Source organism: Podarcis bocagei, assembly GCF_964188305.1.
Source record: "Podarcis bocagei genome assembly, chromosome: 3".
NCBI classification, from domain to species: Eukaryota; Metazoa; Chordata; class Lepidosauria; order Squamata; family Lacertidae; genus Podarcis; species Podarcis bocagei.
Genome location: NC_138127.1, coordinates 84,891,294 through 85,301,447, shown reverse-complemented (window position 1 = coordinate 85,301,447; position 410,154 = coordinate 84,891,294). Strand labels below are relative to the sequence as shown.

Sequence of the window (410,154 nt, the reverse complement as noted above, 5' to 3'; positions counted from 1 at the left end):
CAGCTGCATGTGGAGTAGCAGAGACGCGAACCTGGTTCACCAGATTAAGAGTCTACCGCTCTTAAGCACTACACCACACTGGCTCTAATCAAAACAGAAATACATCTCACCATAGAAGGGAAGACCATGACCTCCCTGTTTGCTCAGTGTGCAGTTGAGGTGTTGCTCACAGTTGTTGGGCAGCTTTAAGGCCCTCATGCCCTTCCTAGAATTCTTTATCTTTAAATGGCAGTGTCAGGGACTGGACTGAAGAGGAATGTTGGGGACCACCCCTCCTTCTCCTGAACCTTCCCGAGAACAGGAGGACAGTATACATTTAGAATAGTGGTTTGTAGAAGGTCATAGTTCAGAGGCTGCAGAGGGGAGGCTTGGGAAGGCAGCACAAGGGCGGGGCACATCAAATTTTGGCAGCATGAGGGCTTGCAGGGACGTCAAAATTTGATATGTGAGGTATGCGAGATGCAATAAGCTAGCATAAGGCAATTGCCATTTTGCAACAGTTCTGTTGGTACAATCAGACTAATTGGTGCTCTCTCTCATTCCGCCTTGATTACAAATTGTGCACTAAGCTTTGCTCCCATATCGGTTTCACATCAGAGAATGGAAAGCTTCTTAGTTTGACTAATCTGCTCAAAGCAGGTCAAAGCAGGGCGGGAGCTTAACTTCTTTAAAAAAGAAAAATCCATGAAATAGTCAATTATAACAATAGCATCATGACGTTCTTTTTGCTTTAGTATACATCGATTTACATATGCCCTGAACTTGCTGTTTCTGATTTGTCCTGTAGGTCACTTGATTACGCAAATTTTTCCCAGAACTTCAGAGCAGTGCTTTTTACAAAACTGACAAGTTTGCCATTAAAGCCCACCTACCTATGGTGGTAGACAGAGTGCTGAGCAAGGACTAGGAGACCTAGATCAAAGGAAGAGAACCCTTTTCAGACCAAGGGCCACATTCCCTTTTTCTCAGCCTTCTGAGGGCCACATGCCAATGGGTGGGGCCACGGCAAAAGTGGGGAGGAGCAACAGTGGGAGGATACCCCCCAAAAGGGGCAAATGTCCATTAGCCAATTTCCTCAGTGAAAAGTTGTAAGTTGACGGATCACAAAAGGAAGCCTACTCCCTGGGTTAACTCAGCAAAGCAAGAAATCCAGCAATATTAATATTTGAGAGGCAAAGCGATAAACAACTACCTGACATTCAGAAGACATCTTAAGGCAGCCCTGTTCAGGGAAGTTTTTAACGTGTGATATTTTAGTGTATTTTTGGTTTCTATGGAAGCCGCCCAGAGTGGCTGGGGAAACCCAGCCAGATGGGCGGGGTACAAATAATAAATTATTATTATTATTATTATTATTATTATTATTATTATTATTATTTGCATTACAGAAAATATTTGTGCTGGGTAAAGAATTAGAAGGCACCCCTGAGCCTTGAGGAAAGCAGGACCTATGTTTCTGTAAAATAACACAGCCTTCACTGAAGAAGTGTGCATGCACACGAAAGCTCATACCAATAACAAACTTAGTTGGTCTCTAAGGTGCTACTGGAAGGAATTTTTTATTTTGTTCCGACTACGGCAGACCAACACGGCTACCTACCTGTAAACAGCCTACACTCTTAGGGTAATGAGGCTGCCATCTTTTCTTCTTGCTGGGGTTTTTGTTTTTTTTAACACTGAAATAAAAATACTGCCGGTTAGGTGCATTTGCCTCCCATAACCCTTTGCCTGCGGACTGTGTTACATCAGGCTGCCTAACAAGATGTGTCCCCAGCTGAACGCAGGGATGAATCACCTACAACTGGAGCTTATTATGGACGGATCATCAAAACTGGTGTGCTCCCTGCCTTGGGGCAGGCCGTGACAGCTCCCAGCAAGCAAGCTTCTCGGAGATGTCACTTCGAGACCCAGGAGAAGAGGAGCGAGACGAGGAATGCGCTCTGATCATAGTACGACAGACACCCGTTGGGGCCAAGCTGTAGAATGATGTTGTTTTCATATCACTTGTACTTTCACCTGCCCTGTGGAAAGAGGAGAACCTCAAATGCCATCTAGCCCAACCCCCAGCCAATGCAGGAAATTCAGCCTTTGCTGTAAGGCTGTAGATCTCTTTCTGGACAGGGACATTAAGAGCAAGTCCTTGATCGGTCACCTTCTCATGGCAGCTTGATTAACAAGAGTTGAATTCTGGAGGTGCCTCGAATGAGCAACTGTTGACTAGTGGTATTGGTAAGTGTGGTTTTTGGCTTACATAAATGAAAAATTGACAAGTAAATTAAAAACGATACCATGTTGTCACAAAAATGATTCATTTATTAACACAAGGTATTATTTTATTGCTTTTGTAAATCTAAAAGACAATAGCCCGGAGCCCATCATCACATTAGGTGAGAAACTGAGAGAACTGAGGGCTTCACATGATTCAATTTATCAGTTTGCTAAAGTGTTGCTTTATATTTTTATCTTTCTCATGCTTTCTGAATTCCACATCTCCAAGAAGAACATCTGCTTCTTTGTAATTGAAAGTCTCCTGTTTTGAGCCAATGCATCTGAATCATTCGTGGAGGAAGTATCCACATGTGTGGTCGTTTGTTTTATTATTGCTGAAAATCAATAAAAACATTTTTTTTAAAGAAAAAAACTGCTAATGAAGAGGAGAGTCTATCCTTCCATGCACTGATGCTACTTACCATTTATACAGCTTTTTAAAATATTGCAAGGAGATTTGTGGACATCAGTGTGTGTGATCTCACAAAGCCCTGGTGAGAGATACTTTTCCAAGGCTGCCATGGACCAGAAATTCAAAGTAGTGTTGCTTTTTACCTTTTACACCCCTGCAATGACTTTTGCTGCAGCCATTTGGGGTCAGATCTGCTGCCTCAGTTCCCCTCCCTCTAACTTTGCTCTCTGCCTTCCTTCCATCAATTTATTCTCTTTGCCTTTTGCTCCATTTTATTGATGTACGAATTTGCTAAGAAGCCAATTTTAATGTGCTTTTGTCGATGTATAAAGCCTTTGTAAGCCATCAAAAGAACCCTGCCTTTGGTTTCTTAGCAAATTGCCAGCCGGTGTGGTTCTTTCAGAAGTGGCATCACATGCTTGGCGTCCTACTCAGCAGCGAGGCTGCGGCATACCCTCCTAGCTACAGCTTTCAGTAGCTCAGTCTTGAGGTTGCCAACGCAGGGACCACAGTGACTCAAGACTACCCCTTGGTGACACATCGCTTCGAATCCCCTGAGGACTCCTTCCAGTAGTTTCATATCAATGAGGAACAGCACTGGGAGCAAGATGAAACCCCCACAAAGTAACTGCCAAGGGCTAAGGTCCAGGGGAAGGGGCTGTAGCTCTGTGGTGGAGCATTTGCCCAGTTTGAATCCCCAGCATCTCCATGTAGGACTGGGAGAGAACCTTGTGTGGAATCCTCGAGAGCCGTTGCCCTGCTGCCAATCAGAATAGACAATACTGAGCTAGATGGACCAATGGTCTGACTAATAATAATAATAATAATAATAATAATAATAATAATTTATTTATACCTTGCCCATCTGGCTGAGTTTCCCCAGCCACTCTGGGCGGCTCCCAATCAAGTGTTAAAAACAGTACAGCGTTAAATATTAAAAACTTCCCTGAACAGGGCTGCCTTCAGATGTCTTTTAAAGATAGGATAGCTGCTTATTTCCTTCACATCTGAAGGGTGGGCGCCACTACCAAAAAGGCCCTCTGTCTGGTTCCCTGTAACCTCACTTCTCACAGAAGGCCCTCGGCGCTGGATCTCAGTGTCCAGGCTGAAATATACTCAGAGTCGCAAAGTGATTTCATGCTCTTTATTCAGCTCATAGTGGTGAGGAGGAAGAATGAAAGTCCCCTCAAAGTATCTGCTTATATACATTATTTACACAATGGGCTGCACGTGATTGGCTAATTCCGAAATTCTCCTGTAGGCCAATCAGGTTGTGGATTCACTTCTATCTGCAGCATGATTGGGTGGTTCCTGCTGACCAGTCATACTGCTGCATTGTTCTAGGACCAATCAGACTGCTGCATTCTGAATCCTATTGTTCTAGGACCAATCAGACTGCTGCATTTTGGATCCTATTGTTCTAGGACCAATCAGACTGCTGCAGTTTGGATCCTATTCAACTCAGTACATAACACAGGCTGAACGATGGGGGTGGAGACGCTCCTTCAGGTATACAGGACCGAGGCCGTTTAGGGCTTTAAAGGTCAGCACCAACACTTTGAATTGTGCTCGGAAACGTACTGGGAGCCAATGTAGGTCTTTCAAGACCGGTGTTATGTGGTCTCTGCGGCCGCTCCCAGTCACCAGTCTAGCTGCCGCATTCTGGATTAATTGCAGTTTCCGGGTCACCTTCAAAGGTAGCCCCACGTAGAGCGCATTGCAGTAGTCCAAGTGGGAGATAACCAGAGCATGCACCACTCTGGCGAGACAGTTCGCGGGCAGGTAGGGTCACAGTCTGCGTACCAGGTGGAGCTGGTAGACAGCTGCCCTGGACACAGAATTAATGTGTTGCTGTATGCTGAGCTGTGGATTTGTGCCTCTTCTCGCTGAAGGAAAGGTTCCTGTGGCATAGCAGGCATGTGCAAACACTAAGGTTTGTTTTTTAAGAAAGCAGTACAGCTCATCTAGATGGGGACATTTTTTTAAAAAACAAAAACTGTATAAAATAAGCCCCAATCAAATACTTCCCCTGGTGCTGAATAAGACATCTACAGAAAATCAAGTTTTCTAGTTCATCATCCATCGAAGAACAGGGGAATTATGACTGGATCTGAATGGCAGAACCTCAGGATTCATTCATTGAGAATGATGGCAGCTGAACTAGCAGGTGCTTTGCCACGAGGGCTACTGACAAAGTTTCTATTATGCCCAAGAATGCTGAGATGCTAGGAGTCCTGATCAATAGTCCCCCCCCCAGCAGTCTGGCTGCTGGAAAATGGCTAGCACAGCATTCTTGAGCATAACAGGCTCTGGCTCCTGTTATTATCATCTCTGTGGCTGCTACTAGCAGGTATATTTGACTAGGAAAGTGAGGCTGCAGCAGAAAGAGTTATTGAAGGGCCTGGTACCAAGAGCATTACATCTTAGGTTCTAAGACCTGGTCAAGATGCTGGTTCTTACCTTCAAAGCACAATAAGGGCTTGTGAGCCAAGGGCTTGGAACGAGTGTCTCTTCTCATAGTAATTGATTTGTGCTTTGAGATTTGCTGAAGGCCTTCTCCGGGTGGATCCATCAGCAAAAGGAAGGTTTGGCAAGCAGAAAAGGACCTTTTCAGCAGTGGTGCCCCAGTTGTAGTGGACTGTGCTCCCCAAAGAGGTTTACGTGATACCTGCGTTGCAATTTTTTTTAGTGCCAGGCAAAAATGCTGTTGCTGCTGCTGCTGCTGCTGCTGCTATTTATTAAATTTATATCCTGCCCTTCATTTGAAGGTCACAGGTTATTTGCAGTGTAAAAACACAAGACACATAACATAACAACAACAACCAATAACCAACAATACCCCCTGACAATCAATTGTTTAATCCAGTGGTGTGTTTTTTCTAAAAAATCGTTTAGGGGTACTCTCGTTTTGACTCAAGAAAATCACCTTTTTATAGTTCAAATCAGGGGGGAAGAAATACAGTAAATGGACAAAAGTGCAAAGCACATGCATTACCTCATATTACACAGCTGACAGCTCACAGTAACTTCCACGTTGGCATGAGCCTGAGACTCAGGAAACACGAGGAAAGGAAATGAAGCTGCCATTGGAGGTGGTAGCAACGAAACTGACCAATCACCGTGCTAGATTCCAACTCCTACTTCACACATTAAAAGCTCGCTTCTGTCTGAGACTCAGGAAACACCGTGACAGAAAATGACAGCCTAGGAGAAGAGGAATGTTGTTGCCTGGCACCTAAAGATGTGTAATGAAGGCACCAGGTGAGCCTGGGGAGAGCATTCCACAAATGGGAAGCCACCTCAGAAAATGTTCCTATTTTAACTTATTGTTAGATTATTTATCCTCCTCCCCCCCCCCCCCCGCTTTTTGTGCTGGAATACAGTACAGGGTTATGTCCCAGTGATGCCAAGGGCTTTTGACCCAGGAGAGGTGTCTGCTAGCAGAGAAAGAGGTGATTTTCACTGATTCCCCAAAGCCCGCAACAGGTTTTGCTTAGGGGAGAGCTCTGGATGGGAGGAAGCTAAACAGCAAAAATTGGCTGCTCCTCCCCCCCTTTTTTTTAAAGGAGAAGCCTCTCTTGGAGCAACAGTCTTAAGAGGACTAAAGGAATTACACCTGTAGATTGTTGAGCACTGCCCTGGAATCCTAAAGGTGGTAAATAAATTAAAACTCTAGAACCAAGGCCTGCTTGTAATGAACTCTGGAATCTTGAACTGTGGCAATTAATTTCTGGAATCCCCAATTACGGAATTCAGAGCTGTCCCTGTCTGCAAAACCACAGAGACCACATGGACAGTGCCTCCCATGAGAGAGAACTCGAAAGGTTTTTAAAAAATAAATAAATGGCAGAGCAATCAGTTCTTTCACATGCATTCAGAAATAATCAGGCAGCCTTTGAAAAGAAACTTAAAATTACAGTCATTTGTCCAAGCAGAAAATCACACACTGCAGAGGCAAGACACTGTAATGTATAAAATAGTTTATTACTATAATAAATAAAATTAAAATTTGTCTTTACAAATATTATTTGTGCTTGTTTAAAAATGTCAGTAAGGGGGTATTTATTCATATCTTGTGACAGCAACTTTATCAGGACATTCCAAAACAGGAGATATATACTCTCTCTACTGGCAGCTTTTTCAGCTGACCACAAAAATAGTATCTACTTATTCATCTTTGTTTTATTCATGCTCAGTAAGACAAAGTGACAAATGCAAAGAAATAATCAAAAAAGAGATAGTATTTGTTGGATTCTGGAAAGGAGAAAAACAAGTGGAGTACATTTTCTTTTAAAGTGCCAGAAAAACTGCATTACTGGATAGCCATAAAGTGTCCATGCAGACGTGGAAAAGGAAGGTTTCAGCATGTTTTCAGGTGATGGAAAAATATGGAGCGTATGAAGGTACAATAATATAACACATTCATTATGAAAAGTCATATTACTTTGTTTAGCAGTTCATCCTGATACAAGATTATTGAATCTTTCTATTATTCAAATGATTCCTTTCAAAACAGAGGACATTAAATAGGAATAAGACCAATGGGGGTGGGGAGGGAAATCATTGCCCTTTGAAAATCTCTTTGAAAATAAAAATAAAAAACGAGCATTTATTCCTTTTAAAAATCCCAGACACCTCCAGCATTGGTAGTTCTGATTCCAGTTACAATAACATTGTGGGATTTGTCACACCGGGTCCTACGACACTCAGGCGTCATGTGGAGATAGACGATGGCGGCAGAAGAAGCACACTACCTTGGTCAAGAATAATGGGTGTGAGAGAGACTTCGATCAATACACAAAACACTTTTAGCAGCATGAGGTGTCAGCTCCCTGATATATAAAAGTGTCTGTGGCAATGGCGATGAAGTGTCCTTGCAGACGAACGGGGGGAAAGGCTACAGAAAAACTACGGTAGTCAGAAGGCAATATGTGGAGAAATAAATCGAATTACCGATGCACGATTTCCATTAGACTTAAGAAATCTAATCAAAGTGCTTTATATCTTGAGGCAACACTGTAGTGAACACTATACAGAAGGGTAGAAAGGGAGTCCATGACAGCATCATAGTTTCAACTCTTTATCACTGACGGAAAGGGGTCTTAAGGCTAAATGTTAAAAACAACTTATTGCAAGAAGCTTTGTTTTCGTACTTAGCGCAAATCCATCCTTGCCACAGCAGTGTGTGGCATGAGGGTGTGGTAGGGGAAAACAACTCAGATCAAAGATACTGTACTAATGACAGTGTTTCTTATATAACTGAATTCTGGGAAGCCTCCCAGTGAGGATCCCTGTCTTTGAAATGCTTATTATTACTTTGAAATGCAGATGATTGGTTATTCCCTCCTACGCCCCTAGAGGCTGCGTTGCTTGACTGTTTTCCACAGAGTCAGACGCCAATGAGTCAACAGCTACCCATGGCACAAGTGCGGTTGCACCAAGTTGGTAAACGCAGCATGGAGGGGCACCTGCAAACCATGGCGCTCAGAGTGGGTCAGCTTTGTGATAAGGGCAGCTTAAGAAGCACCTGCAGGTGACCTGTGGCAGTGGTGAGAAAGCACCACCAGCGGGTATATATTTCACTTCACTCACATGCCAAACCTTGCTCCAAAGCAGGGGAGGCTAAACCGCAGTCCTCAGGCCAGATTGGGGAAGCTGCGAGGAGTGGCCTGCCAACCCAATCCAGCTTTGCCTCCAAATCTCAGTGTTGTAGTGCTCAGCATGGAGATCAAAAGATTAAATCCCTCTGCCTGCCTGGCAGAGATTATACTCCTCTGAAGAGCAGGTAGAGGAGTTTTGTCTCTCTCAATCGCAGCACTGAGCATCAGAGTACTGAGACTGGGAGGTTAAGTGCTGTCTCGGCAAAAAGTAAAAGGCAAAAGCTCTCTCCGTGGTGGTGGTGGTGGTGGTCCTTGAAGCACAGCCTTTTGCTCATCACATATTGTGCTCCCCCATCTTCATACTTGGGTGGGGATGATTTTTTAAGAGACCCTCATTGTGCCTTGAGGGAGGGACAGATAGAGAAAGAGTTGTGTGTGTATGTGTGTGTATGCCTGCATGTTTACATGCAATTTGTATTTGTGTGTGTGTGTGGGCGCGCACGCGCGCATGAAGGCACACTTACACAAACACACAAATTATATTTTGACCTTGCCCACTATTGACAGGTGGTCCGTGCAGGGGTGACTGTCAGTACGACCCTTGGGTCAGAAAAGGCCAGCAACCACTGTCCTGTAAGAAATATAGTAGCTATCTAAATATCCTATATTTTCTACATTTTAGACTACTGGATCTAGGCATGGAAAAACAGGAATCATATATATATACTATACTTCGCATACGCTTCCCATAAAAGACACAGGGCATGGCCGTTCCTAAGGGGCTTTTTCACCCATGAGAATAAAACTGGGCCTTGCTTCAGTTGGTCTGTAATGCAGATGGAAAGCTATGGCAGATGTCAGTCTTCCACACACAACCAATAGTCAGATATTCAAGCACATAGCGAGACCCAAATGCAATTTAACGTAATATGGGAATATATACTAAAACCGTGGTCAGTGCCAAAACTCAGTAAATGCTGACCAGGTCCTGGTTCAGAACCCCCATACCCAGGAGTAGCTAGTATCCTAATATGTTGCCACAGGACTTGCTTCAGAACTACTGCTATATAGAAACATAGGAAGATAGGAAAGTTCCCATCAGACCATTGGTCCATCTTGCCCAGCCCTGATAGCCAGTGGCTCTCCAGTTTCAGACTGAGGGTCTCTCTATCTGGAAATGCTGGGGAGTGGACCTGGGACCTTCTGCCTGCAAAGCCACTGAGTTATGGCCCTTCCCAGGTGAATACAGTTTTGCTTCCACCATGTCGTTGAGGGGCATAAGTGGTTTGTGCCTGCTGGGTTTCCTAGGTCATGAATTGGGACCTTTGGCCCTTCAGGTGTCACTGAGCTCCATTCCAGCCCCATCTGGCATTGCCTACTGGATGGGTCACCGTTCGCCATCCCGACTCTAGGCCCTCTTCTTCGTCACCACCTTATCGCTGCAAAGGAGGAGAGCTACAGATTTCGCTGGTTCATCTGGGGAGTCCAAAGAAAGCACACGAGCTAAACAGTGTGAAAGGGTGGAGTGCAGGGAAGACGAGTCCTTCTAGCAAATACAGCCATGACAATAGGAAAAGTGGCAAAGGGTGTTGCACCAGCAGTCCCTGATGTGCGATGAGCATAACTCCTGAAATTCCTGAACTACGATTTTGTACCACAACAATGCCATCCATGCAACAATAAAGGGCTCCGTGAACATAAGCAGGCACTTTCTGCAGCACAAAGTAGGGCGGGCACACACACACTGTGGCAGCATCACAATTTTTTTGCAGCTTTCTGCACACTTGTTGCACAATGAAAGGCCTGGATGAGAGGAGCTACTCCTCAACAGCAGAAAGGAGGAATCAATGCAAGGTCTGATTCCCCACCTCTTGAAATTTGTCTCAAGGTCGGGGCAACATATTTTCCCCACCACCCTGTGCCCTGTGGCACAATTAATGTATTTATTTATTTTGGCCCTCCTTGCCTGCAATTTCTCATACAAGCCTGGCACTGGAAGGTTTGTGCCAGCCAGCTTGGAAGATCTTCACTTTTAAAATTAAAAAGCCATAGGTATTGAAACAAAGGAAAGCCAGCTCACTTTACATGCAGCCAAGCACACGCAACAGCCAATGGCCTTGTGCAAACACACCCACATCCCCTTATGCGCCAAGAGATGCGTCTAGCTAGTGTGGGGTTCAAAAGGGACTTGTGAGTCCACCATCTACATTAGCTGTGACTGTAAAAACCCATCTCCAGGCCTGTATCTTCATGGCTGAATGAAGTGGCCATGCTGATGTGGTCTATGTGCTGCACATTTCATGCACATTGAAATCTCATCCAAGGCAGAGACCTTCTGGCTTTAAGATTATGCTCATGTTTCCCCCAAGGGTTAAATATTAATCGCCTCCTTATTTACACAGAAAGACTTCTAATACAGCTCTGAGATTTCTGCATTAAGAGTCCTGGCTGCCCTGACATTTGTTAGACCATATCCCAGCGGCATAGTTACAATTCAATCAAAGTATACTATAGAAATATTAAGCAGAACAAGGAAATTAAACACCCCCGCCCCACTGCAGATTAACACGATCCTCATTGCTGAACTGGACCAACAGAATACATTTGTCCACTGGGGAAGACTTCTGTTATTGTTTTGATATCTTGATCGCAGACTGAAGGATATGCTGTGAATTGTCCAATAACACTAATTATAGACGGAACTAATGCAGACACACGTATTGTGTAGCTGCATAATCACATACACATTTACTAATAAAAATTGCTTTTTAAAAAATAATAATAAAATTGTGTTTTAAATGGGTCCACGCCAACTCTATAACTGAGTCAAAACAAAGAAACAAAAATCACCAGGATGTTCACAGCAAATAGCTCTTTCGATTCATTAAGTGAAGGAGTGTAGATGCAGAACATCACCTTCGGAGCTGTTAAACTGGATGTTCTCGGGGAAATCGGGACACCGCTGTAAATGAAATTTAAAGCAAGAAGGGTGTTTTTAATATTGCACAGGAAATCTCCAACAGAAACACATGTATCTGAAGACACAGAACGTTTAAAAATATGGGTGTCAGATTCTGAGAAGAATTTGCATCATTTCAGAGATTTGCTCCCCCCCCCCTGAAATTGAGTACAAATTAAATTTGATTTATCTGGAAACCTCCAAAGTCATTTCACCGTGGTAAAGATCAACATTGTACCACAATGGGGTAGCAGTTTTCAGCATGTATGGTGAAAAGGATATTTCTTTTACACATTTTGCCTATTTCCAAGGGTATATTTAAACGTAGCATGCTTTGCTTATATTTTCCTCTTCCCTCTGCTCATTATGTGTGCTACAATTCATCAGCAACTATACAGCTTGCAGATAACTTCCTTTGTGTTTAGCTGTGGGTGCCCTGTGTTGCAAGATTCTTCCTGGTTCTCTGAATTGTAGCTATCTTACTGATACCATGAATGGAAGAATAAAGGGGATCAGAATGCATGGGGGGAATAAGAGCACAATAATTCAAGGAAGTCCTGCACAACTTGAGACATCAAGCCAAAGGCAGCATTCCATGTTCAATAGACTCCTTTTGCTCTTGTCTAGGAGTGCAGAAATTGGGGTGGGGAAGTAGAGCTGACCCTAACTTTCTTGACCAAATTTTGAAAAATTTCTCTTCTGAGCTTCTCCTGATCTATTAAAGAATTCCAGTCCTCCGCTGTATAATATTCTGCATAATGACCTCCCCAGTTTTGCCCTCCATGATTGTGGGTGCAACTGTAAATCTTGTTTTAACGTTATGTAATTTTTTTTAGTGTAGCAGGAAACAATTTGGTCCCTAGCTGATTGCTACCACCCACCAAAATAAATGAACTTTCAAGTGAGCTGAAATTTCACAAGAAATAATTTTCTGATTATTGTTGTTGTTGTTGTTTGTATAATCTTTTCCAAGTTCCTTTTAAACTGTTGAAATAATTTCAGCCCTGGCCTGAAGAATATTCAGTGAAATTCCCTGCCTTTTGCTGCCAACAAAGGCATGGAGAATTCTGAGGGGCCATTTTCTCTCAGCCCCTGTGCGGCTTGTCAAGAATCTGAGAGATTGCAACATGTTTATTAAGCCCCTGGCAGGACACATTTTATGGCTGGTGGGCTAGGCGGGACACATGCTGTATTGATCTGTGTTAATTGGTTGGTTCTTGAATTTGCCTTGAAAGTTAACCAGTACAGTGGTGCCCCGCAAGACGAATGCCTCGCAAGACGAAAAACCCGCTAGACAAAAGGGTTTTCCGTTTTTCGATGCGCTTCGCAAGACGAATTTCCCTATGGGCTTGCTTCGCAAGACGAAAACGTCTTGTGAGTCTTGTGTTTTTTTTCGCTTCCCCCCCTTTTTCTAAGCCGCTAATAGCCTTTTAGCTGCTAAGCCGCTAAGCCTTTAATAGCCGCTAAACCACTAATAGCGCTAATCCGCTAAGCCGCTAATAGGGTTGCTTCGCAAGACGAAAAAACCGCTAGACGAAGAGACTAATGGAACAGATTATTTTCGTCTTGCGAGGCACCACTGTAGTCACTTGATTCCACATTGGGGATCTTTAGCATTGCTGAGACACTGCTTTTCTGCATTGAACTGGAAGTGTAATTAAAACTGGTTCAAGTGGTACTTAATATAACGTGATATTATCCAATAACTGCCTTTGCCATGGCCAAGAGATTATTCTCAAGTAAGTCCCATTCTGCAAAGGTCCCCTGTAAGGTTAATTAGTAGCTTCCATCTTGCAGCTTCTGCCTCCTTTATTGGTTGGGTGTTTTTCCCCCTCAGTGAGATGCTGCGTCTCTTTATGGTATGCATAGTTTAGCATTACATGCATGGGCCTCCGGTTTAGGAGCTCCTCCTTTTCCTCTCTCCTCTTCCAGCACACCCATAGGACTTTTTCAGTTATATCTCATAGTTATTAGCATTAACTATGTTTTACAGATGCAAGTTAACCTCAGATTGTGGTTAATGATCCCTAGTTTGTTTCGCACAAGAAGCAATAACCAAAGTTCCTAGGTTGGGCAGAACAATAAACTATGGTTCTGTTTTCCTTCTCGTGGCAGTACTAGAGGAGGTGAGGGCTGTTACCAGATGTATTGCTAAATGTAAATAACTTGACTTGACAAGTAGACAGACAGATAGGGCACTCATAGAATCACTGAATTGCAGACTTGGAAGGGACCATGAGAGTCATATAGTCACATAGTCCAACCCCCTGCAATGCAGGAATCTTTTGCCCAACATGGGGCTCGAGGCCATGACCCTGAGATTAAGAGTCTCATGCTCTACCAGCTGGACACAAAGCAGTAAAAGCTGCAAGAGGTGCAAGGGGCAGCTTTTAATGAAAGATAACAGCAGCCTTTAACCGCTTAGTGCTGCAGAAATCAGACCTGAACAAACGACACTGGACTGCAATGATGTAGTCTCTAGTGTAAGTGAATGAAGGATAGCAATGTGAGGAAGGGCTATTGCAAAAGCAAGACTCTCTGGCAATGGTGGGGCCTTGCAGCCAAGATCTTGCAAGCACATCAGGTTGGCACGAAGGAAACATTAGAACCTAATGATGTACTCATTTGGAAAAATAAGCTTAATTCAACAGAAAGTGCTTTCTGCTTCCTCGGCTATTCTATCCACTGCATACCTTTGCAGAATAGGAAATCAGTTTTTCATATCATTCTGGAGTGGATGCCCTTGGAATCTTAAATCCTGAAATTCTGGCACTGCAAAGTGGAACATGGGAAACTGCTTTACACATAATCAGACCACTGGTCCATCTAGCTCAGTATAGTCTACACTGATTGGCAGCAGGTCCACATGGTTCTAATGGAGATCTTTTACCTGGAGATGCTGGGGACTGAATCTGGAACCTTTTACATGCAAAGCATCTTCTCTACCACTGGGATATGGCCACTACCCTATATTATAAGCCTATAGAGTTTCTCCTCCCCTTCTCTCGCACCTTCTCTCACACACCTATATATAGATGTATTAAATCCAAGCATCAAGCAAAGAAAACTATTTGTTGGTTATCCACTTAAAGCCTTTCACTTAATAGCCTTTGGTACACAAAATCAGACAAACTTATTAATCCTGTCACCCTGTTCAAACATATGGCTTTTCACTGAGGGAGTAATGAAATAAATCTGCAGACATTTTCATATTGATAAACAATAGATTTGAAGGGAGGAAAATAAACCCTGCTTTCTTTAATTTTGGAACGGTGCTTAGATGTGTCACATAAGTAGCATCACAGAACGAGGCATGTGTGGGAGATGAGAAGATGCCTCTTCCCAAACTGGACCTGCTTTTGTGGTTTTTGCAAATGCCAGTGTTCAAAATGAATGTATTTGCTGGAATCTAAAGTGCTTCTTGTGCAAGCGGAAGGCACTCCCATGTGAACCGGTGTGTGTGTGTGTGTGTGTGTGTGCTTTGACTCTTCCTTCCAGCTACAGCCCTGAATGCCACATCACCTCATAGGCTCACAGACCTTCAGAAGGGGCTCAGAAGAAAAGCACACAAGACTACAACAAGAAGTAAATTGGTGGGGCCAACTCAATCCATGAACAGAAATCTGCTCCAAGCTTGCTTCTTTCTTCCTTCCTTCCTTCCTTCCTTCCTTCCTTCCTTCCTTCCTTCCTTCCTTCCTTCCTTCTTTCCTTCCTTTCTTCCTTCCTTTTTTGACAAACCACTGCCAATTCATGGAAAGGTTAATTAATTTGAAGGTTTTTAATCAATCCACCTAACTGATTAGTCAAGTAAACACTGCGGCCCTGGAATTTATGACTTGGTGCAAGCTATAAACATCCTGTGGGATAAACTAAGGAAAATGGCACCAGCTTTCCCACGCAGCAGTCCGTGATTGCCTTTGTCTGAAAGAAATTAATCTTAAGGAACTAACGTCCTCCAGAGCTGCTTCTCAGCACTGCAGCAGAGTTACTAACTGCTGAGCTTTATGTACTGTGTATTATTGGAATCGCTTTCTATTTTTGTCCCTAATAATTATGAAGATGAGAGCAAATGCTCTCTCTGCATCCCTGCAGTTTAATGGCAATCAAAACCATATGCAAAGATTCAAAGCACCCGTTTTGGTGCGCAGGACTTTTTTCTTTTTAAGCCCCAGCAGATTCTCCTGCTGCTATTCCTCAGAAGCGGCATTGCACTCGAGGATATCTGCAATACTGCTGTGCTTTTGATGGGGGCACAAAACGTGGTAAATGGCACAGGGAGGTGCTACTTTGGGAAAGGGAGTTGAGCACAGAGAGTGTAGTCTGACGCACTGAACTGACCCCACCTGCACTCTACCTTTAAAGCAGTATCATATCACTTTAAACAATCATGGCCTAACCCAAAGAATCCTGGGAACTGTAGTTGGTTAAATGTGCTGAGAGTGGTTAGCAGAACCTCTATTTCCCCCACCGAGCCAAAGTGCCCAGAGTTCCCTGTGACTGATTGTTAAGCCAATCTGAAAATTGTAGCTCTGTGAGGGGAACTCTCAGTGCCCTTAACAAACTTTACTTCCCAGGATTCTTTGGGGGAAAGCTATGGCTCTGTAAAGTGTTATCAAAGAGCTCTAAATGGGTAGCGCAGACAGAGACTAATACTCAGAGCAGACTCATTGAAATCAGTGGATGTAAGTAATTTGTTGGGACTAATTTGATTTCCATGAGCTGGGCACCACCCGCAGTTCTCAGGATCCGGTCCACATCTTGTAAAGGAAGTCTGCATCGCTGATGAACAGCTCTTTCGATTAAAAATAGTCCAAACAATATATCTCTGAACGTTAAACTGCAGGTCAGTTTAGATTCAGCACTTTGCAGCATTATTCTTCCATGGCAATAAGGATGTGGCACCACTTCCCTGCTCTGATGTGACTGAACTACAGCTCCCATCAGCCCTCGCAAGTATGGCCAATGGCCAAGGATTGTGGGAGGCTGTTAACATGTGGAGGGTTCCCCAAGTCCACTAGCCCACTAGCAACGCAGTCTTTCTCTGTTAAGCAATTTTCACCGTCTCCTTGGTGCAGCATCCTTTGGTACAACAGAGTTTTCCTTAATACAAGCAATTTCTTTCCCCACCTGCTTTTACTTCTACAGGTGCCCTAGTTAGTCTTCCTCAAGACAAATACATTTCAAGAGAGACAGCATTAGCTTAGAATATGAGATAAGAGACAGAACAGCACAATCTATCTCCCTAAGGTACCAGGGACCATTACAATGAGAAAATACATCGGAATGGTTGGTGTGCATCATTGGTCTTAACGTATACATAGTTCCACATCCTTTGGCATATATCTTGTTTAAAGGAAACTCAAAAGGCAAAGTGGAGAGTTCAAAACAACATCATGAGCACAAAATATAAATTTTTCGTTGGGGTGGGGGCAGGAGTTTGTTTATAAAATCACAAACGCACATTAGTGTGGAAGGCCTCTTTTTAAAAAACTCCAAATATTTTTGATGACAGGGATACTCCACCTCGCAGTTTCATGTTTCTTTGCTGTTAGATGATATCAACCCAAATCTGAGATTTTTCTACCACCAGGTGGCAATAAATAATGGCACCTATGAATCGTATGTGAAAATACACACTGAATACTTTGATAAGGAAGTCCACCTTTTGCTCCCTTTTCTGGACCACCTCATTGTCACCACCATGTGAAACCTCGCCATTTCATAGAATCATAGAATCATAGAGTTGGAAGAGACCACAAGGGCCATCGAGTCCAACCCCCTGCCAAGCAGGAAACAATGATCACATGATCTATAAAGGCTATACAGACATAAAAAGGAGGAAGGCGAAGGGACTCGCTAAACCATTTCACAATGATGAGATCTTACTCAGCAAGCTGGCAATGTGAAGTCATGTTCAAGTTCCAAAGCTTGAAAGGAGCCCAGTTCATGTACTTCCACTTTCTGTACTCTGGTGTCCTCCAGATATTTTGGACTACATCTCCCATGAGCCCCAGTCAGTACAATGTTGCTGGCTGGGGCTGATGGGAGTTGTAGTCTAAGACACCTGGAGGGCACCAGACTGTGGAAGCCTAAAGCGTTTCCTACGGTTGTGGGTCCTCTTGTAATAAAAGTGTTGGAACTCTTTCTCTCCCTGATTTCCACACCACCACACACACATATGGACCACAATCACACCACACATTGAAAGCACTATGAGACCACTTTAAGCAGTCATGGCTTTCCCCCAGAGAATCATGGGAGCTGTTCGTTAAGATCTGTTAGGAGCCCCCTAACAGAGTTATAATTCCCAGTATTACCTGTGAAAAGGGATTACTGGCTAAACCCCTCTGAGAATTGCAGTTCTGTGAAGGAAATAAGGGTCTCTGAAAATGCTCAGGCACCCTTACTCCCAGAATTATTTGGGGGAAGTCATAACTCTTCAAAGCTTCGTAGTGTTTTCAGTGTATCGTATGAATGCAGTCAGTGTAATGTTAACATGCAGGTTCATTCACGTGAACGCCTGATTGACATGATTCTTCCCCTTCAAAAGGGGGCCTTCGATTTGTTCATTCACACGTGAAGCTCCTGTGTCAGATACTATTTGACATGTGGAGGGAGAATTTGCCCAGGAATAAACACCATGTAAAAAAGTTCCAACAACCAGGTAAGTATATGAACTGGGCTTAACATATGACTTAGTTTTCTATTAATGTCTTTTTTCTTCCTTTCTTTTTTAATATAACAAAAGTCAATTTGAGGGGTAAAGGATGCACTGACGAAGAAGGAGGGGGAAAATAAACATTATAAACTGTACCCTTGCTGTCAAAAAGACTTCAGAGTCAGCTGCCATCTCGACATGAGGTTGCAATTCCTGTTACTATACCATTTAGAGAGGGGGGAGAACATGGTTAACGGATTGGCCCCTCAATGGAGTTCATCAAGAAAAGATTAAATGTTTCGCTTAAAACACGTTGAAGTGGGTGTTTTGTTGTGTTTGCGGGGGATATCCGGTTGACGTCTGCTTAAAAGAACCACCTCAGCTTGCTCCAAAAAGGTCTTTTTCTGATTCTGGAGACTGTGGCCTTGATATTTCGTACAACTCCTGTGGTGATTGTGAGCTTCTTCTAGAGGCTAATATCCTTAGTATCTCAGCAAGCTGTTTTTCTATGTTCGTTATTTTTGTGTTTAAAGCTTTGATGTCCTCCTTCAGCTCATGCTTCACTTCCAGCATCGTGGCCTGAAGAGTCTGTTCGGGGATGGGGTAAAAGGAGTGCTTGACTTCTGCCAGGACGGGACTTCGGTCCTGAGGACTCCTCGTCTCCCCCACGTTGTCCAAGCGCAGGTCGCTTTTCGTGATGCCACTGTCGCAAGAGTCGGTCTTCTTCAGAGTGGCTTCCCCCACCACTTTCGTCCTCTCCGGCAGTGTCTCCATGGATTCCGCCTTGGAGACTTTGTTCCAGTCTTCTCCCTTCGCGCAGGCATCTTTGAACTTTGCCCAGCCTTTGCGCTTCGGAAAGTCTCCTGCCACCTTCGCCCCTATGTAGTCTGAGGCCGGGGCTTGAAGCTTGGCCTGGTCAGATACCCCAGATGTTGAAGCGGACTGGTAGGTGATTGGCGTTGCGGGGCTTTCCCTGACGGTGACGATGCTAGCTTTAACCACAGTGCGTGAAGGGTGGTCTCCCAGAATGTTGCCTTTCTCCACATCCAAGTCGTCTCGGCCTCTTTCTGCAGCCAACCGGGCCTCCTTCTGCTGCCTAAATCTTTGAAAAAGCCGGCGGACTGGATGGTCAGGTGGCAAGACTAAAGGGGCTTCGTTCTTCCTTTTCATCCTCTCTTCTTCTTCTCGCTTGACGTCACTAATCTTCCGGAATACAATCTGCAACGGGGAAAAATATATCACACTAAGGGTTAGAGAACCAGAGTGGGAAAGGATATCCATTTTCATTATTTGAACTGATAATTCTGCATGCTCAATAGCTCATGATACAGGAGCACAGGACTCTGCCTAATGCTAAGCTAGACCATTGATCCATCTTTCTTAATTTCGTCTACATTGACTGGCAGCCTATCTCCAAGGGTTCAGGCAGGGGACAGTCCCAGCCCTGCCTAAAGAGGCCAGGAATTTGAACCTGGGACCTCCTGCATGCATAGCAGATGCTCTGCTCCTGAGCTATGGACCTTTCCCATAAATATACATGAGCAGATTATCCCAGGCAGCTGACATATGATTCAAAGAGGGATTTTTGTTGTTATTCAGAAGCGCCTAGCATTCCACATGTGGAGACTATCTAGCACATCCTAAATGCAGTATTACAAAACAATATAATCGCTCTACAAGACAGTAGTGCTATTGCATTGAGGTGCTTGTTACATTTCAGTTTACTCCATCTCTTACACAAACTCAAAGTCAATGCAAGGATTGTGGATAGAGGTCAGAATTAATAGACTTAAACACCAGTTTCTCTAGGCTGATTGTATGGGTGGAACCACATAAATCCCCAGAGGCCTTCAAATAGCAGCCAGGCCTCTCTTTGAACACAACCCTCGCTTAGAAGGTTTGTGCAGTTCTTAGATAAGAGCAGTCGGGGGAGTGGCTGGCTCTCAGCCAGTTTTCCAGGCTCTAGTACTCCACAAAAAGGCTTGGGTTGAGCAAGAAAAGTGGTGGGGTGCATGGGTGGGTGTGGGTGTGGGTGTGGGTGTCCCCGTTCCATTCATTCCTAATATCACAAGGAAACCCACCCTGTGCACTCAGATTTCCATTTCAATGGGAACATCAATTCTAGATCAGGGGTTGGGAACTTCAGACTCAGGGCCAAATGCAGCCCTCCAGGCCTCTCTGCCTGGCTCCTGGGGCTCAATCAGGCCACACCCCTCACCTGCTTTGCACCTTCCCTGAGAGTTTTTGCATGGGAGCAACGAGTCTATGAACTCTACTAATGCCTCTTGCTTTCCTGGGTGGAGGATGGAAGGGTGTGCGTAGAAACCAAAGTAAAATCCACATTTGCTGCTGCATCTGGCTCTATGAACAGCCCTACCTGTGATGGCAGTGATGACAAAAATCAGGGTCTGAATATTGCAGCAAGGTCTTTACATATGCTGCCCTTGGCCAGGTATGACTCCTTCATTAATCCAGGCCACACAAGGTTATTTACTGTTCAGGTCCAGTTTATTTGCTACCAATGTAGATAGCGACCATAAAAAAACAAATCCTTTATGGCAGGGCTCTCTGTTCCCTATTTGAGCAGTGACATCATCAGCAGGTGTGGATGGCATGAGTCATCAGCAGGTGCCGATGGTGAGTCATCTGAGTTGTACCACTGCTTTCAATCTGTACACACACACACCCTGCTTCACAGGGACAACTGGCCCTGGCATGAACAATCATCACATGATCTGGGCAAGGCCCACCAGGGAAACAGCCTTCCAGTAACATATGTACACTCACATCTTCATGTCCCTCAGGCCACAGATTATATTACACAGCTGCAGTTCTGCCACCCTTGCTTTACTCATTGCTGTGGACTTGCTCCCCTTCTCACCTGTTCCCTTTCCTTCTGCTACTAAACCCCCTTAATTTGTAGCACGGCTTTCCCTCAACTTCCTCCTGAAACCTCATCACCATTTATGAGCTCAAGGAGTTGGTTAACCAAGATTTCTGCACTGAGGTAAAAAGGCTATTGAGATCTGCTGTTGTTGAAGGAAAGCCTCTTTGAAAGGGCTACCCTTGGCAGCCACTTGGGGCATAAGACCATCAGGAGAGCCTTTTTGGATCAGGTCAATGGCTCATCTAGCCGAGCATCCCATTCTTGCAGTGGCCAACCAGATGCCCATGGAAAGCTAGCAACAGCATTCTTCCCACCTGCAATGCTCAGCAACTTGTATCCAGAGACATGGTGCCTCCGAGAGTGGGGGCAGAACCCAGTCTTCATGGCTAGTAAGGTAAGGTAAAGGTAAAGGACCCCAGTCAAAGGCGACTATGGGGTCTCACTTTCAGGTCAAGGGAGCTGATGTTTGTCCACAGACAGCTTTCCAGGTCATGTGGCCAGCATGGCTAAACCACTTCTGGCCCAACGGAACACCGTGCCGGAAACCAGAACACATGGAAACACTGTTCACCTTCCCGCCACAGTGGTACCTATTGTGCTTTCAAACTGCTAGGTTGGCAGAAGCAACAGGAGCTCACCCTGTTGTGGGGATTAGAACCGCTGACCTTCCAATCAGCAAGCCCAAGAGGCTCAGTGGTTTAGATCACAGCTCCACCCGCCTCCTGATTCATGGCTAGTAGCCATTGATACCTTTATTCTCCATGATTCCACCCCCATCCTCTTTTAAATACATCCAAGTCAACAAGTGATAGTGCAGCCACTTATCAGGCACATAACTAAACTCTGCCCCTCCCCACCAGGAGTTATGAGCCGAGTTATGATTACTAGCTCCTCATAATTTTAGCTAAGAAATCGTTAGTACCCCAGTAAGAAATAACTTTTGTGTTATAGATGTTAATTAAAAACAACAACAAGCAGCTAAACAAATAAATAAACACATGTCAAAGTGGTATATTTATATTAAGAGAGTTATAACAGGCACACAAAATAATGAGACGTTATGTTTCCCTGATGATGCTAATCCTACTTGGTATTCTCCTCGATGCTGGGCAGACACACAAACAAATAGCTTTGCTAATTTCTGCCGTTTAGAGAGGTAGGTGAACTTGGCAGTTAGAGCTGCCAAATGGGAAATGAGAGGTTTTTCATCTTTGCAAACACTTCGTTTCCACATCTCAACGCGAAAGCCATGCATAAAGTAGCAATGGCATAAGAAGATCCAGCGCCAGTTCTGCTGGAAGCTGCACGGTGACTTTGTACGTGCGGTCGGGATCTGACGGTTTCCCTCTCCACCACAGCACAGAAAGGATAAAGATTCACATCACTCTAATTTAGAGGGTTGTCTAGGTAAGGATGGGGGAGAAGTGTATGCTTCCTAAGCCAGTAAGCGAACTGAATTTTGTGACACAGTTTTCCAGTCAAAATGGTGCACAAAAATGCACCCATTACAGGAAATAATATACAAAATGGCATTCTATGATGGAAAATGACTCACAAAATGCACACATTAGGCAAATTGCACACAAAATTGCATATGGATGAGAAATGCTCATAAAATGCATGGTTTTGTGTGTGCAGGCTTTTAAAAGACAACTTTACACACGGATGTGGGCTGGCTGAACTCAGCTTTGGTAAAATGAGAAATGTGACAGATTCATCCCTCTCTAATCCAGATGGAATACAGTGGTGCCTCGCAAGACAAAATTAATTCGTTCTGTGAGTTTTTTCGTCTAGCGAATTTTTCGTCTTGCGAAGCACGGTGTTGGAAAAGTTTTGGAAAAGCTTCAAAAATCACCAAAAACCTCAAAAAAGGCTACCACATGAGTTCTATGAGTTGCTCCTCGAAGTCAAGTCACAACTGTATTAACGGTGTTAAGAAAAAGGAAACAAACTTGCAAGACATTTTCGTCTTGCGAAGCAAGCCCATAGGGAAATTCGTCTTGCGAAGCAGCTCAAAAACCGCAAAACCCTTTCGTCTAGCGAGTTTTTCGTCTTGCGAGGCATTCGTCTTGCGGGGCACCACTGTAGCTCCTTCTGCTTAAGGAAGGTCCATAGCTCAATGGCAGGGCATCTGCCTTGCAAGCAGGTTCAATCCCTGGCCTCTCCAGGTACGGCTGGGAGAGGCTCCTGCCCCAAATCCCGGAGAACCTCTGCTAGTCAATGTAGACCATACTGAGCTGGGTGGAGCAATGGTCCGACTCAGTAAAAGGCAGCTTCCTATGTTCCTACTGACAGAAAGGACTGAGATCCAACTAAGTCTCCCACTGGAAGAAGGAGTTGGTGGTCCAGTTTTGCCCATTCCCTCTCCTGCTTCCTACACTGCCTGTTACATTTTCCCAGAGGGTGCCCCAACATGGCAGAGCAGTATTCAAGGGCACAGGAAATTGTGGAAATTGCCTCAACCCCTCCCTCCAGCAGGGGCAGAGGTAGCCCAGTGACTACAATCCAGCCTTTTACAAATAACATATTCAGCCCCAAATGACTTAGGACCTCTATACTTGAAGGAGAGCCTCTCTCTGTATGTTCCTGCCCACGAGTTGAGATCTTCCAAGGAAGTTCTCCTTAATGTACCATCACTGGGAACTGTATGCTTGGCAGTGCCACGTGGATAGACATTTTCTATGGTGGGACACATAGAAGGCAAATTCATCACTGAAATTCAGATGCCTTTGTTGTCCAGGCCTTTGTTATTTGATACTGCAGATATGTTGTTTTTAATTGCATTTTCTTTGGAATATGTGTTTTAAATGGAGACTTCGTCATTTTATTGATTTTCTTGTGGCCTGTCCAGAGATCCTAGGATAAGGTGGTCTTATCCTGTGGTGAGTGCCTGAGGGCCCTGCTCTTGCCACTTACCATCTGGCTTGGGGCGGGGCCTGGGGCCTCACAAGGACTGCTCTGCTGCCCAGGAAGACTCCCCTGTGGTGAGTGCCTGAGGGCCCTGCTCTTGCCACTTACCATCTGGCTTGGGGCGGGGCCTGGGGCCTCACAAGGACTGCTCTGCTGCCCAGGAAGACTCCCCTGTGGTGAGTGCCTGAGGGCCCTGCTCTTGCCACTTACCATCTGGCTTGGGGCGGGGCCTGGGGCCTCACAAGGACTGCTCTGCTGCCCAGGAAGACTCCCCTGTGGTGAGTGCCTGAGGGCCCTGCTCTTGCCACTTACCATCTGGCTTGGGGCGGGGCCTGGGGCCTCACAAGGACTGCTCTGCTGCCCAGGAAGACTCCCCTGTGGTGAGTGCCTGAGGGCCCTGCTCTTGCCACTTACCATCTGGCTTGGGGCGGGGCCTGGGGCCTCACAAGGACTGCTCTGCTGCCCAGGAAGTCTCTCCTGCGTGAGTGCCTGAGGGCCCCGCTCTTACCACTTACCATCTGGCTTGGGGCGGGGCCTGGGGCCTCACAAGGACTGCTCTGCTGCCCAGGAAGACTCTCCTGCGTGAGTGCCTGAGGGCCCTGCTCCTTCTTGCCACTTACCACCTGGCCCAGGGAGGGCCTGACAGGCCTCACAAGGACTGCTCCTGCCACTTACTATCTGGCCCAGGGTGGGGCCTCACAAGGATGGTTGTTGCCATTGATGCTGCTACTGCCCAGGAGGACCCGGAGGAGTGCAGAGCTCTTTTTAACATGTTTTGTTTTGTTTTTGTTTTTTAATATTTCCCTTTCCCTTTCGATTCTATATATGGGGGTGGGATGGATGTTTGGGTGGGCTGGGGAATTTGTTAGATTTTGATGAATTTGTAATTTTTGCAGTTTTTGTTTGTATTGTTTTATTGTTTTCTGGGTTGTTTTTGTTTTTTGTTTTTATTGTTTTAAGGTTTTATTGTTCTAGGCTGCGAAAGAATACTATTAATTGCCATCAATGGAGGCCACTATGAGGCCTGGGATTGCTACCGTGGAGGGGCGAGGGAGGTATGGCGGTGGGGGCAGATGTTACAGGCGAAGGGGATCGAGATATGGATACGCTCGTACCCTTTCCAATCTGCGCCCCATCCCGAGGGACGAGGGTAGGGTGAGCAAGGATTACTCACCTCCGTCACTGGTGCTGTGCAATGCCAGGTCTATAGGCAATAAAACCGCCACCCTACGAGATTTCTTTATCTCGCAGGGGGTCGACCTGGCTTGTGTGACGGAGACCTGGGTGCGCGAAGGGGTAACTGTTACCTTACGAGAGATGGCGCCCCCGGGTTTCTCTGTCCTCCACCAGTCGCGGACTGTGGGCCGGGGGGGAGGGGTGGCATTATTAATCCAGGAAGATTGTCCTTTCAGGGCTCTACCATCGCCATCGATCCCCGGCACCGAATGTGTTGGCCTAGTGTGGGGCTCCGAGGAGAGCTTGGCTGTCTGGCTGGTGTACCGGCCACCTAGCGCACCAGCAGCCACCCTGTCAGGCCTATTGGAGGCGGTGGCCGGCTGGGCCTTGGAGTTCCCTAACCTATTGGTATTGGGGGACTTCAACATCCATGCTGATGCCACTCCCTCCTCACAGGCTCTGGACCTGGTGTCTTCCATGGCGACACTAGGGCTCTCCCAGTTTGTTTCGGGCCCCACACATCAAGCAGGCCACACGCTGGATTTGATCTTTGGCGTCGGTATAGATGTGATCATGTCTCCTTCGATTAAGGTGCCATGGTCTGATCACTACGCTCTGAAAGCCAGGATTGACTTTCCACCCCCACCCTGCTTAGGTGGCGAGCCAATTTGGGCTCGCCCGCAGAGGCTGATGGACCCTGAGAGATTCCGCCAAGCCTTGCGGGACCTTGCTCCCCCTGGCGACTCATTGACTGAGCTTGTTGAGGGCTGGAATGCCCAGCTCCTGGCAGCCATCGATGAGATCGCACCTAAGCGCCCTCTGCGACCCCGCAGAAACCGGGCTCCCTGGTTTACCGAGGAGCTCCGGAAAATGAAGCGGGACCTCAGACGGCTAGAGCGAGTATGGCGGGGTGCCCGTGACGGAGCCTCAAGAACATCTTATAGGGCTTTTATGAAAACCTACGAGATGGCGGTGAAGGCTGCTAAGAAGTCATACTTCTCGGCCTCCATTGCATCCGCAAGCTCTCGCCCAGCGCAATTATTTAGTATAATCAGGTCTTTAACGTCCCTTGAGGGACAGCCAAATTTAAATAACAAATTGACACACGGCTGTGAGGCATTTGCGAGCTTTTTTGCGGAGAAGGTCTTGTCGCTCCGCCATGACCTCCCTGCCAATTTGGATACAATAAAGGAACTGGAGGCCCCTCGACTGTCCTCGGGTCCAGTATTGGACCACTTCGACCAGATATCCCCAGCCGATGTGGACAGACTCCTCCGAGCTGGAAAGCCCACCACCTGTCCTCTCGACCCGTGCCCGTCTTGGCTGATTAGAGCGTGTCCAGACGAGGTGCGGGCCCTCCTGGGGGATATCATCAATTTGTCCCTTGGCACGGGGACATTCCCAGGGGAACTGAAGGAGGCAGTGGTGCGCCCGCTCTTAAAGAAAACATCATTAGATCCTTTAGATCTATCCAATTACCGCCCGGTTTCGAATCTTCCATTCCTGGGTAAGGTGATTGAGAGAGCGGTTGCTGAACAGCTTGGTGGGTTTCTGGATGAAACATCGGCTCTGGATCCATTCCAGTCCGGCTTCCGCGCTGGTCATGGGACCGAGACGGCTCTGGTCGCCCTAACAGATGACCTTCGTAGACAGCTGGATCGAGGCGGGTCGGGGCTGCTGATTCTTCTAGATCTATCAGCAGCTTTCGACATGGTCGATCACGAACTTCTGGACCACCGCCTTGCCGACGTGGGGATCCAGGGCACAGTCCTTCAATGGCTGCGCTCGTTTCTCTCTGGTCGGGGACAGAGGGTGGCGCTTGGGGGGGAATTGTCATCGCGCCACTCCTTGGTGTGTGGAGTACCTCAGGGTGCGATACTCTCCCCGATGCTTTTCAACATCTTTATGTGCCCCCTCGCCCAGCTTGTTCGGAGTTTTGGGCTGGGTTGTCATCAGTATGCCGATGACACCCAACTCTATCTGTTGATGGATGGCCATCCTGACTCGGCCCCAGACACACTGACCAGATGTTTGGAAGCTGTGGCTGGATGGTTACGTGGGAGCCGGTTGAAGCTAAATCCTTCGAAGACAGAGGTCCTGTGGCTGGGACGGGGCGATATGGGATTGGGGGGGCAACTCCCATCTCTTGCGGGGGCGCAATTAGTGCCAGCACTGTCCGTTAAGAGTTTGGGTGTAATCTTCGACACCTCCCTTTCCATGGAGGCGCAGATTGCAGCTATAACAAAGGCGGCATTTTTCCATCTCCGCCAAGCTAAGCAGTTGGCTCCTTACCTCTCTCGCCCTGACCTAGCCACTGTGATCCACGCGACGGTCACCTCCAGACTGGATTATTGTAACTCGCTCTACGTGGGGCTGCCCTTGAGACTGACCCAGAAACTCCAGCGGGTGCAGAATGCTGCAGCGAGACTCCTTACGAGGTCTTCGCTGCGAGATCACATTCACCCGGTGCTATACCAGCTGCACTGGCTCCCGGTGGAGTACAGGATCAGGTTTAAGGTGCTGGTTTTAACCTTTAAAGCCCTATATGGCCTAGGACCCTCGTACCTACGGGACCGCCTCTCCTGGTATGCCCCACAGAGAAACCTACGGTCTTCAAATAAAAACATCTTGAAGGTCCCAGGCCTCAGAGAGGTCAGGCTGGCCTCAACTAGAGCCAGGGCTTTTTCGGCTGTGGCTCCGATCTGGTGGAACGCTCTGTCACAAGAGACCAGGGCCTTGCGGGACTTGACATCTTTCCGCAGGGCCTGCAAGACAGAGCTGTTCCACCAGGCCTTTGGCCAGGGCACAGCCTGACTCCCTCCCTCGGCAATCTTCGCAGAGCTCTGGCCCAATGGTTGCCAGTGGCTTGAATTAATTAATTTTTATAATGAATGATTTTAGAATGTTGTTTATGTTGTACTTTTGTACTGTTTTATTGTTGTTAGCCGCCCTGAGCCCGGCTTCGGCTGGGGAGGGCGGGATATAAATAAAATTTATTATTATTATTATTATTAAACATAGCCTACCTAAATAAACAAATAAACCTCCATTTAATAATTACCCCTTGCTTCTGAACTTGGGAAGTCCTTGCGTAGGCAATGGAGCTTCCTAGATCCAGCGACGCATTATCTCAACTCACCTTTCCAAATCGGTTATGCTGTTGTTTCCCAATGATGATTTATATTCACTTATGTGAACACCATCGGTGTGACCGTTGCCTTACAGAATAATGTGCAAAATGTCAAGCTGTTGCCCTGAGGTGCCTACAATTGAAAATTCAGCCCAAGGGAATGTGAGAAAAATGGTAATGGGAAGAACAGGCATGCTTTTCAGAGGTCTGGAGGACTAAGAGGTTAAGTTACGGAGAAAAGGTGGCTTGGAAGGAAGAGAGATAAACAGAATTGCATTGCATGTAAGGGTAGAATTGTTTCATAGTTTATCTTGTTGGTGTGTTTGGGAGTTTGATATTGTTTTATTGCATGGTTGGTTATTTTATAAAGCCCCATATAGCACCAACCCCTGATCTTTTAGGGATGAAGGGTGAATTACAAATGCTTTTACCAAGAACAAAAATCATGGGAGTGGGAGACTGTTAAATGCCTGAGGGTGGTGGAAGTTTTAGAAACCGAACGTGCTTCCAGAAGAGTGTTTATCATGTGACTGATGCTGCTGTTGTATGCCACTGTTTCCAGCATCCACACATTCCATATCTCTACCCTTCCCAATTTAATCCAGATGTACATTTACTGTGGAAAATTTCTGGATTTTCTCTTTCCCCCTCTGCTCCTAATGTTTGTATCTTCAAAAGAAGTGATTTAAGTGTTTCCTATGAAAGAGAGTTGGAAATGACTGTCCTTCCTACCCCCCCCCCCCAATACTGCGAAGAGGGCACAAGGAAGAAGAAAAAGTAAAAACTGAGCAAATGAGATGATTTCAGTTCAGCTCTTTCATATATATTTTTTTAAACACACATTGCACTGGGGTGCCTGGTGCAAAATGAATGTGTATTCAGCTTTCTTGTGCAGAGGTGGCAGGAGCTAAGAAATCAGAAACACTGTGAGCCACCAGGTATGCATATTAAAGCTGGCATCACAATTCTGCCTCAGCTGAAGTTCAGAGAGAATTTGGAGGCTCCTGCTCAGGTGAAATATCAGAGTCATTGAAAGGGAAGCCGAAAGAGACTTATAAGCCTAATGAAATAGCTCAGTGGGATTTCTCATGTCTCTAGTATTGATGATGAGCTAAAGGACAGCATGGCTGCCTTACTGGGTCATAGAATCATAGAACTGTAGAGTTAGAAGGGACTCTGGGAATCATCTCGTCCAACCCCCTGCAATGCAGGAATGGGCAGCTGCCCCATACGGGGATCAAACCTGCAACCTTGGCATTATCAGCACCACACTCACACTCCAATCAACTGAGCCATCCAGGCCTCCAGGGCCAGACCACTGCTTCCAAATCTGATTGGTCTTTGGCACCCAAACATGGGTGTCTGGCAAGGTCTTTCCCCTCACCTCCTACTTTCCTTTCACCCAAAGATGCCAGGGACTGAACTTTGATCCTTCTGCCTGCAAAGTGTGAGGTTCTGAGCTACGTTCAAAGCTTCTGTTTTTGAGACGTATGGCATGGACGTGACCGAAGATAAGAACACAATAAGAGCTTGCAGGATCAGGCCAGTGGCCCACCTAGTCCAGCGTCCTGTTCTTGCAGTGGCCACCCAGATGCCTGGGGGAAATCCACAAGCCAGATCTGAACACAAGAGCATTCTTCCTCTCTCCTTTCCCATCACTTCTGCCTCCAGTTGGTGAAATCCTCCTTTAAAGCCACCCTTAGTCCTGTCAATTAATTTCAGTTTGTATACTGTGTGGTACTAGCACTGAATAAAAGCCTATCTTTTCCCCCTCGCCACACCATTTTTCGTTTTGTATCTCTATTTCATGTCCCACTATGGTGTCAGCCACACCTCCGAAAGCCTGATTCCAATTTGACAGTAAACGGTGGGTTTTCCCAGAGAAAGTAGCAGGACAAAAGGAAAACCTCTTAGACCCCATGACTTGAAATCACGAGACAAACAAAAGCGCAGACGAACCCTCGTTTATCTTTCTTCTAAACCAAAATACCTCAAGTGCTTTAGTCTTCCTATTAGAAAAGGAATTGTTGGTTAATCCTGCCATAATTTCCCATTTCTGGGAATTTCTCAGACCCCTTTTATATGCCGATAAATAAGATACTCAGTCTATTTCATATAGCAGCTCATGATAATGAACAGAATGTCTGTTGCATTCAAAAAGCTCCCCTTTCCATCATTTGATGTTAGCGTTACCAGAAGGAAGAGTTTATAACATACCCCAAAGTCCATTAGTCTCACTGTCACAGGCCTCTATTCAAGATGCTCATCTGCATTTTTATTACTCTATTTTAAATCCAGACATTAGAAAGCAAGATGGCCGAAGTAAGCAGCTACAAAACCTAGCAAAGGGCAAGTCAACCATACTTAGCATGTGGTAAGAATCCTGTGCCCACAGAAAGACAGCATTGCAAGCTCCTGCATGAATGTGCCTTCACCCCCACTCACTTGAGTGCCAGGGCCAACGTTACGCCTTGGCAACATGTCCTAGTTCTGAAAATTGTGTAGCAGTCCTTCATTAGTACAAGCTAGCTCCACAGATTACTCAGTTCTGCATTGTGTAAAACATTTCAGGGGAGTTGCCATCTTTGTTGTGTTTGCTGCCAAAGGTTAACTTTCCAATCCTATGTTATACACGTCTACTCAGAGGTAATAAATAATAATAATAATAATAATAATAATAATAATAATAATAATAATAATAATAATAATAATAATAATAATAATATTTATTTATACCCCGCCCTCCCCAGCCAAGGCCGGGCTCAGAGCGGCTTACAAGCAATAATAAAAACAAGTTGAATGATTACAACTTAAAAACAAAATTAAAATACAACATTAAAATATTGAAACATTAAAATATTTAAATGTAGCCTCATCGTAGGAGGAGAAGGAAAAGAAAAAAGAAAGAGAGGGAGGGAATCAAATCAAATTGTAAGTCCATTTAGGTTCAGTGGGGCCCAATTCCTAAACACACTTAGCATGAAACACCTTTGCGGCTCAATGGGTCAGTGTGTTCACCAAAAGGTTGGTGGTTTGAGCCCACCCAGGGATAGATGTGGGCAGAAGTCCCGCATTGCAGGGGGTTGGACTAGATGACCCTTGAGGTCCCTTCCAACTCTACAATACTTTAATTCTATGTCTGAAGGTTACCCATTGAGCTACATGGTTGGAGTGGGAGTCTCAACTCACTCTAAGTATGTGTCTCTAGTCTTTATCCACTACCATTAACTTATTATGTAGACTTTTTTGAGAACAAATAATCACTATTAACTCGCCTGTGACCCTTGGAATAGGAAAAAACCTGATCTAGATGGATCAGTGAACATGATCCTACATGCATATCAGCTTCCTGATTTTCGACATGACCCATCTAATATGCTGAAACTCAACTGCAGTATTTGTATATAATGTTTCAGTTAGCAAAAACTCCTTATGCTGTTTCTCTCTGAGGTGCCAATTAACTGCTCATAATGAAGGCAAGGAAATTTAATACCAAAAAAATTGTTTATTCATCAGCGGTAGTTATGTAAAATATTACTTTGTGTCAAGCATCAACTCTAATGAATTGATGAACAGCACTGTCTTGGGCAACAAACGTTGCTAAAGCCACAAAGCCAGGCTCCACAGGAGTGAATGCAATGTCTCCTGATACATTTTGAATTGAGGAGGACGTAAACAAGATGAAACATGCTAGCCAATAAAGACAATAGGACATGAAAGTCATAGGCAGGGGAGCTAAGAAGTGAATATGCATTAGTTATCCTAAATCACGAACTACTGTACTGGCAATTCAGTGTCTGTGGAAAAACAGTGCAATAGTTCCTCTAAAAAAGAAAATTAAAAGGTCCAGTATAAAACTCCCCCTGCAACGTAGGAATCTCAGCTAAAGTATCCATGACAGATGGCATCCAACCTCTGCTTAAAAACCTCCCAAAGAAGACGATTCCACTGTCAGGACAGTCAGTATTTCTCAGCCTGGCTGAGTGATAGGAGAATAAAAACAGCAGAGAACCATGTTGTGTGGGATCCATTCCAAACTGTTACCTCTGAGGATGTGGACAGGCTGCTTGGATGAGTGAAACCAACCACCTGTCCCCTTGATCCTTGCCCATCCTGGCTTATAAAAGGTAGCAGGGAAGGGCTGGGTGATGGGCTTTGCAGGATGGTGAATGCTTCTCTCTGTGAAGGAGACTTCCCAGACCTGCTGAAAGAGGCGGTTATCAAACCACTTCTTAAAAAACCATCTTTAGATGCGGCCAATATGGCCAACTATTGCCCCAGTCTCAAATCTTCCATTCTTGGGCAAGGTGATTGAGTGAGTGGTTGCTGAACAACTCCAGTCACGCCTGGAAGAAGTGGACCATTTGGATCCCTTCCAGTTGGGATTCAGGCCTCGTCATGGGACTGAAACTGCCTTGAAGGTACATTCTTTCACCTTTGGTGGACATGCCCAAAGATTAAGGCTTTCTGGGAAATGATATATAATGAACTGAAAAAGGTATTTAAGTATACCTTCCTGAAGAAACCAGAGGCCTTTCTCCTGGGAATTGTCGGCCAATTGGTGCCAAAGAGGGACAGAACTTTCTTTATGTATGCTACTACAGCAGCAAGAATACTCATCGCTAAGTATTGGAAGACACAAGATCTACCCACTCTGGAAGAATGGCAGATGAAGGTGATCGACTACATGGAATTGGCTGAAATGACTGGCAGAATCCGAGACCAGAGAGAAGAATCGGTGAAAGAAGACTGGAAGAAATTTAAAGACTATTTAAAGAAATATTGTAAAATTAATGAATGTTAGAAGGATGTTGGATAGAAACTAAGTGGTTTCCAGCTTTAATGCTTTAGGAGACATGAAAAAAAGATTCACAAATGGGTAAAAGTTTAATGGTAGGGATTTGCTGAACTAACAAACTGAATTGGAATACAGGGAGGGGAGGTGTGAGGAGGTCTGAGAAATAAGTGTACGGAAGTTATGTTATTGAAAATTAATGTGTGTTTTTAATTGTTTTTTTATTTTGTATGTTTATTTTTCATTTTTTGCTATATTTTAAAAACTTTCAATAAATATCTTTTTTAAAAAAATAGTTATCTCTCGCTTGGACTACTGCAAGGCGCTCTGTGTGGGGCTACCTTTGAAGGTGACCCAGAAACTACAACTAATCCAGAATGTGGCAGCTAGACTGGTGACTGAGAGCAGCTGCCAAGACCATATAACACCAGTCTTGAAAGACCTACACTGCCCCCTAGTACGTTTCCGAGCACAATTCAAAGTGTTGGTGCTGACCTTCAAAGCCCTAAACGGCCTTGGTCCAGTATACCTGAAGGAGCGTCTCCACCCCCATCATTCTGCCCAGAGACTGAGGTCCAGTGCCGAGGGCCTTCTGGTGGTTCCCTCACTGCGAGAAGCCAAATTACAGGGAACCAGGCAGAGGGCCTTCTCAGTAGTGACACCCGCCCTGCGGAATGCCCTCCCACCAGATGTCAAAGAGAAAAACAACTACCAGACTTTTAGAAGACATCTGAAGGCAGCCCTGTTTAGGGAAGCTTTTAATGTTTATTGTATTTTTATATTTTGTTGGAGTGGCTGGGGAAACCCAACCAGATGGGTGGGAGATAAATAAATTATGATGATGATGATGATGATGATGATGATGTACAGCTGCACTTTGGTTCTCAAACTTAATCCATTCCGGAAGTCCATTCCAAAACCAAAGTGTTCCAATACCAAGGTGCGCTTTCCCATAGAAAGCAATGCAAAATAGATTAATCTGCCCCAGACTTTTAAAAACAACCCCTAAAACAGCAATTTAACATGAATTTTGCTATCTAAAGAGACCACTGATCCATCAAATGAAAGCAATAAACATTGTACTGCAATCACACAATCAATCAATCAATCAATCAATCAATCGGTAGCTGAACTGGGTTCCACACAGTCACACACACAAAAGAGCCGCAAAAACAAAAAGGCAAAATAAATAGCAAAAACAGACAGACCTCAGCGTAACACTCAAAACGGAGCACGTTCGGCTTCCGGAAAAAGTTTGCAAACCAGAACACCTGCTTCCGGGTTTGCAGTGTTTGGGTTCCAAGGTGTTTAAGTACCAAGGCGTTTGAGAAGCAAGGTACCACTGTATTCTGTCTTGAGTTTCCTGGAGGACTGGTGGGATATTAGAGGAATAAAACAAGGAAACATATAAAATAGTTGTTTCAAAATGGCTTGGGAAATGGATCTGGCCAGGAAGAAGCAATATGTTAAAGACAAGCACATTTTATTATGAGATTGGTTTGTGGGGGGGGGGGGACGGGGGACTAGAGTCCACTTCATCAGATGCATGAAATGCTCACCTCAGAAGACAGGTATTCAAAGAAAAGATCTGCTTGGCAGCATGTAATGTACAGTTTTGTCCTAATGGACCAATTAGGGTAAAAATAGTAAAGTGCAAAAGAAGGTTAGGAATTAAATGTAAGAACTCCTGTAGCACAAGCATTCAGAAACTGATTTCCAAACTTTTATGAGAGAAAAAGCACAGTCCCCCAGGTATAATCATGTGGATTTGGGTCTGCCATTTCTCCGACACAAGTTTTTCTACTTTCATATACTGAATACTGCAACCGTCACATGTTTGAATGAGAAACTAGAGCTCACTTTTTTCCTCCTACAGGAGTTCAGATTGTTATAGCTGTCCTCAGAGCCCAGCTTGTTAACAACAACCTCATACAATGTTCAGAGCTGAGCCTGTCAACAACAGCTTAATACAGTGGTACCTCGGGTTAAGTACTTAATTCGTTCCGGAGGTCTGTTCTTAACCTGAAACTGTTCTTAACCTGAAGCACCACTTTAGCTAATGGGGCCTCCTGCTGCCGCCGCACCGCCGGAGCATGATTTCTGTTCTCATCCTGAAGCAAAGTTCTTAACCTGAAGCACTATTTCTGGGTTAGCGGAGTCTGTAACCTGAAGCATATGTAACTTGAGGTACCACTGTACAGGTGGGGTTTTTTTAGTCCAGTTCATTAACCGCTACATCTATGCCAGCTGTATATAATCTTACAAGGATACATCAGTTGTAAAAGATTGCCATATATTGGGGCTGGGGATATTTTTTTGACTATGTTTTTAATAACTGGCATGTGTCTGCGTGTGCACATGAACACACAAGAGCCATAAAAAATTATTAAGTGATCTGTGATTTACTGTGAAAATATTATTCAGAGAGAGCCTACTCATGAGCCTATTCAGAATCTACGCATGCCCCTCGATCTGTGCTTCCTCACAGTTTTCTTTACCAGCCAGAAATTTTATCGCTCGCATTTTATTACCAGCTTCTTCTTCTTTTTTGGCTGCAGATCCCAATTGTGAACATTCATTGCACTTTACAGCTTTAAAATTAAAATGTTTTGGGGAGGGAAAGCACAAGGACTCGGGAGGTTCAGGTTTCATTAGCTCCTCCCTGTCACAAAACATTTATTCCTCCGCGGGGATATCACTTAGCTCCCATCCACTCTCTGACACAATTTCCTGGCAGTAGTTCCACATTGTAGTCAAAGACCGAAGCCATTATAAGGTCGCAAATAGCTACACCATATGTATTATTTATGCCTTTCACTTTAAAGTATGTATTATGCGCCGCTTCCAACCCGGCCTCCCCCTCAGGCTGCAAGCGCATAATGGACTGTGGGAAGGCAGCCTGGAGCAAGAGCTATTTAACACCTCAGAACTCTTGCGCTCCAAGGAGGAAAAAGAGGTGGGTGAGCAATTTACCTGGTGCACTTAAGACTGGTCTAGCTGAGAAAACTACATTCATCTAATTTCTAAGCTCATTTACTCATTCCTTTGTGGACAATTGTTTTGTTCTCTTTCTCTCTCCACCCCCAGCCCCCCTCGCTCCAGTACTTTTCTACAGCTTAAGCCTATAAAAAAGGTAAAGGACCCCTGGGCGGTTAAGTCCAGTCAAAGGCGACTATGGGGTTGTGGCGCTCATCTGGCTTTTCAGGCCAATGAAGCTGGCGTTTGTCCACAGACAGCTTTCCGGGTCATGTGGCCAGCATGGCTAAACCACTTCTGGTGCAATGGAACATCATGATGGAAGCCAGAAATGCTGTTTACCTTCCCACTGCAGCGGTACCTATTTATCTACTTGAACTGGTGTGCTTTCAAACTGCTAGGTGGGCAGGAGCTGGGACAGAGCAACGGGAGCTCACCCCGTCATGGGGATTTGAACCACCAACCTCCAGATCAGCAAACCCAAGAGGCTCAGTGGTTTCGACCACAGCACCACCCATGTCCTGTGGTTTTCCTATGGCTGCACACACGTTTGGGGAAGCAATGGCTGGCTAAAGTGTGGTGCACCTGCGTTAAATGTGTGGTGGAGATGGGGTCTTCGTTTCTTAGCTGTGCGCACACCATACATTTAAAGTACATGACTTCATCTCCCCTTTCCCCCTGCCCCAAAGAATCATGGAACATGTAGGTTGTTAAGGGTGCTGGGATTTGTAGCTCTGTGAGGGGAGAGGTATCTGGGAAATGTAGTTATTTTTAATTTCAGATTTTCCCTGAGAAATCCCCCACAAAGACTCAGAAAAATCCAGGCCATTCTTAATTGAGAGGGACAGGGTTTTTTCTTGTCTCTAGAAGAATGGCACATTTTTCACAAGCAACTTGCATTTTTATACTTTATTATTGATGTCTCACATTCCTGCTAGAAAACACAGGCAAGTTTAAAGAGGGCTCCCAGTGGTCTTTTATTCAGTCACTAATCCTTAGTTTTGCACTCACTGAAGGATTAGCATTCCCAGACCTTTTGTGAGACAGTCAAGTCAGTTGAGGATTTCCCAAAACATTTTAGGACTTACCCAAAATGGCCCTCCAATGTCATTACCCTGTTTCCAGGCAGCAAATTGTGGTGTGTGTGTGTCTTTCACTAACTTTCAGGGGGTAAAATCTGGCTGAATTTACTGGCACTAATGATCCTTGCAGTCCTGGGAGCGGGGAGCTGCCATGAAACTCCTTGGGTGACCCTGGGCCAGTCACTGCCTCTCAGCCTAACCTACTCACAGGGTTGTTGTGGGGATTAAATGAGGAGGGAGAGAACCATGTATGCCACGTGGCTAATTCATAATAAATGAACGAATAAGTTTTAACTACCAGTCCCTAGGGTGAAATCAAGAAGAAATGTCCTTATCGGACTGGCTTCATAATGAAATGAATAACGTTCCCTCTTATTGCTCTGAAAACAGCTAAGACAGAGGGAAATGCTTCCTTTCCTCACTCAAGGAAATTGCTGGGTAAAATAAAAATGGTAGACACAACAAAATCCATTTTTGAACTGAAGTCTAAAGAGAATTTTTGACTTATCCATGAATAATGCAGTGTTCCATGCATAAGAGCTGCAAATTTATAATTTCCTTTCTATGTTACTGCATTAGGAAGTAATGCTAGAGCCACATAATGAATAAAGGCAGAAGTAACACCAAACTCGATTCAGAAATTCCCCCTGGTTCTAACCTAACCCTTTCCCAGAGACCTACATTCAGATGTGCACAGAATTTTGTGATACTGAGGAATATTCTTGCCTTTGAGATGCAATCTTAAATTGTACAACCTGGGTACAGGTTTGCCACGACCGTGAGAACAACGCTGCCTAAACTCTAGCAAATATGCCTGAAGTACAGTATACCTTTATCTTTCTATGAATAATTCTGTGTTTCACATAGTCCAGAAGTTTTCCAATGTTGCCTTCTTATGAGATGAAATCATACTCATGTTCATTACGAGTCAGCAGTCTTGCTTAGATATACTTCCATTAGGTTCTGATTTCTTACTTTTGCAGTCGGAGTAACACCACACACCCACACCCTTCTTTCTCCAGATGTTTGTAGAATCACTTTTGATTGATATTACATGTTGTTTTGTTACTTATAATTCAGACTCTTGTGGTGCTGTGAAAAACATGTTTGGCAGGCTCCCAATTTCCATTTCGGTGTATGAAGGTAATCCATGAGTGACGTCATAAAATTACCTTTAATTCAAGTGATATTCAGCCTATTCATTAGAGAGTTCACAGAGAAATCACTGTGGGAATTCATGGAGACAGTCACTTTGCTAATCTCAGCATGCATATCAGTTACTTTTCCATTTAGACTGCCTCAGACCATCCTGGTACTTGTGCAATATCCACATAGTTCAAGGAACAAGCCTGCTGTGCAAGGGGCATGCTTCTGTTGGTTGTATTGAGTGTCATTCAATTGTTTTGATTATGACCTGACTGATCCTTTGTGTGTTTACTGAGAGGTCAGTCCCACTATATTCAACAGAGTTTGTTCCCTGAATTGCAGCTGAAGGGTTGCATCCAACTAAGTCCTATTCAGAAGAGACCCACTGAAATTATTGAACCAAGCTAAACCATGATGTCCCTGAATACTATTTGCTGGATATCACAGGTAGGCAGAGTGCTGCTGTGATCATGTCTAGCTTGCAGGCTTCCCACAGCCATCTGGCTAGCTACTGTAAGAACAGGATGCCGGCCATCGTTCTGATCCAGCAGATTCTTATGTCCACTCATTGAAATGGATGACTCTGAGTAGGGCTAACATTGGATGCAACCCTAAATCTCTCATACTGGATCTTGGAATCAATGGATGCACAAGTTTAACTATGTGAAAGCATCAGTACATTAGCATTAACTGCTTATTTCTAGCTTTCAACATTCCCATTATTCCACTAACTTTAGGAATACCTTCATGTTACACCTTTGCAATAACTATCCATTAGTATTATATAGGCTCTCAGGCCCCTTCAGCCTCAGCCTGCCAGTTTAACTTCCTGCTAAGGGCACATTTGAATCATTTTATGATTTTATGTTCCATTTTTATGTCTCCTCCAATCTTCATTTTATATTCTATTTATGATTAATGAAAGTGTTAGCCCGAGTGCAATTACAAGGCAGTCCAAACCTTTTATGTTTTCTTTCTAAAATGTAACCTAGTAATGCCATTTGTTTCCCTGCCAGTTTTCGTTTCTCACAGTGCCTCCAGAGATGGTCTTGTGCCCCACTTTGTGGAGGGAGGTCCTCTGTTCAAAGGAATTCTCTGTTTGAAGGGCTGTCCAGTCCAAGTCAAATTTAAAGATAAAGAACTATAAGAAGGGAGAGGGCAGGAGACGACATTGCCCATCAGCAGCTGGCAGACTGGACAGCAGGCTAAGGTCACATTCACACCATACATTTAAAATGTTATACCACCACTTTTCATGACTTCCCCAAAGAATTATGGGAGGTGTAGCTTGCTAAGCACACTGAGAGTAGTTAGGAGACCCCTATTCCCCTCACAGAACTGCAGTTTCCAGATCTGTTTAGCAATCAATCTTCCTTCATAGGAAACTCTGGGAATTGTATCTCTGTGAGGGGAACAGGGGTCTGCCTGAAACAGAATAGGAATATAAGATTTCTGAATTTTTCAAGTACAGCACGCTCTTGCAGTTAAATATCATAGCAGCCACAGAAGAAAAACACCCCCAAGCTTAGCAGAGCCTCACAAACTCAACAACAGGTTCAACATTCATCTAAATTACTTCCAAAGCCATTATAAACACATGAGTTCTATTTTTCCCCTGCATTTTTGCATGATTTAAAATGGTGAGCACCATTACAATGGCAGCTGTTCTACTTAGTTGCAGATGGGAAGTGATGAAATAAAAGACTTTGCGGCAATTGGATAACAAAACAAATTCAGCAGATGCAATTATGAGGGCCTGCTAAATCTGTCACAGTTCCATGCATGTTATCCCTTCTTTAGGTCAAGTATTGATAAGAGCCATTGCAATCCTGCCTATTTACCCAATACCCTATTAGCCGAGTTCCTTCAGGGTTTCCCCCCAAAATAAAGCACTGGTAATAATTATTCTACTTGCCATGACTTGAATGATTTTAATAAACTCTTAAGAGCATAACTATTCTTCAAACTTCACACGTCTGTGAATTTTGCAATACAGATACTGACTAAAAAAAATACACTGAAATGTATATTTTAGGATAAAATATGTTTAGAAATGCCTAAGTGAAATTAAATCCAAAACTACAGCATTTTGTGATAAAATGCACATGTAAATATTATTATTCATGTTTATTTAAATGTGCATTTAAATATGGTTGGTTTTTTTGGCTTGGATTTTATTTAATTATCATCATCACAGATTATTGCAGAAATGGGATTGAACATATGCATGAACACATGTGAAATTTGCACAGACCATAAATAGACCGATCCATCCATCCATAATTATAAGCATCTATTTTGTGAAAAATTATTTTGCAGGCTACCTAGAAGGTCTGGAAAATGTACTCCCTCCCCTTTCTCCCTCCCTTTTGATTTATGTGTACTGGCTTTTCTCCATGCCACCTGATATATGAAAATAAAAAGAGGGTTTTTAAAATTAAATATCAAAAGATGGTTAGAAGGTGGATAACTCTATATGGTACAATAATTGCTTATTTGAAAAATAATTTGAAAAATATCCAGCTGGAGCTAGGAATAAAAACCTTCAAACCCCATGTGTAATCTGTGGGATGTGACATCACTGTAGCAGTCAAGTACAACATTTCCTGTTTTCCCAGAGTGGACACACAGGGGGATGTTACTCCAGGCAGGAGGACTTCCTGTCAGACCTGTCTGGAGCATTCTTCCCCTGTGTGTGACCTTGGGGTGATGGGTGTGACCCTGTGAGACCCTGTAAAGGGGCCAGTCACACAGCTATCTTCCTCTCTTTTGCTGCTGTCTTCTGATCTTGATGTATTTTGCTGTCTGCTGGCTCTCAGCCAGCAACACATGGGCTTAATCCTCATATGGGATTAACTCACACTCTCTTCTGTAACTACAAGCTAAAGCCTGCCTTCAGGATCATACTGTGAACTGAATGTAAGTAAACTTCTTATCATTACTTTTAAAGAAGTCTTTATTGTTTTAAGAGGGAATAAAGGGGAATTTACCAGGAACAATCCAGTCTGGACAAGCCAGACTGGATTGCTTAACTCAAGAGATTCAAACGAATCTACCAACTAGTATTTTCCAGCAATATACAGGGGAATGTACTCTGCTACTGACTCACTAGCGTGAGTGAGGAAGGATAATATTAAATCAATATATCTTCTCCTACTATCCACAACATTCCCACACAATCACGAGGTGAAAAGGTATCAGGAGAAGGTTCTTTCTGTCCAACATCAAATATTCAACTAATGATATTGTCAGCTAGTTGTAAAATTTTAGCCACTAATTATTATATGAAATAGGCAAAGCCTAAGAATTTATTTATTTGTTTCATAAAATTTATACACCGCTTGAGTGTTAAAAACCAACCAACCCTCAAAAGGGTTTACAAATATAAAAGAATAAAATCATGAAAAATCCACAACTGTACTGTAAAGCATACAAAACAGATAAAAATGACGTTGACATTCTAAGCATCTGAATAGGCTTGTCTAAAGAGGGATGTTTTTAGCAGGCGCTGAAAAAAGTGCAGTGAAGGCGCCTGCTTGGTCTCAAGAGGCGGGGAGTTCCAAGGTGAGGGGGTTCCATACTAAATTATCAATCATTCTCATTATTTATTAAATTTGTATACCACCCTATCCCCGCAGGTCTCAGGGCAATTACAACATAAAATCACAATATAAAAATACAAAATAACCAATAAACCCTCAAGCTCTTACAAATGTGGAACGGGTATTCTGTGGCATGAGAAACTTGCTCTTCTTGTGCATTTCCCTTTATTTGGCTATACAAATAAAAACATTAAGTTAGGCTGATAAAAAATAAAGTATGCTAGCTGAAAGCTTGCTTTTAATAAAGAGATGGAATAAATGACATCCCACATCATGGATGAAGGTGTCTGGTGACAGATGTTACATGGAGCGTGGGGAGGTGGGGGAGGGGAAGGCAATGGACCAAATTGAAATAACCTGCAGGAGCATCTTTCAAAGTAAATGTACATTGGCTATCGGAACCAGAATATTGTTCTACCTCTGAAGCAAACACACTCTAAAGTGCTATATGTTATAAAAGGTAAAGGTAAAAAAGGTAAAGGACCCCTAGATGGTTAAGTCCATTCAAAGGTGACTATGAGGTTGTGGCGCTCATCTCACTTTCAGGCCGAGGGAGGTGATGTTTGTCCGCAGGCAGCTTTCCGGGTCATGTGGCCAGAATGACTAAAGTACTTCTGGTGCAACGGAACACCGTGATGCAAACCAGAGCACACGGAAATGCTGTTTACCTTCCCACCACAGTGGTACCTATTCATCTACTCACACTGGTATACTTTCGAACTGCTAGGTTGGCAGGAGCTGGGCTACAGCAACAGGAGCTCACCCTGTCACAGGCATTTGAAATGCCGACCTTCTGATCGACAAGCCCAAGAGGCTCAGTGGTTTAGATCACAGCGCCACCTGCTTCTCAAATATATGTTATACAATAGTTTGGGCAATGATGTGGCTTCAGAAAGCACTTTGTTATGGTTAAAACCCTGCGCTCATTTATGTCCCAATGAACATTGTGACACCTACATTTCACTAAATATATATAAGATTAGGCACAGAGGCAAGGAGCCTTATCAGCACACACATCCTGAAAAAAAATCACTTTACTGCACCCCTTTGTGCCGTGGTGCGAGAAGGACTGGAAGTTTCTCCTGTGCTTGTCCTGGCCACAACAGCAGCGTCACGGCACCACAAACATATACATCATATTCTCCATAGTCTGACAGGTGATTTTTGTGGCCCCTCCCTGAGCTGTGCCCACAGCGGGGGCTACTTTGCCATCCCCTAGGAGCAGCTCTGCTTTCAGTTTTATTTCCAACCTTCCACCTAGCTTCAGGGTTATAGACAAGTATGATTGCTGACACCTGTTGGTTAGAAAAATATAATCTGGGTAGCAGAAAGCCATCTGATAGGTGAAATGTATTTACAGAAAATTGTGATTTAATGGATCAGTTCATCCTGAGTATCTTTCCAATTTTGTTGCGATATGCTACCATCCATCACCAGGAATGTCGCTTCTTACAAAAGCAGGTTTCCTTATGTAATCCCTTTGAAAGGAGATCACAGTCCAGATTCTGCTGAAAAAGAATTTGCCAAGGTAGGGCATTTAAGTCTGAGGGGCAGATGGTAGGACACTGGATATGAAGACAAAACAAGAGAGAGAACACTAAAGCTTCTTTATACAATGAAGTTGTATTCAGAGTAGTCTCCCTGAAATAATGGACACAGCTACTGCCTGAAAGCTCAGCTCCAGAGGCTTAGACTTTTACAGTGCAGCATAGAGTGGCCATGTCTCATGCTTTATAGAGGACAGTCCTCTATTTGAGGAGCTGTCTAATCCAAGTCTGGTTTAAAGATTAAGAACCATAAAAAGGGAGAGCAAGGGCCTTCAGGTTTGGCATGTGGAGAGCAGACTGAGCAGGCAAACAGGATTTCTGGGTCTATGTTTTGCTGTTATTCTGTTCAACCATTTCTCTCTTGCTGCACTTTCTGAAGAAATGTAATCAATCCACAAATCATTATTTCATTGATCTATAATTAATAATTTGATTTATTTTTGGCATATTATGAACCTATTGTATTTCAAAAGAACTTGCCTGGATTTGCAGTCAATTAACTCTCTCCAACAAGTCAATAATAATCATTTTTCTATGATAATGCTAGTTAAAAAATGACCCAAACTCAGAGGGGCTTATCTAACTCTTCTATCATGATTTCTTTGTGTCATGTTATGGTGTAGACAACAGCAAAGTCAAAAAATCTCTATGCTGGAAATCCAAATGCACACAGTTCTCTAGAGCCAGCTACCTTTTGGGTAGCTACAGAGGGGGTGGTGGGGACCTGTGGTCTTTCAGATGTTATTGCACTCCAACCCCCAGTAGTCCTGTTCAGTGTGCCCAATGGTCAGGGAAGATGGGAGTTGTGGTCCAGCAACATGGAGCTGAAGGAACATCCCTCAGCTGCAGCCATTTCCAGTATCCAACTTTCTCCCTGCTTGAATCAGATGACAGTCACCGCAAAGTAGTACAGTGGTACCTTGGGTTACAGACGCTTCAGGTTACAGACTCCACTAACCCAGAAATAGTACCTCGGGTTAAGAACTTTGCTTCAGGATAAGAACAGAAATCATGTGGCGGTACCTCAGGTTAAGAACAGTTTCGGGTTAAGAATGGACCTCCAGAACGAATTAAGTTCTTAACCCGAGGTACCACTGTACTTGATATGACCCAAACGCTTCTCTCTGTCTTAAACAAGAGCTGCATTAACGAAGTGTGCATTTCAATCTGCTTTTAGTTTATTGTTGGTTTTAGTTATTTCTTGGATGTTTTAAATAGCGGCTTTTAACTGTTTTGACAGATAATTTTATTTTTCATTCTTTCTGCAGACCCCTTTGGGATTTTTTTTATTATTTTACCATCAGGCAGCATGCAAGTTTCATGAAACAAGTTAAATAAATAAAAGCAGACCGGGTGGCTATCAGTGCTGAACTTAAAGCATCTTTTAAAAAGTGACAGCTGTCTCTGTGAGGACTCATGTATCAGTGACATAATGAGATGAGAGGAATTGGAGGTTACCTCCCTTTCTCTCTCACACACATTTTCCATCTTTTAAAGCAGAAGTAATTTTAGGAGCACTTTCACATACCTTTGCTTTGTAAGATGGGACGTTTTAACAGGGCAGGTGTTTTATCAGTACCTCAGTGTAACAAAGAGTTGAAAATAGTTAATTCATCCTCACAACACTCCTTGCCTCTTCTATTGTCAAACAGTACATCAGACCCTCCAAGTGTCCCTTTTTTCCAGGGACAGTCCCGGATTTACAAAAGCTGTCACAGTTTCTGATTTGATCCCAGAATGTCCCACTTTCCTTAGGGTGTCCCTATTTTCATCGGAGGGTTTCATCGGAGTTATGTGATGCATGGAGATAAGTAACTACAGTGGTGCCTCGTAAGACGAAAAGAATCCGTTCTGTGATTCTCTTCGTCTAGCGGTTTTTTCGTCTTGCGAAGCAAGCCCATTGACGGATTAGCGGATTAGCGCTATTAGCGGCTTTTAGCGGCTTTTAGCGGCTTTTAGCGGCTTATCTGCTGATCGGATCAGCTGATAAGCGGCTTAGCGGCTTAGAAAAAGGGGGGAGGGGGGAAAACCAGCAGGAACTCGCAAGACATTGTCGTCTTGCGAAGCAAGCCCACAGGAAATTCGTTTTGCGAAGCACCTCCAAAACGGAAAACTCTTTCGTCTAGCGAGTTTTCCGTCTTGCGAGGCATTTATCTTGCGGGGCACCACTGTATACAACCTTTAGAAAACATCTGAAGGCAGCCCTGTATAGGGAAGGGGTTTTTTAATGTTTACTTTTTATTATTATTTGTATATGTTGGAAGCCTCCCAGAGGGGCTGGGGCAACCCATTCAGATAGGTAGGGTATTAATAATAATAATAATAATAATAATAATAATAATAATAATAATAATTGACCAGGGTGTCCCTATTTTCATCACAGAAATGTTGGAGGGTATGGTACATTGGTGCTGTGAAGAAAACTGCAAAGGGTGACAAAGGGAGTTTTACGGGCAGATGTTGTCTCCCCAGAGAATGGGCAGTGTGCTAATGTGCACTGCTGAAATCCTTCCCCACTTCTGCTGCTGCCCCCCTGCAAGGAAACAAGCTATGGTCTACCTTGCTTTGTCATCCAAACCTGGTTCTTGTGGTTCGTTTCTTTCTCTTTCATGTCTTGTGCTTTGTTCAGGTTCAGGCAAGGTAAGCAGCCAGACCATGGTTTGCAGGACAGCACAGCAGCAGCTGCAGGAGTTGGAGAGGAGCAAAGCACCCACAATTTCACACCAAACCATAGTTTATTTTAGCTACAGTTTAATGTGATGTGCAAACCAGGCCACTGGCTGTATGTGTCTGATCAATTTACCAATTTACCAGTTCCTCAAAGTGTGGTATGCTCAAAAGAAAGACATGTTTCTTTTTTGGGGGGGCGGGGGAATAAACCTTCTCGCCTCCCCCGACCCAAATAAAGAAAGCAGGAATGGGTAATACACAAATAATTTGCCTCCAGCAACAATGCCAGATGAGGCACATATTCAAGTGGAGAACAAATGGCTTAAAGCTTTCTTGCTTGATAAATGATGTAAAACTCCTTTTGTTTTCCATAATGTTATCTACCTTCTCAATGCCAAACCAGCGTTTAACAAAAGGGATGGGAGCACTATGCAATATCTGTAAATCCTTCTTTTGCTGCTCAGTGATAATGGCTCCTGGATACATTCATTAAAGGAGTTGCAACAGACAGTACTTGATGGAATCAAATGCTCATCCTCCAACCATTTTTTGACATTGTGCTGGCCCAGAGATACACTTCACCTAAAAGTATAAATTAGCAAGGCATGCTTAGAGTTTGACGCCAAATCCATTGTCTGTGCACACAAATCTCTTCCAGTTAGCCAACAAAAGAAATGGTTCCAGTCGCTAATTGCAGATTACTGCAAGTAGCAACATTTTCCAGAGCTATTGTTCTACAGCCAATATTTATATCTTACAATTTGATTTTTTCTGTTGCGCAGTGAAGGGATTTCAATACATAGGCTGTTGGAAGCAGCCTGTGACTGTGTGCTGATAATGATGGTGAAGAAAAATTACTTTTCTGTGGTGGGCTGTGGCTGGCTGAGCCCTCTTATTAGAACAAAAGAGTCTAGCTAGATCAGACCAAGAGTTCATCTTGTCTAGTATTGTGTTTCCCACAATGACCAGCTGCTTGCTTTTTTGAGGCAGGGGTGATGGCTGTCGTCTTCCCCTGTGCTTATCCATGATTTTTCTTTTGGTACCTCAATAGGTATGTTGGAGAATTCCAATGACCACAGAAATGGGAGCAAAAATGAATATATAGTTAAAGCGTTTGCAGATGATCTGGTAATAACAGTGGAGGAACCACTGGGAAGTATTAAAAGAATACTAGAAGAAATAGATCAATTCGGTCAAGTTGCAGGGTTTTATTTAAACAAAAAGAAGACAAAAATTATTGCGAAAAATATGAAACAAGAATCGATAGAGGTAATGCAACAACAAACTGGAATAGAGGTGGTGAATAAAGTGAGATATTTAGGAATTTGGTTAACCCCCAGAAATATAGATTTGTTTCAAAATAATTATATACCTGTGTGGAATGGTATAAAAAGGGATTTGGAGGTGTGGGGAAGGTTGAAGTTATCCTTTTGGGGGAGAATATCAACGATAAAGATGAGCGTGCTACCAAAGATGTTATTTTTATTTCAATCACTCCCGATAATCAAGGGGACATCAATATTTAAAGAATGGCAAAAGATAATATCAAGGTATATCTGGCAGGGTAAGAAGCCAAGGATTCAGTTTAAGTTACTAACAGATGCGAAGGAAAGAGGTGGCTTCGCACTGCCAGACTTGAAACTATATTATGAAGCATCTTGCCTATGTTGGTTAAAGGAGTGGATTAAACTAGAAAATGGAGAATTGTTGGATTTGGAAGGGTTTGATAATAGATTTGGTTGGCACGTCTATATATGGTATGAAAAGAAGAAAATTCATAAAGGGTTTGAAAACCACATCTTCCGAAGGTCATTAATAAATGTATGGGACAGGTATAAAAATTTGTTGGAATTTAAACTCCCCCACTGGATTTCACCTTTAGACGTGATGAGCATAAAAAAGATCATTATGAGGGGGAGGGGGATAACATATGGAGAATTGACAGTTAAAGAAGGGGGGAAATGGAAAATGAAACCCTATGAAGAAGTAAAAGAATTGGTCTGTGATTGGTTGCATTACTATCAGGTCTGTGAAATGTTTAAAAAAGATTGCAAAATGTATGGATATGGAGAAAAAGAATCAAAATTTCAACTAGAGATATTGAATAATGAGCATAAAAATTTGTCTAAAATGTTGCTGGAGTGGCATACAAAAGATGAAGAGGTTAAATTGGTAATGATACATTGGGCCAGAAATTTTGGTTATAATATACAATATGATGAATGGTCAAAACTATGGAATGAAAGACTAAAATTTACGGCATGTACTGAGTTAAAGGAAAATGTGATGAAAATGGTATATAGATGGTATATAACGCCAGTAAAACTAGCTAAAATGTATAAAACATGTAATAAGTGTTGGAAATGTAAAGAAAAAGAAGGGACATTCTATCATATGTGGTGGGAGTGTAAGAAGGTGAGAGGCTTCTGGGAAATGATATATAATGAATTGAAAAAGATGTTGAAATATACGTTTATTAAGAAACCGGAGGCCTTCTTATTGGGATTGGTAGGAAATGAGATAAGTAAGAAAGACTGTAAACTTTTTCAATACGCAGTTACAGCAGCGAGAATACTTCTGGCCCAAAAATGGAAACAGGAAGAGTTACCGACGGTGGAAGAATGGAGACTGAAATTGACTGATTATGCAGAACTGGACAAACTAACAGGGAAGATTCGGTATCAATGAGACCAAAAGTTCATCAAGGACTGGGGAAGATTTACAGATTATCTGAAAGGCATATGTGATGAACAGATAACGTTTGTCGGTTTTCAAGAGACTGTGAAAAACAGAGGAATATTGTTAAAAAGAAAATAAGAGGAGGGAAGGAGATATCTAAAGGCAATACTAAGTTAAGAAATGCGTTAATAATATTGACGTAAATGAAAGATCAGCAGAGGAGCTGAGGGAAGTCAAAAAAGGAGAGGAATGTGTGATAAAATGTGAATTGATTGTATAAAAAATGGTTTGTTTGTTTGTTTTATTTTTCTCTTTTGTGGAAAATGAATAAAAATATTATTTTAAAAAAGAAAGAAATCGGAGCAAAAATTGCCAATAATATTTCCTTATTCATCCTCTATCTGGAATGGAAATCAATCCAGTCAATGCAATGAGTATTTGCTGTTGTTGCTGCTTTCAGTCAGCAAACGATACACAACTAATTAGTACCCCCCTCATTTGCACTGGGTTTCCTTTGCACTGAAATGAATGGGGTGGAGTAACATAATGACAATGCCGTTACATAATTTAAACAATTAATTACAGAAGTTATGCAGCTGCCACACTGGATAGCAAGACAAAAAAAAACATGTTTTAGGCAGAAGACAAATTGCAGCAGAACGGAATCAGTGCTGCATTCAATGAACAAAGGGCAAAACAGAATAAAGTGCCTTCTTATATCCCAATACCTGATATACAACAATACCATTTGTAACTTTGTGTTTTTGAACTGTCAAACTGTTATAACCCCCTCCGATAAGAAATCCTATAAACGCGACAAACACCCGATCTTTCCTATAACAGATAACAGCGGATGATCTCTTTCCTATGACTCCATGAATGTATGTAATCCTCTTCAAGGATCTGTGGCCATGATAACATCTTGTGGCCATGAGTTTCTTAAGTTATATATTTAATTTCTTTTCTTTTTAAAAGTTCTTTCCTTCCAATTTGGCTGTCAGTATTCCAGATGTCTCTCCCCTGCCAAGCTGATGGTTTAATTGCACTTAGATTTATTAGTATTTACACAGTAGTCACATGCCAAGCACACAGTTCTAGTCCTCTTGGGAAGAAGTTGACCCGACTGAAGGGCGGGCTCTTTGCCAACAGGATATCCTCCATCGGGCGACCCGCCTCCTGTTGGCCTGATGCCAAGCCTGGGCTCTGCCCCTTCTGCAAGCCTGTGGGGACTCCCTCCACCCCCGAATCAGTCTCCACCCTCCCCAGAGTGATGTCTAAAGGCTGCAGTTCCTCTGAAGCCTGGCCTGTCTCTGACCTATGCTATCTTGGGACTTTACAGCCTCCATTCCTGGACGGAGTAGGAAGGAACCAAGCCTCTATTGTCCCCAGTCTGCCACCCCTCCCCCTCAGAGTCCTCACTGTCGCTCTGGGAGGGGATGTTCCTGACAGAGGCTGGGCAAGACCTCAGTTCAAATCTCCACTCCTCCACTCCTCTTGAAGCTCATTGACTTTGAGCCAACCACTGTCAGGGACTGGGCAGAAGAGGAATGGTGGAGACCCCCTCCCCAGCTTGACCCTTCCAGTTAGTAGGAAAAAGAAGATGGTTTACAACAAGGGGTTTGAGGGAGGTCACAGCTCAGAGGCAGATGATGGAGGAAAGTTGGGAAATAATGGGAGAGGAGGAGGAATAAGAAGAAGCACCATGGGGGGGGGGACAGCTGACGGACACTGTAGAAAGCATTCCAGATCACACACCCCTCTCCCAGAACCAGGCGAGCCTTGAAAGTAGGAGAGCAAAGAGCTCAAAAACAGAGGGCGATTAGCAGCACCCGTAGGAGAGACGATGAGACTGACAAATGAGGAAGTGGGAGAGACTGGGGGGAGGTGGAGATTCACTCAGGACAACGCCGTTATCCAAGAGTCTGGGTTCTATAGCCTCTATCTGTAAATACTGAATAAAAAACGGAAGGTAAGAAACATTTTCTTGTCTTTGTAGGTTCCTGGGCTGGGAGTCGCTAGCAGCAGCCTGGCAGCCACCATTCTTGCAAGGATGTTGTGATAAGGGCGAGGAGGCCACAGTGACTGCCTTGAGCTCCACAGAGGAAGGGAAGGATAAATAAGCCGTAAAGAATAACCCTGCTAGTTCCCTGTGAGTGGTTGCCAAGGTAACTGAGGAAGGATATGTGCATGTATAAACGTCAAGGGGTCCTATAGATTAGATATCCATGCTCAAGTCACATATCCCTTTGTTGAGTTGAGAGCATCACGGCATAGTTATTACGAAGTTTTCTTTTTTAAAACAAAAACAAAACTAAAAACCAAACCTATTGAACTTTATTATGCAGTCATGGCTTGTTAACAAAAATAAAAATAATAAAAGCCACTCTAAAAATATGAATTCATTGAGGGCTTTTTCAGTTTAATTTCTCCTTTATCCATGTGGAGCTCTTTTGAATCTTAACCCTCTTCTCAGGATCCTAAATTGATGCTCCTATCTTTTTAAAGGTCATCTTCTCTTATTGTAATTAGTTTCCCAGACTTCTCTGCCAGACTTTCTTCTCCCTGTGGATATAGGACAATGCGACCAGTTCCCTTGTACTGGGCCTAGGGGGCGCTGCAGGGCATCACAATTATGATGTAGTGAACTGAGCAAACGGAAGGTGCGGGGCGGGAGGCCCCGAAATTTGGCCTCGCACAGGGCCAAATTGAAATTTGAAAGACCAACATCTGCCCCTGCCTTCCCTCAGCCATCTCTCACACACACTCTCCTGAATCCTTGGGGACACACTTCCCAGCTCCTCCCTGTCCCTTCCATTCTCTCAAGCTCTATTCCCCTTCCTTTTTAGTTTTCCTCCCTCTCTCACAATACTAGAACTCATGGAGGTCGAAGGAAGCTGAACACTGGAAGATTCAAGAGAGATGAAATGAAGTACCTCTTCACACCCACCTGGGAAGAATGGCAGATGAAGCTGATGGACTACATGGAATTGGCGGAAATGACTGGCAGAATCCAAGACCAGGGAAAAGAGTCGGTGGAAGAAGATTGGAAAAAATTCAAAGTATATTGTTAGGGAACTGACATCAGAGCAGAGGGGGGAAGCGAGGCTTCCAGACTCTGCAGGAGAGGGAACGAGTAAGGGTAGAGAGAGAACGTCATCTGGGGAAGAATGTCCAGGTGACACCAGGAAGAAGGGAGAGGGAGAGAGCATCTCGGAGGAGAGGCTCCGAGACTCTAGCAGTGAAGTCAGTGAGGAGGGTGGAGGACCACCACTAGGCTCGCCCACTCTGCGCAGAAGGCTTCCGCGCAGAGAGGCGAGGCGAAGGTTGTCCGTTAAGGAATTCTTATGCTGGAGGAAATTTAGGAGACGCCCACTCACGGATTCGTCGAGCGACTGAGCAGCAGCACCCAAGCTGCTCAGTCAGGGAAAGACACAACCGCCCCTAAGCAGTTTGGAACAGCTAGAGGTTTACACACAAGCAACCCCAATTCCCGTGACAGCAATCCGTGAGTCCCTTACGTTGCTTGTGTGCAAGAGGACTGGGGTACAGTCATGAGTCAAACCGGAGGAGCAGGCGCAGGAGAGGGAGCCAAAGGCGGACAGAGTCTGGAGGAGAGAAACCGAGACTTGGAGCAGCAACTGGCTCTACTAGCGGCGCGGCTGGATGAAAGGAGGACATATGACGCCCAGGGGAAGATTACCCCCATCGCAAGAAAGGTACCGGGACTTGTGCAGTCGTTTGGGGGCAACCCCAGGGATTATAACGCTTTTAAGACAGAAGTGCAGTATGCGCTGGATCTGCAGCATGATGACTTTGCCGACGATGGGGGAAGAGTCGCTTTCGTGGTGGGGCACCTGCAGGGGAGGGCCAGAGATTGGGTTCGACCCCTAATGGCAGCAGAGAACGCTGCCTTGAAGGACCTGAGAAGGTTTTTTAGCGCGATGGATCACATGTTCTCGAGCGATGTTGAACTGAGTGTGATGCACAAAGAACTGATGGGGTGCAAACAAGGGAACCAGTCAGTGAGAGAGTACTGGTCGAGGTTTGCTATGCTGATCCATAAACTTGGGTGGGATCTGAGTTCGGAACCAGTACAAATGTTATTTGAGGAGGGCTTATCCCCTTGGGTGAGAGACGAAGTTTCCCGCTCACCCCGCCCGGAATCGATGGACCAGCTGACCAAGTTGGCGCTCGCTGTGGGAGTCCGGCAAGAGACGCGCGCTCTGGAAAGGCGGGAAGGGAGAGCAGAGCGTTGGCATGACAACCACATTCCAGACATGCCAGCGTCTACTGTGCCGCCCGAGGAGCCAATGGAGATTGGAGGAGCGAGCGCGCACGGATTTTCAAACTCCAGCGAGGTGCGTAAGAAGGAGGGGAAAACCAGTAAGAGGTGTTTCCTATGCCAGCAGCCGGGACATTTTGCCAGAGCATGCCCTCAGAAGAAGGCGTGGCAAGGAATGGTGGGGGCAGTGGGGAGTAAGGAGGAAAAGAAGGAGGCGCCGGGAAACGGCAATGCTTGGCTGCAGGAAGGCGGGCACAGCAGCCAGGCGAGCAATCAGTAAAAGTGCCCAAACCAGATCCTCCCCGAGCAGCCATTGCCATAGAGGTGGTGCTAGAACTCCCAAACGGACACCCCATCAAGGTGAAGGCGCTGCTGGATTCAGGCAGCTCGTGCAACTTCTTTAGCAAGGATTTTGCGCTAGAACACCAGCTACAGGTGGTGCCTCTAGAACATCCCCTGCAAGTAACCACGATTGATGGGAGAGAACTTTTGGGAGGGGAAGTAACCCACCAGACCCCTCCCATGAAAATGACAGTTTCCAGACACACTGAGACCATTGCCTTTCACGTAGCCACCTTAGCAGGACCACCTATCATACTGGGAATGAGTTGGCTGGCACTGCACTACCCAGTAGTAGGGTGGCACCAGCGGAGAGTCACCTTTGGGTCAGCTCACTGCGTAGAGTATTGCCACGAAGGGGAAACCCCGAGGATGGCAGTAGCCAGGGTGGCAGGGATGGTGGTGGGAGAAAAGGGGAGAGTACCACCTCAGTATGCAGACCTGGAAGAAGTCTTCAGCGAGAGAGAGGCGGATAGACTACCCCCTCACCGGCCCTTTGACTGTCAGATCAACCTACTCCCAGGGGCTCAGTTACCAGTGGGTAAGCTGTACGCCATGTCAGACAGGGAGATGCAGGAATTGCGGAAGTTCATTGACAAAAATCTGAAGAGGGGCTTTATACGTGAATCAAGGGCGGTGGGGGGCAGTCCAGTGTTCTTTGTGGACAAAAGAGACTCCAAAGAGCCCCGCTTGGTCGTAGATTACAGGTCCGTGAACCAGGTGTCGGAACCGGTGACCTTCCCAATGCCCAGGATTGATGACATTTTGGCCAGGGTAAGGAAAGGGAAGGTTTTTACCAAGTTGGACCTTCGAGGGGCATACAATTTGATAAGGATGAGGGAGGGGGATGAATGGAAAACCACGATGTTCACCCCTCTGGGAGCCTTTGAGTATCTCGTTATGCCCTTCGGATTACAATCGGGATCCAGCACATTTCAAGCTTTCATGCACCACGTGCTGGGGTCCTTGCTGTACAAGAATTGTGTGGCTTTCCTGGACGACGTACTTATCTACTCAGAGAACGAGGAGCAGCATGTGAAAGATGTCAGAGAAGTGCTGAAAAGGCTGCAGGAGCATCAGCTGTGGGTCAAACTGGAGAAATGCCAATTCCATGCACGAGAGGTGGAGTTCCTGGCTACAGGTTGTCAGACAAAGATCTGGCAATGGACCCAGGCAAGGTGCAGGCCGTGCTAGAATGGAAGCCTCCCAAGAACCGGAAGGACGTGCAGAGGTTCTTGGGGTTTGCAAATTTCTACAGGAAGTTTATCAAGAACTTCGCCCATCTAACAGCACCCATAACGGATTGTCTCAGCAGCAAGAAGAAGTTCGAATGGACGGAGGAGGCCCAGCGTTCCTTTGAAAAGCTTAAGAAGGCATTCGCGTCGGAAGAGCAGCTCCTACACGTGGATCTGCGGAAGCCGATGAGGCTAGAGACGGACGCATCAGACAGAGCTGTAGGGGGCATATTGCTCCAGCAGGGAAATGGGGAGTGGGAACCGTGTGCCTTCTTTTCCAGGAAGCTTAACAAGTCAGAGCAAAACTACACAGTGTACGATCGAGAACTGCTGGCAATTCACGAGGCTTTTCGACGGTGGAGACATTTTCTCATAGGCGCACAGCACAAGGTCCAGGTGTGTACTGACCACAAGAACCTGGAATATTGGAGAACGGCGAGAGTGCTGAACCAACGACAGGCGCGGTGGGCTCAGGAGTTTTCCAAGTTTAATTTTGAAATTAGGTACGTGCCGGGGAAGGAAAATGTCAGAGCAGACACCCTCTCCCGCAAGCCCGAATACGAGGAAGGGGAGGGAAGTCCAGAGGTGCGTTATGTCATACCCGAGGACAAATGGGTGTGTGGGGGAGTGTTCGTAGGGAGGCAAGAGCTGGCCGGGTTGACGAGGGATGATCAGTATGCACAAACCAAAATCCGAGAAATTGGTATCACTGGGGAAACTCAGGGGGGGGTTGAAGTAAAGGACGGAGCACTGTACTATAAGGGGGCCTTGTACATACCTGAGGGGGATTTGAGGAGCAGAATACTCAAACAGCTGCATGACAACCCCACGGCAGGACATTTTGGCCAACATAAAACTATGCTACTGGTCACCAGGCAGTTTTGGTGGCCACGAGTGAGAGAGGATGTGAAGCAGTATGTACGCGGGTGCCAGTGCTGCCAGAGAGCGAAGGGGGAGAGGACAGCACCTGCGGGGTTACTGGAGCCCTTACCAACACCAGAGAGGCCATGGGAGGTGGTATCAATTGACTTTATGACGGATTTACCCAAAGCCAGGGGGAAAACGGCAGTAATGGTGGTAGTTGATTTGATGACCAAAATGTGCCATTTTATTGCGTGCTCACATGCTGTGACTGCAGAAGAAACGGCCAAATTGTTTGTAGAGCATGTTTTCAGGTTGCATGGCGCCCCCTTGAGGATTTTATCCGACAGATGCCAGCAATTCACGTCCAGATTCTGGAGGAAGCTTATGAGTCTGCTGGACGTTGAGGTTGGTTTCTCAACGGCCCGGCATCCAGAAACCAACGGACAGGCAGAGAGAGCGAACAGCGTGCTGCAACAATAGCTACTACGCTGCTACATCAACGAGAGGGAGAAGGATTGGGTGGACAAATTAGCGCTGGCTGAGTTTGCATACAATAACGCAGAACATGTGTCCACAGGGATGAGTCCGTTTATGGCAAATTACGGGTGTCACCCCAGGGCTTTCCCAGGGGAAGGGGAGGGAAGTTGGAGTGTTCCCGCAGTGGGAAAGTTTGTGGAAGAGATGGAGGCTTTACACCAACAGCTTAAGTTAAACCTGGAAAGAGCCAAAGAAGAGTACAAGAGGCAGGCAGACAAGCACCGGAGGGAGGGAGAAAACATAAGAGTGGGGGACCAGGTGTGGTTGTCCACCAAAGGGTTACCGTTCAAAGGAGGGTGCAAGAAGCTACGGCCAAAGAGACTGGGACTGTTCGAAGTAGCCCAGCAAGTTAATCCGGTGGCCTTTAGGCTCAAATTGCCATCTCACACGAAACTGCACCCCGTGTTCCACAGGTCCTTACTCTCACCGTTCAGGGAAGGGAGGGAATTTCTGGGTCAGCAAAATGAAATACCCTTGCATCCACAGATGGAGGAAAGGGAACTCAGTGGCCATGCAGCTGAAATTCTCGATTCCAGGTGGAAAGGGGGGGCGGGTGGAGTATTTGGTGGCATGGGAGGGGGAGCCAGCAGAGGAAAACGCATGGGTCCCAGCAGAAGAGATGAGGGATGAGTATCTGCAGGAGGAGTTTCATAGCAGGTACCCGAGAAAGCCCAAACCACCAGAGAGGTTCTGGGGGGAGCAATTTGGCACCACCGATGAGGAGGAAGAGTTTGCGGGTTTTCCCGCCTCCGAAGAGGAGGGAGGGGATTGGACCGAAGAAGAATCCGACTGGGGAGATTGGGAAGAGAGAAGAGACAGCAGCAAATGGAGAGGGGTGTTTGAATCGTCAGATGGAGAGGAGAGTTCCTTCCGAGGGTTTCCTGCATCACCGTCAGAGGGAAGGACGGGGGGGTGGAGGGCCCTGGGAGGGAGGTGGATGTCAGGGAACTGACATCAGAGCAGAGGGGGGAGGCGAGGCTTCCAGACTCTGCAGGAGAGGGAATGAGTAAGGGTAGAGAGAGAACGTCATCTGGGGAAGAATGTCCAGGTGACACCAGGAAGAAGGGAGAGGGAGAGAGCATCTCGGAGGAGAGGCTCCGAGACTCTAGCAGTGAAGTCAGTGAGGAGGGTGGAGGACCACCACTAGGCTCGCCCACTCTGCGCAGAAGGCTTCCGCGCAGAGAGGCGAGGCGAAGGTTGTCCGTTAAGGAATTCTTATGCTGGAGGAAATTTAGGAGACGCCCACTCACGGATTCGTCGAGCGACTGAGCAGCAGCACCCAAGCTGCTCAGTCAGGGAAAGACACAACCGCCCCTAAGCAGTTTGGAACAGCTAGAGGTTTACACACAAGCAACCCCAATTCCCGTGACATATATTTACAGAAATATTGTAAAATTAATGAATGTTAGAAGGATGCTGGAATGAAGTTACATGGTTTTAGCAGAAATGTTATAAAGAACTAAGTAAAAATAGATTATTAATGGGCCAAAGTGTAAAATTTAAGGTCAGATTGTGTTAAGATAAATTATAGAACAAAAATTGAGAAAGATGGAAAGGATTTGCTGAAATAGCTAATTGAACAAGAATACAAAAAAGGGAGGTGTGAGGAGGTCGATGATACAAGTAAATGAAAGGTAGAGATATAGAGATATTGGATCTGTTTTTTAAATGTTTTTGCTTTTCTTGTTGTTTTGCTGTATTGTTTTTTGTTTTTTGTTTTTTTCTCTTTATTTTTGATGTATTGTGAACTTTTTACTGTCTTTTTCTTTTTCTTTTTTCTGTAACTATTAAATTTTTAATAAATATCTTTTTTTAAAAAAATGAAGTACCTCTTCACACAGTGCATAGTTAACCCTTGTTACTCGCTCACACAGAAGGCAGTGGTGGCCTCCAAGTTGGATTGCTTTAAAATTGAAATACTTTATTGTCACTTGTACAACTTGTATACAGTGAGATTACATGAGCACCCCCCACTCAGCTCTCTTAGTCTTAATTCCCCTCGTTTACTGACGCACACCCACCAAACCCAAAAGTCAGTTGCCCTGTTCTTTTCATTCAGCAGCCTAACAGCCCACGGATAGAAGCTGTTCTTTACCCTGTTGGTGCGACTAATCATGCTTCTATATCTTCTGCCCGAGGGCAGGAGATCAAGAAAGTGCCGGCCATGGTGTGAATCATCCCTGAGAATTTTCCTCACTCTCCTGAGGCAACGTTCTTCCGCTATTTCATCCAGCGGATTCACAGGACAGCCCATAATATCTTGTGCTGTATTCACCACCCTCTGTAGGCACTTCCTATCAGATGATGTCAAACCAGCGTACCACACCGTGATGCAGTATGAAAGGACACTTTCTATTGCTGACCGGTAGAAGGAGATCATCAGATGTTGATTGACATCGTTCTTCCGCAATACTCTCAGGAGATGGGGTCTCTGTTGGGCTTTCTTAAAAGAGGATTAGACAAATTCATGGAGGAGAGATCAATTGATGGCTGCTAGCCATGCTGCCTATGCTCTGTCTCCACAGTTGGAGACAGCAATGCTTCTGAATACCAGTTGCTGGAAACCAAAGGAGGGGAGAGTCCTCTGTCAGTGTTTGTAAAAAGCAAAAAAAGAAGGAAAGGGTTCTGACCTCCCTTTGTCTCCTCAGCCTGGTCCTCGGACCCTTGTCGGCATAAGAGTCCACGAGAAAAGTCCTTGCAGAGTTTTATTCTTAAAAGTCTTTGTGCAAAAGCGACTGAACAGCTATACACACCAACACCAACCAACCAACCAACCAACCAACCAACCAACCCAAACACCAGCCACAGCACAAACTAACATTTCTCACTTTAGATATACAACCTGCTGCAGGTCGCTGAGTCATGCTGACCCAGCTTTATTCGCATTAAAGAAACAGCGGCCATTTTAGCCGTGACATCCTCTTGTACTTGAGGTCCTCCTGGCAGGCTTCCCACAGGCATTGGTTGGCCACTGTGAGAACAGGATGCTGGACTAGATGGACCTGATCCAGAGTTTGACCTCCGTATCCTAACACATTCTTCCCCTCTCATTTTCACCAAGTTTGTATATTATCTCCCAAGTGATTTCCCCCAGATTATGACGCTTTCTTCATATTTGCGGTTGCATCTTATATAGAACACGCTCCTAGAAACAGAATAAAATTAAAATCTAACCTCATTCTAATATCTTTATTAAAACAACAACAACTTTATTTTCTATTATGAATGGCAAGTCGATTGTTTCTTCTCCTTTCTTGCATTAATAGCCTGGAAGTGGTTTTAACCCAGAATGTTCTGAACTGCCCTACAGGTCTTTGCAATTGCCAACTCCTGCAATTTCTTCCTTTGGAATTTCTTAAAAGCTCATGTTTTCCTGTACCTGCTTCTGCGCTCCCTGATTCCCATCATACTTGAATTGAATTTTATTATTACGGTCACAGACCACTTCCAGCTCACTTACAATATCAGAAAAATCATAAAACACAACAGGAATACACCATCCTCCTATTAGACTCACACTATTCATTTCACTTCCACTCCCTATTTCAAGTGAAAGCTTTGTGTACACCTTTGCAAAAGCCTCACATAATCCTGATCCTGATTAGACATAGCACTGCTTCAGTATGGGAATGCTCCCAGTAGTATTTGTTCACTTTCTTTCAGTTTTTAAATAACTAGCAAATCCGAAGGTCTTCAAGAGATGGATGGCCAGCCTATTAGCTAGGAAACACCAGTTTCTGTGGCCTACAATGCAAGGGGTCGATGAGGCAGATGACAGATGATTGGCAAACAGGAGGGAGCCTTTCTGTAGAAGAGAATGAATGAGACTTGAACTCACATCATTAAGGGCTTACAATCCTCCCTTATATCCCAGAATCTGGTCCATTAGTCTGGGAAATCAAAGGCAGTCAGATGTGAAATGGCTTCATGATACCTTTTGGCTAGGGGTGTGCGTATTATGACAGGATGGCAACAGTGCCTATGTTCTCTTTCTTTTTGCACTTGCTTTCCCTTCAAGCGAACGTGTTTGGAAATTGGGTATTCATCTTTTGTAGCTGTCGGTTCCACCACCCCACTCCCTGTACCTTTTGATTTTGCTGTCAGACGAGAGACCGGCATTGCCGCTGCCGATCTAAAAGCACCCAGAAAGATAAATAATGAAGTTCTAATTACAAAACACTTTGAAATGTTTTTGGCAGCAGCAAACTCGGCTATGCTGACTGTTCTCTATTATTGCAGATATTCCATGTATAGCGTTGAGATCCCACTGAGATGAACGACACATCTCTAATTGGTTTTAATGGTTGGGGATTGGAGTTCTACGGGCTGCCGTCCAGAACACTGTGATGGCATATGAGCCGCGCATAATGGCAGGTAATTCCATTATCTCCATGGAACTGTTTGCAAGAAGAGTATGCCTTATCAAACTGGACTGTGGGCGTCTCATATATTATTTCTGACACATTGGTATCATGCCAATCTTCTGTGGAGTTCAAGGCTGATCCCACTTTATCGCAATGGACCCATGAGGTAGATTAGTTGAGAGATTGTGGCTATGCTCAGGGATCATGCTCTCTGATCCTCCAATCTATAGTCTGGATTATTTGAGATGCAACTCCTTCTCCTGGCACACTCGAAGTAGAGCAGAACACTTCCTGCTTTGTTTGCTGTGACTGGGAAAATTTGATACGAGTGATCCTTCTGAAACAGGATGCAAATTGTGTTTTGATCGGGAATTCTCTATTGAGCAGGGCATGCAAAGGGAAGGGGATAGAAAAAGTGGGGAAAGGGTGCACACAAACAAACATGCCTTATTCCCAATCCTTCATCCATGGTTGGATGGGGAACTTGTGAAGTTGCTGGACTCCAACTCCCATCAACCCCAGCTAGCATGGATTTACATATAAGCTAAACAAGCTATAGCTTAGGGTCCCACTCTCTTGGGGCCCCCCAAAAAATGCAAAGGAAAAAACCTGGATGTACATTTCCAGAATATAAAATAAAAAACAAAATAAAAACCCCTACATGCAGCAACCGTGTTTTGTGCTGTGTAGGCTCCTATGATGTAAGTAACGGGCCTTGCCTGCTAGCCTGCTCCCTAAAATATCACTGGTTTGCTCATTTCTGTATATAGGGTGCCTACATTCTGCATGTGCTGATGGCTTTTGATACCTATTAGGTCCATAAATTACCATATAGCATATATTCAACACAAAAAACAGCGACAATTTGTTGTTGACAAAGGACAGCTGGACATATAAAGGGCCCCATTACCTTCAGTAGTTTAGGGCCTCATCAAACCTACGTAAATCCGGCCCCTTGTTTGGAAAACAAGAGAATGTGATATCTGAGTACAGTCAGTGACTTGCCCAAGGCCACACATGGCTGAGCAGGGATTTGAACCTCAGTCACCTAATCCAAATCCACTTCTCTATCCAGTACACATTGGTTCTTTTCCGCTTCACAGTGCTTGTTAAACACAGGAGGAAGGCAGGTATAATCAGTCATTCACACCATGGCATGAGACTGGGTTCCTCTTGGCTTCACAGTTTGCATGGCAGATGTGCATTCTATCATGATGGACACTGGCCTTTGTTCCTTTTCAAACAGACTGTCCACCTCTTAAATTTATCTGTATGTGTATTCAGAAACATCATTGAAAAAATGCTTTGGCGTATGTGTGTTTTGAGCGGAGAGGAGTATTGGTGGAGACTGGCCATTTGGTGCCACCCACAACTGTTTTTTGCTGCAAACCTGCAGTTCCATTTACTGCCACCCGCACTCCCCATCTCAGCCTTGGAAAGAAAAGGTCAGCAAAGTGATTGCAATTATAAAGGAACAGGAGATGTGCCAAATGCCTATCATTGCTTTTTGTAGCTTGCCTCTTTGGTGAACTTTAGATATGTAAAGGTGAAGCTTTTAGTTGGGGGATTATGAAACTCTCACATCACAGGTGGGGAGGGGCGAGGACTTGGAGGAATCCACTGCTTTGATTTAATATTCTGTTGCATCCTGTTATATCTAATTAACTCCCCAAATTCATCTAGATGCAGGTACATGCATCACAGCAGGTTCGATGTGACAGCATTGGAGATGACAAGACGCTCCCCTTTGAAATGATGAGGTGCTTTTAGGCCGAAAGCTGGGAGCTGCAAATGGCTTTAATGACCTGTGAAAAAGGCAGGATCTGGGATGCACTTTAAAAAAACAACAGCACCAAGCGCCTCTAAGAGGCAAAGAAGGTCCTGGCATTGTCTGTTGACCAAATGCATCTACTGTACATTTGCTATGCCTAATCAGTTCTTTTCCCTTTTTATCTTTGGGTTCTCTCCATGTGCTAACTAGTCACTAGCCAATTTGAAAAGAAAAAGAATCGGCCGCAGAGCGGAAGACATTAGGATTGCCTGCATATATATTCAGAGCATTTACGCAGCCTTTCTGTAAAAGGGACTTTCTACAGGAGCCCAGATTGTATATTCAACAACTGTTCAAGGACAAGGCTACAGCAAGCAATTACTGAAAGTAAGCAACATGAGCAGCAGGCGGGGAGATTTATACCACCTTTCCCTGATGCTCTTCCAAACTGCTGTTTAGAATGTCAATAAACCCTATTAGCTCTGTTCCCCAAAATTCCTCTCCCAAGCATTTTATAAATGTAATGGGCAGCAAGGTGAGAAAATTGTACGTCTGCTATCTTGGCCACTTAATGCAGCCGTTCAGTGGCCAGTCAGATTATCATGGATGTGACAAGACTGCACTCCACTTTCCCGTTCCTGCAAAATGGGAGCCCCTACTGGCAATGCCAGCCTGTTTCCTTCAGGTTACTGTGGGAGACTGCTAATGTATTCTGCTGTACGGATGCAGCATTTAGATGGCAATCCTTAAAGGGACTGTCAAGAAATAACCCTCAAGTTCTGAAACAGGCTGCTTTTCCCTGTGGATATTTTAATAGTGGCTCAAGAGTTTTCTTTCTGCTGGTGAACGTGTGTTTGCCATCTATTTTTGCTTCTTTGTGCACGAACTGGCCATCGTCCCAAACTTGGATTTTTAATGCTTTTAAGGAAAATTGGGGCTTCCACTTGCAATATTAACGATCAAGCATGTTAGCAAGGAATATAAGGGCGGAGGATGCAATTAAAGGAATTAAGGTAGCCTACAATTAAGCCTACAAATTGAAAGCGTTCACAGATGACTTAGTTATCATGGTGGAAGATCCAATAGATTCTTTGTCGGAAGTATTAAGGAAAATAAAAGATTTCGGTCTAGTATCAGGTTTTAAATTAAATAAAGGTAAAACCAAACTTACAGTTAAGAATGTTCCAGAACAAGATAAAATACAGATAGAAGAGAAGACAGGTATAAGTAATCACAAAAAGTGAAATATTTAGGGATTTGGTTAACAGCTAAAAATATAAATATAATTAAAGACAATTATGGAAAAAAACATGGAAGGACATAAAGAGGAACCTAGAAATTTGGGAAAGAATGAATATGTCATTAATAGGAAGAATATCAGTTATTAAAATGAACATATTGCCAAAAATGTCATTTTTATTTCAATCAATACCAGTGATCAACGATATGAAATGCTTCAAAGAATGGCAAAGAGATATTTCAAGATTTATCTGGAGAGGGAAGAAGCCAAGAATAAAACATAAATTGTTAACGGCTACCAAAGACAGAGGAGATTTCTAGCTTCCAGATCTAAAACTATATTATGAAGCGTCTTGTATTTGTTGGATCCAGGAACGGATATGTCTAAAAAACACAGATCTAGTGGATCTGGAAGGACACGACAACAGATTTGGATGGCATGCATATCTATGGTAAAAAAGGTAAAGGTACCCCTGCCCGTACGGGCCAGTCTTGACAGACTCTAGGGTTGTGTGCCCATCTCACTTAAGAGGCCTGTCCGGAGACACTTCCGGATCACGTGGCCAGCGTGACAAAGCTGCATCTGGCGAGCCAGCGCAGCACACGGAAACGCTGTTTACCTTCCCGCCAGCAAGCGGTCCCTATTTATCTACTTGCACTTAAGGGTGCTTTTGAACTGCTAGGTTGGCAGACGCTTGGACCGAGCAACGGGAGCGTACCCCGCCACGGGGATTCGAACCGCCGACCTTTCGATCAGCAAGCCCTAGGCGCTGAGGTACCAAAAGGCTAAAGTACATAAGAGTTTTCATAAGCATATTATAAGAAATGCAATATTTAAAGTCTGGGAAAAATATAAGGACTTATTAGAAGAAAAAAAACACCTTGGTGGATTTTACCAGTGGAGGTAATCCTCAGTAAAAAAACAAAAAATGAGATAAAAATGGATAACATATAGAGAATCATTAATTGAAGTAGAGAACAAATTAAAGTTGAGAGATTATAATGAATAAAAAGGAGAAGTAAGTGATTGGTTACAACACTTCCAGATAAATGAATGATTTAAAAATGACAAAATGAAAGGATTTGCTCATAAAATTTCAAAATTCCAGAGAGAAATAATAGAATGTGATATCAAAGCATTATCGAGAATGTACAATTTGTTGTTGGAATGGGAAACTTAAGGGTGAAGAGGTCAAATGTGTAATGATAAAGCGGGCTAAAGACGTGGGACATAATATCCAAATGTCAGATTAGAAAAAATTGTGGAAAAATAATTTGAAATTTAAGGCCTGTTCATTGATAAAATTATATGAAAATGGTATATAGGTGGTATCTAACACCAGTTGAGTTATCGCAGATGTTCAAATCAGATGAAAAGAAATGTTGGAAATGTAAAGCAGTAGAAGGCACATTTTATCATATGTGGTGGCAATGTAAAGTTATACAAAAAGGGAAAATGATATATAATGAATTGAAGAAAATGTTTAAAATAACTTTCGTCAAAAAACCAGAAGCTTTCTTATTAGGAATCATAGGAAGGAAATACCAACAAAATATAAAAATCTCTTTATTACGAATATTGATAGCCCAATGCTGGAAGGAAGAAAAAATTCCCACAAAAAAAATGGCAAATTAAGTTAATGGAATATGCAGAAATGGCCAAATTAACAGGCAGATTCAGAAATCAGGACAATAACAAATTTAAAAATGAATGGGAATTTTTTATTGCATAAATGTCAAAGCATTGTATACAACAGGGGTCAGCAAACATTTTCAGCAGGGGGCCGATCCACTGTTCCTCAGACCTTGTGGTGGGCCAGACTATATTTTTTTTTGGGGGGGGGTGTGAAAAAATTCCTATGCCCCACAAATAACCCAGAGATGCATTTTAAATAAAAGGGCACATTCTACTCAGGTAAAAACACGCTGATTCCTGGACCATCCGCGGGCCGGATTTAGAAGGCGATTGGGCCTTAGTTTGCCTACCCATGGTATACAAGTTGACGCATCATCATGATTCTGAAAAATATTTGCAATATTACAATAATAGATAAAAACAGATATGAATTAATGGAAACATGACTTGGACATGCATGATTTAACAATGAAATAATGGAACCACAGAGATGGTGGACGGAAGTCAAGGGATTGTAGAAATCCCACCTTTCACTATTGTATTGATTTTATAAACAGTATGTAAAATGATAAAGATGATTTTAAATCAAATTTTTTCTTAATGTTTTTTGTTATGTTTGCTATAATGAAAACTAATAAAAATATTTTTTTAAAAAACTATCAAGCATGAATCTTGCATGAATCTGCACTGTACATGTAAGACAGTACTATACCATTTTAATAGTCCTGTCTTCCCCCAAAGAATCATGGGAGCTGTAGTTTGTTAAGGGTACTGAAAGCTGTTAGGAGAACCCTATGCCCCTCACAGAGCTACAGTTTCTAGAGTGGTGTAACAACCAATCCATCTTCCCAATGCACTTCAGGAACAGGGGGATAGGGTCTCCTAACAACTCTGAGCACCCGCTCAAGGATTCTTTCATCCACCATACACCCACAGTATTATGCAGAAAACTCCACAAATTTTGATTGCTATAAGAATCACTCATGTGTGAGAATGTGTGGGCAGCACACACAATATAAATATATCTGTAAGCAATACACAACCTAGCAGTTGTGCCAACCTAGCAGTTTGAAAGCACGTCAAAGTGCAAGTAGATAAATAGGTACCGCTCTGGCGGGAAGGTAAACGGCGTTTCCGTGCGCTGCTCTGGTTCGCCAGAAGCGGCTTAGTCATGCTGGTCATATGTATGCCGGCTCCCTCGGCCAAAAAAGCGAGATGAGCGCCGCAACCCCAGAGTCGGTCACGACTGGACCTAATGGTCAGGGGTCCCTTTACCTTTAAGCAATACACAAATGAATCTGATTGGGCCAGGTTTTCCAGACACACACATGAATTTGCAATGGCTACATCTTATGTGTTTGCTGCTGGAAGTCCTGTAACAATACCACTGTTTCTTTCAGCAAGAATTACATTAGTGTTTTCCCTAAATGGGTGCATATGGGTGTGTAAAGATGCATATAGAATCCAAGTATATATAATGCCGACATTGCAAGTTTGCTGTAATATAGTATTGGTCTTTCCTGCCACAATCGTGGTGTGTGCAGCTGCCTTAATAGAGCCATCAATCTTGTCATTTAACCTTCACACACCCATTCAGATTCAGGCCTCATCATGGGACTGAAACTGCCTTGGTCGCGCTGGTTGATGATCTCCGGCGAGCTAGGGACAAAGGTGAGAGTTGTTTCCTGGTTCTGCTGGATCTCTCAGCGGCCTTTGATACAATCGACCATAACATCCTTCTGGACCGTCTAGAGGGGTTGGGAGCTGGGGGCACTGTTATACAGTGGTTTCGCTTCTTCCTCCTGGCCGTGTTCAGAAAGTGGTGGTGGGGGATGAGTGTTCAGACACTTGGGCCCTCACTTGTGGGGTGCCTCAGGGTTCCGTCCTCTCCCCCATGCTTTTTAACATCTATATGAAGCCGCTGGGAGAGATCATCAGGGGGTTTGGACTGGGTGTCCATCAATATGCAGATGATACCCAGCTCTACCTCTCTTTCAAATCAGAACCAGTGAAGGCGGTGAAGGTCCTGTGTGAGTGCCTGGAGGCGGTTGGAGGATGGATGGCGGCTAATGGATTGAAATTGAATCCTGACAAGACAGAAGTACTGTTTTGGGGGGACAGGGGGCGGGCAGGTGTGGAGGATTCCCTGGTCCTGAATGGGGTAACTGTGCCCCTGAAGGACCAGGTGCGCAGCCTGGGAGTCATTTTGGACTCACAGCTGTCCATGGAGGTGCAGGTCAATTCTGTATCCAGGGCAGCTGTCTACCAACTCCACCTGGTACGCAGACTGTGACCCTACCTGCCCACGGACTGTCTCGCCAGAGTGGTGCATGCTCTAGTTATCTCCCGCTTGGACTACTGCAATGCGCTCTACGTGGGGCTACCTTTGAAGGTGACTCGGAAACTACAACTAATCCAGAATGCGGCAGCTAGACTGGTGACTGGGGGCGGCCGCCGAGACCACATAACACCGGTCTTGAAAGACCTACATTGGCTCCCAGTACGTTTCCGAGCACAATTCAAAGTGCTGGTGTTGACCTTTAAAGCCCTAAACGGCCTCAGCCCAGTATACCTGAAGGAGCGTCTCCACCCCCATTGTTCTGCCCGGACGCTGAGGTCCAGCGCCGAGGGCCTTCTGGCGGTTCCCTCATTGCGAGAAGCAAAGCTACAGGGAACCAGGCAGAGGGCCTTCTCGGTAGTGGCGCCCACCCTGTGGAACGCCCTCCCATCAGATGTCAAAGCGATAAATAACTACCTGACATTCAGAAGACATCTTAAGGCAGCCCTGTTCAGGGAAGTTTTTAATCTGTGATATTTTAGTCTATTTTTGGTTTCTATGGAAGCCGCCCAGAGTGGCTGGGGAAACCCATCCAGATGGGCGGGGTACAAATAATAAATTATTATTATTATTATTATTATTTCCCAGTTGCTTTGATACAGCCAACCACTTCCTACAGTAAACCACTGCAGGAAGCCTTCCTCTGTTTGCAAGATCTCCAGTGCTCATTTTCTTTGCACATGCTGGGCTTTCTAGGGATGAAATGGGAGAACCCCAGACAGACAGCTTTTAAAAGAACTGAATATTGTAACCGTAACTGGGCTCCCATTGATATTTGCTCAGGGCACCTCAGTGGATCTCATTTGCTGAATCAGCACTCTGAACGATGTGCACTTTGAAAGCCAAGCATTAGCCTCTTCCTAATTGCTAACCCCATTTGAGTGTTTCAAGGTTCAGGAGATGACCTTTCTCCTTTCCTTTTCTGAGTTTTGAGATTACAGGTTTCTCCATTACAAAACAAGCTCTTGTGTATTAAACCCTGAGTTCCTTTGACAAGATAACTGCCTCGTATTGCTTTCTGCCGGCTGCCTCACTTCTCCCTCTGAAGAAGCCTGCAACCTATGAGAGTTGCTGCCACATCAACATTAATCTGAAAAGGTGTCGTTTGATTCCTAGTAACCGTAACCAAACATTGACACTGCTATTGCAGGGTACTTGGGCAGGACATGATTTCAGTCAATGCAGGGAAATGCAATTGATCCATGATATTAAGAGTGCTGCAATCTGTCATATCCCTTGGGCTTGTCTCCCCATCTTTCCCCCAATGTCTGCATAAAAAGCTGTGTTTGCAAAGGGTCACCTCTGTGTGAGCAGTTGCTCATGTGTAGGCTAGATCTTTCCGATGCCAGCCTCAATGGTGCCACTGTATTCTGCTCTGGTCAGACCTCACCTGGAGTACTGTGTCCAGTTCTGGGCACCACAATTCAAGAAGGACACTGACAAACTGGAACGTGTCCAGAGGAGGGCAACCAAAATGGTCAAAGGCCTGGAAACGATGCCTTATGAGGAACGGCTAAGGGAGCTGGGCATGTTTAGCCTGGAGAAGAGGAGGTTAAGGGGTGATATGATAGCCATGTTCAAATATATAAAAGGATGTCACATAGAGGAGGGAGAAAGGTTGTTTTCTGCTGCTCCAGAGAAGCGGACATGGAGCAATGGATCCAAACTACAAGAAAGAAGATTCCACCTAAACATTAGGAAGAACTTCCTGACAGTAAGAGCTGTTCGACAGTGGAATTTGCTGCCAAGGAGTGTGGTGGAGTCTCCTACTTTGGAGGTCTTTAAGCAGAGGCTTGACAACCATATGTCAGGAGTGCTCTGATGGTGTTTCCTGCTTGGCAGGGGGTTGGACTCGATGGCCCTTGTGGTCTCTTCCAACTCTATGATTCTATGATTCTACCCCAGTCCCAATGGCCCCATGCAGCTTGCCTCCTTGCTGTTCCAGCCTCAATGAGGGAGCCTGGAGTGGGGTACCTGGTTGCACCCCCTCATAAATTTGCACCTGGAGCCACAGCCCCCCCCAGCCCCCACACTGCTTGTGGAGCATGGCAAATCCCATTGCAAAATATTGCAAGTGTTGTTATGATTTTATTGACATACCACTGAAAGAATATTCCTACAGTGAAGATCACTACCCTGCAGTTGAAGTGCAGGACCATAGTTCATGCCAGACTGACTGGCTTCAGGTATTCCCTGCTCTTCCCACATATACCTGATCTTATCCTTGTAAGTGACCATACACAGGAGTAGCTGGTACGCTATTCTGTTACCACTGAATTTGCTTCAGAATTGAAGGAATGCTATAGATAGGAACATAGGAATATGCTGCCTTATGCTGAGGCAGGCATTGGTCCATCTTGCTCACTCCTGTCTACACTGGCAGAGGCTGTCCAGGGTTTCAGGCAGGGTTTCCTCCCAGCCCCACATGGAGACACAGGGTGCAAACCTGGGACCTTCTGCATGCAAAGTAGATGCTCTAACCACTGAGAGACACTCCCTTCCCTCCAAGCTCATAAAAACGCCCCCCCTTCTTTTGATGCTACAATGAGTGTCGTTGGCGATAAAGAGCAGCAAGAACAGAACATTGTCTTCTTATTTGAAGAGTATCAGACATCTTGCTATGCATATATGATGCGCCCCAGGCAATCTCAAAGGAAATCTAATCATCCAGAATCCTTTTAACATCTGACTAGAAGGGCAATCGCTACCCACTCTGGTCAGTGACAGCTATAAATCCCAGGACTGAAGGGTGACAACAATGAACCAAAAATATATCTGACAACTTGCACTCACGCAAGAAACTCCACTACAGAGGTTAACTGCTTAGGACAGTGTTTCCCAACCGGTGTTCCGCGGCACACTACTGTGCCGTGAGACATCGGCTGGTGTGCCGTGGGAGGGAGGCGGGCAAGTCGGGCGGCGAGAGGCGGCGGCGGCGAGGATCCGCGTCGAGCCGGGGGCGGCTCCGCGGTGGTGGTGCCGAGCGGCGGGGCAGCGCGCGCAAAAGGGAGGAGCGCGAGACAGCGGAGGAGGAGGAGGCCGGCATGTCCGGGCAGCAGCAGCAACAGCAGCAGCAGCAACTCCCGGCGACGGCTCCTCAAGCCCCGCCGCCGCCCCCTCCTCCGCCCGCTATCGCCGCCACCACCACAACAGCCGCCGCCGCCTCAGCTGCCGCCGTCCCTCAGTCCCTCGCTCTGCTGCCTCCTCCCACCCCGGCAAGGGGGAGGGAAAAAACTTTCACTTTTGTGCGTCCCTCCCGGCGTGACGCTGCGCGCTGACGTCACGGGGGAGGGGCTTTAATGGTGGTGTGCCGCGAGATTTTTTTCCGGTAAACAGGTGTGCCGTTGCCCAAAAACGTTTGGGAAACACTGGCTTAGGAGATGCTGCATCTGGCATAAGAGATGTTTGGCATCATGAACCTTCCCTCCCTGATATTGTATGACAGCATTAGCATTGAGACACTGCAAGATAAGGAAGTGATGCTTCCTTGGCTTTTAGCTGCTGCTGCTGTATCATTGCACTGCCTCATTTTTAAACCCACACCGATTGGAAATAAAGCAGTACGACTGTTTCCAAACCATTTGCAGGTGCAAATAGTAATAAAAGTGATACCATGTATGACTGCCCCAATAGCATCATGAGCACAAATCATCATGAATGTGTAATAAATGGGAAATCAACATTTTACCTTAACTAATGGGAAGTACTTCCATGAAGAGACATGCCCTCTCTATAACTAGGCAACTCCACATGGATATATTAAAGTAATAAAACACTTATATTAATGAAAATAACATTAAAAATGCATTATTTGAGAGGAAACTGCTTTGCAAAAGAAATGTGTATATTAGGCAGCATTGCAAACAAAAGCAGGTATACGAGGAGAAATTCACAGTAAATGGCATGAAAACTTTGTTGAAAAATGGAGGAACTGAATTTAAGACAGGAAAGCTGAATGTTTGCCCACCCCTCCCAGAACCACAAGCCCCTTTATGAGTGTGGAACTGTGTGTTTCTTTGGATCCTAGTTGAAACATGTAGCCCAGTCCTTGGTCATATCAGAGACAAAGATGGCAAACTAAGGCCACACTTCTACTTGTCCCATTGATTTCCCTCAGGAAAATCTGCTGTTTGCTGCTGAACTGGAACAAACCTTAATTGGTTTTTCCGTGGATTGACATTTGTTCTGATTCAGCAGTAAACAGTGGTGTGTTTTTTTCTGGGGGAAATGGCAGGACAAACAAACAAACTTCTCAGATCCGTGACTAGAAAGTAAGGGACAAGCAGAAAACCTCTCAGACCCAGTGGAAATGTAAACAAGGCCTAAGGCCCAAACTAAGCACAGCACTAAATGCAGCACATCAAGTTTCATGTATATTTTCCTCTATACTTTAAATGCCAGTGGCCTGGGGTCCTGACAGGAACAGGACCATGGTTTGGTGGGAAAGTGTTAACTCTTTCCATTATTCTAGCAAAAAACAAATAATAATAAAAAACCGTCCCTAGCTACTCTCCGGTTTAGAAACTCTAATTTATGTTAATGGCAGCTTCTCTCCTGAGAGAAGTGATTTTCATTGTGATCATGAGATTGGGATGGAGCAGGGGAGGCAGGGAAGGTTTAAATTCCCTTTCTGTGCACTGTGGTCATGGTGCTAACCAGGATACCAGCAACTGGTATTAAAAATATTCTTTAAGAAACCAATCAAACTTCACCCTGACATATTAACCAGGGCATCCTGATCAAATTTGCAGATGACACCAAACTGGGAGGGGTGGCTAACACCCCAGAGGACAGGATCACACTTCAAAACGACCTTGACAGATTAGAGAACTGGGCCAAAACAAACAAGATGAATTTTAACAGGGAGAAATGTAAAGTATTGCACTTGGGCAAAAAAAATGAGAGGCACAAATACAAGATGGGTGACACCTGGCTTGAGAGCAGTACATGTGAAAAGGATCTAGGAGTCTTGGTTGACCACAAACTTGACATGAGCCAACAGTGTGACGCGGCAGCTAAAAAAGCCAATGCAATTCTGGGCCTCATCAATAGGAGTATAGCATCTAGATCAAGGGAAGTAATAGTGCCACTGTATTCTGCTCTGGTCAGACCACACCTGGAGTACTGTGTCCAGTTCTGGGCACCACAATTCAAGAAGGACACTGACAAACTGGAACGTGTCCAGAGGAGGGCAACCAAAATGGTCAAAGGCCTGGAAACGATGGCTTATGAAGAACGGCTAAGGGACCTGGGCATGTTTAGCCTGGAGAAGAGGAGGTTAAGGGGTGATATGATAGCCATGTTCAAATATATAAAAGGATGTCACATAGAGGAGGGAGAAAGGTTGTTTTCTGCTGCTCCAGAGAAGCGGACACGGAGCAATGGATCCAAACTACAAGAAAGAAGATTCCACCTAAACATTAGGAAGAACTTCCTGACAGTAAGAGCTGTTTGACAGTGGAATTTGCTGCCAAGGAGTGTGGTGGAGTCTCCTACTTTGGAGGTCTTTAAGCAGAGGCTTGACAACCATATGTCAGGAGTGCTCTGATGGTGTTTCCTGCTTGGCAGGGGGTTGGACTCGATGGCCCTTGTGGTCTCTTCCAACTCTATGATTCTATTCTATGATAAGCAACGCCTACCCAAAGATAATCAAAGATAATCTGCCAGCAATCCCTGCTGATTTCAGTGGGATTTAAGAATGCATCGTTCTCTGTACTTGAAACTGCTGACAAACATTTCTTTACTTCCTCCCCTGACCTTTCACCAGCTCCATAGTCAGTTTCAACGACTTGCTGTAAACCTGCATAATCAATAGAAAGCTGCTTGAATTAGGCCAAATCAGAGGCTGGTGGTTTTCTTTCCAGGAAGTGTTCTGGCTCCTAACCAAAGACTACCAAGAGCAATGGTGAACTTAAATGCTCTGCCCAGTAAATCAAACTATGGATGTGCAAATACATTCATTTGCTTTTTTTAAAAAAAAAGTCCTTGTGAAAATCAACATTTTGGTCTGCATTTCTCCTAACATATTCATTTTTATATTCATTTTTGCCCAACGTTCATATTTTTACAAACAACTTTCCTCAACATAATACATTTTTGCATATTATTTTCCAGTAATACATGCATGTTCACGCACACAACTTCCCCATAGTATTTGCATTTGTGTACATGTTTGTTGGTTGGAGAATCAAATCAGAAAATTTTGGAGGTGTGAAATTTGAAGGCATATTTTAAAGCTATGTTTTCGTTTGTGTATAGTTTCGGAAAGTACAGATTTGGTATGCTTGTATTTAAATGCAAAATAAATCAAATCCCTCCCCTATCCCAATACTCAGCTTTGAGTTCACTGCCAGTGCTTCATAGCACAGCTGGGGAAAAGTCTCCTCCTTAAACATCCCTCTCCCCTATGAGAATTGGAGCGCTCCTTTTGGCAGCTGCTAATACGCTGCAACATTTTGTTGCAGGTCTCCACCTGTCATTCTACTGTAAAGAAACTTGCTCCTCGGTGCAGATACTGTTTATCTACACTTTGAGACGTTTGCCTTGGAGACATACTATACAAGGCATCAAGCCTTGAAATCGGGAGATGTTTTATAGAGCTGCTGCTTCTCGAAAGCTCCTTGCCTGCAGCTGTCTTCACGTTGCTGTTTCAGTGAAGCGGAGCATGCGAACGCCAACCTCTTTTTGCCATTTCTAACCTTCAGAAGTCAGATCTGAATGCAGTCGGCATCCAGACTCACTGCACATGGCTTGCCTGACTGCTGACAGTTCTCAACGGGTTATAGTGGTAGTCTTTGGCCAAACTTGAAAAACCTGTGACGTTAATGGATGTTTAACAGCTGGATAGGATTTACTGACTGTGAGTCACTGTATTCAATGATATTTTAAACAAAACCCAAAATGCCACTGTGTTTCGATTCACTGTTAAGTGCCACTGCCCACAGCATTTCATCCCCAAACATTTCATACTTTGCAAAAGCATTAATATCATTCTGACCCAGCAATTTGTCATAGGAGCGGGGGTTTCAATGTACGTCTGCGGCTCCTTTGATTCACACATGGAGATTCGCAGTCTGAAAGAACTGCCCTGTTGATTTCACTCAAGGGGGACTTGGGGGCATGGGATGCTATGCATCTTTAGTGAGGGTTCAGGTGAAGTCAATCATGAGCATCTGTTGGGAACACGGAAGGCGAAAACAGTTTCCCGCCTCCAGGACATCTGCATCATATAACCTTTGCTATCACCTCCTTGTTGCCTGAGCATTCATTTCTGTTCAGAAAGCACCAAGCAAACCGCATTCTGCACCAGCTGAAGTTTCCGAACTGTCTTCGGAGGCAGCTCTACGTATGGGGCAAATAGGCTGGGCTTTCTCTACAACAGACATGTCCAATGCGTCAATCACGATCGAACAGTCGATCCTGGGACGAATTCTGGCTGAACACCACCTGCCCTCTACTGGAGACGTGCCTGAGTGGCCACCCCCTCGTCTTGAGCTCCTCTCAGCAGGAGGGGCTGTTTTGACGCTGCACACCCTCCCACCCCTACCCTGTCGGTGCCCATCATCCATCCCTGCCATGTCGAGGGAAGCAGGCGGCACATGCCCACCCACCCTACACCCATCCTGCCCCCTCAGGGGAAGCAGCCAGCACCCTGCACCCCCACCCTGGGTGGTAGAAAACTGCCAGCATTTATGTTGGATCATAGATTACAGCCTACTTCATGTTGGACAAGCCTGCTCTACAATATGTTTCAAAACATACTGCTTTTGATAGAACTACAGTCCAAATATGTTTTGTTTCCAACCCACCCCCTCATCGTAGCCTAATGCATCTGTGCGGTGTGGCAGCTTACAAGAAAGACAAATAAACAAAGCGATTGTTCTGTTGTATCACTGTTGCCCAGGCAAGAGATCTCATTTGGAAAGGCGATGCCTGAGATGCAATATCATTTCGTCGATTTGCACAAAACCCGCGATAGCATAATGAGAGAGAGAAAAAGACGTACTGACTCCTGCTCAGATTGATTATTATTTGTGAAAGCAATTACAACCCTTAGCAGAATCAGGCAATTTGTAAATGGACTGTGTGTAATAATTCAGGACTGATGGAGGGCGAATGAAGGAAGGACGTCTTGCTCCATAAATACAGTATGTTACAGTCTTGGCTCAAGAACCGAAGCTGGGCTCAGAAATTATAAGGAAGGGCATGAGAAAGCTTAGGCCAGGGCTAGGCAACCTGAGGCCCAGGGGCCAGATGCGGCCCAATCGCCTTCTCAATCCGGCCCATGGACGGTCTGGGAATCAGTGTGTTTTTACAAGAGTAGAATGTCCCCTTTTATTTAAAATGCATCTCTGGGTTATTTGTGGGGCATAGGAATTTGTTCATATATTTTTTCAAAATATAGTCCGGCCCACCACATGGTCTGAGGGACGGTGGACCGGCTCATGGCTGAAAAAGGTTGCTCACCCCTGGCTTAGGCATACTGGTATCATCACCAAAGTAACTCAAGTGTCAAGTGCGACGCAAGACCACATAGGCCCTGACCCTTCTGCACCCCTGGCATTATGTCCAAAAAGGAAGCTATGTTGAGAGAATTCACAAATACTGATGCGGTAAAGATCAATGGTTTTGCAGCTGCTAAAGGGAAAAGAGTTTGAGCTGGACAAGTGTCCCAAAAAGGCAGGAATCTTGTAAATACTGCTGCAAACAAAGCAACAGGTCAGTGGTTTGATCTTTGGTGCAATTAATCCAGTGAAAGTTAACAGAGGAAAGATCCCAAGTAATTCTATGGGGCAATGGGAGGAGCTGATCTGAAGGAGAAAATATTAATGGGATGCTAGATTTCTTAAGAAGATGCTGGGATATGATGATGATGATGGGTCGTGGTACCAAGGGTTCACAGTGATGGAGGGCAGGAATGTTCATCCCCTTAGCATGCTCAATTCCAATAGGCTCTGCTGCTCGGAAGAGAGCGTTGGCACACAAAGTCATACTGAGTTTCATGCAATATTACAAACTGTTCCTGATTGTGGTGTTGCTCCACCATAAATGCTAACATTTTAGTCTTGTTGCTCTTGTTTCAAGGCACTGAGGGCATAGCAGCCCTTATCTGTAAGATATTTTTTGCTGTCTTTGGTTTCTGTTTTGCTTTTTTCTGTTACTCTCCCTCCGCTGTTGCCTGGAAGCAGCCATTCCATTAGACTGCTGCAGAGTGGAAGACCAAGGCTTAAAGATCAACCCCTTTTGTCTTCTCCCCCTTAATTGTTTCCACCCCAGCTGCTCCTACTAAGAACTCTGCAACTTAGAAAAGTAGTGCCTGGGTTTGCCTTTTCCCTCCTCCCTCCTTATTCCCCTTTCCTTTTGTGTGGTGTCTTTTAGATTGTAAGCCTGAGGGGCAGAGTAAAAATGCCTTAAGCGAATAAATAGTAAACAATGCTCTGAATGCACATGGCACACAGCATCACCAACAGACACACCACACAGTCCTACTGCTGAAGCTAAGTAAATCTAATCCCATACACTGTCTGGACAGGAGACAGCCTGGAACCCACAGGTAAGCCTTTCCGGTAAATGCTTGCACTGAAATGCTTGTGGTGCTGGAATTATCGGAATAACATAATGCTGAATTCCTCCCTATCATTTAAATAGAGATGGGATCTTGCCTGCTCTTTGACCATACATTTCCTGCTTACCCTGAGAGCCTCAAACTCCCATGGAACAGGACTGGCACTGCCTAGGTAGTGGTGGGACATTTCAAGGCTCCAGAACTCCTTTACTACAGTTCCATAGCTTTAAACTGAACTAGGGACCAGAGAGCATTTCAAATAGCAGACAGTCCTCTGTAAAATAGGACACATGGTCACTCTGGAAAGAAGGCTGTTATGCATGCTCAGATTCCACACCTTGGGGAAAAGAGGTGTGTCTGGGAAAATACCCAAGGCTCACCTGAGAAGGAAGGCTAATGTGTGCTCAGGCAGGTGGAAGAGGCAGGTGACAATCTACTCTGGGAAGCCTTTGAGGGATGCCAGCTCTTTAAAAGCAGTGTTATCATGGAAAAATATTGAGAGAAGGTAGACTGTCCTTGATCGTACCTCTTGCTGGCAAGGAAACAGGATGAAAATTGCTAGGTTTGCCAGCCAGGGGAGGCACCCGGCTGGTTTTTAGATTGCTCCCCATGACTTATTCCAGCTCAGAAAGACCTGGATGACCCTTGTGGGAGATGCTGTGTGCTTTGGAGAGATTGCTGCTATTTTAGTTGTTATAGCAACTTACGGGTTCTACCATCCAAGAGGTTTAGTTTCGCTAAAACAGGGACTGTTCGACACGGCTGCCTAAATCCCCTGAAAGCAGTGTCAACTAGGGCCTGTAGAAAGGCTAAGCTTCATAGCAAAGAGCAATTCTGAATTTTCCCGAGGCAAATCTGAAGCTAAACCACTTAGAAGCCACTTGGGCATATTAAACAAACAAAACAAACCGATACCCTTACAAGCCCACATTACAGATCCAACTCCACAGTAGCATGCCCAAGACTATCTAAGGTAGATCTGGTAAGGTGAAGTCTTGATGTTCAGGTCTTCTATGACAATATGCTCAAAAGGAACCCAACACCACTCAAATAAATCTGTTACGTGGACTGTTCTTAGTCCTAACATTTGTTCCTAGCGCTAGGTATGCACAAGCAAATAATTGGTTTTATTAACCACTGGTTGATGCGGCAAAGGAGGTGGAATTTCAACACGCAACTTTGGGTCGCCCCCCTCAGTCCTGTTCTAAATTAAGAGTGGCGGGCCTCCCAATACCAGTGCAATCATTAGACTGCCTGTACCAGTCCCTATTTGCAGATCATATAGGATCTATACGAGCAGCTGGGCACCTTATCGGGAAAAGATAGACATAATATTTTACAAGGACAGGAAGAAACATCATGGACAGAACAATTTCCACACACAGGAAGAACAAGGATATAGTTTGAATGCTTCATCTGTAGATTTATAAATCATTTAATACATCTATACGAATGGGAGTTGTTAAAATTGCAGTTGTTGTATAAGGGATTGTTATTTTGTCAGGAGGGTAATTGAAATTAATAAGATTTTGGAATGCAGAAATAAAGTAAATCCTCAAACCATCAATTCTAGCATGCGAGGGGCCACCTAAATTATATAATTTGGCATCTGAATGATTGGTATTAGTGATTGTAATTTGGCATTGTTATGAGGCTGTTATTGGATTATTGTAATTGAAAACTAATAAAAATTATTATCACAAAAAAGCACTCACAGGACGATAGAGGATGCTGAAGGGATGGGGGTCAGTGCACAGGAACGAGAGCCGCAGGACTGTCACCAGAGCTAGAGGGGTCCCCATCTTCCTGAACACAGTGGGCTCTGTGGCAAAAGGAGTAGTGGGAGGTACGCTCTAGGAGGCCGAGGCAGGCAAGGGTCCACAGCCCAGCTCACTAGCTGGCCAGGTGGGGCAAGCTAGCTCTGGGAGGAGGTGTGGGATTCTCTTTGGGGCTGTGCTTGTGCAGGATTGACCTCCAGCTCCCTTGACCCCTGGATTGGCTGCAGAGGTGGGAACCCAGCTGGACTTTTGACGTTGGGCTTATTGGGCTGCTGGACTATGTGCTAGCATTGGCTGTGGGATTGTGTACGTCGGCGGGACTTGCCACCGGGTACCTCTGGTGGTTCGGGACAGTCACAAGCATAAAACGCAATGCGATTTTTGAAAAAGAACACCAGAAAACAACTTCCAGAGCCTCGGCGTAGTGTAGTGTAGAGCCAGTGTGGTGTAGTGGTTAAGAGCGGTGGACTTGTAATCTGGTGAACTAGGTTCGATTCCCCGCTCCTCCACATGCAGCTGATGGGTGACCTTGGGCCAGTCACACTTCTCTGAAGTCTCTCAGCCCCACTCACCTCACAGAGTGTTTGTTGTGAGGGAGGAAGGGAAAGGAGATTGTTAGCCACTTTGAGATTCCTTCGGGTAGTGATAAAATGGGGTATCAAATCCAAACTCTTTTTCTTCTTCTCTCCCATTCAGATTTTCAAAGCACAGGGAATCTCTGGATTTAGGGAAGCATGGAACAGAAGTTGTTGGAGGAGGGACACTGCAAGGAGGAGGGGGAATTAAAGGAGGTGTGAGGGGTTCATGAGCCACATTAAGCCAAAGTGTGGACAGGTCCCTAGTCTAAATAAACAGAGGAATAAAACCAATTCACCAAAACATTGCATAGCACATTATTATTATTACCTACTCATACAACTACTACTACAGATAGGGGCATCACTGACAGTGGAATGAGTGTACCTGAGATTGGGGAGGGGGCTTCCAATGCATGTTCAGGCTACATGCTTTGATTGTAAAAAAAAGGGTTTCTGTCTCCTGGCCTGTTGCTGACCTAATCCTGAGAATTTGGCTGGAACCATCTGAGGCAAAAAGAGGCCTTCTGGCATCACCCAGCCAGGCCTTGGCAACACAAATCTTGAGAGTGGCCTTATCCAAGATCATGTCGCAGATAATATTTGTTTTTAGTTGCAACCAGCCAACCTGGCAATAATAAGGGAAAGCCCAAGACAAGGAGGCATTTGGACATCAAACCAGGAGCTTAGGGCCATAGCTGTCAACTTTTCCCTTTTCTTGCGAGGAATCCTATTCGGAATAAGGGAATTTCCCTTTAAAAAAGGGAAACGTTGACAGCTATGCTTAGGGCAGACCCGGAGAGAAAAGATCTTTTCCCTCCTCAATGCCAGACTTTCCCAACCACTACTCTCCCAAGTGCTAGCTACTCCAGTCTTGGCACACAACGTAATCCTCATGCTGCCTACCATGTCATGGCTAAAGTCTTTGAGGGCAGAAACTGGAAAGTGCTGGAAAATTCTAGAAGGTTCGTTTCTGTTGCAAATATTGTTTTGACAAATTCCTGCGCTCAGTGAGTTGTGCTCTCTCTCTCTCTCTCTCTCTCTCTCTCTCTCTCTCTCTTGTTTGTACCTTGTATGTCTGAAGTCCCCCCCCCCGCGAAGTTTTGGTTTGTTGGACTGCACCCTCTGTCAACCCCATGCAGCATGATCAGTGTTGAGGGTGTTGAGAGTGCAACAACAGAGATCATTCAGGGTACAGCTTAAGGATCAAGTATGTTAGTATTGAAGTCAAGCAGCCAAGAGAGAGATGAGGGGAGATGGGATAGGCTGGTATGATGTTTCCTGATCCAGCATGTGCTCTGATTGGCTGTGTGGTTCTGAGGGAATTTTCCTCTGTATGTTTTGTTGAATGCTTGCCTGCTATGTGCAAGGCGGGGCGGGGGGGGGGGAGAAAACCTCTCTGTTCCTTTTCCCACAAATTATAAACTTTGTTCCGTTTCCTCAGTAAAGTGTTGCCAGAATTTCCCCCCCCCCCTCTGCTTTTGAAGTGATTTTGCTAGCACCTGGATGGTGGGAAATAAAATCCAACATTTAGAGGGCACCAGCTTGGGAAAGGCTACTCTGTGTGGGTTCACCTTTCTGTTTTAACTCTGCCCACGCTTCTTTCAAGTAAGTCCACATGACCCAACCATTTCACAGGCTTCGTTTTTTAATTAACAATAGTTTCCCTGCACCTTCCCTTAAAATTGTGGCAGAAGCCATGATGAACGAGCGCTGTAAAGAAAGCAAATATTGCCAGCTTCAATGTCAGGATAAATGAAGGCAATTTAGAAGCTGGAAATTGATTGCAAACATTAAGTTTCCATATTAAAACTGCAAAATGAGTTAAATGAATTAAAAATAAAAGGAGTGTAGTAAAGATTTTTTAATGTCAAGGAGATGTATATTTGAAGTGGGGATTTTAAGAGCAGGGGAAGAATTGTATTACCAACCACCACCAAAAAGTTAATCTGCTAAATCTCTCCCCAGCCCCTTTATTGGACTTGTAGCACTTTGCAACGTGCTTTACCATTATGAAGTCCTCTCCTATGACAATCCCATGTGGACTGTTCTTGCCCAGTGTTTTCTGTCAATATTAACTGCAATGTCAATTTCGCACCGTCTTCCATTTCCAGGGCCGCCAGCATTGTCTGGTAGCCAAGCATCTCTTGAAGAAAGCTAGTAATTATGAGGCGTCTCTGGAAAAACAACAATCTGAGCCCCTGACAAATCATACATTAATCACTGCTCCCGTTTGAAATATTCGGCGTGCCGCCTAGACTAGACAAATCCATCTTGCACTATATATAAAGGTGCCAGAACTTAAATCCAGGATCCCTTTCCACTTTACAATTTGTGGTATGAGACTCACAGCGTGGGCATTCCCATGGAGTTTGCAAGTCGTGGCTGTTTAGATATCATCATCACCACCACCACCGAGGCCCAGTATACCTGAAGGAGTGTCTCCACCCACATCATTCAGCCCAGACATTGAGGTCCAGCTCCGAGGGTCTTCTGGTGGTTCCCTCACTGCGAGAAGTAAAGTTACAGGGAACCAGGCAGAGGGCCTTCTTGTCAAGGAGATAAAGAACTACACAATTTTTAGAAGACATCTGAAGGCAGCCCTGTATTGGGAAGTTTTTAGCGTTCGACGTTTTACAGTGGTACCTCAGGTTAAGTACTTAATTTGTTCCAGAGGTCCATACTTAACCTGAAACTGTTCTTAACCTGAAGCACCACTTTAGCTAATGGGGCCTCCTGCTGCTGCCGTGCCACCGGAGCACAATTTCTGTTCTCATCCTGAAGCAAAGTTCTTAACCTGAAGCACTATTTCTGGGTTAGCAGAGTCTGTAACCTGAAGCGTATGTAACCTGAAGCATATGTAACCCGAGGTATCACTGTATTATGTTTGTTATATTCTGCTGGAAGCCACCCAGAGTGGCTTGGGAAACCCAACCAGATGGGCGGGGTATAATAATAATAATTAATAATAATAATAATACAGTGTTTTAAAACACTGTCTCAAGGTGATTCACATAGTTTAAAAGTGTTAAAAACACAGAAGCAACAGTTACATTGAAAGCAAGACTCTAAACCTAACAAGTGAGTACTTGTGATAACGACCCATTTAGCTGCGAATGTCTGTGGGCTCATTTGTGCCTGGGCCAAAATTATCCTCCTGCATGAAAAGAAGGGAGACTGCACTTGAACCTGTTCAGTTGACCTCAGGGGATAAGTAGATTTGTGAGAGAGAAGCTGGTCCCCGGCTAGTGTTTTTCTATTAAGTATTTATTAAACATCAGTTTGAGCATTTAACATTAGAGAAAGTTATACACCCTATAATAGGTACTTAAGCAACATCCGTGAAAATGTATGAAATGGCTTTATTATGAGCATCACATTTCCCTTGTAGGGAAGCAAATTGAACATGACTCCTGTTATCTAACATTACTGTGAAACGTGTACAGCGGGCAGCCTTAAAAACCTGGCCCTTAATTTCAGTCTCTGTGGCTTAATCACTTCACTGTTCTGCATTTCTCCACTAATTCTCATTTAAAGATTTCTAATGGGCAAAGTTCAACCTGCATATCACCCATAAGCAAGCTGTGCACGAACCAGCATAAAGAGCCATTAATATGCAAGATAATCATGATATATGCAAGGTCATAACATCATCTGATGCTTGCAACACAGAACAAGATGACCCACGAATAGATGCAGATATGGGTATTTGAGATAAATTGGAGTTGGATGGCAGAACATCTGCTCAGTTTATTCTGCGTAAAAGAGCTTCTTGGTTCTTCAGAATCCAAATCAGGATATTTTAAAGAGGTTAAGAGATATAGCCTATCCTAACATCAACATTTGCAGGAAAAAATCAAGAGGGGAAAAAACAATTTTAGTCATCACCAGGTATTCAGAGTTCTTTGTTGTTAACAAAGCAAACTCCCTGAAGGTGAGAAGTTCCAGGGAAAATGTTATTCTTAAATTTTATTTATTTATTAAATTTGTATACTGCCCTTCATCAATAGAACTCAGGGAAGTTCACAGCATAAAACATATTTGCACTTGATTTTGGGAGGGTTGAGTTAATGCTATTACTTACTTTATCTTGGGAATACCTGTTTCATTCACAAACGTACAATTGAATAGGGAGAAGTTCTTTCTGTCTTTCTTAATACTAAACTCAGCTTCATTCAATGAAGCTGTATGTTGGAAGAATCAGGAGAGGCAAAAGAAAATACTCTTTCACACAGTTGGAACACGCGACATCCTCATCCGCTGACACTGTAATGGAGTACTGCTGGAGTAAATCAGATGTTCAGTGCAAATCTCCCGGTTTTTAATTAACCAGAGACGGTGTTTATTTTATTATTTTAGGGGAATTTAACCCCAGCATAAGCATCGTTGGTAACTGATGCACTAAGGATGAGATCTGAATAGCTTATGGAAATGGATTGTCCTATCCTACCATCCATCTTGCTTGGAGCCACTAGCTCAGGCAGAGCAGAGAGGCGACAGAACTGATGGTGATGCTGAGTGTGGGATAACCAGCCTCATATAACCAACATGCTTAAGTCTAATTGTTGCATAAAGGAGTTAATACCATGGAGTAAGCTGTCTTGCCAGGCTTAGTGAGGTCATTTCCCCTTACCTTGGGAGGAATTGATTGTTCATCCTCCAGTCTACCTGATTCACTCAGCATGTGAAGAGACTAAGCTGATTGCTCCAGCTTCGCCTCATGGCTCTAACAAGCCACTTGAGTTCCTCTACCAATAATTTAAGAACTTTCATCTTTGGAACTTAACCAGATTTTAATGCTATGCAACTGTTTGAAAGAGGCAGTGGTAAAACCACTCCTTAAGAAACCTTTCTTGGACTCAGAGAACCTAGCTCACTACCGGCCAGTTGCTAATCTCCCATTCCTGAGCAAGGTTCTGGAGCGAGTGGTCGCAGATCAGATTCAGGTGCTTTTGGAAGAAAGTGGTTTTTTGGATCCATTTCAATTGGGGTTTAGGCCCAGTTTTGCCACAGAAACTTCTTCGGTTGCCCTGTATGATATTGCTCAAACTAGCACTAACAGCCTATTGATCCAAGAAGCCTCAAGGTTCCTGAGCTAAGAACTCAATTATCCCAGTGTTGTAGCCCACAAGAAAGACAATGGAAAAGATTTAGGCTACAATAACATAGATCGAATACCTCCCATTATTATCATGCTAGTGCCATTGTACCAGGAACCTACATCATGTTACCTTGCCACAACTTTTATGAAGTACTCATTATACATGAATTGTCACACTTTAGGGTGCTAATCAGCAGGGCACAATAATTGTATGGAGGAAAATGCCAGGAGACTTCTCATAGCTAAGGCACCCTGTGCGAGCTATCAAAATTTGCTTCCTTCCAGGAGCTGTACCTCAAATCAATGTCATGGGCCTAGGCTCTTTGTGTCTTCCAGCCCTTCGTGATGCCGTGCCACAGCACTGCTGATTCAATTGACAGCAGATGATAAGTAGCAGCAAAGAGACAGACTGACAAGCTTTCTAACAAGTCTAATGACTACACCTGACAACGAGGAAAGGTCAACAGAAAAGCCAGTTCTCCGGCGCTGAACCAGAATCAAGTGGCAGCTTTCAACCCTACCTGTCCTCTGTATCAAACAGACAGGTGGCAATGGCTGTAAGCAAAACACCTGCTGCTCCTTTGCTATAACACATACATTTGCCAAGGTCTTGGCTCTGAGTGGTGATAGATGTCAGCTTCTGTTTTTAATGAGGCCGAGCGTGGCATGACTAACAGCACCACCCACATCAGAAAAACCTTCTTAAAGAATGCCCCAATAATCCTAATTCTAAACCCACCAACATCACCATTATTTATCATGGGGGTTCAGTGGGACGCAGTTGCAACTCTTGTACTTTATGAGCCCAGTTAAGGGTGTAAAATGTATAAATTGATCTGCCCTGCTTTTTGCCCTGCTCTCTAGCTCCTTTCTTCTCTTTTTGGACAACAACACACTTTCCCTTTGCAAGGAGGTGGGATATGTTACATGGTCACTCTACTCACAGTAACTGATGCAGAAACTCATCTGTACAACCTTAGTTATTCAGCAGCAAACCAGCTAAAACCTCCTGTAAATCATCAATGTCACCTGTGCCACAAACACAATGCCACAGTTCATAAAGTGTCTCTACAAATCTGTCATCTAAGACAGCAGATAGCATTAATTGAAGCCTGAATAATGAGAAAAATTCTCTCAGGGGGAATTAATTTATAGTCCCTGTATATTTAAGTATAGAGTAATCTTGGTTGAAGTCAGAAATGAAAAATCCTACTGGATAATAAAAAAATTTTTTAACCTGTTGGTTTTTTTTTAATGTAACCTTTGGAAGTCAGAATCTTGGCCCCTAAAAATAATTTGCAAGAAATATCCAGTCTGTTGAATCACCAACTCCTCTGGCGGTGATTTCCCCTCCCCCGAAGTTGCTGTCAAATTGTTGGGGTGAGGGTTTGTAAATGTGTGTGCTTCTCCTTCAAAAGGACAAAAAAAAAAAAGACATGAACTATGTAACCAAACGTATACTTTGGGATTTTCGGCTGTTTTCACTACCCGTTTCCCAGCTTTAGGTCTGTTGGCAACGAATGCATAGATGGCATTCTGCCTTCCTATTTATAGAATTTGGAAATTGCCATTACTCTCTAATAGTTTATCACAACAGGCAGGATAGTGCACCTTCTGTGCAGTCCAAAAGCTGCATGCCAGGCAGGAGAAAAGGTTAGGGCTTCAGTGGCAATGGCTCTACGTGCTCTCCCATCACGATGTGTCAAAGCCCTTTCATTCTTTAGGCCTGAACTGCCTCCCATATCTGGAGCGCATTATGCTTCTACTTGTGCTCATGGCTGGGTGGCTGAATGGAAATAATGCTTGTGTTCACTCTAAGCACTGACTCCTTATCGAATCAGCCTGGGAATCTGGAAGTTGGGCTGTGCTTAAGGGGAGAGTGCACAATTCATTCACCAGGACAGGATGCAACAGATAACTGCTTGATCAGGGAATGAGTCACTCACCGTTATAAATTTTGTGTAATGCTGGTGGTCAACAAAAGAGGCTTAAAGACTCTCTCAAGACAAATCTAAAAAAATGTAGTATAAATACTGACAATTGGGAAATACTGGCCTGCAACTGCTCCAATCAGAGAACAGCCTTTATCAAAGGTGTCATGGATTTTGAAGCTGATAATAATAATAATAATAATAATAATAATAATAATAATAATAATAATTTATTTATACCCCGCCTATCTGGCTGAGTTTCCCCAGCCACTCTGGGCTGCTCCCAATCAAGTGTTAAAAACAGTACAGCATTAAATATTAAAAACTTCCCTAAACAGGGCTGCCTTCAGATGTATTTTAAAGATAGGATAGCTGCTTATTTCCTTGATATCTGAAGGGAGGGTGAAACTCAGAACGAAAGGGAGAAACATGCTAAGAGGAAGGCACATTTGGCAAACCCTCACCAAGATTCAACTCCTGCCCAGAAACCTATGTGCCTACTGTGGAAGGATCCAGAATTGGCCTCCACAGTCACTTGTAGACTCACAGTTAAGACTGTGTTCATGGAAGACAATCTTACTTGGCTACGAGTGATCGCCAAAGAAGAAGAAGATGATAACGATAGAGGGAGACAACACCTTCCAGACATATAATTCTGCTCTCACAAGTGCTTGTTCAAGACATTTTGTTGTATGGACCACAGCCCCAAATGGCCTTCCCTCTTCCTTTGTTGGGGGAAATACTTTACAAAGTCTCACTACACCATTCAAACCTCACTCAAGCAGTCCTCCATGCCTTCAATTATCCCTCCCAAATTCACCTGAAGCAACTTATTTCACCCTGCCACATGGTAGAGCCGGCTGTTGCTCTCAGATGTGTTTGATGTTCATGATGGCTGCAAGCAGCAAATGATAAAAGCTGATGGAGCGGCAACAGAAAAAAGAGAGCCTCCCCCCCTTAACTGCAGTAAAATTCCCTATCATTAGAAAGAAGAGAGGAAATATTCATTTAATTCAAAAAGCCCATCCATCATTGCTACGACATGCCCACTCACCAATTATCTACAGCTACAATGTCCTTACAATTGAACTTGGGGGAAAGTAAGACTGTCTAGATTAGTTTTGCAACATAATTAGCAAGCTAAAATAATCCCTCTCCCATCATCTAATGATTTCAAAGACATCACTGCAAAATGACATTATGCCTTCTTTCCAACTTGGAATTTGCTTTATTTTTGTTTTGAAGCTGCTGGTTAAAAATAAAGATAGAAGTGTAACTCCTCAGATCACCGCAGGTTGCAGAAGTAATTATCTGCCTTCCAACTAATACAGAGATTTATTTGGTTCTCCTGTTGCCTAATTACTTCTGCCTAACTGGATCTTTCAGTCACCTGCAGAGGTGTGAAATGGTTCTTTCCTCTCATAAATATACACACTCCTTCTTCCATGGATGCATCAGAGACAACTGTGGTCCAAATGTAAAGACAATGGGGCACATGATACAGAGCAGGGATGAGGAACCCTTTTCAGCCCAGGGTCACATTCCCTCCTGGACAATCTTTCAGGGGCCACGTGCCAGGAACGGGCAGGGCCAAAGACCGAAGCAGGCAGACCAATGAATGCAAATTTTGCCTGCACAGTAAGCTAGTTTCTACATGCATATCACTCTATCCCCCATCCAGACTCTTAAGATTCTTCAGTAATACATTCCAGCCAGGCAAAAACATTCAAGTAAGGTGTGGCGCAAGGCCAGTGAGGGGTGTGGCCTGGAGAGAAGGGGTGTGGCTAAGGAAGGAGCATAGACCTCTGGGTCTAACCTTCCCAACTCCTGATATGGAGTTTTTGTGAAGCAGTATGGTGTACATGGATTCCTGGACCTGTTTATTCCTGGACCAGTACGGTGTACAGTGGTACCTCGGGTTAAGTACTTGATTCGTTCTGGAGGTCCGTTCTTAAACTGAAACTGTTCTTAACCTGAAGCACCACTTTAGCTAATGGGGCCTCCTGCTGCTGCCATGCTGCTGGAGCATGATTTCTGTTCTCATCCTGAAGCAAAGTTCTTAACCTGAAGCACTATTTCTGGATTAGCGGAGTCTGTAACCTGAAGCGTATGTAACCTGAAGTGTATGTAACCCGAGGTACCACTGTACATAGTTTTCTGGAGTATTCCTTGTGGCCTCATCTGAAATCCATCCAAAATAAGAGTGTGGAGCTCTGACAAGGAGATATGGGACTGAATCAGCACCATTAGGCCAGAGTTCTTTGCATACCATTTTTTAATGCTTACCTAATCTGGACCTAATGGTCAGGGGTCCCTTTACCTTTAATCTGGAAACGGGACACGGGTAGCACTGTGGGTTAAACCACAGAGCCTAGGACTTGCCAATCAGAAGGTCGGCGGTTCGAACCCTCGCAATGGGTGAGCTCCCGTTGCTCGGTCCCTGCTCCTGCCAACCTAGCAGTTCGAAAGCATGTTAAAGTGCAAGTAGATAAATAGGTACTGCTCCGGCGGGAAGGTAAACGGCGTTTCCGTGCGCTGCTCTGGTTTGCCAGAAGCGGCTTAGTCATGCTGGCCACATGACCCGGAAACTGTCTGCAGACAAACGCCGGCTCCCTCAGCCAATAAAGCGAGATGAGCGCCGCAACCCCAGAGTCTGTCATGACTGGACCTAATGGTCAAAGGTCCCTTTACCTTTACCTTTAATTTGGAAACCTCTGTTCACCCTGAACTGCACTATTTGCTGATTTAACCTAGGACAGATCTACACTCATGGTTTATCATGTTAAGGAAGGTTTAAGGAATTATTTTCGTAACACAGATGGAAAAATTACGTTTTGCTTCCAACGTTAATAATGTGTTATTAAAATGTGACACCAGAGGGTAATGCAGAACAACTGGGAACTGGCAAAAGGGGAAGTGCATTTTTACAGACAAGACAAAGTAAGAAACTTTTTTTAATTTACCGGTATGCCCTGTGACATTTTAGAACGATATCTCTAATATCGTTCTAATAATATTAAAAAGGTCAGTGTCGATCCAGCCCTAGACTCAGAAGATTAGACATCTATTCTGAAAATTTTGGTCCCAATTATTTGTCCAGAATGGATGGTCAAGAATACAATATTAGATGAATACCTTTTTATAGGAACCCGTTGTCAAGCCACTCTTATAAACCTGTCCCATGCGCAAAACATCAAGGCAACCCCAAACATAGTAGTGCATGCTTTTGGGTGATTAGTACTGGCCCAGCACACTTGGCTTCCTGAGATGGAGTCCAAACAGTGTCTCTTCACTATGGCCAACACCTTTAAACAGCCGAAAAAACATATGAAGAGCCCTGCTGGATCTGACTAAAGGTCCATCTAGTCCACCATTTTGTTCTCACAGTGGCCAGCCACATGCTTGTGGGAAGCCTGCAGGAAGACCTTTCATTTCCCCACTTACGATTTCCAGTAACTGGTATTCAGAGGCACAATGCCTCCAACAGTGATGGCAAAAACAAAGGCATTGTGACAAGTAGAGCTGCACCCTCCATGAATTTATCTGATCTTCTTTCAAAGCCAGCCAAGGCAGTGCTCATTGCTACGTCTTGTGAGAGTGAATTCTATGGTTTACCTCTGTGCTATGTGAATTACTTCCTTATGTCCACCCCGAATCTTCCCACATTCAGCTTCACTGGATGTCCCTAGTATTTTGAGAGGGAGAACAAGCAGCATCAACAAGGTTGGCTTAACACAATCCCAAAGAGTACTTTGGGGCAGAGTGTTCTTTGCTTTGTAAAGACCAAATTCTACATGCCTGGAGCCATGACATGGTTCCTTCCCAGCCATCACTTATATAGTCATCTTCTGCAGACTTTTATTCAGGAAGTGCTCCCTGGTCCGATCAAAATGATACTCTCGGTGTTCTATGGCCGCCAGTCATCATGATGCATTCAAATTTTGTTTTTGGTATTCACAAGGGAGCTAGATCATAAGGCTCCTGCGGATGTATTCAGCAAAAACACCTGCTGACAGCTTGAATGGCAGATTGGTTCTAAGCAGAACATTGAACACTTCCAGAAATAGCAGGCTAGAAAGTAGACAATCAGATGGCACCATAGATAAATGGCAAAAGTTGAAACTCAGAACTGACCATCGGTGGGAGAGGGGGGATCAGTCTTAAAGCCTGACTATTTGTTTATTTGTTCAGATCATAAATTAGACTAGAGAACAAATGTGTTTATGGAAGGGCAGGTTCACAAATGTTCAGCATTTGTTGACTATAGTTTCAGGTGATGGCTCTCACTTGTTTAAATGACTCAGAGCAGATTAATCTGCAGAAATACTATTCAGCGTTATAGCAAATACAATGCTTTTCAATAAAAACAATAGAAACTGTACCCATATTTAGCTGAAAATTCTGTAGTGTTCAGATGTTGCATAGGGATTATCCATTTACTAAGGGATGTGAGAAAAAAATGGCAATGGATTCAAGATGAATGAATTCTTTAAAAATATTGTATTTCCCTTTCCAATTATCAAAGCGGGGTGTGTGTGTGTGTGTGTGTGTGTGTGTGTGTGTGTGTCTTAACATTTGGGTTTCTGAAATCTCATTTTCTGGGACTTTACTGTGAAAATGTTCCTCTACAATTGGCAAAACCTTCCAGCTTCTGATAACAATGGCCACATTTTAGAGGACCAATTAGGTTTTCATTAGTTTAAACCAGGGGGCTGGATAATAAGCTGCTTTTCTCTCTGTCTCCCTCCTCCTCCTCCTCTCTGTTTCATTAGCCTTGGCCTGATTAGTTTGTTAAATGCCTGATATGATGAAAGTTCAGATTTGAAGTACTTCTTCTGTTTGCTGCTCTGAAATTATGTTTGGAAAACTGTTTGTTCTGTAAGTTTCAAGGATACTTGAAACTCCATTACACAAAAGCCATATGAAAAACACATACACAGAGAGGGAGAGGGAGAGAGTTGGTTGTTAAAGAATTGTAGTACTTAAAAAAAAAATCCCCTGTGTGACCTGACAAATTTTGCATATAACAATAGCATTGACTAGTCTGCCACCTACTGGCAAGGAAATTAGAACTGCCAAAAAAATAAATTATTTTTTTCTTTCCATCAATCTAGCACAAGTTTCATGTTCTCTTCTCAACTGTTTTATTCAGACACCCCCTTCTTCTTTGACCAAACTTGGTATTTTGGCATCTTTAATTGCATAAATTACTCTTAAAACATATCCCCTTTTCACCCTTAATTCACCTAAATGCTTCTCTTTCATCTTCAATACCCTTCATCTCTATTTTTCTCTGTATACATTTGCCTATATCGACCCTATTAATAACGTTAGAAATGGCAAAGAAATCACTTTGAAGTCTTTGCTTTGTCAGTTCTCACCAAAATAGTTCTTCCTTGATCTGTGATTGTACCTTTAATCAGGGAGGAACATAATCATTCTTATTGCCCTATATTAGGCAGAAAGCTTCCTTTCAAAGCTAAAATGGGCCATTTGAACATGATGCTCCATAAGATCGAATTGCTGAACAGGTTTCCTGAAATGTCCGTAAATGAATGATTAAGACTGGAGTTTTCCAATGTGACCAGCATGCTAACTAACACAAGGCAGCTGTGCAGACCGTTCAGGTCTGTTGTCCTGCTTTTCACATGAGAGCCACAAGGGTTGACTCCAAAGTCGCATGAAGCAAATTCAGCTTGTTAGTTGAGGACCCGCCATCCGCAAAGGATTATAATAAAACACAAAGACACATTATTTTAGGTTAAGGGGCAAAATAAGGCCACAACTTTATTAGTTACAGCATGTGAGTAGTATTGGCTTAGGCATTGGATAAAACAGCAATACATGACTCCACCCCGCTCAGCAGGGAGTCATTTCAGGGTTAACAACCAGTGGCAAGAGCTTGTTGATGCAAATACAACTGGAAGCTTCCCCATGACGTCACCGGGGGTCGTGCCATGGCCCTAGCCAACAGCAGGGCATCGGAGAGGATCCACGACCACCGGATTCCTTTAATAGAATACCCCAAAGGGGAGGGGTAGGTGATGGCCCATACCTGATCCTCCAACACAGCACACCTATTCCAATGCCTAACCAACAACTTCTGCTTGTGCAATGAGACTCCCAAGGCAAACACACCGCAATCTGTTCTGGGGTTCCCCTAACCCCCGGGGCAGGTCTGGGTATGGTGCATAGCATGCACGGGGGGAGCAGAGGAGGGAAAATCTCATTGTGCAAGTCGAAATCATTCCATTCATACAGTTGCTTAGTTTGGAATCTAGTTCAATACAGTGGTACCTCAGGTTACAGACGCTTCAAGTTACAGACTTCGCTAACCCAGAAATAGTACCTCGGGTTAAGAACTTTGCTTCAGGAGGAGAACAGAAATCATGCTCCGGCGGTGTGGAGGCAGCAGGAGGCCCCATTAGCTAAAGTGGTACCTCAGGTTAAGAACAGTTTCAGGTTAAGAACGGACCTCCAGAACAAATTAAGTTCTTAACCCGAGGTACCACTGTACAGCAGAAAACCAAAAGGTTCCAAATGCTCGTAAGACAGAAGCTCTTACTCTTGCATGGTGCCTTTGGCTATGGGCAGGTAGTAGCTTGAGTGATGGAGTGGTGTTGGAGAGCATCGCTGCAGCTTACCTGGAGTTGAGCTGCTGCAAGGGCAGGAATGCATGTATTGGCTCTGCTACTGCATTTGCACCACATTCACCCCACCATTATGCTCCCCTATCCCAGCCCCATAAAATGCCAGTGTTGGGAGGGAGGCTCCACCACACTAAGGCTGGGCAATCTCTGGTTTTCAACATCATGATATATCCCCCAGCTAAACATTGCAATATCATGATATCTGATATAAGGATGGAGCCATGTAGAGGCAACGGCTGCCTTCAGAGTTTTCCCTGCATCACAATTTTTACGTCCTCCTGCTCATGTGATTTGCTGCTCCCTGCACGAGGCGGAGAAAGCTGAGCCAGCAAGTGTTAACAGGAGCTGCAAGAATCAGGAGAAGCATTGGCTGGCTTTACGGTTTTTCCCCATATTGTGGTTTTTGCATAGCACACAAACACACACATATACATCATGTTTTGCAATATATTGCCAGGTCAAAAATTATGCAACCGATATCACGATATGGACTTCTAACCGGTTTTGGACAATATATTGATACATCACCCAGCCCTACACTAAAACACACAGGACACGGCTGGCTACTGTGGCCATGTATACTATTTTATAGAGGACAATCTTGTATTTGAAATGCTCTCTGGCCCAAGTCCTGTGTAAAGACATAACACTATAAGAAGGGAAAGCAGAGGTCTTGAATTAATCACTTAGGTAATAGGCACACAGATCACCCGACAATAGTCTTCTCCACTGGTGATTTGTACTGTACTTCTACTGAAATTAAGTTAAAGCAGTTATTTATAAATGTGCACCTATACATCTAAATTAGCAGGTGCACAATGTCTGGAAATCTGCATCCCATCTGTGAGCTCTATTTCCTCTCTTTCTCTCTTTGGCTATGCATAAGTGGCCATCCTAATTAAGCTTATTATCTGTTGACAAAACTGTCATTCCGAAATTGTCTAATCTAAGCCAAGGAGCCATTCCACACAAAGACACTGACCCTCTTGAGTTAGTGGCTCTATGCCCACTATTGCCAACTATGGAAAAGGAGCAATGCCTCCTAATATTGTCAAGAGCAGCTAATTGCAGGGATGGATGGGGTGGACTTTGTGCAAGTGGAAGGATCTTTCTGCTTGTATCTTGTACCTTTGGATCCAACCGCTTGTTTCTATTTAGTTATTATGGGTAATACTCCCTCCAGTGTGAAAGGGGGGGAGTCCGTTTATTCCTGCTCTTTCCTTCCTCTGCTTAATCAATAGGTTCTCTTACAGATCAGCTATCTTTGGGGTTGGAGGCCATAAGAGATTTCCTCCAACTCCATGAAAACATTTTCCTTAAGAGCCTTTGACAAGGCACACTGGGAAAACCTTAGGATACCAGCAAATCCTTTTTAACAGCAAGCCAATTATTTGGGCATTTCTTAACTATAGTGGTACCTCTAGTTATAATAACAGATTTAATCCATTTCTGGGTGCCGTTTGCACCCTGAAAAGTCCGCAACTAGAGCACCTCTTCCGCACATAGCTAGAGCACCTTCTGCCGCACAGCGCGATCGAGCGCTTCTGTGCATGCGCAAAGGGCGCAGATCACTTCTGTGCATGCGCGGGCGGTGAACCCAGAATTAAACACTTCTGGGTTTGCCACGTTTGTAAGCTAAAATTCTGTAAGAAGAGCGGAACGCAACACGAGGTATGACTGTATTGGGAACATTATGCATTTTTACACAGCTTCTAAGTGGCATAGCTTTCATTTGATGTTGAATCTTTCTTCCATGCCTGGCTTAATGTCTACTATATCCATTGGGTGAGAAACTGACACAGAAACTAATTGCCTGTTACATTTTCCCACACCTTTGTCTTCAGTTATTGCTACATAACTCCATTTGTAGTCCTCATGCAGTTTCCTGAGAGTGGGACTGTGAAGTCCTCCTCTGGAACATGAGCATGGGCTGGATACCTGTGACTCTGACAAATAACTCTGATTGTCCAGACCCCATTAGGCTGCCACACCTTTCCATTAGCGCACATTCCTCCTCCTCTTGAAAGCACATAATTGGACCACAAAAGCTAAACACTTAACTCATGCAAAGGAATGCATGCAGACCCTGATGGGGGTTGGTTAAGTTTATTTTGTCTCTTCATTTCCCTGGCATACCATTGGATACAGGAAATTTGTCTTCTCGTTCCTATTTCACTGTTCAGATAGAGGATGGCTGGAGAAGCAATGTGTTTTTTCCAAATGGAGAGGCACAGTTTGCTTTATGTTACTCATTCCTTCCCTGACAGAGGACCTTGTGCCTTTAATAGGAACATGACAAGATGAAATTCAGCAGATCCAGCTCCTCTCACTTCTGCCATGAACAATTAATTTTACTGTGTGAAAAAGTTGGCCGTGCCAGTGGACTGCATCTCATACAAGTGGAAGGATCTCCTCCATGGAGTTCTGCACAGAGAACGCTCCTCTTGGAGCAGGTGGCTTTTGCCAATTGCCTCCAGCACAACTTTCCACCCTGTTCTGGAAGATTAGGGGCCCCTTCAGAACAGCGAAATGGAAGGTGAAATCTGGATCAAGCCCAGTATCAACTAGATGTAACTAGAATTCAACATGCCACAGAGCAGAGGTAGGGAAACTATGGGCTGCCAGATACTGTTGGACTCCAACTCCTATCCGCCTCAACCAGCAGAGACAGTGGCCAGGGATGGGAGCTGTGGTCTAGCAAGACTTTCCTACTCCTGCCTTAGCAAGTATTTTGATTGACATAGGAAGCACAGTGCGGCCCATGAGCAGCTTGTCTCTGTCAGCTGAGCATGGTCAAGCACTGCAGGAGCAAACAGAGACCCCCTATGGGCCCAGACACCAGTTCCCTGGCTCATTGGCCTTCCAGGACCAGGAAGGAAATGTAGGCATTTTGGGCCAGACAACAGGCACTCTTGAGCTTGGGCATCAAGTAGCCCAGGAGAACCAGCCCCACTTCGCTCCTTGCTAGCTGCACTCCTTCAGAATGGGCAACTCACTGCTGAGGCCAACACCTGCAAGGCTGCCCTTCTGCACTATCATGTGGTTCCTCTCTCTCTCCTGCCTCTGCTTTCTGTATCCCACACCCATTTGACCATGATTTCCCTGACCTGTATCTTATCCTCAGTTCCACAAATTGTGTGGCCTTAGATATACCGTATGGCTTCCCACCTGGCTTATGAGCTCCATTCCTTGCTGCCTCATCTGCTTCAGGTCAGCTGTGGCCTTGCTGGCCAAAAGACTCTGACAGGGTGTGTGATGAAACCCATCACATTTGAGGCAACATATAATGCTGGGTGCTATTTGTGACAATTCAGAAATCCCTTATCACTCCTCTAAGGTATGCCTAGTTATTATCATTTTTATTTTGTTTATGCATTTTTACAACTTATATATACACCATGCAATATTCACCATTCTAGTTACAGGTAGGTAGCCGTGTTGGTCTGCCGTAACATAAAATTAAAAAAAAATTCTTCCAGTAGCACCTTAGAGACCAACTAAGTTTGTTATTGGTATGAGCTTTTGTGTGCATGCACTATCTGAAGAAGTGTGAATGCATGCGAAAGCTCATACCAATAACAAACTTAGTTGGTCTCTAAGGTGCTACTGCAAGGAATTTTTTTTATTTTGTTTCAATATTTTTTGTTTCAATATTCATCATTATCTCTTACCCTCGGATTTCTCAGGCCATCTCCCCATGGCATTCTACATAAAGTTTTGTCGTCTGTATAATTTATTATTTCATCCATTTTCATCTTGAATCTTCCTTTACTGAATGTTCTCTGCTGCTTATATGTTCATTCCTACTTGTAGGTTAAATTGACTGCTATACCAGCTGCACTGGCTCCTGGTGGAGTACAGGATCAGGTTTAAGGTGCTGGTTTTAACTTTTAAAGCCCTATACGGCCCAGGACCCTCGCACCTACAGGAACGCGTCTCCTGGTATGTCACACAGATGACCTTATGGTCTTCAAATAAAAACATATTGGTGATCCCGGGCCACAGAGAGGTTAGGCTGGCCTCGACCAAAGCCAGGGCTTTTTCAGCCGTGGCCCCAATTTGGTGGAACGCTCTGTCCTAAGAGACTAGGGCCCTGCGGAACTTGACATCTTTCTGCAGAGCCTGCAAGATGGAGCTGTTCCACCAGGCCTTTGGCCAAAGCACAGTCTAACCCCCCTCTTCTGTAATCCTCATAGAACTCTAGCCCAATGGTTGCCATTAATTTGATTCTGAATTGATTTTAGAATGTATTTTAATTAATTGACTGTGTGATTTTATGTACACCGTGCTATTTTTACTTGTTGTTAGCTGCTCTGAGCCCGGCTTTGGCCGGGGAGGGCGATATATAAATAAAAAATTATTATTATTATTATTATTATTATTATTATTATTATTATTATTATTAATTCCCTCTAGGATACTCTTCAAAACATTTCCACTCATCTCTTATGCATGACTCATTCTAATTTCTTAGTTTCGCAGTCAAAGTTACTAATTCTGTGTATTCTATCAATTTATTCTGCCAAATTTCTTTCGTGGGTTTCTCTTTTTCTTTCCATTTTTTTGCTTATACCACTCTAGCTGCAGCAGTCGCATATAAAAAGAGACTGAGCGCCTCTTTTGGAATATCATCACTTGTTATCTCTAATAGAAATGCCTCAGGTCTTTGGGGAAATGAGACCTTAAGGACCTTTTTTTAATTCTGTATGAAGCATCTCCCAGTATTCTCTAGCATATTTACACAACCACCATCTACCTCTTGGCACTTCCAGCATAGATTTGACCCTTTTCTGTACATTTCCACCAGTTTGCTGGGTGTCAAGTACCACCGGTACATCATCTTTTTGTAAATTTTCCTTAATAAGGTAGCAGGCAGAGAAGTTCATAGTTTGGTATGCCTAATTATTTTTATGGATTTCCTTGATGTTTTATGTATATAATCTATTGCTTTTATAGGTTTAGAAGCAATTTATGATTCAGAAGGCTGTTTGTGACAATGCCATGATTTCTATCCCTCCTGTCCTTCATACAATTTATGACACATTGTTGTGATCAGACTAAGTATTGTTGGTTGAAAAGGTTTGTTCACAGAAGTTCAAACTCTCTCTGCACACACACACACACAGAGAGAGAGAGAGAGAGAGAGAGAGAGAGAGAGAGAGAGAGAGAAGAGAGACAGAGAGAGACTGTGATTTTAAGTAGGCTAAGAATCTCTGGTTTAAATATAATTGGTGCCTCACATTAGACAATTCAAGTGTTAAGCATACCTTGGGTCTCTTTGATCTTAACTTTGATCTTTTGCTGGATTTTTATCCTTTAATGCGTAGAAAAAATTCTTGAGCAATAGGAAAAATGACAGCTTCACTTAGCCATTGTTCCCAATTGTTTTATCCCAGAGAAAGCAGCCACAGTCACCTTCATCTCGTAATGAAACTGTTTATGAAAAGCCTTTAAACTACTCAGATGTTTCATGACCCTTGGAATCTGAATGCTTGGTGAATCCTATGGAAATGTTTTCTCTAGGGCGGCTACTTACGCACTCACCAAATGGAAGAAATAAATCAGCAGAATAGAGGATACAGGATTGTATAGGCTGATTTATACATATAGATGCTGATTTAAACATAATTACTATCTTGCAATAAACGGCGTTTCCGTGCGCTGCTGTGGTTCGCCAGAAGCGGCTTGGTCATGCTGGCCACATGACCCGGAAGCTGTACGCCGGCTCCCTCGGCCAGTAAAGCGAGATGAGCGCCGCAACCCCAGAGTCGGTCACGACTGGACCTAGTGGTCAGGGGTCCCTTTAGCTTTTTACTATCTTGCAATAGTGGGGAAGACTTCCAAATATGTAACTCTAACAGTTCCCTCAGATCAGACTCCAGGCTCAGGACTAGAAAGCAGCCAACGTAACACCAATTTTAGAAAAAGGATGGGGGGGTGTCCCTAAAATTACAGGACAGTTAGCTTAACATCTGTCCCTCTGTCCCTGGAAATTTGGTGGAAAGGCTTGTTAAAGATAAACAAGCATATAGAAAGCATAACAAAGCATACAGAAGAACAAGCCATACTGAAGCAAAGTCAGCATGGCTTTTGCAAAGGAAAGTCCTATTAGAATTATTTGAGAATGTCAACATGTATATAAATAGAAGCAGTTCAGTTGACACATTGTATTTGCACTTTCAAAAAGCTTTTGACAAAGTATATTAGAATATGTACAGTTTCCATCTAATATATAAATCTGACCTTTTCTCCACAATTTATCAAATGTGTATATATAAGAATACAAATGGGCATACATTCATTGAAAACACATACTGTTTCTCGTACAGTTAAAAAGGGGGTAGGGGAGTAAAAAGAAAACAAACAAATTGCCATATTCCATTATTACATAGACAATAACTTAATCCACATTTGCTGGAAGTTTATTTATATTCCACTAGTGTAGAAACGTTGGCAAGTCCTCCACAAATGCCTGACATAACCTTGTTTCTTCCTTGCCTGGATGCAATTATCACAGTTAATTTACTTATAATCATAATATTTCAAACTTTTGAAAGTCATCTATCTATTCTTGGCTTCCAATCCTTCCTCCAATATTTGCTATTAATATCTCTGTGTCACCAGCATTGTTTGTTTCAGTTCGCAACATCTTGGATCATTCCACAATACCAGCTGTGGTATGCAGGGAAGCACAACTTCAAAAAGATTTTTGACAATGTTCCGGGGAGGGATGGAACCAGGGCCTGTCCAAAGTCTTAGATAATACTAACAGCACAACACTAACCACATCTACAAAGAAGTAAGTCTGAGTAGAATTCAATGGCACTTAACTCCCAGGGGTTAGGACTGCAGTGTAAATTTCCCCCATAAATGTACTGGTTCCAATTAGCTGCTGGGCTAATTTCAAGGTGCTGGTTTCAGTGTACAGTGGTGCCCCGCAAGACGAATGCCTCGCAAGACGGAAAACTCACTAGACGAAAGAGTTTTCCGTTTTGGAAGTGCTTCGCAAAACGAATTTCCTATGGGCTTGCTTCGCAAGACGACAATGTCTTGCGAGTTCCTGCTGGTTTTTCCCCCTCCCCCCTTTTTCTAAGCCGCTAAGCTGCTTATCAGCTGATCCGATCAGCAGATAAGCCGTTAAAAGCCGCTAATAGCGCTAATCCGCTAATCCTTCAATGGGCTTGCTTCGCAAGACAAAAAAACCGCTAGACGAAGAGAATCACAGAACGGATTCTTTTCGTCTTGCGAGGCACCACTGTACAGTGGATGCTTGGGTTGTGAATGTGATTTGTGCGGGAAGCATGTTCACAACCCACAGTGTCCGCAACCCGCAGCGCTGCGCATGTGTGGGTCGTGATTTGGCGCTTTTGCGCATGCGCAAAGCGCGATTTAGCACTTCTGCATTTACGCAAGCACCGAAACCCAGAGGTAACCTGTTCCGGTACCTCCAGGTTCAGCACGGTGCACAACCCAAAATCGCGCAACCCGAAGCATCTGTAACCCGAGGTATGACTGTATAAAGCCCTATACAACTTGGGACCAGGATACCTGAATGATCATTTTGCCCCATATATACTGAATTGAGAGGCTCCTGAAGATACCATCTCACCAGGAAGTCCATTGCAAACAATGCAGCAATTGGGTCTCTAGTGTTATGGCAGCTGCCCTCTGCCTTAGTCCAACACCACACAGGTTTCAGTGGTGTATTCCATTGTATAATTAGAATTTTTAAAAATTTTAGCACTGAAAGAGTGATAAGGACAATCCTCTTTCACATTCATGCATTTCCATTGTTTGTGGCTGTATGTGGCAATTTCTGAGAAGGTATCACCAAGGAGCAAAAATATTAGAGCTATCATTCAGCTATGAAAGCAGCCCACACATGCATGTTATAAATCACCAGGAGGCAGAGGCTTCTTATATTCAAGTGTATCTGCTCACCCTCCCCTGCAACGCACTCTTTTGTTGAAAAAGAAACAAACATGCCACTTCAACCAGGTTTTTGATTGGTTTTTGTTTGTCAAAAAAGGTGAGTAACCATGAAGAACAGTTAAATGACAAAAAGCAGTTGGACTTCAGTCCCTCATCCTTATAATTTGGCAGCCTAAAAAGCAAGGGGTGCTAAAAAAATAAAATAAAATTGAGGGGTTCATTGCTGAAAACTTTAGGTTGGTAGCATTTAGAGAGGTGACTGGGCCCTTGGATGACAAGAGAATCGAAGGGGTTCTAGAGGAGGATAAGGAGATTGTGGAGCAGCTGAATGAGTCCCTCAAATCAGCCTCCATACTTGAGAACTGGAAAGTAGCCCATGCAACAACACTACTGGTTGAAAGGGGACCCTGGAAAACACAGGCCAGTTAGCTTATAGTGTAGGGGTCAGCAAACGTTTTCAGCAAGGGGCTGGTCCACTGTCCCTCAGACCTTGGGGGGAAATTTCTATGCCCCACAAATAACCCTGAGATGCATTTTAAATAAAAGTACACATTCTACTCATGTAAAAACATGCTGATTCCCGGACTGTCCGCAGGCCGGATTTAGAAGGCGATTGGGCCAGATCCAGCCCTCGGGCCTTAGTTTGCCTACCCATCTTATAGTGTGTCCCACAAAGGTACAGTGGTACCTCAGGTTAAGTACTTAATTCTTTCTGGAGGTCCATTCTTAACCTGAAACTGTTCTTAACCTGAGGTACCACTTTAGCTAATGGGGCCTCCCGCTGCCGCCGCGCGATTTCTGTTCTCATCCTGAAGCAAAGTTCTTAACCCAAGGTACTATTTCTGGGTTAGCGGAGTCTGTAACCTGAAGCGTATGTAACCTGAAGCGTTTGTAACCTGAGGTACCACTGTATTGTTAAAGATAAAATAGGTAGAGCTGGTTAGGTTGATATGGTGTATGCTTCTGACAAGGTAGCTCCTGGGTAAGCTTAGCAGCCATGAAGAAAGAGTGGAGGTCCTCCTGCGGATCATGAATTTGTTAAGTGGCAGGAAGCAGGGAGCAGGAATAAATGGAGAGTTCTCCAAATGGAGATATGTAGAACGTGGAGTCCCCCCAAGCATGGGCTTGTGGAGGAGCAAACCAGGGTTTTCTGTTGAATGATGTGTGAAATTGCCCCCATATCAATCCCATGCAGAATCATCTCCAAATATCACAGTTTCGGGTAGCCTTTAGCATATTCCTCAGAGACAGCTCTCCTGTTACTTTTCTTTAGTTTCATTGTTAAACAAGGCAGAAAAGCAGGGAGAAAAAGGCTGAAGGCAGGTGCTTTGTAATGCCACAGCAATCAGTTTGACACACTAAATAGCTCAACTCCTTGAAGTTCCTCAGAGACTGTGACCTCTAAAGGCACATCTGTGAGGTCTGATGTTAAGACCGAGAATCCCAAGCACGATAACATAGGGATCTATTTGGATTTTTCTATTTGTCTTATTTTTCTACTTTGTCATCTCAGTTTTTTCTACAACGTCAACAACAAAGTGGTCAAGCGAGGCATCACCCAGTGTGTATGGCTCTCTGCATGTTAAAAAAATACAATGAATACTGGAAGTGGGAGAATTCTCATACTTCATCTCTCCCCTTGCAGAGATACACGTAATTTATATATGCGTAGTTGTAGAGCTTCTACTTCCCATGGGCAAGATGCAAGAGTTCTTTTTGGGGATGTGAGCGAATGTGCAAGCACAAGCAAGTTCACAAATGTTGTAATGTGTGACACCCTTCCTCAGCTCACTGCTCTCACATTCAAGCGTGCGAATATGTTGAGAGTACCGACACCCCCTCCAGGCCTTTCTCCTGTCTCAAAACTTAACATAATGAATTGGTTTAATATTCCATTATCAAGGTATAGACCTTCACATCTGGAGACAATTTCATGTAGGGATGCCAACTTGAATAAAATATTGTGGGGTGGGGGATGTAGATAATCCCTGCCCCATCGATCACGTGACACAGTGCACACACACCATTTGAATGGCAACGACCGTCAACTGGGAGAGGGGAGGCGGCCCTCTCATATATTTTATTGGTGGGGCCGATGACCCCTCAGCCCCTATGAGTTGGGTCCTATGTTTTCATGAATGGCACTATCACTATGGTTTGCATTTTATGGTTTTGAAAAGCAAATACAGAACGAAAAGGACTAGACTGAAAAGAGCATCCTTCTGTTTTCTGCTCTGCATTAACGGCACTCACACTTGCACATACTGAGGGTGGTGTTCAACGTTGCACTCTTATGCATGTTCCATCTGCATAAGCCTTGCAGCTTTCCAGATGGACAAATTGAGTCTTTGTCCAAGAATGGACCACAAGGGTCATCTAGTCCAACCCCCCTGCAATGCAGAAATATTTTGCCCAACATGGAGCTCAAACTCACAACCCTGAGCTTAAGAGTCCAATGCTCTACTGACTGGGCTATCCAGTCACTGATCCCCACTCTCCTCCCAAGGGGGCATGAGGCGGCGACAAGAGGAGCAAAAGCCTTCTTGCAGAAGTGGAAGTCCCTGCGTAGCCAGATGGGTGGGGTATAAATAAAAAAATTACTATTATTATTATTATTAGGCGTGTTGGGATAATCCCATCCCCAAAAAACCACAGCAGGAGCTCAAAGGCATGCTTAATATTATGTGAGAAAATGCCTTTACTTACACAGAAGATGGGGCGACGTTGAATTCAGGTTTTTTTTACATACCCTTGTACTCCCTCTTTCAGTACATTAATTCTGAGACTGTCTGATATCACCAGCTCTGGTATCTGAAATGCATGTTTCCCTTACTGGATTCTGGGAGAATTTTTTTAAGAACAGGATTTCATGTTCAACCCACACTTGAAAATAAAGTTTAAAAATGCTGTGCTTTGAAAAAAAAAGATTAAACAGCACTAAGAATTTATAGGCTACGGATCTTAACCTAAGCAAAAAGCAAACCAACAATAAAATATTTCTGGAGCACAATTGTACTCCCACACTTGCAGTGCCTGGAGAAAAACTTCAGAAACAGCTTAGCTGACAATGGATTGTATCCAATGCTTTAGGATTTAAGATTATGTTTGTACCACCACTGTTGTCACATTTCATTTTACTTTCTGCCTCTTGCTGCCTGCAATTCATTTCCCCACATTTTCTGCATATAGTTTTCCCGTAATTGTGGGCTTCCTTTCTCTTCCCCACACCCTGGCTGCTGAATGAGTACAGTCACAGTTATAGACTTCACAATTTTCTGGTGGGTGTTACTCAAGTCATTTGGAGGGTAAATCTGCCCGCATTCTAGGATGCTATAGAGTGGAATGAAAGCAAACTTTGACCAAGAAATCTGGTCAATGATATGAGCAGGCCTCAATGTGGGGGGGGGGGTGATTAAAAGGGGGGAGGCACTGAATGCAGGAATAAACCAAAAAGATTAAGTTCTCAAAAGGTTCCAAACTGGGCATGTTTCAGAAACTAGCGTTTCCTTCCCCAGGGGCAATAAACTTCTTACAGGCAGTGTCTACGCAACACAGAAAGTCGAACTATGGTTTACTGGGATCAGACTAGTTTGTAGACTCTTGGAGAGAGACACTTCATTCCTTCCCCCTCTTTTTTACTCCCACACCGCATGGAACTAAGACAATGTTTGGCTTAGCATGTCATCTAGACCTGGGTTTGCAGTTAAGTGCTCTCCTCGCTAACCACCAGCTGAAGCCAAGAATAGGGATGCTGGGAAATTCTGATGAAAACAGAAAAGGAAATTGCAGGTGTTCCCTTATTCAAGGATGGTGAGAGTGAGATTGGGTGAGTGGTTGTGTGGCAAGGTCCTGACACACACCCCCACAAGGTATCAATGGTTGTATGAATGGGTGCATTTTATGCTAATTAGGATTATTTATATTGATATTGCTGATATGGATGTGAATATCGTTTATCTATTTTAATGCAAATCATTGGACACTGTTTTTATTGTATTGTGTGTGTGTGTGTGCATTTTATCTATAAACTGCTTCAAGATCTACAGATAATAAGCAGTGTATAAATGGAAATAAAAAAGTAAGAAGTACATAAAAAGCAGGAAGTTGCTCATTAAAAGGAGCATGTGATAGATACATTTGGTATGGAATTGCCATCCTGCTTAAATAGTTTTCTGGTGCAGCTCACAGGAAACCAAAGTCTGGGTGTAGTCTAAGAGAGAGCAAAAGTTCATTTTCTTCCCTGTTACTAACAACGGAGCCTCAAATGTCAGAAAAAGGACACTTGGAAGTATCTAGGTTAGTGCTACACCCAGTTAAAGTTGCTGACTGCCGGTTTTTGGGGGATGCAAATGGGTTTTTTAAAAAAAGAAAACTTGGGATAGTTCACAGCATTGTGCTCCATCATCAAAAGATTTATTTCACTGAGGTTCCAGTATATAAAAATTAAGCCTGCTGCTAAAAATAAACATATCCTTCTACTGCTTAGATGTTCCTTTATCTTGCTCTGAACCTGCATCCACAGAGACAGGTGAGCCAAAATGAAAGATCTGAAAAGCATCTGTGTTCTAAATAAACAAAATGAAGCAAACACAAAAGAAAACCAGAAGTGCACTTTAGAAATTTCAAGAGGAAAGAACCCATTTGTTTCAAAGCAACTCCACACAAGGAAAACCAAGTATTGTATCTATCCCTCTGGTAAATGATTCACAATTTATTCCGCAAACCGCAGGATGTGGGACACAGTTTGACAAAGAATATTTTAAACTCTGCTAAATGAACTGAATGTTTCCTATCTGTATGAGTGCATTGCCTTTGCTGCTTAAAACCACAAAGCAGCATCAAATCAAAGGAAGCTTTCTTGCAGTATAGTCCTAGGTATATTTACTTTCACTTTGTTCAGTTGGGCTTACTCTCAGGAAATTATACATAGGATTCCAGCCATAAACTCAATGGGTGACATTAATAACGTCCACCTGCTTATGCAATAGAGATCTGGTACAATAAGGCTTCTAGTTTCTCTTCTTCCTCCTCCAGCACCCCATAGATCCCCAAAAGCTGCTGTGGAGGGCCCCCAATCCACCAGAATTTTTAGGGGGATGCAAGGGACAGCCTGGGAAGAAGGAAGAAGAAGCCCTGTTGTATGAGCAGACGTCTCCTCACTCCACATTGGCTCTCATTCTGTTGTGATTGCTGTCATAGTCCAATTCTACTAGTGCTAGTGGGAAAATAATGAATTTACATCAGTGTAAGGATCTAGTCCTTATTTAAAGATTTCTCAGCCACCTTTCAGTGTAGGTCACAATGCCCTCAAAAGACAGTGCACAAAACGCCATAGCAAAATTACAAAACCATCAAATTACACCTCGAGAACAATTAATCCACAGCAGAGTAATTAATAAAATGCAGATCAAAATGTAAATGTCATAAGAATTGTCCTTTTAAAAAGGCAATCATGGGGCTAAGCTTCTTTTTCTGTGGAGTGCATTCCACAAATACCCAACTTAGCAGCATTTTACATCTTGCCTTCTAAAAACCAAAGGAGAAAGGCAAACCAACAGCCATAAATACAACTGGCCCCAGTGTAACCCTCCCTCTTCTAGATATCAGGCTGCTGGTGGCCTTTGAGATGGATGGGGTCATGGTCTGAGACGGCCATTAGAAGGCACCTGGCTGTCATTTCCTAACCTGCTGCTAGCTGAAGGGAGGCTGGATGCAAACTCTTAGCAGTTGCCGTTTCTGAAAGTTAGCTCTGTGCTGCTAAAGATAAGCTGTTTTGCAATGGTTTCCTGTGAGCTCCTATAACCCATCAGTGATTCAACTATATTCCATCTGGATGCTTTTCTCTGTTTGACCCAGATTTTATACAGATGCCAGCAGCATCTTGTCCAGTCTGTTGCTGACAACAGAGACATTGACACATCTGAGTGAGCTAGGACCTTAGGATGGGGGAAATGCTGCAGAGAAATTAAAAAGGGAAACATTTCTGTCTCCGACTCTCTTATCTTCATTTTGTGCTGTTTATTAACTTATTCTGTTCATTTGTCTTTTGATGTTCTATTTTGTCTTTTTAAATGCAAATAAATTGCCAAAAGGCCAGGTTTTTATATGGTTCTGGATTGGCATAGTTTTAACAAAGATTTGTTTTGAAAGGAAAGGAAATGTTTAAATTTGAAGGTGGAGGTTTAATGAGTACAATATTAGGCATTTATATTGTTAATTATATTCGTAAAAGCTTTGACAGAGCTAAAAAATATTTGCTCTTCTGTGTTTTTAATGTTCTGTAAGAGTCTGTTGTGATATAGTGTAAATTAGGTGTTATCTGTGCCCTAACTGGATTTGCCACACAATGTTAAGGTCTCTGCCCCCTGCCCCATGCAGTTTAGCATCCATATGAAGCTGTTGGGAGTGGTCGCTGGAGAATTAGAAATGAGAAATTACCAATATGTGGATGACACCTTGTTTCTCTATAACATGGAGGGCTGGATAAGGACAAATTAGCTAAAACTGGAGAGACCAATACAGGAGAGACATATTTTATTGCAGGTGGGACAGAGGCAATTGGTTTTGCTGCTATTACCTTTAAAGTCCTGCGACATTATTTTAGCTGCCCAGATTTCAATTTGATGGTCATATCATGTTGCATTTGGTGCTCCCATGAATTTCCATATTACACTTCCGAAGTCTCCTAGGAACTGCATGATTTGTCATACAATATAACTGCTTACCATAGTATATTTGAGACACTCATCCGGATAGAGTAACCTTCAGTGATTACTTAAGTGGAGAAGAATGTTTTGAAAGTTTGTAGATATTTGCAGAGTGAATGCCGCAAGATCAAGAAATGCCAGAACGTTAGCAATTCATCTAATCTACCATTATGTTATCTACCAACTTTAGAAAAGAAGAAAGGCACCTGAAAACACTGTGAGAAGGTGTATGGCTGGTGTTGAAAGCGAGAAATGTAGCTGTCTTTATGAAATGCAAAATTGGACACAAATCATCAGCATTTCAATCTACCCTTCAGTGCAGCAAGGCTAGACTAGAAGTAGGCGTGGAGATGGAAGGGTCATTTCTAAATCACGTCCCGATTGTCAGAAGAGAATTGCTGCACTGAATGCGCGTGTCAAAGAACGCCAAAAAAGCTTTCTATATTGACTGGAGATGATAATGCCGAAACTTAATCCCAAATAATTTTCGACCATGTCTACAGATCCTTGCACAGATTCCATTAGACTAACACAAAATGAAGCTCTTTACATTTCATACAAGGGCAGAAGACACTGAAACTCTGCAAACTAATAAATTGTTTGAAGCAATCTTATTTTTCACTCGAAAAAAATGCCACATATGGGTTGCTGCTGAAATGACTTAAAATCAAAGCAGACACTGGAAATCGTGGACAAATTAGGGATCATTCAGCTGTACTGTACAACGGTTTCTAGTAGGAAAGCCAGCATAACTGCACTCAATAACTTAGGCAGTGTAGGGAAGGGAACCAGAAGAGATGCTGGAAATCTGTGATCAGAATTTATTTTAAAAGTAGCTGAGGTGTGACTAGTCTGGGGAAGCGGCTTAACTCTTTGTGTGCTAGTTATTTCCCCAGTCTAAATCTCACCACCTCCCCAAGCTGATATACAAATGGCATATTGGAGGGGAGAATTGTACACTGGAAAAATGGTGGAGGGAGATAATTTGTTGTTGTTGTTGTTATTTATTACTTATACCCCGCCCATCTGGCTGGGCCTCCCCAGCCACTCTGGGTGGCTTCCAACAAAATATTAAAAACACAATAGAGCAATACCTCCGCAAACGTCCACCCCGTCGACCATCCATTTTGCTGAATGTCCACGGCAAACACTGAAGTACCAGAACGGGTTACTTCTGGATCTGCTGCTCACACATGCACAGAAGCACCAAATTGCATATGCACAGAATCACAAACTGCTCCACGTGCGTGCGCAGAGCAGCGCTTTGTCGAGCGTCCCTTTTGTGGAGCGTCTAGGGCTCTAGAACAGATCCAGGACTCAAAACAAGGTACCACTGTAAAAGATCAAATATTAAAACTTCCCTAAACAGGGCTGCCTTCAGGTGTCTTCTAAAAGTCAAATAAAGTCATACCTCGGGTTACGAACACTGTGGGTTGTGCGTTTTCAGGTTGCGGACTGTGCCAAACCCGGAAGCACTGGAATGGGTTACTTCCGGGTTTTGGCTCTCGCGCATGTGCAGAAATGCAAAATGACGTCACGTGCATGTGCAGAAGCACTGAATCACTCCACGTGCGTGCACAGACATGGTGCTTCAGGCAACGAACGCTGCAGGTTGCGAATGTGCCTCCCGCAAAGATCACATTCGCAACCGGAGGTATGACAGTAGTTGTTTATTTCCTTGACATCTGGTGGGAGGGTGTTCCACAAGGTGGGCGCGGCTGCTGAGAAGGCCCTGGTTCCTTGAACTATGTGGATATTACACAAGTACCAGGATGGTCTGAGACAGGCTAAATGCAAAAATAATTGATATATACTTCTCGCAGTGAGGGAACCGCCAGAAGGCCCTTGGAGCTGGACCTCAGTGTCAGGGCAGAACGATGGGGATGGAGATGCTCCTTCAGGTATACTGGGCCGAGGCTAAGGTTACCCCTTCTACCTTCGCCACTCTAACCACCTCTTCCCTCAAAGCTACTAAGAGAAAATATGAGAGGCTTGATTTCATTTCCAGTGTCTCATCTGTTCCAGGCCTGGGACTCTCCACTTCTTCTTGTTCCTTAACCTCATTCATTACATTTTAAGCTATATTTTTATTTCAGGCACTGATTTCCAATATGCAACATCCCTAAACTGCTTTTCAAATCAGTGAAAGGGCATAGGAGACTTCCAGGGTGCAACTCAAGGCAGTGTATGTAGGGTTCCCAGTCTCTCATCTAAACTCTGGCCGAACCGACCTCCACTTAGCTTCAGAAAAATGGTTGAATTATGTAACCACAAGACCAACTCCAGATTAATCTCTAAGGATTGGCAGCACTGTCACCATTTCCTTCCTCTGCTCCAGCCATTTGAACCAGTGTGTGATGGAATGTGACAAGTGAGTTTATCTTATTTAATTTAGAGAACAGGTCAGCATAAACAATATCCCAATGCTCGTCTTGAGTGGCAGTAAAGCCCTGAGCAGTACTTAATGAATTGTGCATACAAAAATGGTGTCGCATTTCCCTTACAACAGCAGCCTCAATTGGGGATGTGGAAATATAACATTTCTGCAAAGCAAGAAAAGAAAAGAACACCTTGACAAAGATAGGGTGTAGGTTCTCATCTCGTATCGATCTAACATCTGCTTCTGAATCATGCAAGTCTTTGAGCTGCACAAGCTCTTTGAGCAAATGGCCAGATATTAATTCTGCTTTGCTCAAAATCTTGCAGTAATTTGCAAAGAGTATTGAATAATGCTACCTGCGATATAAACTATTAGTGTCCCTATCACAGACAGACAGGAACAATGACCGGACTCTCTTTTTTTGGCAGAACTACTCCCTTTAAGATTTTTTTGAGGGCAAGGATACATTAATCTTAAAAGCAAATGTACTTTTATATGGTAAGTGCAAAGAATGCAGTTTATGTCATTGCATCAGAATTGACCTGCTACAAGCTTTTCTTGATCTTTTACTTCTATGGGGAAAAAACACCCAAAAGGCAAAACAGGAAACAGCCATCAGTCAAGCAGAGAGATGCTCAAAAGTGTGACATCAAATTTATACAATTATATACCAGATTCAAGGGACGCGGGTGGCGCTGTGGGTTAAACCACAGAGCCTAGGACTTGCCAATCAGAAGGTTGGCGGTTCAAATCCCTGCAACGGGGTGAGCTCCCGTTGCTCGGTCCCTGCTCCTGCCAACCTAGCAGTTCTAAAGCACGTCAAAGTGCAAGTAGATAAATAGGTACCGCTCCGGTGGGAAGGTAAATGGCGTTTCCGTGCGTTGCTCTGGTTCGCCAGAAGCGGCTTAGTCATGCTGGCCACATGACCCAGAAGCTGTCTGCAGGCAAACACCGGCTCCCTTGGCCAATAAAGCGAGATGAGTGCAGCAACCCCAGAGTCAGCCATGACTGGTCAGGGGTCGCTTTATGCTTTACCTTTATACCAGATTCTCACATAACACAAAGCCAAACCAAGACTTAGCATGAATGAGAAAACATGCAGGTTTCCAGAGTGGAGGTTGTGGCCAACCCAGGCTAAGGTATGGTTTGGCTTAGCGTTACATCTAAACCCAGGCTATTGGTTTTTCTCACTCTAGAGCACTGTTTTCCAAACTCATGTCTCCAGGTGTTTTTGGACTACAATTTCCATCATCCCTGGCCACTGATAGCTAGGGATGATGGGAGCTGTAGTCCAAAAAATAGTTGGAGACCCAAGTTTAGGAAACACTGCTCTATACAAAACACACGGAGTAACCAAGCTTTAGTCTTGGTTTACCATTCATGGTCTGACCTTCACTTTGAGAACCCACTTATTTGCACAAGGCCATAGTTTGACATATAAACTTACATGCAAACTGGGCCACAAATCTTATGTGATGTTACAATTAAAGTATTGCCCTTGCATCTTTGAAAACCAACATTTCTTATACTAAGAAGAGAACCTAACTACTAAATGAGAATTGCAATTTATTTCCGAAGGGTTTGCCTTCTGCCAAAGATTACACTTCTTTCAACATTCAGATATTATGCTACTAATAGGCACAAGTTTAAGTGTGCACCTAAAATGTAATGAGTAGAGCCACTGAAATCCAAAGCCATTATTTTACATTGTTCAAGTTATTTCATGGGGTAATCATTTCACATATAGCTTTATGAAATAATTGTGCTGATTGCATCTCGTATTTCAGAAGACAAATCCACAGTCCTAAAGGAAACATGTGCTTGCCTGCCTGTCTAGACTTCCTGAGCAGAGCAAGCATAATGAAATGCTAGAGCATTCCACCTGTGAAAAAGGTCTTTCTGTAGTATTCGCAGCCAGTTGTTTAATCATCTCTCACACCATCTAAAAGACCTAATGGCTAAATGGCATCATGAAATATTCAAGGCATGGAGAGCACTAGAGAGACCTGAATTGAGGGTACTGCCAGCCAGCCAGCCAGCCAGCTCTCTTTGGTAGGGCATGAGCAATCATCTATATCCCATCATGCAAACTACCGCATGCATCTGTGCAAGGGAAAGCAAACACGCCCATCCCCAAGTGAGTGAAAGTAAACTAAGAGCAATCAAGAAGAAGTAGTGTACACAAAAACTAAAGCAAATATTTGCTGAAACAGAAAAGACAGGAAGCATTCTGCCAATGTACCAATTAGGGGCACTCCACTGATGAGTATTAAAGAGGCTAAAAGGCGTGGAGTTTCAAACCAGAGGGAAGAAAGGGGGGAAGCTACTAAGCCACTCATCATTACTAAGGATGATGGGAAACTTCTTCTTCCATAGGAATCTTTATATTCTTCAAAGAGATCTCCCAGTGGAAAGAAGTATAACCTGGAATCCCCAGTAGAATGGATGGATTGATGTAGGTAAAAATGTCTAACCATCCAAAATGTGTTCAGTGTGCTCTCATGTCCCCTTGGTAGGACAGTTATTTTGAGGCCAACAATTTTTCATTCAACCTAGCGTCCTGGAAATTAATTCATTTACAATACTGACTGTACCTGTGGCAACTTCAGATTGTAGGATGGATAGAAAAACTTACAGTTGGAAAAAGTTTTCATGTATAATAATGGGGGGGCATCAAATGAGTGGCAAAAGTTTGTTCTGGTCTACAGTAAACCTGGTTCTGCAGGTTTTCAGCACGGAAGAGTTTTAGTGAGGAAGGTTTTTCTGCTGAAAGTGTCTATTGTCTAGCAATTGTGCTATCAGAAGCTTTCCTCAGCAATTTAAATCCCCAGAGAAGATTTGCAACTTGCATGAAGGGATACAGTTAGAACAGGGAATGACTTTTATGGTTATTCTTTTGCATTCTTAGACCATCCTCCAACCTATGTTTTCAGGGCAGTGTACAAAGAATACAGTAAAATATAACATAATACTGCAAAATTATACAATTTACAATTAAATTACAAAACAGAAACAATGCAGAAGTCACGGTAAATAGAAGCTGGTTAGCCACCTTTTCTGTCCGCAAAGTTCAGACAAAAAAGGTCTTTCACAGACCTTTAAAAGATGCCAGTGAAGGGGGGCAAACATATCTCCAATGGAAGGGAGTTTCATAACTGGGATGCCATCACTCAGAAGACCCTGCTACAAGTCACTGTGGAATGTATCTCAGTTATAAATGGAACATACGAGCTTGCTAAATCAGGCCAATCACCCATCTAAGACAGCATCCTGATGACTGTGGCAACCCTGCAATCAGGACATTAACACAACAGCATCTACCCACCTGTGGTTCCCATAAACTAGTGATCAGAGACATAATGCCTCTGACAGTGAAGATAGAACATTGCCATTGCAGCTAGCAGCCATCAATACCCCTCTCCTCCATGGTTTGGCCTAATCCTCTTTTAAAGCCATCAAAGTTGATGTCAATCACTGCCCCATGTGGGAGTGAGTTCCATAGTTTAACTATGCACTCAACATGCCTTCCTTTATCAAAAGGGTAAATGGGCGTGCAGTTCTTTTTTTAAAAAAAAGTTAAGTAATCAGACAGATGACCTGATTCAAAAGGACATGATTGTTAACTGTTCCATTCTTCAATGTCTTGCTGTGTATGATTCCCATGCATGTTACACTGATAGAATTATACTCACCTAAAGCCTAGATTCCAGCTCTTCCTCCCTCACAGACACACAACATCCTTAAAGACTCAAAGGATGAGAAACTGAAATATTTGTAGCACAAACAGGAATGCAACCTATGGGTAATGAATGAACCACTTTGCTCAAAACAGATCGTATTTTTCTTCAACAATTCCCATCTGGTATACCTTATCCATATTCTTAACACAATGTTTACATCTTCTGCAGCCTGCAAAGTAAGTGTGCTGGGTAACTCAGGGTAGCCAATTCTAATTTGCAATCAGCTTCTTGCAAATAAAAGAAAAAGAATGCAGTTCACTTACTTAATACTAATCAAGTTTAACCATTCTCACCATCAATCAGCATCAGTTTTATCACTGACTGCAATCCAATTAAAATACCATTATCTCAATAATCAGATGGAAATTGCTATGATGGAATGTGCTTTCTATAATAAATGTTTCATAGAATAACATGAAAGGGAAAGAATGAAGTTCCTTTGCCTGAATATGTCTTTCCAAATCAATCCGCAGATAACCCTTCTAAGCTTAGCATAAAGAAAGCTCTGGTTTAAAAACAGTAGCAGCCGTGGATAGCAGTTCCTTAAGCTGGGATGGAATGAGAGAGAAAGTTGTCTCAGTGTGTATTTGAAAACAAACTTAACTAGTTCACAATACCCAAAATAATAAGTGAGCCAAAACGCAGCCACCTTTCAAAATTTTGCAGTGCAGTTCTCCAGCCAAGTAATGTGTATAAAAATAATAAAGTTTGCATAACAATATACACTGTCTGTGAAGGAAATATGAAAAAATGCATTTCATTAGGGGAAATTGCTTACAAACAGTGACATAGCGTGGGTTGCCAAAGCCCAGGACAAGGAAAGCATTATGCCTCCTAAGGCAAGCATTGCTCCCCCAACTGGCGCCTCCGTGCAGCACTGCTGCTGCTGGACAGAGCTTCAGAGCAGCAGCAGGTGCTCCTCCACCTTGGGCACTGCCACTGCCACCACTCTCACTGTCTGCCTGCTTCCCCCACCGGCGGGTGATGCTGCGTGGCCAAGGGATGCAAGGTCCCATCCACTCCCAGTTCCTGCTCAGCGTGCTTCTCAGGTGAGGTGAGGGGGGGCAGGGCGTGCCTCCAGTTGAGGCGGCAGCTGCAGAGGTGTGCCCATAAAAAAAATGTGCTGGTTTTCATGCTGATGTGATATCAGGCAGCCTTAACGGTGTACCGTTTTTAACACTTGATTGGGAGCCGCCCAGAGTGGCTGGGGAAACTCAGCCAGATGGGCGGGGTATAAATAATAAATAATAATCATTATTATTTCAACTGCACATCACTGGAGAAGGTGATATACGGGGTGGCTGCGCCATATATCTCTTCATTGGGAGCTGGTGGTGCTGTGGTCTAAACCACTGAGCCTCTTGGGCTTGCTGATCAGAAGGTTGGTAGTTCGAATCCACACGAAGGGGTGAGCTCCTGTTGCTCTGCCACCTAGCAGTTTGAAAGCACACCAGTGCAAGTAGATAAACAGGTACTGCTGTTGCAGGAAAGTAAACAGCGTTTCCGTGCGCTCTGGCACTTGTCACAGTGTCCTGTTGCACCAGAAGCGGTTTAGCCATGCTGGCCACATGACCTGGAACGCTGTTTGTGGACAAAACGCTGGCTCCCTTGGCCTGGAAAGCGAGATGAGCACCACACCCCATAGTCACCTTTGACTGGACTTAACTGTCCAGTGGTCCTTCATAAAGGGATCTTGAGCCTTAATCTGAAGGAAATATCCACTTTGTATTGAAGTTTTTCTGCTCTAATTTATTCTGCTTGCACCTAATTGAGTGTGTACTTCAATTCAACAGGGCATAATGAAATGATTAACTCTGTTTGCTGCCAACATGATTTTAAAAACAAATAAGTAGTCTTTCCACTGGCAGGTATAAAAAAATGGCACATAACGCTGTGGTGATTCTCACTCATCTCCGTCAAAACATACTAACGAACAGGTTAATTAATTAGGGCAAAGAATTCCATGCTGTATTTGAAACTATAATAAAGGAATGTCTGGACAAAATAGGTTACGCTCATTGCATGGTGCCAATTATAGTTGCAAAGCTATACCCTTGTAAAGCCTTTTTCTGGCTTTTAATCAGATTTCATGGCTTTCTCCTATCTTCCTTGTATCTGAAGCAACAATTCCAACACTGTTAAAATATATTACCACAGAAAGCAGCCCATACCGTCTCACCAGAAATGATGCAGAGCTAAAACAAAACCCCACAACTAGAAAGTGTATTTGATTCTTCCGTCTGAGAGATTATTTCAAAGCATTAGCAGACTGCAACCATATCATGCAAACCATAGCAAGCATTGTACACGAATTGCCTTGTGCCAATATTCTGCCACAGACCTGGGAGCTCAATTATATCTGTCTTCAAGTAAATAAATACACATACTAACTGCCCACGCAACCATTGCACAACACAGCACAGCGGATGTGCCAGAATACCTTTAAGCCATCATTTATGTACCTGCAGTCCAGGAGGTGTGGAAAATGCTACTCATTATGTACTGCATTGCTCCCTGTCTAATTCTACCAGGAAGATTCCTTTAAAAAAAAAAAAAGGTAGAAAATCTGTTATTTCTTGATGGGTTGGGATAATTACGCTACCTAGAAGGTTTTAACATTTGCCCTCACAGTTCAGACAAGATTTCACAGTGCAACATGGGGCCTTGTAGACCGGGAATCGCCTATGTTAAAACATGCTGGTGCTATTTTTGTGATCAGCAATGGTTTCTTGTTAATAAATCTGACTGGCTGGATGAAGTGACAACTACTTGCCACTTTTAAGGGTTGTAGAGGATAACTCAGAGGAGCCAAACGCAGAGAAGAGAACAGGCCTCAATCTTCACCTCTTGAGTAGCCTCCCTTTTGTCTGAGGCCTCATTCCATGGCATACCTCAGGATTTCTCCATGTTACATTCACAATCATATTTCTACTATATGCTTTTCTTTACTCTTATACACTAACACAAACTTCAGTTTGGAGACTTCTTTATTTTAGAATATGCTTCCCACAAAACCTCTTATGGCAATTCTTTAATTCTATCCTTCAAAGTGCTGATGTTGCTGTTTGCATTTCTCTTTTTGCAATAGCGGACTGTTCTTAGTGCTGAGCGAATGTTTGTGAGTGAGGGCAGAATGCACTAAATATATGCACAGTCCCCCCCCCACCCTACCCCATCTTCACAACTTTCTGAGCATACACAAAAAAAGAGGTATAAGGAAGAAGGCTTGAGACACAATTGCTGGATACCGAAGTTGCGAAGAAGCAGAAACTATCTCCAGTACAGATTTTAACGGTCATTCCCTCTCGCTAGGAAACTCTGGAATCTATGGTTCTTTGTGCAAGGCCAAGGATTCTCAATCATGGGAATTGTAGCATAGAAAGGGTGTTGAGAATTTACTTGAGCAACGCTACAGTTCTCAGGGTCTCCTAGGAACCCTGGCATATCAATAGACATTGGATTTTTTAGATCCCCACCTTACCCACCAATTTGACACATTTTTTATATAATGCTTCATTGTAATTGACTCCATGGTAATTTTACATTAGTTTGCTGGGATACAGAAAATTCTCTGGTAAACTGATGTGAATCAATACAGTGGTACCTTGGTTTACAAACTTAATTCGTTCTGGAAGTCCGTTCTTAAACCAAAGCATTCTTAAACCAAGACATGCTTTCTCATAGCAACGGAAGACTCAATTTACAAATGGAACACACTTAACATGTTCTGCTTCCAAGCAAAAGTTCACAAACCAAAACACCTACTTCCGGGTTTGCAGCGTTCTAAATCCAAGTTGTTCATAAACTAAGCTGTTCTTAAACCAAGGTACCATTGTATATGGGTTGAATCCAATAAAATCCATGGAATTCCCAGTGCAAATTCCAGAATTGGGGGAGGGGGGATGCAGGGAGCATGCAAAGTGAGGAAACAGAGGAGCAGATTGTTGCACAAGTTACACCCCATTGTAGTGCAAATATGCCTGTAGGTGAGTTGTTTACCAGTGAGGATTCTTATACACCCACATTTTCCATTTAAAAAAATAATAATCCTGACAGAATCAATCGAAAAGGAAAAGAGCCAACCCAAGACCATCCTTATAAACTTCTATTAAGCACACAATAACTCCTTACCCTTTTCCTCAGGTTGTAGGTCAAGATGAGGTTCCTGGAGAAAGAGTGTGAGAAGGCCGTGTAGAACTCCAGCACCTTCTGTAAGGCATCTCTCTTGATCACGTGAAGGTCACAGTACGTCAGAGCCCTTACGTTAGCACAAGACTGGGCGAGGGTAGTTTCTTTCCAGAATACATCCCCAAAAACATCTCCTTTGCCTAGGAAAAGACAACAGCAATAATATCCACGGTCAAAGTACTGCCTCAGCGCCGAGACTCAAACAGCAAGAGCAAAACATTTCCACAAAAGCTTGCTTGCTTTCTTTCTTTCTTTCTTTCTTTCTTTCTTTCTTTCTTTCTTTCTTTTTACTGAAAGTGCATTTCTCATTTCATTCCACGTTCTGAACACACTTTTAACAGGGCCCTCTGGTTGGAGTCCAGGGACAAGATCCAAATATCCCTGTACACGGTGACATGCTGCCAACAACCTTCTTCCCCAGTTGGCGCTGTCAGGCCAGATTTAAATGAGAAGTCAAGGACACAAGGAAACATTTCCCATGTGGTCACTCTCTCATTTAAATCAGCCCATCAGCTAGTGCTGGTTCTGTGTAAGCATGCAGGTTGTAGTACACTTGGTAGAGTTGATTTTTTTATTTGATATTTGTGTTCCACTTTTCCAACAACAGTGTTGGGTTCAAAGCGGCTCACAATCATCATCATCACCATCACCATCACCATCATCTTTAAAATGTGCAAACATTACAGTCCCTATAATCCTATCAAAAACACAATAGCAGGGGAGAAAATAAGGCTGATAAAACAAACAAATTCAATGCAAACTCATAGTGCTTCAAAATACATAAGGAAGAAAGCTATCATGCTACGGAAAGGAAGCAGGCAGGATTCTTCAAGATAGACGTTTGAGACAATTTATCTTCCTGGGCTTGTATTCTTTTTGTATGCTGTACCTATAATATGACACGCAGTCTGGAGAGGTGGATGAGGGATGCTACATAGGCAACTGGCAGTGTTGAGACATAACACTAAACCATGGCTTAGCACTGAGTCAATGGGCCACAGCAAGCAACAGACCTATGTTCTCCCTCCTCTCATGTGCAGCCAGAAAAAGAACGCCAGCAGCATTTATTTTCAGTTTCTCTGCATCTCAGCTTGTTGTTGAAGCCAAAGTGGGAATCAACTAATCCTTCTCAATGTCAAAACAAGCCAATTTCAAACCATGGTTTCTGAATCTGGCTTGTTTGACCACAGTAACTGTGCAAGCCCTAATCCCCAATTTGGAGACAGCAAAAAGCTGAGATTCCATTCGGATACAGCAATAAGCTGAGATTCAGGGAAAATACACCAAAATCCTCTTTCCAGTTATGTGGCAAGATAAGAGGATAGAGTGTATGATTTCAAGGCTTCCTGCAGCTCATTCACATAATGCCAAGCCATGAATTGTTTACGATCAATTGGTTTTTACCCCACCCTTCAAGTCACTCCAAAGTGGGATGTATCAAATATAAAAATCCTACAAGAAGTCCATTAAGAACATTAAAACAATATAAACCAGTTCAACAACTACACCGTTCACTGCAATGTGGGAGTCATAAAGCCACGGCAAAGGCTTGTAATATTGCAGGGTGCCCCCTGACCTCGGCTGACCAGCACTCTGAGCTTTACAATGTATTGGAATGTATTGACCTTAAATGGAGTTGTGTTTCCTCTGGGCAGTGATGACCCTATTTAGCGATGGGTGGGTTTAAGCCATGACCGGATGTAGGTAATGTGAGACATTGGCAGACAGCCATGCGGGAGGAGAGAACAAAGGATAATAAAAGATACTGGAGAGGAGAGAAGAAGTTCGAAAGGAGCTGCCCTCCATCCATGAAAATATTGCTGGTTCTCTGTGTCTTTATTTTACGCTAAACTGCGCCATTTGTGACGGCTGGCTCCGACACTGCAAACATCAGCGGCCTAGTCAGGGTGGGCCCAAGACATTTCGCTGCCTGAGGCAAAGGACAAGGTGGTACTCTCCCATTCTATACATAGAACCAAGTGAACTGGCAACAGGAGAGGGACCTTGGCTGCACCTGAAGGCAACAGGCTACCTTTAGGCACTGCTGAGGGAAGGGGGAGCTGCCCCCAGCACCTGCCATCTCTGGTGGCTGCCTCATTATGTCTAATGGTAGGGTCGACCTTGAGCCTCATACATCAAGAACCCACATCATTAAAGAGAAGCATACTTTAGCTGGCGCTGAAAATCCACAAATGTTGGCGCCAGGCAGTTTGGTGTTATATATGGTCACAGCTACTATGTATTCAGAGTTATGCGTACTCTAGGCAAGCAGAATGCAGTGTTTTTCAAAGGCCAGCAGTCAATCAGCTGAATTGCTCCACAGAGTTCTGTGCTTAAAACTATCCGGTGGATTAGCATAAATCCATTTATCCAGTGTTAGCACTGGATTCAGAATTCTCAAGCTTGCAAAATATTTAGTTAAACAACTCTGGTAACAGCGATTAACCCGCTCAATTTAAAATGTGGATTGCTTCCAATAATCTATAAAGATCCATCCCATGTAAGATTCCTAATAAAAGTAATTTCTCCTGTGCTGTTCAGTCAAGAAAATGTACCTTTATTAAACTTTGTAAAAATTCTAACTGTGCTAAGGCACTGATATTTAATTTGCCAATTAATTAATTAGAGTAATTTGTGCAAAGTAAGACAGTTAATAGCATAAAAAGAATGTTGAGTGTCAGCCTGCTGTTAATCCTTCAAAAATGGCTAACAACTTAAAAGCTGTCAGTCTCTCTTTGCTCCTTTTTCTTTACTCGATGGCTAAACAGTGTAACTGGCAGTGTTGATAAAAGCCACCCTGAGCTTTTGATCTCCCACACAGTTTCTTCATATATGATTTAACCTGAATTCAGTGGTGCTGCTTGATCTATACCAACAGAAGAAGATCACTGTCCCCTAAAAGTGTGTGAATAATTTACTTCTTTCATTTATTTGAAAACTAACCACAATTACTCTTCCAAGTTCACATGAAAAAATATTGTACGGCCTAAGAAATCTTTTTTAAAAAATCTGATAAACAGAAATATTTTCTCCTCAGAATCTGAAAGAACAGCCCTGTGTCATGTAGCCATATTCTATAAAGATATAATAACAAGATAAAGAGTCTGTATTCATTTAGTAGATACCTTGTCCATTGGGTAGATGCCAAATGACCAGTGGGTCCAATGCAAACACTTAAGATTCAAAAATATTTTCCTCATATCATATAATAGAGCACATTGTGCTAATAGAGCAATAATCAAATTGCAAGGTAGGAGTTTGCTATATAGGCAGTCCCCCATTTCAGTGGCGTAGCGTGGGGGTGCAGGGGGGGCCGGCCGCACCGGGCGCAACATCTGGGGGTTAGGGTTAGGGGGCGCAAATCCACGGGTTAGGGGGCGCAAATCCACGGGTTAGGGGGCGCAAATTACTTGCCTTGCCCCGGGTGCTGACAACCCACGCTACGCCACTGCCCCATTTACATGAGTTCAATATGTGTGCAACTGTGAATATGCGCATCACGCTGAACCCAGAAGGGACATGGAAACGTCATAAAGGCATCACTGAAATGTCACTAAATGGGCAGAGTGGGGTGACTGCAGACTCTTTCAATGGGTTTCAATTATACATGATTTTGCTGGCAGTGCCTCGTAACCTCTGAGTAAACAGGGAGCTGCCTGTATTTAGGTTGTATCCCCCTAATCAGGACAGACTCATTGAAAATAATGGCCATGACTAACTTATTTATTTCAATAGGTCTACTCTGAGTATAACTTAGGGGGATACAACCTTATGTGTGGGATCCACTTAACCACCAGCAGCAAGCACAACCAAGCTCTACTCCCCTCTTGCCCCCATGTGCCTCTGAAATTGGCTCTGGGCAGCTGCAAAGCCTCTAGAACAGCACACAGGGAGAGGAGAGGGGGAATCTTTGGCAAACGGAAATGTTTGCTCTGGTATAGAACTGCCCCCCGCCCCTGTAAGATATCCTAGCATGGTCCAGTAGGTGTGGGGCATGGGCTCTTTAGTGCTTTGAAGATGGGGAGACTATGTCACATGTGTATGATTGGCAGTCATCCTTTGTAGGTACTGTAGGTTGTTATATTGTTGAGTGGTTGGTTGACGGAGATAATACTCAAAGTAGTAAATGACTGTTGTGGTTCTGTGCAGTGGATGGTGAGTGAGATTGGGTGAGTGGCTACATGACTAATGTTTTATGTTGGTTGTAATTTTGCATCATACTGTCTTGTACTGATCTCTGATTATTCATATCAACATGGATATTGTTTAAGTATTTGAGTGTTGTTGTTTTACAGAAAGCGGTTGCTAAACGGAAATAATACATCAAATAAAATCCAACTCCCTTGTATGAGGGTGGGGGCAAGGTTTAAATATTCTTGTGCCACATTATGAGTCTATCCCATTGAGTTGGGACTATCACCTTTGGCACTTCTGTGTAATAGATGTCCTTGCGGGTAAAGTATTAAACCAAAGCAGTTTCAGAGAAGCATTACAAGAACAATTATGTCTGTATGCTTTAAGATTGCAATTAGATAAAATTAAACCAGCAGGGTTTTCTCCTTCTAGAGCAAATGGGCCATTTAACACCTTTCTTCTACAGAATGGAATACACACACATTTCCACAGGGGTAACATGGTTTTTTTGAAAGAAAGAAAAATTCCTCGGGGGTGATGACTTTGTGAATAATAACTTACTCTGGAAATCTGAGGACACGCAATCCATGCCATCCGCCTGTGCAATGTGCTCTCTTAATCAGAGTAAACAAATGAAACCACCCCAATCCCTGGTGGCAGTAAACAAATTAAAATAGCTGGGTTTGCATAACAAACGCATGCATGGTCACACTACAATCATAACTTTAGTTGGTTTATTGATTTTATCCGGTTTATTATAGCTATTTGTATTGAGGTGGAAATTATTCCATACCAAACTGGAATCCTAAAAGGATCAGATTTTTTAAAAGTATTTTATTTAAATGCTTTAAATCAAATACCCCACTCCCCTTTGTACACAATGTTTCCTACTTAAAAGAGGCAGGTCCTAATGTGCTTCACCACATCATTTCCAGCAAAGACTTCAGCACAGCAAGGGAGAAACAATGTTTAGTCAACAAAGATAGCATTTGCACTTTTCCAGTATTAGTGCAGAAATACTTCTGCATATGTTTACATTCTAAAAATAAAGATATGTCTTAGTTTTGTAAAGCAGGGCTTTGATCAAGGGTAGTCAACATGGTGCCGTCCAGATATTGCTGGACTACAAATCCAATGGGCCCCATCCAGGATTGGTAAAGTTATTGTAGTCTAACATCTCAACAGTTATCCCTGAAGTTATCAAAACTCTACACCATTGTCTGGAGTGAATCTTAAAGGGCCAGCCCCCAGGCCTGAAAATTGACCTTTTGGGGGGCTTTTGGGGGCCTGCCATGGGTGCCTCCATTTATCACCATAAAGGTAGGTTAGGGTAAGAGAGTCTAACTGGTCCAAGGTCACCCAGCGAATTTCCTGGGTGGGTGGTGATCTCACAGGAGATCTTCAAGAAGAGACTGGGCAGCCACCTGATGTAAATACTCTTGCTCTGGATTTCTAACTTGGAGCAGGAGGCTGGATGAGATCTCCTTTCCATTCTACAAATTTATGACTAGGCAGGGAACTGAACACAGATTTGCTTGGCCTAGCTCCAAGATCCTATCCACTACACCAGACTAGTTCTCAAAAGATATCCTTCTAGTACGATGAATATCATTTGGAACTGAGATCACGCTTTCCTCTTAGGAACTGGGTAAACCTGATTTATAGTAACGTTATTATGCAAGAGAACACAGCGTATTCAATAAGCCAAGAGCAATAAGCTCACCAAATGAAACATTGTTGTAGGAGGCTCAGCCTCCTAATTTCAGCGTAAAGTTGGCTCTAATGGCATTTTAAAAAATATTGCCTGTAAATTCATTCATATCTTTTTAAGGAACAAAGGATATTTTGCTGCTAAGTTACATAGATCATTCAGTCACAAAATAATAATAAGAAATGCAGTTTGTTTCTCAGTTGAAAGGTGGGATAAGAGCATAACTCTTATATTCTTACTCTTACATTCCATAATCACATTCCATTAAAAGAGAAACTGAGAGATTATAGTTTAGTGAACACATTCCCCCCCCCCACACACTTTCTAGTACAATTTTCACAATGATTGCTATTCAAAATCCTGAGGGGTACTGCTGAATAATCAGAATTCAAAATTTGTGGAACAGGTTAATTAATAGTAAGACTATTGACCTGTGTTCTTAAACTGACCAATTCACAGTAGAGCCACTGTCTTTGTTAATGACAGTCATAACCACAGAGTGATCCTTCAGCAGCCCTAAAGTTTGGTCTCCTCCGTCCAGCCAGTCTTGAGTACAATCCGTATGTGCAAGCAGAACCGACCCATCCATGAGACATACTGAGGCAGCTGCCTTGGGTGACAGAATCCAAGAGGTTGCACCACTGCAGGTGCAGCAAGAAGCATTAGTGGCGGCTTCCAGGTTCCAGTGAGATCTTGTGAGAGCCCTGCAAAATCTCATTGGAAGCTGCTGCCACAGCTGCTTCTCCTTGTTTCTCCAGTAATGGTGGTGGGGGCTCTGTCACCCCTTGGATTCTGCCACCCAAACTGGAACCCATAAGCTGCAGCCACACAACTCTGGTAATTGAGGCTTCAGTGGGGGTAGGAACAGGACAGGTTGGTCCTGTGTCTAAGCAAGGAATCTTTTTCAGCCCAAAGGCATTATGTGTAGAGGAGCACAGCTAAGATGACCAAGGGTATGGAAACCAAGCCTTATAACAAGCAGCTGAAGGAACTGGGTCTGTTTAGAATGGAAAAGAGGATACAAAGAGGAGATATGATAGCCATCTTCAAATGTCTAAAGGGCTGTCACATGGAAGAAGGAGCAAGCTTACTTTCTCCAGTTCCAGAGGCTAGGACCCAAGCCAATGGCTTCAAGTTACAAGGAAGGAGATTCCAGCTAAACATCAGGAAGAAATTTCTGACACTAAGAGCTGTTCAACAGTGGAACAGTCTCCCTCAGGAGGTTGTGGACCCTCCTTCCTTGGAGGATTTTAAGCAGAGATTGGATGGCCATCTGTCATGGATGCCTTAGTTGAGATTCTTAGATGATCCTCAGGGTCCCTTCCAACTCTAGGTAAAGGGAAAGAGAAAAGGGACCCCAGACCATTAGGTCCAGTCTTGACCGACTCTGGGGTTGCGGCACTCATCTTGCTTTATTGGCCAAGGGAGCCAGCGTACAGCTTCCAGGTAATGTGGCCAGCATGACTAAGCCACTTCTGGCGAACCAGAGCAACACACGGATACACCGTTTACCTTCCCACCGGAGCGGTACCTATTTATCTACTTGCACTTTGATGTGCTTTTGAACTGCTAGGTTGGCAGGAGCAGAGACCGAGCAATGGGAGCTCACCCCATCACGGGGATTTGAACCGCTGACCTTCTGATTGGCAAGTCCTAGGCTCTGTGGTTCAATCCACAGCGCCACCAGCCATTCTATGATTCCCTCTTGGGCCACCTTCTGGGGGCTGCATAGTCAATCCAGGCAATAAAGAGGAGCTCTTACAGGATTACATTCCAGCCAAGCAACAAAACCCAGGAAGGGAGAGAATGCGAGGTCTGATGTGAGGTGTGGCCTAGGGGAGGAATGGGGCCTGGACAGAGCCCCAAAGGGAAGATAGAGAACCAGGGAGGGAGGGGATGACAACATGAAAGGGGACTTTGGGCAACAAAAGGCTTGGAAGAGGGAGACATCTCTTCCGGGTTAGCGCGAACAGCTAATGGCGGGTTCCCTCCGAGCTCCGGAGGGAATCGGCTCCGCTGGGGACGGGTCTTGCCGCGACGGCGACGCGGAGACCCTCAAAAACTGCAGGCGCGGATGCCTGCGGACCTGGTGACTCGGTGGGCACCTTAAACGCCCCCTCTGACCCACGAAGAGCCTTTTTAAAGGCTTCGGAAAGGGTACGGAGAGTGGCGCGGTGCTGGGAGTAGACCGCTACTCCAGTGGAGCGAAGCCGCGTGCCATGGCTGCAGAGCGCTGACTTTTTTCCCTGAATTCGGCTGGAAAAGAAACAACCCGTGAGTAAACTGGAATTGGGACTTTAAAATATCTACCTGTGAATTCGGTACGACCGGGGGGGGTGTTAAAGGGAAGTCCGCACCCCCCCTTTTGCAGACGATCTAAAGCAACAATAGAAGAACTAAGCTGGAGAGCCTACCCTTTGTGGGGTGAGTTTAAAAAGACATTAACTTCCAAGATTTGGAGAAAAAAAATTTGAGCTGGAGTGAAAGAGTGGAATTTTAGAAGTTTTCTTTTTGTTGTTTATAACCCCTCCTCCCGGGCCCGGGAGCGTCCTGTGTTTGAGCTTATGGAAGAGGAATACGGAGTTTGACAGCTGTCAAAGCTGTCAAACGGACAGTTTAAAGCTGAAAAATTGCTATCTAAGATCCCTCTGGATTAAAATGAGTTACAATTGAACTAAAATTGTTGGATAGAAAGAAACAACAACAAGTTAGAGGTTTGTTGGAGAAAGATTACTAAGTAACCAGATTCCCTCTAGGGGGAATTCTGTGACATTACAATGGCTGTGGATGGAAAGTTACTAGTGGAAATTGAAAGAATGTTTTGTTTGGTGGGAATCTTACAAGAGCAGAGTCTGCCTATAAATAAACAACTCATGACCTTGACCTCTGGAATAAGCAGCTCTGCTGAATGTACTGAGGACCTGAATGAGAAAGAATCTGCAGCTGAATCGGAAATGATAACTCAAGAAGTGGAGGAGACTAAACAAGGAAAAGAGAAAGCAAAGATGGAAAGTACCAACCAGAAGCTTACATTAGTGGAGTATAAGCAAGGAGACCTTTGGATTACACTGATTACAAATTTACGAAAGATGCAAAAGACGAAGAAGGAGGCCCCTGGAGTATATGGAATACAGGATCTTAAAATAAAGAAGAAACATGATTGGGGCCCCCACTCTGACTCTGAAGATGCATGGCCTGTGGAACTTTTGCAGCAGTTGTCTTTAAATGCCCTTGTGGGAAGAGAACCTGGTTTGATGGGGATAGAGCTCCTTCGAGATTCGACGACCAACATAAAGGACTACCAACAAGACCGGCGGAGAGGGACTGAAAGAGACTTGAAAGCCTCGGATGTGAGGAATCCAGGCTAAGAACTGTTATTTTGGACATATATTGGGGAAGGGACGAAAACCGGGGATGGGAGGGAGGGAAGAATAGAACTTTAAAAACACTCATGACTTTTGGGTTTAGTTAATATGACTTTTATTTAAGACAAAAGGGGAAATCAATGGAAGGGAATTGGAGTCCAACTTAGAAAAAAACTTATTTTCTATAAAAGATGTAATATTAAGATGGTAAAGAGGAGAAATAATAATTTACTGACACAATTATGGGAATTGGGATGCATGAAGGGGGGTGGGGGGAAGTCAAGGAACAAGGTTAAGAAAGTAGGATTTTCTGAAAGTATACATGTTCTTGTCTTTGTCTTTTTTATGTGTGTTATGTTTTTATAAAAGGTAAAAAACCAATAAAAATTGCTTTAAAAAAAAATGGAAGAGGGAGACATCAGCATGCTGGAGGACTCCAAACTGTGGCTGAGACTATTTATATATGCCTTTCAAATAATTTGCCCTGTAGATAGATAAATAAATAAATAAATAATTGGCTGAACCAGAATACAAGCAGTCTTTTGGGTACCTAGTTGAGACAGAGAGACAAATTCAGATACAAATGCAAGGCAGCTTCCCCAAGTAAAAGAAAGAGAGGAAGAAATGGGGGGGGGGGAGAGAAACAACATCTAAGGGGTTTGTTCTATAGTATACAGTGGTACCTCGGGTTAAGTAGTTAATTCGTTCCAGAGGTCCGTTTTTAACCTGAAACTGTTCTTAACCTGAAGCAGCACCACTATAGCTAATGGGGCCTCCTGCTGCTGCCGCGCCGCCAGAGCATGATTTCTGTTCTCATCCTGAAACAAAGTTCTTAACCCACGGTAATATTTCTGGGTTAGCAGAGTCTGTAACCTGAAGCGTATGTAACCCGAGGTACTACTGTATTGCTCTGTCTTCTCTCTTTCCTGACAGTATATTTCCTTCTAAGTGATAGCTACATTTGTTCTGAAAGATTTAAGGTTGCTAGGCTGCTGTTTTTTCTGCAAGGCTAATGTGAGCAACAGACGCTGCACCACATCTCTGTGAGATTTTACTTTACCACTAGAAAGGTGTGATAGAATCGCATCACCACCTGAAGGCTGGATCAGCCTTGTTACTTACCTACATCTTATGGGTTATCGCATGGTCTTTCCCTCCTTGCTTTGCTTCCACTGTGTTGAAGTGCAAAACCTTTTTTATGTGCTTAGTGCCCTCACTGTGTGGCTGAACTTTCTGGCTAAAAATAGAGCAAATCTACATTTCAAAATGCTTTGGGCATTGGTTGACAGAATAGGTTTTAATGTTCTTTAATGCTTCTATGCTGTTAATGATGCCTGGAAATACTGTGTTAAACAACAGCATTGCAATAAATATATCCAAGACGGGATGGGGGATGGGGGAGAGGGCTGGATGGGTCCCTTACTTCCAATGAATTATAAAGTCATGGATGACCACCACTAGCTGTATGCTTCTCCCCAGCTATAGTGTATATTAATAATAATAATAATTATTATTATTATTATTATTATTATTATTATTATTATTATTGGAAACACATTCCCTCTTTTTCAGAGGAACTCAAGGTGGCTAACAATTTTCCACTTTACCCTGTATTTGTTTCTGTGTTTCTGTTCCACTGCAGTTCAGCTTCCGACACCCCTAGTAACAAATCTCAATAACCAAACAATATTTACAATAAAAGCAATCCCTAAGCAAAACTCAAACAAAACAGCTGATTTTAAAAAGCAAAAAAGGAAAGAAAGAAGCTACACAGGAATTCACTTTCAGAATAAACATTGTCATTTGGTACACAAATGTGAACACGAAGACAGAATGTAATGGGAGAACCTACCCAAAATTGCAACAACTTCATCATCCTGGATAACTTCCAAGGATCCCGAAACCACAAAGCAAAGATTGTCCACGCTCTCTCCAGCATGATATATGAGATCCCCCGGAGCACAGTGCACCGTCTGAAATTCCATGGCAAGAGCTCGCAGACACCCATCGCTGGCCAGCCTAAACGCAGGGTGCTCTTTAAAAACTTTTCGATTCAGATGAACGCAGATGTCTGCTCGCATGTCCTTAGGGCAAATCTGCAGAACCTGGGACAACATTACAAGAATCAACCTCTGCAAGAGATTCGAGCGTGCTACATCCACTGTGCGCTGTCATTATGGCAATCTTTTTTTCTTTAAAAAGCATTGTGTGCTTGTGCAGGAGATTCCTTTTGGCTTCCTGTTGGCTAGCCAACTTACAATTGGCTAAATTCCTGTTGCTGCTTCTTTGCTCTTTTGGACAAGTGGCTGCAGCAATGGAATCTAGCCACCTGTCTCTTAAGTGATGTGAATCCCCAATAGCAACCCTGTTTTTAGCTGTTTGCCTTTGAATTTGGAATCCTCTGCATCTACCTATGTGCATGGAAGCTGTGACACTGCTCAGCAGATGTTTGTTTTTATAAAATAAACTGAAACATCTCCGACTGCCAAGATAGCAGACAGAAAATAATTAATAGTAATCATTAAATCTCATTGGGAATGGTGGCAGCTGCTGAAGTTATAATTGCAAATGTTAAACAGGAATCTGTCAGGGAACGCAAAGTTAGAAAATTACTTTTAAAAGTGCAATCCTCATTGACCCTGAAATTCCCGCACCAGCCTCAACATTAAATTAAAAAGCTCTTCAATATTAAGGCAGAAGATAACTGTACAAGACCAAGAATAAAACAGTTATTTAGGCCAAACACATTCTTTGGTAGCTATTGAGCTACCAAGATAATAGTCAAAGGTTTTTTGTTTTTTTAAGACAGTGAAATCAATAGAACAGAATACATATCACATACTTAAATAGGGCATGCAATTGAAACAGCACACAAATGCTTAAACTTTTTGGAATGTATATATGATCAGGGGGCTTTCAAATTCCTTTGTTATGAGAAAACCAATTAACCTACAGTAGCAAATCATCATCACATTCCTGGCAGGGGGAGAGAGTTATGTGGCCAAACACACATTGGCTGCCTTGCTAAGATTACACCTCCCAACCCCCAACCCCCAACCCCCCCCCAAAAAAAATTGTAGCTCACATTCAAGACCTGGCACATGCTTAAATCTCCCTAATAGGGTTAACTTTGGTTGGATTCTGCTTATGTTTTGTTTGCATTTTGTTAAAACTCATTTAATTGAAACCTCCAATTTCCATTCATGGTCAAACCAGTGCAGAAGAGTGGTATCATTGCATCAGTGGTCAAACACAATAGCATCTTAGAGTAGTTGCTAGCATTCACATGCCTAGGAAGAAAAGTTTGCTTATTGCTGATGATTTTTATTCCACTAGAGAAGAAGAACCTTTTTCTCAAAATACACTCAGATGTGGAATTTCCCAACAAGTCCTGGCCTCTGCCATTGCCTTGGGGCAACTAGAAGACAGCTACCACTTTGGCAACTATCCTTAGAATAAACTTGTTTTACTAATATGCTTGTCTAACGTACCTTTGCTTAATGGAAAGGGCAGAACTAGAACTTATTTGGGAAACACAGGATTTCTGGGTTATTTTATCATTATTTATAAAAGTATTTGCATACTGACAATTCATACAGTGGCAATGCATAGCAATATATACAATGAAATATAAAAACGGTACAAAACAATTGTTAAAGTATCTGGCTAAGCCAAAAATATTAAACAGTTACATAGGCCTTTCAGCATAAAACATCTAAAAGAAAATGTCTGAAAATCAAAAGCAAGGTACCTGCCAAATCTATGCATGATACTGATAACACTTTCTTTCAAATTTACACAACAACCACCACTTGCCTTCTGCGGCAAATTATACCGTAAGTGGCTTACAAAACATAAAACTAAGAATCATTTATAAATCTACAACAAAACAATAAAATAGTAGCATTGTTGCCTTTCATCAACATACAAGTTAAAATGTAACCAAAACTGTTGTGATGGCTTCTTTCAATTGTTCAGCCCATTAAGGTGGCACTGTGGTTTAAACACTGAGCCTCTTATGCTTGCTTGATCAGGAGGTCAGCAATTTGAATCCACATGAAGGGGTGAGCTCCTGTTGCTCTGTCCCAGCTCCTGCCAACCTAGTAATTCAAAAGCATACCAATGCAAGTAGATAAATAGGTACTGCTGTGGTGGGAAGGGAAATGGTGTTTCTGTGCGCTCTAGTACTCATCACAGCATTCTGATTCAGCAGAAGTGGTTTAGTCATGCTGGCCACATGACCCAGAAGGCTGTCTGCAGACAAACGCTGGCTCCCTTGGCCTGAAATCGGAGACGAGCGCCGCAACCCATAGTTGAATTTGACTGGACTTAACCATCCAGGTGTCCTTTACCTTTACCTTACCTTACATTCACAAAATAAATCAATAATGCTTAAATTAGCTTTTACTGTTTTAGTTCTTCTATACCCTCTGTACCTCACGAAGCAGGTAAAATAAAAGCATAGTGATTCAGGGGATAAATTCACCTTCAAAATATTTGCTTAGAGGGATGTATTACATGACACACATCAGTAGTGACAGCCATGCAGGAGTGTAGAAATCACATTATGATTTATTCATTCCACAATGTTCTTGAGGTTGTGTTTGTATGCAAATTCAGTGGAGCTTGAGAATTGGACTTTAGAATTTATGGACTGGTATTGTCATTACTCAAGTCTTAAATTTGTTAGCCTCTGCTATCAACATAGGCATTTTTTTAAAAAAAAAGATGCTAAACTGCACTGCCTATGATATGAATATGTCAATTACAGAAATCTATCAGAATATATCTCTTTTAATAGTCGAAGAATTGAATATTTCTTTATATTTATTGAAGCAATTCTTCAAGGTGAAAACGGACAGCTGTGATTCAATAACCTTTGCATTCTTCTCATGAAAATGCCTTTGGTGCAAGAGGGCAGAAGTTTGTTTTGAAATTAGCCCACCTTTTGTGGCCCAAGGTCAAGATACCCAACAAATGAAGGACAGCAAATCAAGTTAAAAAATAATGATAATAAAGAAAAGAAAAGATGTTAAATAGAGGAAACTGGGGATGCTTTTCAAGTCATGACTGAACAGAAATGTTGCATGAGAACGTAAGAAGAGCCTGATGGATCAAGCCATGGGCCGTGTGGCCCAGCACCCTGTTCTCACAGTGGCCAACAAAAGGCCTGTAGGAAACCCACAAGCCAAGAGCCCTCACCCACCCAGCTGTTTCTAGCAACTGGTATTCCGAAGCATGACTGCCTCCAGCCATCCCAGTCAGAAGCTGTTGATAGCTTTATCCTCTATGAATTTGTCTAACCCTCTTTCAAAGCCATCCGAGTTGGTGGCCTTTATTGCCTGCTGCAGCAGCGAGTTCCATAGTTCAATATTTCTACACACAGAATATGCAACGGACCCAGGCAGTGGCAGAGGAAGTGGAGTACGGGGCGAGCCATCACAGCTGTACCCCCACTGCGCTGGGCACCATACCCCCAGGGCGCGCGCCGTGCCCGGGCAGGCCTGCTCAGTGAAGCTCCGCCACTGGAACCAGGGACTTGCCCTCTCTTACGAGGAGTTAGGGTGTGGAAGCAGGTGCCTGTTGAAGAAACAGCATTCATATTTACTAAAATTCACCAACAATTTTGAGCCAGAGAAGCTATTTTCCTGGATTTGTGGATTTGTTTATTTAGTGCGCACAGAATGCACCCAAGGCACCATTCGTAGGGTTCACGGGTGTCCAGTTTCATGGGGATGCCCAATACTGCAAGTAAGGTATTTGTGCTTTTATCTTGTGAGCCCTGAGGTCTTCAAACAAAGGACACTACTGTATATTAATAGTAACAGGCATAGTAATGGAAGGCTAGGCAAAGAAGAATCAGCACCTTGGAGAGGGACCTACATAAATGTGGGTTTCAGGACAGAACATGCTGAGACAGAACATGTGAATTACCTCCGCTGTGTCTTGGAACAACTGGCAGATCTTTATAGCCTGGGCTATAGGTATTAATTGACTAGAATCCCCCCCCCCCCATTGTGAATCTGGTCAGTTAGATCTTCTACAGTTGGCTTCCTCTAGGGATTGGGGTTCCAGCCTGTGGTGATATCTCCTCTGGACTCTCCTGATCCTCTAGATCTAGCCTTTCTCAACCTGTGGGCCCCCAGATGTTGTTGAACTGCAACTCCCATCACCCCTAGCTAGCAAGGCCAGAGCTCAGGGATGATGGGAGTTGTAGTCCAACAACATCTGGGGACCCACAGGTTGAGAACTGCTGCTCTAGATAGTCTGTGGCAGAGGTCTCTCCTCAACGTTCAGGGAAGGCGAGGAAGCTGATTGCACCTTTTCATGGGACAATTGAGGGAGTGGGTTCATTTTCTCCTCAGGGCTGCTGTCAGAGGAGAAAACTCTGTGGCTGTAACATCCAGAGGAATCTTGGTCTGCAGCAGTAACATCACATCCATATAAAGACCTGCTAAGTTTCATCACGGCTGATATATCATGGGCTTCCCAAATACAGAAACCCCTTAGATAACTACATCTCCCAAATTCTCCTGACTGTATTAGCCACCACAATGGGCAACAAACAAACGGAGAAGGAATGGAGGAGGGAAAGAAATCTGCGCTGCTGGGTTGCATTGCAACATTCTTCAAATTTCCCCATATTTTTCTCAATGAAAATTTGAAACTTACAAAGCCAGTATGTGGAGAAAACTTCAGAGAACTCAGACGTCTCTACATTTGACAAAGATGAATTTGATATAAGGAAAACTGAGTTTTAAAAAAATCAACCCAATAAACAGTCATCAAGAATAGCAGCTACAAGAAAGGAACAGTGAGAAAGCATTTATTTGATGGTAGCTTTCCAATATCAAGACAGCTCACCTTTTCTGTATCGATGCCTCTGGACATGGACCAGGTAGAAACAATATAATCCATCACACGTTCACTCAGACCTTTGGGCACTTGATAGAGTTTCAGGAAGTCCCGGACACTGTTTAGCATTTCGTGGTATCTATTTGTATTAGCATACATTTGCTGGAATATGGTTGTTACATTACCAAAAATCGTTGCATATAGGAGAGCTGGAAATAGAAGAAGGAGGAGGAAGAAGAAGAAGAAGAAGAAGAAGAAGAGATAAAGTTGAATGTTTTCCGAACACTTTTTAAGCAGGACGTTTGATATCAATGTTGATACGGTGTGTTCTCTGTAGGAGAAAATAATGCAAAATACACATTAATTATCTTAATTGTTACAAACTGACATGAAGATGCCACTTATTGGATGGTTGCTGTTGGCACTCAAGTGCTTCTCAAGTAATTCTGAATCCTGTTAGTGGAGCATCCCCTTAGCACAAATTCTCTTGTTTCAATTAAAGAATGCCCATGTCAGTTTAGCTTGTGTTCAGTGACTTTATTGGAGAACTCCTAGTTATTAGGGAACTCGCTTTACACCCCTGAAGGCTGCTTATTGAAGCCTTGCTTGTTCTCACTAATCAACTTCCTCCAGTTCAACTAACCATAAGCAGGTACAGAATCCCATTAGTTGCAGAATCCAAGTGTATTTGCTCCTTTTAATACTGCTGGTGGTCACCAACATTGCTGGCAATTACAAGAGGAATGCCTATCTGCCACAGCAGCTCCATTATAAAAAATATTTGTTTGTTTGTTTGTTTGTTTGTTTGGGGAGGGGGGTTGTAACCGTGCCTTTCAATCAAGGTATTTTAACAAACATTAAAAACCAGTACAAAGGCTAACAACAGCAGCAAATTAACATACAAGACAGATATTATTATTATTATTATTATTATTATTATTATTATTATTATTATTATTATTATTTAAGTCACACTACTCAAATAAGAACTAACAGCCATCCATAATGAAATGGCATATAAAATGCATTCCACAACCAGGGAGCCACAACAGAAAAGTCCATGTCCCTGTGAATCTCAGCAGATGGCTACAGCTGGGGGATGACCTCAGCTTGTGATTTTAATGTAGATTCCCTGCCCCCCATGTAAAATGTTCCAAGCTGAATCTCAGCTTGGAAAAGTCTCATGTGGTAAGGCTAGGAAAGACCTCCCCTAGAGACTTCGAAATACTGCTTTCAATTAGATGGTCATATCAAGCTGCCTTATACAAAGTTATAATAATAATAATAATAATAATAATAATAATAATAATAATAATAATAATAATAATAATATTTGTACCCCACCCATCTGACTGGATTGCCCCAGCCACTCTGGGAGGCTTCCAGCATATACTAAAACGTAATTAAACATTAAAAACTTCTCTATACAGGGCTGCCTTCAGATGTCTTCTAAAGAATAATTCAAGATAATCATTCCATCCAGCTCAGTATTCTCTGTACTCATCTTCTCCAAGCTCGGCTGAATCTAGACATATATAAAAACCCCTGTGAAAATGCTTTTTAAAGAAACTGTTTAAAAATATATACTGTATTGAATTTCCCATTAGCTCACCATCGTCTAGTGTTACATTTGTAGAATGTGACATTTAATACACTTAAAACGCATTTGCAGCTGCATAGCTGAATCCCTGGTGCCCTCCCCAAAATTTTGAACTACAACTCCCATCATCCCTGACCATTGGGCTATATTGACTAGGGCTAATGGGAGCTTCAGTCCAAAACAGCTGGAGGGCACCAGGTTGGGGAAGGCTAAACTGACTGGCTGTGGTTCTCTCAGGTTTTGGTCAGTGATCTTTCCATTTCTACCATCCTGAAGATGCTCAAGTTTGAGGTTAGGACTTTCTTCAGACAGAGAATGTGCTCCACAACTGAGTGGGAATCTCTCCTCTGAATAAGTATACCCAAAATCAAAATATCACTACCTACATATATCAACATTAATTGTGGGCGAGGGTTAGTGCCTTAAGCAACAACAAATTCTAAATGTTTTGAAATGCACTAATTGGTTCGTCACATACAATTCTGGTTGCAAACAAGGCTGTATCAAATAGTTTTCAGGCTCACTTGGCAGGGACTGAAAGGGGCATGGTCAATTGTTAATGTGTGGATCAATAATGGGTCTTGGCAGTGAGAGAATAATCACTGAGGAAAGAGGTGGGGACGCTCTAAATTTATTGGCAAGCTTTTGTGTGATAGGGGAGTTTGAAAGGGATGATAGATTTGTTGTGTGGTGGTTTTGTTTGAAGGGGGGGGCCTTCAAAGTGCTTGTGGCGCCTCATTAAAATGGAACAAATGATGTGTAGGTATCTACAGGTAAGATGTTGGCTCTGCAGTCACTTTCAAACACTCTAAGGACACTTAGTTTTAACAGGCTTTACAACTAAAGCCTTACTAAGGAGGAGACTCTTGAGAGTCCCATGGACTGCAAGAAGATCAAACCTCTCCATTCTGAAGGAAATCAGCCCTGAGTGCTCGCTGGAAGGACAGATCCTGAAGCTGAGGCTCCAATACTTTGGCCACCTCATGAGAAGAGAAGACTCCCTGGAAAAGACCCTGATGTTGGGAAAGATGGAGGGCACAAGGAGAAGGGGACGACAGAGGACGAGATGGTTGGACAGTGTTCTCAAAGCTACCAGCATGAGTTTGACTAAACTGCGGGAGGCAGTGGAAGACAGGAGTGCCTGGTGTGCTCTGGTCCATGGGGTCACAAAGAGTCAGACACGACTAAACAACTAAACAACAACGAAGGTGTACAAAATCAAGCACTGATACTGGTAGGAGGAAAATGAGTTGAACCACGCTCACTAGACCACACTTGCTGTCATGCCCTGTCTAAGGCTGTCCAGGGTTTGAGAACATTTCTGCAGTGGGGCAGCCAACTAAACGTGAACAAGGCATGCCACTAAGGTTGAAGCTCCTTGTGTTTAATTCTGTTCTGGGTGAGAGCTACTATCCCTGAATTATAATCCAGCCACACCACGCTTAATTGAGTCCCCACACACCTCTAATTCTTCATAATCAGGATGCTGCAAATAACCATTCTGACTGTTAATTACAAATTGTGTATTATAATTATTCTTGCCAAAAGGCATTCTACTCCATCTGATTAATCTATCTCAAACCTTATTAGCTTTAATTTGCCATTAGTTAGCCAGTGAAATACAGTATTAGTGCAGGAGATTCATCAAAACATTTTTTTAAAGAAAAACAAACAAGCATCATTTCACCCACAGGGTTTCTGAACAAGGTTGTAAGTTACATGCTTTCATAGCATTGGGAACTTAATAATAACTATTATTATTATCATTATTATTATTATTATTATTATCTGGCTGGGTTTCCCCAGCCACTCTATAGCAGCTTACAGCATATCTAAAAACATAATAAAAACAACAAACATTAAAAACCTCCCAATACAGGGCTGCCTTCAGATGTCTTCTAAAAGTTGTGCAATTTTTTATCTCCTTGACATTTGAAGGGAGGGCATTCTACAGGGATGGTGCCACTACCGAGAAGGCTCTCTGCATTTTCTTTTCTTCTTTAAAAAAGTGGAACTCTTTTTAAAACCTTTTAATTTTTTAAAAAAATATATACAATAGGAAAGAAAGAAAGAAAGAAAGAAAGAAGAGGCAGAAGTGAGGGGCACACCAAGCCCAAATATTCTGAATCCTGTCAAATGCATTGTTGTTGCTTTATTATTTGCTTTCTAAACCACCGTCTTGATGCAATTTGCACATAATTTTAAAAAGTTAAAAACATGAAAGCAACAGATATATTTAAAACAACACTAAAACTCTAACAAGTAGACATTTGCAGTAAGGCCTTCTTTTATCCAGCTGGAAAAGCCTGTTGGAACAAAAGGTGGGAGCGGTTTGTATCTTGGCAGCAGCAGAACAGGGGCAGCCACATTAAAAGGCCTGCTCTGAGTTATTGTGTAGAAGGCTGCTTAGAACTTTGGAACTTGCAAGATAAATTATCGTGCAGACTGCATCAATTTACTGGGTGTATAAGATGATTTCTCAAGTAATCTTCTCCTGAGCTTTATAGGGACATATATGTTAGTACCAACACCTTGAACTAGGCCCAGTAGCAAACTGGCCAGTGAAAATACCACAAGCAACGTGTTATAGGCTGGTAGTAACTTGCCCCCACAAGCAACCTAGCCACCACATTCTCCACCAGCAACACAATGGGTTACTATACTTGCAATGCATACTGTAGTTTCAATACGGTGGGTTGAGTTCAACTAAGTCTTACTGAGAGCAGACCCTTTGAAATAAATGAATTTATATTAGTCAACCCACTGATTTCACTGGGTCCCACTGTGAATATAATGTAGTCAGCTATCACCTAGTAGGTTGTATCCAGCACTGTCTGTGCACGTGGGGAAGTTCAGAGGAAGACGTCCCAGTGCATGAGCAGAATTCTACTTGTGAAATGCTGGATTTGGCCCATTGAGTAAGTAAGACAAATTAAGAAGAAAAATAAGATCGGGTGTCACATTACAAAATGGCCTGGTTTTTAAGGTAATGTGAAACTATGGCTTAGTGCTACATGAGCCAGCCTCCACAAGCCTGCATGAAACAAGGGAAGCTGATTTATATTGTTCCATCTAGCTCAATACTGCATACACTGACTGGCAGCAGCTCTCTGGGGTTCTAGGCAAGGGTCTTGAAGTGTATGTGGGTTCCCACCAGGCAAGTCACAGTGATAACAGCAAGAACCTCTATTGAGCTAACAGAACTGGACAACAGGGGCAAAGCAACTGCCTATATACATTTCTGAAGGCCTGGGCCACTCCCACTCCCAATGTGATTGGCTGTCTAAACTTCCAAGCTGCGAATCATAACTCAGAGTTTAGGGGACAATGGCAGAGGCCCAAATCCTGAAATGTTCTGTGATTGGATATCATGTATCGAATCAAAATACAGGGGCTCAGAATCCTTCGTCCAGACTCAAGCTCAGGCAAACACAGACCACTGAATACGTAACAGGTCTCTCCCAACCCTAAATGGAAATGCTGGGAATTGAACCTGACACATTCTGTATGAAAAACAGATACTCTACCACCAGACTACAGTCCTTCCTGCATGTGCGTGTTGGGCTCACAGAGTACTCCAACCATGCAGCCGAGTTCAGTAAATCTCTGGAAACATTTAAAAAACTGCACCTGAAAAAAGGCCCAAGTTACAGCACAAACACCTGCTTTTCATGCCGCAGGCTGAGGTAACAAACACATTTGCAAGGCCATATTTTGCAAGGGTGATTCCTAGTTTCATCAATATGAGAAGAATATTTATACTCAATTTCCTCAATATGGGAAGCCAGTGATTAACCACAGAAGAACTATGAGAGGAAGTCGATAGCAAGGGAACATTTGCCCATCAAAATTTACTGTACAATTTCATCCTAAGCCTCGCACATTATTATTTTTCAGCCAATGCTTTCAGTCAAGGCTATTGCCACAAAGAGAACAGGCAAAGAAAGCATTCTTACAGAGCATGAGCAAATTCCATTCACAGCTAGTATTGTTCTTCTGTGGCAACACCTGCCACAGCACCAGCCCAGAAAGAAATCTTTTCAGCAGATGTCATTTAATGCACAGAACCCTCAGACAGAGCCGAGCGTCTTTGCATTATTGTCTCTTCCCAATTACGTCTTCTCTGTTCAGAGTTAAAGTACAGTGTCTTGTCTGCGGCAATGTGGCAACTCATTAACAATGCACTCTGCGCTGCCACCTCATTTAAAACATTGTGGTGGTTTTTTTTTAAATAACACTACAGATAAAAGCTGCATAATTGCTACAGGGAGTTACTCTTACAGCCAAGTTGTGAAGGTCACTATCAGGTTGGTGAGGCTACCAAACAATTTGCTACTTTTAATGTAGTTAAAACTCACACAAATTAAAAAAAAAATGCATGTACTTGATTGTCACAATAGAATATAGCTTTTTTAAAAGTTTTGTTGGTTTTTTTAAAAGAGTTCCGGCCTGGAGTAGTTGCAAAACACTCAAACCTTGTAATTGGGGTTATAAGTGTTGCAATAGTGTCTCATGTTCCCAGTATGAATCATTGCATTTAATCGGACTGATTTTAAATGTGCTCTCTTAAGGAGCACCCTCTTGTTTCTTCCGAGTAAGATCAACCAACGCAAGTGTGTACTTGTGGTGGTGATGCCTCTGACACTGATTGCCTAAGCTGGTATGGCGGCACGGAAAGTTCAGATATTCAAGAAACAACGAAGTTTGTAATCCAGCTTCTGTGTGGCAAGGGAGAGCTGTCAGTTTGGCTGGAATTAAAATCTCACATGGTGCAGGTTAAGGGTTAGGAAGTGGTCCCAGGACTCAGGGAACCCTAAGAGACAGGGACTCCAAAGGCATGAAAGATGAATGAAGGGTCCAGAAGGAAGGGTGAAGAGGAACCTCAAGAAAAGTTAGAGGAAAAGGGGCAGAGATGATCATCATAGAAGGGACCTTAAGAAATGTTCATGGTGCTTCAGATCAGAAGCAGCTTTAGGGAGGAGGAGGGAGGGGTTTAGGGTAGCTAGTCAGGAGACAGGGTGGCTAAAGAAAGCAGTAGGTAAATCTAGAGCATGACGAGAGAATTTATTTCATTCTATCTTCTGATATCATTGCATCATTGTGACCTAATATGACAAACAAGGGCTAAAAGAGAGAGCCAGTGTGGTGTAGTGGTTAAGAGCGGTAGATTCGTAATGTGGGGAACCGGGTTCGCGTCTCCGCTCCTCCACAAGCATCTGCTGGGTGACCTTGGGCCAGTCACACTTCTGTGAAGTCTCTCAGCCCCACTCACCTCACAGAGTGTTTGTTGTGGGGGAGGAAGGGAAAGGAGAATGTTAACCACTTTGAGACTCCTTTGGGTAGTGATAAAGTGGGATATCAAATCCAAACTCTTCTAAAAAGCAGTGGCAGGAGAGGCCTCTTAAATGCCATGTACTAATTTTATAAACATGCTATTCCTTGGACTGCTTCTCATTCTAGAATAAACTGGAACTAGCTTTAGAAATAAGACGAATCAGCATCAACACAAGGCTGCCACTGTTATTCACAACTGTATCCAAGCCTTGGGATGGTGTAGATGGGATTTCCCTCAAAACCAACCAAAGGCAGTAGGCTCTGGCTGGGAAGTAGTCAACACTGCGCTATTCACTAAAGAGCTTCACTGCAGAGTGGGGATTTGAATTCGAGCCACAAGTCACACGTCAGCTTGTTTATGTTTGTGGCCATTATCCATCTACCTCAGCATTTCTTTCTTTATTACCTCTATGGCTCCCATTTATTCCAAGGAGCTCAAGGTGGTGAACATAGTTCTCCTACTCCCCATTTTATCCTCGCAACAATCTTGTGAGGTAGGTTAGGCTGAGAGTGAGTTACTACCCACCCCAAAACTTCAATGGCTACCCTTGCAGCAAAGCCACTCCATAAGAACCTAGGAGGAGCCCACCAAGTCCAGCATCCTGTTGTTCTCACAGTGGTCAGCTCCAAGTATTCTTCTGAAATGTGGCAGGCTTTATAGTTTCAGAAGGAGCAACCTTGCTTGCAAATCACCCAATTCTGTCCCAAATTTAAAATTATAAATGTTTCCTTTTTTAAAAAAAACACCACATACTTCAGAGGTGTCTAGCATGAAAGTCCCTAGATCTATTTGCTTGTAGTTCAGCAGGCATTATCCACTCTGCATGGCCTACCATGCCTAAAATTTCATCAGCTTCTGCCAAAAGGGAAAATACAAAAGCCTTTTGAAAATAAATAAATTAAAACCCTGAAAATAAAGGGGAGCAAAGCATACATGGGCAGACCTCAAGCTGAATCAGGCAGCCTACAAAGCACCCTGGATCAAGGCAGGCTGTTTTTCTAAAGCGCCAAATCAGGATCTGAACCAAGGCTTGTTGCACTAAGAAGTGCAGCATTACAATGAAATAATCTACATTTAACACACAACATCATGGATACTAACCTCCGCAAAAGGAAAATATTGGTGCATGAACTTCCATGGTGCTAGAATGTTAAAAATCAATTAACAAAATGTTAAATATCCAATTTCAGACCTGTCATTCATAATTCCATTACTACATATTAATAGAAAGCTTGATTGACAATTCAAAGAGATCACTCAATCTGTATAGTTCTAATTTCGGTAGCAGTATCACCACCATAGAAATAAGACAAATTTAGAATCCATCTAACACCATGTAACTATAATGATTTGCTGCAACAGCGCTTCGATATTGAGTGTGTTGCTTTTTCTTTGAGTAACTTATGATTATAACTTTCAAATAATAATTAAAGTTATACAGTTCCAAATTTGGTTCTCCATCTAAGCTCTCTGAAACATATGCATTACTGTGAAAAACATAGCATGACTTAGCTGGTTCATTAAAATTGCTCAACCAATACATATTATACTTGCTCAAATCTCATAATGGAATCAGGAATTCTGCAATTGTCAAACCAGAGTCAAATTACTCACAATATATTTTTACAACTATGGGTGCAATTCAGCTGAAGAAGAAAAAATCATGAAGTTGAACTATCCATTGGATAAGGATATGCTTCAAATCCCTTAAGAACATAAGAGTCTGCTGGATCGGCTAATTAATGGACCATCTTGTTCAGCATCCTGTTTCCACAGTGGCCAACCAGATACCTGGGGGAAACCCACAAGCAAAATTCAAGCACAAAAGCCCTCTCCCCTCCTGTGACTTCCTGCGACTCGTATTCAGAAACACTGCTGCCTAAACTGTGGAAACACAGCTTAGCCTTCAGAGTGAGTAGCCACTGATAGAGCCTCACCTCCTTGAAAGCAATGGGATTTCAAAGTGCTTAACTAAAGTTGTATTATGACCGATGTTACATAACACATTAAAACCACATTCATCAAGATTTACACATTTACCACTAATATTGTGGGGCTACTGTCTGTTCGTTTGTTTAGCCAGCCAGTTTATTACCCACAGATCTCAAAGCAGTTAACAATAAGTAAAAGCAAAATACAGTGGAACCTTGGTTTTTGAACGTAATCCATTCTGGGAGACCTTTTGATTTCTAAAACATTTGAAAACCAAAAACTCAGTACAGGATCATCAATACAACAGGGGAACTCAAAATTGAAGCCGTGTAGCACGTTTGGCTTCTGAAAATCGTTTGAAAACCAGAGCAGTTACTTCTGGTTTTTTGGCGTTCGAAAGCCAAAATGTTCAAGTACGGAGGCGTTTGACAGCTGAGGTTCCACTGTACATAAATATACAATCAGGATGTAAATATACAATATACAATTGCATTTGATTTGCATTAGGAAAAAGCCAAATACATAAATATACCGTATGCTTATCTATCTGAATAAGCTCCAGAGAAAAATACTAGGCAGCGTGATACAAACTCCGAACCAAAATAAAACACAATATTCGCACAACACTCACACCATGTCACTATCGCCATCCATTTACACAATGACTACAACTATTCACTACCTTATAACCCAGTATATAACTGACTACACACCTATATTGTTCCTACAACTGATCACTGACAAGGATACAAAATTAATGGACTGTTCATATCAGTGAACACCAAATGCCCTTTGAACGATCACATACTTCCCTCTCACCTGTGAGGGACCCAGTTTTAGACCAGTACTGGATCTCATACTGCAAAGCATAAAACTATTTCCCTCCAGTAATGCCCAATAACCCCATGACAAATAATCAACACTGGTAACAACCATGAAAGGAACCGGCATAGACAAATATGGTTGCAAGCACAAAAGCAAACTTCCAGCATCACACACACCCCCATAGTGACCCTAAAGATCACCCTGACCTCAGTCCTTGCAGCCTTTTTCTCCACCTCATCACTACAGATGTAACAACCAATTGTAAAAATGTCCATTGAGTGGGGAGCGAATTTATTGCCCAAGACCTTCCAATGAACTAAAATTGTGCAACCTGAAAGTGCCAGCACGAGACGGAATACCACCCCAAAATGGGGACAGTGTGGAAGTGCCCAAAATCGGTGCTGCAGAGGAAACCATTCCCACCATTCAGGTGTAACAATAATGTGCCTCTTGCCCACCCTAGAAACATTTGTGCAGCAGCATCACAAGAAACAGGAGCGGAGTCAGAAAAAATTCAGAAGTAGAAATTGTGGGAATACAACAGGTTTGCTATTGCACTGTGCGAATGCAAACTAAGCAACACTTTACAGTCATGGGATGAAAAAGCTAATGTTGATGGTTGCCAGGTAAAGACTTTCTTGTGTTAGAGAAGCATCTCTAGTTTGGTTAATGCATATTTAAATCTGTTGTGATATTTTAATAGGGACTAGTTCATTGCTCTTATCAGTTTGTTTCAAGATTTCAAACTGCATATAATTCATCTTCGGTTAAGTCACCTTGAAATTTTTATAGAGCAGTTTTGAATAATGTAATATGTAAGTAAATCTTCCAGTCTCTCTGAGAGACTGCACAATCAGTATTTCACTTTCAAAATTAATGCTAAAGCTTTTTCCCTCTGTGCTGTTTCGTTTCCTCAGGTCTGATGCCAAGCAGTCATGATCTTGCCCTCAGCACAGTTTATAAACATAGAGGCCCTGTTGCTCAGCCAATTTGGGGGGCATTTACACCTGACTTTAGCTGAAACCAGGGATAAAGTTGGCCAGTATATTAATAGATGCAATGCTTTCCACTGGGGTGAAGAAGATGAAGGAAGACTGCGGGAATTTTGTACAATTTAGGGAGAGAAATAATGTTGATGTCCTGTTTTGCTGACTTTTATCTACAACAAAATTAAATAGTCTCGAAAACTAAAATGGATTTCTATTTCATTTCACAGTGCTAATGAACAGGTCACTACTTAAATGAAGGCAGAGTCATTTAAGGGTATCATTTTCGTTCTGCAATTTATAGAGAGTAATGCATGGGCCATTTTCAATTACAGAGCTGAAATTAAATCTCCAGTGAGAGCTGCTGTTTTGATTATTTGTGCCAAAGAGTCTGGCTTGTGCTTTAAGGTTTGTCACTTTCCCCGAGTGACTAAATTAAAGGGCTAGTCTGAGTTCAAACCTGGATTTCTTCCGATATTTTAAAATATTACCCTTGACCAAGTTTACCCATGTGTTAAGGCAGTGATAGACTATTTGTATAATCAGTCCTCTTTTATGAGACAAAGGGAAAGACCATTTAAGAAGAGGCTGGAAATTATATTATTAAAAGCATCTAGAGTCAGAACTGCATGAGATGAGATTAATTTTCAAGTTTTGCTTGGAAATAAGTTCTTAGCAGCCTAAATCAGTTACACTTCTGTCAAGCAGTCATGATTCTTTAAGTAAGAAATACAGAGAATTGTACTTTTGTCATGGTCTTATTACCATGCTAAGCACAATCAAAGTCCCAAACCCACTGAAATGTCTGAAAATAGACAAGGCTTTTGTTGGCCACTGGAGCTCTTTAGGAAAGGAGTTGCTAGAAAGCAGAGTGAGTTGATGTTACCATGGAGTGTGGCTCAGAACCAGGAATAGAATAGGGATAGGGATAGAACAGGGACCAAACAGAGCAATCGCCAGCCAGCTAAGGTCAGACATATGTACTTGATGACTTCTTCTATGAAGCTGCCTGAGCTTCCCTGCCATGGGAGGCAGCAGGTCGGTGGATGGGAGAGTGTGATGCAGACTGTCAACATTATCTTTGACTCCAGAATTTGATAGCACTCTGGGAAGCCTAAAGGGGTGATCAACCCCTAAGTGCAGGAGTACAGATAGGATCTCTAGAAGGGGGGGTAGTTGCTGGTGTTCCCCTATTTAAATGTTCTCACCACACCTGTATGGAATCTACTAATCACAGGTCCACAACTAGGAAGAATTTGGTTAGGTTTGCATTTTCAGGCAAAACTACCTAACAATAAACAAACAGAAACACAGCTAACATTTGAAATTCACACGTATCCAGATTTTCCAATGCAGTTTTCCAACCAAGCAATATATAGGAAAAAACATAGATTAGGGAAATGTGTGCACAAATGAATATAGTAGTGGAAATAATAACATGGATCCTTGCAGGGGAAATTCCTTGCAAAAATCTGCACATTAGTCAAAACTGCATACAAAAATGTGCTAATAATAATAATAATAATAATAATAATAATAATAATTTATACCCCGCCCATCTGGCTGGGTTTCCCCAGCCACTCTGGCCGGCTTCCAACAGAATATTAAAATACAATAGTCTATTAAACATTAAAAGCTTCCCTAAACAGGGCTGGTGAATTTTCATTAGTTTGGGGCTATTAAAATCCCAAATTGCCTCAGATATGTAGAGAACTGAATTTAAGATTGGAAAAATGAGAAACCAAGGGAGCCAAAATGGAGAGATTTGTCAATCCCTGGTTCATACAGCTTACGGCTGTCTCATTATCTCGTATGGGTGTGTGAGCTCCTATCTCACAAGGGGTGTGGTAATCACAGAAATAAGTCACAGTCATCCACTGAGAGGCTGGGTTGGCAAATACCAGGTGGCTTCTACCCAATCAGCAAACACATAGGACTCTCAAGGATAGGGCATGTGCACCTGTATGCTGTGTACGCAAACTGTGTAAACCAGATCCTCAAAACTGGGAGCCTCTGCCTGCTTTCTTACCTTAAGTCTTTTGCGTTCTGCCCTTATCAAAATGCCTCAACATCCTCATGCAAATCAAAAATACATTAGTAAACTCTCCCTCATAAAATCTGTGCAAAATGCTAACACAAAACCTCCAGTCTTCTAATGGCTGGTGCTTTAAGCCCATTGCATCTTCCTTTCCCATCCCATTTAACTGCAGAACCTTTCAAAAAGGTGCCACTTATCTTGTCATCTTGCTATGATAATACTGGCTCTTTCTTGTGGCTTGAATCCCCCCCTACACAGCTGACTGATAAATGGCTGGTAATTGGTTAGGGAAAACAGAAGCGATGCATCAACACAAAATTAAAACGTTCCTAACTTATCAAGTCTCTCAGGTTTACTACTTCAGCACTAGATCTAACAGCTGAACTGTTTTGTCGCCTTTGCTACCCCCCTCTGCCACACACATCATCTCCCACATACAATATTGGAGTATTGCTCTAGATTTCCCATAGTCATTAAAAGCAGTGTCAACAGCATGCAACTAATGTGTGATTTACCAATACAAGAGTCGTTTACCAGTGCAGGACTGTGAGGAGGGCAAAACAGACTAGTAAACATATTTTCCTGGATCTGAGCTTAACAAATTATGAAGTGATATGAAGACATGAATGCACTCCCGCACATAACAGCTGCCAGTAATAAATATATCTGTTTGCAGCTCAAGGGCTGAAGTGGTTATAAATCTTTACAGATCATGCATCCTAAATTTGTCTTTTTCTTTTTTTCAATTTTAAAAAGAAGTTTGACAGAGAGAAAATCCAAGCCTGCTCCTAAGACATTTCCCCTTCTAATTAATGTTCGCTGCGAGAAAATAATGAGTCAGGATAGCATACTTATCCCTAATCTGCTATTGTAATCAAACAGCAGGCACGCATGGAGTTATTAAAAATATTTTCCTATCACACTCTCGTGTTATTCTGGTGGCTATTCTCCCATTTGAAACACATCTTGTTCTGTTCTGCCATTAATTTGCATGCCACCAAAGAATCACAGAGATCTTTCCAGTGAAAAAAATAAGGAATTCTATTTTAGAAGAGTTTCCTTAAATACATTTGCCATTAAAGTTCTATTTCTGGTTATTTTTCTTAGATATCTGTTTGCTCAAGCACTTCCTAGTCAGCTACATTAGAGGACGATCCAGTTCTCCTCTACATTCTTCCTCCCCAGTCCTTCCACAGATGGGAAGAAGAGGAGAAGAAGAGTTTGGATTTGATATCCCGCTTTATCACTATCCTAAGGAGTCTCAAAGAGGCTAACATTCTCCTTTCCCTTCCTCCCCCACAACAAACACTCTGTGAGGTGAGTGGGGCTGAGAGACTTCACAGAAGTGTGACTAGCCCAAGGTCACCCAGCAGCCGCATGTGGAGGAGCAGGGAAGCGAACCCAGTTCACCAGATTATGAGTCTACTGCTCTTAACCGCTACACCACACTGGCTCCATACAGACTCTCCCTCTCCCATCAGCAGCTCTCCCACACATGGGGAGCCGCCACACCAGCAATGAAGCTCCATCATCTTGGAAAAGCATATGTGCACCATCCAACCCCCATCACCCAGCCATCCATGTAGGGAGAAGGGGTACAATGCGCTCTTAATTGGAACATTCACCTTCAAAAATATACACAGATGTATTTTTTCTAACATTGGCACTTAAACAAAATATCACTTGATTGGGGGGGTGTCTTAAATGTTCACTGTAATAACATGCACTCATATTTTCAGAGCATGTGGATTTAGGATTTTAACAGACTCAAATATTTGTTTTAACAGGAAAGAAGTTGGTTGGAATGTATACATAAAATGAATCGCTGCCTATATTAAAGGAAAAACACATAAATTAGTCAACATGACATACAAAAATGCAATATTATGAGGTAAAATGGCTTGTAACATGTGTGTATTGGTCAAAACTACATTAAAAATGTGTTTGTTGGGGGAAATTAGCACTAAAAATACTGAATTTTCATGATTTTTATTTTTAAAATGACAAATTTACATAAAATTGGCCGTGGTGGGTCATGTGATGAACCCATCAATGGGAGTTGCGAGGTCGGTGCCCGTATCATTAAATATTCCTTCCTTTAGGAAGATACTGTTAAATTGGAAAATGTATCAATCAACCAGTACAGATAATGTGGCTATTGAGTTTCCCTAGTATAAACAGTCCCCAAAATGCATATCAGCATTAAAAGCCATACTTAATAGGCACTTTGCTCTACTTTCAGTTACGTGGGTCAAAAACGCGGTGAAAAAATAATTTCATGTTGACTCCATTAAAAGGCAAAATACCGTTGACTCCATTAAATGGCAAGCTATCCATTCTGCCTGCTATCATTACCATGGAAGTTAAAGACAGATTTACAAGCTCAAGCATGCAAAACACTTTAGTGATTCAATTCTGTGTAATTAATGGGATTCTGCACTACATTATCTTGGTAAAATCAGCTGGATAATTGACCTAATGTGGGGAAATGAAGCTCATTCTGAATTACTTTAAAACTTCACTCTGCCTTGACCTCATGTTTCATACACTAAGGGACCTAAGTGCAGGAGTCAGACATAAAAATGCCAAGGAAGGCAGGCAAAATAATCTAAGCCAAAGATGGGGAACCTTTGTCCAAGTAGATATCAGTGGACTACAACTCCCATTGGCCATGCTAACTGGGGAGGATTTGAATTAGAGTGCAAAACATCTGGATGGTTGGAGAAGGCTGATAATAAGAGGGATGGTGCTTGTGAAGGAATGACAATATTCCTTCTCCTTACATGTTGACTATCCATAATAAGTTACCGTAAGTCTTCCCTGATTACTCAGAGTCCAATAACATTAGGAGGGCCAAAGGTTCTCCACCCCTGAACTAGGCCATTTTGCAACAGTGCATAATCTTCAAGGTCTTACAAATGAGAACAAGTACAGTCTTGTGTACTTAAAAGACCCCTGTGACTACATGATGGGTCAAAATATTCTTGCCTCCCCCAACAGAACTAAAACTTGAATTAGCACTCCTGAATATATATATTTCTCACAGTTCTTTTCTTCCTGTTGTATTCCTTTAACCTCAAATAGCCTGTCCTTCACTGTTTTAAAAGCACACCACTTGTTGGTTTGGCTAGAGATGCAATAAATGCATAATTATCTGACAATATATTCCCAACAGTTCAAAACTGTCCTCACCAGCTTTAGCATGCTAAATATACACGATGGCTTAGCGTTCATGCACATGCCTTTACATGAAGGGCTGGCCCTATCACTAGGCAGAATGAGGCAGCTGTCTCAGACAGCACATACTGCCCCCAAGTGCAGTGGGAGATACTGTCCTGTCATTGATGTAAAAGTAAGATTCAAATGCTGGTCCATTTGGATTCATGGAATGGAAGCATGATGGCCCTTTGCCTCAGGCAGCCAAATGCCGTGGACCAGATGCCTTTTGGAACTTCAATAGATCCCAAAGTGGGAGTAGCAAACCCTCCGCGTCCCTATTTTTCAGGGATTGTCCCGGATTTACAGAAGCCATCCCAGTTTCTTATTTGATCCTGGAAAGTCCTGCTTGTCCTTAGGATGTCCCTATTTTCAATGGAGAAATGTTGAACAGTATGAAGTTAAGTGACCCCTGAGCTAAGGAGATGAGTAACTTCTAGACTCCTTGTATAGGGAAGTTTTTTAATGTTTAATGTTTTATTATGTTTTTATATATGCTTGAAGCCTCCCAGAGTAGCTGGGGCAACTCAGTCAGATTGGCGGGGATGAAGAAGAAGAAGGAGGAGGAGGAGGAGGAGGAGGAGGAGGAGGAGGAAATAGGACATCCCTATTTTCATCAGAGAAATGTTGGAGGGTGTGGGGTAAAGAAAACTCCACACAAATCTGAAGAATTGATCTTTCTAGCAACTCACATCAACAAAAAGCATCTTGAGGACAGTGGTTTATCAAAGACAGCTATCAAAATATCAGGACAGGCACTGATCAGAAGGTGAATTCCCTTCCACCACCAATATAGCCTTAAAAATAATAACAACAACACAGTTTTAAATGCTAGAAGCTGTATGCTGTAAGTGTAGCAGCTCATTAGAGAAACCTCTGCAGGAGAATGCTCAGGGCAAATGCTATTCAACTTCATTTGGCTCTAATCGTCATTTTCAGTCACAAGGGATCGAGCTGCCTGTCTGAAAGAATAGACGTCTGGTAGCTTGTTTCTCTTCAGCATTTTGGAAACATAATCACGGCCCAGGCTATGTTTCCAAGACGCTGAAGAGAAACAAGCTCTCTATGCTCGATTTTGAAAAGGAGTCAAACTTAACATGAAAGTTTGATTCCACAGAGCACTCCACAAGCCTCAGTTGCCAAAGGGAGAATAAAAAGGAAGACACCCTCCTCTTCCCCCACAGCAATATTTGGATCATTTTCCCAGCTAGAATTCCCCAAAGTGAGCCAAACTGATCAGAAGCAAATTAGACTTTATTAATGCAATAGCCGTTCTTAATGCTGTGCACCTTCCAGGCCTGATTCTCCTTTCAGTGGGCTGTGTCTTAAGTCATACTCAAGAGTAGACCCCTTGAAATGAATGGACATGACTAACTGTTACTGCTTTTTATTTATGATCACCATGCCCTTTTGACTCCAGAAACACTTAGTGGTGGTTCTTCACTTTTTTTGCCACAGAGGAAGAGTATGTTCTTTCTGGTGAAAATAAATGCTCTTGACACACAGATTATGGCCATTATGGCACAATTTCTGTGATGTGTGAATGTGTAATCACTGCTGAAATTTGTTCAAAGTGAACTGAAATTGCCAGATCAACCCAAAAACATTTTCTGAATGATAGCCTTCAGCCTTTTTCAAATTCTGAACCCAATGTTAATCTCAATTTGCAACAATGAGATGTCCTTTAATTTTCCACTACTTTCACTCTTTGTTTTTATCATCTCTCTGTCTCCATCTTCTCTGCACAAATATTGGAGGTGACCTTGGGGGCAGGGGGACTTTGTCAATTCCCCTGATCCACCAAGCTTGTAATTCTACCAAAAAAAAAATAAATGAAATTCACCTGAGTCTTAGTAATAAAAGCATCCTTTTCTAAGGGCTCACAGACCAATTGTTTATCTGTTCTAGAACCTTCCCTGGCATTGACCTCATGTTGAACAGTTGGCAATTACCTAGATCTTCCTTCCCCCCTTTTTGAAGATAGGTACAAGTTTGTCTGCCTCCAATCTGCAGGGACCTCACCTGTTCTCCAAGATTTCTCAAAGGTTATAGACGGAAGTTCTGAAAGTATATCCACAAGCTCCTTTGGTACCCTTGTGTGCAGCTCATCAGACCCTCGAAATATGAATTCATTTAAAGTAGCTAGGTGTTCCTTTACTACCTCTTTTCCTATATTGGGCTGCAGCTCCCTCCCTGCATTATTGTTTATTCTGTTATCACCAGGTTGGGCACTGTTTTCCTTTTGGGCAAAGACAGGGGCAAAGTAGGTGTTAATCTCATTGTTATCCATGAGACTCATCCATGATTCACCAGCCCCTTTCATTCTCCTTTGAAGCAAATTTTAAGCTAAAACAAATGATGGCTGTGCCATCAATGTCAATATAATAGATCGTTTTAGAACACACAGACACAGAAGTCTTAATGCAAGGATTCTTAATTGACCCTGAATAAACTTTCATCTTTCTCAGAAGGACAAATGCCACCATCTATCTGGGGCACAACAAACCTTTTTGAGTCTGGAGGTCATTATTTTCAGATCACCTGTTTCTTATTGTTAGCAGCACTGCTTCCAGATTTATTGCCTTGCTGTTCTGTGAACTGTTAGCCACAAGCTATTTAGTTCTCTGTTTACAATCCAGCATCACCTCACACCCTTGAAGTGTCATTGAAGATCAAAAGGGCTCACAGCCAGGATAGCTCAGTATCGGAATATTCTTAGCTGTTAGAGGCAAATCAACTGAAGCAAAAAACAATAACAAGTCCACATTGTTGTTCATTCTGTACATTCAGAATGATTTTGGCAACCGCCTGCAGAAAACCTTTGCATGACATCCTTAATCTTGTATGGAAAATTCATTTGAGGTCACTAGGAATGGCACCCGGTAAAAATCAGCATATCAGAAGACCTGAACTCTACTTTGCTAAGGATTGTGCAAGCACAGTTAAGTTTACTGCACGGACTTCCAGACTTCATTGTGATAAAGGTTCTTTGCAGACCATGCACAATTCCCACACGGGAGACTCTGTGATTGGCTTCTAAATTGAAAATGCCTTCTACACTCCAGTACAGCTGTACTGAATATACTGAGGGAAAGGGAAAGTTAAAGGGAAAGGGAAGCACTGCAAGGTCCGCTCTTGCTCCTCATCGCTGATTCTTGCAAGACATTTTGTAGCTAGTGCCAAACAGGGTGAGATCAGTATCAAGACATGCACTTTTTAAAAAAAGTATTATTATTTATCAAGTAACAATAATCAAGTAAACAATAGTCCGTATAGTTAAAGCTATGGTTTTCCCAGTAGTGATGTATGGAAGTGAGAGCTGGACCATAAAGAAGGCTGATCGCTGAAGAATTGATGCTTTTGAATTATGGTGCTGGAGGAGACTCTTGAGAATCCCATGGACTGCAAGAAGATCAAACCTATCCATTCTTAAGGAAATCAGCCCTGAGTGCTCACTAGAAGGACAGATCCTGAAGCTGAGACTCCAGTACTTTGGCCACCTCATAAGAAGAAAAGACTCCCTGGAAAAGACCCTGATGTTGGGAAAGATGGAGGGCACAAAGAGAAGGGGACGACAGAGGACGATATGGTTGGACAGTGTTCTCGAAGCTACCAGCATGAGTTTGACCAAACTGTGGGAGGCAGTGGAAGACCGGAGTGCCTGGCGTGCTCTGGTCCATGGGGTCATGAAAAGTCAGACATGACTAAATGACTAAACAACAACAACAAACAATACTGTAATCAAAGCATGTACACAGTTTCCAGTTTGATCAGTCCAATATGTGTATTTTAAAAGGGATTGTGAGGAGCTCCAAAAAGAACTCTCCAAGCTGAATGGGTGGTAAAATGGCAAATGCAAGTCAGTGTAAACAAATGTAAAGTGATGCATGTCAGGGCAAAAAGTCTTAATTTCACATATACACTCATGGGATCTGAACTGGCAGTGACTGACCAGGAACTTGTAGTGGATAGCTCAATGAAGATTGTTATGTATTCAGTGGTCTGTGTTTGCCTGAGCTTGAGTCTGGACTAAGAATTCTGAGCCTCTGTATTCTGATTCAATACATGAGATCCAATCACAGAACATTTCAGAATTTGGGCCTCTGCCATTGGCTTTTAAATTCTGAGTTATGATTCGCAGCTTGGAAGTTTGGACAGCCAATCATGTTGGGAGTGGCACAGGCCTTCAGAAATGTATATAAGCAGTTGCTTTGCCCCTGTTGTCTTGTTCTGTTAATTCAATAAAAGTTCTTGCTGTTATCCCTGTGTAGTGCCTCGTGGGAACCCACCTACACTTCAAAGATGTTGATCCGGTGTGCAACAGTAGTCAAAAAGGCAAATTCCATGCTAGGGATCATGATTGGAAGCAATCAAAACTAAAACTCACAATATCATAATGCCGTTATACAAACCTATGGTGCTATCGCATTTGAAATATTGTGTACAGTTTCTGGTCACCCCACCTCAAAACAGGTGTAATAGAATTGGAAAAGGTTCAGAAAGGGGCAAGTGGGTGGAACAAGCCCCCTAGGAGAAAAGGCAGCAGCATTTGAGACTTTTTAGTTTAGGTGAGTTAGAGGTGACATTATAAAATCATGCACGGAATGAGGAAAGTGGATAGAGAAATGTTTTTATCCTCCTCTCATAGCTCTAGCACAGGGGTCAGCAAACTTTTTCAGCAGGGGGCCGGTCCACTGTCCCTCAGACCTTGTGGGGGGCCAGACTATATTTTGGAAAAATAATAATGAACGAATTCCTATGCACCACAAATAACCCAGAGATACGTTTTAAATAAAAGGACACATTCTACTCATGTAAAACATGCTGATTCCCAAACCGTCCGCGGGCCAGATTGAGAAGGCTATTGGGTCAGATCCGGGCCCCGGGCCTTAGTTTGCCTACCCATGCTCAAGAGCTCATGGTCATCCAGTGAAGCCAAATGCTGGAAGATTGAGGACAGACAAAATCCCAGTGCACAGTTAAACTATGGAACTCTCTCCCACAGGAGGCAGCGATGGCCATGAACTGGAATGGCTTTAAAAGAGGATTAGACAAATTCAGGGAGGAGAGGGATATCAATGGCTACATTCTACCTCTGAATACCAGTTACTGGGAATCGCAGCTGGGCAGAGTGCTGTTTCACTCAGGTGCTGCTTGCATGCTCAGACATCTGCTTGACCACAGTAAGAACAGGGTGCTGGACTAGATGGGCCATTGGCCTGATCCAGCAGGCTCATTATATGTGCCCAAACCAGGAATTTCTGGTGCACTGGGCTTTTCAGCTGAAGAATGGGGGAGGGGAATTCCTTTAAAATAATAAAAAAGATTAAGTCATGGGAAATAATAATAATAATAATAATAATAATAATAATAATAATAATACTTTTTTATTTATTCCCCGCCCATCTGGCTGGGTTTCCCCAGCCACTCTGGGCAGCTCCTAACAGAATATTGAAAACACGATAAATCATCAAACATTAAAAACTTCCTTAAACAGGGCTGCCTTCAGATGTTTTCTAAAAGTCAGATAGTTGTATATTTCCTTGACATCTGAAAGGAAGGTGTTCCACAGGGAGGGTGCCACTACCGAGAAGGCCCTGTGTCTGGTTCCCTGTAACTTTGCTTCTCACAGTGAGGAAACCACCAGAAGGCCCTCAGTGCTGGATCTCAGTGTCCGGGCTGAACGATGGGGGTGGAGATGCTCCTTCAGGTATACTGGGCCAAGGCCGTGTAGGTTTTTAAAGGTCAGCACCAACACTTTGAATTGTGCTCGGAAACACACTTGGAGTTGATGAAGATCCTTTAGGACCGGTGTTATATGGTGCTTGCGCAGGTGGGACATTTGTCATAGGGCAATGTTGAATTCCACCCAATATATTTGAATATCTATTCAATTAAACCAAATCACTTTTGGTTTACCAGGTTGGGCTAAGAGCTTTCTGTCTTCAGAAGCTCCAAAAGTCCAGGGAAATTACAGCTACTAAGGGCCACACCCTTAACAGCCACATTATTTATGCCCTATTGATATGGGATTGTATCCTATCCTGTGCTTACAGTACATCAGGCAGGGTTTTTATTTCAGGATAGGAAAGCTGAGCAAAACCCTATGTGGGAGATGTAGGGTGGAATCCTACCATATTGCATTAAGAAAGGTCTTGGATTAGATCAGGGCTTCTAAAACTATCTGAGGTCTGGTTCCCTGTAACTTTGCTTCTCACAGTGAGGAAACCACCAGAAGGCCCTCAGCACTGGATCTCAGTGCCCGGGCTGAACGATGGGGGTGGAGATGCTCCTTCAGGTATACTGGGCCAAGGCCGTGTAGGTTTTTAAAGGTCAGCACCAACACTTTGAATTGTGCTCGGAAACACACTGCGAGTTGATGAAGATTCTTTAGGACCGGTGTTATATGGTCCCAGCGGCCACTCCAAGTCACCAGTCTAGCTGCTGCATTCTGGATTAGTGGTAGTTTCCAAGTCACCTTCAAAGGTAGCCCCACGCAGAGTAGTCCAAGTGATATTCACACTGAACGATTTGGAATATTATATTTAGCAGCTTTTAAATATAGATTTACCATTTCAACTTTCTTCAGGACGGCAAGGAGGATTTGAAGCTGATATGGATGCTACCTAACCACTTGCTCAAAGGTGACATGCTTTCCCAGCATTACCTCAGCAAGCCCCACCTGCTTCTCCTGAGTCAGGCAGCTCCGAATTGTTATGTCAATTTTGAAGGTGAGGAACTGCGGCAGAGCAGTTACTCATGTAATGTCAGCCAATGAATCAACAGCCATCCCACTGCAAGCCCAGCAGAAGGGAGGGGGGAGAGAAAAAAGACACAATCTGAATGGCATACATGGTTGTGAGCTTCAGCAGACAACAAACCAAGCAGATCCACCAAGCGCTACCAAGTTCAGGACTTTTGCTGAGTGGAACAGAAGCACAGAACTGTAGAGCTAGAAGCGACCCAGAGGGCCATCTAGCTCAACCCCCTGCAATGCAGGAATATGCAGCTGGCCTGTATGGGGACTGAAACCACAACCTTGGCGTTATCAGCACCATGTTCTAACCAACTGAGCTAACTAGATTATGTATAGATTCATGCAGGGCTGATGTTCTACACACACACAGTGATGAGTATGCACATGTTATGATGGAGGATGATGGTGCAAGGACATTGAGGAGCACTGTTGCATGTATGAACATGTCCATATATAAAAATACTGAGTGGAAAAACTCTCTCTCGAATACAGTGGTACCTCAGGTTAAGAACTTAATTTGTTCCGGAGGTCCGTTCTTAACCTGAAACTGTTCTTAACCTGAAGCATCACTTTAGCTAATGGGGCCTCCCGCTGCCGCTGCGCCGCCACTGCACAATTTCTGTTCTCATCCTGAAGCAAAGTTCTTAACCCGAGGTAATATTTCTGGGTTAGCAGAGTCTGTAACCTGAAGCGTATGTAACCCAAAGTACCACCGTATATATATAATTTGTGGGAATCACCTAAGAAGCCTTAGGTGGTAGAGCAGCAGAGCTAGCTGCTCCGGCACCCAGAACAGCACACATGCGGTGCACCCGGAGGCGGGGTGATCCATCCATGTGGCGGTGCAATCTGCCCAGGGGGCAGGGTGATATATCCACAAGGGCGATTGGCGTGTCGGCGATCCACCCTGGGGCCGATTGGTGCACCGGTGACCCTCTTGGGGGGCCAATCAGCACATCGGTGACACGCCCAGGGGGACCGATTGGCGCGTTGGCGATCCTCCGGGATTTTGTCACCCCTCCCTGGGATGACGCCCAGGGTGGACTGCCCCCACTGCACCCCCCTTCCTATGCCCCTGAGTGGAAGCCCCTGCAAGGACTTCCTTGCATATGCAACAGGGCTTTCCCACTTCTCATCCCCCTGTGCGCCCCTCACACTCCCCACAGTTGGTTTTGGAGGGACCCCCAGAACAGCACATAGGGAAGGAGAAGCCTCTGGCATGCTGAAATGCAAGCGCAGGTGGGACATTTGTCATAGGGCAATGTTGAATTCCACCCAGTATATTTGACTATCTATTCATTAAACCAAATCACTTTTGGTTTACCAGGTTGGGCTAAGAGCTTTCCATCTTCAGAAGCTCCAAAAGTCCAGATAATTACAGCTACCAAGGGCCACACCCTTAACAGCCACATTATTTATGCCCTATTGATATGGGATTGTATCCTATCCTGTGCTTACAGTACATCAGGCAGGGTTTTTATTTCAGGATAGGAAAGCTGAGCAAAACCCTATGTGGGAGTTGTAGGGTGGAATCCTACCATATTGCATTAAGAAAGGTCTTGGATTAGATCAGGGCTTCTAAAACTATCTGATGTGGCGTACCAGCAAAATCCAACCCTCATCCTGCAATATGCCAGGGACTGGCACCATATTTGTGCCATATTATTATTGCATTTGCACAGATATACTTAAAGATATATACCTCCAGATGTATCACATGGATGTATCACTATAATAATAATAATATTAAGCCCTGGGTGGGTTTTTTCCAGGAGTGGGCACAATAGTGCCTTCTTCAAGGGATGATAAAGGTAGTCCAACAACATCTGTAGGGTCACATAACCCATATATTTCACACACACACCCCTCTGGTGTATCCAGTTTAAAAGGAGGATTTCATACTCTCCAACATTTCTCCAAAGAAAACAGGGATGACCTATTCAATAACAAACAAACAAACAATTGCCTGCCCATCTGCCCACTCTGGACAGCTTCCAACATATATGAAAACATAATAAAACATTAAACAACAACAAAACTACAGTAACCCTATATAGTCCAAAGAAAACAGGGATGACCTATTCAATAACAAACAAACAAACAATTGCCTGCCCATCTGCCCACTCTGGACAGCTTCCAACATATATGAAAACATAATAAAACATTAAACAACAACAAAACTACAGTAACCCTATATAGTTAGTTATCTCCTTGGCTCGGGAGTTGCATGACTCCATACCCTCCAACATTTCTCAAATGAAAATAGGGACCTCCTAAGAAAAAGCGGGACATTCCAGGATCAAATCAGAAACCGGGGCGGCTTCTGTAAATTTGGGACTGTCCCTGGAAAACAGGGACACTTGGAGGGTCAGGGGTTCTGTAGTTGGTAACGAGAAAGGCCTTTATTCCCGCTAGAATAAATGCTAAACTAGCCCGGTATGACTTGGAACAACCCAGATCCCTGTGAACAAAGGACTTCTTAGCCACAGTACCGCAGCAGCTGGTAGAAAAAAGGCCCTGTGAAAGAAATCACTCTCCTACATACTAAACAAAGTGTTGCAACCACAATACATACCTCCACATCTGGCGGGAATGTCCTAAAATACAACTGTTCACATCAATCATACAAGATATATGCAAAATAACTAAGCAAGTATTAGAAGTCACCCCAGAACTGGCCCTACTAAACATCTTCCAAGACAATAATGCCCACTCCCATCACAAAGAGCTCACAACCCACCTACTCCCAGCAGCTAGAAACATCATAGCTAGACGCTGGAGAGACCTGTCAGAAGTAAGCATGGACTAATGGTATCAAATAGTATGGGAAACAGCCTTATTAGAAAAACTAACCAACAAACTGAAACTGACATGGGGACAAATAGAAGACCCCTTCTCCCCAGTATGGATCCCCTTTATCACATACACAGCCCAACACGACAACAGCAAGAACCCACCAAGAGCATACGAATCAATCTGGCTAACCTGATCCAAAAACACCCACCCACCCCACTCACACATGAAAACAAATTTTACTACCGCCAATCAAAGACAACCAACCACACCCTAGGCCACCCCCAAACCTCTCTCACCTCCAAAGAAATGCAAATATTAAAGAACCCACACAAGTGACACTGACCCAAAACCCCACACATACACTAAGTATTGCCACCCGGCCTCACCCCCCTCACCATTCCCCCCCTCCACCTCTTTCCCCCTTTTCTGCCTAATGTAACACTAATGTCTCACAGCAAATGAAAACTAAGAAATCTTTAATAAAAATATATTTTTTAAAAAAGTGTTCAACAACACCAGCTGAAATACCACAATACTTTCCAAAAGAAAGTTTGAAATATTTGAAAGGACTAAGCTGTCAGTGGCAGTTGTAGGTATGTGACAACATGACGCTTTGACGGCTCCTGTCCTCCCACTCTGGCTTCAGACTCAAAACCCAGCAGGCTTCAGTGTGACCCCCACCAAGGGACAGCCCAGCAGCAAGAAGGGATTACACGGCTCCTGTCCGAGACAAGGGTTTAATTAGATGTAATTCAAGCCCTAATGAGGTTAATTGCAGCATGCCAGCATCACCAATTAGCTCAGAACTGCCAGCCCCTCGCATCCAGCTGTGACAGTACCTGCAATTAGCAGTACACCATCTTCGCCCCTGCAACTCAGTTTGTGGCAGGAATATAAGAGGTTGGAGCGGTATTTTCCAATAATTAACCAGGGTTCAAAAAGGAGAGAAATGATGGCAAAGTGGAAAGTGAAAAGCTAAAGGAAACGGAATATATATATATATATATATATATATATATATATATATATAAGCTGCTGAAATGTGGAGAACTGAATTGATGAACGAAAAAATGGAAAACGAGAGAGAGACAAAATTGACAGATCCATTCCTAGTTGAGAGGCAACCCTCCACCATATCCAAACACACACACACACCCAGCAACACAGATCTGGGGCATTAGGATCACACTGTTACTCTCAGATCAGTTTCTATACGGTTGCAGTTTTTATCTTCTTAAGCCGCCACTGTCATTCCTTTCTCCATTCTGTCACTGTTAGAGTAAAATAGCTTCTGAAGGTAGAGTCTATTATCTGCAAACAGTGTTAAGAAAGAGCCCTTTTTAGAAATGTAGTTTGGCATTCTTAATTACTGTCTTTATTGATTTCAACATTTCCGCAGGCAACGGGGGGGGGGGGAGTGTGAGTACAAATGTGGGACAGGAATCAAAAATATAGGAAGACAGCTGTAGAAAAGAAAATTAAATTTGCCCAGTTCTCATTCAGCTCCTACTAATATCAAGGAAATAACAGTCTCACAATAAGCCTAGTGAAAGAGTAACTCATACCTGTGTCCTCACTTAAGGCAGATAGCTCCTTGTGTGCACGGATTAGACAGTTGTTGTAACAAGTAGAGTAGAGTAGCAGTAGAATTGCGCAGAACCCCAAAATGCAGCCCAGATGGATCGTCTCACTTCCCATATACAGTGGTACCTCTAGTGGTGGACACGATCTGTTCCGGGGTGCAATTCGCACACCGAAAAGTCCGTAACTAGAGCGGCGTTTCTGCGCAATCACGGAGCGTGGTAGAGTGCTCCTGCGCATGTGTGAAGTGTGCAGAATGCTTCTGCGTGTGCGCGCATGGCGAAACCCGGAAGTATACACTTCTGGGTTTGCCGCGTTTGCAACCCGAAAATCCGCAACATGAAGTGAACGCAACAAGAGGTGTGACTGTACTAATCCTATACAAACAACCCTAGAACTTTAAAGCCTTGTTATCACCTCCTTTACTAGTCAGAGCCAAGAGGATCTGTTAATTACCCTAGCACTCTGGCAATTGAAGTCATCCCTCCTGTTGAGAAAAAAGTCTCAGACTTGGGCTTCCCCCTCCATTGCACCACTGGTTATAACAGCACAAGAAAGTGTGTGTGCATTGAAAGCAAAACTGTAGGTTCCCCCCTCCTTGTACAACAAAGCTCCAAAGTGAACTTCTAGCAATGAAACAAAGGCTGCTCTACAACCTTCTCACCACTGAAATAATTTCATAACCTCCAACATTTCTCTGATGGAAACAGGGTTGTCTTATTCCATCATCATCATCATTAATACCCTGCCCATCTGACTGGGTTTCCCCAGCCACTCTGGGCGGCTTCCAACATACAGTGGTACGTCAGTTTTCAAGCGTCTCAGAAGTCGAATGTTTCAGAACCTGAATGCTAAAAACCCGGAAGTAATTGCTTCCGTTTTCGAATGCACCTCGGAAGTCGAACGGCTTCCGCTGCATGTTTTTCTTTTTTCTCCATTGACTTTGCCCACCACCATTTGCACCTCAATTGTCGAACGTTTCAGAAGTCGAACAGTCTTCCGGAACGGATTACGCCCGACAACCAAGGTACCACTGTGTATAAAAAATAATAATAAGACATTAAACCTTAAAGAACTTCCCTATACAGGACTGCCTTCAGATGTCTTCTAAAGGATGTACAGTTACTTCTATCCTTGGCTTGGGTGTGTGTGACATAACTCCATACCCTCCAGCATTTCTCCAATGAAAACAGGGACATCCTTAGGAAAAACAGGACATTCCAGGATCACATCAGAAACCGGGACAGCTCTTGTTAATCCGGGACTGTCTCTGGAAAATAGGGACACTTGGAGACTCTGGAATTCAACTGATTGGCTCTGTGTCAGGAATGTGGAACCTCCAGATCTTGTAAGACTTCCACTCCCATATTCCTAACCATTGTCCATATCAGCTGCAAAATCATATAAGCATGCTTTCCTGCATCCAGTAATTGTTGGTGGGGCTCACCTGGCCTCCCATTGCCCTGGTCTGCCTGCTGCTTACCAAGAGGTACAGGGGAAGGGGGAGGTGGTGGCAAGGTCAGCATGGTGCAAATGCGCTGGCAGAAACACTGGATGGGCTCCACCAGTGCATTCTAGAGCAAAGACCAGCTATCCTGTATTTCATTGTGAAGCAAGGGGGAAACTCTTCTTCTTATTTCCACTTCAGTCTGAGTAGGTGAAGCACTTCTAAGTCGCTTGTCTTCCTACAGGTTTTCCAAAGAGAAAGCTTTGTGTGAATTTTAATAAAAAGCAAGCTGCTCTATTTGGTCATTTCAGAGTACTTTCCCCATACATCCTCAAGGGATGCGAGTTTCTACTCTCAGGCTCAGGGAAAGATATTACTTTTGATGCTGGCATAACCACAGTGATAGGATTTTTGAGAAGCCGACAGAGGATAAACTCTGCAGAAGTAAACTGAACCCAGGCAGCGAGAAGAAGCTGCACAGAAACCAGAACAGCGTCTAAATCCTCTTTGGGGTTATTGATCAGTTTAATAATGTGTCAAATATTTCTTTCATATGGACCGAATTGAACCCACCCTGCTAAGCACAACCACTCACATTCATTCTCGCATTAGATCTACAGAGGAAGCTCATCAGCTATGATCATCTGGATTAAATAACATTGTGCTGAGGGTATTCTCCACTTTCTGCAGATTCATGTCTGGTTTTGCCTGTCTGGTGAGGAGACAGTTTTGAGCATCTCTTCTGATCAAGGCAAACTGAATTTAGGCAAATTGCAACAGAAATATTGGGGGAGGGGAGCAGGATTATGAGAGATTTTGAACTGTCCTGGATATTTTACTAAGGAACTTACGTTTCGTCACCCACTGACTTGCCCTGATTCTTCAGCATGGACAGGCTATGGATTCAAATACCTGAGTTCTCAAGCTCTGACCATGCATTTAGAGGTTATATATTTAAATTAAGTAGTGAATAAATGTTATTAAATAAAATAAACGTGATCATAAAGTTATATAACAAGGCAAGGTATCGGGGCTGGGGGGGGGGGTGTAGTGTGTGCCAGGGATGGGCAAATCTGTCAATTTTAGTTTCTCTTAGTTTCTGGTTTTTCCAGTCTTATATTTGATTCTCCACATTTCCACATCAGTTGGCCACTTTTTAAAAGAAGTCTTAATGAAAATCCACGAGCATGTTAGTGTAAATTTATCCTAATATATATGTATGCAAAGCCACTTTTCCTGATAGCATGCATGTTTATATATTACTTTCACTAACATGCAAAACCTTTTGCATATTTTACCTTACTACATGCATTTTTTTAAAAAAAAACATTGCTTGGCTGGAAAGAAAACTGCACTGCAAAATTCATAGAAGTGTGAATTTTGAAGCACGTGCTGTGCTTTGGGTTCACGTAATGTTCTGGAAAATGAGAATTAGATAGGTTCTCCTTTAAATACAAACTGGACTGCTTCCCAAGCATATACATTTTCACTAAAGAATAGGGAGCAGTGAAGAAACATGAAGGAGAAAAGGAGCAAGAATCTGTGACAATGAAAAGATGTGGGGGTGAGTTGATAGTTTGGGACAAAACCTGATTTCAGCAGTAACAAAAATAGATCAGATTTTTTTTTAAAAAAATTAAAAAACCCAGCAGCATTTTCTCTCATGCTTTTTCATTCCCTTTATTCCTTTCACTCAGTTTTGCAATAGGGAGCTTGGTCGTTTCTGTAGCTGGCAGATGATCAAATAGGCTCTGTATGATACCTCATGCAGAAAGAAAATTACATGGGCCTAGTATACTTCTCCATTAAACTTTACAAGCAAGAAAGGGCTGAACTGCTGAGCATATCAAATGAATAGAATTCACGGGACAGTAAAGATGTCATTTGCCATTTCCAGTTGCGGAAACCAGGTTTCTGCCTTCCCATATCAGCCCTCTAGTGGCTGATTCATACAGTGCTAAAGGGGGGGGGAGCATGCATTGGAAGCATGCATGCGCTAGTAATGTTGTTGGCTGGGCACCCTCTGTCATGATCAAAGGGAAACAGCTGTCACTCACATCTATGTAATTGCTACTCAGCATATGGATTCTGGCATATTAGCAAAGACAATGCAGAGATGACAAGAGGCGATGTAACATAGTGACTAGGAGACTTAAGGGCACTGTTTTTTGGGCAGGATTCAGCAAATTCGGTTGCACAATGAAAGCTGATTTGGAGCTTCCACAAACAAATAATCGTGAATGCGCATTAACTAGATTGTGTCTCGCTCACAAGATCCATATCACGAGTGGGCAATAGAAAAGGTCCTGTATATAATTTACAAATCCCTTTGCTTAAAAGGGTGGGCTCTCCGGGTATTTCTGTAATTTGACCTTTGTGGCGAGAAGCATCAAGTTTCAGCCTAGGCTGGCTGGCCAACTAGACACTTCCTTGGTCACCATGACTTATGTATTGACAACCTCATGACTGGACTACTGCATTGCACCCTTTATTGGGTTTCCCTTGGGATTGGTCCAGAAGCTGTAGATGGAGCAGAATGCTATGGCCTTCCTCTAGGGAAATTCTACTCAAAGTACTGTATCTTATCAAAAGGCAATTACCCCAAAATGGGCATTTTCCACCATTGCCCCTGTCCTATGAAATGCCCTTCCCTCTGCCATATGCGATACAAACATTGGTTGCTCCAGAAAACTTTCAGATACTGTTGTGTACTAAGCTTGGATCCTAGAACAATAGGCAAGTAGGATCCTAGAATGCAACAACTGATTGGCTTCCAGGAGAAGACCAATCAGGCTCCAGGAAGAAGTTAATCAGCCTTTTAGGCTGGTAGGATCGTAGAATGCAACAACTGATTGGCCTGCAGGAAAAGACCAATCAGGCTCCAGGAGGGAAGCAGAATCAGCCAATCAGACGGGACTCGTTGTGTAAATAATGTATATAAAAGCCTGAGGTTTGGGAGGCAATTCAATCACTGTTTTACAAGCTGCAATAAAGAGCATGAAATCACTACAGGACTCCGAGTATATTTCAGATACATATCTTTTTGCTCAGGTTTTCCCTGACCCATAAGATTGGATCCTGGTCTTATTTGTTTGAATTCTCTGTTTTTATTTGGTTTAATATGCTTTTGTGATGCAGTTTTGCTTTGATGGTAGTGCTTATTGTTTTTCTCTTGTACGCTGCTTGGATTTTTAAAAAAATATCAGGTCATTTATAAATGCACACATGAACACACACATACTCAATCTGCCCCTGTCCAAACTCCACCTGCTTGCCTTCTTCTAGCCAGTCCATGATCTCATTGTTGCCCTTGTAGAACTCAGCAGGGAAGAGAATGGGACTACAGTGGTAGAAGAAGAAGAAGAAGAGTTTGGATTTGATATCCCGCCTTTCACTCCCTTTAAGGAGTCTCAAAGCGGCTAACATTCTCCTTTCCCTTCCTCCCCCATAACAAACACTCTGTGAGGTGAGTGGGGCTGAGAGACTTCAGAGAAGTGTGACTAGCCTAAGGTCACCCAGCAGCTGCATGTGGAGGAGCGGAGACGCGAACCCGGTTTCCCAGATTACGAGACTACCGCTCTTAACCACTACACCACACTGGTACCTCGGGTTAAGTACTTAATTCGTTCCGGAGGTATGTTCTTAACCTGAAACTGTTCTTAACCTGAAGCACCACTTTAGCCAATGGGGCCTCCTGCTGCCACTGCGCCGCCAGAGCACAATTTCTGTTCTCATCCTGAAGCAAAGTTCTTAACCTGAAGCACTATTTCTGGGTTAGCGGAGTCTGTAACCTGAAGCGTATGTAACCTGAAGCGTATGTAACCTGAGGTATCACTGTACACTAGAATTAGTTGCCTCTGCCTCTCATTGGCTGTTACACCACCTCCCATTGGCTCTGGATCAATCTACTGTTTGGGTTCTCTGCCTTCCACCCCACCAGTCCCAATGGGCACCACTGTGCACACACAAACACACAGTCACAACAAATGCTGTTAAGTTCCACTGCCATTTCACCATCTCACCTGCAACAGATTCAACAGATTGCTAAATATCCCTTCCCTCTTGTCTTTGCTGATTCTCCCCTCCCTGTTCCCCCTCCCCAATATCTTTGACCCCCCCCAAAAAAAGCATGTCAGTGTTTCTCAACCTCTGCACCCTATTTAAAACAAGGCAAACCAAGACAATAATTGGTGTTGCTCTTGATTTCTCTCTCACGCATCCTCACAACCTTTGCTTTCAGCCTCCCTCCACGACACTGCGATGACTGCACTAATGCTAACATTTAATGAAGTCGATTAGGTGGGGAAATAGTCATTCTTGGTGTGTGTTTGCTTTGATTCACGGATTCCACTGCTTAACCGCTATTATTCCAGCCAATATGCATGCATTTCCATGATTCTGACCTTTCAGACCTCCATTTCTACTGTTTATAACCTTTTTCTCACTATCGGAACACATTATTCTGACTGATCTGAAATAAGAAGTTATTATCTATTTATTGCTTGCAAGCCTCGCTCTGGTCTTCCTGGCACAGATTTATTTATTTATTTATTACCCTCATGGAATTCATACCTCAGTGAAGAAAATGGGGGACTAGCTGACAGATCCAGAACTGTGTTGAGTGCGATATAACTAAAATGATTCAAGAGGAGATCCTTCTCGAAACCAGCAGTTTGACTTCAAGCAGTGACATTCCCTATTGCAAATGCAATGTGAAATACATGACAAATTACTTGAAGAGAAAGCCAATTATTTAAAACATCCAATCCTGCTGTTCATTTGGTATCTTATAGATTGGCATAAAGGTGCCAAATTTAGAAGGCACTTCTGATGAAAACATGAGGGACCATGGAAACTGTAATCCTGAGAACTACCGTCAGTAGTTCTGACTGCCTATATCAAGTTCCCATGGGGCCTGGACCTTTAGGATCCACAGGCTTCAGACCAAAGGGGCAGAGCTTGAGAAGGCTGGAAGAAGAGATTCATAATGGTTCAGTTAACAAGTTGCTCACTCAAACCTATTTGTGGTATTTCAGCCTCTGGCCTGCCTTGACCTCATGAGTAGTGACTACCTGATTTAAACAGGTCAAAACACTGCAGTGGACTGTGGTAGTTCTCAGAACTACAGTTCCCATAGTCCCTCACACCTTGTTAGACACAATAATGGTGATGAAAGATGGGTGGAGGGAAGGAAAATCCCACCTATTGCCCTCTCCTGTCCTTGCTGCTCATGAACCATTATTGCTGATTTTAAAAAACAGGGCTTTTTTCAGCTGGAACTCACAGGAATTCAGTTCAGGCAGCTCTTAGGTGGGCACCATTGCCATAATAAGAGAACAAGGGAGGCATTTATGGTGAGTTCCAGCACCTCTTTTTCTAGAAAGATGGCACTGGGTAGAAGAAATGGGGAAAGTGTGTTTGGGGTGGTGGGAGTACCTGTCTAAGTCCTTGGCTTAGCTAAATATTTTTTTCCCAAGGTTTCCTAGCTTTCCACAAGAAATCCCAGGAGAATTCTGAGTCAATCCAAGTACAGCCAAGGAAGACTCACCTATCTCTGGTACATTATTATTATTATTATTATTATTATTATTATTATTATTAATACCACCCTTTGTTTGTAAATCTCAGGGCGGTTCACAACATAAAATTACAGTAAAATAAAATAAAAATAATCACTCAATTCATCCCGTTGTTTTTAGCTTCAACACACATAGCGTACACTGGACTGAAACCATCACACTTATGCAAGAGAAGGGAATAAGAAATGGGTAAATGTGTCACTCAGCTATGCCTATATCACATTAGGACATGTGTCAGGGGACTTTGCAAGGGCTTGACTGCATGCAAGGGCACTCCTTAGAGGAGAGCTTTCCAAACTTTTCATGTTGGTAATGTTGGTTTCTGCTTTCCTTCACTGTGCAGCGAAAGGGCTTGTCACGAGACAGGTGTTTACATTCCACAGTCTGTACTGTTGGAGTTTCTCACGGGAAAGGGAAGCTGGATGTGACGTACACTGGTTTCCTGTTTTTCACTGTGTGATTCTCTCCAAGCTGTTGAGGAGAGAGGATGCATTTTTCTGCTCCGGCAGAGGCAAGATGTCTTTCTGTAATATACCAGCTTTGGACTGTAAATAAAGCAATATAGAGTATGCAGCACGTACTCCTCATCCTTCCGCTGGGCACGGGACTCTGCTTCAAATCAACACGTGGTTATGGGCTCCAGAAGTCGAATCGGAGTGCCGGCAAAGGATCGGAATGCAGAGGGACAGATCGGAACGGTATCTGCTCTGCGCGTAAAAGTGATTGATGAGGTATGTGCTATTGCTCCGGGCAGCCTGCCAGCTTCTAGTTAATTGCTTTATGGCTGGACTTTGAACTTTTAAAGCCGTTTTGCCGGGAACAGGCAAAAGGCTCCCAGGCTCAAGTTACTATGCTGGGGAAATCGAAAGTAACTTTTAAGCGCGCTTTTGGAATAAAGCAGCTGCAGCAGTGACGCAGCAAGATTTAAAGCAGCATATATGACGCTGAAGGCTAATGCCAGAGTCATGATGGCCCTTCAGGATGCTTGTGGGATTCCTAAGCTCAACAAGAAAAATTATGCCGACTGGGTTCTGTATGCAGAGGCAATTCTGCGGAAAGAGGGTTTGTTTGAGGTGATTACAGAAACCCCCCCAGTTCCAGTTACAGATGCATGGGAAGCTAAAGATTCGAAAGCTAGGGGAACGCTTACATTGATAGTATCCCCAGAAGAGCTCTGTCTATTGCGTGATAAGACCTCAGCCAGAGAAATTTGGGACACTTTAAGAGAGGCTCACTTGAGGACAGAAGCTGGTTCCTCAATGTACTATTATGCCAAGCTGCATGGCATAGCTCTTGCTGAAGGTGGAGATGTGCGTTTATATCTGATGGAGATGCAAAATCTGAGACATGAGCTGCAACAGAGAGGACTCAACTTTCCAGAGGCTGTGTATTCTTTCATGATACTACAATCTTTGGGTTCAGGTTGGGAGTCTGTTGCAACCCAGATTGCTGTGCAGCCAACCGCTCAGCTGACAGTGGACTTTGTTACTGCCGTGATATTAAATGAAGCGGATCGCCGGGGTGCTAGCTGCATGGGCAAAGGGGAGTCTTCACAGACGTCATCCCTTAGTGCAGTGGAACCACCAGATGGCGCTAAAGCTATGAAGGCAGTGAAATGCTACTCTTGTGGATGTCTAGGCCATATGAAGAGGGAATGCAGATATCCCAGGGCCAAGACAGAGCAGCGCAGCGAAAGCTCATTGCGTGGAAAAGGCCGAGGCAAAGGCAAAGGTCCGGTGTCCAGGACAACGCAGCACAAGGCTATGGTTTCACGCTTCACTCCTAAGGTTGCAGAGGTCCAGAAGACGTCTAGATCTTTCTTCGTTATTGATTCAGCAGCAACTCACCACATGTGCAACGATAAGAGACTGTTTGTGTCTTTTACACCGCAGGAAGGTGCGATTCACCAGGCGGATGACCACACTATTCCCAGTAAAGGCTACGGAACTGTTGTTCTTCACAGTTTGGACTTATCGATACAGAATGTGCTTTATGTGCCAGACGCCAAACATAATCTGCTCAGCGTTGGACAGCTGAATGAGCGGAACATTGACGTGTCCTTCAAGAACAAGAAGTGCATCATCACAAAGAAAAATGATTATGTATTGCATGCTGAATATGTTGATCGTTTGTTTGTTTTGTATTATGATGATGTTGAAAAGGATGACACTTGTTGCATTGCAGGTTCTAACAAAAGTTTGCATGCAGGATGTATTCATGATTTTCATAGAAAATTTGGTCATTTGCATTTTGAGGCAGTATCTAAAATGCCTGCCTTGGTTGAAGGTATGACTATTAAACCCTGCAGGTACCACATGAAGTGTAAAGCATGCGCAGCAAACAAGGTGAAAAAGGCTGCGAAAGGTAAGGTGTCTAGTAGGCAAGCTACGGAACCATACCAGGTTGTTCATGCTGATTTGGTTGGACCACTAGCGCCCTCTTTGGGTGGAAATAGGTACTTCATGGTTCTCATTGATGCATTTTCTAGATATATTTTTGTGTACAATCTCAAGCAGAAATCAGAGGCTTTTCCTAGGTTCAAGGAATTCTGTGCTTGGTTGGAAAATGTGCATGGTAAGAAGATAAAAATTCTTTTCACTGATCGCGGGGGAGAATTCACTTCTCAGCAGTTTGAAGCTTTTCTGACTGAGAAAGGAATTCAACACGATTTGTCTAGTCCTCGCTCGCCATGGCAGAATGGACTTGCGGAACGGGCAAATCAGACATTGCTTCAAGGGTTAAAAACCTTGCTGCATGATGCCAATCTTCCAGAGAGTTATTGGGCCGAAGCTCTCTCTTGTTTTGTTTACAGTTACAATCGCAGGTTATCTTCAGCGATTGGTTGTACCCCCTATGAGAAGATGTTTGGCAAGAAGCCATACATCAAACACATGAAAATTTTTGGTTCGGACATGTGGGTTCGCTCACCACAAAACTCCAAGTTAGACAAGCGTGGATTGCATGGTATCTTTCTAGGTTATCAGAAAGGGTCTTACAGAATAATGATGACTGACTCTAAGACAATTAAGCTCACGAGAAGTGTTGAGTACAATGCAAAGTGGGGGGAGAATGTGGGAATTTTCCAATGTTATCCTGATGACGGTGATGAGACTGAGGATAGTAAAAAGCAACCACAACAACCCACACCCACTGATGAAGGTTCTGAGTCTGAATCTGAAACTGAATCGGGTGATTCAGAGGATTTCAAGAGTGCGAAAGCCTCTATGCGACCCTCTGAAAGCTCTGATCAAGAATTGGAGGAACCATTGTTCACAATAGGTCGTTTTTCTCCTAAGAAGGAAGAGGAGAGTGTTGAAGACTTAAGGCTAATTCGTAGGTCACAGAGAGCTACAAAAGGCAAACCTCCAAAGAGATTTGCTGACGAGTTTGCTACGATAGCAGTAACAGCTGTTAAAAGATCCAAGAAGGTATTTGAACCTTCAAGTTTCCAAGAAATCCAGGGTTTGGATTCAAAGGAAGCTGAGCCATGGTTAAATGCCATGAAGGCTGAGCTTGATTCCTTAGAAAGGAACAAAACATGGGAGCTAGTTCCAGTAGTTCCAGGAATGAAACTGCTTGGAAGCAAATGGGTCTTCAAAGCGAAGACAGATCAAAATGGCAAGATAGTCAGACACAAAGCCAGATTGGTAGCCAGAGGTTTTGCACAGGTACCAGGTGAAGACTATCACGAGACCTACTCACCCACAGTGAGATATGAGAGCATTAGGCTTATGCTCAAGCTAGCTGCAGAGGAAAATCTACAAATTAGTCACCATGATATTAATACAGCTTTTCTGTACGGATCTCTAGATGAATCACTTTATATGCTTCCACCTGATGGCGTACAAGTAAAACAGGGATTTGTTTGTGCTCTGAAGAAGTCCCTTTATGGTCTCAAACAAAGTGCACGGTGTTGGCACACAAAACTCACTGAAGTATTGTTTTCTCTAGGTTTTCAGCAAGGGAAAGCTGATCCATGTGTATTTGTCAAAGAGGAGGGGCAAAAGAAACTGTACTGTTTGTTTTATGTTGATGATTTATTATTCTTTTGGAAAGATGTCGCAATGTACAATAACGCCCTAGCTCAACTGAAAGAGCACTTTGACATGAAAGATCTTGGTGAGGTAAACAACTACCTATCTCTGGAAATAGAGAAAGATCAAGATGGTAACATTCTAGTACACCAGTCACGGAAAATTGCTGATGTGTTAAGCAAACTAAACCTGATGGATGCTAACCCTGTAGACACACCGATGACAACAGGTTATCAGGTAGATGACACTGAAGAAGCATTTTCTGACACTACACTGTACAGAAGTGTGCTAGGCAAGCTAAACTTCATTGCCAGATGTTCAAGACCAGACATTGCTGTTAGCTGTAATTTGCTAAGCAGACAAGTCAACAATCCTAGTGTCAAGGATTGGAAAGCTCTGAAACGCATAGCGCGGTATTTGAAAGGCACTATGCATTACAGACTGAGACTTAACAATCAGAAGTCTGGTGGTCTTGAGATATTTGCAGATGCAAGTTTTGGAAGTGACACTACAGACAGGAAAAGTACGTCTGGAGTTTGCTACATGTACAATCAGGGTCTGTTTGATTGGTCATTCAAGAAGCAAACAACAGTTAGCTTAAGTACTTGTGAAGCTGAACTGAATGCACTGTCTTATTCACTTAAGGATTGTGAATGGTTAATACAATTGTGCAAAGATATGAAAATTCCTGTCAAATGTCCAATCCAGGTTTACCAGGACAACAAAGCATGTTTGGCTTTGCTGAAGTCTGAAGGTTGTAAGCAAAGCACGAAGCACTTGCAATTAAAGTTGCAGCATGCTAGGGAATGTATTCAGAAGGGACTCGTAACGGTGTCCTATATGCCAAGTAATGAAATTCATGCTGATGTATTGTCCAAGATTATATCAAGGGATCAACACTGTACCTATGTGCAGAAGTTGGGTTTGTACTGATATTGTACGAACACGCTGCCCAGTGATGTTCACAGAAAGGGGGAGGATGTTGGTTTCTGCTTTCCTTCACTGTGCAGCGAAAGGGCTTGTCACGAGACAGGTGTTTACATTCCACAGTCTGTACTGTTGGAGTTTCTCACGGGAAAGGGAAGCTGGATGTGACGTACACTGGTTTCCTGTTTTTCACTGTGTGATTCTCTCCAAGCTGTTGAGGAGAGAGGATGCATTTTTCTGCTCCGGCAGAGGCAAGATGTCTTTCTGTAATATACCAGCTTTGGACTGTAAATAAAGCAATATAGAGTATGCAGCACGTACTCCTCATCCTTCCGCTGGGCACGGGACTCTGCTTCAAATCAACACGTAAGACACTTTTTAGACATGCCTCATTTTGCAACACAGTAACTCAGTTTTACTAGCAAACTGGAGGTTAAACTAACCCCTTATAAGAGATACGGACACACATCGCATCACACACCTTTCCACCGCAGCCGACACGCTAATGTGTCACGACACACAGTTTGGACAGCTCTGCCTTAAGAGAAACCAGGGAGGTCCTCTCTTCAGGCCACAAGAGTTTCTATATCTCTTCTGTTATCAGAAGGAAACAACTACAACAGATGTTCTTTAAATAATCTGGCCCAGATCTAGATGAAGTTAGTCATGACTAGTTCTCATTAAATATTGTGGATCTAAGCTGATTGTTCCACTGGTTTTAATGGCACACAGTCATGGCTGACTTTATCAGGACTGAGTACTTTAACACTGGGACTCACTGTTTAATGTCAGTGAGCACATATTTGTACATTGCTAGAAGTCTTGCGTCCTTCTACTCATCTCCCTTTGCTGCTGTTCCTACTGAAGCCCTAAAGTGGTGCTCTAGTAACAGACAAACTATGTGAGGGAACCCTATAATATGTTTGAAATTATTGTGATTAACAATAATAATAATTTATTTATATCTCGCCCTCCCCAGCCGAAGCCAGACTCAGAGCGGCCAACAACAGTAAAAGTAACAGTTTACATAAAATCACAATCAATTAATAGAAATACAGTCTAAAATTAATTCATTATAAAATCAATTCAGAATCAAATTAATGGCAGCCATTGGGCTAGAGTTCTATGAGGATTACCAAAGGAGGGGGTCAGACTGTGCCTCGGCCAAAGGCCAAGTGGAACAGCTCTGTCTTGCAGGCCCTGCAGAAAGATGTCAAGTCCCGCAGGGCCCTAGTCTCTATAATCACCATAATCACTCTTAATAAATATTGACAACACAGTCCCATGCATTTGAATATATGGGTGAAATGCATTATACTGTGTGTTTTAGACTATGATTCCAATGACACTTGCTTCAATTCAATAGGACTTCTAGTAGTTATTATTAGGCTTACACTCTTGTGCTCCATGTGCCACTTCCATGTCAATGTGCACAGGATTACAGCCAAATTTATTTTTCTTATTTCAAGTAGAATGCATGCAGACTAGAGGGTATTTGAGGAAACTCACATTTAAAAGCAGAGAAAACAACTATTTTTCAGAGCTCAATACTCTGGTTTCTCCTCAGATCATATAAGTCTTTCGCCTTTTACCAATTTCACAAAAATCAGCTCAATCAACATCAGCAAATACAGTTTGCTGATTATCTCCAGCCCTTTTGGTGAAGCAATATAAGGAATTAACATAAAAAAGGGATTGTACAATTACCGCCTAACATCTTATGTCAGTTTCATCTCAGATCACATGCCATGCACTTTGCTGGAGTCTGTTAGGAAAATGGCAAATCAAAAGCCTTATTAGCACACACTAAACGGTAAAACTGAATAGAAATGATGCCTATTGTATTCATTCTAAATTTAGCACTAAAGTTTTAAGAGAAGTGCAATTCAGTACCACATAATCACCTTAAAGTATGGCCAGCTCCCCATCATAGAAATGTAGAGCTGGGCAGAACCCTGAGGATCATGTTGTATAAAAGTTCATGGAAACGCTGGAACAGATCTAGCCTGCTATGGCTGACAGTACTTCTGGTCCAAAACTTCTGGAGTGTGCCGTGTTGGCTACTCACAGCTTCCATTCAAATGTTTGTTTGTTTGTTCTTCCCATTGCAGTTTCATCCCTCATACAAACCTGGTGTGTTCATGGGATCACATTCTAGGTGACGAAGTTCTTCTTTCCATTTATTTGACATGAGCAACTGCAGCACATCAGATGAGCCCAGGGCTGGCCCAAGACATTTTGGCACCTGAGGCAAACCACAAAACGGCATCCCCTTCCTCAGTGGCGTAGCGTGGGTTGTCAGCACCCGGGGCAAGGCAAGTAATTTGCGCCCCCTAACCTGTGGATTTGCGCCCCCTAACCCGTGGATTTGCGCCCCCTAACCCTAACCCCCAGGTGTTGCGCCCGGTGCGGCCGGCCCCCCCTGCACCCCCCACGCTACGCCACTGCCCTTCCTTGCCAGGGAGGAAGGGGTGAATGAAGATCTATATCAGGAACAAGTGTGGCTGGGGAAACCCAGCCAGATGAGCGGGGGTATAAATAAATTATTATTATTATTATTATTATTATTATTATTATTATTATTATTATCTACATCGGGCTCTGCTGCCCTGTTGATCCTGCCACCTGAGGCTTTGGCTCACCTTGCCTCATGAGTGGGCTAGTTCTGGATGAGGCCCATGGTCTCATTTACTTGAAATGTTTCATCATAAGGTGCATCCTCATCAGCACAGCATGACTTCCAGAGAAGCAGACCAAAGCAAATGGACAAATGTCTTCACTTGAGAGCAGATTAGAAATATTTTCAGCATTACACTTACTTTACAAATGGACTTGTGCATTCACTGGACAAACAAACCTGGTGACCAGTGACGGAACAACAAGGGACCATTCCTATCAGGCACATAACCAGCAAATAAGCGTTCTCCATGTGAGGGTGCCTGGCTTATCCCTGCTTAACCCACAATATTTGCCACATGAGTTGCTTATGGGAACCCCCATGGGAGCACAAGCTTAGGTACACACACACACAAAAATACCCTTCACTCTACAGAAAGTAACTGTCAACTTTCCTTTCAGCGAACATTATTTCCCTTCAGCAGTCAAGAAACTTCTTTCCTCTGTTCCACTCTCAAAGCATCTCAAGCATCAAGTTAATTCTCAGTGTAATCTCTTTCAAGAGGTTTCTGGTATTATCTGCTAATGCCCCCCCCTTCTCTTTCTTAGTGAGTCATAGGCTTGATGATCCAAATCAGTTTGCAGCAGAAAGCCATTTGCTGTATTTACTATAGGTAATTTGCCAAATGCTTTTATGCTGTTTTATCAACACGGTACATCCATTGTTTAGCCCTCTCAATAAAGAAGTCTTTTTTTTCCAAGCCAGAAATGTCATAATGCTTTGAGTACATGCATCTCAACCAAACCATTTCTCTTAACATTTTATAGTCTTTGGTTCAGTCATGTACCTTTCATTTCAGTTCTACACTCAAGTATTCCTTAAACACACACAAGCAAAAAGAAAAAAAAATATGAATTTTTATTCTTTGTCTGCCTTGATTCCACTGAGAACATCTTATGTGACATTACAGTCTTTTACTGTCCGCATTTCATTATACGGAGCCCTTCAAATCTCCTTCTTAAGTTAGAAGCAGTAACTCCTTCTCGAATAAATCTAACCATGCCTGCATTTTGCATCTTCTTGACTCCAGTGAAGTAATTGAAGTTGTGCTGTTTCTCTTGACTACTCCCATTTAAAGTCTGAGTTTTATACAGTATAGGGTTGTCAGACACGGAACGTTGGAAACAGAGAATCAAAAGGGCACAATGATTACGTTTTAAAACAAGCACATTTATTGATTGAGACGCATGTGTTCCTGGTTGTTTTCTACGACACTGTTTGTTGAGCAAAGGTGTGTTCTCAAGGGAGCACTACAGAAACCCATTTTTAGTATGTAAGCCCTAACTTCTACCATCATTGTTTTGACATTCTGTTATGTACTGAAGTTCTCACCCTGGGCCAGCAGGGGGATACTGTAGATAGTTATGCAAATGAAGGATCGAAAGTGACGTTCAGTGATTGGCTAGTTACAGAAAATGGTTACTGTTGCATTCTAGTGGAGCTCTATATAAGCAGGCTGACTGAGCTCCTCAGTTCAGTTCTGTTCCAGCTTACAAATAAAGAGCTTCTTTGGAAGAATCGCTGTGTCGTCTGATATGTTCGCCCACAACTTAACACATTCAAAGACGGAGGTTGAAATTTAGGACGCATTTCAATGAATGAATCCCATCAACAGAAGCCATGCGCGAGGACTTCCGCTTGCACAACGGGGCTTCCTCCCCTCTCCTGCCCCAGCACCTTCTGTGCACACACAAAGTTGTCAGGAGACACCCCCCAGAACAGAATATGGGGGAAAGAGGAGATACTGTTATTTTTGGCAAGCCAAAATGCTTTCCCTGCAAGAGCGATCACATTAGCATAGTGGCTCTCAAACTTTTTTCTCTGGGCCACACTTTCAGAATAAAAATTTGCTCATGCCACACCAAGTTTATTCCACAAATTAAAAATAAATATATGATACTACACTGCACTACACTGGAAGGTTTAAATATTTCATTCATGGTCCTTGAACCTTCCAGCCACACATGCCATACTCTCCTGCCACATCACTGTAGCACACTACCTTTGAAAACCATGGCCTTAGCGAGATGTTGCATTCCTTCCATACTTTTAAAAAATACAAATCATCTCCGTCCATAAAATGAGGAAACCAACCTGTCACTTTTCTGTGTATTTCCCAGTGGCGTAGCGTGGGTTGTCAGCACCCGGGGCAAGGCAAGTAATTTGCACCCCCTAACCCGTGGATTTGCGCCCCCTAACCCGTGGATTTGCGCCCCCTGACCCTAACCCCCAGATGTTGCGCCCGGTGCGGCCGGCCCCCCCCCTGCACCCCCCACGCTACGCCACTGGTATTTCCATAGGGTTATATATAGGAGAGAAACAATCAAACCAGGTAACTAGGAGCTCTAAGGTTTATATAGTGGCTACAGTAAGTAGTTTAATTAAAGTACAGTGGTACCTCAGGTTAAGAACATAATTCGTTCTGGAGGTCTGTTCTTAACCTGAAACTGTTCTTAACCTGAAGCACCACTTTAGCTAATGGGGCCTCCTGCTGCTTCTACGCCGCTGGAGCACAATTTCTGTTCTCATCCTGAAGCAAAGTTCTTAACCCGAGGTAATATTTCTGAGTTAGCAGAGTCTGTAACCTGAAGCATATGTAACATAAAGTGTATGTAACCTGAGGTACCACTGTACTGTTATTTCTAAGCAATCCTATACACTGAGTAAACCCCACTGAACTCAGTGAGATTATTCTGAGTAAAATGTGTATGGGATTGCACTGAAAACTATGCAACCTGATATCACTAGATACAACAAAAACCCAACATTTTGATTGAATTGAGTCAGATCTAGCTAATCCTCTGGGCCATCAGAAGCAGCACCAGGGCTCTCATGAGTGCAATAGGGCTTCTCCCCCCCCCCTCCTCCAGCATTCCCCCGCCTCACCCAAAAAACAGAGAGGAGGGGAAAGGGGACAGCTTCCACCTGGCAAGCAGAAACGCTTGCACTCCTAGAATGATCAGAAAAAACATGATTTTGAATTCCTCCCATTGTGATTTCTCCTTATTCTGCACTAAACAATAGGTCGCTTTTCAAGCACTTTGATGCTCCACTGATTTCAATTAGATTTAAGCATGTGTTCAACAGCTGAAATCTATGGTATGGTAAAGAGTTTACCTTTGGTTTGATTATGTGTCTACGACGATTTTACCAACAAAAATGTAAAAGGGGCAAAGTGTTCTCCGCTAAAATATCCATGTTATGGCCAAGCCACATAACCTTTTTTTACTTGACAATGACTTAGATGAGTACTAATTTTGATTGCTGGTACATTCACCATGTAGAGAAGTATACAGTGGTCCCTTTGGTTACGTACTTAATTCGTTCCGGAATTCTGGAGTTCTTAACCTGAAGAACCACTTTAGCTAATGGGGCCTCTCGCTGCCACTGCGCTGCCGAAGCATGATTTCTATTCTCATCCTGAAGCAAAGTTCTTAACCCGAGGTACTATTTCTGGGTTAGCGGAGTCTGTAACCTGAAGTGTATGTAACCTGAAGCGTATGTAACCTGAAGCGTATGTAACCCGAGGTACCACTATATATTTATTCTTTCATTACATTCATATTCCACCTTTCCTCTGGGGAGTCTGAGGTGGCCTACAGGCTTCTCCTTCTCCCCATTTTATCCCCACAACAACCCCGAGAGGTAGGTTAGGTTGAGAGTGAGTCAGCAGCTCAGGGTCACCCAGTGAGCTTCACAGTTGAGGGGGGATTTGAACCAGAACTTGCCATTCTAGTATCTAGAAAATATCTATCTAGAATCTAGAAAATTCCTGACATGCCTTCGTTTTAGGGTGTAAAAATAGGGGGTGGGGATGGCAACGTGATGGAAACAGCTCCAAAAGCTTAAACTCTCTATTTTTTTATTCCCCCCAAAAAGCCCAACAATTTTGGTGGTTTCCTTTTTTTAAAAAAAAGCTCAAACAATTTGGGGGTCTTCCTTAAAAAAAGTGGGTGTTGGGAATTTTACTTTTTGAAATATGGCAACCCTACACTATACCACTCTGGCTGTTCCCTTCAAAATCACCCTAAAGAACCAATAAGGAGGGGGAACTGTTACTAATGGCAAAAAGTTGGGAGCTGGATCTATGAAGGTGATGATAGAATCATAGCATTGGAAGGGACCCCAAGGATCATCTAGTCCAACCCCCTGCCATGCCAGAATATGCATCCGTCCAATGCAGGCATAAAACTTGCAACCTTGGCATTATCAGCACCACGCTCTAGCCAATAGACTCAGTTCATCACAAAGTCAATCTCTGCATCCTTAAGAAATCCTTTGACTTGCTCATTATTTCAAGCATATTGAATATTGCAGTCTGAAACACTGTATAGTAGAAATTAATCCAGTAATACTTACAGCCGATCATCATCATAGCAACAGCAAAGATCTTCTCTCCATCCGTGGTTGGTGCAATGTTCCCAAATCCAACACTGGTGAGACTAGTCATTGTAAAGTATAACGATGAGATATAAACAGAATCCTTGCTTGGCCCTCCTTCCCATTTTCCACTTCCTGACCTGTTAAACTGATACGGTGATCCTATGGATTCGCCCAGCTGGTAGAGCCAACTTTCGTTCCGTATTGTGTTTTTATCCTCATTGATAACTTCATAGTCCCCAATACTGTACCAAATGCAGGCCAGCCAATGGGCTGCAAGACCAAAGACGCACACCAGCAGAACCAAGACAGCTGCTCCATACTCAATGTAGTGGTCCAGTTTCCGAGCCACGCGACCAAGCCGGAGCAGCCTGACTACTTTAAGGGAGCTGAACAGACTGCTGATGCCCTAGAAGAACGAAGCAAAACAAAACAAGCTGATTAGCATTCGGCATTAAATTATTCCATGTCTTTTGTCAACCATAACCTTGAGCTTTAGACGTCCAAGGTGAAGCCTGGGCAGACCAAAGACATGGCATTGTATAAATACAGTGCGTTCTATAAACAGGCAGAAGGATGGAGACTGGGGGTTGTATCCCATGTAGAGCTAAGTTAAAGTCACTTAGTGGTATACTTGTTACACTAGGGGGAATGTTGTTCAACAAGGGAAAACAAGGGAAAACAGAAATACTGTTGAAGACTGCCGTGCAACAGATTGCACAGCAAGAATCAGCTACTGTGCAAGGGAAAACACAAATGCATTTTTAAAGATTGCTGTGCAACATGAACCAGTTGTTGCACATACAAACTTTCACTAGTGCAACTTCCGTTTAGCACAAGGGCTCTTGGTGATCATGAAAGGAGGAAGTTGGATATGGCTCCATGGGCCCAGTTGAAAGAAGGTTGTGCTGAAATCCATTAATCGGCCTTGATCTAAATAGGATTTGGGAATTAATACTGTCTCTGGATTGCGGCACAGGTATTATGCAAATGGTAAAAAATGGCTCCATAATTTAAAAAACATACGTGTCATCACCAGATTGCTGCAAATTCAAGACCCCGGATGACCTACCTGCTCATGGTTTTCCTGTATTAGGTTACCCTGGGTACCTCCTGCTTATGAGATTATCCCAAGAAACAGATGGGACATGGCATATAAACTCTTCCCTCTGGCATTTTCTTTTCCTATTCACTCTTTAAATGTTTATACATTCCATTGGTTTGCCATTACAAAACACCCTCAGTTTCCAACCCTTTGAGGTACACATTTTTTTTATTTCACACTGAAATTGGCTAACGCCTATGCTCTGAAAATATGGCATTTCTTGTAATCCCCATTAAAAACAAGAAATTAATTAAGAGCTGTGCAGACGTTGCAATTTGACTGCTCCTCTGATTCTTCTCCACCTTGCTCCAAAATGTGATGCACCTCTGGGAAACAAACAACACCCTAACTCTGATTAAAACATTAAAGCAAGATTAACAAAAACATCACACTAATTATACAACTAGGATCAGCAATATTAACAGACACTTGAGCAAAATCCCTTTCAGACTTTTCCATTAAGCCCCTTCTTATTCACACAAGGTGGGGTCTGACAAGCAACAACAGAAAAGGCGAGTGTTCAGGGGTTTGTTTGTTTTTTTAAAAAGGTACCGGTATCTTTCTGGAGCTATTTATATTTTAAAATCTGTGTACCACAATAAGATCCCCACTCATGGTGACATACAGCATATACAGCACAATCCACAATGCCTTAAGAAATACATACACCAAGTATTGGAAGACACAGGATCTACCCACTCTGGAAGAATGGCAGATGAAGGTGATAGATTATATGGGATTGGCTGAAATGACTGGCAGAATCCGAGACCAAGGGAAAGAGACAGCGGAAGAAGATTGGAAGAAATTTAAAACTTATCTTGAGAAATATTGTAAAATTATTGAGTGCTAAAATGTTGAGGTTATAGAAAAAAGGGGATTACAGCTGCAAAATATTAAGTAAAAGAAAAGAACAAGGGAAAATTAGATAAACTTAAGGGGGAGGATTTGCTGAAACAAATTTGGAAAATGGGATGCAGAAAGGGGTGGTATGGGGAAGTCGGTGAAGTAAGGTTTAAGAAAAAAAGGATTTGAAATTATACATATTTGTTTATGTGTTTGTTTGTTTGTTTTGTGTATTGTTTGTGTTTATATAAATTGTGAAAAACCAATAAAAATTTTTATAAATAAGAAATACATACACCAAAGCATCAGAAATATTTTGGCTACTCATGATTTGAGTGGGACCACATTTGTCATACCACAGTGCTAGTCCTGCCTTCTGGTATCGGTGCACTGAGCACAGTTTTCTGCAAAGGACCACCTATGCAAGAACAGCTGCTTGAGTATATGGGCTCCATGCAACCAGACCACCCAGTTGTATTTGTGTCTCTAGCAAGCAGAGCCAGGTCCATTAGCAAGGAGGAAGGCTCATCAGAGAATACTGGGTTGCTGCTGTCTTAGCAATATCCCCATGTAACTCAGCTTTCAGGCAATGCGCAAGCTCTCCTATTTCAGAGAACCTTCCATCCAGCAGCATAAAAAGAGAGCAACATTTCAGATGTACATATAGGAGCACACCAGGGTTCAAGTGATTGAAATTGAAGAGTTGGGGGGGAAACATGCACTGTTGGGAATGAGCTTTCAGCAATTTACAGGTGGCATTTGCACAGCTGATAACAGTCATTTTGCAAGCGTTTTGTATTTGCAAAGAAGGTACTGGAGACAGTTGTAGAGGCTGAGAAATGGAAGCACTCGAGCGGGATCTTTCTTCAAAGCATTGCCTAGTGCAGTGAAGGATTTTAATTCCCAGGCACACTTTCTGAACACCAGAGGCAGCATTACTTTTAAGGCTAAAGCAGAAAAGCTTGAGAGGAAATAGTGGTTAAAGTGGTCTCCTGTGGGTAATGGGCAATCTTTTTGCCCATGAACATGCTGAATTGGAAGAACGGCAGATCAAGATGATGGAATACATAGAGTTGGCAAAGTTGACAGGGAAGATCCGGAATCAGCGCAACGAACTGTTTCAAAAGGACTGGAGCAAATTTATATTTTATATGAAAGAACATTGTAAACATCTGAAAACGTTTGTAGGTTTGAGTTGAAATGTTTTGTAATGTGAATATAAGAAACTGATTGCATATAATGAGGTGAAATATAAAAAGAAGATAGAAGGTAAAAAAGTGGTTATAGAAATGCTAAGAATTTAGTAAAGATGTTCGGAAGTCAGAAAGAGGGAGGGAAGGAGGTTGATGCTCAGTTAGAGCAATGTTTTAGGTTACAGAAGTATGTAATAGAATGTGATTATGTTAAATATGGAAAACTTAATAAAAATTATTATAAAGAGAGAGAGAGAGAGAGAGAGAGAGAGAGAGAGAGAGAGAGAGAGAGAGAGAGATGTGGGCTGTTTTACAAATCTTAACATACTTCAATCTTGCCCATGGTTACTTTCCTGGCATCTTTTCTATTGCATGGTATAGATTGTGCACTGTGATTCATACGTAATTTTTCTCTGTATTTTGAAAGGTCAACCAGCAGCGCCAGTCTTGGCTGTTGCTGATGAGATGTTTTGGCATGACTCTTACCTCTTTAAAGCAGGGGCTGGGAACCTGTGACCCTCTGGATAATCATAGAGTTCTGGAGTTGGAAGGAACCCCAAGGGCCATCTAATCCAACCCCCTGTAACGCAGGAATCATGGCTAAAGAATCCCTGACAGGTGGCCATCCAACCTCTGTTTAAAAACTTCCAATGAAGGAGAATCCATTGCCTTCCAAGGGAGTCTACTCCACTGGTAAACAGCTCTCACTGTCAGAAAGTTCTTCCTGATGTTCAGTTGGAATGTCATTTCTTGTAATTTGAATCTGAATCTGAATCTGAATAATGATGATGATGATGATGATGATGCGTTTCAGCCCTACCCTCTGGAGCAGCAGAAAACAAGCTTGTTCCCTCCTCCATGTGACAGCCCTTGAGATATTTGAAGATGGCTATCATATCTCCTCTCAGTCGCCTCTTTCCCAGGCTAAACATACCTAACTATCTCAACTGTTCCTTATAAGGCTTGGTTTCCAGACCCTTGATCATCTTGGTCACTCTCCTCTGCATGTGTTATTGTGCCAAATTTGGTGATGTCATCTTCAGAGATGTTCCAAATTGCACAGTTTGGGACATTTTGGTCCACCATCTTAATTCAAAATGGCATCCAGTGGTATCTAAACTTACTACCTTTTTAGTAGAAAAGGAATTTAAACAAACAACAACAACAACAACAACAACACAACCTTGGATCAAGTCTGAATACAGGATAGGTGTAGCTGGAGGGTTAAGGAACAGTCTTAATAGGTATTCTGATTACTGGCAAGGTTTGAGTAATAGTTTGTTATAAGAGAACAAAACATATCAGAGCACATCTCAAAGCAAGAAACACATGCCTTGTAGGAGACATACTTCTCCCTTCAAATTGCTTATATTTAAAGTGTCCTGTGTTAATGAATATTTTTGGAAATAAATTATTGCTTAATTCTGGTCATCGGGCATTTATGGAAAAGTTTGTTCAGTCATGCTTAAATATCATTTGCGCCAACATTTTTGTTTAGGCTTGCTTAATGCAGTGGAAAATATCATTTCTTTTGCCCATTAATATATGTTTTTCATATTAACATATGTTTCTTGGAAAACAGAAATACTGCTGTTTCGTTTTTAATTCATGAATTTGTAATAATTACATTTCTTCCATTGTTGTTTTTCTTTCATGAAAAACACATATGCAGCTTTTGCTGAATGCTTACACAAACCATTAAACCTCTGGGGTCTTGGTTAATTGAGCACAAAGTGGGGGGGGGGACGAGTCAGTAAAGCAAAGTAATTTGTAGATGTTTAGAAAAAATGGCCTACAGCCGTGCAGTCCTTTGTGCTTTACTAGTGTTAACTATGAAGCAAATAAAAATGTGCATTAAACATGAAGCAACTTTCCAAACTGCGGAGATAATGCTCAGCTTTTATTTTAGCTTCCCATTTTAAATTCTTGGCTCTACTCCTGAAATCACCTACTTCCCATTATGTGAGTCCCACTGGTGAAATAACCGCATTCTGGATGTCAGCCAAGCATGTGACTACAGAAAGAAGTGTGTGCCTTAATGCTACAAGAAAATAAAGAGTGAATATCCTTACAAATGCATAGAAGTCGGAATTACTCCAGGCATCATCCAAATAACCCAGTTCTATATGCACTGAGTGCCTCTCTGGGGTCTTGGGGAGAAGTCTCTCCTGTCACTTGCTAGGTGATCCTTTTAGCTCCTGGAGATACTAAGATTGAATCTGGGATCTCATGCATTCTAAGAATGTACTCCATCCACCAATATTGGGCTAAAGCTTCCCCCAACAGTAGCCCAGGGCAGTAGAAAGGGGATATTTGCCAGCTGAGAGGTGATTCTCTGCAAAGCCATCTACTGCCATGGCTCTTACTGCCAGACCAAGAACTCCCAGCTTGGTTTCAAGGAGCAGCCGGTACAGAAGAGTTATAGATACATGGCTAAGTGCAAGCTAAGATATTGATCCAACAAGCGGCATACACCCTGCGCTTTCCTTCTGAAGTCTCAGGGGTCCCAGGACTGGGCACGCCAATGCATAACCTCCAACATTTCTCGAATGAAAATAGGGACAACCTACAGGACATTCCAGGATCAAATCAGAAACTGGGATGGCTTCTCTAAATCAGGGAAATCCCTAGAAAATAGGGACACTTGGAGGGTCTGCAAATGGGTCTTCCTTTGAATGGGCTGGGTCATGCTGATGTCTTCATGTCCTTGCAGATGGAGGTATCTGACTCCTCTGCCAATCTGCTTGACCATCATTTCCCCGCAGATTCTGTTCTCCATTCCCTAGACCAGTAGTTTTCAACCAGTGTGCCATGGCACCCTGGGCTGCCTTGAGGGCAACACCGGCCTGTGTCCTTTCCTTCCCTCCCTCCTCTGATGCCCTCTTGCCTCTCAAAGTCTTCCAGGGTTATTTGTTGCAGCAGCCCTGGCTACAAGCTCCCCAGGAGAATGGTGCCTCTGGGGCTGGCCAGGGGGTGCTGGTTGCCAGGAGCTGAAGCAGCCTCAGAGCGAGCAAGCAAGCAAGCAAGCGGGCGAGGGAGTCTAGCCTGCCAGTCCGCCAGCCCTTGCTGTTGGGAATGAATAGACAAGTGGGAGACTGGGCAGGTGCTGCGTTGGTCTTTCTTTTGCTTCCTATGTGCAAGGTGTGCCTGGGAGCTGAGTGCCTGGTGCTGAAGGGGAGCCTTTCCACCCTGCAGGCCCAGCAGCGCCCACTGCTGCCTCCCAAGGTATGGTACTGACCTAATGTTCACCTTTGGCCAGTCTCCATTGGGCCACTAAGGCTGGGTGCACCCTCTTCCCAGGCCCCTGAGTGAGAAGACACCTCTTTTGGGGGCAGGCAGAGCAGCTCAGAGACCAGGGGTGGTGGCTGCAGCTGCCTAGAGGATTCCCAAGGAGAGAGAAGAAGAGAGGAGGCTGAGGAAACACTTCACAAAGAAGGGTGTCCAAAAAAGGGTGAGAGGCTGCCAGCTCTGCAGGCAAGGGGTGACATAACTGGGCTCCTGAGCCCCACAGGGGTGCTGCAGAAAGAATGCACTTGGCCAAGGGAGCCATGGACTCAGAAACGTTTAAAACCTCTGCCCTGGACTACTGACCTCGCTGCTCTCAGACACTTCTTGGTGTCCCAATTTCACCTTCCCCGCATTCCTCAGGGTCACCCAGTTCCAACTCCCTGAGCTCCTCCAATTCCTCCTCAGAATTCAAGCTTTCCACCCATTATGGTTCCGTGGGGCTCATGACGTCTACAGAGCCATATGGAACCACTGTCATGCAGTGACCTGCTACCGATGGTCAAAGCCAACTATAAATACTGGCGACCCTTTGGCAGCCAAATTAAATGCCAATGGAGTCATAGCAGTGATTATGAATGGTCAACTGTCAAAAAATAAAATAGCCCAGGTTTACCTTTGTGCTGCTCAGTTTTTGCTATTTGTTTGGAATGAAGGAATAGGTTCTTTTATCAAAGTGACAGATGGCATGAAATGAAGAGGGATCACAAACACTTTAGGATTCTGATAGAGCAGAGACTGGGGCTAAAACAATATGAAATTCACTAAAGGCAAGTGTAAGACACGCCATCATGCAAAAAAGAAAGAAGGAGGCAAAGATTCAAAAATGGATGAGCACAAGCGCTGCTTTTGAAAAGCAGTGCATTCCTGCTGGAAATTATAGCAGAAAATCCACTATACAGTCCTACCTTGGAAGTTGAAGGAATCCATTCCGGAAGTCCATTTGACTTCCAAAACATTCAAAAATCAAAGTGCAGCTTCTGATTGGCTGCAGGAAGCTCCTGCAGCCAATTGGAAGTCGCGAAAGCCCCGTTGAACATTCAGCTTCCAAAAATAGTTCACAAACCAGAACAGTCACTTCCGGGTTTGCGACATTCAGGAGCCAAAACGTTTGGGCTGTTCGTCTTCCAGGGTACGACTGTATTTCTAAAATCCCATGCAGAGTTAGTTCCATTGAGCAGTGTAGGTTTTAGTCTGAGTAAACATGAATTGGATTGTGATGTAAGAGTACATTTACGGTGTGCTGCCTCTGCGTAAGACTAAGGCATCGTTAGCAAAACTGGTATATTAAAAGCCGGGAAAGTAATTATCTTTTTTATCTTTAATTTTCAGCTATTGTTCTGTTCTAACAATATAAGAAGAGACCTGCTGGATGAGGTCAATGGCCCATCTGGTCCAGCACCCTGTTCTCATAGTGCCTGGATATGACCCACAAACAGGACCTGAGCGCAACAGCACTCTCCCCACTTTGGATTCCCAGCAACCAGTATTCTGACAGTGGAGTTAAATTACGGACCCTCCAAGTGTCTCTGTTTTCCAGGGATGTCCCTGATTTAGAGAAGCAGTCTGGTTTCTGATTTGATCCTGGAATGTCCCACTTTTCCTTATGATGTCCCTAGTTTCATTGAAGAAATGTTGGAGGGTATGGAGTTATCCAACCCCCAAGCTGTCTGAAGGCAATCCTGCACAGCGAAGTGTTTTAAATGTTTTATTATGTTTTTATATATGTCGGAAGCTGCTCAGAGTGGCTGGGGCATCCCAGTAAGATGTGTGGGGTATAAATAGTAAAATTATCATTATGGAATGGGACAGCCTTGTTTTCTTCGGAGAAATGTTGGAGGGTATGAAATTGTAACCATCATGGCTGGTAGGAATCATATCCAATTTCCCCACCCCGCCATATTCAAACAGACTAGGAATGGAGGAGCTGGAAGGGAGAGAAGGACACCACACTAAACTAATGAAATCTAAAGGCCTTCCCTCGCTCCTCACCCCATTCACTACTTTTCTCCTCTGACTCTGAAAAATTGGTGAGATACCTCATCACCACCACCAGTTCACCTTCTGCAAATCCGGGGAGCCATTTCCCAATAGCCCTAGTCTGAATAAATAAAAACACTTGGGATTTGAACTTTTACTTATGCTGACCTAAGCAAGACGCTAAAAGCTTTGGACGGCACACTGGGTGGTGAGTGGAGGTGCTAGAAGTGTGAAAAAGGTTATGCTGGGGTTTTGTAAAACTCTGAGTGACTCACGAGAAGGCAAGAGTTCACCCTGTATCTTTCCAGTGTCGAAGAAGACTATTTGTACGCTCACTGTAGCAAATGAAATACAGACAAGATTACCAGCAAAACAATCGCTGAGGGCACAAAATACCAAATAGCCTGTAGGGTGAATAACACGGAGCCCATATGGTGAGCCATAAAACTCCTAGGGTGACCTTGGGAAAGTCACAAGCTCTCAGCCAGACAGGCTGGTTGTGAGGATCACTTGGGGTAACCTTTAAACATCTTGCCCTAAGCTCCTCAGTGGAAATGTGTGATACAAATGTGCTAAACAAATTGATTCGGGTTACAGATAGGTAGCCATGTTGGTCTGCCATAGTAAAAATAAAAAAATTCCTTCCAGTAGCACCTTAAAGACCAACTAAGTTAGTTCTTGGTATGAGCTTTCATGTGCATGCACACTTCTTCAGATACACTGAAACAGAAGTTGCCAGATCCTTCTATATAGTGAGAAGGTGGGGAGGGGTATTACAGTCATTAAGAGTCGTCAACAGGCTCATCTCAGCTATCTGCCAATCTCCCATTCCCACCACCCTTCTGAGTAATACCCCTCCCCACCTTCTCACTATATAGAAGGATCTGGCAACTTCTGTTTCAGTGTATCTGAAGAAGTGTGCATGCACACGAAAGCTCATACCAAGAACTAACTTAGTTGGTCTTTAAGGTGCTACTGGAAGGAATTTTTTAAAATTGATTCGGGTTACACCTGCAAGCACAGAAGACTTAAATCCCACAGCGTCGATTTTCTAACTAGATTTTTCATAGATAAGGCACTCTTACCTTGATGTACACTCTACAGTACATGCCAGCCCACTAACTTGACCAAGCATCAAACCCAATTCATCAAGGGCTATGGTAAAAGTATTAACCCAGCACTGTTACTTCCAATCCAATGCTTCAGCGACAGGGAAGCTGCAAGCCTGCAGTTGTCACTGGGCTACCACTCCCATCATACCTGATCATTGGTTATGCTGGCTGGGGCTTTTCTGTGGTGGCTCCCCAATTATGGAATGCTCTCCCCAGAGAAGCTCACCTGGCACCATCACTTCATGTCTTTAGGCTCCAGGTAAAAACATTCCTCTTTACCCAGGCCTATGGCTATGAAATAATCCATGGCTTGAAAAAGTGTGAGGGACAGGAAAGAAGCATTTTTGTTAGGGATTCTAGGACAAGACCTGCCAAGAAAAATAAAGAACTTATTTATGTATGCCACAACAGCGGCAAGAGTTTTGATAGCACAAGGATGGAAGAATGAGGAAATCCCAACGAAAGAATAGTGGCAAGAAAAATTGATGACTTATGCAGAACTGGCTAAATTGACATACAAATTGTGAGACAAGTACAACTGTGATTTTAAGGAAGAATGGGAGCTTTTTACAAACTATCTAAAAAGACAACAAAATGAACTGGACTCCTTGGCAGGGTTTGAATAAACATACCCAAAACTATTGGTTGATAACATGATAGATAGATAATGTAAGGATATGTACAAGTTTATAACATGCAGAGAATAATTATGTGCTGAGAAATCAGAGAGAGGAGCTGAGGGAAGTCTCGGGAGGAGGGGGGTTGGATGGGGGGAAAGGGGGAATAATGAATATGGTATGTTTTGAAATATTTGTTTTGCTGAAACTGCTAATTAAAAAAATGTAAAATTAATTAATTACCATATTTTTCACTCTATAAGACGCACCAGACCATAAGACGCACCTCGTTTTTGGAGGAGGAAAACAAGCAAAAAAAAAAAAATTCTGAATCCCAGAAGCCAGAACAGCAAGAGGGATCACTGTGCAGCGAAAACAGCGATCCCTCTTGCTGTTCTGGCTTCTGGGATAGCTGCGCAGCCTGCATTCGCTCCATAAGATGCACACACATTTCCCCTTACTTTTTAGGAGGGAAAAAGTGAGTCTTATAGAGCAAAAAAATACGGTAATTGTTTGGGATGATAGCCAACTAAGTCATATTAGGAGTTAAGCGACCTCCAAGTATGACTAACATTGCAGTACAATGCTAACTACGTCTACTCAAAAGTAAGTCCCATTGAATTACCTGAGTACAGCTTTAGTCTTTAATGTGCCACAAGACCAGTTGCTGGTTAACCTACAACTGCATTCCCTATGCACAGTGCTCCCCCCCCCGGGGGTACCTAGGGGTATGCAGTACCAGCACCTCTTTTTTTGTTAAGAAGTGTGGCCCTTACTGTAACAACTTCATGGTGAGTAGCAGCACCTATTTTTCTAGGTGGGGGAGAAGCACTGCCTTTGCGCACTGTAGGCATACCATCATTGCAATACAACATAGTAACTGAGGGAAGTAGTTTGATTGTGTGCGGTTTTTTTAAAAAAGAAAAACTGCAAGCCCTCCGATTTTTATAAACCACAACAAAAAGCATTATCTAATCCCCTCAGTGCATGACAGAATATGAGCAATTTTAGGAAAGTATGGAAAGAGAAGACTATTTATATCTTTCCTGAGCCAAATTAAAACTGGCAAGCCTATGACAGATTCACATAAGTTCACATTCTCCAGCAGTTCCCCCACCCCCTCCATAAACAGAATATAGAAATATGTTCTTCCCATCCCAATGCTATGCACCAGGGACTGCCTATGTTTTACTCTCATTCTTATTTGTTGCCTGTTGAGCACATTTAATGGGGGGAAATACTTCACACTTCTTGTCTCATTCGTCTTCTCTCATCTCTCACCACAGCTCCAGGAAAATTCCCAAGGCTGCGCAATTGGTCAATTAAATGGCTGAGCTAATCTCCAGGGTCCAACTGCTATAGGTTGTTCAGTGGACCAACTAGCTTTCATTTGGGTCTTTGCCACTGTTGTTTTGACCATTTATAATTATTAAACTATTCGTTACCATTGTTGGATGCTGTCAGGGGTTCAGGAGCAGAGGCACAGGAAAGGGAGGAAACAGAGAGCGAGAGGGAGGAATCCGAAGGAAATATGAGCGATGACAGCGGCCCGAGATCTCTGAGTCTTTCCAGTGAATCGGAAGATTCACAGAAAGGGGCGCCAGTGGTCAGAGCAAGGGGGGCGCCTAGGGGGACACCCCAGGAAGAAGGGACCAGAGGGGACTCAGAGAGCAGCAGTTGGAAATCGGGACCAGCTTCCCCACCAGAGCGCAGTAGGGGGGAGGGGTCCCAGGTCTCGGGATCTGGCGGCTCGCCGCAAGCGGGAGGGCATGAGTCAGGAGTGGCCACACCTCCATCGGGGAGCGAGGAAACGGTCAAGAGGAAGGTTGAAGGCTGGGCGCGCGCGCCAAGTTCAAATGCACAGGAAGGCGGCACAGTAAGCAGCCCGGATAGGGAGCCAGGTCCTAAAGCCCGACGCAAGGAGGGAGAAGAGTCCGGGGGGTCCGCGTCAGAAGAGTCCAGGAAGGAAGAGACCACGGGGGGTAGAGGGACCCAGAGGAGGAAGGAAAGACAGAAGAGGTGGAGTAAGACTAGAGTATTAAGTTGGTGTACAGGAGGCGGAGACTCAGACGGAGCTCCGCCGGTCTAGCTTCTAAGACGTAGAGCTGCGCGCTGCGGCTTGAAAATGGAAACTGTAACTCAATAAAGACTTTTGTACAGTACTGCCGGCTAGCGTGGTCCTCTGTGAGCTGGGACCTGGAAGCGGCTCTGACAGATGCGATTTATTATTTGCTGACATTTTGCTGGGTTGATTATCTTAATACAGTAATACCTCGGGTTAAGTATTTAATTCGTTCCAGAGGTCCGTTCTTAACCTGAAACTGTTCTTAACCTGAAGCACCACTTTAGCTAATGGGGCCTCCTACCGCCACCGTGCAATTTCTGTTCTCATCCTGGAGCAAAGTTCTTAACCCGAGGTACTATTTCTGGGGTGGCAGAGTCTGTAACCTGAAGCGTATGTAACCCGAGGTACCACTGTATGTATATTTCATGTTATGTGAAAAGGAGGTTTGTGCTTTATGTTAATTGGTTTAAAGTATTTGTTTCTTAACCATTTTCTTTCTGGTTCATTCAGATTGAATTCTTGTGGGATATAGTTTTTGCTGCATGCTTTTTTCATTTCTATGGGTTGCAAACTGCCTTGAGTATAGCAATGCAGAAGAATTAAATTAAATTTAAAATGGCATTCGCAACATCAACCCAATTAAAATCTTGTTTGATTTTAAGAGCATAAAAAGATAGTTCTTAATCATTTCAGCTTTCTCTTGAATCGTGTAAGGTTTTATGCTCTTTTTAAAAAGCGGGAATTAGGATAAAGAGAATAAATGAATTACCAAACCCTTACCGGCTAACAAACTGGGACTGGGTCTTTCCCTGATCCCTCTCCCCATTTCACAGCTTTATGCTTGTGTCCATTGCTCTTCAGGTAGCCATTGGACCTTACTGCCTTGGTCAAATTAGTCCAACTGCCTTTGGGCTGTTCAACATGTCCCAGGACACTCACTGCCTCGACACAGAGAGCCACAAAGAACAATATTCCTTTCTATGCTGTCTAAAGTGCTGCTCTGACAGCCTCTTTCCAAAGCAATGCCAATGTAACAAGCTCAATTTGCTCTTCTTTGACAAATGATATCACCATATATTATCCCTGGGTTGTAATTGAGACCTTAATTTCTTTCGGCTTAATATAGACTGAGAGGCTTATGTAGGCTGCTCTGCTTTGTCAAGTTTTTTTTTTTAAGTTAAACGTTGTCAGTTGATGCAGAAATAACACCTTTTCAATGGCAACTCGGAGATAAATCGTCTTTTCTTCCTGCTGCAATAGGGGATTGGGTTGTGGGAAGATTTAAAGTTGTGCTGCACGTACTTTGCTTTAAGAAGTCTGAAGTTGTTACTTCAGAAGTTGGATCTTTTCCATGATGGCACCACCAAACTGGTGGAACGTCCTTTCAAAGAAGGCTCAGCGATCCCTGTACATTAGGGCTGAGCGATATCCGGTTTTCAACATCGCAATATATCACCAAATAAACATCGTGATATAATATATCATAATGCCTGAAATAAGGATGGAGCTATATAGAGGCATCAGTTGGCTTCACGGTTTTCCCCCCATCATGATTTATGCATAGCACACACACACAAACACATCATGATTCGTGATATATTGCCAGGTCAAAAATTATGAAACCGATGTCATGATATGGACTTCAAACCGGATTTGGATGATATGTCGATATGTCGCCCAGCCCTATGGTTCAATGCTTTATTTATTAATTTTTTACAAGGTTAAAGGTAAAGGTAAAGGGACCCCTGACCATTAGGTCCAGTCATGACCGACCCTGGGGTTGTGGCACTCATCTCACTTTATTGGCTGAGGGAGCCGGCGTACAGCTTTCGGTCATGTGGCCAGCATGACTAAGCTGCTTCTGGCGAACCAGAGCAGTGCACGCAAATGCTGTCTACCTTCCCGCCAGAGCGGTACCTATTTATCTACTTGCACTGGCATGCTTTTGAACTGCTAGGTTGGCAGGAGCTGGGACCGAGCAACGGGAGCTCACCCCGTCACGGGGATTCGAACCTCCAACCTTCTGATCGGCAAGCCCTAGGCTCTGTGGTTTAACCCACAGCACCACCCGCATCGCTTTTTACAAGGTTACTGGTAACTAAATCAAGCACCATCCTTCATTCTTGTTAGCCCCAATGGCATTGACGTGCCCTACCAGAGGAACTGCAGGGGAGGAAGCAGTAAATACAAGCGAAGCGACGTTTGCTTAACCAAATAAATTAGAGAAAAGCTTGATGTTAGGCAAGGAAGATGTTTAGCTTCCAATCTAAAGCAATGGAGCACAAGCACAGAAAACAAAGCACACATGGAATTGGCAGAAATGACTGGCAGAATCCGAGACCAGGGAGAAGAGTCGGTGAAAGAAGACTGGAAGAAATTCAAAGACTACGTACAGAAACATTGTAAAATTAATGAATGTTAGAAGGATGTTGGATAGAAACTAAGCGGTTTCCAGCTGTAATGCTTTAAGAGATATGAATTTTTTTTACAAATGGGTAAAAGTTTAATGGTAAGGATTTGCTGAATTAACAAATCAAACTGGAATACAAAGAAGGGAGGTATGAGGAGGTCCGAGGAAATAAGTGTATGGAAGATATGTTATTGAAAATCAATGTGTGTTTTTAACTGTTTTTTTATTTTGTATGTTTATTTTTCCTTTTTCTTGTTATATCTTAAAAACTCTTAATAAATATCTTTTAAAAAAAAACAACAGAAAACAAAGCACAACCTGCACCTCAGTAGAAAGAAATGTCATGTACTCTGAGAAAGGGAAAGTGGTGGAGCTCGAAATTTGAACAGAAAGCGGAAAAGATCATGATGGAATGGATCGCGAGTGAAGTATTGCAAAACTACTATGTTCACAGACTGGGCAATACATTGGGTTGGCCCGAAGCCCTTGTTAATAGAATTATCTCCCATTTCAATACAAGTGGAAACTTGCTTTATATAAGGGTGCCTTGTTATTATTATTTCTTCAGGTGAGGGCTACTTTATCATAGTCCAAGCCCAGTGCAGAAAACAACTCCAAAGTTTATGAAACAATTCGTGTTTAGGGGGCATAAGATATTTGTTTGATTATTTTGTGATACGGTCTGAAAATACCATATTGCAAGTTGCATTACATTTTGAAGATGCTGGAGCACACAGCTTTTGTTTTTGGCAACCAGACCATCCTTTTTGTAAGCCAGACTCTCTCTCTTTTGCAGAACGCAAAAGTTATCAGTAACCTTGTAAAAAATTAATAAATAAAGCATTGAACCATAGGGCTGGGCGACATATCGACATTTCATCCAAATCCGGTTTGAAGTCCATATCATGACATCGGTTTCATAATTTTTGACCTGGCAGTATATCACAAATCATGGTGTGTTTGTGTGTGTGCTATGCAAAAATCATGATGGGGGAAAAACCGTGAAGCCAACGGATGCCTCTATATAGCTCCATCCTTATTTCAGGCATTATAATATATTATATCACAATGTTTATGGCAGCAAGTCATCTAGCAGCGTGGCGCATGCCAGAGCAGCCAGAACAAGAATAATAAGTAATTAAGAATAAGTCTGCTCACAGTGAACCAGGGTTGGGGGAGATACCTTTCTCAGACTGAGGGACACCTTCACTTCTAAGAAACCTTCCACATACCAGTGGGGGGCAAGGCTCATAAAAATAGGGACCTTTCAAGTGACACTCTTCAACCCACCCGCCATTCTACCCCCTCCCACAGAGCATTTCCTATCAAAAGAAGGGCAAGTGCCATTACTTCTACACCAATGGGACACAGTCTACACACCCTCTACTGCCCTGAGAAAACCCCTTAATCTCAGTTTTATTTTATTACATCCTTTGGTAGATTTGCAAAAAGTAAAACACACCAATAAATGAATTTTAGAAAGGGGCAAGATTCAATGTGGACACACAAAGCATTAAAAAGAAAAATACTCCTTGCATCCCACTCTGCTCCCCCTTTCTTCCCACCCAGAGCAGCTCTGCCCTCTGCCTGCACTTCAGAGCCAGTGGCGGCCTCTCCTCCTCCTCACCTGCCCTCCAGCAGCTGCTACAGGCCGTGGAGAGGCCGTGGAGAGGCAAAAGGATGCCCCCTTGAAGCTGCCACCACTCAGGACAAGCATGGCTTATCCTCCTCCCCAAGCTCCGTGGTGGTGGCACTGGCGGGGAAAATTGGGACATTCCAGGATCAGATCAGAAGCTGGGATGGTTTTTGTAATTCCAGAATTGTCCCTGGAAAATAAGGACACTCGGGGGGGCAAGCAGTGGGGGAGGAAGGGGGTGCGGCGTGTGTGGGCTGCCCGGGTGTCATCACTGAGGAGGGGTGACTAAATGACAAAAATATGAGGGGGGGGTTAAAAAATTGGGCTCACGAAACTTTTTAGTTCAGTCAACAAACAAGAAGAAGAAGAAGAAGAAGAAGAAGAAGAAGAAGAAGAAGAAGAAGAAGAAGAAGAGTAGTAGTAGTAGTAGTAGTAGTAGTTTGGATTTGATATCCTGCTTTATCTCTACCCGAAGGAGTCTCAAAGCAGCTAACATTCTCCTTTCCCTTCCTCCCCCACAACAAACACTCTGTGAGGTGAGTGGGGCTGAGAGACTTCAGAGAAGTGTGACTGGCGAGTGGGGAAGCGAACCCGGTTCCCCAGATTACGAGACTACCACTCTTAACCACTACACCACACTGGCTCTCCAGAAAGGCGGCTGGCACTTACCATGGGGCCTGAAGCGTGCCAGAGCCACACGTCTCTCCTGGGAGTGATGTGGTGGCTTGGGCGCCTGCAGGCATTGCGCTGCCTGAAACAGAAGCGTGGGGCTTGCATCTGCCCTCCACCTCTCCCTCAGCTGCCCTACAGTGGAGAGGCTCCACGCAGCTCACCCTGCCCCCATGGGCCACTTGCCCCGCTGCTGGCTGCAGGATGCACTCGTCGCACCAGGCACCCAAGCATCTAATTACGCCACTGGGGACAAGGGAGGGGATGCAAAAGTGGGCAGAGCAATGAATGTAAATTTTACCTTAGGCTCCTTTGCCATAGATTTCCAAACAGGCAAAAAAAAACTCAGGAAGTGAAGCAGAGCCAGTGGGGTTGTGGCCTAGGAAGACATCCAAGGGCTAAATAGAGTCCTGGAGAGTCACATTTAGCCCCCAGACCTGAAGATCTCCTCATCCTGAAATAGGTTATTCAGGGGAAAGAAAGGTTTCAAATGACAGCGCAACCTCTCCTGAAATTAGCATGCAAAAGCCACTGCATTCTATAGATATACGGTAAACAGGAAAGTAGAAACCTTCTGAGTTAAATCAGTTGTACTATATCTTTACACATTAGAGGAACTTGTATCCCAAAACCTGTACCTGAATTTGCTTACTTCCTCCCTCTCAATCCATTTTCCCTCAGCGCCATGCCTTTTTAGCTTGTAAGGCTGAGGGGACTGCCTTTTTTCTGTTTTTTAAGTGATTTGTAAGCTGCTCTTAGAGCCCCTTTTGACTGGGATGAAAGAAGAATTTGACTAAATAAGCAATAAATAATCTTAGGAGTTGGGGGTTCTAGACTCCTCTAATCCCTGGATCCAGCAAGTGTTAAAAGCTAATCAAGCCTTCTAATTCTGCGAAACAGCTAAGCTAGCTTTCTGGATGAAGTGACTCAGTGCGAGTCAGCAATTGGAAGGGGCTCCCTCCCTCAGCAGATAAAGCCAAAGCTTAGAGTAGAGAGTTTGGGCAGTGAGATGACATAGAAGCAAAACAGCAAGTTGGGGAGACAGAGAGACACAGCAATGATTGCTTTCTATTTGAATCCAAGGCTGTGGCTATGGGAGAAACAAGACCTTCTTGGGGTGCTAATGCTATGAACCCCTCCATCGTAAACTCAGGTTGTATATACGTGTAAAGAAACCATATATCATAAAGACACCACAGTCTCTGCTGTGCCTCATTTCCAAAAGGAAACACAAACCCTGGGAAAGTGCCTGGGACCGCTGGAATCTTGCACCACGCAGAGACTGGGGTGGTGTGCAACAAAATTATTTCATTCTTCAGTTGAGAGACTGATCATCTAAATGCTCTCCACTGCAGCTGCCCTCCCCACCCAAACACACACACACACACACACACACACACACACACGCCCAGAACGAGCATTTCAGTGTGTTGTTTCCCACCATCTTCCTCTCAGGACCACCAAAGGAAAAGCATCACCTAGAGAAGTAGAGGGTGCTCACACACAACAACAACAACAACAACAACAAGCCCCATTCAGAAGGGGCTGAATATTTGGAGGATCAACAGACCCTGACTGGTGTCAGAGGGAGAAATCGAAACCCTCCAACATCACAAAAGTTCTCTGTGAGGAAAGAGAACAGCCAGAGCAATGAATCAAAGATGTAGTGATGCACAATCACAGAAGGATAGTCCTAAAAAGCTAGTGATAAACTCAAGAATCCTACTGGCTCTAGAGGACTGTAAACCTGACAGTACACAAAAAAGAAGAAGTCCATTGCTGTATCAACACAGATGAATATGTGGATCAGATCTGAAAACATTAAGTTTGAGGTGTTGTGAAAAATCAGTCTCTAATGGGTCATGTAGTCATGTAAAGGTTCCACTCGTTTACTTGCTAGAGCATGCCAGCAAATCAGATCTGAGTCTGATCATTTTTAGCACAGCTCACTTAATCCCCGCACCCAAAAGTCAGTCAGTTGCCATGATGCATGTGACTCAGCCAAAGGGACTGGAAGCAGATGCCTGTGCTGGATTTTGTTTCTGGGCAGGGGGGAACAAGCAGGCAGCAGTAGCAGATTTCTCCCAGAACTGAACTCAACACACTTATTGAGGACACATTCATGCCATATATTTAAAACACTAAGACACCACTTTAACGAGTCATGGCTTTCCACCAAGAACTCTGGGAGCTGTGCAACACTATGCAATCATTATCCCCCCCCATCTCTCTTCACCCCCTCTCCCCTCTCTTCTCCCCCTACCATATCATGTCTATGACAGAAGGGTCTCATACCAAACACAAATGAACTGTGAAAAAGACTCTATGAATAGAAAGTGGTACGCTATACAGGCAGCCCCTGTTTGCACACGTTCAAGACGTGCATGACTGTGTAGATGCGCATCGCGCTGAACTCAGAAGTGACCCACATGTCATTGAAACGTCACTAAAAGGGCAGAATGGGGGTGTTAGCAGGCTTTTCCCATGGGTTTTACTTCTACACAATTTCACCTGCGCATGCATGCCTCGGAACATAAACAGGGGGCTGCCTGTATGTACTTTTTTGCTTCACAAGAAAACCTTTCATAAAACCTAATTTTTAAAAATACAGTCATGCCTCGGGTTACAGATGCTTCAGGTTGCGTTTTTTCGGGTTACGGACCGCCGAAACCCAGAAGTACTGGAATGGGTTACTTCCGGGTTTGGGCAGTCAGGCATGTGCAGAAGCGCTAAATCGTGCTTTGCGCATAAGCGGCGAATCACAACCCACGCGTGCGCAGATGAGCCACTGCGGATTGTGAACGATGTGGGTTGTGAACATGCATCCCACACGGATCACGTTCGCAACCCGAGTGTCCACTGTAAAAGAATAAAACTGACCCAAAGAAGGGGGGGAGCAGCATTGTCTCCCAGCCCCTAACATGCAGATCCAGGTATTGAACCTGGGACTTTCTGCGTGCAAAGCAGATGCTCTGCCACTGAGCTACAACCCCTTCCCTTACACACCCACACACCAGGCATCAACATAGTACAGCTGAAAAGACACCCAGCATATGGAATCTAACATGACCCAGAGACACCGCCTCCTACTCACAACTCCAAGCAGCCAAGCAACCACTTAGAATCATAGAATCATAGAATCATAGAATCCTAGAGTTGGAAGAGACCACAAGGGCCATCGAGTCCAACCCCCTGCCAAGCAGGAAACACCATCAGAGCACTCCTGACATATGGTTGTCAAGCCTCTGCTTAAAGACCTCCAAAGTAGGAGACTCCACCACACTCCTTGGCAGCAAATTCCACTGTCGAACAGCTCTTACTGTCAGGAAGTTCTTCCTAATGTTTAGGTGGAATCTTCTTTCTTGTAGTTTGGATCCATTGCTCCGTGTCCGCTTCTCAGGAGCAGCAGAAAACAACCTTTCTCCCTCCTCTATGTGACATCCTTTTATATATTGGAACATGGCTATCATATCACCCCTTAACCTCCTCTTCTCCAGGCTAAACATGCCCAGCTCCCTTAGCCGTTCCTCATAAGGCATCGTTTCCAGGCCTTTGACCATTTTGGTTGCCCTCCTCTGGACACGTTCCAGTTTGTCAGTGTCCTTCTTGAATTGTGGTGCCCAGAACTGGACACAGTACTCCAGGTGTGGTCTGACCAGAGCAGAATACAGTGGAACTATTACTTCCCTTGATCTAGATGCTATACTCCTATTGATGCAGCCCAGAATTGCATTGGCTTTTTTAGCTGCCGCGTCACACTGTTGGCTCATGTCAAGTTTGTGGTCAACCAAGACTCCTAGATCCTTTTCACATGTACTGCTCTCAAGCCAGGTGTCACCCATCTTGTATTTGTGCCTCTCATTTTTTTTGCCCAAGTGCAATACTTTACATTTCTCCCTGTTAAAATTCATTTTGTTTGTTTTTGCCCAGTTCTCTAATCTGTCAAGGTCGTTTTGAAGTGTGATCCTGTCCTCTGGGGTGTTAGCCACCCCTCCCAGTTTGGTGTCATCTGCAAATTTGATCAGTATGCCCTTGAGTCCATCATCCAAGTCGTTGATAAAGATGTTAAATAAGACCGGGCCCAAGACAGAACCCTGTGGCACCCCACTAGTCACTCTTCTCCAGGATGAAGAGGAACCATTGATGAGCACCCTTTGGGTTCGGTCAGTCAGCCAGTTACAAATCCACTGAGTGGTAGCAGAGTCAAGACCGCATTTTACCAGCTTCTTTACAAGAATATCATGGGGCACCTTGTCAAATGCCTTACTGAAATCAAGGTAGGCTATATCCACTGAGTTCCCTTCATCTACCAGGCTTGTAATTCTGTCAAAAAATGAGATCAGGTTAGTCTGACATGACTTATTTTTCAGAAATCCATGCTGACTATTGGTGATCACAGCATTCCTTTCTAGGTGCTCACAGACTGTTTGCTTAATGATCTGCTCCAGAATCTTCCCTGCTATTGATGTCAGACTGACTGGGCGGTAATTATTTGGGTCCTCTCTTTTCCCCTTTTTGAAAATAGGGACAACATTTGCCCTCCTCCAGTCTGCCGGGACTTCGCCTGTTCTCCAGGATTTCTCGAAGATGACTGCCAGTGGTTCTGAGATCACATCTGCCAGTTCTTTTAATACTCTTGGATGCAGTTCATCTGGCCCTGGAGACTTGCATACATCTAAACTAGCCAAATATTCTTGTACTGTCTCCTTAGTTATTCTGGGCTGTGTTTCCTTTGCTGAATCATTTGCTCCAAATTCTTCAGGTCGGGCATTGTTTTCTTTATCGGAGAAGACTGAGGCAAAGAAGGCATTGAGGAGTTCAGCCCTTTCTGTGTCCCCTGTTTGCATTTCACCATCTTCTCCTCTGAGTGACCCCACTGTTTCTTTGTTCTTCCTTTTGCTACGAACATACCCATAAAAGCCTTTTTTGTTGCTTTTAACCTCTCTAGCAAGCCTGAGTTCATTCTGTGCTTTAGCTTTTCTGACTTTGTGTCTACACGTGCTGGCTATTTGTTTGAATTCCTCTTTGGTGGTTTCCCCCCTTTTCCATTTTTTGTACACATCCTTTTTAAATCTTAATTCAGTTAAAAGTTCTTTAGATAGCCACCCTGGCTTCTTTAGGCACCTTCCATGTTTCCGTCTCATTGGTATTGCCTGACGTTGTGCTTTTACTATCTCCCTCTTAACAAACTCCCAGCCATCATGAACTCCCTTTCCTTTTAGTATTGCTGTCCATGGGATCTCACCCAGCACTTCCCTAAGTTTTATGAAGTCGGCTTTCTTAAAGTCAAGAAATTGAGTCCTAGTATGCTTGGCTGCTCCTTTCCGCTGTATAGTAAACTTCAGAAGAGCATGATCACTCGCGCCTAATGATCCTTCCACTTCTACCCCACTAACCAGGTCATCAACATTGGTTAGGACCAGATCTAAAATGGCTGTTCCTCTTGTTGCTTCTCCCACTTTCTGGACAATGAAGTTGTCTGCAAGGCCAGTGAGGAATCTGTTTGACCTTATGCTCTTGGCTGAGTTTGACGTCCAACAAATATCCGGGTAATTGAAGTCCCCCATTACTACTATCTCCCTTCCTTTTGCATGCTTGGCCATCTGTTCCAGGAAGGCATCATCTATGTCCTCCGTTTGGCTTGGGGATCTATAGTAAACTCCCACAATGAGGTCTCTGTTATTCTTCTCTCCCTTAATTTTGACCCAAATGCTCTCACATTGGCTTTGAGGTTCTAAATCTTGGATCTCTTCACAGGTATACACATCCCTGACATATAACGCCACTCCTCCTCCTTTCTTGTCTGGTCTGTTTCTCTGAAATAGATTGTATCCCCCCATTATTACATTCCAATCGTGGGACTTATCCCACCAGGTTTCAGTGATGCCTATTATGTCATATTTAGTTTGCTGTACCAAGAGCTCAAGCTCATCTTGTTTATTTCCCATGCTTTGCGCATTAGTGTACAGACATTGAAGTCCATTAATCATTCCCCCGTGTCTCTTATTTAAGGATTTTTTCCTCCCACCACTAGGTCCGCGTGCTGTTTGCTCCATTTGGTCTATGACATTTGGATGATCATCTTCATTAATTGATAGACTTCTACCTTCAGGAGCACTGTCTCCCTCCCCCACATTAGTCAGTTTAAAGCCCTCCTGATGAGGTTTCTGAGATTTTTGGCAAAAACATTCCTCCCAACCGTTGTGAGGTGCAGCCCATCACTTGCCAGAAGTCCATCTTCAAGAAACTGCAGTCCGTGATCTAAGAATCCAAACCGTTCCTGTTTACACCATTTGCGAAGCCAGCTGTTCACTTCCACTATTTTCCCCTCTCTCCCTGGGCCACGTCGTTCAACTGGGAGGACAGACGAGATGACAATTTGTGCATTTAGTTGCTTCAATTTCCTGCCGAGAGCCTCGTAGTCTCTTTTGATCTTCTGGAGGCTATTGCTTGCAGTGTCATTGGTTCCCACATGAACCAAGAGGAAGGGGTATTTGTCAGTGGGTTTTATGATTCCTTGCAGTCGTTCAGTTACATCTTGGATCTTAGCCCCGGGGAGACAGCACACTTCCCGAGACATCTTGTCAGGCCCACAGATCACTGCTTCTGTTCCCCTCAGTAGGGAATCCCCTATCACCACTACACGCCTCCTCTTATGTTTGGTCGGGGTTCTTCTGTGAGCTGTCCGTTCCAAGGTCGCCTGCACATTCCCTGAGGACTGACTTTGCTGCTCGTCTTCATATACCTGATCGACTGTAATGAGGGAGAGATCCTCAAATGGAGTCTGCTCTTCGTCTTCCATGCTAGGGGAGAGGACCTCAAAGCGATTGTGTATTTCTAAACAATCAGAGTGAACCCTGGGCCTCCTACTTCTTTGAGTCACGTTTCTCCATATATCTGGCTCCTGTGTTGATGAACTAGCCTCCTTCTCAGGGGAGTCCCCTGTCTCCTCCTTGGTGGGGACGGTGTGCTCTGTTGCTTCCAAGAAGAGCTCCAGCTCTCTAATTCTTTGGAGCGTAGCTACACGTTCCTCCAGTTGCTGGACTTTGTCTTTTAAAAGGGCAATCAACATGCAATTGCTGCAGGTGAAGCTGCCTGCAACCTTTGGCAAGATGGCAAACATTGCGCAGGAATCGCAGGCGACTGCAGCTGTTCCCTCCCCTTCCATCTTGAGATCGTGTTGTTGGGGGTGGCTACAGAGGTCCTCCATCATAAAAAGCTTGAAGACAGGACAAATAACTTCGCCCACAAAAAAAAAAAAAACCTAGGTCTCCCCCAACAAACGTTTGAGACTAGCTCCCCTAAATCTAAAAGATGGATATAACTGCGCCGCTGCCCTACAAACTCTGATAAGCTCCTCCCACAGCTAATCCCCTGCCTCAACAGAAACCCTGCCCCCTCTGACCTTTACACAGGGAAAACAGCTAATCAGCCACAAGAAACACACACACACAAGAAAACCCTTTTTGCTCCTTCAGCTGCTGCCCTGCAAACTCTGATAAGCTCCTCCCACAGCTAATCCCCTGCCTCAACAGAAACCCTGCCCCCTCTGACCTTTACACAGGGAAAACAGCTAATCAGCCACAAAGAAACACACACACACAAGAAAACCCTTTTTGCTCCTCCTTCAACTGCTGCCCTACAAACTCTGATAAGCTCCTCCCACAGCTAATCCCCTGCCTCAACAGAAACCCTGCCCCCTCTGACCTTTACACAGGGAAAACAGCTAATCAGCCACAAGAAACACACACACACAAGAAAACCCTTTTTGCTCCTTCTTCAGCTGCTGCCCTGCAAACTCTGATAAGCTCCTCCCACAGCTAATCCCCTGCCTCAACAGAAACCCTGCCCCCTCTGACCTTTACACAGGGAAAACAGCTAATCAGCCACAAAGAAACACACACACACAAGAAAACCCTTTTTGCTCCTTCTTCAACTGCTGCCCTACAAACTCTGATAAGCTCCTCCCACAGCTAATCCCCTGCCTCAACAGAAACCCTGCCCCCTCTGACCTTTACACAGGGAAAACAGCTAATCAGCCACAAGAAACACACACACACAAGAAAACCCTTTTTGCTCCTTCTTCAGCTGCTGCCCTGCAAACTCTGATAAGCTCCTCCCACAGCTAATCTCCTGCCTCAACAGAAACCCTGCCCCCTCTGACCTTTACACAGGGAAAACAGCTAATCAGCCACAAAGAAACACACACACACAAGAAAACCCTTTTTGCTCCTTCTTCAACTGCTGCCCTACAAACTCTGATAAGCTCCTCCCACAGCTAATCCCCTGCCTCAACAGAAACCCTGCCCCCTCTGACCTTTACACAGGGAAAACAGCTAATCAGCCACAAGAAACACACACACACAAGAAAACCCTTTTTGCTCCTTCTTCAGCTGCTGCCCTGCAAACTCTGATAAGCTCCTCCCACAGCTAATCCCCTGCCTCAACAGAAACCCTGCCCCCTCTGACCTTTACACAGGGAAAACAGCTAATCAGCCACAAAGAAACACACACACACAAGAAAACCCTTTTTGCTCCTTCTTCAACTGCTGCCCTACAAACTCTGATAAGCTCCTCCCACAGCTAATCCCCTGCCTCAACAGAAACCCTGCCCCCTCTGACCTTTACACAGGGAAAACAGCTAATCAGCCACAAGAAACACACACACACAAGAAAACCCTTTTTGCTCCTTCTTCAGCTGCTGCCCTGCAAACTCTGATAAGCTCCTCCCACAGCTAATCCCCTGCCTCAACAGAAACCCTGCCCCCTCTGACCTTTACACAGGGAAAACAGCTAATCAGCCACAAGAAACACACACACACAAGAAAACCCTTTTTGCTCCTTCTTCAGCTGCTGCCCTGCAAACTCTGATAAGCTCCTCCCACAGCTAATCCCCTGCCTCAACAGAAACCCTGCCCCCTCTGACCTTTACACAGGGAAAACAGCTAATCAGCCACAAAGAAACACACACACACAAGAAAACCCTTTTTGCTCCTTCTTCAACTGCTGCCCTACAAACTTGAGCAACGTCAATGTAGCCTGGGAAGGCAGAAATTTCCTTCTCCTGTAGAATTGCCTGTTGAAGAATCCAGAGCTGAAGCCTCATCTAGTCACTGCTTCTTCCGGTAGTTACTTCTCAAGCAGTCAGAGCCAGGTGTTCCCATTGCAGCATCCGGGGCAGCCCATCAATGAGGTGAGGTCAAGCCATTGGCCTCAGGTGGCAGATCTGACCGCCTGACCCTGCCATTCTGCTGCTGCCAGACCCAAGGAGGCTTCACCCACACTGCCCTCACTGTTCCCATGGCACCAGCGCCGCTGCCAATGCGTTGCAGCGTGGGCCCAGCTACAGGTGAGGGTGCAGTGGCAGTGGCAGGGTGGGCAGCAGTGGGTGCAATGGCAAGGCCAGGAAGGAAGGAGGGGTGGCATCCGGGCCTTTTGCCTACAATGGCAAAACATCCCAGGCTAGCTCTGGCAGCACCGCAACTCTAGAATTGGTTCCTTACCAAGGTTCGTCAAGTTTTTCCATGCTGCATTTTTCAAAAAATTGGTTAATCATTTGCTTTCCTGCCCCATGGCTTTTGATAGCTGTTGGTTCGATGCTGGATGGGAAACTTTCCATGGTCTTATACTTTCTGAATTGTTAAAATGTGATCTGGAAGAGTGTGTGCGCATGGCTACTGTTTAATTGCAAGCCATCTCTGGCATCTTTTGAACCTAATATTTTAAGACAGATGAAGTGCTTGCTGAAACTGGAGAAGCCATCAAGCAAACATGGGGCAGTGACTTTTTCAATCAGTTTTGACTATATACTTTTTGCATTCTTATGTTACAGTGATAAAGAAAATAAAGCTGCACAAAAATGCTTAATGAATCTGGGGACTAAAGGTCATTATATAAATCTCAGTCTCAACGTTTCACGAGGTATTAGCTTATTGCGCCTCCCATTGCCTGTAAAACAAACAAATCTATAAATACTTTTGTGAAGTACTATTGTGAATTGATTGCAAATTCTTGAGAATTTGCAATCAATTAGTGGTTGCAGCCTAGGAAGGCAGAATGACATTTATTTAAGCACATGTGTAGATGGAGAGCAACTAACCAACTTTTGGTTTAAAAAGCCATTTTTCTCCCCAGTCAACCGATCTTGGTAAATGATTAGATGGCAAGTGGAAACAAAACTCACCTCATCAACATTCTCAAATGCGTTGATCACATCATACGGCAAACAGGACAGAAGGTCAATGACAAACCATGTCTTCAAGTAATTCATGCGAATCAGTTTTGGGTCAGAGATCACTTCTCCAGCTGGCCCAACAAACGTGGTGTGGAAATTAAGCACAATGTCTACCAGAAAAATGACGTCAACAATGCTGTCCACTACCAGCCAGGCCACATTGTTCTGTTTCGTTTTAAAGGAGACGTTGTAAGGGACCAAAATAGCCGTGTAGAAGGTTAAAATCAGGATGACCCAATCCCAAGTGGTCTTGAAAACACAGTAATGCAAAATGATATGTGGTGGGGTCTTTGGTGCCTCTTGCTTGTACTGAGGGAGGATTTCAGAGCCCAGTTGCAGGACCTGCTTGGAAAACAGGAAGAGGAAAAGCCTTTCACTATTAAAAAAACAAAACAGCATGCTTTTTTCCAATTATCACATGGGCCATCTTTCCTTAAAATAAAATAAAAGGGCTCATGATGGCTCCTAGAGCAATCCTAACCATATCTATGCCTTCTCCTGAATCAAGCCATTGTTCCATTTAAGCTCTGCATTGTCTTCGTGGACGCGCTATGGCTCTCCAGGGGTTTCCAGCAGGAGACAATCCCAGCCCTGCCTGAAGATGTTGGGATTGATGCACAGCAGATGTTCTAGCTTTCTTTCTGGATGTTTTCCCAAGTATCTGTTACAGTTGCTCTTGCAGACTTAAAATCAAGTGCTGCTCCTACATTTGTAGGACCATTAGGAGACCAGAAGCATTATGGGCCCCTCAGCACGGTTAGGCTGCGCCCAAAACACATCTGACCCCTTTCAAAGTCCCCTTATGCTCTTTTTCCTCTACAACATCTACTGGTTCCTGTTAGGATATTTCAGTTCCACCTTAAAAGGGAGCAGGATGTTTGTGTCACAGCCTGCGTATTTCCTGTTCACAGGATGTTTATGTTATCTATTGCTTTCGTTTCTCTCTCTGCCGGAGACACTGACGCAGGCAGTCATGTCTTTCTTTGTTCTGATCAACGCTGAATAAAGCTTGTAAATAATGCTCTCCTGCGTGCAACTTTCGCTGTGCATTATCTGCTGATAAGAGTGTGCATGAGCTCTGGAATGTGGCAAGATATTTCCTAGAAACTCATGTCGCTAAATTGCTGATACTGCGTGCCTACGGGAGATCGATGGATCGTCCGGCAGACGGCTTGGGGCCATGATGGACTTTATCTCCCTGGCAGTATCCCAACAGTTCCCAGTGTGCAGGAATGCACTGGAGCTTAGACATGGGCTCGGCGATATAAAAATAATGAATGCAGTATTTAACTGGCAAATAATTATACACATCTCATATGTGCAGAACATACTGTATTATTTACAATGAATTCACCAGCTGTCCTGGTTTAAATTTATGTGAAGTCTAATCTGATGCACCAATTTAGCAAGGAATTGTCTAGCAAATAGTATATGGCCTACTTAAAGCAGAGGTAAAATCCTGAACCGCAGCAGCATTGCTTTCTATGAAAAAGTCAATGCGCTGGCTCTCTGCTTGGACATTTACTTAATGTTTCCAAGTGTTAGCAAAGTCAATGATATGCAGGCATTTATCAACAAATCTTAGGACCTGCTACATTCAGATTTGGCAGATGCATTCTTATAAGGCGCTCCAAGAGCTGTACCAGTTCAATGCTTCCAAATGTGGCCCACATTTGAGGCCAGGTGAGGCACCTGCTTCAGGCCCCAGGGTTTAAGGGACAGGATGAAGGATCTAGGGCAGAAGACCCGACTCAGGATAGATCAGGGAATGAGTCTGCCTCATCCTTGCCGCTGCTGCTTGAAGAATTTGTCTCCAAAGGGTGTTGTTCTGGCACCATGATATCATAACACTCAGAGGGCACTAGAGGCCCGGTGTGGTTGTGGAGATTATTCCTGCCCCTCCACACCTCAAAGTGGCTCATCTTGCAACTCTCGGCAGATACTGATGGGACACTAGCTGCAGCAGGTGGAGTCTGTGGCCCCCTATCAATCCCCTTGATTTCCCACCAATTCGCTCCAAGCAAACATCCCACAAATAGACCTCCTTTGTCACTGGAATTCAGGTGAGCCCTTCCCAAGAGTCGGGCGCTATTGATTCAAGTGGGCTTGCAATAATAATCACACGTTACCTCAGCAAGCCGGGAGTGCTTGTGGACGTTCTCTCCTTTCTGTACGCTTGGAGCCAGCTGCTGCAGGACTCCCCGACTGCTGGTGAGTGCACGGGTTAAGCGAGCAAACTTTCCCCAGCCTGAAGGCGATACAAGAAATTGCACATCAGTTATTACAAACAGCCAGATATATTGTGCAAAGCCATTCTAGGAATATCCTGAATCATCCCCATTGTTCTGTCCCATCTGATTTCCTTGAGAAATAAACATTTTTCCCTTGCTTTCCAGAAGAGGGACAGTATTTGTCTGTGGTACAAAAATAAATAAATAAATAGCCCTCTGCATACTTGAGATTACATCTGTGAAATCTAGTGGGGCTTAATTCTGAGTAGACCTGCACGGGAGTGGGAATTCTAATCTGAAGTAGCCATGGCGAAAACTGAAGCAGGTCAGCCCTTATCCCAGATTAGATAAGACTTCAGGCTCATCTGTGTCTGTAGCAGCACTGGCTCTGCCCGCTGACAGATAACCCCTGCAAGAAAGGCAGTTCTCAACAGGAAGGGGGGAAAGGTTACCCATCCCTGCTCTAATACATTTACTCTGCTGTGTTCAATAAGAAGGATTCTCTTAAATGAAGTAACACCGCGATGTACAGGGCATATAATGGCTCATTAAAAACAACCAATGAAGTAATCAACCAAGCAGTGATTCTGTGTGACTTCTATTCATTTCACTGAAGTGACAGGAAATAACTATCAGTGTTTGGATGGCATCCAGACCATCACCACTCCTGTCACATTTCATTTCTTATTTGTTCCTCAAGGTTTCTATCCTGGTGCTTATATTGTGGTTCGAGGACCCGACCCCCGCGAAGTGAAATGAAGACACAGGGACACGTGATATAAGGTTAATGGGCTAGAAAAGGCCACAACTTTATTGATTACAGCAATGAAAAGGTATTGGCTTAGGCATTGGATCGCGAAACAAGTGGGTTTATTCACCAGGGGGTCAACAGCTGTTGATGCTAATCCAACTATAGGCTCACCCCTGATGTCACCGAGGGTCGTGCCATGGCCTCCCGCCAAGCAGGCTTCGGATGGAATACACGACCGCCAGATTCCTTTAACGGAATACCCCTAGAAATTGAAGGCATAGGCGATGGCCACACCTAGCACTTCGACACACCACAACACATTATTCCAATGCCTAACCTACCCACCAATACCACCAAAAAGTTGTGACGATTGCTACGAGGTAGGCGAAAAAACCAAAAAACCTAATGCCAAATGGAAAAACTCCTACCAGGCCCCCCGGGCAACCGGGGCGACCAACCTAAGGTCCATAGCAAGGCCAATGACCTAAGCCTAACTCAAAGGGAGTGGAGGGTGGGTGACTCGCACAGGACGACAAAGAGAAATGAGGCCGGGGAGAGGCTGGCACTGCAGCATAAAGGCTGCTGGACACGCCCCCCATGGCACCTGGTTGGACGGCCTCCGGGGGGGCGTGAGCGCCAGCCAGGTGAGCTGGAGGCAGGGGGCAACGCCCCCTGCTAGGAGCGGTGTTCGGGCTCCCGTCCACAACCACTCCCCTCTCTTTCAGGGAGGAGAGTCATTATATTATATTATATTATATTATATTATATTATATTATATTATATTATATTATATTATATTATATTATATTATATTATATTATATTATATTATATTATATTATATTATAATATTATATTATATTATATTATATTATATTATATTATATTATATTATATTATATTATGGATTTGGTCTCTCTTCCCCTCCAACAATAAGCCAAAATTTGCACAACTGCAGCTATGCCCTCCTCTTACCACCTTTCTCCTCCAACAAATGAGACACAGCATGGTGAAAAGTAGAGTTCCAACCCTCGGATTATATTGTGAGTTTGCTGCTTTCCAGGACCATGGATTTGGAAGGATTAGCTCATATGTTTATACAAGGAATATGAGAATTCATTGATGAAGTATGTAGGTGAGGCACAATGTCAATAATTCTGTATAAACTTGGGTTTATAAGGCTTGGGAGGGTATAGCTATCAATGTAGACCTGATGGCCATATTTACCTCCAGAATCAGAAGAGGTATGCATCTGTATACCAAAACATGAGTATGGAGCATTCTTGGGCGATTGTATCCTACTGGAGGGCTTCCCATGGGCATCTGGAGAGCCACTGTGAGAACAGAATACTTTGGTCTGATCCAGCAGGGTTTTTGTAACATTCTTAATACATGGGAAAGGACATGGGACACATATATCCTAATTAGACTATGGGTCCATCTAGCTCAGTGTTTCCCAAACTTGGGTCTCCATATGTTTTTGGACTACATCCCTCGCTAGCAAGACCAGTGCTCAGGAATGATGATAGCTGTAGTCCAAAAGCAGCTGGAGCTCAGTATTGTCTACAGCAGTGTTTCCCAACCGGTGTTCCGCGGCACACGAGTGTGCCGTGAGACACCGGCTGGTGTGCCGCGAGATGCCTGGAGGGAGGCGGGCGAGTCGGGCGGCGAGAGGCGGGGCGGCGGCGGCGAGGAGAGGCCGCGCCTCCTGCTGCTGCCTGGCGCTCCTCCTCGCAGCCGGCAGCGCTGCCTGGGCGCCTCCGCGCGACTCTGCCTCGCTGGGTTTGGTCTCCCAGCAGAGACGAGTCACACGCGCCCCTCCCTCCCTCCCTCAGCCTGCGCGGAGGGAGAGCCAGAGAGAGGCATCGCTCCTGCGCGGCGGGAGAGGGAGCAGCCGGAGCGATGCCCCAAACGAAGGCATGGGACCGGAGGGGAAATCCTCCCGGCGTGACGCTGCGCGCTGACGTCACGGGGCGGGGCTTTAATGGTGGTGTGCCGCGAGATTTTTTTTCAGTAAAGAGGTGTGCCGTTGCCCAAAAACGTTTGGGAAACACTGGTCTACAGTGACTGGCAGTGGCTAGCCAGGCTTTTAGGCAAGAGTCTCTCCCAGACACCAGGAGTTAAACCTGAGATGTTCTTCATGCCAAGCAGATGCCTTACCATTGAGCTACAGAAATTGAGTGTGGGTGGGGCTAGGGTCAAGAAGAGTGGAGGCACAAAAGTTCCATGCATCCCAGAACATAGCACTGTTTGCAGCCATGTAGTGAAAGGTATTACACACAGAGAGAGATTAGGAGTTTACTGTGAATGAATGGTAGCAGATCACAGAGTATGATGTAGACTACGTCTTCTCTTTGCATGATTGCAAATCATGCAAATATTACAGTCATGCATTAATATTACAGTCATGCATTAATATTACAGTCTTATTGCAGGTTTCAATTGTGTGAAAATTGCTCTGTCTGCATGGAGAGGAACTCCCATTAGCAGCTTGCCATGTAGAACATAGTTGTATTTTCAGCTAGCTACAAGGTGATTCCTTGTGTTTTTGCAAAGAGTAATTGGAGGAATGAACAACTGCCATGATACTGTAAGACTTGCTGACTCTGACACTGAAGGTGCAATCCTGTGCATGTAAGTCATTAAGTTCAATGGGACTTGCTTCTAGATCAGCGTGCTTGGACATGCAACCTAAATGCATGCCTGTGGTGGATAAACTGTATTAATCACTGGTGCTCTCCGCGGTGCTGAACCTAATGGCTTGCTTTACGGGCCTTTGTGTGATGATGAGGCAACAGGCCATATCGTTTTTAATTTGTTCTAGATTCATACAAACAAGCAGCAGCTTTTTGAAAGAGAAGGGGGGCTTTTTGCTCAAATGGCATGGCTTCAAACACAAGACAACACTAGCAATGAGAGCTCCCATTCTTAAAAAGAAAAACATCGTCTAAGTGCTTTATCTCACTACAGTCCCTGTATAGCACTGCCTGGTTTTAGATAAGAGAAAGGCTGGAATATTATAGAAGAAATAAGAGGATAAGAGTTCTCATCATGCATGTAAAATAGCAAGAATGAAGAGAAGAGAACCGGAGGGAAGGCTAAAATCAGTAACATCTATAATGGAACAAGGACTGAGAATGTCCCCTCGCACCCTAGAATGCAGGAATCCATGTTTACATTCTCTTAATCTTATTACAACACATCACTACAGAAGCCCGAGGAGAGGCATGGCTGTCTCCCATACACAGAAAATAGACAAGGACTGATTATTCTCATTAGTCAGTGAAGGCAAATGAAATTGCAGCAGACTTAAGACTATAGCACAGAATGCCAATAGCAGGCGAAACAGTTCATTATTTTTAGCAGTGGGGTGACATTAAAGGGAAGAAGAACGTCCAAGGCTGAGCCTACACAAAACCAAGCTCTGTCCACGTGGTACAGCATGAAGATCCAAAGACCTGTGACACTAGATTTTCTGCGGACCTGGTGCTGCGCAATCCTATTCATACTTACTCTGAAGTCCCATTCAGTGCAGTAGGACTTACTCCCAAAGAAGTATATGTAGGTTTACAGTTTTAGACTTGCTTTTTTTTTCTTCAAACAACAGCTTCCCCCTCCCTTTGCCACATTACAAGCTGCTTTTGAAATGAGGAAATTTCAACATTAGATCATTCTGTGCCATGGGGAAAAGTGAGGAGGCTGTTCAAATACTTTTTGAAAAGTCCAAAATTGTGCAGAGCTAAGTCTATTGTATGAACCTCAGCATTTCCCTGGATCAGAGCCTGCTAACATACACATTAGTAAAATGCATCCCCAAATCTCACATTCAGAACACTAAACCTCATGCACAAGCAACTGTTTCCGACACCACCTTGACCAGGGCTAATCAATGGGGAAGGGCTTTAGCTTAGTGACAGATCGCATGCTTTGCATAGAGAAGGTCCCAGGTTCAAGCCCCGACATCTCCAGACAGGGCCAGAAACCCTGAAGAGATGCTGCCAGTCAGTGTAGACAATACTGAGTTAGATGGACCAATGGTCTGATTTGCTTTAAAGCAGATCCCTATATTCCTCTTGCTAATCTGCTGTTCAGGAGTGTCACCACATTCAGGGCTTTTTGCCCTGAGTGACCAATAAGCACAGGGAGCATCCAGCGGTCAATCAAAGTCTGGTTCATTATGACAGTGAACAGCTCATCCAAGGCATGAGCACGACCGACTGTTACTCAGCACAGACCGCATTCAAGTTAACACAAAACCTTTGGACTAAGATGAATTAATTCTAAACTCAGCTCAGAACATAAGAAGGCCTCTTATACTCAGTCAGACCACTGGTCCAGCTAGCACACTTTATTCTTTATTCAAAATAAAAAAATTCCTTCCAGTAGTACCTTAAAGACCAACTAAGTTAGTTCTTGGTATGAGCTTTTGTGTGCATGCACACTTCTTCAGATACACATTAAGTGTGCATGCACACGAAAGCTCATACCAAGAACTAACTTAGTTGGTCTTTAAGGTGCTACTGGAAGGAATTTTTTTATTTTGACTATGGCAGACCAACACGGCTACCTATCTGTAACTGTATTCTTTATTCAGTCATCCTCAGGTGCTGCACGACCTGAGTGCAACTCCCTTGGCAGCTCCACACGGGAGAATTGTCAAAACCTGGGCTGACCATTTGCAGGCTTCCTATACTTTAAGAGGACTTCGTGATTCAGCTGAGCCTTGCTTGAGCAACAAGATGCTCCTGATGTGTTCCTGCATCCTTGGATACTCTTGCGGTTTTTTATCCTGTCTCCTGTTTGGTCCTGACCTCCTCTCCAGTCCTGAACACTGGCTGACCCCACAGCAGATGACTGAGGCCCATAGCCCAGGCCTGCGATTGTTTGATCCTCAACTTGACAATTGTTCATGGGACAGGAACTGTTATCAGATTGAGGGCCACATTCCCACTTGGGTATTTTTCGGGGAGGGGGCACATCCGGTGGCCTGAGGCAAAAGAGGGCAGAACCTCTGTTTTCTCTCTCTCTCTCTCTCTCTCTCTCTCTCTCTCTCTCTCTTTCTTTCTCTCTCTCTCTCTCTCTCTCTCTCTGACACACACACACTCACACACACACTCCATCCAGGCAACCAAAAGGCATTATCAAAGTCTGATGACATATTCCAGCCAAGCAAAAGCAAGATTGTGAAGCAAGGCCGGGGGGTGTGGCCTGGAGAGAGGAGGTGTGACTGAGGAGGAAGCAGAACATAGAATGAGTCCTAAGGGCCAGATAGAGGGGCTTGCAGGGCCAAATTTAGCCCCCCAGCCTAAGGTTCCTCATGCCTACTATAGTGCCACCACTTGTCCCCTCCCTCAAGGCAGTGGCGTAGCGTGGGGGGTGCCAGGGGTGCCAGCCGCACCGGGCGCAACTTCTGGGGGGGCGCGCTCGCTGCCTCCGGAGTCGCCGAAGAGCCTCGGGCGCAGGCTGTAGCTGGCAGCGGCTCTCAGCGCTCGCCGCGGTCCCCGCGCGTCAGGGCCACGGAGGGCGCGCCAGGCAGCCCCTCCTCACCGACGGGCAGCATTCGCCTGCGGGGCTCGGCCAGCGCACTGGGCTGGCCGCGTGGAGTCGCCGAGGAGCCGGCGCTGCCTGCCATGCCGCCCTGGCTGCTTCAACCGCGTCCGACAGCCGGCTCGAGGCTCCTTCTGGCCGGGTCTCCCGACGGGGCGCTGCGGGCGGAGGCTCCGGCACCAAGCGCCACGCCGCCCAGGCTCGGGTCGCTGTCTGGACGCGCGCAGCCCGCCAGACGCGCCATCGGCGGCGCTCTAGTGCCTGCGCGCCAAGACCGCCCACCCGCCCCGACGGGGCCCCCCCACCCGCGCCGGAGGCCGGCCGACGCACTGGCCCCAGAGCCGCCCCCTCCCCGCGCCAGAAAGAAGCCCCCTCCCCGCGCCAGAAAGAAGCCACGTCGGGACTAGCCGGGCCGGGGAGGGAGACCGAGAAGGCTGCGCCGCGACACCCAAAGACACGCGTCTTGGCGTATTAATGACCATGGTTAGGTGTTAGGGGGCGCAAATTACTTGCCTTGCCCCGGGTTAGGGGGCGCAAATTACTTGCCTTGCCCCGGGTGCTAATAACCCACGCTACGCCGCTGCCTCAAGGAGCAATGACCTCATGAAAGTGGATGGAAGGAGAAATTAAAAAGAGAAACAGGAAGGCAGCTGCAGCATGCAAAGCTGGAGTAAGCCCAGAATCCTTCCCAAAACTTTTATGGAAGAGTCCAGGACTCATTACGACCTACTGTGGGGCACCTAGTGGGGTCAGAAGCGGCATATGCACAAAGCTGGGATTTGCATCAGAGTAAGGACTCTTACATCTCAGTCTCTCTCCCTCTCGTAACTGCTCTGGACATTTTTTTCAAGAACCTACATTTAGTACGTGTCCTTCCACAGATTCCCATTTGTTTCATTTACAAGGTGATCATAGGCAGCTTTAAAAAGCGAATCAGCTCTGTGATGTGCATCCCAAACATTAGCTGATAATTGAGAAGCTTATGGGGTACAGCAGATCTATAATTTCTTTAAACATTAGCATTTCTAGCATCTGCGCTCGAAATGAACAGCAGCTTCTCCCTGCTGTTTCATCTGTCTCCCCCTATGTCATCTCAAGATAATAGGCCCCTCTTCACTTTCCTGAATTTGTCTGTCCCTAGTCACTAACTAGGCACACATCTGCTTCAGTTACTCACAATCACTTGGGCAAATCAATAGCTAACCTTTTAATAGGAAGCTACTCAATAGTGATGCCAGTTTCTGTCTTTGGTTGCATTAGCAGTGATCACAGCTATGTCACACAAGGAGCCAGAGATCCTAACCTTCCCTAGTTACTTATTGAGTGGATAACTGCTTTTATCTCCTGTCTTGATTTAAATGTAGCTTCATTGAGGCCTGTTTTAAAGGATTGCATTTGTATTGATTTATATCATACTTTATCGTTAAACCATTTTGAGAGCTTTGTCTAGGATTTAATTTTGCAATCGATAATAATAAACAACAGTACCAATCCTGAGAGGTATGCATCACACGGAGAAACAGTAGCTTCCTGAAAGCCATCTAAGACAACTTCATAGCTGAGCAGGGATCTGAACTCGAGTTTCCCAAATTCCAAGCACAACAACTCCTCGCTGGGCAGCTTTCTCTAGACTGCTAAAATAAAAAAATATAGAAACCCACCCTTAAAGGGGGCAAAGGGGACCCCTGACCATTAGGTCCAGTCATGACCGACTCTGGGGTTGCGGCGCTCATCTCGCTTTATTGGTCGAGAGAGCTGGCGTACAGCTTCCGGGTCATGTGGCCAGCATGACTAAGCTGCTTCTGGCGAACCAGAGCAGTGCACGGAAACGCAGTTTACCTTCCCGCCGGAGCGGTACCTATTTATCCACTTGCACTTTGACGTGTTTTTGAACTGCTAGGTTGGCAGGAGCAGGGACCGAGCAACAGGAGCTCACCCCACCGCGGGGATTCGAACCACCAACCTTCTGATCGGCAAGTCCTAGGCTCTTTGGTTTAACCCACAGCACCACCCATGTCCCTGCAGTGTCATAGTCCCTCCCCATTATACTCTTAAGGCCACATTTGCACCACACATTTGAAGGACTGTGATACGATTTTAATTAGTCATGGCTTCCCCCAAAGGATTACGGGAGCTGAAGTTTGTTGAGGTTCCTGAGAATTATTAGGTCAATCATTCCCTCTTCTCTGGGAACTCTGGGTATTGTAGCTTTGGGAGGAAACTAGGGGTCTCCTAACAACACTCAGCGTTAGAAAGGCTTTTAACAAATACATTGATTTGTAGTTACTTCAGTCTGATTCTTAATCATTCTATGGACAGAGCAAAGAATTCTCTGCAAAATTAGATTACGCTGAATTCTAAAAAACCAGAATACATACAGTGGTACCTTGGTTTACAACCATAATCCGTTCTGGAGGTCCGGTTGGAAACCCAAATAGGTTGTAACCCAAGGCACACTTTTGCCAATGGGGCCTCCAAAAAAAAGGGTTGTAATTTTAAAAAAATGGGTTGTAATCCAAAAAAAAGGGACATGCACTTCTGGGTTCGACGCGGTTGTAATCCAAAACGGTTGTAATCCAAAACGGTTGCAAACCAAGGTACCACTGTATATATTTTAAATATGCATTTGTGTTCCCCCCCAAAAAAATAAAGAGCCAAGAACAAACCTTTGCACGAATCATCCTCTATTGGCTGCTTGAAAGCTGTTATGTCACTGAACGTGCAAAGAAACAAAACAACTTTGTCCTGTTCATTTCGAATTGGAGCAATTTTCACAAAGAACCAAACAGGAGTCCCTGGGGGAAAAACAACACACACAAAAAACTGGTCAGTGACATAAAAGATGTACAGCATGCCAACCATATTGTTTTACGGGGAGACGCATTGCTTCAGCAAACAAACAGAAGGACAAAAGGTTATATGGTGGCAGCAGAACAGCAGAAACAACTGACTGCAAACATATACCCACTTACCTGGGAATGTGCCCCATTGAATTCAATGGGGCTTACTTCTCCGTAACTTGTACAGCATCAGTGGACAGCATGTGGTCCACAGGTCACATTCACCCTTTGACTACTCTCTGTGAGGCCCACCAAGCCCCAGGGAGCCCCACACCACACATTTAAATCACTACTATACCACTTTAACAGCCATGGCTTCCCCCAAAGAATCCTGGGAGTTGTAGTGTGTTGAGGGTACTGAGCGATACTGACCCCTACTTCCCTCACAGAGTTACAATTCACAGAGCGGTTTAATAATCAGACTTTCTGCCCAAGAAACTCTGGGAACTGTAGTTCTGGGAGGGGAAATCTTCTAACAACTCTCAGCACCCTTAGCCAAGCACAGCTCCCACATTAAATCAGCACAATCTTTGCACAAGAGGAAGGTGTAAGCAGGCTTGGGAAAAACTTGGCATTTGCAAAACTATGCAAAATATTAAGGGGAGAAACCCAAAGTGGGAGTGGAACCCACCCACCCCAAATCCAATGAGGACTGAGCATAGTAAGTAGCTATAGAATGCTCACTGTCAGTGAGAGAGGGGGAATGGGAATCTGGGGGAAATGAGAACGGAGTGGCTGGAATACTGAACAGGAAGCAGTCCATGCTGCAACTTTTGTTGCAGTTCCCATCTGTAAATTAGATTTCCAATGATGCAGATATTTTCATTGATATTTGGTTAGTTTGGTTGGTCAGCGGAAGCACATTCCTGTACAACAGCAGTGCAAGGATGCAATAAAAGAAGTAAGCCCCCTCCCTGCCCCCACCTTTTCCCATTGGAATCCTGCCATTCTACTACCTGCAAGAAGTCCAACATTGCAGGAGAAGGAATGAGAATTTTGCTTTTGCTTCAAAAGCATGCAAACCTTCTTTGAACGGAAGTCAGAGTAGTTCAAAAGAAAGAAGGATGTTCATCAAGGGAAATAATGGTGCTATCTTGCTCCTTTCAACTCTCTTTTATATAGAGGGAGAGAGAATGGATCTGTTTGCAACCAGCCACAAAATGCAGAAATTGAGGTCACTGTTGAAATGCAACTGTTGAGGGGGTCTTTGGGTGCAACGAATACCGTAATCACATAGCCGAGACTGTGTATACTCTCCAAGAAACAAACAGATAGTCTGCATTGACATAATTTATTTTATTTGTTTATTAGAGCATTCATATCCCACCGTTCTAGTGTAAATACACTGCTCAGGGCAGCTGATCCAGATTCCCTTCCCAAGAAAATCATCACAGCATGTATAAATTATGCAGCCTGTCTCACATTACATAACCCTGTCTCTGCTCATTTTAGAGAGGAACGTTGGGAAAACTCACGAAGCTTGGATATAAGGTTTGGAGGGGTCATAAAGTTCGCCTCAGAGTCGAGGTGGCCTCAGAGTTGAAGGCAGCACACTCTACCCCCACCTACCATCAGCCAGGGCACCAAGGTGACTATGAGGTTCCACTCCTGCATCCCAAGCCACAGCAAGATGGAGACCAACTTCCACCAGCCAAAGAAGGAGCAGCTGCAGGGAGACCACTTCCCTCTGCTCTTTGACCAGAAGAACGCTCTGCTCTGACTGACAGTTGCCCTGGGACTGCAGATGTAAGAAGCAAGGGCATTCTGGCCCTATCCATCATTCAAAGGAACAAGGGCCATCAATTGCTATTCAGGCAAGGACATCAGCAAGGGGAGATCGGCATGGATAAAAATGTCTCCTCACAGAATCATAGCTCAGCAGTTTGTTCTGGCCTTAAAAACAGACTTCCCTTTTCCCTCCAGTGCCCTTCTCCTTGGCATTAGCCACTTTGGGAGACAGAAATCGTTTGAAAAGCAAGATTATTATTATTTTTAAAGCAAATAAATATGTAGGGCCAGCTTTGGGGTTTTTCCAAAGGCTGTAGCTGCTGTGGAATGTGGTGGCTAAATTGCTCATGGGAGCTGTTATGTACTGAGTTAAATAGGATTCAGAATGCAGCAGTCTGATTGGTCCTAGAACAATAGGACCCAGAATGCAGCAGTCTGATTGGTCCACAGGAGCCACCCAATCCAACTCCATGTGGAAGTGAATTTGCAACCTGATTGGCCTACAGAAGAATCCCGGAATTAGCCAATTACATGGGGCCCATTGTGTAAATAATGTACGGTATATATAGCAGACATACTGGGGGAACTTCCATTCCTCCTCACCACTATGAGCTGAATAAAGAGCATGAAATCCACTCTCGACTCTGAGTATATTTCAGGTGCGAATTACCACAGGCGCATAAGACCCTGAAGGATTTATGGTGTCTGCCAATCAGCTACTGGGCCAAAGTCAAGGGGCTGACATATAAGGCCCATACAGTCGTATCTCAGAAGTCAAACAGAATCAGTTCCAGTGGTCCGTTTGACTTCCAAAGAGCAGCTTCTGATTGGCTGCAGGAAGCTCCTGCAGCCAATCGGAAGCCGCAGAAGCCCTGTCAGACATTCGGCTTCCGAAAGACCATTTGAAAAGCAGAACACTCACTTCCGGTTTTTGATCGTTCTGGAGCCGAAATGTTCAACTCCCAAGGCGTTTGGGAGCCGAGGTACGACTGTATAACTAACATATAAGGCCCTATGCAGCTCAGGACTGGGTTACATGAGAGACCGCCTTATCTTTTACATACAGAGTATATCGCTGCCGTCGGCAGGAGAGTTCCAAAGATCTCAGAAGCTCACTCCACTGAACTTGGAGCAGGGCTGTGGAACAGTGTTCCTGTTGAAATACAAGAGGTGCCCACTATCTGCACTTTCTGGGAACAAATGAAGACTGCTTTATTCCAACAGGCTTCCCCAGCTGGGTCTTTACTGCTTGTTAGGGTTATCGCCTTGTTTTAAATATACTTGTTGTTTTTAACCCTTTACAATTGTCTTATATGCAACAAGCCTTGAGACAGTGGCTTAGAAGGCAGGCTATCAGCCGGTATTAATAATTACAATATAAAAATAAAATAATTCTATGACTTGGCTTAACACCTGAGCAACGGATGAATTCCTGGCTTGTTCACACACCTCAAACCACCTCCCACCATCCACCTGCCCTGCTTCCCCAAGCCTGGATAGCTCAGTTGGCTAGAGCGTGGTTCTGATAATGCCAAGGTTGCAGGTTTGATCCCTGTGTGGGGCAGCTGCATATTCCTACATTGCAGGGGGCTGGACCTAGATCATCCTCAGGGTCCCTTCTAAAAGCCTCCCTCCTTCCCTCCCTCCCTCCCTTTAAATCACATTTACTTGGGAATAAGTCCCACTGAATTCAGTGTGGCTTACTTCTGAGTAGACACGTATAGGTTTGCACTAAATGCTACCCCAGCCAGATATACCAGCTACACATCAGGCCTGCTACGAAAGCTGGGCATGTGTCACCTCTCCTTTAATTACTGGGTATGGCAAAGCAGACGGCTGAGTTTTGGTTACATAATAGTTACAGCTGACCTTTGAAACTCCCTCAATCAATATTACACTATTCATTTTTAATGCTGCTGCTGTACATGATGCAGGAAGCTGCGCATTCTGCCCAGGATTCATTAGTGAGCAAGTCAAGTGTCTGCGATTGGGGTGGGTTAGGCAGGCCATGCGGGCGAAAAGGAAGTTTTTAGATACATAAGCCGAGCGAAATCTCTTGCATCTGACCGACTGCTTTTAAGATTAATGCACCGGAAATTCGGCGAGGTACTAACTGCTCCATCCTAGCAAGCAGAACGCATAGTGAGAAGGGGGGGGGGGGTTGGGGGTTGGGCTGGCCCTTCACAGCTTCCCGGGAGGAAAGCATAGTGCGGTTATGCTGATAGACCCAGCAAAGCCATTTCCAGCGTCTTAAAAGGCTTCTTCCTTCACGCTTGTCTACCACCGAACCCATCCGTGGGCTGGCTGAGAAGAGGGTCAATAGGTTAGAACGCTACATGTTAAGATGAAGAAATCCTATTTCATTCCCCCGAGGAAGAATCAGAAAGGGCTGAGGTTACTCTGTTGAACTAGAAATATCTGAAAAGTGGTTAAAGAAGAAAAATAAGTCTTCAGCCCAACAGCTCTTTTGAAATGATGTGTCGGTTGGTTGTCTCTTTAGTACGCTTTTAAATGAGTCCTGGGGGTGTGGGTAGGTGGGGTGCAATAGATTTAAACTAACACCAACAGGACTTGTGGGGAATCATAGAACTGCAGAGTTGGAGGGGACCCCAAGGGTCATCTAGTCCAACCCCCTGAAATGCAGGAATATGTAGCTGTCCCGTGTGGGGATCGAACCTGCAGCCTTGGTGTTATCATAATAAATAATAATAAATTTTTGTTTATAGCCCACCCTTCCTGGTTCAAAAACCAGGCTCAGGGTGGCTAACAACAAATTTAAAACACTTAAGAACCCTTAACTATAAAAGAAGCATAAAATACAGTATAAAAACTTGAATAACAATAAAAATAAAAAATCAATTAGATAATCCCCAGGGCTAGTTGGCTGAATTGGTCCTACTTGGGCCAGCGAGGAGGCCAGGGAAGAATTAGCTGTGGGGTCTCAGAGCGGGTGATCTTCATAAAAGGGGAGGCAGAGGGAAGAGAAAGGAAATAAAAGATTGGGCTGAATTCAAATTAAAGGCCAGGCAGAATAGCTCTGTCTCACAGGCCTGACAGAAGGAGGTTAAATCCTGAAGGGCCCTAGTTTCATGGGACAGAGCATTCCGCCAGGTTGGAGCCATCACTGAAAAGGCCCTGGCCCTGGTGGAGGATAGTCTGACTTCCTTAGGGCCCGGGACCTCTAAACTATGGTTAGAGCGCAATGGTTAGAGCACTATGCTCTAACCAACTGAGCTATCCAGGCCCACAGCAAAGTGGCAGAGCACCTGCTTTTCCTGCAGGAGGTTCCAGGTTCAATCCCTGGCACCTCCAGGTAGGCCTGAAACCTCAGGTGGGGTGTACATCCCTGTACGGAACAAAAGGAGTCCAATGAATCTGAGTGTTTCTCCCGGTGCTCTTATCCTTTCCTGCAGATTAGCGCTGGCCACTTTGTGCTGCAAAACTGCCCCGAGCAGAATCCTGTCTCAGAAGGAGCAGTACTTCAGGCTGTACTATAATAGGCAGGAAGGGAACAAGCTGAACATGAATAAAAGATGACAAGCGAGGCAACGATCGGGTAGGGAGGCATTATTCGGTCCTTGTAAGAGCACGCCGAGTCTCTGAAAACAGACAAGCAACCAGATTGCCAACACTAAGGCTTGCAGTCAGGAAGGACACAAGAAGAACCTTGCTAGATCGGACCAGTGGCCCATCTAGTCCATCATTCTGTTCTCACAGGGGCCAACTAGATGCCCATGGGAAACCTGTGAGCAGAACTTGAGGGCAATGGCACCCTTCCTACTTGCAGTTCCCAGTACTGTAACTGGCATTCAAAGGCATAATGTCTCTTGACCATGGAGCCAGAGGATAACAATCATTGCTAGTAGCCATTGATAGCACTGTCCTCCATGAATCTGTCTAATCCTCTTCTAAAGCCATCCAAGTTGGTGGCCGTCAGCGCCTCCTCAGGGAGGAAGCTAGAAAATCCAAATAAAATTAATGCCCCGTGTCCTTCAGATGATAATGATGATGATGATTTTAATTTATTACCTCCCTCTTCACCCTAAGGTCCCGGTGTGGGCTACGACTTAAAACAGAAAGGGGTCAAACTATCACAAGAGGGCATGAAATTTTGGGAGGTTGAATAGTTACAACGGAATGGTCTCGGTGGTGGGGTGCCCATTTCTATTCTTATTTATTTATGATTATTACTTTGTCAAAATAAAAGAATAAGAATAATAAAAGAAAGGGGGGAAGGGGGGAAGAATGCAATCACAAAAAATGGGATGTGTTTCAGGTATCAAAGGCCAGGATAAATTTGGGATTAGGCTTTTAAATCTGTGTTTTGGAGAATGCTGGGATTCTGCGGCACCATATCAGGATTTCTTCAAAAAGAAGGTCACTAATGGCAGAAAGACAGCTTGTCTACCAGGCTTAATACCCATCCCTTAAAACAGGGGTAGGGAATCTGCAACCCTCCAGATCAGCCTCAGGCCAGAGGTCAAGCATGATGGGAGTTGTAGTCCAGCAATATCTGACGGTAAAAGACCAGCACATATTGCCTGGGGCTGATGGGAGTTGTATTCCAACAATGTCTGCACTGAGGACACCAGGTTGAGGATGGCTGCTGTAATTAGTCAGGTATCCAAACTCTGTAAAAAGATTGTTTACTTACACTCACTGATGCTTCCAGTTACAATTTATGATTGGCAATCCTGTTACTGTATCCCAAGTAAAGGTATAATTCTCATCACTCACTCCTCCTGAAAACTTGTTAGTGCCAAGGAAAAGGCAGGGGGGAATAGTGCTCCCAGTGCCATTCCTGCAGCAGCGATGCTGTCTTGTTAAACCACATCTCATGATCTGCTCTCCTGCCTGCATTTCTGGTTTCAATGTGGCCCTGTTGAAAGGTGAGTGAAAAACCTAACTTACTGTTCTTCTTGTACATCAAGATTTCAAAGGAGTTCATCTCGTAGTTCTCAAACGTCTGTCGAACTTTATCTATGGTGTCTTTGTCAGTCAGCTCTCCGTACATAAAACTGCAGGGAAAGTGGAAAGACGTTCAGAGTAAGATAGAAGGCAGTCACAGGCAAGGCATATCACACAACAAGACATTTACAAAAATGTATTAATGGTTATTAGGGTAATCTCAGTAGGATTTGCATACCTAGCCCCTGGGGCTTGTTTGTTGACACTAACTATTCCCATGAAGAAGAGACTTTTGTTTGAAACATGTAGGCATTTGGACTTTTTTTAAAAAAAAAAATCAGCTTACTATATGTCAGGCTTTGGGAGAACGGCTTCCTCCCTCCCTTTGGCCATGGATAAGCAGAACAAAGCAAAAATTGTCTCCTACCATTTAAAGAGATTTTAATGATCCCAGCTCAAGAACAAAGAATCCATCTCGGAGTAAAGGTCTCCCAATTAAGGTTTCCACCCACTTCCCCCTTAGTCACTTATGCCGCTTGCAACCTGATCTCGCAACCACCATGCCTTCTGTGCAGCTACCCTATCTAATCTCCTTGACCTTGGACTGGACGGCTGGACACTTTCCAGTGAACCAGTCTGTTAACTCTCTCTCTCTCTCTCTGTTCTTCTTATCCTAGCTGTTCACCCCCCAGTTCCTCCAAAATTTGGGCTTCTGAACTATGTCCCTCTGCTAACCGCAGTTCCAAATCTATACTGTCCCACTGCTCCTGGGAAGATTCAGAATCCTGATCAGGAGCAGGGAGAGGGGGAAGCTCCCACCATTCCTCATCTGTGCAGCCCTCCCCAGCACGGTCCCCAACACTATATTCTCTTCTTTTTGTTGCACCATTTCTCTCTCCCTCTGTACGTGTGTGTGTGTGTGTGTGTGTGTGTGTGTGTGTGTGTGTGTGTGTACCTGCACATTTTAAACATTTTTCTTCTCAGAAAACCAGGGAAAGGCTATCAATGGCTACTAGCCATGACGACTATGTTCTGCCTAGTCATTGGCAGTAGCCATGTTCCTGTGCTGGAAACCACAGGATGTAAGAGTGCACAGTTTCTGCTTAAGGATGTTCCATAGGCATCTGGTTGGTCACTGTGAGATCCGGATCCTGGACTAGATGAGCCATTGGTCTAGATGGCTTTTCCTATGTTATTAACCTTGGGAATTGTAGTTTTCAGACAGGAGCCAGCCTTGTTCCTAGATGGCCAGTTTGTCGACCATTCATCCCAAATTGTTTGCACACACAAAATGCCAGCATGACAATGTTTCAAACTACCTTAGAGCATGAAGAGTCATGACTTGAAGGCCACCAATGTAGTAAGCAAAATTTTGGACTTTGACAAGGGAAACCTGAGTGCAGTTTCCAGTTTAGTTATCTAGGCAGCCTTGGGTGAGGCAAGGCCTCTCAAACTAACGTACCCACAAGATTGCTGGGAGTACAAAATGGATTTTTTTTATTTTCTGGCTAAGCACAGTGGTACCTTGGGATGCGAACAGGATCTGTTCCAGAGCTCCGTTTGCATCCTGAAGTGAACGCAACCCGCATCCGCGCGTCTGCGCATACACGGGTCTCGTTTCGCTGCTTCCACACATGCGCATGACATCATTTTGACAGTCTGTGCATGCACGTGTGGTGAAACCCAGAAGTAACGTGCTCCATTACTTCTGGGTCGCCGCGGAGAGCAACCCGAAAATGCTTAACTTGAAGCACATTTATCCCAAGATATGGCTGTACCTTAAAAGAAGGAGAGCCTACAGAAGTGCCACAACCATTTTGATCTTGCTAGTTTCATGTTTGGTATCCTTCCTGTATGGTTTACTGGTGCCAAACATGATGAACCTGCACATTATCTAACACTCTCAGAGGGATGAGGAACCTGGGGCGCTCCAGAAGCTGTTAAACTACAACTCCCATCACCCCTGGCTTTTGGCCATGCTAGCTGGGGTGGCCGGGAGATGGAGCCCAGCAACATTTAAAGGTCTACAGGTTCCTCATCCCTACCCTAAAAGCTCCCTCCTGAATAAGTCCTGCTCTCTCAGCCACAAAATGCAGCTGTGGTTTCTACAGCCTGGGGAAGATTAAACTGAACAGTGAGCTGATCAGATTGTTTTCATTCAACCCGAGCAAGAACAAAGCAACATTTGCAAGTTACCGAACGGAAAGCAAATCTGCCCTGAAATACCTGCAGGTGCTGCTTTTTTGCATAACTTCTGCTCTGTGGTATCCCGAGAGCTTGCAAAATCCATCATTGCTGTACACAATGGGCCAATCCACTATCTGGGCATTGCCCAGGACAAAATTGGTATCTGCTTGAAAAAGAAGACATTTACAGTATTAGATAAAATAGCTGCATGGCACAGTAATGGGTTAGACCACAGACTCCCACCCCACATACATGTGCGCGCATGCATGCACACACACACACTCTGGGGGCAAAGCAGTTCCCAGCTCTTTGAGGCTCCTCCTTACTCCATTCAAGGAGCAGATTGACACCCAGCTCAGGAATGCTCTAGCTCCCAATGCTCCCCCCCCCCAGTCGACAAAAGTATATTTTAAATTTCCCTCCCCAAACTCAAACTATCCAATCGAAGTCAGTCTCAGCAGATATTCACCCTTGTGAATAATAATAATAATTTTTATTTATTTATACGCCACCCTTCCCGGTTCATAAAACTGGGCTCAGGGCGGTTAAGAACAAATTTAAAACACTTAATTGTGATACAATAAAAAACAGCATAAAATACAGTATAAAAACATGAATAACAATAAATTCAAAGTTCAAAAATCAATTTAGGGGAAACTCCACCCAATAAACATTAGATGGTCACCAGGGCTAGCTGGCTAAATTAGTCCTATTTGGGCCAGCAAAGAGGCCAGGGGAGAATTAGCTGTGGGGTCCCAGAGCGGGTAGACCCCACCCCCACCCATCTTCCCCTCTCCACCCCTCTCCCCCCCCCAATGTCTCAACAAATGAAACTGATTTGTAAAAATGTTACGTGGAAAAAATACGAGAGACATTACACATACTTCTGTAAAACAGGAAAATCTTTAATAAAAGGGGGGGAAGGGGAGGGAAGGGAGGGGAATAAAAGATCAAGCTAAATTCAAATTGAAAGCCAGGCGGAATAGCTCTATCTTACAGACCCTGCAGAAGGAGGTTAAATCCTGCAGGGCCCTGGTCTCATGGGACAGAGCATTCCTGAATGGACTCGCAGCTTTTAGGTCTATGTTCTTATACTTCCCATATCTGCACAAGCCTGTCCAGGGCAGTTCACCAACAGTAGAAGACTGCCTCAATGTTTGACCCCTCATTCGCTGGCTGCTGTTGTGCCCTATCTTCCAGACACTGTCAATTCATTTCACTTTTAATTTGTATGCAACCTTTCTGCATTATTATATACAAGGTGGTCTACAGCAACAAAATATACAACAAAGAACACACATCCAATAATAATTTGATCCAATGCAAAAATCATAATAAAACATAACTTTAAAAATGGAATGACTTCTATTAAATAAAGTAATATTCAATAATCTTTTAGAATACAATAGTACACGATAAAATTAACTCCCAAAACATCAGCAAATAATAAACAGAAATTCACTCTTAACTATTACAATAAATAATTATTTAACCATGATCCATAAAAATAACTGCAAGTCACAATGCATAAAATACCACAATACAGTGGTACCTCGGGTTAAGAACTTAATTTGTTCTGGAGATCCATTCTTAACCTGAAACTGTTCTTAACCTGAAGCACCACTTTAGCTGATGTGGCCTCCTGCTGCCGCGCTGCCGGAGCACAATTTTTCTTCTCATCCTGAAGCAAAGTTCTTAACCCGAGGTAATATTTCTGGGTTAGTGGAGTCTGTAACCTGAAGCGTATGTAACCTGAAGCGTATGTAACCTGAGGTACCACTGTACATACAAAAACCATGTTGCGTGGCGAGTTCCCACCCCACCCCGTAGAAATAATGATACATGACACAATTATTAAGGTTAATGGGCTAAAAAAAGGCCACAACTTTATTGTTTACAGGTGATGGAGCGGTATTGGCTTAGGCATTGGACCTAACCGACTATATCTGACTCCAACCCGTCTGCTGGAAGTCCAGGAAGGGTTATCCACCAGTAGGGGGAGTCCTGCTGATGCACATCAACTAGGAACTCCCCTGGAGTCATCGATAGGGGGCGTGCCTTAGGCCCTCACCTCCATAGGCTTCGGACAGTGCCACTCCCCCCAGAATCCTTTAACGGACTACCCTTCAATATGTGGGGCAGGTGATGGCGCTACCTCCCCTCTTTGCATCTACAGGACTATTCCAATGCCTAACCGCCAATATCCAGAAAGTTGTGACAATGTGCTATGAGGTAGGCGAAAACCAAGTGGCTGGTGCCAATTTGCTAAGTGGAAAAATTCCTACCAGGCCCCAGCAACCAACCGAAATCCATAGCAAGGTCAAATAAAAGAAAACCTTAAAGGGGGGAGGGGGGAAACCGGAGCAGTTGGAAGGCAGAAAAGAGGGAGATCTCCGCCTGCGTCCTGCCTTTATGGGGCAGGCCACACCCCCTGATTGGCCGGCTAGGGGGTGACGCAGCCGGGAATCATCCAGTCGCCAGGGGCCAGCCTCCCACCCCCTGCACACATGGAGGGGCCTTGAAGCCCGCAACCCCACCTCCTCCTCAAGGTGGAAAGGGCTTAAAAGGATCAAACTGAGAAACCAAGACACACAACTTATAAAACTACACCCCCCCAACTCTTCTTCTCCCTTCCCAGCTGCTTCTGCTGTTCTTAAAGTCTTGGCCTGGGAGAGGCTAGTTGCTCAGCTGGGAATGACTGAGGTGAGGGTGGGGAGAGGCAAGTCTCTTTCCCTCTTCTTTGCACTTCCTTGCTGAGGAAGCTGACTTCTGCTGCATCATTTTAGAGTCTTTGTGTAGGTTTTCTTCTGGTGAAGCAAATGTGCTTTCTCTCCTAGATGCCTGCCATGACCACTATGGAAAGCAGTGCTCATCAGACGAAAGGAAGAAATGTTTCATTATCACAACTTTTGGTCATCATAGAATTGTAGAGTTGGAAGGGACCCTGAGGGTCATCTAGTCCAACCCCCTGCAATGCAAGAAATATTTTCTTTGCCCCCTGTTCATCTTGGCATGGAGCACCGTGGGCTGCTACCATGGTTTCCTCAGGAAATGAAGAAGATCCTAGGCTACAAAGCCTCTATCAAGCATGGCTGGACATCCACCAATGAAGCTTTTCTATACAGAAAAGTGTTCTGAATCATCTGATAGTATTTGGTATAATGCTGTCCATGCAGAAATGTTGCACTTCAGTCCTTGTATCCCTCTGACCGTTGTCACATCTTACTTCTGTCACTGAACCATCACGCGCAATGTAGCAGGCTATGAGCTTTGTCGAGAGTGATAACCTTATCTACAGCTTGCAAACCCTTCATCCTTGCTTGGAACATGTAAGAAGGGCTTCTGCAATGCCTCCTTATCCTCACCACCCGAAGAAGGAAAAAATAGAAAGTAATCTTTTCCACTGGATGTGATTTCCTTCTCTTTTCTAAATATTTTAGTAGCTTGGGAACCAGCTGGTCAGCTGCACAATTCTACATTGTTTTTGCGGACAGCAGGATACAGATCTGTGCCAAAGTCCAAACTGATCCACAAACGCAAGCCTACTCCTGTTCAACAAACAGCCTCACCAAATGTTGAAGGAACATCGTGTAGTTATTTGATAAGAATAGGAAAAATCATGAAAGATCATTTTCTGAAAATCGGTTAGCATCAGCTCTTGCCACTAGGCTTTGCAAGTACAGTGGTACCTCGGGTTACAAACACCTCAGGTTACAGACTCCGCTAACCTGGAAGTAATACCTTGGATTAAGAACTTTGCCTCAGGATGAGAACAGAAATCACGCGGTGGCAGCAGCAGGAGGCCCCATTAGCTAAAGTGGTACCTCAGGTTAAGAACGGTTTCAGGTTAAGAACGGACCTCCGGAACAAATTAAGTTCGTAACCAGAGGTACCACTGTACCAACAATCAGCTGACTGCCAGCACTTGAAAAGTCCTGAACCTTTGCCAGCATGGTTTGATTTCAAACCAAGAGGGCAAAGGAAAATGTTTCACCTGGTATCATGATGACACCAGGTGACTGACAGGTAGGCAGCCTCACCCTCCTGTCAAAATGGCCAGCAGGAACTGAGGAACCTAAGCACCAAGCAATGGCACCCCACTCCTGCCCTATTGAAACATGCCATTGCATGAAGGATCAACTGCCTCAATGGGCCTAGAGTTGACTCAATCATAACAGAAGTCTCCTGGCACCATGAAATAGATACCTAAAAGAAACAAAGCCCAGCCAGACTATTGCTGTGACAAAAGAAAGAAGGATAATCATTTTGAGGGAAGAACATTATAAATCAGGTTTGGATCTCTCTCTCAACTAATGCTTTGTAGTCCATGATCACATTCTTGATTATGGGTCAGGAAAGGAGTATCAGGAGTGTGCTAGCTTGATTTTCTTCTTTGATTATCTCAAGATGAAACTTATCTGATCTGTCCATTGCAATTTCAAGAACCCTTTTGAGTTTCAGAGACCGTGTGCTCAGATATATTTTCATACTGCAGTTATAATGGTGGTTATTTAGAATTCTATTCACTAGTCTTGAGCAACTCATTTTAGAAGTCCAGCACATTCAATACTTTTCCAAAGTGAACTGAAAACTGGCATGCAGGTGCTAAATTCTTGTACAAACTACTTTTAAAAGAGAAGGGAAGAGAGAATGTGTCTTAGCATAATTATTTGGTCAAAGACTAAGACAACTTGTTCAAAATTCAAGTTGAAGTGTTTAATCTAACCTTTATCAAGGTTTTTCTTTTGCATAGTTAGTCTCTATGTTGGTGATAATATCAGTTACTGGAGAGAAAGGCATAGTCCTTTTGGGGGTGGAACAATTGCATTTGTAATTTTATAGTGTTGTTATATTGCATTATGTCTTATTGTAAGCCGCCTTATTTATTATTTTAATAGGAAAGCAGGGCTTACATATTAAGCTAAAACTAAACAACATAGTCACTTTGGAGACTAGTGTGAAAACTTGTACATCTTAACACACACATGATAGATAGATAGATAGATGATAGATAGATAGATGATGATAGATAGATAGATAGATGATAGATAGATAGATAGATAGATAGATAGATGATAGATAGACAGATAGATGATAGATTGATAGATAGATAGATGATAGATAGATGATAGATGATAGATAGATAGATAGATGATAGATAGATAGATAGATAGATAGATAGATAGATAGATAGATAGAGATAGATAGATAGATAGATAGATAGATAGATAGATAGATAGATAGATAGATAGATATACATAGATAGATAGAATCCCAACTTGGCTCTCAGTACTCAAAAAAGAAGTATCTGTATATTTCACAGTAGCAATTAGCAGAATAAATGGTGGAAATATTCATGCAGGCAACAACTTTTGCAGCAGATGAGCTAAAACTCCAAACACCATAAACTACTTTATCCGTAAGTAAAATCTGGAAAACCAGTATCTTTTTCCTGGCACATTATATGCATTATACTCTGACTGGGAAGCAGGAAGAGTTTGTTGTGAGCATGGTCCCTTCACTAATCATTTCATTACATTGAAGATATCTTCCAATCACTTTGAGCCCTAGGTAAGATGTGTGGAAATTAGGCTTGAACTTTCTGCCTTTAAATGTATCCTACAAAAAGACTAGAGGAAACTTTGCAAATTTTAGCCCCAGTTCAGTGGGGCAACTGACTGCCAAAATCCACTGAGACATTGTTCCCAGATTCGCCATCATGGATATCATTTAATGGTAAGGTGCTGGGTGTATCCTAGAATGTACTCTCAGTTCCTGTGGGGCAGCAGTGAGACCCAGTAGCGTCCCTTGTCAGCTAGATATGCACCCAAGAGCCCTCCAGAAATCTCTGTAACACAGGAGCTCTGATACTCATGTGCTGCTCAGCATACGGTGTAGAAAGGGTTCCTTGAAGATGTGTGCTGTGTGCACACTATTGGCTTAAAAGCTGTGTGCACACTGTTGGCTTAAAACACAGCTACCGGTAAGTTGTTCCTTTTCCAAATCTGAGTCAAAGCTGGTTTGGGGAAAATGCATCAAAACCACAATATTTCATAAGGAATGACAGCATAGATATGAATTGTGGCTAATGTATTGTGTGCACTGCGTCCCAAACTAGCAGTTTGAGTGCGTACATAACCAGAATGTTTGGAAATCACTGGCCTACAGCAAGTAGGAAGAAGAGGAGGCTCCGAAACATTCTTATTCCCAAGGGTAGCTTATCCTGTTTACAGCAAAGAGAGAAAAAGAATGAAGACGAAAAAGAAACAAGCATGTCCTTTTAGCACCGTTCCATAGCACTACGCCTCCATGTCTGTATTTTTAAAAAGCCGCCCACATTAGATCTCACGACGTATTTATTATTGTCAACAGCAATTTCTCCAAGTGAGAGACCCAAATAAAAGAAGCATAAACATTCCTGCCTCTGAACTTCCCTCTTTTCCTGCCACCATCACCCTTTTTTCTCCGTAAAAGGCTTTCCTTGTGCAATGAGCATGTGGGATTCAATCAACACGTCTTTAGTGATGTACACCCACTGCCCAATTGCATTTACAACAGGAAAAGTGATCTTTGCACTCCCTTTGAAGTAAAACACGGTGACAATATAACTGCAGGACATTTTAACTGCTTTGTTTCTCTCAGCCTGTGTTAAATCCCCTTAGCTTTTCGCTAGCTCTTTGCTGGTCTTCTAGAAACAATAAAGCACATTAGCACTTACTGTGATTCATTAAGCCAAACCACTTCTCCTTCTAGGAGCCCATCCCTCCTGGAGATTATGTTCTCCTATTAACTCTATCTCACTCCCAATATGAACCAGTGTAAACTTCAAATTGCATTCCGTCCTAATTGTAATGACCATGTCAGAATGTCCTATTGGTTTTGATGTTCACAATATCCAGTCAAGAACATCGAAACAGGAGCAGATTGATGGATACTGGGGTCCAATACTGAGCCTGCAGTATCTTTCTACGGCCAAAATTTCAGATTAAGGGGCAAGGAACAAAGGTTTTCAGTACCAGGACAACATTAAAGACCTGCTATTGGATGCACTCAGGGTTAAATTGTGAACACTGCGTATTTTAAGAGAAATTGCTGTGGTTAGTTGCTGTCTTTTTATACCAAAAGAACTATATAGCAATATAACAAACAGGTTATTCTCAGTGGCCAAATAACCCTGTGGAGGCTTCTAGGCTGTCAAAATCGGGGGGGGGGGTGCTTGCAAATTATGTCCAAATACATAAATATGTATAAACCAGTTTTATTTCAGGATCCAATCAATATTATTTTGATCTGTTGTCATAGGATCACTAAAAGGCATCGGGCCCATAAACTGGTACCTACTCTGTGTATTTGGTAATCTGGCACTGGTTACTCTTTTTTGAAACATGGATATGTGCATTTGGTACCCACATCTAATATTTGGCCCATTAATTAATAGCAATAGTGACTCAGTGTGCAAGGTCAGAGATGGGGCAAAATGAGGAACTGATTTTCATTATTATTTTAACTCTTCCCCCAAGATGACCCTGCTGCCCATTCAGTGGTTTTTCAAGAGATGCTGTGCTATAAATAAATAAATAAATACACATTTTTGCAATGGGACAAACATATTGTTGAGCGGATGATGCAGCCTGCCTGTCCATTCTTGCAAGGCATTGTGGCAAAAGAAACCACAGCAGAGGATCAAAGCAGAGGCCATTGGCTGGATTGTGTTGGCAACAAGGACATATTCCCTCCCCACAAGCCTTCAGAATAAGGGCATTCTCCAGTCTATTTATTTGAAATCCTTCTCACTACAGTTCCATTGCATGGGTACAATGGACGATGTTGTCACATGCCCTTTTTTGAAGTAAGTTTTGCCTTCTGCATATAGAATGGGGGCAACATCTTATCCTTAACCGCAGGCAGCAAAATGTCTTGGGGCAGCCCTGTTTGCCGGCAAACCAGATTTCATTGTAAAGATGCTTGGACTTGTCCTGGAGTGGGGAAACGATAGGGATGAAATTTCATTTAAGTTTAGATTTAAAAGTGAGCCTACCAAATCTGCCCTTTCTAAAACAATACACAAACTGGAACACAAGTCCAAGAAGCTCTGAAATTCGCACACCTCTGAATTTTGCAACAGGGTTCCAGACAAGTAATGTGTACAAAGTTGCATGCACTACAGTTTTTTTTAAAAAAAAATGCTTATATTGGTGAAAGTAACCTGCAAAATGCATTGCAGTAGGCTTTGCAAAAATGCGTATATCAGGAAAAATTCATGCTAAAATGCTTGCAATTTTTGAGAGGAGAGAGAGAGAGAGCAGTGTGTGTGTGTGTGTGTGTGTGTGTGTGTACACACAGTGCTTTTTTTCTTTAAAAAGTGTTTAGGGGTACCCCTGCGTCCCCTCAGAAAAAAGCACTGTGTGTGTGTGTGTGTGTGTGTGTGTGTGTGTGTGTGTGTGTTATTCTCATGTGGCTGAAGAAATGTAGACAACGGGATGTATGATATGAAAAATTAGAAAGAGGGAGAATGGAAACTGACAGCTCTATCTATCCATTGCTAGGCAACGGCCAGGACTTTGGGCTGCACTATAATCCCACCTGATGTAAGAATGTGGCCTAGACAACACCAAATACTACCTAGAGGCTAACCACTGTAAGGGAACATGGGTAGTGCTGACAGTGATGGCTGGGGCCCACTGGGGCCCCCACTCTCCTCCCTATTGAGTTCTTTTTTAAAAATATTTTTTTAACTTGATTTTTAAAAGTATACAGCGGGGAAAAACCAAAACAATTCAAAATCCAAATATCGAGACTACTCTGAATCTCTTGACTTCCTCCATCCCTTCCATGGGTCCTAATGATAATATTTACAACTGCATATCAATACTTATCCAAATTTTTGTCCTTCTAAATTATCCATAGTTTCCGTTACATTACAAGTGTGGTTAAAATCCTGCCAATGTTTTAACCTGCTTACAGTGAAAGGCCCTGCTGAGTTCTTAAAGGGCAATATTAAGACTGAGGAAGAGGGAGCTGACAGGAAATAACACCCATTAGACTAGTTGTAAGTAGGAAGGCCCTTAGGCCCTCAGGTACAGAGGGGGCCCTCTTGGTGGTTCCTCCACCCTCAGAGGCTCGGTCATGACCAGGAGAGGGCCTTCTCTGTGGTGTCCCCTCCCCACAGAGGCATGTCTGGCATCTTAATTGTACAGCTTCCAGAGAATGCTGAATACACACCACTTTGCTTTGGCTCTTGACACTTGAGGCCTATATTTTAGGGCTCACCTTATTTTCGCAGTTGTGAGTTGTTTTAAACTGTCTTTAGCATTGCGTTTCAATGTTGTGGCCCACTCTGGGAACTAAGGGTGAAAGATGGGTAATCAATCAATCAATCAATAGTACGGGGGCTAATTGAAGTTGGTGTGATACTACCCCACCTGCCCTAATGGAATAAAAAGGTAAAGGGACCCCTGACCATTAGGTCCAGTCGTGACCGACTCTGGGGTTGCGGCGCTCATCTCACTTTATTGGCTGAGGGAGCCGGCATAAAGCTTCCGGGTCATGTGGCCAACATGACTAAGCTGCTTCTGGCAAACCAGAGCAGCGCACAGAAACACCATTTACCCTCCCGCTGGAGCGGTACCTATTTATCTACTTGCACTTTGACGTGCTTTCGAACTGCTAAGTTGGCAGGAGCAGGAACCGAGCAACAGGAGCTCACCCCGTCATGGGGATTCGAATCGCCGACCTTCTGATCGGCAAGTCCTAAGCTCTGTGGTTTAACCCACAGTGCCACTCGCGTCCCATGCCCTAATGGAATAGCCTCTACTAAATGTTGAACAAACCATGTCTCAGGGAAACTTCTCTGCCATTACTAACTTTCTCGTGGAGGAACTTTAGATTAGCTTACTTACACAGAGTTTAGGAGTAGGGTTGCCACATTTCAAAAGGTGAAAATCTAGACATAACAGCAAAATCTTAAAAAAAAAAACAACTTTTTGAGCTAATTTGAAGTAAATACTGACATGGGTCACCATACATCTGGAATGTCCACCCGGACACAGTTTTGAATGGCCGAATGCTGGCTATGTATGTCCGGGAAATTCCAAACATATAGGAACCCTATTTAGGAGGACATTAATCTGATATAGCACTGCAGTTTTCAGGCTGTGTTAAAACTGATTAATGAAGGCAAAACTGAGATCTATGCAGTCAGCACTTCTTATGGCATCCATCCCGTGAAGAAGTCAGATAATTCTAAAGATTTCCGCACAAGCACCTATTTATTTTTTCTGGATGCATAAAAGATATCAGTACAGCTGAACAAAGTTACAGGCTGTGCTCTCACCCACTTCTACTGAGAACAATGGATAAAAAGAAAGGGAAAAGGTTGTTACTCAGAGTCCACATCCTTTCACAGTATTTCTGGATGGTAAAACATCTCGGAGGAGATTGATTTTTATTTTCCTTTTTTTAAAAAATGGGTCCTTTTCAAATGGAATGATTTGCCACACAGTGCTAAAAGAATTGAAAATAGGTGTGTGCTGAAATGTGTGACTACAACAAACCCTGGCAGCCACTATTTCTACAGCATTATTACTAAAACATAATGACATTCTGCAGCAAAGGTTTAGAGACCTCAGAGGTATGTCTGGGTGGGCCTGTATCCATAAAGAAATACCAGCGCTGATTCACATGAAAGGCAAACGCCTACTTGAGCAAGCAGAGTTCAGAAAAGCTGTCTTATACTTAGCAGGCAATCTTGCTGAAAACCAAAGAAGCCCTGTGTCTGAGAGGTACCAGTTTTGGAAGCACCAGTTTGATGAGGCAACAGAAATAGATAACTTGCAGCCAATGGCCAGTGTCTGTGTCACTTAAGACTGCATACTCACAACATTTTAATCTAGAGTCAATGGAGACCGAATTAGGTTACACACACACACACACCGCCATGCAGTCCACACAAAATCTAGATCTTTTGCATACATTTGTCTCCTGAAAAGCACTTCTTGAGAAACTGGTTTCTTTCTGAAAATAAAAGCTCATTGTGGATCATTACCCCACAGTCTGCCCATTTGAAAACAGGTGTAGGCAGTCCCAACAATGGGAGAAGGCCATCACCTGCCCAGTGATGCTGTGGGTGGGCATCATATACCAAAATTGCAATCACCACTCTCTCCTGGGCTTATGCAGTGAGGAAAAGGCATGACTCACCTAACCAAGACGAGGGTTTTCAAATGCCTGTCAAATAACCACACCCAAACTTGTGGAAGACAAGATCTAGAATCAATCTAGATTGAAATCAACATACAGTGGTACCTTGGGTTAAGAACTTAATTCATTCCGGAGGTCCATTCTTAACCTGAAACTGTTCTTAACCTGAAGCACCACTTTAGCTAATGGGGCCTCCCGCTGCCGGTATGCCGCCACTGCGTGATTTCTGTTCTCATCCTGAAGCAAAGTTCTTAACCTGAAGCACTATTTCTGGGTTAGCGGAGTTTGTAACCTGAAGCATATGTAACCTGAAGCGTCTGTAACCCGAGGTACCACTGTACTGAAGATGATCGTGAGTGATTCTGGATTCAGAAAAACTGCATTTTTGTGCCACAAACGGGTTAGTGAGTAGGCAGCCTTTAGTTGGGATTTACATTGGGGCAAAGGCCATTGGTTTGTCCTGTTAGCTACTGTAGAGTAGATAAGAACGACTGAGAAACCACCACTGATACAGATTGTAAGCGAGCGGCAAAGGACTTGTTCAGCTTTGCTTTGCTCTTTTTTTTAGTGTGAGGTGTCTGATGGGGAATTTGGGCAGCCGCAAAACCTGCTTTTTAAAAAATCCACACCTTCTATTCCTTTTGAATAGAAGAAACCCTGCCTTGGGCCCGTGTTATCAGCCCTGCCAGAGAGCTATATAAGAAACAGCAGCAATAAATCTGGAAACCTGCATGAGGCCTGAATCGAGGAGTCAAGGTTCAATAGGCAACGCAATCCCCTTGTATCTCTTGTCAGTGAAAAGATGAAGAATTTGGTTTTTAAGAAAAGAGCAAAAAAAAGCTACATGTTTCTGAGAAGAGTCCTGGGATACGCCTCAAGCAGGGGGCCAAGCCCTCACAGGCCGTGACTACAGACCTGCTAGCATTGTTTTCCTGCTTCCTTTGCTAAGCAGACTGCTAAGCAGTGGAAGAGAGATGAGAAAGGATTGATTCTCCCTTGCCAGATTGCTCCCTTCAGGAAGTAGAACTGCAGCAAGCAGAAATCATTACGATCCCCTCACTCTCTCACAGGCCTCAATACAGCAGAAGGAGTAAGCAAAGCTGTATCAGGCAGGCAGGAGAATCAGGAGGCAGAATGTCAGCAAAAGATAAGGAATAGGTATGGCCCAAGACATTTTGGAACCTGAGTCAAACCCATCCTATGAACAGTCAGAAGCCTGCCAGGCTAGCATTTGAGCCTTACTTCGACACAGGTGATGGGGCAGCATCCTTCACCTCGCCTGAAGGCAGCAGACTATCTTAGGAAGCTCAGGCATGGCACAGACATGCAACTTGCCCCCATAGCAAAAGCCACCTGAGCTGGTTGCCTTACTCTGCCTGTTGCTTTCTGTTGGCATTGGCCATGGCAGGGCCTTCTTGGTGACAGCCCCCTGTTTGTGGAAAGCTCTCTCCAGTGAGGTACAGCCTGTCCCGCTCTTTATTAACTTTCAGATTAATTGTTTAAAACCAAATTCCTGTTTATTTAGGCATTTGATAGCTGAAAGTTTCTGTTCCTGGCAACCTTGAAATGATTAGCTAAGGGGGCAAGTGATTGTTTTTAGATGGATTGTTTTTATTTTATTGTTTTGAAGCTGATATGTTTGTCACTCTGGGCTCCTTCGGGAGGAAGGGTGGGTCCCCCGGGTATAGGGTGGTACAGTGGTACCTCGGGTTAAGAACTTAATTCGTTCTGGAGGTCCGTTCTTAACCTGAAACTGTTCTTAACCTGAGTACCACTTTAGCTAATGGGGCCTCCTGCTGCTGCCGCGCGCCGCCGCACAATTTCTGTTCTCATCCTGAGGTAAAGTTCTTAACCCAAGGTACTATTTCTGGGTTAGCGGAGTCTGTAACCTGGAGCGTATGTAACCCGAGGTACCACTGTATATAAATTCAGAATAATAAGAATTAATATGCATTTAATAAATATAGATAAATGATGGTGGAGCTAGTTCTGCCAAGGGAAAATGAGGCCCATGAGCACTGCTTTTCTTGGGGCCCAAAACCTCTCTCAAGGAAGCAGCATGCAGACATTTCTGTTTTTTAGAGCAAGTCTGCAAAGCAAAGCAGGTTGAGGCAGCAAGACAGAGAGTCAGGGCTGCACCACACGCACTTCAAACTGAGGAGGTGGGAATGTCATTTAAAAATAAAATGTTCCATCGTGTTAAACAAAGAAACCTCCCTGACTGACTCAGCTTGAAAACTCACTCAGGTCTGCTCGCACTCACCATTTGCCACAGGCTCACGTCTCCATCCCAACGCAGGGTAGTTAACGGGAATGTAGCAAATCTTTCACCACACACCCCAAATATTTAACAATAACTTACTGCAAGTGCAGGGTCTTGGAAATAGGAGTGAGTCAGTACTATAATAATATATTATTTATACCCCGCACATCTGGCTGAGTTTCTAATGTTTGATGTTTTATCATGTTTTTAATATTCTGTTGGGAGCCGTCCAGAGTGGCTGGGGTATAAATAATAATAAGAAAAAGAGGAATTATTATATTTATTATTAAGAAAAACCTCTCTGTTCGCTACTTTTGCATAATTTCATAAACCTCTGCTATGGTGGTCACATTTCTAACATTACAGAGCACAATCTGCTATCTGAAGGGCTGTTTACTCCAAGCATCATTTAAAGCTACGAAAGAATATTTAAAAGTGCTTAAGGAGGGAGAGAAAGAAACCTTGGAGCTGTCCATCAACCGACTGAACAGACACAAAGATCATCTGATCACACTCTTCTCTACTATGGCGAGATTACTATATTTCTGCTTATTATTTCTCAATTTGCTATATGCATTTGTCTTGGTTACATTTGTTCAGTTCCCTTCTTGCCTTGTTAGGAAAAGTCATTGTTAAGTATATGGGGAATTAGTCCAAAGTCCCAGAGGGTTAAAATAAAGAAGGTGATTTAGTTACGTAATAATGTTAAGGGAAAAAGCCGCGGAGTGTTTTTTCACTGAAGCAAAATGTTGGGATGAGGGCCTCGCTTTCAAAATGTGTTGCCGAGTTTGTGCAAATGCAGCACCTTGTAAACACTCAATATTCGCCTCTTTGATTCCTTCCGCACTGCAAAGCAGAAAGTGAACCACAAAAGAAAAGAGAAATACTTGCTCAGGAAAGCTGTATGGGAAGAGCTCCCTCTAGTGTTCGGTGCCGGGTTGCTGCACCCCCAAGATACACCTAAGGCCATGGAGTACATTGCAATATTGAAGTCACAGAATATTGTGACATGCAAAACTAATGATCTACCCTGAAAATGAAAATAAAAATCCCAGCCCTAAGATATGGAATGTGATCTGATCTGATCTACTTTTTAAAAACAATATGTGCCACAATTTAAATTTCCCATTTAAAAAAATAAAAATTATCCAGTTCAAAAGTGATACACCATATGTCAGAATCTGTTTTTTTAAAAAAAATCTTGCTTTTTGATTGTGAAATGGAACAAGACCGTTTAAGGAAACAGACTCTGGAGGTTACAGAGATAGATTCTTTCACCCAAAATAAAATCTGCTGAAGATCTACATCAGGGCTGTATTCCAATTCCCAAGTAGTGAGCCTACACACACCAACAGATCATGGGAACTGTTCTGGGTAAGGTTTACCCAGTAAGAGGCAATAGACTTTCATAAAAGATAGACTCATACATGAATGGGGCTTCAGTATCGCAGACTGGCCACCAGCAGAAGGTTGATGGGCAACCGATGCAAGGAAAGTACTCTATTTTTTTAATTCAGGTGTTCATAAGCTACTCTTCATCAGAAAATATCAGGCTGGTGAACAATAAATATAACCAGAAAATGGTCATGCAACATAATGAAAAGAATAAAACAACATAAAAAGGCAGCAAAGCTACAGCAGGACAAACTGACCAACTTAAAATGCACAGGCAAATAGAAACATTCTTTACCTGGCACCAAAATCATTGCAAGGTCACATCTCTGTGATTTGGTGCCATAGCAGAGGAAGCTGGAAATACGGAGAACAGAGAAGCCCCACCTATCTATATCGTCTTTACTACTGTCTATATTTTGCTACTCCCCCACATAAGGAAGTGTAGAGCAATATGTGTCTCTAAACTTTTCCCCTCTCTCTGCCTGCAAGGAAATTATCTTTCCAGATTAGTGGCAGGTCACCTGTGGTCCTTCAGATGTTGCTGAAGGACAACTTCCACCATCTCTGATCATTGACCATACTCAGTGGCACAGCATGGGAGGCAAGGGGAGTTGTGGCCCCGAGCACAGAATTCTGAGGGGGCAGAACCCGGCGCTCCAAAACAGGCTCCCTTGACGAGGCCACATGGCTGCCGCCTTCTGGAGCCACAAAGAGCACCGCCTTCTCCTCAGGGCCAGCGAAGAGGTGCCCGCCCCTGGGCAGAAATCCCTCCGGTCAGAGCCCAGACTTCTCCCGGCCTAATCCGGGCCTTCCCCGGGGCCTCACTCCTGGTGTGTGTCCTTGAATGAGGTGCACACCCCACAGCAGGAGCGCAGAGAGGAGAGTCGTCTGCTCGCCCAGGATCCACAGGCACCCGTCCTCGCACTGTGCAGCCAATGAGAGGTGGCCAGGGAAGGGCTGCGCTAGCCGCTTTCTGCCAAGCCCACCAAGCAGAGGACAGTCGCCACTCCCACCGGGAGCTTGCCAAGCTGAGAGTGCAAATGTGGTGACTAGCAGGCAACCTCTGTGAGGAGTGGCTGCCACAGGGGCACAGCAAAGTCCACCTGTTGCCTACTGCACGATGCCCGCAAGGAGGTTAGGGGGTACAATCCTGGCCTCGTCCCGGGCACTGCCACTGACTATACTGGCTGTGGCTGATGGGAACTGGAGTCCAATAACATCTGAAGATTCCCCAACCCTGTTCTAAGATGATGAAGGAGTTACTCCTTCGTCTTTGCAAAAGCAGAACAAAGAATTATCCCTGATTTTCCCTTTGTGAGGGAAGAGAGTGGGGAATATTTTTCCTCCTGTACATAAATCATACGTGAAAGGCACCAGAAACAAGACAGTCCCCTCGGACTAACATCTAGTGAACTCCAAATGTTGTTTGCTTTTTGCATGGATGAACAGAGCCTTCAAATGGGTAGAGCCTCTGTTGTTTATCTAGATTATTCATCTGAGCTATTGTCAGTTTAGAAGGACTGGCTTTTCTAAAGCATGGTAAAGCAGCTGCTTGATATATCAGATAGGCTTTTCTCCTTTTCCTATGATACTGGATAGGACCCAGGATCATCTAGTGAAGCTGAACGTTGGACAGTTCAGCACAGACGGAATGAAGACAATCAAGGGCCTGGAAGCCAAGCCATATGAGGAACAGTTGAAGGATAGGATCTGGGTATGTTTAGCTTGGGAAAGAGGAAACTGAGAGGAGATACGACAGTCATCTTCAATCTCTCAGGGGCTGTCACATGGAAGAGGGAACAAGCTTTTCTCCTGCTCTGGAGGGTAGGACCCTCTTGAGGCCACAAGCTACAAGAAAGCATATTCCGACTTAAACATCAGGAAGAACTTTCTGACAGTAAGAGCTGCTTGACAGTGAAACAGACTCCCTCAGGGGACGGCGGACTCTCCTTTCTTGGCCGTTTTTAAGCAGAGGTTGGATGGCCATCTGTCAGGGATAGTTTAGCTGAGATTCCTGCATTGCCGCAACCATCCCAACTCTACGATTCTATGATTCACACAGCACAGAAACTACAGAATTCACTGCCACAAGATCCACTGCAAACTCCAACTTGGACAGCTTTAAAATTCATGGATGATAAGGTTATAATTAGCTACTAGTCGTGATGGTTGTGCATTACCTCTGAATCCCAGTTTCAGAGAAGTTGGATCCTCCTAACAGAGGGTCCATGTTGTGCTCGGCCCCTGAAACTCTTCCCCAACTGGCTTGTGGGCGGAGCTTGGTGGTGGTGGTGTCACAGTTATGCCACTGGCCTTTAGCCAATCGGCATTGTGGCAAAGGTTGGGGGTATCTATTTGGCAGCACGACGTAGGGAACTCCTTTTGCTTCGCACTGCCGAACACCCGCCGACACACCCACTAATTAGGTCGTGTTTGGCCTTGCTTTGGTTGGTCACCTGTTTTGGAACGGGGGCCGGATAGGAATTTTTCCCAATGTGGCAGATTGGCTGTGGCCACTTGGTTTTTGCCTACCTCTTAGCAATCGTCACAACTTTGTAAGGTTTGGCGGTTAGGCATTGGTTTAGGGAAATGTGGGGAGGGGAGGTGCGGCCATCACCTGCCCCTCCAATGAATAGGGTATTCCGTTAAAGGAATCTGGGGGTCTGGATCTCGTCCGAAGTCCGGAGAGGGGCTAGGGCTATGCCAGGAACCCCAGGAACCCCAGGGCTGAGCACCAGTCAATATACACTGACGGGGATCCCCTACTGGTTGTTTACCCTTCCAGGCTTCCTGCAGGGTGGGGAAGGAGCCAGTTATAGTTTTGATACCAATGCCTAAGTCAATACCAGTCACATTTGTGCATTCAATAAAGTTGTGGCCAAAATTTGCCCATTAACATTTAAACTAAATTCTGTCTCCACTGTGTCTTTATTTCCATGAGGGTTTTGGGGCTCGGAGCACAAACACAAGTGGCAAAAGTGCTGTTGCACTCAGTTCCTTTCTGTGGGCTTCCCACTGCGCTGGCCATCGTGAGAACAGAATGCTGGACCAGATTATCTGATCATCATTACTTTTCTTGTCTAGTTGGACACCGAATGCGCTTTGACCTGAATTCAGGCATGCCTTGTGGGGTTGGGTAGGGAAGAGTCATTTAAATAAATCCCATATTTAACTAAACTAAAATTACGTATACGTATATACGCAATAGCAGGCTAACTCATCACGTTTACTAGAAAATCAGAAAGGAGAGACTGGCAACTGATGAAATACAGCAGAAATACAAAATGGCAAAAAGCAATCTCTTTTATTGCTGTTGGCAACTATGGATTTGTTTATAATACACAATCAAGATTCAGTGGTTCTTGTCCACAAATTTCCCTTCTAATGAATGTTTATTAGGGTGTATTAACCACCCAGTCTTGCTCAGACAATTCGCTAACTAGAGAGAAAAATACTAGTTATTGGTTAGATAATTATTATCTGGAAAAGGGTACTTAAAAAAAAAAAAAACATTAAGTGGTGAAAATCAAGAAAATCCTTGACAGTAGATGGCACCTTTCTTCCAACTCACTTCTGATGCACTGAATGGGTATCAAAGTTTGGAATAAATTGCTGGTTGTCAACATGGAGGTCAATGGAACTGAATACCAGGTATTTTATATTTAGGATTGCGGTGTCAGGATGCAAACCACTCACAATGACTCTAATGGAAGAGCAGATCGAAAAGGGAAGATGCAAAGGTTCTTCGGATGGAGATTGTGGTAAAAATAGCTCAAGGTCACAAGGGATCAATGTTTGTTTTTTGGTTTGTTTTTGCATAACACAATTGAGTTAATTGTATAAACCCTGCACTCCTCTTAGGGTTGCGCCATTTGATTGTATGCAAGACATGGGACAATTTAGAAATTTGTGCTAATAATAGGGTGCTTTGTGGAGAGCAAAAGCTGGCTGGTGCCTTCCCATTTCTTTTGTTATCATTGTACAGCCTAAAACGGTGCAGAGAGAGTGAGCGCATTGCTTCTTCACCACGCTCCTCTTTGGCAAGCCTTGAACCATTAATTTACAAGGAACTTTCAGGAGCCATTCCAACACATTCATACTGACAACACTCCTAATGAATGCAAAGGCCAAACTTTATAGCAGTTGGGGCTGCAAAAACTGACCGGCAGTTGTAGAAATCTGAAACACGCTTGGCATGCTACCAAAGGACACTGTGGAGAGCATCCCTTCCCAGTGGGCTCTCAACAGCTGCCCTCTTCAGAAAATTTAGGGTGTGCTGAATTTTTCAACTTTCAAATTCTAAAAAGGAAAGGTGTCATAAAGTTGCAACATGACTTTAAAATTCAAAAAATATTTTGATTATATGATTTAGTTTTGCTTGGTAAGTAAAATGTGTGTAAAATTGCATAGGAATCATTAAAAATGATTGCCAAGTACTTGCAGCTCCATTATTATTATTATTATTATTATTATTATTATTATTATTATTATTATTTAGCATTACATGGCATTTCTGAAAGCACTGTGTTTTCATCAAACATATTCCCTAAACCAGTCAGCTTCTGTAGGTGGAATGTGAGGGCACCATATTCTCCCACTCCACACACCAAAAATGTCTTGGACTCTTCCTGAGTAAGACATCTACAACATCCCACTGAATTTACAAAAAAAGGGGGGGGGTAAAGTGCAGCAGTGGCAGCATTCTGCAGAAAGCATTGTGATCTTCAGAGTACATGGGCTTTCTAAATGTATTGGCAAGGCCGTGAAAGAGATCTTAGATATTACAGGCACTCAGAACCAATACTTACATCTGTAACCTGCTGTATACCACAAGGATAGATAGATATAACTGCAACACAGCAAAACGTTAGTAAAATGAAAACTTTATGATTCAGTCCATTTATATTCTCTCTCTTTCAGATCAGACTAATTTCCCGCCCTGTTAGGTGGTCTCTTTGTGGCCCACTACATAAAGCTTTTACCAAATCAAAGAAAAGGCCATGTGCAGCTTTCGTTTCTCCAGCTGATTCATGAGCTTTTTTAATGTTAATACAATCACTCTGGCAAAAGATTGCCTGGAGTCCCTTTGCAAATTGACATTCTGCAGAACAGTGGAATGACTCTGGGAACAATTATTTTGGGGTTCTTGTTTTTAATGTTTTCAAGAGTCCATATGGGAGCAGTTGTGGCATCAATTGGTTGATTAGCCACCAGACTTTTCCCCTGATCTACACAAGAGGTCGCAGATACCTCTGTTTCCACTTCTTTTCTGCTATGAAACTGTACCAGGGATTGGGAGACCTGTTGCCCTCCAGATGTTGCAAAACTCTAACTCCCAGCATCCCTGACCATTGCCCATGCAAGCTGGGGTTCATAGGAGTTGGGGTCCAGCAACATTTGGAAGGTCACACACTGATCTACACAGAGACCAAGAGGTGGCAAAGTCAGAGTAATTTCCCCATCTTTCCCTTTTATAACCTGGTCCACAGTTTTGGACATTCTTTGAAGACATACTTGGGGAAATGTCCTACTGAATGCAGTGGGGCTTGTTTCGGAGTAGACACATGTAGGACTGTTAGAGAGGCCAACATTACAAAAAAGTCACTTAATATAGAAAGTCTTGCCCCCAAATGGCAACTAGACATTCTGTTTTGGCGACTGTAACCTTGGTTTAAGGAGCCATTTGGCACCTAGCTTACACATCTGAGTTTCTAACATTGGTTAGAATGTTGGACTAGGACCAGGGAGACCCAGGATCAAATCACCAATGAGCTACAAACCTCACGGAAAGGGTCAGTGGTAGGATACAGACTTGCTGTGCAAAAGGTTCCAGCTTTGATCAATGGCATCTTCATGTAGGGTTGGGAGAAAGCCCTTCAGAAACCCTGGGAAGATGCTGCCACTCAGCTGTGGACCTCTCATCCTTGCATGCAGAAGGTCCCAGGTTCAGTCTTTGCCATATCCTGGCAGGGTCATCTATAGAACTTCTAACTGTAGACACTAGCGCTGGTACAGTACAATGAACTTCATTGTACTCACAGATTTCTCTTCCCACCAGTACATCTTCATAATCTGATTTAGAATGATATTGACTTATGTTACAACATTATCTTAGACTCGGTGGCATTTTTGGTAGGCGACATTAAACATTCTGTAATACCAAATAATGAGGAACTGCAATAACATGGTCCTTCAGCTCTCTATATTGGACAAACAGGCCAAACCTTACGCCAAAGAATAAACGGACATAAATCTGACATCAAGAATCACAAAACAGAGAAACCAGTAGGAGAACACTTCAATCTCCCAGGACATTCTATACAAGATCTCAAAGTAGCTGTTTTACTACAAAGGAATTTCAGAAATAGACTGGAAAGAGAAGCTGCTGAATTGCAACTCATTACCAAACTTAAAACCATGGAGAGACCTGGTCTGAACAAAGACATTGGATTCTTATCTCATTATACATGACTAAGCCATTTCTCACCTTCTCACCCCTTGCCTTTTCCTGTAAGACCTATTACAGTCGTTAAGAGTCGTCAACAGGCTCATCTCAGCTATCTGCCAATCCCCCATTCCCACCACCCTTCTGAGTAATACCCCTCCCCACCTTCTCACTATATAGAAGGATCTGGCAACTTCTTTTTCAGTGTATCTGAAGAAGTGTGCATGCACACGAAAGCTCATACCAAGAACTAACTTAGTTGGTCTTTAAGGTGCTACTAGAAGGATTTTTTTTTATTATGGAGAAGACAGTGTGCGATCTTTTAACAACAGCCAAAATTCCAATAGCCACTAAAGGTCAGGGTAATCAAGTACCAACTATGAAAGCCTGGCTAAATTAAAAGGTGGGAAATGGCTGGGATGGTTAGAGAACTTGCATTATTAGAGATGGAAAAAAATAAAAGTAGGGGGGGGGGTTGATCAGTTATTGGAGACACTCCCTGGAATTGAAAGATAAAAATGTATAAACAATACGAGCAGATGTGATATGAGCTAGAGATGGCTTTCAGTGGTGTTCACACCACTGGGAACAGGTGACCCACTAGAGAGGACCCACTAGAGCCTCACTACTGCTCACCAAGAGATGCAGGAGCAGGAGCAAGATGGCAGTGTAGCCAGGACTGTGTGGACCACCAGCAGGAGCATCAAATTCTTGCTGCCACCTCACCCATCCTAGTAAGTGGCAGCAACACTGCTACTGCGAGGCTCTTGAGAGCCACTGTGGTATAGTGGTTAGAGTGCTGGACTAGGATCTGGGAGACCAGGGTTCAAATCCCCGGGATAAACTGGGAGGGAGGGGAAACTATGTTCGTCACCTTGAGCTTCTTGGAGAAAAGGGGTGGGTTATAAATGTGACAAATGAATAAATATTGCCGCTGCATCTCGTCCCCACTACACGAGCAAAGACTGTGAATGTTTAATCAGGTATTTGTTTTGGTTCCTTGTTAATGTTGATTCTATTTATATATTCTGTTGGGATGGGATCTGGAGTTTGTTTACAAAAAACAATTGCATGAAAAGTTGCAAGCAGTTCCGAAATTAATATTTAATGTATTTTAAGAAAAAATAGTTTATAGTACAGGAAGTTTATATGTAAGTGTTCCTCCTAGTTCTATTGAAATTAATAGGTTTGTGATCTGTGCTTGGCACTTTAGCACTGAATGTGATTTAACAAGAAACTGGTGCATATAAAGGAAGCCTGTTATGTGATTTATTATGTGGTACTATTAAGATCAATATTCAGTTGTTGGAAGCTTGTATTTGTTGTTGCTGGCATCTTTCTGTCTCAAGAGACATTGGAGTGTGCCTCCGGGGGTGAAGTCAGACCACTGAGTTAGCAGCACCAAAGTGACCTCCTTGGGGCGAAAACTTGGGCAGTGTGTATGGAGGTCCTGGGCTGCCCAGACGACAAGACCCCCTTCTTGTCTTCGCTGATGTGGCCCAAAGGAAAGGAAAGCAATATGTTTGGCACCAGCTTGGCTGCAGGAGTTGCTGGAAGGAGGTATACAAGCTGCCATCCAACTGCCTTAGGGACTCCACTCCAGATTTCAGTACGGTTTACTACTTAGCCTTTTCTTCTCCCAAAGATATCACACAAGGCAGCAAAGGTTTCGGATCAGAGTTTTCCTTTTCCTAGATGGGCTCCCTTCCCAGGTTGATGAACCCCATCTGCCCCTCACTTCCCCCTACAGCACCTGCAGAAACCACCTTCTTGACTGCTGAACCCACTGTTGGTCTCGTCTTCTTAATTCACTGGAGCCTTTTGATGAAGGGGAAGTCCCTAACTCAACTTCACCTGATTTAGCCAGCCATTCAAAGCCACTTCCCAGGGGGTGGTCACTGTCAAGTGTTATTGATATTAATATTTATTGTGTTGCATAATGCAGTCATTTATGTTATGATATATTTAATCACAATATTGATCAGCAGGAGTGGCTGTCCCAGGAGGGCAGAACTGAAGCAATAGCCTCATGGCACTTTCACTAGTGACCCACACACATCCCTGCATTTCCCTCTCACTTTCCTTCTTGCAAAAAGTCCTCTCTTTGGGGGAAGTGAGTCTGCTGTGTGCAAGACCTCCCGAATCAACTGTAATTGTGCAGCCTGAATTGCTGGTATGTGATTGAATCCCATCATTCTGAAAGCACCCTGTGTCTTTTCCACCCTCCATCTATGGGTATCTGTAGGAAGTCCTCTCTTGTAAAGCTAGAAACATAGGAAGCTGTCTTTCACTGAGTATACTGTCTAGCCCAATGTCTAGCTGCTCTGCAGGATATTCAGGCAGAAGCTTTACCCAGCCCAACCTGGAGACACTGGGGGTTGTACCTGAAGGAGCGTCTCCACCCCCATCAGTCTGCCCGGACGCTGAGGTCCAGCGCCGAGGGCCTTCTGGCGGTTCCCTCACTGCGAGAAGCAAAGCTACAGGGAACCAGGCAGAGGGCCTTCTCGGTAGTGGCGCCCGCCCTGTGGAACGCCCTTCCAGCAGATGTCAAAGCGATAAACAACTACCTGACATTCAGGAGACATCTTAAGGCAGCCCTGTTCAGGGAAGTTTTTAACGTGTGACATTTTACCGTATTTTTGGTTTTTATGGAAGCCGCCCAGAGTGGCTGGGGAGGCCCAGCCAGATGGGCGGGGTATAAATAATAAATTATTATTATTATTATTATTATACCAAGAACTTTCTGCATGCAAGGCAATTGCTCAACCATGGATGTATACTATATGCATGCAACCAAGAACCCCACACATGTAGCACACATGTAGGTTGGAGGAAAGAACCACATGTAGAACCACACATGTAGGTTGGAGGAAAGAACCACTATTTACAGATGCATTTATTCTACATGAATGAAGACCTGGAAAGGCTGTGCTTGATATGCCGAGACGTGCCTACCACATGAACCTGCTGCAAGTAGAATCATAGAACTGGAAGGGAACCCAAGAATCATCTAATGCAGCCCTTGCAATGCAGGAATGTGCAGCTGCCCCATACAGGAATTGAACCTGCAACCTTAGCCTTATTAGCACCACACTCTCAGCAACTGAGCTATCCAGGCTCAAGTAAGTTGCAAGCTAGAAAGAATCCACTAGAGGGGAAAGGCAGCCAAGAAATAAGTGTGCCCTGCTTCTAGTAAGAACTTTAAAAGTTCCCGGCTAAATCAAAACAAAGTCCCATCTGGTCCAGCATCCTGTTCTCACAGTACCAACCAGAAGACCACAAACAAGACATGAGCGCAACATCTCTCTCCCAATTTGTGCTCCCCAACAACTGGAATTCAGAGGCAGACCATCTCCAATACTAGAGTTAGTACATTCCACCCTAACTCAGTAAAACTGGATAAAGACAGAAACTACCCCAGTGCAACAACAAAATGCTGGAAAACAAGCATTCTAATCTTCTGGCTGCTCTTGAATCTATGGCTACACACACACACCATGTGTGTGGCTGTCCTGGAAAGCAGGGGTGGGCAGATCTGGACCTACTGGCCATTCTCTGGATAATTTGCAGTAGATTGGGGAGGATTTCTGATTCCCAGCGCTTGAACAATTATGGCAACAAAATGACCCCCTGCCCACACACAGCTCCGAACTATATTACCAATATGAGTTGGGGCAGATTTTTGTGTGGAAGACTCCATTCAGGTCTCAGAATTCTTGAATTCCCGGATGCAGAATTCTGTAATTATAGATGCATGTCCCTTTCACCCTTCTACAGGTAGATACATGTCCTTTTGCAACCCCCTGGTTGATGGATCTTGGGAGTTCTAGCAAATAAACGTTGAAAGCCAGAAGTCTGCCCACCATGAGAGTCTGTTTTAGGAACTTTTTGGCAGCCATTGATGAATTTTGATTAAAGGCAATGGGTTTTGCATCAGGCCTCTTATTGGGGGAAGGAAAAGGAAAGTCAAGGACATGTCAATTTCCACACAGCGCTTTCTTCAAAATGACATTTTAATGATAATATTATTCAAACATGAAGGCAGGCGCTAGGAAGTTGGAGGGGTGTTTTTTTAAGTTGGTGCTGATTGAATGCGTATTCATCTGACAACAGTGAAATAATTTGAGGAGAAGAAAGCACTGGCCATTACTGAGTTAATGACAAGTGATATTTCTCCTCTCCTCCCAAGTAAAACCTTTCACTTTTAATGATGGATTGGGGCTGGAGGGGACTAATTTACATTTTGAAGTGACGCATCAGTATACATTAATGTGATCGTGGTTTGCATGGAGAACAATCAAAAGGTGATTTCCTCTACAGTGCAACCCTTTTAAAACAGCAAAGTGTTTCTGGAAGTTATTAAAGTTGTATATCTGCCTTATCATTGTGTAGCTGAATCCCCCCCCCCCCACAGCATCTTTAGAGGCAGTGTGCCTTCTCCATTTGGATTCCAGCCCTGCGTCTCGCTCATCAATACTTGTGCCAATAGCTCTTATTTGTTCAAGTAGCTGCAATTAATCAAACTGAAAGGAAGGAACTGGGTCATAATTTTGCAAACACATAACACTGGAACGAGCCTTTGGGAGAGGAGGAAAAGGTGCCTGAACCCAAAGGCACTGCTGGATCAGAGGAAAGGCCTACCTGGTGCAGAATACTCTTTCTTACAGCAGCCAACCAGGTGTCTCTGGGAAGCCCTGAATCACAACATGCGAGAGCCCTGTCTAGCTGATATTCTGGCCTCTTCAGTATTCAGAGGCATGGTGTATCTGATCCTGGAGGTCTCATATAGCCATGGATAGCTTCAACCCCCATGAATTTTCTAATCCTCTTTTAAAGTCATCTGCATCTTGTGGAAGTGATTCCCATAGACTAAGAACTTCATTTTGCTTGTCCTGCATCTCTCACCATTTAGCACATCCCTCAGTTCTGGAAATATGAGCTGGGGGCGGGAGAGAAACTTACCTCTATTCACTTTCCACACACTAAGCATAATTGTATACACTGCTCTCATATCCCCATTGCCAATCTCTCTCTCTCTCTTTGTAAATGGAAAAGACTCAAATGTTGTAACCTTTTTCCACAGGGGAGTTTACCAGGTCCTTGATCATTTTGGTTTTCTGAACCTTTTCCTGCTCAATGACATCCTTTCTAAGGTGCGGAGCCCAGAACGCACATAGTATTCCAAGTGGGGTTGCGCCACAGATTTGGGTAACGGTGTTGTGATATTGACAGCATTGTTTTCAATCCCATTCCCAGCAATTTGCCTTTCAACGGAAGAGGGGAATTTGGACAGCTTGTCATGTAGGGGTAGTAGCAGCTGAATCTGCTGCAATTTTCTCTTCTGTGTAACTGTTCAAAGGAGAGGATCCCTGGCCTCCTTTACAGTCACACACCACAAGCCTGGCGAGGCAGCAAACTTGCAATCAGCAGCCCTCCAGAACTCTCATGCCAACAGAAAGGTGGAAGAGAAATCCACTTCATAAAATAAATAAATCCAGACCTATACAGAGACAGGCACGTCTAACCCTATATGGGTTCGAGCTGGTACCATGTTTGTTTCGATTGCCTCAGTGCGATGGAACTAATGCTAATGTGGCTTTAAAATTCGTGGGTCATCCTGTTAGCCTGAGAATTATAAGGCAGGGACAAGCCACACACACACAAATCAGAGACTAAGGTCCTTCCCACCTCAATTTTCCTGCTCTGTTTACCAAGTGGAGGCTGTTTGTTAGGGAATACAAACATGCAATTAGGGTTTTAATTAAAAATAAATAAATTAATGAAATACAATAATAACAATAAATGACCTCAAGCCCATGCTGCTGATCTTTCAACCAGAACTGTTTCAAAATTCCCTTTAGCCATATTTAAGCATTTGAACAACTTCCCCCAATCAGTATCTTCTCCTGAACACAGAAATGTGACTTCTCACTGTGCACTAGATTCAGCAATCCGGATTATAATGACCTGCAAGATTCTTCTTGTATAACAGTGGCTTATTTGAATGTCAGGAGGGGGCTTGGAGCCAGCCAGGGACTGATATTAGTCAGTACTTAGTCTAAATTGTCAGAATTAACCTTCAAGAGCATTCTAGCCTAAAAACCTCTCTCTTTACCCCCCACCCCACCCTATGGAAGTATCAGCCTATTTTAAAAAGAAACAAAACAAATGTAGAAATCACACCCGTTCGACAACTACATAGAGATATGCATCAGGGTGTTCGTCCCCGTCCCCCCCATTCCTGCTGCACTTTTAAAGTGTGTGGCTGTTATTTTAGACAGGTTCTCCCTGTCGGCTTCCACCTGCAGGGAGGTGAAGTCTGGAAGGAAGCCCATTTAGATCCAAGTGCCTCTCGCTCGCTCGCTCGCTCTAGCTGAGGATCTCACTACAGCCTCCGCAAAGAGAGACTCCCAGGTCTGCATAGCACCAAAAACCTCAGTAACAAGGGAGGGGACAGCCCCTGAGCAAGCGAGGCGGGGGAGTGGGGAGGCGAGAGAAAGGGAAAGGACTCCCCCAGGAAAAGGAACGGAGGAGCATTCTCTCCCCAACACACACACACACACACACACACACACTGCAAGGAGTCTACATTAGGACATCATCCCAAGAGCTCGGGAGCAGGAGGAATTATTGCTGATCTTTTCCCACCACCAATCCCGCCCTGAACAGCAGCAGCATCCCCCTAAACCGGCCCTGCAACAACACCTCCCCAGCCCCCAAAACAGTGGCATTTCATGGGGCCCAGGAGCCTTGCGGGGTTTCCTCTCCCACCCCACCTGAACCTGCCTCCTCACGGAGGAATCTGGACCACTTTTTCTTCTGTCAGACTTCTCCGGGCTCCCACCCAAAAGGCATCCCCACCTGAGCCAGGAGGAGCTCCGGATCGAGCCCGGATTCGCGAGTCCCGCATTGGGGCCGACCGAGCAGTCCCGGGGACGCATTCACACGTGCACGCGAACACCGCCAGCAGCGCTCCCTGCATTCTGCCCGGGAGGGTGGTCCTCACGGCTCCCTCCCCGTCCCACCGCCGCCGGGATCTCCTTCTCTCCTCACCGTTGGATCTCCTGACGATGTTCTCCAGGAAGGTATTCTGGGGAGCCACCAGCCCTCGCCTTCCCCCAGCCATAGTCGGGCGCGCTGGCTCGGGCACGGCGGCCGGGCGAAGCTAGGCGCTTGCCTCTGCGCGCTCGTCTTCGTCTTCTTCTTCCCGCTCTGAGCTCCTCATGGTCCCCTCCGGGCGGCTTTGCAGCATCAGCTCCTCTCTCGCGCCCAGCCACTCAGGCTCCCTCCTCCCGCGCCCGCTCGCTCGCTGCATCCCCGCTCGCGGCCGCCTCCCAGCCGCCGCGCCTGGACCTTGTCCGGCAGCGCCCTCTGCCGGCCGGTCGCCCAACAGAGCTCGCTGGCAGGATGGCTTCTTTGGAGCAGCTGCCCTGAACAGGCTGATCGGGTTGCATTGATTCGCATCCCGAGCTGACCTCTGGTTTGTTCCAAAGGAAGTCTCTCTGACCTCAGTTGGGCTCGCTCCCAAGGTTCCCTGCCAGGTGGACGGCGCTGGCCCGAGGTAGTTCGCTCTCTTTTCCCAGAAGCATAGAATTGTAGAGTTGGAAGGGACCCCAAGAGTCAGGACCCCAAGAAATGCAGGAATCTCAGCTAGAGCATCCATGACAGATGGCCACCAGATCTCTGCTTAGAAACATCCAAGGAAGGAGAGTCCACAGCAGGCATAGGCAAACTCGCCCGCCAGATGTTTTGGGACTACAATTCCCATCATCCCTGACCACTGTTAGCTAGGGGTGATGGGAGTTGTAGTACCAAAACATCTGGAGGGCCAAGTTTGCCTATGCCTGGTCCACAGCCTCCCGAGGGAGTCCATTCCACTGTCAAACAGATCTTACTGCCAGAAAATTTTTCCTGGTTTGTCCGAATCTCCTTTCTTGTAACTTGAAGCCATTGGTTCAAGTCGTGCCCTCCAGAGCAGCAGAAAGCAAGCGTGCTCCATCTTTCATGTGACAGCCCTTGAGGTACAGTGGTACCTCGTGTTACATACGCTTCAGGTTACAGACGCTTCAGGTTACAGACTCCGCTAACCCAGAAATAGTGCTTCAGGTTAAGAACTTTGCTTCAGGATGAGAACAGAAATTGTGCGGCGGCGACACAGCAGCAGCAGGAGGCCCCATTAGCTAAAGTGGTACCTCAGGTTAAGAACAGTTTCAGGTTAAGTACAGACATCCGGAACGAAGTAAGTACTTAACCCGAGATACCACTGTATTTGAAGATCCCAGAAGACCTGGGATAGCTCAGAGCATGAGACTGTTAATCTTAGGGTTCTGGGTTCCAGCCCCACGTAGGGCAAAAGATTCCCGTATTGCAGGGGGTTGGACTAGATGACCCATGGGGTGTCAGGAGTTCAGCCTACACTCGAGTAGGACCCTGGTAGAAACATATGCCCGACTGGCACGTTCTCTCCCTCCTGGTAGATTGTTTGGGAGCTTCAAAAGCTTCTGCCCGAACATCACAGCGACCGATGCCAACAGACACCGGCACACTTAGGGATCCGCAGAGTTTGCGCATCATGTGTAACAGACCTTACATGTGTAACTCAACATTTTGGCTAATCTACTTTATTTACATATAAACACACACGGAGCACTGCAACATGGCTCTCGCTCTCTCTAGCATCAGACAGCAAAGAGGAAAAGGACAAAGGACAATAGTCCCACTTTATGGAACACAGTAACACAAACATCCTGTCTCCGTCACTTCCCACTTTGTGGAGTCAAAACATGTACCGTCATGTGATAGACAACAATCCCATGACTGCAATCATGGAGCAGGAATTCTAACATGGGGGTCCCTTCCAACTCTACAATTCTAAGGGCTCCAATGGCACCACCATCCCAAAATTAACACTTTAAAAAGTCCCCTGACCATTCAGACACCAGCAGCGTCTCCCTCGTGGTGCCTCATTTCCCCCTGCTGTATGGAAGGCATTTAGATCTGGCCCACTCCTTAACTCAGGGTGAATGGCAATGCTTTGAAACCTACCTAGAATGGCCACTTTAACAAGAAAGAAATCAGCCCCTCCGGTAGTGAATTCAAATAGTAAGTACCCATTGCTACGTAGCCAAAATAGGGCCCTGGGGGACAGCTCAGCATGTTTGGTTTTTAGAAGAATAAAAAAACAAAACCCTCTACCGACAAACAAGCGAAACAATGAGACATAAGACAGCCCTAAGAGGACTCAGGATGCTCAATGGCCGCAGAATGTTTTGTGTCTTATCGGTACAGAAAAGTAGGGAAACAGGGTGGGGGGAGGTGGACTGGAATGGACCACCCCGGAGTGGTACATTGCTACCAGGCTGGCGGAGCCCTGAATTGAAGCACTCCTCACAGGTGAAGACACATGGCAACATTTCTGCAGAAGATACACTTATTACCAAACCTAGTACTGTACTAGCACTTCTTCCTTATCTTAAAGGACTTTAAAGCCAGCTAGTGAAAGTTAGGATTGTGTGTAGCCTGTGTGACAGGACACAAAATCATTTTATTTTGGCACCTCCCCCCACCTTTTATCCACACAACAATCCTGCAAATTTGACTAGGCTGTGGTGGTGACTGGGCCTTCAAAGTGACGCTTTTTATCCCAGTCAGCACCTGTATTGGATTTGAAATTGTTTTTATATTGGCAATTGCCTTAACTGGTTTTTCTTTTTTTAAAATATATAAATGAAATAAATAAACCAGTAAGCTCTGCGGAGGACCAAGAATTGAGCCTAAGGCTCCCCAGTTTAAAGCACCCTTAGACCACTTTAACAGTTGTTGTTGTTGTTTAGTCGTGTAGTCGTGTCCAACTCTTCGTGACCCCATGGACCAGAGCACGCCAGGCACTCCTGTCTTCCACTGCCTCCTGCACTTTGGTCAAACTCATGCTGGTAGCTTTGACAACACTGTCCAACCATCTCGTCCTCTGTTGTCCCCTTCTCCTTGTGCCCTCCATCTTTCCCAACATCAGGGTCTTTTCCAGGGAGTCTTCTCTTCTCATGAGGTGGCCAAAGTATTGGAGCCTCAGCTTCACAATCTGTCCTTCCAGCGAGCACTCAGGGCTGGTTTCCTTAAGAATCAAGCGGTTTGATCTTCTTGCAGTCCATGGGACTCTCAGGTTAACAGTCGTAGCTTCCCACAAAAAATGCTGGGGAACTGTCATTTGCTAATTGGGCTGGGAATTGTAGCTCTGTGTGTGGTCTCCCAACAACCCTCAGCTCCCTTAACAAACTACAGTTCCCTGGATTTATTTGGGGAAATAGTATCAAAGTGGTATATGAGTGCTTTAAATGTATTGTGTGTGTGTCCTTTGTCCAACTCACTTTAGCCAAGACATTTGCTCCAAAGTGACACAGTTGTACTGTTCTAGTTGCCAGTTGACTATTCACCTTTGGTGAGCAGGAATCATCTTCAGGCAGCCTGACACAGATTTTGTAGAATGGGGGTGGGGCGGGGGGGACGACTCAGTCATTGTTTTCCTTTTAAATGATATTTTTAATTAAATTAAATATACCAATTAAATGAAATACCAGTTAAATGATATTTTTAAGACAGATAAGAAGAAATGTTTTAGTTGTGAGATATCAAGATTCCAAAAAGGTTTGTTGGGAAATAATGTTAAATTACTGTCAAAAATGTGTAGATTGCTCTTGGAAAGGCAAACAAAAGATGAACAGGTTAAATCTGTAATAATACACTGGGCAACAGATTGCAGATTCAGACTGCAGATTGGGAGAAGTTATAGAAAATAGATTTGAAATTTACGGCATGTTGTACACTGGAAGAAAATTATATGAAAATGATGTGCCAGTGGTATTTGACTCCTAGTAAGTTAGCAAAAATGTATAGAACAAGTACAAATACCTGCTAGAAATGTAAAGAAAAAGAAGGTACCTTTTATCATATGTGGTGGTCGTGTAAGGTAATAAAAGCTTTCTGGGAGATGATATATAATGAACTGGAAAAAATATTTAAAATAACTTTTGTTTAAAAACCAGGAGCATTTTTATTAGGAATTATAGGTACTGAAATTCCAAAGGAGAGAAAATACTTATTATGTATGCGACAACAGCCACACAGATGCTTCTAGCCCAGAGATGGAAAGAAGAAAGAGTCCCTACCAGAGAGGAATGGCAAACTAAGCTGATGGCAGAGCTGACTGGAAAGCTCAGGAACCAAGAAGACAAAAACTTCCAAAAAAGAATGGGGAAAACTTACAACTTATTTAGGAGACCACTGTAAGCAGATGAATACATTAGCAGGATTTTAATAACACTTGTAATGTAACAAGTGTTATGGACAGATTTGAAATAATATACAGTTGAAAATGTTGACAATAAGACCCAAGGAGGGGATGGAAAGAAGTCTAGATTCAGAGAAATCTCTAAATGTTGATGTTTATTTGGTATTGTTATAGCTTTACACTTGTAAAATCAAATAAAAATTATTCTCAAAAAAGAACTCATTGTTTTCCTTTTAGGCCATTATTGTGCATTGGAAATAATATTGTTATAGGATTGAACTCTTTGAGAGCAAACAAACTGAAGCCCAGACAAGGCAGAAGAGATTGATGTGTCTTGGATGTGGTTGCACTCACCTTAAAAACACAAGTTCATAGTTTAGCAGGGTACTCCTAGATTCAATCCTAAACCTGGATACCCATGTTTTGGTAACAAAAAGCAATGTTTTGGGCCAATTATGGAAAGCTGGCCAACTGTGCCACAGTGACACACACATTAGTCTGGAGCTAACGGAAGTTGTAGTCCAAAGTGTGTGGAGGGCACTGGGTTCGGAGACTTTTGACCTAAAGCTATAACATTCACCACAATTATCACAATTTTGAGCTACTATATTTTTCTCCACACTTTGTGTGTGTGTGTGCACTTTGTGTGTGTGTGTATGTGTGTGTGTCTTAATTCAAGCTATGCCCTTTCTTTAAGTTTCTTAATCTTCTGAGAGTTTGATCATATAGCATTTTCTCAGTTCCTCCTCTTAATCTCTTCTCCGGTGAGTAATATTAAATGAACTTCTATAGATCACCTATTGATTTTTGTAAAAACTTGGCCGTACCTTTTCTACCTGGTGCAATTATGCTTAAATGTTTCCATTAAATATTACTAAGGAGTATCATGTTTAATACCATAACTGTGCAGCCACGGATGTAACATTAATAATAATAATAATAATAATATTTTTTATTTATATCCCGCCCTCCCCAGCCGAAGCCGGGCTCAGAGCGGCTAACAACAATAAAACAGTACAGTACATTATGTAACAATTGACATTTTTCTTGTAATACTGCAGTTTTAGTCTGAATGCCGCCATGTTATTTTATATTTAAATGCAATTTATAAAATATAAATGTGTGAGTGGAATACAGAGTAATTAAAATAAACCTTCTTCAGAGGTTTCTATTACTTTTCTTCTGCTTTCCCTAGTAGGCTTTAAACTCAAAAATGTCTATCAATGAAAAACTGCCTAATTGCTTGGTTGGACTTGGCTTTCCTCTGTAGTAACAGATCAGGCACATATTTAGCCTGGCAAGGGAATAATCTCACTGACGGTCTCGTTAACAGAAGCTTTCTGCTTCATAGAGGAGCCTTTGGGGAGTTTGAAGGAAGTATGCAATATCTGACAGCTTAAGATACTGGAATACAGAAAACGAAGATGATTTCCCCCACCTGCAAATGTGACTTCAGTTTGGGAAGTTACATGCCATCAGGTATCCCACCGTTAGGTAATCAGGCCCAGCAGCAGTTCCCAGCATGGTGGGATAAATGCTAGGATGGCACCACCTCTTCTGCCAGGCTGCTGGGGCCACTGGGGCAGCATATATGACTGTTAGGTGGAAGCCACTCTAAGCAGAGATACACACCGGTTTGGTGTGCATGTAGTGTCACTTTCTGCCCTACTAATGATGCTGACTCTGCCCCTGGTACATGAACACTGGGGACTGGAGGAGCAGCATTAATCTTGAATTACGTTGCAGAGTTAGCACACAACTTGGAAGCTGACTTTACTGAACCCTTGTAGGAGAGCAGGCTTACCTTGGTTGCAATCACACAAGGGAAACTTGGTACCGAAAAACAAGACACTAAGTATATTGTAGGAAATACTGTACATACTTGGGTAGAAAAGAGCTAGTTCTAGCAAGCTGGGATAGAGTTGCAAGGGAGCCATACTAGCTGCTTGCACTTAGCAGAGGTACCGTATTTTTCCGTATGTAAGACATCCCCATGCATAAGACGCCCCCTGACTTTTGGGGAGCCCAAATTTAGAAAATGGGCATATGCACTATCTGTGTATAAGACGCACCCAGAATTTTAACCTTATTTTAAAAGTAAAAAAAACCTAGTCTTATACACAGAAAAGTACGGTACAGGTATAGTACTTCCAAAGATTTCCTCTCTACAAGAGGGTCTGAAAAGAAGGAAGGCAGGAAGCAAGAGCCACAAATTGAGAATAACCATGTAACATTAGAGGAAAGGTCAGTACAGAGGTCAAAGGACAGTGAGGCAGTTTAGGAATCTTGGAAGTTTCCTTCTCTATCTGCTTTAACCTCATGCAACCCCCTTAGCAAGCTGAGTTGCATCTCTACACTTCCCCTAATTAACATTGTAGCACCAGCCGGTATACATGCACCAAAGAGGCCCAGAGCTCTGATTTGTGCCACAAACCACCCACACAACTAAGGGGTGCGAAGACCGGAGGCAATTTGTGCAGCTATCCTCCGCAAAAATAAGGCTGTAAAGAACCACATTCAAAGCAATGTTTTTTATACACTTCCAGATTACACACGTGATTTCTATTCACCAGTCAAGGGATCACAGCAATCTTAATAGCTGCAACCCAATGTCATAACCCTAAAACCAATTAAAATCATTTGGATCTTCAGATCAGCCCTCATTATAATATCATGTGATTGCATGTAACCATTTTTCAGTGTCTTTCTCTATTAAGACTTTGACTAATTTTCCTATTCACTGAATGTCTCCAAATATCTCCTTTCATCTGTCTACAAAACAATTCAAGATTAATCACAATTGTCATGCCTAGCTGATTCTCTTTTCATGCATACAGTGGACACCATAGATTCTAACCATTTATTATTTTCAGTGTTTTGGAACATTAATTACACAGCACAGGTCTTTTCAGTTTAGCTAGGCCATAAACTCAAAAGAAAATGGAATCGTCAAGATTATGGTGTTTTATGAAATTATTTTCTCCATCATTAACATATGCACATTTATGCAAATTTGCCTCATGAGCCTGTACCCTGTCTTTTAGGGATCTACAAATGGTCTGTATGTAATACTACAAAATTTGGTTCCAATTGATTTTTTTTACATTACACATCACCTAAATATTCCCTAGTACATAGATATTCCCTAGCCTAGTATATAAAGACCATCACATTGCTCTTTATCTTTGTTCTCCGTCTCCCTAGGGTCAAGTTATGTGTGTTCTGGATTAGGACTTTGGACAGACTCCAGTAACTTCTGAATTTTATATTCTCAAACATGGGGAAGCATTGACTTGTTTTGTTTTGTTTTTGTCCTGATAGCATTGGATGCACCTTACAATATGTCTTGCACCTTGATAGTCAAACTTAGTTGTACCTGCAAAGTCTTCTATATTATGAGAAGCTGCATACCTGGGAAGCAACTACACTATTCACAGCTTTTTCTTACATCCCCACACCCACCTTATTTAACTGATGGGTGGTCCTAATAGAAGTACAGTGGTACCTCGGGTTACATACGCTTCAGGTTACATACGCTTCAGGTTACAGACTCCGCAAATCCAGAAATAGTACCTCGGGTTAAGAACTTTGCTTCAGGATGAGAACAGAAATCGTGCTCTGGCGGCGGGGCAGCAGCAGGAGGGCCCATTAGCTAAAGTGGTGCTTCAGGTTAAGAACGGACCTCCGGAACGAATTAAGTACTTAACCCGAGGTACCACTGTATTGCCCTATATTCTCATGTGGCTCATGGTGTCACTCGCTCGGTCCCACCTCCTTTGCCTTTCCTGGAGATAAACAAGCTCCAGAAGCCCCTTATATTTCTGTGGTGGGCAGGGAGGAATAAGCCAAACAAGTTGCCAGAGCAGGGCGCCACCTAAAGGGCTTCTGTTGCCTGAGGCAGCTGCTTCATCCCACCTCACAGGTGGGCTGGCCCTGCCTATGTGCTTCTCGGTATGAGGGAGAAATTTGATTTAGCTTGCATTTAAAGGTGAAACAAAACAATCCACACTTTCCAAAACAATATATGAGCCAAACCACAGCCATCCTTCAAAATTTGCTCTTTCAATAAATTTTGCAATGCAGTAAGCTGTACAAAAATTGCTTTCCAGTCAAGTAACAGGTTCAAAGTCCATGTTTGGATAAAAATGTATGTATTAGTGAAAATAGTGTACAAAAATACATTGCATAAGGGGAAATTGTTTTGCCAAATGTGTGTATAAGGTAAAAGTACATGCCAAGATTTGTGTTTTAGAAAGAACTTGCACGGAAATGCTAAATTTTCATGAGAACTTGTTTTTTTAAGAATGAAAGAAATAAAACATTGCAACTGATGTGAAAATCCGGAGAACTGAATTTAAGAATGGGAAAGAGACACAGAGAAAATGAACTTGACATTCAACTATCCTGCGTTTCCTCTAAGCTCAAGATGGTGGGTGCAGTTATCTTCCTGCACACCCACAATTTTATCCTCAGCTATCATGTGAGACAGTGACTTGCTCAAAGCCACACAATAAGCTAAATGTGGATTTGAACCTGAGTCTCCTCAAGCTTAATCTGACACACTAACCTACAGTCACTGTGATATTTAGATGCAGCGGTGTATGGCAGTGAGCCAGGTATATATGTCTCACCTACATTTAGCCCTTTCTAATGACATGTAAGAGTATATTTACATGGGTTGTAAAGGCAACAGATGCAATACATGAATATGGATCAATCACACAACAAATTATACACATGGGATGGTTGGGTGAATGGCTCTGATATTTCATCGCTTGTAGAACTGGAACGGGAAACCTCAGTCTTGGGAGACATATGTGACACCCCAGGCCACACAGACCTCACCAGCTCTGTTTTGCACCTTCCTTGAGTGTTTTCACCTGCCTGAGATGTGTCTTTGAATTCTGACACCTTTTGCCTGCTTGGAGAAGAGGTATACAAAAGTGTGCACAGAAATACATTAATCGCTCTGCCCACTTCTGCCTCTCACCCCACACCAAAGGGAATACGGCCCTCCAACTCGAAAATGTTCCCAATCCCTGATGCAGAATATGTTACGCCAGTATATGAAAAAGTCCAACGCCTTAGCTCGAAATTCAAAACAGTATGCTTTGAATGCCTCATAGGCCAGTTTCCCTGCACAGGGAGCGCACGCTTGCCTTGAGGGGAGCCTGAAAACCTGAAAGCGTGCCATATATTGGGACCCTGAAGAAGGTTCAACCAATGCTTTGCTGGTTGCTTAAAGCAAAGCCAAACGTGGAGCTCCTGGCGTGTCAAGCGACGTGAAAACTCCCCTTTCCGGAGTTTGTTCTGCAGTGTCCCATTTCACACGTACAAGCCGTCCCGCGATGACTGACGGATGCACAAGGGCGGTCCCACAGGCCGCACGACGCCTGTATATTGAAAAGCGGTTCCTTGCCGCACGAAGCCCTTTGAGCACACGTGCAGCACGTTTCCCACATGCAGAAAAAGTTGCGCTAAGGCTTCACGTGTAGGAACCGCGACTGACACGCGGGGAGGATCTTATCCGAGTCTGGAAGCTTGAGCTCGGCGGCTCTCGTCCCTTCTCCCGGTTGACGGGAAACAGGCCTCAAAGCCCCGACGCCGACTAGGCGTCCCACCCCCTACCCTTATAGCCGCCCCCCGTAAGCCTCGCGCTTCGGCCCGTCCTCTCCCCTCAGAGGCGAGGCCCCGGCCTTCCGAGGCGCGGCGCGCGGCAGACGACAGGCACCTCCGTCCCGCCTTCGCCCCCTCTCTCTCCTCAAGCTTCCAGCGCGCGAGGCTAGATCCGGCTGGGCCGCCGCGGAGGGATCCCCGACCCGTGGGCGGAGGAGGCGAGCAGAAGCGGGGTGGGGAGGGGGGACGGCGAAAGGGAGAGAGAGAGAGAGAAGGGAAGGGAGGAGGCGCCGGCGCCGCGGCGGCCTGAGCCGCGGGGGGGCGGGGGAAAGGGGCACCAACATGGCGGCTCCATATTAACTTTCCCCCCCTTCGGCAGCCGCTGCCACCGCCCGCCGCCCCCTCGCCTCGGCAGCCGTCATGCCGGGCATGATGGAGAAAGGAGCCGAGCTCCTGGGGGGCGGCAAGAGTAGGGGGGCCCCCAACGGCACCAAGAACGGCGGCGGAGGCAGCCCCGGTTCCAACGGGCACTTTTCTGAGGCGGAGAGCGGAGGAGGAGGAGGCGGTGGCGGCGGCGGCGGCGACAGCGGAGACGAGCACGGTGCGAGCTTCAGCCTCCCTCCACCAACAAGCCACCAGCCCCTTCCCTCCGAGACTAGACTCGAGTTGGGCCTGGTCGCTTCGCCACTGCGCACTGGCTTGGCTGCATGGCGGCTGCACCACGGAGCCTGTATATATAAATATATGTTTGTGTTTGTTTGTGTGTCTGTGTGTCTGTGTCTGCCGGGGTGTGTGTGCGCAGGGTGTGTATGTGTGAACGCGCCCTCGCGTTCGTGCAAAGCGAGTGGCGGGTTGAATCGCGCGCGTGGAGGGCTCGAGTGAGTGAGGGTAAAAAGTGCAAGTATCTGTGTGTGTGTGTTTCTGCTGTGGGTATATGTGTGTGCGCGCGAGGGCGCGCTCTCCCTGCCTCCCCGTGGGCGTGCGCAATATCTGTGTGTGTGCGCGCGCGCCAGCCTGTCCGCTTCTCCATCCATCCGTCCGTATCCCGTTGAGAGTGGGTGTGCATTTTCACAATGGACACGCGTGTAATGCAGCCGCACCTCGGGCGCGGCGTTGCGTTGCTCTTTAGGTGCGTGCGGGCGTGTTTTGTGTGTACACTATGGTACAGATTTAGTAGTGTAAGCCTTTCAAACGAGGACGAATTATGAAGGGATTGCCGGCATGCTGGTCTATTTTATGTGCACCGCCTTATAATCTTCACTATTTGTACCTTGAGTGGGTTAGAGATGCACAGCTGATGCATACAATCGGGCCAACACCTTGCAGTATTTGCACAATAAAAAAAAAGTGGAGGGGATGTTTGTGTCAAAACGTATGGGTGTTTTGTTTTGTTTTTAAAAAAGAACAATTTTAAAAATAATTATTCACCTTTTGGAAATTATTGCCTACCTAGAGTGTGAAAAGGAAGTAGGATTTTCTTTTTCCGGTGTGAGGTAGTAGTGGTGGTGGTGGTGGTGGTGGTGGGTGATCTGCACCCCCCCCCCCATTTCTTTCTCTCTCTCCACACTTGTTCAAAGGGTGAAGGGTTTGAGGCTATCAAAATAACAAGGTTTGGCTGCAGTGGTGGTCTTGGATTGGCTTGCTTGTGATGCTTCTAGATCACAATCTATATTGTTTAAAGATCACACTTCATGACTGAAGAGAACAGCGTCTTTCCCCCACCGCCCCTCTGAGTGATGCATTTATTTTTTCTTCCATTGCAGATGTAGGAATGAGGGTCGGAGCAGACTATCAAGCTCGCATTCCTGACTTTGATCCTGGTAAATACTCTTTTTTTAAAAAAAAAAAAATGTTTGTAACCTGGTATCATTTGCTCTTTCGAAAATGGGGTTTTATTGCATGGTTGTTGGAGGGAGACTGAATAGGTGTGCATTCAGTTGAATATTGTGTGTATGTGTATGTGTATGTGTATGTGTATGTGTGACTTGCATTTGTGAAGGTTAAAGGTATGGGATTTTCTTTGCTCTCCCAAGCTTTGTGCTGCTTGTTTGTGGTCACTGAAGCTTCACGGGGCCAGCATTTGCTCTGTGCAAGCTGAAGTGAACAGGCCTCATATATGGGAGTGGAGGGTGGCTATTACCTTATAGGAAGGAAATGAGGGGGTGTAAAAAAAAATGTTTTGCTTTTTAAACAGCCCATATTGAATCTATAGTAGTTTGGGAGCAATATTGCTTATCGTAGTAATTTATATAGTGTGGATTTTTCATTGTAATTAAAAGGGGCCGATACTGAAGTTTATAGGATTGTGGAATCTGATTGTAGATTGTACCCATTGCTTTGGTGAACCATGTGTCAATGTACAGGCAAACTTGTACTCGTTGACACTAATTTAAGTCTGTTTTAATTTGCATGGACAAAGAAGAGGATTTATATTATTGTAACACACGCATTCTCATTCCTTGCTTTGGCCACAAGGAAGCACTGTCAACTCTCTTGTTCTTTAGACCTGTACCCATATGTCTGTTGATTCCTGCTACTAGAGTGATTCCCTTCTCTTGAGGTTTGAGTTTACATCAGTAGCCATTCCAGTTTTCTGGCCTTTGATGTTTTACAACATGCTAACTATATGGCCTTTAAGGGGGAAGAGAACTATTTCTTTTCCCCTTTTAGAAATGCTCATTTGAGTCATAGTGGAGGCCTTTGTTGATCATAAATGTGTGGTTTTACAGCGTCAATACTGGTCTGAAAAATAAATGACTCCTGACAATTCTAGGTTTTGGGCAACATCCAGTTATGTCCACTCACTTGTGGAACCAAAATGTACTTGTGCAACAGGACTTTGGGTTTCTGTCCCCCTTCCCCCAGTTTCCTGTGGCCTTCTTGTCACTCTGAGGCAGGCATAGGCAAACTCCGGCCCTCCAGATGTTTGGGACTACAATTCCCATCATCCCTAGCTAACAGGACCAGTGGTCAGGGATGATGGGAAATGTAGTCCAAAACATCTGGAGGGCTAGAGTTTGCCTATGCCTGCTGAGGATTCCCCATGCGGGGTTTGCAGGAAGGAGGAGACTAAGGAGAGTCTTGTTGCACATGTGAACACCCACTCGTGCTACATTGACTCTTGACCTTCTTCTAATGTATACATGTCATATAGGCTAATAAATTGTTGACCTTAAGCTTGATTAATCATTTTTAAGATCCTTTAAGAAGTTATTAGCCCGAAATGACTTTAAGTTCACTGTATTTCTATTATTCCCTTTCTCAATAAGGAATCTGTTTGTGTTTTCTTTTCATCTATTTAAGGTAAATAGTGAATACCCTGAGTTGCTAATGTGAAACAGCTCTTGACCTGCTGCAGGTAAAATATTGACCCTGCTTGTGATGGGTTTAACTCTTGACTGGTCACAAGTTTCCTGTTGAGACGTAAGTGTCTCGTGGATAAGTGTGGACACTGAGCATTTACTATGACTCATGTACAACCAGTTGCAGTTTATCATATCCTTTTGGATAATCTGGGGACGTCAGGCCTATTCACATATGTTCCTCTCGGCTCATTCGGTGATACAAATATAGGGGAGGTATAATCAGTGCTATTTATCTAGAAAAAGAGTTGCTGGAACTCACCAGGAATGCCTCCCTTGTTCTCTTATAATGGCAATGGCGCCCACCTGAGAGGTGTCAGAACTGAGTTCCTGTGAGTTCCAGCTGAAAAAAAGCCCTGGGTATAATATGTGGTCATGTGCACCGCCAGATAGATGGATGATGGCTGCAGGGTGACAAGTACACAGCTCATAATTACCTAATTTTGATCCTTTCTGCTGTGGAACTTTTTTGGAGGAAAATGATTGATAACTTGAGAGAACTGGCTGTGTAGAAAGATAACAGCAGCAGATTATGACAGCCTATCTATTAGCTATTTCTTCCTTCTCTGTATGAATACCCTTGTCTTTCGCCAGCTGTTCTTCCAGAAATGTGATAAGGTTTTCCATGCCAAAAGAGTAGAGTGAATGTTGTTCTACATCCTTCATCCTGTGCACTTCTTTTTAGGCAGCCTAAATAGTGGTGTACCATATTGCCTCCAAAGTTTTTCACAGTCTTTCAAAAACCTGTTTCTAGAATATTGTTTTGTGTTGCCTGCTCCAGCATGGTTTTTCATGAGTCATGTAATGAAGGGTAGGTAGGTAATTTCTTGGGATGGATTACTATTTGTTAGTATTTGAGGCTAATACTGCACTGAGAATGTCTTGCTAGATCAGACTGAAGATACATCTAATTTGGCCCTGTCCCTGGATGACCAAGTAGATGGTAGACTTTTAGTAACCTGTTATCTTTTTGTTTGGTGCAGTGGAAAATGGAAGATTGTTTTCCAGTGAACTCTAGGACTCCTGGCATTTGTGTCAGATGGATTGCCAAAGTATGTGAAGGCAAACTGCATGAAGAGGGGAGGGAACAAATCAATGAAATAGCATGTCCATTTCTGTAAACTGTGTATAGGTACAATGAAAACTTTAAAGTTGCAGGCTCACAAAGGTTGGAGAAAGCAGCATTTTCTCGCTTGAGAGCTATCTTGAATCATAGAATGGAGAGTTGGAAGGATCATCTAGTCCATCTTCCTGCAATGCAGGAATCTGAACTAAATCATAAATGACAGGTGGTCATCAAACCTCTGCTTAAAAACTTATGAAGGAGAGTCCATCATTTTCCAAGGGAGTCCGTTCCGCTGTCAATTAGCTCTTGCCATCTGAAATTTCTTCCTGATGTTTAGTCCTTGTAACTTGAAGCCATTGGTTTGGGTCCTGGCCTCTGGAACAGGAGAAAGTACAGTGGTACCTCTGGTTACGAACTTAATTCGTTCCGGAGGTCCGTTCTTTACCTGAAACCATTCTTAACCTGAGGTACCACTTTAGCTAATGGGGCTTCCCGCTGCCGCTGTGCTGCTGGCTCACGATTTCTGTTCTCATCCTGAAGCAAAGTTCCTAACCCGAGGTACTACTTCAGGGTTAGCGGAGCCTGTAACCCAAAGTGTTTGTAACCCGAGGTACCACTGTAAACTTGCTCCATCTTCCGTGTGACAGCCTTTGAAATATTTGAAGATGGCATTCATATCCCTTCTCAGTCTCCTCTTTTCCAGGGTAAATGTACCCAACTGCCTCAACCATTCCTCATAAGGCTTGGTTTCCAGACCCTTGATCATCTTGGTTACCCTCTGCACACATTCCAGCTTGTCAATTTCCTCCTTATATTATATTGCCCAGAACTGGACACAGTACTCCAGGTGTGGTCTGATCAAGGCAAAAATAGAGTGGTAGTATTACTGCACTTGATCTGGACACTATAGGTCTGTTGATGCAGACTAGAATAGCATTAGCCTTTTTTGCTGCTGCTTCACAGTGTTGGCTCATATTAAACTTGTGGTCTGCTTAGACCTCTAGATCCTTTTTCACATGTACTACTGACAAGCCAGGTGTCCCCCATCTTATATTTGTGCAACTGGTTCTTTCTGCCTAATTGTAGAACCTTATATTTGTCCCTATTGAAATTCATTTATTAGTTCTCCAATCTCTTGTATCTCTCCCATCTCTTGAATCCTGATTTCTCTTCTATGGCAATGGTTCCCAGTTGGTGGGAATGTGTAACCCAGGGGTCTGTGTAATCCACCCTGGGGGTCCGGGACACCATTCACATAACAAAAACTACCATAGAGATATCAAAATGTTCAAAAGTAGGGTGTCCATTGCATGGCTTTTGAAAAACAGGGAGTCTGCAGTACTTCGTTAATTGGGAACCACTGTTCTACATTAGTAGCATTAGCTACCCTTCCTAGTTTGGTGTCATCTACAAAACTGATGAGCATTTACTCAATTCCTTCATTTAAGTCATTTATAAAGACATTGAACAACAAAGGGTCCAGGGCGGAACCTGCAGTATCCCACTTATCACTTTTTTCCAGGATGGTGAAGAGCCATTAGTGAGCACTCTTTGGATTCAGTCAACCAACTTTAAATTCACCTAACACTTACCTCATCTAGCCCACATTTTACCAACCTATCTTCAAGAATATAATGGGAGGCTTTGTCAAAAGTCTTATTGAAATTAAGATAAACTACATCCACAGCATTCCCCTGATCCACCAAGCTTGTTGCTCCATTAAAAAAAGAAATGTGGTTCGTGACTTGTTTTTGAGAAACCCATCCTGGGTCTTAGTAATCCCAGCATCCTTTTCCAGACTGATGGTTTAATTATCTGTTCTAGGACCTTTCCTGGTATCATTGTCAAGCCGACTGTGCAGTAGTTACGTGAACAAACAACTAGCTTCCTCTATCTTCCGTAATACAGCTCTTTAGATATTTGAAGGTGGCTATTGTATCTCCTCTCAAGTCTTCTTTTTTCCAGGCTAAACATACCCAGTTCAGCTGTGGTGAGTAGATATCGTCCTGGCAGCTGTGTGGAGATCCCTGTCCCTCCTCCAGCTGCAAGATTGGGAGGAAGGCTGCAGGTTGTTTGGCAGCTGTGTGGCTGAGGCACGTCGTAAGCCTTGGCCACCCGGGACCAAGCCAGCATAAACAAACAGCAATAATAATAATTTCGTGATTTCTGCCCTGGAGCATTAAACAGAGTGGGGTAGGAGTTTCAACATGGAGCATCTTGCAGCAGCAACAACCAATGCTGTCCTTGTCAGCCCTCCCCTCAGGAAGCTTCAGAGCAATAAGCTGTGTACAAAGCAAAATTTTGCCAAATATAAGAAATGATCCCCTTAATATCACAGAAAGAGTAAGTAGGTATTTGATTAAATGTTGAGGGCATTAAGCTCTCGTGCTTGTTAATAAATTTCTCAGAAAAGCTTTCCATAGGGGAAAATTGGTAGCAGGCCTTGGACCAACCCATTATATCTTTCTGTGAGGCTCTGCTTCCCAATTTTGATAATAAATGTAATAATTTAAGTCTGGTATTGTCATGACACAAATCAGGTACACTGTAAGCATTAAATTGAGGTAGCATTAATGGAGAAACACTCCCAAGAAACAAAAATGTCATTTATCTTCTTTTTTAGAGCATTGATCTTTTTAGGTTGATAATTACATTTGTTAAACCATCACTGTACATTCAAAATAACAATTTCTTTCCTACTCTTTTTGCAGTTTTTTTGGGGGGAGGCGGTACTTGCGTTTTTATTTATGTCTGAAAAATACTAGGAGATATGCCTTCATTCCATTAGGGTGCTGGGGGTGTCTAAACTAATTTCTATGGTCCATGCTTGGGATATATGCATTCTGGGAAGGAAGAAATGCTTCATCTTTGAGTACATCTCAAAGATTTGTGTGTTTACTAAACAGGAGTAAAATCAAACCAGATGTGATCTGGATGGAGACCAAAATGCAAACTGAATATTTTTCAGAATCCAGTATATTTTTCAGTTGAAAATTTCCTAGAAAACCCAATGCTAGTGTTGCTTTTATATCTGTATCGATATATGATTTATATACTGCTTGAGTGTCGAAAACCCCTCAAAGCTGCTGTTTCCTACCTATCATGGAAAGTCTCATAGGCTTCCACTGTAGATGTCTGTTAGGAGGTACATGATGAAGAGTTGAGGTACTGCATCTCTCAGCTTTCTCTTTGTCCATCTTCCTATTATGACTGTTAACTAGGAGCAAACCATACATCTTGCAAGTAATGTGCCCTATTTGTTGTCAGTTGTTTGGTGTGTTGCAGTGCTCTGGCTCCTCCTATTGCTGTGTGACTTCCTGGGCTCTCTCATTTCTGCTTGGATAAATCTATTTCCACCAGATGATGACACAGGTTTTGGGCTAGTGGAAATTTGAACCTCTCCCACACAGTAGTATGTCTTTTAATGATGAGAAAATCTAATAAAATGTCCTTCCCTAGGGATAGTGTGGATGGTCCTCTCTTGATACACGACTTCAGTGTTTACAGAGGCAGTTTTTACAGTACCTGACTAGTTGCCTTTGGATTCCAGCTTCACTTTTTCTGCTTGCGATTCCCTCCTCGTTCCTTGCTCAAGAAACACTTTACACAGAACTTAGTGGTGTGAAGCAGGGATCCTGTATTAATGAGTGGCACTCAACTAAGTTTTACTCAGAATAGGCTCATTAATATTAATAGTAAATTAGTCATGTTTGTTGTTTTCAGTCGATCTGCTTGCAATAAAACTTAAGTTGAAGACCACCTAACAAAAAGGCGCTCAGTACAGTGGTACCTCGGTTTAAGAATAGTCCTGTTTACGAACGATTCGGTTTACGAACTCGGCAAAACCGGAAGTAGTGTCCTGGTTTGCTAACTTTACCTCGGTCTAAGAACGGAATCCGAACGGTGGAAGGGCACTGGCGGCGGGAGGCCTCATTAGGGAAAGCGCGGCTCAGTTTAAGAACAGTTTGGGTTTAAGAACGGACTTCGGAATGGATTAAGTTTGTAAACTGAGGTACCACTGTAGTGTCCATAGCTCCACACAGAAAGGTGGATGAGGTGTGCAATTGTAACCCGGATTCAAGTAGTTCTTTCTGTTACATTTTGTTTCATTGATAATTACATTTGCAGGGATCACTGGGCTTAACCAGTGCTGTAAAGTGTACGTGTTTTTAATGCACCAAGAAGGAACTGTAGATGCTTTGCCAGCTCCAGCATGTGCATGCTTAATGTTCAGTGTGCACTTAACTCTGCGTGCCTAGACATCGTTGACATGTTTATCCCCAAGGACACCTCTCTACTGTTCTTTTGGCCTTGGCACATAGGATTATTTTAGCTGTACCAAGGTTGTTTGTCTTTGGGAAGAAAGTCTACTGTTTCCCAATATTTCTCACATCAGCTCTCAAAAAAGAGCTTAGGGCCTGTCCTACTTGAAACGTTGATTGTGTCTTAACCATAACGGTTCTATTTCTACAAAACTCAAGAGAACAGAGGGATTCTGCGTAAGTGAAGAACAGCAGACTATATTTCGTCCACTTGTATATGACTGCTTTTTACCGTCTGTGAATTAATTGTTCTCTTAAAAAAATTGAACAACTTAATCTTTCTTCTAGGAGCTACAAAATACACAGATAAAGACAATGGAGGGATGCTTGTGTGGTCTCCATATCATAGTATTTCAGATGCCAAGTGTAAGTTCTGCGGAATGCATTAAATAGTGTCCTGTCAATTGCTTTGTATAAGAATCACATCACATGCTATAAAAATGCTACACATACAAGCAGTTCCTTGTAGGCTTTAGCTCCCAAGATGCTCTAGTTCGAATTCAGTCACATTCACTACTGCTCCCATGTCCCGTATCTAATACCTTCCCAATTTAGACAAATTGCCACTGAAAGATCTTGCTGGCTGGCTGTTTTTAGCACCTTTTTAAAAGTACTTCTTTAAAAAGTCTTGTATGCTGCCCGTAATGTATGTGCTTAATTTTCAAGCATATTCTCGTACTCGTTTTTTAAAACTTTCAGGACACGGCTGGTAACTTCTAGTGTTAAATGGTCCAGCCTGGCAAGGTGTTAAAGTGTGTTCCTGCATTTAACAAGTGAATTCTCTTTCCAGGTTGACAGAGGTATTAATACTGTTACAGTTCATGCAGACATTCTTCATCTGCTCTAAAAGGTGTGCTGTAGCACACTGTACTTATTGAACATAGGAGAAGCATCGCTTGACCAGACCAAGAGTCTGTTTAATCCGGCATCCTGCTTTCCACTGCAGTCAACCAGATACCTCTGATTCTGAAGCTTACATATACCACCATGACTAATAGCCGTTTAAAGACCTATTCTCCATTAATATGTGTTCAAATGCTGCTATAATATGGGCATTTGAAATCCTTCTGTAGTTCTACCCAGTGGTCAGTCCTCCTTTCCCTATCAGGTAATTAGAGAATATTCTGCTGGCCAGAGGCTCATGTGTCCACTTGGAGTCCTTGCATTCTTTTGGTACCACTATATATAGCCCCCTTCCCTAAGTTCTCTCCTTACCACACAACAACTCAGTTGGCAGGGAGTATTCTTAACTTTTCTTTTCTCAAGGGTGGTATCAGTTGAGAGCCAAAGAAAGAGGAAGGGGAGTTGGTGAGTAGAAAGTTTTGTTTTTGTTTTAATTCAGAGAGTGAGATGCCAGGAATCTTAGACGTACAGTATCAGAGACAATTCTTATAGTACTCCCATGAGAAGTATCAGAAGTAGATTTCATCTCCTGTAATGTGAAGTTTACAGTCTTGCTTCAAGAGCATGGATGATTTTCACCAAGAAAGAGCCATGCCACGTGTCTATCAGCCTCTCCTTTTTATGTCACACTTCTTACATAAAGTACAGATTTGTGACCGAAAGATCCTAGAGAGCAGGATACACAGCCTGTGAAAGTGTGTCCCAAAGCTTTGGAGAGGCAATTGAGAAGGCCCTGCTCATCACAGAGGCTAATCTGGCACCTGAATATGATGAAATTTGAAGCAGTGCCTCTCCTGTTTATGGATCGGATGTTTAAATGTATTTACTTAAGCAGTCTAAATGATTGCAACTTTGATCAACAGCCCTTTTCCCACTAGAGAGTCTCTGGAATATTTCCAAGTTGAAAAAAAATAATGGTCACTATTAACATGACCTCAAATTGTAGATTTTAAGTGGACGAATCTATTCATAATGGAGACTGAACATTTCTCTTCTAGAAAGGAGCATAAAGTGTTGTGTGGCACCTAGTATCAGTTATCCTAAACTGCTCCTCAGGTCCAAGTATAAATAACTCTAGCATTCTTTTGTTACAGTGGATGAATATATTGCAATAGCAAAGGAAAAACATGGCTACAATGTGGAGCAGGTAAGTGTTATAAATATAACAAATTAATTCAAGACAGTTTTCTAAATAGATTTTATATATACATTTTTGTCCAAAGCAACCCTCAGTGTAAGAAAACTGCATAACTTGGAAATAATATTGTCAAAAAGCTTTTAACAGCTTGATGGAAAGCACAGGGCTAGCTTAGCCCCCATTCCCTCCAAAAGGTCTCTGAAAAATAGCAGTTCTAAGTTGTGTATGAAAGGAGAATCAGGACGGGCCCATTGAAGCTTCCCTTCCAGCAAAAAGGTCATGTTTCTGGCAGAGGTAGAAGAAGACGTAAGGCCTTGGACTATGACTTGAGCATGAGGACAGATGATCCTTCAGTTCTAACAGCCCTGGACTGTTCAGGGCTTTATATATATTTAAACCAGCGCTTCCACACCTTTAAGTATGATGGTGAATCTTGAGATGTACTGTATGAGCACCATGGAAGAGTAACCAAAAAGAGCATCTATGCATCATCAGCAACTCTGCATCATCACTGCAAGAGCTAGTAGGATGCATTATGATAAGAATATGGTCTCTCTCTCTTTTTTTTAAAGGCGCTTGGCATGTTGTTCTGGCATAAGCACAACATTGAGAAGTCACTTGCAGATCTCCCAAATTTTACTCCTTTTCCGGATGAGTGGACAGTTGAGGATAAAGTCCTGTTTGAACAAGCTTTCAGTTTCCATGGGAAAAGCTTTCACAGAATCCAACAAATGGTAAGGTAATACATGGACCACCTGGGAATGAGGTTGGGACAAAAACTTTTGGCATCACAGGAGGAGACTTGCAGGAGTGGCCAGTAAAAGCAATACTTAAAAAAATTATAGCCAGATTTAAAAAATGGACGAATGCAGAGGGGCCACAAAAACCTTTTACTATCACCTATGGGAGTGGTCAGCTGAAAATTGGGGGGTCCCCAAAACATCTCTTGGTGAGCTGCAGGCTGCAGGATATTCACCCCTACCATAGAACATGTTTTATTAATAGACAAATTAATATGATAGGGTTAGTGTTTAGAAAGGTATGGTTTGTTTCAGCCAACATGTGAATACCCTTCCAGAGAACCAGTTTTTACGTGGAAAAGTAATCCCAATAAATCCTTGAATTGCACTGCTTTTCTTTTTCTGCAGTTTAAACTTAAATAGTCAAAGCCAGACCTGCAGATCAACTGGTCATTTACTGTGTTATTTGATAGAAAGATTATCCTTTTGAAGTCCTTTATTATTTAAAAGAGGATACAGTTTAGCCAAAATGTTGGTACTATCCAGTTTAAGGAATTTACTTTTGATTTATTCTTACGGGGAAATGTAGGCATTTAACTACAGTCCTATATCCACTTACCTGAAACTCTCAGTGGAGTTTACTTATGAGTAGGCATGTGCAGGATTGCACTGTTAAAGGGCGGCCTAAATATAGCCTGTTAAATATTTATTCATTTATTATAAATAAATAATCACATGCACTCAGATTTTAAAGTGCAATAAAGTTGTGGATGTTTCTGTCTCCCCTTCCCTCTCAGTAGGTAGGACCTATTTCTCAGGAGCATCAGCATTTATGATTATGAGGAAATGTAACAGCCTAGATGCTTCAAATGCCTAGTGGTTTGCTTTCAGTGTGAGCTTTAATTCACATTCTTGGTGATTTGAACACCTTAACAGTTTTTGTTTGCTTTTTAAAATCCTCTGCTATCACCATGGGTTCCTAGTGCTGCAGGGAGGAGTCTTAGGAATTTGAACTTTTGACTTAACGTAATCTCCTCCCCCCCCACACACACTTAAACAATGTGTCACAATATTTCATTCACATTATTTATAACTAGCATCTACATATTGTGTTGGCATGTTTTAGCTTCCAGACAAGACTATTGCAAGTCTTGTCAAGTATTACTACTCCTGGAAGAAAACTCGTTCTAGGACAAGTTTAATGGACCGCCAAGCTAGGAAGCTGGCAAACAGAAATAATCAAGGCGACAGGTAAGCAGCACAACACCTTTCTGAAACTAACAACTTGCTTATATCCTTTTGTGTTTCTGTTTTTGCTTTTTTGTTACTAACGCAAGGCATGTTGTTCCATGGTATTGCATCTTTGCATATTTACTGCATCCAGGAGAGACATTCCATTAACAGTCCACATACCCTCTTTACTGTTTTGTAGTGCATTCCCAGAATTATAGCAGGAATTATCAGAATATAGCACTAGTCAAATTTGTACACTTATTCCAGGCATAGGCAAACTCGGCCCTCCAGATGTTTTGGCACTACAACTCCCATCATCCCTAGCTAACAGGACCAGTGGTCAGGGATGATGGGAATTGTAGTCTCAAAACAGCTGGATAGCCGAGTTTGCCTGTGCCTGACTTATTCTCATGAAACCATAAATATGTCAGGCACAGCATGCATAACTTGGAGTGCTCTCTGAGACACACACACACAGAGGGAAGGGGTTTGGTCAGGTGTAAAAAGAGGGGGATGTCAAGTGTATGCGAGGGTTGAGGTAAGTGAGGTTGAAGAGTGAAGGAAGCAAGGGCAGCAGCCCTAGGATGCAACCTATTTGTGTAACTTAATATGCAAAGTATGTTTTAATATTAATATATTTTGTAGAAAACTACCTTAATGTAAAAGGGATGCGGGTGGCGCTGTGGGTTAAACCACAGAGCCTAGGACTTGCCAATCAGAAGGTTGGCGGTTCGAATCCCCGTGACGGGGTGAGCTCCCGTTGCTCGGTCCCTGCTCCTGCCAACCTAGCAGTTCGAAAGCACATCAAAGTGCAAGTAGATAAAAAGGTACCGCTCCAGCGGGAAGGTAAACGGCGTTTTCGTGCACTGCTCTGGTTTCGCCAGAAGCAGCTTAGTCATGCTGGCCACATGACCCGGAAGCTGTACGCTGGCTCCCTCGGCCAATAAAGCGAGATAAGTGCCGCAACCCCAGAGTCGGTCACAACTGGACCTAATGGTCAGGGGTCCCTTTTCATTTACCTTTTTACCTTACTGTAAGCCAACCCAGTGTATGATTTTATGAAGGGTGGTATACAGATACTTTAAGTGCGTTAAATAAAGGGGAGGAAATGTTTTTATATATTCAGTGTATGGGAATATTGCCTAAAACTGCTTTTCCTGCCATTCATGCTTTTAAATCTGATTCCCATACTGTACTATTCAAGCATGGAAATTAATGTTTAGTGGATGCTATGCTTAAAGACAGAAATATAGTTAATTCCATTTGAGTCTGTTTGTTAAGCCTGTTGCTATGAACTTCCGTGTTGACCTCAAGTAACGACTTTTTATTATGCAGAATAGCTGCAAAAACAACCTTTGCTGTAAGGGTAAAATCAAATATAGGAGGAGGTGAAAGGAAGCAAGTTCCCTAATCTGTTTGTGTCCTCAGTGATGATGATGTGGAAGAAACTCACCCAATGGATGGAAATGATAGTGATTATGATCCCAAGAAGGAAACTAAAAAAGAGGTAATGAATAGTTAAACTGCAATAACCATATTATTCACATAAACTATGTGAATAATATTCATGTATATTTAAAGATACAGTGAGTGGGTACTAGTCACTGGCTTTTCGGTTGTGGCACCTAAATGCTCTACATTTATCTCTCTTGGATTTCATCTTGTTGGTTTTGGCTCAGTGTTCCAGCCTGGCAAGATTATTTTCATTCTTGATTGTAGTCTTCTATGGCCAGGTGGACAAGAGGTAGAGTGGGATTGTCTAGTGGATCTCTGGCTGATTTGCTATAGATTGGCGAGGGCTTCCAACCCCCAGATGTTTAACAACAGTGACGACAAAACTACTTTCACCAGCAAAATTAGCCTTCTGAAATAAAGGAAGCAAACCTGGAGTGGATTTTTGTGTGAAAGGATTGCAAACTCCTTGTGACCAGAATCATCGCTTCAACACTGGTGATCTTTGCTTTTTCTAGTACACTGGCATTAGTTCACTTGTCTTCCCAAGTGATGTGTAAAAATTTTCCAAGACACCATTGATGGAATCCTTCAAGAAGTTGGAGATGGCTTTTATAAGTGGTCCATGTTTCACAAGCATACAGCATCTGTAGCTCCCAAATCCAACACTACGCTGCTGCCACCCCCTTTAAGATGGAGACAATATTTGTCACTCTGAAATCTTCTGGCACCTCATCCACTCTTCACAGATTCTATTTGCTTTATTTATTACACTGCCATATAACATGAGTGGCTTACAGTAAATAAGTAAAAACAAAACCCACAATTGAAATACAAAGTGAAACATAAAGCCATTAAATGGGGGGAGGGTGACTACAGAAATATTTTTTTAAAAAAACTCACTGCAAAAGATTTAAAAGATTTTTGGCAGGTTAATGCCAACAAGCTCATTCAGTGCCCTGGCACATGATTCCATTCAGCTTTGGAACCTTGAATTCATTTAAAGTAACTAGGTGCTGTCTTAACCATTTCCCTTCCTGGTTGCAAGTCCCTCCTGCCCACAGTCATCCCCCGCTTCCAAAAAATAGTTAAAGCAAAATGAAACACCCGTCATAAAACTTGGACCAGTCACTACCGTATTTTTCCGTGTATAAGACTAGGGTTTTTAACCAAAAAAATAGTTTTAAAATTGGGGCTAGTGTTATACATGGGTAGTGCTGAGGGATGTTTGGAGTCCCCCAAATTACACATGGGGGCGTCTTATAGATGGAAAAATACGGTATATCTCAGCAAAAGTTACGTCACAGAGGTTGTTAGGTTAAAATGGGGGGGGGTGTATGCCATCCTGAGCAGCTTGGAGGAAGGGTGGAACGAAATGTCATTTGGAAAAGTAAGTTAAACACAGAAATTGAGCTAAGCCACATGCAAGGGAGAGAGGAAAAAATGTTATGCATGCTTTAGAGAATTGTAACAGCACTATTAAATGTACAACGGTTGTGGGATTCCCATGAGCACTATGAGGTAGTTTGACCTGAGGGATAGTTAGAGGTCCCATTCATTTGTTTATTTGCGATATTTGCTGCTATTCAGGGCAACAAGAGCAATTTAAACATAAAATTTAAATATAAAGCCTAGAAAGCATTATTGCTAATAAAATTCATGCAAATGTGTGTGGATTTATTTGACTTGCACTGGTGTTGAGACTTCCATGGGATTTAGAAGCTTTTGGTAAGGGTTACAGATGCTGTAAGGTGAACAGAGGAGGGATTCTTAAAGGAAAAGGTATTGTGTGGTGTTTAACTTTCTTTAACTTTTCAAAAAAATATTGCAGGGAAGTAATGAGCAACCTGTTCAGTCCAGCAAAATAGGATTGGGTAGAAGAGAGTATCAGAGCTTACAACATCGTCACCACTCCCAGCGTTCCAAATGCCGTCCTCCCAAAGGCATGTATCTAACTCAAGAAGATGTGGTAGCTGTTTCATGTAGCCCCAATGCTGCCAACACTCTTCTTCGGCAGCTAGATATGGAGTTGATCTCACTGAAGCGACAGGTATATCAATTATCAGCTTTGCTTCTTACATATTTTTAGGTTTTTATCTCTTTCCTCATTCTGTGTGCTTGGGTAGATGAAAACACAGTTATGAAAATATTTACATAATAGTTAGGTTGTAGATTAAGTTTATCCTCTGTATGCGTAGCATTGCTTATTAAAAGGTACTCTTTCAGCTGTCTTCTAAAGCACTTCTGAAATATCTTAAAGCTCAGACTTTGGCAAAAATATTGGTCTACCCAAAAATATACAGATGTAATGATGATGATGATTGTTATTATTATTGTTGTTGTTATTTATACACCGCCCATCTGGCTAGGTTTCCCCAGCCATTCTGGGGATGTGTACTTGTTGAGTTAAATATAATTAAAGTTCACAAGCCAGGAACTTCACTTAATTGGATTTTAATTATTGAACTATGGGGAAAGTGTTCTATACAGTTAGTAAATAACAATTGTGCTTTTATGCTGGGTTTGGAAGGCAGCCTGTTGTGGTACAGCCTAGTCCAGTTTTTACACTGTTTTATCTCAATACTTTCCTGGCTATATAAATGTCAAAGCAGAAATAGTACAATTGTACGTTCGTGCCTCTCAGGGGTATAAATACAAAATAGCATAGGCCTGCTAAGCTGATAGGAAAGTGTGAGAGAGATGAGAGGTCCTGTTTCCTGGCCATTAATAACCAGAACCTAATAGTGGGATGGCTGGCTTTCAGAAACATCAACCAGTTGAGGTACCGTATTTTTTGCACCATAACACTCACTTTTTTCCTCCTAGAAAGTAAGGGGAAATGTCTGTGCGTGTTATGGAGGGAATGCCTACGGGTGGCATGCCTACGGATTTTCCTCTTCTAAAAACTACGTGCGTGTTATGTTCGGGTGCGTGTTATAGAGCGAAAAATACGGTATGTAGCCCAGATTCTCAGCCTTGGATAAACAGATTAGGATGCTACCTTCAGCCCTGTGATGTGGGAAGTTGAAACTCTGTGATAGTGCAGAGCATGTTTGTGCCTGATATGTGGAAGCAGATGAACACTTTGCTCCAATAGGCAAATGTCATCTCTTCAGAAGTTTTTCCCTCTGCTCAGGGAGTTGGCAACAGGTGGGGGTGTATGGGGGGGTGTACACCAATTTGTGTCAGCTAATTTTCATTCCTGGTTCTGTTGTTCATTGGACAAGGTTCAGAATGCTAAACAAGTAAACAGTGCACTTAAGCAGAAAATTGAAGGTGGGATAGAAGAATTCAAACCTCCTGAGGTGAGTCATTGTGAAAGCACAGATGAATGTTCAGAAATGCATTTGTTGTGCTGGGAGCTAAGTTGCATGTGGCTTTTCAAAACAACAGAATCCATCCCATATTTATTTTCAACTGTAAAAATGTACATATTTGCTTAAACTGATCAGGAAAGTTTATCTAAAATTTACATTGGCTGACATGCATTTTAAAAAATTTAAATAATGGTGTGAAGGTTTCAAAAGCAGGTTTTAGTGCCATGCACAAAACACCTTAAACATGACTTGTAATCAGTAGCACATGTACTGAAGTGTAGCAGCTTTTTTAGAAGATTACTCTAGATTATACTATGGCTTCTGATTCCATTAATTTGTGATCCAAAATTGCAAGGGAACCAAATGTATATGTCATTTTATTTGGATGGTCTTATTCTGTTTAGCACAAGAACACACCATACATACGTTTCACATGTATACATATACAGTCGTACCTCGAAAGTCGAACGGAATCCATTCCGGAAGTCCGTTCAACTTCCAAATTGTTCAGAAACCAAGACACGGCTTCCAAGCTCCTGCAGCCAATCGGAAACCATGTTGGACGTTCGAGTTCCAAAGAAGATTCGCAAACCGGAACACTCACTTCGGGGTTTGCGGTGTTCAGGAGCCAAAACGTTTGAGTCGCAAGGTGTTTGACTTCTGAAGTACGACTGTACTGGTTCTCTTCATTGAAAGCTGGGGAAGCTGCTACCCAGATAGGAGTAAAAGGCAGTGCCATGCCTTGATGCCATACATGAAAAGGGTCCTAAGCTCAGTCACTGGCATCTTCTGGTAGGGTTGCGGGGAAACTCCTGTGAAGCTCTAGATACCTGTTGCCAGTAAGTGCAAAGAATACTAAGCTGATGGACCAATGGTCAGACTCTGTATAAGCCAGCTTTTAGTTCCTAATTCTTGATAACTCCCTTGTGAAAACATCAGAACTACTGAATTAGGGAGTGTGAATGCTAGCTTACAGAGTTGAAAGGTAATGTTTGGGGCTGAAATTCTCAATACTTTCAGCCTCTTAACAATTTGTAATATGCTCTGTTACTCTTTTTTCCTCCCTTAACAGTCAAATCAAAAAATCAATGCCCGTTGGACAACAGAAGAACAACTTCTTGCAGTTCAAGGTATGTTCGCTTGACTCCTGTTTTCCTTAAAGAGTGAAATCCTTTGTGATATGGAATGTACCATAAAAGATGGATACGCAGCTAAAAGGATATGGGTCCAGCACCATCACATGGCAGGTTTAAAATGTGATGGAAGGGATTTTGTCTCACTAATAGGAATTATTTGAAGATGAAGTTGGCAAGTATTCTAGAGGAACAGTGAACAATACCACTTAGCATACAAAGTCAGATTAGATAAAGCTGGTTATAGCTGAAAAGTTCTCAGCTGATTTCATTTTGAACTTTCCCATAAACTTAATCTCTCAGAGTCTTCTAGATAGCTCACACCCTCAGTTCTGTGGTCCAGCAAATGCTTTGCATTCCAGGCTAGTTAGCAGTAAGGATAGTTCTGCCACCAAAACTGTGCTTAATCTATGCATAACAAAAACAGTGTTTTGCTCCTAGGAAAATAAGAGACCCTACTCCCCACATTTCAACATTTTTGTGCTTTCTTATCTGAAAATGCAAAGGTCTACTACATTTGGATTAGCAATGTCCTTTTAGTCCTTTGGTTTTCTTACTTTTAATACAGTTCGATGCTGTTTGATTTAGTGCATCTTCAGCAAGAAAACAAAAAAAAGAGCAAAATCACTTTCTGGATTAATCCTAATTCAGTGCTGGCACATTAAATCCTCCTTTTGGCTTTTCCATTGCTAAAATTCCACCACACACACACTGTACACACACCCATCCCCATTTACTAAAATACAACAGTTACGTACGTTCATAGCTTTATTTATTATCTTAATGCTAGCTCACTGAGTCCGTAGTTAAAACAAGGAACAGCAAATCATATTTTGGGTGTGGAGAAGAAGGACTCGGTTGGATTTCTTAAAATAAGTGTACTTCCGAAAAAGAAAGGGAGAATCTATTAGTCGGGACTTTTCTGTGTGTTCCTGGATACATATATTGATTATTTTGAAAATGCGATTTTATCAGTCTTGCTTGCAGACCCACCAATTCAGGCTGAAATATCATGCCTGTTTACCTGGAACTAGCTGAAGGTAATGGGGCTTGCTCCTGAGTAAACATAATTGGGGCATCAGTTGTTTAAATGTTTGCTTTGTGCTGGAACCCTATACACACTCAATTGGCTTTAAGCCACATTGAATTCATTGGGACTTACTTCTGCATAAACATGCATAGAATTGTGCTGTTTGTAAACTTCCTAGTTAGCTATTTCCCAGCGGTAGTGAGACTCACATGTTTCTGAGTGTTTATATATTCTGTTCCCACTGTTCAGAGAGCAATAAAAACAATTGTTACCAAGATTCCTGTAGCTAGAATTAGAATTAAACATTTCCTTAGACATCTTTCACTCTTCTTTGTCTATATGCCACTTAACCAGTACGGCAAAAAATTCACTATTCTGTAAACAGTTGCTGAGTATTTTGAAGGGACTGGTAGTGCAATCTCATCCATGTCTACTGAGAAGTAGGTCCCATTATGTTCAATGGGATTCATTCCCAGGTACTTATAAGATCACAACCAGAATTTGCTAGATGTTACCAGCCTCGGATCCAGTCCCTCTTTGGCTAAGGACATGGTCTGTTGATCCAATTTAATATGAGTTTCCTATGCTTTATTGTGAACTGCTTTTCATAGTCCTCTCCTTTTCAAAAACAGTCTTTTGACGTGCAGGCTTCTGTTTGAAGAGTAAAGCCCTTCTGGGCATGTGGAAATAGTTACATGGTTCTCTACATGTAGTAAGTAGGATACTTAACAATATTAAAACTTGGATCAATAAAATGAACCAATAGCAGTATTTTGCATTATGTTAAAAGTTCTTTACAGAAGCTCCATTGTAGTTTTTTTCCAGAATTTTTCTTTATCTTTCATTCATAGAGGGAATCTCTGCATATATACATCGTACAGACTTCTGCTTACTTACTTGAACCTTCATAGGTGTATTTACTTTGCCTTTTTAGGTGTCCGCAAGTATGGCAAAGATTTTCAAGCTATTGCTGATGTAATTGGCAACAAGACTGTTGGTCAAGTGAAGAACTTCTTTGTAAACTACAGGCGCCGGTTTAACTTAGAGGAGGTATTGCAGGAGTGGGAAGCAGAACAAGGAACGCTGGCTTCTAATGGCGATGCCTCTGCTTTAGGGGAGGACACAAAAAATACTAATGTGCCATCAGGAAAGACCACTGATGATGAAGATGAGGTGTGTTTTTGTGTACCGGATCTTAAATAAGCATGAGTTCAGGAATGGCATTAAACTTCATATCCTAAAATGTTATGTTTTAACTTGAAGTGGAATGCTGAACCCCCAGCTGTGGAATCTTACAGCCTCCTGGTACTTAGAGCAAACTACTCACTATGTCCCCCCTTCAGTTCAGTGGGGCTTGCGTTAGCAGAACATTTTAAGAGCTGGGCCGCCGGCCTCCCTTCCAAACCTTTCTTTGGACCATGCTAATAATGGAAAATGTAAATACTGCAGAATTGTTAAGCTTTTTTATTTATTTATTTCATTTTCGTTTTGACTGAATGTCATACCTCTTTTCCCCTATTGAACTATTTAGAAATGGTTGCTTTCAAAGGAGGGTTTCATAGCTGCCAATATGGATGAACTAGCTCTGCTTCCCATATTCTGGAGGCAATGACAACCCGAACTGCGTGATACGACAGGATGGCTGCTATTACATATCTGTGTCACTTTGTTTATAGGCCCAGATCCCACAGACCCCTCAGTGTGTAGGGTCTTCTCCACCTGCCCAGGCGTCTACTCCAACACCAGCAACCCCTGTAACATCTCTGAACCAGCCTCCTCCATTACTTCGTCCAACCCTTCCGGCTGCTCCAGCTCTCCACCGCCAGCCTCCACCACTTCAGCAACAGGCTCGGTTTATTCAGCCAAGGCCAACCCTAAACCAGCCCCCTCCACCACTCATCCGCCCAGCTAATTCCATGCCTCCTCGTCTAAACCCAAGACCAGCGTTATCCTCCACTGGCGGCCCGCAGCCACCATCGCTTATCGGAATCCAGACAGAATCACAGTCCCCTCTGCACTAAAGGAATAGGGCAGAACTATGGTAAATGACAAAATTGTATCAGTGTCTATTTTTCCTCAGATAATGAAGGGGGAAAGGCGGGGGGAAACAAGCCTTCCAAAGTATTGAATCAATCTTGAACAAAAAGAGCAAGGTGGAAACCTTTACAGCAGAAATATGTGATTGGCCAACTGTATGAAAGAAACTTCAGTGCAGTAGCTTGTTACAGCAAGACCACGTCCATGAAATCAGACTTTTTACACAGCTAACTTCTGGGCGGGGGGGAGAGTTGGGGGGGGGACATTCAATGCACTAAGACTTCAGCTGGTTTTTACTCTATTTATTTTAAAAAATTCTTTATATTCAACTACACAGAAACAAACCATAAGGAGAGTGCAGGAGTTTCAGCTTCAGCTCTGAAGCAGGCTATAAACCTGATATATTGGGGAAATTATTTTTACATGTTCCTGTTAGGATCAGAAGCATTACTAACAATCCTGCCATTTAGATTTTGACAGATAACATAACTTCATACATTTCTTAGGCTTGTATTTTTCTAAATTTCTTTATAAATTGCTTTTCTTCAGAAAAAAAAGTTGTATTGAAGATTTGCAAAGCTAAGGTACAAACTAGGTTAAACCTATCTATGTGCTCTGATACTAGAAGTATGACTTACTAGTGCAAAATCTGTGGTAAGCAGTGGTTGGGACAGCATCTTACTTTACATTACATGGAAAACTTAACACCAGTAACAACTTCTGCTGCCATGTGGCTACTAAAGTTGTCTTCTTTTTAAATAATCTTTGTAGAACTGCTTTTTATCTGAAATTTTATTCTATTATCTCAGTTCTGGCAATAAGTTAGCAAAGAGTGCCCCCCTGAATTCCATAGATATAGGGGCAGTGTGAAACAATAAAATATTTTAAAATGTATTTAACTGTCATTGCTTCTCAGGCAACCTTAATCTATTTTCCTTGCCAGTGTATTTTTCCCATGTTACTTGGTATTAAAGCAAATACCAAATCATGCTTTACTGAATCAGTCAGGAAACAGTGCGGCTCCATGTAGATTTGATTCTCTTATTCTGAAGCAAAAAAAAAAATGCTAAGCTACTGAAGTCTTCTGTTTTCATGAAAAGATGTGTGTTTCTTCTTTACTCTCCCAGCTAACTTCCCCACTTCTTACGGAAGCAGTGGTATTTAACATTCAAAGTTTAAGGTTTCTGTGTACAATAAAGTTGTACCAGCCTCTTATGCATACTGCATTTTACAGCTCAAGTGTCAAAACTTTTAGATTAACACCTTAATCATGATTAAGGTGCTAAAGGGATTTATCCATTAACTTTGTTTTCTCATGTCTTTTTTTCTTTTCTTTTTTTTTTGAAGAATTTATTTAAATAGAATTTTCTTTTGTTTGTTGTATATTAAATACAAATGTCCCATCCATGGGGTTTTTCTTCATATTATATCTGTATTCCCAGTCACAGTGTTTGATTTTAAATACTAGGTTTTCAAAGGAAAAAAGCGGCACAGTCAATTGCCAGAATTCTTGGGACTTTGCAATATTGCAACTTTGGTTCTGGGGTCAATGTTAACCCTCTGAATTCTTCCAACCTGTCCATTGTGCATTTTGGCATAACACTCTAATATCAAACTACTATAACAATGCATTTTCAGTATTTAAGTACGTAGATCAGATCTCCCAGTGACTGTGTTGTCCTTTCTTTGCTAACTTTTTTGCTAACTTTTTGTCTTGTCTCTTGTTGCTAGAACTTCAGTATAAAGCAGGTTGGGTGCTGCCGCAAATATGGCAATTTTAGACTATCAAAACTGTAACTGGGCACTTGTGGGTGAGATAGGTATGTAGTGTAATATTGCTTTACATACGCTATTCCACACAGTAATGAAATGTTTAGCATTTGTAGTACTGAATATGTACATAGCAAAAATGTTGTCCTTTTTAAAAATTGTGTGCTTTCCAGATTATGTGCATACAGCTTGCACGTCCTGTTTTGGGTAGGGGGTTGTGTTAAGCAGTGTTTTTGCCTGGAAGAGTGATATGCTTGCTGCTTAATCAAAGAATTAAAGTTTCCAAGGAATCTGTGTCTATTTTTATGTACCTTGTAATGGTTTAAAATGTTTAGGGCCCATATACTGTGATTCTCTTCTAAATTCATTTATATTTTTTTAAAGATTAGAAATAAAACTATATGATTTTTCATTTGAAAAGGGTTTTCTTTTTTGCCATACTATCTTTAAAAAAACAAAACCCTCCAGCTTAACTTTGTACCATTGCTACAAACCATAAACTATTCATTTTGGTTTACTTTTTGTCACTTTATGAAATGTAAAATGTTTGCACTCCCTTTAAGTTGGTCAGAGAAAATATTTCTTACATTGGTTTTGACAAATGTAACTTTACAGCTCCTTTTTATGTACAGTTTTTCAGTTACAATAAAGAAATATAAAAACTTTTAAATGAATGGCCGTTTTAAAGGCCCACATGTATATCAACTATTTCTGGGTTCGAGTGACTGGATGGAAAAGCGGGTTTGGGTTGCGACCCTTTATTGCTGTTGCAAATGTATACCCTTTTAATAATTCACAAATTGAAATACCATATTCTAGATAGGTAATAGTACCATTTTAGTACAAGAGTTTAATACAACTAATTCTAGTTGAAAGAACTAGAGCCTTATACATTGTGATGTGAGAGACAGTACATACTGTATATAGCTTTAGAGTCATGATCCCATAATTCAGAGAGGCTGTAAGCTTGGAGACTAGACACACTACTTTTAACACAGATGCAGTTAACGTATGTAATGGCAGAGCGTAAGAACAAATGAATCCTGCGATATCAGGCCAAAGGCCCATCTAGTCCATCATTCTCACAAAGGAGTACCTGAGTGCAAAAGTGCTCTCACTTGTGACTGCCAGCAACTGCTAATCAGTTGGCACTGCTGCTGGACAGTGGAGACAAACCTGTCCATTGCACCTACTAGCCATTGATGGTCTTCCCCATGAATTTGTCTGATCTTTTAAAGCCATCACCAAATTGGTGGCCATCACTACCACGTGGAGCAAATTCCATAGTTCAACTATGTGCTGTGTGAATAAGTACTTTCTCTTGTCTGTCCTGAATCTTTCAACATTCAGTTTCCTTGATTGGCCTCAATTACAGTGGTACCTCGGGTTACCAACACTTCGGGTTACAGACTCCGCTAACCCGGAACTTAACCTCAGGATGAGAACAGAAATTGTACAGCGGCAGCAGGAGGCCCCATTAGCTAAAGTGGTACCTCAGGTTAAGAACGGACCTCTGGAACGAGTTAAGTACGTAACCAGAGGTACCACTGTACTAGTATGTCTATCCACTTTCTCCACACAGTCCATAATTTTATACTATCATGTCCCCTCTTACCTGGTCTCTAAAAAACCCCAAATATTTTAACCTTTTCTCTTAAGGTACAGTGGTACCTTGGGTTACATACGCTTCAGGTTACAGACTCTGCTAACCCAGAAATAGTACCTCAGGTTAAGAACTTTGCTTCAGGATGAGAACAGAAATCGTGCTCCGGTGGCGCAGCGGCAGCAGGAGGCCCCATTAGCTAAAGTGGTGCTTCAGGTTATGAACAGCTTCAGGTTAAGAACGGACCTCCGGAACTAATTAAGTACTTAACCTGAGGTACCCCTGTAGATAGAATTGTAGAGTTGGAAGGGACTACAAGGGTCATCTAGTCCAACTCCCTGCAATGCAGGAATTGCCCAGCGTGGGGCTTGAACCCACGACCCTGAGATTTAAGAGTCTCATGTTCTATGTTCTCTATCCCCTTGATCTTTTCGGTTGCCCTTTCCCAAACCTTTTCCAGCTCTACAATATCCTTTGAGGTGAGAAGATGTCTGCAGTGTTCCAACCTCAGTCAGTCCATAGATTTTTGTAATGCATTAAGATTTGGCAACTTTATTTTCAGCCGCTTTCCTAATGACCCCATGCCTATGCATGCAGTCAGAAGGAAATTCCATTGAGTTCAATGGCACTTACTCCCTGGTGCATGTGCATAGGACTGCAGCCGTTATTTTCAGAACTACTACGTGACTTAAAAAGAACAATCTTTTTACTTAAACACAGTGGGACTTGCTTACAAATAAATATAAGCCTGAACAGCGGGCTAGAGAATCTCAGGCCCAGGGATTCAGTGAGGCCCCCATCTCAAGGCTACTCTGGCTTTGCCCCTCACCAGCCCTGCTCCACACCGCCTTGGAGTGCTTTGTCTAGCTGGAATGTGTCCTTTAACTGTGACAGAGTCTCCTGGTTGAAGAGATTTATGTATATAGAAACCCCTTGATGTTTATGCGCCTAGAATGTACTGTACGTACAAGCCAAATCTTATCACTTTTGCCTCTGGCCACATGCAGCCCTGACAGCCCTTCCGTGGAAGGTTGCCCCCAAATGGAACAAGACCTCTGTCACTTCCTGTGGTTGAAGTTATTAGTTTCTATACTACCCTTCATCTGAAGATCACAGCGGTTTGCAATATAGAAACACAAAAATCCATGCCATGATAAAACAAAAAACATCCCACCTATAGGCTATATAGATGGTTTAATTATCTAAAGGCCTGGGAGATGTTTTTGCCTGGTGCCTAAATATAACATAATGAAGGTGCCAGGTAGGCCTCCCTTGCTGGGCAGGGGTAGACTTTGGCAACATGCCACCCTGAACAAGGTCCCCACCCTGAATATTTATTATTTTCACAATAATTCGTTACTTTTTTAATGAATCTTCTCAGCAAATATGGGTTTAAATGTAAATGCATATGTATAAATATGGGTTTTGTTGTTCTGCACCCCTTAAATCCGGCGTTGTCAAGGGAGAGCCGTCCACAAGCTGGAGCCAACGCCAAAAAGGCCCTTTTCCCGTGCTGCCACCCTCTGGCGGAGGAGGCACACGAAGAAGGGCCTCCGATGATGATCGCAGAGTCCGAGCGGGTCGGTTCCTATTTAAGCGTGCATTGCTATATGCTTTATATTCTGCTGGCTCAGAAGGCCCAGCCAGTGCAGCGCTGTGTTCTCCCGCCGTCGCAACAGATGCAAAGGAGCAACTCGCAAGCAGGAAGCGAGCGCAAGTGCGCGCGGTGTGTTTTCCTCCCTCGGGATTCCCATCCCCGGTTCCTCAAAAGGCACACTCGGGAAGAAAGCGCATCCATATCGCCCTGGAAATCGCGCTAGCTTGAGAGAATAACAAGAACAGAACAGATTTGGTTTCCAGGCTGAGTCGCCACTTTGGGGCCGGGGAAGGAGGCTACCTTGGGAAAGCCCCTTCCACTCTACCCCGCTCCTCTTCCCAGAAGGCAGCGTGACTCGTTCAGTTGCCATGAAACTGAAAGCCCCGGCGAGGAAGCGCGAGAGGGGGCGGCTGGCGGGGAAAGAGGAGGCCTGCTCTCGTCTCGGGAAACCGCGAGGCCTTTCCATGCACCTCCATCTCCCAAGCGGCTCGGCAGCAGGAAAAAGTTCCCTCCGCCCGGCCGAGCTGCGGGAGGAAGGCGCTCTGCTCCCCGGGAACTACGCGGAGGCGCGCGCGCAGCTGCCTTGGCCGGCCGCCCCGGTAAGTCGGAGGGCGGCGAGGAGGCGAGTCCAGCCGGCCGCCGTTCTGCGCACCGGGGAGTAAGCGCCGTGCAACTTAATGGCACTTACTTCCGAGTAAACACGGCCGGGGAAGGGAGGCGGGCGGGCGGGCGGGTTGGTTGGCTGGAGCTCGTGCGCCTTTGTCCCCTGAAGGCACCCGCGTGTGTAGGGAGACAAAAGAACAGCAGGGCATGCAAGGAACGTGCGAAAGGCCGGGACACGTGTACCCCGCCCACCACTCGCACCCGAAGGCAGTCGCCCTCTGAGGCGGAATAACAAAAGCTGCCCAAGGCATTCCGGCAGGAGGGGAGTGGTTCTTCCTGGGCGGTACAAAATAAAGGATATGCAGGCGGCGACCCACACGCGCAAAAGCCCCGACCAGAGGGAGCTGCCTGGCTCAACCCAGCGGTAGGGCCGGCCCCGCGTGGGCGCCTACGTCAGCCCCGCGCCCCTCCCCGGCCCGCCGGGTTTGCTTCCCACGTGCTCCTGAGACGGAGCTCAGCCTTTCCTCCGTTGCTATTGGCTTGCTTGGAGTCGACTAGAACAGCTGCTTGGGCGGACCCGGAGCGCTGCGTGAGTAAGTGCCTCAGTCTTGGGTTTCTCTCGAGAGGCGCGGGGAGGCTGCGGTGGAGGGACGGAAGCTTGTGTGGCCTTTGACACACCCCCCCGGGAGGACCTGAGAGGGGGCGGCACAGGTGAGTCAGGGTGGTGCTGTAGTTAGAGAATGGTCGGGAGTGGGTATTATTACCCAGCTATATGGCTTGCCTTTTAATTTAGTGTTCTGTTACTGCCGGATGAGCTAGTGTCCGTTTGCTGTGAATGCTTTACAGCGTTCATGTCAATGCATAGCTGTCAACTTTCAGATTTGAAAATAACGGATCAGCAGCCTCGAAAATAAGGGATCAGCTGCCTCACCTGTCCCGGGGACAGTCTACGGGATATCTAACAATCTGGGATAGCAGCAGGAAGCAGCTGGGAATGGTGCTGGAATAAGGGAATTTCCCACCAAAAAAAGGGGAGGTTGACAGCTATGTGGCATAGCTAATTTTGTATGTTTAGGTAGAAGCAAGCCCTATAGAACTTGGGTTATTCCCTCAAGGGGGGGAATAGTGCTAAAATTGCACGCATGTAGTCTAATCTGACTCAGAAGTAAAAGCCCTTTAGGCTCAGTGATACCTCCTCCTGGGTAAGTGTACTTAGATTTTGGTCTGGGCCAGAAACAGTTAAATAAACTTGTTTCTGACACAGGCGTTTGTTTGCACTGTCCCTCTTTTTCTGTGCAAGGGAACCTGACAGTTGCTCAAAATGGTGGGTGTGAAGGCACCCTGCTCAAGGAACAAAAGCACTTTAGGATGTTTAGCGGCTTTTCTGGGGGGGGAAAGGGAGAGAAAAAGTCATCATCTTTATCCACCATTTCTGTGAGAGAAGTCTGAGCTGCACAGTGGAATTCTGTACATGTCTCCTCAGAAGCAAGTCCTGAGTTTAGTGGGGCTGATCCTCAGCAAACTGAATATATCAGATTGCAGTAAAGGAATAACCCTTTATGTGGTGAGGAGGTGATGTGGCCCCAAAGACAGATTAAAATAAACTTCTAGAACCCTATGCAGAGATTTGATTTCTCTGTATAATCTCTGTGGAGCCATAACTATTTGTGCCGTTTGTTGTTGCTTTGTACACCTGAGGTTGGAGTTATTGGGCTCTGAGAGAATCTGCTCTTGTCCTGCTTCTCCACATGGCAGTAATTGCTTTATGAAAGTGAAATGTCATCTGTGTGGTGAATAGGCTTGTATGATGAGTTCTCTCCTGGTGATGCAGGAAATCTTGGGAAAGATGGCATTGTGCTAGTAGGCAGGAGGACTTGGAATAACTTTATCTTTTTAGCTTTTGTAGACTCGTTTCTCAGTGGGCTCAACAATGTTAAAATATCACAGTGCGATCCTAGTATATACCTATGTAGTAAGTCCCTGGGGCTTACTGAGGCCATGTAAATGGGCACAGAGCTGCAGCCCTAACCTTGGTTCTGTTGAAAAGTGCCCACCTCCGTGTATAAAATAACATAAATGAAAAATGCATTGAGGCAAGCTGTTAATTATATATAAAGCTGAACATTCAAACTAGCACAGTCTTCCGGATCATGTTATAAGGTCTGTGCAATTCACATGCTGCATTTTTTTTCCCCTTTTCAAATCCAAATGCACTGTAATTTACTGAATATTGCAAATGGGGCTTTGTGAGATTCAAGGGGAATAGGACCAGTGGCATCAATTAAAAAATCACAGAGAGCAAGAAGCCAATGGCATCTGTTGTGAATGTTTCTTGACAAATTAGGCTCATGTTGCAGATGGGGGGAAATCTCTGAAACCATTAGGTTGCTGTTTTTTGTGTACACCTAAATATGGTATTTGTACTGGATTATAGTCATTCAGAAAATATTAAAGACTTTATGGCCATTGGCTGTCTCTGTCTGTGGTTAGCACTTGCATTTCTTCCAGGAGACAAGAATCAGTATTAACCTTTGATGACAGAAGGGTACATGAAGGAATTCATATACTTTGGGAATGCATAAGCCGTAAATAAAGCAAGTCCAGAATAGATTGTGCTGTAATGGAAAATCTGTAATTTTCTTTATCCAATCAAAATGCTTGTGGTACTGCATATAGATATGAGGGTTTGGAGTTAGCACACTGAGATGGGGAAATAAGGTCCCTGAGTACCGGCGGTTCACACACTCTGAATCCCTGGGCAGCAGTGTTACTTCGTATAGGAAAAGGCTATATATACATCTACTTTTGGTAAACAGACTCTATAAATGGAGCTCACCATCAGTCAAATAAATTCAGTGTGTCATTACCCTCCTCCCTCAAATAAGGAGCTGTTTGCAGCTCAAAATGCATTGGAGCTCTTTAAAGGGTTTCAATAAAAAGCTATTTCCTGCTCTTGCTTTGAGTTGTTTTCTCCTACATTGGTAAATGAAAGTCTGTAATCTTAGTAGCAGATCGTGGCTCTCATGGGGTGAGGCGTTGCAGGTTAGATGAGAGCTTCCGGACTCTAGTGAGGCATGCAGTGTCGTGTAATTAAAGTTAGAGTGCCGGGCTAAAACCTGTGAGGGACACGGGTTCAAATCCCCACTTGACCATTAAGCTCAGTGGGTGACCTTGGGCCAGACACTGCCTCTCAGACTAAGCTAACTCACAGAGCTCCTTGGAGAGAAAGGTGAGATGGAAATGCAAATTATTATTTTTTTAAGAGGGAGCGGGTGGCGCTGTGGTCTAAACTGCTGAGCCTCTTGGGCTTGCTGGTCAGAAGGTTGGCAGTTGGAATCCCGCAACGGGGTGAGCTCCTATTGCTCTGTCCCAGCTCCTGCCAACCTAGCAGTTTGAAAGCACAACAGTGCAAGTAGATAAATAGATACCGCTGCAGCGGGGAGGTAAACGGCGTTTCCGTGTACTCTGGTTTCCGTCACGGTGTTCTGTTGTGCCAGAAGCGGTTTCTTCATGCTGACCACATGAGCCGGAAAGCTGTCTGTGGACAAACACCGGCTCCCTCGGCCTGAAAGCGAGATGAGCACCACAACCCCAGAGTTGCCTTTGACTGGAGTTAACCATCCAGGTTTCCTTTACCTTTATCTTTTTACCTTTTACCACTTTTCACCATATAGAAAACAGTGCTCAGTATAATTCAATTGTCAGCTGCTTGAGAACATAGTTGACTTTTTTGCGTGCTTCCATCCTGTATTAAATTTTTATTTAATAACTACTTCAGTGTCCTAGATATTGGTGGGTGAAACATCTGCATTGCTGTACAGTTTGGGGAATCATAAGATTTAGTCCAATGTGTAAATTCTGCTATGCATTGTCTGCCATTTGCAGCTTTGCATTATATTACTTTTACCACATCATTACTAATTTACTGTTTATTGAAACATGTGCCTTCCTCTGCTTCAGGCAGGTTTACTCATTTTCATAGAATACATTCTTCTTGTAATAAAGACTAGAGAAGTATGTGTAAATAAAATGTTTCCAAGATGAGCATTTTAAAAAAGAAAATTGCGTAATACCAATCTCTTGTATGAAATGCTTAAGATAAAGTGATGAGTTTACAGGAACCTAAATCCCAAATCTGGTGGAAAAATTGTGGAGGAAAAAATATTTTATCTCTCTTTCTGCTGCCTTCACTTAAAGAAGTCAGAGAGACAATAAATGTACATGGGTGGTATTTTTGTGATGTAATTGGTACTGTTTCTTGAAGCAATAGAGCTTTGAGCTGAAATCCTGAACATGCTTGCTTTGAAGTAAGTATCGCTGAAACAAATACTGCTTGCTTAACACTAATGGACTGAGCAGATAACTGTAAGTGAAGCCTGTGGGTGAGCCTGAGATAATTGATACCGTCATACCAAGTAGTGGGAGAAGCTTGATCATCAAGTAAGAACCTTAAAGATAATGCTTGTGTGCTTATTTTGGTCATGACCTCTACCCACTTATTACTGTAAAACAGTGAAAACTTCACAACACATGGAGCACATAGAGTTGAGATTCATATAAATTAAATGAAGCTATATAAGAGAGGTGATGAATAGATGAAGAGGGACCTGAGTGAGAGCAGACCAGAGTGGGTTTTCCTCAAGGTGTGAGGCTAAGGAAGGGGAAGCTGGGAAGACTACTACTTATTTGTACAGTGGTACAGGGTTAAAGACGCTTCAGGTTACAGACTCCGCTAACCCAGAAATAGTACCTCAGGTTAAGAACAGTTTCAGGTTAATAACGGACCTCCAGAACAAATTAAGTTCTTAACCCGAGGTATCACTGTATGTGGATTGAAGATTAAGAGGAAAGCTATGACAGAGGGCTATGTGCTTTATTGACGCTGGTGGCACTGTGGTCTAAACCGTTGCTCTGTCCCAGCTCCTGCCAACATAGCTGTTTGAAAGCATGCCAATGCAAGTAGATAAGGTAAACGGCGTTTCCATGCGCTCTGGTTTCTGTCACGGTGTTCCGTTGCACCAGAAGCGATTTCGTCATGCTGGCCACATGAGCCGGAAAGCTATCTGTGGGCACATGCCTGCTCCCTTGGCCTGAAAGTGAGATGAGCATCACAAGTTGCCCTTGACTGGACTGGACTTAACCATCCATGGGTCCTTTACCTTTACCCTTTTATATGCTTTATTATGATGATTATTACTATTATTATTGGTGTTACTTTTAATGTTTCTTATCTCTCTCTGTTATTTTTCTCTTTCTTTTATTGTTCTGTCTTTTTCATCTTTTTGATTATGTTTGTTCTAGATACTATTATATTGTATTGTGAAAACCCTAATGAAAAATTGGGGTGGGGGGAGAGATTCATATGAAACAACAGAATAAAGGTATACAGGAGATAAGCAACAATTGGGGTACTCGTAACCTTTTAATATATTTTAATGCTTGATGCATCTAGTAGTAACATTTGAGACTTAAGCTAATGGCATCATTTTATGTGCCTCGTTCTGATGTTTTCCTCCCCCTGCCCACCCACTGACAAACTGAAAATAGCAATACTTCTAAACTGGGGGTGTGGGTTCATTTTAAAAACGAACTTCTGAAGAAAGTCAGTAATGAAGCAGTAATGGATGGTTTGTAGTTGACCAAGGTGTAATAAACAGGAACTGCTCCACTGTTCCTTTACAGGTGGTTGTCTTTCAGAGTTTCTTTTACAGCTTGCTTTTTTTTTTAAAACCAACATAAAGACTCATAATTATGGTGCTGTGACTAAAACCATTGTATGAAATTCTTGAGAGAATAAAAAAGAATCAAGTAAGTCTTTTGGAGGAAACTGTGTTCATTGTAGGAAGAACTGTACCTATCGAACCCCTGAAGGGAATAACTAAAGATGTATTGTTCCTGATCAAGAATAGGAAAGGGGGGAAATGCATTGTTTCAAACGTTTTTAGTATGAAACATTCTAGGGGCATGGTTGACTGATTTCTGCTTTCCAGTGTTTTAATAGCCTTTAGTCATATTCATCAGTATTGTTTTTCTAGAAAAAGAGGCCCGGAGCTCACCATAAACACCTCCCTCGTTCTCTTAGAATGGCAATGGCGCCCACTTGAGAGGTGCCGGAACTGAGTTCCGGCGAGTTCCGGCTGGAAAAAAGACCTGATATTGATTGATTTAGGATGTTCCAGGTGCTCACAGTTCAGGGTGTGATAGTTAAATAAGGCAAAAAGTAATGTGTGAACAGGTTCGGATTTTTTAGGATGCTTAACCATTACTCAGGAACAATGTGTGATATTTGGTGTTAGTCAGACTTGGAGCAGGCCTGTTGAAATGAATCAACAAGTCAATTGCTCTCAGTGAGTCTACTCTGAATATTACTAAAATATATTAACTCAGTTTTGTAATATAATGGCTGTAGATTGCCAGATTATATTTCAAGAGCACACATCTTCAAGCTCATGGTTTTTCTTATAGAATGGCTTTAGATCAACATATATGCAGAGTTTTCCAGGATATAAGCTCTCCTGTAGAGGGTTCCTCTTTTCCTTTATCTTTCCACCATAAATACAGGCTTAATCCAGCTCAAACTAAGTGTGTACAGGTTCCCGCCCCCCCAAAAAAAAACTTATGTGGGGGACACGTTCTCGGTGCCCGTGCACATAAGCAAAAATTGCACAAGTAGCAAGCATTCTCTGAACATCCTTTAAATGCTACCTCTACCGCTCTCCCTACAATCTGAACCAAAAATATTGTATCCAAAAATACCCATAACTAGAATTGAACCTCTGGGGCAGGTTGGAGGACACTTGGAAAAGCGGCTGTTGCTGTGCTACCATGCACGTCAGCTGTTAAGCAGAGAGGCAGCCTAAACAAGGCCCCGCTGCGCCTCCAGTCTCTTCAAGTCCTCTCTGCCTTCACTGACATCCTCGTAGGGCTCCGTCAGGACTCTCCAGCACTCTTCTGCCATTTCCAGGTTTGAACTGAATGAATTATTTCCTAGTGTCGTGTGTGTATACGCACGGTGTGTGTGTGTGTGTGTGTGTGTGTGTGTGTGTGTGTGTAACACCTGTGCTTGTATTGCTCACATGGAAATCAAACCGGACTTCAGTGCACTCAGAATTGGTTTTCTTGTTCTTTGAGCTTACTCATCTTGGTATCCATTTATTACAACCATGGGTTCATTTGAGGTAAAGTAAAGCGAATCAGAATGATCGAGATTAGAGCTTTCTGCCAATAGGAAAGTGATTTCTGTGAACTGCCCTGAGACCTCCAAGTATAGGGCGTTATATAAACCCATTAAATATTAATAATAATTCACCTGTCTGGCTTAGCTAGTCTTCACAGCCTTCTCCTTTGCATGAGGATTTTGTCTGGGGTCTGTCTGTCTCCCTTCTGGTTTGCTTGTCAGGTGAACAGAGCAGGAGCAACGTAGGAAGGTGTGTCTAGGACAGGGGTCAGCAACCTTTTTCAGCCATGGGTCGGTCCACTGTCCCTGAGACCATGTGGTGGGCCAGACTATATATTTTTTGGGGGGGGAGTGAACGAATTCCTTTGCCCCACAAATAACCTAGAGATGCATTTTAAATAAAAGGACATTCTGCTCATGTAAAAACACGCTGATTCCCGGACCATCCATGGGCTGGATTGAGAAGGCGATTGGGCCAGATCCGGCCCCCGGGCCTTAGGTTGCATACCCCTGGTCTAGGAGGAGGAGACAGGGTTAAGTACGCCGAAGTATGAAGAATGAACCTGTCAACCCCTTGTGCAGCCCTGTGAAAAAGTTAAGAGATTAGGAAATGGGCTGAAAATAAACAGCTAGTATCATAATTCGGCTATACAAGTCTATGGTTTGTCCTGACTTGGGATGCTGTGTTCATTTACAGCTGCCATACCTATAAAAAGATATTGTGGAGCTGGGGAAAATGCAGAAAAGGACAACTCTCCTATGAGGGAAGGTTACCATGTCTGGAGCTTTTGGGGGGAGGACGGGGGATATGTTAGAAATGTGGGAAATTATACACATGGTGTGGAGAAAACGAGTAGGAAGAAGTCGCCCTCTCATAACACCAGAGCGTGGAGTCATCCAATTGAAAGCCCTTTTTAGAAATGCACAATATGCTTCTACAGTCTGGAAAATATTTGACAAATTTTTATGGCTTCCTTGGTAAAGAGCTATCTTTAATTGTTTATACTTGGTCAGGATGCTAGATGAGTACATGCAGTTCTGTATATCAAATTGGCGTGTGCTTTTATGCAATCTTCTTGCAGCTTGCCTAAAAAGGGAGAAATACGATTAAAACCTATTTAAGATGCAGAATGGAAGCACCAAGCAATCTGCAAAGGGAGACAAATGTGCAAATTAAAAGCTTAAATGAAAGTTTGTTTGATTTTAAACACCTCAATAGCTTTCCTAAAGTTTTAAAGATGGGGGGATACTGATATTCAAAACTCTGAGTAAGAGATAGCATAGGGGGTTTTGAACACAGGTCTTATCCCTTGTTAAGTAGACCCTACCAGCCTAGTAGTACTCTTACACTGTATTAATCAATACAGTGGTGCCCCGCAAGACGAAATTAATTCGTTCCGCAATTTTTGTCGTCTAGCGAATTTTTCGTCTTGCGAATCACGAAATCCCATAGGAATGCATTGAAAATCAATTAATGCGTTCCTATGGTCAAAAAAAGTCGAAACAAAGCCAAATTTGGTACAACAGCAGTTTATTAACTGCTCTTTAAAGTCACACATACTGTAAAGAGCAGTTCAAAAATTGAAGGGAAAATAAATTAACTTTATAAACAAAACATGTCTTTGTTTTTAGACTAAGGAAACAAAGCCGCGAGACGTTTTCGTCTTGCGAAGCAAGCCCATAGGGAAATTTCGTCTTGCGAGGCAAATCGAAAACGGAAAAACCTTTCGTCTAGCGAGTTTTTTGTCTTGCGAGGCATTCGTCTTGCGAGGTACCACTGTAACATTTTTAAACTACGCTGCTTAAGTGCCCTCCTACTTAAATGCTACATTTACTTTTTGACTTCTTACAAAGTTAAAACACCATTCTCTCTAGACTTCATACCATGATATTGGGGTCTCCATTATCCCTTTCAGGCTGATTGTGTGCCTTTGTCATTCTTTATAAACAAAGACTATTGTTGAATACTATTTTTGTAATTCGCACCTGACGGTTGTTCAGAAATCCACATGTTCTTGATTTCACATCTGTGCCAGTAATCATTTCCATCTCCGTCCTTACTGATGCAGCACACTGTGTGCAAACCAAGTCTTGTCTGTTTCCTTCCTATTTCCTTTGATTAAAGTCTGCAAGGCACTGATAGCAGTAGGATACATTGAAAGGTAAACAACTTAAATGATTACTACCTGTTTCTCATTTGTCCAGATTTATTGGACCCAGACCCTGTTTAATCCCTGGGGCTTTCCCTGGGGCTCTTCTCAGAAGAGGAGACATTTATTGGCAGTGTGCCTAGATATGAATTTTTTTAAAAGGTTTCCCATAAAGTGCTTCGCTGTGGGTGAAATTGACTGGGACAGCAGTTCTCAATCTTTTTCTCCCCGTGGACCTCTTGGAAATTGCTGTGTGCCTTGGTGAATCACTTAAAGCTTTTGTCTTCAATGCCAGCATCATCGGCAAACCAACAACATATTATGAGAATTGCAGCGTCTAGGCCAGGCTGCTGAAAAGAGATATTTAGGAGGAAATTGATAGACTGCACTACTGCTGTATTATGAAAATGATCTCTCTCGACGCCGACCCTCCCTCCCCCAGATGGTGCAAAAAAGGATCATGGGACCTATCTAGCCTCTTCCATAAATCCAGCCCAGCAGTGGTCAAAACTTCCTGAGATCTCCATTGTCAGAAAAGAAAAGAGCAGGGGCAAGGATGGATTTATCTGATAGTTATGGTGACCACTGTTCACTATAGCAGCTTGCCCTAAAATATGAGGAGAGAGACTAGAGGTGCCTTTTGAAAACAAGGAATACTAGGGAAACCTTTGAACCTGGAAGGAAAAGGTTCTTGGCAGATTGACTTGCAGAAACAAATTTTCTTTTGGGCCTGCCTAGATGCTTAGTCTTCAGAGGCCAAGTAGATAAATAGGTACCACTCTGGCGGGAAGGTAAACGGCGTTTCCGTGTGCAGCTCTGGTTCGCCAGAAGCGGCTTAGTCATGCTGGCCACATGACCCGGAATCTGTATGCCGGCTCCCTTGGGCAATAAAGCGAGATGGGCACCGCAACCCCAGAGTCGGCCACAACTGGACCTAATGGTCAGGGGTCCCTTTACCTTTAAATGCTTAGTACAAAAATTCAAGCCTGACCTTGGAGGCTTGCTAAAGCAATACAAACTTTTGCACAAGTCCACCTTTTCTGAATTCTCATGCCATCGTCATCTTTTCGTTCTAACTTTTTAATGGTGCTTTGCTTGAACTTTATTTTTATTTTTAATTCTGCAAGTAGCCTTACTGCTTTTCACTTGCTATTTACTACTCTGAGTTCATGGGGAAAGTGGATTATTAATTTATTCATTTTAAAATCAGTGTAATGACGACCACTGTTATGTAACTGAGAATAATACAAAAGTGACAAACAAATCAAATAATTGTTGGTTACTTTTTTAAATAAAAAACCCCCCACACAGTTTAATACAATAATGCAGTGTCTCCTTTACAAGAAGTATCATAGCACCTCAATGTAGGAACTTACTTACAGGCTTGTCCTCTTACCCTACTTAGAGTATAACTCTAAAGCCAACAGAGAAACATGTGGATTCCCATTAACAAAAACACTTTTTCCTGATATACCTGGCCTGCAGTAGAAGGGGCAATTGCATGCATGACACCACGCACTGAGGTGCAATTCAAATGCATGGCAGATTGCTCATATGACAGCTTTGCCAAATCACTGTTTGCTGGATTAGTGGTACACTAGGTGCTAATTTTGATTTGTGTGTCTGAACCATATGAAAGATTACGCAAATTTAAAAAACACAGTTATTCTTCCCTTGGGAAATCATGGTTTCAAAAATATATAATTATTGGCAATGAAGACGTAGTCCCCTGGTTTTCATTAGTTAGTCCAAACCTTTACTTAGGATAGTAAACCCAGTTTATATTCTGCCAGCTTGAATATGTTCAGGGCTCCCACTGCAAATTTCTCTTTCATATCTTTTTTTTAAAAAAAGGTAAAGGTAAAGGACTCATGGACGGTTAAGTCCAGTCAAAGGTGACTATGGGGTTGCGGCACTCATCTTGCTTTCAAGCCGAGGGAGCCGGCGTTTGTCCACAGACAGCTTTCCTGGTCACGTGGCCAGCAGGACTAAACCGCTTCTGGTGCAATGGAACACAGTGACAGAAGCCAGAGCGCATGGAAACGGCGTTTACCTTCTCACCGCAGCGGTACTTATTTATCTACTTGCACTGGCGTGCTTTCAAGTTCACTCTGTCGCAAGCCCAAGAGGCTCAGTGGTTTAGACCACAGCGCCACCCGCATCCCTATATCTTTGTACCACCCTTGAGTTGTGTAGGAAGGAACGCTCTCACCCTTCCAGTCATCCACACGTTTCGCTTTCTCTGTGCTGTCCCTTTTTGACAAAGTAGAATTCACATAAAAGACAAAAAATATCCTGTTTTCAGATTCTCAGCAATCAAGTTATTTTAGAATAAAGGCACACCAAATTTCAGCATTCTGCCTGTGCAAGTTTCTTAACAGTTTTGACATTTCCAAGAATGAGTCATTCCTAAATATCTTCAGTTCAGCTGTTATGCAAGGCACCACAGAATTTCAGACTGTTCACACTTACCCAGAAGAAAACCCCCGTAAGCACACTGACTTTTGAGTAAACGGGCATATGATTATATGGTAAGTTTCTGAATGCTGTATATGTTCAACTCCCAATTAAGTGCAAGTTCCTTGCATTTCTATAAAAGGTTTTATATATATATATATAAAACAAAGGGAAACAAAAACTGAAATACCAAAAACAGAGAAGTCCTTACATAAAAGAAAACAAGAACTGTGCAGTAATTGGAGCAAGAAAATGTTTTCTTATGTTGGTATGCTCTCTCATCTTAAACACTGTGCACAACTCTTATGGGAATACTTAATACCATCATTAATTTAAAAATGTAGCTCCAACATGAAGCTCCTTTTTAGGAGCTGCGGAGCTCTTGATTTCCATGTCTCTAATGTCTATAAATATGCAAGAACTCAAGAACCACTTCTGCTGTTTTTGTAAATAACACACATCTTGTTTGTTACAATATGGAAATCACAGACATGGGGAGCAGAAAAGAAGAAAGAAGCACTAATTGGTATTAACCATTAGAAAAACAGCAAATTAGGGAGTGCTGGGGAAAAAACAATAAAGCCAAAGCAAATGCTGTACATTATATTCTTTGTTCCTTTTTAGCTTGTGTAAAAATGCACGTTTTGAATTTAGCCATAATCATGTTAAAACAATGCAGTGCTTTAAACATGAAGCATTCTTAATATGCAGTGTCCCTACAGCAGTTTGTTTTAATTCATATTGGGGAAAGGTAATTAGACTCTGGATTTTTAATGAGGCATTCAAAGGAATAATTAGCAGTGTTCCTCAACCCTTAAAAAAAAAGAGAATTTAAATTTGCCCTTTAAAAAAAGCTTTACTTTTGTTTGTAGGTCTAGTGCTGTGTGGTTTATTTTGCAATAGTGATCACATTATGGGTGTTCTTAGCTTCCTGGGCTGTGCAAAGGCTAATCAAAGGCATTTAGCGTGTAAACTGAACTGCAGCAAATGTTTTTCTCTGCAGGTTTATTTAGCAACCTCAACCAATCAAGTACCTAAAGCTTGGCAAGCTGTCCACCGAACCCCAAAACACAACTGCACCTGATTTGTAGCATAAAATGTTTCTTAATTGACCTGAACACACAGGCTACCATGCTACTTCTCTGGAGTAATTTGGTAGCATGTTTAGGCTTTTTGTTGTTAGTTTCTGAAGGTGTCTATTAGCCTGTGATGGATTTTTGCAAAGGAAAATCCCTGTTCATTTCCTTCAGGCAGAAAAAGCAAGGAGGAGGAGTGGTCTGGGATTTGAGTTACTTGGGAGTCAGCTTGCTAGTTGCTGAAGGGAAAAAGTCCCTTACTCCCTTCCAGCCTTATACCTATTTCTTCACAGTAGGAGCATAGGAAGCTGTGTTACACTGAGTCAGTCTGTTGGTCCATCTCATAGAATCATAGATTCTGTGCTCAGTTTACATATGCAGACTAGTGACTCTCCGGGCAGAGAGGAAATCTCCAACCCTACCTATAGATGCTGGAGATGGTTCTCAGGACCGCCTGTGTGCAAAACAGATGCTCTTCCATTGGACTTGCTTCCTTTCCCCTAAATGAGGAAATCTCATTAAGGAACACCGGCAACCTACAACCCAGCTAATGTAGAAGCTGAGAGTGTGAGCTGTGCTGTCCCATTCAAATCTCATCTCTGAGGTGCCCAGTCCCTGTCAGTGTTGAATGACATTTTAAGAAGATAGTGATGTAGAACAGCATGTGTGGGGTGGGTTTTAAGAACCACTTGCGTGTGGAAAGTTAAATGCCATATGTTAGGACTTGGGTTTGAGGCAGGAAACGTATAAAAGTATAAGCATAGAGCATTTGCTTCCTGTCTCACACGTTTGAACTCTGTGTCCTTTGAACACAAACTGAAGAAAATGTGCGTGTATATATATATATATATATATATTTGCTTTCGTAGATTTTCACGGGTACAGGAATGCAGGTTTTGGTGTCTTCGGGTATCTTCCCGTGTAAGAGTTGGGGTGTCTAGGCGACGTTTCGACGAGGTCTCACTCGTCATCTTCAGGCTGGTGCTTTCGGCTTCTTGTTACTAGAACAGAGCAGGATCTCAGTGTTTGAGTTCCTATAAATACTGTTGAGGGGGTGTGGTGTATAGCCTCCAACGTTCTGGGCAGAGAGGAAGTTCCCAGGTTATTGTGCCTTTTCTTCTTTTGTTCATTAATTACTTGAGGGATATCTTGAGTGATTTCTTGAGTGATATTCTGAGTACCACTTAGGAGGGTCATTAGGTGTGGATTAGTTGCTAAAGCTTTCGTGTCTTGACCTCTTGAGCTTGTGAAGAGTTTTTCTGAGAAGATGGCTGTACTGCACTTAGTTGTGCTCTGGCTTGGCTTCGTGTATAGGGGCGAGCTGTGGTTTTGTGCCCTGTGCCAGCCAGATCTGTGTAGGGATTGCAGGGGGGTGCAGCATCCGGAGGTGCCACTATGGTTTGGCTACTGGATGGTGTCTGTAATTTATCTGTGGAGAGGGTCTGGGTTTGGGTCTGGTGTGGTTGATTGGAGATGGCGTTCTGTGTGCCTCTGGTTCTGGTGTCGGTTTTTGTGGGGAGGGCTAATTTCCAGATGTCTGGCAGGCGGGACGTGTCGTCACGCTTGTTCATGTTGTGAGGGTGTTTCTCTATCTCGATGGCTTCCATGATTATTCTCTTGTGGTGATGTTCCATGTTAAAGAGCAATTTGGAATCTGCAAAATTAATTTCGTGTCCTGTTTCTTTCATGTGTTGGTAAAGAGAGGAAGTTTTTTCTTCTTTTTTGACGGCATTCTTGTGTTCTGCGATACGTGCATTTATTCGTCTGTTTGTTTGTCCAATGTACGTGGCTGGGCAGACTTTGCAGGGTATTTCATAGACCCCTTGGTTTTCTAACTGGATTTTATCTTTTGGGTTTCTGAGGATATTGGCTATTTTTTGGTTGGTGCAAAAGGCTGTTTTGATATTGTGTTTATGGAGGATTTTGCTAATTTTATCTGTAGTGCCCTTGATATAAGGAAGGAGGGCCATGCCATTGTTTTCTTCTGTGTCTTGGTTTTTGGGGGGTGTTTCTTTTTGGATTAGCTTCGTAACCCTGTTTTGCTGGTATCCGTTGGCGATTAACACATTTGAGAGATTCTGTAACTCAGTTGTCAAGTGGTCTTTGTCAGCCAGGCGTTTGGTTCTGGAGATGAGAGTCTTGGCTACGGAGTTTATTTGTGCAGGGTGGTGGTGTGATTGTGCATGTAAGTAGCGGTTGGTGTGTGTTTTTTTCCGGTAGATAGTGTGTCCTAGGGAGCCATCAGGTTTTTTGTAGATTAGGACGTCAAGGAAGGGAAGTTGGTTGTTGGCTTCTATTTCCATAGTGAATTGTATTTTGGGGTGTAGGCTGTTGAGATGTGTGAGGAAGCTATCTAGTTTTTCCTTCCCGTGTGGCCAAATTACAAAGGTGTCGTCAACATATCTGAGCCAAAGTTTGGGTTTGTGTTCTGACTTGTCTAAAGCATTGGTTTCAAAGTGTTCCATGTACAGATTTACGATGACCGGTGAGAGGGGTGATCCCATAGGTGCTCCTTCTATCTGTTTGTATCTTTGTCCATTGTGGATGAAGTACGTGTTGGTTAGGCAGTGGTTGGTCAGGTCCAGGATGTATTCGGGGGGATTGTATTTGTTTTGAATGGCTGTCAAGGCTTCATTAATGGGCACTTGTGTGAAGAGAGATACAACATCGAAGCTCACAAGTAGGTCATCGGGATGTAGGTTTTGCTTCTTTATTGTTTCTATGAACTGGAAGGAGTTTGTAACGTGTGAAGCGATAGATTCTGCATAGGGCTGAAGTTGCTTAGCGAGAAATTTAGCGAGATTTTGTAGAGGTGAGCCTATGGAGCTGACTATTGGTCTGAGTGGTGTTCCTTCTTTGTGTATCTTGGGGAGACCGTAGAGTTTGGGGCATCTGGATGATTTTTCTCTGGGGATGATTCTTAGCTGGATTTCTTCACTGATAGGAGAGGCTTTTATTTTGGATTTGGTGGTTTTTTCCAGATAGGTGGTGGGATCTGTTTTTATAGGTTGGTAGGTAGGGTCTTGGAGTAGATTTGATAGTTTTGCTTGGTAGTCCGATGTGTTCATCACAACAGTGGCATTACCTTTGTCTGCTGGGAGAATGATTATGTTGTTGTCTTTCCTCAGGTTGGTGAGTGCTTTCTGTTCTTCTTTGTGTAAATTGCTTCTGGGTGGTTTGCTGGAGCAGAGGATGTTGGTGACTTCGAGTCTGATTTTATTGGCTTCATCTGGGTTGATTTTGGTTAGGCTAGCTTCGACTCCGCATATGATGTTTTCCGTGGGGATGCGTCTCGGGGCGACTGCAAAGTTGAAACCTTTGGAGAGTACTTTGGTTTCAGTTGAGGTGAGGATCCTGTTGAGGTGAGGATCCAGATGCCCCAAACTCTACGGTCTCCCCAAGATACACAAAGAAGGAACACCACTCAGACCAATAGTCAGCTCCATAGGCTCACCTCTACAAAATCTCGCTAAATTTCTCGCTAAGCAACTTCAGCCCTATGCAGAATCTATCGCTTCACACGTTACAAACTCCTTCCAGTTCATAGAAACAATAAAGAAGCAAAACCTACATCCCGATGACCTACTTGTGAGCTTCGATGTTGTATCTCTCTTCACACAAGTGCCCATTAATGAAGCCTTGACAGCCATTCAAAACAAATACAATCCCCCCGAATACATCCTGGACCTGACCAACCACTGCCTAACCAACACGTACTTCATCCACAATGGACAAAGATACAAACAGATAGAAGGAGCACCTATGGGATCACCCCTCTCACCGGTCATCGTAAATCTGTACATGGAACACTTTGAAACCAATGCTTTAGACAAGTCAGAACACAAACCCAAACTTTGGCTCAGATATGTTGACGACACCTTTGTAATTTGGCCACACGGGAAGGAAAAACTAGATAGCTTCCTCACACATCTCAACAGCCTACACCCCAAAATACAATTCACTATGGAAATAGAAGCCAACAACCAACTTCCCTTCCTTGACGTCCTAATCTACAAAAAACCTGATGGCTCCCTAGGACACACTATCTACCGGAAAAAAACACACACCAACCGCTACTTACATGCACAATCACACCACCACCCTGCACAAATAAACTCCGTAGCCAAGACTCTCATCTCCAGAACCAAACGCCTGGCTGACAAAGACCACTTGACAACTGAGTTACAGAATCTCTCAAATGTGTTAATCGCCAACGGATACCAGCAAAACAGGGTTACGAAGCTAATCCAAAAAGAAACACCCCCCAAAAACCAAGACACAGAAGAAAACAATGGCATGGCCCTCCTTCCTTATATCAAGGGCACTACAGATAAAATTAGCAAAATCCTCCATAAACACAATATCAAAACAGCCTTTTGCACCAACCAAAAAATAGCCAATATCCTCAGAAACCCAAAAGATAAAATCCAGTTAGAAAACCAAGGGGTCTATGAAATACCCTGCAAAGTCTGCCCAGCCACGTACATTGGACAAACAAACAGACGAATAAATGCACGTATCGCAGAACACAAGAATGCCGTCAAAAAAGAAGAAAAAACTTCCTCTCTTTACCAACACATGAAAGAAACAGGACACGAAATTAATTTTGCAGATTCCAAATTGCTCTTTAACATGGAACATCACCACAAGAGAATAATCATGGAAGCCATCGAGATAGAGAAACACCCTCACAACATGAACAAGCGTGACGACACGTCCCGCCTGCCAGACATCTGGAAATTAGCCCTCCCCACAAAAACCGACACCAGAACCAGAGGCACACAGAACGCCATCTCCAATCAACCACACCAGACCCAAACCCAGACCCTCTCCACAGATAAATTACAGACACCATCCAGTAGCCAAACCATAGTGGCACCTCCGGATGCTGCACCCCCCTGCAATCCCTACACAGATCTGGCTGGCACAGGGCACAAAACCACAGCTCGCCCCTATACACGAAGCCAAGCCAGAGCACAACTAAGTGCAGTACAGCCATCTTCTCAGAAAAACTCTTCACAAGCTCAAGAGGTCAAGACACGAAAGCTTTAGCAACTAATCCACACCTAATGACCCTCCTAAGTGGTACTCAGAATATCACTCAAGAAATCACTCAAGATATCCCTCAAGTAATTAATGAACAAAAGAAGAAAAGGCACAATAACCTGGGAACTTCCTCTCTGCCCAGAACGTTGGAGGCTATACACCACACCCCCTCAACAGTATTTATAGGAACTCAAACACTGAGATCCTGCTCTGTTCTAGTAACAAGAAGCCGAAAGCACCAGCCTGAAGATGACGAGTGAGACCTCGTCGAAACGTCGCCTAGACACCCCAACTCTTACACGGGAAGATACCCGAAGACACCAAAACCTGCATTCCTGTACCCGTGAAAATCTACGAAAGCAAATATCTCACCTCTACGGGGAGGAAACCTTCCAGCTGACAAGAACCTACGAGAAACTAGAAATCCGAAGAGCCACCATCTTATGTGATCTCTTGTTCCTACGCAACTGCCGAGACAACAACTTAATTCCCACATGCTTCCAACTTAAATTCCACTCTAAAACCCCAGCTACCGAAAGGATCCTGAAACGAACTGAACTATCCCTAATCAGAAACGAACTACATAGGAAAAGATACCTACTAAACCAAACCAACAAAGATCTGCTCACTCTTCACCTCAAACTCTGTAACAAAATCCACCCTGCACTCTGGGACAAATGCAAACAACTAGCCGTTTGGAGAGCTGAAACAGAGTCCTCACATAAGACAGACACACACACCAACAAACTCCACAAACTAGAGAAACGCCAGAAGCCCAGCCACCCTCCACAACAACCCATGAAACAAACAGTACATAACATATCAGACAGGATCCTCACCTCAACTGAAACCAAAGTACTCTCCAAAGGTTTCAACTTTGCAGTCGCCCCGAGACGCATCCCCACGGAAAACATCATATGCGGAGTCGAAGCTAGCCTAACCAAAATCAACCCAGATGAAGCCAATAAAATCAGACTCGAAGTCACCAACATCCTCTGCTCCAGCAAACCACCCAGAAGCAATTTACACAAAGAAGAACAGAAAGCACTCACCAACCTGAGGAAAGACAACAACATAATCATTCTCCCAGCAGACAAAGGTAATGCCACTGTTGTGATGAACACATCGGACTACCAAGCAAAACTATCAAATCTACTCCAAGACCCTACCTACCAACCTATAAAAACAGATCCCACCACCTATCTGGAAAAAACCACCAAATCCAAAATAAAAGCCTCTCCTATCAGTGAAGAAATCCAGCTAAGAATCATCCCCAGAGAAAAATCATCCAGATGCCCCAAACTCTACGGTCTCCCCAAGATACACAAAGAAGGAACACCACTCAGACCAATAGTCAGCTCCATAGGCTCACCTCTACAAAATCTCGCTAAATTTCTCGCTAAGCAACTTCAGCCCTATGCAGAATCTATCGCTTCACACGTTACAAACTCCTTCCAGTTCATAGAAACAATAAAGAAGCAAAACCTACATCCCGATGACCTACTTGTGAGCTTCGATGTTGTATCTCTCTTCACACAAGTGCCCATTAATGAAGCCTTGACAGCCATTCAAAACAAATACAATCCCCCCGAATACATCCTGGACCTGACCAACCACTGCCTAACCAACACGTACTTCATCCACAATGGACAAAGATACAAACAGATAGAAGGAGCACCTATGGGATCACCCCTCTCACCGGTCATCGCAAATCTGTACATGGAACACTTTGAAACCAATGCTTTAGACAAGTCAGAACACAAACCCAAACTTTGGCTCAGATATGTTGACGACACCTTTGTAATTTGGCCACACGGGAAGGAAAAACTAGATAGCTTCCTCACACATCTCAACAGCCTACACCCCAAAATACAATTCACTATGGAAATAGAAGCCAACAACCAACTTCCCTTCCTTGACGTCCTAATCTACAAAAAACCTGATGGCTCCCTAGGACACACTATCTACCGGAAAAAAACACACACCAACCGCTACTTACATGCACAATCACACCACCACCCTGCACAAATAAACTCCGTAGCCAAGACTCTCATCTCCAGAACCAAACGCCTGGCTGACAAAGACCACTTGACAACTGAGTTACAGAATCTCTCAAATGTGTTAATCACCAACGGATACCAGCAAAACAGGGTTACGAAGCTAATCCAAAAAGAAACACCCCCCAAAAACCAAGACACAGAAGAAAACAATGGCATGGCCCTCCTTCCTTATATCAAGGGCACTACAGATAAAATTAGCAAAATCCTCCATAAACACAATATCAAAACAGCCTTTTGCACCAACCAAAAAATAGCCAATATCCTCAGAAACCCAAAAGATAAAATCCAGTTAGAAAACCAAGGGGTCTATGAAATACCCTGCAAAGTCTGCCCAGCCACGTACATTGGACAAACAAACAGACGAATAAATGCACGTATCGCAGAACACAAGAATGCCGTCAAAAAAGAAGAAAAAACTTCCTCTCTTTACCAACACATGAAAGAAACAGGACACGAAATTAATTTTGCAGATTCCAAATTGCTCTTTAACATGGAACATCACCACAAGAGAATAATCATGGAAGCCATCGAGATAGAGAAACACCCTCACAACATGAACAAGCGTGACGACACGTCCCGCCTGCCAGACATCTGGAAATTAGCCCTCCCCACAAAAACCGACACCAGAACCAGAGGCACACAGAACGCCATCTCCAATCAACCACACCAGACCCAAACCCAGACCCTCTCCACAGATAAATTACAGACACCATCCAGTAGCCAAACCATAGTGGCACCTCCGGATGCTGCACCCCCCTGCAATCCCTACACAGATCTGGCTGGCACAGGGCACAAAACCACAGCTCGCCCCTATACACGAAGCCAAGCCAGAGCACAACTAAGTGCAGTACAGCCATCTTCTCAGAAAAACTCTTCACAAGCTCAAGAGGTCAAGACACGAAAGCTTTAGCAACTAATCCACACCTAATGACCCTCCTAAGTGGTACTCAGAATATCACTCAAGAAATCACTCAAGATATCCCTCAAGTAATTAATGAACAAAAGAAGAAAAGGCACAATAACCTGGGAACTTCCTCTCTGCCCAGAACGTTGGAGGCTATACACCACACCCCCTCAACAGTATTTATAGGAACTCAAACACTGAGATCCTGCTCTGTTCTAGTAACAAGAAGCCGAAAGCACCAGCCTGAAGATGACGAGTGAGACCTCGTCGAAACGTCGCCTAGACACCCCAACTCTTACACGGGAAGATACCCGAAGACACCAAAACCTGCATATATATATATATATATATATATATATATATATATATATACACACACACACACATACATACACACACACACACACACACACCCTGCTAATGTCTGAGTGATACTGTAAAACATACACCCTGGTAGAATAAATTAGTTTAGACCCATTCAAATATCGGCAATAATTAAGAACCACAGAAATCAAAGAGGGTGTGCTTCCTTTCCCCTCATGACTGTACATATTGAGCTGTTTGTAGCTCTAAGCCTGATACTCTTGAGATGTGAGGAAAGTATAATGGTAGGTTCTCAGCTAGCATCACTCTCTTCATTCTTGTGTTTGTAGCTCTATGCCCATGGCCGCTGAAGACCTTGCAGGCAACTTAGCAAATCTCTACATTCGGCAGAATTCTACCAGTGCCATTTCCTTAGACTTTGAGCCTAATGCCGACTATCAGTTTGTGGAGATCGTAGAAGAACGATACAAATGTGCCTATTGCCACTTGGTCCTTCACAATCCTCACCAGACGGGATGTGGGCACAGATTTTGCCAGCGTTGCATAGTCTCTCTGAGGTAAGAAATGTCCCTTCCTTCTCTTACATTCAGATCCAAACCCTCCCTTTCCATCCCTGAAAACTATGTAAATTGTGTTTGTGTGAGGGCTGGGGAACAGGATCCCATTTTGGGAGACCATTTTGGCAGGTGAGTAGTGCTGCCCACCTGTCAGTCACTTGACAGCACCATAATGTCAGGTGACCCAACTTCAAAGGAAATAATCATGTGTTCCTGATTCTTCCTCTGCCGGAAAGCTTGAACTCAAACTGTGCTTCAAAGGAAGATCCCTACTGCAAAAGCAATGTTTGCAGCCACAAACTCTGGATCAGCTACACTCAGGAATTCCTGAGTGAATTGGATCCCAGCATTATGTTGGGTGTGGGCTGATAGATGTGGCTTGGGGAAACAGATTTGTGGGCCAAATGAGGACCCCAGCCAAGCCTAATTATTCCTGCAGCTCCACAAGCAATGTGAACAGCACGTTACTATAATCCTAAGGTGTGGTAGTTTTCCTCTTGCTTTAGTCAACACATTTTCCCAGGGCAACTTTTAAAAAAATTTGTGGACATCTGAGGCATGAGCAGTGCAATATTAAAACATTCTGAAATACCATTGACTTCAATGGAGGCCCTTTAAACACATACTTCGCTCTTCAGTAAAATGAATGGGGATTGGATACACTTTTGTCTGGTTCACGTCCATATGTTAGATGCGTTGTGGTCTTAAATAAGGCTTATTATTGCAGCTTCCCATAGAAGCTGGTGGGTTTTTCTTTCTGGGAAGTCCCTCTTTCCAACACTTGAGAAATTATAGCAGTGATATTAAAGTGCTACAGGCTTGGTGTGGCTTTGCCGTAGAGAAGAGATGTAGAAAAATTTAAAAATGAAACTTTAACTCTGTCTTGTAAAAGCACCCTTTTGATTCACCTAAGTTTCACTTCAGAGTCATACTGGTTTCTTCCTTTCTGAAATGCCTGCACAGTTACTTTCTAGAGTGAAATTGAGACGCTGTAATTCTAAAGTGTCACTTAACTGTTCAATCATACGCTTGTCTGCTTGGAAGTACCGTGTTTTTTGCTCTATAAGACTCACTTTTTCCCACCTAAAAAGTAAGGGGAAATGTGTGTGCGTCTTATGGAGTGAATGCAGGCTACGCAGCTATCCCAGAAGCCAGAACAGCAAGAGGGATCGCTGCTTTCGCTGTGCAGCGATCCCTCTTGTTGTTCTGGCTTCTGAGATTCAGAATATTTTTTTTCTTGTTTTCCTCCTCCAAAAACTAGGTGCGTCTTATGGTCTGGTGCGTCTTATAGAGCGAAAAATACGGTAATTCTCATTTGTTTCCGTTAAGCTTACTCCCAAGATAATGGGGTATGGGATGGCAGCCTAATGCTGCACGACTGTGCACATTTACATGGAAGTAAGAACCTCTGAGCACTAAATAAATATGCATAGGATTGTGTTGTGTGGGTTTTAAGACATTGATGAGAAAGTAATAATTGATGTACCATGCCCTGGGATCACTAGTGTGGTGTAGGGCAGGTTTAAATGAAATAAATAAGAAGCAGCCCTTGCTTAATGACTCACTAGTTTCCTTTGTTTATATCTGATCTATAACATAGTTTAACACTGGGTGGGGAGCCTACAGCCTTCCATATGTTGTTCTCCTACAATTCCCATCATTCCTGACCACTGCCCATGCTGGCTAGGGTTGTTGAGAATCCAGCAACATCAAGAGAACCACAGGCTCCCCACCCCTGTTTAACAGGACTGCTTTGACACTATGTTGATTTTTATTCAGTTTTTCCTCTTCTGCACAGTTCTTAGCATTTTTATGTGCTCTCAATTTATGTGACGGTTATTACTTAATGCTCAGTTAAACTATTTGTTAGGTTGCCGGCTTTGTTAATTTAATTTCCTCTTGCAATTTCCCTTTAGCTCTCTGTATGGTAACATGACAGTGGGACTCCAATTTAAAGAGGTGCTGCGAGTGTAGCCAACAGACTCTAGAATCATTTAAAATGGGTGAGGAGGACATTTTTGAGAAAAGGGTATGCTGAAATCGGCACCGGTCTAATATGCAGCAAGATGAGGGATTTTAAAAATAATTCTTTTGTTCAGATAAAACTGGAATTTAATGGGCCAGCTATAATAGGCATATAATTTTGATCCTTTCCCCAGAGCAGATTTTTTAAAAAACCAAATATAACCTCTGATCTCTTTAGAGAACTGAATGCTGTACCCACCTGTCCTGTGGACAAAGAAGTAATAAAACTACACGAAGTAAGAAAATAATTTATGTTTACATTCTTTGGAGGGTGCGGGGAGTCAATCGATTCAACAGTTTTGTGTGCAGTATTATTTGAATGTACGTGAAGAACCTATTCAAGTTTGGAGCCCAATGAGATTTTCATACCAGAATGTTTAAATAATTTTAATCATCAAAACATGAAGAACAAACTTGGAAATCCAGAGCTCTCAGGAATGGCCAGATCTATTTCCCCTCCTACTCCTGTTTTTAGGGGAAAGTGAGTTTTACAATTGTGAAGCAAGTTTATGGCTTCCTACCAGCCCTTCCTGTTAAGATTTCACATCATGCTAACACAGTCAAGAGCCTTTGGGCTGATCTTTATGATCCTGATCTGTATTATGAGGTGAGGCATTTCCTGTAAAATAGATACTATCTCAAGCCATTTAGGGTTTGTAGCTCAAAGCCACCACTTTGACCTCATGCCCAGAAAATAAAACTGCAACTACTGCAGGGGTGGAAAAATTATCTGTTCGTTCAGTTTATTTCCTGCCCTTTATCCATGGTAGCAAACACATCAGTAATCATAAATTTTGAAGTTGGCTTAAAACATTCTGGAAACCAGCGATTTTCAGGATTGACAAGTGCCTGGGTAAATAGGAACGTTTTAAAAACTTCTCCTAAGTCAACAGTTGGGGAGAGAAGCGCACCTGAACAGGGAGGGCAATTCTACAAATGGGAAACTGACACTGAAATGGCCCTGTCGCAGGTCAGCAGCATCTTACCTCCGGCGGCACCCCCAAAAAGGCCTCCCCTGCCAATTGTGGGGTCTGAGTAACGGAAGGCTGCTGTCTCTGACCCACCTCCACAATAGGGCAGTTGCAGGTTGGAGAGAACTCAAAGACAACACACCTGAATAACAGAGAAGATGGAGCTGTGTATGGAACTTGAGGTGGATATTCTGTGTGTTGGGAGGAGAGCGGAGATTTCTTCACCAGCGTAATCCTTCCTGTTCAAGGGGTTTGTTTGATATAATTTATGCTCATCTGATGCCTAGTTACTCTCTCTCCTCTAGACCCTTCAAGCATTTGAAACTAGCATTAACCTCACTCCCCAAACTTCAACACTGGAAACTTGTTTATCACATACCGTATTTTTTGCACCATAACACTCACTTTTTTCCTCCTAGAAAGTAAGGGGAAAAGTCTGTTGTGGAGGGAATGCCTACGGGTAGCATGCCTAAGGATTTTCCTCCTCTAAAAACTACATGCGTGTTATGGTCGGGTGCGTGTTATAGAGCGAAAAATACGGTAATTTCCTCTGTAGCAAGACTGGCTTTTCATTAAGTTTTAAAAGAATATAGTGAATTATGGACCTTCTGCGTGTGCTTTGAAATAAGCTTTTATACTCTTTTTATTTAGGTTTTCAAAGACAATTGCTGTAAAAGGGAAGTTCTCAATTTGCAAGTGTTTTGCAGAAATTCACCAGCCTGTAATGCGAAAACGTCTCTGGGGCGATATCAGGTTTGCATTCCTCAACTCTTCATATCAATTGAGCCAAGTTTTTATGTCTTTCTGTCTTCATGAAGCAACTGCACTTATTACTAAAGCTACTCCCCCCCTTTTTCTTTTTTAATATACTTTTTTAAACATAATATATATTTTCTCATTATGAGTATGAGAAGCGTCAGCCTGTGTGGGTGGGAACGCACTGCAAATAAAAGACTTGATATTGCATTGCTCTTAAACTACTTGTTTTACTCACTGATACCTCAGTTTTTTTCTCTCTCTCCCTGTTAAATAGATCTCCTGTGGTTGTGGGAAAAAGGCAGGCCGTTGGCTTTGACCCTGCCAAATGTGTATTGAGGGCATAGGAGGGTGGGTGGGGGGGCATGAAGCATCTGTATTTTTCCCATCCAATCCCTGCAAATCTAAGGTGAATAGTGCAGCTTTTGTGATCTTACCACTTGATGTTATGCACATGGATTTATAAATCAGGCAGCAGTGAGCAAGAACATTGGATGCTAGTAATTTAGCTTTTCCACCCACAGCTTACCATATTTTTCGCTCTATAGGACGCACTTTTCCCCCTCCAAAAATGAAGGGGAAATGTGTGTGCGTCCTAGGGAGCGAATGCAGGCTCCTTGGCTTCAGCGATAGCAACGCGAAGCCTCCAAAGCGCAGAGGGAGAGCTCCTCCCACGCTCCGGAGGCTTCGCAATGCTTTCGCTGAAGCCCTTGAAGCCCCTGGAGTGCAAGGAACTCCCGCTGCGCTCCGGGGGCTTCAGGCAGCTCTCTGCAAGCCTTCGGGGCGCAGCAGGAGTACCCGCAGCGCTCCGAAGGCTTGCGGATGGCCACCTGAAGCCTGGAGAGCGAGAGGGTTTGGTGCACACTGATCACTCTTGCTCTCCAGGCTTCGCTTCGCTGGAGAGGTGCTGCACAGTTTTCCCTCTGCGTAGCGCCCCTTCAGTGAAGCGGGAGGTGAAATGGAAGGGGCTCCATTTCTCCTGCCGCTTCGCTGAAGGGGCGCTGAGCAGAGAGGGGGAGAATTTTTTTTCCCCTGTTCTCCCCCTCCTATGGTCCGGTGCGTCCTATAGAGCGAAAAATACGGTATTTATTTCATTTATAAGCCACCTTCCCACACACCCCAAGATGCTCAAGGTGCTGTACATGGTGTACACACACACACACACACACACACACACACACACACACACACACCATTTTATCCATTTGTGCATTAAATTTGTGTGTTCTTCTCAAAAGGGAAGAAAAGAAAAGAAACTTTTTTAAATTGTGCCAGACGTGCTTTATATTAGCATTTGGGGCATCTAAAAGTGGGGGGGGGGGGCTTCTTTACAGCAGAGTGTAAAATCCTAGGAACATGCCTAGGTAGAAACCGGTGTGGTCTTAAGGCAAATGTTTTGTAGGCAGAGATGGAAGGGACGCTGAGAGTCATATAGTCCAGCCTCCTGCAATATAGGAATCTCAACTTAGAATAATGGATATAGAATAATACAATCTGTAGAATAATGGAACAGTAACCCTCTGGGGCAGATTTGGGGACAGCACAGGGGGAGAAGAAGGAGGAAATTTATTAGATGAATACATCAGAAGATGCCTTATATTGAGTCAGTCCATTGGTCCATGTAGCTCAGTACTGTCCACTCTGGCTGGCAGCAGCTCTCCAGGGTTTCAGACAGCGGTTCCTCCCAGCCCAACCAGGAAACGCCAGGGATTGAACTCTGGACCTTCTGTATACAAGACGGGTGCTCTACCCCAGCTTTTCCTGTTGTTATTATTATTATTAGAATTAGAATATACCCGGAGGTCTCAGGGTGGTTCACAGAATAAAATCAAAATATAAAACCACAAAATACATAATCAAAATAAAACCAACAACCCAATAACACCCCCCCCAAAAAAAAACCCCTCACATTTTAAAAGGGCATAGTAGAAGGAAGCAGGACTCTGAAACCAAAAACAACAGAAGAAGAAGGATTTGTGCATGGCAATGGGAAAGGAAAAGGCAGAGGCTTATGGAGGAAGAGAGAGATGTGACTGTCCCCACAACAAATGCTTTATTGAGAAGCTGTGGCTCACTGCATTACCCCATGATTGTGCGCCCAAAGGTGCAAGAAACCAACAGAATATAGGCACAATGTTGTTGACTATGGGGTTTTTAGAGAGACATCTGACCTTCCTTGCAGATCCCAAAATGCGGCATGTTTTATGTGCCTCCTTTACATACTATGGTGATGTTTATGATGCAGGTAATATATGGTAGTACATGGTTCTGCTTTACAGGATCACCTACAACAGTGTTTGTTCGAAAACGTGCAGTGCACTAATGAAGGATGTTGTGAAAAAGTTATTCGGAAGGATTTGCAAGAACACCTAGGTTTGCAGTGCAGCTATCGGAAGGAACTATGCCAGTACTGCAAACAGCCTGTGACTTCAATTGATTTAAAGGTAAAATGTTAGTAAAAATGTCTCCAAAACACGGTGGAAAACCCTAAATGTGACTCTTCCCTCTCTCTATATATGAGCAATCTCGTGTGTGTGTGTGTGTGTGTGTGTGTGTGTGTGTGTGTATTGCTCTCCCTCTTCTTTCTGTCACAGCCTTGAAGAGCTTAAACTACGATGATAACATGCACTTCTGTTTCTCTGTTATATCTGTGTTAGGTGTAGCATTGCAAGTCCCAGGCTGCTGTGGTGTGTTGGTTGCAGGCCAATAAGCTCAGATTGAATTGTCTGTGCATATTTCTAGACATGGGCCATTTACTTTTTATTCCACTGTAGAAGAGAGAGAGAGATGAGAAGCAGTAAATAAATAAATAAATAAAAATCGGGGAGGGATGTAATGACAATAAGTCTGTAATATGCAGCAGGTTAGAAATGCCTACCTTATATATGAAAACCACAATCGACTGGAGCATTGTGCATTCCTCCTCTCCCCCCACCCTTGGAGTGATGGAAAGTGCGCAGGAGTGCTTGAAAAAGCACTATTGTTCATTTCAGTTGGACTTGCACTGTCGTTTCCTAGTGGATGGTCAACATGATTGCTTCTGCCTTTTGGGTTTGTGTTAAGTAGAACCAACCTCTTCATTTCTCTTGAATAACAGATTTCCCAATGTGTTTTCAGACTCACGAGAGAACAGATTGTCCCGATTATCCCTTGATTTGTCCTCATGGCTGCCCACAGATAATTCTGACAAAAGAGGTACAATGTTATTTTCATTTCATTGCAAGATAACAGTGTTGTTGAGAGGAGAGCAAAATAGTCCCTAGCTGTTGCTAGCCTCTGCCGCCCTTCTTCGTGTTAGTAATTATGTGACATTGCCATCCATGCATAATGTAAGAGCACAAAGTAGCATCTGTGGACTGCTTTGTTATTGTCATTGTCCATGACTAGATTTGGTGACGATGCAGAGAATGTAATCTAGTTCCTTTTTGTACTTCTTTTGCAGGAAATAAAGGTCATAACGCACAAACCTTCTTCACCTATAATTAATGTGTGATTTAAAACTTGTTAATATTTGCAGGTAGAAGAGCATGCCGTAATATGTCCGGAAGTGAAAATTGATTGTCCTTATAAAAAGTATGGCTGTTCTACAAAGGTATTGTAATGCAATCATCCATGGTCCTACAGTAGTGTCTCTTTCTGCTTCATCCTCCTTTTTTTGTTCCTCTGGTTTAATTTTTTCAGAATATCCCTGCTGAGATTTTCCCCTTGTTATGTTTTGTTTTGATTTGATTTTTTTTTGCTTTAGAATGATTTTAAATCTGTTTAGTTTATAATGTGTCAGGTTAGCTTTGTTCTCACTACATGTTTATATTCTCATTTTAGATTAAAAGAGGAAAACTTTCAGAACATGAGAATATGTACCTAAGAGAACATATGCTTCAAATCTTAGATAAGAACTCAAAGCTGGAAGATCAGGTATAGCATGGCATTTCCTCCCAAACCCTTCAGCGTCTAAGTGGAAACAAGCGACAGTTCTAAAAATTCAAAGAGGTTCAAAAGAGGCTAAACTTGCCTTAGTTCCACAAGTGTCTTACACATGTACTTGTGCAATTTGCTAATTTTGGAGAAATTACTACTGCTTGTGAGATCTTTTTGGGGACAATTGCCCACACACACAGTAGCTAGTTGGGAGCGGGGGAACCACACATCCACAGCACTTTTACATACCCTCATTACAGATTCACAGTAGCACTTTGCAGAAGGGAGTATGCAAATTAGCAAGAAGGTAATTTGCCTCAAGTACTTTTTCATGTAGCAAACTAGAAGGAAGGATGAGGTTTGGTCGAAAATATAGATGCAGACAGAAGTCTGGAGCCCTGGGCAAAAAAATGTTGCTAATTCAGAATCTGTAGCTTGACAGTTATCTTTTTTTATTATTACATGCAAAAAGTCCCCTTCTCCCCCTTTGAAGGCCCCTTCCCTTTGCATTTCCATATGATTGCAGTACTGTTGTTATTATTACGTTAAAGTCTGGGTACAGTGAAAGCTTTTGTGTGAAGAAAGGGCAAGTAGTAACACTAATCTTCCATATATCTGCTTCAGTTTTATTTCTGCAGTGCTTTTGGCACCCTTATTGTTCTCTGAAGGGTGTTTATGTGTTAGGGGCCATTTGGTACCTTCCAACATTTATAATGTGTAGTGATCCTTCATTTGAATAAGATGAACTTTAGAAAGTTGGCTTGAAACAGGAAAGCATGATTCAGTTCCTCATACCATGCAGAAACTTGTGTGTGTGTGTGTGTGTGTGTGTGTGTGTGTGTGTGTGTGTGTGTGTGTGTTCTACAGAAAGTCACTGTGAAGTTAGGTGTCACTTTTCTTACGAAAGAAAAATCTTCTGAATCTAGCAGCATGGTACTCATTGATGCATGTTTGAACCACACCCTAGAAACAATGGGTTTTGATTGTTGGCTACCACTTTTTCTGTTGCTATTGATGTGTATAGCATGCATCAGTGCGGGGGGGGGGGGGAATTGTACACACTGTAAACTTTCCAGGGTGTCCTTGTTGGCATGTGTCTGCCTTGGGAGACAATGGAGGAGTGTGCCTTCGTGGGTGAAGTCAAACTATGGGAGAGTTACAGTGCCTGCTGTGGCTGTAGAAACCGATGCAGGACAGACATGTTTTGTTGCAGCTGAGGCAAAATCAGTCTGTCATAGTCCTAGGCAGCGGACAAAAACAGAGAGATTGTTAAGCCTCTGGTGGGCTACCATACTTGGTTGTTGGGTCTGTGTGGATCACAAGTTAAAAACTGACCCAGTTGAAAGTGATTGTGGGAATTATCCTTGGGCTGTTACTTAGCTTGTCCATCTCTTAACAGCTGAGCAAACCCTCTGGGTTGTATTCAGTGTTATTAGCTCTGTTCTGAGTTAGACATGACTAACATGGGTCTACTTTGAGCATTAGCTGAATATAATCCTTGCTTCATAATTCAGTTGTTGTTTTTATCAGTTTTTGTGTCTTTTTAAAAATAACATGTTGAATTTACACCTTCACATTTCATTTTGTAGATCTCCGACCTTTATAACAATCTTGAACACAAAGAGAGAGAAATACAGCAGCTAGCAGACACGATTAAGAAGTGTGAGAGAGATTTCAGGCAGTTTACACAGCTGTACGGTAAAAATAGCAACTTACTGGCAAGCACTCAGGTAATCCCACCCTCCTTCCTAACAGAGTTACTGCTTCAAAGAAAACACAACAGTATCTTTGTGGAGATACTGCCTGTGCTGTGCTAGAATCAGCTTAAAATGTGAGGTTTTCTGGCTCTGCTTAGCCTGGGCATCATTTCCATTTTGTTTTCATAGTTCATTCGCATGCTGAAAGCAAAAATGGATTCCCACCCCTCTGTGCTTTCAAATTGCACATGTGTGGTGATTGTGGCCTGCATGCATTGGGTGAAACCCACATAACTGGGATACAAAATTGAAGTTTGCATGCTCTTGATAAAAACAATTATTTATGCAGCTCAATAAGTGAGCAGAAACATTGGAGACTTATGGCACATTAAGGACTTAACAAATGTATTATATCATAAGTTTTGCAATCTATGGTCCCCCCAATTAAATGTTTTCCTGATTAGCATATATTCATCTTCCTGTGGGGAGATGGACTGCAAACAGTGAAGTCAGAAAGAAATGAAATGCAGAAAAGTACAGTTTGGGATATGTAACTTGAGAATTCCATAAACCAACAAAATAACAAACAAGTGTAAATCTCCAAGAACCTCCCAATCTAAGTTTTAGCAATGGGGTGGAAGAAGCGCACTAGGAACAAGCACGTTGTTAAAGCTATATCATGACATGGTACTAAAGCAGAAGGGTTAAAACTGTCACAACAGTTGAGATTGCAGTGAGGAAGGAAGGAAATATCCTGAAACCATTGGCAAAGATCATTGCTGCAGACATAGCATCAACCATGAAATGTGGGAGTAATCAAAGAGGACCAGGGGATAGAAAACTATTTGTGCAAGACAAAGCCATTGGACTTTTTCGGCTCGCGCAATTGAGATCGTGACGATAGACGATTTATGATCCTAACTGAAAAGAAACCTTTGGAAAAACTCTTAAGGAGGAGGAAAATGCAGTCAATGACAGAAGACTTTAATAAACAATTTGTAATACTAGTTTGTCGTCTTCAATTTTGTTTTAAATTTGCATGTCTTCTCCCTTCTCTCTCATCCCCATCTCACTGAAGACTTTGGCAATTCACATTGATAAGTCTGCCTGCCTGGAAACACAAGTGAGACAGCTGGTGCAGATGGCAAATCAGCAGCAGAGTAAATTCAGCCTGAGACCACTTCTGGAGACCATTGATAATATAAAGCAAAAGGTTGCTTTCCTGGAGTCATACGAGCAGCGTTTAGGTACCTTGGGGATTCTTCTCTTCCTAAAGTGTTTTGGTGTTATGGGGGTAGTAAGCTAGTCTAGTTTACTTAAGATCTAAAATTTGAAAACGCCATTGAGGGGAGTTGAGGCTTTTACAAGTTTATTTATGTACTTTTCTCAGCAAACCACATAGTTATCTAGTGGCACACTGGTCTCCTGCGTTCCTTATGTGCTCTCCTTTGGGATTAAAGGGAGCCAATGCTTGAATTGTTATTTTGCTGGTCTTTTTTGGGGGGAGGGGTTAAGCATGGAAGGGGTTGTGCTCTTCCTCTTTTAAGTTTTTTTTTTACAAGAGGTTTGCATGTCAAAGAGTTTAGAATCCAAATCCATGTATCCTGCTAAAAACGGACAGACCACTGACTTCAGCGTTGCCCCCAATCTGCAGAAAAAAATAGGTTGCATCACAAGGAATGGAGCTGTTATTGCCAGGCTCTGAACAGTTGCTCTAGATCAGTGATGGCCAAACTTAGCCCGCCAGCTGTTTTAGGACTACAGTTCCCATCATTCCTGACCACCGGTCCTGTTAGCTAGGGATGATGGGAGTTGTAGTCCCAAGTTTGGCCCTCACTGCTCTAGATAGTTAGATGTTAAATATGTAAAAATGATGTCTAATACAAACTCTGTAAGTCTCTGTATGTAACCCTCTCTTATCTCCCCACATTTCTTTCTCTTAGTTGTTCTGGAAGACTTGTCCAACCAACATGATGTCCATCTCAGTATCCACAGGGCACAACTTAACAAAAACGAAGAACGGTTTAAACTTCTAGAAGGGACAAGTTACAATGGGAAACTGATCTGGAAAATTGTCGACTACAAGATGAAGAAAAAAGAGGCTATGGAAGGACTCTGTCCCTCTGTAGTCAGCCAGCCTTTTTACACCAGCCGCTGTGGGTACAGGTTGTCTGCCAGAGCATACCTGAATGGGGATGGTTCAGGAAAGGGCACTCACGTTTCCTTGTACTTTGTAGTGATGAGAGGAGAGTTTGATTCGTTGTTACCGTGGCCTTTCAAGCAAAAGGTCACACTTATGCTTCTGGACCAAAGTGGGAAGAAACATCACATAACAGAAACCTTTAAAGCCGACCCTCACAGCAGCAGCTTCAAGAGACCTGAAGGAGAGATGAATGTTGCCTCAGGGTGTCCTCAGTTTGTTGCTCATACTGTGCTCGAAAATGCGAAGAATACATACATCAGAGATGATACACTCTTCCTGAAAGTAGTGGTGGATTTAACTGACCTTGAGGAATTATGAGAGAACTTGGAAGAGAACTGTTAAAGGTGATGGCTTGGTGATTTAACTGGATTGCTTTCAGACAACAGGAAAAAGCTGCTATTCACTCTGCTGACCTACTTTTATATTCTTTTTTGATAGTTTTGATTACTTCTTTGGTACTTTTTCAACTTGCATTAAGAAAACTGGTCAAGTCTCTAATGAGGTGAATTTGAAGCATATAGCAAAACTTGGTATTTGAGAGAGTTTTTATGTCTGAAAAGCTCTTAACTCAGTCATTATTTATCTCAGGAGACACATTATCAGGTGATACTACAGCAGAATACTGTATTCCAAAACCCAAATGCAGCTCCATCAGTTCTTCTCACTCTGTTACAAGCATTGCTAGAGGTGCTATTCACTAGGGAATGTTTGGGGCATTTCACAAGTTTGCGGCAAACAAAAGAATTCTAATGTTAACTTGGGCTGAAGGTTAGATTGACACACTTCCCATCTACCCCACTGGCAGTTCTGATCCTATTATGGATAGGTAGCCGTGTTGATCTGCCATAGTCAAAATAAAAAATTCCTTCCAGTAGCACCTTAAAGACCAACTTAGTTAGTTCTTGGTATGAGCTTTCGTGTGCATGAAGAAGTGTGCATGCACACGAAAGCTCATACCAAGAACTAACTTAGTTGGTCTTTTAGGTGCTACTGGAAGGAATTTTTTATTTAGTCTGATCCTATGTATTTTTTAATTCATTGGGATTTGCTCTCATGTATAGAGAGGACTTACTTGAGAGTATTTCATATATATGACACACACACACATGATTATGTACTGTAGAATAGGCCCTATTTCATAAAATGCATGACTTTGGCATCTTTTGAAAGCAAATCTAGGATCTAGGAAGATCATTAGATCCTGATTTTAAAGCACTTCAGTTAGTTGAAAGTTTTGCAAGTAGCAGTCCTGTAGCACTTCTAGGGTGAGTCCGCATGTGTGCGCAACACAAACAATCTGATCACCCACAGTTTGATAGCTCCTGTAATGCCCGTTGTGATAGGAGTTGAATAGAAAGAACCAGACCTTTTTTTCTTTAAAAAAATGTTTAGGGGTACTCTCATTTTGACTCAAGAAAATCACTATTTTATAGTTCAGATCAGAAAAAATAAATATAATAAATGGACAAAAGTACAAAGATTCACAAAATGTTTAGTGGTTTGTGTTCCCCCAGAAAAAAAGCACTGGAAAGAACATAGTTGAGCATCCATAGTTCCATATGAACTTTTCTAGGGAAAAATCTCTCTGGCCACCCACTTTATTACCGGTAATCTGCTTACTTCAGATATCAGAATGAATAGGGTGATTGAACAGTTGCCTTTATTTTATTTTTTTAATTGCATGGAATTTGGGTTTTCCGCATAGATGGGTTACAGCAGATAACACAGAAAAGCACTTTACAAAGCTATCCCATTATTTCTATGTAAATATGGATGTGATGTTTTCCTGCAAAGGAGAGTCTTGATAGTTCCATAAACGCAGAGATTAATATATTGAAACCAAAAGTCCATGGTGGGTTTTTTGGGGGGTGAAATCAGCAAGAATTATGAGCACTGAACTTATTTTAATACATAGGTGTGTGGCTGAAATCAGATATACTTTGAAGTTGCCACAAGAACGTTGTTTTAATTCTCTTTCTGCTCCCTTCTTTCTAGTTGATGTAATTTGCCATACTAGGGTGTTGTGAGGATTTATTGCATTGATGTTGTAGTTTTTCAGCATGAAAGGGTGGCGCTTTAATAGATATAGTGTAAGGGAGTTTGATGTTGAGTGTGTAGGTGTATTTTCAAAACAACTTGGAAAGCATGTTCATTTTTGTCTAAACTGAATTGCCATCTTACAAGCCCTGAATTATTTTTACTCTTTAACGACAGGTTGAAATGCAAGTAAGGCTGTGAGTTTTTTCAGGGATGTGAGATCCAGCCCTGAGGCATTACCAGGCACATTGCAATACTCTTTCCGCATCCTCTCAGAATGGGGTCACTGCTCACTGCTTTTAATAGCATTGTCTACTATTCTTGTTTCCTTACTATGATGGGGCTTGCAACCACAGCTGGAATAGGAGGGTGACAAAGGAAGCATTGTGGCATATACCTAGTGGGTTCCAAGTTCTGAAAGATGGAATTCTCTAGGCTGGGATTTGCAGCCATATCACTGCCTTGTGTGTTAATTTTTTTGTAAAGTTGACCACATTTATTAAAGAGGCTGTAAAGCTAAAATTGCTTTCTTTCCTTTTTTTTAAAGAAAAGCAGTTTTCTAAATTCTTTTACTAATGAGAATTTGTAAGTCCTTTCCTTTTTTAATACAGGAGGGAATTTGCTTTAAATATTCCATTTTAATACCTGGGCCCCTTAAAGTTTACATTTCTGTGCCAATTTGTTGATATGTTCTTAGATATGTTTGATGTATTTATTGCTGTAGGTTTTTAACCTTTTGTTATGAGTGGTTCACATTTTTCAATAAATATTAAAAAGCCAATGGTTCTTAAATGACTCACCTGAATGAAGTATTGCTGAATTCTTGAGCTCTCAAACAGCTTCTAAAACAATGCCTCCTTATTGGCACCTTAATTTTTGTAGACACAGTAGAACACACAAAACTTGGGGTTGGGGGAAGAGGTTAGGTATATATAATCCTCCAGCCCCAAGAAGGAAAAGTAGTCTGGAAATTGATCTACCGTAAATTGGGAGGTTATTATTGGGAAGGTAGTAAAATGTAGTAAAAACTGTCTTCCCTGATCGCTCACCTGAGCTGCTATGCACTGAGCTGACTGGCTCTCTATAGAGGGGTGGGTGGGAGAGAAAATATTTTAGCTACCTTTCTACACGTGTACCTATTGTTCTGAAATAGTGCTTCCATAACAAGCCTGTCCAAAATTATTCTCAATAAGTGAAAAGACTGCAATTCACAAGTACTGCAAAATTTTCAATGACAACTTTATTGAAGGAATGCAATTTACGTAATTCCTGAGTTGTTACAATCAGGAAGACCTCGCTTCACTCCCATATAAGGCAAATGCAGGTATAGGACTCTTGCCTCATTCCTCCCCATTGTGCTACAGTAACAATGGCACTGGCAAAACCATCTCCATCTGTTTATCTCGGTTGGTACAGCACAAGACTCTTAATCTCAGGGTTGTGGGTTCAAGCCTCACATTGGGCAAAAGATTCCTGCGTTGGATTAGGGGGGACCCTCATGGTTCCTTCCAACTCTTGAGTCTATGTACCTCAGCAGCTCATTGTCAAGGTTGCTATTCACACACGTAAAGGGAATAGCAATCTCGTATTTGCCTTTCCTCGTACATGCCGCATAGGAGCCAGCAACCACTGTACCACACTGCCAGAGGGCTCTCTAACCTCTCTTCAAAACCCCTGCTTTTGGAATGATATAATAAATGTGTTAAAGGCTTTAACCTCTTTGTGCATAATGCCTATTGTTACTATTTCCCCCCGAATAATCAACTAAATCCATTTTTGTTTACAAGAATAAACAAAACTAGTTTACAAAATTGGTGGGACCGGTTGCCCACTAGTGCCACATTTATTTCAAAACAAAATAATTTGTTGTTGCTTTTCAGGGTGTAAGCTTATGTCAAACCACTAGATAAACATGCATCTTAAAGAACATTAAAATAGCATACACACACACACACACACACACACACACACACGTAGCTGGAAAATGTACTAGTTTTCAAACAAATCTTATAGGAAACATCCTTCCTCTCCAAGATGTAAAATGGGAAGTCTATAATGGTTTGCTCAAGCCAAGCTCAGAATGCGATGTGCTTTGGAAGATTAAGAATATTATGCTTTTAATGGAGAAATTTCTGGAACAACAATGGGATAACGGTCTCACCCAAGGCATGGTGGATAACAGGAACAACTGGGGGAAAGAAAGACATAGCATCTTACAAGGACAGGAAGAAACACCATGGACAGAATTGCCACACACAGGAAGAACAAGAATATAGTTTAAGTTCCTCACTTGTAGTTTTATAAATCATTTAATGTGTAAACACAGATAGAAGTTATTAATATTGCAGTTGTTGTATAAGGATTATTATGACCAGAATGCAATGGAAATTAGTAAGATTTTGGAACACGGAAATTAAGCAAACAAACCATCAATTCTAGCACGTGGGGGGAGCACCTTATCTAAATTATATAACTTGGTATTTGAACTATTGGTATTAATAGCTGTATTATAAATTGTTATTGTTATAATGAAGCTATTACTGGATTACTGGAGGGGCAGGCTTTAGGTTTGGGGCGGGCAGAACCGAGTTACCTGCAATACAATTGGTCAGTTGAGTATTATTATTTATTTACTTGATTTTGGGGGGTGGCAGCTGCCCCCCCACCGCCCCCGGTTAAACAAACAAACAAACAAAACACCCCACGGCTTCCTTTCCCCTCAGCAAGGAAATGAAACGCTGCTGCTAATTCGGAGCCATTTCCCTTCGATAACGCTCAGCTTGGTTGTCGTCGCAGGCTTTGCCGTTCCCCTCCGCCAAACACCCCTGTCAGGGGACAGAACACGGGGACTTACTCCTGAGTAAACGCGCGCAGGCTTAAGCCGGGCTCAGTCTCCTCCCCCCATACACACACTTATTTTCGCTCCTCCGGCTCCCCCTCAGCGCGGCGCCCCGAGCAGTCGTGAGGGAGGCGCCGACCCCGAGCGCCTTTCGCCTCCCGCCATTTCCCGGATATCGGCGCTGGCCCTGTCCCGGCAGGCGGCGGTGCTCCGCGTTGTGGTTCCGGGTTCCCGGAGCGCCTGGGGCCACGACGGCCGCCGGTTGCTGGTCGCCTTCGCCGCCGACGCCGCCGGTAAGCGCCGTCCTGGGCAGGCCGGAAGGCCCGTTAGCTGCTGCCTCATAGGCCCGGCGCGCTTTCGGGGAATAGCCGGCCTTCTCCCCGCAAGCCGCCCGCCCTGCGCACCGCCCGGTCCCTGAGGCGCCTCGTACGCGGCGGGGCTCTGAAAGGATTGTTGTGGTGAATAACTGCTGCTGTTACTGTCGACGGCAGGAGTCGCACCACACGCGTGTAAACGGGCCCGAGGGGCTCCGGTTAGGGGGCGTGGGGGGTTATATTCGTATTTTGGCTTCCGTGGGGCGCCCCGCGTAAAAAAAAAAAAGGAGCACTTTAATCCGGAGTAACTGTCACCGCCGCTCCTAGAAGCGTGGGGCTGGTTCTCAGCGCGAGGGATTGTGAATCTTCCCTCTCGTGAAAACAACCAACCATCTTTTCCACGCATTACAAATGTGCTGCTGTGGGGGATAAACTTTCCATACTATCTCCTGCAAACCTTGTAGCGGCACCTTGAAAACCAACCAATGCATTGTTTTGTGGATTGCTACTGCGCTTATCTGGTATGCCTTTGACCTGTTGCGTGGAAGCCTTGATAGAGACAGCCCCTTGCTGTTTCGCTTTCTCTATACCTCTCTGCCTGATGTTGGACAGGCACACTGACATCTCCCTGCCTTGCTCTCCATATTCAGTCCATTGCCAGGTCATGGTTACTTCTCACTTTAGAGCATTGCAAAAAACACCCACCCATACACACCAGGGGCTTTCCTCTCTGAGCCCTGGGAAAAGACCCTTGTCCCTCTGCCCCCTGGCCTAGGTTGCTGCAATGCTCTCCTTTCTGGTCTTCCATTGCCTCACCTTGGTTCCATCATCTCCATCCAGCTACGTTCCAGAGGGGTATTTGCAAAAACAACAGAGAGCTGAGTGGCACTCTAAATTGTAACAAATGTATTAATAGAGTAAGCTTCTGTGGACTAGACCACGGGTAGACAAACTAAGGCCCGGGGGCCAGACCCGGCCCAATCCGCGGACAGTCTGGGAATCAGTGTGTTTTTACATGAGTAGAATGTGCCCTTTTATTTAAAATGTATATCTGGGTTATTTGTGGGGCATAGGAATTCGTTCATTACTCCCCCCCAAAAAAAAAATGCAAGCTCGCTCGCCACAAGGTCTGTGGGACAGTGGACTGGCCCCAGGGACGCGGACTTATAAAAAATATTGGGGGCCCCCGGGAAAGCTCATGAATAATAAATAAGCTCATGAATATGCAAATAAAGTGGTGCCGCCTCCTCGTGAGCGAATAGGGGAGAGCGTGCTGCGCCTATTAATCAGCTCCGGAGCGGAAATTGGGTGGAGCTTTTGCTCGGGAGGGAGGGCAGGAGGCATGCAGCCCGATCCTGTGCATTTTGGGCTGGGGGAGGGGCGGCGATGGCGCTCTGCTGGAGGGGCGCCGGAGATTATTGGGGGGGCGGAGCCCCCCAAACAAATTTTTGAGGGGGCTCGGGCCCCCTCAAGCCCCATGGAGTCGGCGCCTATGACTGGCCCCCTGCTGAAAAAGTTTGCTGACCCCTGGACTAGACAAACAAAGTGCTGCTTGAGTGGGGTGTGTTTCTCTCTCTCTGTGTGTGTGTGTGTGTGTGTGTGTGTGTGTGTGTGTGTCTCACACAACAGTGAGATGGAATTGTGAATCTGTGAAGTTAGAGGGAAATGAAATGTAGAAAGCACGGTCAGTAGCAACTACATTATTAACAATGACCATTCCCAAAGGAGGGTTAAGGTGCCACAAAACAGTTTGTTTCTGCTGTTAAAATCATTCCTCCCTCAAATAATGTGATGCTCTGTCTGGTCCAATAGTTCCTCATCTTTGCTATCAAAACCCTCCATGACTTTGCCCCTCCTTATCTCTCCATTCTTATGTCCTGAAACATCCCTGCTTTTGACCTTTGCTCCTGTAGCTCTATCACCTCCAGCTGTCCAAAGGTCTTCTGCTCCCTCAGAAGACTCCCTTTCCCCGTTTGGAACTATCTCGCACATCACTTTTGTGATGCAATTTTTTCTTTCCTCAAATCCTTCCTCAGTGCCCACTTTCCTCATAAAGCTGTTGGCACAAAACCTGGTGTAACTGCCCAAGTATCTGTAACAGTGAAGAAGGGGTGGGGGAATAACACATTCTCCATCTGTTTTTCCTGAGCTTTCACAGCTCTGCACTTCCTTGTTACCCCCTCTGTCAGTTTTTAGATTGTATGTTTCTCAGGGCAGAGACGTGGCCTCTTGTTTTCTCTCAAGCACTTTGCAAATGGATGATTGTATATAAATAACACATAGAATGCTAGCTATCTGGATCTGATGAATTGGGCTTTAGACCATGAAAACCTATTCGAGAAAGAGTAAAGTAAGTGTCCCAAAATTCCATTTTGTGTTTACTGTAACAGGTTAACACAGTTAAGCTTCTGGAACTTATTGCATGGTAGAACAATACAGACAGTCATACTACCCCAGGTGAGAGAGAGGGAGAGAACTCATTTTGGTGTACAGTGGTACCTCGGGTTAAGAACTTAATTCGTTCCAGAGGTCTGTTCTTAACCTGAAACTGTTCTTAACCTGAAGCACCACTTTAGCTAATGGGGCCTCCTGCTGCCGCTTGCTGCACGATTTCTGTTCTCATCCTGAAGCAAAGTTCTTAACCCAAGGTACTATTTCTGGGTTAGCAGAGTCTGTAACCTGAAGCGTCTGTAACCCGAAGGACCACTGTAGTTTGACAATCGGTTCAGACTCCAAAAGCATGGCCAAAGTGTGTTTGTTGAGGAGTAACTAAGTGAGTTTGTTAGGGAGTTACATTATTTAACTTCTGCAAGTACCCTGAGTGATGAAATGTGTATAATGTTGCATTTCCAAGGCTACTCTTTTATAGAATTTCAAGAGACTTTCAGCTTCTCTTGGATGAAGAGTTTTTTAGGTGTCTAAATGCAACATGAAATCTTTTCAGAGACTCCCCAGGCTTGGCTGTACAAACAAGTTGCATTGATGATGTGCCACTGGCATGAATATTTTTTCACATGTAGCCATGCAAATCATGCCTGAAGTTACCGCATAGCTACAAAGCTGGTCCTTAAGAAATTCATTTTTGCTCATTGGTTGTTTACTTACACACCTCATACTGTTGGTGTTACCACTTGTGCACAATTCTTGAAGTGCAGTTTAACACTCTAAGCAGTTGAAACAGACTCTAATCTAAACCTGATATGCCCAAATCTGTTTCAACTGCTTAGATTAGATCAGATGCTTAAAATTCAGTAGTACCAAGGTCATTAGTCTTTCCTAGTAGTGGAAAAACTCCATCTCAACAGGTAGTTTCAGTTTCTTCCACAGAAAATATTTTTGACAATTTTGTTTGTGTATATATAAATATATATGTTTCATAGATATGGATAACAGACATGAAGAGAAAGGTGGGACGCTGTGTGCAACATCGCAAGAGAAAACAAAAGGAAGAGGTAAGTGTAATTGTTGAGTCTGTGACAGTAGCTTCAATAGAGAGCATTCTCAGGTTTTACACTCCCTGAATGTATATCGCTTGTATCAGAGCCAATTAAATGCTAACTATTGGTTTACACACCTTTTTTAAAAAAGTGCATTTGGGTGTTTTGAACCAGTCTTTCAGATGCTTTGGCACATTTCCAGATTGCAGCACAGTGTTTTTAAGTTCACTCAACTTCTTGAAGGTTTTTGAAGGCATTGTGGGTTGTGTTGGAACTAGTCACACTACTTAATCAGCACTCTCTGATCACTGCAAAGTCAACTTGCTTTATCTTTATCACTCTGGGCGGCTTCCAAAAGAATATTAAAATACTATAATACATCAAACATTAAAAGCTTCCCGAAACAGGGCTGCCTTCAGATGTCTTCTAAAAGCCTGGTAGTTGTTGTTCTCTTTGACATCTGGTGGGAGGGTGTTCCACAGGGAAGGTGCCACTACCGAGAAGGCCCTCTGCCTGGTTCCCTGTAACTTGGCTTCTCGCAGTGAGGGAACTGCCAGAAGGCCCTCGGTGCTGGACCTCAGTGTCCGGGTAGAACGATGGGGGCGGAGACGCTCCTTTGGCCTGAATGACCCTTAGGAACCCTTGCAACTCTGCAATTATATGATTCTATTAAATGCAGTAAATATATGTGTTCACTGTTTATTATTTAATTATCAATTTGATTAATCTGTGTTTTGCCTTTCATTTAAAATCAGGATTTTCTAATCTAATGTACCAAAAAACCTAAATCCTAATCAGTGCTCCTGTACTCTGGGTTTTTATTTCTTTAAGAGAGAGAGAAGAGGAAGCGAAAACGCAGCAGGAGCAGGTCCACCTCGATTTCTTCCACTACGTCGTCTAGTTCTTCAACATCCTCATCTTCAAGTTCTTCCTCAAGGTCCTCTGCTTCACGCAGCAGAAGCAGCTCAAGTAGTAGAGGTATGATTTCATCTCTGCATTGAAGTAATATGTTTAGTATACGATGGCTTCAAATACTGACAGCAAGTCAGCAAATACTGACAACTTCCAAGCCCAGACCAAGCATAGATCGATAACCTGCATTTTGTAGGAGCTTAACTGTGCACTGTCTTAATGAGTTTGTTGTTGTGAGAACCTGATTTAGCATGGTGGAGATGCTTGAATGTAATAGACCTGATACTCAAGCCAGCAAGGAAAGGAGGGGGCACAACATTGAATTCCATCCATAGACTAAAACATTTCTCCTTGGTCATGTAAACATTGGTGCCAAATTTGATGGTGCCATCTTTAGAGGTGTCCAAATCCGTGCAGATTGGAACATTTTGGTCTGCAATCTTGATTCAAAATGGTGTCTTGTATATCCATACATAAACGAAAACTAGTTCCACCTTCTCAGGAACTGTTTTGTAACACAACTCTGATTCATGTAACATCGTTCAAGCCATAATACGTGTTCGTTGGTTTTAATTTTAATTCCTAGATTCTCCCAAATCAAAATCAAAGAAAAGGAAAAAGGAAAAACAGAACAAAAAGGTAAGGCCAAGATTAACAGATAAAGCAGAGATGAAAAATCAGTGCAACTGAAAAGCTCTTCTTTGTGCTTTGTTCAACATGTCATGTTTTTGAGCACAAAATATTTTGTAATTTTCTTCTGTGGATTCAGACAGAATATGATTTGAACCCAAACGAGAGGTTATGCTACTCTGACTAACTTCCTTTTAGCAGATTACATTGCTTGCTGACATGTGACAACCTCTCATGGAGGTGGCATGTGAAGATTGCTTGTCTTTCAGCTGCTTTGGTGATGGACCTATGAACTCCATATCCATGGAAATGCATGTCTCATTGTTGGTTCGACTCACTGCGGATGTGACTTGAGTTTACAACAGTGATCCTCATATGATGGGTTGGATGCCTGTTAGCGGATAATGTGGGTGTGTCATATGGCTGCTAACAGTGGGTTCTGGAGAAAATGTATCATTGGAAGCATGCTACTGGCATTTTCATTCATAGATTGGACTTCTATTTAAGGATTGAACTAAATGAGCTCAACAGCTGATTAGCAGGTACCTGTAGAGCCGGGTTAAGGAACTAGAACTGGCCAGCAGGTCAAATCCATGGTTCCCTGATCTCCTGTGAGCCAAGTTGGATGGGTAGCACCTATCAGTCTCCAGATGTCACAATGACATTGGGAGCCTGCTTTCCTTTGCCCTCGTGGTTTGAAATCAGGTTGTGTAGACAAAGGCACAGCTCTCTACAAGCACCATCAATCACCCTACAGCAGCCAGTTTGTTTTATGCTGCATTCCCATAGCAACCATTTCCGGACTGTCACCCACAGGACTTTCTCAAAATTCCAAACATGCCCACTGGCCTCAAAAGGTTGGTGAACTCTGGTTAGCAACTTATCAATATTGCCAATAAATAAATAAATAGGGAGATTGGTCTGCTAGGTCTCTGTAGGCAGTGCATAAATTAATGTGAATCTGTATAGGTGCTCTGTGGCTACTATCAGACATAAAGAAATGCCTGTGCATGTTTTTATCTCTTTAGAAGAGAAAAAAAGATAAGTTGAAGAAAAAGAAAGAAAAGAAGAAAAAGAAAGAAAAGTCAGGTCCTGTACAGCTTTCTAAGGTAGGTGCAAGACTGAATGCCTGGCAGTGTCTCAATTTTCCCCCACAGAACTAGACTAGCTCATAAGTGTCTATGATTAAAAGTATTTAAATGGGCAGTAGAATTACTTAGATTTTCTGTTTTGATTACCTTTCTAAAGGTTGAACTACATCTTGCTATTAGAACAAACACTGTGGCATATTTATTGTACATTTTTATCTGGTATTTCTCCAAGGAGCTCAGGGTGGCAGACACAGTCTCCCCACCCCTGTTTAATCCTCACAACAACCCTTAAGTTAGGTTTAGGCTGACATTGTATAATTGCCCCAAGGTGAGCTTGGCTGAATAGAAATTGATACCCAGGTCTCCTCAGTCCTAGTTCGGCACCATTACCACAGGTGTGATTGAGCAGAATGAACTTCAGGAGAGTGAAACTCTTTCAGTATTACTTTCACCAGATTCATAGAATCTACTGTTTTAGTCTCTGACCCTGAAGAATCCTGAGTATTTTGTTTTTAGGCTGTTTCCATTGGGTCAGATTTCCCTCCCCCCCCCCAACTTAAATCAGTTTAAGATTTTTGATTTCCTGTTTGTTTTGGCTTAAGAGGTCCATTCATTACATATTTGCACATGTTTCTGCTTTCCCTGTAAGCCGCACATAATTCTGAAGAAGCAGGCATGTAGCTCGGAAGTACTTCTGGATCCTTTGCTGTCGCTTGAGACTCAGGTGGTCTCAGGGGCATGGAGTGTCCTCCATCAGCACTGGCTGATGGCCCAGCTGTGCCCCTATCTACACAGGGATAGCCTAACTTCTGTTGCTCTGGTAACATCTAAATTAGATTACTGCAACAAGTTATATGTAGGGCTTCCTCTGAACAAAGTGAGCTGGTGCAGAATTCAGCAGCCACGTTTCTCACTAGGGCAAGGCACTTTGAACCAGGTCCAACTGCACTGGCTGCCAGTTAGTTTCTGGGCTCAATTCAAAGTGCTGGTTTTGACCTATAAAGCCTTAAATGGCTCCGGACCACAATACCTCAAAAAGCACCTCTCCCTGAACCCTGTGATCATCTTCAGAGGCCCTGTTTCATGTGCCTCCTCCACAAGAGTCCCGGAGGGTGGCAACACAAGGACAGGCTTTTTCTGTGGTGGCTCCCCATTTGTGGAATGCTCTCCTCAGCAAGGCTCACCTGGTGCCTTCATTTCCTATCTTCAGGCAAAAGCATTTCTCTTTAGTCAGGCCTTTGGCTGATTAACATTCTAGGTCCTTTTAAATGTATTTGCAGGAGGGGGGGGGTGATTGAGATTTTTTGTTCTTGTTTTTATTATGTAGTTTGTATTCTCGTTTTGTATTTTTGTGTTGTGAACCGCCCAGTGATCTTCGGATGAAGGACGGTGTACAAACTTAATAAATTAACAACAGCGGCAGCAATATAGATAATTTAAAATGGTACATATTTATTTATGTATCAAATACATTCTTTTAGTACTTGAAAGATAAAAAGAAGAATCAGAACTACAGTATGATCACAGGGAAGAAAATTAAGATGAAAGTAAAGAAGAGTAAAAAGGATAAAGAGGTAACATTTTAAACTTTTTTATTGCTTCCTAAGGGGAGGGGGGAGGTGGTACCTGTGTTTACTGGTTTGTTTTCCCTTCAGTTGTAGCATCAGAGCTATGTAAATTCATAATCCACTTTTGGTCTACACCTTGATCTAGATCTGTATTTACTGCCAATCATTTCCGTGGGCTCTAGCACTCATCACGGCGTGCCATTGCGCCAGAAGCGGTTTAGTCATGTTGGCCACATGACCCAGAAAGCTATCTGCAGACAAACACTGGCTCCCTCGGCCTGAAAGCGAGATGAGCGCCGCAACCCCATAGTCGCCTTTGACTGGTCTTATCTGTCTAGGGGATCCTGTACTGCCAATGCAGATGTACACCTCCATTGCAATGCTTTTCCAAACCCTGTCAAACTGTCTGGACGTATCTTTTCATACAGATGGATATACACATCTGTAATGACCGGTTGCTACTTGAAATGGCAGCTGGATCAAAGCTGTAGCTTTTCTCACAATGTTCTGCATTCCTTGAGTTTGTTTAAAAAACACCTCTTTATGTTTAAAGGCCTTCTAGTTTTTCTAGTGATTTTTCTGTTATTGAATTATTTTATATCATTCCCCCTAATGATATAACGAACTCAGGTGACTGAAAGCCTAGGAGTTTGGAAGCAAAACAGAACCACCCCTTACAAAAGGCTACAAAATGACTTTCTAATAGTTTGAACTGGCTATTGAAAGCATTTATAAAATAGTTTTAAATTCACTGGCTTTTTTATTTCCAGCGAGATCGAAACCGCGCTGAACTTCTTGATTTCTTGAACTCTGCTTTGTAGTGAATATGCTACTAAGCAAGGACCAGTAAGTCGTCAACCTGCTCCTCAAAGCACCAAATACAAGCTCAGAGTGAAGGGGCGAAAGCACTTTATGTGCGATGAGCTGAAATTCTCCTGCTGCGAAGATCCTCCTGTACAACAGTAAAGAACTGAAGGCAACAACTTGCCAACAAAGAGCCATATTGCCGCTCCTGGGGACCCTAAGAAAACTAGGGTGATTCCTTAAAAATGCTTTAATGGGAGATGACATGGTTGAATTTTGACCTACTGCACATATCCCAAACTGCATGCAGAAAACAACTTTACCACTGGCTGTCCTTTGTCATTTTTCATGTTAAAGCTGACTATTTGCAAATAAGCTCTTTCAAAAAAAGAGTACCTGTATATATAGAAATTTTTAGTATTGAAGATATTTGTTTGTAAACGGCAAAAATCACCTCTTTCTAAGTAGTGTGTATTCTAGAGAAATTAATACAGTATACTTTTGAAAACATTGTTTCATTGATAGGATTTCCTTTTCCTGTTATTAACAAGCCAAACGGCAGTTTGTTAACTAGGTGCTAGGGTATTAATTAAAATATTCTGGCATAATATAACCATTATGTGAATATTCTGCAACTAGCTTGCGTCCTGGTGTAATTTATTATTTTGTGTTGATCCCCACTGCTTGCTTTTTTGTATGCTTGCCATAGTTTATGTTCTAACCTCCCACAGAGAAATATGTATGTAGGTGCACACTATGAGAATCCCACCGGGCCATCAACTTAAAGAGAGTTCAGTGGTACGCCCAATAGACTTCAATAGACGAGTCGTTATGTAAGGTCACAATGTACAGACTTCTATTTTAAAAGAAAACAAAATAAAATCTGTTTCTGAATTTGAATCACATAGCACTTGGTGAATTATGTGCCACACAAGTAGAGTTTTAGAGTATCAGGATATGGAAGCTCGGAGCAGAACAAAACAGGCCAGGCCAGTGGTCACAGGGTTCCTGCCCCAAACCATTACCTGTTCTCTCTTGAGAACATTTACTAAAGGAAATGCATGATGAAATCTTGTAGCTCATTCTTACCACTCCACATGATTAGGTGCCACATGGGCTGGGGGAGATGAGGAGAGAGAAGCATATATCATATCACACTTTTAATAAGATCAGCACTAACAGAAGGGAAAAGTGGACTCTGGACTCTCTTAGCAGCAGCATATGAAATAGTTGTCATTATTTTGCATAAATTACTAGAGTACTTCTTAGTGTGGATATTCCTACCACCCAAACTAAGCAGGGAGAGATAGTTAGATCTGCTGTAATGCAGTATAACAGTGGTTTTCAACCAGTGTGCTGTGGCACCCTGGGGTGGTCAAGGAGTGTTGGTTGCCAGGAGCTGAGGCGGCCTCAGAGTAAGCAAGCAAGCAGGCCAGGGAGCTCAGCCAGCCAGTCCAACAGCCCTTGCTGCTGGGAATGGAGAGACAAGTCCCAGGCCCCTGTGGGGCAGTGTGAGGAGGCATATCTCTTTGGGGGCAGGGAGGGGCAGCTCAAAGACTAGGAGTGGCGGCGGCAGCTGCCCTGAGGACTCCCAAGGAGACGGGAGAGAAGGCTGAGGGAGCACTTCTCAAGGGAGGGTGTTCAAAAAAGGGTGAGAAGCTGTCAGCTCTGCAGGCAAGGGGTGACATAACTGGGCTCCTGATCCCCACAGGGGTGCTGCAGAAAGAAAGTAGTTGGTCAAGGGAGCCATGGACTCAAAAAGGTTGAAAACCTGCAGTACTGTATAAAATTCCACAAATTCCAATTGGTAAAATCCCTAGAAGTAACAGCAGAGGGCACTCTATCCCTCTCTAAATTTGTGGCAGAGTGGAATTGACTAGAGAAAAAGCCCTGGTGAAGAAGGAAACATTTCTAACATCTGTACAGAGTACGGTGCTGATAAATTCTGTTGAAATACTTCGTAAATGAAACTGGTTGCCAAAGTTGCTTTGAAAATGATCTCATTTATGTGTTCATCCTATTTTTATAGAGCATTTAAATGAATACACATAGTGGTGTTGTTTAGTCGTGTCCGACTCTTCGTGACCCCATGGACCAGAGCACGCCAGGCACGCCTGTCTTCCACTTCCTTCCGCAGTTTGGTCAAACTCATGTTGGCAGCTTCAAGAACACTGTCCAACCATCTCGTTCCCTTCTCCTTGTGCCCTCCATCTTTTCCAACATCAGGGTCTTTTCCAGGGAGTCTTCTCTTCTCATGAGGTGGCCAAAGTATTGGAGCCCCAGCTTCAGGATCTGTCCTTCTAGTGAGCGCTCAGGGCTGATTTCCTTAAGAATGGCTAGGTTTGATCTTCTTGCAGTAGTCTCCTCCAGCACCATAATTCAAAAACATTGATTCTTTGGTGATCAGCCTTCTTTTTGGTCCAGCTCTCACTTCCATACATCACTACTGGGAAAACCATAGCTTTAACTATGCGGACCTTTGTTGGCAAGGTGATGTCTCTGCTTTTTAAGATGTTGTCTAGGTTTGTCATTGTTTTTCTCCCAAGAAGCAGGCGTCTTTTAATTTCGTGACTGCTGTCACCATCTGCAGTGATCATGGAGCCCAAGAAAGTAAAATCTCTCACTGCCTCAATTTCTTCCCCATCTATTTGCCAGGAGGTGATGGGACCAGTGGCCATGATCTTCGTTTTTTTGATGTTGAGCTTCAGACCATATTTTGCGCTCTCCTCTTTCACCCTCATTAAAAGGTTCTTTAATTCCTCCTCACTTTCTGCCATCAAGGTTGTGTCATCTGCTTATCTGAGGTTGTTGATATTTCTTACCGGCAATCTTCCAGCAATTCATCCAGTCCAGCCTTTCCTATTATGAATTCTGCATATAAGTTAAATAAGCAGGGAAACAATATACAGCCTTGTCGTACTCCTTTCCCAATTTTGAACCAATCAGTTGTTCCATATCCAGTTCTAACTGTAGCTTCTTGTCCCACATAGAGATTTCTCAGGAGACAGATGAGGTGATCAGGCACTCCCATTTCTTTAAGAACTTGCCATAGTTTGCTGTGGTCGACAGTCAAATGCTTTTGTGTAGTCAATGAAGCAGAAGTAGATGTTTTTCTGGAACTGTCTAGCTTTCTCCATAATCCAGCACATGTTTGCAATTTGGTCTCTGGTTCCTCTGCCCCTTCGGAATCCAGCTTGCATGTATGGGAGTTTTCGGTCCACATACTGCTTAAGCCTGCCTTGTAGAATTTTAAGCATAGCCTTGCTATACACATAGTGTATAGTTGCTTAACTCTGCCTCTGTTGCTGTTTGTTGTCCTTCTCTTCCCAGCTTATTTGACCAGGTTCGGTAAAGGCAGGGCTGACTGATTTTTAGTATGACAAAATGACAGTTCAACCTCAGTGAAGTCATTCCTTTGCCTTCAAGCGGGGGGGGGGGGCAGAACTCCTTTCATAGCTGTCGCTTCCACTGCTACTTTGATGGAGTAGCAACTGGTGTGCGGAAGCACAGCCACCCCACTGACCTGAACAGGACTGGAACAGGGCTATGGGAATGCACCTGTGAAGCCAGTCTGGGATTACTGCTGAGGGTACCCAAAATCCAAGAATCAGCCAATGCCCTAAATATCCTTTCCTGGAATGTGGCTGATTGGTCTAGATGTTTATCTTAATCTACAGATATTCCATTCTATTGCCAAAACTTTAACATCATCGCCCTTCAAGAGACATGGGCGGCGGAAACTCCACTTCTGGGATTACTGCTTATCTGCCTACAGAGCTCCAGTCTTGCTCCCCTCCCCCAACCCAGATAAACTGCAGTGCTGCTGCTGTGAGGTCACTGCAGACTCACTGCTAGTGCTTTCATAATCATCAAGCCCTATCCACTTTGATGCAATGCCTCCATCTGCGTATGGAGTTTGCTGGATTAGTGTTTGGTTGCAACATATGCCATGCTTGCTAAATTCTCAGAGTTGTACACAATTATTTCTGAATTTGCACCGTTGGTGCTGGAACACCATTTGCTGTTATATTACTACTATTAAATTATATTAATATGCTATTAAGTTATATTACTTAAGCTAAGCAAGCGTGGATTGTTTTCAACAACTGAGATAAAAACGAGTAGAAGCTTCATGCAGGAATAGGATGTGTATACTTTTTAAAATTATGGTTTCTTGCATGTGGATTTACTTAACCCATGTATGAGGACTATGTTTTGCAAGAAAGTACTGATCAAAACATGGAAACAAAATAGCAATGATGTTCTTTTGTGTTAAAATAACAGTAATTCTTGAAATAAAAAAATTCCTTCCAGTAGCACCTTAAAGACCAACTAAGTTAGTTCTTGGTATGAGCTTTCGTGTGCATGCACACTTCTTCAGATACACAGTGTATCTGAAGAAGTGTGCATGCACACGAAAGCTCATACCAAGAACTAACTTAGTTGGTCTTTAAGGTGCTACTGGAAGGAATTTTTTTATTTTGACTATGGCAGACCAACACGGCTACCTATCTACTACAGTAATTCTTGAAGTCAGCAAGACTTCCCTTTGCAGAAGCAATGCTGGTTCTTTTTCAGTACACTTGCTGCTTCTGTAGGTTTTCATATCTAATATTTTTAAAGTAATGATTTCCATATAACTTTTAATGCTGCTCTTTACCAATCTGGGCTTTTGGTTTCCTAAACATTCCTCCCACTGTCTTTAATAGTATTGCATTTGCTGGCTTAATTTACGTATCAAGGTGTGCCCAACTATGGCTTCCTGAGATTGTGCAAACATTGGCTAGAGTTCATGGTTGAGGAGAGAGCTTAACCACATTCCTGGGTTTCATGCTAAGCCAAACCCTACATTCACTGCTCAGCTGACCTAAAAGAACCAGCAAGGAGTAAAGCAGGTACAATCTCTTCCCCAGGAGCCAGCGCATTTGTGTGTTCACAGTAAGTCATGGTTTGGGCTTAGCATTATGTGCAAGCACATCCTTATCTTCCACTCATCAACTTTAGCATTTGTTAGATCTTTCAGTTTAAAAGTCAACAGTTTTACATTTTAGTTCTGTACACCACTACCCTCTGCATGTTCACTCAGAAGTAACTCCCACTGACCCGTTCCACACTTAATACTAAGACAATCCATGACTTAGTGTAAACAAGTAGATTGTGCCTGCTTTGCCGCCTCATTCCCCACCCCATTATTCCTGCTGCACTAAGGCATGGTATGGCTTAGTGCAAGGGTCGGCAACCTAACGCCCATGGGCCAGAAGAGGCCCATGGGGGTCGTGTAACCGGCCCATGGACCCCCACCACCCGCTTGGGGACCCCCCACTGCCCGCTCGGTCGGCTCCCGTGCGCCACGCTAAACTGGCGTGGAGTAGAGCGGGGACCGCCTTCTGCAACACTGGCCGGCTTCCCATTGGCTGCAGGAAGCTCCTGCAGCCAGTGGGAAGCTGCACACGCCTCCTCCGCACCAGAAGGAGCGTCAGAAATAGCGTTTGCACATGTACGTGTGTGCGCACTCCGGCCCACCGTGGCGTCTGCGGGACTGTGAAGCAGCCCAAGCCACAAAAACTTTGCCGACCTCTGGCTTAGTGTTACACTCAAATCAAGACTTCTGCTTTCACAAGCTGTAGCCAAGCTTAGTTCTGTGATTTACCACTCATGGTTTGTCTGGGGGAAGATCGACCATGAGCCTGGTTCAGATGTAATGCTAAGTTAAACTATTTCTTAGCTCACGTCAAGAGATGAGAAGAGCAGTCATATTCCTCTCTGGGAACCTGCACATTTCTTTGTTCATGCCAAGACATGGTTTGGCTTAGCACTGCATCTGACCTGAGCCAGTGGGTCAGTGGTGATGCATCTTTAAGGCTGTAAACTGAGAGTAACTGCTCAGGTCTTGGGCACTTAAGCTACTAGGGTATTCCTTCATTGTAGAGATTTAGAAATTCTGACATAAATGAAAATACATTACATTGTACTAAAAAGAAATTAAATTAGGGGGGAAAGCCATCTTAAGGAGCACTCAGATTGCACAATGTCAGCAATAATTTTGAAATTCCTAATAAGTAGAACACTGGATATAAAAATCACAGGACAATGGGACAGCTAAAATTAAAGAATGCATTTCAGAATTTAACACAGCAAAGAATTGTTCACTTGTTGATACAAAAGTTGGTCAAATGGCAATGTTAGAAAATGGCTTTTATACTTTTTTGTCAATTTCCCTTATGAACGAGGCCCTAAGACAAAGAAAAACATGTGCATATACAGTAGAAAGGACAGATACCACATGAGAACACACAAGTTTTAAAAAATGCTCTATCAAATATAGATCACCATAGCCTAAGATAATTCATTTGGGGCACTATCTCCCCAACTATCCTAGGGTGCTAAGCACTTTTGTGGGCTATGGAGAACACAAGCAGGGAGGAACAGAGCTAATCCCATTAGCCCTTACATTAGTATTTTTTAAAACATAGTTTCTTTTTCACATAGGAAAAGCAGTATACAAATTCCATAAACAAATAAATATTCATAGGTGTAGAAAGTGGCATAGCAGTTGTACAATTGTCAAAATATTTTGGGTCTCTTTCTCTGCTACTGAGTTTAAATGGTCCAGCTCAAACTGGATCTGGCATTTGGAAACCCTGAGTTTGCTTCATATTAAAATAATGCAGTTTGCTGGTGTCTTAGGGAAAGTTTGTGTGTATGAGAGAGAGTGAATTCTTTAGTACAGTGCATCCACATTGTCCCATCTTGCGTGGGTCTGTGGGTGTGTAGATGATAGATAGATAGATAGATAGATAGATAGATAGATAGATAGATCCCAAAAGCTAGCAAAATCACTCCAGGAGAAATCTTAGCAAAAATAAAAGGGTCCAGGTGACAGTGGCATACGGTATGAAACACAAAGCCCTCTGAACCTTTAAGTACCCCATTCACTTAACAAGAGTTGCCTGAAAGCAATCACAACTCAGAAACCAGCTAACTCAGATATCAAGAGTCAATAGTCTTAGTTTCCAGTGGAACACAACCAAATAAACAGCTTCGTTAGTCAATTAACCTATTGTACCATTTACATAATATAGAATGACTGGCTGGTTCATGCCATACTAATAGAAATATTTTACCTGCTTCCAGGTATTTCTGCATTAAACTAAATAAACTGAAAAGAATTCAACTTTGTCTGGATTGTGCCCTGTGTACAGATAATTACCATATTTTTTGCTCTATAAGACTCACCTTTTCCCTCCTAAAAAGTAAGGGGAAATGTGTGTGCGTCTTATGGAGCGAATGCAGGCTGCGCAGCTATCCTAGAAGCCAGAACAGCAAGAGGGATCACTGCTTTCGCTGCGCAGCGATCCCTCTTGCTGTTCTGGCTTCTGGGATTCAGAATATTTTTTTCTTGTTTTCCTCCTCCAAAACCTAGGTGCGTCTTATGGTCTTGTGCGTCTTATAGAGCGAAAAATACGGTAGTTGGGCCCAAGCAAATATGTTGCTATAAGCTAAGGACCTATCTTTAAAAGTTATCCTCTGGATTTATCTTAAGCTACTCGAAAATAATTCCAGCCCTTTCTTGCCAGGGTTGCAATTTGTCATCCAGAGGTAGACAGACTGGGCATATTTCATGCATAACAGTGTCTAACATTCAGAAAATATAAGCTCATTTCCTTCTCATGGAGAAGAAAAACACCACCCAGCTGAAAAGTTCTCCTGCAGAAGCTCAAATACATTTCCAATTCTGATTTGAAATGTGACAGCAGCTGCTTTAGAGCTGCACCATGGAAACAGCACATCAAAGCGCTTCTCCTTCTAGCATAACAGCCAGTAGCTCTTTCTAGCTTTAAAGAGCTACCGGCAACAAGAAACAGAGACACTTGCACAAGCCCTCCATAGTACAGCCTCATGATCAACAGCACTGAAGTGTCTGCATGGGTATCTTAATCCCTCCACACTCCCCACCCCAAGAACGTTTTTCATGTCTACACAGAAGTAGCCAGTTATAAGATGGGGCATATGCCTGGTTAGGATCGTGCAATGACAGCTTTCTGAGGGGGACAGCGCTCCAAACGAGTAATAACATGCTTAGGGATCACCTTGATATTGGCAGGTCTTGGTCATAGCCAGTCAGGCTTAGCTTCCCATTCCACTGCAATTCGTATTCCACCAAAAGCTGTTACTTTGTCTCACTGTCCATTGTGACAGAAGGACTTACATACATAAGGATGTAAATTATGTTCTCATTACATAATTCCACCCCATTCATTTCAATATAAAAGAAGCACAATACAAATTGGGGGCAGGGGGTAATCAATTACATTTGTGGGCCAAAATCAACAGCAATAGTAAATACTAATCATATTCACTGGACTGATAAGCGAACACCAGCCATTTCCACTCCAGTTTTTGTCAGAAATCCCCTTCTATCCTATTTTGTGCTGACTACCTGCTGCATGACAATTGTGTTTGTGGACCCTTTGATATTCTGCTCAGTGTTTGGCTAGGGTTGATATGGCATGTGGTCCAGAGAGTATGTACATCAGCTGCAGTACTGTGGGCATCAGGAGAGAAAAAGAAAGAGAGATGTTTATAAAAGAGGGTAAAACAGAAACACAGGGCTGATTCTCACAACTACTTTCTGGGCTTCTTTTTCGGTTTAAAGCAAAATAGGTTGAGTGGTTTGGCATTTGTCACACATCCCATAGTGAACCAAGCTGGCTGTTTATATTAAGAGACCAGTCCATATGAAAACAGGAACACACAGAGAGATATACGGGTTAAAAGAAGCCTAAGAAGCAATCAATGTGAACTCTCCACAGAACAAAGAAAGAAGGGACAACGGGACATAGGAAAAAGTCACACAAAAATGAATAAATAAGACGGTCTGTTCCCAAAATCTGAGTGTTATAAATAGAGTCAGTAGTCCTTGGTGCTCCTGAATTCAGGCATGCTCCATGCCCTTCTGGCTGGATCGGTGCCCCTCTCAACATCTTCCGAAATGGTCTTGATGTCACTACTGAAGGGCAGAATCCTGGCTCGGGACTTGAATGTCATGAGAGAGAGGCTGGTTTTGTGCTTTGTGTTCCACTGCCTTGCAAGCTTCTTTGCCTCTTCTTCCTCTTTGCTCTTCTCCATGGCTTCTTGGAGAACGGAACGAAAAAGCCGAGAAACTTCAGAGACCTCTGGTTCGTATTCAGAAACAAGCTGCCGAAATCTATGGGGAGGAAAGAAGCCAAAAAACTAATTCATAACCTGGGGTATAAATCCTAAGGCACAAATATTTGCTCTTTTAATCTATAGTTACAACAAAAATCCCCTTAAGAATAAGATCCCTTTTCCAAAATCGGAATATATTCGATTCATCAAGTGGATAATAGACAGCTATTAATCCAATCAAATTTTTGCCATTTAAATAATGAGGTATTCAGATGAACAGATATGGTAGGTGCATGTTTTTTGCAGGAGAGATGAAGAACTAGAATCACATCTAAAGGGTTTACTACATCCATTACAAATATTGATGACTTTACCACCATTTTTTTATTTTATTTTATTTTATTTTTTGCTTCACTTTGCTTTGGTTACCATCCGATGCAAATTTCTGGAGAGCTTGCAAGATGGCCTAATAAAAGCTATATTCCTAATACAGATTTTGGAAAAGATTTATTATGCATTTCTTTCAAGTTATTCACATGAAGGCTCTCAAAATAGCTCAAGACACCCAGGCTGTATGCTGCATTCACACAAACATAATCAATGTTAGGTCATTTGCATTGCTTTTGTACTGTTCACCCATGTTTGTAACAGACAGATTACCGGTATTCTGCCATATTTATTCCAGTTCAGTTACTCAAACAAAGAAGCAAGTGTCTATGCTATCTTTCACCAAGTATTGCCAGTACACTTTGAGTTTCATCTGCATAGCCATAAGGATGTGAAACTGGATTTTAAGAGAAAATGAGAACCAATATTTTCAGCAAAGCTCAAGACACTCCCTTTCAAGCATCACTTAACTGAGATCTTCACTCTCTTAACCCACAGCAACAGCATTATGATGCTTCTGAGAAACTTTACAAACTGTGGAAGGTGGGAAAACCAGCATATTTTCCATTTCTGTTGGTGAGCGTACAGCCATAGCCAGAGAAGGTTGACAGAAGACTTCAGCTTACCTAATAATGACGGGCCCACAGTAGGAGGGATGTATTTTGGAGCACATGTCCTCCAGCTGCAGACGCTCCCCTGGACTGATATCGTAGCTGTGCTTGGGGTAGCTAACTAGCCACCCATAGTCAACACCTGACTTTATCTTGCGGTACTCGTTCTCTCGTTCCCGATGCTGCTTCTCAGCTTCCTTGATCTGCCAGCTGAGTTCCATCATAAGAGTTTCCACCACCATTTCTGTTGGGCTCCTCTGAGAAATGCGACTGGGGGGTTCATTCCACCCAAACCAGGAAGCCAGCGCCATGTTCACTCTCGCTCTGGCCCCTCACACTGTAAAAGGGCAAAAAGAAAGATGATACACATTCATTTTTGCCATAGAATCATAGAACTGTACAGTTGGAAGGGATCCCAAGGGTCATCTAGTCCAACCCCCTGCAATGCAGGAATCTCAACACTATCAAATTGGTCCACCATCCCATTTGAAACCACACTGCACCCTGCTTAGCACATAGCTATTAGTTTTATTGCTACACCACCAGACAAGGTATGCTTCTCTGACATGAAGCATAAAAACATCTGCGACCATAATTTTTGGTTTTGGGGGTTTTTTTTGCTCAGCTGTTTCTACCAAGAACATGAAAAAACTTTATTCTTGTAAGAGGGAATGATGTGAAAATGAAGGGTGTGGCTCTTCACCATGCCGGAAACTGCAACATAGTATAACTGCCTTATACAGAGTTAGACCAATGGCAGCTCAGTATTGTCCTAACTAACATTCCTCAACCTAGTCCCTTCCAGACGTTTTCCCTACCAGATGTTTTTTTGCTACAAATCCCATGCTGGCTGGGGCTGATGTGAGTTGTAATCCAGAACATCTGACCAGGTTAGGGAAGGCTGCTAATGGTTCTTAAGGATTTTAGATCAGAGTCTTTCAATCCTGGGTGTTTCCAAGCAGGGCTTGGAACCAGGAACCATGCAAATTGGCATGGGCTCTACCAGGATAGAACTCTCACCTTGGGGGTCCTTACTTTTTGGCAGTGAAATGTGACATTTTGGCAAGTACAAACCTTCCCCAAAACAGCAACAGCATAAAATACTAAATAAAAAATCTGTGAAATCATAACTCTTCCCCTGTTGGATTTAGGGTGGTGCGGGCAGTTCCCCCACAGAGGGTGCCAAGATCCATAATTAAGAAGATCCATGGGGGGGGTGGCAATTTTTGCTTTGCTGAGGTAAAGATGACCAAAGTCCACCCCTGAGAAGGAGAGGGTCACATGTGGCTGCTGCACATGTCTTCCTTTCAAATGGCCATTGAAGGAGCCTAATATTGCTACACTGAAGCTGAAGGAGCCAAATAGTGTCCCCTCAAAAAAGGAGTATCTGCTGGGAGACAGAGGGCTACAGGGGTGGTGGAAGAAAAACACTGCTATGTGCACCCTATTATTTTCCATCTGATATCCGACAGGATACATTCAGTTCTGTTATGGGAGCCAGAGAAAGCCTTGACAATCAGCAGCTGAATAAAAGGTCATGTGAAAATCCTCCTGGTTAATCTCAATACATAATCTTCCTGATACAAGGTTGCCATGTGGAACATGCATTTTATTCCTGATTGAATTTAGACATCATCATCATCATCATCAATAAAAATGCAGGCAAACAATTTCTAAAAGCAATAGCAAAATGTGAACACTTTAAAACAAAGCGAAATTAAATGCTACTGGAAGCCAGGAGTAAAAGATATTATATATTCAAACTAGCAGCTATAAAACCAGGTGTCAGAACATTTAGAAACCCCAATGAAATTTTAAAATCTTCAATTTCTGGCACAAAATGCAACAAGAGGAAGCCCACCAAATTTCAGCTGAGGTGGTATTTCTGGGTCAAGGCATCATGACAGAGAAGGTTCCCAAGACAGGCCTGAGAGCAAAGCCTCCAACATTTATCTCAATACCTAGTCAGGCCCATATCATAGCAAAGCAGCCTCTAATATAACCTGGTCCTAAGCCGTTTAAGACTTTAAAAGACTAGAAGCAGCTTTTTGAGGTCCAGCACCGAGGGCCTTCTGCCGGTTCCCTCACTGCGAGAAGCCAAGTTACGGGGAACCAGACGGAGGCCTTCTCGGTAGTGGCACCCTCCCTGTGGAACACCCTCCCACCAGATGTCAAAGAGAACAACAACTACCAGACTTTTAGAAGACATCTGAAGGCAGCCCTGTTTAGGGAAGCTTTTAATGTTTGATGTATCATAGTATTTTAGTATTCTTTTGGAAGCCACCCAGAGTGGCTGGGGAAGCCCAGCTAGATGGGCGGGGTATAAATAATAAATTATTATTATTATTATTATTATTATTATTATTATTATTATTATTATTAAATCCAATAGCTAAAAGAGCCAATGGAGCTGACATGACGTTGGAGCACTTGCAAGCACCAGTTACTTGAGACCCAAGTCATTTGGGACTTTATATTTCAGTGTTAATATCTTAAATTGGGCTCTGTAGTTAACTGGAAACAAATGCAAATCTTTTGAGACTGGCGTAATGCATGTTCAGTCAGACACATCAACCAGAAGCCTCGCTGTTGCATTCTGCATTAATTGCAGCTTCTTGTCTTCAATGACAACCCCACACGGAACATGCTGCAATAGTCCAACATGGAAGTTACCAGCTCCCTGTGGCCAAGCTTTCCTTGTGTAGGAATGACTATATCTGGCAAACCAGCCAGAGCTGGAAATAGGCACTCCTAGCCACTAGGGCATAGTGGAGTCAAAGGAGTACTCTCAAGCTATGCACCTGTTCCTTCTAAGGGAGAACAACCTTGTCCAAAATTGGCTTCTACCAACTTCCCAAGCTTGAGATCCTGCAACACATAGTACCTCCACCTTGTCTGAATTCAGGTTAGGTCAATGATGCTGATGATGTCAGATTGGAGTATAAAAGACAACAGATTGGAGCTGCAGTTTAAGAGCCAACTTCGCTCAGTTGGATACTCAGTTAGGATGATATATGTAAGGCAGGTTTTGCCTCTGCTTTCCAAGGAAGCAATTAAAGTCCAAGAGCCCTGTAAACAGTTACAGGCAGCAGTAATAGACCAGAGATGAATTGTGTCAATATAAAGTCCCCTCTTCCTTTCCCTGCTCCTTTCAGTTCCAGGAAACTCATCACAGTGAAGTTAGTGAGCTGGCCCCATTTCCATTCTCTTGCTCCCATGGGGGACGCCACAGATTTTCATGAGAGCTGCTCTGCTAGTGTTTTTAATTTAAAATTCACTGTGGGGCTAATCATCAGATTACACACAGTGGCTTTTCTGTAAGTAAGGACTAAATAACAAAAACAAATGAGAGCTTACAGGACAGTTTCCAAAGCTATGATGGAAAATACATTTTCATTTAAGCAATTTATTAGATTCAAAATGTTTTATAGCCAGTTTTTATATTAAAAAACTTCTTACAGTTTTCAACTTGGTGCTGTAATAATAATAAACTTTTTTCAATCATTCAAAGCAATACATTAAATGCAACCATGGCTTTCCTGGGCTTGAGTTACTTGCCATGACCTAAGCATCTTTCCTTTGCTTTGGGATTTACAGCAAAATCCCATGCATATCTGCTAAGAAGCAAAACACACAGAGTTCAATAGGACTACCTCATAGGCAATAACTAGGTATAGGACTGTAGACTTAGCCACTGCTTAACTTTTCCGGCAATTGTGCCCACAGAGATGGTGTCAAAAATCACACTCGTATGCTCTTTTAATAACATAATGTGTTAGAACTCACAATTTCTAATCCAGTGAACCGGGGTTAATTTCTACAGGGGAGGTGTAAAAGCTTACAGCTGTCTAGAAGTCCTATCTACAGAAGTCTCCAGACACACAGTACTCTCAAAAACCATAATATCAAAGCACTGCACTGGCCAGTTGGTGGACTTATGTCAAAAAGCCCAGAGCATTTCTTCTTTGAGAGCCTCAGTAGCTTATTTCATGTTAGGGGCTGGCCTCAAAGTTAGGCAGCGGCCTTCTTTTCTGTTGTGGCTGTGGAGGAGCCATCCCTCTTCATCTCTTTCAGACACTTCCTTCTCTCATCCCACCCCCTCCCTGCTCAGTGGACTTCCAGAGAAAGGGCAGATTACTCAAACACTGTAAAGACCCATTACCCTCATCACAATCCCCTCTAATATATCTTTTTCTACATTCTTCAAGTTCCAAACTGCACTAAAGCTCCAGACAGCTTAGAGACCTGAAGAAGAGCGCTAATATTAAAGGCTTGGGATTCACTGCAACGTTTTGTTGTGGGTCCCCATTTATTATGTTATAAAAGCAGATTTGGATGCCATCATAAACACTGAGAATTGCATAACACCCATTTATTGTGCTGCAATTTCTATAGCTGAGTCATCGTCCAAGGCTTTTCTTAGACAATTTTAAACACACTTACAGTAAATGCCATTCCAGACATTCCTTTGTTAAAAAAGGTGCTGGTTCTTGAAAGAACTGTCACACATAAGAGATATTCAGTGTCCACAACCAGAGCAAGGACAATAGCTTTAAGTGGGTGGTGAGGGATGCATGGCAGTGCGAAAGGACATGTTTTGAAGGATGAGGAACCAACATGGCACAATCCTTGCTATTTAAGCACACCCATCTCAAGCCGTCCCAGGTCAGGAACTGCACTTAACAAACTACACATGATATAAAAAAGACTCAGGCTCCGCTTCCCCACTACTGTACAACGGTTGCAGCTAGGTGGGAACAAGGCAGAGGGGAGATTCACCCTCCTTTTCCCAGTCTTCTTCCTTGCTGCTTTTCTCTCAGCTAGAATTCCAGAAATCCACTTCTGCTGAAACTGAGTCCATGACACCACTGACAACAGATATGTGTTTCCCAAAGTGGTCAGCAACATACAGGTCAGAGGAGGCATTTCACAGTAGGTACATTAGGAACAGAAGTAGGTACAAATGTAAACTTCCTGCCATGTAATAGCCACATGGTAAAATACATGGGATTGAATGCTTTTTCCTCCTTACCATTCTGGAGGCAGAAGAAACACACAATGGAGAGCCAGGGACCAGAGAATTTATGTTACAGGGCAGAAGTTTGTGCATGTTCATTTCTGAAGTAGTAGCCCTAAGACTACTTGCTGTGTGTTGATGGTTTTAGGTGGGTGCTTTTTAGAGAATGTAAACAAGTGTGAATAATGAAATAACATGATTGAAAAGTGGGTTTAAAATAGCCTTTAAAAAGCACACAGTGATGTGGTGGCAAGCTTTCCATTGTTAATTCCTCCTCCCCCCCTCGCCCACAGAAATGTTTCAATTTAGAATTGCATTTGTTTCATAAAGTTAATTAGGAACTTAATGAATACTAGTCAAATTAAGGCAACTTCAATTGGCAAAATACCAGTCAAAAGTTGTGGTTGTCCCCAAGGAAGCAAATATATTTATGCCCACAGAGTAATAATCATTTCTAAGTGAAACATGGGATTTGTTTGAATATAGCAGCTTTTGTTCTTTAGCCTGGTCCTCTCTAGACATTTTGGATCCTGTGACCAACGGAGTTGGGAGTCGAAAACATCTGGAGGGCACTAGTTTTAGCATTTAGGCCACAGAAAGCATGTATTACTCATCTCCCCACTCAAACGAAGTATCAAATAAACTACTTTTGGCTCTCAGAAACAGTTGAGATATTTTTACAAAACATAAGAATTAACATAACATACTTTGTTTTGTTTTCCAAATATAAAGGTTAAGCAAAGCATGCTAGGTCAGATCCCAAAGGATTTAGGACAGTAGAAACTTTTCTAGGAAAATCTTCAAGAGAGCCTACACATTACAAAAAGATTTGCAAACATGCAAATCATTCCTGTGAACTTGTCAGGGAGCCGAGATGACTCAGTGACAAGCCCAGGTTTCCCCAGTGTAATGTATACATTTAAAATGCAACATCAGAAGCAGCCTTCAGCTGATGCAAACTGACATTCGCTGTAATCCAATAAAGTGATGGCCCTAGCTGTGAATTCAGGAGAGGGTAATACCAGTAAAAATAAACAGAAGCTGAGAATAGAAATGGTGATAAGAAATCTTTTTGCCCAATACCTTTGAAAAGGGGGTGTTTTTCTTTTTTGTTTCTAAATGTTTGTGGTAACACTGCATGCTTATTAAAGCAAAACGCAGTCATCTGCCCAGACTCAAGAGTTATGTACTCAAAAGTAGTTTTGGGGGGACAGGGGGCGGGCTGGTGTGGAGGACTCCCTGGTCCTGAATGGGGTAACTGTGCCCCTGAAGGACCAGGTGTGCAGCCTGGGAGTCATTTTGGACTCATAGCTGTCCATGGAGGCACAGGTCAATTCTGTATCCAGGGCAGCTGTCTACCAACTCCACCTGGTAAGCAGGCTGAGACCCTACCTGTCTCACCAGAGTGGTGCATGCTCTAGTTATCTCCCGCTTGGACTACTGCAATGCGCTCTGCGTGGGGCTACCTTTGAAGGTGACTCGGAAACTACAACTAATCCAGAATGCGGCAGCTAGACTGGTGACTGGGGGCGGCCGCCGAGACCACATAACACCAGTCTTGAAAGACCTACATTGGCTCCCAGTACGTTTCCGAGCACAATTCAAAGTGCTGGTGTTGACCTTTAAAGCCCTAAATGGCCTCGGCCCAGTATACCTGAAGGAGCGTCTCCACCCCCATCGTTCTGCCGGACACTGAGGTCCAGCGCCAAGGGCCTTCTGGCGGTTCCCTCATTGTGAGAAGCAAAGCTACAGGGAACCAGGCAGAGGGCCTTCTCAGTAGTGGCGCCCGCCCTGTGGAACGCCCTCCCATCAGATGTCAAAGCGATAAACAACTACCTGACATTCAGAAGACATCTTAAGGCAGCCCTGTTCAGGGAAGTTTTTAACGTGTGATATTTTAGTGTATTTTTGGTTTCTATGGAAGCCGCCCAGAGTGGCTGGGGAAACCCAGCCAGATGGGCGGGGTACAAATAATAAATTGTTGTTGTTGTTGTTGTTGTTATGTTTATGCCAACCTCTCATAGACTTCTTACTAAAAACATGCTGTCAGGGGTTCAGGGACAGAGGCACAGGTGAGGGGGGAGACGGAGAGCGATGGGGAAGAATCCCAGGACTGTGAGGAAGAGGAGGACAATGACTTGAGGTCTTCCATGAGTCTCTCAAGTGAATCGGAGGATTCCCAGAAGGGGGCGCCCCTAGTCAGGCCAAGGGGGTTCACAGGGGGGACATGCCAGGGGCAGGGAAGCAGCAGGGAAACCCCGAGTGGGAGTGGGAGATCGGGGCCGGCTTCCCAGCAGGAACGAAGTGAAGAGAGTGGAGTTCCCAGTGTGACACACGGAGCAGAGCAGGAAGGAGACAGGGGAAGGAGATCGGGGCAGAACGTCCTGCCGGAAGAGGCGGAGAGTAGTACAGGGAGTAGTGTAAGTGTCAAGAGGAAGGTCAGGGGTAGCGAACGCGCGCCAAGTTCAAATGTGGAGGCGCGCGGAAATGGAGAGAGCCCGGAGGAGGAGCCTGGCCCCAAAGCACGAAGGAGGGGGGAACAGGCATCTGAGGAATCCGCTTCAGGAGAGAGCAGGAGAGAAGGGACCCAGGGGGGCAGAAAGACCCTGCGGAAAAGGAAAGACAGGAAGAGGTGGACTAGCACAAGCCTCTTAAGCTGGTGTAGGGGCGGGACCGATTCAGAGGGGACTTAAAACGTCTAGGCTAAGAGACGCGGGGCTGCGCGCCTCGGTTGTGAAAGCAATAATGAACTGCAATAAACATCCTTGTATATAAGAAGAACCTGGCGTTGGTCTTTTGTGAGCTGAGACCTGAGGCAGCCCTGACAACATCTAATTTTGTTTAAGTTCATGTGCAGTTTTTATTAAAGGCTCGCCTTAATATGAAGAGGGTGGATTTCAATATGCCACACTGTAGCACCAAAGTGTTACTTCGAGTTACGATGCATTATACCGATGACCACTTGGCATGCCCACAGGTGTCAGCTGTCTTTCAATAGTAGCTGAGCTGATTCTTCAAAATCTTGAGAGAAGGCAGTCTTGCAGATTCTCCCCACACTCAACACATGCACACACACACTTAATCAGCTTCTACTACTATGCAAGTGACGGTATTTTCACTGTGTTCATTAAAAATCTTCATTTGTCTGATGCAAATAAATGGAACAAAAGCCCAAACCTACTTTTCCCTGTAAAAAGTATCTTTAGGAGGTAGACTTGGAACTGGGAAGTTATAGGAGGGTAAGGATTTAAACACTTCTCCTCCCTGCCACTTTTCTATCAAAAATTCCCCACCACTCCCCAAAGGTATTTTTTCCTATGAAAAATAGCCAAAGTGCTCTTATTATAGAGTGTACCTGTGCTGTCAGCAGCAGTCAAAATAATTATAAACCAATGTTTCCTTTAAGTGCAAGCTGACTGGAATGTCAAAAACAGATACCTATATGTACAAGCTTGTGCTACATAGAAACAAAAATTTCAAGTCAGAAACTCACAATTTTGTATCTCATCTCAGCAATTAACTCACAAGATGCCACAATTCTCTCGGTCCCCATTCCCCTACCTACAATAAGGAGATGATATTACTGATACACCACACAGAACTATTGTAGATTACTGAGATAAAGTATATGGCATGATTTAAACACTTGAAACATGCTAAGATATAGATAAACAGGAGTGTGGTTAAAGGAAAAGCTAGGAGCACAGGAAGCTGCCCAAGTTGGTTCATCTAGTTCTAAATTACCGGTATCTGCTTTTCAGTGTTCCAGGCAAGAGTCTCCAACACTTGTGTGTGTTTCAGACAAGAGTCCTTCCCAGCCCTACCCGAGGTTGCTAAAGATTTAACCTGGAACCTTATGCACGCAAAGAGTCTGCACTGCCCATTCAGCTATAGCCCTTCCCAAAACTGACCACAATTCTTTTGCTGTAGCAGAAATCCAAAGACAGTCAAGAAGACTAACAGATGTTAAGATTAATTGCATCACAAAATGCTGTTTTGATATAATCTGAAGGATCTGGGGTGATGCTTCCAGTACCCGGGATTATGGAGTTAAACCTAAAGATACACTATTGACTCATCCAGTTGTAATCCTCACTTATTCTAATTGGAATCCATAGTTACAAAGTGGTGAGTCAAGGATCCAAATTTAGCTCTCAAATCCTTCTGTTCTTTTTTTTTTGGGGGGGGGTGTCATTTGTATCTCTACTGTTAGTAGAAAATATCATATTGTATTTTGACTACTGTGTACACCCCACTTGTCCAGGCTTCTTTATAATGAGAGTTACTTAGTTTTTTTCAGAACTATTTAATGATAATACTCACGAGGAGATACATATTAAGCAAACCCCAGGTATGCAGCTCCTTTTTATCAGAAGCATGGTTTTAACTTGAATTTTTGATCTCAAACAGCAGCTGACTTTGAAGTACCTGACTTAACATACCTCTACACGGTGAACATTGTTGCAACCATTTTTTTAAATTGCTTGTAAGAACTAAACAGGTAAGACCTCTTCACACAGATTATGTCTCCACTGCACTCCACTTAATAACATTATTAAGGAGGTGATCTTTTCTACTGGACCAACTTCTGCTTGGGAAACAGCACGTGTTACCGGTATCTTTTCGTCAAGAACAACCAAACAGGAGCTCAATCTCAGCACAGCAAATCATCATGCTCAGATTGCTGACAACAGCTTCCGTGGGATAGCATCATCACAGCTATAATGCAAAGACCTCCTATATTACATCATTTTGGCAACTAGCTTGGAGAGTTTACCACCAATGCAACCGCTTCCCAAAAGCAGTCAACATTGAAGAGGTAATTTTCTATACCAGGTGCTAGAATGACATCACGACTGATGCCACAGTCGGAGTAGCCACTGTTGTACAGTCCAGATGTTCGCCAATAGTCCGGGGTGATGGAAGGCACCACACTAGCTGTCCTTTTCAAACATGCTATGACCAGTGTCACTAAGCAGCACACTCTGCATGATGTTCATAACATGCACTTCAGCTCACAATATCATGACATTGTGCAATAAAGTGCTTCTGGGAAACCACAGAGCGACGTAACAATGCTCTTTTTGACTCTGCAGTTCTAGAGTTTTAAAAAAACAAACACCTCATCTTTTTTGGCATAGAACCATAAATTATGGGGGGGCACCCTCCCCATTTCCAACCTGGGATACCATGCATGGTGTGAACTATCAAAGGTACACTGCAGGATAACATGTAATCTGGGATTGGCACTTTGTGTGAAATAAATGAGAAATGACGAATCCAGCACTTTCCCACTTCCTCCCAGCAGCAAAGTTAGGCACCCTTCACTACCTTTTTGCAAACTATAAGGAGTTTGTCTGTCATGCTGGTCCTAAATTAAGAAGAGTCTCCACTTATGTGCCCTTTTAATAAAGGATATTGTTAAAGTACCAGTAGTTCTAATATAAGAGCCATAGCTCAGTGATATAACATCTGCTTTGCTTGCTCTAAGTCCTAGGTTCAATGCCTGGCATCTCCGTTCCCCTGGAAAGCCACTGTCAGTCAGTGTAGACAACACATTTTTTAAAAAATAATTTTTCAGTTTTTCAAATATTTACAAACATACAAAACACAAATCACATACATTTCTAATACACATATATTTGACTTCCCTCCCCTCCTTTTGTGGTTTCTTTTTAGTTTTAATTTTCATACTGCATTTTCTACATTAAGGTAGTCTTTATTTTCTCTTAATAAAATATTAAACTGCTTGTTTGCATACATGAGTTTTTCAAACATTCCACAAATTTCTCCCAATCTTTAATAATTTTCTTCTTCTTCTTCTTGGTTTCTTATTACACACGTTGACCTTGCCATTTTGGCATAATCATTAATTTAATTAGCCACTCTTCCTTGGTTTGTACTACATCTTCTTTCCAACTCTGGGCAAAAACCATTCTAACTGCAGTTGTAGCACACATAAACAGTTTTTTTGTTTGTTTGTTTTTTGGGTCTTTTGGTATCTCAGTATCTATGATCCTCAGAAGGAAAGCTTCTGTTTTTTTATTAAAAGTTACCTGAAACATTTTCTTCAAATTGTTATAAATCATTTCCCAAAAAGCTTTTACTCTCTTACAAGACCACCACATATGATAGAAAGTACCTTCTTTTTCTTTACATTTCCAGCATGTGTTTGATTTTGATTTATACATTTTTGCCAATCTACTAGGAGTTAAATACCAACCATACATCATTTTCATGCAGTTGCATGAAAGTGTATAACATGCTGTAAATTTTAGGTCTACATTCCACAACTTCTCCCATGCAGCCATTTCAGTATTATGGCTTATATCTCTTGCCCAGTGAATCATCACCGACTTCACCGACTTTTCTTTCATTTCCCATTCTAATAACAATTTGTACATTTTGGAAATCACTTTATCATTAATAACTCTTTCAAACAGTGTAGACAACACTGAGTTAGATGGACCAATAGCCTGACTAAGGCAGTTTCTTGTCTTCCAACCTGTGATTTATGCCCAACACGTCAAAATCAAAATTCGCCTTTCTAGATAGCTTAACTACACATCAATTAGATCTTAAATGTGAAGCAAAGCATTCTCAGAAGTGTTCGGAATTATCTTCAGACCTTTCCATGACCCACTTATGCCAAAGTATTCCAGTTTAAACTGATGTAATCCCTTTGCAGTCAATGAAATTAAATCAGCTTATCCCCCCCAAGTCCATGGGATATGATGGTCTGAGAAGAATTCCAGCAATGCACTCCATTGAAGCTTATAGCCCTTGGAGCCATGGATCAACTACCCACATGGTCTACCAACACCATAATCCTCTGGTAGAAAGGATGGGACTACAGCAATGCCACATTATATAGTGACTTGGAATTCCTTCAGCTAAGGGACAAACAACACAATACATGGAAATGATCCAATGTACTTATTTTGGCTTCAGAAAAGCAGATTTGGTGGTTGTGATTTTGAGTGGGAAAGCTGTAGTTGTGTATAGATATGTATTTATTCCCTTTCTGCATCCGCTTTGCTATTCTCCAGAACCCTCCCTGTGGCTATATTTCCCTCTTTCAAGGTTCCAAGTGCACCCTCATCCTTGCACACATCTGGAAACCTACTGGGATAAAAACAGTAAAAAAATGGAGTAGGAAAATGTCAGGGAGGGCAAGGTTTAAACAAGAACTCATGCTTCTCTGCTTAAACAGCACAGCTTCCTAGTTGCTTAGCAAAAGATCCACTAAGCTATTGTTGAACACATTTGCATCCTATATTTTCAGAGGATGATAAGGCCTGCTGGTTCTAGCCTACTTCCCAGGAATCCTATGCCTCCCCCAGTACTATCATACCATGCAAGAATATGTATGAAGGCAGCGGCAAATTCACTGCAGAAAAGTGATATGATTTTTCAATGCACATTGGACATAATCAATATGTTAGATAAATTATACCTGTCCAAAGAAGCTTTGAAACCAGTAAAACTCCTTATCTCAGACTGAAACTTTTTAAAAAGCTACACTTTGAGCTCCTTTTTTTTAAAAAAAATGCAACATAGTTTTTCTTGTTATTTTGAAATATATATTGTTAAATGCATGCAAATTATTTAAATACATAGCTAATGGAGAAATCATTCCCTCAAACTATAGCACAGAAAGAGAGAGAGAGAGTGAAGAGACTGCAGGCAATGACCAATTGATGACTGTGCACATGCACTGCTGCAACCCAGAAGTGGCAGGAAAAGGGGGCGGGATAGGCTTACACACACGGTGGTCAGGAACATAACCCCATGCAAAACAGTTGTTGCCTGTACAACGCCTCTCCACTGGCTTAGCTGAGAGACAATAAACGTGACTGTCATAATTTTCTAGAAATTTCTACTCCAGCTGGTGATTACAAGAACTCTGAAGTAAAGAACTAGTGCTCAATGTTGCTTTTGCTCCTTCTTCCCTCCTAATCCCTTTTCCTTTTGTGTCATGTCTTTGGCTACAAATCTGAGGGTGGGAGCTATCCTATTACTGATATTTGTGAACTACTCTGGGAGATTTTCTTTGGCTGAACAGTGGGATAAAAAAGTTTTAACTAAGTAAGTATCCAAAGATCACTATACCCAGGGACAGGCTGTCCACGTATATCTCTGCACACAAGCAGCAAACACAAGATGATGCTGACAGCTTTAATACTTCTGATCACCTCCTGGGGTGGAGAATGAATGCCTGGGATCAGTACCATCACATCTCCCAAATGGCATCCTTCAGAGGGCTGATTCACTTGCTCCTATGGAAACATGCAAGCCACTACCCATGTCATTCCAGTACCATCTAGAAAGCCCAGGACTGGGGAACCTGTGGCCCTCCAGGTGTTGTTAAAACTACAGCTCCCACCAATGCTGACCACTGGCCATGCTGCCTGAGGATGATGGTGCTGAAACCCAACCTCTATGCTCTGGCAACCTCTAGGTTAGATTACTGCAACACATTATACACAAGGCCACCTCTGAAGACAGCTTGGCAATTTCAGCTGGTGCAGAATTCGGCAGCCAGGCTGCTCACCAGGACAAGACGGTTTGAGGATATCACACAGATCCTGGCCCAACTGCACTGGCTGCCAATTGGTTTTCGGGCACAATTCAAAGTGCTTGTTTTTACCAATGAGACCTTAAACAGCTTGGGACCGCTATATTTCAAGTACCGCCTCTCCCCATATGAACCAATCCAGACACTGCAATAATCATTTGATGCCTCCTCCATGAGAAGTCCAGAGGGTGGTAACATGAGACGGAGCCTTTTCTGCAGTGGCTCCCTGTTTGTGGAATGCTCTCCCCAAGAAGGCTCACCTGGCGCCTTCATTATATATCCTTAGGTGCCAGGTGAAAACATTTCTTTATAACCAAGACGTTGGCTGATTAACATTCTGTGGCCTTTTAAACGTGTTTGTGGGAGAAGGAGTTATTGGTTTGTTTCTGCTTTATTATGTATTTTGTGTTCTTACTTTGTCAATAGGGATGGTGGGACCTGTAGTCTAACAACATCTGGAAGACACCTTGTTGGTTGCCGCTGCACTAAATAGCTTTCTTAAAAAAACAAAAAAACAGATCAAGCCAGTACGGTCCCATTAGCATTTCAATGCATTGTTTTACCATTGGATTTTCCTTTAAAAATGACAGATTTTCAATCCATACTCCAATTTTGAGAGTATGTAATAGAGAGCAGTTTTTCCTGACAACATGACAAATAATTTCTACCTTGCAACATTCTCATGGCAGCATGAGCTGATCTGGGAGATTCCTATAAATAGCTTTACAAAAACGCTATTGGAGCTAAGCACCTATTTACAGGGGAACAGCCATGATTTAAATCCTATCAAAAAGCCCCATTTTAGATTTGCAGTTACAGAATTAACAGTACCTACAGATTTATCGCTTTCTACCAAATGAACAAAAAACACATTTCAGTTTCATAGAAGCTGAGGATATATTTATCCATTTTTTATTGAAGATTCAAGAAAGAACTAAACTACAGTATGTTTATTTCAAATACCAAATACTAGCTCTTATCAAAGTTAAGAGAGCACTGGTGCAATATTGTGGATGTTGGATGATAATGAGCTTTGGTTTGTGAATCATGACTTCAGAATTTTGCCATAATTCCCATTAAGGAACTTCAGGTAAACTCTACTTCTGGCTAAATTCCCCATCTTTAAAACTTGCCCCTCAGGAATGGTGAGAAGAGAGTCAAGGCATGGGGTGCATAGCCTGTACAGTGGTACCTCGGGTTACATACGCTTCAGGTTACAGACTCCGCTAACCTAGAAATAGTACCTTGGGTTAAGAACTTTGCTTCAGGATGAGAACAGAAATCGTGCAGCAGTGGCAGCGGGAGGCCCCATTAGGTAAAGTGGTGCTTCAGGTTAAGAACAGTTTCAGGTTAAGAAAGGACCTCTGGAACGAATTAAGTACTTAACCTGAGGTACCACTGTATATTTGCACACACATTGCTAGACATTAATATGTCCTTGGAACAGATGGTTGGTGTTTTGAACTCTAGCAGTGTTTAAAACAACCTGTTGGGGAAAGTAAGGAAAAAGACATCATTTTCCCCCAGCTGGTATGCAATACCCACTTATGTGCCTCAAAGCAAGGGGGGGCAGTTGCAGCCAGAAACACCCTCTATACATGGGTGTAGTCAGGATTTATGGGGGGGCAGGACACCCACCTGTCAATCATCCTCGGTCTAGCAGATTCGGAATGTCTCAACAACAGTTGTTTCAAATTACAGTGGTACCATCCCCCAGGCATGCCGGAGCCCTATTTCTGTTCTCATCCTGAAGCAAAGTTCTTAACCTGAAGCACTATTTCTGGGTTTGCGGAGTCTGTAACCTGAAGCGTATGTAACCCGAGGTACCACTGTACTTTCTTTTGACCCCAGGTGCTCAGGGGGAAAAACCCTGTCAAAATCTTTCTACTAGTTAAGCATTTTTATTTATTTACTTGATTTGGCATGGGGCAGCTGCAACCCCCCACCCCACCCCCGGTTACGCCCCTGCCTCTCTATATGCCTACAGAAATCCAGATGCGTTTGTTAGCGGTCCATCCAATCGTTACCTGTGGAACCGAGCGGCTCCATCGCAGGGGCGCAACTCTGAGCCAAGCGCCGCCGACTTCCAGCCGGACTCGCTGCAAAGTGAGCCTCCCACCGCGGGCGGAATGGGGTTAAGCAGACGCAAACGCGCCCGAAGCCCCCCCCCCCCCCAAAAAAGTGAGGCGCGCGCTTTGCCAAACTTTCGCCTCTCCCCCTTAGGAGGCGCGCCTGGGCTGCAGCCCTTCCTCACCTGGTGCCTGGCGGACGGCGCTGAGAGGAAGCACCCCGGAATCCAACCCGACGGAGGACGAAGACCCGAAGAGACCCACTGCCGAGGAGCTGAAAGGCGAGAGGGAACCTTCCCTCAGCGCTCTCAAGCGCCTTCTCCCGCCCCTGGCGCCCGAACCGGCCAGAGTCTTCCCTCAGCGACACCCGCCTCAGGCTCCTTTTGCTCGCATAATCCGGGCGCGCCCAACGACTTTCCCCGGCCAGGCCCCGCCCCGCCGGGTTCCTGATTGGCCGTCGCTATAGCGACCGACCGCCCTAAGCCGCTTGTCCCTTATGGCGGGAGGAGGAAGGAGGAGTTTGGTCGAGTAGGCCCGGAGCGAGGGCGAGCGGGAGACACAGGGATGGCAACCCCGGAGAGGGAAAGCCTTACGGGGAGAGCAGGGGCTGCCGGCCAGCTCTGTTCTGGAGGGCCGTCCAAGTGAAGCAAAACTGTGCCCTGGGAAAATCCAGGCACGGTGGGGGCTGGTAGTGCAAAGAAAGTGATCCCCCAAGCTGCTCAAGATGATGCACGCAGTGCTAGCCATATGAATGGCACGTGTGATATTGGCAAAAAAACCACAAAACTTGTCAGTATGTTTAAGTGCTTTATAATTAAGATGCCCTCAAAAGAACCCACATCTGTATTTGTCCATTTTCCCCCTACAGAAGGAACTGAGGCTGAGCAATGACGAAGTGGATAAGTAACAGACCCTCCAAGTGTCCCTGTTTTCCAGATTTAGAGAAGCTATCCCAGTTTCTGATTTGATCCCGGAATGTCCCACTTTTCCTTAGGATGTCCCTATTTTCAGTGGAGAAATGTTGGAGGGTATGGGGTTATCCGACCTCCAAGTCGTCTGAAGGCAATCCTATATAGGGATTTAATAATAATAATAATAATGTTTTATTAGGTTTTTATATATGTTGGAAGCTGCCCAGAGTGGCGTAAAAATAGCAAACTTCTCATTATGGAATGGGACGTCCTTATTTTCATCAGAGAAATGTTGGAGGCTATGAAATAATATGAAGCTACATACTGGGGTCGATGGCAGGGATAGGTCATAGACTCGAATTCAAGACTATGTGAGGCTTAAGCCTGCTCGCTAAAAGACACATTGTTTATATGGATTTGTACTCAAAACAAATCCTTACTGAACCAGCACTTGCCATGTGGGTTTTTTTTTCTGTTTTAGGGCTTCTCCATACAACTGTGTATATATCATTATTAATTGCTTTTTAGAAGCTTGTTTTAAACTGTTTTTTAAACAGATTGTAATTGTATTAGGATTGATTAGTTTGCCTTCCTGTGCTCCTTAGAGGAAGGTGCAGCACACAAATCCAATAAATAAATAAGCAACCCCCCCCCCCAAGTGTATCATTTTCTGCTGTGGAGCAAGCCTATCCAAGGTCTTTGATTATTGGACATTAATGATGTAAGCAGTTGGAAACTCATTTACTGCATACACACAGCACGTTTGTACAGGTCCATATACAATGTTCTGCACCTACTTGTAAAAAATAAAAGGGAAAGAAACAGTTATTATTACTGAATATCCAATTCTACAATCAAACAAAATTTAAGAACAATGTAAGTCAAAACAATGCTAACTAAACAGCAGTTGAGAGAAGGTAACATTGCGTAGCAAAGGTACACGTTGAACGTCTGTTGAGGGAATTTGGGGTTAATTGTTGGGAAACAGTGTATGATCACATTTTATTCCATGCAATTTATATATTTGCTTCTCTGTATTTATGGTAAGTCACCTTAAGACCATTGTGATATAAGGCAATGGATAAATAAATAAATTTTGTGTGTTTGTGTGTGTGTGTAATATATATAATCTCTTACCCTCCATCTAGATTCTCCCATGTGTATTTTATATTTTGTGGAAAACACTTAGAGAGTTTGAAGTTTGTGCAGTTTAGAAACCCTGTTAAATAAATAAATAGAATAGAATCTCAGGGTGGGTAACAGTAACTTGATAAAACAACCAAAGCCAAATAAAGCCATTAAAATACATATACAGTACTGTACATAAAATCACACCTCACAGCTAAATATGTTTCAATCAAGGTCGTTTAAATGCTTCCCTGAACAACCTTGTAGAACATGGCCAACAGGAAATTACAGATGAGCCTTCAGATCAGGAACACAGGTGGCACTGTGGTCTAAACCACTGAGCCTCTTGGCTTGCCAATCAGAAGGGTGGTGGTTCGAATCCCTGTGACGGGGTGAGCTCCTGTAGCTATATGCCAGCTCCTGCCAGTCTAGCAGTTTGAAGGCACACCAGTGCAAGTAGATAAATATATACTGCTACAGTGGGAAGGTAAATGGCATTTCCATGCACTCTGGTTTCCATCATGGTGTCCCGTTGCTCCAAAAGCAGTTTAGTCATGCTGGCCACATGACCCGGAAAGCTGTCTGCAAACAAACGCCGGCTCCCTCGGCCTGAAAGCAAGATGAGCGCCGTAACCCCATAGTTGCCTTTGACTGGACTTATCTGTTCAGGGGTCTTTTACCTTTTACAGATCAGACCTCCATGTTAAAAGCCTACCATTTCACACATATGCATACGTACACACTCCCACTGTAATAGCCTAAGGAAGCCTGGAGAAAGAAAGAGGAAAATTGTAAAAATGGATCTGTGATGAGGCGGGCTGCACTTGCAAAGTCCATCCCATGCTCCAAAAGGTCACCCATGCTACCATAACAATACCATACTGAACTTAGGTAACAGTCTCTGAGATTTTGTGGATGAAATTTTTTTTTTAAATGAAAATACAAAAATGTTGTCAACAATGTTTGGTCATATGAAGACTTTGGCAGGCTGTATCTGGAAACAGCAGCATGAACAAAATGAGAATATTGATGCACTAACATAAAAATGGGATAAGAGGTTGAGTTAAGCGGCTTGTTATCCCCTAGTTTGACCTTGTAACCGAAATGGTCTGGCAATCTTATGTGAGTTGGTTTTTTAAAAAATATTTGTGACAAATTGTTCAGATTAACCTAGAGATTAGCAGTCTTCTGCTTTTAATTAATCAGGGAGGATTATGTTCCAGTTGTCATGCCTCAGCCCACAGTCTGTCCCTGTCACCCTGTAGATCGCAATTCATAATGGTAACCTGCTTAAAACCCTTTCTGGCATAGGTTTCCTGGGTTTTTAATTAAAGGCTAACTGATTGCTTCGTTTGCCATCCAGTCAGAAGTTATGAACTCTGTCAAACTCACAAAAAAGCTTCAAGGAGCTGAGAGACTCCAAGGGCCAGTTAAATTAGCTATTTGAAAAGCACTGATTTCACAGCAGAACCCTGCAGTGAATAACAAAGAATCATGATTAGAAAACAACTTGTGACTTTAACTCAAGGGGAGCTCCAGATTATCTGGATGTACAGTAACTGCAAGGAAATAACACATTTTGTGTTTGAGAAGCTGCTATCAAATATAACCACTAAGATTAGGGCTAGTTAATGCATGAAGGGATTAAGACCACAGAATTGTATTCCTAGACTCATCTGGGTCACACCCCTCACCTACAAGGAAGGAAGTTAAGTTTCCTCCTTTGTCTGCTCTCTTTCACCATATGAATTCACCAAGACAAGACATGCCTGAGCTTGCTTGCTACAAGCTCAGACTGCATGCTTAGAGCTATTTCACTATAACCCCCCTCCACAATATTTCTGCTGGTGTTTACTTGCTGCTGTATAGAATAATGCATGAATCCAACCTTTGGAGTTTGTAAGTAAAGCATTTAAACTTACTAAACAGTGTGGTCCGATCACTGCAAGAGGGTAGAGTGGGGAAGCACTGTAAGTGGACTAGAACAAGATATTTAAAAGGTCTAACAGCCTATTATTCACACACATCCCTGTACTGCATGATTCTGTGATTTTAATACTCTCCTGGGGGCTTTCTCTTGTTGGAGAATGTGTTTAGCCTGTCTCTCTCTCTCTCTCTCTCTCTCTCTCTCTCTCTCTCTCTCTCTCTCTCTCTGCTGATAGCTTAAGGGCTCTTTAGTCTTATTAAGCAAAACCATCCAGAAAACTATGAAGTGCTTTTTTCAGAAGTTACTGAAATTGTATTACCTTAACCAGAATAGTCAACAAAAATTTGCATCCTTATTTTGTGAAAGAATCAGCAATTGAGTGTGTGTATGGGGGGGTGCACCTGGAGTAGGAGGTGGGGACAGGCTGGCATGGAAGAAACAAGTAGCCTTTGAGTTCATGCCAAACTAGTCTACCACTCTCTCCAATGTGGGACAAGCAGATGGCCCTAGGGAAGGTCACAGATTGAGAAGGCCTTCTGTCATTGCTCTCCAGACTCCCACATCAAGTAGCAAGGATATATCTAAGCTCTATTTTTAGCTGTCATGGTTAATAGAGCTGTCCTCTGTAAACTAGCTACTTGTTTTAAAAAAGACCTTTAAGCTAGAGGTCTCCACCACATCTTGAGATAATGAATTGCATTCATTAATTCATTAATTACTTTTTCCTTCTCTCTGTCAGTCAGTGTCTTTGAGCAACCTAATGCAGACTTCAGTCAGTTTTTAGAAGAGGAGAGAAAAGGAGAGAATAATTCCCCCCTCCCTCAAATTAATGAAGCTAACTATAGAATTACACAGTTGCTAAGAAACACATTTCTATAAGGGAAGGCTCCAGAGATCTTTCCTGCAAAGCATTTTATCACACTTAACATTTCTAGTTGTCTACTGCATTTGGAATGTGGTCAACTTTCTCACCATGGTGTGATCTCAAGGCACTGCTTCACAGTGTCCTTCCATCTTGGGTCCCCAAATGATATGTTGATGGACTCCCATCATCACTGACCATTGGCCAAGCTGGTTGGAGATGATGGGTTTGGTAGGCCTGGCCAACATCACCCGGGGACCCCAGGCTGAACAATGACCATGAGTTTTTGTATTATGTTTATCACTATTTAGAGTTATTTGAAATACCGTATAGTTTATAAATGTTTTAAAATAAATAAAAGCAGACTGTACAGTCTAGACACACCTGCAGTTCTATATAAAGCACAAAAATGGAATATGGAAGAACAAATGGGAGAACAAATACTAAAGAACATGCATATACAAAGGAACCCATCACTTATGGACTTCCCTCCCTGGAAAGCTGGATCCGTGAAACTGGGTGTTCTCTTAAAGCATGGTTTTGCTGCAGCCATTCCTGATTCAAGTTACCTTGAATCTTTTTATCCATGCATGCATTACTGAACCAAGGTTCCACGGGCTGATTTCCCCCATGGATGTTAAAGCTGCATATACACACATGCATACCCTCCAACCTGACCCCGAGGAAAACTGGGGTGCACGTTTTTCGGGGCCATGCTCCCATGTGAGTCACATGACTCATGTGAGAACACGCCCCAAATGTGCATCATTCAGGGCCGCAATCTCACAGGAACCAGATGACTCTCGCAACAGCACAGGCCCCCACGTCTTTCAGAGCCGTAATGCCATGGAAGCCAGGTGACTTAAATGAGAGCACGGGGCCCCAAAACAGGTGTCTTTGGGGGCAGCGACATCCTGCAATTGACTCAGAAGTTGGGATGGCTTCTGTAATTCTGAGGGGCAGTTGAAGGGGCAGTTGAAGGGTCTGTGAATGCAAATGAAATGCAAATGAAATAGAATAAAGCAACCCTAAGTGACAATTTGGGTCTAGTGACAATTTGTATTGCATTATAATTTAGCACTCAGGCACCACTGTTTTCCTCTCTACTTAATTTCTAAAAAAATTAATCATGATGCATTTATATGGTGCTTTGGAGTATTTAACACATTCCGTGTCCTTAATATCAGTGACTAGGTGAGAACATACCACTAAACACTGATATCCCCCCCCCACTAAAATGCATTCTTTTTGTAGGAAATTGCTGGTTTTCCACTTGCAGCGTGTTTCCTTTATCTCTGTTGTCAGTCGCAGCAAATGGTTAAACAAGCTAGCAGCAGTAATTCCCACACGCCATTAATACAGATGGGACTATAGTGCAGCCCCTTAAATTGGAGTGGCGCTTAAGCCTTAAATCACAGTGAGATCAGTGATTAGCCACAGGAGACATGGATGGCTGTTTATAGCCTCGGCACTGGACAACGGTTGAGCTGTTTTAAAGGATATTTGACCAAGGATTAAACGCACTTGGTGACTTTAAGTGAGCAGCGAGGGGAAGGCTTACAAAGAGAAGTGCTAATTGGAAGAGGGGGGAGAGCAAACTTTCTCTTGGTGGATGTATTTGGATATTATTTGGTAAAGCAAATAACATGGAATGAATCCTGCCTGAAACCCTTAAGAGCTGCTGTCAGTCAGGGTACAGCTGGATGTTCCTGTGTTTAGCAGGTTTGTGGAAGCTTTTCTAATCTCTGGGGTCCGGATTCAGAGATACAGGGGGGAAATAGGGACAGGTTTTGTAGTCTAAGCTAATCGAATCGTAACAGAGGCCCTGTGGGACTTATAGCTGAAGCTACACTAATCTTCCCAACCAGGTGTCCTTCATATGCTTTGAGCTACAACTCCCATAGTCTCAACAAACATTGCAACTCCCATCAGAATAGTATTCCACACAATATCTGGAGGGCAGCAGTTTAGGCAAAGCTAACTCTATGACAGATGTCGACCCAACAAGTTTGAGGAGGGAGGGAAGTATTTTAGTGAATGCAAATCTGAGAAAATATTTTGATCGTTTTTTCAATGGGGTATTTGATTTTTTAAAAAATAGTTTTTCAACAGGAATCACCAGAGGGCGAGATTAACGCCACTAAATATAGACCTGAAAGAAGATGACTGTCTGCAAAGAATTGTAGGTAACTGAACACACACAAATTCTGCTCACTTATGAATTTCAATTGAATCTTGGTTCCACATTCTGAATAACCGCCAAGAATACCACTGTCTTATCAACAATAAACCTTCCTGACATAAAATTTATCTGGGTGATGTTTGTGGGAGCATCCACCAGAATAGCACTTTGAGGAGACTGGCTAGAGTGGTGCTTTGAGTGTGGTGATGCCTGGGGCTCCCCTCAAACCTGGCACCAAGTGGAACTTGTTCATTTATTTGTCCTATGTCCAGAACAATCAAGTCCCATGGCCAAATCAATCAAGTGAATACAACCAGTATTCATTGTTGCTATTTTCAGTCTGCACACAATACCTGATTACATCCCCCACCCGCATTCGCATTCTGTTTCCTTTGACTTGAAATGAATGGGATGGATATCCACAATGACAATGTGAATTATGTCATTAATTACACTGAGTTGTGTAATTTCACCACAGTGGACAGCAAGGCGAAAAACGTAGTTTTCGGAGGAAGAAGAACTGCAGCAGAATGGAAACAGTGCTGCATGTTATGAATACAGGGCACAGTGGAACATGCTGCCTTCTTACATCATGAGTCACATGGTGCATTCACCAATTTGCTGGGCTATGTGGGTCTTTGGCTCAATCCAGGAGGGCTCTTTTAACCTTTTCGTGTAGTTATTCCATTGCTTCTGCTCCTTTATTCCCAGATGTTTCAGACTCCTTTAAGGAAAACCTTTCATGTATTGCTTTGACCTTACACTTGATTTCGATGTGAAGCAACCACATATGGTTATCAGTGGGAATAGGTTCAGTTCTGCACAACTGACTTTACACCCTGTCCCCTTGCCTTCCTCTCATCTTTAACCTTTACCCCTTAGGTGAGCAGGAATTAATCTGTGGAAAGGAAATGCTGGCTTCCATTTTACTCTCTAATTCAGGGCCTGCCTTTCCATGAGATGGACTGAGGCAGCTGCCTCAGGTGGTGGAATCCAAGGGCAGCACTCACAGGTGCTCCCCCCACCAATGATGCCAGTGAAGCAAGGACAAGCAGCTGTGGTTGTGGCTTCTGGTTCTGGCAAGATCTTGGGGACCTCTCACAAGATCCCATGAACCTCTCATGAGATCTCTCTGGAACCCAGAACCCACACAATCTTTGTAGGGGGCACATAGGGCACCAGAGTGAAATGGGATGAACCACCCATGTTATAATTATATGTCTTTTGCACCTGGCTACGGTTGATAGCTCTTGTGGTTCTAGCAGAAGACAAAGTGGATCTGACAAGCCTAAAGTCTGCTTTCCTGGGTACTTTGAGAAGGCTTGGAGAAGAATAGCATCCTGTTCCACATCTTCAAAAAACCTCTGCTTCCTCCCTAATTTTACCTGCATTGCGTTCTCCCCAAGTACTCAACACGCAACTGCCTTTGCAGCCACAGTCTAAAGCTGTTCTAAGATGCTGCTTGCTCTAATCGCAGCTTCAATATTAAATATCAGGCCACACCTGTGCATCAACATGCCTGGACATGTTCCTGACTGACGTGGCTACATGAAGTGGCTGATTTTGCACTGAACGATACCTTAACTATTGTTAAGGTGAGGCTGGTCAAAATCTAAAAATGGCCCTAGAAGCTAATCGGCTGTTTGTAGAAAGAGATAGTGGATGTCACTTTATAATAAAACAGAGAGTCTAAGGTACGTAAAGGGGAAGGGCCATAGTTCAGTATAGAGCATCTGCTATGCTCACAGAAGCCCCCAGGTTCAATCCCTGGTATCTCCATGTGTAGAGATCTTTCCTATTCTAATTAATTCAAGAGGGTTCTGGAAGCTTCTCTGTGTGAAAGAAACAAGCAGAAGGTTCATGATATTTGGGTTATTCCTTCAGATAAGCTGAGTACAATGGGCTTTGAACTAGTTCTCTTATGTCTTCTGTCAAGGTCATGCTGACTATAAATGTAAGGCCAGAAGGAGCCTGGGCGTCACTTTCTCTTTCTATGCCTTTTCCTTCTGGTGTGGTGTTCTGTACATAGTATGCTTAGTTTTAAGTTTTAGTCTTGTTATAAGTTTGTAAGTTTAAGTTAAGTCTGCTGAAACTGGATTTATTATGGAGTGTGCTAATCCTAAATGTATTGGATTTGTGACCGTTACGCTCATTTGCCTTCAGTAACAGTAAAGCTCTGCTGGATGAAATACAATTGCCTCTGGTCTATTTTGGGGGGACTCTACAACGTGTTTAAGTTTTTACTCTGCTAACTATACATTGGAATCTACTCTGGATCAATACTGAGTGGAATTCAATGACAAGATGGACCAACGACCTAACTCAATGAAAGGCAACTTTCTACCTCTGATATTAATGGCAACATGAGATTTATGCCCAAAGTGTCAAAATTATATAATTTAATATATAATATATTTTTATATAATTTTAGTTTTTTAGTTTTTAAAAAAGCTTTATTCAGGGAATTTTGCAACCCTAGGGAGCCACCCATACTCTACACCAGCACTGTTGACCTCTCCATGAGAGGGGCCACTTTGACGTGTGAATGGCATGTTTAATTCTCCCCCTTCTGGCCACATACCAAAGAAATTCCCACAAAATCCCCCCTATGTGGTTACAAGATAAACACTGCTGTGTAGCCTGGCACTTTTTAAAAAAAAAATAAAAAATATTTTAACAGTTTTCAAATTACCATGGAATCGCTGAGATAAGTAAACAATAGAAAAATTCAAAAATATGTCCGACTAAAGGCAGGGCTCTTCTAGATTTTTCTGACAGCACCATCCTGCTGGCCACTTCCTCTCACCAATGTTGGGGAAACAGGACACACCCTGATATATAGGGAGTCAGTTTTGTACAGGTAGCACGTGCAGAAGACATCACACACCTGCTGTTGTTTAGGGGCTGTTAACAATCCCTGAAATGTTATTAATTTGTCAGAAAAGGTATTTTAATGGAAATTAAGAACTTGAGAAAATGATGTTTTTAATACCTTTCATGAACGACAGAAAAATGGCAGTCTAATTTCATGTTTCATTTTTAGCAGCGTTATTCTGAGTTAGCGGAATAATAGCTAGTTAACCAATTTAGCTGTTTCTTACATCTGGATAATAGGGCACATTTAGCAAAGGTGGAGCACAGAAATTGTGTGTGTGTCTTACTGTGGCTTAAAAGTTGTACTCTGTCCACATTTTTACTGCTAAAAGTTGAGGATTCTGAGACTGCATTGGAAACTAAAATGGCTGTGTGAAATGCCAGAGAGGTCCCAATCTTTAACTTGTAATAAATGCTTTTAAATCTGGGGTGCTCGAACCTGTGCCAACCCCTCCATGTTGCTGGACTACAGCTACGCAGAGGTGGCCTTAATATGAACAGATGAATGCCTGGGACACATAAGGAGCCATGATAATAAATGACCTGCCCTCCCTTGACGCTTAAGGGAAGGCGGCTCAGAAGTGGCAAGGCGGATTTGCAGGCTGCCTGCTCAACTTTCCCTGCAAAGCACCACGTCTGTGCCATCATCGTTCGAAGCTGGATTTATTTCCAGCCCTTGTTTCTGTGCAAGTGGCACGGCAGCCTTATTTATCTCCGGAAGACCTCTGCGTAGCTCATGCCCTCACGAGCACATGTCTTGAATACTGTAATTCCCTCTTAGCGGGGCTTACAGCTTCACGTCAACGCCACTTCCAGCTGGCTCTGAAAGGAGTGGCGCGTTTGTTCCCTGGCTTCAACTATCGTCATCATCCCCATCTCAGGCCTGCCCTGAATTCCCTGGGACGCCTCCCTGGATGTACCAGAGAGGATTTTCTGATGCCGAGACGACACGTTTTGACTCTGAAAACATTTACTGAGATTATAACAGTCAATATTTCCTCTTTGTCCTGTGTGCTTTATCCAGACTGCTGACCACAATTGCCACCAGTTTCATAATCGTTATCAATTGTTGTTGTTGTTATAAATGCTATTTTCATTCCACCTTTCCTCCAAGCAGCTCAAGGTGGCATCAATGGCTCCCCATTTTTAGCCCCATAACTACTCCATGAGGTAACGCAGTGACTGGCCCAAGGTCATCCAACTGAAATGTGAGACTCGGATTTGAACTCAGGTCCCAGTCCAACCCCACAACCACTACATCACACTGAGAGATGCTAATAATAATAATAATAATAATAATAATAATAATAATAATAATAATAATTTTTATTTATACCCCGTCCTCCCTGGCCAGAGCCGGGCTCGGGGCAGCTAACACCAGTAAAATTACAATAGAAACATAATGGGGGGGGGCAATTTAAAATACAGGTTGAAATGCAATTTAAAATGCAGCCTCATTTTAAAAGTAGCCCATATATCAAAACCGTAAGGGGAGGGAAGACATAAGGGTCAGACTGAGTCCAAACCAAAGACCAGGCGGAACAGCTCTGTCTTGCAGGCCCTGCGGAAAGATGTCAAGTCCCGCAGGGCCCTGGTCTCTTGTGACAGAGCGTTCCACCAAGTCAGAGCCAGTACTGAAAAGGCCCTTGCTTTAGTTGAGACCAATCTAACCACCTTGCGACTTAGGACCTCCAAGGTATTGATATTTGTGGACCTTAAGGTCCTTCATGGGGCATACCAGGAGAGGCGGTCCCATAGGTACTTGGGTCCTAGGCCGCATAGGGCTTTGAAGGTCAAAACCAGCACCTTAAACCTAAACCTGTACTCCACCGGGAGCCAGTGCAGTTGATAAAGCACTGAATGAATGTGATCCCGCGGCAAGGACCCCGTAAGGAGCCTCACTGCAGCATTCTGCACCCGCTGGAGTTTCTGGGTCAGCTTCAAGGGCAGCCCCACGTAGAGCGAATTACAGTAGTCAAGCCTGGAGGTGGCCATCGCATGGATCACTGTGGCCAGATCAGGGCGGGAAAGGTAAGGGACCACCAATGCGGTGGATTATTGGTGGCTGGTGCCCATTAAGACTGGTGGGGCTGAAGGCAGAGAGGCCAACAGTAGGTGGAGCCAGAGCCAATGACAGGCAAAACCAGCCAATTCTAGTTTTGCCCCTGTTCCCCTCCCTACCGGGTTCTATAATAACAACACTGAGCCTAAGGAAGAGGATGCTGACAGCCAGAACCACTCTCTGGACTGGATGGAAGCCAGAGGCAGGTGCCAGGTCCAGGTCAGTAATAACCCACAAGGTGGCAGCAAAGGTAACTTTGCATTCAAAGAAACAAAATAGCTCAGGCCTAGACAGGCCTCATCCTGGTAGAAGTTGCCCCTATGAGGCAGTTGTGGAAACTGAAGGTCCCTGTTTTCCCACCGGTCTCTCAGGCTCCTCTCCCCAATTCCTTCCCCAGCAGCCTACGGCTCTGTCACCTTGTCTCTGGGAGACCAGGGTGGGACGGGAGCTGGTTGCAGCAGGCGGGAGAGGCTCCTTGGATTTCTCCCTCTGTTACCTGGTCTCCCTCCTCTCTTGCCTCTGAGTCTGGACTGCCTTCTACCACAGCCTCTTGCTGCTCACTAAAGCCTGTTACCTCTCCAGCTCCTGACACCTCCTCCTCCCAGTCTGCTCCTTCTCCCTCTGACATGGGGGTTCACTTCGGGGTCCGCCAGCAGGGGCCTCACCCCACTCCTCTGCTTCCAGCCAGTCCATGACATCAAGAAGCCTGGCTGGCAGGGGGTTGGCTGAAGACAGACTGAGTTTTCTGAGGTGGCACCTCAAACAGACTGCAGTGGATTCAAAGGGGAGCAATCCTGCACACTCTTTAATGCAGCTATCTGTAGCATTCCTGGGCAGAGATGTTCATAGTGACCATGCATGTACACTGTTCTGCCTGGGGAACCCTTTGGCCTTCTGTAATGCTGTTGATCTATGGGCTACTATAAAAATGCGGCTGCATTTCAAATTGTATTTTAATCTGTATTTTAAATTGGTTTCCCCCCTACTATGTTTTTATTGTAATTTTACTGGTGTTAGCAGCCCTGAGCCCGGCTCTAGCTGGGGAGGGTGGGGTATTATTATTATTATTATTATTATTATTATTATTATTATTATTATTATTGTGTTCCCTTTCATCAACTCCCCTCCTTCTAGGGGAGGGCATGCAAAACATCCCTGCCCCTTCTAACTGTGTCATCCTTTGGTTTGTTATCCACCTCCTGTAATTGCTGAATTGTTTGCTTCATTAGTGTCCATGCGTATACAAACACAGCACACCTGCTTGACTTTTGCTCCAGTATGTTGGGTCCGGTTTATTTACAGCCTTTGGCACCAACATATTTATTAATTGCTTTCCTACTGCTACCACACTGTTCCCTGCTAAATTTTGATTGATTTTTCTAAGGGCTGTTGTGCTCATGTCCTGCATGTGGGCCTCTCTGGCTGGCCACTGTGGCTTGATCCTGCAGGGTTCCTTTTATATTATTAAGATTATATGGTGCTTTGCTGCTTTGCTTTACCTAGATTATGTGCATGGCTTGATATAAGAACCGGTGGGGAATTAGTGTGAGGATTAGCACAATTCCCACATGGCTTGTGGGTTCCATCTGTACTGCATGAATGCAACAAGCACCTAATCAGCAGCCTTGACATAATATATATATCTGAGGAATCATCTTTGCTCATTCCGCTCTTTGCTGTATAGTCATGAAATTGTAAAAGGGAAAAGGAGGAAAGAAGGAAAGAGAAATAAAGGGAAGGGAAAATCAACATCCAAAGGTACACAAACAACCAAGTGTTGGAAAGCTCAGAGATGCAGCCAGCAGCACCGGCAAGAGATGAAAGGGTGCTGTTTACAAATGCCTTTCTGAGCTGGAGAGGTTTGATGGCAAGCTATGACCTTTCAGAGAATATCATTATAGCAATAATCCCTAGGTGCTATGTAGCTCAGTGTGCAGTAGCTGAAATCCAAGCACACTGTTTTTCCTGGGGTATCTTTTGATCTTCTGTCATTCTGTTAGGTGTTCTCTTTCATCGGCTCCCCTTCTCCTAGGAGAGAACATGCGGAACATCCCTGCCCTGAGTATATTTAAATATACCGTCATTTGGTTTGTTATCTACTTATTGGAATTGATAGATGGCTTACTGCAATTTTTTTATGCGTTTATACCATGTTAACAGTCATGGTTTCCCCCCAAAGAATCCTGGGAACTGTAGTTTGTTAAGGGTGCAGAGAGTTGTTAGGGGGCCTCTTACTCCCCTCACAGAACTACAGTTCCCAGAGTTCCCTGCAAAGAGGGAGTGATTGTTAAACCCCCCAGGAACTGTAGCTCTGTGAGGGGAATAGGAATTCGTTATTAGTGTGGGTTGTGTGGCCCTTTAAATTGTAGCACGGTGAGATGAATCATAGAGTTGGAAGGGACATTGAGGGTCATCTTGTCCAATCATCCTTCAATGCAGGAATCTAATCCTGGTGGTGCAGCAATAAAACCGCTAGCACAATTGGAAAGCCAAGCAGGGTCCAGTATGCTTTCATACTGGATGGGGAATCAGGCATTGAGATTCCTGCATTGCAAGGGACTGGACTAGATGACCCTCGAAGTCCTTTCTAGCTCTGTGATTCTATGAGTCTTTGATTCTCAGCTTAAGCATCCAAGGCAAGTAGCCACCCAACCTCTGTTTAGAAACCTCCAAGGAAGGCAAGTCCACCATCTCCCCAGGGAGTCTGTCAAACAGCTCTCACTGTCAGAAAGTTCTTCCTGATGTATAGTCAGAATCTTTCTTGTAATATGAATCCAGCACTTTTTTTTCTGGGGGGACGCATACCCCTAAACATTTTGTGAATCTAAGTTTGGCCTTGTTGAGGGGCAGTATTTCAATATGAGTAGGAAAATGAGAGTACCCCTAAACATTTCTTTTAAAGAAAAAAAAGCACTGTTTGAATCCATTTGGTGCAGTTCCTACCCTCCAGAGGAGGAGAGAACAATCTTGCACTATCTTCCCTGTGGCAGCTCTTTAGATATTTGAAGACAGCTATCGTATGTCCTCTCAGTCTCTCAGCATCATTTATATGACCATCATTTATATGGAAAAAGGGACGCGGGTGGCGCTGCGGGTTAAACCACAGAGCCTAGGCCTTGCCGATCAGGTCAGCGGTTCGAATCCCCGCGATGGGGTGAGCTCCCGTTGCTCGGTCCCTGCTCCTGCAAACCTAGCAGTTCGAAAGCACGTCAAAGTGCAAGAGATAAATACCGTAAGTGCTGCTCCGGCGGGAAGGTAAACGGCGTTTCTGTGTGCTGCTCTGGTTCACCAGAAGTGGCTTAGTCATGCTAGCCACATGACCTGGAAGCTGTACGCCGGCTCCCTCGGCCAATAAAGTGAGATGAGCACCGCAACCCCAGAGTCGGCCACGACTGGACCTAATGGTCAGGGGTCCTTTTACATGTATATGGACCATTGTCATTCATAGGAGCTATCATCATTTATGTGAACCGTATATCATTGGTTACTAAATGAAATAACTGAGGCAGAAGCTGCAGCCACACTCCCCCTGCCCCAGTAAAAAAAACCAAACATACCCCTAGAAATTTCCCACAGAGAAACCTCAGCCTCAAACATTCCTACCAAACATACCCATTTGCATAGTTAATCCCCAGCCGACAATTAGTTGCAGAATTATGTCCTAGTTGCAGGTGGGACAATCAATGTGACAAAAAGAAGAGGGTCGGGGATTTAGGAGCAGGTTTCTCTTAGCTTTGTTGAGTTCCAACCATTGTGACAAACAGGCAGGAAGCAAAAATCTCCTCCACCTTGCATTAAAACAAGGGGGCGGATTATCTCTAACATAATGTCAGTTCATGAGGAGGCGGGAGAGATGGAGGAGGCAGGCAGAACGAGAGTGAGCACGAGAGAATGAGCACGTTCGTGTAGGCAGGCAGATTACGATGATCCGGGAAAGGGGAATTGCTTCATTTGCTGTGTATGCATGCTTGGAGGCTACTGACAGCCTGCCTCTGTATGTGTGCAAAATGTAAAGGACTCCTGGACGGTTAAGTCCAGTCAAAGGCGACTATGGGGTGTGGCACTCATCTTGCTTCAGGCCACGGGAGCCAGTGTTTGTCCACAGACAGTTTTCTGGATCATGACTAAACCACTTCTGGCGCAACGGGACACTGTGACGAGTGCCAGAGCGCAAGGAAATGCCATTTACCTTTCCGCCGCAGCAGTACCTATTTATCTACTTGCGCTGGTGCGCTTTTGAACACACTAGGTTGGCTGAAGCTGGGATAGAGGAACGGGAGCTCACCACTGTCACACAGATTCGAATCGCCGACCTTCTGATCAGCAAGCCCAAGAGGCTCAGTGGTTTAGACCACAGCGCCACCTGCTCCCTGTATGTGTGCAAGTCTATTGAAAATGGTGCATTCTAGAGTGCGAAAACGAGGTCCAGACCCACAAGCAGTGAGGGAACTCACTCACTTCCGCCTTGCCCTACCTCGCAGGGTTGTTATGAGAACAAAGTAGAATAAACCCCTCGCATGTCGTCTTCAGGTCCTCGGAGGAAAGGAAAAGATGCAAATGCAGTTTCCAAAAATGGGGGTCGTTAGCCCTGTAAGCGTTTTTTTTATTGTGGAGCAGAAGGATCACTCTTAAAATGTGGTTGCTCAAACATATAAAAGCAGGTCTTTCGGCACTTTGATACATTTCTGCATGTGCTGGTCTTCCCAACATTAAACAAGGGGAAATTTCACTTCCCTGTTAAGATCCAGCTGTCAGCAGAGGGCGCTTCCAGGCTGTCACTATTTCAGGTGTGAGTCAATCATCTATTGTCAAAGAAGAGTGTCTTGCATAGTATTAGGATTAGAGTCTTTTACTGCAGGAGGTGGGGAACTGAATTTAGGTGGCAATAGGTTTACTTAGAGTAGACACAATGAAATTAATAAACATGACTAAGCAAGGTCCATTAATTTCAATAGGTCTACTCTAAGTAAAACTTGGTTTAATACCGTTCACTCTGGAATGTCTCCCCCCCCCAAATAAATACATTCTTGTATGCCATTTTAACTAATGCACACATTTTTGCAAGTAATTTACTTTAATGTGACTCATTTCTGTATGGTGTTTTCATTCTAGTCATGCTTTCCCCTAATATATTAATTTTTGTAAGACGTTGGTTAATTTGGGCAGATATTTTGGGGTTCTCATATTGCTTTAGAAAGCCTGAATTGGGAGGGTTCAACTTAATTGAATCAAATTTCTCCCCTATCCCTGCGTTTCAAAGTATTGAGGCAACATACATATTAAAAGCACGACAGGATAATATTCCGCTGCACTGGGCAGAAATAGCAAAGGCTGCTGCTATCTTCAAGTGGAATCCAGTCACATACCAGCAAATTCAGGTTGCACAAGATAATCCACCAGGTGGTCATCCAATTTTCCCCCAAACAAACCAGGATGCATGCATCTCCTGGAAGCACCCTAAGACTGGACTTATATATCTTCAAATGCCTGGTTAAATAAATACATTCTAAGGATATGGAGGAATATCATCAGAGATGGCCCATGGATAATTTCAAGAAGGTGATTCTACATGGAATTTGTCCTCACAGAAAAAGCTCGCCCCCTGGTGGCCACTACTTGAGCTCCCAGTAGTCTGTTAAGCAGAGGCAGGAATTAATATTTTTTCATAGGGCGTATTATTATGCCAATGGGTCAAGGAGTTCAGTTGTGGGGGTGCTGGTCACCGCCAGATGACATGTTTATTGAGCATGCAGCCTCATTTGTTTGCACAAAGTCTGTGGGCAGGTTCGAGGGCTTATTTGCTTGCAGGGAGGTTATATGATATTGCATCGAGCAAGCAATATGCGTGGTGCACTGTCCTGTCACTTCTCTTACTACAAAAAGGTTTCTGGTCCAAGCTGGTTGACTGACTGAACCCAACAAGTGCTCACTAATGGTTCCTCATCACCCTGGAAAAATGTGATGTGTGGTGTCACAGAATTCTGTCCTGGGCCCGTTGTGAATCAATTGAAGGAATTGAGGAGAGACCCACCCAGGCCTGCCATTCTCCACCCATTTTTGATTTCTCTACTGCTTGTCTCCTTACCAGATGAACTATTTGCCGTGAAAAGAAACCTCTTTAAAAACTCAGCCCTTTTAAGCTGCCAGTCATGGCTCCCCTGGGCACGATGCAACATTTAACCATGTATTTCTATTATTCATAATTGATCTCCTCTTGTAAGGAAATGTAGATGGCATGTTCATTCCCTAGTTCGATGTTGGTAGCAGACATATCCTTTGCAAAACAGAATTGTGACAGGTAGCCTGGGAATGCACCCATGGAAAGAACAACAAAAAGATCAGAGCCTCATGTGCTAAGAGGGGAAGCAGCGGCCATGAAAACCCTCCTCTTGCGAAACCGACAAAATGATTTTACGGTTATCTGGTGCATGCTGAAGATCTGAAGAGCTATGAGTTTCATAGATGAGTTAAAACCTGGTCTCCCAGGTCCTAGTGTCCATAGGATGTTTTAAACAAGAGGCTCTTGCGATGATCAGCAGAAGAGGAACTGTATTATGAATGCAAAATGATGCATTAATGCAAAATCCACACTGACCAGATTTCCCATTTGCATGACACAAGCCCCCTTCTATGTATCCCTTTCCACAGTAACAACAGTCACCGATTCACCTAAACCAGGGGTCTGCAACCCACGGCTCCGGAACCGCATGTGGCTCTTTTACACCTTTGCCGTGGCTCCGGGGCGGATACTAGCGAGGGGAGGAGGCGCATTGTGTGCCCCGACACTCCCCACTGTGGCGGGTGCTGTACTGGCTGTGACGTCGCATGGGGGCGGTGCGTGCATTAGTCACGCACCGTCCCGACGTCACCTTCCCGCCCGCTGTCAGATCGGAGGGCAGTGGCGCGCATGCAGGTCTACGACTGCGAGGAGGAAGATGACGTCCCTGTTTTGGACCCCCGGTAGGCCAATGGTTTTGCGGCTCCCAGTTTTTTTTTCTTCGGAAACGGGTCCAAGTGGCTCTTTTTGTCTTAAAGGTTGCAGACCCCTGACCTAAACCAACCTGGTTTAGGGCTGACTGAGAGTGGTGGGAGTTGGAGTCCATAGCATCAGAACTGCTCCAAGTTGGGCATGGCTGACCTGAACAGAGCAAGGGAGTCTCACATCAGGAGAGCACCAGGTTGGGGATGGTTTGTATAAATGCTATGCAATCATCCCAGGTACAGTGGTACCTCGGGTTAAGAACTTAATTTGTTCCAGAGGTCTGTTCTTAACCTGAAATTGTTATTTCTTTTTAGAGGGGGGAGTCCTTCGCCAGGTGAGCTGGCTCTTTTATTAATTTTTTAAATTAATTTTCCAGAAAAAAGAATTTTTTAAAACAGACAAACAGACAGACAAACATACATCTCCACCGTAATTAAACCGATCTTCATAACATTGTTAAGTGACTTCCTCGTATCCCCCTGGTTGAATTTCAGTGTATATCATTTTAACAGTTTTCCAAAACCTAAATTCTTAAAAATTTAACTTAATCACTTAACATCTTTCTTTCTTAACCATTCAACTTTAAACATATTAGTTCATCACATTACATATTTAAATCCTAAGCCTATCTGGTAATTGCAAGCTTTCCAATTAAGTTAATTTAACTTGTTTAACTAAATAGTCTTTAAATTTCATCCATTCTTCCTGGTAGTCCTCCTCCTCCTTCTGGTCGCAGACTCTTCCAGTCAGGTCGTGAACCTGAACCTGAAACTGTTCTTAACCTGAAGCACCACTTTAGCTAATGGGGCCTCCCGCTGTCGCCGCACCGCCAGAGCACAATTTCTGTTCTCATCCTGAAGCAAAGTTCTTAACCCAAGGTACTATTTCTGGGTTAGTGGAGTCTGTAACCTGAAGCGTCTGTAACCCAAGGTACCACTGTACCAGCATAATATTGCCTCTGCCATTAACATTATCCTCACCACTGGGGAAGTTATCTGCGGTGATTAGTGTGTGTGGTTTTAGCATAAGCAGGAGTGACATCTAGTGATGAAGAGTGGAAAGTAACAGGTGCACAGCCCTTGAAACGGATGCCAAGGGAGGGAGGGCCTTTCCAGATGGGAAAACCCCAGGGTTTTTCCTCTTCGTGCTTAAGTATCAGCATAAAAAGTGCTCTGTCTCATCATCACAACGCAGAAAGGGGGAGGGCTAAACGGCTCAAACGATGAGCCTACCACTGAAAAATGCATTGCCTGAGCTTTCCTCGACATGGAACTCAACAAGGGAGAAAGGATTGCTTGCTCAATTGTTGGCAGCGCACTCCTCATCTGGTTTTGAGGACGGGTCGTTGGTCCCTTTGCTGTGCCAAAAGGTTTTGCTTTGCCCTTGCTGCAGATAAGCAAAACTGCTCACCATTGCGAATCCTTTCTAACCAGAATGCTAATCGTTTTTTATCATCGCTGCTCCATTATTCACACACGCTGAAGCAATCTGCGACAAATGAAGTTAGATAATTACACCGCCGCGGATAACAAACAAAAACCTCTGGCACCAGCAGGTGCTGCGAGCCATGTTGCAACGACAATTGTTTGTGCAATTCTGGAAATCAAGAACAGCAGAGTGAATTCTTTGCTGCGCTCTCCAGATGGCACATACAAATACTGCTTTGAAGATCCTGGTTTTGGAATCAGTAGCAGCGTTGTCGAAAAAAAGGCTCGTGGGCTGGCAGCAACTTGTGCAATCCTGTCCAGGAAACGAGCATGTCTATTGCCTTTCTCCCTGCTTGATACCATGTGGAAATGCTGTCATTTCTACTCAACGTCAGGCTTGCTCACACATGACCCCAGGCAGAAGTGCAAGCTGCCTCTACATGTGTGCAGTGGTACTTCGGCTTAAGTACTTAATTTGTTCCGGAGGTCCGTTCTTAACCTGAAACTGTTCTTAACCTGAAGCACCACTTTAGCTAATGGGGCCTCCCGCTGCGCCACTGGAGCATGATTTCTGTTCTCATCCTGAGGCAAAGTTATTGACGTGAGGTGCTATTTCTGGGTTAGCAGAGTCTGTAACCTGAAGCATATGTAACCTGAAGCGTATGTAACCCGAGGTACCACTGTACAAGTGTTTGTGTGAAAGAGTGTGCACTCAGCTCATCTATTGTGAACAAGGGTACATGAACTGCACAGACTTGTTGGATGTTACATGTGAGTAATTGCATCTACACTCACATCTGTCATGGACCCCTCTGCCCAGTCTGTTTTATCCAGTGTTAGAGAGACTTTGAGACAGGATATCCACTCACCCTTCAATTCACTGAGCAGCTTTGGACTAGTCCAAACTAGGGTTGCCTCTCTCTCTCTCTCTCTCTCTCTCTCTCTCTCTGTGTGTGTGTGTGTGTGTGTGTGTGTGTTTAAAAAACCTAACTTAAAATTCATTTTCACTTTTCACTTTTATCATCATACATAAATCATAATCATTTTACAAATAGGATTCTCAGAATCCTGGAACTTCCCTCCACCCCGCCATGGTTTCCCCAGATATTCTTTTCAAACTGCATGTTATCATATTCTCCATATTTTCTTAAAACTCAATTTATAGTACTCACTTCTTTTCAAGCATTTTCAAAATCCTGCCAATGTTTTCAATTGTTTTCTGTACAGTGTTCTTCCAAGTAACTTAAGAAATTTCCCCATTCTTTATTAAATTTATTGTCCTCTTGATCTCTGGTTTTCCCGGTCATTTTCGCCAATTCGGCACAGTCAGTCATCTTCATCTGCCATTCTTCTTTTGTAGGTAGGTTGTCTTCCTTCCATCTTTGGGCAAGTAGCATCCGCGCAGCTGTTGTAGCATACATAACCAGTCCTTGTAACTCTGCAGTTTGCAATGGCTTGACCTGCAGGCATTGGGAAGTGATGGTGCTTCAGAGGTGGTCAGACTTCAGTCTTCTTTAATAGCCCAAGATCTACCAACCATAACCAGGTGCAAAAGAGATGATTAGAATTAAAGAAGCAGCTTGCCTCTGAGCACATTCAGAGCTCACAGCCTTTGCACTCAAAAATCCATTCCAGGACAGCTTCTTCTTCTTTTTAAAAACCCCAGCAGCCTAATTTAGGTGGGGAAAGTAGTGCTCTTGTTGCTGTTGTTAAATAACCAGGAGTCAGAACCCCTGGCCGATCTGCTGCCCATAACTCAGTGGCGTAGCGTGGGTTGTCAGCACCCGGGGCAAGGCAAGTGATTTGCGCCCCCTAACCCGTGGATTTGCGCCCCCTAACCCTAACCCCCAGATGTTGCGCCCGGTGCGGCCGGCCCCCCCTGCACCCCCCATGCTACGCCACTGCCATAACTGCTCTATAATAGTGGGGAAATAAACACCATCACTTGCATCTGCAGAGCTTCATGCTGGGGAAAGCTTCCCCTGCTTCTTTCCGCTGCTAAAGCTGCAAGAGCAAGGTGGGGAGGGTTTGGCCAGGCGGGTGGCAATTTCCTATTCTGCTGCAGTACTAGCCAACCACAATGTGGTGTTTGCAAGGTGTGCTTTCCAGTAAGCCACAAACCAATAGAGAATTGAGTGCTGCCAAGCCAATTGATTTCAGTGGACTTCACTGTCCTTCGCTTGGGTAGTTACCCATCTGAATGCAACAAGTGGCAGCGGACTTTGGAATTCTGTGTAATATAGGATTCTGTGCAGTCCAGTCATATGCCTGTTTTATCAGGAGTCACTCAATTTGAATACGGTGAGGATTCAGCCTCAGGGAAGGGTACGTAGAACTGAAGCCTTTTGTATAATTCCTAGGCTATGTGGTGATGCTCAGTTTCCATTGCAAACAATGCTATCATGCCTTGGCAATGTTATCCTACTTCTAATTCAGGGTGATGGATCTGGGGAAATGGAGTCTTTTCCCCCTGGCAGACTCCCATATTTTTTTGGTAAGGGTTCTCACCCCAGAAGAATTTTGATTGTTTGCCACCAATCAGGCTGAAGCTCTCCCCAAGTCCAGCTGCTTCTAAGCCTTATGGACCTAATGCCCCTGCTGTCGGGAAACAAAATAAAAACAAAGCAACATGAGTTTCATTTCCCCAAAGCACAGAAGATACACAATCTGCAGTCCCAGCACATGGGGAAACTTTTAGTGAGAAATACCTTTTTAAACCAAATGTCAAAGTAGATAAAGAAAGTTTAGTTGGGGAAAGGAAGGGAGGGAAGGAAGGCAGAAAACAAATTGCTCACAGACTGTCAAAATTAAATTGAAAAAGTCAGTCTAACTTGGCTAACAAGGCTTCTCATCTGGATCCATTTCTAGGTGTTTATTCTGGGATTGCCACTCCTTGTTCACTCACTTTTAACGGGGCATCTACCTGACATCTCCATCCACTCATTCATTGCTCTCTTGTGTTTGCTAATCAAATATGCCAAGGCTTGATTCTGCAGGCTAAAGCAGCTGGCCCCTCTCACCTTAAAGGGAGGCGAGCAAAGGACATTTCACTGAACACCTTGAAAGGGCATATCATTATTTCTCTGGATGGCCAAAACCAAATCTAGTACTTCTATGAAGGCAGAAGCTCTCCAGCATTTCAGGCAGGGGGATTCCCCAGCCCTGCCTAGAGACACCAGGGATTGATTCTGCATGCAAATGATGCATTACTAATGGTGATGGTAGAAACATTAGAATCATAGAATAGAATCATAGAGACCACAAGGGCCATCGAGTCCAACCCCCTGCCAAGCAGGAAACACCATCAGAGCACTCCTGACATATGGTTGTCAAGCCTCTGCTTAAAGACCTCCAAGGAAGGAGACTCCACCACACTCCTTGGCAGCAAATTCCACTGTCGAACAGCTCTTACTGTCAGGAAATTCTTCCTAATGTTTAGGTGGAATCTTCTTTCTTGTAGTTTGGATCCATTGCTCCGTGTCCGCTTCTCTGGAGCAGCAGAAAACAACCTTTCTCCCTCCTCTATATGACATCCTTTTATATATTTGAACATGGCTATCATATCACCCCTTAACCTCCTCTCCTCCAGGCTAAACATGCCCAGGAGACATTAAAGGAGACCAGCTCTCAGATTAAAGCTGCGATCCTATGCACCATTATAAAAACTGGCCTTACTTCCAAGTACACACATAAAGGGTTGCAATGTCATTTGCCCGCATTTCTTTGCATTAAAAAAGAGCGGAAAGGCTGGAGAGTAAAGGCAGAAAATGTTTTTTAAAAGCTGTAAGCATGTGCGAGATCTGAGAGTGGAAGGTATACTTCCATCATACACAGAGGTTCCATTTGGCACATCAGAACATAAGAAGAGTCTGCGGTGATCGTTGGATGACGGGCAGAATAGAAATGTAATAAATAAATGGCCCATTTGGTCTAGCACATCCTGTTCTCACAGCGGCCAACCAGTTGCCTGTGGGAAATCTGCAAGCGGAACATGAGCGCAAGAGCCTTCTATCATAAGCCTTGGTGCCTCCAACTGCAGAGGGAAACATAGCATGTATCCATTGATAACCTTATCCTCCATGAATTTGACTATTCCTCTTTTAAAGCCATTGAAGTTGGTGGCCATCACTGCCTCTTAGGGAGGGAAGAAGAAGAAGAAGAAGAAGAAGAAGAAGAAGAAGAAGAAGAAGAAGAGGAGGAGGAGGAGGAGGAGGAGGAAGAAGAGGAGGAGGAGGAGGAGGAGGAGGAGTTTGGATTTGCTATCCCGCTTTATCACTACCCGAAGGAGTCTCAAAGCGGCTAACATTCTCCTTTCCCTTCCTCCCCCACAACAAACACTCTGTGCAGTGAGTGGGGCTGAGAGACTTCACAGAAGTGTGACTAGCCCAAGGTCACCCAGCAGCTGCATGTGGAGGAGTGGGGAAGCGAACCCAGTTCACCAGATTACGAGTCCACCGCTCTTAACCACTACACCACACTGGCTCTCAAGGTAAGTTCCATAGTTTAACATGTTGGAATCAAGAACAGTAGGGTATTAAATAGAGGTGGTTTTAGGGCAGTGCGACCGGTTCTGCCACACTGGGCACCAAGCAGAGAGAGGGCACCCGCCCAGCTATGGGAAGGAGGCATGAGGGCTCTGACAGGGTCCTATAGTCCTCCCACCTTCTTCCCAAAGTGTGGCTGGGAGGGGGCAAATTTTGGCCTATCTCAGGGTGCCATAGCACCAAAGTCTACCACTAGTATTAAATGCTTCTTGGTCCTTCAAATAATAGAGTTTGAAGTGGCAGCTCTTCCTTTCAGCATCAAACCGAAAAGCTTCCCTCATTTCTTGGCACCTCTCTAATATGGGCAAGTCGCCTGAACTTAATGTGCACTTGTTTGAAGGATCGCAACATTTGGAATTAACGAAACCCATCGAAATCCAAGACAAGTTGGCGAGGTATGAATGATGGAGATTGCAAAGGAAGCCTTGATAGTCCCAGCCCGCCAAGAACCACCACAGATTCAGGCTTTTGGCCTACTGATCAAACGGTGGTTACATAAATTGAGATTGCTGGTCGGGCAGTAACTAGGACAACAGGGAGACAAACACACCCAATCGTATCTCAGAATCCAAGGTATTACTGAGAATAAAAGACTTCTGCCTATTTATTTGGAAAGGCTCAAGCCTTTTTCATTTTTCATTCCCTTTTGGGAAACATGCCATTGATCTGTGCCTCTGGGGCTATTCTCTCTAAGCACACATATCCTGGGCACCCTTCCAGAAATTCAGCAGATAAATGCTGACTAAATATTGGATTTCAGTCAAGAAGGTACTTGGCACTGCTTAGGGGTTCAAAGGAAAATAGACACTGGCCTCTCTTTTGAGGATCACCATGTGAATTTCCAGAATAGACTATGGCACAACACAGGTCAAGGCTGTTAATCTCTATCCTCTGACAACCTCATGTATGTGATTTTTAAAAAAATTCTCATTGTATTTATATCCCACCTTTCATCCACAATGCTGAAGGTGGTGTGCATGGTTCAGATCTTCCCAGTGTTATTCATCACAACAATCCTGTTAGGCAGAGAGAATGACAATTTCTGCTATAGCATGCGTCAAGGCTCACAAACATTTTAAAAACACTTCTTCATGTTAGTTCCTCGTGAACATAGCTCAGAGCTGGCACATGCTTTTGCGTGCAACAGGTCCCAGATTCAGACCTCACCAACTCTAGGAAGGGTGGAGGAAAGACCCCCACAGACCCTCCAAGTTTCCCTATTTTCTGGGGACAGTCCCGGGTTTACAGAAGCCAATCCAGTTTTCTGATTTGATTCCAGAATGTTCTGCTTTTCCTTAAAGGTAAAGGCAAAGGGATCCCTGACGATTAGGTCCAGTCGTGACCGACTCTAGGGTTGTGGCGCTCATCTCGCTCTATAGGCCGAGGGAGCCGGCGTTTGTCCACAGACAGCTTCCGGGTCCTGTGGCCAGCATGACTAAGCTGCTTCTGGCGAACCAGAGCAGCGCAAGGAAATGCCGTTTACCTTCCCACCAAAGCGGTACCTATTTATCTACTTGCACTTTGACGTGCTTTCGAACTGCTAGGTTGGCAGGAGCAGGGACCGAGCAATGGGAGCTCACCCCGTCACGGGGATTCGAACCACTGACCTTCTGATCGGCAAGTCCTAGGCTCTGTGGTTTAACCCACAGCGCCACCCACGTCCCTTGGCTTTTCCTTAGGATGTCCCTATTTTCATCAGAGAAATGTTGGAGGGTATGGAGTTATGCAAACCCCAAGCCGAGGAGATAAGTAACCATACATCCTTTAGAAGACATCTGAAGTCAGATCAGACTACAGTTTTTAAATGTTTTATATTTTGGTATGCTTTTATATGTGTTGGAAGCCTCCCAGTGGCTAGGGCAACTCAGAACCCGGTTAGATGGATGGGGTATAAATAATAAAATGATTATGATGGTGGTGGTGCTGGAATAGGATGTCCCATTTAATACAATACCTAGAAGGGCCCCCAACATTATATAAAAAGATCTATTTATTTTCTGAATTTTTGTACTGCTCTTCCTCACAGATAGATAGATAGATAGATAGATAGATAGATAGATAGATAGATAGATAGATAGATAGATAGATAGAGATAGATAGATAGATAGATAGATAGATAGATAGATAGATAGATAGATAGATGAGAGTGGGGGACAGACCTCACACACTTATTATTGAATTGATATCACACCCTTTCTCCCTAAAGAGCCCATGATGGAAAACACAGTAAAAACCATTCTAGAAAAGTTTACATCTAAAAACAGTTTCAGCTAAAACTTTCTAAAACAGTTGCAATTAAAAACATTGTTTCATCCAGTGATCTCAGGATTGGCAGGAACAGCCAGTCTCTTCAGCCACTACATGTCTGGATAAAAAGGAAAATTTTCAAATTTCTCCTGGAAGTTAATAATGATTTAGACAGATACACTTCTCTACAGAGGGCATTCCTCAAACCAGAAATTTGATAAATTGCGTTCAGGGTGGATACACATTGCTATCTAAATACACATTATTATTATTATTATTATTATTATTATTATTATTATTATTATTATTATTCATTGGCAATCACTTGTAGCTGAGTAAGATTGTCTTCCATAAACACGGTTTTAACAATGAGTCCGTAAGTGACTGTGGAGGCCAATTCTGGACCCACACGTCCTTCCACAGTGGGGACATTAGTTTCCAGGCAGGAGTTGATTATGGTGTGGATTTGCCAAGCATGCCTTCCTCTTGGCACGTTTCTCCCTTGCATTCTGAGTTAGAGTGTCTTCAAAGCCCATGACACCTTTGGTAAAGGCTCTTCTCCAACTGGAGCGCTCACAGGCCAGTGTTTCCCAGTTGTCAGTGTTTATACTACATTTTTTTTAGATTTGCCTTGAGAGAGTCTTTAAACCTCTTTTGTTGACTACCAGCATTACACTTTCCGTTTTTAAGTTCAGAATAGAGCAGTTGCTTTGGAAGATGATAATCAGGCATCCGCACAACATGACCATTACTATCTAAAGCACCCTTCTCCCCAAACAGGACCTCAAAGTCCAAAATCACCTACTTGCACCGCTGTCTAGAAAGGGGAGTTTTCCCAAAGTGCAGTTACAACTAGTTACGGCACTCTCTGCCAGGATGATATCTGAGGAACTGGAAGCCTTTAAAAAAAAAAAAAAAAAAAAACCTACTGAAAAAGATAACATCAAACAAGTAGATGGGGAAAGCTAATGACTCTTCTATGTTCAGGGTGATTTCCCTGATCAAAGAGCTTTTGGAATTAATAAATGTTATACCTCTGGGTGTGGCCAGGAGAGGCAGAGAATGGGCAGGATCTTGTGAAAGGCAGGTCAGAAATGAGAACAAAGTTCGAGAGTATAAGAAGACTCTTTCTGGATCATGCCCAAAGCCCATCTAGTCCAGCACCCAATTCTCACAGTGGCCAACCAGATGTCTATGGGAAGCCCGTAAACAGAACCTAAAAGCAACAACACTCTGCCCACTTGTGATTTCTGGCAATATGTAATGTATCACTCCTATGGTTATAGACAGTATGGCTCTGAAGGAGACATGGGTTCCTCATGGCCAGTACCTGTGGCCCATCCAATGTTGTCATGCTCCCATTATCCCTGGCCAGCCTAGCCAATGAAGGATGATGAGAGTTATAGACCAGTGACATCTGAAGGACCACTGGTTCCCCATACAGGAGGTCAAAAGTACAGCCAAGAGTCCAAATGGTGGGTCATGCATCATGCCAGGGGAGATCCTGTTCGTTGAAGAGGAATTGAGATAAATGAAGGGGAACACTGTCCCATCTCCTGAACGGATGTTTCAAACAGAGGATGGCTGCAGTGTACCAGTAGTATGTTTCCAGCATTGAGTTGGCAGCTATGTCTTCACGAGACTTGAAAATAATGTGTTGCTCCTTCCTTTGGTTTTTGGCTTTTGCAGAGAGAGGAGGAATATTGCCGTATTAAATTAAGATGAACAGGAAATGCAAAAACCTGAAAGTATCCAAAGTGAAACCACAAACAAAATAGAACATGTCTCCAGGTGCTGAAAAAGTGGGTTATAGTTTCATAGCAATGCAATGTGTTTCAGCCAAGTTTTATTTAAAGGACTTTTCCAGGGATTTTTCAGAGATTAAATAGGTTTCAGCCCGGAGAGATGTTTAACTGGTGAGTGGCAACCCACCAGAGACCTCCGCAGGCTGATGTGCATTGAGCTGTGCTCACTGTTTTTCAGTATCCTGAGACACACTAAATTAGCAGGCAAGGAGAAAGGTAAGATTCCCACCTCCTCCCCATTACTATAAATTACCATTTTTTAAGATTCACTAATAGTCTGCATTCTTGCTGGAATACACAGGTAAAAAAAAGTTCTTAGCAACTTACAACAATGTTTTACTCCACCAGTGTACTAATTTCAGTGTTGATTTGGCAGATACGTATTCAAGGGACTAGAAATTAATGTACTCCTTCCTTTTGAGTTTTTATTATAGAGGATAATGTAAGAGCTTCCTTCTCTAAGATCATGCCTGGTCTTGTTATGCTCACTGTTCTCCGTCTAATTTGTCTATCTTTCCATCCTTGCCATCAATGTCTACATAATGCCCTTGGGCATTATTTAAACGTTTTGATTCTTCTGAAACCATTCTATTGCACATTTGCACATTCAGCTGTCAAACATTAGCTCTCAACAAAGCCCTTTGGGCTGCAATCTTAATAAGAGCTGTTGAATTTAGTGGGACTTACATCTGAGTAAACAAGCATAGGATTATGATGTTAGTGTCCAAATTATCACCTCATTGAGCTTAACTAAGATAAACTAAAGAGTCTGCCAGCAGGAGGAATTTTACTGTATGATTTGAGTAGCAAGAGTCAACAATTATTAAATATAGAGAAGGAATGGAAGGCAATTATGCCATTGCTCTTCAGTCCTAAATACTGTACATAATGGCCATCTTGGCTGTGAGTCCTAGGAGACCTGCTCCCTGCTTTGCAGACCTTTTTTCAGGAGACCTGACTGACTCCAACTACAAAACCAGAGAAGGCCAGAGACCATCTTGGCTGTCTCTTAGTGCAGACCCAGGTCATTGAGCCTGAGCTTCTACAGCCGTCACCTGCCGTGAACCACCATTGGCAGGATTGGCAGCAAGAGAAACAGATACAGTGGTGCCCCGCAAGACGAATGCCTCGCAAGACGGAAAACTCGCTAGACGAAAGAGTTTTCCGTTTTGGAGGTGCTTCGCAAAACGAATTTCCTATGGGCTTGCTTCGCAAGACGACAATGTCTTGCGAGTTCCTGCTGGTTTTTTCCCTCCCCCCCTTTTTCTAAGCCGCTAAGCCGCTTATCAGCTGATCCGATCAGCAGATAAGCCGCTAAAAGCCGCTAATAGCGCTAATCCGCTAATCCGTCAATGGGCTTGCTTCGCAAGACGAAAAAACCACTAGACGAAGAGAATCACAGAACGGATTCTTTTCGTCTTGCGAGGCACCACTGTATGTTCTATGCTTATGATAATATTTTATTTTCTTGGAAATTAAAGGTAAAGGTACCCCTGATTGTTAGGTCCAGTTGTGGACGACTCTTGGGTTGCAGCGCTCATCTCGCTTTACTGGCCGAGGGAGCTGGCATTTATAATTTGGAGGCCTTCCCTTAGTATTAAGAAGTTGGTGATTTGAGGACTTGCCCTAAAGTCACATGGTAGTTCTAAAGATTTAGAGCAGGTATAGGCAACCTTTGGCCTCTCCAGATGTTGATGTACTACAACTCCAATCATCCCTGACCACTGGTCGTGCTTGCTGTGGGGCTGACAGGAGTCATAGTTCCACAACATTTGAAGGGCTAGTGGTTCCCCACACCTGGCCCAGAGGTTGTTGCAAAGCTTGTCTGGAGAATAAAGTTGTTTCAAGTCATTCCTCATTCCTCTAGTCCAGCCTTTGCCAACTTGGCACCTTCCAGATGTTGTGGACTACAACTCCCATCAGCCCCAGCCAGCTAGGGTTGGCAAAAGCAGCTTGTCTGCCTTGCACCCAGAATCACAATTATTTTCTCTTATGGCTCCCTCCTCGTTGGGAATGCCTCTTATCCAACAGGCACTCACTGCAAGATTTACTTGGGAGGGGATGGCAACGATAGCCTCTTGCTTAAAGGCCTATGAATACAAGGAGCCAGTCCTGCTACACACTTGAACTGCTGCTTGATTGTTGCCAGCGCTATGTCTCTCATCCCTTTCCAAGCCAGCCTTAAGAGGCGGGCAGCGTGCCAGAGTTCTTGTGTCAACTTCCTTTGCATTGCTTTAAATGAGCAAGCGTTCATTCTGCCACACCCAACTGGACGTCATGAACACCATCATATCTAGGCTATTGATGTCAGCCTTATTCAGGCTGACGTCACACCATGAGAAGCCTGAAGTCATCATTGCAAATAAAGAGGTGTCGGTTGAGCCATGGTGCAGGTATCTTGCACAAGAAGTGTGAACTAGATTAAGTTGACACCTTTCATGCAGGGAAGTTCATTTGCACTGTGCCATCCGAAAGGAATTTGTAGACTGCTGCCACCCTACGATGAATAAAATTGACATAAACTGAATTGACTTTTTTCTTCTACTAATTTCCCTATTGTTTCATTCTGTTCCTCTCAAACAATCGTGTCTGGAGACTTTGGGGGGGGGGGAGGGAGGAGTCTTTATGGATCTGAAAAAAGAGAGTCAGAAAGAATTAACTGTACTAGAAAAGCATATTGAGATTAAACACAATCGTGATAAGCATTTTAATTTCAACACCAATTTAACAATAGAATCGGCTGTCTACGGAGGCTGTGAAATCTGTTTTACTGGCTGTTTTTGGAAAAAAGAGGGTGAGCACCTGCTTGGGAATGTATAATTTCCTATATGGAGAAAGAACGTCGACTAGCCCAACTGGCGGGGTCCGCCTACTTCCACTCAGAACCATGATCCTGCAATATAGATTTTAAAATGCTTTTCTGATGATATAATTTTGAATTGAAAGGCTTGAACGTTATATTCACTTCAAGATGCTGATTTCAAATAGGGATATTCTTGCCTAGTGTCATGTTCATTTTTTGTGAATGTCAAAAGGCACCTCTAGGCAAATATATTCCTCCTGGTTGGTTCCCTGGCCGTGGCATTTTCTCAGCACATTTCCCCTTCTTTTTCTTAACCCCCATTTGACTTTCTAGCATTTTCATGCACTGCTCTGGTTCTCCAGAAGCAGCTTTGTCATGCTGGCCACATGACCCGGAAGCTGTCTGCGGACAAACTCTGTTGTTTCGAACAAGAGTTCGAATAAACAAACAAACTTAATTCAAATTGCCTTGGTGGGGGCACTCCTTGCCACTCTACTCACACCTCTAGGTCTGAAGTCAGGGAGATGTCATGAGGCCCAACAGTGTATATTAATTCAGGAAAGAAGGGAAAACCCCAAGGGTGGTGAGGTCAGGTGGGAAGAGCCTGAAGTTGTCATGGAAAGCCAGTACCCACCTTCCCAGCAAGCACCTTGAAGCTTCCCATCAACAGTTCACCACACCTGGACAGCAGATTGACCAAGCTTACCTGGTTGCAGCCTTACCTGGTTACAGCCTTCTGCCTGAAACTATTCTATTTAAATTGCAGTAGCTATTTCTAAATTTGCATCTACACCTATAAGTGAGGCTGTGCAAATGATATGCAAATCTGTGCCCTCTTTTTTTGTTGACACATTTCCTTTTCTTGGGCACTGTGTAAGTGAAACATGGACAGGAAACTGCCTTAAGAGCGTAGCATAAGAAGCTTGCTTAGAATGAGTCAGATCCCTGCTCCCTCTAACTCAGTACTGTCAACACTGACCAGCAGTGGGTCTCCGCCCAGGAGCCCTTCCCAGCCCTACCTAGAGATTTAACCTTGACCTATTTGCTTACAAAGAATATGTTGTGCCACTATGGTACATTCTGGCATTTAAGGAACACCTAAGGGATTAAGGGATGCGGGTGGCGCTGTGGGTTAAACCACAGAGCCTAGGACTTGCCGATCAGAAGGTCGGCGGTTCGAATCCCCGCGATGGGGTGAGCTCCCGTTGCTCGGTCCCTGCTCCTGCTAATCTAGCAGTTCGAAAACACGTCAAAGTGCAAGTAGATAAATAGGTACCGCTCCAGCGGGAAGGTAAACGGCGTTTCTGTGCGCTGCTCTGGTTCGCCAGAAGCGGCTTAGTCATGCTGGCCACATGACCTGAAAGCTGTGCGCCAGCTCCCTCGGCCAATAAAGCGAGATGAGCGCCGTAACCCCAGAGTCGGCCACGACTGGGCCTAATGGTCAGGGGTCCCTTTACCTTTACCTTTAAGGGATTAAACTCCCCTTAAAAGGGGCTTTCTGGAGTGGAGTGATTTTCATTGGAAGCGGGTTGCTGAACCCTTCCCCTGCCAGTCCTGTTCCTGCTGAAACTTCTTCCTCAGCTGCTTTTACACTTGCAAGGTTCTAGACCTTTGTGAGGTAAACATGGTCTCCAAATGAACCTACCTTTCCTCTCTGGGGCTTGAGTCAAAACTCAGTGGCCTAATGTTCTTTACAGGACAACAGTCTGGGCCCATACAGTGCTTTCCTAACACAATCTAATTTGCGAATATATATATATATTTCCTGAGCCCACACAAACTGGTTATTGAATTCTGCATAGTCACATATCAGCAATTTCAGTTTATTAAGTCAGCAGCACAAAAACACGCCTTAAAGTGACCACACTCCCTTTGTTGTTTATTTCTCAATACAACTTCCGAATGCCACAATATAAAAAAGCATTTAGAAGGTTATTTGTTTGCCATCTTCTTTTCCTTGAGAATACCTCATCGGCTCTGTATTTCTGCCTATCTAGGGAGTACAGTATATCCCATAGAACAGTGGTGGCCAAACTTGGTCCTCCAGCTGTTTTTGGACTACAACTCCCATCATCCCTAGCTAACAAGACCAGTGGCCAGGGATGATGGGAATTGTAGTCCAAAACAGCTGGAGGGCCAAGTTTGGCCACCACTGCCATAGAACATATGAGGAAGGGCCCTAGCTCGCTGGTAGGGCATCTAATTTGTGTGTGCAGAAGGGCTAAAGTTACATTTCCAGCATCTCAGTTATATAAGCATCTTAATGGCATCTTAAACCTAGGTTACAGTCACCACAACAGAATGTCTAGGAGTGCCTCGACATAGGTGAAATTTATTATTAAAGACTTCCTGTTTCTGCCTGCACCAGAAAAGGAGGTCTCCCTCAAAATTGCAGGGAGAAATGGATGGAGATAAACAAAGAATGATGGGGGGAACTCATTCTTTGACTTCCTCTCTGGGTGGGAGAGGAACGGACTCTCACCTGTGGATTGCCCTGTGGTCTGGCACTTGCTTCTCTGTGGAATGCGAGGGCAGGCAAAGGCACAGGGTGCATGGAGCACTCTGAATGCCGCGACACCCCCTCCCCATTCGTTCCTGGAAGCAGAGGATATCCTGCTAATTGGGCTTTAATTGGCATAAAGTACAGGTGCGTGCCACAGGCAATGAGACGACAAACTGCGAACATCTCGGCTACTAGGATTTAAAGGTTGGAATTGATATAAAGTTCCATTCGGTGCCAGAGACGGTGGGGGGGAGGGGAGTCTACGGTTGTTTTTCAAAGTTTTTCTTCTACATTTCTGATTCGGCAAACCCTCCCCGGAATGCAAGATTAAAATATTGTATAAAAAGTGGAAGGTGGAATAAACGGATGAATAATGAGAAATTTAACGTCAAACTGGAACTGCATGTGTGAGTGGAATGGAATGGAGAGAGAAGGGGGGGCGGAATTCACACTTTGAAATAACTATGCTGGAATATAGAACAAAACCAACGCCGTACTCCGTTATTTTCAAAGAAATGTGAAGGAGACTGAGACAATTTGGAATGTAATCAAATTGGAAAAGTAACTATAATTTTTTCAGCTGAAAGGACGAGAAGGGTCCGCCAGCTGCAAGGCCAGAGGTTTTCTTATTAATTATTGGCAGTCTGGAATATTTCTAGGTTGGAAAAAATGATGAGGGCAGTTTATTTGTTGGAACAGCGGGGTCTCTAACAAGCTCTTGAATCACGGGACAAAGCAACACAGAGGCTTTTGGGAAACTGTGAGACAACCACTTCCCCCAGGTCATAATGGGAAATATCAACAGTTGGAAGAATGAAGGACACAACACCGTATATGGTTGAGACAATATCATGGGCAGGGAGGTTCCCACACGCAGGAAAGAACAATGATTACAGACTGAGTACCTCACTTGAAACATTATTAATTACTTAATATATCAACACAAATTGAAACCAAAGGATTGTAGCTGTTGTATAAGGAATTATCTTGAAGGGAATGTAATTGAAATTATTGAGATTTTGGAATGCAGAAAACAAAACAAAAAAAACCCATCAGAACTAGCACATGAGGAAGTCACTTTAACTAAATTGGATCATTTGGTATATAAATAATTGGTTTTAATAATTGTATTAATTGGATAAAATTGGCATTGTTATAATGAGGCTGTTATTGAAACAATATTGGAAAATCAATAAAAATATTTATTGCAAGAAATTTATTATTTAAAATTTTTTTCTCTCTCTTTAAAATATAAAGCGGTATAGAAAGGAAATGAACAATATTGTTAAACACTCTGCAGTTTCCCAAGTGGTGAGCAATCCAGTATTTCATTTCCTTTAAAGCACACCACATGTGACTTTGTAATATGCATTTTATTTAGAATTATACCAGCAGAGCATGGTGGAAACAGATAGATTGCTACAGTAGGCAGCAAGACTACCATGCTCAAATTCCCAGAGCAACTGCATTCCTGTTCCGCATTAGAGAATGAACAAATGAATGATTGAATGAGCGAGTGAGTGAGTGAGTGAGTGAGTGTGTGTTCCCCACCCAGGGCCTCTGGGAGGAAGGGCAAGATGTCAATTTAATAAATAAATATGTATGAATTAATGTTTGTGTGACTGAATGGACCGGACGTGTGTTAATACGTCTTAGAATGGAAGTGTGGGGGTAAATTACTGTTGTCATTGGAACTGCTCTTGTGTGGCTTGGCTCTGATGAAGTGCTGCTACAGGACCAAACCAATTCCTGGACTGGGTGACAGGTGCTAATCTGAAAAAGTTGGTTCCCACGTCAATGTCTCCTGAACTTTGGAGGAAGATCATGGCTCAGTGGTAGAGGACATGCTTTCTGTGCAAAAGGCACAGGTTCAAACTCTGACATCTCCAGGTAGATTTCTACCTGAAATCCTGGCAAACTGCTTCCAGTAAGAGCCTTTTTGCACTTACCTGTTATAATGGTACAGTTGTTGTTTGCTTAGGGTTGGCAAAATACAAGGCAGGTCAGGCAAAATAAAGGAAGGGTCAAGGTGGGAATTGGAGGGCACACACACTCTTAGGACACCAAATCCCCGCCCCCCCTTGTAGGGGTGAATTCCCTGCAATCGGCCTTCTGCCTCCCTCACCACCAGTGGCATAGCGTGGGTTGTCAGCACCCTGGGCAAGGCAAGTAATTTGCGCCCCCTAACCTGTGGATTTTAGAGCTGCGAGTGCGAGCGCGCCCCCCCCCAGATGTTGCGCCCGGTGCGGCCGGCCCCCCCTGCACCCCCCACGCTATGCCACTGCTCACCACCCTGGCCCCGTTCTTGCCCTTGACTTATGGGTAGGGGTCAGTGGTAGACAGCTGGCTCCCACAGGTGAGTTGAGCCACAGCCAAAGCCTCTCACCCATGCTAGCATTGAAAAGGACTCGGGTATGGAGGAAGAGGAAGAGGAAGAGGAGGAGGAGGAGGGAAAGAGGAGGAGATGTCAGGTTGGGGTGGCAGAGGGGATCAAGCAGCAGCAGACCCACACTATGCTAGACCGGCGGGCAACACCTGAGGAGGAGCGCCAGTGAGAAGAAGGGAGGGAGGGAAATGAGGTCACTCCTTCTCCCTTCTCTCTATTGCTGCTTGCGCCAGGCCAGGCTCATCATCGGCTGCACCAACAGCGACACAACCACCATTTGAGGCCGACTGCATTCAAATACAGGGAAATAAGGAGTCCTGATTGAAGTCCAAACAGGAAAGGGGACACTTTTCTCCAGAAATGGGGTGATCGTGTTTTTCTAGGGACAGGTGGCAACCCTATGTTTGATCCAGTTTTCTTACACAAATGTGGAGCTTACCACCCACAGGGTACAGTGTGCATAAGATGCCCATGTTCATGAAAATAACATACCAAAATCCACTATATTAGGGGAAATTGATTTGGGGAAGTGTGTGTGATAGGCAAAATTGCATATTAAAATGTGTTCAAGGACAAGTTTGCTCTAAAATGCTGGTGAATTTTCATGAGGCCTTTTATTTTTTTTAAAAAAAGGTTAATTTTTTGGAAATGTGAAGAACTGGACTTAGAACTAGAAAAACGAGAAACCAAAATGGGCAGGTTCACTCATCCCTATCTGGAATAGACCTATTTATCCATCTAGCCAAATATTCTGTACTCTGACTGGCAGCAGCTTTCCAAGGTTTTTCTCATCACCTCCTCCCTGAGCTTTTTACCTGGGAAATAGGAGACGATGAGACACACAAAATGCGAGGTTTAGCTCAGTGGGATAAAATATTGATCTGTTCTAATTTACCCTGCCTTCGTGTCCCAGAGCAATACTGCTGAGAAAGCGAAAGCTATTGATTCAAGAAGATGATGATAAACTATGCTTCAGCCAGTACGGTAGAATATAACACTCTGAAAATTCATTCCATTTTAGATTCCCACCCCCATTTGTGGATTTCATAGTTGAGAGCAGAACTATTCTCATTTAAAGTGAGGGTTGAATTTTAATCTCTCTCTGGCCACAGCACATCACTTAACATTCTTGCTACTCAGCTGTTATGTGCAGAGGGCAGAGACTTTCCACAGGGCCACTTCTTTTCTCTCCCTCTTCGCTAGTACTTTAAACACAGCTCTCATCATACCAATACTGGGTGTGCCCCAGTTCAGCCTAGAGAGAGGATACTTCCTTTTAATTCCACCAAGAAATGAGAAAAACAAAACCAAGAGTGTTTACGACACTCAGCCGCCATTAATGTAATAACTTGGCTCAATGAAACACGGCAACTGGCTCCTGCAGAGAAACTTACCAATAAACAGTGCCTAGTGGAAGGACAAGGGCCGTAGCTCAGTGGTAAGAACATCAGCCTTGCACGCAGAATGTCTCAGGTTCAATCCCTGGAATCTCCAGGCAGGCCTGGGAGAGACTACTGCCTGGTGCCCTGGAAAGCCACAGCCAATCAGTGCACATAATACTGAGCTCATTGAACCAATGGTCTGATTGCGTATAAGGCAGCTTCCAATGTTCCTACAAAGATTATTGCACAACAGATTGGTGCGGTTTTATATGCTTATATGTACAAGAAAGACAAAGGGACGCGGGTGGCGCTGTGGGTTAAACCACAGAGCCTAGGGCTTGTCGATCAGAAGGTTGGCGGTTCGAATCCCCGTGACGGGGTGAGCTCCCGTTGCTCGGTCCCTGCTCCTGCCAACCTAGCAGTTCGAAAGCACGTCAAAGTGCAAGTAGATAAATAGGCACCGCTCTGGCAGGAAGGTAAACGGCGTTTCCATGTGCAGCTCTGGTTCGCCAGAAGCGGCTTAGTCAGACTGGCCATATGACTTGGAAACTGTACACCAGCTCCCTCGGCCAATAAAGCGAGACACAACCCCAGAGTCAGTCACGACTGGACCTAATGGTCGGAGGTCCCTTTACCTTTTACCTTTACAAGAAAGACAACCTCAGTCTCCCAAAGTTACCCAGTCTTGTCTGGCTGTTTGAACATTTCTTCTTTTAGTATGTTGAATGCCAACCTTTCATGGGTGTGTTTTTCCCCATGATGCAATTATTGTGTAATCTGTCAGGAGGCTGTGTTGGTTGTAAGACGGGAATAAATTGAAAATTCAATTTAAAAATTTGCTCACCTGAAACAATAAAACAAAGGGAAGGTGTGCTTAATAACATTATAGCCCCATACCAAGTCAAATCATGGCATCATCTACCCTGACTGGCAGTATAGGGAAATCAAGGGAAAGCAATTTTAAATAACCACTTCTGAAGGAACTGTAAGGCCCTAGAACAGTAAATATGTAAAACAGTAAAATACAACTTTTTAAAAAGTTCAGATACTTGGAGGCTGGAGTTGTACGGCTTGCAGTGAGTGCCAACAGCCACCCATGACATTTGCAAAACCACATTCCAGGCAGAAGTAGCAATCACTGTGTATGTGCTGTTGGGTGTGGAGAAAAGTATTGTTTTTTCCTAACAAGAATTAGCAGGTTAAGTAATGAGGAAAACTTGATGAAAATGTGTTTCATCTTGAGCTCCTGGTACTCCCTTTGAGTAAGAACATGAGAAGAGCCCTGCTGGATCAGGCCAGGGGCCCAGCTAGTCCAGCATCCTGTTCTCTCACAGTGACCAACCAGAAGGGAAACCCATAAGCTATATATGAAGACAATAACCTTCTCCTGCTGTCGGTCTCCCACTGAAAATGGTACCCAGAGGCATGCTCTCTCTGCTCTCTGCTCCTGGAGGTTGCTGTGGCTGTTGTCTGTCTCAAGAGACAATGGAGTGCACCTCTGGACGTGAAGTCAAACCACAGCGTTAGCAGCACCAAATGGACCTCCCCTGGGGCACAAGCCTGGGCAATATTCATGGAGGTCCTGGGCTGCCCACATGACAAGACCCCTCGCCTCTCAGCCTCGCTGATGTGGTCCAAAGGAAAGCAGAGCAATATATCTGGCTCCAGGTTAGCTGCAGGAGTTGCTGGAAGGAGGCATACAAGGCACCATCCAACTTTCTTAGGGACTCCACTCTGTATTTGTGTAGGGTTTACACCTTAGCCTTTTCTTCTCCCAAAGATGTCCCGCAAGGCAGCAGAGGTTTAGGATCAGATTTCCTTCTCCTAGATGGGCTACCTTCTTGGGCTGATGATCCCCATCTGCCTCTCCCTTCCCTCTACAGCAGCGGTTCTCAACCTGTGGGTCCCCAGATGTTGTTGGACTACACTTCCCATCATCCCTGAGCTCTGGCCTTGCTAGCTAGGGGTGATGGGAGTTGTAGTTCAAGAACATCTGGGGACCCACAGGTTGAGAAAGGCTGCTCTACAGCATGTGCAGAAACTACCTTCTTGACTGTTGGACCCACTATTGGTCTCATAAGCTCCATCTGCTAGAATCTGTCTTTGCATGCAGGGGAAGACCCTAACTCACCAATGGTTTGAAACCCATTGGCTACCCTCACCTGGTTTAGCTAGCCAGTCGAAGCCATTCCCAGGGTGTGGCTGCTGTCACATGCTGACAGCTCCTAGGAGCCTTTGAGGGTGTATGGGGTGTTAGATGAGGGGCAGTGGACACATCATGCTCCTGCTAGGGTAGTTTGTCCAACTACCCACCCTGCACTCAGCTCTCCTGGAGGTAAATCATGATTAGCCACAAATTATCCTTTACCTCCATGAATTTGTCTAGTCCCCTTTTAAAGCCATTTGAGTGGCTATCGCTACACCCTAAGGCAGTGAATTCCAAAGTTTAGCAATGAAAATAAGTATTTCCTCTTGCCTGTCCTGTATCTCCCATCCTTCTGCTTCACCGAATGACCAAATTGGGGTTGGAAAAAAAGGGAGAAACAGTGGTGGTTGGGGGCGAATGAAATCTCTATCCACTTTTTCCACGCCATGCAGATACTTCTGTTGTATGGCCCAACCCCACCCCAATCGCTTTTATGCTGTAACCATTTCTCCTAGGGAAATCTATCCAGTCTTCGGATAATAAATTTCACTTTCCCTTTTCTGCACCTTTTCCAACTATACAATATCCCTACTGAGGTTCAGTGACACATAACATTTACATCCGTTTCTGCATTCCCCGCAGTATATATAGCTAATGCAAAACTTCCTGCAATTAAATGATAGGTTTGATTTTTAGTGTCTTTCTTTCTCTCCCTCTCCCACTTCCCAACCTCTGTTAACATTCAAAGCACAAACAGCGCAAGAGATGCTCAAAGATGCTTTTGGCGACATAAGCAAAAAACCCTTTACGGATTGCTGCATCTCCAACGCTTCCAGAAGCGAGTGGCACGTTACACACAATTTATTGCAAAAAGGAGGCATGGGGAAGGTGACATTTCGTCCTTTGGTTGAATATTCCTCCATACCAAAAACAAACAAACAAACAAAAAAGGTTGGGGTGGATGCATTTCCATGCATGGAGAAAATTAATCATGCTCAGAGAGAAGGCAAGGCGAAAACCATTTAAATAATTGTTTTGAATGAAGTCATACAGATCCTCCACTTGCTCTTCGCTGAAGTACTGAAGCCCAGGAGCACGTTGACCAGCTCATCTGCTGTTTGTGAGCACTGAGCCTTAGTCTCTAGGTGTGCCTGGTCCATCCTGTGTAAAATGGGAACAGAGAGAATACTTCCTTCATCCTCAGCATCATTAGTCAGCTGGCAAATTGTTTTGGTAATACTGAGCATCAGTGCATCATCACAAGTTCTTTGCAGATCCTGTTCCTCCAGCCAACCTTAATTTTTCAGACAGCATCCCGCCTCCTGTCTGTGACTTGTTTTGATCTCGGATCAAAATATGCTCATTGCAACCTCTGGGCAGCAAGAATGTCAGCAGTGGTGCTCTGTGGGTTTCATACAGAGCACCAGCCATGCAATTTGATGACAATCGGCCATGCAATTTTTCTAGAAAAAGAGGTGCCGGAGCTCACCATGAACTTTCTCCTTGTTTGCATTCTGGCTGGAAAAAAGCCCTGATAATCTGTAGCACCATTCATTTCTAAGCTATGCGTGCTGAAGAGAACTGATAATGTGCTATAAGAGATATACAAATGAAATAATCAATGGTGCAAGCCCAAAGTATCCATGTATTTTTAAATCTTATATCCCACACTCCCTCCCAAAGAAGCCCAAAGCAGCCAATGCACAAGTGATAAAAAAATTAAAACATCTAAAAACACTGATTTAAAAAGAATTATTCTACATATGAAAGCTGGGGAAAATCTTTTCTCAGAAGGCCTGCTGGAAGAGGAAGGTCTTCATGCAATCATAGAAATGTAGAGCTTCTGCAATGCAGGAATATGCAGTTGCCCCATATGGGGATCAAACCTTGGCATGATCAGCACCATGCTCTATTTTTTTATATATATATAAATTTTTTTTATTAGTTTTACAAGTTTTTTATAGACAATACAAACAAATAAAAAGACAAACAAACATGTATAATTTCATATCCTTTTTTTCCTAAACCTAACTTCTCGGACTCCCCCAAACCTCCCCTTTCTACATCCCAAATTTCAAAATTATTTCAGCAAATCCTAAATTTAATCTTATCAAATATATTCCTTCATTGTTCTTTTCTTTGGCTTAATCTTTTATCGCTGTAATCTCCTTTTCTTTCTAAAAAACCTCAACATTTTAACATTCATCAATTTTGTAGTATTTCTTAAGATAGATTTTAAATTTCTTCCAATCTTCTTCCGCCGTCTCTTTCCCCTGATCGCGGATTCTGCCAGTCATTTCAGCCAATGTCATATAGTCCATCACCTTCATCTGCCATTCTTCCAGGGTGGGTAGATCTTGTATCTTCCAATACTTTGCGATGAGTATTCTTGCTGCTGTCGTAGCATACATAAAGAAAGTTCTGTCTTTCTTTGGCACCAATTGGCCGACAATGCCCAGGAGAAAGGCCTCTGGTTTCTTAGGGAAGGTACATTTGAGCACCTTTTTCATTTCATTATATATCATTTCCCAGAAAGCCTTAATCTTCGGGCACGTCCACCAAAGGTGATAGAAAGTATCTTCAGTTTCTTTACATTTTGATCAGCACCATGCTCTAACCCAGTGTTTTTCAACCACTGTTCCGTGGCACACTAGTGTGCCGCGAGGTGTTGCCTCGTGTGCCGTGGGAAAAATTGAAAAATTCGAAAGATTTAAAAAAAATAAAATTCAAATTTTCGCCCACTAGGCGGGCGCCGGACTGTGTCCTGGGTATGGGTGGGGTGGGGTTTTTGACCCCACCCTCGGCCAGCAGGGGCGCCGATTGGCGCTCCTCAGGGGGACACCCTCCACTTTTCTGATGTCCGGGCTGTGATTGGTCCAGACTCCAGCCTGGACCTATCACAGTAGGACATCATCTTCCGACTTCCTTCCCGCCCGAGCACAGTGTGCGCAGCAGTGGAGAGAAGAAGATGTCGCGACTTGAGTCACCAGGAGGACCGGAGAAGTTGTCATTTTATTTCTCTTCAGTCTCCACTGAATGCCTTGACTGGGTTAGGGACCCTTATAGCTCAGCATCAGTTGGTGGAAAGGACATGACTTTACAGGAGCAGGAGGAACTAACTGAACTGAGACAAAATCGTGGTTTCAAGCTAAGATTTGCTGATCTACCTTTGGACAGTTTTTGGTTGGATACTGCCAAGGAGTTCCCCCTTCTGGCAAACAAAGCTATTTTGACATTGCTTCCATTTTCCACTACACATCTGTGTGAGATGAGCTTTTCAAGCATGATTGCTATAAAAACTAAATACAGAGAGAGACACAGAGCTGTTGACGAAGAGCTACGTGTGTGTCTTTCTTTGATTCCAGCCAGAATATCAGTTTTGTGTTCAGCCAAACAGGTCCAGGTTACGCACTGAATAAAGTATTTTATAATTTTTCATATTTCTGTTTACTTACTATTTCATAATAAAGTAATTATAAAATACTTTCTTTGTGTTTATTTGATTCCTATTCAAGAGAATTACTTTATATATAGTCAATATAGGCACGGAGTTAAATTTTTTAACATTTTCTAATGGTGGTGTGCCTCGTGATTTTTTTCATGAAACAAGTGTGCCTTTGCCCAAAAAAGGTTGAAAAACACTGCTCTAACCAACTGAGCTATCCCTACGTGTAGTATTGGCGAAAGGACGATAGAGATGGCACCTGTGCAGTGATTCCAAAGAGTAGGTGCCACAACACTAAAAACCCAAATCCTCCATTTTGTGCAGAACGGACCTCCTGATCAGATGGTTACTGCAGGATGCTCTCAGGTACCGGGATCCCAAGTAGGGTACCTGTTATGTCTCTGAATGATTCACTCCTCTGGCCTTGGCACTTTCCAATCATGCTTTTAGAGGGATGGGCTTCTGCTAAGTAACTGTATGGGTGTCACTGGGTCATTTATTGACCTGAGCAAAGGTCAGTAGAGGGAGTGCATGGCAGCTCTGCACAGAACACAGGAAAACTGCCTTATAACAGATCAAATATTTGTCCATCCAGCCTATGAGCATCTACTCTGACTGGTCAAATTTTCCAAGGTCACAGACAGAGATCTTTTGCATCACCTGATTCTTTTACCTGGAGATGCTGAGGATCAAATTTTGGACTTTGTCCATGAGTCACTGCCTCCTTTAGATGGGGAGGTGCACACACAGATCAGCAGCTCATGCAAAACACAGCACACGGGCTCCTCTGCCCCTGTAGAGGAGCCCATTTTCAGGTTTAAGCAAAGAATGCTTCTCATTTTAAACCAGGAAAAAGTGTACCTGAGCCCTCTGAAGTTTGACGCTCTGTGCCCTCGGAAGACACAGATTTCTCCTTTTTGAATGGTTCAGATTATCAGCTGACTGCTTGCACAATCCAGCCTGTTTTTCTTAAAACAAACACAGCTGCCAGCCAGCCGAGCCCAACCAGGAAGTACAGCCAGAAAATCATATGAGCTCCAATTATGAAGATTCTGAAACCACAATTTCCTTTCTGACAAATTACCCACTGACACAGAAAAA

The 410,154-nt window shown here is 43.5% G+C and overlaps 5 protein-coding genes and 2 long non-coding RNA genes across 19 annotated transcripts; 5 read left to right on the top strand and 2 right to left on the bottom strand.

The window, feature by feature from the left end:
• Positions 1-6,643: 6,643 nt before the first annotated feature.
• On the bottom strand, positions 6,644-255,758 carry KCNH1 (potassium voltage-gated channel subfamily H member 1). 4 transcript variants are annotated; one of them, XM_081185983.1, is made up of 12 exons: positions 255,520-255,758; positions 227,204-227,330; positions 224,981-225,087; positions 218,168-218,296; positions 209,103-209,221; positions 206,923-207,318; positions 179,804-180,233; positions 133,724-133,923; positions 128,712-128,964; positions 117,593-117,789; positions 18,054-19,115; positions 6,644-11,242 (listed from the first exon to the last, which is right to left on the bottom strand). In XM_081185983.1, exons 1-11 carry the CDS (start codon positions 255,590-255,592, stop codon positions 18,276-18,278), a joined length of 2,871 nt encoding a protein of 956 aa, XP_081042109.1. In that variant the 5' UTR covers positions 255,593-255,758; the 3' UTR covers positions 6,644-11,242; positions 18,054-18,275. The 4 variants fall into 4 exon arrangements, with proteins under 4 accessions (XP_081042109.1, XP_081042110.1, XP_081042111.1 ...); XM_081185984.1 differs by having other exon boundaries at positions 206,923-207,315; XM_081185985.1 differs by having other exon boundaries at positions 227,204-227,327.
• On the top strand, positions 11,402-16,955 carry LOC308582734. Its single transcript, XR_014005821.1, has 3 exons — positions 11,402-11,860; positions 11,897-12,473; positions 12,813-16,955. It is a non-coding gene; the product is annotated as an uncharacterized lncRNA (long non-coding RNA).
• On the top strand, positions 40,394-64,099 carry LOC308582721. Of its 2 annotated transcripts, none has more exons than XR_014005802.1 (6): positions 40,394-40,918; positions 50,494-50,646; positions 59,994-60,128; positions 62,100-62,276; positions 63,325-63,580; positions 63,904-64,099. It is a non-coding gene; the product is annotated as an uncharacterized lncRNA (long non-coding RNA). The 2 variants fall into 2 exon arrangements; XR_014005803.1 differs by having other exon boundaries at positions 50,494-50,662.
• Positions 255,759-265,641: 9,883 nt separating the features above from the next.
• Positions 265,642-289,539, top strand: RCOR3 (REST corepressor 3). 2 transcript variants are annotated; one of them, XM_081186010.1, is made up of 13 exons: positions 265,642-265,967; positions 267,130-267,186; positions 274,405-274,482; positions 275,383-275,424; positions 276,114-276,166; positions 276,730-276,891; positions 278,024-278,148; positions 279,559-279,637; positions 281,414-281,632; positions 282,810-282,887; positions 283,972-284,029; positions 285,997-286,235; positions 286,739-289,539. In XM_081186010.1, the coding sequence occupies exons 1-13, from the start codon at positions 265,787-265,789 to the stop codon at positions 287,081-287,083; spliced, it is 1,716 nt and encodes a 571-aa protein (XP_081042136.1). In that variant the 5' UTR covers positions 265,642-265,786; the 3' UTR covers positions 287,084-289,539. The 2 variants fall into 2 exon arrangements, with proteins under 2 accessions (XP_081042136.1, XP_081042137.1); XM_081186011.1 differs by lacking the exon at positions 275,383-275,424 and having other exon boundaries at positions 265,644-265,967.
• A 205-nt stretch (positions 289,540-289,744) lies between these two features.
• On the top strand, positions 289,745-326,401 carry TRAF5 (TNF receptor associated factor 5). Of its 4 annotated transcripts, XM_081186014.1 has the most exons (12): positions 289,745-290,528; positions 290,761-292,668; positions 314,196-314,423; positions 316,627-316,684; positions 318,071-318,172; positions 320,455-320,619; positions 321,293-321,370; positions 321,693-321,767; positions 321,998-322,090; positions 323,683-323,823; positions 324,869-325,037; positions 325,734-326,401. In XM_081186014.1, exons 3-12 carry the CDS (start codon positions 314,200-314,202, stop codon positions 326,309-326,311), a joined length of 1,683 nt encoding a protein of 560 aa, XP_081042140.1. In that variant the 5' UTR covers positions 289,745-290,528; positions 290,761-292,668; positions 314,196-314,199; the 3' UTR covers positions 326,312-326,401. The 4 variants fall into 4 exon arrangements, with proteins under 4 accessions (XP_081042140.1, XP_081042141.1, XP_081042139.1 ...); XM_081186015.1 differs by lacking the exons at positions 289,745-290,528; positions 290,761-292,668 and adding an exon at positions 293,137-293,265; XM_081186013.1 differs by lacking the exons at positions 289,745-290,528; positions 290,761-292,668 and adding an exon at positions 293,284-293,383.
• Positions 326,402-330,892: 4,491 nt separating this feature from the next.
• Positions 330,893-340,525, top strand: LOC308582698 (uncharacterized protein). 3 transcript variants are annotated; one of them, XM_081186135.1, is made up of 7 exons: positions 330,893-331,162; positions 334,564-334,635; positions 335,452-335,598; positions 336,119-336,171; positions 337,191-337,271; positions 338,735-338,827; positions 339,592-340,525. In XM_081186135.1, exons 2-7 carry the CDS (start codon positions 334,566-334,568, stop codon positions 339,640-339,642), a joined length of 495 nt encoding a protein of 164 aa, XP_081042261.1. In that variant the 5' UTR covers positions 330,893-331,162; positions 334,564-334,565; the 3' UTR covers positions 339,643-340,525. The 3 variants fall into 3 exon arrangements, with proteins under 3 accessions (XP_081042261.1, XP_081042263.1, XP_081042262.1); XM_081186137.1 differs by lacking the exon at positions 330,893-331,162 and adding an exon at positions 331,377-331,704; XM_081186136.1 differs by lacking the exon at positions 330,893-331,162 and adding an exon at positions 332,721-333,640.
• Positions 340,526-345,725: 5,200 nt separating this feature from the next.
• Positions 345,726-365,865, bottom strand: RD3 (RD3 regulator of GUCY2D). 3 transcript variants are annotated; one of them, XM_081186122.1, is made up of 4 exons: positions 365,623-365,865; positions 363,784-363,865; positions 349,789-350,110; positions 345,726-348,833 (listed from the first exon to the last, which is right to left on the bottom strand). In XM_081186122.1, the coding sequence occupies exons 3-4, from the start codon at positions 350,082-350,084 to the stop codon at positions 348,536-348,538; spliced, it is 594 nt and encodes a 197-aa protein (XP_081042248.1). In that variant the 5' UTR covers positions 350,085-350,110; positions 363,784-363,865; positions 365,623-365,865; the 3' UTR covers positions 345,726-348,535. The 3 variants fall into 3 exon arrangements, with proteins under 3 accessions (XP_081042248.1, XP_081042246.1, XP_081042247.1); XM_081186120.1 differs by lacking the exon at positions 363,784-363,865 and having other exon boundaries at positions 365,623-365,864; XM_081186121.1 differs by lacking the exons at positions 363,784-363,865; positions 365,623-365,865 and adding an exon at positions 351,217-351,363.
• Between the last annotated feature and the right edge of the window lie 44,289 nt (positions 365,866-410,154).

What these genes read in the sequence shown, in the direction of transcription:
- RD3 (XM_081186122.1), bottom strand. Translation starts at nt 350,084, where the DNA reads ATGGCGCTGGCTTCCTGGTTTGGGTGGAATGAACCCCCCAGTCGCATT. An exon ending in TGTGGGCCCGTCATTATTAG is followed by an intron (nt 348,834 to 349,788) that starts GTAAGCTGAAGT and finishes TCCTCCCCATAG; the next exon opens with ATTTCGGCAGCTTGTTTCTG.
- KCNH1 (XM_081185983.1), bottom strand. Translation starts at nt 255,592, where the DNA reads ATGGCTGGGGGAAGGCGAGGGCTGGTGGCTCCCCAGAATACCTTCCTG. An exon ending in TGCTATGATGATGATCGGCT is followed by an intron (nt 133,924 to 179,803) that starts GTAAGTATTACT and finishes TTCTATTTCCAG; the next exon opens with CTCTCCTATATGCAACGATT. An exon ending in GAGGCATCGATACAGAAAAG is followed by an intron (nt 128,965 to 133,723) that starts GTGAGCTGTCTT and finishes ATGTTGTCCCAG; the next exon opens with GTTCTGCAGATTTGCCCTAA.
- RCOR3 (XM_081186010.1), top strand. Translation starts at nt 265,787, where the DNA reads ATGCCGGGCATGATGGAGAAAGGAGCCGAGCTCCTGGGGGGCGGCAAG. An exon ending in AGAAAGAGGAAGGGGAGTTG is followed by an intron (nt 275,425 to 276,113) that starts GTGAGTAGAAAG and finishes CTTTTGTTACAG; the next exon opens with TGGATGAATATATTGCAATA. An exon ending in ACAACTTCTTGCAGTTCAAG is followed by an intron (nt 284,030 to 285,996) that starts GTATGTTCGCTT and finishes TTGCCTTTTTAG; the next exon opens with GTGTCCGCAAGTATGGCAAA.
- TRAF5 (XM_081186012.1), top strand. An exon ending in CGTTGCATAGTCTCTCTGAG is followed by an intron (nt 314,424 to 316,626) that starts GTAAGAAATGTC and finishes TGATCTCTTTAG; the next exon opens with AGAACTGAATGCTGTACCCA. An exon ending in ACTTACTGGCAAGCACTCAG is followed by an intron (nt 323,824 to 324,868) that starts GTAATCCCACCC and finishes ATCTCACTGAAG; the next exon opens with ACTTTGGCAATTCACATTGA.
- LOC308582698 (XM_081186135.1), top strand. Translation starts at nt 334,566, where the DNA reads ATGGATAACAGACATGAAGAGAAAGGTGGGACGCTGTGTGCAACATCG. An exon ending in AAGCAGCTCAAGTAGTAGAG is followed by an intron (nt 335,599 to 336,118) that starts GTATGATTTCAT and finishes TTTAATTCCTAG; the next exon opens with ATTCTCCCAAATCAAAATCA. An exon ending in AGGAAAAACAGAACAAAAAG is followed by an intron (nt 336,172 to 337,190) that starts GTAAGGCCAAGA and finishes TTATCTCTTTAG; the next exon opens with AAGAGAAAAAAAGATAAGTT.